The 550313-nt window shown below is 38.3% G+C and overlaps 74 protein-coding genes and 3 long non-coding RNA genes across 133 annotated transcripts; 39 read left to right on the top strand and 38 right to left on the bottom strand.

The window, feature by feature from the left end:
• The first annotated feature begins 3522 nt into the window (after positions 1–3522).
• On the top strand, positions 3523–5781 carry LOC124411700 (acidic fibroblast growth factor intracellular-binding protein). The gene is made up of 6 exons (XM_046890981.1): positions 3523–3862; positions 3971–4172; positions 4298–4525; positions 4833–5060; positions 5149–5403; positions 5576–5781. Exons 1-6 carry the CDS (start codon positions 3778–3780, stop codon positions 5652–5654), a joined length of 1077 nt encoding a protein of 358 aa, XP_046746937.1. The 5' UTR covers positions 3523–3777; the 3' UTR covers positions 5655–5781.
• A 1264-nt stretch (positions 5782–7045) lies between these two features.
• Positions 7046–10173, bottom strand: LOC124411701 (pyruvate dehydrogenase E1 component subunit beta, mitochondrial). Its single transcript, XM_046890982.1, has 5 exons — positions 9961–10173; positions 9815–9877; positions 8258–8464; positions 7545–8175; positions 7046–7462 (listed from the first exon to the last, which is right to left on the bottom strand). The coding sequence occupies exons 1-5, from the start codon at positions 9967–9969 to the stop codon at positions 7311–7313; spliced, it is 1062 nt and encodes a 353-aa protein (XP_046746938.1). The 5' UTR covers positions 9970–10173; the 3' UTR covers positions 7046–7310.
• A 3391-nt stretch (positions 10174–13564) lies between these two features.
• LOC124411698 (calcium-dependent secretion activator) lies at positions 13565–25357 on the bottom strand. 2 transcript variants are annotated; one of them, XM_046890978.1, is made up of 15 exons: positions 25117–25357; positions 22316–22888; positions 21560–21727; positions 20373–20864; positions 19870–20276; positions 19308–19772; positions 18873–19232; positions 18475–18714; positions 18086–18389; positions 17501–17657; positions 16834–17285; positions 16190–16348; positions 15928–16044; positions 15356–15594; positions 13565–14632 (listed from the first exon to the last, which is right to left on the bottom strand). In XM_046890978.1, exons 2-15 carry the CDS (start codon positions 22766–22768, stop codon positions 14425–14427), a joined length of 4221 nt encoding a protein of 1406 aa, XP_046746934.1. In that variant the 5' UTR covers positions 22769–22888; positions 25117–25357; the 3' UTR covers positions 13565–14424. The 2 variants fall into 2 exon arrangements, with proteins under 2 accessions (XP_046746934.1, XP_046746935.1); XM_046890979.1 differs by having other exon boundaries at positions 18089–18389.
• A 6796-nt stretch (positions 25358–32153) lies between these two features.
• On the top strand, positions 32154–35721 carry LOC124411440 (beta-1,3-galactosyltransferase 5-like). The gene is made up of 2 exons (XM_046890539.1): positions 32154–33019; positions 34252–35721. The coding sequence occupies exons 1-2, from the start codon at positions 32887–32889 to the stop codon at positions 35343–35345; spliced, it is 1227 nt and encodes a 408-aa protein (XP_046746495.1). The 5' UTR covers positions 32154–32886; the 3' UTR covers positions 35346–35721.
• A 728-nt stretch (positions 35722–36449) lies between these two features.
• Positions 36450–39340, bottom strand: LOC124411634. Its single transcript, XR_006929693.1, has 2 exons — positions 39171–39340; positions 36450–37260 (listed from the first exon to the last, which is right to left on the bottom strand). It is a non-coding gene; the product is annotated as an uncharacterized LOC124411634 (long non-coding RNA).
• On the top strand, positions 37472–52894 carry LOC124411631 (calcium/calmodulin-dependent protein kinase type 1-like). 2 transcript variants are annotated; one of them, XM_046890871.1, is made up of 11 exons: positions 37472–37483; positions 39931–40044; positions 42197–42320; positions 43431–43565; positions 46590–46661; positions 49908–49982; positions 50738–51000; positions 51155–51295; positions 51737–51863; positions 52071–52108; positions 52215–52894. In XM_046890871.1, the coding sequence occupies exons 2-11, from the start codon at positions 39990–39992 to the stop codon at positions 52712–52714; spliced, it is 1530 nt and encodes a 509-aa protein (XP_046746827.1). In that variant the 5' UTR covers positions 37472–37483; positions 39931–39989; the 3' UTR covers positions 52715–52894. The 2 variants fall into 2 exon arrangements, with proteins under 2 accessions (XP_046746827.1, XP_046746825.1); XM_046890869.1 differs by lacking the exon at positions 37472–37483 and having other exon boundaries at positions 39730–40044.
• LOC124411635 lies at positions 37492–54080 on the top strand. Its single transcript, XR_006929694.1, has 2 exons — positions 37492–37533; positions 53262–54080. It is a non-coding gene; the product is annotated as an uncharacterized LOC124411635 (long non-coding RNA).
• A 2163-nt stretch (positions 54081–56243) lies between these two features.
• LOC124411633 lies at positions 56244–56602 on the bottom strand. Its single transcript, XR_006929692.1, has 2 exons — positions 56528–56602; positions 56244–56420 (listed from the first exon to the last, which is right to left on the bottom strand). It is a non-coding gene; the product is annotated as an uncharacterized LOC124411633 (long non-coding RNA).
• A 2866-nt stretch (positions 56603–59468) lies between these two features.
• LOC124411630 (sorting nexin lst-4) lies at positions 59469–63056 on the bottom strand. Its single transcript, XM_046890868.1, has 5 exons — positions 62920–63056; positions 62287–62485; positions 61347–61816; positions 60348–61043; positions 59469–60261 (listed from the first exon to the last, which is right to left on the bottom strand). Exons 1-5 carry the CDS (start codon positions 62932–62934, stop codon positions 60010–60012), a joined length of 1632 nt encoding a protein of 543 aa, XP_046746824.1. The 5' UTR covers positions 62935–63056; the 3' UTR covers positions 59469–60009.
• Positions 63007–69877, top strand: LOC124411632 (mesoderm induction early response protein 1). 4 transcript variants are annotated; one of them, XM_046890876.1, is made up of 5 exons: positions 63007–63144; positions 66517–66652; positions 67848–68633; positions 68950–69077; positions 69367–69877. In XM_046890876.1, exons 2-5 carry the CDS (start codon positions 66536–66538, stop codon positions 69788–69790), a joined length of 1455 nt encoding a protein of 484 aa, XP_046746832.1. In that variant the 5' UTR covers positions 63007–63144; positions 66517–66535; the 3' UTR covers positions 69791–69877. The 4 variants fall into 4 exon arrangements, with proteins under 4 accessions (XP_046746832.1, XP_046746830.1, XP_046746828.1 ...); XM_046890874.1 differs by lacking the exon at positions 63007–63144 and adding an exon at positions 65845–66369 and having other exon boundaries at positions 67869–68633; XM_046890872.1 differs by lacking the exon at positions 63007–63144 and adding an exon at positions 65845–66369.
• Positions 69878–71101: 1224 nt separating this feature from the next.
• LOC124411629 (nucleoporin Nup188) lies at positions 71102–78717 on the bottom strand. The gene is made up of 8 exons (XM_046890867.1): positions 78535–78717; positions 77954–78164; positions 77346–77813; positions 77142–77266; positions 76527–77055; positions 73685–76435; positions 73245–73538; positions 71102–72592 (listed from the first exon to the last, which is right to left on the bottom strand). The coding sequence occupies exons 1-8, from the start codon at positions 78561–78563 to the stop codon at positions 71354–71356; spliced, it is 5646 nt and encodes a 1881-aa protein (XP_046746823.1). The 5' UTR covers positions 78564–78717; the 3' UTR covers positions 71102–71353.
• An 8124-nt stretch (positions 78718–86841) lies between these two features.
• Positions 86842–88489, top strand: LOC124411080 (RING finger protein 11). Its single transcript, XM_046889948.1, has 2 exons — positions 86842–87609; positions 87834–88489. The coding sequence occupies exons 1-2, from the start codon at positions 87481–87483 to the stop codon at positions 88215–88217; spliced, it is 513 nt and encodes a 170-aa protein (XP_046745904.1). The 5' UTR covers positions 86842–87480; the 3' UTR covers positions 88218–88489.
• Positions 88490–92362: 3873 nt separating this feature from the next.
• On the bottom strand, positions 92363–97773 carry LOC124411337 (tetratricopeptide repeat protein 39B-like). Of its 2 annotated transcripts, XM_046890431.1 has the most exons (12): positions 97652–97773; positions 97445–97546; positions 95882–95932; positions 95758–95786; positions 95411–95591; positions 95183–95315; positions 94694–94826; positions 94395–94494; positions 94246–94311; positions 93407–94128; positions 93040–93270; positions 92363–92917 (listed from the first exon to the last, which is right to left on the bottom strand). In XM_046890431.1, the coding sequence occupies exons 3-12, from the start codon at positions 95915–95917 to the stop codon at positions 92764–92766; spliced, it is 1785 nt and encodes a 594-aa protein (XP_046746387.1). In that variant the 5' UTR covers positions 95918–95932; positions 97445–97546; positions 97652–97773; the 3' UTR covers positions 92363–92763. The 2 variants fall into 2 exon arrangements, with proteins under 2 accessions (XP_046746387.1, XP_046746386.1); XM_046890430.1 differs by lacking the exon at positions 97652–97773 and having other exon boundaries at positions 97445–97604.
• Positions 97774–98647: 874 nt separating this feature from the next.
• Positions 98648–103716, top strand: LOC124411338 (TBC1 domain family member 22B-like). Its single transcript, XM_046890432.1, has 8 exons — positions 98648–98840; positions 100077–100250; positions 100417–100946; positions 101151–101281; positions 101614–101868; positions 101954–102203; positions 102306–102529; positions 102629–103716. The coding sequence occupies exons 2-8, from the start codon at positions 100168–100170 to the stop codon at positions 102767–102769; spliced, it is 1614 nt and encodes a 537-aa protein (XP_046746388.1). The 5' UTR covers positions 98648–98840; positions 100077–100167; the 3' UTR covers positions 102770–103716.
• Positions 103717–103933: 217 nt separating this feature from the next.
• Positions 103934–121092, bottom strand: LOC124411334. The gene is made up of 26 exons (XM_046890419.1): positions 121027–121092; positions 120210–120790; positions 120079–120123; positions 118669–119719; positions 118197–118560; positions 117753–118062; positions 116851–117658; positions 116271–116775; positions 116049–116190; positions 115794–115967; positions 115006–115566; positions 114042–114936; positions 112759–113848; positions 112366–112653; positions 112096–112299; positions 111851–112006; positions 110637–111776; positions 110014–110375; positions 108449–109833; positions 108177–108361; positions 107907–108061; positions 106649–107823; positions 106326–106537; positions 105229–106230; positions 104594–105037; positions 103934–104455 (listed from the first exon to the last, which is right to left on the bottom strand). The coding sequence occupies exons 2-26, from the start codon at positions 120271–120273 to the stop codon at positions 104357–104359; spliced, it is 12816 nt and encodes a 4271-aa protein (XP_046746375.1). The 5' UTR covers positions 120274–120790; positions 121027–121092; the 3' UTR covers positions 103934–104356.
• On the bottom strand, positions 120824–124594 carry LOC124411336 (serine protease snake-like). 3 transcript variants are annotated; one of them, XM_046890427.1, is made up of 6 exons: positions 124486–124594; positions 122780–123169; positions 122113–122392; positions 121741–121991; positions 121296–121641; positions 120824–121153 (listed from the first exon to the last, which is right to left on the bottom strand). In XM_046890427.1, the coding sequence occupies exons 1-5, from the start codon at positions 124547–124549 to the stop codon at positions 121298–121300; spliced, it is 1329 nt and encodes a 442-aa protein (XP_046746383.1). In that variant the 5' UTR covers positions 124550–124594; the 3' UTR covers positions 120824–121153; positions 121296–121297. The 3 variants fall into 3 exon arrangements, with proteins under 3 accessions (XP_046746383.1, XP_046746385.1, XP_046746382.1); XM_046890429.1 differs by lacking the exon at positions 124486–124594 and adding an exon at positions 123600–123645; XM_046890426.1 differs by lacking the exon at positions 124486–124594 and adding an exon at positions 123475–123592.
• Positions 124595–124647: 53 nt separating this feature from the next.
• LOC124411335 (microtubule-associated serine/threonine-protein kinase 3) lies at positions 124648–136212 on the top strand. Of its 6 annotated transcripts, none has more exons than XM_046890423.1 (22): positions 124648–124808; positions 125356–125578; positions 126019–126098; positions 126170–126272; positions 126590–126653; positions 126958–127060; positions 127322–127545; positions 127644–127719; positions 127814–128044; positions 128156–128387; positions 128477–128817; positions 128941–129113; positions 129222–129292; positions 129522–129749; positions 130407–130634; positions 130705–131275; positions 131750–131916; positions 132037–132254; positions 132677–133009; positions 133215–133280; positions 133853–134351; positions 135077–136212. In XM_046890423.1, the coding sequence occupies exons 2-22, from the start codon at positions 125401–125403 to the stop codon at positions 136009–136011; spliced, it is 5121 nt and encodes a 1706-aa protein (XP_046746379.1). In that variant the 5' UTR covers positions 124648–124808; positions 125356–125400; the 3' UTR covers positions 136012–136212. The 6 variants fall into 6 exon arrangements, with proteins under 6 accessions (XP_046746379.1, XP_046746378.1, XP_046746377.1 ...); XM_046890422.1 differs by having other exon boundaries at positions 125340–125578; XM_046890421.1 differs by having other exon boundaries at positions 124648–124876.
• Positions 136213–141251: 5039 nt separating this feature from the next.
• On the top strand, positions 141252–143923 carry LOC124411616 (prolyl 3-hydroxylase 1-like). Of its 2 annotated transcripts, XM_046890845.1 has the most exons (7): positions 141252–141381; positions 141583–142013; positions 142483–142738; positions 142892–143216; positions 143337–143462; positions 143554–143690; positions 143790–143923. In XM_046890845.1, exons 2-7 carry the CDS (start codon positions 141673–141675, stop codon positions 143874–143876), a joined length of 1272 nt encoding a protein of 423 aa, XP_046746801.1. In that variant the 5' UTR covers positions 141252–141381; positions 141583–141672; the 3' UTR covers positions 143877–143923. The 2 variants fall into 2 exon arrangements, with proteins under 2 accessions (XP_046746801.1, XP_046746802.1); XM_046890846.1 differs by lacking the exons at positions 141252–141381; positions 143337–143462 and having other exon boundaries at positions 141452–142013.
• Positions 143924–144663: 740 nt separating this feature from the next.
• On the top strand, positions 144664–147792 carry LOC124411614 (N6-adenosine-methyltransferase subunit METTL3). The gene is made up of 4 exons (XM_046890842.1): positions 144664–144922; positions 145000–145192; positions 145277–145807; positions 146241–147792. Exons 1-4 carry the CDS (start codon positions 144781–144783, stop codon positions 147031–147033), a joined length of 1659 nt encoding a protein of 552 aa, XP_046746798.1. The 5' UTR covers positions 144664–144780; the 3' UTR covers positions 147034–147792.
• On the bottom strand, positions 147641–151362 carry LOC124411615 (rho guanine nucleotide exchange factor 3-like). The gene is made up of 5 exons (XM_046890843.1): positions 151010–151362; positions 150664–150917; positions 150044–150407; positions 149413–149841; positions 147641–149332 (listed from the first exon to the last, which is right to left on the bottom strand). Exons 1-5 carry the CDS (start codon positions 151073–151075, stop codon positions 148826–148828), a joined length of 1620 nt encoding a protein of 539 aa, XP_046746799.1. The 5' UTR covers positions 151076–151362; the 3' UTR covers positions 147641–148825.
• A 403-nt stretch (positions 151363–151765) lies between these two features.
• Positions 151766–156911, top strand: LOC124411439. Its single transcript, XM_046890537.1, has 4 exons — positions 151766–153003; positions 153092–154197; positions 155255–155449; positions 156399–156911. The coding sequence occupies exons 1-4, from the start codon at positions 152199–152201 to the stop codon at positions 156909–156911; spliced, it is 2619 nt and encodes an 872-aa protein (XP_046746493.1). The 5' UTR covers positions 151766–152198.
• A 5474-nt stretch (positions 156912–162385) lies between these two features.
• Positions 162386–164161, top strand: LOC124411617 (circadian clock-controlled protein daywake-like). Its single transcript, XM_046890847.1, has 4 exons — positions 162386–162612; positions 163250–163415; positions 163535–163734; positions 163842–164161. Exons 1-4 carry the CDS (start codon positions 162540–162542, stop codon positions 164144–164146), a joined length of 744 nt encoding a protein of 247 aa, XP_046746803.1. The 5' UTR covers positions 162386–162539; the 3' UTR covers positions 164147–164161.
• A 3457-nt stretch (positions 164162–167618) lies between these two features.
• On the bottom strand, positions 167619–194478 carry LOC124411612 (inositol 1,4,5-trisphosphate receptor). Of its 3 annotated transcripts, none has more exons than XM_046890839.1 (47): positions 194071–194478; positions 191762–191952; positions 187454–187524; positions 187236–187351; positions 187041–187127; positions 186443–186706; positions 186119–186349; positions 185903–186041; positions 185195–185406; positions 184752–185078; positions 184499–184645; positions 184068–184369; positions 183865–183979; positions 183612–183793; positions 183346–183501; positions 183094–183244; positions 182865–183012; positions 182410–182442; positions 181159–181498; positions 180845–181010; positions 179927–180691; positions 179650–179765; positions 179418–179553; positions 179069–179326; positions 177867–177956; positions 177345–177465; positions 177113–177255; positions 176697–176887; positions 176381–176492; positions 175468–175584; positions 173345–173462; positions 173016–173248; positions 172800–172935; positions 172416–172705; positions 171793–172302; positions 171550–171699; positions 171245–171437; positions 171051–171173; positions 170664–170836; positions 170395–170559; positions 170113–170293; positions 169931–170023; positions 169624–169784; positions 169341–169506; positions 168471–168631; positions 168228–168389; positions 167619–168115 (listed from the first exon to the last, which is right to left on the bottom strand). In XM_046890839.1, exons 2-47 carry the CDS (start codon positions 191857–191859, stop codon positions 168038–168040), a joined length of 8427 nt encoding a protein of 2808 aa, XP_046746795.1. In that variant the 5' UTR covers positions 191860–191952; positions 194071–194478; the 3' UTR covers positions 167619–168037. The 3 variants fall into 3 exon arrangements, with proteins under 3 accessions (XP_046746795.1, XP_046746796.1, XP_046746797.1); XM_046890840.1 differs by having other exon boundaries at positions 176697–176884; XM_046890841.1 differs by lacking the exons at positions 175468–175584; positions 177867–177956 and having other exon boundaries at positions 176697–176884.
• A 3771-nt stretch (positions 194479–198249) lies between these two features.
• On the bottom strand, positions 198250–208904 carry LOC124410943 (ubiquitin-conjugating enzyme E2 H). 2 transcript variants are annotated; one of them, XM_046889691.1, is made up of 6 exons: positions 208345–208904; positions 207128–207718; positions 203715–203791; positions 201931–202098; positions 201317–201445; positions 198250–201215 (listed from the first exon to the last, which is right to left on the bottom strand). In XM_046889691.1, the coding sequence occupies exons 2-6, from the start codon at positions 207178–207180 to the stop codon at positions 201079–201081; spliced, it is 564 nt and encodes a 187-aa protein (XP_046745647.1). In that variant the 5' UTR covers positions 207181–207718; positions 208345–208904; the 3' UTR covers positions 198250–201078. The 2 variants fall into 2 exon arrangements, with proteins under 2 accessions (XP_046745647.1, XP_046745648.1); XM_046889692.1 differs by lacking the exon at positions 208345–208904 and adding an exon at positions 208184–208296.
• A 1169-nt stretch (positions 208905–210073) lies between these two features.
• LOC124411185 (kinesin-like protein KIF20A) lies at positions 210074–218123 on the bottom strand. Of its 4 annotated transcripts, none has more exons than XM_046890148.1 (16): positions 217949–218123; positions 217119–217632; positions 216290–216911; positions 215762–216198; positions 215427–215634; positions 214934–215354; positions 214479–214868; positions 213715–214260; positions 213292–213585; positions 213099–213182; positions 212742–212982; positions 212336–212634; positions 212105–212221; positions 211694–211860; positions 211483–211609; positions 210074–210978 (listed from the first exon to the last, which is right to left on the bottom strand). In XM_046890148.1, the coding sequence occupies exons 2-16, from the start codon at positions 217630–217632 to the stop codon at positions 210910–210912; spliced, it is 4536 nt and encodes a 1511-aa protein (XP_046746104.1). In that variant the 5' UTR covers positions 217949–218123; the 3' UTR covers positions 210074–210909. The 4 variants fall into 4 exon arrangements, with proteins under 4 accessions (XP_046746104.1, XP_046746106.1, XP_046746103.1 ...); XM_046890147.1 differs by having other exon boundaries at positions 210075–210978; positions 212105–212227; XM_046890149.1 differs by lacking the exon at positions 210074–210978 and adding an exon at positions 211052–211130 and having other exon boundaries at positions 212105–212227.
• Positions 218124–220163: 2040 nt separating this feature from the next.
• On the bottom strand, positions 220164–224715 carry LOC124411209 (protein wntless). The gene is made up of 12 exons (XM_046890195.1): positions 224222–224715; positions 223873–224060; positions 223600–223705; positions 223326–223450; positions 223078–223233; positions 222841–223018; positions 222603–222730; positions 222421–222426; positions 222185–222346; positions 221832–222059; positions 221587–221740; positions 220164–221472 (listed from the first exon to the last, which is right to left on the bottom strand). The coding sequence occupies exons 1-12, from the start codon at positions 224325–224327 to the stop codon at positions 221375–221377; spliced, it is 1635 nt and encodes a 544-aa protein (XP_046746151.1). The 5' UTR covers positions 224328–224715; the 3' UTR covers positions 220164–221374.
• Positions 224716–225115: 400 nt separating this feature from the next.
• Positions 225116–227883, bottom strand: LOC124411302 (U3 small nucleolar RNA-interacting protein 2). 2 transcript variants are annotated; one of them, XM_046890364.1, is made up of 8 exons: positions 227728–227883; positions 227266–227396; positions 226956–227065; positions 226619–226846; positions 226425–226534; positions 226124–226320; positions 225662–225999; positions 225116–225381 (listed from the first exon to the last, which is right to left on the bottom strand). In XM_046890364.1, the coding sequence occupies exons 1-8, from the start codon at positions 227776–227778 to the stop codon at positions 225137–225139; spliced, it is 1410 nt and encodes a 469-aa protein (XP_046746320.1). In that variant the 5' UTR covers positions 227779–227883; the 3' UTR covers positions 225116–225136. The 2 variants fall into 2 exon arrangements, with proteins under 2 accessions (XP_046746320.1, XP_046746321.1); XM_046890365.1 differs by having other exon boundaries at positions 225116–225369; positions 227728–227882.
• Positions 227884–228019: 136 nt separating this feature from the next.
• Positions 228020–229696, top strand: LOC124411918 (low molecular weight phosphotyrosine protein phosphatase 1-like). Of its 2 annotated transcripts, XM_046891458.1 has the most exons (5): positions 228020–228173; positions 228361–228551; positions 228701–228862; positions 228996–229079; positions 229558–229696. In XM_046891458.1, exons 1-4 carry the CDS (start codon positions 228137–228139, stop codon positions 229074–229076), a joined length of 471 nt encoding a protein of 156 aa, XP_046747414.1. In that variant the 5' UTR covers positions 228020–228136; the 3' UTR covers positions 229077–229079; positions 229558–229696. The 2 variants fall into 2 exon arrangements, with proteins under 2 accessions (XP_046747414.1, XP_046747413.1); XM_046891457.1 differs by lacking the exon at positions 229558–229696 and having other exon boundaries at positions 228996–229181.
• LOC124411897 (guanine deaminase) lies at positions 229564–233056 on the bottom strand. 2 transcript variants are annotated; one of them, XM_046891428.1, is made up of 9 exons: positions 232930–233056; positions 232460–232649; positions 231169–231411; positions 230867–231085; positions 230592–230699; positions 230369–230476; positions 230117–230282; positions 229843–229989; positions 229564–229763 (listed from the first exon to the last, which is right to left on the bottom strand). In XM_046891428.1, exons 2-9 carry the CDS (start codon positions 232556–232558, stop codon positions 229564–229566), a joined length of 1290 nt encoding a protein of 429 aa, XP_046747384.1. In that variant the 5' UTR covers positions 232559–232649; positions 232930–233056. The 2 variants fall into 2 exon arrangements, with proteins under 2 accessions (XP_046747384.1, XP_046747383.1); XM_046891427.1 differs by lacking the exon at positions 232930–233056 and having other exon boundaries at positions 232460–232683.
• Positions 229598–240285, top strand: LOC124411867 (dynein-1-beta heavy chain, flagellar inner arm I1 complex). 6 transcript variants are annotated; one of them, XM_046891371.1, is made up of 19 exons: positions 229598–229727; positions 233956–234113; positions 234352–234428; positions 234499–234841; positions 234933–235295; positions 235472–235754; positions 235829–235994; positions 236088–236230; positions 236301–236628; positions 236744–236937; positions 237020–237229; positions 237345–237615; positions 237684–237829; positions 237915–238008; positions 238113–238283; positions 238367–238562; positions 238651–238798; positions 238884–239130; positions 240174–240285. In XM_046891371.1, exons 2-18 carry the CDS (start codon positions 233978–233980, stop codon positions 239125–239127), a joined length of 3513 nt encoding a protein of 1170 aa, XP_046747327.1. In that variant the 5' UTR covers positions 229598–229727; positions 233956–233977; the 3' UTR covers positions 239128–239130; positions 240174–240285. The 6 variants fall into 6 exon arrangements, with proteins under 6 accessions (XP_046747327.1, XP_046747328.1, XP_046747325.1 ...); XM_046891372.1 differs by lacking the exon at positions 240174–240285 and having other exon boundaries at positions 238699–238798; positions 238884–239487; XM_046891369.1 differs by lacking the exon at positions 240174–240285 and having other exon boundaries at positions 238884–239487.
• Positions 240218–245055, bottom strand: LOC124411874 (post-GPI attachment to proteins factor 6-like). Its single transcript, XM_046891383.1, has 13 exons — positions 244808–245055; positions 244244–244415; positions 243936–244149; positions 243693–243820; positions 243128–243411; positions 242738–243045; positions 242469–242597; positions 242162–242367; positions 241889–242046; positions 241524–241756; positions 241237–241431; positions 240915–241055; positions 240218–240807 (listed from the first exon to the last, which is right to left on the bottom strand). The coding sequence occupies exons 1-13, from the start codon at positions 244890–244892 to the stop codon at positions 240595–240597; spliced, it is 2466 nt and encodes an 821-aa protein (XP_046747339.1). The 5' UTR covers positions 244893–245055; the 3' UTR covers positions 240218–240594.
• A 397-nt stretch (positions 245056–245452) lies between these two features.
• LOC124411885 (Bardet-Biedl syndrome 1 protein homolog) lies at positions 245453–248275 on the bottom strand. Of its 2 annotated transcripts, none has more exons than XM_046891400.1 (7): positions 248028–248275; positions 247595–247772; positions 247304–247513; positions 246926–247221; positions 246546–246825; positions 246303–246482; positions 245453–246192 (listed from the first exon to the last, which is right to left on the bottom strand). In XM_046891400.1, exons 1-7 carry the CDS (start codon positions 248039–248041, stop codon positions 245569–245571), a joined length of 1782 nt encoding a protein of 593 aa, XP_046747356.1. In that variant the 5' UTR covers positions 248042–248275; the 3' UTR covers positions 245453–245568. The 2 variants fall into 2 exon arrangements, with proteins under 2 accessions (XP_046747356.1, XP_046747357.1); XM_046891401.1 differs by having other exon boundaries at positions 246546–246774.
• A 1286-nt stretch (positions 248276–249561) lies between these two features.
• LOC124411878 (peroxisomal multifunctional enzyme type 2-like) lies at positions 249562–254810 on the top strand. Of its 3 annotated transcripts, XM_046891387.1 has the most exons (16): positions 249562–249735; positions 249962–250099; positions 250218–250370; positions 250445–250717; positions 250831–250947; positions 251129–251259; positions 251341–251406; positions 251575–251632; positions 251746–251909; positions 251995–252118; positions 252232–252407; positions 252535–252711; positions 252872–252989; positions 253924–254121; positions 254196–254293; positions 254363–254810. In XM_046891387.1, exons 1-16 carry the CDS (start codon positions 249678–249680, stop codon positions 254480–254482), a joined length of 2169 nt encoding a protein of 722 aa, XP_046747343.1. In that variant the 5' UTR covers positions 249562–249677; the 3' UTR covers positions 254483–254810. The 3 variants fall into 3 exon arrangements, with proteins under 3 accessions (XP_046747343.1, XP_046747346.1, XP_046747344.1); XM_046891390.1 differs by lacking the exons at positions 249562–249735; positions 249962–250099; positions 250218–250370; ... (8 more) ...; positions 252535–252711; positions 252872–252989 and adding an exon at positions 253252–253473; XM_046891388.1 differs by lacking the exons at positions 249562–249735; positions 249962–250099; positions 250218–250370; ... (8 more) ...; positions 252535–252711; positions 252872–252989 and adding an exon at positions 253253–253469.
• A 704-nt stretch (positions 254811–255514) lies between these two features.
• On the top strand, positions 255515–258172 carry LOC124411907 (PRA1 family protein 3). The gene is made up of 4 exons (XM_046891445.1): positions 255515–255941; positions 256194–256411; positions 256497–256610; positions 257867–258172. Exons 1-4 carry the CDS (start codon positions 255733–255735, stop codon positions 257992–257994), a joined length of 669 nt encoding a protein of 222 aa, XP_046747401.1. The 5' UTR covers positions 255515–255732; the 3' UTR covers positions 257995–258172.
• Positions 258173–259669: 1497 nt separating this feature from the next.
• LOC124411891 lies at positions 259670–270260 on the top strand. 8 transcript variants are annotated; one of them, XM_046891410.1, is made up of 7 exons: positions 259670–260123; positions 261548–262078; positions 264215–264658; positions 265037–265210; positions 265317–265554; positions 265977–266270; positions 266956–270260. In XM_046891410.1, the coding sequence occupies exons 2-7, from the start codon at positions 262031–262033 to the stop codon at positions 267168–267170; spliced, it is 1413 nt and encodes a 470-aa protein (XP_046747366.1). In that variant the 5' UTR covers positions 259670–260123; positions 261548–262030; the 3' UTR covers positions 267171–270260. The 8 variants fall into 8 exon arrangements, with proteins under 8 accessions (XP_046747366.1, XP_046747369.1, XP_046747368.1 ...); XM_046891412.1 differs by lacking the exon at positions 259670–260123 and adding an exon at positions 260698–260883; XM_046891411.1 differs by lacking the exon at positions 259670–260123 and adding an exon at positions 260893–261049.
• Positions 270261–270874: 614 nt separating this feature from the next.
• Positions 270875–272004, bottom strand: LOC124411920 (cytochrome c oxidase assembly factor 5). The gene is made up of 3 exons (XM_046891460.1): positions 271804–272004; positions 271449–271550; positions 270875–271102 (listed from the first exon to the last, which is right to left on the bottom strand). The coding sequence occupies exons 1-3, from the start codon at positions 271906–271908 to the stop codon at positions 271061–271063; spliced, it is 249 nt and encodes an 82-aa protein (XP_046747416.1). The 5' UTR covers positions 271909–272004; the 3' UTR covers positions 270875–271060.
• Positions 272005–272383: 379 nt separating this feature from the next.
• LOC124411915 (histone deacetylase complex subunit SAP18) lies at positions 272384–273771 on the top strand. Its single transcript, XM_046891454.1, has 4 exons — positions 272384–272529; positions 272659–272765; positions 272850–273044; positions 273252–273771. Exons 1-4 carry the CDS (start codon positions 272392–272394, stop codon positions 273343–273345), a joined length of 534 nt encoding a protein of 177 aa, XP_046747410.1. The 5' UTR covers positions 272384–272391; the 3' UTR covers positions 273346–273771.
• A 312-nt stretch (positions 273772–274083) lies between these two features.
• Positions 274084–277213, bottom strand: LOC124411894 (UBX domain-containing protein 7). 2 transcript variants are annotated; one of them, XM_046891422.1, is made up of 9 exons: positions 276849–277213; positions 276139–276396; positions 275604–275878; positions 275188–275463; positions 275026–275083; positions 274799–274947; positions 274627–274675; positions 274448–274533; positions 274084–274290 (listed from the first exon to the last, which is right to left on the bottom strand). In XM_046891422.1, exons 1-9 carry the CDS (start codon positions 276886–276888, stop codon positions 274132–274134), a joined length of 1350 nt encoding a protein of 449 aa, XP_046747378.1. In that variant the 5' UTR covers positions 276889–277213; the 3' UTR covers positions 274084–274131. The 2 variants fall into 2 exon arrangements, with proteins under 2 accessions (XP_046747378.1, XP_046747377.1); XM_046891421.1 differs by having other exon boundaries at positions 275182–275463; positions 276849–277212.
• Positions 277214–277565: 352 nt separating this feature from the next.
• Positions 277566–279050, bottom strand: LOC124411908 (mitochondrial import inner membrane translocase subunit Tim29). The gene is made up of 3 exons (XM_046891446.1): positions 278692–279050; positions 278405–278506; positions 277566–278092 (listed from the first exon to the last, which is right to left on the bottom strand). The coding sequence occupies exons 1-3, from the start codon at positions 278831–278833 to the stop codon at positions 277683–277685; spliced, it is 654 nt and encodes a 217-aa protein (XP_046747402.1). The 5' UTR covers positions 278834–279050; the 3' UTR covers positions 277566–277682.
• A 3275-nt stretch (positions 279051–282325) lies between these two features.
• Positions 282326–286309, bottom strand: LOC124411896 (senecionine N-oxygenase). Of its 2 annotated transcripts, XM_046891426.1 has the most exons (9): positions 285830–285916; positions 285119–285404; positions 284888–285026; positions 284510–284777; positions 284313–284416; positions 284136–284223; positions 283887–284050; positions 283485–283793; positions 282326–282450 (listed from the first exon to the last, which is right to left on the bottom strand). In XM_046891426.1, exons 2-8 carry the CDS (start codon positions 285370–285372, stop codon positions 283485–283487), a joined length of 1326 nt encoding a protein of 441 aa, XP_046747382.1. In that variant the 5' UTR covers positions 285373–285404; positions 285830–285916; the 3' UTR covers positions 282326–282450. The 2 variants fall into 2 exon arrangements, with proteins under 2 accessions (XP_046747382.1, XP_046747380.1); XM_046891424.1 differs by lacking the exons at positions 282326–282450; positions 285830–285916 and adding an exon at positions 286068–286309 and having other exon boundaries at positions 283120–283793.
• A 104-nt stretch (positions 286310–286413) lies between these two features.
• Positions 286414–288735, bottom strand: LOC124411901 (RNA exonuclease 4). The gene is made up of 2 exons (XM_046891438.1): positions 288238–288735; positions 286414–288033 (listed from the first exon to the last, which is right to left on the bottom strand). Exons 1-2 carry the CDS (start codon positions 288625–288627, stop codon positions 287464–287466), a joined length of 960 nt encoding a protein of 319 aa, XP_046747394.1. The 5' UTR covers positions 288628–288735; the 3' UTR covers positions 286414–287463.
• Positions 288736–288921: 186 nt separating this feature from the next.
• On the top strand, positions 288922–290869 carry LOC124411913 (probable phospholipid hydroperoxide glutathione peroxidase). 2 transcript variants are annotated; one of them, XM_046891451.1, is made up of 5 exons: positions 288922–289057; positions 289625–289715; positions 289815–289924; positions 290000–290091; positions 290247–290869. In XM_046891451.1, exons 2-5 carry the CDS (start codon positions 289627–289629, stop codon positions 290460–290462), a joined length of 507 nt encoding a protein of 168 aa, XP_046747407.1. In that variant the 5' UTR covers positions 288922–289057; positions 289625–289626; the 3' UTR covers positions 290463–290869. The 2 variants fall into 2 exon arrangements, with proteins under 2 accessions (XP_046747407.1, XP_046747406.1); XM_046891450.1 differs by lacking the exon at positions 288922–289057 and adding an exon at positions 289318–289446.
• Positions 290870–291151: 282 nt separating this feature from the next.
• On the bottom strand, positions 291152–293304 carry LOC124411902. The gene is made up of 7 exons (XM_046891439.1): positions 293097–293304; positions 292913–293018; positions 292684–292760; positions 292404–292589; positions 291734–291905; positions 291560–291639; positions 291152–291462 (listed from the first exon to the last, which is right to left on the bottom strand). The coding sequence occupies exons 1-7, from the start codon at positions 293185–293187 to the stop codon at positions 291284–291286; spliced, it is 891 nt and encodes a 296-aa protein (XP_046747395.1). The 5' UTR covers positions 293188–293304; the 3' UTR covers positions 291152–291283.
• A 540-nt stretch (positions 293305–293844) lies between these two features.
• LOC124411870 (zinc finger CCCH domain-containing protein 13-like) lies at positions 293845–303999 on the bottom strand. Of its 2 annotated transcripts, none has more exons than XM_046891377.1 (8): positions 303566–303999; positions 299462–299508; positions 299240–299355; positions 298852–299070; positions 297894–298696; positions 297109–297320; positions 296838–297030; positions 293845–296334 (listed from the first exon to the last, which is right to left on the bottom strand). In XM_046891377.1, exons 2-8 carry the CDS (start codon positions 299496–299498, stop codon positions 294753–294755), a joined length of 3162 nt encoding a protein of 1053 aa, XP_046747333.1. In that variant the 5' UTR covers positions 299499–299508; positions 303566–303999; the 3' UTR covers positions 293845–294752. The 2 variants fall into 2 exon arrangements, with proteins under 2 accessions (XP_046747333.1, XP_046747334.1); XM_046891378.1 differs by lacking the exon at positions 303566–303999 and adding an exon at positions 303271–303287.
• Positions 304000–305129: 1130 nt separating this feature from the next.
• On the bottom strand, positions 305130–309081 carry LOC124411900. 5 transcript variants are annotated; one of them, XM_046891435.1, is made up of 3 exons: positions 308659–309081; positions 308208–308336; positions 305130–306953 (listed from the first exon to the last, which is right to left on the bottom strand). In XM_046891435.1, exon 3 carries the CDS (start codon positions 306925–306927, stop codon positions 305932–305934), a length of 996 nt encoding a protein of 331 aa, XP_046747391.1. In that variant the 5' UTR covers positions 306928–306953; positions 308208–308336; positions 308659–309081; the 3' UTR covers positions 305130–305931. The 5 variants fall into 5 exon arrangements, with proteins under 5 accessions (XP_046747391.1, XP_046747388.1, XP_046747393.1 ...); XM_046891432.1 differs by lacking the exon at positions 308208–308336 and having other exon boundaries at positions 308659–309080; XM_046891437.1 differs by lacking the exons at positions 308208–308336; positions 308659–309081 and adding an exon at positions 308181–308184 and having other exon boundaries at positions 305130–306619.
• A 1660-nt stretch (positions 309082–310741) lies between these two features.
• Positions 310742–312909, top strand: LOC124411910. Its single transcript, XM_046891448.1, has 3 exons — positions 310742–311394; positions 312004–312141; positions 312238–312909. Exons 1-3 carry the CDS (start codon positions 311205–311207, stop codon positions 312504–312506), a joined length of 597 nt encoding a protein of 198 aa, XP_046747404.1. The 5' UTR covers positions 310742–311204; the 3' UTR covers positions 312507–312909.
• A 959-nt stretch (positions 312910–313868) lies between these two features.
• Positions 313869–319169, top strand: LOC124411899 (abhydrolase domain-containing protein 2). The gene is made up of 7 exons (XM_046891431.1): positions 313869–314370; positions 315252–315424; positions 317183–317350; positions 317446–317632; positions 317753–317951; positions 318078–318228; positions 318446–319169. The coding sequence occupies exons 1-7, from the start codon at positions 314216–314218 to the stop codon at positions 318613–318615; spliced, it is 1203 nt and encodes a 400-aa protein (XP_046747387.1). The 5' UTR covers positions 313869–314215; the 3' UTR covers positions 318616–319169.
• Positions 319170–328471: 9302 nt separating this feature from the next.
• LOC124411898 (growth/differentiation factor 8-like) lies at positions 328472–352709 on the top strand. Of its 3 annotated transcripts, XR_006929718.1 has the most exons (5): positions 328472–328660; positions 328842–330302; positions 339590–340202; positions 340785–341071; positions 352669–352709. XR_006929718.1 is itself a non-coding variant. In XM_046891429.1 (4 exons), the coding sequence occupies exons 2-4, from the start codon at positions 329921–329923 to the stop codon at positions 341002–341004; spliced, it is 1215 nt and encodes a 404-aa protein (XP_046747385.1). In that variant the 5' UTR covers positions 328472–328660; positions 328842–329920; the 3' UTR covers positions 341005–341873. The 3 variants fall into 3 exon arrangements, 2 of the variants coding, with proteins under 2 accessions (XP_046747385.1, XP_046747386.1); XM_046891429.1 differs by lacking the exon at positions 352669–352709 and having other exon boundaries at positions 340785–341873; XM_046891430.1 differs by lacking the exons at positions 328472–328660; positions 352669–352709 and having other exon boundaries at positions 328751–330302; positions 340785–341873.
• A 726-nt stretch (positions 352710–353435) lies between these two features.
• Positions 353436–359706, top strand: LOC124411882. Its single transcript, XM_046891398.1, has 5 exons — positions 353436–356243; positions 358071–358294; positions 358380–358611; positions 359088–359262; positions 359363–359706. Exons 1-5 carry the CDS (start codon positions 355214–355216, stop codon positions 359601–359603), a joined length of 1902 nt encoding a protein of 633 aa, XP_046747354.1. The 5' UTR covers positions 353436–355213; the 3' UTR covers positions 359604–359706.
• Positions 359707–368603: 8897 nt separating this feature from the next.
• Positions 368604–372036, top strand: LOC124411895 (actin-like protein 6B). The gene is made up of 6 exons (XM_046891423.1): positions 368604–368758; positions 369068–369421; positions 369752–370081; positions 370162–370413; positions 370504–370701; positions 371029–372036. Exons 2-6 carry the CDS (start codon positions 369092–369094, stop codon positions 371242–371244), a joined length of 1326 nt encoding a protein of 441 aa, XP_046747379.1. The 5' UTR covers positions 368604–368758; positions 369068–369091; the 3' UTR covers positions 371245–372036.
• A 279-nt stretch (positions 372037–372315) lies between these two features.
• On the bottom strand, positions 372316–375553 carry LOC124411438 (sulfide:quinone oxidoreductase, mitochondrial). The gene is made up of 11 exons (XM_046890536.1): positions 375517–375553; positions 375043–375146; positions 374370–374491; positions 374119–374230; positions 373839–374063; positions 373538–373738; positions 373236–373445; positions 372973–373159; positions 372635–372881; positions 372472–372570; positions 372316–372427 (listed from the first exon to the last, which is right to left on the bottom strand). Exons 1-10 carry the CDS (start codon positions 375551–375553, stop codon positions 372483–372485), a joined length of 1533 nt encoding a protein of 510 aa, XP_046746492.1. The 3' UTR covers positions 372316–372427; positions 372472–372482.
• LOC124411880 (eukaryotic translation initiation factor 2 subunit 3, Y-linked-like) lies at positions 375537–394531 on the bottom strand. Of its 3 annotated transcripts, XM_046891396.1 has the most exons (9): positions 383478–383673; positions 382550–382613; positions 382278–382388; positions 377121–377354; positions 376726–376884; positions 376431–376660; positions 376206–376350; positions 375963–376132; positions 375537–375876 (listed from the first exon to the last, which is right to left on the bottom strand). In XM_046891396.1, the coding sequence occupies exons 1-9, from the start codon at positions 383547–383549 to the stop codon at positions 375640–375642; spliced, it is 1422 nt and encodes a 473-aa protein (XP_046747352.1). In that variant the 5' UTR covers positions 383550–383673; the 3' UTR covers positions 375537–375639. The 3 variants fall into 3 exon arrangements, with proteins under 3 accessions (XP_046747352.1, XP_046747351.1, XP_046747349.1); XM_046891393.1 differs by lacking the exons at positions 375537–375876; positions 375963–376132; positions 376206–376350; ... (1 more) ...; positions 376726–376884; positions 377121–377354 and adding an exon at positions 377790–380534 and having other exon boundaries at positions 383478–383677; XM_046891395.1 differs by lacking the exons at positions 375537–375876; positions 375963–376132; positions 376206–376350; ... (4 more) ...; positions 382550–382613; positions 383478–383673 and adding exons at positions 377779–380204; positions 394526–394531.
• LOC124411917 (ubiquitin-40S ribosomal protein S27a) lies at positions 384355–387516 on the top strand. Its single transcript, XM_046891456.1, has 4 exons — positions 384355–384456; positions 386645–386768; positions 386982–387199; positions 387317–387516. The coding sequence occupies exons 2-4, from the start codon at positions 386666–386668 to the stop codon at positions 387464–387466; spliced, it is 471 nt and encodes a 156-aa protein (XP_046747412.1). The 5' UTR covers positions 384355–384456; positions 386645–386665; the 3' UTR covers positions 387467–387516.
• Positions 384423–386505, top strand: LOC124411905 (ribosome biogenesis protein NSA2 homolog). Its single transcript, XM_046891443.1, has 2 exons — positions 384423–384456; positions 385558–386505. The coding sequence occupies exon 2, from the start codon at positions 385580–385582 to the stop codon at positions 386357–386359; it is 780 nt and encodes a 259-aa protein (XP_046747399.1). The 5' UTR covers positions 384423–384456; positions 385558–385579; the 3' UTR covers positions 386360–386505.
• LOC124411875 (protein Aster-B-like) lies at positions 388083–393164 on the top strand. The gene is made up of 11 exons (XM_046891384.1): positions 388083–388753; positions 389317–389620; positions 389884–390082; positions 390408–391010; positions 391159–391317; positions 391424–391545; positions 391677–391869; positions 392117–392350; positions 392438–392591; positions 392680–392800; positions 392918–393164. Exons 1-11 carry the CDS (start codon positions 388644–388646, stop codon positions 393050–393052), a joined length of 2334 nt encoding a protein of 777 aa, XP_046747340.1. The 5' UTR covers positions 388083–388643; the 3' UTR covers positions 393053–393164.
• A 333-nt stretch (positions 394532–394864) lies between the features above and the next one.
• LOC124411911 (protein jagunal) lies at positions 394865–396918 on the top strand. Its single transcript, XM_046891449.1, has 4 exons — positions 394865–395181; positions 395785–395926; positions 396329–396544; positions 396713–396918. Exons 1-4 carry the CDS (start codon positions 395090–395092, stop codon positions 396839–396841), a joined length of 579 nt encoding a protein of 192 aa, XP_046747405.1. The 5' UTR covers positions 394865–395089; the 3' UTR covers positions 396842–396918.
• Positions 396919–397379: 461 nt separating this feature from the next.
• Positions 397380–399604, top strand: LOC124411906 (tubulin-folding cofactor B). Its single transcript, XM_046891444.1, has 6 exons — positions 397380–397653; positions 397810–397953; positions 398168–398255; positions 398418–398609; positions 398718–398790; positions 398874–399604. The coding sequence occupies exons 1-6, from the start codon at positions 397534–397536 to the stop codon at positions 398989–398991; spliced, it is 735 nt and encodes a 244-aa protein (XP_046747400.1). The 5' UTR covers positions 397380–397533; the 3' UTR covers positions 398992–399604.
• LOC124411888 (pleiotropic regulator 1) lies at positions 398935–401900 on the bottom strand. 2 transcript variants are annotated; one of them, XM_046891406.1, is made up of 10 exons: positions 401745–401898; positions 401503–401609; positions 401264–401385; positions 400875–401161; positions 400578–400727; positions 400188–400382; positions 399995–400113; positions 399722–399901; positions 399422–399575; positions 398935–399189 (listed from the first exon to the last, which is right to left on the bottom strand). In XM_046891406.1, exons 1-10 carry the CDS (start codon positions 401745–401747, stop codon positions 399130–399132), a joined length of 1377 nt encoding a protein of 458 aa, XP_046747362.1. In that variant the 5' UTR covers positions 401748–401898; the 3' UTR covers positions 398935–399129. The 2 variants fall into 2 exon arrangements, with proteins under 2 accessions (XP_046747362.1, XP_046747361.1); XM_046891405.1 differs by having other exon boundaries at positions 399019–399575; positions 401745–401900.
• A 16709-nt stretch (positions 401901–418609) lies between these two features.
• Positions 418610–419804, top strand: LOC124411916 (pre-rRNA-processing protein TSR2 homolog). The gene is made up of 3 exons (XM_046891455.1): positions 418610–418749; positions 419047–419128; positions 419377–419804. Exons 1-3 carry the CDS (start codon positions 418663–418665, stop codon positions 419724–419726), a joined length of 519 nt encoding a protein of 172 aa, XP_046747411.1. The 5' UTR covers positions 418610–418662; the 3' UTR covers positions 419727–419804.
• Positions 419607–433693, top strand: LOC124411890. 2 transcript variants are annotated; one of them, XM_046891408.1, is made up of 2 exons: positions 419607–419730; positions 431811–433693. In XM_046891408.1, the coding sequence occupies exons 1-2, from the start codon at positions 419723–419725 to the stop codon at positions 433279–433281; spliced, it is 1479 nt and encodes a 492-aa protein (XP_046747364.1). In that variant the 5' UTR covers positions 419607–419722; the 3' UTR covers positions 433282–433693. The 2 variants fall into 2 exon arrangements, with proteins under 2 accessions (XP_046747364.1, XP_046747365.1); XM_046891409.1 differs by lacking the exon at positions 419607–419730 and adding an exon at positions 429346–429584 and having other exon boundaries at positions 431811–433690.
• On the bottom strand, positions 419847–424922 carry LOC124411872 (patched domain-containing protein 3-like). Of its 2 annotated transcripts, none has more exons than XM_046891380.1 (11): positions 424632–424922; positions 423363–423609; positions 423078–423148; positions 422790–423002; positions 421485–422686; positions 421173–421297; positions 420879–421040; positions 420533–420803; positions 420296–420417; positions 420067–420214; positions 419847–419907 (listed from the first exon to the last, which is right to left on the bottom strand). In XM_046891380.1, exons 1-11 carry the CDS (start codon positions 424727–424729, stop codon positions 419861–419863), a joined length of 2706 nt encoding a protein of 901 aa, XP_046747336.1. In that variant the 5' UTR covers positions 424730–424922; the 3' UTR covers positions 419847–419860. The 2 variants fall into 2 exon arrangements, with proteins under 2 accessions (XP_046747336.1, XP_046747337.1); XM_046891381.1 differs by having other exon boundaries at positions 423363–423604; positions 424632–424919.
• A 1426-nt stretch (positions 433694–435119) lies between the features above and the next one.
• Positions 435120–438608, bottom strand: LOC124411873 (26S proteasome non-ATPase regulatory subunit 2). The gene is made up of 4 exons (XM_046891382.1): positions 438416–438608; positions 437348–438078; positions 435596–437166; positions 435120–435515 (listed from the first exon to the last, which is right to left on the bottom strand). The coding sequence occupies exons 1-4, from the start codon at positions 438491–438493 to the stop codon at positions 435214–435216; spliced, it is 2682 nt and encodes an 893-aa protein (XP_046747338.1). The 5' UTR covers positions 438494–438608; the 3' UTR covers positions 435120–435213.
• A 752-nt stretch (positions 438609–439360) lies between these two features.
• On the top strand, positions 439361–444876 carry LOC124411886 (protein DENND6A). The gene is made up of 8 exons (XM_046891403.1): positions 439361–439833; positions 440467–440739; positions 440912–441097; positions 441292–441539; positions 441954–442144; positions 442265–442533; positions 442672–442884; positions 443003–444876. The coding sequence occupies exons 1-8, from the start codon at positions 439669–439671 to the stop codon at positions 443201–443203; spliced, it is 1746 nt and encodes a 581-aa protein (XP_046747359.1). The 5' UTR covers positions 439361–439668; the 3' UTR covers positions 443204–444876.
• Positions 444877–445177: 301 nt separating this feature from the next.
• On the top strand, positions 445178–449057 carry LOC124411881 (carnitine O-palmitoyltransferase 2, mitochondrial). The gene is made up of 7 exons (XM_046891397.1): positions 445178–445456; positions 445539–445579; positions 445796–446375; positions 446585–447118; positions 447281–447767; positions 447858–448050; positions 448154–449057. Exons 1-7 carry the CDS (start codon positions 445412–445414, stop codon positions 448281–448283), a joined length of 2010 nt encoding a protein of 669 aa, XP_046747353.1. The 5' UTR covers positions 445178–445411; the 3' UTR covers positions 448284–449057.
• Positions 449058–449640: 583 nt separating this feature from the next.
• On the bottom strand, positions 449641–451911 carry LOC124411909 (V-type proton ATPase 21 kDa proteolipid subunit-like). The gene is made up of 5 exons (XM_046891447.1): positions 451649–451911; positions 450777–450825; positions 450606–450689; positions 450026–450419; positions 449641–449831 (listed from the first exon to the last, which is right to left on the bottom strand). Exons 1-5 carry the CDS (start codon positions 451707–451709, stop codon positions 449808–449810), a joined length of 612 nt encoding a protein of 203 aa, XP_046747403.1. The 5' UTR covers positions 451710–451911; the 3' UTR covers positions 449641–449807.
• Positions 451912–457523: 5612 nt separating this feature from the next.
• On the top strand, positions 457524–458873 carry LOC124411919. The gene is made up of 2 exons (XM_046891459.1): positions 457524–457555; positions 458033–458873. The coding sequence occupies exon 2, from the start codon at positions 458088–458090 to the stop codon at positions 458412–458414; it is 327 nt and encodes a 108-aa protein (XP_046747415.1). The 5' UTR covers positions 457524–457555; positions 458033–458087; the 3' UTR covers positions 458415–458873.
• A 1665-nt stretch (positions 458874–460538) lies between these two features.
• LOC124411879 (SET and MYND domain-containing protein 4-like) lies at positions 460539–464473 on the top strand. Of its 2 annotated transcripts, none has more exons than XM_046891392.1 (4): positions 460539–460656; positions 460860–461790; positions 462188–462806; positions 462906–464473. In XM_046891392.1, the coding sequence occupies exons 2-4, from the start codon at positions 460867–460869 to the stop codon at positions 463379–463381; spliced, it is 2019 nt and encodes a 672-aa protein (XP_046747348.1). In that variant the 5' UTR covers positions 460539–460656; positions 460860–460866; the 3' UTR covers positions 463382–464473. The 2 variants fall into 2 exon arrangements, with proteins under 2 accessions (XP_046747348.1, XP_046747347.1); XM_046891391.1 differs by having other exon boundaries at positions 460555–460785.
• LOC124411877 (dynamin-1-like protein) lies at positions 463811–469173 on the bottom strand. Of its 2 annotated transcripts, XM_046891386.1 has the most exons (9): positions 468918–469173; positions 467446–468010; positions 466994–467241; positions 466344–466874; positions 465986–466171; positions 465574–465723; positions 465402–465504; positions 465087–465298; positions 463811–464903 (listed from the first exon to the last, which is right to left on the bottom strand). In XM_046891386.1, the coding sequence occupies exons 1-9, from the start codon at positions 469017–469019 to the stop codon at positions 464847–464849; spliced, it is 2154 nt and encodes a 717-aa protein (XP_046747342.1). In that variant the 5' UTR covers positions 469020–469173; the 3' UTR covers positions 463811–464846. The 2 variants fall into 2 exon arrangements, with proteins under 2 accessions (XP_046747342.1, XP_046747341.1); XM_046891385.1 differs by having other exon boundaries at positions 465402–465723.
• A 425-nt stretch (positions 469174–469598) lies between these two features.
• Positions 469599–472378, top strand: LOC124411889 (WASH complex subunit 1-like). Its single transcript, XM_046891407.1, has 4 exons — positions 469599–469926; positions 470242–470371; positions 470558–471113; positions 471486–472378. The coding sequence occupies exons 1-4, from the start codon at positions 469905–469907 to the stop codon at positions 472284–472286; spliced, it is 1509 nt and encodes a 502-aa protein (XP_046747363.1). The 5' UTR covers positions 469599–469904; the 3' UTR covers positions 472287–472378.
• Positions 472379–472564: 186 nt separating this feature from the next.
• LOC124411903 (congested-like trachea protein) lies at positions 472565–478253 on the bottom strand. The gene is made up of 5 exons (XM_046891440.1): positions 478079–478253; positions 477792–477906; positions 477266–477580; positions 473641–473814; positions 472565–473501 (listed from the first exon to the last, which is right to left on the bottom strand). Exons 1-5 carry the CDS (start codon positions 478172–478174, stop codon positions 473314–473316), a joined length of 888 nt encoding a protein of 295 aa, XP_046747396.1. The 5' UTR covers positions 478175–478253; the 3' UTR covers positions 472565–473313.
• Positions 474065–477259, top strand: LOC124411884 (carboxypeptidase N subunit 2-like). Its single transcript, XM_046891399.1, has 6 exons — positions 474065–474207; positions 474529–474666; positions 474828–474965; positions 475039–475883; positions 475985–476534; positions 476630–477259. Exons 1-6 carry the CDS (start codon positions 474166–474168, stop codon positions 476801–476803), a joined length of 1887 nt encoding a protein of 628 aa, XP_046747355.1. The 5' UTR covers positions 474065–474165; the 3' UTR covers positions 476804–477259.
• A 1884-nt stretch (positions 478254–480137) lies between the features above and the next one.
• LOC124411887 (5'-AMP-activated protein kinase catalytic subunit alpha-2) lies at positions 480138–483521 on the top strand. The gene is made up of 10 exons (XM_046891404.1): positions 480138–480235; positions 480678–480791; positions 480899–481040; positions 481339–481577; positions 481705–481911; positions 482027–482132; positions 482367–482701; positions 482901–483079; positions 483161–483323; positions 483417–483521. The coding sequence occupies exons 1-10, from the start codon at positions 480229–480231 to the stop codon at positions 483506–483508; spliced, it is 1584 nt and encodes a 527-aa protein (XP_046747360.1). The 5' UTR covers positions 480138–480228; the 3' UTR covers positions 483509–483521.
• A 2227-nt stretch (positions 483522–485748) lies between these two features.
• Positions 485749–489551, bottom strand: LOC124411904 (adapter molecule Crk). Its single transcript, XM_046891441.1, has 4 exons — positions 488722–489551; positions 487608–487963; positions 486567–487102; positions 485749–486519 (listed from the first exon to the last, which is right to left on the bottom strand). The coding sequence occupies exons 1-3, from the start codon at positions 488754–488756 to the stop codon at positions 486618–486620; spliced, it is 876 nt and encodes a 291-aa protein (XP_046747397.1). The 5' UTR covers positions 488757–489551; the 3' UTR covers positions 485749–486519; positions 486567–486617.
• A 391-nt stretch (positions 489552–489942) lies between these two features.
• LOC124411869 (structural maintenance of chromosomes protein 6) lies at positions 489943–495714 on the top strand. The gene is made up of 19 exons (XM_046891375.1): positions 489943–490109; positions 490230–490424; positions 490501–490653; positions 490778–491022; positions 491094–491213; positions 491370–491500; positions 491628–491828; positions 492068–492264; positions 492384–492530; positions 492748–492932; positions 493018–493328; positions 493423–493642; positions 493780–493950; positions 494055–494242; positions 494489–494654; positions 494754–494867; positions 494944–495141; positions 495217–495350; positions 495442–495714. The coding sequence occupies exons 1-19, from the start codon at positions 489998–490000 to the stop codon at positions 495479–495481; spliced, it is 3228 nt and encodes a 1075-aa protein (XP_046747331.1). The 5' UTR covers positions 489943–489997; the 3' UTR covers positions 495482–495714.
• A 1782-nt stretch (positions 495715–497496) lies between these two features.
• LOC124411871 (serologically defined colon cancer antigen 8-like) lies at positions 497497–502709 on the bottom strand. Its single transcript, XM_046891379.1, has 9 exons — positions 501963–502709; positions 501638–501772; positions 501168–501522; positions 500264–501053; positions 499856–500094; positions 499638–499764; positions 498921–499074; positions 498672–498748; positions 497497–498571 (listed from the first exon to the last, which is right to left on the bottom strand). The coding sequence occupies exons 1-9, from the start codon at positions 502409–502411 to the stop codon at positions 497757–497759; spliced, it is 3141 nt and encodes a 1046-aa protein (XP_046747335.1). The 5' UTR covers positions 502412–502709; the 3' UTR covers positions 497497–497756.
• Positions 502710–502781: 72 nt separating this feature from the next.
• Positions 502782–504440, bottom strand: LOC124411914 (UPF0488 protein CG14286). Its single transcript, XM_046891452.1, has 2 exons — positions 504343–504440; positions 502782–503374 (listed from the first exon to the last, which is right to left on the bottom strand). The coding sequence occupies exons 1-2, from the start codon at positions 504361–504363 to the stop codon at positions 502853–502855; spliced, it is 543 nt and encodes a 180-aa protein (XP_046747408.1). The 5' UTR covers positions 504364–504440; the 3' UTR covers positions 502782–502852.
• A 2471-nt stretch (positions 504441–506911) lies between these two features.
• Positions 506912–521632, bottom strand: LOC124411893 (insulin gene enhancer protein ISL-1). 2 transcript variants are annotated; one of them, XM_046891419.1, is made up of 6 exons: positions 521286–521632; positions 513802–513988; positions 511790–512094; positions 508999–509303; positions 507998–508219; positions 506912–507286 (listed from the first exon to the last, which is right to left on the bottom strand). In XM_046891419.1, the coding sequence occupies exons 1-6, from the start codon at positions 521401–521403 to the stop codon at positions 507053–507055; spliced, it is 1371 nt and encodes a 456-aa protein (XP_046747375.1). In that variant the 5' UTR covers positions 521404–521632; the 3' UTR covers positions 506912–507052. The 2 variants fall into 2 exon arrangements, with proteins under 2 accessions (XP_046747375.1, XP_046747376.1); XM_046891420.1 differs by having other exon boundaries at positions 507998–508204.
• Between the last annotated feature and the right edge of the window lie 28681 nt (positions 521633–550313).

Here is a 550313-nt window from a genome sequence, read left to right as displayed (position 1 = left end):
ATAGACACGTGTGTCAAGCTACGCTATCAGGCGGTAGGAAAGTTGAACATCAACTGAAAAGTTTCAACCACCGTCTTACACACAGATTTTGCAACTCAGGCAGAATGTCAATAGCAGACAGTGACTCGACTGTTGAAGAAAAATCTAGGTGGCGCTGCGATCGGGGGATACATAAACATAACCTACATCGTGCGTGTGACTCGTGTACTCACGGTCTACACTCGCTGCATACTCGTGTAATACGCATGCGCGACTATCTTTATCTCTGTCGCACCGAGTATCCCTTGATCGCAGCGACGCTAGCGGCTCGGCACGTCAAGAGACCCGCGTCGAAAGCCACAGTCACGAGATTTGTGTGTAGGACCGTGATTTCGACTAACAGGTTAGCTGAAAATAAAAGGGGACGGAATACGTGGCGTATAAGTGTTAAACGTATAACTGAGGTTTCGCTGTGCATACAATGATCTATACACTATATACATATATGAAGTAAGGCATCGGGTATAATATGAGGTACGTCTTACGGATCGAAAAATCTTGTTGCTCCTGCAAGTTTCTCAAATTTGTAATTATTTTTTTTTTTTTTTAAACCCCTCTATCTCTCTTTCTTTTTTTCCACCTTTGTTCATATTGCTGTCGAAGGAATTTGACATATAAATCAATACTAGCCCCGTTGCATACATATTATGTATATATATATATATACATGTATATATACACAAAACGACTGAGTCAATTCAATGCAAATCTCATGGTAATAGAATACATAATATAATTTATATCGCACGTTTTTCACCGTTACGAAATCAATTTTAGACGATTATTTATGACGTTTAACCAGAGTGGCAATCCTACATGTTTTTTTTTTTTTTTTGCTAATAATCCTATTGTAATTAAAACTTACGCTGTACACACCGTTGGGTAGCCGATATAAGAATATATTTTATGTATCATCAGTTATTATACGTATAATTATATAATGGCATCACATTGTCCAAGTCAGTATTCGCGCATCACCTCATATAAATATTATAAATATATTATATAAAACTCGCGTCTTACGGAAGAAATGCGTAAGATCGAGAATGACGGCAAGAAAAAAAAGAAACGTAATCGTCTCTTCTTTTTTCTTCATCTTTTATTACGTATAGTTAGAGCGACGAGTTGTTGTTATTGTTGTTGTCGTTATTATTATTAATATTAATATTATTATTATTGTTATTGTTATTATTATACATGTACCAAAAATTTATGCCCAGTCCAAATACGTTCTAATATTATATACCTATAATAATTTTATTTATCGTTAGGACTTGAGACTTGACACATAACGAAGGCATAAATCTCAAGGCCTGACACTAGCAAATGACACGTAGGGCATTTGACATTTGACCTACGCAAACTTTACGATAGCATTTATTTATTCTAAGACATAGGGACTTTCATTATTTTTTAGTCATTGTATGCATTGAAGACATGCAATGTGTGCCATCCCCTTCGAATTTATGGTATGAGAAATGTGTAGGTTTTTTTTTCACGTCTTTTGAGATGTACATTGTATAATTTATAATGTATAATTGCTAATTTTTAATAATAATTCTCTTCACTTTCACCGTGTAGAAAGGTCGCATAAAAGATGCAATTTATTTTGAAACGTTTTCAAGCGAAGTAAATTTTGATAACAGTAAACATACATATAATGTACAAGACCGAACACTTTGTTTCCTTGTTTAACAAAGCGATGGTCTATTTAATTTCTTTTTTAATTTTTTGCAGGCTTCGATCGTTAATTAGGAAATTGATAAACAGGCTATAAAAAATGTTTATAAATAAAAAAAAATTAGAAAAACGATGGGAAAATTACAGCTAATTCAAAGCATATTTAATTAATCAATACACATTGTTTCGGTGAATCGTCGAAATGTCGCGAATTAAAGAAAAGTACTTATATACAGAATTAATCACTTGTATGCGAAACAGATTTTTGAATCCATGTAAATGCCAGAGCACTTATGAATATAGAGGAAAAAAAAACCATTATTGAAACGAGACCGAATTACACCTAGACGATGTAATTATTATTATTATTATTTATCATTAAGATTGAATTCGTTCCAAAAGGAGACGGAAGAAAATTTTTTATTTCGATGATTTGGATGTCGGAAAAAATTGATGCGACCTAGCGATAAAAAATATTTCAATACACATTTATAACAGCAAGCATGTTTTTCTTTATACGTACATATTTTATTATATATTAATGATGATCTGTACCAACCGACGAAGCCGCTCGAAGATTCTGCCGAGTTTTCCTATTTTTCGAAGGAATAGAAAAACCGCGTCCGAGGATAAGTGCAATTTATAATTTTACGTATAAGATAGTTACTGACTTGGAAATTAATTGTCAACGATAACACGATCAATAGTATATTAGGTATTTAAATTGTTTATAATTTTCATTCTAAAATCAGGTTTAGGATTAATTTATTTAAAAAATGTAAGAAATTATCAATCGTAATTGGCAGGATCAATGACAGGAACGGCTATTATAACAATATATTATCGGAGGTACAGATCCTTTGTAATTTTTTAACACCGAATATTGACTCGAAATTGATGAAGAAGAACAGTTAGAAAAAAAGAAACCAAGTGTTCGATGATAAATAAAAAAAAAAAAAAAAGAAAAGAAAAGACAAAAAACCGTATAGAAAAGAAAAACGATATAATAAATGAAAATGATACAATATGAAAATATAAAGGGAGAAATGGGTTCAATTTATTATTCTTATCTAAATCCCCCATAACTGTACACCGTACATACACGAATATCCTACGCAGTTTTATATAACCGGCGATAACTGGGTAAGAATGATGGGATTTGTTTTTACGATTTGAAAATGGAACTGCATGTTCATCACGTTCTATCCGGAAATACGAAGCGAGATTCAACGGGGAAAAATGGAAGTGGTCAAGCGAAGCGTCACGCAAACATCACATTATTCCTCATTTTTTGCATTATTGCAATTTCCAGCAGTTTGTTACAATAAATATTGCGAATGTAAGTATGTATGTACATACAATGAGAAAAAAAAAGAAAGTTTTTCAAACTATTCTGATACACATCTCGTTCCATTTTGTTTCTAGCAACGCGTTACCTCTTGACTAATCAGGAATAAAGCCTAGACTCTGTGGATAGTATGAAAAATGGAATAACTTTTGAAAAAAACTCAAATGACAAGCCTTGTTCCCGCATTTTTCGGGTCCTCGAAGTCCCTACCCCGTCTGTTAAAAATGATGTTTCTTAGAACTAATGTCGATAACCGATCTACGCTTACCGACATGAGTCGATAATGTAGAAAATATTTACCATCACGAATAGCTATGTAGTGATTGCGTGTGAACGAATATGTAACGACCACTGAATTACCGACATTCGTTTTACAATGAAAATTAGTTCGAAAAATCTTTATTGTTTTTGAGGGCGTTAGTTAGTTCTCTGAGGTCACGAAAAATCATGAACGTCGTCTAGCCTCAGTAGGTAGAGACGACGGTTGCAAAGACGAGTTTTTCCTTACAGAGCGAATAATTTAACCGTTTAATCGCTAGCTATGCAATAAAATTGATATTCGACTGACCACTGGAAAGGCCGAAAAATTCCTTGCCGATGTCCTTGAAAAAATCGCGACAAAGTAGGACGATATAAATAGTTTGAGGTTAGAACCTAACCTGACTCTAACCTGCGGATGAACTGTAAACCGATATAAAGAAACGTGAAATATGCTGTCAGAAGTTGACGTGTTCATCAGCAACTACACTCTGGTCGATCCTGAGATTTACCAACTTTGGGTGGACGGATATTCTTGTAAGTATCGTTATAAGCAATGCGAGAAGTCTGCAATCGTCTTACCAAATATCTACTAAAGTCAAAGTCGAGAATGAACATGATTATTTTCATGAACTCTTATTACAGCGAGCGAAGCCGTCAATACTCTAAACCAGAGAGGTATTTGCCAGCAAACAAATGCGCCGATCGAACTTGTCGCCTCAGATGTCCTGGATCATTATCGAACCTACAGCCTCCTCGAAAGGCTTCTGCAAATGCCTCCGCAACTGGCCAGCGAACAGTTGGCTTTCCAAATTGAACCACAAACAAGTCAAATGTTAATAGAAATGTTGGTACAAGGAATCAGTATTTTTAGGCATTTGTAATTCTTATTTGCTAGGCTAAAAGCTTTCAATCGTTCATTTTGTCAACATATATTTATCGATAAAATTGAAGTTACTCCTGTGTCAACAGGTATTACGAGTTCGATGATGCAGTCGTGCGTGATTTTGTGGGAAAAAAATTATCCGCCAAACATCGTAAGGAGCTTGACGAAGTTGCGGAGAAAACTGGTGTATCGTTGAAAAGTTGTCGACGCCAATTTGACAATGTTAAACGAGTGCTAAAGGTCATCGAAGACTTGCCAGGATCTTTAGTCACTAATATAAAACAGTGTTTTCTACTACCTGACGAATTAGCAAAGTAAAGTTTAATCGTCCAAAGTCTGATTAATGGTGCATGAGAGCAAATTTCTCCCAAAAAACACATTGCAATCTCAAAACAAGCTTCTAGGCAACCCATTTTTCTGCAAAAAAATGCACAAAAATATAAATCTCATCAAAATCCGATAATCTGTATGCTTAAACGCTAATAATTTGTTCGCTAATTTTATATTAGGTAATCATTTGCAACAAAATTTTGTCAAGATTTATATCAATGTTGACGCCATTAAAGCCTGGACAACAGGCTTGACGATTACACTTAAGTAATTATGTTTCCATTTAATCAGGCGCTATGCAGCGGTTGTCTTCATAGCTTGCATGCGATTTGAAATGAACAAAAAGAAGCTACAGTATCTGACGTTTCCTGACCTCTTTCATTGCGCGAATACAATGATGGCTCTTTGGACCTATCGTTACACAGGATCAGAATATTTCGACACAGATTTGGACAGAGAATTTTTACTTGATTTACCAGAGTGTCGCGTATTGTTGGAAAACGAGAAGCATCACAAGCAGTAAGCGTGTTATTTAAGAAACAGAAAAAACGTAATTGCAATGTCATGACACGAACTTATAATTGTTTTCTTTTCACGTATTTTACAGCCTGGTTTGCATCAAACTGAAACCAACTTTACTGGAGCGTTCATACCAGGAATTGGATATGAATTTTCGATTATATTCACGCGCGATAATTGGAATAGCATGCAATCTGCACAGGAGCAGAGAGCTGCGATCGTTTTTCTCAGACCTGGTCGAAAGGTGTTTAGAACCATGGCGACAGGTGAACTGGTCGCATACCGATTTACGCAATTTTCTTAGCACTTATACGCAATGTGCTCTCGACATGGACGTACTGAGGTACGTAACACGAATTGATTCCACCAACTGTATTCAGAATCCTGTTTGAAATTCTGTGTTCGAAAAAAAAAAAAAAAAACAATCAATTAAGTATTCAATCGCAAAGTGCTGTTTAATGAAAAGGCCATTCGATTAATTTAATTCAAGATTGATTCTAATTTCTTTTCAACAGGGAAGCAGATTTGAAAAACGCGTTCGATAGGTACATGAAAGTAGTGACAAGTTGCGTGCTAAGAATGTATCATCAATGAAAATTACACAACTGTGTGTGTTGAAAAATAATTCTGGAATTGACCGTGTAATGTAGGACTGTACTTAACAAGGCTCGATTATGACTTATATTATATTGAAAATAATAAATTAATAGAATAATGAAAATACGATGCCGAATCCTCTATATCACAATTCATTTATTCGTACTTATTCATTCATTTATTTATTCACTTTTTATTTCACATAATAAATAATAATCGATAATCAATTAACGGTCAAATAGGAGGTTGCTGTACCTTCAATTCCTGAACAAGTTCAACCATCTGCTGCACGGTTCAGTGACTCTCAGTAAGGGGCTATAGCTTCTAGATTCCTAGCCACGGGAATAAGAGAAGTAATAGCAACAGAATCTCTAAGCATATCGATCGTTCGTCCGTCAAATGATACTATAAATGAACATAAATACCATCGGTATTGATAAAATTTTACTAATCATCTCGTTCGTTCCCTAAACTAAACTATTATCTATCATCTACAGAAAAAGTAGTCATAATAATAACAACAACAACAGTAATAATGAAACCTGAGACGATTGGCGTAAGCTTTCAGTAGTACCCAAATACTCAATAGTTAGACATTTCTCACAAGTATGAAGTTGTGAGTTTACGATTTATATACATACGCTATTATTGTAATGAGTCATTTTTTCAGAATCTAATTTTTAACATTTTTGTTCTTTCCTTGAAGTTACTTTTTGTGTTTCTGTTTACTTGTTTTTATACTTTTTACCTCCTCTTGATCACAAAACTTGCAATTAAAGACTTTTGGAAGAGAATTTGAAAAATTCAAATCAATCCTTCCGCAATGATACACAGCTATCGACATACCTATGAGTGTATTAATACATACAGTCCAAAGTATACATATAATGTAACGAGCTACATTTGACGAAAGAAAATCAAGCGTATACTGCAAAAATTACGTATGTATCGGTATTCAATACGAGGAAAAGAACTGTTTTCTTTTCACCTTTTTTTTCATTTTAGTTTAGTTTCACTTTATAACTATATAGGTGTGTATATGTACATGTACAATATCTACTGTACTAATAGCGTTTGTTACAACATCAACTCGTTGTTAGTTGAAAAAATTGAAAATTTCGTTTCCATTCGTCAGCTACCGTTGACAATAAGAATTTTATTCATAACGGTATCAACAATAAAGACGATAATAGTAATCAGCGTTTTTTCTTTGTACGTATCTTTCTTTTCTCTATTAATTTCTTCATCCTCATTTCACTTGCATAAGGATTATATCCTCAGCCTTAAAGACCAGCTTATAAGGAAAATGGCAACGTCGAAAAATGTTCCGTACGTTTCATACGCCACCGCGAGTGTAACGAGTTTCTATAATTTAGTTTCTCTTTTTCTTACTATTTCTGACCACCTCAAGTTTTGCTTTGTACTTGATCTTGAGGCGGTTATTAATTACATCTGAGTACGCATATCGGTGTACATTCCTTTCAACTCTCAATATTCAACGCGCTCTTTCGCGAGATACGAAGGTGAGGGAGAGTGGGAAGGGAGGCGAGGAATGGGAGCAGAGGGATGCATAATAATTCGCGAGAAGGACGAGGTCTGCGAAAGGAGGGGTGATAAATAGGTAACTAGAGGGTCTAAACTGTCGCTACAATGTTACTGCGCCACGCCGAGTATTTTCTTCACTGTGTTAACTACGTCGGGTGTTTGTGGCAGCGAGGCAGCCTCCAGCGACTTGGTGTAAGGCAAGGGACAGTCGACCGCTGCTAGTCGAATGACAGGAGCGTCCAAGTGATAAAACGCCTCACCTGAAAATTGACCATTATCGGTAAGAGAATTGGGATCGTCAGAGAAAACTCCTTGCAACAAATGCCAGATGGATTTACTCACTCTCCATAATTCTGGCTGCAACTTCAGCCCCGATACCGCAATGAGGCCATCCTTGTTCAACGGTGATCAAATGATGAGTTTTTACCACCGATTGTATGATCGTGTTTATGTCCAACGGCCTGAGCGATCTCAGATTTATAACTTCGGCCTCTATTCCTTGACCGGCAAGCTCGTTCGCTCCTTCAAGAGCATTTTGAACGGCCATGGAATGCGCGACTATCGTAACATGGTTTCCGGTCCGTTCGATCTTAGCCTTACCGATCGGCAGTACAAAGTCTTTGGACAAAGCCTCGTCTGACATCGGATACTGGACTCCGTAGAGCAGCTCGTTTTCCAGGACGACGACTGGATCCGGATCCCGAATAGCTGCCTTCAACAATCCTTTCGCGTCTTCGCTGTTGTACGGAGATACGACTTTCAGACCTGGACAGTGACTGTACCAGGCTCCGTAGCACTGAGAATGTTGCGCGGCGACACCAGCGGCTGCACCATTCGGGCCTCTGAACACCATTGGGATGTTTATTTGTCCAGCAGACATGTAGAATGTTTTTGCCGCAGAATTAATCACGTGGTCTATGGCTTGCATGGAGAAATTGAAGGTCATAAATTCGCAGATCGGTCGAAGCCCAGCCTGCAAGACGACGAAGGATTAGTCTCGGCAGTTTTTTGAGATCAAACTGTACCGCTGGTGGTGGTTCGAAGTCAATTTTTACCATCGCAGCTCCAACGGCTACTCCGGCAAATCCGATTTCTGTAATCGGTGTGTCAATGACTCGTTTGTCGCCGTACTTCTTCCACAGCCCCCTAGACACCTTGTACGCTCCGTCGTACATCGCCACTTCTTCCCCGAGCAAAAATACTCTCTCATCTCTCTCCATCTCCTCGTCCAGCGCAGAGTTCAGCGCGTCTCTTACGGTCATCTACAAAACCCGAATTTCAGCATAAACTGAACGAACGGAAATCGGATCGGTGAACCGGACTAATAATTGGAAGAACCGGGAAGCTGTGTGAGAGAAAGGCGAGGAGGGAAAAGGAGGAAATCAATTTATATTTTCAGAGATGATTTATTGATTTTTTTTTTTTTTTTTTTTTTTTTTTTTTTTTTTTGACAAGTTTTAGAACAGATTTGTTGTTCGAGGCAGAAATATGAATCAAAGCAGGCTGAAATGTTGAAAAAATTTCGTCCATGTTGAAGATTTCAAAATGAGTGATCCATGATTTTTTCTAACTTAAAGAATTTGTTTCAAAAACACGATTGCACTTCGGTATACATAAGTATAAATAATTGACTTGAAAAGCCATTTATGGTGGGAATTCATTCTCCAAATTTTTATCACATACGACAAATTGTTACAAGATTTCCGTAGAAAAGGTGGCAAAATGTGGGTTATTTCGAAAAAGAGTTATTTGGTTATTTCGAGTTGAAAACTTAAAAATTTACAATAAATTATCAGTCAATTAATTTCTATTCGGTATTCACGACGTGTTCAAATTCAAATATCCGTGCATTTCTGTGTGAAAAGTCAAGCCCAAGCTTGATGCTTACAAGCATTCGAATTTAGTTTTCGAACGTTATGACGTCATTGAGTACGACGCATACGTAACTTCCGTAATTTTAAAACTATTTTCGAAATCTTAATTCGTGATCGTTAATACCCGTTAAAATGGAAATACGATCAGTTAAACGTAGAATGAAATTAAAAAAATACACTCTCGTGTGTTAATTAATTTAAAAAAAAAAAACCGGAAACACACACAAAATAAAACTGTTAAAATTTATTCTTTCTGGAATTACGTAAAAATAGGTAAATCACGAGATCGTGACTATTTTTAAATTCCTGTGAAAACCGATCGATTTTCTAGACTAACGCCTCGAGCCCCATCAGCCTTAAATCTCTAGAATCTCGGATCTGAGTAAAAGCCGACGCCAATTGCATAACAGAGAATAAAAAAAGAGCTGAAAACGAAATGAAAACTGCATAGTCGATGCATATCGATTGACCTCTATTGACCTTCAAATAACATCCATCTGTTAATACGCGTGGGACAGAAATAATGTAACAGTGTTTTTTTTTAATCTAGTCCTACTTCGATTCGTAAGAAGAACGAGAGAAAAAAAACTACGCAATTTCGAGCCACTAGCGTAATAAATTGCGTCCAATAATTCCCGTGAATGAATCGATTCAGGAAATAGATTCGTGTAGCAGAAGATGTAGCAGTAAGCCTAGCAGGTTATGTCAGAATTTTGAACGTGGCTTATTGAGGCTTACCTGCTGTGCCGCGGCCCATTTTGAGGTTGAAAATGAGCGCCTCGATATTCCCCGTACAACTGACTGTAAGGATTAAAAATATTGATACAATATTCGTCGCAAAGTTGATAGACAAATCGGAAATAATATTTGGCAGGTTTTATTACCGTGAGCATGGCGTTAGCGAGAGATAGACAAAGAAGGAGATGGAGAACGAGTTACTGTCGATTCCTAGCCAAGAGACGGACCCACTGCGATATTTATTCGTCGATTGTCCGCCGCGAAGACGTTCGACTAATCAAGTTGGATTTGAATATGAATTTTTAGTTATGTATCCTCGTAAGTTGTCGGGTCAGAAAGTGAGATGAAAGAGTCAAGGGCGTCGAAAAGCAGACAACCAATTTTTGTGTCGCGATGACGTTCGGCGCTTAGGGCGCGGAGTAGCTTCAATCGTCTCTCTGATTGGTCAGTTTTTCCGGCTGATTTCGCAACTACCAATCACCGTCCGATGCTCGACGCGCGCATTTCGAATTCACGCTGTCGAGGCATCCGCGAGATACGGTGATTCTCAACCAGTTGCAAACAGCTTTGATTTTTCTTCGTTCAAACGAGGTAAGCACTGGATATTATATTAGTCTGTAACTAATTTCCGTGGGCAAACTTTACCCTGAAAAATACTGTACTTTGGATTTCTGTCATATGTAACGCGTTAATTTATAGTTATATACGTATAATTTGCTCTCAGTGTAACAAACTGATCATCTTTGGACGACTACCGATCTCACGTTACAAGTTGATGAACTATAATAATTCAGCATTTGCCGTCAGAGATGGCACCAGCCTCGTAAATTTTATCAACATTCAATTTTAACGGGCAAAAAATCTGAGTAAATTGTGGGCTTGATTTAGTTTTTTTTTTTTCAATAATATAAGCAAAAAATGAGAGTGATCAAACAGTGCGATTGAATATATCAATGGGTACTAATCCGCGGTGAAAATACAAATACTAAAGTGTGCATTTTGCGTATTAGAAATTATTGACATTAAAATGCATTTTTATAATATTTATTTACATAAATTCAACACTCTCTGACATATGTATTATATTACGAACTTTCTCAAGTACTCCAAATTTTCTTCTAACAAAATATTACTCGACTATCATAGTAGATTAACTATATGCATAATCCATTATCAATTATACGCGTATTGTATCATTATTATCATTATCGGTATGATTTAAATATATATATATATAACGAGAGAATTAGCGCGATGCGTCAATAAATTGAATAAATTAATTGCGATGTGTATAATAATCAGCGATATATTATATACTTTATATATATATATATATATATAACTACCTATAATATGTATGTTTACATGCGTTGTGCACAACGTCGTAGTATATTATGTATATAATAAAGACAAGGAATTAAGTAAAAGCGGAGAAAAATTGAATTTCTTTAATCATTATCATCATTAATATATTTATTTATTTTTTTTTTTTTTCATTCGTTTATTTAATCACGTTTTATTATCATTTCTTTTCTTTCTTTTTTTTTTTTTTAATTTTTTTCCCCAGCGCTTCGACTGATTTTCATTAACGATAGAGGGAACAACAGTTGATAGACGAAGTTAAATAGAATTAGGATAGAACATTAGCTATGTAAATTGTAAAGTACCCCTAACTAGTCCTCTGCTGCAACATACTTTTTCTTTATTCGATCTAAGGTATTATAACCGCGCGGCATTTTCTTCTTTGATATAGATATAATAGCTGTATATAAGTTGCACGAACGCGATTATCATTATTATCATTATTGTTGTTGTTGTTGTTTTTTTTTTGTTGTTATGATTATGATTATTAATATTATTATTGTTGTTGTTGTTGTTATTATTATTATTATTATCACTGCATGCGCAATCAAAATATATTATTCAGAGTCAACTATACATGCCGAAAGGTTGAAAAACTTTCAATGGGTCAATTGAATTGCGAGTACAATATATCCTGACACATTATGACGGTACTAAGTATATACTTTCGGCCATTTTTAATCATATCTTTAGTTCAAGCCGCTATTTAAGAATTTTCAACGTAATTCTTCATCTACATAATATACTCTCGTGATAATTATCTAAAGATAGAATATAATTTTATAAGATTGATATAATATAACGAATTATTGTTGTCATTATTATTTTCTTTTCTTTCTCTTTCATTTTCTTTTTCTTTTTTCTTTTTTTTTTTCATCTCACTAATCGTTAACGGTCATCGTGTGATAATTATAATATAATATGATAACGTAAAGAGAAATTAAATACAATACAATATACGCTTTTACAATAAATAATAACTGTTATAGATTTTATATAACTTTTTAATCATCTTTTTGATAATAGATTAATTATTACTGAATATTATTTCTTTGTTGCTTATTTCTTTACTATTATTATTTATGTTCCGGTTTAGGTAAAGTCCAAAGAAACGCGAGCGTTCATCCATCGCCAGACACTGGCCATTGCCAAAAAAGTGAATCTCGGAATAATTTTTCATTTATTTTCACGTTATACTTTTCATTTTAATTCTGTCTCCATTTTCAGCCTCGATTCAAGCCTTCAATCGAAACGATTCAATAACAATAATAATAACAATGAGCAATACTCAAAATACACACAACTCGATTATACGTGCATATTTAAATAAAATATTCATATCAATTCCCATGTATTTATATCATAAATTAAATAATGAATCGTATGTAGCTTGATACTTCCGAAAGACCCGTAGAATAAATATAATGAAATTTCGAAGAATAAATAGAATTTTCCTTTATATTTTCTTTAACGTATATAGATTTCTTTACTATATACGCTTTCCATCTCTTGCGCGTCATTCTAGAATTAACCATCAGTGCACTTTTTCTTTTTTCCAGCACACTATTCTCATTCATTAGTTCAACATTATGTGTATAGAAATTTAATGTCGTAAGATTGTAGATTAATTACTACTAAGTAGCGAAGAAGATATTATCAACTATATATATATATATATATATATATATGTATGTATGTATATATATATATAGTATCTAATTATTTAGATCATATTTAGTCTATACAAATTATTTACGGCGAAGTTCGGACAATTCGCTAGGATTCCTCGTATCAGATTTAAACTCACCAATTCGTACCTATGTTTACATATGTATGTATATATGTGTGTGTATGTGTATCATTAAAGTGGTAAGCTATTATGCATATTAGACCATCTAATTGGAAATCAATCGAATTTAAATCTATAAGTTTCGCAAGGGAATGCAAGTGGTAAGATTTGATCGTTGAAAACGAATGCTAAAAAAATTTGATGGGTAAAAATATTCACCTATGTTACATGGAAATATGTGCGTGAACGTGTGTTTGTGTGTGTCTGTGTGTCTGCGTCTCTGCGTACGTAAAGTTATTGTAATACGATAATCAACAATATTATAATCTATATAAATTCGTGTACTATGCGGTTTATGTATATCGTATCGATAATAATTAATTCTTCGACTTGTGTGTTGTTTTGCTCTTGTTTTTCATTATTCGAACAGATATTTGTGTTCGTGTATACAATAATACCGATGTAAATCAATTAACTTTAAATAATTACACACGACTACGTATCACCGTAATCTATTTTATTACTTATTTAAATAAATATGTATATATATATATATATATATATATATATATATATATAATGTATATGTGTGTATATACATATATATATATCATATTTTACTTCGCTTCATCGTCATTTCATTCGATATAATATATTTCCGGAGAATTATTTCATTGCACCTCGTTGTAGCTAGGCCCTAATTTTTCTCTCCCAATTAGGTATGTAACATATTATTTTATAATTTATCGTTGACGATAGTTGTGAGTGTGTAACGTAAATGACTGGAGTAAATCGTCACTGAAATTTCACCTGCATTTCTGATTTCGTACGATATTTATAATTGAAATAATAACGAGAAAATTATTTACACATAATATTCACTGGCCTATAAATGTAGGTATTTTTAGTAATTATTTTTATCAGTATGTTTGAGAACTATTTCCGTTGTGACGAGTTGACGAAAGAAAGTAAAGAAACTGTCCACACGTTAAGCCTGAATTAAATTTCACATTATTCGATTAAATCAGAATTCAACGAAATTCACGTTAAATCATCCAATCTATATAATAAACGAGACCCAAAATTATATCGATAATCATAATATATAAGACGTTACAACGCTAAAAAGTTTGGATAACAATATCGTATATATATATATAAATAAATTAAAATCTACGAACCTATTATATAATATAATATAATAATTTATGCGTATAATAAGTATTTTAGTATCATTTTTCCTCGATTCTTCGTTCTACTTGACTCCATCGTTTATTAAACTATCAATAAAATTTTCGTCAACGAAACTCCGGTATTTGAAACCAACGTCATGAAACAATGCCTATCGAATGATTGATCGAGGCGTAGGTTCAACGTGTACGAGTAGGTACGTGTTATCAGAGTGCGTGCGTATGTCGTGTCGATCGGCGCTAATGCGTGTGCCTAAAGGCTTACGCAGCTAAAACCAGCTGCTCGCGCCGCCAAATTTCGTGGAGAGGCCTCCGATGCCCTTGCCAAACATGCTCCCAACTTTACCTACAACGTTCGACGTCACGTTGGTTATGTTCGACACGTAATTGGCGTCATCTCCGGCCACAGTCTCGACGACAGTCACCTTCGCTTTGGGCCTGTCGGTATCGTCGTCGTTTCCGTTTTCCGAAAATCCTCTGCAATAAGACGTTTGAAATTAGGGATGTTCGATTCTGAATCGATCTTCAGAAGAATCGATCTTTTTAGCGAGAAAAATCGATCTTTTTTATCGATTCTTCAATCTACGATTTTCGAGAGAATCGATTCTTATATGCTGGAATCGATTCTTTTTTTGTTTGGTTCTGAGGTAATAAGATAGAGAAAAATGTGAAAAAACCGAGACACGTGAAAATATTAGAGTGCGAGAACGCTTAGAACAAAGAATAACTAGAGCAAAGAGTAAACGGTAGAGATTGAGGTTAGGATTTTGATTATTCGCTTCACTTGAGATTTCGATCATTCGCTTGATTTGAAGTTTGGCTGTTTGGGACACGTAATATGAAAAGACCGAGTTCAACAAGATCGATTTTTTCCCATTCAATTTTTAGTAGAATCGATTCTCAAAAATCGGATTTTTTTTTTTTTGTTTTTAACCATTAGGTATTGGCCTTATAGGCCATGTGCCGTACAAACATCCGATTCCGAATCGACCCAGAGATCGATTAATTATAGAAGATCGAACATCCCTATTTGACATACGCTGTGTGAATGTTGTGAAAGAACTGCTTCTAATGCTAAACTTTAAACAATTCGGACCTCGTCTTCGCCTGTGATAATAAGACGACACCTGGCGGTCGTCCCGCGAAACATACGACGTTTCTTTCAATTGTTTCAATCTAGTTAACCTTAAAAACACTCACTCTTCGTTCTGAGCGGACATGGTTAAGGCACAAGTTGCTTCCTCGGTTTGCATTCGCTGAAATATAGTTTGATATGTCTTTGAGTTAAGTTTGTCCTCCATGACTCCCTGCAACTCAAAGTCGGAGTATATTTTTTTAACAATATGAGCTAGACACGTGCACTGGTACAAATGCAGACTATGATCAAGCCTTTCCGACAGCCAATTGCACAGCATCTGAATTTGCGCGGTGTACCATTGCTGAAATAAACATTATGCAAATCAAGAAAGATCTTTAAATTTTCACTGAAAAAAAATGTGCACATTTTTTTTTTTTTCTCCTCTTTCTGCGCCAGTCTTGCGATTGGGAATTATTTTCTTCAAACAATTTTCACGATAATGTTTAAAAAGTTCGAGCGATGACCAATAAAAAAATAAATAAAAATAATGTAAGAATATTTGGTTGGTAATTTACATTCAATGTGAACCCCATTAAATTGTGCTCGGTATGAAAGAAATTCTCGTACAATTTAATGGTTGTTAAGATGATTAATTTATTAGAGTATAAAAAGTTTTAGTGTTAAGTCGATTTACCTCAAAGAAGATAAGTATCCAAAGTTCGTCTATAACTTTGCTTCGGATTTGATCCATGCAATTTCTAGTGAAATTCACGTAAGCCTGACCATTTTCTTTCCCGCTACCGGATACCTTCTGGGAAATAAAATTTTACGCGTTATTGGTTACACAGAAGGAAGAGGAAGCCGTGTAAACAGATGAATAAGACATCTTTGAATGCGCGGCGGATGCCAGACGTGACTTTTGTTTTCTCATTATACTAATATAGGAAAATCATTACCGCCAGGCTCAGAATTGAACCAATCAACGATCCTTCATCGTATCGTGAGAGTTTGGATAACGTTGCTTCTAATACTGAAACTAGTTTATTAATCATTCCTTGATTCATACCGGCCGACGTCTTCTCGATAAGATCGTCTATTTTCGTGTGATATTGATGCTAGAAATAGAGAAACGATTATTCACAAGGTCAACCGTTATATCGGCGAGTACCTAAAACAAGGTAAGCATGCAGAAAAAGATCTTCGAGATATGTCCATGCAGCCGCGAGTCAAGAAAAAAAAAACCGGTTCCAAGAGAGCTTGGAATTTTCGTCCACGTCAACAGCTGCAGAAAAACTTGACTTAAAGAATTGCAGTGAAAAGAAAAGAAGACAAAAATGCGCAAACTTGCTTGCTTCGACTCATTCCCATTCACGACCATGAACAAAATATCTCGATTCACAGATCTTAGTATTAAAAAATCCTCTTTCTCGTGTACTCGGTTGAACTTCTTTCATAAAGGGAAAGATTTTTTCATCAATCTCGAGAAAAGTATAATAAAAGCATTATGCGTACTACGCCAAGGACATAATACTGTCGAGAACAAGTTCAGGCACATTATACCAGTGATCAATAATCACTGTTCATAAATCTCGCAACTCACCACGTCAACGCCATCGACAGCACACAGTTTAAAGCTCTGATTTTTGGCATCTAAAATAACATTAACCATGGCGCACATTTCGGATGGTATAATGTAATCGGTTGATATAAAAGTGACGCTCTTCTTAAGCCACTGTTGAAAAGCGTTGTCCGTTCTCTGTATACACGATTCGATCATATCGCAAGCCATGAGTTTCAAACGCTGTTCCAAATGCTGTCTAAACTCTGCTTCCGGCCAATGAAGCCCGCGAATAAACGACTGCAAGGCGTCGAGTTTCCAAAAGAGGTCCTCAGATGTTGCGCAACCGTTTCCCTTAACCTCCCAACGCTCCTTCTCAAAGCCTTTGTGTATCGATTGAGCAATCGACGTCTCCATCAAATCAACGTATCGTACAACCAGTGGAGCGAACGTGTCTCTCAGATGCTGATGAAACTTTCCATTCTTCAGATTGTCTGCGCGTTAATCGGTGTTTTCAAACAATATTATAACATCTCATCATCGTTTTCGTTTCGCTATGCGACAAAACTCCCGGTGTTCAGTAATTTTCATATCATCCTCTGAACACCGTGTTAAACGTTTACGTAGAAAAAAAAAAAAAAAAAAAAAAAAAGAAAACTGATGCGTACAATCGTTCATACCTGAACAATCGTGATATCGATTCACTCACCGTCGGTCCTGAGATAATCGTTGAGTACCTGGAAGAGCGGGAAGCTGTGCCAGGTGTCAGGAGGCTGTTCGCTGAGCACTTTTTCCATGTCGACGGCGAACAGGGACCAGAAGATCTCGGCGTGGTCGACCATGATTTCGCTAAACCAGGCAAACGCCTGCGGTGCGGTGTAGTGGGAGCAAAATGTGAAAATATTGGACAGCACACATTTACGGAGGGCAATTAATCTCATCGTCATTCGCTCGAATCCCAGAACGGTAGGGTCGCCGTCCTGAGATGCTACAGGACCCTCGAGTTCTCATTGTTTTTCTAACCAGAGCAGGTATAACAACGTCCCGTTAAAATTTTGCCACACATCATCGGTGTCGTAGCTGAGAATCGTGAAACCATAGAAACAACGGAATAAGGATGCATGGTTTTGGGACCCTTACCAAGTCCGTTCCAATCCTCGAGAGTCCTGAAGTATATACATGTATGTACACAATATTGAGGAAGAGAGAAAAAGAGAAAGAAAGAGAGAGGAAGAGAAGATAAAGAAAACGAAACAAACACCGATTGACATTGAGATTCTAAAAACCTAACTAATACCTCCGAATAATGTTCTTGATTTTGCTGCAACAAGTCGACGCAGAGATTGGCAAGGTGTATCAGATCCTCGAGTTTTTTCCCCGGAGATACGCAGACCTCACCACTAAGGTCATCCTCTATTTTAGCTTCCGCCGAAAGTCGTGTGTAATTTACCAAGGCTGCCGTGTTCAGGCATGACCTTATCATTTCACGAACTTCCTCGGGGGGTACGGGAGTCACGATGTCCTTCATAAGGACCCGTTCCAACAACGAAAGCGTTGCTTTCAGAGCCCCTTCCGGCCTCCCGAACGGAAAGCTAAACCTGTGTAACGAACGTGGGTAAATGAGAAGTGAGAAGAAAAAGAAGAGGAAGAGTAAAAGTTTATCGAAGAAAGAGAGCGACGTGCCTGAAATTAGTGATTTGTTTTTCCAGGAGGAGTCTAAGCCGTTCCTTTACTTCCTGAAATTTATTTTTCTCCTCTTGAGTAATGGATCCAACGCCGTCGGGTCGATTTCCGTAAACATGACTCGCGCAGAATGCGAAACTGTAGTGAATCAGCGTTGGATCTATCATTATACCTTGTTCAGCTCTGTCCAAGAGATCGCTCAGGTAACAGAGATGTCGAAAACATCCCCGAACTCCGTACCTGCGGTGCAGATAATGGGAGAGAAAAAGCAAAGACAAAGATAAAACCGAAGAAGGTATCGAAGCGAAAGAAAGATTTTCAAATGATCCTAGCGAAGCTCGATAATCACAACTCGGTAGCGTCACATCGATATTCCAATATAATATATATGTATATACCTAGCGCAATATTCGTCCAGCACGAAAACTTGCCCAGGTGAAAACCATCCTAACGAACTATAAGGATCGTTCAGTCTGTAATCGAGAGTCAGGTTCTGTAACATTTTGAAAAGTATAGCGTGCTCGAATTTGCACGGATCGGCGCTAATGAAATCCTCCATTCCGTGTTTCCGCGCTCTGTCGGCGTCTCCTTGGATTTTGCTTATCGTCGAGTTCTTATCAGCGACGGAAACCGGCGGTGTTGGTTTGTGCGACTGTCCCGTCGCTCGGTACATCGCCATTACCCACAAATGGCATTCGTTCTCATCGTCCGAAGCATAAACTATATTATCTCCCTCCCGAACGGCGTTGAAGAAGTATCTGTCAGAAATTTCAAATAGAGTAACAACGGAATAATCTCAGACGGTAAAGAAGAACGAAGCGCTCTCTAATTACCTTCCGCCTTCGAGATCCATTCCGACCATTAAGTTAGCAGAAGCGGCCTCGATATAGTCCACTGTATAGCCATCGAGTTGCATCATTTCCGAAGGCTCGCTTTTCTTTTCTTTGTACGAGCACATCGCAAATGTGTACTGCGAGACCTGGACCAACACGTAGTACCGCTTCTTCCATTTTTTCCAAACCGACTTTCCCAGCGCGTAAAGATATCCGCAGTGTTTCATATTCAACGGTTTATCCATCCGGCATGCGATCTTTATACGAAGATCCTGATCTGGATTATTCTTCGGCACAGTCATGCGATGCCACTCGGGCACCTTGCAGGACAACGGTGTTGGCCGTATTATAACCTTGCCCAATTCCTTATCCTCGAGAGCAAGCATGCCAGGATTTTCCGTGTACAATCTTACTTTGACAACTGGAAGTGGATGTGTCGTTGAAAAATCACCTTGAGTGTCCCACCTGCGTCGGTAATATGATCGTGATATGAGAAATGTCGAGAAAAACTATGAGAAGTGACGAGAAGATGTATAAGAATATAACCTCGAATCAGACTCACATGGGCTTCGAGGCTTCGGCTTGATCTGTTTGCAATTTCTCTCCACTCTCCACTTCCATCGTACAGTAAACAATTCTATTCGGCGCAAGGCTCTTGAGACCTTTGACTTCCATGACGATAACTTCCAATTGGAAAGTCAAGACAACATCCATCTTTGTCAGCTGGGGGTCGGAGTCTGCGGAGTCGCCCTCCAGCTTAGCGAGAGAACCCTGACTGCGGCAGCGGGAGCGCTCACCACGATGGTTGTAGCGCTTCAGCTTCTGCAGCCCATATTTGCTGTCTATCGAACCCTTAGAGACCGGTAAGGACTCCAAATTTGCCATTAGCAGGTTGATAGACGACTTGAGTTCCTCGATGTAGAGCGACTCCATCTCTTTCAGGAGAAACCGCGGCATTAATTTCCGGTCCTTCAACGACAAACGTCACCCAGTCAGAAAAACTTTTCAACGTAAACACGCATGGCTTTCTTTCTTTTCCTTACAACACGAAAAATCTCCCCTCACCTTCTCCATTTCGTTAACCTTCTGCACGCGACCGTCCAGCTCCCTCCTGATGGCGGCAGCCTGTTCATCGGCTGAGTCCAACAGGAGGGCGTTGAACAGAAGCTGATGCTCGAACTTTTTTATCCCAAGAATCTGTTGGAACATATCGTACAGTTGTTCCTTGGATAGTATCAACTCGGAGTTTAAAGATTGCTGTTGCATTCTGGATGGCCGTTTCGAGTCCTCGTCACCCGTTCCTTTGAATATACAATCGAACTTGACCATCCAAGAGGTAAGTACGGTTTCCTTGCTCAAACCATCGATTTCCGGAAGTGATCGAACACGCTTCTCAATGTTCTTCCTAAACACCTCGCGGAAGTCGTACTGAGAGCAAGCACCGCTCTGAACCATACGGACTACCCTCTCGGATCTCAGAAATACGTCGTAGTAACTCTTCACCGCGTTGTGAAACGCCTCGTCGGCCATTATCTGAGTTTCACCCTTCAGAAAACTCTGTTGTAAATTTAAACAAAAAAAAAATATATATACTTATCAACAATTGTATCCCAAGATTAAATCGAAATGTGCCGATGAAATACAAGAAAAAAAAAAAGTTTCCAATAATGAGTAAAACAAGAAAAAAGTTTTAATTTAAATAAAAACGTAAGTCCACGGTCTGACGATCATGAACGGATATTGCGTAAATCGGCCGAGAAAAAAAAAAAAAAACAATCCATACGCTCAGTCAGATTCAATTTGCACCGGATACCAACAGAGTGAAGGTTACATGTGTCAAACGTAAGATCGACCGTGAAAGGCTTCGGGAAATTACTTAACATACTTCAAAGGCTTCTTGTGACACTGATATTGAAAATACGGTGAATCTTAACAAAGGAAGAAACCTCAAGGTACTGTTAAATCCGTGTCTCCGCCTCCACGGCAAATCCATCAAACACCAAATATATCTACAGATTGTTCCAGGATATTGTTTGCTATTTCGATAAAACAAAGGAACTTCAAGTATCAAAAGAAATGAAAGATCCTTAGTTATTCACAACGGCAAATTGAACTTCTTCCCTCACGCCACAGACAAATCAATGACCAAGTGACCTACGAAACGTGAATACCTCCTGCTAGTCGATGAGATTTCATGTCGCACGTGAGGACAATGAACATGTAAGGATTAAAATAAAGCGTGATGAAATTACTTGAAAGCGAGCACCCAAGGTGTCTAATTGCTGTTTAGTAATCTTCATCTGCCTCCGCGTCATGTCAGTGGGTTGCTTGGCGTTGAAAGGATAAGCGATGCACCTTGAGATAAAGACGTACAATTGTATTCTCGTCTTGCGCTCTTCTTCTTCGCGCTCCAATTTTTCCTGTATGAAAAAAAAGTGGTGAACGACGATGCGTGTGAAATTGGACATCGTAAACAAGACGTAAGAGAGTTAACAGTCCATCAAACGTCGTACCATATTCCATTAAAGAAATGATTAAAAACAAAAAAAAAGGTCAATTCTACACCACGTGGCATATTACATGTTCAAAAAAAAATTATGAAGGATCATGCGACCGCGGTATAAATTATCCGTAGAAAGGATCTCGATATAAGTGAGGTTAAAAATTTATCATAATTCATTTCGAGCGACGGTCTTCTCATAACTATTCATGAACCAGTAGCAGCACCGGTGCTCTCGATAAACCCTCACAAATATACGAGCGTGTAAATTGAGTCTTACGATAATTCACTAGCAAGTCGTGCGTTACATGCCTGACAGGCCTGACAATATATCCTGTGTGACCCAAAAAGGGTTAATCATCCTAAAGGTAACCATATTGTCTTTCCAAAAACATGCAGCTCATCACCATGAAAACATGGCTGCTGCACTCCCAAACCGCCAATCAATGAATTTCGGAAGACACATTCTCGCAAGGTTTGTTCCAACCTTGAGTCCACCTCGACTTACTTGTAATTCAGCCTCGGTTTTCTCGCTGGCGATAGAAGGTGAAGGACTCGTTGGTCTGGGCGAGGATCGGGCGTAGTTAATGGCGTCCTGAGCAGCGCCCATCGAGGGTGAAAGAGAGTTCCGAGCACTTGACAAATTGGGTACATCAAGGCCAGCGGCGACGGCTTCCTGCTGAGCAGCCAACGCTGGTGCACCCATGGCACCTCTCCCATGGGGACCATGAACACTGCCACCATGAGTCCCCAAGGAACTCACGTGGCTCGCGACGTGGTTGGCACCTCCTACGGAACCAAGGCTACTTCCGGTCGGTCCGACGGACCCGCCACCCCCGCCACCACCAGGGTGAGAATGATGGTGGTGGGAGCCGTGGGAACCGTGCGAACTACCGTCTCCCCCGCGATGGTGGTTCTGATCCTCGTCTGTCTCCTCCTCGGAGGAGCTCGGATCTATCATGGTGCCGACGCCAAGGCCGTCGGGGTCTTCGGTTTCTGGTCTGCCGTTGCCGTTGCCGTATTCGAATATCCACTAGGTATCCAAACTTTACCCTCGGCTATACCCCTCGCTGTTCCTTTCCTGCGGATCGAACAATCACAATTTTAGCTTCAAGCTATCGCCGTGTTATTGACCTCAAGACTCTTGTTCGGGAATGGATTTTTCCTGAACCGTCTTGAAAACAAAGAGACGCGACGTATAGGGAAGACGAAGCACGTTAGAAGAGATATAATTTCACGTATCTTGACGCGTGACTCTACCGAGGTCCCTCATTTCCATACGTGATTATTGTTAACCTGCAGTATGATTAAATCCAACTACCAGCATGTTTTTTTACTTACTAGGTCATTGCCGTTCGCTATCACTTGTTTCAAGCACTCGAAATATTGTTAGGTTAACTGGATAGTTTCGTATTACGTAATCACACGTATCGTTGCGATGACAATTAGATGAACAATTTGTAAACCTGGTTTTCTGTCATATATTCGTAATTTTCGAATAAAAAAAAAATGGATATTAATACTCATAGCGATTTCAGAATTTTTAATCATTCACTACGAGGACCTTCTCTGCGTCGAATCTGTAGTTTGTACTCGAAGAAGAAAGCAAGAAAAGAGAGACGAGGAAAGCGGACAAGTGGAATAAAGTAACAATCGAAATGAGACATAGGATTATCCCGAGACGATTGATTTGTTTGAGTTGAAATAAAGTCACCGAACGTTTATTGGCGTACCGTGAATAAAGTCGGACTGTTTATAGTTACGGGTAAAGAAGCCTTACTGTATATAGAATGATCCTATTAATCGAATCTCCCTACCGAATCAATCGAGCAGAACCTTGAGCTATTCATTTCAATCACTATAATAAAGTACCGGAAAGTCTTTTTCATCTTTTATCTGAGAACATATAACCTCCGTGAGAAAGAAGAAGATGAAGAGTTGTTTTTCAAGGTGACCTTGAAGCGGAATCGAAATAGTTTCACGACACGAGTCGCACAGAAAAATTGAAACCCCCCTTTCCGGAGCAATTTGGCTTCTGTAGTTTTCTAAGAGTACAAAGAAGGGCAACTTTAGCTCATTTCGATACGCATCAGCTGTATCCGGAAGATTGGAAGCTCGAAGATCCTAATCAGGTATTTCGTCCTTGAATCATTCAACTTTTTTACTAGAAAAACATGAGGCTACAGTTCGGAATGAGAGCTACGAGCATGCTGATGAGTTGAAGAACCGAAAGGTAATGACGCTCTTCAAGGAACAAAAGAGAACGAAGAAGGAAAACGTAACGAAAACTTTTTTTCACCCAATATATAGAATTGTTGAGTACCCGGTACTCAATCAGAGCCAGCGAATTCAAACGGAATATCGACACCCTCGACGAAACTTGAAAGAAGAGAAAAAAAGAAGTAAATAACGAAGGATTGAACTGGTGTATAAGGTTTTTGGTGTCAGCGGGGTGGGATCGATTACTTTCAACGAATCGGTTACAACGTGCCCAACAACCCTCAACAATTGCAAGAAAGAAATCCTCATTTGACAATAATCTTGAGAGATGAGTTTGCCATTGTACTTGTTAATTTTACTTGAAAATTCGGCGATCTAAGGACAAGATTGGATTATGTTGTTTGAGCCTTGAGAAAGTCAAAGAGCTGAGTGAACACGTTCTTATTATAGACACTATTATAGATAATCGAATGTCGTGTCTACCGAGGATTAAACGATCCTTAAGCATGTATATATTCGCAGTTCGTATCCTAAACACATCAAAGATTGGTTAAACTTACGTAACAAAAAAAATTGATTCACATTTAACCGGTTGAATATATATTGATAGGAATGAAAAAAATTTCAAGGCAAAAGTTCAATTCCAAATTTCACATTCTGCGTCTCTCGTAGCTATCCAAAATCTATGTCAGTAATTATTTGAAAATACGATGTAATAATAAATTTATTAAATAATCGCTGAGTTAACGTGCATCGTTAAATTGTTCCCAGTATTCATGAAAAGTCACATTAATCATGTTTGAAATATCAGTCTCTCGTTCGAGTAGAATAGCAAATGCTCAACTCTGAGCTTAATGGCAAATCCATTTTTTCAAGGCACAGGTAATAGGAACACACAGAGGCTTTGAACAAGGGTAGAGAGATTCAAATCTACGAAGCCATCACGAGATGTGTGTAGAAAAATGAAGGTAATAAAAGATCACCTTTACGTTAAAATTAAATGACGGTAATTTATCAACAATTATTTGCCTAAGTACTGAAATTTCAAATAAATATGAACAGATTAAAATAGAGATATAATTTCAATACCAGGGATATCCGCGGGTCCAACGATTTCGAAATCGCAATCCGCTATCCGCCTCCTGCGCTTCGGTGAGCAATGACGATGATCAATTATAAATCACTCTTAACAACGATCGGGGCGTTCGAATGACAAAGAAAGAAAAAAAATAGTTTGACGTTATAAACGAAGAATCAACGAACTAACTGCGAGCCAACGAGCTCGCGTGGAGAACACAGTGCAAACATATTGATTGTTAGACTGTCGTAGTGCGCTTCGCTCCCTCTGTACATTGGGAATGGAGTTAAACTCGAGATCCACACGCTGACGCGCACAATCGCTAACCTAGAAATGAAAGTTTTACCCGACAGGGTGCGCGCCTGCGTTTTAGTTGATAGTTTGAAAGAAGACCGAAGCGCGAAAGGCGAGACAAAGATTAATTCCACGTTGGAGTCCAAAATGTCGTGGGATAAAATCGGCCATTAAAATGATAATCTTAGTTAATAAAACGATGTCAACCCAGCCCAAAACTCTCGAATAATTTTCCCCGAGTTCACCCGACCGTAGACCGACGAAACTGTGCAGAAAGGATGAAATCGTCCGAACCGCATGACCGTTCTATCGACATTTTCCATACTCTATGCTTTGTTCTAATGAAATATTGATTTTCTCAAATCTTCCACACTTTTAAGATTTTTTTTCTCTCAACCAACGAACTTCGCTAAGGAATCCTCAAAGCCTCCGGAAATTCCAAAGGTAGCAATTCGTTTTCAGGAACGGAGAACAAGAATGAAACATGAACGAAAAACTAACCAAGATGGTAATGCATCTGAACGTTGTCGAAACTCAAGTTTATCCATAACGAATTTGGCTTTTCGAAAATCCTACATTCCGCACAATTTTATTATGCGACTGCAAAATGGCGCAGAAAACTTTTTTTTTTTTTTTTAATGTATATATATTCTTATGGCCGCGCGATGATTTTTGAGGACTTTTCGAAAAAAATCCGTCTCCACCCGTTTTGCGCCAGTGTTCAGGCGGCGTGTTCGACTGATTTCTACAGGCCGCTATCCGGAAATCAAAGATTCCCAAAAGGGAGCATGCAGGCAAAGATGGTAGGTTAGGACACGAAACTCTTTGGCATTGATCGGTCGCGCGCACGCGACGAGTCTTAACCCCATCATAATGAACCCTATCCCTTAAAAGTTGTAGAGGCGCTGAAGTGATATATATGGGGTATTCCACGCCAACTCGACCGGTGTTAAACCCCGACCATCTCAAAATCATTTCATGTTTTTTTCGAAGATTCTACTCGGTAAAAAAAGCGACCTGAATTTTTTTCAAATATTTTTATTCAACCGTTAATTTTTTATAAATATTTGAAGTCAATTGCGAATATCCATTTTCAAAAATCTGAAACAATTCTAAAAAATCCAGTGAATGACACAAAACACCCCCCCCCCCCTCCTCCCCCCCGTTAAGGAAAACGCGGGCCGAATTTTTTTCCCTTTTTTTTTTATCATCTAATTCAAAATTTTCAATTCTTAAACCCAAAATAAACACAGGATCAAATCCTAAGCGTCAAATAAGGGTCAATTTACTTGTAAATGTTCGGTTTCACCAATTCGATGATGCGCCACTCTAGCTAGTAAAGATAATTTTGGGTTAAAAAATTAAAAAATTCCGAATTAGGTCATAAAAAATAGAAAAATAATTCGACCGACGTTTTCCTTAGCGGGGAGTGTTTTCTGCGATCCACTGGATTTTTGAGAATTTTTTCAGATTTTAGAAAATGGGCATCCGCAATCGACTTCAAATATTTATAAAAAATAAACGATTTAATAAAAAAAAATTTTTTAAATTCAGGTCACGGTTTTTACCGAGTAGAATATTGAGAAAAAACATGAAATGATTTTGATACGTTCGAGATTGAACACTGGTCGATTTGGCGTGGAATACCCCATATGTGTAGATGTGTTTGTTACCAACTCAAAAATCTTCCCCCATCTCTATTAATTTTCTTATTCTCCGTGTTGAATCCGTATAAATATTTAAAAACATTAAATGTAGAAAATATATATATATATATATTTTTTTTTATGGAATTCAAACTTAATTTGTTGAAAAATCATAACGTCGATATCATCGCTTTTACTATCAGTCTGTACAAGGATAACGTGTCACGGTTCGGTCGAAAAAAAAAATTCGTTCAGCTTGAAGTTGCTGTTCCTTTCATTTTTATTTTCTAATAAGCTCAACCTCGGTCAGAAGCAAATAAGGCGATAGTCACTAGAAAGTGGTTTCCACTGATAGTTGAGAACCCGTGTATATATATGTATATATATATACAGTTATATACACCGTATTACATAAATTTAGTGAAAGAGAAATCCGCCATTATATTAAAGTTTGTCTCGGCCAATTAACTGTTGCGCATTATATTCCTGCGGCTTCTCGATCGGCATTAATTTTACGCCTAGCATATCATATTTTATAGAGCAAACGGTGCAGAGAGCAAGCACAGTGTTGAATTCATTGACTAAATTACATGAATTTATTATTATTTTTTTTTTTTCCCTCTTGCTATTTAAATCAACACCATATATGAATATATGTATGTACAAGATGTGACAAAATCGTTTCTTTTATTACGTAAAATAAAAATACGTATATAATACAATACATGAATCATTCGTTTACAATATAATTTTGATGATCATCTTCTTGTACGATGATATGGCGCATATATAATCTCTGTCGCGTAGTATCTTCTTTTTTTTTTTTTTTTTTGTTTTCATTGTCAGAATTATCTCGCACAGTCGAGAAGAAAAAATTTACAATAAAATTATCACAATACTGCAGATTTGGCTGTAATAATTCATTATTGTTAATGTAAGCCTGCGTAAGCCGATTGTTCAACAGCTTGTTATATAATTAAAAAAAAAAAATAAAAAATAAAATTTTTTTTAATGATATGTAGATACAGGTACGTATCTGTGTAAAGAGGTACTGAATCATGTAGATACTTTTTATCGTAAATAATCGTAGACGATTAGTGCCCATAATAACTGCAGACGTATAAAAAAATTACGGTTGTTAGGAGCGATTTATGACAATTTCTTTTCTTGTTTTTCTTCTTTTCTTTTCTTTTTTTTTTTTTTCGTAACTCTAATCACTTGTATATCAGATATTTGTTTCGTTTTTTTTCCTTCTTCTTCTTCTTCTTCTTCTTCTTCTTCTTTCTTTTTACTACCAGATGAAAAAATACAGGAAAGTGGTGAAAAAAAAAAAAAAAAAAATGGGTCAAAACGTTCGAAAACGTGTAAACCGGTTAAATATGAAATTCTAAAGCGTGTACAAAGTATAACTTTATATATATATATATATAGGTATGTATTGTATAAAGGTATTATACGCGTAATACCTGTTCATCTGAATACATTACAGACAAGAATCGTTGGATTTACGTAATGTTTATAGAAGAGGGCCGACCATTGGAACATTACGTCACAACTCGGATAGTCCGGTTCTGTGTAAGAAGAACGGTAAACCAGTTTCTCGTTATCTTGATTATTGAATTTACTTCTCTCTCCTAGACAACTTTCACATCGATAGAAAAGTAGTCCTCGAAAAGCTCCGAAACACCTTCGCTGATATTATTACACGGTTTTTATAACGATGTAAAAACACGAGCTCGAAAAAAAAAAAAAGTCTCTCGCATTTTCTTCTCCTTGTGATTCGTGGTTGGGACTATAAAATAATAAAAATAAACTTAATAAATAAATTATAACTGGTTGGGTAATTGGGTCATTAACGCTACACTGTAAATATGTCAAACCACATTTAAAGTATCGTCGTATTTTTTAGAGCCAACGACCTCACCGATAATCATTAACATTAGAAACTTGGAGTAGAATTTAGAAAAAAAAAAATAAAAAATGTAAAAAAAAAAGGAGACATGACACAGGTTTTCAAATTTTCCCGCAGTCAAAACTGTAATGAACGGGGGGGGGGGGGGGGGGGGGCAAAAAAAAACACAATACCGTGCAAAAATAACGATTCGCGAAAAGAATCATCGTTCAACTCTGTGAATTTTTACGCAAAATTTATGGATTTACATAACTGGCAGTGCAAAAAAAAAAAAAAAAAAAAGGGATAATGCAACGAAAAAGAAAGATTAAAAAAAAAAAAGAAACAAATCGGGAATCAATATAATAACAACCGTTTAGTTGGAAAGTAGAGAAAATTAATACGAGTGGCTGCTGCAACGAGACGGGTCAGTGGCCCGAGTAAGTATGACGTGTGCATAACTTATAGCAGTAGACGTGATTGAACAGGCTGTGCAAATTGTCTCAAGTGTACGTGAATCAGTGGGAGAATTTTTGGTGGCCGCATCAGGGTCGAGTCAGCGGTTTGTGTATCCAATCGAAGAAAAGCAAACAAAAATAAAAAATGAAAAATGAAAAAACGGTAAAAGAACGGGTAGATATATAACAGCATTTGGAAGTGCAAATAGTCAATTAGGAATCTGTAACGGGGCAGCGAGTCTTTAGGTATATATATATATATACACTGTAAGAAATTTGAAACTAAACATGATAAAAAATCTCGGCAGATCCACTTTATATTTGTGTTATTTGTTAGATTTTTGTTGGTGAATATAAGACACATTTTTGTGATTTAAAAATTTAATTTGTCGTATTATCAAAATTTGATTTGTAATTTTCATTATTTTTTTTTTTTTTTTTTTTTTTTCACTCGTTACTACATTCAAAAATGCCTAAATAGAGCAAAAAATTTTAGTGAACTTGCTGGGATATTTTTTTTATCTAACCGTGTACGAGGTATAAAAGTTCGTCGAGAAAGGTCATTGATTGAAACTTGCAATAAATTATTTGATTGTAATTTTGCGAGGTGTCGTAATCAATGAAGTAACGCGACAAAAACGTCTTCCTCAAATCTATTCTTGGCGGGTGAAAAATTTTTATATTTATTTAGATACAGAGGCGCAGAAGAATACGAAGTTCCGAAATATTATGTCGGAAAAGCTCGAAAATGCAAATCATTTGGATTTGATACATCACGGATATTGCAATCGGTGATCGAATGATTGAGTGACTCATTGTCAGTTTCGCGATAATCAGGCGATAAACGTTGATCGCAGTGTACGTGCGTGACAGCCATTAATAATACCAAAAACTTGTTTCAACGTCTAGCCGTTTATCGCGAACACATGTTCGTTCGTACGTACGTACATTAGTTATATTGTACTTTTATCAATCCGTCGGTTCACGGAATTTGGATTAAGGCAGATTCCTCGCTCAATCATTTTATTACGTATTGCCACTCGATACGACGTTGGCAGAGATAAAGAAGGAACGCAAAAGAAAGAGAAAATAAAATCGTTTAATCCGTTTCGGTCTACTGATTAATTACACGTTATCAATCTTGATCCGAGTAGGAAGTACATACATCAGACGTTCGATGAAAAGTCGGATATCAAAAAGAAGCAACTCGCATATATGTAACACCGGTCAACGAGAATTTCAAATTTAAGTTCTTAAAAAGAAATTTTGATTTCTTCCGCGTGACTAATATAAATGAAAAAATATTTTTATTAGATAAAGTTTGCTTTTGTAGAAACGAGAACGATATTTTGGATTTTAAGAAAAAATTACCCAATTTTTCAAATATTTATTATTAATAACGATTAAACAAACTTTAATTTTGCATTTAAAACACTTTTATTCGAACGTAATAATTAATAATAAACTACGATTGTAAACGAATTGATAAACAAAGTTTAAAAATGAATATTTTTCGTACTTCTTCTATTTTCGAATAAACTTTCTCGTATCAAACCCCAAACGTAATATCTTCCATCATCCTCTCGTTATGCTGTCCCCGATAATGTTAATAATAACGATAAAGTCCATCACATCTGTGTGAAAACGTTTTCCATTTTCTTCCGAGAAGGCAACCACATTATCTATATGAATCAAAAACTTCAAGAATTATTTATCAACGTAAAAAATACAGAAAGAAACTTTATAAGTAATAAATAAAGTTTTTTGGTTATTATTCGATCTATAAAATCGAAATTCGTAATATATAAGATTCGTTTCCCTCGTTGAAATTTGTTTGGAAAGCATTCTGGAACAGGTTCAAGGGTAATAGCACAAGTAATCAACATATGTTACGGTCGTTAATTGTGAAGCTACATTTCAAGGATCAAGGGAAACCAGCTTGATAAATGGACAAAGAATGACCATGTTGTTAATACCGTGGTAACGAATACCAATCGAAGATAATCACCAGACGCATTTCGAAACTCGACTAGATAGTAAATCAATTTTTCAGGTTCAATTTTTACGATGCGTAAACCGTCGAGCATGGGGTATCAAAAAGGTGTATGTATAATAAACGCATGAAGTTCGTCAAAGCGCAAAACAATCGATCGAAACAAAAGGTGATAATGGATTTAAAAGTTGAGATATCAACTGTTTTCGAAGTTTTCAATAATAAAAAAAAATCGATCGGTTTTCCATTGACGCGCATATTTCAAGATCGTAATTAATTACGAGAAGAGGTTCGCGAAAAGCAGCGATTGTGCTAGGCGGAGTGAAGATAAAAAGTATCCGATATCAAGGACGATGATAAAGAAACGAAGAAAAAGAAAAGAAAATCAAATAGTCACCAACACGTATGTTCGTATGATTCAGCTATCCGGCGGCGGGACTCTAGACAAGTATAGCCTTAGGCTTTCGGAGAAGGGTAGGCGGTGCTTCCGCGCTGCAGGTAGAATCGGCCGATGAGAGTAAGAAGTTGTCCTCAGCTGGTTCGAAACCCCCGACGTCGCGCGTTCACTTTGAGACAAGATACGGCTAAGCGCGGAGGGTCTAGAGGTTCTATTCTCTGCGGTTAAAATTCGCGAGATTTCGATAACCGGTAGTGAATTGTTTGCGTTGTGAAGTAAGTCGCGCAGCTTCCCCTGAAATCTACGGTGCGCCTATTTTTTTTTTTTTTTTTTTTTTTTTTCAAATTTCCCGCCGCCGCCCTGATCTTCGATTCGATAGCCGGCAACGAGGAGAAAGAGTGAGACACAGAGAGACAGAGAGTGAGAGCGAGTGGTAACCTGGGAACTCGACAAACGAACGGCGATCGATTTGCACCGTGAGACACGCGACTTCAGGCGTGTGTGGTGGGGAGGGGGAAAGGAGAAAAGGGGTTTCGCATCGGCTGGATGCAGTCGTCGTGCGGTTTGGATTTTTTACCTGAGGCGAAGAGCAATAATGACGTGTTCGCCGGAGGTGTTGCAGTGCGAGCTTAGCCGTACGTCGGATGATCGTGACTGAGAGAAAGAAGGAGAAAAAAAATAACAATATAACCAGACATAAACAAAAACCAAAAGGAGATCCCTGCACCGTGTAAAAAGGATTCACGAGCGGCTTAAGGAGAGAAACAAACAAGCGAAGAGAAGAGAGAAAAAAAAAAAAAAAAAGAAAACCGATTTCAATTGTTTCAAAATAGATATGAAATTTATTGTAGAATGTCGGCAACAGAAGTCAGTTTGTTTTTATACTGCTTCGCGATTTCGAACAAACTGCAGTACTTCCACCGTTCCTATTATTGTTACAGTTTCAACGATCCACCGAAAGAATAACGAATCAATTCTCGAATTGAATGATTGTACTTGATTACGTTCTTTTTTTTTTTCAAATAACCACTTTTATTCAATACCGTTTCGTTTCTTTCACTGCACGTATATACGTATACATGTTATATACAATTTCATCGCCATGTACATGTTTGTAAATATACGAGGTCGCGCATTGCACTTCGCTATTCTCGGACTATTTTGCCTGTCGGTTTTTGCCTATTATTACACCGCTACCAACGAGATTCATCAGATGACCGTGCTGATTACCAGCAGTGAGTATATGACACACATTCAAACATCCATTCTAATTCATAGTAAAATTCAAGAAAAAAAATTACGTCCGTAACGGATAAGATTCATATTTATTTTTTTTTTTTTTTTTTTTTTCTTCAACCGTTTCTATGAAACAAACACATCGCGCCAGAGGATTCGAATCGAAAGAACGCCGAGTTCGAATTTTGTTGGATTTTTATTTTTCTGCCTAGCTCTTGACCAATAGGAATGCCAATAAAATAGGACAATCGCACGAGTGATCAGTGCACGTCAGGTGGCGCTATTTTACCTTATTGGCATTTCTATTGGTCAAGAATTAGGTATTCTGCTGCCCGTAAGAATCCAACCTTTGAAAAAAGGGTTCGAAATGACCGTTGACACATCGATGCATACGAATTTACTAAATTCTTTTTAAAATTAATCTCGTCACATCAGAATCCGAGAGCTGGCTTAATTGCTTCAAATTATTTTCACTTTTCACGGTTTACTTGCCAGGGTTGAAATCTATTTAAAAATACAAAAAATAAAGCGGAACGCAATACTTGAACGTTTTCCTGGAAAATTATTAACGATATTTGAAAATCAACGAGTCGTTAAATTTCTATCGTATGCATGTATCGAAAGTGCAAATGCAACGGAATTTAGTACCCAAATGATGTTTTCTAACGATAACAACAATTATTTGAAATATCAACTTTCACCGAGTTTCAAATTCACAACTGCGCGAATTATCCATAGAAAGCTGATTTTTTCCCCTACGTGTCATCATTTTTCTTCTCTACTGTATCAGCAAACTGTTGTAAAAATCATGACGAAGATAATCTTTCGACAATAATAATCGTTATCAGCCCGATAAACTTCTGAAAAATGTGATTTGTTGAAAAATTGGAATACAAATTACAAAAAAAAAAGACATTGTTTCTCAATTATATTATTATCAACACTCAAGTGATGAATTTAACCCTTTTTTTACATTACAATTACATGAAAACAATTATATGATGACACACTCAGTGTGTATGAAAAAAATAAAAAAAATAAAAATTCAAAATCTAGATTTTCCAAGTTATATTCATTCACGGCTGTACTGAGAGCGTCAGTTAGCATTTTTGTTAAATAAAGTTTACAATTGAAAAATTTAAATCCGAGCAATAAATAAAAATTCGAGCAAATTGAAAGATAAAAAAGGATCATTGATGACAACTTATATTTTGTTTATTTCCAATTCAAGGTCAGTCGTCAGGAATCATGGTTCGATCGATACTGAATGCAAGCGGAGAATCGCAAGGAGCATTATCGACAAAGAATGCAACAGTTGAGCCACCGTCTCTCAACGCCTCTTCGCACGATGCGAGCAACTATCAACAAATGACGACACCTTCGTCATTGGTCAGCTCACAATCCACCATGATATTAAATATATCGAAGAGCATCGAGCAGGCGCCCATCAAGAAGCCAGCAAAAATTCAAAATATCAGTGAAAGCGCTACGCCGGTAATCAGGAATGATTCAGCGGCTGCCATTTACCAGCCTGGCCACTCAGTATCGATACCAGAAAAGTGTCCGAACTTAGGTGCCAACATGGAAGTGGTGATCCTTGTAATGTCAGCGCCGACACACTTTGCAGCGAGAACAGCCATACGCCAAACCTGGGGTCACTTTGGCCAGAGAAAAGATGTCGGCATAATGTTCATGCTCGGCGATACGACTGACAAACAAATAAGAGCGGTATTGTCGAGGGAAGAAGACATGTACAGAGACGTGATTAGAGGTAACTTCATTGACTCGTACTCAAACCTGACGCTGAAAACTATATCGGCGTTGGAATGGGTCCAAGAATATTGCAGTAAGGTGAAATTTTTCCTAAAGACTGACGACGACATGTTCATAAACGTTCCACGGCTATTGTCGTTTGTGAACAAACACTCCAAGAGTAGAAACGTGATATTTGGTCGTTTGGCTCGGAGGTGGAAACCGATCAGGAACAAGAAGAGCAAGTACTACGTATCTCACTCCCGGTACAAGGCGGAAAGATTTCCAGACTTTACAACCGGTCCTGCGTACTTATTGTCGAGCGACGTAGTTCCCAAGCTTTACGTCGAATCCTTAAAGCAGACTTATCTGAAACTCGAGGACGTATTCACCACAGGTATCGTCGCCCACAAACTGGGCATAAAAAGATATCAAGCGAATGAATTTTTCAACAAAAGAATTCCCTTCAATCCTTGTAACATACAGCATAGCGTCAGCATTCACATGGTTAAATACAGCGAACAATTCGACCTTTGGAAAAAGTTACTCGACGGTAAAAGCAAGTGCAAATAGTAAACGAAATGAAATACATAATACGTATAAAATAGTTACCAGTTTCTAGGCTGGTAGAAACATCCGTAATTGACCAGGAATTTAATATAATAATTAAGTAGTCCAGTCAGCTTTAAATATATATATATTATATACTTATAATATATGCATAACTTTGCACACGAGCTAATTTGGGACAAGAATTAGTCATTTTAATACTCCCAGACACAAGCCACAAGTATTATATAGATATATAATAACTGAAGAATTGCCTGTTGCTGTTTTATTACTGCCGGTAACTTTTCTTTATAACAATTTCTATCATTATTACAATCAGTAACTTTTTTACTTCTCATATTCAACACATGGTGACTTTGTTCCTTGTAACGAAATACTCTATACATATGTATACACACACACGCACACACACACACACCTATAATTTCATAATTGTATGTCAAGTTCTTGACTATCATCATATACCTATACTACTATATCGTTATTTATAAACATTTTCCACTACAGGATATTGAAATATTGCTGAATAATAATTTCAAATTTCAAATTTCAGCCACGCGTGCAATATTTTCCTTTCTGTATTTGATTCTTTCACTCTTCCGTCACTTTTACCCTATTTATTTATTATATTTTTGAGAATTGGAAGACTTTGAAAAAAAGACATAAATAAATAAATTTAAAAAAAAAAAAAAAATAATAAAAAAAAAAAACCAACGACGACTTTTGTTAGTTTTTTTTTTTTTTTTTATGTCGACAGTGTATATTACACACGTGCTACGGCAATTTATTTTCACAGTATTAGAAAGTTTTTATTTATATTAGAAAAAAATAATTTTATCGCAAATAAAAAAGTTTATTTATGTATAATAAATAATATTTCACGACATTTGGTTATAGAGTTACGAAATTTTCATTCGAATTCGAAATTCTTTTATTATACACTAAATTTTATTCCGTACTTAAGATAAATTATCATACGCCGATACGCCTGATTCATCCATCGAATAATCTTCGAAGTACTTAAAAGTTTTATGTGATCGTTTGATTATCTTTGTTATTATTATTATTATTATTATTATCAATATTTTTTATTGTCATTATTGTTTGAATTATAAATATTCGTATATTATATATTCATCTATATAGACAATGACAATCGTAAATGCGTACTATTTACACGATATACATTATCGCGCCATAGTTTCTAATTGTAAAATTTTATACATAAGATAATAATAGAAACTCCTTGTAAGAGTTTGATTTTCAAAACATACAACAACATATTTCACATGAATAAAATACGGGTAAATTATTATACAGGGAAAATTCGTGAAAATATTTTAGCCGGATGGTAATTCACCTGAATTTACGCAATTCCTTAATTTTTCACGATTAGCCGAATTCCTCACTTTTTCCAATCACTTATGGTGGAAAAAAAAAAAAAAAATCTCCATCGGTAAAATGTATGCACTGAATTGCATTACAACAGGCAGAGTTTTCCCTGTTTTAAATCACCTATCGACCATTTTCACGAATTTTTCCAAAAAATTAGAGATACTAATAAAATTTTTAGCACAACCGTCATATTACGATTTTCAAATTCAAAATCATTATACACCCGAGTGGTAATACTCAAATATTTCAAAAGTTACTGCCGATAAAAATTGTCATTCACCGATAACATTAAAAACAATATGATTCAATAATGAATCTAATAATATGACAAGATTCTGTATACGTTACATTATTACGATAATAATTGAATAGAAATTATGTAAATTATTTATTAGATTGTTGTTTTTCCATTGAAAAGTAAGATTTAATCTTACTTTTTACACAAGTACTGATTTTCATTATATTTAATTGTATGATATAATTCTAATATCTTAAGTCTTGCTGTACGAGCGTTAATCAAATTCTGAAATGAAAAAAGAAGAAAAAAAAAAAATACTCAACGTTTGAAAAAAGCAAGAACAAATTAGTGATAAACAAAGTTTTTTTTTCTTTATTTTTTTTTTCCCCCCTTGCACGACAAATCTAATCATGTATTTCCACGTTATATAAATATTGACATATTCAATCGACATATATTTATACTCGTATTTATACATATACAATATACACAATATTATAATAGATATGTATATATATATATATATATATATATATATATATATATATATATATATACGTATTCAAACAAATCAACAATTGAACGCGTAATATTTAAGAATAAAGAGAAGTAAAAGATGTTGAAATTATTATTAAATTGTTATAGTGTAACGGAAAGTCAACGTATAGTATAAAGAGAAAAGAAAAAAGAAAAAGAAAAGTGTACAAAAGAGGATAAAAATGAAGAATCAAACGAATACGAAAACAAAAGTATAAGATTAAACAGAATTAAGGAAAATGATCCGATCGTTAATTATTTTGTTTACGTCTTCGCATTCTAATTGCCTTCCAATTATAACACGAGAAGATCACTTATAGGTATAACAGAGGTAATCGAGAATATGTATATTTATATAAGGTTTGCGAAAGTTTTTCAACACATTCGTAAATAGCATTCATTTCTCAAATATTTCACAATCTCCGCGCATTACACTCTGCAGTCAGTCAATTACAATTACGCAATAACCGTTTCACGCGCGAAGAAAAAGAAAAACGACGAAAAAAAAAAAAAGAAAAGATGAAAAAAAAACACACCGGGTATAGTAACGAACATCTTTCTATTATACGTACTATTTTTTATTCATTGTTTTTTTTTTTCTTCTCCTTTTTTTTCTCCTCCTCCTTATTTCCTGTACAACAATCACACACAGATGGAAAAATTTTCATTATGTGTTTATAGAAAACCGCGGTATATATTATGCGGTTGTAAGATCGTCGTTGGCTGCCTTTGATATCATGTTACTCAACCATATATGAAATCTTGCAGCAGAGCGTAACGACGTAAAACCTGAAGAATCATGAAAAAGAAAAGAAAAAAAAAAGGGGGGAAGAAATTATATGTATATACATATATATATATATATATTCTTGCATGTAGCTTGATACTTTCACTCGAGGTATCTCTACAAATTATACCAACGTTTATAACCTGGCTGCACAGGGGCGGCCAAAACGATGGCATTCCGTTCGGGCCACTGCAGATGCACGATGAGATGTTACTTTCTTTTTTCTCCGATACTTTATTTTTCCTTATTTTTTTATTTTTATTGTTTTTTTTTTTTTTTTTTTTTTTTGTGTGTGGCAAGAAAAAAGTTAAAGAAAAAATAAAATCACGACCAAACTAGACACGGCTGTGTATAATTGTATAATAAAAGCATAAGCGTTCCGTAATCGTCAACAGTTGGAGAAATTCTTCGTTTCTTATCCTTTTTCATCGGTATTCACGTGTCCCTGTATAATTATTGAATTTATTCCAAGTTTCTACAGTCTGCAATAGTACAGTTGGCTCCGAGGCATATACGTTCGATTTAAAATAAACGAATAATACGTTACAATACATCTACATTGGCAGATAATAGCTAATTATACGACCTTCTAATTTCACGTTACACCTGTCGTTATTATATAGAATTCAAACGGCTGCCAAACTATTGTAAATCTTGGCGCGCCACGCGCGCTTCTTTTATCCATTGCACGCGCAGCACGCGGAACAATTAATTATTATCGAAGAGAGAGGGGGGGGGGGGAGGGGGGGTTTAAAAAATTACGATTTGAAGTGAAGAATAATCGTTTTTACACCTTATCTAATTATAGAATTCGTATATATTACGTGAAAGACACGTAAAACTGTGATTGGATTTGAGCGATGCTACCTACTTTACCGACGTATCATGCCGGAGAATGTTCAATTCGCTTCCGTATTGCTTAGTGTATTACACACGTCGATTGCATAACCAGACAGATTACATAATTGCCCGTTTTCCGGTAATATGCGGAACCGTGGATCATTGCATCAAGATCGTAAGAATATAGGTATATAACGCGGTAGAAAACAGAATAAAAAAAAGTAAACCAGCGACCTTCCGATGATCCTGAGAGTCACTGGTTACAAATTTAAAGATAAAATCTTTAGACGAAGAATAATGAGACGCGAGTAACACTCGAGTCTTGCAAACGAATGTTAAAATCAAGATAACTGAAACGTGAACTTTCTCCGGCTTCTTGTGAATCACCCTGTATGCATCGGCGCAACGATTTCTATATCAAATTACTTCATACATTGACACAGAGCGGCGCCAGTGCGGCGATGCTCCGAATGAGCCAAGACGATGCGCATTTCAATGAAACATTGTAATCCGTGGTCAAAAAGTGTGGCTACAGCGTTATTTTGCCTTTGCCACTACCACCACCACCACCACCACCTAGCTGCTTCGTGGCTAATGGTCATTCAGTGGTTCAGTAGTGTTTTTCCCCGAGTTTTAAGCATCTCGTCGGGACTTTACGGAGAAATAAATCATCCACTGTAAACGTCCGCTGCACACTTCGTACCGAAAGCAGGGCAAGAAAAAAAAAAAAATTAAAAAAAATTGCAACATTGGATCTACGATCCGGTCTGTTACAGCAGAGGCTATAAGAGACATATCTTGCGTCCATAGAGTGTGCGGGGTGTTCATAGATGGTCAAACGGTTTAGTGTATGCAGCAGTGCGGCGTACGAGAGTTGAAAATTGAATGGAAAAACAGTTTAGGAAGTAAATAAACTGTAGTTGAGTTGTTCGATGATAAACAGAATTGATAAAATCATAGCAAAAAGTAAAAGAGAATATCGACGCGATAATATCTGCGTAGGCACAAGTAACATACCTGACTGCTGGTGATGCAGTTGTAGGTAGTTGATTCGAAAGGACGAATCGCGAACAAGGATATTAGGTATATATATATATAAAATTAAACGTTAGAAGCTGTTGAAATAAATCATCGAGGTTCATCACCCAGCATCGCAATTATCATCATATGCGGAGGAAGCGCGAAAACAGTGAAGTAACAATAATAACAATATTTTCTTTTCGCGTTATATGACCTGAAGTATATTATAATCGTCAGAGGGCAGGGGCAAATGTTTATCAAGACATATAACGAAAAACAAGAACCGAACAACCGGTCAGCGAAAACAAACGATACGGATACGAACATACGACGACTGTGTTGCATAGATTTATAGATTCTAGTGAAAACAAAAGATAGAGAAAAAAACAAATGAAATTGCCGGGAAATTCAAACTCGTAGAAAAATTTAAAAAAAAAAAAAAAAAAAAAAGGAAACACGCACCAACTAGGATATCTGACTGAGGAGGGCGTAAGGCCGTGACCCTGTGCCAGTTTTGCGAACGCGAGACACTCGTGTTTGCCAAAGTCAGTCATACATACACGTTGATCATTACCGTCATCCTTTGGTGGTGATTATCGCATGTCGAAGTGTGCATTCAACAGTGAGAATAAAGAGACACGTAGTATTATAAAGAAATAAATTAATACGATATCCTCGCGCCGCCTCGATACTCGCTATACGTAGTTGAATTTCTCGTCCAAGACCACGAACGAAAGGGAGAAACAAAAAGGGGAGGGAAAAAAAACAGCAAAAAAAAACGGATCGCCATTGAAAGAAAAATCAAAAACAACAAACAGAACGAAAATTCGTTTCAATCGGTGCATCCAATTCTCAATATTTTCCTTGTTTTATTTCTCATTCATTCATTCGTTCGTTCGTTTGTGTTTTTGTTTTAACTTTTTTTCAAAAGAACGAAAACAAAAAAACGTTTCCTCCCTTTCTAATTTTTTTTCCCCACCCTCATTATCATCGCGCGTTATCCCGCGATTCGATTTTCACATATGTTAATGGTAACCCCTCTACGATTAATTCCCGGCAGATCTTCTTCGATATAAAAATCTTGTCGTTGACCAAAAATCAACGAGATTCGTACATAAATTACATGAATACACAATATTCACATATTGAAGTAAAGACTGATAAGTTTTTCATCATCAATCTTTTAAACTTTAACCTCTTCCGTCTTTCGCTCTCTCTCTCTCTCTCTCTCTCTCTCTCTCTCTCTCTCTCTCTCTCTCTCTCTCTCTCTCTCTCTCTCTCTCTCTCTCTCTCTCTCTCTCTCTCTCTCTCTCTCCATCTTCTCACTCCGTACATACACACAAGTGAAGACATTCGTCCGAATTTACATGCGTAAATACATTTAGAGACGAAATAATTTCTAAAAGCATCGACATCTTGTAGTACATACATAATCAAACTCGTGTTACAATAATACATAAATCATACAACAACAACAACAACAACAACAACAACAACCAAGTCTCTGGTTTAAAAATATACATAATTGTCGCAGTCAATTGTCTTGTTCGCTTAAATAATCGTAACGTGTCCGTATCTTGTTCCTAATTTTTTCCTTTTATTTTCTTATTTTTTTTTTTTCCTTCCTTTTCCCCTTTCCATTACCCCTGCAACATTTCTCGAATTACATTTCCTATTAGTTTCTAATTTCTCGTTTTAATTTTTTCCCATCCCCCTCCACCTCAATACGATCCATTGAATAAAATAATCGTCATTACCTCAAGAGGGAGAGAGACAGAGTGAAATCATCGCCTGATACACATCACCCTTCCCCCCCCTCCCCCTCCCCCTCCCCCTCGCCGTCCCCCTCCCCCTCCCCCTCCCCACCACGCCGTTTTCCACGACCCATTCCCGTCCCGGCCAAACCTGCCCCTTGTCCCCTCCCCCCCGCCGCCGGTCCCACTTCTTCCCCCACCCCTTCGCTCGTCCACCACTCTTTGACACTGTGCGTTATCCTCCGTTAACTCCTGCTCAAATATATTGTAATCATCCAAAAAGTAGTCACGACGAAGATGCCGCTCTTCGGTAAAAAGGACTCTAGCAAGAAATTAAAGAAGGATGGAAAGGACGAGAGGTTACCATCGGTTGACGAGAAATACATCCTCAAGGAATTACTCGGAACGTAAGAAATATTGGAAAATATTAATTTTACATACTTAATGTGAAATTATAATATGTATATGTATATATGTATATTGTGTACTTATGTGCTGTCGTTATGATGTTAATGAAAATTCATCAAACTTATTAACTGATATATATCTTTATATTCATATTATACGCTCCAACGACGACACTATATAATCGTGTATAAGACGGTTCAACAGCTGGTTAATTTCCCACCTTTTCACAATGTTGTTCGATTATATACACGATAATTTAATAACGTGTTCAATTCTGGTTGTTGAAATTTTTATATACGTGTATACGCATATACAGAGAAATTTTTCTTTCTTATTGGTGTCTTAACGTTTGTTTTTTTTTTTTCTTTTCTTTCTTTCTTTTCTTTTCTTTTCTTTGTGCGTATTTTCATCTCAGTTTTCCTTTACTCTATGTACTTCTTTTTTCTACTCCTCCAATTCTTAAATAATTTCATCTCATTTCGTTTACTTGTTACCTTACAAATATCATTACGAGTCATTTACTTGAAACTTGTTTTTTTTTTTGTTTTTTGTTGTTTTTTTTTTTCGTATCTTCGCCCCCATATTGTTTATATTCTCAATTCCTGGAAGACTGTAAGTAATTCTCTCTAATCGATTTATCGTTGGCGCAACATCTTGGTCGGTTATAATTTCCTTTCGTATCGTCTTACTAATTCGCTACATCGACAAACTTAAAAATTTCCCAAATTTTTCAATAAGAATAGCAATTGAGGTTTATTTCCATTGATAATCTGACTATTCGTTTTACCGACAATAAACTTCTAAATATAATTAACACTTTGTCGAATACTGCGAATACTGTTCACATATTTTATCAATAACGCACACGAGTCGATCATTGCGAGGCTGAGTTTTCTAAACTTTGAGTACTCCGTAATCTTTCTACTAAGAACTTGTTTACTTTTATCTATTCATGATTTTCCATTATGCCTGCTCGTTACGTACAGAGTGTAAATTGTCGCTCGTCGTTGTCTAAATTATATCGTCGTTTCTACCTACGTTACACGTATATACTAACAACGTCTGTGTTTTTCTTTTTTTTTTTTTTTTTTTCTCTCTTTTTCATCCAGCGGAGCGTTTTCCGAGGTCAGATTGGCGGAGAGTAAAGAAAAACCTGGTCAGATGTTTGCCGTCAAAATAATTGACAAGAAGGCGTTGAAGGGTAAAGAAGACTCGTTGGAGAATGAAATAAAGGTGTTGCGAAGGTAGGCGTAAAACAGAAATTAATCTTCAAAATATGTTAAAAGCAAACGATCGATGTTCAGTAAACTTAGAACGATTAGGATTCTGTGGAAATTTCATCTTTGTATCTACGTTATATAAACTGGCTAACTGCAATTTTAATTTCAATACTTTAACACCGGATTTCTAAGTAAACACGAAGGGTTGATATATTTTATTTTATTTTTCATAACAGTCGAGCCAAAAATATTGAAATCTTCCTCAATATATCACACACACACACACACACACACACACACACACGTACATACATAGTATATATATACATACGCTTTGAATTTTGAAAGGAAAAAAAAAAAAAAATTTCTGCATGCTCTTTATGCGCGCTTATGACTATTAGTATTATTATTATTATTATTGATATTATTATATTTAAACTAATTTAAAGTCGTATTTGCTTCGCGTATGCCTTATATATATATATATACTATTACTATACTATACCACTACTGTAATTATTGTATATTTATATATATATATATATATATATATACTAATATAAATATTTTTTATACATACATATATATATATATATTAATATAAATATTTACTTATTTTCTTATCTTATTTGAATCAAGAGGAATAAATTTTTTTTTTTTTTTTTTTCCAGTTATTGTTCAAACGTTATCGTCATGATACTTTGACATTGTAGAAATGGACACGGTAATAGAAGCAAGAATGGAACATAAGATTGATGGAAATTTTGCGCTCAAATTTGTACAGAAGAGATTGTAAAAAATGAGCGCTATAGTTTTGAGCTTAAGATTAGAATATCGTCATGTTCCATTCAGCTTTAAAGTATTTTGAACTGTATGCTATTTGTTTTGATTTATACTTTTATTTTTCAGTTCTTACGTTGTAAACGAGTTTGTGCCTGTATTCACCGACGACAGGTCAACCGGAATGAAACTGAATTTCTTCTCTCTCTCTCTCTCTTTCTTTCTCTTGTACAGACTCAATGGACAAGTTCAAGTTCAAGTTCAAGTTTCAATTTAAAAATGATTAAAACTGAGCTTGTTCATTATTTTAAAGTCGATGCTTTACAGGCGCAACGCTGGTTTACCTTATATACTTTATTCGTACATTGTACGTAATATTTATATTTGGATCGTTCAACCAATTTTCACGCACTTTGGTGAATCGCTATCGGATGGGTTTTCTTTGTTCGATCCAAAATTTCATCTTTCGACTCTTCGATTTATACATAAATCCACCGAACGATTGAAAATTTTCACTCTTTCTATCAAGATATTCCTCTCCGTTTAAAAATGGATACTTTTGTAATTGAACGAACAAGCTGTTAAATACGGTAGTTTCTTCGACGTAAAAATAAAACAAACGAGCCAACAGTTTCCATCGAATGAAAGAAAATCCCCAATCCGATATCCGAGTTGAAAATATGATGTTGCTATTGGTTGAAAGTATGAAACGTATCTATATTATACTATTGGCAGTTGTATACTATTTCTATATTGAACATTTGAGTCTCTCTTATTATTTAATGTTGCTGCTCTGTGCATTCGGTAACGCAAATATCTCTGATGGCTGACGTCTGTCCTTTCGGCGCTAATTTTCTATTTATTTCTTCCGTAACGCTGGATACATATTTTGCATTTATATTTATATATATCACACACAGTCAAAACTCGCCGCAGTTTATAGATATATATATATATATATATATACGTAGATTTGAGTGAATTATCGAATTGTTCATACAGCCGTACATATCACATCGAACGATCGATCCATTACTATACAATCCATTGTACACTTTACATCGTCGTCGTGTATCCAACTTAACGTCGACGTTATAAATCCGTTGAAAAATAGTCATTAAAATACTAATACTAATAATAATAATAATAATAATAATAATATCATACTCTTGTTTCACAAATAAATAATTCCAAGTGATACTAATTTGAACCTTTGAACGATCAGGTAAAGTAACGTCGCGTAACAAAGTCTTGTAAATTGGAGTTTTCGGTCATTAGAAAGTATCAATTTTTAAAGATCGTAAAATTTTTATCAAAGGATTGAAAAAAAATATGACGGAAACAAACTTGATGAATCTGGAACGGAACGTTGTGAAAATATTTGAAGAGACACAAGAAAATTGCATAGTACGCAATTGTGTAATCGGAACCGCGAACGTCTATTACGTTAAGAACGACACGTTAATAGCAGGAATATTTTGAAAAACTTTTCTGTAATACTATTGGTAATCTATATCTTCGACTTCGACTATCCATCTGTCTCTCTCTCGACGTTCGAGTTGGTAATACGATACTTTGTTGACTGTAACGTGAAAATTAGATCGTTTGGGTATATCGTTCTGGGGAAAACGTGAGAGAATTTTTTTTTTAAACAAACGTTTCTTACTCAGAGGTGACCGGGCAATACAGATAACGACTTGGGCGATAATGGTTCTCAGAACAATTAGAACGTTTTGTGAAATTCTGAAACGCTTTTTTTTCTCGAGGGAGTAAAGTACACCTCGAACGTTCTGAAAACTGTTCTCTGACGCAAATTAAGAGAATAACTAAAAATAGAAACGGAAATCGAACGCTCGGGATTTAATTGGTAATAAAAACGAGATGGAGAGAAATTCGTGAAACAAGTGTCAAATCTCAGGGTGTAAAACGATACGTTTTAAAGGTCAAGATTATCAGTGACATCTGAAATTCGAGACGATTGTCGACTCGAAAAATTCGCGATATTCGTCAGGATTATTTTAAAACGTGTTTACAGTGAAACGTTTATACTCGTATTTTCGACTCCGACCCCATCCCACGACAATCGAATCCGAGTTTAGGTAAAAACACGTTAAAAACGGCCTCGCCGATGATGAAAAAAGTAATCCGACGCCGTGCAGAAAAAATAAAACAAAAATCTAGAGGCAGCGAGTTCTCTTCGCTGAATCAGTGCTCCGAACGTCAAATGTATAATTCGTGATTGTGTATGGTGTTATTGTTAATTCGTAGGTTCAGTGAAACAGTGAAACCACAGAGCGGTGGTGGACCGTTCAAGTCGGATAATAGTGGCGAAACGGGATGGTAAGTGCGCCTCTAAAACGGGGAAAAAATGCTGCAGAATATTGCAGCGCATACTCTTACTCTATTTATCTGTATCATTTTGAATTAATATATTACATCCATATACATAAATACACACACACACACACACATATGAATCATAAAATATGCGTGGGTGTGTGTTTATATATATATATATGTATATAAATATATGTATATGTATATAAATATATTACGTCAACACACGCTACATTCACGATATTATACATCATACATATTTCTTAGCTTCGTACATATCCACATCATTTGTAATATCTCAATGTGACTTTATCTTTCTTTCTTTCTCTCTCTTTCTCACTTTTTATACCATTTTTTTTTGTTTTTTTTGTGAACGGTTTCGACAAATGGAAATTTTAATATCATTTGTGAAAACGACGTCTCGCGTCAAACTCAATTATCGTGTGTATCTTCAGCACCTGCTTATCTCAAACTTCTTAGAGTCGTCTGCTATTTAGATGAAAAAGAAAAAAACCTAACCTAACTTTTCTGTAAATTTTTTATTTTATTTTTCTTCCGAGATATATTTTTGTCGTATCGAACGTTACGCCAATTGATTCTCCGATCGATTTCTTCTGTTCTCAATTCTAATTTGCCAAACTTATCGGCAGACGATTCGACGACGTGCGAGAGAAGAGAAATCATAACGAATAATATCGATTATACATTCGTCATTGAAAACTTGTATCGGATCTGCTTGAATAAAATATAAGATATATATATATACATATATAAAAAAAACTTTTCAATATCAACGCACGGCAAAACATTTTCTCACTGAAGATAATAGCATGCGGGAATAATTCATCTCCGTCGTACTGTCAAACGTCACACACTTACCATAAATATTCACTTGGGATAGTAATAATAATAAATTATTAACAATAACAACAATCTTGAATACAAACACAAATTTTTATATCCACCGCAAACGAATAGAGTGTAAAAGGGAAATTGAATAGGAAAAAAAATGAACGAAAGTTTCTCGCCCGGCGATCGTTTAGTTCTGAACTGAAACGATGTAGATAATTTGAAAGAAAATTTACTTCGTATCTTCTTAGCACATATCCTACTCTATGCGACTACATAAATTTTGTTACTTTCATCGCTGTAATTTGAATGAAAAACTTTTCAACTTTCTAAACACCGTAGTTGCATGACGCACATTCAAAGCGATCACATATTTTCAAAACAATATTTCCGCAACACTTTTGTAATCTCGTAAACGATGATCAAAGTTACGTAGGACAGAAATAAAGAAAGACATTCTCTTAAATTAGCAAGATTAAACCAGATTTTACCAATAAAACATACCGTTGTCCGTTTGCAAATATCGAATACCCGCGTCATCGACAACAGTTATTCGGTACTGATGACAAAAACTAATATCGAACGCGGAAGACCCGAGTCAGGGAAGAAATGTTATTTTGACGAAAGTCGGTTAAATCTTCCGCAAGAAAAATAAGTTAGATGACACATTCCGAGCTCTCGAAACCCCTTATTTTCCAAATTCATTAATAAATCGTACATACGCCGACGTACGATAAGTTATTTTCTGTGTTTTTTTTCCATACACCTAAATCGAATACTTGATACACAAAATCACTTACGATTAGTTAGCTGCTTCTGTTTTCTCGTCTCTGTCCGCGCAAGCACTCTACCGTAGCTGGGCATGCTATCTGTAACGAATGAAAATGCGTTAGTAGCGATTAGAAGTAATATTAATGGGAAAGTAAAAGTTGAACCATCTACAAAGCTTACGGGTTCAACGATCAAATGCAGTAAGAATATATCTTACGATGGAACCGATACAAATTGCAAAGAATTTAGCATTCGATCGACGCTTTGTTTACTCAGTAAAACGGGAAATAACGGGTAAATCTTGATTCACCAAACGGATGGTTTGAATCGATATTGTTGCGTAACCGCCAGATAGACCGATTGTGAAAGGGCGAAAAAAATGTCCATCGATTAAAGCCGTTTCATAAAATTTAATTTTTCAGACAACACGCGTTTGAATATGATAATTTCAAACTAAATGAAACTCGATTCAATGCTGTTTTTTAGTGACGTACATCCTTAAACAATTCAAAATAATATCTATTTCTCTGCCGTGTGCAAATGTAGAAGTTTGATAAGGGATATTTGACGATTCGTTACCAAACGGATTAAAAACTTAATTACAACTCAATTGGTAGAGCATTCGATGAACAAGATATCGGTTCCACGACTTGAATTAAACGTATTTTCTTTATTCTGAATTCTTCGCTCTCTTTTTCGAAAACCAAAAATCATTACAACATAATGAAATCTGCGCTCAGACTTTCAAGTTATCTTGAAAGAATATAACACGTTCTACTATTCAATTATATTTCGATTTTGCGCCGAATATAAAAGGTTGCAAGTTTTTAGGTAACTCGAATTAAGAAAATCAAAAGAAGTAAGAAAGGGAAAACAAAAAAAAAAAAAATGTACCAATCAGATCAAAGTATAAAAATACATCGTCTCATAATATTTCCTTCGATCGTTTAAATGTAAATTTTATATGCATTCAACGCATCGCTTAATTATTATCTGTGCGTCTGTGCCAGTACCGTTTCTATTTTACTATTATTATTATTATTATTACAATTACTTTAATCGTTATTATCACTATTCGATTATTTTTTTCCCACCGTGCAATAGCTTGCAGTTATAGTTTTCCTTCGTACTGTTAATTATTCTGGATTAAAACAATGTGTTCTATAGAACGAACTATCACTTGCCTGTTGGGTGTAACGATATTCGGATAATACTATGTGTTACAGGTTTTGGGAGATCTGGCAAGAATGTATTAACAAAATTGGCCATATATCGATCGATAAATACATTGTTTTACTGCATTTATGAATGTTTTAAATACTTATCGATTATTTGTGATAACCACGCAACGACTGTAAGAGTGTATTGCAAAAAGCATAATATCTGTTCCCGGAAAACGTTTCAAGATAATTAGCCGATCGAGCAATCTGGACGTACTCGAGAATCAAGTTCGACACATTCAATTCCGAACAGAATACATTGTTTTCCTTTACACTCTTGCATCGTTGCCAGAGGGTTGCATGTAGATGGAGGTATATGTGTACCAGTGATAGCATGAAACAAAAAGGGTTCTATAATTGAGCATAGACGCAAACGTATCGTCACTCAGAAATAACTCCATTGTTACAGGCTGACCCACCCAAACATCGTGCAGCTTTTGGAAACGTTCGAAGACAAGCACAAGGTCTACTTGGTAATGGAGTTGTAAGTTCCGTTGTAATAATGCTTTACTCATAAGCCCAGAGCCTTTTCGCGCCTTTTAATATCTAACGTCAAAACTATCGTTGAAAAAGAATGTAACGCAACGTTTACTAGATTACCTCCACCGTTGCTCGCAGTATTTTTTCTTTCTCAAAAATGAAGCACAAAGAACATGACCAATTGTGCTTCTTGACCTTTTGAATCAGACATTATTGTGCTGCGTCAATTTTTATAACAAGATTGTATTTTCAGGTCTTTGGGGTCGCTGATCGCAAATCTGAAATCACACTTCAAAAATTCCAGATTCGGCGGATCCAATATTTAAAATTTTCGTCCGCCATATTGGATCTGCGATTTTGAATTTTCAAAATCCCCTTTCAGATTTGTAATAAGTGACCTCAAAAACTCATAATTTATGTAAAACATGTATCTGTGTAAACATATTTTTCATTATGACTCAAAGGGACAACGAAAGCCACACGAATAACGTTAGTAAAAATTTGATAATTCTCTCAAAGTCATGGCCATGGACATAACGAACAAGCCGTGTTACAACAATTTCAATGTTCCCTGTACACGTTGCGCTTTGAATAACAATGCCACGTTTTCAAATGTAGATCAGAACATCCGTCAGAGGCTGCATTGTAGCTTGAAGTTAAATGTTAGTAAAAATAATATCGGGCTCTGGGCGTGACAGTCGAGTTGTCTGAAAATTGAAACACGACGGTGTGTGTCATGTATTTTATCGCATATCTTAGGGTCACCGGGGGAGAACTCTTCGACAGAATTGTAGAGAAAGGTTCCTACACGGAGAAAGATGCTTCCGGTCTTATAAGACAAGTGCTCGAAGCAGTCGACTACATGCACGAACAGGGCGTCGTTCATAGAGATTTGAAACCTGAGAATCTCCTCTACTACAGTCCGGACGAAGACAGTAAAATCATGATCAGTGACTTTGGCCTATCAAAAATGGAGGATTCTGGAATAATGGCGACGGCCTGCGGCACGCCTGGCTATGTCGGTACGTTTGAGAAATCTTGGACGATTCGAAACAATCTACAAGATTGTTAAATCCCTTTTGACTATGATAACGATTGACTAGAACCGTTGGAATGGGTCTGCGGTGAATAATCGACAAGTAAAACCGCATTTCATCAAATTTTTTTTGTTTTCAGCACCCGAGGTATTGGCGCAAAAGCCTTACGGCAAAGCCGTCGACGTATGGAGCATAGGTGTGATATCTTATATTCTATTGTGCGGATATCCACCGTTCTACGACGAAAATGATGCCAATCTGTTCGCTCAGATACTACGAGGTAATAGAAAGTGGTGTACGGATTGACGAAAGACTCACCTAATGAACGATAAGAAAATTCACTTTCAATTTCAGATGATTGCTCGATCAATAATCGTTCTCTGCACGCTAATCACTCACGCTTTTACCGATAACGATTAATCAAAAGTTTAATACTGTGAGCTGTTTGTTCCAATAATTTGTAAAAAAAAAAAGTGTATTCACGCGTGTTTTGACAGCAAAAGAAAAAAATTGGTTTTCTTTCGAGTTACTTGTCTATTTCTTTTCAATTGCTTCGTTCTTGTCTTTTCTTTTGCTTCTCTTGTTTTCCAAACGCTATCTTAAAACATTTCAAATTATTTATGCGTTTTTATTTTCTATTTCTCCCTCTATTTTCTGACTAAAATTTAACCAGATTAAGCAATTACAAGCTTATAGCAACGAGCTAACCAGACTGTTGTAGGTGAATTTGAGTTCGATTCGCCGTACTGGGACGACATTAGCGACTCTGCGAAGGATTTCATTAAGAAATTGATGTGCGTTAATGTTGACGAACGATACACCTGCAAACAGGCACTGGCGCACCCTTGGTAAGTCGAGAAGAAAATGTATAAAAATAAAATCGCAACCAAAGTAATTAATCTTAGTTATCAAAACTAAGAAATAAAATTAATAACTGTTTAAAAGTAACCTTAAATTTTCTCTACGCGACACACTCGTCGCTGTCCATCGGTGGCATCGTCGTATCTACCATACCGATTTAATGGTAAAATTAGTTAAAATAATAATAATTTCAGGATATCCGGAAACGCGGCGAGCAATAAAAATATCCATGGTACTGTATCGGAACAACTTAAAAAGAACTTTGCCAAGTCAAGGTGGAAGGTGAGTAATGTTGACAAGTTGATTAAAATGCTGATAAGTATATGTTTGCTCGCCAGGCCCGGTAGGAATGTCTCCCTGTTGTCTCATGGTTGCAGCAAGCATATCACGCGACTACGGTCATCCGTCAGATGCAACGGCTAGCGCTCAACAGTGGCCTTCAGCAGCAGCAGCAGCAGCAGCAGCAGCAGCAGCAGAAGGGTGTCCAAGGTTCGACCGGCCTTTCCTCCAGTGGAAGCAATTCAACGCAGCAGCGCCAAGACCAATCGTCCGTCAGTCCAAATATAAATCGCCATCAACAACAGCACAGAGCTCCGCTAGGACAGTCGACAAATTACAACTGAAGCCAATGCTAGAGGAGGTACAACAATCCAATGTCGTACCAGCTTTGTTGGTTCTGGCGACTCCCGTGACACCGTTATCTCTAAACGACTCTAAGATATATCACCGTAGTAAACGCTTCAAGTTGTTATGGTGCAGCACGCGAAGCGCTCTCTCAACATTGTTCCCAGCGAAAATATCGCATCTTAGAAAGCATAAGAAGTGTAAAAAGAGTTGAACGTCTTAAATTTGAACAATGCATGTTCGATTCTTTCTGTTTGCTCTACATTCTATATATATTTTTGTTATTCTTTCGATCTGGATCTGATTTTTTTCGAATAAGAAAATCGCGACGAATTTTCCACAAGCGATTGGGCCGAAATATCAAAATCTTCTATCGTTGATTTGGAAAAGAAGAGGGGGGAAGAGGGAAAAGAAAAAAAAATTAATTGGTTGCTTGTCATTGTTGCAAGTTTAAACGAGGGGGGGGGGGGGGGGGGGGGCATTGAAAATTAAAGCAACCAATGATATAAATACAAACCTATACGCTTTGTACGAGATCTGATTAAGGAAAATGAATAAGAAAAGCATACAAGTGATAATAATTGGAGGAAGAAAATTATATCATCTTTATCTTGACGTTTTTCTCGATGACTTAAGTTATCTCTGTTCTTTTCTTTGTTTATAAATAATATATAAATATAATTATAAATATATAAATGAATATGTGTGCATATTATATATATTATATATATATGCACACACACACACACACACACACACAGATTCAAATATAATATCTTCCACGTAATGCTTATGAGGAGAAATCGATTTCGATAAAACTGGATCAGGAAAAAAAAAAACAATATAATAATAATAATGAAAATTCAAATAAAACAATATCAAGGCTGGTTAAATAATTGTTAGTCTTTTTAAATACAAAATTACATCCATCGTAACTCTCATATTGGTCACGGTCTTAGCTAAAGGATGAATAAATTAAGAATACAATAATAAACCAGAATAAATGAAGAAATGAATAAATTTACAGAATATTGCGTCCCTGGCCGGACGAAAAATAAAATGTGTTTCATTATCTTTATCACGTGGAAAAACTGCGCTCAATTATTGCTAAGAATTACACCCCTTTATATACTTAAAAATACTTTCTTGCCCGATGGAAAAAAAAAAAAAAGAAAAAAAGAGAGAAAAAAAAAACCCAATTAATTACGCGAGAACAATTCGGTTGCAATTTTTAAATTCTAAAACACAAGAAAAAGATTTGTTCGTTCCTTTTTTTGCAAAAAACGATATCGTACTAACGTCGACGTATACATATATTGATACGAGTTTATTAAAAAGGAAAGTTAAATAACCGATGGGTAAAAAAGCGAATCAATAGGCCAGTTGGAAGAAGAAAGGCACGCAGCTTGATCGCATAAGATTTTTTTCTAATTTAAAACAGTATAAAGTACGTTTTTGAAAACTCAATTCGCAATGCGAAGCTGTACTCTTAACAAAGCAACAGCATGAGACTCGATGATTATCACAAAAATGCAATTCAGCTGCGTACATTCTCTTAAAAGTAGTTACTTTGAAACGATGAAAACGATGACAATTCGACAAGATCTTTATAGATTTTGCGGTAAACAATAATGGTTTCCTACTTATTATTACTATTATCATTATCATTATTATTACTATTACTTCTACTATCATAAATATAAGAATAACCACTGTTGTTATTATTATCATGATTATTATTATTAACATTATTTGATGATAGAAACTTACTTGTTACTTAAAAGAGTAGAAGAATGGAAGAAAGAAAAAAGAAAAGTGATCGTCATTGTTGATAAGTCGTTACTTATCAACGTCATTCGCAACGCGACACACATTAAGGCCTCCACACGTTTACTGTATAATAATAATAATTAGTAAATAATTCTTTAACCTGCGCACAAACTATTAAGCAAGAAAACACACACACAGGCACACACATCTAATATTAAATATATATACAAATACTCTGTGAAGTTGGGCAGAAAAGCACAGACTTTCATATTTTTACTTGGTAATCGTTCTTCTTTTGTTGAAAATTAAAATGCTATAAATTTCACTTTCGACATTGTTTTGCTCACGTTTTTATTCACGTTATTCTTACTGTATATATTGTCTGCGTATTCCTTCTTAAAACGATACTGCTACGCTTGCTAGATAATTTATGTATACCTGGCATTGCGTATTGTGCGATGCGAACGACATTTCTCAATTCAAATAATACGAAGAACTCCTCTTCTTGTTCATTGTTAAGGGAAGGAGGAAGGGGGGACTACAGTGAAATTTTGATAATGTCGAGTTTTAGTTTTTTTTGCCAAAAGTTCCTTGCGCATGAACTGTCGTCGCGGGAGATTGAATTTTTTTTTCAGAACGCATACTAACGTAATCCAGATTTTGTTGGAACGAATTTTTGAAATCGCATCTTTTTCAATGATTTGAAAAACAAAAAACAAAAATCGACATCATCGAAATTTCACCCACGTCCCCCACGCCCCTTTAAGTTTGGTCTCCGAGTAAAATTTAGTTCTCTGAAATTCTCTGAAACATTACTACGATTATTAATTATCAATTCCAAGATTATCCCGATATTAACCTGGTGTCATTTTTATTTTTTTGTTATTTTACAAAAATAACGAATGATTGTTGAAAATGCGGATGAAAAAAACAAAAAAAGAATTTGATATATTATAAATGAATAACTATATTTAATAAGTTGGATGACGTTATAGATTTTGAATATAATAGTTTATAGAGAGTACACTTATGTATGTATGTATGGGAAATTCCGTGGCAATTAAAATGGGGGATTGTCAATTTTGTTCCTTTTTTTTCTTTCATTTCCATTTTGTATAATAATAATAATAATAATAATAATAATACAGTGTGAGGGGGGGAGGGGGCTACGATTTTTCTATTTTTATTTTGCATTTCTATATTTATTTATTATTTTTTATCCATTGCACGACTGACGACGTACTCGGAGGTGAAGAAAAAGAAAAAGAAATAAAAAAAAAAGAAAAACAAAACAAATGAAAAGAACGGTAAGAAGCAGAAAAGGGGGGAAAAAAAGTATTGAACTAGAAAATTTGAAACAGCACGAAATGCGACGTAAAACCAGAATGAAATCGGTACGGAAGATCCTGTACATACGTACCGAAGTGTGTGTACAGAAAAATATTAAAAATTATTTTCGAATTTTTTTCAAAGTATGTTGTTAAACTGTTCGCGCAAATGAAGTGACTCTTGGGGGGGGGGGGGGGGGGGGGGGGGGGGGGGGGGTCTAAAATGAATATATAAATGAATAAATAAAGATAAATGACAAAGTAAAAATGTTTCTCATAACGGAATGATGGAGAAAAAAGAATATATATATATATGTATAAGAATATATAAGAATAAGTATAAGAATACGTTACATACTCGTTTTGACAACTTTTAAGTTCGCACTATTCTTGCTAGATATTAAAAATAATTTATATACATATAAATATGTATATAAAGATTAATTCATTATACGTATAACATTAATAGTAATAATAATCATAATTCTTATTATTATTATTGTTATCAAGTATAACATAAAAATATATATACATATATATATATTTAAAGAAAATGAAAAAAAAAAAACGAAAAAAAAAAACACAAGCAAATAGTGAGTGCGCAGTTGTACAGCTGATTGAAAGTCTGCAATTTTGATTTTTTGCTATTCAATACAAACTGTACATCGCACGCAGTTATAGTAAGAGCCTACCACTATACAGTGGATGCAGATATTTTTACGTAGATGTATAGAATATCAACTGTTCTTGTTATGTAACGATAAAGATTATATCGTAACACGCACACTATCTCTATATCTCTCTTTCTCTCTCTCTCTCTCTCTCTCGCTATTTCTCTCTCCATCTTGTTCTAACTCTCTATCTCAATTTTTCTCTCTCTGTCTCTCTCTCTCTTTCTCTCAATCTCTTTCTCCCTATCTATTTCACACTCTCTAGGTAACTGCAAATATTAAATCTTATGGTTGGGGATAAAAAAAAAATATAAAATGATGAAAAAACGGAAGGAGCATTTTTATTGAATTTTACTAAACGGCGAGAACTTAATTTATAGAATTTAAAAATGTGGCAAGCCAAAGTATATCGACAAGTGAAAAAATAAAAAGATCAGAATATAGAATGCCCAAAGTATAGAATTGTCAGAATTTGTCTGATTGTCAATGATATAAAACCGTTTACACAGACTCTACATTCTGCCGTTCTACGTTTCACCTTTCTGTACTTCGACTTTCTATATTATATTACAATTTTCTATACTTGAATTTTCTAAATTTCAACAACTCTATTCTCTATTTATAAATAAATTTTCACTTCTTTGAAAATTCAATATTTTGATCCTTTCATCAATACCGCCGTTCTAATTTTTCACCCCCCCCCCCCCCTCCCCCCAATCTTATTCGCTAAAAAATTTTATCCATCCAGAACTATTACCGCTAAATACTATTGCTAGCGTTGCTACTACAATTGCCGAACCGATGCGAAGAGAATCTTTTATCAAACGATTTTTATAATAATAATAATCTATCGAATCTTCAAGAATTGAGTTACCTATACATACGTACATACGTATACGTATAGATAAATCGATGTCTCTATATATATATATATATTTATATGCATTTATGTATATGTACATACATATAAATACCTGAATTTAATTATCCTAATATATATATATATATATAAAAAAAATTTGTAATTCAACGATGTATCCATAAACAATTTAATTGTACACGTTATACACACGCAAACACACACACACACTCACGTCGCATATGCATACCGATGTTGTTTACGGGACACTGTTTCATAAATAATAATAAAAATAATAATAGTAATAATAATAATAATGACGACGACGACGATGATTAAATAAGTAGATATCATTAAAGGAAATAAATAAATATCATTGATTTATAGGAAAAGTAATGATGTTGAAGTTAGCAATGCTGACCTAATGAAACACTGAAGTAAAAAAACAAACCACCACATTCTGAAGCCTTTTAGAATATATTTTAATGAGTTTAATTTGGTAAAACGTGAGTTTGGGGTAACGACGTATCACGATTTACCGAATCACCGATGTTTCCTAAGTAGCGATGAAAATAGTTCTTTCAAAAATGCATCGTTACAATAACATTACGAATCTAAACCTTGCGATAACAGCGAGAAAATAAGGGAGAACGATAAGAAAGAAAAGCAGAAGAAAAAAAGAGAAAACAACGTCTCGTTTGATCAGTCTCAACCGTTTGTCAAGCGAGTCACCTTGAAATAAATCAGCAGCCTGATTGCTAAGAGTCGTAATGGCGGCGGACCGTGAACTATTTTTGACAGAAAATTTTTCATCGTCCGACTACGAGCTGTCGCCAATATTTTTGCACAAACAGCCGAAGCGAATTGTGTAGGCGAGGAAAATAAGAATTCGGGGCGCGATGAAAAAAAAAAAAAAAAAATCCAGGCAAAAATCTTCAACGAGGATAAAAGTTTGAACGAATATACAAATTGTAATATATAATACACGTTTATTAAAGATCGCTTCGATCGCGTAACACAATCGAACAATCTTCATCTGAATGACATAGGACATCAAATTTATAAAATTAATTATACATAGTGTTTTTTCAAGTTTTCAGATGTTTATAAATATTATATACATATACAATATACTTCAGTGTTTCGATACATAATTTACACATTATCTGTTTGATATAATTTTTCAATTCATCTAATTATTTATTATCGCCACGAACATTAAGTTTAACCCAATAAATTTCGCCGTCGAAAATTTAGCCAATTTCAAATGAACTTCTTTTTTTCTTTTTTTTTTTCTCTTTCAAATAAAAGAAGATTAGAAAATCCTGCGTTTACGATAAATAAAAACTATAATATTTTCAACTAATGGTATGATCTTGAACTGCTCCGATTGCCGCATATCACAATTTCCATGTTTCGTTTTGGCGCCAATTTTTTTTATCATTTTTTCTTCAGAGCCACTCGATTCATCGACCGTGTGAATAATGCGGATAAAAAAAAATAAAATTATTCACTAAAGCCTGGAATACTTATTACGCGTAACGTATAAATCAATTTTCAATATACGCTTTTTGTCCCTACGATAGGAAAAACTCTTAGCAAATTTCTATCTCTCAAAATCATGAGAGAAAAAAAAAAAAAAAATAAAAAAATAAAATAAAATAAAATAAACAAACAAACCAAAAATCGTAATAATAATAATAATAATAATAATAATAATAATAATAATAATAATAATAAATACTAATAATATGCACAAGGTAATGTATATTCCAGATGAAATGTTCGTACCTACAAATATAAATATATAAATATAATATACGGATAAGTATATCTATTTGTAAGGATTAGAATTTTCCGTCTATGATTTGGTGTTTGAAGAGAAAAATATACAATAAGAATAATGATAATAATAATATTAATAATAATAGTTACTCGTGAGATACTGAAATAAATATCGTACCGACCTCGTGTTGTAAATTGTCGAAATTTCAACTGTAAAAGATATTTGTATATGTATATACGCAGGCACATGAGAACACTCGTGCTGTGATGTATAAAACACACGCGCGCTACATACACACATTCACGAAAGATCTCATATATTAAACGATTCATTAAATTTGAACGTCAAAGTCTAAGCACCTTTCGAATTCAATGAATAATTATATCAGAAATGTTAATTTAACAAAAGGTGAATAAGAATGCATTCGAAGTAACAGAGAAAGAAGAAGTATAAAAAATCACCGAAAAGCAAAATTTCGATATAAATGCCATTGACGTAAATGCAATTAATTCATCGTATCAAAATATTAGTCGTCAAAATGTTAAATACATATATATGACGTTAAGTTTGTCTATGAAATTTTGGCCCCTGTAGCAGTTAGACGAATCGGGGTAAAGAAGAGAAGTGAATATACTAAACTACGCGAGAACCGATGTTAGTATCGTACGATTTACAGTCGGGAAGTTTCTATTACAGGCATCGAGGATAGATTTAGCTAATTATTTACAGATCAACGATCGGTTATAACTCATGTAACGGCAAGTGATGTATATATAGATATACTGTGATAACAAGGTAAGTATTTTATTTCTTATTTCCTTTTTCTCTCTCGCATGCTTTTCCAGCATCGTAACTCGACTAACGAGCGTTGAATGTAACGAAGGAAAAAGTCTCGGAATTTTTTAAAGTTCATCAGCATCGGCTAATATTTTCTTTCGACGATTTTACAAGACGAAATTAAATTTTTTCCCCACTTTGACGAGTCCGACAAAAAGCGAATAAACAAAATTCCAACAAGTATGAGAGAAATGAGTTATGTTATTGCGTATGTGTACCAAATAAGCGTTAGTACCTCTTGCTTTTGAAACTTAATTTTCAACCGTCGTAAGCATTCAACGCTTCCTGCAATTTGTTGACAATTTTTTTATAGAAAGCTATCTGCTCGGTAAGATGATTTTTCATAGCCTGTTTAATATGCACTTCGCGTTCTCTTTGAAAATGCGTTTCCTCTGCCATTAGCGCCCTGGCTATTACGTCGGTTCGATGCGAAAGTTCTCGCAATTGTTGCGGCTCCATTTTATGCTCGCTGACTAGCCTCTCCGAATCCTTTCGCTTCTGCACGGCGCTCTGTGTAATAACGTTATCAAAAATGACCATAATTCGAATGCACAAAATGAGGAAGAAGAGGAAGAAAAATTTAACTCTTAACTCACCTTGTGTATGCTAATAACGTCAGGGAAACTGCTAATTATTCCTCTATAAATATGAAATTTATCGCCAAGCGGTTCCCAGTCAAATTTCGGCTGTTCCTCGTACAATTTTCCAATCTCGTTGTAAGCATCTCCCGTTACTTTTAAAGCGGAATTCAGTATCCCTCTACTATTATCGTCGGCGTCAAGAGCAAAACCTAAGGATATAAAAGACTGGCCAATTTTCTGAAATTCTCTCTTATACAAAACCTGGTGTTTCTTTGATTGGTCGACAGCCATTGCCATAAAGTTTTTAACGACCGGATCAAGTCCGTTGATAAATTTGGCAAACGCGTCATTCTCTATGTCGACTTTAACCGGATCCAAAGGTGTGTCGGGACACTGAAGTACGTTGAAGTAATTCACACCCAACAGTTCGTCTTTTTCTGCCTGCCGTTTTCCAGCTTTCCATCGTTTCTCGTCCGTGCAAGTCATAAAATGTTCCCATACTCGACTGCGACATAAAACCGGATGTCTACAAACGTAATCGACAAATTCTTGAAGTTGAGTTCTACGATGCTCTATAAACTGTTCCTCGTAACGACCTGATATTTGTTTATCCGGCAACGGCGGTATTGGAATAAAGCAGTATTTTTCTTCCAGTCTTTCGTGTAACCAGTCGAAGTGCTTGTATCTCCTCGACACTTGTATATTGTTAAACTGCAATCGAAACGAAAGTTTATTTTCCCTTCAGATTTGCCTAAAATTCATTTTCTCACACTATTATTGCAAGTAAATGTAACTTGAATTGAGCTTTGTAACGCGACACAATTCTTTATAAGAAAAATAAAAGTGACTCGAGTGACGTTGTGGTAAAAACAAATAGATAAACAGATTAAATTTGTGCAAAGTCCAACTCGCCGTTAATACTGAAATTTTTTCTACAACCAAGCAAAAGCAAATTCATAATATTGGAGAGAAAATATCACCATACATTCTTATCGAACAAATTAACTTTCGTACCGTCGGTGTCAACTGGTAAACAATGAAGCTTTTGAGACCCTTGAGCTTAGACTCTTTCTTAGGCGAAGTAACGACGCAATTGTATGTATCTATAGCCGGCACCCACACACATCGTCCCTCTTCATTTTCATCTATAAACACTCTCTCGTTATCAGGTACAACGACTATTTTTGTTCCCATTAAAAAACTGTCTTCCCCCGACTTTATGAGGGTTGAAAATTTTGTATTCTTTTTAGGAACGTTAGATATCGGTCTTTCGGATATGACGGAATGAACCGCATGCGTTGAGATTGAATCGGCATAATCCGGATATACCGGTTGCGACGAAGGTTGTACAGCCTGTTGCGGCTGATGCTGTTGTTGATTAACAGGGTTTGGAAAGGCTTGCGGATCGTGACCAGCTTCCGAATCATCGTCCCAATCGTCATCCCAATAATCTCCCGTACCTTGTTGCGACGAGGTGGTACTGCCTGAAATAATTTGTACCAAGTCTTCATACGCTACGATTTCCTATTGAACTTGTATTCTGTATATTTATTCCTAACGAACGACGCCTAGTTAATGCGAATGTCATAGTTATTTAGTTCAAGTTCTCAGTGCGGCTATTATAGATAAAGAGAGAATCACCAACTGGGCTGCTCCGCATGATACTTTCGTGATAACGACCGGTATTAAATTACAAACCACGATGACACAGCTGTCGAGAATTTATCAGGAATGATATTTTTATGCACGGAAGCATAGTCATTTTCCTCATTCACAATTCTTTGAATTCTACGTCTCATCGATATCTTACATCATAATTCATGTTCAATTACAGTAATTTACAACAGTCGGTCGCTATCTTTTCAAATTTCTTATAACATTCCATCCAATATCACACAGAATAGTTTGAAATCGATTCGAGTCAATTTCTTGCGAGTAGAGTACACTTTTGTACCTGTCATAGGAGGCGCGGGAGCATTGGTATCGACAAGTTGAACATAAGCAGCTGGAAAGAGTCCCGACTTTCCACTCTGATTAACGCCTTCGCACCATCCATCTCCGACGTTATCTCTGATGACGGTTAAAATTTGTCCAGCATTGATGGAGAGCTCGGCCGTCCCTGGCTCTCCGGTAAAGTCATACAGGGCTTGTACCTGAGCGCGATTATTTAACAAATAAAGGAAAGCGACATTTGAATATTTGTATTTTTAAAATGGTATGAAAATAAGAACTGAAACAACGACGGAAGCGATAGATATACGTAAAAAAAATAATCTAAAACAAGGGGATTGAAGGAAAGACTGACGAAGAGTAGAAAATTTTTACTGTCGTTGCTTTCTATTAAATGTTGTTCAAACCACAATTATCAAGCTTAACAATGTATTAGAAAAAGAAGGAAAAATAAAGAACAAAAGATGCTTTTCTTCATTCTTTAAGAAACAAAAAAGAACAGATGAGCATAATGAGTCATAGAGGAGAGGATTAATCTGGTTATTCATAGTACGAACAGAGTGCACTATGTGGCATGTGTGTTCATTTCACTTTCTTTGCTTCTTTAGTCTTTTTTTTTTCAACTCCAAATACTCACCTGATGACCCTCCATGTTGCTAGTGTCACCAGAACCTCTTAAACGTCAGTTGAAACGAGTTGATAAAATATTTTCGCGGCGTTTTTCATTCGCCAGACTGATTATATCAGTCGTACTTTGCCAACATGACTATCTAATCTAATGACAATTCGATCATCGTAACGTGTCGCGAAGTTGGTTGGCTCACGACTCACTTGTATGTAATCAACTTGTTTCACGCAGATGGTAAGTATACTTACCTATAACTACTCCCACTCATCTATATACACAAGTACGTTACATACATGCATACGTGATACGTGTATTATTACGCACGCTTGCCTACCCGAAACTATATAAACATATCAAGACGTGCCAATAATTCCCTCCACCGAGTGGCGCTGATGTGCCGGAGGTCGGTTGTCTAACTTGTGAAAATATACTTAGACAGTTATAATATTACTTGTTCGTCTTACGCCAAATTATTCAATCAATCGCATTGACAATTTCACTCTCACACGTAAAAGAAAAATCTTGTTTTAACTGGGGCGTAAATAATCACGCGAGTATTTCGAATATGCAAGCTTTTGTCCAGTCATAAACCACGTAAACTTTTGTCCAACCATGAACTATGTGAACTTTTCTTCATCCACGAACTATGAAAGCGTTTCGAGAAAGCGCACATCGCGGGGAAACCCAAAAGAAATTCGAGTTATTCTCAGAATTAAGCTATACCAAGTCCACGCGCAAAAAGCCCGATGAAACTTGACAAATAATTTTTGCTAGTTTGAAAAAAAGTGAAAAAAAAATTGCGGGAATCGTGTCGTCCGAGCTGTTTCCGGCTTCTGACGAGGTTGAAGTTAGTACCATTATCGTAACGAAACATTGGGGAAAAAATCATTATTTTCATAATTTTATTATGATTTTGGAGAAAGTAAGATTTCGAATTGTGAGTGTGTTTTGTTTTGGTATGGTTTACTGAATTTCAGACAATTCCAAAATCCTGAAATAACGGTTTTGCCTCAGCATGAATCGATAATACAACGTTACCAACTTCAATACGACGGCTTCTGTACTTTTAATTACAGAATTTCGGCGAAAAGATAGAACGCAACCTGAATAATCAGGCAAACTCCCTCAACTTGTTTTTAATATTATGTTTATACAATTTTCGGCCTATTGCTCTATAAGTCATAATATTAACATTCCATGAAATTCGCTAAAATATCAACCGTTAGGCTTCACTCTCTTGTTTTACTAAACTGCTCAAGCAACATTCGGCTGTTAATTGTCGACAGTTTTAGTTTTATAGTATCCATGAAATCAACGCGCATAGAGCACGATTACTTTAAGAAAATTTTAAAACTCTAAATTTCGGTTGCTTGAAAATGTAAAATATGAGATGGGTGGTTTAATGGAGGCTTTAGGATATTAGAACAAACATTAGAAGAATCACATGCGAGACTCACCCATCGCCAGATTGTCCGTGGAAACGTTAGCTGACCTCGTGGAAGTTGCGAAGTCCGATGGATTCTTCTAATTTTTCACCCACTTTCACGAATTCACTTTATCACATAACACTTACATAATTGTTTCAAAGTCGAATAAATAGGATTTAAGAATCTACTAAGCGACGGTTCACCGATCGTTGCTATAGGTTATTCGATCAACATGGTAACATGCACGCCGACGATGTGAAACAGAATTTAATCGCGAACCGGGCACACGTGAAAAGTAAAATACCGACTGCGGGAGTAAAAATATCAATGATGATTGGAATTTTGTCCCCCAGCATAGAAGAATCACTGCAAATAGGATTGCGATATTGTTTAACGAAGCCAACTTCACGTTTGACGGACTAAAATTTGATATGGAAAAAACACACCGGCTGAAAAAGTACCTATAAATTATTCGAACCCGAGGTAGAAAAAAAAAATGGCGATCGTCTTTTTTCAATGCTGGAGAATCATCTTGAAGCCATATGCATTCACTGATTTGATACACACCTTGAAGAGAAGAAATCCGACGATAATTACGTACACCCACGACAGCCAGTTGCCCGAACTGACGAATATTAAACGATAAAATCAGACATGCTGATTTTAGTTGCAAACACGTGCAGACCATGCGGTCATCGTTCCACGAATTTCTGTCTCTGCGTTCGGAAACTTTCATTTCTTTAAACTCGACGTTTACTCGATCTTTTCAATTAACGGCTGCAGAATAAACTGGCAATGACACGTTATCACTCGCAGTGAGAAAAATATTCGATCAGCAACGACTCGGAACCAAACGGCAGCGCTTATCGCCGATGGTTGTTACGTGTGACGTCACAGAACCCGCCAAACCGTTAACAGGTTAGCCAAGTGCCGTCGAGATGGAAAAAATCTGATCACCGAATTGATCGATGAGTGATCGATATTCCATACCGTTTTTTTACATTTCACGAATACGAAGATCATTCAGGTCTACATTCGATTTTAATGTTTATGAAAAAAATACGATACCGGTTATTATTCTCTTCCTCGGGCTCTTAACGATGGCTTGATGCCCTGTTCAACGGATAATTCCACATAATCCAGATAACCTTATAAACACTCACTAGAAGTCTCACCAGCGGCAAAAAATTGTTACACGTTTTAAATAAACTGATTTTACTCAATACATCACGACGTGAATATTAATTTTTACGAAAATTCAGGCAACCTGAAGTTCGCACTGAAGCGCACGTGTCTCATTTGATCCGTTAGCACTGGTTGTCCATACTGATTGCCATGTACCGATCGTCTCTTGCTTACCAACTGCCGTTTGTTCCATACACGCCACCTATTGAATCTAGAGATTGGTAGCAACAGAGATCAGTGTTAGCAACAACAAAAAAAAAAATATCAAAGCACAGGCATCGAGTCACGTATCTACTATTTGTTATCGGGTTTGTGATACAAGGCGTCGCGATCGTAGTAGAATTAAAATAATTTATTCGATCACTCCGTGGAGCGAAAAGACAATTGAAAGATTGTTTCCAAACTATAGCAAGAGTGAAATAAAACAATAAACTAGTGACTAAAATCAGTTTATATAGAAGGTTACCAGGTGGATTGATACCCCTTGTGATGCGCGACCGGTTTTTAATCCAAGTGAAAAGATTATAGCGTCCCAAGTGAACCGAGAACTAATATTGTCATAGTTTGAGGTTAAAACCGCGCGAAGCGCGTCTCTCGACGATTCGACCCGGTGGAAATTAGTGACAAAACAAAACTGTTGAGTTCCGCGTCTGAAATTGATCCGACTCCTTGTTATCTCCGTATAATTTAAACGATGAAAGAGGTTATGTAAAGATTCAAGCAACAACCGTCCTCATCCCCTGTAATGCGAGCCGCGAATTGTCGCAGGAGGTTCTGACCCTCGTTGTGCGGCATCTTCGTGGTATGGTTCTCTACTGTTTTTTGCTAAGGAGAAGCTAATTGTTATGTAAGTAGGAAAAAAGAGGAAATACCAATCGCAGATAAACAAATGAATACAGTCTCTCTTCGTCGCTCCGATCAATGTTTACCTCTGACTTGGGTCTATTTAAAACTGAACGATCCATTTTGTTACATATTGGAATACCTTTTACAGGGCAGACCAGGATTACGATATGGGCCCTGCCACGGAGATGATGGTTAATGATTTTGACGACGAAAGAACACTTGACGAAGAAGAGGCTCTAGAGGGCAGCGAAGACTCTCATAACGAATTATCTAACTTACAAAAGGTACGCTCTCATCTGTTGTACAGTATTTGAACCACGCGATTCTCATCCGCTTAGCCAGAGTTTGGATATAAACTCTGGAAGAAGATAAAGAAAGAAATAAACAAAACGCACAGAATCTCATATCTTACACTTTGACAACACTCAAACTTCAACTCATCTAGTGATGATATTCTCTTATTAATCTCAAAGAATTATCTCTGTCTACTTTGCTTTGGATATATCTTTCACTTTCTCAAAGAACAAATATCAGATAAATTTTTATTCATAGATCTCTTGAGTAAATCAGAGGATCCGTGTTTCCAATGCCAAATATTCATGGCTTCAGCTCTGAAAGACAAAAATTGGAAATAAAAGTTAGTCGTTTAAAATCTGTGGTTGGAAAAATTGGAAACATGATGTCAGAATTATTATCATTAAAAATATATCTCTGCTCTTGTGTCCCATTTTTCGATCATTTTTTTTTTTTTTTTTTTTTTCTTAAACAATCACGAAACTTTAATACCGTTTGAAAAATTATTGAACACTTTGAAAAATTTCAATTAGAATCAAGGATTTTTCTCTTCCGGCTGTAAAAAATTGCTAAATCAGTTTTGGAAAACCTGGGAAATGAATTTTAAAACATTTTTGCCTGCTTGTTTTTGCATTTTTCAATAGCTGCGTACGTGTCAAATTATTCCATGTGTTTATATTAATGTTAGATCGACCTTGAAAGTCAGAGATATTTTGTGTAATCGATAATGAAGCATCGATAATTCTTGGTAAAAACAGAAACTGTTACCAAAAATCGGGATAATCTCTGAGGAAAAATTTTCAAGTAATTTTTCAATTTACTCGACATTGATAATAAATTAAAACTTCTCTGAAGACTTGATTCACTGCGGTGTCCGTATTGCGACACCATTATACAATACATTATACAACCGTAACGAAGAATCATTGAAAGCTTAACCGAAGTTGATTTTGAAGCTTTAATCAAGATTCTGTCCACAAGCCAAATGCAAAGTTCGAATCTCGAAAAATCAGGAATGAAAGAATTCCTTTTTGAAAATCGAAGCTAGAAACTGCGCAAGTCGATGGTTCAGAGAAATTTCTAACAGAAAATGTAGCGTGGAAAAATACCAAAAAAAAAAAAAAAAAAAAAATACCCGACAGACCGGAAAACCTGCACACCCGAAAAAAAAAAAATAATTAACAGGAAGGAGACATGCCGTTGAAGGATTTACTCGCCATGTACGGATACGGAGATCCGTCAACGGAGAATTCCAACAGTTCGGATCGCATGATCTTACCGACAGCAGGCTGCGATGACGAGGTCGACGCACAGTCCTCGGACAAAGGAGACGTCGACGAAGATGCAGATGTGGACGCAGATGCGGACGATGACGAGGAAGACGCGGACCCAACTGGCAACGAACCGGACCTGAAGCAGTTTTATACGGAAATGGTGAAAGCCGAAGAGGCTGGCACCATAGACAGAGAAAGCATCGGGGGCAGTGGATCGTCGAGGCTTCTACGAAGTGTTTCGCGTCCTCAGAGCGAAGAAGAAGAGGATGACTGCGATTACAGTCCTGACGAGGACGAGTGGAAAAAAACAATAATGGTCGGGAGCGACTACCAGGCTGCGATACCCGAAGGCCTCTGTCGCTACGACGACGCTCTGCCCTACGAAAACGAAGATAAAATGTTATGGGACCCGAGCCATATACCGGAGGAAGAGACCGAGGAGTTTTTGGAACGCGCTCAACTGTCGGCTGTCAAGGGAAGTTCAATACCGGCTGGCTCGCACGTAAGAGACGACGAACAGGCTCTGTATCTACTTTTACAATGCGGATACAACTTGGAAGAGGCTCTGCGAAGGCGCAGAATGAACGTTGTTCCCTCTACGGATGCCGTCAGTTTGTGGTCGGAGGAAGAATGCCACAACTTTGAAACCGGACTCCGTACTCACGGAAAGGACTTTCACCGCATTCAAAAGTATAAGGTAGATATCAGCGATTGCTTTTCATGGATTTTACAGGACTGAATGTACGTGATTTGATGGGGGTGAGGGGGGGACGTAGAGAATTTTTCAATACAGTTGAACGAGGTTTTTATATTTGGGAAATAACGATATGCCGGAGAGATTTTTTACCGTGAAGTGAATTTTTTCTTTCTTCTATCTCAGCTGTTTCTTGCGACGGGTAGTAGCGATCGTTTGCGAGTCATCTGAGTTCCTAGTCCTGTAGAATCTTCCGTGATTATTTATACGCAGGTTGCCAGAGAGAGCGAGGAAGCTAACGAACAAGTGTTGGCTTCAGGTGAGAACGAGATCGGTGGGAGAACTGGTACAATTTTATTATCTATGGAAAAAGACAGAAAGGCATGACATTTTCACCTACAAGGCGCGCATAGACAAGAAGAAGTATTCTCTCCACCCCGGCATCACGTGAGTATTTACTCCTCCCGTCGATACAGAAAATCCTTTTGATGAATCAAACAAAAATTAAAAATATTACAAACAGCTAACGATTCCAATCGTCCTTATTCTACGAGCTTCATATATTCGCAAAATTTAGTCACGATTTACCAAAAGCTTGGCATTCTAATCAAAAGCGTACGAACCCTGAATGTATAAAAAATGAGTAAACTTTTAATCTTTAGAGGTACCGTATCGAATTTGTAAATACCAAAACAACTTAGGTGAACTCGTAGAGTGACGTAATATGTAATGTAAGCAGGGACTATATGGACCGGTTCCTGGAGGAGCAAGAGGGTGTTCGAGACCGTAGCAGTTCGCCGAACAATCACTGTTTGCACAGCGCAGACGGTGGTAAGCGACATCAGAGATCGAGTATAAGCTCGGCGATAAACGAAACTGACACGAAGCATATAGATTCGTGGTCGACCAGCAGAGGTGTGGATCCGCTGGCAGATACGAACACTACTTCGTCGCAGCCAGCGGCAGTAAATTCCCTGACGAATTCCTCCGGCACGCTCCGTCACATCGAGTACACTTCCCACGTTATTCACGAAGGACCTGCCGAAGGAAGCACCTCGCTATGGGCGTCGAGACAACATTCTAATAACCAGGATGGTACCGTAGTGGAAAGCAACGAGCCCTCCTCTCCTGAAATAATTTTACCCCATCTGCCGCCTTAGCGTACGTTTATTCGAGATCGGTTTTTATCGCCAATCATTATTATTATTATTGTTGTAGACATAAGGAGCGTGAGAGAAAGAGAGAAACAGAGCGATTCAATTCACAAAGGAAAGACAAAAAAAAATTATATATACGCCTCCGTCGAATATTATTGACGATAATGATAATAACCGTTACCATACATGGTCTGTCGTGACGCATAATGTATGTTGAAACAAATAAGCAAACAAACTATATATGCTAATAATAATGATAATAATAATAATATTATTATATTTTTCTACTGCATAATATAATTATTGTATTGTATAATTCAAAATTTCGAGAGGATTTTTAAAGATTTTCGGATTCCACTGAGAAAACCTCTTTTATGGACTTGTGACATTAAAAGTCTTGTACAGACCAGACGTAGAAAGAATTTGATGTCTTGGATTTTAGTTTAATTTTTTTTTTTTTTTTTTTTTTGGTAATATTTTGTACTCTACTTTAACTTAACTTTTACGATTATACATATAGTAATCAGTCATTTTTAGAACCAATAATCCAGTGTACGTAGTAAAAATTTTAATCCACTGATTATATTGAAAGGTGATGTCGTAGTTGAGAAACGTGAAATTTCAGCCGAATGTAAGAAAATTTTGTAAAGAAGCACGTTTTTTTTGCTTGACTGTTTAGTCAATTATTTATCGATTTTATATGCCTCATTATGATTGTCTTTGATTTTTAGTATTGCTAGGATATTGATAACCAAAAACAAAGGAAAAAAATCGGTATTATAATTGTAATATTTCTTTTTCACTGCTCAATCTTTTAAGTCTATTTTACCTCGTCTGGACATCGAACAAAGGATTTTAATAATACCAGATAACGTATACAAATCCCAAACAAGAAATTGAATGAACGCAGCTCGAATAACGGGCTGTGTGGGAAATGAATATGTAAATGAATTTTTCAATTATAAAATACCGTTTTTTTTTTTTTTTTCTTTTTTGTTCGGCCTTATAAAATACGTACCGTTATGTATTTTATTTTATATTTAATGCACGCATAAGAGACAAGTTTTGTATTTCATAATCAACGAGGGCACAATTCTGTGTGCGTCTGTGCTATACGTCTGTATGTATTATATGGAACAAAGACAGATAATAGGTTGTACGTGGATAAGGAATCTATTTGAAATTGTGAATAATACCTGTTAAAAATATATGATCTTTAAAAAGTGTACTTACAGATGTAAATACATGAATAGAATATAAACGACAGTTCAAAATTATTTAATACAAATACAATTTCAGTAACTTCTTACACTCATTACAGCGATTCGAATTGATGTTTGGAATTCACAGTTCGCAAGTAGCATGGATGAAATGAAGTTGAAGAATGATAGTCAATGAATCAGTGCAAATTGGTTTACTACTATTTCAAAATTTTTATGGAATAAATGTCTTTACAACTATTACTTACAGTTAGCCTAGTCTCAAATAATTACAAAGTGGTAATGGAGAACGGCTGATGTCCCTGTACGTAACATTATAATACAAAATAACGGCGGTCCGATGTCGTTATCCATACTGCGCAGAATCTTGTGACTCAACGATCGACTTTAAAAGTTTACCGAGAAGAGGTAAAAACTGGGAGATACTCGTATCCCGTTGGAAACAACCAGTCGTCACCACATCCTTATCCGACAGTGCGTCTTCCTCTTCTGACGTCGGGTCATCTCCTTCGCTGTCATCGCTGTGGATGGATGCAACCCTCTTCGGCACTTTGCATATCCTGCTTCCATCCACCAATCTTGCCGGTAATGGAAAATCTTCCTTGGGACAAGAGACCTGTATAGTTCTCTCCACGTCGACTAAAGACGCGCCCACTTTCCAACTGTCCGACGTGCCTCTGTGCCTTAGAAAGTCGAAGAACACCCCCATTTCGGTAGTCGTCTCTCTGGCTATAAGCTGCTGGTCCCTCGGTACGAGTCGAGGGCTTTTGATCCCCTCAAGAGCTTGGCATATCAAAAGAGTTAAATTGACTTCCAAAGCGAGCCTCGTGTTGTTCGCCTCCATGCAAGCGTACCACGGATTTACCGACCGTGTGTTATGAGAATTGACCGGACTTCCACCTCTTGCGATGTGTTTACTAGGTACAAGAGCCGTGGCTCGAGATAAAATCGTATTCTCGCATATCAGAGGATCGTAAGGCCTTCGTATCAGCCTGGGACTGCTCAGAAGCGGCACGGTTACATCAAGACCACTAATGTAGTTGCTGAACTCGGAGGTGTTGGAGCCCAAACTGGGGTTCAGGATTTTCTTCAAGTCCCGCATTTGGATTCTCCGCAGGTTTTCGGGGGTCGCTCGTTCCCACTCCCTTTTAGCCGAGTCTACACTGTCCTCGCGACTCAGCGATTTTCGCGGCGACGTCACCGATTGCCGGGAGTACAAGGCCTGAGTGAAGAGCTGCGTCGAACTTATTATTGTGCCATAAGTAAGCTGGGGTCCTGAGCTCATGCTCATTTGCGGCGGACCAAAGTTCGTCTCCGCCATTGGTGTATACCAAAAATCTTGCAAGTAAACCGTGTCGATTAGGGTGTTGATCTTCGGTGACAAACGAATGAAGCTTCCAGCGCACGTTGCGTTTATTATTATAAGCCTGTTGACCAGCAGCGTCAACTCCCCGCTAGGTAGCTTCTCGTCGCAGGACTGAAGTTCCTCCGCACTCTCCACGCTTATACCGTCTATGATAAACTTCAATATTCGCGGACGCAGAAGAAGATTCACAGTGCTGTCGTAAGCTAGATACATACATTTCTGAAACAGAAAGATTTTTTTATTTATTTATATATTTTATGGACGGAAAATTCCTCTTACATATGGAATTTGCAACAGCGGAGGTAGATTAACTAATAAATATCTAACAAAAAAGCACATTAAAGAAAAATACATAGATTAGCATTGGAAATAAAAAACATATAATAAGAGATGAGAACTGATTGATTGAGTTTTATGATACTTTTAGATTAATTTTACAGTTTTCTCGTTTAAAAGATTCAAAACTGTCCAAGGAGCGAGTGACTAGAAGTCACTTATTCCAATTTTGAATAAAACGATTAAGTATGTTATAATATAAATAGTTGCTTTCAGCCGTTGTATTTTATCGAAGTGTATAAGGATTTCTAATAGGATAGTTAATTTCCCTTACTGCAAACAATTCAGTAATGCAGTAACATATAAAATTACCATTTAACATTTTTAAACTAAAAAGATTGCCAAAAGTTAAATGCAGAGACTTGATGGTTCTTAATTAAAAGCGATGATGGAACGGGCTGAAATCATGGTCGAATCTATTCATGGGGTCACCCGAATTGAACGCAAGGGTTTGTAATCCAAGGGATTATGTAAACAGTTTTATCAGGTAGATGGTTGGACTGAAATGCGTAAAGGACCATTAAAATACACTTACGAATAGAGATTCGCGAATATTCGGTGGTATCGCGTTCCAGATGATCGGCTGTACGGCCATGCTCGACGTCAGGGCCACCAGAGATTGAACAACATCTGCGGCGAGCGGGTCTGCGGTGTGCCTCAGTAGCATAGAAACTTCGACAAGCTGATGCTCGTGGGATCCCAAAAACATGACGATCATGGGAGCGTATATCGTACAATTCTCACGCGTTACAAGACCGATCAACAGCTCCAGTCCAAGAGTGTAAAGCGGCCACCAATCCTGGCATCGCCAATGGCTGCCCGTACAGTCCTAAAAACCACGAGGTCTGGTCAAAAAATCGTTCGATAAGTAGACGTAGTTATTCCAGCTTGGAATATGTCGATAGCAGCATGATTTTGAGTTATCGATAAAACGACTGACACTGCAACTACAGTAATAAATCGTATTTAACTCACGTCGTACAGACAGTCTAAAATACTGTTCTTTAGGTCATTCGGCGGTAGTAAACTAAGCCAAAGATTAGCGATGAGGCTGTCGTCGACCAGGTAAATGCTGTACAGCGATCTAGCGACGACTCCAAGAGCAGCGAGCGCTGCTCTGCCAAATCTGAAATATGGCCGTCTCTGCAAGGTCAGTCCGACGCAAGCTGTCAGCTCCCGAATCATTCTCTGTAGCTGGATACAATTGACTCGCTGATTTTTAACATGCTCGACGTAGAGCTGAAGCAGCTGAGTCACCATGCAGACGGTCAAAGTTGCTGGAATGCATTCGCGCACCCCCTTCAACGCCTGAGCTCCGTCGTCCAAGTCCTTTTCTGCCATTTCCCCCCGGATTCTTGACTGGTCTTTCGCAGCCTCTGCGAGCTCTTCGATCTCCAAGGTGGCCAAGACGCTCGCGTTTCCCAAGAGATATTCCAGCGTCGACGTGTCTCCAGCCAGAGTGCTTTTTATCACTCTGATACAGCCGACTATCAATGAGAGTAGCGTGTGTCTCAATGTTTTATTGTAGGCTTGATACGACTGAACTGTATCTTGGATCAGCTCGATCAGTTTCAGCTTAAAGATTTGCGAATCCCCGACACACGTCTGTTTCCAAGCAGATAGGCACCTCAGACACAGAGACGAGAGTAGGATCAACATCTTCGAACTGTACGGCTCCTTCACATGGGCCGAGAGGCCATCCAATGCGAGTGTGGTTATTATCTGGGCCTGAGAAGTAGCGATGGGATAATTTTTGCTGATCTTTTCGTCGGTCAGTCTGACGACAAAGTGATACCATGACTCCAAGTTTGCCTCGTAGAGGGGAGGCTTGATTTTGATCATGTCGATGGAGCTGTCGATGCGTTCCTTGGGATCCTGCTCTGGTATACCGTTAAGAACGTACCTGGCGAGACTTTCTAAGAACTTTTGATCCTTGTCGAGGAGTTTTTTTAAATTCAGGGTAAAGTCGTTTTCCAGAAGCGGACTTTTGAACAGTTCCAAGGTGACTATGTCCACCAGCTCGGAATATCCTTTGGTATCGGGAATCAGTTCTCTGAACAATGGGGCAAAGAGATGGGTCCAGAAATTGGCACGTTTGCGGAAATAGTTTACTAAAATTTCGTTGCGATGGTACCACATGGCGTGCAGCAGAACCATGGTGCTGTAATACAATCTGTCATAAATAATGTCCTCCTCTTCGTGGATCCTTTTCAAATACAAATCCAAAAATTGGCTGCATCCTTGTGTTAAAAATTCGTCAGCCGGTCGAGGGAAGATTCTGTTCCTTTCGGCGCGGTGCATTATATTAAAGAGCGCCTCGGTCAATCCTGGCTGTCTCTCCAGGCAGATAGCGACCAGTTCCAGAATAGCCACCTTGACTTCGGCAGCGCACGTCGGAGACATGAGCCGTGATGCGAATGTTTCGCGAATCGTCGTACCGTCCATTCCCATGCAGACTAACAACGACATGGAGAAACCTTCGGCAAATTTTTTTAACAACCTGACAGCCATCGCTTGAAGAGAAGGACTGAACCACACGTAAAGGTAGTTGACGATCGTCGGAACAATTAAAAGCCCGTTTGGCAAACAGGGAGACGTGTACAAGGCAACTTCGAGTGGCGATCTTTCTTCCAGACCCAGGCCGAGGTTCTTTCTGAACATGAGGAGTCGATTTACAACCGATAGTGCAAGCTGCACACTCTTTATTATCTTGTACCCTCGTCCGCTTATCCAGTCCGTCTCAGTCGCCATCCTGCTTTGTAAAATCCGTTCTCCGGTTCTGACCAGCTTCAGGAGAGCGTGACGCGGCTCGAGGTACAACAGGCTGTAAGCAACGACGAGCTGAAGCTCGATACGGATGTCGGATTTAGGCAGATTGGAATCCAGCGCATAGTGCAAGCAAAACATACTTTTCAGCCATAGGTCGACCCTCTCTGAGTCGAGAGCGAAGTACCAGGAATCCAGTTTGGGGAGGACGCCCTGAAGCAGGAAAACCACTCCTGGAATTTCAACAGCGTACATCGCCTCCTTGTTGTGCTTAATGACTAGGTAATTGGACAGGATGTCGAGATAAGCCGCGAGTATCGGGTACTTGTGCTCAATTGTCTCGATTCCCGACAACCAGGAAGCGACAAGCCCTCCGTCAAACGAAATTGCCTGAGCAAATTCAGGTGCCTTTTGATACCAGTTATTGAATCTGGGGTAAACGCCGGTTCGCATACGCGATAGTATGTCTTCTGGATACTTCAGGACTAGCTTCGAGGATGCTTTTATACATTCTGCCACTATTTTGTATATGTTGATTGGCAGAGTCGCGTAGGAGAATCTGTTTATTACTTCGAAGCTTAGCTCCGTCGGTATCACCATACTTTGTACCAGCTCGACATTCGCAGTGAGCAGAGCTTCCAGCAGCTTGAAACCCTGTAACACGTGATCCGGCAGAATCGTCTTCCTGTCACTGACGTTTACTATCCCTCCTCCCGCTTCGGAGAACAGCTGCTCTATCTTGTAGTGAAAAGCGTCCCAGTAACTCGCTTTTGCAAACCAAATGACGACCTTCTTATCATTCTCCATTTCTATCGTGCTATTCCTAGATTGGCTTGGGATTCGGAACGAGTTATGGTGAATTATACACTCTCGTTCGTAGGGTCTAAACTCCACATTCGTGTCTTGAAATCGAGGAACTTCCAATGTTATCGAATCTATGTTATCCAGTTGCGACATCAGCTGGAACAAAGCAAGACAATTTTTGTGGAATAAGAATGTTACGCTCTTGTCGGCGTAAAAAATTAAGCTCTGCTATCTCGCTCAAAAGTACCTTTTCTGCGCTTTTAGTTCCAGCCTCAGCTAAGCCAGTCGCGATGGCCGTGAGAGGTTCAAATTTGTGTGGAAAACAATCAATAGCGAGTTTGTACAAGATCCACAGAGCGTCGTCCCTTTCGTTCCAGAACCTTGCAGCAGTTTCTGGATACCTTAGCACAGATGCTGTTGCGTTGAAGACCCCCGGTAACTGACTGATCCTGTCCTCCTCGATAAACGAGCAGAGAAGAGTGAGCAAATTGTAAACGCTACTCCTGACTATCACGGAGTACTGAGTATCTTCTCGAATCATTTCACTGTCCAATAAATCTTGAAGATAGTAAAATACGTTCAGCTGTATAGCCCTGATACCGAAAGGCCGAAAATTGTTCAACGTGTCAAGATTATCTGACTCGATAGCATAGTTTGCGAGCATCCAAGCCAAGAGTAGAGGCCCATCTTGCGGCGTACTATCGCGGACGCATTTGTGCTCAAAAGTGTCTTGCATGTTACTTCGCACACCTCGAATCCAGTCCTCCATTCCGCTACTGAAATTTCAACGAACATTTTTAATTGTATACTATTGTCGCATCTATTCCTGCATCAATTGAATTTTTTTCATAAAAAAACTTACTGTTTCATTACATCCAATCCAACGAGAAGCAACGCAGTTTGGCTGAATTGTATCTGTCCCAGTTTTTTTGATACTGCTGCTTTGTCTTCGTGGCTTTTTGAACTTATCAAGCGCCTTGGTTCTCCCTGTAACATATCGTTCTTTCTTTTACTATTATCGATGCGTAATATTCAAGTTAATTTTACAATTTGAAGAATATCTCACACTTATGCTTCCATAAATTTTGACGAATTCTGTATCTGCAACATGTACATCATTTAAAATGATTGTAAAAATGTGCAGGAGTTCTCGCATTTCGATTAGACAGTTATTATAGAGTTTGTGAAGATGTTCTTCGTTAAATAGCTGAGATCTGACAGGTGTGTTTATGAACTTCAAGGCTTCGATCTGCCTCTGAACTGATTTCAATAAATTCCCCAGCAAAACTTCATCAAAAAACTCCATAAACTCGTTCCTATGCGGATGTCTCTTGTTGTCCCTATATTCTACCATCAGCTTGAGACATTTGATCAGCGTCACTCGCTCCGAATAATAAAAATCCCAGATCTCCTCAATTAAAGCTTTCGTTGATGTTGCATCAGCCAGTTGCGATGCAAAAGTCTCTGCACAGTTTCGGTACTCGTATAACATGAAGTTACACACTAGGTCCCAGGCAATTGTTGCATCCAAATTCTGGTAGAAAAATAAGAATTTGGTAACATTTAGTCGTTGTTGTATTCTGTAACAATATCAGCTATTGATCTTTTTAAAATGTATAAAATCAAATAAATTTATTCACAAAAAAGTTATTTGTTAGTTTCCGAGGTACTAACCAGCATTGGCGACAATTTACAAATAATGTCCAACATTCTCGGTGGAGGATTTGTGTCTTGGACTTTTTTCAATGAAGCTTCAGAATAAGGTTTGAAAAATTCAAGACCACTTTTGAGTAGCTCAGTTGCGCTCTGTATTTCATCTTTGACTAGAGCCTTATCGCACCGGCAAGTAGTTCCTGATATTACAGACCACAAGCCTTTGCAGTATCTAGAAATTAAAAGTAATAAGATCTAAATACAAGAAGAAATTTAACATAATTACAAATTTAACATAATAAACAACAGCACAGAACGTTCTTTACTATAAAACAAAAGATGAATAGAGGTTAGGTTAGGATAGACTGTATTTGCCGATAGAATCGACGCAGTAGATGACAATTAAAATTTGTTAAGAATAAAGAATGAGTTAGATTTTCTATGAACGTAAGGTGAAGTTATTGACAGTGATTGAGAGACTTGGCGAGGAAATAAAACCGGCTGATGAATAGAATGTAACCTATAAAAATCGAGGGACAAGTTGTTTATTTATTCTGATGATTTAGATTAGAAGAATTGTAATGATTATGTATAAAACTTACGGCAGGTTTCCCATCGGCGCGATGCTCATTTCGATGAATTTTTCTTATCCAATTTCAATGAATTAAATATCGGTTGTTGTCCTTGTTTGCTTTCGAGGTTACCTCACGATATCATCGTTAGACTGCAGCATTCACAACACACAACACGTTTATAAACGCGAAAGGTGGTTAATTAATATTGTGCAGTTATAATAATACTTCAAATATTTATTTATAATCAGACTTCAAATATTTATTTATTTATAATATTCGGATTACAAGAACTTGCTACAGAGGACGAAAAATTCTTTCGCGCCGTTTTCTCTGCCAGCCCCTTAGACCGGATTTTCATGTACGAATTCGTCACGTTGGGTGTCCGCAGCGAACTGCTGGTGGCCGTGGACCGAAACTTTGAAAAAGGATGAAACTCTAATTTAGATTCGATCAAAACATGGAAAGCCTTGCTTTTTTGAGATTTTCAGAGCTCGGAAACTTTTCGCCTCAGAATCATTTTGCAGGACTCTTTTTGCACTAATCGGACCCTTCGAAATGCGAAAAAGACATCAGAAAGTGCGTGGGACCAACAGCAGAGGAGTTACGAAGGAAATGTTCCGTTTTTTTGGCTGTAACTTTTGATACGTTGCTCGTAGCGTATTCGGACTACAGCAATCGATGCCTCTCGCAAAATTACGTCGATATAGGGCATATCGGAGTTACTCCAAATATTTCTCATAATCGGCCAAATTTCAACTAATAAAATCCAAAAAGGTCAGACTTCGTTCTTTTTCGAGCGAAAAACTTTTCGTTTCGGAAATCGACCCAAACGACGCTTGAATTCTACGCTAATTGGAACCAACGGATTGTGAGGAAGGCATTCAGGGAATCATAGGACCAATAACTAAGAAGATACGCAGAAAATACAGAGAAATTCATTTATTATTCATTTTAATCCAGATTACATGAAATAGTAGCACCAATATATCATATAATATTAGAAAAATTATTGGTATAATATATCATCAGTATAATGTATTAGTAGAAGATATTATACCATACTATTTAGAAATTTTTTGGTAAAGTAGTATACACTGACACCTGTTCACTTGTACTATAACTAAGACATAATAAATAAACGGTAACGATGTAGTGATGAGTTTGAGATTTTTGTTCTCCATCTCGATGAAAACCCAGTGCAAATTTGATGTTTTTCAGCCGTAAGTTGTTTCATTGCTTGCAATGTGTCAAGACTGTGCGCAATGAAATCCTCTCGCAAAATTACACCAACATAGGGTATCAACGAATCAATTTCAGTAATTTCCGAAATCTGTTATGAATAGACGGAAAAAATCCAAAGGATTAAGCCTTGCTTTTTGGCCATTTTCAGAGCTCGAAAACTTTTCGTCTCAGAATCGTTCTGCAGGATTCTTTTTCGGCTATTCGGTCCCTTAGAAATCCGAAAAAAGACATTAAAAAGTGCCTAGGACCAACAGCAGAGAAATTACAAAGAAAATTTTCCGATTTTTGGCCGTTACTCTTGACACGTTGCTCGCAGCGTATTCGGACTGTGCGCAGTCGATTCCTCTCGCAAAATTACGTCGATATAGTGCATCACAAAGTCACTTTCAATACGTTTCAAAATCGGCCAAATTTTGACTGAAAAAATCCAAAGGGGTTAGCCTTGCTTTTTTGCGATTTTCAGAGCTCAAAAACTTTTCGTCTGGGAATCGTTTTGCAGGACCCTTTTCCGACTAATTTGACCCTCAGGAATCCGAAAAAGACATCAAAAAGTGCGTGGGACAAGCAGCAGAGAAATTAGGAAGAAAATTTTTCATTTTTTGGCCGTAACTCTTGACACGTTGCTCGCAGCGTATTCGGACTGTGCGCAGTCGATTCCTCTCGCAAAATTACGTCGATATAGTGCATCACAAAGTCACTTTTAATACGTTTCAAAATCGGCCAAATTTTGACTGAAAAAATCCAAAGGGGTTAGCCTTGCTTTTTTGCGATTTTCAGAGCTCAAAAACTTTTCGTCTGGGAATCGTTTTGCAGGACCCTTTTCCGACTAATTTGACCCCCAGGAATACGAAAATGACATCAAAAAGTGCGTGGGACCAACAGCAGAGGAATTACAAAGAAAATTTCTCATTTTTTGGCCGTAACTCTTGATACGTTGCTCGCAGCGTATTCGGACTGTGCGCAGTCGATTCCTCTCGCAAAATTACGTCGATATAGTGCGTTACAAAGTCACTTTCAATACGTTTCAAAATCGGCCAAATTTTGACTGAAAAAATCCAAAGGGGTTAGCCTTGCTTTTTTGCGATTTTCAGAGCTCAAAAACTTTTCGTCTGGGAATCGTTTCGCAGGACCCTTTTCCGACAAATTTGACCTTCAGGAATCCGAAAAAGACATCAAAAAGTGCGTGGGACAAGCAGCAGAGAAATTAGGAAGAAAATTTTTCATTTTTTGGCCGTAACTCTTGACACGTTGCTCGCAGCGTATTCGGACTGTGCGCAGTCGATTCCTCTCGCAAAATTACGTCGATATAGTGCATCACAAAGTCACTTTCAATACGTTTCAAAATCGGCCAAATTTTGACTGAAAAAATCCAAAGGGGTTAGCCTTGCTTTTTTGCGATTTTCAGAGCTCAAAAACTTTTCGTCTGGGAATCGTTTTGCAGGACCCTTTTCCGACTAATTTGACCCTCAGGAATCCGAAAAAGACATCAAAAAGTGCGTGGGACAAGCAGCAGAGAAATTAGGAAGAAAATTTTTCATTTTTTGGCCGTAACTCTTGACACGTTGCTCGCAGCGTATTCGGACTGTGCGCAGTCGATTCCTCTCGCAAAATTACGTCGATATAGTGCATCACAAAGTCACTTTTAATACGTTTCAAAATCGGCCAAATTTTGACTGAAAAAATCCAAAGGGGTTAGCCTTGCTTTTTTGCGATTTTCAGAGCTCAAAAACTTTTCGTCTGGGAATCGTTTTGCAGGACCCTTTTCCGACTAATTTGACCCCCAGGAATACGAAAATGACATCAAAAAGTGCGTGGGACCAACAGCAGAGGAATTACAAAGAAAATTTCTCATTTTTTGGCCGTAACTCTTGATACGTTGCTCGCAGCGTATTCGGACTGTGCGCAGTCGATTCCTCTCGCAAAATTACGTCGATATAGTGCATTACAAAGTCACTTTCAATACGTTTCAAAATCGGCCAAATTTTGACTAAAAAAATCCAAAGGGGTTAGCCTTGCTTTTTTGCGATTTTCAGAGCTCAAAAACTTTTCGTCTGGGAATCGTTTCGCAGGACCCTTTTCCGACAAATTTGACCTTCAGGAATCCGAAAAAGACATCAAAAAGTGCGTGGGACAAGCAGCAGAGAAATTAGGAAGAAAATTTTTCATTTTTTGGCCGTAACTCTTGACACGTTGCTCGCAGCGTATTCGGACTGTGCGCAGTCGATTCCTCTCGCAAAATTACGTCGATATAGTGCATCACAAAGTCACTTTCAATACGTTTCAAAATCGGCCAAATTTTGACTGAAAAAATCCAAAGGGGTTAGCCTTGCTTTTTTGCGATTTTCAGAGCTCAAAAACTTTTCGTCTGGGAATCGTTTTGCAGGACCCTTTTCCGACTAATTTGACCCTCAGGAATCCGAAAAAGACATCAAAAAGTGCGTGGGACAAGCAGCAGAGAAATTACGAAGAAAATTTTTCATTTTTTGGCCGTAACTCTTGACACGTTGCTCGCAGCGTATTCGGACTGTGCGCAGTCGATTCCTCTCGCAAAATTACGTCGATACAGTGCATCACAAAGTCACTTTTAATACGTTTCAAAATCGGCCAAATTTTGACTGAAAAAATCCAAAGGGGTTAGCCTTGCTTTTTTGCGATTTTCAGAGCTCAAAAACTTTTCGTCTGGGAATCGTTTTGCAGGACCCCTTTCCGACTAATTTGACCCTCAGGAATCCGAAAAAGACATCAAAAAGTGCGTGGGACAAGCAGCAGAGAAATTAGGAAGAAAATTTTTCATTTTTTGGCCGTAACTCTTGACACGTTGCTCGCAGCGTATTCGGACTGTGCGCAGTCGATTCCTCTCGCAAAATTACGTCGATATAGTGCATCACAAAGTCACTTTTAATACGTTTCAAAATCGGCCAAATTTTGACTGAAAAAATCCAAAGGGGTTAGCCTTGCTTTTTTGCGATTTTCAGAGCTCAAAAACTTTTCATCTGGGAATCGTTTTGCAGGACCCTTTTCCGACTAATTTGACCCCCAGGAATACGAAAATGACATCAAAAAGTGCGTGGGACCAACAGCAGAGGAATTACAAAGAAAATTTCTCATTTTTTGGCCGTAACTCTTGATACGTTGCTCGCAGCGTATTCGGACTGTGCGCAGTCGATTCCTCTCGCAAAATTACGTCGATATAGTGCATCACAAAGTCACTTTTAATACGTTTCAAAATCGGCCAAATTTTGACTGAAAAAATCCAAAGGGGTTAGCCTTGCTTTTTTGCGATTTTCAGAGCTCAAAAACTTTTCGTCTGGGAATCGTTTTGCAGGACCCCTTTCCGACTAATTTGACCCTCAGGAATCCGAAAAAGACATCAAAAAGTGCGTGGGACAAGCAGCAGAGAAATTAGGAAGAAAATTTTTCATTTTTTGGCCGTAACTCTTGACACGTTGCTCGCAGCGTATTCGGACTGTGCGCAGTCGATTCCTCTCGCAAAATTACGTCGATATAGTGCATCACAAAGTCACTTTTAATACGTTTCAAAATCGGCCAAATTTTGACTGAAAAAATCTAAAGGGGTTAGCCTTGCTTTTTTGCGATTTTCAGAGCTCAAAAACTTTTCGTCTGGAAATCGTTTTGCAGGACCCTTTTCCGACTAATTTGACCCTCAGGAATCCGAAAAAGACATCAAAAAGTGCGTGGGACAAGCAGCAGAGAAATTACGAAGAAAATTTTGCATTTTTTGGCCGTAACTCTTGTCACGTTGCTCGCAGCGTATTCGGACTGTGCGCAGTCGATTCCTCTCGCAAAATTACGTCGATATAGTGCATCGCAAAGTCACTTTCAATACGTTTCAAAATCGGCCAAATTTTGACTGAAAAAATCCAAAGGGGTTAGCCTTGCTTTTTTGCGATTTTCAGAGCTCAAAAACTTTTCGTCTGGGAATCGTTTTGCAGGACCCTTTTCCGACTAATTTGACCCCCAGGAATACGAAAATGACATCAAAAAGTGCGTGGGACCAACAGCAGAGGAATTACAAAGAAAATTTCTCATTTTTTGGCCGTAACTCTTGATACGTTGCTCGCAGCGTATTCGGACTGTGCGCAGTCGATTCCTCTCGCAAAATTACGTCGATATAGTGCATTACAAAGTCACTTTCAATACGTTTCAAAATCGGCCAAATTTTGACTGAAAAAATCCAAAGGGGTTAGCCTTGCTTTTTTGCGATTTTCAGAGCTCAAAAACTTTTCGTCTGGGAATCGTTTCGCAGGACCCTTTTCCGACAAATTTGACCTTCAGGAATCCGAAAAAGACATCAAAAAGTGCGTGGGACAAGCAGCAGAGAAATTAGGAAGAAAATTTTTCATTTTTTGGCCGTAACTCTTGACACGTTGCTCGCAGCGTATTCGGACTGAGCGCAGTCGATTCCTCTCGCAAAATTACGTCGATATAGTGCATCACAAAGTCACTTTCAATACGTTTCAAAATCGGCCAAATTTTGACTGAAAAAATCCAAAGGGGTTAGCCTTGCTTTTTTGCGATTTTCAGAGCTCAAAAACTTTTCGTCTGGGAATCGTTTCGCAGGACCCTTTTCCGACAAATTTGACCTTCAGGAATCCGAAAAAGACATCAAAAAGTGCGTGGGACAAGCAGCAGAGAAATTAGGAAGAAAATTTTTCATTTTTTGGCCGTAACTCTTGACACGTTGCTCGCAGCGTATTCGGACTGTGCGCAGTCGATTCCTCTCGCAAAATTACGTCGATATAGTGCATCACAAAGTCACTTTCAATACGTTTCAAAATCGGCCAAATTTTGACTGAAAAAATCCAAAGGGGTTAGCCTTGCTTTTTTGCGATTTTCAGAGCTCAAAAACTTTTCGTCTGGGAATCGTTTTGCAGGACCCTTTTCCGACAAATTTGACCTTCAGGAATCCGAAAAAGACATCAAAAAGTGCGTGGGACAAGCAGCAGAGAAATTAGGAAGAAAATTTTTCATTTTTTGGCCGTAACTCTTGACACGTTGCTCGCAGCGTATTCGGACTGTGCGCAGTCGATTCCTCTCGCAAAATTACGTCGATATAGTGCATTACAAAGTCACTTTCAATACGTTTCAAAATCGGCCAAATTTTGACTGAAAAAATCCAAAGGGGTTAGCCTTGCTTTTTTGCGATTTTCAGAGCTCAAAAACTTTTCGTCTGGGAATCGTTTTGCAGAACCCTTTTCCGACTAATTTGACCCTCAGGAATCCGAAAAAGACATCAAAAAGTGCGTGGGACAAGCAGCAGAGAAATTAGGAAGAAAATTTTTCATTTTTTGGCCGTAACTCTTGACACGTTGCTCGCAGCGTATTCGGACTGTGCGCAGTCGATTCCTCTCGCAAAATTACGTCGATATAGTGCATCACAAAGTCACTTTCAATACGTTTCAAAATCGGCCAAATTTTGACTGAAAAAATCCAAAGGGGTTAGCCTTGCTTTTTTGCGATTTTCAGAGCTCAAAAACTTTTCGTCTGGGAATCGTTTTGCAGGACCCTTTTCCGACTAATTTGACCCTCAGGAATCCGAAAAAGACATCAAAAAGTGCGTGGGACAAGCAGCAGAGAAATTACGAAGGAAATTTTGCATTTTTTGGCCGTAACTCTTGACACGTTGCTCGCAGCGTATTCGGACTGTGCGCAGTCGATTCCTCTCGCAAAATTACGTCGATATAGTGCATCGCAAAGTCACTTTTATTACGTTTCAAAATCGGCCAAATTTTGACTGAAAAAATCCAAAGGGGTTAGCCTTGCTTTTTTGCGATTTTCAGAGCTCAAAAACTTTTCGTCTGGGAATCGTTTTGCAGGACCCTTTTCCGACTAATTTGACCCCCAGGAATCCGAAAAAGACATCAAAAAGTGCGTGGGACAAGCAGCAGAGAAATTACGAAGAAAATTTTGCATTTTTTGGCCGTAACTCTTGACACGTTGCTCGCAGCGTATTCGGACTGTGCGCAGTCGATTCCTCTCGCAAAATTACGTCGATATAGTGCATCACAAAGTCACTTTTAATACGTTTCAAAATCGGCCAAATTTTGACTGAAAAAATCCAAAGGGATTAGCCTTGCTTTTTTGCGATTTTCAGAGCTCAAAAACTTTTCGTCTGGGAATCGTTTTGCAGGACCCTTTTCCGACTAATTTGACCCTCAGGAATCCGAAAAAGACATCAAAACGTGCGTCGGACCAACAGCATAGGAATTGTACAGAAAATTTCTCATTTTTTGGCCGTAACTCGTGATACGTTGCTCGCATTTTATTCAAACTGCACGCAATTGATTGCTCTCCCAAAATTACGTAGATATAGTGCATCAAAGAATATCTTCCAGCATTCTTCAAAATCCTCAAAATTTTCACCAAAAATCCAAAGGTGTTAGCCTTGTCTTTTTGCGATTTTCGGAGCTCGAAAATTTTTCGTCTCAGAATCGTTTTGCAGGATTCTGAGTCCACTCATTGAACCCTCAGGACTGCAAAAAAGACATAAAAAAAAAGTATAGGACCAGCAGTAGAAGAATTACAACGGAAAATTTTTATTTTCTCGCTCTCTTTCATGCATACACCACTGATGGAGGTAGTAACATTTTGGTTGTGATCTGTTTCAGTCGTTCTAGTATCACCTAAATTTCATCACTTTTTCGCCACTTATTCTGTAATTAACGCATTTCTGTCGAGTCTTTTGTATTTTATTGGTAGCTAAGATGTTACGGAATATAGAAAAAATATCCAACAAACACATGCAAATATTTATTGTTATTGTTTTGTAAACAATCAATTACAAATAAAAAGTGATTTTTTCGGAGAAATTAATTTTTGACGAGATTTTCCAGAATTCTTTCTTGAAAATCGGTACCACGTGGTTTTTGGGGGCGCTGATAACGAATCTGATCTCAGATTTTCAAAATTCCTCATCCAGGATGGTGGATTCAATACAGCAGCCTACAATTTTTCGCATTTTCAGAATCTAATGCCAAATTCGTTATCAGCAGCCGCAAAAACCCCTGAATTCAAAGTTCCCTGGAAATATCTCAAATATAATTGAGGGACCGACCACCATTCGCCCAGCTTCGTCAAACGTGACGTGAGCTTGTTCACCTTGGTAGTGACGTTGGCCAATGGTCGATTCGAAGCCCAGCTTGGACAGCTGTGGTTCGTAATCCGTAATTCGTATGTGACAGAAGATGTCGTAGTCACAACAATCGTCAGAGGCATAGAGAAGATAGGTGCATGTTGTTCACTGCAGGCAGAGTTTTGAGAGTGTCGAGAGTGCGTCAACAGTGAAATAATCCATCGTTATCGGGTGAACAGGGTAAAATCTTGGTCGAAACGCGTAGTAGCTGCTCGTCGGAAGCGTAGAAATAAAAGTAAAACGATGAACAATGTCCGCAAACTATCGATACATTGTAAAACTGAGGAATAATAATAATGGAGGCTCGAAAGCGTGATCTAGCTTTACCGTAACCGAGAACACACACTTTTTTGATTGCGATAACGTCACGGAGGAGTCACTGACTCATAAATGTTGTTTTTTCTCTTGACGTTAACAAAGCGAAGAAGCACGTCGCTCGCCGAGCGGAACAGTTAAGGTAGAAGAAACAAAAGCAGTGCCTAAATTTAACAGCCAAATAATAATAATAAAAATACAGAAAGGAACGGGTCGTTATTTTTTTATTCCATACTAAATACGCTAATAAATATTCTATCAATATGGGCAACTGCTTAAAATGCGGCGGAGGCGGTCAACAGGACAACACGACTCTGCTAAACAACAGCCCTGATCCTGCGTTGACCGGCGGTGCCTCCCAGGAGGCTCTTGGCCCTCCGCCACCTTACAATGTAATTTTAGTTTACTTCTCGATCATCCAGGTTCGATAATACAATTCTCCGCTTCATGGATCATATAGTCTGAAGGTCACCCTTGACTCGATTATAAACTTGATTTCATCAGTTCATATTTTTTTAATTCTATTCAGCTCTATCGTACAATTACTAGACTTCTTCATTGTTTCGTCAATTTCTTTGGGAATACTGATTTAGAAGAATGTCTTAACATCTTACAGGAGATAGCGAGCGCCTACTATCCACCAATTGGAACGAGAGACCGTCATCAGCAGTTGGCCGAGCTTGGAATGGGACGAGGAACAGTCGGCTTGAATCCGATCGGCAGTGTCGGTTTTAGCGAGGAAGAACAGCAAGTTAGAATCGCCAAACGTATCGGACTGATCCAGCATCTACCCACCGGAGAATATGACGGTTCAAAAAAAGGAGAATGCGTTATATGCATGATGGAGTTAATTACCGGCGAGGAGGTTCGTTATCTCCCTTGCATGCACACTTATCACGCAGTATGCATAGACGACTGGTTGTTACGATCCTTAACGTGTCCTTCTTGCATGGAACCGGTCGATGCAGCGCTTATCAATTCTTACTACGCCACAACTTAATACGAAATTACTGGCAAGGCAAAACTATTTTTTGTTCATTCTCTCTTTAATTGTAACATCCAGATGCCAGGGGGCAAGGCAAATAGACTATCAAAAGTGGGAAGGGACTGCAATATTAGCATTGAAGTAGATTCTCTTTAACAAACGTGGAAAAAAAAAAAAAGAAATAAACAATCATCGGCTTTATCTGCCAGCTTAACATCGGTGCATTTTTGTAATATCTACTTGCCTAAAGGTAATATTGATACACAGTTGTAACAACTATAACAATCCTTGGATTGTTCGAGTGAAAGAAGGTCATATGTTTACACATAGGGAGGGTTTTAAACCGTTGTTCGTAACTTCTGAAACAAAAATTCTATAAAAGTAAATATTTTCAATAATTTGTTATTAGTACGTGACGAGCGATTGTTAATTTCTATGTGAATAACGTTTTTTTTATAGATATTTGAACAAAGTTAATTAACTTAGTTTTATGATATAAAACTTAAGTATTGCAGTTTTAAATCCTATAGGTGTACTTTTTTCTCTTTCTTTTTCCAATAACTATTGCTAATGGTACGGAAAAGTTTGTAAGCAATATGATTTTCCATAACGATCACGACTTGAATCCGATTTCAAATGTGGTATGTAAAAAGCAATTGCGCGTCGCGGGTCAAATTTGCATTCAATTGTATGCACATACGTATATGTATGCATAGATATGTTAGAAATGGATAGTAAAAAGAAAAAGAAAAATGAAGAAACTTGGTATTTTGCCTCAAATTATATCGATACATCACGCTTGGATTTCCGATTCTTTTTTTACTCTACCTAAAGTATATAAATATCAGTTCACAAGTGGCAGTTATTAAGGTATATTGTTACGAAAAATGATAAATGTAACATAGGAAGTTCAATACTAGATAGTAAATAATATTAATTCGTTTTAAAAATCGATGTAAGACTCAGGAGATCGTCTTTATATCTTTAAACGGACAATGTAACGTGGCGAAGGCTTAGCATGTATGCATAATATTGATGAAATATGACATAATATTTCCTTGGTTACGATAGTAAAAATAAAAATAATATTAATAATAATAATAATAATAATAATGAAAAGCAAGTGTATGAAAATATGCATTAGGCTAAGATATCAAGATGGTGTATACATAGGTGATATTTTTAAACTAAATTCCAAGAGGCGAATCGACAGCCTTTTGTACGTCGTTTTATTAACGTAACTACTACCGCTAGCATGATTTAGGAAGGTGGAAAAAAAAGAAAAAAAAACAATGGTGATTAATTAGTAAGAAATTTATGTTAAAACACACGATTCTGTAATAAATTAAATTTTTTACAACAATGCGTATCCTAATCAAGTGTAATTGTAATTATAATAAGCTGCATTCTGTGACCCGAATGAATTTGTGATTAGTTATTGAATTGTGGTGCTATACGTATTATCGTCTTTATTTAGTATTAGTTTACCTTTTTTTTTTTTTTTTCCGGTTTCTAATTTAGAAACTCTAATTGATCAAACGTCTACCATTCGACTAGTCGCTAACAATTGACAAATTGGCTATATTATTTTCCATTGCCGTCAACGTTCATAACAATTATTTACCTGATATTAAAAATCAAGATAAAAAAAAGGAATGCGACATAATTACGAGAAACAATTTTTTTCATACGTAAGAAATTACGTACATATTACACGCGTAGGGTATAGATTAGATGCCGTCGAATTACATACTGTAAAAATAACAAAACGTAGCGTCGTATTTACCTAAATATAATAGGATAATAAAAATTACTATAAACTTTTGAAATAACTATATTATAGCTTGCTAATAAATTGAAGGCAAAAAAAAGAAAACAAAAAAAAAAAAACCATATAAATATATATACACATATATTTTTAAATAAATGGGATTAAATCTTATAATAATACTGATAATACCAACAAGAATAATATTAATAATAAATATCTTGGAGTATATAATTTCGTGATAAAAAATACCTGTAAAAGACGTTATAATAAATCATGTGTGTATATGTTAAATGCATAGGTGAATATTTGTAAATTACCACGGAAGGTAATAATAAATTCCAGGCTACACATACATACACACATACACACATGCATATGTATATCATCTTTGGTTGTAATTCATTTGTTCCTTAAATCTCAAGTTCCATTGAAATTCATCTATAAGTGTGATTCGCATTGTGATGAATATACTTTAATCATTTGACTTTATGTTACTCTTTCTATTCTGTGCTTAATTTATTTATTACTACCCTCAATTTATTGTTTGCAATTTCTTGTGGCCTTTTGGCATATTTAAAAAGTTTTCAAAGCTGTTTGGCTATTTGAAAGGAAGATGAAACGAAATTCGCAGAAGTAAAATAAAATTTGTAATATATCATACAATGGTTTCCTTACTCTCCGCAAAAAGCCTGATTATCATCCTTGCTCTTCTTCCATCGTCTTAATTAAATCTCTTTGATTCTTCAAGACCTCATATGGATTATTTTTACCTTCTGAAGATTTTTTAAAAGTAAGAAATCATTAACATAAAAATAAGGTTGCGTTAAATAAAAATTAAAGGAAGAAATTCTAATAATAACAATAATAACAATCGTTATAAAGATATTTTCCATATTATTTTTTTTTTTTTTTTTCTTTTATGATAACGAACGTACAGTGACCTAATAAAATTTTCATATATAATTTATATGAGATCACAACAAGTAATACGCATTCAATGCGTATCAGGGATCCACATGTATAGCAATAAATACATATCTAAGAATACCTATTAAATTATTCTACCTAAACATGCTCTAGAAAAATATTTGGTTTCATGTACAAAAATTTTTCTCATATTTATTATATATTTATATTAATTAATAAAGGATCGTTCGGAGAAGAGTCGCGATATTCAAGTTCGCTATTCTCAAGATCGCAATTTGAATACGCATCTAATTATTTAACAAATGTCAATTGAATACTCGTCCACCTTTCTCAGTTGGAGATGCATTAGTGATGTTGTTTGTTTCTTAAATTATTTAGGAAGGATTTACTTTTCGAAAAAGTGAAAGAAAAATATTTTACAAAAACGTCAGCTGAAAATGTATTAACGATGTTATTTCTGCCTTTAAATATCTAAGATTGATTTAACCTTCGAAGAATTAATCGTAAAACATCGTCGTTCGACATTCAAACTGTTTGGAGTAAATAATTCTATAAATAAACTAGAATAACGTCGCAAAGAAAAATAAAAATAAAAAAATTAATATTGCATAAACACTATGAATATCCAACACCTATACAGAATTGAAACGGCATAACAATAATAACTTGAATAAATAATTAATTTTTCTCTTCTGTACGTGTAAAATAAATAATCAACGATTCCGTTGAGCTCGGAGAGTAGATAACAAAATCTAGAAAACCACATTCTGTTTTTTCTCGTGTGTAGGAACAAACATGAACTATTCTATTGTTCACCTATATTTCTTTAAATTAATAACGAACTATTAAATTTCTTTCAAATTACAGCTATTTACCACTTTTTCCTATATATTTAGAATGAACTATATTCTAATTGAATATGTACATTAGGGTGTCCGTTATTTCCCAAGTTGGCTTTTTTTTTTTGCTGCCACTACCTAAAATTTTAGTTTCTGCCCTAAAAAGACATATCATAACAAAAAAAGCTCTTAATTTTCATTTGAAACCGTGCCACAATCATGTTAAATTTCCCATTTACATAAGATGGGATTTTTGTACTTTTGGAATTAACTTTTTATCTTCGGAATATTCATGATCGATGCATATTCCTGTAGGAAATTGAACGCTCTATAAAAAAAGGTCTCATAATTTTTCGATAAATCTACCTTTTTGCTGAGCAACCTTGGCTTGCTTATAATAATAAATAATAAATCTTGTTTTAATGTTAATTGCAAGGTATTGTTTACGATATTTAAACTGTCAAGGTTTTTTCAAATAGTTTCTAGAACATTACTTTATAAAAATGAAAACTGAAAGCTTTTTTTGGTGTCATATGTTTTTTGAGGGTAAAAACTAAAATTTTAGGGGGTGGCAGCAAAGAAAAAGCCAATTTGGGAAATAACGGACACCCTAATGTACAAACATACAACACTTCTGGCACACCTTGCACCATCGGTACTAAAACTTTTACAAATTTCTCACAAAATCTACACCTAAAAGCCTTCAACTATCTGCGAGAAATATCTATCTCCATGTATATCGCATCTACGCGGAGTTGGCTTCAACCCGCATTTCTTTCCTCAATATACTTTCTTCAATCGTTTTCACTAGTCCAAGAATATCACCAATTCTGTTATAAGAGAGAATTATGAGTATAGAGAGAGTAAGTCGGATAAACATGAACCAACAGAAAAAAAGTGGAAGATAATAATAAAATTAATCGATAGTACCAATAATCTTACACTAATAGTACAGCAGTTAACGAATCTGAGAAGTTTTAATCGTTAATTGCAGTTAGAATAATCGATGAATAAATATTTAATATTATGTAGATGTGCTCGCGTCAGTTTCCTCTGCGCCGTTACCATTTACAGAAACTCCTATAATTTCTTCAGGTTTTTTACCAGTAAGTTCGAGCAGAGTGGAATGGATTCTGAAATGAAGTCTCGACTCCAGAGAATAACCTGTGTAATTTTTTCTGTAAAAAGAGGAGATAATAATGTGAAAATCAAGGAACAATGACTAAATTTCATTTTTAACGGAGGAAAGAGACAAAAAACAAAATTGAATCAAACTCAGGGCATAATAAATTACACGTACTTCGTATCCTCCAGAAGAGCGATGGCTAACTGCGGCTTGTCTTGATCCCGAGCTAGTAAGGCGAGCTCAACGGCTGCGAACGGAAGCAGATAAGTATCGTCCTTGATTTGCTTATCGAGGCGCAAAACCTTCCGCAAACATTCTTCAGCCTGAAGGGGTTTGCGCATGTGCCGCAGACAAGTTCCCTTCAGTAACAGAACCAGACCTTCGTTGTCCGCTTGGTAATCGGATCTTGTGAGAAAAGATAACAGAATTGAGGGTATTTTGTATTAAAAAAAATTTTGAACGTATAGTGAAACTACGTGTGGTAATGAGTGAAGAAAAGGTGGAATTGAAAAAATTATTGAAATAGTTGATATATACTAACGGTTGAAGTTTCAACGAAGTCTCCTCTTCCTCGGCGAGTTTGAAAATATTCAAAAGTAGGTCAGGCCGAGTTCCCAACACCTTGAACATGTTCCAAACAAGAAGAAGCTCGAAAGTGGGTAAAACCAGGGATTCATTCTGAGCGAAAAATCGTCCCGCCTTTCTTATAACGAATTTTTCCATTGGCAAAGATTTGCCAGCGATACGTTGCTTGTGGGTCGGCATCTGAGTCATCAGTTTTCTTATCACATCTTTTGCCTCTTTATCTTCCCTGTCCTTCCTCATCATTAAAATTGCCGCCTTTTGATACATATATGTAGTTTTAGACCAGTTTGATTCAGCTTCCAAGTGATTGGCGTAAATTAAGGCGTCGTCCCACTGCCTCTGCAGACAGTGAGCCCACATCAATTCCCAGTAACAAAGATGGTGGAACTGGGGCCATATCGTCTGACTTTTCCTCGATTTTTGGTACCACTGTATAGAGTCTTCGACGTTGCCTTTTACCAGCTCCAATCTTCCTTTAAAAAACAAAAACCAAGCTCCGTTCGGATAGAGCATCAATTCCTCATCCAGCGTCGACTCGCACCACTTCAAATCGCTCCTCGAGTCGGAGAGAATGTACATCACTATTAAGTTAAAGGAAAGTAAAGTCAACGCGCAAAGCACCTGACGAAGGCCGTTCGGCTCTCGGTAGCCAGCCTCGAGTTGTTCCAGTCCAAACGCCTGTGGATGGTTAAATCATTTGTTAAGAAAACTAGCATTTGCCTCGATGAAATCACAAACTGAACTAGAATATCAGAAATCACCCGTGTCAGAAAATGAATGACGAATTATTGTTACCTTGTCGCCAGAAAATCCAATGAATTCCAATAACTTGATTACTCTTCCAGGAAGCAACGATATCATCTAAAATGAGAAAGAATTGGGGTCACATTCTGAAAGAACACTTTCAGGAGGAGTCGACAACTTCTATCCCGTTTAATGCTTACTAGATTGAATGTACCGATACCCATTCGAACGCCGCTTTCGAAATGTATTCTGTGATTATCGTTGGTCCATTTTCTAGTTCTCAAAATTGTTTGGCATTCCCTGAAATAGAATTATTTACAATTATTACTTTTGAAATCAGATTTCAAACTACACAAGCGAGAGATTTAATTATCCAAAAAAGGATTTGTTACACGTTTGTATTTCTATTGAAAATAGCCAAGCATATATTTCACATAATTGAAACTTTTACTTATGGAGAATAAATTGAGTAATCATGACAATATGAATTTATAATTACTTGAACGATAAGTAGCAGGTCCTTATCTTGAACCCTGCCTTGACGAACGACACCAATGTCTCGTCTTCCATGAATGTTAGTAGACTCTTGATAAGGAGAGCCTCGGCATAGCAAAGTTCGGCATGTAGCTCCTCTATAAAGAAACAATTTCGTCATATTGCCAAAATGAGACATAAATTTTTTTTTTAGCCATACGTAAAGGCAAATTATTCTGATAATCAAGGGGGATTATCAACAGCGTAATTAACGAGGTTACGGGTCGTGGACAGTTTACATCAGAGATATGTTACGACATATTCATATAATGTAGGAATCAGTCTCAGGATAAATAAAGTCATAACGTCCGAATACAAATTGAAGGTATCTGAATGAGAAAGTCACAATGTAAAATTGAGAGAAATCTTTTAGTAAATGTATCGATGTTAGTGACTGAACTTGGACTATAAAATATAATAAACATATTAATTTCACTAACAGAATCAAGTTTACCTGTAGTGTAACTGTCATAATTTGCCTTTTTTACTATTTTTCCAATATTCTGGGCGATGGTGTTCTTTCTGCGGTGTTTTTGACAGACAGACATGCATTGTTTCAGAGTTTCTGCAGCCGTCTCGACGTACTTCTGTAAACGAACGGATAAAATTTTTTTTCAAAATCAAAGCTACACAGAGTTTCAAGATTTAGACAAATTTAAATGCCATCCTGATTAAGTCTTACTTGTTCAAAGGTAAGAATAGCCTCGACAAAAGCGAAAGTGCTGTGACCCAGAGCATGATATATACTGGTTTCAGCCCATGGTGCCAGGATCTTTTTTGCTTGGTCGAAATCATTGTTAAAAAAGTAGTGAATCGCCTGCTTCGCCTCGACCATTGCGGTATCCAAATCCATGCTCGTTGGACTGTTGAAATTTACAGAAACACATTGTATACACATGGATATACTGATTTAGCGAAGAAAAATGTGATCTTATTTAAATTTGAAACGATCATATAAGAGATTTTTAAACAGTTTCGTTTTCTAGTTTGCATCGAAACAAAGATCAGTAAAGTTTTTATTGTACTCACGCAACAATGCTTTCCTGGGCGTCTTGGAACTAAAAATAAAAAGGATAAAATTAATTTGATAAAAATACAATTAAACGTTTGCAAAATATATTTACAAGATAAAAGAAAATTAAATTCAACTCACTTCATCCTCAGCTTCGATTTCCTCCATGGTTGACATTGTGTCAAATGTTAACTGTAAGAATTACGCAAATGTGTATAATAAAAAAACAGACCATAAGCAGAAAGAATAACGACTGAGTAAACATTAATCATCAAATGTGAAAGTTTGAATGATGCGAGCTTGAGTGAAGTGAAAAAAAAACTTCAAAGGTAAACTGAGATAGCAAGTGGGGAAGACATTGCACTTTCGAAATATGCATACAACATTTAATAAGTATACACTGAATTGCGAGTAAAAGTTTCAAGGTGCGTAAAAAGTCAGAAAGATTCAACAAGTAGTCGAAACTGACAGAACTAGTAGAAAGGTAATTTAAAATTACTTGATCGACCGGTTCATTATAATACTTTGACCCTTAAGAGAGAAGTATTAGAATAAGAATATCATGGATATACCAACTCAATGTTACTGAGTTTGCAATAACGAAATGGAATTGAAGATATGACGAAAGTGGGAAAAAGAAACTATAAGAAATACGAGGAAAACAGAAAAAAAAAAAAAAAAAAAAAAGGAAAAGAAAACCGTCTAACATTCGTAAAGCGTAGTTACGTCACAGAAATTATTGTGTGTCATATCGGTTCGCTTTGTAGATGTGTACACCTATCAAAGCATTACAGTTATGACAACCCTTTATCTGAGTTTATTACGTAATATGTGCAACAGAGACATAATTATAGGATGGAATTGTATAGGGAAAAGTGATAGAAAATTGCAAGAATTATCGTACATTTAACAATAATTTCAATTCTGTTTTTCCCTTTTATTTTTCCCCTGTTATTTCAGGGACATCGATTCGCAACGTGACTCGATTATCGACACAGTGCTCGCTCCCAATTAATGCAAATTACAGATAAGTAGGCTGATCAGCGAGATTCGTGACACGTGAGATATGCAATAATTGATAATAAGCTTGTGGAATTAGTTCAGCTTTAAGGTTTATTTCTATATTCGCAAATCAGACATTTTTGCAGGCAGTATATTTTTCATGTAAAAATACGTACTTTTTCCGCTATAATTGTTTCGCGATTAGTTCTACAAACGCGTACTTATAGCTGTCACGCAAATATGGTCATAATCGAGTTATTATGGTACGCAAATACATGCGATCGACATGTAGGCGGTTATAACAATACGGTGTGAAGGAAGTGAAATCTCTACAAATACATGTAATACCTGTAAAAACGTGTCTACGTAGTGATTAGAAATTAGAAACGACGCTTGTAATTGAGGTTTAATTTACGGAAAAATTCATATTCACGTATAGAGGGACGGACGATTTATGCATACGTGCGGACGTACCTTGAAAAAAACGTTGGTGGTTAGCGAGTTGGAAATGTCATTAGCAACAACCGCTCACTGCCGAAGAATATCATATAACTCGAGTTTATAAAATATTGTTTGAGTGAAGGGAAGAGAAAAATAGTCACAAGATGAGTATATACGGTAATGAAACCGAGTGAAAGGAAGGTGAAACGAGAGCCGAATCGAAGTCTGCGGTATATTAAGTAGGTTTCCTATTCGCCTCACCTTTGCCGAATATTCCTTGAGTCTGTGATTGAAATTGATTGTTTACACTTCGGCTTACAGTGTCCAGCGCCTCGATAGTTTTCCGATTCTCTTTACTGTAATCTGATAATGTTTGTGGTTCATACATGCGTTTTGTATGTACTACATACCTATGTAGGTAGGCATGTATGCCGCAGTTAAAGTTACGACGTATTGAATTAAACTTACGTCTGGTTGAAGCAGGGATTTACCGTGTCACGTTACATCGATCTATGCACGAATAATAGGAACTGCACAAAAAATTCATAAAAATGGTATCGAATAAACCTACGGCAGAAAAAAAAACTTTGTGCACACGGTCCCGCCGAATTAAAGCGCTCCGCGGAACTGGCAGGGCGCCATATTGGAAGCGACCTTTTATGACACAACTGTCAGAACGTAGGTTCTACGCCTCGTCGCTAGATGGCGGCCTTCAACTGTCATACATCAAGTAATGCCGGTAAAGAAGGGCACAGTACATCACAAGTCACAACCATAGACTTAAGAGATAAAGTATCGTTCACAATATTACAATTGACTTACAATTAGTGCAATGCGGAAGTTTAGAAATACGAGTCACATTCGAGCGTTCACGTTCAATTAGTGTAGGCGGTAGTAGGAATAGGAACGGTAGAATTAGTACAGAACCTTGGAATCTCCAAGCTTCTGCACTGCACCACGATCAAACTACTGCAATGACCAATCAAAATAGATGCCTGGAAAATTCGCGGAGAATTTTCACATAAAATTACATTAAATATACCTAATATAGCCGAATTAATCACCGAGAAATTACATGAAATTACATTACATATACCTAAATTAGCTGAATTAACCACAGGACCTCTTTCGTGCATGATGCTGAGAAAAAAGAAAATGATTGAAGTGAAATATTTTCAGTAATATTGAGGCAGTACACAAGACTTTTTTGATGAGAGGTTGATGTTCATCCATTCTCGATAAGATGCGGCAGATTATTTAATCTAACTTAAAACTCGGAATGTCACATCTTTCTGCACTGCAATGCCGACGATTTGTAAACTCTGTTCTGCACTACCACTTCAAGCCGCACTACCACTGCCCCTCCTGCTGCTCTAAGTCGATTGTGAATGGTACTTAAGTTTCTACGATAGAGTCTATGGTCACAACGTGATCCCCAATACTTTGTCGGCTGCATCTTGATCGCTCCGAATGAGAACGAGCCTTGCGTACTTTACGCATTGTATCGCACGCACACGTCAAACAATCGTACCGAGAAAAGGCAGTTTTGCGAAGAGGACTATTATTGTACAATATAATATAATGTTGATCTGAACAGTGTGTGAATACCGATTGTTAATTCAGGAAGGAAGTTAATATGACACTTCGACGGAATACGGTAACAATAAATAGCAATATTAGTCGCGGATGTTTTCACCTCTCGAACGACACGCAACTCGCGATGCATATTTATTTTGTATTTTTCAGCTAGATACGTGGCTTTCACGTATATGTATATATGTACCAGTTACGACTAACTTGGGCTAATAACAAATGTCATGAAACGCCTTAAACTACATGCCGAAAGGTTTCCGTAATCATCTTCGGCCTCGATTATTACCTTCTCACTATTATGTTCATATAACAGTTATCATCGTTTCGATTATCATTGTATTCCCAATAATTAGGCTCCAGCTATTTTGGCAGACAACGTTCTTGCAGGTTGCAACACGAAATTGTTTATTGAATGTAAAAAACAACACTGCACGTCTATGCTTTTGCGTATACGTATGCACACCATCGGCTGTATTATACGTCTCTGCGTACGGGATTTATTTATTTTCCTCATTTCTCGCCGTGACGGCACAACGTCTGACACATCTGCATCAATTGCTACTCCTGTTGCATAAATATTTTTATTACGCATATGACATAACCTCAATCATTATTCATCTGACATTCTCACCTAACTAGGTTAATATTTTCATTTTTACGTTCATCGTCTATTATTCATACCGGATTATCCTTTTTATTTCTTACCTCGATAATTAAAAATCCTTGAGATTCACGCCACGCTTGCATTCCATAATTTCCAAGCATTTCAATACTAATACAACTTTCCTTTATCTCACATTATCATTGAAAAATTTGTACTTAACGAAAAATTACAATTAACTGATGAAAGAATTTTTTTCTCAATATTTTAAGGTATTAGTACATTTTTAGTAGAGAAGTAATATACAGCAATTACTCTGTACGACTACACTTATCTAAAGGGTAATTAATTTTTCTCTTCAGTATGTAATAGAATTTTTTTTTTTGGTCCTTCTTTTTTCACTGACACAACTTAACTTTAAAATTGCGCAATGTTGCTTACACAACAGTTCTTGTTGTAAAATATTGTCGAGTTAGTGAAAATATCAATAAATATTTTCAAACCATGCCTGTAAAGAATCACCGTTAGGTCTTTCACAAGTGATTAAAGTCAAACTAAAATTTTGGTAGAGCCTTACTTCACGTGTGTTCTTCTTTTCCCTCGTTTCCATTTCTTCTATTTTTCGTCCACATATTTGATAATCCTTTTTACAATGGGATTTGAGAAAAATGTGGTAAAACTCTTTCACGTGTTGGGCAGTTGTACCAGTGGGAATGAAAGACGACAGCTTTCTCGGCACTGTCCGGCCCAGAAATTTGGGAACTGGAAGTTAGCGAGCTCCCAACTAGTTATGGAAAACCATAATCATCAGCGACAACCGCATCCCAGTCATCAGTCGTTCTGGAGAAAAAATGCTCGCGCTGTACCTGGTCGGTAAGTATTTTCCTATCGAAACCGTTCATCTAAATTTGGGAGACCAAAAAGGGCATTGATTGCTGATGGGATTAAGCCTTGAAAGAAATAGCAGTATTCCTGCCAAAATTGAGCAAAAAATGCATGATAGAATTCCAAATTTGGACAAAATTGATCATTTTTACAGACCGAGTTTGAAGCAGGATCTACGGCCAGGAAAAACGGCCCACGGAGGTACAGGAGGAGCGCCTGCGGGGCAGAATGTATTGGGCAACAGCGGTAGCGGCGTGACTTCTTTCCAAGACTTTCAGGAGAGTGTCGACGATGCTTGGGATTTGGGTGATGATGAATTCTGCACGGTTTCGGATGTAAAGATATCAAAGAGAGTCAGTCATTCCGCCGCTTTAAGTGTTATAAACAGCCATAGAACGGCGGGCGCTGCGCAAATGAATCGCAGAGACCAACGCCAGGACGTTATATCGGAAGAAAAAAAAACTGAGGCCCTCCAGAGACTCGCGGTACAGCCGCTCAGACTTCGAAACGCCAGCATCAACACCTTACAGCCCCCAGCGATAAATCATCAGGAAAATTTCGAGGACCTTGAAATCAAAAACAGCAGTTCTCCACAGCATAGATCGCACCAGTTTCCGGGTAGGCCTCAACCCCTCAGGCAGATGGGTGCTCCGCCAAAATTCTTTGTACCTTCGAAGGAACAAGGTAATTGGTCGGAATATTGTATTTCAATAATAAAAGGCTTTAATAAGGAAATGAAGAGATTTTCAGAAAATTAAGACATGTTATTCATAAAAGAGTCAGAAAGCCGTCAGTTCTTGAGATGGAAAGATGAGACAAGTAATTGGAGCATAAGAAAACATGAAAACAATATGATGTGAAAAAATGAAAAGAGACTATAAATTTCAGACGGGGAAAGTAAGGTAGACAAATTCCAGTCGTTGTTGGAAGCAGCTTTGTTGAATCTAGACGAGTTGCGGCAATTATCATGGTCTGGAGTACCTTCAAAGCTGCGTTCGGTTACATGGAGATTATTATCTGTAAGTTGGCTAACTTTATAACGCCTGCAGTGCGTATTAGAGTTCTGAAAACGAAATTGAACTAAAAAATGTGCAAAATTATTTCAGTATTTCAAAAATACTTTTTCTGATAGAGCATCGCTCAATGAGACGATCGATATTCCATCATGGGGAAATATAGATATCAATTCTCACGATTAACGCTTCAATTTAAAAATTTTTTGAAGACTTGATTATTCGTGGTAATTGTTTGTTTACCCTATGCCCAGTTTCATTGAAGGTTCTCAGATAAATAGAAACCGATGAAATGTTTTGCCAGACCTTTTAAAACTCAGATTGCGTGAATTCCTCAGGAATATCTGCCGGCAAACTTGGAGCGCAGGCCACAGGTCTTGGAGCGTAAACGACTAGATTATTGGAATTTGGTAAAGCAATATTACGACACGGAAAGGGACGAAGCATTTCAAGATACTTATCGCCAAATACATATCGATATACCAAGAATGTCGCCGCTGATAACGCTCTTTCAACAGCCCACTGTTCAACTCATCTTCGAAAGAATACTTTACATCTGGGCTATCAGACATCCAGCATCTGGTTACGTGCAGGTGAATTTTCAGTGGTTTATTTTACTCAGTTGAAGATATTGCCAGATTTTTATATTCTTTTTTTTTTCGTTCTATCGATTAACAGGGAATGAACGATCTTGTGACACCATTCTTCCTTGTATTTCTGCAAGAGGCTGCGCCAGCCTCGGCTTGGCAGGATCTGGAGAATTACGAGGTAGTTTCTCTGCCGGAGGAGCGAAGAAAAGTCATAGAGGCTGACAGTTTTTGGTGCTTGTCGAAATTCCTCGACGGAATACAGGATAATTACATTTTTGCCCAGTTAGGAATTCAGCATAAAGTTAATCAGTTGAAAGAGCTGATACAGCGGATTGACGGTAATAATAAAACATCTGTGATAAGTCAGTAATCAACCGTTGTATTATTTTCGTGTGTACATGAACAATTGTTCACTTTTGTTTTGGAATAAACTGTTACAGGTCCGCTACATCAGCACCTTCATCAACATGGCGTAGATTATTTACAGTTTTCGTTTAGATGGATGAATAATTTATTAACGAGAGAATTACCTCTTCACTGTACCATTCGTCTCTGGGACACTTATCTCGCCGAGTCGGACAGATTTGCTTCTTTCCAGCTTTATGTTTGCGCTGCATTCCTTCTGCGCTGGAGACGACACCTCCTCCAGCAGCCAGACTTTCAGGTAAGTGTGAAATCACAGCTGAATGAGATGACAGCTTCAGCTTTTCAAACAATTTACTTTTTCAGACCTTCACGTTGCAATATTTCACGACTTTTTCAGGGACTAATGTTGATGCTGCAAAACCTGCCAACTCAAAACTGGACGGATTCCGAAATTGGTGTTTTGGTAGCAGAGGCTTACAAATTGAAATTCACGTTCGCAGATGCCCCGAACCATTTGCAGGCGCATGACACTAGGTGACGACTTTTATACGCGATCTCTTAAGGCGAACAACAACTAACTGACCAAACAACGACGGCTCACATTCTTTCCGGATTTCGGATGCGAGAGTCTTGAATTATTTACAGTAGAAAGAATAAATTGAAAAAACAACAAAGATTTCTCAATTGTAAACGGAAAGAACCCGCTACACAGCTTATGAATTTCAATTTGTTAGAGCAATTATGATTGTTGAATTTTTAAACGATGCAGCCAACAGTTGGAGAATTGTTTCTTCGAAATTCGAAAGTTTGGCAATTGTTATCGTTTTACTTTATTACTTTCTTGATACTCCCGCTGCTTTGAAGAATGGAGTTTTTTTACGTGGAAAAACAACCCAAAGCATCGTTGAACTTATATTTGAAAAGGATATTTTTTTTGGGGGAATTAAGCACTATACATAGTAAATATATACGCATATATACGATACATGTATTCATAAGTTTTATTAAAAATTTACAATGTATTTAAAATGGTGTAAAGTAGTATAAATGAACTTCGATACGTTCTTGATCATGCCTTTTTGACGATAGTATTATTGTACTGTCGCAGATGTCGTCGCAGATATCATAAAGTTGATACGAAAGAGAAAAAGGAAACTGAAGGTATCAAAATGTTTATTCGTAACAATTCTCATAAGTAATAATAATAACTGGTGATGTCTCGGTTGCAGGATCATGATATTTAATAATAATTAATAAAAAAGCTGCAAACTGTCGTCTGTTCATTTGTTATCGTTAGAGTTGTTATATTTTTAACAGAAAATACTTAAGAATAAAATACATTCTGGTATGGAAAACAGTGAATTTTGTTTCGTTACTATTCGTACACCGCATGTTTCTTTTTTTTTTCTTATCAACACTACCATCTAAACTACGACTTGGCATTCATGTATCATTTAGCCATGATAAACAGCAAGTAAAAATGTGGAACATGGCACTGAGCTTTTTATTCATAAAAATTGCGGCAGTTTTTATGGCTTGTCAAGTTAAGTATCAAGTAAATCGTAATCATTCCTTTTAGACTTCTCAATTTCAAATGTGAGAATCTTGTATTTCAATCAAATATTAATCCGACTGAATTTAAGGTCGTTAAATAAGATAATTCGAGTTGAAATAGAGAAATTGCTTTTGCTAAAAATAAAAACTGAAGACACAAAACACTGAGGAAAGGAATTATTACATGTATAATAAATAAATAAAATTCCCTAAGAGTATTAAAATTTACTGAGATTATAATTAGCCTTATTCTATAATTAGTTGGTCGGATTGTTCAAAATGGTCTCTTCTGTTCGCTGGTCTTAGAATACGTGGCATTTCTTATATAATTGTTATGCAATGCTATTATTACATCCAGCGATACACAATGACTCTGCACGGGGTTACTCAATTTATTTTCATAACCAGTAAATTGACTTCAAGATGAGCAGCTCACTTGTATTAACGAATACTTTTCACCACCAGTTAACGATTCGTAATAAAGCTTGATTTGAGTTTTGTTTCGTGTCGTTTTGCTCATTCATTCTCTGAGTAAATAGTTCACATTCATTATACTATAATATCATCTTACCTATAGCTGAATTCGTGATTCCTCCTCCTGATCCATTAGATTGTAATCGAATCCAAGGGGCTGTAGCATTGTCAGTGATTCGTTCTCATCGAAATCCTTCTGCAAAATTAGTACGAACATCATTTATCAAAGCTCTAGGATCCGAAGTAGGAGAATTAAAAAAACCCAAGACTTCAGAAGAAAATAATGTCTCAAATACTCTGCCGTTAATGGACTCCAACATCTGTGCAAACTTACATAGTCGACAGCAATTGGTGTCCGATCGAAGCATGGCGAGCATTCCATAATGCTACGCCCATTGTTGTCCGCATTACATTCGCAGTGTTGACACGTGCCTGGCGTTGCACTGGCCGCGATTCTTTTGGAGAATACAGCTATGAACTTTTTAATAGCTGTTGGTTTCTCAAAGCGCAATTTTTTTCCGCTGAAAACAGTGCCATTGGTTTCAAGAGCAAGTGGCGTGCAGTAACCGAGAATACTTTTGGAAAGTTTGACTTGTCTGTGCAACTCTTTATCCCCAGTCAGTACTCTCGTATCCTTTTTCGTATACGATTTGCTCGCATCGAATCCGTACAGCACCTTTCCTACTCTTTCCTTTTCCAGCTGGAAATCCGCGTCCACCAGTATGTGAAGCGTCACTTCGTGCTCGAGCATCACTTGGTGCAAGACTGAATAGTCCAACTGAAATGACAAGTTAGAAATTTGAGTTTCAAATAATATTGAAATTAAAATTAGAGCTATTTGTATTAAATTGTGTTCTAAAAAGGGAATTTATTTTTTATCGTTTTCTTTTTCTCCCATTTGATTTCGGTTCTATATCAAGCAAAGTCTGCCTAAAATTGTTAACAGCTACATATATGAAATAGCCGTACCATCTGGTGTTGAGGATCACAGTGCGAACATGGCAGTAAAATAAATGTTTTCGATACACCAGCACGATATTCCAGCAGAGAGGCATATCTCAAAGCAGCGAATATGTCCTGAGTGCCATTTCCGATTGGGATATGGTCGAAGTAAGTAGTGAAATGTTTGTGATCGTTTGTAAATGTGTCTCCGTTGATAACCAGGCTTCTTGGTTGATCGTACACGCCGTCTGCTCCAAATGTAACCAGAGACCATCGAAGATCATCGAGTTGTAATTCATTGAATTCCATGTTCAGTTGAGAAATGAGCAGTTCCAGGCTGGCGTTTGTCTTTATATTCTTGTTACAGTTTTTTGCTTCGACGATGAAAACAATATCCGAAGATTTGGGGACTGCCTTGCCTTCCAATGTTCGGAAGCTCCCCTCTGGAACTACGGACCCGTTGACCAAGGTACACTTGGTGCATTTGTCCGGAATCCTGATGTATGTGTCGTGGAACAAGCAAACTTGGATGTAAGAAACGGCGACGTTGCAGACCTCCTTTTCACTTCTGCTATTAAGGCACATGGTTTGAAATGGATTCGGATTAACTATGTTGAAGCACGAGCTAAACTCCGAGTTTTTGTCGGCAAACAATTCATCGCAAATTTTGAGCTCGTCATTCTTTACTGGTTTGCTGAAGGCGCGATTTTTGACGGTCGTGCATTGCGTACGATTCAACGACCAACTCTGCGCAAAAGCCCCGATGTCTGTGCTGATTGTTCCATAAGAATTCAAAAAGTCGTCCGACTGTTCATTGCTCATTGTTCCAAAAAGACCGGCGGTCTTTCCATAATACCATCCAGAAAGTTCAAGTATACACAGATCGAATTTCATGTTGCATTCCAGCCTGAAAAGCTTTTTGATCGACTCCACGATGACTATGCCCTCTTCTTGATAGACGTATGCCTGTCCATTGCCAATTTCAGCCGGAAGTTGGTCTCCGAGTTCAGAATCTAACAGCCTCACAGACTGTGTTAAACAGAAGAATAAAACAGACCGAAATAATTATCAATTAATTCATTTTCGATCACTGCCATGCGTGTCAAGTCGACAACGATACTCACGTTCTTGAATGGGTCCAACTGAATTGCTTTATCTCCTACTAAAACGATTATTTGATGACTGGTTTGGAGCTCGTCTACGCTGTATTTGACCAAGACAGCAAATTGATTGTGAACAAAATCTTGCGCAAGTAGATAAGTACATTCTCCGCTAAATTCGTAATAGCGACCGTCAAAGGTCATGTAGTGTTGACCACCAGCGATCATTGCTTGGGCTGGAAAGAAATGAAGCTCTATTAATTTGTTCAGTAAAACCTGTGGAGTGCAAAACACGTGATGAACTGTTCTTCGTTTGCTATGCTAAGAAGGAATAGAAAAATACCTACCCTTGAATGGTGGTAGCCAGCTGGAAGGTTCGGTATAGGGTTTGTATTGGTAATAGAGAGTCCAGAAGGTCGTATTGGATGTGACGAAGTAGGATTTCAAATCGGAGATGGCGCGATACTCCGCGATCTCTTGGAATTCAGGTGTTTGGTTGAAGGCGTGCCAAGACATCGGAAGTTTCTGTTCAAGATGCAGTAGCCCCTTCTCCGGACTGAATATGAACTTCGTTTTGGCTTCTCTGTACCGGTTTTCTGCCTGTAAAGCCGTCTGACTAATGTCAGTCAGCTTTGAATGGATAAATTTGATGGTATGATTGATTTGATCGCCTACTTCGAAGTACTCGTACAAGTACTTGACTTTGGCATAAAGTTGTTGGACTTTTTCAATCGTGTAATGCAAAAACGGCAATTTCGTCAACTCCATTAATTCGTTTATTATTTCCTCTACGACGTTCTTGAGCTCGAGGCCAAATGGCACCATTGTGAAGTATCGTTCTCTGATGAATGTTATTATTATGCCAGAGTATTTTCTGACGTTTGTCACTATATCGTGAGCCTTAATGTCCTTGTATATTTTGTCCACATCCTGTGTGAAGTTTGTGAAACGGTCAAAGTAAGGGGAAGTTATAATCTCGTTTCTGCGATCGTACAAAAAGTCAAGGACCTCCTGGCTCGCCTTCCAAACAACTGTTTCGAGGTAGTGAACCACCTTTATAAACATCGGCTCGACATATCTCAGAAATTTTCTCCACTGGTCAGAAGCAGCCGTCGACATATTTGCCCAGAGGTTTTCCATCCACTTTATAAACGAGACATGAAGGTCCTTCACAAATTTGTCATACATTTCGACAAACTTTTCTATTATCGATGTTATTTGAGCTATGGAATCGCCTTTCAACATTGCCGTCACTATTTCTGATAGCTTGTTGTAACCGCTTTTGACAGCTTCGATAGCCCATAATAGGGAATTTCTTACAGCCTGACCAGATTCGCCCATAATTTCCCATATTTCGTTGAATATGTTGGGCAAAGATTGCACGTGGCTCCTCAAAGATAATTCGTCGATCACAAAGGAGCCAAATGCAACAATATCTTTGACGTAAAACTCATTCGCATTGTACGATTCATTCAGATATATTTCTAAGTCTTCCAGATCGGTTCGCAGTTCTTTTAGGTTGCTGAAAACATAGGTAATAATATTTTTCAGTTAATTGTCACCGTGAATGGCACTACTTGTAAACGCTGAATAAAATTATCATACTTCCAATCTTCCAGGAATTCGCTCACATCCTCATGCGCGTCTTCCCAAATATCGTGAATAGCACTGACGGACTCACTTCTTATATACTGCTTCCAATAATCGGCATCGTTTCCTATGCTCTCGTATGCTGCAAGGAATGATTCCTTTACCGTACTCTGGAAAAACGTTTGACAATTCATTTCAGTAAATAATATTCTTCTACAAAAAATTCAGTGGATCTAACATTGGTGTTTCCGGAGGTTTACATCGCAGCGTCATTGAAAAACTCACCATAACGTCCTCCTTCAGTTCTGGCCTCCACGTCATCTTCGACGTAACGAGTTTAGAGTGATTTAATCGTAAGTACATCGAGACATCTGTTATGGTGAGATCGTCACTATACGTTCTCCATACATCGAAAACGATATTTCGGGCATCAGGAATCTTTCCATACATTCTCAAACTCTCAACGGCATCTGAATAACGGTAATTATCTTACAATTAAAGGACATACTCTAGCCGTAATCAGTAGCACCGTGAATGCAGTTCAAGTTGAATCTTACCTGGTGTGTAATTCACCATCAGCCAAGTGAGCTTCTCGTCAACGTTGAAGTAAAATTGCCCCGTCGCGTCTATGTCTGGTGTATAAACCAACGATCCATTGAGAATGTATTCCGGATGGGTGGAGTAGTACCTAGTCTTCAGATGCTTGACTATCTCCTTATTTTGCCTGAGCAATTCAATCTCATAATTCGACAGATCTATGTACGCGTATAGCTGTCCCTTTTCCACCGGAAAGAAACTGCGCTTGTAGGAAGCGTGGTTCTCAACTTTGACGAACACAAACATGTGTTTGTGAATGGTTCCGTTCACTCGTAAGTCCAAGTTAGTTGCCGGATGTTGGCCAAAGATTTCATAGCTGTATTTGCGGTCCGTTGGCCAGCTGCTTTCATCACGCATCTTGCCACGCAGTATCAGGAGTTTTTCGGAATTCGTCGAGTAGTCGACGACCAAAGCGACGTTGGTGAGATCGCTGGGATCACTTCTGTCATATTTCGCTGTGAAAGTAACGTCTTTTTTGAAACTAGGATGTTTGAAGCTCAGCACTGCTTGACGCTGTCCCAACGAGCCTACGCTTTCCAGTTTTCTCCATTGAAAACCTGTTCCGACGCTTCGAGGTCTGTCCGTATCCCTGTCCCATCGAAGTATGGCTTCCGAGTTTATGTCCGAGCTGTCAATGCTGTAAGAGCCGTCAAGGGTGAAGTTTCTCCTCGGATAAGCAAAGTCTAGTACTACAAACTGGTTCTCGACTTCTTCCGATGTCTTGTTAAGTATATTAACATGATACGAAGCCCAGGCGTCACTGGCCAGACTCAAATGAGCATTGTGATCGAATTCCCCCGGCAGGATTTTGTAATCCGTGCGCAGATTTACTGTGCGATTCAAGTGAACCGCTTTAAGTTGAATGTCCTGACCTGTATGCGTTGTTTTTATGCGACTCTCGCCGGCTATGTGAAAGTCTGAGAGGTTTCCCAGCCTGTATATATCAACCTGTTTCAACTCTACTGTCGGATAATTTGTCCCAGCATTACCGCCGCTGTACTCGTACTGATTGATATATACGATTCCTAACGGTTTTAAACTGTTCTGAATGGTTATTTCAATGCGATCTTTTTCAAAACCAGCTCTCGACTCGGTCTTCGAGTTATATTCACCATGAACTATTCTCTGCGAGTTGTAAATCAGCTCCGAATGGCCTGTGCTGATCAGTGGACGTTTTTTGTAACCGTATTTCAGGAGCCCGCTATGGCGAGTACTCAGAGGAATTTCAGCCTGCAAACTGCCCTCCAAAGTCGAATCGAGCTTCTCATTGCTATACGTGTATTCTGATTTTAGAAGTGCCGTCTTGCCTGGCCAAAACGCTTCCACGTGTCGCTTGTTGTTTTTTCTATAAAATTAAATCATTTCCTATTATTATGCGTGACACTTACATTACATATTCTATATAAGAAGATCCCGAACTCGGCAGACTTTACAATATGCAATAAACAAGTTTCGAACCAAAATTTAGTCAGATTGAACGATTAAGAATGGCAAAAAATGATGGGAATGGGGACAAGAAAGTTACATTGTTGTGTAGACCACGAAATTGCAACCAATGTAGGGTAAGCCCTCAATTGGAGTGGACGCGTTGACCGATCCATTGACGTTGGCGAGACTAACATAGACGATGCGTGCTGTTCCGATACGTGTTGAAGAAGGATAGTAGACATCTGTATTGATGATACTGTAGGCTGGTGACGCTGTGTTATATTCTAGACGAAGTACACAAGTTTCTTCTTGTAAGAATTTAGGTGTTCGAAGTGAATAATCAAAGTTGACTTCGTTCTGTTGGAATGAGATGTTGATAAAGTTATTCACTGTCTGATTAGATTCCAAACCCCATGTGAATCTCAGATGTGCATTGATGTCGTGAGGGTTCTTTGTCACCTGTTTAGCAGAGAAAAAAAGAGTTTCAAAGACAAATGCATTTTGAAATTGTGAATTTTGGGAAAGTTAGAGATTATGTCCTGTTGAAGATATTACTTCTAAATATTTCACTGCCTGTCTTTAACTCTTCGGGCTTTTTCTGAATTTTTTTTTTCAACTGTTGGCTAAGATTTTTTGCGCAGATAATGACAAACGAGAAATATCTTTACCAAAATAAAATTCTTTTAATGAGTGAACAAATAGATTCAAATAGATACTCACCGAGCCATCTGAAGCATAATTGACTTTCGAGATCTGAGTGTTGTAGCCAACGGCGTACTTCATGTTGCTTGGCTCCTTCTGGAAATGATAGCTGACCAAAACAGTATGACAATCTTTCTCAGGTGGTGGTAGTGTCAAACTGAATATAGCATCTACGTTGTCTTTATCAATAAAGCCTACGGTGGCATTACTGCCGAATGTCCAAAGCTCGCGATCGATGTTAATATCAAATCCAGTGTTAATGTTCCTGTGCGTTTTTTCAGGATCTTTGAAAAATAACTGAGTTTTAAAGTGCTTCTTGGCCTTGTTTATATCGTAATCCAGGAGGACGTTTGCGTACATATCCTCCCAGAAGAATAAGCCCCATTTGAATTCGAGGTGACTTCTGTCTTGATTAAAGTGATGACTGGCTTGGAAGTTTCCTGTTACATTAGACAAGAGCATGTCGCCGCTGACCATGAAATTTTTTACACTCTTGAAGGGGGTTTTTCCACGTACATATGCACTAACGTTTCCGTTTACTTGTGTGTTAACAAAAGTGATAAATTCGAAATCGATTTGATGTCGATCAGCGCTATATATTTTTGCGTCTGTATTCCAATTCAGTATGTTTGTACAGCTAAAATCAACCGCCAAATCCCTCGGGCTGTTCATGGTTAAAAACTTGAATCCATAAGTTTCTTTGACGTAGCTCAGAGTGATATTATTTTTCAGCATGGCATTTTTCGCAGGAACAATCGTTGCGTCAACTGACACAACAGTTTCACCTTTCATAGCTATCTGGCCGTAGACTTTGTAAGGTTCTGCCACTTTAGCACTGGTCAAATCTCCTTCAAATTTGATCAGTCCGTCGCTCACTTTCACAACGTTCCCAAGAAATTCAATAGTCTCATAATTTTGAATTGGAGTTATCGCCCTGCCGCTCACTATCTTGTCTTTGTAATCACCGATAATTTTAAACTTGCTTTCCGATCGGTATACAAGATCTATGTTCAAATTGGCCGAATCGTTATTCGATATTGAATTTGCATGATAAATGCTGGCTCTGACGTGCTCAAACATCTCAATCGGCGATTTCAGCTCTAGCGACGCGTTTATGAACTTGGTTCCGTCAACTTGCCAAACTGCTTGAAGATTATACTGAAATGTAGGAGAAAAGCGATTTAGCACGTGATAATCATTATAAAAATCGTGATCGATCCCAATCAACTCACAACTTTTAAAACCGGTTCATAGACTTTGATTCCGAATTCTATTTGCTTTTCTCTTGATATCAAGTCTTTCTTTATGATGATCATGGTCTTTGGCACGACAAACTTAGGGCTATTAATTTTTGCCTCTATCGTGGTATCGAGATAACCATCGTCGGACTGCAAGAAAATTCAATCAGGAATAGAGTTTGATCATGCTAACAAACAAATAAACTCAGTCATAATGCAATTGGGTTTTTGGTAATTACTTCAAAAGATCCGAGAAGATCAATTCGGAAGTCTTCACCGCTTAGATCAACCCTTCCTTTGTACAAGCTTTCATCCACTTCAATATACATGTTGCCATCGACGTACAATAGGAACTTCAGAGGCGTTTTAATCCTGAACGTCACTTCGCGAGTTTGCGAATCGTCGGCTGCTCCACGGATCGTGTAGTTGACATTATACCCAGCCTGAAATTGAGGACAGAAAAATCAGTATCTTATATCAGAACAATAATTCCCAAAGACCATGCTTACTTCTATCCAACTAGAGTGTTTCTTCACTCTCAAATCCGTTGCAACAAAGTAGTCGTTGTTTAACAGGTCAAGACTAAGTATGTAGGTGGAAGTTATCTCGGACGCAGATTCGAACGGTGTGTCAATCTTTAGCTCATTTTTCATATTGGCGTCATCCTCATAAACATATAGATTATCGAACCGAATAGTTCCAGGAGGAATTTTTAACGAACCCAAAACTTTGTACCTTGGATCGTTCTGTTCTATGTCCAGATCACCGACAATTGTCTCGAATATAGCCACATCGATCTGAAATTTTTTATAAATATGAAGTAAAAATTGATGACTATGGGAGAAACAAAACGAAATTATTTTAATTAGTCGACCAACGTTTAAGTTTCTTAAGTTTTTTACCAGAATCTGTCCTTGCCAGTATAACGGCTCTTCATCCTCGATGTAGTCATATAATTCTTCCGCAGTAGTATTTTCGGCAGATGTAACTGGCTCGGGTACTTCAGGGATGCTGAATGGGGGAGGTTTCGGTCCTCCGTTGGCAACGACGCCGAATTTAGTGTCAGAAAAGCGTATTGAGAATTCACTGTCAATAAACATCTTTTTAATCTCTGAACCATTTTCAACAACAAGCTTAGTTACGATGCCGCACTCCTCGAACCCATCCATAGGAGTGTAGAGAATATAGGTGTAATGAAAATCTGTGAGATTCCAGTAGCGCCAAACACCAACGAACCCAGCCGTCATGTTTCTGTAACCGACTCTGAAATCAGCTTCCTTTTTGGTCAATTTAGCAACGACAAGTGAGTGCTCGAACAGTTGAATGGGCGTGGCAACTTCCAGTTTGACATGGAAGTCGGTTCCCTGAAGAAACAGTTGAACCAACGCCTCGAGTCCTACGCTTCCATGGGGCCCGTCGATTCTGGCCACGATGTGTCGGTTCTTCTCAGACAAACCAAAGTTCCCCCGTAAAGTAGAGAACCTTTCAATGGGTGTGGTCAAATTGAACTGCACCATCGATTCCTTGATCTTAGCCAAGTCACCGACCAAATTTCCCGTGTACTTCCTTTTGTCTAAATAAATGTAAACTGCCCCGCGAATTTTCCAGTCTGGAGTAAACTGTAGGCTGCAAGTTAAGTCTCCTCTTTCATAGGCTGCCAGAGGGGATATCATGTTCAGGAGTCCGGTCAAATTGAACGAGCCATCTTGTCCCTTTATTAAATCCCAAGAACTTTTCAAGTCCAACACTTTGTCTGGGTAGTAGGTGACATGCAGATGAGTGTCTGCTTTCCTCCCGTTCGATAATCTGTGCGTCAGATTACCGTTCATCCACTTCACGACGTGCATAGTGCTGATCAGTTTACAATTTCCTTGCCATTCTAGCACTTTATTGTCTTCTATCAGGGTTCCTGATAAGTCTATCGAAAAGTGTTCCAAATCTTGCCAATGAACGCTACCGCTTGCCGTTATGGTACTGTTGTTCTGCGTATACCTGCGGAGGAAACAGCGATATATTAATTGAAGAAGAAGCTCAATAGAGCACGGAATGGCATTTTATTTATCCTGATTTTTGGTGGATGGTGATTTTTTTTTTAAACTTTCTACCTATCGACACCAGTTTTCTGATATCTTTCACTGCCCTAAATTGATTTCCCATCCAAAAACTTATTATCATGATCATTCACCTTGCATCGAGCGACGTTCTTCTCCACAGTTCAAAAGGCGTGAGAAGCTGAGATTTTATTTTGAATATCTTGTTAGTTGGCGCCGTGTTATAGTCGGCGTCGACTGTGAAGTGAATGGCATCCAATGGTGACCATTCCAGTCTGATATCGCATACGTAATTATTATGTCCACGAATCGCCAAGACAGATCTTCCAGTGACGAGTCGCCCAGGGTATGTGACCATGACTATAGTGCTGAGATTTTTCTCCCTGGGATCGGAGAACTTGACAAATTGAAACGAGGTTGCAAACTTGAGGTCAGGGTCCCTATTGGCATCCCATTTCACCTCTAAACCAGCCTCTTTATTGTTGGGCTCATCTATCGCTCTCGCTATCAAGTGAACGTCCTTCCATGTGTCAAGGTGAACCTCGATTCTCGCTTCACGTTCCTTATCGACGTTTGCAGTGAGGCTATAAACCCTGGTTTTATACCGGCACTCAAGGTAGCTCATAAAGTTCGTCGACGTTGGACTGGTGTGTGTTACTATCAAACCGTATTTCTCTTGATCTGATTGCTCGAGTTGGAAATCAACCTTAAAATCTATCGCATCGTTGTGGATTTTCAAGATCACCACGACGTCTTCGACGAAGCTTGGCGAGTTCAGAAGAAGCTTCACCGCGTGATCAATTATGGCTGCTGTAGAATGATCTGTGTAAGTTCCTTGAGCCGTCATATTGTGGCCGCTAAACCAGGTGCCAGCCAGTTTGACATCATACTCGTTCCGGACTTTCTCCTTTATATCTATATCTATCAGCATTGGGGTAAATGTTGGTATCGTAAGGTTGACGTGGGCTTCAATGTCGAACATTGCTCCGCGAGGCATTTTCACGGTCGTCAAGAGTGCAATCTCCTTTCCTGAAAGTAAACAAAATATACATCAGAATTTTATTACCAATTAGTTGATAATATTCATCTCTTAATTACCTGGAGCGTATCGTATTAAACCACTGGTTATGGTCTTTACCCCATGAGAAAAGTGGCTAATTCCGACCTTGATGTCCAGGTTTTGTATTGGTTTTGTGATGGCAATAAAAGCAGTGATCTTAGCTCCTTCATTTGAAAGGTAAGTTCTGGAGTTAGTGATAACCAATTGAGCGGTGAATTTATGCTTATCGTCGTGGAGATGAGGGTTCGAATTTATTTCAGTATGAATTTCAAGGTGGCCCAAAGCTTGCCGGTACCACGCGCCCATGTTGATATTCAAGTGTGGATAAGCCGAGGATTGTAGCTTAAAAGTGGCTGCTTTGTGAATTAAGCCCTTCTGAGACTGATTGCTTAGCGACACTTCGACTTGGACATTTTCCTTCTTCTGAGGAGCAGAACCCTGTATTTCTTTTAGCTGATATTCAACATTTATATTCCCTGAAACGCTGGCGTTCTTCCGCATTATGTAACCCCTTATTTGACTCCAAAATTTTTTCGTCTCGAACAGTAAATTGATGTCACTTTGCGATACGTTGCCCTTCTCCGTGATTTGTACCGTACCTATTTTTTCGGAAATTCGATAGTGTTAATCTTACGGGATTTATCAAATGGTAGAATACTTGTTTGAATAAAAACTAGACAATGTTTCAAACATAAATATATTTGTTGCTGTGAAAGAGAATTTCGTTCCAAAAGTCCAGAAAAGAGTTGAATCATATTTTTGCGAGACAAAATTGGGTAGCCGAAAGATCGAGAAGATCAAGTAATTTTTATTAATGTTTACTTGCCCGAAACTTCAACCACCCGTTCGTTATTGATTGCCAAATACAATTTAGGACTGTAATTGTAGCCGTGGTGACTCGGCGTTCTAGTATATCCAATACTAGCGTCGAGATGTTTTGTACTGTTAACATCCAAGCCAAGATCTATTAGCAATTGATCGGCCGTTTTCTTGTAAGTTCCTGAAGCATAATAAGTATTGATTGAAATTGGGATCGGAAAAAGGTACAGAGAAGTTTAGTACACGAGTGATAAATCGGTACCTTTAGCAACTAGTAAACTACCAGCCGCGCATATGACAACAGAAACATTGCGATTATTGGCATCAAATGAAACTTGAGCACTCATTTCCCTCTTGGTGCTAGAGCCAGGAGTATCGAAGGTCAACTTGATGTTACTCTTATTCTGAAATACAAAAGATTCAAGCTGTAGCGAGTCTAATCGCAAAGTGAAGAAGGCAGTACGAAGTAGTTATAAACTATTACCTCAGGATTTTCCCACTTATACTGGAAAAGGTAGCTTTTGATAGTCTTGTCTGTTTTCATCAAAGACACCTTGAATAGAGTCGGTCCACTCAAAACGAAATAGGCAGCATTGGGATTCTTAGTCACGTTTGAAAATTGATAAGTAGTACACAACTTGAGGCCTATAAGTTTATCGAGATCTGACCAGCTGCAGGTTTTGTTACTGACGACCTCCATCAGGTTGCTTTTCTTCAGTTCCCCTGTACTTTGATCGGAGACGATTAATCCTGCAGGGGTTTCGTCAGTGTGGGGTCCGTTTGTGCTTAGATACGTGACGTCCGTGAGCATGGAAAAGACTTCAATTTTTTCGTTGGGTAGACCTAGGCTTAGGCTGACCAATTGCATTCCTTTCACAATTAAATGCCCTCGTACTGCTCCGGAACTGTACAAGTTGGACTTCAGCTTGATTCCAGCACTTTTGTAAAAAGCATCGACAACCATTGTCCCAGTTATGTCCACGCTGACACTGAAAAAGTAAGACACAGAAGTATAGTGCAGCCCCAAGTTTTCATTTCTTTTGACGTGCGATCAAGAGTCTTACCTCGGCATTATGTTTCCCATTACTTCTAGCTCCTTGTTGCTTGCTAATCGCTTGCTGTCCAGAGAACCGGACATTCTAAAGTTACAAGCAGCAGAGCCAGATGCACTGAGACGGAGAGGGAGACCAGCGGTTGTCGGAACGATGTACGAAGAGTCTAATAACATGCCAGCTTTTTCATATTTAACGTCATTGCCGGAAAGGATTTTCATCAGTTTTGCCCAAGGATCCAGAGAGGCTATAGTGGTTCTGATTTCTTGGTCTCCGGTCAGAGTTACATACTGCACGTCGTTGCCGAATATTTTCAAGGAAAAACTTAATTTTGGATTATCAAAATTATTTTCGATTACGTTGGGCAAGTTTTTTACTCCCTCAGCATAGTTCTCATCCGTCTCTTCACTTTTAACCGACCTTAAGCTCCTCAAAAAATTTCGAAAATGCAAGCTCACTTTCTCGTTACTGAGCGGGCCGTCAGGTCCGAAAAATTTCTCCGCATAATACTCGATTCCTTCGAAACGAATTGCCACTTCAAACATATTTATAGACTCGCCCAAGACGTCAACGGTCGCATTTACGGTAGCAGTTCTTGGTATGTAAGACATTGGAGAGAATATTACATTCGTTTCGTAAGTAGCGCCAATGTTGTACTCATCGGAGAAAAATGAACTCTCATAGTTTCTAGAAAATTTACGAACATCACTGTCGAATTTCGTTTCCAAATCTCGGTCCGTTAGCAAACTCTGAATTTCGATTCTACTCGGCGACGAAGACTTCAGAAGATTTTTCAAATGACTCCAGACAAACGATCCAACTGTGGAACAAATATTGAAAAATATTCACCTTTTTCACTAAGTATTACAAACATCTCAACTGTAGTTATTTTAATCACAATGCAGTAGACGTACCTTGATTCACTTCCTCTTCTTTGAGCGTTTGCTTTATTATTTTTATCACGTTATAGTTGGGGCATCGCATCACCTGAAGATACGAAGCGATTCTCAGTTCTATATCCTGGCTAGAATTTCTGTAAAGATTTAAAAAATAAGCGTCCCTTGTCTCTTGGCACGAGGGTAACCTTCGGTGAGCTTCGATGGCTGCCACCCTTGTCTCCATGGTCAAATATCCACCTGCACCTTCGATACATTCCTTTAATTTTTCTCTTAATCCCGCAATTTCTATTCCCATATTTCCAATAGATTTCAAAGCTTGCAGCGTCTGCGAATTGAAAAAGTTTATGTATAATTCATTTTTTTTTCTTTTCATTCTTAAATACTTTGCTTACATATGAGAGACGTAAAATGATGATTTACAAGTTAGAATATATGGCGAGCTGCGACACTGATAATTACCTGTTTCGTTTCCAAAGTCGAATGGCTTTTTCTGTCACAGCCATTTTTGATCTTCGCTTGCACATGGTGTAGAAATCTAGCGATAGGCTCTTCGTGAATGCAATTGTTGTCCACAGCTGTACAATAGGCATGAATGATGCTAGAGTAAGCTAGGTCAAACTGCGAATCACCTAGTTCGCTTGGATGCTCCAAGAGGGGTGCGAGTGCCCGAAGAGTCTCCCTGTTAGGACGCGGAATTAAACCGAATCCTGATACCCAATCCTTGACTTTGTCGAGTGGCACTTGTTTCCGTATTATTAAATCCTTCTGAATAATCAGGGCAGCAGTGCTTTCGATGTACGGTAGAGCGTTGATTATGTGCTTTCTGAAAGTGGTTTTAAAAAACTCTTCAGTATTTAAAATAAGACTTTCTTTTACTGAAAATTTATTGACGGTAAATTGGAATCACAGGATGAATTATTAATTATACTACCTTCCAGTTCTGCAAATGCTGTTGGCACGCAACAGCAGCATTGACAGAGATGGGTAATTGAGTAGACGAGAAGAATGAATGAACTTTGTAAACACTTTTGAGAATTCCTCTTGAAGTTCTTCACCCGATCCCATTTTGCACATGCTCTTGAGAGAGTCGCGAGACGTTTTTAGCTCTCCGTGCGTTGGTTTCAGTGTAACGGCATGGTCGTACAAAAGGTTGACTCTTTTCGACAGTGAATAGTCCTCTCCTTCGCCGTCGCCTAAATCCACAAAGTCCGAGATTTCCTCGATCAGGTTAAGAGATGAGCGAGTGATGCTTGTTGCCCCAGCTTTTTTCCCGTTGGACAAAGGTCTGAGCATCTGCACGTCTACGCATGTTACCGCCTCGTAGATGTTGTGGTCCAGTGTTATTTCACAGTCGCTCGAAGACTTCAACACCGGCTCGCGAAATCCTTGATTATTTGATGAAAACGGACTTCTGTAAGAGTTCGATTGAAGAACGGAGAGGTACTTGTTCCTGTTTGTACAAGATGCTATGTTCTTTGTTTTCTTTATTACGAGACTTGTCTGCTTTGCTTCGTAGAGTTTGTAATGCGTGTCGCAAATGCCATTGATGTCCAATTCTTGAGAAGAATGGCTTACATCAAATCTCTTCATTGTATTTTGAAACATGGAGAGGACTCCTTTTTTCATATTCAGTACCCAGGCCGGTTCCTCAGGGTGTGGGCAGACCTCGGGTATCTGACCATCTCGGAACGAGAACCTGAGTGGATATTGCTCGACGCTTTTCACAAACTCAGCCCCAGCTCTATCGGGGAATTCAGCATCGTAGGTTGAGCGATTCGACGAAATGCTCGATTCTGTCAGCTTCAAATGACCTTCGCAAGGGGATGTGAAACTCAGTGACACCACAGCGTCAACTTGCAGAGTCGATTCGTTGCGGCGATCGTTTAACATTACTCCCAGGTTTGTACTGACGTCGATTTGGTACGCATAACGATAAACTACACCTTGCAAATACTTGAATTTCACCAGGTGGTCGGCAGAAGCTGTAAAAACGAAATTTTGAGAATACTCACATATCATTTGAAACTTCGTTTTCTTTGTTCTCTTAGTGTGAATTTTAATAAATATGATTAGTCCGAAAGTGCTCGTTGCATTTGTTAGTCAAAACGCTTCTAACGGTTTAAATGTGAAGACAGTCATATTCCATTTCAGTAAAATTGGTGTTTTTCATTTTTTACAACAACTTACAAAGCCACATATTGTTTCAAAGTTACCCATTTGAACAGAAAATAATGAATTTCTGTTTCCAGTTACCTTTCTATTGTAAAAAAAACTAATTCTCGAAAGTGTCACTCTGCATAATATTTTTTGCAAATGTTATATTTAAGAAATGAAAACTCACCAGAACATTTTGTGCGACTGCAAAGGGCCGGGTCATTGACATACACTGTAACGGATGAAAATAATGCTGTGAACTGTGGTAAAAATGTTTTTCCCATTTTCAAAACACCAAATAAAAATATGAAAACTCACCGGCATGAGTATCAATGCACAAAATAGCCAGGCACAGATACACCAATATTAACAAACAATCCATATTGAATGATGTTTAAATAAAAATATGTCAGCTAAGTGTTTAACATTGCCAATAAATTTCGTCTTGTTGCTCGGCGGTGGTTGCGCAGCAACTGATCTTATTGATATTTATCTCTGTCGTTCTCTTCTCCGACTAAATCACGTTCTAGTTCACTGCAGAACAACAAGTTGTTGACAGAAAGCCAGGCAAAGGAAGACTGTGGTTGAAGCTGAATTAATTTAATTTAATTCAACGCTGGTTCGATATTGGATAAGTAAGTGCTTCCTGCCTTGTCCTGTGCTTTCTGGAGGGGAAACGGATATGGTTGACACAGCAACGTATGCAGTTGAGTGGCAGGAATTTCATAGTATTTCAACTGGTGGGTCAAAGGCTGAGGATTGATAAGATATTCGATATAAGGCTAAGAGACCTCAGCCAAAGGTCTCTTTGCAAGTATTGGGAGTCTAGGATACTCGCGGTCAAAGTTCAACACAGATAAGATGTCAAGAGGGAGACTAATCCAATGTTGGCTCAGCATCTACTTGAGATAAACATGATCAAATATTAGTTCAATTTTATAAAAATAATCTGCATATATTTTTTTCCGTTCAAGAAATTGTTTTCCATTGTTATTTTACATTACTCGACAGCAATGACGTTCGGCAATATATTAATTATCCATCTACCCACATTGTAAATTGATTCTAGAGAAACAATTTAACACAGAGTAATTAAAACATAGTTAAGCAGTAGTTTTTCCAAGCATTTCCTTACAGATGTTTGTATGGTAAACATCATGTTTTCTCGTCAAACAACACAACTGTTTTCTGTTTTTGTTTGATTGTTAAAGAACCGCTGCAGGTATTGAAACGAAAACAGCCAAATCATGTCGATGTATTTCCTGAAAAACAAAGATGCTTAATTTCCTCATGGAAAGAAACAAAAGCGTATTAAATAGATTTCCCAAAACTGTTTTCATCACTTTCAACGATTCATTGAACGGTATCGATACTCCACAAATTATTCGCCGACATTATAATTACCTCTAACGATTTTTGTCAGGCCAAACAACCCTCTCTATCCAGTCCAGGTAGTGAGATATCCTTGTATAAACGCCCGGTGAATCTTTGAGTGCACATAAACGGCCGAAACTCGTAACGCCAACTATTTGATAGAGACATTTATGCTTAGGATGCAATATTTGCAAAGGACCCCCGCTATCTCCTTGGCAGGTATCGCTCTGCCACCCTCCGTTGACATCTCCGGCGCACAACATACTCGGCACAATCCCCCTCGGAATAGCGATTGAACGATTCAATCGCAGAGCACAGTCCACATTGCCCACAATATCCAGACGAACTTTCAACAGATCGTCGCTAGGCTCTTCGCCTGAAACGAAAAATAGATGATGAGACAAAGCCCTTAAAAATCCCAACGGCTTCTCTAGATCCTTTCAGTGAAGTTTAGAGACAATTGCTCTGACTTTACCAATCCCCGTTACACCCCAGCCACTCGCCCAAGCTTGGATCGGGGTAGTATCAAACTCGGTGTACAAGCACGCAGGCTTTATATTCGGCCCAAATCTCACGGTTTCATTCAGTTTCAGAAGCGCCAAGTCAGCATAGACTGCAGGAGGTTTGTAAGATGGATGTCTAACAATTTCCCGCACCCCTATCACTTTCCCAGCTGTGTCGTCGCCCAAATGATGAGCCCCAATGCGTACGATCTTCGGGGGACCTCTGGAAGTGCAAATAGTCATAAGTCGAGTCGTTAGATTCGAACGTTAGATTGAAAACATCGATTGACCGTTAAGTCAATGTCCTTATTCGCTGGCATTGAAAGATTACAAAACAGGCTTACGAAGATCCGTGAGTACAGTGACCAGCTGTGATTACCCATTGATTGGATATCAGACTGCCTCCGCAAAGAAAGGTCGCTTCATTGTTCTCGGATAGCCAGCCGAGTGCGACCATGTGAGAAAGTTCACCTGGACGAGCAGTAAGTCCTCCAATAATCAGAGGATTGTGCAGTGCCCTACAGTTTTGGCGATTAGTTTTTCTCGTCGATACGGGCGAAGACCAGGTACCGGCAAGAATCCATACGTCCCGTTTTTCTATTGCTTTACTGTACTCTGCACATTCTGTGGATCATACAATTGTCGATAAGCTGGAAATTGACTTTTAGGTGATGAAGTACTTCGTTTAATGTTCATTAGTTACTATATATTCCTTTCTACCAATAATGCTATAGGATTCTATTGGTTTAGTAATGTAATAAGTCACAAAATTAGTTTTCTAAGCGCAATATACGGTTTGTTCCTGGTTCATGGCCAAATTTACGAGCATAACTACATTCTCATTTGCATTAAGGCATTGAAACTAAAGGTTCTCGTGATCAAAGGTAGCAAGCGATTCCTTTCTAATTTCTAGGAAAGTTATGATTGATGCTAAGCATTTGCTGCCTTAAATTTAGAGTCTGAGACATCTACCGACAATCTAGTGTGTAAGACATTCCCAAAGCAGCCTACTTAAATCCGACTTTCGTTCTGAAATTTCCTCTGGGAATATCCAGTCTTTGACATCAATCAATGGGCGTTTGTGAAGGTCCATATTCACAGGATTTTTATTAGTGATGAACTGTAATTTCTTAGAGTTGGCAAAGCTGCCGTTGCCGGTTGGTTCGGCCAAGATAGCCGTAGGCTTCTTAGGGCTTGGATTTAGTCTGTGCCAGACGGAAGAATTTCTGATGGGGCTTAACGTTGCTACAAGCATAGGGTTATCTTGATAAATAATATCAGCACCCTCTTGTCGTAGGCTAAGGCCTTTATCATCAGACGGCGGAGACGGTTTCTCGGTCCAAGACGGACGTGGGTCAATTTGATTATCTACTTCATTGGGCCAAAGCCAAGAGTCGTTGGCTGCATGAAAAGAAGAAACAGGAAAAAAGTAGTATTAAGAATAACACAGTGATGCAATAGTGAATGACGTTAATCTTAATTGCGATTAAAAATTAAATAAATTGTTCATAGACTGTTATTGCTATCTTGTGTATATATATATAATATAGCATATTGTTATTGAAAAAAAAAGAAAACAAAACATATTCAACACCCCATTCCACGTGCTTATTCCAAAACATAAATTACAATCGATTATTCAGTGTCTGCAGTAGGATGCTATTTTGGTAAAACGAATTATTAATAAGTAAGAATTTGATAATGACCTGTGATAAAATTAATGTTATTAAAAAGGGTTAAATATGAGAGTAAAATAATGATGAAAAACGATTTTAAAATAAACCTCGCCATGTCTGCTTCGTTTGGAAATCAACCTGTTGCACATCTTTACCGACAATACATGTGATCATTTGCCGCTATACAAGGAACCTGTGATTCAGCGTTACCGACATTGGTTGTTGATTTTTCTTTTGTCAGACCACGCATTACCCGCGAAATGTCGTGTACGCTTCAGTCAATGAATTAATGTGTGTATTGATCAGGGAGTGACTCCCTGTTCCCTGATATCATTTCTTCAGTCAACGCTGATACTGATATTGATCTTAATAGATCGCTCAGCTGATGGGTTACAGACATGTGTCAATCAATTTTTTACGTCCTTGGTGGACTTCTAGAGAGTTATTTGAATTGCATAATACATTATTATATTTCACAGATTTCGTTTTTAAATAACAATGCAGAGATACAATGATTTGATTTTCTTCAACGTTAATTCCTTATTACATAGAATCTGGAAAAACCGGGATATTAACCTCTTCCTTTACGATTACTGAGAACTTGCGTACACTTAGCAATATCGAGTAAAATCAAGTCAAGAAATGCGAAAGGAATGCACACAGGTATCGATTGTTGCGAATTGTTGTACGCGTCTGCGTATTTCCGATGATGTAAGAAGATAAATAGAAGATAAGTTGTGTTCCTGCGCAGCCATCGCCAAAAACTAATCACGTGTCCGTCCATATGAAGGCCATCTTGGATTTTCAACCAATCATTAACCAACATCATTAAGCGCGCATTTTAAAGTATAGAAATTTCCACTTTGGCTGTATTTTGTAGATGGGTTCCATACGGTTGGCGCAAAACCGAAAAAAAATGCGTCAAACGAAGGAACACACTTCATCTTCTCAAGATCACGGTATTCCCGTGGTCATAGTGAATAACGGTGAATACATTGTTGCGCTGCACAAAATATGTGCCCTGCATTATTCCCGCCATACCCTTACAGAAGAGCATCGAGTTGGTCATCTGGTTTAAAATATGATGGTTAGTGGTTTCCATCATGACTCACAATCAGAGGTGGTCGTGACCGACGGCGACAGCCAGTTGACTTCGTGTTTCGTAATTAAAGAAAAATAAAAAAGAAAAAAAAAATAATAATAATAAAAAAGAAGAAGAAAAACCATATACACATATCTCTCCTTGAGTAGGCAAGAGATATGTCAGTGTAAACGCCCGGATAAATACAAGACCGATTAAGATCAACGATGATGATTAGCGCAACAGCGTGGACCTCAGGTCCCTCGAATAACCCCCAACCGTTGTAAATATTTTTTTTTTTTTTATTCGATGCACGAGTAAGGTGCGCTGCTGCTGTTGCTGTACCTTGCTGTTTTCTCACCGTTGCCTACCTGTTTCATTTTCGTACCACCTAACCCGCACTTACATTTATTCTCGCAGTATAAATGATTTCGATAAATAGAATCGACATACAACACATCCAAAACCCACGTACGTATTAATAAACGTGCATATTATTAATATCTTATATGCTCTTTCTCACGTATATTCATTATTTATTTTTCAATTCTTGCGTTTTTACTACCTTCTATTTTTAGTCGACCCTGAATAATATTGTTGGTAAACTCGAGCCAGATTCTATAACAATCAGATTCTGTGTCTTTTCCTTTCTTCTCCTTCTTTTTGCATCAACGCCAGTTAATGAATCCTCAATTATAATTCACTGAAACAAGTCTTGATCAATTAAAAAAGAAACTAGAAACGAAATTGTATAAACAGCAAAGTCATTTTCTATTCATCTAATTATTCTGCTCTTTTGTATTCAAATTGCTAAGTCTACCCTGTTTTAGCATCTTCTTAATCCCGTCGACGAGTGCGACGCAGAAGATTGAGCGATGGATCAGGCTAAAAACAGGCCAAGTAGAGCTCGTTTTCGTTCAGCGAGTAATTCCGCTCGAATTTTAGTCTTTGATCAACCTGAAACATCGGAGTCTAAGGCTAAAAGCGAGATGGAAGGATCGGGGAATCTCAGTCTGGCCAAAATGGAATGCAAGGAGGCTCCTGTGCAACCAGGTACAAAATTACTCAGTTATATGTATGCGTTAGGGTCTTCCTTTTGTGTCCTTTCATTCTAAAAGCAAGCCAAAGTCTAGTCTTTTGTTCTTTTATCACACTCATAGAACAGTGTGTAGTTTCATCTATCATGTGTTGGAATTTACCCAACCACAGGATTCTAGGAAGGACTTAAGGTGGGATGATTCACGTTACACATTTTTCACAAAAAAACTTATTCATCATCTATGACTCGTCTTGCATTCAAATTTATACGACAAATTTTTGGTGTGTGAATTGCTTATCTCAGGTAATCAAATAATCATGATTAGAGGAAAAGCAAATGAGGCCTAACCGGACTAAACTTGATATTTCTTTTGTTGAATAGTAAAATAATAATGTTGCTCTGCTCACTTAGTCGACAATATTCTGTTTTAATTTTTTTCTTTACACATTTGCAGCTGCTGGTGAGATTTCCAATTTGGTACGGATGCGAAATTCTGCGATAGGGAAGTCAGCGCCGTCCCTTTCCATTCACATGGTTTGTAGACGTGATAATAAACAACTGCCATCTATTAGGACATTCTGGCTAATCCGTCATTCTTGTTACAGCGTGACTTCAACATCCCACGGCGAGCAGCAAAGGCGGCTCATCGAAAATCATTCATTGCCACTACTTCTCCAACCCTGCCGCGTTGTCAGTCCCCAATTTGCGGTAAGTTCGGTGCAATCTTTGTGCGAAATAAAATTCATTCAAGTACAATGAGAAATCTATATATTTAGCAAATCTTGTATATTTAACGAATTTTATTTGTCTATGAGAGAAGAAAAGAAAATTTCTATGACGTACAACGTATGCGCTACTTGTCAGCCTTCTGTTTTTATTCTATTTTTCTCATATTCAGAGAAAGTTGGCTACTGAGCAGGGGCGTCTTATTTTTAAAACCCCAAGAAATACTCTAGTTTAAAATATGGTATAGTAAACTGTTTTAACGCCTGTTCCTAACGATAGACCATTTGTCCAATTTGTAGGCAGTCCCCTAGAGAGTCCTAGGATGTCATCCAGTCCACATTTTCCTTTTGCACCAATTAAAAGGTACATAATTTATCATTTTTAATATCCTGTAACTTTGCACCTTTAGAAATTCTGTGTTGTCTGAAATTGGCGTGCCAGGCTGATCTTCGTAGCTAGCTTGTTCGTTTTTTGCTTATCTAATGGCGCATTTGAGTCAGCTGGGCGAGCGACACTTTTCTTCCGTTCCACTCATCTCTCCAACAAATGAGATGAAAAAATAGTAAAATATTCACAAACACACCTGTAAAACTGCCATGACAAAGTTTCAGAACTCCAAGCGTTTAAGACAGACTAATTACCATTCGTGAATTTATTCTTTACTTAGAATCAGCGCAAGCAGCACAGCAGTGGCCGATGGCAGGCGATGGTCTGTCGCCAGTCTACCTTCGAGCGGTTACGGGACGACTCCAGGCTCCAGTAATGTGTCTGTGAGTCTCTTTGACGCTAAAACGTAAACAGTTTTCTTTCAACTTTGGATTTTGAAATCTATTTCCACCAACCGGTTGGAGATTCCACCTCGAATTCTCACGGATATGTTTTAGGATGTACTGGTCTGTGCTTTCCATTGTCTTATCAGTCCTGATGAGATATCAATCTCCTTTGAAATACTCTTCAGAATCCAGGTTACCAGGAATTGCACCTCATTGTTCCACACTCGTAATTTATCGCAAACCATGTCCCATTTTCAGTCCCAGTGTTCGAGCCAAGAGCGCCTTCACCAGCTACCCAATATACCGACCAAAGACGAACTCCGCATGCTGTCTTGTCACTTTTCAAAACCAGGTACACCTTGCGGCTCGCACCCAGGCTTTCCTGGATCAAGCATATCCAGTATTCCGGGATCTATATCTCTTAGCATGGAAGAGGAGGGTCGGAGGTCGCCGATGTATCGTCCAAGGTCCAGAAGCTTGAGGTACGAAAATTTTTAGACTACGAAAATCGTGGACCAATTGACGACGATTCGATTTTAGTAACACTTGACCGTTATTGACTTTTTCTTCGATCTTACAGTAGCCCGAGTCGATCTCCCGTTTTGGATAGCGAAATAGTGATGATGAACACCTTATACAAGGAACGATTCCCCAAAGTAAGTCGAGTTTAAATGATTGTGACTATCGTAGAGAATTTTTATGGAATAAGATCTTTCAGGCTGTGTTAATCATGGAAAATTTTGCTTTCAGGCAACGCAACAAATGGAGGAAAGATTGACTAATTTTATTAACGAAAATCGTGAAATAGACGAGTACGAACTGGTTACGCAGATAGCACCGGATTCCTTGCCTATACTGAGATTCGTTCATCATCAAGTGATAGAAATGGCTCGTGACTGTTTACAAAAATCTCAAGAAAAATTAATCACCTCTAGATACTTTTATGAGATGAGCGAAAATTTAGAAATATTGTTGATGGAGGTAATCATTTCAAATATCAGTGGTTAACTTTTGGATCGATATTTAAACTTGAATCCTCCTTGTTTTATGATAATTGAATTTATATTTAATTCCGTGAATTTTAATTTACAGACGAAAGAAAAATCTTTGGAAGCAGCAGCTAGACTAACAGGACTGATTAAAAAATTGTTACTAGTAATCTCAAGACCGGCGCGACTCTTAGAATGTCTCGAGTTTGATCCGGAAGAATTTTATCACCTTTTGGAGCAAGCGGAAGGCCAAGCTAGGATAAATATTGGAATCAAAGCCGATATTCCTCAGTACATAATTAACAAATTGTCACTTAATCGTGACCCGATCTCAGGTAAAAAATTTTCTTAATTCTTTCGTATGTTTCCGAATATGGATTAACATTGGCAAACGATTAATTTTCGTGCATATTTTCTTTCACAGAGTTACAGGAAGATTTGAATAAACTCGAAGACTCGGCGTCGTCTAGCGAGAACAATTTACTATTAGCTTCGTCTAGCCCAGGTAAAGAAGACGAAACACGATCTCAGCGTGTGCCATGCGAAAGCGATTACGAAGTGTTGAAACTGATAAGCAACGGAGCTTACGGAGCTGTCTATTTGGTGAAGGAGAAAATAACGAGGCAACGCTTTGCGATGAAAAAAATAAACAAAAACAATTTAATGCTAAGGAATCAAGTGGAACAAGTATTTGCCGAACGTGACATCATGAGTTTCACTGACAATCCTTTTGTCGTTTCGATGTATTGTAGTTTTGAAACAAAGGTACGATAATCGAACGTTTGAGAAGAGAAAAAAAACCATTATATCAAGAATGATACTTTAATTTGGAACAGCTTCATCCCATTTTCATGCAATTCAATAACAATCCCTTTGTTATATTTACAGAAACACTTGTGCCTCGTAATGGAATACGTTGAGGGAGGTGACTGCGCGAATCTCTTGAAAAATATCGGACCCTTACCACCGGATATGGCTAGATTTTATTTTGCTGAAACTGTTTTAGCTGTCGAATATTTGCACAACTACGGTATCGTTCATCGGGATTTAAAACCTGACAAGTAAATGAAATACACAAAACATTGAAGCTTGAATAACCGAAAGAAATGAGTTTAATATCTGTATGAAACTTAACGATTATTCTTATAATCTTCCTCACTATGTTTCAGTTTACTCATCACCGCTCTGGGTCACATAAAACTGACAGACTTTGGCCTCAGCAAGATGGGTCTCATGTCTCGTGAGTATTGCCTACCTGAATATGGCGATAAGACTGTGTGTGTCTGTGTGGTTTTGTTGTTGATTTAATTTCGAAAGTCTCCTTTCATTTAGACCTAAGATATCCTGAAGGATCCAACAGTTGCTGGAGTTTTGACATTAATCCATCTAATTTTACCCTCACACGATTGAATTGCAGTTACGTGCTCTCATTCAATTGTTTACTTACATTCCATCCTTTCTCATTCCAGTGGCGACGAATCTGTACGAAGGCTACGTGGACAGAGATACTCGACAGTTCTCTGATAAACAGGTATTCGGAACCCCCGAATATATAGCTCCCGAAGTGATCCTTCGGCAAGGTTACGGAAAGCCCGTTGACTGGTGGTCAATGGGTATAATACTCTATGAGTTTTTGATCGGCTGTGTTCCATTTTTCGGAGATACACCTGAAGAATTATTCGCCCATACGGTCAATGGTAAAGTAGAAAGAATTTCGAGAGTCGTTAACTTAGATGTGATCCGTCCGTGCTCTTACCATTTTTTAATCTCTTCACCCTTTGAATCACACATTATTGTGTTGAATCAACTTTTATAACCAGATACACTATTATATAAGATAATCTATACTTTTTGGGATCGCCGATTACGCATCTGAACTCAGATTTCGAAAACTGAAGATGATGGATCCAATATCGTGGATAAAAATTTCAAATTTGATAGAGTCCGGCCAAAAAACTCTATACAAGGGTATTTGAGATCGCTGACTACAAACCTGAAATCATATTTTGAAAAGTTAACATAATTGATCTAATATGCTGGACCAAAATGTTAAATTTCATCGAATATGGTCAAAAAACTCTATGCAGGGGTCTTCGGGGTCGCTGATTGGATTCGCTACACTGAATTTACTAAATCTTTTTGCAGATTCGTAATCAGTGACCCCACAAACCCTCGGACAGAGTTTTTTCTCCGGATTCGATCAAATTTGAAATTTTCATCCGTCATGTTGGATCCGGAATTTTGAATTTTTAAAATCGGATTTCGGATTTGTAATCAATGACCCCAAAAACTGATAATTTATGTTAAACATGCATATGTGTAGAGGGATAACTTTCTCATCTCTGCCCTTTCAGACGATATCGAGTGGCCTGATAATGACGACTGGCCGGTACAACCGGAAGCAAAGGATATAATAACTGTACTCTTGCAACAAAGCCCTAGGGATCGCCTGGGAACGGCGGGGTCTCACGAAGTTAAGGAACATCCGTACTTCTGTGGCGTCGACTGGAACAGTCTTTTGAGACACAAGGCTGAGTTTGTTCCTCAGTTAACAAACGACGAGGACACAAGTTACTTTGACTGTAAGTTGACGTGGCTTGACACCGTCGATGTTCAGGATCTTTGAAATAACTTGTTGGCTGTTTTTTTCAGCTCGAATGGACCGCTACAATCACGATTTAGGTGATGATACGGACGATACTGACGACTCTCCTCTCTTTGGCTCGTTTTCATCATACTCGCCGCAATCGCGCAAAATATCTCAGACTAGGCCGCAGTTGTTTAACACGTCCGAGCCCGAATTGGACTTTTCTAGAAAGCAATTATTCCGCTGCGAGTCCGACACCTCGGACGCTCAACTATCTCCTGGCTTTGTGCAAAACGTCGCTTCTGTAGCGCAGAAGTCCCTGCAAAAGAATATGCTGCTTGATAAGAATCAGTCACAGACTAAGAACAACTCGTTTTACGAGTCTCCAGATAAAACTGCAGACAAGTCTGATTCGAATAGTACTGGTTCTACGATATCTGCCACGTTCAGTAGAGACACGCAATCAACAAGCGCTACTAAAAATAGCAGCCTTGATGCACTTTCAGTCAGTTTGAGTACTCCAGATTCATCTCAAACCGAATCTGATGACGTCAGTCCGCAGATTCAGAGGAAACGCCATTCACACACACGCGACAAGCTGCCCAGGTTCAGTATATCCATTGACGACGAACACATGTGAGTTATTTAGCCTAATTGGCATCGTGTCTTTGTTTTTAAATATTCATTTAATCGACGCGTAAACATCTTGTGAAGACGCAGTCTGAATCTGTTGTCAATTTTACCCTGTTTGCACCTCAATGTCTGGCTAAAAAACTTCGCATTTCAACATATTCACAAATTAAGAACAACGTCTGTGAAAGAATGGAAAAAAGTTATGATTTATTTGACATTTGAATTCTAATGCTGGCGAAGCAAGCAATCATCGATGTAATGACACTGTCTGAATCAATTCTATACAATATTTCTCGATCCCTGATTCACAAATCATGATAATTCAAATATTTGTTTCTGAAAAATTGTTTCTTTTGGTAGAGAAACTGTTTTTTGATTCAGACTATGTCATATTATTTCATCACGACTTTACGATAGCAAAATTAAGCCCGGAAAAAAGTTTACATTCAATCTAAGTCTCCTCCATTTTTATTACAGATTGGATCTAGCGGCTGCTAACAGAGACGCATCGGATGACAAGCACAATTCCAGCACAGATTCGTTCGAATCGTTCGCAATGCCTTTGCTACCCTTGACAAAACACAGATCCAGATCGGTTATAAAATCTGCATCAACCAGCGGTCTGTCTCTGGTCATACCGACGAGTAAGCATTGTTTTTACTTTGAAGTATATTCTGTCTCTCTGAAAATAGATGAGAAATATTATCGGGCAGCAGAGTAGTCGTTTCTCAATTAAAATTTATCAAATATCTTTGCCTTTTCAGACGACTTACCATTAACTCAGCCGATCGAATCTCCTGGCGGTTCGTCTACCGCCTCCTCTCGGGATACTTCGCCCTGTAGGGAACTCAGCCCTCTGGTAACCAGTCTCAAACCTCCAACCATTATCAGGCGGGGTCCTTGCGGTTTCGGTTTCACCGTTCACACCATACGCGTTTATTATGGTGACAGCGATTTTTACACCATGCATCATTTGGTCATGGTAAGTAAATTAGGGAATTCTCCAAATCATATGTGATTATTGACCTCAAGACTCAAGAATTGTGTGAAATCGCCATTTTCAAAGATTAATACAGAGTGTCTACTGCTCCTTAAATATCCGTAAAACCTGGAATTATCCCGAAAAACAAAAATTCCTTCTCAACTCCTGGAAAAGTCTGGGAATATGTTTATTTGAAAACTGTGACATTTCGTTTGAAACACACTGCCTTGAATGCGTTAAATTTTAACTGAAGACGAACCATGCAATCGATAGCAATTCACTCTGTCTATAAACTGCTACATAAATTTTTTGATTCAACACCTAACTAACTTCTCCTATCCTTGAAATTCATTAGAAATCATCAATTTCACCCTATCAGGAAATCGGTTTATCGTAAAGCAGTTATGTTATGTTTCTTACAGGCGGTCAATCAATCTAGTCCAGCATTTGAGGCGGGACTTAGACCCGGAGACTTGATAACTCACATAAACGGCGAAGCCATTCAGGGACTTTATCACACGCAAGTTTTGCAGCTAATGCTGAGCGGAGGGGACCACGTAACTTTGCGAAGTACACCGCTGGAAAATACGAGCATTAAAAGCGGAGGTAGAAAGCGTGAGTTGGCGCAGAGTAAAATGGCAAAAAAATCGCTTCACCGTCAGAGAAAACAGAAGCGCGATCATTCGGACAAAAAACGAAAGACGTCGCTGTTTAGAAGAATCAGTTCTAAACGAGCCAGTGTCGAGATGCAGCAGGTACGGCGAATGGTTTGCAATCTATACTAACGCGAACAAACGAAACAAAGTTCAATAAACAAACAGATCAAAACACAAAGGAATAATCGAACAAGACCAAACATTTTGACTACTGTTACGTGTTTATAAAAAAAATGATAATTTATCACCGCCACTAAGTTCTGTATTTTATTTGTTTATTTATATTTTTTTCTTATCGTTACAGCCGTTAAGTATCAGTTGTCCTTTGTCGGCACCAATCCTTCCCAGTGACAGCAAACCTCCACTTATGGTATGATTTTCATGAAAATTTATTTATTTATTAACTCGTAAATACAATAATCATACGTTATCCATCTGTCTTGATTTCACATTCTGTACTGTTGAATCATCACTCATACACGATATATTCGTCCATAATAAGTTTCATCGATCAAATATCAAAACGCCATACCATCGATTTTTGCAACACCTCAAACTTAAACTTTCCAGAATTTGATTGATAATTTTGTGAGACAACTATGCTCAACTTTTACAACAGTTCCTTTTTTTATGAATTCTGTGTTTAAATGCCAAATATTAACCGATATACAAATTTTAAAATCCAATCTGGAATGGTGACAGGTAGAGAATCCGATATCGTCTCGATATGGCGGCGCTGTGACGAATACATCATATTATAGAAAAGAATATTCAATTTTTCCAGTTACACATAATATCGATAAAATAAAATTTTTGTTCAAGGTTTGCCTCCATTTTCTGTTTGCAAACCTATAAACACACAGATTAATTTTCAAGCTTGTTCGTCTAAATAACGTAAAGTGGTAATAATAATATCGATTTAGTGAAATGAAAAACTTACAGATGGCTGCGGGAATCTGTTCTCCGTCGATGGTCACTCCGAGTCGTTCGTTCCAGTCGTTTACTCGCTCTCTACCGCCTCAGGAATCGGCACCGTTTTTCAACGCCTGTACCAAGTCGGTCTGCAGTCCCTCACCTCCGATAAATCGATCCAGTTCGGAATCTTACCACTCGACGACCACCTCGAGCCCATGCTCAAGCCCCAGCTCTTCGTCGCCCAGTACAAACCCCCCTATAGGGAACATTTCGAGTATCGCTAATCAGTCCCATTATCAGAGGCCGAGTACGCTGCATGGACTGAAGCACAAGCTTCACACTGCTGCGAAAAATATTCATTCTCCAAACAGAAGGAAATCCGTCGGTCACATACCCCTTTCACCTTTGGCCAGGACACCCAGTCCATCGCCGATCCCTGCCAGCCCAACGAGGAGCCCGAGTCCTCTGGCTTTTCCCACTGGGCATCAACCGGGAAGTTCCAATACGACGCAATCCTACAGTCCAGGTAAAATATATTTCCTTATTGTAGTTACGCATACTTATGGTAAAACTGATTGCCTTTACTTCCAGAAAATAATTAGGGGATGTATAATAAAAGGGTGATTGTGTAAGTAATCGGCCACTCAGTGATCGCGAAATGGGAAGTTTTATGGTTGCCGAAGTGTACACCTAGTTTTAACAGAAGGTAAAATCAAAGTAGATGAAACGAGTGGCCGACTACTAACGAGTTCACTCCAGTTTAGAAATGAAAAAAAGCTATGAAACAAAGATTTGAAGGTGTAAATTGAGTGTCGAATTCAATTCAATGGAAATAATGCTTCCTTAACGCAGCAAACATTTCAAAACTACGAGTTCTAATATCCCAGAATCAGTCATTAACCCTTAAGTCACACATTATTGTGCGCACAGTCAACATTTATAACAAAATAGTATTCTATAATTATCGGGGTCGGTGAATACAAATCTGAGATCAGATTTTGAAAATTCAAGCTAGTGGACCCAATATGGTGGACAAAAATTTCAAATTTGATCGAATACGGTCAAAAAACTCAATGCAGAGGCTTTCGGGGTCGCTGACTGGATGTGCCATACCTAATTTAAAAAATCTGATTTCATATTCGTAATCAGTGACATTATTAACCTTGTTGGAATACTTTCTACGGTAGTATATCATCAATTCAGTTTTGAACGCAATTGTATCCAATTAATCTAAGCGGTACATATACTTAGGAGTTTCTCTGTCGACACCAAGCGGACAGAAGAAAGGTTTTGGTCGGCCAAAATCGGCAGAACCGGGATCACCGCTGTTGAGACGGGCGCTGAGTCCGGATCGCTTGCATCCTCGTTCGGCAGAGAGTAAAACTTCCATATCGCCGTTGGCAAACACTGTGCTGAAAGTGATACCACGCGTAACAATTGCCCAGACGTCAATGACTGACACTGCGAATGAGGCAAGTATCGCCCATTTAAAAGAGAGCGTCGATTCAAAGGTGGAGAAAAAATTGATCGACCAAAAAACCACCACGGAATACCCCAAGCTGACTCATGGTATATCGATAAACATAGCGAACGTTGGAATACAGAACAGCACTCAGCTGCCCCGGATAGCCGAAGAAAAGGACTCGCCGACTGGAAGCAGGAGTGATGACTACTCGTCGAAGAGCATTGGGAAGCTCGAGCAAGCCAGCGATACATCAAAGCCAAGTGATTCCGTGGAATCCAAAAAGGACTTGAAGGATTCTTCCTTTGTTATGACGAGAAAAGGCGTTCTCAACGCCGTCGAAAGGCTGCAATCCGCCTCGGAAGAGGCTGCAGCCGAACGTCCTGAGGCAGCTTCGTTTCGTAATAGAAAGCCTGATGGCATAGTTTCCCAGAGGAAATACAGTGTCGCCGAATCGAAATTCTGCAGTAAAAACTGGTTGGGTTCAGTCGCCGAAAAAGATCCGCCCAAACCTGCAAAACCTCCAGAGCCGTTACCCCTCAAGCAAATGTCTACGCTTATGCAGAGGAAAGCGAGTGTCTTCGATCTCAAGATGTCGGATAAAAATTTGAACGACTCGAGCACGGAAGGCAAGAAGATTTTGAAGAGATACAAAGTCGATTCTGACACTGCCAGCTCGAGCCAGGAAAAAAACACTACCGGTGACAACAAGAAAAATAATTAGACCAGAGTTTCGACTGACTTTATCACCGATTTTGTCGATCTATATTTTTTCCATTTTCTTTTCCGTCGATAACGCATCAGTTTAGATAATAAAATTTACGGTCTGTTCATCGATTGGTATACGGACCTCTTGATTGTAATGTGAAATGTTTTTCAACGGATTATTATCCCCAAGTGAATTCTAACAAAAGTTTGCCTCTGAATTTTCTGTACCGTGTGCCCATGCGGAAAGTGCGCACCTTATGCGCATGCGGCAATCAGGCGGTAACTGTCGGCCAATAAGACTCGAACGACTTGACGCACGCGCATAAGTTGCGCACTTTTCGCACGGGCACACGGTGTATCGGTGCAATTCCCGAACTTTTTGAAGCTGTTAATTGCTTTTTTTCCCGTTATTTGTTGGCCCAACTGTACGTTAATAATTACACACATTTGGTAACGACAAGTGGCTGTCGTAATTATTATACGTACAGATTTGTGTGCGACGAAATTTCAGCTTCAAAAAACCGTCATCTTTGCATCCTAGAAATTTTTATGCGAATGCCGTTGCATTGTTGGTGTTTGAAAATGGTTAAAATCTGTTAAATTGATGTACTTTCCATTACTTTTAACTTTTACGAAGTTTGTTCGACGCTCGAATTCGAATAGTAATATTTACCCGCATAATTAATCAGTATAACAGTTTTCCCATTTAGCTTTAGGCTTGAAATTCATTTTACGCTCAGTTCTCCAATCTTGTTTTTTTTTTTTTTTTTTTTTTTTTTTTTCTCTTCTCTCCATATACGTATATTGAAGAAACGCGACTGAAACTCCAGTTCACAAAATTTGCTAGGTTTTAATATGCCAGGTTGAGATACAAAAAAGTAAAAATAAACAGTTGGTATGTGAAATTCAAATGCCTACATTTCGTTTGTTACACAATCCAATTGTTTCACGCCATCTCTTTTTTTGTTGATCTCTTCTTGTTCTGTTTGTATCTGAAAAATTGATTAACGAAGGAGTAAAAACACTTGAGGCTATTAGGAAGTTGGGATAATTCGTTGTAATAAAAAAAAAAGAAGAAGAAAAAAATAGAAAAGCATCCGAAATTTGACGAACAAAACACGGAAAAGCAAAGAATAAAAAATATGCAATCGTGTTCGAAATATTTTTGCTATAGTTAGCATGGTTATTGTTTTTCGTCTATTTCATCGAAGTGTGATTAACTACGATTTTACATAGTTTCGAAAGCCCAAAGCGTTTAAAATAATAATAATAATAATAATAATAATAATAATAATAACAATAATATATGAAACTAAAAATAATAAATGAAAATCGAACAGCAAGGGTGGAAGAAAAATGATCGCAACCCTTATTCACATCACTTTCTTAAAAATCGATTCAGATTAATTATTCGGATTCAAACCGAACCTAAGTGCTGATACATCCTTGTAGGGCTGCAATTTTGCTCTAGATTTTTCGTTGTTACCTTTCAACGCGCGCGGGTTCATGTATACGAAATAGATTTCTCGGTCAAGAGTTGCTAACAGCTTGTCCTCTTTTCTCCCAGAACATCACCAAGTAATAATCCCGACTCTCATTGTATTTTGATACATGTGATAGAAAAAACGACTTACAAAAATAATAATCATAATAATATGTATAATAACAATGAAACATAATCAAAAATACCTGCGAAGGTTTCTGTAATGGGAAAATTAAATATGTCGTTATAAACTAGAGAACTACTTTCACGATATACGCGTATTGTTCCGAATATAAGCCGAGGATTTTTGTCGTTGACAGCACCCATCAAAATCGTCCATCGTCCTACGGGTGATTGATAAAAACACTGAAATATTGTCTCACAATTGAGGGTTGTCTTATACTCCGAACAATACAATAAGTAATTATAGGTTTACATTACACGTGCTTAAATAAATAGAATAAAAAAATGCCTCAGTTTCCCAGTATAAAATTGTTTGCAAATCGTAGTTTTCGAGATATTGTAGAGGTGTTTACATTGTAGGTAGAGTATCGATTTTGAAATTATGAGATTTGTGTTCCGGCGATTTTAGATTTGTGTATTGTATTTCTTTCTTTCTTCGTTTTTCTCATTTCTCGCCTCTGATAAATAATTAATTAACGTACGCCGCACTAGTGCGGTATCGATTTTATAACGTATACAAATATACATAAATATATATACAACTATTATACAAACGCATGCACGTGTTATGTGTATAATAATAAATATAATAACAACTACACGACACGTGAAATCGGTCGAGGCTGCTTCAGCCGTAAATTTATAATCCGCGGTGTTCCTTAGCTCTACGTATTAAAATCATTAATATACAATTTTACGCTCTGTATATGTTGATAAATAACTGGTTAATATTTAACTTTGAACGCGTTTCATCAGATTATGTATACTAATAATAATAACAATAATAATCGCTCGTCGAGCACTTGAATAAAATCCCGATTAAAGAAAAAAAAAACAACAACAACAACAACAACAACGTAAAAAGCGAATTAATTAGTATTAGAATTAACTGTATTAAAAAAAAAACATGCAATCAAAAGCAACAAATCTTTACATAAACATAAACAATGTTCACATTTTCAAATAATTCCGGTTACGTTTACTTACTGTATTTAATAACATTTTTTAGGTTGTTCTGTCTTACGCAATATATGCAGAGGAAAAACTTTTCACTAACAAATTGATTATAATCTCTGTATATATGAAATCACATATCAATCGCCATATTTTCAACGATCAAGTACACGCTTGTATAAGTGGGCGTCAGAGTTTTAAAAAACGTATTGAAAAATGTAAAGTAAAAAATTTAAATAAAAAAGAAAAAAAATTAGTAATAATAATAGAAATAATGACACTTCAAGCACATTACAAAAATCAAAAACGAAGTTGTAATTTCGCGAGGTTTATGACTGTAATTGCTGAAGCTATAACACGTTCTAGAATAATTAATCCGGTTATCTGTTGTAACCCACCAATTCTGCGCTTTTTCTTCTCATTTGTTATAATCCACCTACGCGTTTCAGTATTATTCAAATGCCGATTGAGAAAATCGTCGGGTAGTCAATTTAGGCAGTGCAGATTTGCTTTTCCCGTCGTTTGCCGATTTATCGTGATGATTAGTAGAATTTTTTTTCTCTTGTCGCTCTTGACCCTTTTCCTTTTCAACGCGGAAGAGATTTTTTTATAGTTTTTTTTTTCTTTTTACAGATGTAACTACTATTCTTATTACTGTTGATTTTGTTAGGCACGGGGACGATCTGTATACCTATATAATAGCGTATTTATAATTAAATTCTACATGAAATGTATGGCTTAACACGTTCGCTAGTATTTAGATTGAAAATAGTCATATACATATACTGTATACATGTAGTTATTGTCACACACGCGATTAGTTTGTTTCGATACTTCGAATTATATTTAATAATTATATTTGGAGGCTAAAATATTAACTGACGTTATGCGTGTGCTTTGTTTCGTTTTTTCTTCTTTCTTCTCATTTATTATAATTATTGATTAAGGTATTCCGTCGTATAATACTAGTTGTAGATCGATATTTCTCGTTGTTATATTTATAGTAATCTAATAATAGTATACTCTAAGCATACCTAGTTTCAATTTCGGTGTGATTTCCATTATATTTTTAAGTAAGAAATGAAAAAATTGTAACACAAAATGGCCTTGATCAGAGCTCCTGCATCCTACAGACGTGCGATTATAGATGTATAATATACGTATATGTTGTATGCATTTGATGGATACCTGGGTGCTACGATCAATTGATCAAACGAAAAATGAATTACCGATTTTCGGTTAATCAGTATTTGGAACGAACGAAGAACTGCACTTTACGAAAAATTTCCAATTGATCAATCGGTTGATTGATTTTGAATGAAATTCGACTTAATTTGAACATTTGATTAAATCAATCGATCACATAAAATGGTCTTTATAAAAAGTATCGATTGAATTAATCGTGGAACTAAAACGATTTTTCGGTTCTTAATTAAAAGGATTTATTGGGACTTTTGATTGATGAATAAAGATATCAATCGATTCCTAAGTCCGATGTATATAATAATATGTGTAATGTATGTTCTTTGTTGCTTTCTGTTGGAAAAACGATATTTCACTTTAATTCTCTATAGGTACGTGTGTAGGCAGGACGAGTTCCTCGTCCGCTTTTGTGATGCAAAAAATTGTTTAAGAAAATCCGGTTGTGACGTGTAAACAATTGAATGGTGTGAAATTTTGAGAACGAAATAAAAGGGAGGGAAAAAATCATGGGGTGGAAATTCATATTGATTACACAATTTATTATTACTATCATTATAATTATTAGCATTATTGTTGATAAACGTGAAGCTAAGCTGCATAATAATTGTTCATTATTTTCTATCAAATTATATTCGATTGATCGTTGTGAACCGCGTCAAAGACCACAACGTAGTAGTGAGAATTGAATAAACGTTGGTACGTAAAATACTAACTTTCAAAGACGATATGCAAGATAATTCTTTTAAATAAAGTATTACTTAGAGCGTACATGTATATACCAAATTTTTTTCAATGCTCCCACACACCTCTAATACAGTTACACCCTGCACTAATATTTACAATCGTATTATGAATGCTTTAAGCATTTTCTGGCCATTTTGCAATTTACAAACTTAAATTCCGTAGTATATTGTCGTTTAACAAGTTTAGTTCCATTTTGTAAAGATTGCAGAATGTTTTTTTTTAACTATTGTGATTTCGATGTAATTCATGCTACAAAAATTAAATACAACTTCAAACAACAACAAAGGAATGTGACATTGTTGACAGTAGGCTCCTTAAAAATAGTCCCAAGCCGCGGCAATGAATATTTGAAAAGACAAGAAATTAAATCGAACCAACAATATGGAGACGGTTTGTTGTGGTTTTTCAAAAATATTATCGTGCCGTAAACTTGCACAGTCTTTTGATAATTTGGGATAATTCTTTTTGAAATAAAATAAAATTTAGTTCGAAAATAGGCTGAAAATTCTTTCTTTTTTTTTTGGCAGACGGTAATTACGTAATCTGACAATGCGTGGTGAACGCTACAGTGGATTCATCTCGTAGCGTTCGCGTATCTCTTACAGCTGATTTAGCTCACAAATATACTGAGTTGAGAACATTTCTCATCTCGTCCTCTGACGCGATATACCATAAAGTCGTTGCGTATATGCTGCCTGTGGGCTGCAACTACATTTCGCCCACACATGCCTGAAGAAACGGCGGCATTTGTATGTGTGGCGACCACGGAGCGTCAGAGATGATGGCATAGCGTCTACAGCTCCCAGTGATCATATTGAAGTTAGTAGCGTATCGTACGATTCATGCTGGGGAAAAAGCGTTGTTTCTCGATTTTGGAATTGTTTGGAATTGTTTGAAATCTTTGAAATTCAGTAAACCGTAACAAAACAAAAGAAAATCATATTTCGAAATCTTAGTTTCACTGATTTTTCCCTCAATATTTCTTTACGATAACGTTAATAACTTCAACCTCGTTTTCAGTGCGCGTTCTTTATCGCAATCAGGGTTCATAGATCAAACAGTGATCATTCTCAGTTTTTGGTCGACCTTGCCGAGCAACATATTCTCGTAATGCTGGTCTTTAATAAAGCCGTCGTTTTTGCCCTGATCACGATTTTCTCCACCGTTGCAACCGCCACGTCTGCAGCATCAGACGAGCTGAGCAATGACGTAGATGGTCAGGAAACCGTTTCCGCGGTTCAGGATGAGATTCTCCAGGATCTTCCGTCTGAAAAGATCGCCACAGAATCAGAGCATCTTGTCGGTAAGCAGGACACTGACAGACCGGTGAATCAGAGTAAAAGCGAGGAGGATCCAGATGAGCTTGATAAACTTTTCGAAGCGGGTGTCGAGTCGTATTTGAACGATGACTGGCAAGGGTGCATCGACGACTTCCACAAAGCCCTCACAAGGTTCAACACAGTATCATCTTCTCTATATATAATACAAAAATTAACGTCTCTTTGTCTGTCTGCATGTATAATCGCTTATAATTCGAGAACTACTGAATCAATTTTGATCATTTTTGTTTCCGTGGATGACTACAACGTTTGGCTGTTTTTAAGGATATATTTCGTTACAAACGGGACAATAGTTTTGGAGATATAAAAATGTTTGAAAGCCAGGTCGGAATAGGATCACACACTTATGGAGCGCTCACTAAACTCTGACAAATATAGAAGAAAGTCGTATTCAAGAGTTTTAAAGGTCTCAATGAGCTTTACTAAAAGTCCGCGAAAGCATGTACGGCAATGTCTGATAGTTTTGCCACAAGAAGCATTTGAAAATGCTCGCGGGTGGAGTCGTAACGGGCTTTTAGTTATTTATAAGTTACTATGTAATTATCGATGTTCATTAATCCCAATACATGATGCACCGCAGCTACAAGATGCACAAAAAGAGGGTTGTTGATTGCCGAAGAAAATGCCGAGCGGAAGTGAACGACGTTGAACCAATATTTCCGTTCGACATGGAAGACATGCACTTTTTCGAGAAAAAAGTCAGGGAAACATTGTGTTTGATGAAATGCAAAAAGATTGTGAGGAATAAGGACAATGATAGACAGTTGCCCGTTCACGTGGAGACCAAGTACACTAAACGTAGAGCTTACGAGTATCTGCACATTTGCTATTACAAGGTATATATAATTTAGTGCTGATCAAGTAAAAAACGGAGTTCCAATGAGAATTTTTAGAAAAAAACTTTGCCGCCAAAACGAGATTTCAGCCATGCCATTTTATTCTATCTCGTGTCGTACCAGAGATAACACTTTTTTTTACACGCGACATAGAAAAAGCGGTACCAAGATGCAGCAAATGCAGTTTTCACGTTTTTGACCATTCATCCGACGGACAATCAAACCTTGAGAAACATGCAGTTCTACATGGATCTTCCCGAGGTTGTTCAAGAGGATATAGTAGATTTGGAAACGGACCCGTTCCAAGTAATGTACAAAGCTGGAGTGATAGCGCATTATGAAGAAAATTATCCGGAGGTTATTGAGCAGCTTGAAAATTCTCTCAAGGCTTACATGAAAGCCGAGGAGGACTGCAGATTGTACTGCGAAGGTCCATTTGACCAGGGATGGCTTCCAGACTTTACCATGTCCATTGCGAGTGAGTTAATCCAATTTTTCATTCCTCATACAGATTGGCAATTTGCAAATTACATTTGAAACTTTGGAAATTCTTGTCGTGTGGAATTTGAACGTATGTAAAGGCAGTTTTATTTTCCAGATCACTTTGCATTTGGACTAAAATGCAAGCGCAGCTGTTCCTACATGTTAAATAACCTCAACGGGGAGCAACGCCACGACATGCTCATGTCTCACTATCATTATTTGCAGTTCGCATATTTCAAAAGTAAGATCAAGAAGCTAGTTTCCCTTGTAGATTTGTTTTTCTATTGTCGATTGCTGATGGTTTAATTTTGCGTATTCAAAAACCGTTTTAGTTGGAAAACTTGAAGAAGCTTGTGCCGCGATTGAAAGCTTTTTGCTTTTCATACCGACCGATGAGACCGTTTTGAACAACAAAAGATATTTTATGGAACTACCGGAAGTCAAAGAAGAATACTTCAAGCCACGCGAGGTAATTAATTACAATCATTGGAGTCAGAAACACACGGTCTTTGAGAATTACTAAGGACCAAATAAATTCTACTGTGAACTTTTTTTCTTGTTTTTGCAGGAAGCCGAGTCGTACGTTAAGAGGCAGGAGTACGAACTGCGTATTCTGCTCTTCATACAAGAACAATTTAAATCTGAAAAAAACTGAACAGAACAAAATATAGTTTACTTTTTCACACTTAATATTATGCATACAAACGTTTACAGTAACAAATATACCTAAATAATTAAGCTTTTTCAAGCCCAGAGTGTAAATCTCCTGTCCACTAATTGTAGGATCGAAACTGATTAGATAATTATTAGGAATTTCGAATTTAATAAAATATCGGAAACTACAAACCCGAAAATAACTATAAGTAATTAATTTTGCCTCGTAACGAACTGCTAGCTTTTGATTCGTAATTTTCTAAGTTTCGAATTAATCCGTTTCTCGCTTACAAGCAAATCGATCTATTTTATTTAAATTGTATAAAAACCGATCAGACTTTTCCGAATACATCAAACACTTGAAAATCCAGATAATTTCATAAAATTTTTGAATTTTTTAATCACAAACAAATTTTTGACTCTGCCTCGAAGTCTTCTATCCACGAATATGCATCGATCAGACATCTTGCATCCCAATGGAACTTGGCAACACCGAGTTCACCCGCTTGAGTATTTGTACTCCCAGGAAAAAATTCACAAGCAATTCTGATTTGTTTACACTAGTTTACGTCGCACCGGTTGATAATAAGATTCATTAGAGAAATTTCACAAAATACATTCTCGCCATTATCAAATTTTGGATACACTGCGAACGTTTGATTCCTACAATGTGTAATAGATAGCCAAAAGTCACAACTTAGCAAATAAACATAACCTATACCTAACCTAAAAATACCGCATTCGATTTTCTCATTATTACATTATCGTACATTTATGGGCTTGTAAAAGCTTCAGTAATAGTTTTTTTTTTTTTTTACTTTATTTTTTTAAGAAATCGAGGCTCAGTTGTTATTGTTCGAAATCTTAACCTTCGTATATGATAAGGAAAGAAAAAGAGATGAAAGATGTCTGATGCATTCGAAGAGATTCAGGCGATAAAGATAAAGCGAAACAGTCTGAGAGAAAAATTACAAAAACGTAAACGAGAGAGACACGAATTATTTACCCTTACTTCGACCCCACCAGCTACAGAATCATCTGCGATTGGTAGCTATTCAATTTGTTTCAATCAACTTTACTATCAATCTTGATTTTCTTTTTCAAGCCTCTAATCTCAATTTCAGACACGACTAACAACAAATCTGAACCAATTGAATACGAACAAGATGTCTTGCGAATTTTGCACCAGTGCATCTCCAGTCTGCCAATCACATCGACTGATCTCACAGATCAGCTCAGAAAAGCCCTCAGTATTGACATATCATTTTCAGATATCAACAAGCTCTTGGAAAAATTATCTGCGCAGGACGTTATCAGGTATTTACTCAATGGGAAAAGTTTTTTGTGTGAACAAACAAATCACGTAATCTCTTGCATAATTTCGAAACCTTTTGTTTGCAGGATCAAGGAGATTACGGAGAACGATGTTGTCGGATATACAATTCTGTCTATTGCGGAATCAAATTCCCAGGCAGAGTTGTTACATGCTGAATCTATTTTTGAAGATGAAATACGGGGGGCTTCACTGCCTGACTCAGTCGAGGAGGAAAGTCCACCCGAAAAACAGGCAAAGCTTGATAAGAAAAATACTGAGGACATCATGTCGCTGATATCTATGCCCACAATAAGAGAAAAGGAGAGTAAAAAAGTCGGGGAACAGATACTGGACCTTTTGTCAAAACAAACATCGAAGGAGAAATCATTGGCCGAACGTTTCAGGTCTCAGGGCGGTGCCCAAGTTATGGAATTTTGCCCACATGGTACTCGTACAGATTGCTCCAAGCTCAATGCTAACAGTCAGCCAGGGTCTGGGCAGGCGTTCAATGAGAAGTGCAAGAAATTGCATTTCAAGAAAATACTTCAAAGCCATACAGATGAAAGCTTGGGAGACTGCAGCTTCTTGAATACTTGCTTCCACATGGACACTTGCAAGTAATAATTGATTTTACTTCCCTCCCACCTTTTATAGATTCATCAATGATGAAAGATTCCTCTGAAATTTTTTGAAAATATTAGATCAGTTCATTTTTTTTTTGTTTTTATTTTTTTTTTCTTGTGCGTGTTTCAGGTTTACCGAACTTCAAAAAACAATGATTGAGTCAATAAATGTAATCATTTAAAAACCGAGTTGAAGTTGGATAAAATCAGTAGAGATTAGCTCGCTGGATTTTATTACCTATCACAAAGTACTTCTAAACTAAATTACTGTCTTCAAAGTTATTCACGAAAAATTTTAATATTTGACGTAACGTACCTTTGCAAAATATTTTTTAAGTACAAAATGATGAGCTTTCAAAATTTTGAATAATTCTAACAAGATTCCAGAATACAGAATCCAAAACTTTTTAAATCACCTGTTTTCAAGGTACGTTCACTACGAAGTTGACGGTCCCACTGCGCAACCTAAGGACCAGGGAGAAGTGGATGCAATGACTTGCGGAAATACGTCTAGAACAACTGCTCTAGATCCGAAACCAGTGAGCAACAATAACGGCTCAACGGGAGCATCAGACTTGACGCTGTATCCACCTCAGTGGATCCAGTGCGATTTGAGATATCTGGATATGACGGTGTTGGGAAAGTTTGCAGTAATAATGGCGGACCCTCCTTGGGATATCCATATGGAGCTCCCCTACGGCACAATGTCGGATGACGAAATGCGGCAGCTCGGAATCCCTGCACTGCAAGACGAGGGTCTCCTTTTTCTTTGGGTGACCGGACGTGCCATGGAATTAGGCAGAGAATGCCTCCAGTTATGGGGCTACGACAGAGTGGACGAGATTATTTGGGTCAAAACTAATCAACTTCAGCGTATTATAAGAACTGGGAGAACAGGTCACTGGCTCAATCATGGAAAAGAGCACTGCCTGGTTGGCATGAAGGGATTCCCTAGGGTAAACAGAGGTCTGGACAGCGACGTTATCGTGGCTGAAGTAAGGGCGACCAGTCATAAACCCGACGAAATTTATGGGATTATAGAAAGAATGAGTCCAGGGACCAGGAAGATCGAGTTATTCGGAAGACCGCACAACGTTCAACCGAACTGGATCACTCTGGGAAATCAGGTCGACGGTGTGCGATTGATTGACCCGCAACTGATAAAAGCTTTTAAGAAACGGTATCCCGACGGGAATTCGATGAAGCCGAGCAAATCTTAGTGATATTTAATATTCTGTATATTTAGATCCAAATTTTCAACGTCACAATCTTGAGAATCTTGACAGCGGGCGGATGAGATAGGTATTATAAATTGACCAAATATTTTATGATTTTTAAGTTTGAAAATAGTAATTTCAAAAATTCAGACGTCCTGGAGTGAAAGAGTAAAAAAATTTTTTAATAAAAAAAATACTAACAATTATTGGTTCGTTCTATTTTTTAATAAATGCCACTACAATAATACAGTAGGTACGATATTTGTACTTGCTTTTTTCTGTCACTTTTTCTTCAAATACATAAATCATTATTATAAAAGTTGTTCCCAAATTAGTAATATCAATATCTATTTACAACAAAGTTGATAAATTACTGATCTTCACCAGTATTTGAAAAGAGACAGAGTGTCTAAATACCAAGGATATGCCACAGCTGTAAATTATTTCTGAAATTTCAAACGGATAAAAAAGAATCAAGAAACATTTGCAGGTTTATTCTATAGCTGCAGATTTTAGAGGGCAGAATTATAGAATAAGCCACTTGGATCACCCTTTCCTATTGACGTGATTCTTCAAGCATTCATTCACTCAAATTTAATTTTCATTGAGCGAAGAGAACCTTTCGTTGTTTTTTATTCCTAGAGAAAATTCCGAAGTAATTCAGAGAATTCGGCTCATCGGTATTAAAACACCCTGCAAGCTTCGCTGGTGTTGAGTAAAACGTGCGTCTTATCGTCGCCTAAAAGATCTCTCGTCGAATTTGAAAATAATTATTAATGGAGGAGAAAGTATAAGAAAATAAATCCTACGCTACACGGGTTGTAACGTAATATCATAAAACACGGTGTCTGCCCGAAAATCTCTTTGTATAAATGCGTGAATATATGTATTTACATTAGTTGGATTATAAAAAAGAATGACTGATCTAATTATATAAAAAATGAATGCGAGATTTGTGAAAAAACAAATCAATTTGCATTGTCTCTCGATTACCTATTTGTACTGTCTATGCAAACATAAAATTGATGGTACACCGTGAATTCTGTTAGGAGTTTCTTGAAACGGGTCAGGATGTGATTGAAAATTACAAATTTGCTATGACCACGTGTCGTATGAGATAAAAAGTTTAAAAATGAGTGAATAAAAACTCAAAAAGTAAAAATATATGAACCTAATATTAAAATTATGAAACCCGGATAAAAATAATAAGTGGCCATAACGTTAAAAAATGTGAGAGAAAAATCAAAAAAATCGATGTATTATAAAATAGATACTTGTCAGAAAATGAAAAATTTTCAATTTTTTTTACAATTTCTCTCAAGCATGGATCACCCTTACAGTGCTGGTTTATCAATTCATGGCTTCGAAATAATTTCCAACCGCAATTTATCAGACCTAGCGATTCGCGTAGCTGCTACAACCCGAATACGTAATACATATTTAAAAAGAATGAATTTTGCAAAATATACAAACGCAATTCAGCGCTAATTATTATCCGTGGTTGTTAAATATTAAATGTTTGAACTCTATTCAAATAACCGGATTTTTTTTCCGTCTTAATCGATTGAAATTTCCTTACGTAATGATTTTTTTATAGGTATTAACACCGACAACGGTAGCACAATTAATGAATTTTTTTTTTTTTTAGCTGCCGGAAAATGAACCATCAGATTATACGTGACACGTTCATAACAAAAATGGCTGTGAAACTATGCGACTAAAAAGATATGTATAATTTCTTAGCGCAATGGATGTATATGAATATAGTAGTTATATGATTAGATCATAGTACTCTTCACACTAGACTGATGCTGTTTCTTTTATCCCTGAGGAGGCTTTTTCTAAGAGAAATCGGAAAATGACTGCTGCACAAATCTCCGACAGACTTCCGTTTCCTTGTGCTTTTCGTTATCAGCGACTGCTCGCTGATTTCACTCATTTTATCCACGTCCTCATTCTCATTCTCATTTTCATTTCGATTCTCTTTTTCTTTCCCTTTTTTCTTCTTTTCTTCAGTTAAAATAACATTTCCATCGCAATGTCTTTCTGCATTTGACGAAATAGTATTTAGCCTACGAAAAGACTCAATCCAATGCCGTTTTGCATGCTCGTCGTCAGCGTTAAGCGTGTGATCTCCAACCTTGAATGAGGTAGCATGAACTTTTTCACCCGCCTCGATTTCAGACTGTACCCTTAACTGACTTCGTAATATGACAGGGAAACATGGGTTACATTTTCTGCCTGGTCTCCTCGCTGGGCGAGCCAGTACAAAGCAGTTGTCAAACAAGAAGCAATGCAGTTTCTGCAAACAAAATTATTTTCGGTTAGAACATTAGCGAGCCAAGGGAATTGAAGCAAGAAAATTGACTCAATTGAACGCACTGTTCCTCTAGCATCTCTCAACTGCCCCTCCGTAATGACTTCCACAGCATTTTGTATGGCTTTACGAGGATCGCAAACTGGCGAGGGGTTGATTCTATTCTGAGCCAACTTGCACTCTGAATTTCCCATCGCTTCGTCGATGTCCATCAATAACTTGGACAGTATGCCACTTGCCTTTCTCAGCGCTGTCTGATCAGGATGATTGCACGGGGTGTGCCGGAGGATTTCATTAACAAGGATAGGATACTTGACGACCCTGGACCTCGGAACGTCCAAATATGTCCACAAGTCAACGGCCCGTGGAACACTTGTTCTTTTCTTTAGAAATTCTAGGAAACGTTTATTATTTGCACGTTTCGCCTCAAGTAAGTGTCTCGCCCACACCTGCGTCTTGCATCGATCTACGTAGCACTCGGTGAGACTTGGTAACTAAAGTGAAAAAGAGATCATAGTAAGGGTAAATAAATAGTTGCACCAATTTTGTGTGAAATCGAATTCGAAATCCGTGGATTCTGATTTTCTTGCATAAGACCCTGAAGATTATAATTTTTTAATCATTTCAACACTATTATTTCAATTTTCCCATTCTTAAATTAGGAGACAAATAATTTGGTGTGCAAGAAGAACGAACCCAGCTGATTAAAATGCTTCCAACAGCATCCGTGAAACCCGAGTCGTCTCGAAGACAGACTAGTTCGTCTCTAAGCTTTTTGTGGAGGTCTATGAGGCTGGATATGTCTCCGAATAGAGTGGCGAGTTCGCCCGAAGTCAGGATATCGCTTTGTAGCAAAGGCTCGTAATAGAATTCTGTGAGATTATCAAGGTCCCGCAGCAACACCTCCTCCCCGCAGTATAACTCATAGATTGCCTCTTGACGTTTCACTTCTCTTCTACTCAAGCCTAAGTCCAGGTGCCCGCCAAATTTCCCTTCGGCAATATCCACAATCCAGCTGCGGATGGTCAGCTGATCCAGTCGCTCTGAGGCTACTTTTGATCTGCGCATAAACCCGAAACGGTAATATATGTGAGAAAAGAAATTACAAAACTGACATCTCTTTTGTTTAAATCAACGATGAATTCTGTCAGATACCAAAAATCAAACTCTGAGGAATCAAACCTTTAAGGTAAACACGAAAGTTTCCTTAATCGTGTTTTAAAATGAAACTGGATTCATGTGAATTTAAATCCTTTGACATAATATTAAATGAGTTTAGTGACTTTTTTTAATTGCCGCCTTCTCAAGATTCTTACTTTTTTTTTGCCGTTCCTGAATCGACCTCCTCTCCAAGGAGAGAAAGATCGGCGTGTGATACTTGAGAGCTGAACGACCTTTGAAGAACGCTTCCAAATTTGCTGGGTGTCAGGGAGGAAGAGGAAGAGGAAAAGAAGCTCGATGCAACTTCGGTAATTCGGCGTCTCTTTTTCTTCTTGATACTGTCACACCCAATTGATATATCCATCGAACTGACACTGGCCGCATCGCTATTTCTACGCTTCCTAGATCGCTGAAATGGTACGATGACGTTAGAGTGGATACTTTGAGGTGTGATTTTTGAGGAGTGATCTATAACAGAAAAAACTAGAACGAATACGTTACCATCCAAAATCTCTTCTGGGGTTCTGGAAAGTGATCTTTAATCGAAGTATCGCGGTCCTCTTCCATCTCACTGCCGCTAACTCACTGAGGGAAATTAGAGTGGCAAGAATTCGGTCGGATAATGATTAGTTGAAATAACCTAACTTTTGGTTGGCGGTAAGCTGATATCCAACGGATGGCCGTTGTTTTTAACTAGAACTAATTGCGTTTCGGGTAGGTAACGTGTTTTTAATTATTTTTTATCATAGGTCGAGACAATTTAGGATAAGACACATCGTTCGGCGGTCATTGACACAAATCGTCAGACGCCATTTATGATTTAAATTCGAATATGTCAGCGTTGACTGATTTGAGTCGCTCAAAGTCTTAAAGCAGAGTTTTCATCGACGATTAAAATTGGACTCGAGTGCACTGTCTATGAAAATACATAACATAGATGGTATCACGAGATTTCGAGCTTCGACCATAGAAAATGAACGAGCGCAACGATTCCGAAAACAATGAAACATTTCACGGATATTCAGCTCCCGCGTACTGAAATATTTTGATTTCTCTATCTTCAGTTATTTCCCCCCCCCCCCCCCCCCCCCCCCCCCAATCAGTCCTGTTCACGAATTTGTTCTAGCAAAAATCTCATTATTATTCACGGTAGCATTAGATTTTCGCCAGTGGTGATGATCGGAAAGACGTGTTGAAAAGATTTTGTGACGGTAAGACCATGAAATCTATTACATTTTTATACGAATTTGTTTTCTTACATCATGGTTTTCATTAAATAATAGCAAAGCTCTGGCTCTCGGTTGTCAACACAAATATTTCCTTAGAGATAATACATAATTAAACAAAAACAACGAAAACAGAAGAAAAATAAAGAGAGTGAACATTTTTCTCCGTCAAAGCCACATAAGAGACATTTTAAAGTATGATTATTTGTTACTAATTCTAAGTAATTATCATGATAATTTGTACGCTAAAAAATTCCAGATTATCCTATTGAGCCGAAGAGGAAAACTGCAACATATTAATGGTTATGTAGATATTACAACCTAATCGGCGTCGTGCACACGATCTGTGAATATTAATAAGCCCCTAATCCTTAATACCCAGGCCTGTAAATGATCTAAAAAACACGAAAAATCCACATATGAATTTTTGAAAATATACCATAGACTGTGAATTTGTCAGAAGCATGACGGGACATCAGATTGTTGATAGTCGATCTATCGATAGCGAGGTATCGAGTCTGTCGCATCACGATTCATCGTTAAACGAAATCGATCGATGCACATCGAAGATCGATAGCTCGCTCAATTTGTACAATCTTTCGAAAGTTGAAAAATGCTTACTCTACTTGTACAACACGCTGGACATTGAAGATGATGATCGTTGTCGTAGATACAATAATGAGTATAATGACCAAGACTCGACAGTGAGCAACGCCTCAGTTTTTGCAAATTATGCAGAAAGTGAAAACGAAATGGACAATGAATACAGTGTAAAAAATTCCAGTGATACCGGAAAATTGTCATCGGAATATGACGTCAAACGGGAAGGCTTATATCAAGTAAAAACTGAGAAACCTAGTCATAGTTACATCGCTGAGAGAAGAAAATACAGCAGGACGATAAGAAAGAGGAATAAAAATAGTCTGAAACAAAAGTCTCGCGATAAGATTGCCAAAAAGTTAAATAGCTGGGCAATTGGTAGTAGTCGGGTGAAATTTCACCCTTTTTTAAGAATATTCGACAAGAATGGCGTTGCAGTTAGCAGATCAGTGAAAGATCACGACCTTCGAACCCAAAGATATTCGAACACGCCTAAGTTCAATTCGTTCCTTTTAAAGGCAGCATTAAAATACCAGGATCCGAAATTACTCGCGAACGCGGTAGTTTGTGTCAAAAAAAGTAATCCACAAACTGGACTCCGTGCGGATGCGAAAAGATCAGGGGCGAATGTAGTTAGCATGCCGGAAGAATACTGTGCGATTGCTTCAGGTATTCTCACATTTATGCGTTCGTATCTGATGATACAGAGTATGATAAACTTCGCAGCACAACTCATGTGATTTTTTTTTTGTTCCAGGTAATGAGTCAGACAGTTTACAAAACCTTGGAGAACTACGGTCGAAGGAACTGCAAAGTCATAAAAAGAACGCATTATCGATCGACCTGTCGACTAAAGCAGTCAATTCAAAAATACATCTTTTAGAGACAAACGGTCGAATTTTGAATCGACCAAAGATGAGTACCCCATTAATATTCCCAAGTGAAGGCCAAGAGACTCTCGGGATATTTAAAAACACAAAATCGGAAGTTGAGAATGTCACAGTTCAAAGAACCACTGCGTCTTTAGAGAAAGAAAACGAAGTAAAACAAGAAGTTGTTATTATTACTGAGACAAAGCCGAAAGCAGAGTGGAAAATTCTCGAGAAAAAAGCGGATCAGATCCCAGTAAAATCTATCGAAACAGATGAAATCACAAGTCAAGTCTGTTCAAGAAGGAGATGTTCCTTTAATTTTCAAATTGAGGAAAATCGACCGCAAGTATCCGATTTAAATAAAAGCATTGAAAAAAATTCTGAGAAACTACTTATTTCCGGAACTACCGGAAAAATCCAACGTGAGCGTGACACAGTGAAAATTGATGCTACTTGGCAAGAGGCAAGGGAAACTGTCGAAAACGAGGTAAAAATCTACAGAGAATCATTGGGAAGACCGAGCTGTACCGATGAAATGCCTTTTATCAGACTGGCAAGGGATTTAAATAAGAGGAAGCAGCGGAAAGATTACATGAACGATATTTCAAGTTTCGAGACTGAAGTAATTCACCGCTTTGACGAACCAAAAGTCGAATCAATCGAGTGTAGGAGTGAGGTGACTAAAATTAAAGTAGAAACTAATAAACTAGATGAGGCGTCGAAGCAATTATCTTCAGGCAATAAAAGTATTACAAAAAATGTACGGGCTGGTGCAATTATCATTGCACCAACGTTGAACTTGAACTTCGGTAAATCTGGTTCTTCGGGGAGAGTTGATCAGCCAAAAAACGTCACGAATTTCATGAAACCCCCAAGAAATATACAGCAATCTTTGAGAAATGGAGAAAATTTGAGTAGAAATTGCCCCTTAAATTATTTTTCTGTGGAAGGAGCCTCGTACTCTATTGTAGATCTACCTGAGCCCTATTTGGTAATTATATAAATTGCATTTATACTCTCGTAGATGAATTACCATTAGGTACATCATCAGTGGTATTATTAAGCCCGTGGTATGAGTATACACGGTGTGCCTAGAACTCTTACGACACGCACCTTTTTCGAGGTCAAAGCCTTTAAGTGAGATGTGTACCAACTGTCTAAAGAAATCCCTATATTGCTAGGGAATTATTTTTCTGGCGAACGCTACCCTGCTCGGTAATGCGACCATGTATGGATGTGGTGTGAGTTATTTAAAGTCCCGTTCATTTTTTCCTCACGCAGATTTAACGTCACAACAATCAGTCACCACCGATCTAGGGTATTTTGGCACCGTTGGTACATATCTTACTTAAGTCCAGTCCAGTGCGAGAAAGAAACTTTTTTGGATACAGAAGCTGCACTCTCAGGCACACCGTGTACACTCACACCACGATTAAGCCCAACAGTGAACCGATCCGATCCGATTCGATCCTATGTGACGCGATGCCATCCGATCCGCTCCGAATGAAACGGCTCCGACCGGCTACGCACGTTGAGTGTGACGCAGTAATAACTTCGTTAGGCACAAAATAATGTAGTTCATTCTGCTATAATTCTCACTTGTATGGGACTAAGGATTTCTTACGATTAATATTCGCAGCTGATACCAATAATCTAAGATGAATTGGTGATTCCCGTTTTTGAACATTTCAGATTGATCAGAAAACGTCAGAAATGAAATGATTTACCGATTCACCTGCGAATATTAACCGTAAGAAATCCTTGGTCTCATGCAAATGAGAGTTATAGCGGAATGGAATATATCGTTATGCGTCTAAAGGTCTTATTACTGCATACATTAGATTAAAAGTGCGTAGCTGGTCGGAACCATTCCATTCGGATCGGATCGGTTCCGCAACAGTGGGCGTTGGGCTTATTTATATAAATACATACAAACACATACGTAATAATACTAATAATTCTTCTTGTATGTACATCTTGTGATGGTTCTCAGTTATCTTCGAACACTTTTTGTCATGATCTTAATTGTCAACATATTTTCTTTACAGAAAACTCATCAGCAAAGATTAGTTTTGCCCAAACCGATGCCCCAGGAAAAACCGAATATCGATTTGTACCGGCGGTATTCGGACAGATCAGTAGCGGCAAATGCTGATTCTTTGAATAAGTCGCTGATTCTGAGGTCTAGGTGCTCGACTGAACTAGAACGTGCCAAGATTGAGGTTTACAAGAGAATTTTTGAGGTACTAGGGTTCAGTCGGCAAAGACATTGGTCAGAGTTTCCATGAGGTTTTTACTTTTCATCATCTTTGGTGATACAAGAAAAGTATTATTGACATGATTTACTGATCTTAGCCAATATATGGAAAACGATTTTTTGGTGTCGAAGATCCAAATGAACGAAACAGTCACATTCATGTTTCGGCCCTTTGAGGGAAGCCCTCTTCAGAAACTAAAATACATAAAGGAACAACTTAAGCTAATCAAAACCAATCTCGCAGTATTTATGAAAGGTCACAGTTATCGTAATAAAACTACATTGTGGAAAACTTGGCTTATACGAAATCGCTTATGTCATTCTACGAAAGGCCAAGGTTTTCATCGAAAGAGGCGAAACCTAAAAGATCTCTACTTGTTGGACCTCTTCGGTACCATTACCAACAACGCATTCACACTGGTAGAAGAAACGACACCGAAATATCGTTTGCCAACAAGAAAAGTATTGGTTTCGATCGAAACCACTTTTTATGGTTTCAACGAATCTTTAAGTTATCTTTCAACGAACCTCTAGAATCCGATAAACAGGTTTTTAGAGAAATGTCGATCTCTCCGACAAGCTCCCGTGGTAGTTAATCTCGGAAACAGTTTTTAGAAAATATCTAAAACTTACAGGATTTTACAATAAAATGATGGGCTTGAAAAATTGTCATGTCCCGTTTAATTTGAACTTCCGGATTTTTGCCGGATATGATCCGATTTTCAAGATTTTACCGAAAAAACTATACTTTTTCCTCTTTAGTACTTTCTTAAGCCAACGATCATGATTTTCCGAGTTTTGTTACTTCTTTGAAGAAAATTTTTAGTTATTTTTCAATCCTTTTTTTTTCGTTCTACTGATAAACCAATATTTTTTACTTTTACATTTAGCGAATTAGCCTCACAAAATTGAATATTTCTTTCGTATATTCACAGACGATGCTTATCGATCCAGATTTCGACTTTGTCCGAGCCGAGGACCAGCTCGAAAATATAAATGCTGGATTGATTATCAGACAAGAAAAACGTGACAATGGTGGTGACATTTTTAGGAGCGTCGAGAATAACTGCACCATTAATAACCCAGGAGTAAACCGCTACGACTCTTCTGTCAACAAACGATTTCACCAACTAAATGATGAACAAGTTGTCCAAAATATGAACAATCTAAAACGTGTTAAAATCAGCCCGAATTTAACGAGGAAAAAAACGGTGCTCGATGCGCCAGCGATTACATTGAGAGCTGATCAGCGAGATAGAAGAATCTTTTATCGATTTGAAAATTATCCGAAATCAGCAGATATGTTTCGAAATGACTATAGTCGTCAGGGATTGAAGGCTAAAACAACGAAGGAAATCTTGTTCGATTTGAAAGACTTTGTCAATTTTCCATCGAGTGTTACAGAAAAAAATCTCACAGACTCTGCAGTGGAATTAGCTTTAATTTAAAGGACGATGATAAATTACACATAGCCTTTTGATTGGATTATATGGTACAATTCGTGTCACTAGAATCCTAAATATCGAATGCAATATCTAGTGGAAAAATTAGATGAACTCTTTTATGGGACTGGAGTTGGCTATATTCAATTACGAAATTCGTTTATTATTAGTGTATTCTTCATTCTATAACTGAATGTAACAAACGAAGTCTTTCGTGTCCCGCGATTGTTATTAAACCAATGTGTCAACCGAAATTTGAATCCTTTACGTTCATCTGTTTATTTAATATACGAAGAAAAAAGGTGAGTTTGCTCGGTCGGTAAAGGTAGGACTGCTACAGGACCTTAAGGTTGGATAGTTCAACGAACTACTGAAATTATATCAGCGAAAACACGTTATTCACCATATATCTTTAATATTGATTCCTTCCTCTTGGAGCCCATGCCGTGTAAAAGTAGTAAACTGTATCGGAGTTTGAATTAATTAATTCTACTAGTAACTTACCATTTAACGTCGTATTACATGTATAAATTTTTCGAAGTTTCCGGCCCAATGGTTATGATTATGATAATGAATGTGTTATATCAGTATATTTCATCACGGCTGTTGTATGGTCTTTATGTTCAGTAAATTATACGTTGTACAAGTACATATGTATATGTATACCGGGACCATCTCTAGAAACTAAACAGGAACTGCGCATGCGCGAATTTAAATCCGCCGTCCGTGCAGTCTGGCCACCCCGAGACCCTGCTGTCAAACTCTGTTTCTGTCGGCGATGTAGTTCACATGCATTTTTGAGGTTAGAATCTCAAGTCATTGAGATAGTCACTCGGAAAGGCTTGGGAAGCATTTGTTATTGAAAATTGATTGTTCAAAGAACGGTCGGAATTTAATGCTGATGCTCTTTGAAAATTCGTCCTATTCGATTGAAACAAGAAATCTGTTCAAATGTTGGGTGCTTGGAAGAAACGAAGCAGGTAGGTGGGGACAATTTATTCAATCATTTTCATTACTTCATACATTATGAATAACAATGAAATTTTTTTCTTTCAACAGAAAATACAGCCAAAATAATAGCATCTCTGCTGTTAGCTGATGTCTTCTCTTCCCATTCAATTCGTGACACATGCAGAGATCATCGGCCACTTTTGTTGGTTGGAAAAGGAAGTTGTAGATCTTACGGTTTCTTTCAATTTCAAATCTAATCTAAAGAAATCTAATCCGAAGAGTAAAACTCAGAAACATTCTGTGACACAAGTTAAAAATCAACATTTTCAAAATGTGCCTCAGTAATTAACTTTAAGGATAATCATGTTTTAGAGTAATGTTCGGAACATTCATATGAAAATATTGACTTATCGGATTCAACATTGTACCCCTTGTTCCTTTGAAACAAATGAATATCTAATTTTCACTGAAGTTCATGAAAATATTTACTTAAACCTAAATCCAATACAATATCTTGTTCATAGTGCTCCGAACATCATCCAGTAACATGAATATCCGGAAGGAATCCCTCTGTCGCAGAAACCGTTATAAGGTTCTTTGTTTTTAACTTGTGCCACTAGATAACTTTTGCATTGCAGATTCCATTTCCAATCTTAGGATGAGATTTTTTGTTTCGAACAGTGTTAACATGGGATGCAGAATTAATTGTAATAAATGGAGATTCACAAACTCTCAGTTTCAATGAAGGACCATTGTAAGAGTATAAAATTGAATCTGGTTTCAAGCTTTCAATAAGTTACCGGATGACTCCCTGATAAAGATTCATCATAAAAAAGTTAGCCAGCAAGTAAGTCCTATTGTAGACAAAGTGATCATTTGTAACGTGTACTAGTAAGTGAATGCATTCCTTAGACCTTGCTGGGGTTGAACGAGGCTCAAGCACGGATGATAGCTGCAACTAGCTAGTCAGATGATACTGTCGATTAATATTGATTTTAAAGACATTTTCAACTGAAGTTATCCAACATTTTTAGATTGAGATTGGTTCAGTTTACACATCAAAATTCATCCTTGGAATATGATTTAACACTTGAAACACTATTCATCTGAATTGAATACCAAGAGAGTGAAAAATAAAATATCAAAACTGCCGAAAATAAAATTTGAAAAATAATGCGGGCCAATAATACTGCTTGGATTACAATGGTGCACGGAATGATTGCTCTGTAAAATTAGTTAGCAGCAATTGTTGAATAACAAACTTATTACTATTGGCTCGATAGATCTAAAATGATGGAATATTCAAACACCATGATCTGTAGTGTGTCGTGCTCTTCAATTTTGCCACGACTGATGTTCAGAAGGTGGCGATGACCAGAAGAAATTCCTTCGGATACCTGTTGTCTAATGGAACAACGGAACAACCAGGTTCGATGGTTGGAACGGTGGCACCAATCGAGAAACTAGGGTCCTAGCCACCAAAACGTTTCGACCATCAGGTAAGGTATGATTTTCATCCTATTATCCAAACTTGAAACTTCAAGTCTGTCAGAACAAACGAATTTTATCATTGAATACATGTGAAAATATTGTAATATGCAAATATCATAGTATCAGAAATTTACTTACACGCTTCAACGCCTGACAACTTTAGTCTCGCTTCGATGATGTTTGTTTCCCACATGAAAATATTAAAAGATATTATCATCAGACAAGAGCTTCTAATTGTTTTGAATACCACTAATTTTCAATAAATTGCGACAGAAAAACGAATTGCTACTTTTTGTACTCCTAAGCTTTGTGTTTCAAGATACACTATTTCTTTTATTCCTTGTTACTGATTTTATTTTAATATTTCATGTTCATTGGCACTGATTACTGGCTTCCGGAGCACTGCACTGTAACAAATTTACTCTGGAGCAACCCTCTACTGGGTTTCAACAATCCATTTATTTTTAATTTTATGTAAATAAAGAATCTGTTTGAAATAAACAATATTTTTACTTACCTGCCTCAGTTTGTCTAGACTCCCACTCGTTGATGACGTTCCACATTTAATTTCAGTTTTCTTCTTTCAATAAATAACTGATCCAATTTCTGTAGCTTTTGATATTTGTTTCTCCATTGACGCCTTTATTGTGTCGATTAAATATTTGCTAATATCAACTACGGTATTGCTGAATGACACTTTTCTTAGAAAATTCACGATAAGTAGGAATAAATAACAACCTAACCTCAATACGCTACTTTACGCGCGAGATATTCAGAGCCTTGTCACATTTCGTGTACGTTGGTCGCCTTGGTTAGCTGACGAAAATTACTCCGCGGGGCAATTTCGCTGGCCAATGAAATTGAATCATTTGGCGCATGCGCAGTTCCTGTTTAGTTTCTAGAGATGGTCCCGGTATGTAATTTCAATATTTTTCTCTTTCTAGTCGCATAAATCCAGAATTTTCATATTTTTCTTTGTGCAATACAACATTACTCTCTAACATATAATTATTACGTAAGTTGAACTAATCGAAAATCGAAGGAAGAACGGGGTTTCAGTAATTTTCTGGTATTCTTCATTCCTCGGTTTTTAATACTCAAAGAAATCAATACGTCTTTCTTTTATGAATTTGTAGAGTCGCGTCACTTTTTTATCTTTGAGTCCATAAGTAAATAAGTTTTTAATATTGTGGAAATAACTTGTTTTAATCAAGGATTTTGTTTCTGACAATAATAAGCATGGGAATAAATTATCAAGCAACCCAACACAGTAATTCAAGACGACTGCAGTTCATTTGTTAATTCAATATACGGAGAAAAGGAGTGGGTTTGCTCGGTCGGTAAGGGTAGGACTGCTAAACGACCGTGACAATTAATGCATATCCCACGTGCACATAGAAAAATGAACCATGAAGCTTTTTTCACGAAATAATCAATGTTATTGTCACCATGGTTACTATAATATACTACGTATACCATGTGTGTGTCAAGAAGCGATAGCAATTTTTCATAATAACAATATAAATAAAAAACTATAAAAAACAGATGAAGCATCTTGAGAGATAATTGTGATATCCCAAATATCTAGCATTTCATCGCGTGATTAATATTAGAAAACTGCAACAAACAATTTCCGGAAAAAATTCAATCTATGTTGTGGAAAATATAAAGTGGGAATGTTTTATACATTATAAACTTGTAACACTGACGATGAGATGACCGAATAAGATAATTATACGCTGTGTTTTTTCCTTCCTTTAAATTCGATTCGCTTGTATTCATGATATAACTTTTTTACAGCGTCTCTGTTTTTTTAATTCATTTATTACACTTTAAAAATCCGGTCAAACTTGTTTTGACTCCAGATTCACTCGTATTTGTGGACAAGCTGATTAATTAACTGACCTTCGTAGAATTGCTGTTCCGTTCCCGCGACAAAATACAATTATCTGTCGTATATTGGCGTGTCTATAAAAACTTATACTTCCACATAAGTGAAAAAGTGTTGAGAAAAATTAAAATGAACTAAAACGGAAAACAGTAGACTGAAATAAATGAGGCTGGAGTGTGCAAGTTGTAATTATTCTTAGATTGTGAAAATTTATTTTAGCATACCTCGTTGCGGGGAAATCTACGAATGTAAGCCAGTCAAGATATTAATATTCTTGAATTAAATTAATAGAGAATATTACATAATTGATTATTTGCTAAGTTAGACCAAGTTCTGACGGTCAAAATTGCGTGTTACTACTTATTAGTAGTATGATTAAATTAATAAAACGTTTTTCGTAATATGCACGGCAAAGCATAAAAAAAATTAATAAATACATAAACAGATTCAAAGACCGGTTGTATGGCATGTACATATATTATTTTAAACATTAAATAACGCAGTCAATTGACTGTATAAAAGTCAAATAAGACTAGCAAGTGAATCTACATTCAGTTGATCAGGATAAATCTGATTAAACATTCGTGTGGTAAAGTGGATTAAGTAAATTATCAAATACGTCGTGAGGCATCACCAGAATCTTATAATACAACGTAGGGCAGTATTGCAAGGTAATAAACCTGTTATAAGGATCAGATGCAGACACCGGATCGCGATGTGAATAATAAGAGGCGGTTAATGCAGGCAGTCGGGAAAATGATTTTTTTCTCCATAAGCGTGTCTGACAAAGAGGGGAAAACTTATTGTATTACGTGTCCTCTAAAATCTCTTCATGTCACGCTGGAAAATACCAGTAGGCAAAAAACGAAGAATCGCTTGTTAACGACTGACGAATAACGATCATATGCGTAACAGGTTTGAGTTAATCATTGAAAGCTTTGTTTGACTTGTTTCGAATCCGAATCTCGTGGGTGTTCATTCGAGTTTTAGCATACCGGCCGAGGAATTACGAGCGGTTTCAAAGTAGACACACACGAATGTAGACGGACGAAGCAAAAAAAAGTTCGTTACAGGTCGTGTTTTGCGTTCTCAAAGTTTCCTGCCAGCCTTACGTTTCCTACTACGATTCGGATAGGTAAAAAAGAATGAATTTGATCGACGCTCAAACGACCTTTCTGGTATAAAAGGATCCCGGTCTTCATGATTTTAACATTATTCCCCCAGTAGTGAACGGAAGACGACTGGTACACACATATTGTTGTACAAGGAACGGAAATCGCGAGATATCACGACTAGTGAATATGTCGAAGAATAGTTTGTTACCATTGATCATCGCAGTCGTTGCGTTAGTCGTATCAGTTGACGCGAAAATCCGTAAGTGCAGCTACTGATCAATCAGCGTAAATTTAAGACCAATTGTTGATAATTGTAGTTCCACGAATACCATTAAACTTTTGTTACTCAAATCAAAGGATTTTCAATCAATGTATACTATAATTTTCATTGAGAATCGGTGCGACTACTGTATTTTTCTTTCAAACTAGTAACCTGAATAGATATTGTATTTCAAACGACATGAGTTTTCACGAATATCTTTTTCTATGGATGTTCAGCTAATCTTAATTATTGTTTCTGAAACTTTTTCAAAATAATTCATATACGTGCGTGTTGCTGTTCGTGAATCTCTTGTAGATTTTCATTGAACCTTTGATATCTGTTCACGAAATCTTATAGAATTTTATAAGTAAATCAGATGATTTTACCAAAGCATTTGCAAAGGCAAAGAGAATAACGTTGAGAAATGCAGACAAAATCAAACTTCTTATATTTCTTTCTCCATTGTTTCGACTAATTTAGTCGACGTCTTAATTGACATTATATGTATTACAAAAATTTCTGTAAATGCATTGTTTGAATTGGCAGAAATAAAAATCTAATCAAGTCTCCCTTATAATCGTACACAGAGAAGCTGCTTTTTATCATATTGCAATTATTCATTATTCTTGAACAGCTAGCTACATACACTTGTGCAATCGAAATGATCCGGATATGTCGAGTTGTGTCGAAAATAGCGTTAATGAGCTGAAGCCAAAAATGATTCAGGGAATACCCGAGCTCGAAGTGCCACCAATTGAGCCGCTTGAATTGGGTCATATAAATCTGAACCTGGGTCCTGGGTAAGAGCGAATAACTGATTATGAGCCATAATTTAATCGATGGATATGATAATGATAATATGTAACCTAGCCAGTGATGTGCGTGACCCGATCATTAACTCTGTTATGAAATAATTCAGAATTAAGGTAGAGGGCAGAAACATACAGCTATCAGGCTTGAAAGATTTTCAAATACGTAAATTGTCCGTAAATATCAAGGACGATGTCTTCTACATGGAGATTGATGTCCCGAAATTATTGGCGAGAGGAACTTACGATATCGATACAAAGATTGGGTCGATAGCCTTGAAAGGCACAGGCCCTTTGAGTTTGGTTGGAGGTAAAATATTTTTGGTTTTCTCCCAATTCCGAGATATGCGAGAGGAAATTCGCCTTTTCTCGTTGGTGTAATCGAACGTTAACATTATTTCCCCTTTTTTCTCCAAGAAACCGTTACTGGCCACATAACCTTACACGGCAAGAAGATCCCCAAGAATAACAAGACGCTCTACTATTTTGCGAGCATGCAGCTAAAGCTGTCGATCGCAGACTACGATTTGAAGCTGGAGGGTATAGGTGGGGGTGATAAGACTCTCGGAGAAGTAACCAACAAAGTGCTAAAAGATGAAAAAGCCAGTATATTGGAGAGCGTGCTACCAGCCATCGAGGAAGCGTTGAGCCAGTATCTTTTGAAATCAGCGAATAACGTATGCAAGCATTTTACATGGGAAGAGCTGTTTCCTGTATCCTAGTTAAGGATAAGAGATGTAACCGTTTGCAACGTGTATCAGCGAAATATGTTATTAATTTTATTACGTATCGTTGGATGTGAAAGCTTTTTGCATAAACGTAAATAAAAAAGAGATGAAAAAAAAACGCCTTGAGCTGCCCGATTGCTTTTATGATGCTACTCTCGATTAATTCCTATACTGCCATTTCCATCAGTTTCAACCGGTCACCTTGCGCCGCAAAAACAAAGAAATAGCCATCCATACATATGCATATGTGATACCGCAAATCCTATTTAGCATGAGCTGGATTAGCCAGATCTCAGATATTCATCTTGATTCCAGACTTTTGAGTGGGATCAATCTTTGAGCAGCGTGATCTAATTCGTCAAGTCACTTTGAACGATCATGCGTTAGGGTTATTTCTCCGTAATATCTCTCTATTCCTAAGGATTCATTAAAATAACATAAATTTTGAATATTCGACAAACGCAAAAGATTCCATGGTAAAATGCTCGACAGCAATAAAAATAACCCGGTATAATACTCGATTTCAGAGAGTTAAATTCTTGAATTACTAATTGTTAATTAAGCCGTTGACTAAAGCTGGCTTTTGATGTGGAATCAACTTGATTATCAATTTCAAGGTTATTTAGCGCCTTGATTTTAAGGTAAAGAAAATCTTGAAAACTCGCAGCGAGTGCGAACTCTAAGTTCACTTTCAAATGCTTGTGACGTAAGTATATATATGTGTGATTTCTGCTTCACATACATTTTCCAAAATATTGTAAGATTCATTTTCTCACAATTACGATGTGGTAAACGCTGAACCTATCATTGTAACGACAAATATTCAAATTCTGTACTGCGAGTAGAATTAAATTCCTCAATTTAAATTTTATCGAGCAACGAACATTGAATTTGCATTCTAATGCTTTGAATCGTGTTAAAAAATGAATTATAAATAAGAGAAAACCGGACACGTGCGCCGGAGGGTTCCGTTCAATCTGAATTATTTTTTTTTACTGTGGTATAACGACAAATGAACTATTTTCGGAATTTTTCCTTTACTTGTGCCGCGAGATCTTGCTTCTCTCCAAATTTCACGATTCCACGGCAACGGGAAATCTTGAGTGCGTGAGTTTGCGAGTATACAAATTCGCGACATAAATGGCCGTATCTTTTGATTGCGTTGACTTCAAAATTCCAATTTTTTACACCTCCAAGGGACCGTAGACCTTGGTATTTGCTATTAATTTCAACTTGATACCTCCACCCGTTTTCGAGAACAATTAAGGTTCTTGACAGACGAACAGAGCCTAAAAAGGCGGCTACAAATTTCATCTCCCAGCATATCAATGTCGTTTTTAAGCTGTTCATACAAATTTCAATGCCACATAAATCTGGCCTCATTTCATTATTGCACTGTGAAAAATATACCAGTAATATGGTTCCCTTGGAATATTTTGAGAATCGATTAACGCAAAATAACTGCATGCACACCATACTTCTGAATATTACTTTATTGTATTACTTTCAATTTATTATTACTAAACGGTATCATCTAGATGCGCACTAATCTGCCAGACAACTATAGACAACTATTATACGTACATACTTTAAATCCTTATGATTGTACGTCTACGTAAATGATCGCGAAGATCATTTATCACGCATGTGATATTCATATTTTCTATAACTTTACAATAAGTTGTAAAAAAAAAAAAATTCTAGGACGACTTTGTAATCTTAAAAATAGAATATATGATTCAAATAAACTCAGGTAATATACGTGCACGTATATAATTTTATTTTTTAGTTTTTCGATGCTCTTAATTCAGAATTAATGATTCGGAAAAAATAGTACTTTATACGGAACGCACGTACCCATTTCCTTCGTTATGCCACTCAACTTTACATATTCTTCAAGAATCACAAGCCCACATGTTACAAAATTTCAATCTTTTCTTGTATGGTGTGCTTCAATTTTTATTCAGCAATTTACATGCCACTACAAAAGGTCATTTATTTATTTTTCAACAGTTGTACTGTATTCAACCCATTGTTACAATTTCTTAAATTCATTTTTGTTTATTTTGTTCCCTATAACTGTGACTTAAGCGCAGCTGAGATTACATTATTATTATTATTGTTATTATTCTTCTTCTTATTATTATTATATTCACGGCGTTAACGTCAATTGCTTTTCCTTATTTACGTAGTACTTTATTTTTCATCTTTTACTTCCCTACCATCTATTTATTTATTTACTTCAAAAGATTGATTGTCTACTTTCAGTATAAGTTCTGATCTGCGATGTAGACGCAAATATTGAAAAGTTTATTATATATATTATTTAATAATAATTATATTCATATATATATATATATATTTAACGACCAAATTAAACAAGTCGATGAAAGATCGCGGTTGATCTTTAACGAAAACGTATATTGTAAACTTGATGAGAACTTTTCTAACGTTGTTGAATCTAGATATTACGTGTTCGTTTATGTTTATTCATAAATTTATCGATTTTATTCCCCTTTTGTTCATTCTCAGTTATTATAGTATTACTAATATTAAGGGAAAACCCGTTTGACGGCTTTCCCTCTTGAATTTAAGTACCCTATATTTAATCTAAACATGTTTATAATTTTTAGACGGAAGTAAAATATCTCAAATGACTCAAATAAAACTACATATGTTAGCAGTTAAGTGGAATATCAATATATTGATTAGCTTTCTGAATTCGAAATTCGATGAATTGGTCAATGTTTATCTAAATACTACTATCTTTTTCCACAATACAAAGTGGAAAAACCAGAATTTCTGTCAGTCCGAATTAATGATTATGGAAATATTATAGCATACATTTTTTATGAGTACATCCCGGAAAAAAAGACCGAAATATTTGCTATCTAGACGGTCCAGATGCATGTTAGACTTTCAAAATTCTTACCACGTAAATACGTTCAATAATATAGAATTTACAGAATGCAAAGTTTGCTCGAAATCATCCAGTCTATTTGTGTGCATAAAATAATCAATCAAATTTCTTGTCAAATTCTTGCCGTCTCAAAGTCTTTTACACATAGACTGTAACGATTAATCAGGGCGCACACATACATACAGACATCATACAGACAAACGCTTTGTGTGTATTGTAAAAAAGGCTTTTTTTTTGCACAGCTCCCTTTCAGAGATAGTCTTCTACATTTTTGCAAAATCCTACTTAACGATCATACGATGAGCACATAATGTGACGAGTGGAGTACAAATTAGGATTTAGGTAGGTAGATACGTACACGTTCGTGTTTCGTATTTTAAAAATAATTCTATGTTAAAACAAAAGGAATATAATTATATCAAAAATACAACCTATTTGTGCGTATAATCAATATCACTCTGTTTTAAAAAATGATTGTAGAACAACACGTGCGTGATTGATGAATTATACTGAATTTCTTTTAATTTCCATTGACCTCAGCGATTCAATAAAAATATCGTAGTTTTCGAATATGTAAATCGTTTTTTACAGGCATATTTGAGTTTGGAAACTATCCGATCAAGAGGCAATTCTGCAAGAGTATCATGCATTCGTATACTACGAACTTATGTAATAAGAAATTATGATCCTTCTAGAGATTATGCCAACGCTAAAATTCTATAAATTTCAAATGCAACAGGTAATAAAAATAAGGTTCCAGCGACCCATCGGAAAGTAATAATAGTAAAGAAATGCTTCCACTGATTAGGAACAGAAACCGTTTTTAATTCCGTTTATACCAGCCGTTCGCGATTCGGTTGATATAATTTTCTTTCAACTTTTCTGTATTTTTTTTCTTCCAATTTCATCCTTCTGTTGATGTTATCGCGATTTCACAGTCTTTATTAAACATATTGCTCAGACGTTTACATGGGCATGCTGTGCAATATTGCAGATGAATTCAACAAGCCCTGGCGTTGCCTCTGCTTTCGTTGTTCGGTCATCTAAATTGAGAGAACGTACAATATTAGAAGTATTTCGAAGCAACAATGAAATAACAGAATTCTTATAAGTCTCTAGAATTGGGAATTTATCGATTAGATTTGAACACGTTACTTGATCACGAAGCTCAGTTAGTTGCTGAGATAAACATTTGACCAAATGTTGAGTCGACTCAAGTTGAGACTGTAAACTTCTGAGCTCTACTTGTTCACCTTCCCCTTCATCAGCGGCCAGAGACTTGGCTCTCAGTCGTGGAAACCATTCAAGATTACGATCCTGTGAAAGTGCATAGAGCTTACATACATCGAAATAACGGGCATATATAAATGTACTTTTGAAAGCTCTATGAACTATTACCTTGACCATCGCGTACACGTACGATTCAGGACCTGTAAACTCCGTCGGGTCTTTCACTTTCACCAATACTATGAAATAAAGGTAATGCCACATGTTGTGCTCGTGCTTTACGTGTTCCTCAAATGAAACGGTCTTGTTGTCAAAGGCCGATCTGTTCAATCCTACAAAATCGAGAATTTTTTCATTCCGTTGATCACAAAAACAATCAAAGCCATTGCAGAACGATATCGAACGGTGCAGCCACGCCATTTAATCAGTCAACGTCTGATAGTTTCTGGGTATTAATTGCTCTGGACAAAAAAATGCTCTATTTAGATGGAATAGAAATTTTTCTAGGAAACCTCTGATTTGAATTGAAAAATGTAGCCTAGTTGAACCGTTTGATACCTGTAATTGTAAACAATCCAAAAGAATATTTGGCAGTTATTCCTCTAGTGTTTGAAAGCAGAATTCTAAATTTATAATTAGAGTAATCAAAATAATTCGAAGCTTAATCGACTTTGAAAGCAATCTTCGATTACTCATGCTACTATATTTGTATTCTCCTGGTAAGTAAAACAACGTATGTATGCGAAAAACTCATGAAAAATTGAATCGTGCAAAAATCGTGGGAAAAAAAATGTTTTCGACGATAAAGAGAAAAGACGCGTTAACTGTAAAATTTTATTTAGAGATGTAATCAAAAATAACATGCTCCAATGCTAGAGCACTGTATGATTGTAATAAAAAATTAAGTTGGAAGCGTTGCAATAATTTTTTGAGCATCTAAGCATGAAGCCAATATTGTTTTGTTGTTTGATTATTTACCCATTACCGAAGTAATCGTGAGATCACTAATTGCTTTTCGACGCAATTTGCTAGGGTACGTACCACAAATGAAGCACGTGCTTTTGAGTATCAGTTCTTTTTGCTGTTTCTCCGATCTAAGATCGGCAAAAGTATCGATGATCACACCAAATATTAAATTCAGTACGATAATAATTACGATGAAGAAGAAGAGAAGATCGTACACAACTCTCGGAACGAATAAAGCTTCCTAAAAATATATAAAAGTAAATAAAACCATACAAAAGTTGTTTATTTCTTCAGTACCTGCATGCACAATTTATCCTCACGGTAAAACAAATCTGACTAACAGACATTTGACTCTCACCGCGCTTGACGGAGCTCTCAATATATCTCCTATACCCCCGCCATTCCTTAAACCTTGATTTAGAGTCGTCACGATGCACATCAACAGAGAATCACAGGCTCGTTCCTTTGCCTCTCCGCCTACATTAACAACTTCTACCTTCCTAGACACTTCGTTATTTCCTGTCGATCAGTACACAGCTTATAAGTAACATTAAACCAGATTTCAGAAAGAATCAGGATGCTGTTTAAAGTGTTATATGTACATAAGAAATGAAATTTGCACCAATGAATTAGTTTTTTTTTTTTTTAAATATCAACTGACGCACCTTCTTCTGTGTAACGAGAGACTGTTTCCGTCGCTACACAGTCTTTGGTGTCATTTGATTTGCACGTTCCAGAAATATCTTCGTTAGATGCAGCTGAAACCGGATAAAAATCAGTTGCAGATATTCACCAAGCCCGATGGTGAAGGTTTGGCGGGTTCAAAATCCAGTTGATAATAACTTACAAATAATCTCTTCGTCAATGCTGACCAAAAAGTCGTCCTTGAAAAACATGTAGCCAATGATTGAGAACATGTAAACAAGTATCAAAGCTAGAACTGCAGTTAGAATGATAGACCGTCCGTTTCGCGTAACCGACTTGATTACATTGAGCAATGTTTCTTCACGATACACAACATCAAATAGCTGTTTAGAAAAATTTGCATGATAAACAGTTGAATGTACAAAATAACCACGACCATATGGACGTGTAGATGAAAATTTTCCGACGCCAGATAATGTCTTACCAAAACTGAGAAGAAGAAGGGATGCATGGCGATACCAAGAACACAGAAAATCAGATACGACAAATGATAAAGTAGCTCGCCATTCGTTACTATCTGGTCTATGCTCTTGCTGAGAGTTCCTTGATTTCCTATTATGCTTATTAAATGTATTATTTTCAGAAGAACCTGGAAATGGGATAACGTAATGGCATCATGTTATTTGAATAGGTGATTTACAGAATACAATGCTATTTAATCCTCTAAATGTACAAGAGAGTCATTCTACTCACAGTTAAGAATCCTAACAACCATAATGTCGGCTCAGGTCCTACAGAATATATTAAACGAAATATCGTCGCGGCAACAAATGTCCAAATTACTGACTCTCTTGGCAGAGTAACGACGATAACCGCAAAGGATAACATCACCGTCCAAATGAGCCCCGACAAATGTGCACTCAGCTCTAAAACGTAAATAATATTTTGTGTCTCGGAAATGAAATTAAATCTGAGATAAAAAAAAAAATTCACAGGTAATCTGGAAGACAATCAAATACAGCAGTTGCTGTGGGTAAAAAAAAAGAAACTAAGCAGCTTACATACGTACAACGGAGTTTCTAATAAAGAACACGAGACATGCGTATAATTATTGTCTGATGTAAATTAATCCTCACTTACCAGGTACGGAGTCGACAAATGGATAAAAAAGTGCCACAATTACATTGATAAAGACAGCACAGTTGAACAGTATGTTACTCCACAACGACATATAACTGCTTACCCAAAAAAGCATTGGTTGTCCTGAAAATAACGAGGAATTGATTATGATAGAAAAAAGATGATAAAACGTGAGTCAAAAACTGCAGACAAACCTCTGAGTTTCTTTTGCCATTTCATTTCGTTGAACATATCTTCGGTTCTTTCGAAAAAATCCGATACTTTAGAACCTTGATCATCAAGTTCGGAGGTGCTCAATACTCTCAGTTTTGTGTCCATGGTTATGAGCTCGCAAATTTCTGGTATTGGGAAGACTATTTGTTCTAAAGTTCTGTCTTGTCTAACGATCTGTTGAAAAAGAAAACGTATTTTTTTTTAGCGATTCAGCGATGGAAAGAAATTCGGTCAAGCATGACATTTTTCTGAAAATATCTGATTGATTCTAGGAATTTTCACTCACCTCAATTTGAGCGGTGTGAGTAGCGTAATATTGCAGCGCCCTGTTGGTTTTTGGATCGGCATTAGTGTGCTCAGAGGGCTTCAACATAGTCGACAATTCTTTATTGTGCTGTGCCAATTGATGACAAAGTATGTAAATGTTGTGTCCAACCTGCGAAGCAAAAATTATACGATTAATAGTTAAAAGAACGTATAAAAATTCAGTCTGATTGAGATTAAATTTCTCAATAAATTTGTTTCATACTTCTTTGGGAGAAACAGCGTCTTCCCCGTCTGTAGACGAGTCGTCGGCATCGTCATCAACGTCCAAGGATTCCTGATGAAAAGCCCTACAAGCGACGTCAACAAGCTGCCTCGGATTCATGTTATACAATATTCTTTCGGCATTCTCGCTGTCTCCTCTGCTTTCCATAATAGCAAGCAGCAATTTACTAGCGTTATTTTTCAACTCCAGAACCAAATCCATCCGAGTCTTTCCCAAAGGATTAATGTCGTTCAAAATCAACGCGGTTATTATGTCCAAACCATTCGACTCATGCGTCGCTATGCAGTTCTGATTGTCGTGACACGGCCCTTGACAATATTCCGTCAAAGTTTCGAGGGTCTGATTTATCAGAGCGACATTTTGCTCGTTTATGTACAGACCAAGAAGTCCAAGACCACCCGTAGTTGAACCGCATATGCAGTCGAGAAACATCAGAGTCTCGGATACCAGGTTGTAATTGGTCTTGTTATTTTGATGGCGAAGGAGATTCTGAAACGCGATTAAACCTGATGCATTATGCCATTGTAAACACCACTAGATCATGATCGATTAAGTCACAGTCCAGTCCCGCTAAAAATAGAAGCAGAAAATGGATCGCACACCTGCAGTTCTCTGTTATGATTTTCACAGAGCAGTTGAAGAAACCTGAGTATAGGTTGCATCACCAATACTTTGGCGCTAAGTTGACCCTCGTCCCTCTCGTTGTTGCTGCTACCGCTTTTGTGCCTCTCAAGCATATCTTCCACGACAGAGCCAGGAATCAAATTTTGCACAGCATCGTCGGCCGACGATGCCAAGTTCCTAACACTCGCGTAAGCCTGATCTGTAGAGGCTGCTGCCTGATTCAATTCTTCGCGTTGTTCGTCCGTCAGTACGATACCATTTTGTTTCCCTGCAATAAGAATGTTTAACTTCCACAACATTTAAGTTTATTTGACGATTTTCGTATCTTCTATGCGATCGAGATCAAGTCCCTTCACCCGTACCACGTTTTCTTGATATCTTTTCCATCTCCTTGCTCTGTTCCTTATCCTCGTGGGCTTTCGCAGCGATGTCCGAAGTGTTCACAGTCACAGTAGACTTGATTTCCTGTTGGGATTCTTTCATTTTGTCGAAGAAAACCTGAGAGATATTATAATCACGTTTTAGCTGTTTAAGAAAGAATGCAGACATTGAATTCCTTGCCAAAACTTAAACGGTACCTTGAAAAAGGCCTGACTAAGATCTCCACCCATCAATTTTGTGAACATGCTTTTTTGAATAATTGGATTTCCACCTTCCAATAAAGCAATCCCCAATTCCACAGCCTCTGCAAAAATACTCTGTGAATGTACGCTTTTGATGACCAATTCCACTACCAAATCGGATGCCCCTTCTCTATCCAAATGGCTTTGTACTTCGTGAAGAGTTCTCCCAGCACGAAGTAATACTTTCGCTGCAACAATAGTTTCGGATAAATTTAAAGCCCTTTCCAAAGAAATATCGATTTTTTTCATTCTCTAAAGATAGATTAAGCAAAATAGTTTCATACCTCCAGGTCCGTGGGTGACTGCTGTTGTGCAAGGGACACCGATCTCAACGGTTTCTGGCTTTTGAACAAAAGTTTTGCCGAAATAACGTATCAGGAGATTATGCCTCAACATATCACCCTGTGAAAAATAAATTGATTGTAATTTGAAAGAGAAGGTGATGTGCGAGTAAACAAGGGATTTGTTAAAAGATGTACCAATACCAGATAATCAATAGTGTATGTACAATAGGAAAGTTTATCTAGTAGATAAGTTGCTAGGCGCAAGAGTTATTAATCTTTTAATAATTCTTTATAATGCAGGATTCTGAATTTACAAAGCATTGCGTTAATTAAACTTGTTATGTGGTCTGAAAAGAGTGAATAAAGGTATATTTACTATTTACAGTGATTGTGCGCAATGAAAGATATTCGAATGCAAAAGTAAACTTAGTCCAATAACTTATCCGTGTACTATATTGAAAGTAGTCGTGTAACTTATCTATCGATTAGATCTTTGCTTAAGAAATTTACGCACTGATCAAATTTAAAGAAAAAGGTAAGCAAATGCTCGATAAATTTTTTACTTTTATTATGGTGAACGTTATTCTTGAAAATATCAACTCCAACAGACAAGAATATTCTTTAGACAAATTTTATTTTCACAAATGCAAACAGAGGTTGAAACCCAATGATCTTAAAGATTATTCTTACTAGGACATTGGTCTCTATCACGTATAGATGAAGCAGATTCCTCAATGAATTATCTGGGGTAAAAATCAATTTTCTAACTTTTATCTAACAATGCGACATTTAACATGGAATTTGAATGGAATCGTTGGATTATTTACAAACAATGAACAATATGCTGACGTATTGGTACATCGAGTATAACATTTGCATTGATATGTATCTATAAAACAATTAGTAGGCAAACTTATTCACATTTTATACTTAGTCACGTAGCAATTATGCATTTGGATTTTTTTTCAACACATGGCTGGCATTTCTTATCGTAAATCATTCGAAGAGCTGTTCGAAAGGTTCTTGTCGATACGATCAAAGGAAGGCTTCAATATCGTGAGTTTTTTATCGAGCAAATATAATTTCACCTCTTTGAACATCAAACAGATTTATCGTAAGTCATGTTTGATCGAGGTGGAAAAATTAAATTTAAACATTTGGGTATCATAAATCTTTCTATCGGTTGTATATAACTGGTAAAATAATTTATCTCTAAAGTAGGATTCCATACGGCTCAGACAATTGACAGATGAATATAAATGAGACATGCGGTACCATGAAGTCATGCATTTTTATAGGTTGCGTTACATGCTGCGCTTATTTTCTCTCTTCTCCAAGCTTTCCTAATGTAAACAATATACACAGTTTTGAAATAAATCTCATCTTGCAGCCACTAAATTAATGGTCAGAGATACTCGTCAACAGACATCATCAATTGCAATAGATTATTTTAATTTACTTTTTTCTTAGGAAAACTTTTCGAAGTTCGTGATCGTGTTCTACGACCCATTAGATAGAATTCATACGTCAGTGAAGTACCGAGGGACTTCGCAATTTAATCTCAAAGGAGTAATTCAAAGGAACATCGAACACCGTAGCTAAAAGGTAGAACTCTCAAGTTAGTCTTTTCTGGCAATCGTAACTACCAAGAAAAACAATACAAAACCAAAAGAGGCAAAAATATGAATAATATTTTCTTAAGAATTCTTAACGGCAGAATGTTTTTAAAAATATGCTAAACGCTCGTGTAGTCCATTATTCAAAAACGACTTTTTTTCTCCTTAGAGGCGGCCTTTTCCGAACAAAAAATATCTTTCAAGAAGCTAACTCAAGTATCTTTCCATTCTTGAAATACTATAATAGTCATGAAAATACAGACGTTTTATCATTTCAGTTGTATAATATCTTACTGAGTGACAAAGTACGTCATATTATTGAAATACAAAAATAAAATCAAAACACTTGTAACTTTCCAAGGAGATTTTCTCACATTTGACGGTGAATTAATTTAATAACTTTTGGGATGCTCATGAATAATTGATTGAATAATAAATTGTCTCGCGTTTAGTTACGATTGCGCTTACAAAAAAGGCATAACTTTTGTCAAACTTTCTATGTTTTACCCGCTCTTGCTGGGTCATATGACGGTTGTTGGATTGATCATTGGATTGGTTTTCAACGTTGGACTCCGTTTCCGTATCGGCCACAAGGAGAAGACCTTCAGGAATTTCCACATCCTCCTTTGCAGCATGAAAACGTACACCTTACCTACAGATCTATTCTACTAGCCCATAGCAGCTTATACTCACCGAGGATAGAATCCAAAGATTTTTTTTTGAAGATGTGATATCGATTTGATGTCAGTTTTTTTTTTTTTTTCTCGTTTTTTTCTTTTCTTAGCAACTCAACATCATGAATCAACTCAAAACTTATCGCTATCAATATTAATGATAGTATTATTATTATTAACAATTTGTTTTGTTCAAGCAAGCAGCTTTAACCGTCTCTAATTGCCGACAGATTAAACTAGTGTGCAGCGACATTAGAATTGTTTGTCTCTTTAATTTTGATTAAAAAAAATAAAAATAAATATATCAAAAGCTAATCAAGCTAATTATGTAGATATTAGAGTGGTTCTTACATGGGATATTTTTTAATTATTTCTCCTTCCATCCAGGGGCTTAAACGCTTTCAAATTTTTAAAGAAAATTGTTCCCTAAAAATCGACGCTAAAATAGTCCACTTTTTTCAAAGAGCGAAAATAGTTTTTCCCATGTTATTTCCATAAGATTCTTTAATCGCAAAGCGGACTATCTTAGAATTGACGTTGAGAGCTCGAGCTTTCAGGGATTTTTTTTTTTAATTTGAAGGTAACCCTATCAAGGAACACCCCGACGTAAACAAATATATACAGACACAAATTTTTTCAATAAAAGAGACAAACACCTCCTCGTCGTATTATCGTGAACTGATATTCAGTATGAACAATGAATTCCTAAATCGAATATCATGCTACTGTGATCGCCTATAACTGACCTTCTCTCCGTACTCCGTGTCGATAGCCATCATTTCACGCAACGTCCGCAAGACTTTGACACAAAGTTTCTCTTCCTTCTCTTCGAGTAATTTTTCGGTGTGTTTTATTAATCTAAAATATATCAATGACAAGTTTAAAATAAAATATATCATTTCAGCAAAAAAACCATGTAACTTACAAATTGGATTGGCTAAACATGAAAACTCTCAAACATACAAATTATGTCACCTGTTCAATGATATGCGGTCCTGTACGGGGTGATTTTAAAGCTCCTGTATTTGGAAATTTATTCACAAAACTAATATGTGCACTTACCGTCGTATAAACCCGCCGTTTTCGCACCGTTTCCTGGCCTCTGTAGAAGCTGGAAACAGTAACTCGGGTCGATACAGTATATCGACCAGCAATGACAATTCCGATTGAACAAGAGGCTTCAACTGTTCTTCGAGAAGAGAGACTATGTCTTGGAGTCCCTCGATGATGGTACGGTCAAGCCTCATCCACTGCTTAAAAAATTTTAACAGTCGTTGGGTCAGTAGAATCACTTGAGAGAATAGTTGTAAAAAGAATGAAAGAAAGAATGTTTTTAGGAGGGCTTGAGGTTGAAAGAAAAAATAAATCGATCTTTTTTTATCGATCGGGTTTAGACAATTCAATCGCCAAATTTCACAAAGAGATATTTGCTGAGATCGTGAAACAAAGGTCGTTAGGATACTGTGAAGAATTATTACCTGGCTTTGACTTCGTTCGATCTTCGGTTGCTTCGCAGCCTGAAGCCACTTGCTAGTTTGTCTACTCAGCATCGCTGCCTTGTTGAATATTGACGCGACCTGACCTTCGAGGTCTGTCGGTATGGCGATCCCTCTGCCTTTGGCTGTCAGGATGAAAACAAGGGCTCAAATATGCTCAAAAAAGTTTTTTTATACGAGAGTTTTCTATTTCAATTAATTCAAACAGCCTTACCAACATCCGACAAGATTCTTATGCAATTTTCAACGTTGAATCGTTGACCAGAATTAAGCCAAGAGCACTGATATACTTTCAACGCGGCGTGTAACAACTGTATGAATATCGGCTGGCGTGTCTGTCGAGAAGAAAACATTCTGTGTTGTATAAAGTGGAAAAATTTATGAGACGAAGTATAATGATAAAAACAAAACTTTGACTTTTGAATGACGTTCAGTGTGATTAGTATTTTACAATTTTCAAAGATGGGTTACAAGTCATCCATCATCTGGCAAGGCATAACAAATGAATCGATACAAGTAGTCTAATGCATTTGCTGAAAATTTTTTTCAAACATTTATAAAACTTTCCAAGTTAGAGTAAGTACGTAAAATTTTTTTAAACGGATTTCATTTACATAGGATCTTGCTAATTTGGTGAAAAAATTTATGCTCTGGCAAAATGTTTAGAAATAAGTAATTCATACATGAGGATGAACAAGATGGAGTAAAGCCGGTACTTAAAAAATATCATGCTAACCATGTTACTCACGTAATCGTCAACGTTATTATCACTGTTCGTATCGCACTCCGTTAAACTCCAAAAAAGTCTGGCCTCCTTGAGGTGTTTCTATTACGATAACGAACCCGCCACCAAACAGAAACCAGGGACACGGCACCCAAACGACATCGGCAAACCCGCAGAATTTGATGAGCCGCAGATGGGCGGTTGACGCATGCCAAAAACACACAACATGCCGCTAGTGCAACCAGCGAACCAAACACACGTCCGACTACGCTATTACTGTACTACTTACACCGCAGTCGTCAAAGTTTTTTGTTTATGTCAGAATCGTGTGATCAGTTTTTTTGTCAAAAAGAAGTAAAGTTACTTTACAGTTAATCTGACGTGTGTTCGATTAATAATATCAGGTGCCTTTATAACTACCATGCAAATTGTTTTATCATTTTTCTTTCATACACCATTTTTCATTTCTTTCTTCAAATTTCAAGTCTTTTTATCCAAAATCTTTTTATCTAAAGACCCAGTTTATCGTATCGTATTAGGTGATTGTAAAGATTAAGATTCATCATTTAAACTAGCGTTTTACTTCGCATTACCTTTGTTCTAATCCGTTATCTAGAAGCTGTGTAATTCTACTTTCTCAGTATTTTTTCGTGTGAGGCTCAAATCAACGTTTGCATTATTCTAATGAATTACCTCAGGCTCGTGGAACTTCGATTGTAAAGCAAAACACATAACAGAAAATTGAAAATTTCAGGAATAAGCAGGTAAGCTGAAGAAAATCCCTTACCCCAAACTTGCTGTTTAAAACTCATGCTTTTTCGCTGTGCAAAGTATTAAACCAAATTTGCCATTTCTACATCGCATACGATGTCGTATCATGTCAACCCGTCTCATAAAATTCTCGATCCCGAACCCAACAGAGATTCACCCTTCAATGACCAAGCAAATCAAAAAATCCGGCTTACAGAACGTTTCGTAACGCGCAAAGTTTTACAAAGCAAAACTTCAACACAGCGAAAATATCGGTAAACGAGATTAACCAAGAGATATGGGATTCAAAATCAAACCAATCTATAACACCGATCTTTTTTTTTTTCAAATCGCCTGATCATCGAATAGTTAAAATCTCAAATATCTGCAGCGCATCTTCAGTTCAGAACCCAAAAAGTTGACGATCAGCATTTCTGACGATGTAAGAATTAGTTTCACAATACCTGCACAGTTGTGCTCTGATCGGAAAACGGGCTGTTGAAGAAGGTCGAAATTACGTTCATCAAACCAGTGGTAACATAATTCTCTAGCGCAATATCAGCATGACGTCGATCATGAGTTGCTGCGGCAATGACTCCCATGTCAACGATGAATGATTTTTCAAAAAGAGACCACATATGATTCGAGGTGTAGATTTCCTTCATTTCAACCTCAGTATCGATGTAACAGTGGTTCAAAAAGTTTATGTAAGCGTCCTTCACCTGCAAATACGATCGTAAATTTCGTTACTTCGTTGTTTAATTTGACCGTATTCTTGCAGTGTTATAAATTTTTTACGGTTGTATTATTTACCTCTGGTATGCAGTCCTGGTGCGATACCATAACAACTATATCGTCGAGGGGAAGTAAACTGTGGCACTTAATTTCTGTATTCACATTTTTCCCCATTGTACAGCAAGCCAAGAGTCTCACTAATTCAACATGATACCTATAATGTGGGCAAGCAGTAAAAAAGGATAGAGTTATTTCATGTCGTTGTGCCGATGGTAGCATTTTGAGCGATATTCGATTCTGATCCGTTTACCTAAGTGGACTACTCTCGTCCATGCGATGCCTTTCCGATCTCATCATTTCGACAAAATGATTGAACGACGCTTTGTCGTTGTAGAAAACTAAGACATCTTCGCCAGCTTGAACCAGCTGAAAATAATCATAGAAATCTTTTATTCTGACATGAAACTCCGTAAATTAGGTCCAATTCTTCAGCTTGCAGACTTGAATTCCAATTTCTGAAAAAGTACTGCCAATTGTTCGCACAGTTGGCTCGCTCCAAATGTTTCCGATTCCATTTTCAAACTCACCTCTTGCATAACGAGTTCCTGGCACTTTCTTATAAATTGATTTTCAGCCTTGACGATAGTCTGTAGAAACTTCAGATATTGTACGTGCCTTCCATGGGTTTCAATGCAATGAACAAAGTGCTGTATCACCTTGGGATTCACTTCATTGCACAGCGTTGAATTGTCTTGGAATATACTACAAACAGTTTGCGCTTCCCTGATACCGGGATTCAGGAACAAGTCAAGCTGTTTATGGAGCAATGCTTGATTCTGCTGATTGGCCAGGCAAAAGTTTTGAAGAAAATCGTGAGCGAGGCGCATAAGTTCGTTCATTCTGACGTCTTCTTTAGAGTCGAAAGGAACCTGAAGCAGGTCCAAAACGACAGTATGCACACCGACGTTACGTAAAAGTCTTTGCTCGTGCTTCCTAGCTTTAACCTGACCCCCGGGAAGCGCTTGAATGCACAATTTATTCATCCTGATCAATATTTGTTGAATTTTTTTGTACTCTTCGGCTTGCTCGGGATGTAAGGGCGGTCCAACATCTAGATCAATGGCGGAACCCTTTTTATCAGTTGTGGATAAATGTGGAGGAGCTTTCCTTGGTGCGGCGCTTTCCTCTTCTTCGTCTTTGTTGTTTTTTTTCTTTTTACTAGTATGTTCCTCGGTAGCTTTCGACTTATAAACCCAAAGCTCTGACTTTTCTACAGACTGTCGTAGAACGTCCAGATCGGATTTAATCTGTTTATAAGACTCGACGTCACTGTCGGATACCAAAAGTTGGACCTAGATGAGATAATTGACATACTTGAAAATATTTGTGGTAGAAAATTCATAGCACTGAAGTGCCTGCCTCGTCTAGCGACAAAATATTGAGAAAAGGCGATAACCGAACATATACCGCTACATTCAAGGAGATTGAAATTTCCAATATCGAACCTGCTTGAAAGCCTGCAGGACTTCTTGTCGCTGACTAAAGTGTCTGAAGAGCAGATGCAGAGCACCGGAAACTAGCGGCGGATAATCATGCATGGCTAAGTGAAGCAAAACTCGCAGAAACGTTCGTCCGCCTTGACCGTCCAGATCCAGTACTGCGCACTCCTCGCTAAAAGCGCGTCGGCGTTTGAACAAGACAGAATGAAAATAAAAACATTGCGGTAAATATTTCCAAGATAAAGTAAACGCGACACATCGATAGCTCTACTGCGCTATAAGCATGGGTATTAAGAGCGAAAGGACGGAGTTTAACTCACCTACTGCCAAATATTCCCTCTGCTTGGGAACCGATTGTTTCCAAGTTAATCTCTTTTTGACGAATGCTCAAATCTGCTGACGTTTTCTCAGTCTCGTCAAATTCACACTTGAATATACTGAGAAGACAGGATATCCTATAATCCAAACGGACGTCCAGAATGAACTGCAGGATCTCGATTATCTTCAGTTTCGTATCCATAACCAACGGATACTCTGTCTTCATGCTTGGTTTCGGACGGGGCGAGGATGCTCCCGTCAGTACCTGACCGGCAGGACCGAGAGTCAGGCTGGTCATCACCGCCCCCATGTCTCCGATGCATCGCAGAACTCCTCCTTCAGCTGAGGTGCAAATTTGAATTAATTTATTCACTTATTTGTGCAATCGACAAGTAATTATTATCAGCGTTCGCTTCGACACTGATTTGCAACAGAATCTTCAATAGGAATCAGACCACAAATTGAAAGCAGTCAAGTGTTCAAGTTCTTGTGTTTTTTTTTTATGAATCTTTTGGGTAATTCAGTTTCTGGTGCTGATGAGAATCGAAATCGAAGTCAAATATTCAGGTTCAATGAATTACTGTTAATTGCAGTTTTGAGAATCTGATAAATTATGAAAGAAAAACGCGATAAAAATCAATCTTAATATTTAAAGAGACAAATGAAAGCTGAAAATGTAACCATTAAAAAAAAAGCAATTATACCTACCAACGAAGCTTGTAGAAAAGACTGTTTTAAAACTAAAAGCATGAAAATTCGATTATATAATTATCCTAATTCTAAGCAATACAAATCTGTTCCCACTACCATAGCAAATAATAATGAAACGAGGCAGAAAAAAAAATAGTTAGGTTGATAAAAATAGTTTACAAAAAATTTCACAGCTCAATTCTTGATGTAGAAAGCCTAATATGGTCTATACAGTGATGTTTAGTATCTTCTCCATAACAATTTCGATATACAATTAAAAAATTCGCCATCGTAAAATTTTATTTACAGCAATGTTGAAAATAACGTAAAATACTTTGTAAATGTAAGCATTAATGTGTTAGAGTCGAATCACTCATGACCAACGACATGAAGGCAATTACTGGGTTTAAAAGATAGAAAGTTTGAATAAGCACAGTATAATGTAGGAAATCAAATGCAAACTCTAGGCCTCGATGCACTGATCTTGAGTATTTTACTCTCGTTAGGAGCCAGCAAATTCTACAAAAATCTATAAACTACAAATACGTTAGTCGTGGGTTTACCTTCTTCCGCCAACTCCGTATTCTCACAATCAGCTGTATGAAATGTTACAGGATAGCTGGTTAGTTGAAAATATTGTTAAACTATTCAGAATCTTGATGATACGTAAGACGCGTGGTAGAAACTAACATTTTTCAATTCATGCCTCTTCCTGAAATACGTGTACTTCAATCTTCTACACCCACATTATTGAAGGTTTTCAAATTTGATTAAAAAATAGAATTATGAAGAGAAAATGCAGACGGATAAATATTCCAATTGTGAAAAACCAGGCGAAGACAAACTTGGAGAATTAATTGAATAAAAACCGAATGCAAGAATTTGAAATCACTTCAAATATCCAATTTGAATGGCACGTTGAAAATCTTTCAATAGTCGCACAGAAATATTGTAGAATTTGTCTGAGAAAATAGTTTAACATTATTAAAGCAGGTGAAGCGGTATTAGCGAAACTTACAGTGAATTTCACCTGTAGGTATTTTTCCATCGTTGAAATCGTTCTCCGATACACAGTCCAAAATACTCAACAACGTTTTTGTCAATCTCAACAAATCGCTGAAACTGTAGAATCCAAAGTATATCAAATCTCGAGCCAATTTAACAACCTGAAAAAGCGTTCGCATCATATTTTTGTTATATTGAAATTTTCTCATTCGGTCGTTAGAATTTTTTTTCAAAAATAGCACCTCAAATGTCAGCCTATTTTGTTCCTGATCGGCAAAGGACCACATCTTTGCAACTACGTTGCAGAGATAATCTTCGACGAACATTATGGTCGAGCTGAATTTCGCACGAACAGCTTCCTTGTTCTGATCCGGTGTTTTGTTTGTATCGTAGCTGCAAATTGACGATGGTGTATAAATGTTTTCAGACTTCGAATCGCAACAATCAATGGAATTTTTAGCTTTGTATAAAACAATTTGTCAGAGACGACTTACTCGTTTATACTCATTCTCGGTGGTATTTCTGACCATAATCGAGCATATTTTACCGGTGTCACTGGCTCTTGAGGGTCCCTGTCGACATGGAGATGCAACATCAGCCGACAAAAGGAAGCTCGCAATCGATACGGGACAGCCTCGTCCGCCATGCATCTGAAAGTATGAGGTTTTCGCATGAGGAGAGGTAGTAAACTGCGTCAGGAACTGAAGGATAATTGTTTTTCCTCAACGTCAGTAATAAATGTGTAATAGGAGAAACGTACTTCAAAATCAAATCGATATCCAAATGAGGGGACAGATTATTCAGAGCCAAGTATTGTCTGTTTAGACACATGTTGCTGAACAAGTTCAGCTGATGCCTGTAGTAGTCTAATATAGCGGCAGCTTCGACATTTCCCATTTTTGCATCCCTTGACAATTCTACAAGGGATGTTTCCATGGATCTCTGTAAAAAGTAGTTTTTTCAAATAACGAGTGATTGTCTAGCGTAGATTTACGAAACGTGGGAAAACTTACCTCCCCGTTTTTCCAAGCTAGCAAAACTTCCAATTCTTCCATTATAGTTATTTGTGACTCTTCGTTGTCATCTCTGTCGTAAGGTACTTCTACTTCGACAGGCATGTTCCGTATTCTAGGTATACAAATTTAACGAATTAAATATTATACGAACGAAAACAAAATATTTTCACAACTTCTGAACAACAATCAAATAGATTTACCGAGTATCGATGAGTATATCTTGATTCTTGGTACTCAGAACGCTCTTGCATATCAATTCCTGAGTAACGGCAATAGCCTTCTTGTTAGATATACAGAGATCAGATAAGTAGTCGAGAAAACGCGATTCCCAGTTGTACATATTCTTTCTAACCAGTCCAACAAACGTTTCGATTTCTGCCGCCGTTATGTGCTTCTCGAGGAGTTTTCGATTGTTGTGCAGCAGCGCAGTTATCGTATCCTCTGCGAGTATGTCGTAACCAATTTGCTTTTGCATGAAAGCAAAATGCTTGGCGATGTATTCCTAGTGTTAAAAACAAGATCGTGTTTCAGTAACAGTTAATCACCAAATCGTGAGCAAAAAATACTCTTTCATCTTTATCGCATAGATTTGTTAATGAAGTGTCAAAGTTTTCCGTAATTTCATTTATACCTGATTTTTCCTGTAATCCTGCTGCGATAATCTTAGAATACGATAACATAATCGAAACATATATTTATACGGAGCGTGTCTGGGATCATTGAGCTCTTCTATTCTAAGAAATGGTCCTTCCCCAGCAGCAGATTCGAGAAAGGGAGCCTGAAATGAAAATAAAACAGGTATATTTTGATTTTGGTAAAAAAGTCGTAGATTCTCGCGAGCATCGATGTAACAAAATGACCGTTATAACATGCGATTAACTTACTTGAAGAATCTTGAACAGTTGTCCTAAAATGTACTGCTCTCTGAGGAGTTTTTGTCTGTCTCGTCCAGCGTTTGTGACGATCAGTTCCAAAGCCTCGGATTTGTTCTGTTCATTTTCTCGCTCAGCTATAAAATATACTATGTCTTGAAGTAGACTGGTCACAGCTCGTCGCTCGTTATGTGAGATAGTCCCTCTTTCCAGCTTAACGCTCATTGCAGCCAAAACCTTGCAAGCATCGTTAGCAAAGTCCAAGTCACGAACTTCTACGGGAGTAACAGATCTAAGTGCAAAGGCTTCCTTGTCTTCCTTGTTTATCGCGCATCCAACCTGATGAAAACCAGAATACAACCATTAACTCGATAATTTTCTTTCGCCGTTTCCAACGTGTTTTCAGAATATTTTTCTTTTCTTTTCTGAGCTCTCCTTAAACCGCTTAGTCTGACCTTCGACATCACAGGTTTCTCGTCATCCTTGTCAATCGGTATACTCGTAGAATGGACCCAAGTGTTCGTACATATGTGATGCAGCCTAACGTACGACGAGTGAGGCACCAAACTGTCGCCCCGGGTCAAAGTGGTTGGATCCAATTCGAACAACGAACTGATTTCGTTGCTGTGCGGAACAGATACTAGCCGATAAATCTGCCCTCCTGGTTCTAGTGAATGTGAAGAAACAGAACATAGAATTAAACTTGCGTACATCTACAAATTCTATCCTAATTGACGAAATTGGCAAGCTGTACACTGAGGGAAAATAGATGATGATAACTTCAATGCAGCATTTTGTGCAGACTTCATACAGACGAAAGTTCAATCAAACATTTCCAAACAAATTCACCACAAAATTGTAATTAAAAGTAATGATAAAACTTCATGCAACTTTCTAAACAATCAACATTACCAACAGTATTTTGCAAAAGATCAAGTTATATCTACTGTCATACGCTCTGTGTATTGAATGCGAGATGTTTCAAGCTTTCGGAAGAGGAGATAGCGGCGATATAGGTAATAAGGCATTGCTCTTAGCTAGAAAAGGCAATTTTCTCTTGCAAGCTCCGAACGTTCTACAATACTATCTCGTCCAAGGATTTTTCTGATGATAAAATTCGTGCTACCTGACGGAATACACCGTCTTCATTCCGCATGCCTTACCACGCTTGCCTGATGCCATTTCTCGTGGTTCATCCGTGTCCACTTCGGCAGCAAGATACTGTCCGGTAGCTAAATGCTTGAACCTGAATAACGAGTTCCAGTGTCCTGCGCCACCCCTGCAAGGATCGTGTTGAACGACCTGATGAGAAAGAAAAATCACCCTTCAATATTCACACATAAACAAGTATGAACGATTAAGGGTGCTGCGAAACTAGCCTCTATTTCCCACAAAGCTTTGCTGCTGGTGGCAGCGGTAGCGCTAGTCCTTCCCGTGGTTCTCAGAAAGACGTGTTGTTTCTTCTTGTACTCGTCCATAGTAAGAAATTTTTCTTGCTCGGCGTGAAAGAGCCTCACAACATCGCCGCCCTTCAATATCTCGTCCTGATTCTCACGGTGTTCCATAAAAAGTTGAATTTTCCACGAAGTTGACGAGTTGACAACATTCACCTGAACCAAACGCGTAAAATTAGTGAATTCCAAAAGAAAACCAAACCCTTATTCGCGTGTTACTATATTTATTTACACAAATAAGTGACGAACCTCCTTGCAGCCTGGATTATCACTGAGTTCGTAATTGGCGGCTACGTGTAATCCTTGCCTCCCAGCATTGACGGGCTCCATGATAACTTTGTCGCCGACTACAACACTGTCTCCGTCGCTCCTCAGCTTGTAAAACGGAGTTATGTAAAACCAGGAGCCCTCGTTTCCATTCGCGTCCAAGTAAACCCGCATCGCGTTCTTTTCCAGCAATGCTGGCAGCCTTTTATTCACAGTCAAGAATTTGTTCGACTTGAGATGCAGAAGCTGAAAGGATACATTTTTCTTCTTACTAGATCCCTACTGACCGCAGACACAGCTGCGACTCGTTGGTCAACAAATTCGTTTGTATTATCCAATCTCTTCAAGCCTCGTAGAATTAATAGCGGTTTGATAAACCTAGAGAACTGAATTTTTGCTCTGCGAATAATTTGATTGTTCGGAACATGCGTTACATCTGCGTATTGCTTTGCTATAATAATATGCAGAACATGCCTAGAGGTAAGAATACTTACCGCTATGACTTAAAGGGTTAATTGAGGAACATTACACCATAAATTTCGAAAAATAGTAAAGTTTTTGAAAAAATTTTTAGCATTACCTGAATAACGTTACCATAAGCGACCACCGAGCCCATAACTTTCTTATGTTCACTTTCATTTTGTTTTTTCTCGATCTCCGCTGCATGCTGTTGAAAAATAATTGTTTGATATCGTTGGAATTTTGTTTAACTTCTGTTTCTTCTTCTTAGTTTTATTTTATTTTATTTTTTGTAATATTTTGCTAAATTACTTACGTGAAGTCTCTTGATTAATACAGCGTCAGTGCTGGAACTACTGCTCTGCTTAGCTGCATTCCAGAACTGTTTTTGAGCAGAATAACGATTCGAGGGGCATATTTTAAAGAGGCAGTCTGTAATCAAGGAAGAACAATATTAATTACGAACGATCTACTTCTCTAGATATTTCACCGACAAATTTAATGGCTCCAAGACGTTATTATGTTTTGAATTACCTCTAAATTTTTTCGGAGGATTGGTGAGATCCCCAGCCTCCGGACACACGACGCATCTGTCGTCTACGAGGCTGTATGAAAAAAAAGACAAAAAAAAAATATTAATAAGGACATAAATAACAGAAATACGAAATTTCAGATTCGATGGTAAGTCTGAAAATTTTCTAAAAAGAAAAATGTCAACTCTGAAATTTAACCGCTTTGGTTTTGATAGCGTAAGCCTGAAGGAGAAAGTATACAACCGTTACACCACAGATAAAATAATTTTCCTTTCATTGCGCTGCTCGGTTATTCAACCGAATCAAAACTCCAAGGCCATTGGATGATTTGTTTAAACAATAAAAAGGAACAACTCAAAATGCAAATACATTGAAGATTTTAATACCCGGAATGTCCAGATTAAACGATTTGTAATACAAATCGGTGAATTTCTAATCAATAAGTAATAATTGGTGATATAATTTTCAAGGAAAAGGAAGAAATTAATAAAAAATTTAGCCAATAAGGCTTAATGTTCTTTCAACCTTTTACACTCTTTAATTAACAGATCATAGGAATAGTTCACAAGTTCACATTTATTTATGAACCACGTGTATTCATTCTTACAATATTAATATTAACAGTTTGATCAAGTTTCTCGGAGTTCCAAAGCGTCAGAAAAAGGAGGAAAAAAAATTGATTAAACAAAGAAGAAAGAAGGAACTAGAATACACCCGAGCAGGAAGTACCGAGCTTCCGTCTTAAACATCCTTTTGATCAGTTTGAATTTCTTTCGGCAGTTTAGTTTCCTTCAGTCAGTTTCCTTTGTGATCAACGCAGTTTCGTTTGAACGGATGTTAATTCTATAGATTTTTTCATACTCTAATAACTTCAATCGTGAAAATAATCCAGAATTGTGATCTGCAAGGATTGTGGAATAATCAAAGATATGTCAAGAAGAATATTGCGTAAGAAATTAACAGATCTGCAAAGACGAGGGAGATAAATGAAAATGAAAGAAGAAAAAAAATGATCAAAACTAAAGTGTCTCATTCAGGCGATATTCAGACTTTGAGTAAAAACTAATTGAGATAATAGTTTTGTAATTTGCGAGCAGCATTTATTTCTTGCTTTGTTTTTTTTTTTTTTTTTTTCTTATCTAAAATCATTTTCCAGCTCTTCGTAAACAAAGACGGTTTACATTCAAGCTGCAAATAGTGAAAATTAAATAACAAACACTTATCAAGTTTATTGATACAACCACCTTGTACTTACATACTTCCGACTAGTCTAGTCTAGTCGTCGCAGGTTTACTTTTTGATATACATGTCGTATCTTATACTGGTGTACGTGTGCAACGATATAATAAGCGGCATAAATTATAGCCAATGAACGTGGTGGTTATAAAATCGGAGATGTGTTGATTTGTAATTATTGCATAATTTATCGTTAACTTCAGTTTTTAGTTATAAATTTTTTCTCGCATGGTGTTCTTTTCTTTTTTTTTTTTTTTTTTCTTTTTTCTTTTTCTTACTTATTCTTCGTCGTTTATAACTAGCTTATTTGATATTTATAATTTTCGTACACATATAAAGAAAGCGTGATCCGCGTTAAAACGGATTGCGGTAATAATTATATATGAGTTTGCCTTATTTTTATCCCACTTTGATAAGAAAAACTTGGCAACAAAGTAAGAAACTTATCATTATTAATCACAATATACACGTTATAATGTATTTACATAAAGATTTCTACGTTTTCTAACCGGAAATCGTGGTTTTTCATACCTTCCAGAAATTATTGTATAAAACAACGTTTCACCGATTTTTTTTTATTTTCTATTTGTATATATATATATATATATATATATATTTTTTAATACACCTCACAAACACAACGTTTTTAAATCGAATTTAATTTAAAAAGAAAATAAAAAAAACTTTTTGAAACCAACCAATCATTTACTGCAGTTTTGTTACACATAATATACGAATTTTAATTCACAAAATTCCGACAATTCTTGCTGCCTCAGCATTCTTAATTCAAACTCTCATTCGAAAAGTTACTAAAAAAAATTCATGTGACGTAAAATATCCGCAAAAAAGATAAAATTTGAATAAAATAATGAAAAAAAAAAAAAAAAAAAACGAAGAAGAAGAAGAAAGAAAAAAAAGAATAAACTGCCGGCAGGCATACGTAAATTCATCCATTGAGTTTGTCAGTCGTATAAATACGGACGTGAAAATACGCTAAAAATAGTCTTAGTATGGGCTAAATTTATCCATTCATACACAGCAATAGGAAATATTCTTAGATCCTGATCAATATATTTTAGTGCAGGACATACATTTTCCTTTTTTTTTTTTAAATCTACGTATATATATGTATATCTAGATGTATAATACGTATATTTTTCATGAGGGTGAAGTTTGTAACTTCAACGTAACGAAACGTTGAGATATGGGGGGGGGGGGGAGGGGGGGGGTCGCTAGTTTTGCAATTTTCTAGTGACTTTGAAGTGGTTTTCAAAATATGAACATGTTTTGTGTTGGTTTTTTCTCACCAAAAGCTCCAAAAGTTGTGCACATCGAATATATATAAATTTTATTCTAAAAAACACGTAACGTTGCTTCTTTTCGCACAAATAATAAAAAAAAATTTTTATACTAGACCCAGGATTTTAAACAATTTTTGCAAATATTTAAATTATGTCCGTACCTCACATGTTAGTTTGCAAGATAACGTAAGTGAGAAAAATTCACTCGAAAACATTAGAAAAATTTTCTGCTGCTTTTCGAGAGTTAGAACAAGAATATAAAAATTTGTGAATCATATCCTAGAGGTCTTGGGTCAGATCATGATCGATTTGGCATGGAATGCCCCATATATATAAGCAAAATTAAAAGTTCATCATATGAATTGGAAAATCGAATAGCAAAATGAACTCAACGTGTTTATAACGGAGGAAAACTTTTTTGTTTCTGCCACATTATGTAAAAATTTTTCTTTTCCAAACTGGTGCAAATTTATATACCATTTGAAGACAATTGACTGCGCCGCGGATAATGAATGGGCCGATAAAAAAAAAATTCACGTATTCATTCCGTCCCCATATGAAATTTAGATCCATGAAATAAAATTTTCAATCGTAAATTATCTATCTATTTTCTTCTTCTTCTTGTTGTTTTTCTTTTATCCGTTAAGACTAATATTTACATACCGATAAGATGTAGATAGAACTGTGTGGTTAGCGATATAATATATATATAATATACCTAACGAGTACGTATTATAGACAAAATTTTTCATTCATTTATTCATTGCTCTTTAACTTTCTCCCGCAGTTTCTTTTTTTCTTCCCATCGTTAACTATAACATTTATACACGATATATTATGAAATTTCTGCGGAATCATAACAGAATGTAATCGTTTCTTGAAATTACACATACACCCTTCAATTTATACTGTAAATTGGAGATATTATTATTATTAAGAGTGTGCGTTACTGCAGAGTGCATTGCACAACAATCATTCGTGTCTTGTATAATAGCTCGTACCTCTAAAGGCTTCTCAACAATATCGAGATCATATTTCAAGCTCTTTTAACACATTCAAGAAAAAGAGAAAAGTAAACATAAATGATTGACTTGGACGGTTGTGTAGTTAAAAAGAGGACAATAATGCAGAGCTTACAAGTTCCTTGTGCAAATAATGTTTACGTAATTAAACTTGTACCAGTTTCTTTGTAAATAGAAACGTGGCGTACAATTAAATGTAATCGTACAAGAAATGCAACATTCCTTCTCTAGAAGAATAAATAATAGTTGGAAAAAAAATGTTCAATCGAACTCTAAACCACGAATATAAAAGTTTGTGCGTATTTTTTTTTATTTCGAATATAACCAGATTGTCTCTGCAACGAATGTATTGGGAACAAAATAATATATAAAAATTTGAAAATATTGAAAAGGTTGAGAACCATACAACGGAAGCCGCTGTAATAAAATTAGAAAAGAGTCGACACGACGTTACTACTGAAAAAATGGAACTGCAAGTCTGGAAGAATAGAGTAATGTGATACTCAATGTTGTTCAGTAGACTTAGTTTCAGTAGCAAAACAATGAGAAGGTATAAATATCACAAGTTTCAAGACTAAAACCTGCCCTAAAATTTGAGTAAATGTAACAATACAGCAATTCCTAAGTAAAAGTTTTGAAGATAGAAGATGAGAAGAGAGGGTCTCGATTTCAGTTATAAACAAATCTATCAATCTATTATTGGCGAGAGATGAAGAGCAGATTATTAGGATAAAAAGTATTTCATCTCACCCAAGAGTGGATAGAAAACCGCACACATTTCCTTCCGCGTAAAGGCTGACGATGTCTCCGTTGTGAAGGAAACTTGCCGAGCCAAGTATTTCCCCCATATCTGCTATTTTCAAGGTGTCTCGCACCTCCGGTCTTCCTTGATGAAATTCTAGGAGACTTTTGGCTCCTTAATATCGTAGTTTTCCCAACATCTGAAAGTTCGTTCAAAATGTATCGGTTATATGGAAAGATATTACGGTTCTGGACTTAATCATTTTTTTAGGATTACGATTATTTCTTTTTTTTTTTTATATATATTTTCGTTTTTGTTTTATGTCTTTTACTAAACGAACAAAAGTTGAATATTCGCTGGTAAGAAAGTGTGATTCGTTTTGAAATTTTGATTTGATGATATTTTTTTATCATGTGAATGAGAGAAAAAAAAATTTACAAACTTGCAGGTATTAATAGCTTGGACGTAATTGAACAGGATGTAAACACAAGAAGTCAAGCTCATCAATTGACCAGAATTTATACTCTTTATTCTTATAGACACTCTTGACTCTTGTCATAAAATTCGCTACAGGATTGAAAACGGATTTGGATCATCGTTTAAGTTTCAATTTTTTTCAACGTTATCAAAATCCTTAAAGCTTCCGTTCCTCAGTTAAAAAGTATTACTGAAAATATTTGCTTAGCTTCATTTTAAGAATGAATAAACGTGTAATTTATGACAATTTTTTTTTTTTTTTTGTTTTTCTTTTTCCATCGATATGCATGAAAAAGAATTCAGTCTTTGAGCAAAAGGTAATTATTCGTATAGGTGAGTTGTGAACAAATATCAGTGATAATTGAAACAGAAAAATTCTTTTGGCTAAAGATAGAGAAATTTGAAATCGTAACACAGTTCACCTTAATGTCATCGCCAAACAGAAAGATATAAAGAAGAAGTAAACATTATTTTGTGTATTTAAGACTATGCGACCTTTTCATTCTAAGCATATCATATTGGGATCAATATCATGATAAATATTGAGCAATACGTGACATCACATCTGCATAATAATCGGAGTAAAAACAATATATGAAAACAAGAGTAGGAGAACTAAAGACATAAATAAAAAAAAAAGAGAAAAAAAAAATAAAATAGAAACTATTCAAGGGTATAATAACGAAGGACAAGTGACAGTGGGGAAAAAAGGTGAAACCATCGACAAATAAAATATGAAAAGAAAACAACACGCCTGCGGTTATATACGTATAAGTGAGAAATCGTGGTCACATTGAAAACGTTACTCAAGCGAATCAATTAGCGATCGTTAACGAGGTTGAAGTTAGTAACGTTATCGTAACGAACCGTTGGGGAAAAAGTCACTATTTTCTTGATTTTAAAATGCTTTTAAAGGAACTATAAGGCTTGGAAGTATGAGTGTCTTTTGTTTGATTACGGTTTATTGAATTTCGAAAAAAAAAAAATTTCGAAATCGTGAAATAATGGTTTTTCCTCAGCATGAATCAGTACGATAATCGTTAAGCGTATCGTCGATGCGCGAGACACTCAACGAAAATTTCTACATTCTAGGATTTATAACCTTAAAGCATAAGTGATCGGGATACACAAATATTTCCGCGCAACGGATAAAATAAATAGCATGGCAGCAATCTACCGGAAAGTATAAAAAAAAAAAACCGGTTCGAAATCGTGTGAAATCATCTGCGCTCATTTTCGACCTTCTTTTCCTTTTCCCCGTCCGTTTCTCGATTTTCTAGTAACTTTTCAAAACGTTCTTTAGAACGTTCGCCGCTAATCGAGTCGCGATGCGTGCTGAACACATGCCAAAAACAACTGACTGAGCTAATCGATTGAATGCAAATTTAAATCTTCTAAGAAAGCTCGAATAACTATTTCGCGGTAAAAAAAAAAACGCGGGATGAAAAAGAAAAAAAGCAAGAAATAATAGCTACGAGTAAACATCAGCAGGTGTCGATCTAATGCGAGAAATAACGTGCACGCAACACGTAAAATAATTATAGCGTTCATAATTCAAAACGTGCCGCGACTAGTTACATTTTCCCTCGCGTCTTGCCGATCTTCTTTTATTTGGTTTCACAAAACAATTGAGACTCGCGACAGACTCTGAGGCTAAAGGCGAATAATGCATGTCTGTAAGATGCTGGGGAAGAATATGAAAGAAAAGAAAACTAGGTGTCCCATCTGTCTTCGTCGGGTCCTTAGATCGTAACACATAACGTTTGTATCTACATCTATTTTATGATATAGTATATTTAAATTTATACCCAGCTAGGCTGCTGGCGTTCGGTTTGCTTACTTTGGGATCGTGATGACGTAGCTGATCCTCACAGCTGAAAGTCTGTCGCGTTGACACTAGTCGCGGTTTAACGCAAGTTTTTAGTAAACACACACGCACACACTCGCGCACAAAAAAGTACACGAAAATATCACTTGGTTTTAAATCAGGACGAGCGGAGTTTATCTTGTATTTCCTAGTTTCTTCTCGCCGTACTGTCAATTCCAAAAGCATCAATAAAATAATAGTAACAATTATTTATTACGCGGTTGACGAAACCGGGACACCTTATAGCAAACGGTTGTAAAGAAACCGCCTTTAATTTCTCATGCATGCACAGTCTGTCAGCCGGAATGATTTTTATCAATTTCTATACTAGCCGGCTGAAATGAATGCATGTATGTATAACGTAGACAGTCACGCTATCGATTCACTGATCGGGCCGACGGACGGAGAGAATGTTTCTTATTTCCCCGTTTATTTCTTAATAACAACGCATCGCGAAGTAAGAAACAAAATTATCGGCGAGCTAATCGCACTGCGTTGTTACACGCGCATATACATACAAAAAAGCACGTACTCTACACCACGTCGTTGTCGTCGGCTACGCCTGTGCGACAATATTGCCTCGTTAATATTTTATTATTTGTTTTTCTTCTTTCTTTTCTAGGTATGCGGCACCTTAACGGCGACCTTCGATTCATCCAACGTGTTCAAACACCGACATTTATTTGCGTGAGCGGATATGGGTGTAGTATAGCTATGCGAATGCCGCACTGATCACTTGCTCGAATTCCATGAAAAAAAACACCAACCACGTTCACACGCATTCCCGCACACCCATTGCAGATGTTCTCTCGCCGGTGGCTGAGGAGCGACTGACTGACCGAACTCGTTTTCCATATCCATCCACATACGTATCCAGCACATACTTACACACTCCTACATGTCAATGTATGTATGCACTTGGCTCGCACTTACGCTGTTACTCATACATACATAAGTACATCCGACACATGGTATGTCAGGGGAACTTACGCAGGGACCAGATAGTAATATGGATACCGGATAATCGCTCGAATTTTAAAAAAGAAGCGACCACCCTAAATAGTATTTGCAGTATTCTGCAGTTTGTGCAAAGATGGAAACACAGTCGAAGGGTAAATTCGAATCAAAGCATCCACGATTTTCGTTCGATAATCAAATTGAATATACACATATGCGTAAATGTATATATATATGTATATACGAGTACGATCACCGAACCCCGTAGTTCTATTTTTGAAACATATCTGCAGCACTATCTCTTCTACATCCCCGCGTATTTACATTATATCTATATTAATATCCCTGTATAATCAATTTTTTCTCCCTCCCCAACGTCCGGGGTAAAGCATTCAACGGGATGTGCGGTGATAGCGGTTTTTCGAACGGTAGCTCAATCAAATTTTAAACGAAGAAAACTAGTCTTAATCAGAGGATGTTGTATATACTTGCAAAAGGTCGGTGTTAACGAGTAACGTCATGTCAATGATTTACGGACAAATGGAAAATTGCTCCGCGAATATTGGAATAGAAAGGGTTGCGCGCGCAATCTTTTGATCGAATATTCCATCGGTAAGGTAGAACGCTCAGGCTTAATTTATATGTCGTTTAGTTCATTCCAGAGAACTCCAATTAATCTGCAGTTACACGCTGTGCGTTAAAAAAAAAAAGTGGGAACAGAATTGAATTTAAATATCGCGCTCGTATCACAATTCGAATGAAAAAAAAATGTTAATAAGTGGTTTGAATAAAAAAAAAAAACGACAACATGCCAACCAATTAGGAAAATTAATTTTCGGCAACTGATAGAAAAAAGAGAAATCTGAGCACAATGTAAACACATGTACAGTATTGTAATATACAAGTCGCCAAAAATTCACGTTTTCAGTTTATTGTACCAAAAAATTGCATTTTGCTTCATAATTAGTAATTCAATAGTATAATATATTCATCATTTATATTTATTATATATATATATTATATATAAGTTTCTTTTTTTTTTCAATTTTATCAATATTTTTTATTTATAATAAATATTTGTAATATTAAATTTCATTGTAAACGTCGTGTAGCAACGAGAACCCAGAGTTAACGACTTTGTTTATCCACATTATTAATTCAATGATTAATTAACTTATGTACCTGTGACGAATATCGTTATTAGATCCAGTCAACGGATTTAGCAACTTTTCTCTTGAGGAACATTGAAAGAAGAACCTAGACAATATAATAACTTTCAATTCTCTGAACGGATTATCGCAACTCCAAAAAATGTGATGCATGTATTATAACTTCAAACGTTATAAGGCGTTGAAAAATTAATTAGGTGTGGGCTCTACGTGCCGTAAAACACGACGCAGTATTGCTATAAAGTGTACATACATACCCAATATCCGTAGTCCAATAACGAGATTACGAATACCATTTGTATCGTTCAATTAATTAATCTTAATATCAATTCTTTTTCGAGTTGGTCTTGCGCACTGACGGGTACAAAATTATTTACGTTCATGCCCCGCTGATTTCTTAAACATTAATTTAGCGGTGTTAATTTACATGTTTGATAAAATAATAAAAAATTTGCTCCCCCCCCCCATCCGATAAAATACATGGCGTTATATGTATCTACATATAAATTAGAACATACCGTCATCGTGATTACGTCAATACGATATTTTCCTTAAATGATATTATATGTATAGTATTGAACTACATTAACGTTAGTCATCGATTATTATTATTATTGATTATTTTACAAATTCGAAATTGATAATAAATGAAAAAAGGAAAGTTCAAAAAAAAATTTCCGTGCCTTTTTCATTTCTAATTTGTCTTTCGAAGGTTCTTCATATAATACGTATCACATAATATTATCAATCTCGCGAAAAAATACAATTAAGTCTATTATTATCATTAATGTTATTATTATTTGTAATTTTTTTTTTTCTTTTTTTTTTCCTTCTCCCCAGCTGTACGCATCACAAATATTATATTTATTGATCAAGCCTTAGAACTTTAGCTATTATCCGCAACTCGTTTCGTTTATATCTCATAAATCAATATTTATGCGTATGATAGTGCGGAATAGTTATTAAAGTCGCTGAATAATTGCAATTTAATCAATCGCAAATTCTTCTACCATTTTTGAATTGATTGTTACGATTATCTCATTTATATTTTATTTTGCAAAAAATTTTTTTTTTCTTCTTTCGAATCTTATTCCTGCCATTATTTTTTGTTGACTTTTTCATCTTCTTTTTCTTTCAACAACAGAAGAATCGTTGTTACATTAAAAAAATATACTTATATCGTATCTTCAACTTTTGGGTTCTCAAATTTGGTTTACCAATTAATTACTCTTTGCCATTGAAATACGACCACCAACATTCCATCGGTCCTAATTCCAATCAATTCGTGCATCTTCGATCATTTTGTTTTTTTCATTGAGAAGGAGGTCAACTACGGAGGTGAAACCGCACGTCCAACACAAACATGACGCTGTGACGTCAGATTTTTTTTCATTTTGCAAATAGTGACGCTGTGGCTATTCAAAAATAAAAATATACAAATATTTTCTTCAATCAAGTAGGGACTGAAAATACAATGGAAGCTCGAACTGTCGCTAAATCAAAATTTGGTCGACGAAATGAGAGGACTGAATTTAAAGAGATGGAATATCAATCCAGCTTCGAAGGCTGCCATACATATTCGTCACAATCAATTATTATTATTATTATTATTATTATTATTATTGTTATTGTTATTCATATTTCAATAGTTAAGATATGATTGAAGTAAAAATGAAGACGCATCTAACGCCACAACATGTACGAGTTGCGTAATTGAATCGAATATCGTTCTAAAAATAAATAAGCCAAAGAATTGTAATTAATTGGTACTATGAGAAAAGTTTTTCGTGAGAATAATTTATACTTATATGCAAGATGATGAATAAATGTACAGTTAGTTAATAGCTGCAAAACGGGGAGATAAATTTCAAAACCTAACTATCGTCCTTATTTCTATGTTAAAAATGATGATGACTCATTTTGGTTGTCCTTTGATTCCATTATACTTAAGTGTGCACCTAGACAGTGATTAATAACAGCGTAGCTAACGAAGAAAGCAAAAACCATTGTACCTCCTCCTTCTGTTTTAATCTGGTACCTTGTATGTGATATTTTCCAGTACATAATAAACGTGTATATACATTAATAAAACTACGCTGCAATTGAGATCTATTTGAGATCTACGAATATGATCTTACTTTGCCATATTTTAATACCGCTGGAATTAGTTACATATTTGAAGAATTAATAACATCAACAATAATGATAACAATAACATTAACAGCAATAAGAACAGCTAAATGTATTCTTAATTATGTCCACCAATGTCATTTCCAAATTATGAAATTTCTCCTCTTTCAACCATACGAACAACTTGACTTGAAATAACGTGAAATCCTGTATGGTATTGCAGCAAACCTTATTATGTGACTGATTAAAAAATTTCATTGCAAATCTGGTACTTAAGGTAAATGTACTCATTCTATGTGGCATTCTTCAAGCCACGCTTATCCTGCTCGTTTGCTTGTGCCACTGTGCCTTGAATAGAGGACAACTAACAGTTGTAGATAATTTCACACAAATACCATGGATGATGAGTGTCGCGTTTAGATAAGGAAACAATGCAGGAAGATGAAAGAAAAATTGAATACTTTGAAAAATAATTACTATCGTTAGTGTTATTGTTTTGATTATCAGTGAGAAAAAACATGATAAAGAAAATAGCTCGAACAGCTTTGACAAATTTTTCGAGTGTAAGGTATGATTAGGAAAGTTGAAATTAAAGTTGGATAAAAAAGTTAAGCAAACAGTTGCAGTTCATATTTTGAAAATGATGTCTATTCTTGTTCTGTAAAGCTTGTAAATGAACATTAAGGAGAAGATCAAGGAAGTATACAACCTGAGACTTGGAGAAACTGCGCTCTTAATGTACAAATTTGAAACGAATAAAGTAAGAAAGTTAATCCTTGGTACTTTAATGATTATAAAATTATCCAACGAATCTATAACAATATTCAAGAGTAAGAATTTTTTTTAGACAGCAAAGAATCGACGGTTCGAAGAATTTTTTTCATTAATAAAGAAAACGTTTGTTCGTTGTACGAAATTCAGCTCATTGGTATAAGCTGTACGTGTAGGTGATATATCACAAGGTATTTGAGCGAATTTCATAACTTACACATCTTCCAGAAAAGTAGGTATAATAATTTCATGCAGATTTTTCCAATTTGATGTTTAATAATAAAAATGTATTTACGTAAGATGGCTGACAACAAGTGCGAATCAGTGTACTTTGCTTTCTTTCAACTTTTTTTCAAAATTTATCAGCAATACGATTATCTCTAGCTTTAATAGTTGTTATGTACATAAACCTACAACAATTAAAAAGTAAAAGAAGCATAAGAATATATGATAATTATCAATTGTCTGAATTTTACTATCAATAATATAAAGAAAGTAGATACAGAGTGAATATTTTCGCAGTAATGAAAAACTAGATATACAAATTCGATTGACGATTACAGTGTCACATCAAAAAGGTGTCTCTGCTAAAACCTGAGAGGAAAAATCTACCATCGTCATATCTGAGCGGAGCAATATGAATGCAGTATCCAGATAAAATGATGCGTTAAATGGTTTGTCGATCATTTAATTTTTTCACATTTTTTATTCAACTGTCACGTCAGAGAAAAAATTCATTTGAAACGATGCCGACAAACCCTCAGGGTTGTTCTTTCAGATTCTTTTTCGTATTATTTAAACCACCTCAGGGGTTCGATATCTCTTTTTCAGGATTCTAACAGGACACAACCTTTTGTGCACAACAGTGACAAAACCTGCCCAGAGTTATTTTAAGATACAAAATGTCAGTTGATAACATCGACGCTGTTCTCATCAAAATTATCCAGGTCCACGTCCATATTGTTAGAATGAAGCGTGACGAAGGGTGCTTCGCTGCGGCTGTTTTCACCGGTTCTTTGAAGGCGGCACAGAGTAAAATTGTCTTTAATGGAAGATCTAGTTGCTTTCGGCGCCGCTGAATCAGTTGCGATCTCTTCATTCAGATGACGTTTGCAGCTAGATTTAAATCCCAGCTGTGTATCGTCGCTGCTTTGCATCCTGTGATTGAAATTTTTCAGGAATCTTGATGAGGATGAGGATGGATAACGTAGGATCTTAAAAATGACTTTGGGAGTTTAGCTGGGGATTTTTTCAGGATTAGTCCACAGGATTTCAAAAATATGTGGCATAAAAAGTAATTGAATTTCGTTTCGAAAATTTGATTAGTTTCTTTTTAAACATACATACATATGTAGTATATGTATATGTTTATTTTTCATTTTCTCTTCAGCAAAAATATCAATTATCATTTACTCTTATCAGTGATGTGAACAGTGATGAACGTGACTGACAATTAATAATCTATACAAATATGTGTTTCTTTTTCCATTTTCTTTTGTGGTATCTTAAAACTCGAGCGCGAATAAAAAACATGGGGAAAAAACGAATGTATAAAAAAAAAGAAGGGAAAACAATAAGATCAATAAATCCAACACTATCGTAGAATAATATAAAGCGCGATAGTGTGAGGTTGACGTTAATTAGTGAATAAACGCGACGATGGTCATCATCGATGATTTGAAAACGCAAGTTCAATAAATAACAAGTGATCCTCTACGATATACCATCATTCATGTCATTGCCATTGACGATATCATTATCATCATTGTCACGGTCACAATCGTTGATGAATCCCACATTGTGGAAGATTAATTAGATGACTAATAACGGATGTGTATAGATAAATATATGATCAAAAATTAAGCACTTTATGTTTTGTAAACAAAATATCATTGATGTTGTTTTTTCTGGACTTTAAGAGTAAGGATATGGGTACGGGTGATAAGATATTTGGTTACAACTCCATGTCCTGCGCTTCATCTTCGCTAAAGTCACTCATCGACGATTCGCTGTCCGACGAAACACCATTTCCTGTACCCCCATTCTCTTGATCTCGTAATGCTTCCTCTGTCGCGTATTTCCTAACGTAATCTGTGAGGCAAGAAAAACGCATTTTTTCATAAAAAAAATTAAACATGACCAAATATATGTATCTTTTTTTTTTTCTTATTGTAGATTGCTTTTTGTCTTACCGGCTACTTTTTTCTTGTATTCTTCAGGTTTATGAAGGTACATCGCGGCTGCGTCTCCATTCAATGGATCAATTGGATTGGGGTACGTTAAAAGTTGAGGTAAAAACGATTCGAAAATATTTGACAAATCTGTGAAAGAGAAAAATAGAAGCAATCGATAATTATTCAGATTATGCTTTTCTTACTGCTTTTTCATTCATCCTTTGGCGAACTTGAAGCTCTTTACAAAGTATGGATGAGGGAATTGAATCATTTCGTTCCACGAATATTTCCGAGATTTTTGAAAATTCTTCTTTAGAAAAGATGATGCATAAAACTGTCTAATAGTGACAGTAATACAGAAAACTATAGCGAAATATTAGGCAATAAATCTGTTGCGAAAACTTTTCAAATTTCGAAAGCATCGAGAAAAATTTCACATCATTTGGCGAAATATCATACGAAATATCTCGACCTATTTTATCGTCCAGAAACAGATTTTAAATTTACGGTCTAAATGTCGACCCTGAAAACATGTCTGGAATAAAATTAGCGACGATTTTTGTCTGACAGTAAAAGAATGTCGCAACTTTTATCCAATTTCTCGGAATAGTTGAGAATAGTTAATTTCTTACCGTACAAGGCAGTCCATGCCTGGTTAATAACGTCGAGACAAACGGTGCCCGAGACTTCATCGATGTTGGGATGATACACTTTGTTCATGAAGCCAATTGACGGGGATTTGAATGGATAATGGTCCGGCAGATGAACTCTGACCTTCCATATTCCGCCCTCGTACGGCGCTGGAATATGAAGAGAAAAAATGTTGAAATGAGAGTTTTTTTTTCCCTTTTTTTTTCTTTTCAATAACATCGGTATGAGTTCGATGAAACAAATCCGTAACGAAAATTGCAACGAATGCAAGCGCTAGGCTGTAAGAACATCGCGAGCAGTGTAATAAGTCAAGGCAAAGAAGTTTGTCAGTGTTTATTTTAAAACTCGTCAGCAGAGAACCATGGCCAAGGCCCAGATCGCAGAGAAGCGTTTAGACATGTATGTACGCGTACGTTTAATCATTGATTGCGACGAATCGGTGTTCGAAATTTGATTTTAAAGACCGCGCATGCGGGTCACGTTCGTTCGTTACAGTTCGTAAATTTCCACAAGGACCCTCTTCGATCTTCAGAGTTATACGATAAATCAATCGCGTGCTGCGTGAATGCAAATATGATATGTGGACAGTAACATGTATGTCTGTATAATATTTATGTATGTAGAACAAGTGCCTGTAACAGAATCCGTTTCATCGACTCATTTCCAAGCGTCAGAAAGAATCCTCGTACACGATCACTCGTTACATATATTTCTTTACTTCAAGTTTACGCCTTTTTCTGATTATATAGTCCAGTCGAAATATACATTTGAATTAGCAATTTTTCGAAACTACTATTTAATTTTTCTAATCGTTGAGAGGGTGGATTGGTAGTGTAAAAAAAAATGTCTACCAGATTCTGCGTTAGCTTCGTCCGCCATTTTGAATTTACCAGGGAATTTGTTTTTGTCAAATAAAATTCACCCATTTTCAACCGTTGACTAAATGGTCATAACTAAACTTGTATGAAACTGAATTCTCTACAATTTTGATCATAACAATTTTTTATCTATCTATTATAGATATTTTCTGACTGAAACCATAAATTCAAGATGGCGACCGATGCTCGATAGGGAACCTGGTCGAAATTCTGGATTCAGACTACCAACGATTAGAAAAAAGAAACAACGATATCGAAAAATGGCAATGTCAGGTTTTTTCTACATACAGCATCTGGACTGTACGCCTTTTTCTGAGGTCGCACGGCACAAACACGCCACGATCTGCGGCGTCCTCAGAGAGTATTTTTCGAAACTTATTTTAGGAACTGCGTGGTTGTAAACGTAACGCGTTACTTGTATACGGATATATACATATATAGATTAAACACGTTTTGGAGGAATTTTTTATTTCTATATGTTTCTCCTCATTTGTTTTAATATAAATTATATACTCTACATGAACATACATATAAGTCTTTTTTAATCGAATATTTCACATTCCTGCAGACCAAGCAACGCGTTACACAGACGGCGAATATCTTCCATTTCACGCTCGATGACAAATCCGCATATTTCATCGCCTTTCATCTTTCGATGTTTAGCTTTCGTATAATATATTCAACAAATTATATACATGCAAACCGACATCTTTTCCATTATTGTTATATAAAATACCACGTGTGAAAGCTAAACATTCCACGTTGCATCATTTTATTTACAAGACCTCAGTTTTATTTATTTATTCATTTATTTATTCATTCGCGTTTTCTCCATTTCCCTTGTGTATATAACATGTTACTGTAGTATAAACCTTCATCATACTTACTTCCTCTCGGTCCGTAGAATTTCACCGAAAATTCGTTGAGACCGCCCAATATCGTCACTTCGTGTTTACTTTCGATTCTGATTACGTATTGAATATTCGAAATAAGGAAAAGTACCAATTATCCAATCAACAGCATGGTAGGTGTGAGTAGGTATGATATTGCCGCAAAGGTATCGATTTATCTCTGCATCTTTTCATGACTTTTTTCTTTCCTCTGATAAAGAGAGACGCCACGAGTGGCTTTGCGAAGCGTATTGGTAATGATACAATGTTATAAATTATAACGAGCCTTGACCCGCGACAGCGCAAGGGTTACATCGAATTGATATACGTTTGTGAAAATGAAAACTGAAGCTTCTTCAACTCACAATGACAATATCTTTCCAATGCATATATATATATATATAGGATATAAATAATGATTGATGTTGTGTGTATGGAAAGGGCGGAGAGGATAAGCGGGTCGAATTATCATTGTATGTTTTCTTTGCTGACTTCGAAACCGTCGAATTTTATCCATTCGTATCTGACCATTTACCGACTTATGTTTCACCATTTAAGTCTGCGAGTCAAAGTCTATTTATGCATATAAAGCTTGATAAAAAAAAATGAAAAACAAAATAACAATTTTTTTTTCTCAGGTATGAACAACTGTCTTGATCAAGGAGCGCAAGAAAAGTTTTTTCACATCGTTGAACAATAATAATAACGAACAACAATAATCGGCTAGACCGGCGTCTTAGCGTAATATAAAAATCGCAAGTTTCCCGTCCTATCGTATTCGTTATCAACGTAGGATGTCGATAATGGTGTGTTGACGTATAGTTTAGAGTATATGGCACGTCGTGTAGTTATCACGCGTATGATATACATGAGTATAATACGTATACCGTAGAAGTTATTTAAATAGCAAAAACGAAAGATCGGTTTATTGATTTAAAATTACCAAATAACATTATGCGTTAAATGTTTGTACACATTGCGACTGTTTAGCTATTCATATAATAATTCTACTAAACATAACATCGTTCAACTGCATATACGCCAGGTGTTGATAATTGAAAGAAGAAAATAAACAATCAAATGAATAAATAAAACTGTTAAATCTGCCGCAGACATCACCGCATACATTATGCAAGAGAAGTGTTGTTATATTTCGTTGTTTGCTACCTCGCGAAACTAACATAAATCGCGCCCCACCAAAAATCGAGGTAACTGGCTTAAAGGATAGCCAGAGAAAACGATTCGACGTGTAAAACTGTAGAACCGTTATTGATCTTTGCGGAGCGAGAAACCTACACGTTAAAGTATACCGAATGTATAAGAGCGAAAACAGAAACAAGCATAAAACAAAAAAAAAAAAAAAAAACGGCAAAAAGAAGAGAAAATAAAATGGCACAAAATAATAACAATAATAATAACTATAACGATAACCGAACACATTATATAGCGATGAATGTGTAGAGGGTCGACGAACGAGGGTGAAGGTAGGAGAAGGAGAAGGAGAAGGAGAAGGAGGGAAAAGCGGGGGCAGAGACATCGTAAAAAGAAGACATGTGCGTGCGATATATAGATATATGTATACATATGATATGGCTTAGAGTGTAGAGAAAACTGTAAAAAGAAGCTAACGAAAATCTCCGTCGCGTTAGACAAAGCGCTGAAACAACGACGACGCGACGGCGAATTGACCCTTTGAGTCGAATAGTGGCAAGTATTCTTATCGCCTATTTTACATGACTTTTTGCATACTTGGAGAACTTGTCGACATACATATATTTCCTTGCGGTTTTTAACTATTTCTACTAGATGACTTATAGCTTTTCAATGCTCTTGAGTAATTATTGCGATACATTGTAAATTATTATTGTTAGATGCCAAATGATTGAAAAAAATCGTGAAAATTGAAGGAGTAATTCATTTCCGAAAAAGTTACTCCTCTACACGTATGGGGCTTGCATGCTTTGCATAAATTATAAGGTTGTGAAGTCGGTGATTACGAATCTGGTATCTGATTTTAAAAATTCAAGATGGCGGGTCTGATATAGCGAACGAAAATTTCAAAATCGATCGAATCCGGAGCGAAAACTCTGTCCAAGAGTTTTTGGGGCCGCTGATTACGAATCTGAAATCAGATTTTGAAAATTCAGAATGGCGAATCCAATAAGCGACCTCGCAAACACCTGCAGAGTTTTTTGATCAAATTCGATCAAATTTTGGATTTTCGGCCACCATATTGGATCCACCATCTTGAATTTTTGGGATCTAATGTCAAATTCCCAAAAACCATAGAATACTATCTTGTTGTAGAAGTTGACTCAGCACAATAATGTGTAACTCACAATCAAAGGGTTAATATGTCGTCTACCTTGCCGCGCGCGTTATATTTACTGTGTACATTGTAGGCACTCGATCAGCTGTTTAAAAACAGCTGTATGGCCGTATAATATCATCTAACTGTATATACATACGTACACTCTGAATTCGTGTTATTATATGGGAAAAGCGCAGCCGCCAGTTTCGCGAACCGTGGTTAAAGAGAGAAAAACCGCGAATCGATTTCAAAATGGCAGAGAGTAAAGTAAAAATTGAAAGAATAAATTAACGATAGAATGATGAAGCAAACGGAATAGAAACGATTGAGAAAATATGGCCTAGCGAAAAAAGTTGAAAAATAAAAAGAAAGTTGAATCGCTCACGTAGAATTGAAAATGAGAAAACTTTCGATAGGATAGAGGTCTGGGAGGGGGGTGAGGGAAAGAGAAAGTTTTTAGAATACGCAAAAACGATAAGGGTTTAAAAAGGATCTGCGAGTTAAAGGAAATTCGTATCCTGCAAGAAATTAGGTCAAATTTGTTTTTCTCATTCTCTCTACTCTCGATTTTCCAACCTCTAAAATAAAAAATCATGAAACCCGTACATGCAAGAGGCGCGTGTTATACATGTGCGTGAGTACAGCAATCAGCTGGTTGTTAAAAACAGCTGTGCGGTAGACGGAGAAAGAGAGAAAAGGAGGGATGGAGAACTAGCGACAGTCGTCGAGGAGGGGGTGCCGCCAGGGACGTACCAAATGGGGCCCCTGATATTGACGAGCATATAAACTGGTTATGAAGCACGAGTGAATGATGACATTGGAGAAAATTTTGAACGAAATTAAACGCGTGGAAGTACCAAAGTGTATACAAGATGTCGGAGCATGGTTGAAATGAATCATTTATTTTACACATACGTAAAAATGCGTGCGTGCGATGGATGGATGCGTTACTGACGAAACGTCGGATGAATGACTTATTGGATTCTCTAAGAACGTCTAGTGTATCGTAATTTAAAACACGTGTGTCAATAATAATTACTTTCTACAGTATGTTAGATATTATGCGTGTACACTAGCTACTTTTACGAGTCAAGGATACAATTTGATGACATCGGTGTCCATACGTCGTTTTCCAGCGCTTGGTGACGACATGTTTCTTGTTTAATAGTGACAACAACAACAACAACAACAACAACCAAAACACGAGGAAAAAAAATTAGTAAAATAAATAGAAATTAAAATATAAATAAATAAATATCCAAAACTATTATCGTATCGACCGATCAGCTTGCCGATCGAGTGGCTGGGCCTGCTGCCTATGTGACAGCGATGATGACGGTAAACACGATCGCGGGGATTATATTTCTCCTCCAGTCCGTTCGGCGTAACATTAACACTGTATACACGATTAGACGGATAGAAAGAAAGATGGAAAAGAAATATATTCTTTAGGTATTTTTCACCTCCACTACCGATAGCAATATTGATAATCAGGTTCGTCAGATTTGCCGAAAACCCGCAGCAGCACACTGAACTTTAGGTTAATTTCACTTATTTTTATTATGCACGTTGTTCCGCACTGTCTTTGTCGTTGTAAAGTTGCTAATCTTTACTGTCCGAGTACACTGAATCGCACTTTGGAGGACGATTAGTCACCCTCTCGTTGTTTAATTAACTAAGGTAGGACGACCTGGATTGATGAAATCATGAAATTGCAGCAGACCTTACGGTCATCACAACTTTATACACATGGGCGGTCGGTTCTACGAGTGGGCGAAAAAGGTGGGGGGGATGTGAAGTGAGGGGAAAAAAATAATGAGAGTATATAAAAACACGTCGCGACGAAGAAACCAAGTAGATACGAGAGAAGGATGATTAAAATTGAAAAATGGAATTAAAACAAAGAAAATTAAAGAAGACGAAGCGACTCGGGAAAACGATTCACAATGCAAGTAAATTCACGCAGGGTGATCCTCCGATTGTGAGCGAGAAAAGGATAGATGGACGGAGAAAGAGGGAGACAAAGAATCGAGCAGCTGCGTAGCCAGAAACAAAACACGTCCGAGTTTCGTGTGTGGGTAGAGTTAATGTATGTACACATCCAATGTATGCACGCGTATATATTTTATACCTATGCGCAACCAGAGGAAACAACAGCGATTGAGATTCGTTGACGTTCCTTTGTTGTCGCGGTATATTCCATATACTATCTGTACTATTTATCGTAAAGGCGAAATGTGTACGCGAGATTTTTCTTCTTCTCTTGTTTCTTCGTGAAAAGAAAACACTATCGAAGAAAGAAGAAATCTCCCTTACCGACAACAGGGTCCACGTAATTATCAAAGTGGCTAGCCAGCTAGCTGGCCTAGGATATCGAAAAATCCGTCAGTCCGCAAGTGGCGTAAAACCAACCGATTCCTCTTTGTCACGAAACTCCACTGCAGCCGTCGCAGGAAAACGACGAGTTTACGCTAATGCTAGATAATCATTTCGACGAGGATTGATTGGTGGGCTGATTTTCTTTAACCCGACGTACGTACGGTGTACGTTCGTATGTATGTTACACACGATGCACGACGCAACGACGATCTATGCATACACATACGTGCTGCGTTTTTCCTTTAGTTATTATGTATGCACGCGAGGTTCTTTAAAACTCGCTACAGGCTTTTCTTTACGCCTTCTCACCCCTGTTCGATATCAACACTATTTTACTGCACTTCGAGCCTGTTCTTTTTATTTTCTTTCTAGTTCGCCTGTCGCACGTATATCTTATTCCAGAAATCTACTACAGTTTTCTCATCGTTTTCGCTCTCACGCTCGCACTCCGCGACCTGTCAGCCCTCTGACTTGGCGCATCTGACTGACTGTTTCACCTAGAAATCCCACCGCCGCGCGCCTCCGTCCCTCTCCAAATCGACAAAAACATCTATCCGTGTACCTCTTTGTCGTGCGAACACGCTGCGCACTCCTACGTTAATATATGTATGCATACAGTATCGCGGGTTGCTACCACACACACACACACACACACACACACACAGACCCACACACCCGCAGCTGCATATCGCCGTCTTTTTTCTCTTTCCTCTCTTCTAAACTTGTTTTGAAAGGTGGCGCCAGCAGGTGGGAAGGGATTCTCCACTTTAGAGCATATACTACTATATCCTCTAGATTCTCTATTGACATATAACTACATGGATGGAGGATCGCACTGCCCAGCACGTCGTAATATGAACCAGTGGAATCGCCGCCATGTTATAAGGTCAACGACAACCGTGACGTCATTTTCGTATTTTTTGAAGGGTTGTCACCATGGCAACGCACCCAGCCGTCATTTAATTGCTTTAAGCAGTGAAATTGAACGAATTTATTATTCAAATTTTATCAAACTTTCCAAAACATTTTTTAAGTTTGAATCCCCCCCGCATAAAGCAGGTAGATGGCTGCCGTACGCTCGGTCAACTCGAGCCGAGCAGCATGAAGTAAGAGGTAGCATGCAAAACATAGGCGGCCCTCTATCCAGTGGAGTTAATTATCAGTGGAATTCCATCGATAGTGGAATTCTCAGACATGTTCCACGGTTACAGATTTGTTTCTCCGTCGAACTTCTGAATTCTTTATCGGCTCCTCTCACTTTCGCTAGGTCTTCATACTACCGATAGCAAATAGCGGAACCCACGCCAAGAAGCATTGTTTCGATTAGTTTCCACTTAGATCGTTGACAGCGCTCGGGCTCCAAGGCCGTTGAAGACCGTACACCAACCGTGCTTTGCTGTCTTTAAAACACAAATTTAAAAGTTTTTTAATTACTATTGTCCACATTTTTGTTTCCCAACTTCGAACAGCCAATGTGCGGAATCATTACAATGGTAGATGTTCTTTTAATTAGTCATTTCAGGTTAATTCGTTTACCCTGACTGTGGAGAATATAACCTAACCTAACCTAACCTGTCGTGTGATAGTAGAACGGTTGATGCTAATTTGCGTAAATTACATGACTACAAAATTTCATAATTCTGTTATTTGATAGCTTCTGTTTTTTTCTGTACCTCTATTTTACCGAGGATGAAAGAAAAAGTATATTACAAGACATAGTTACATATATGGTCATATTAACGAAATGAAATATTTTACAAGATTTAACTATGAAATATGAGTTATGTCAAGTTTTGTACAGATTTTAAATGCATGGTTTGGAATTTAATTTAATTATGACAATTGCTATTATCATTATTAAACAACCACGCAATGAGACTATGCTAAAAATTCTGTCATCGAATAACTGAAAACTTTTTTTGTTGCTCATCTTTTTCCATGGGGCTATACTCCAGTAAAAACTCTAAAAGTCTTCTTCAAAAGTATAGAAAGAAGTAATTAAGGATGCGTATACGGATATAATATATATATAATCACAGTGAAATTTTAAAAACACTTATTCTTGTTAAAACCATTGCTCATAATATGGCGTAATTTTTGTCATCCATGTATACAAAATTATACCTACATAGTATGTTGATAAGTCTCTTCACGTATTAAAGATTGTGTAAATATTTCTTCACAGTAAGATGAGTAATCAGAAAATTGATGAATAAAATGTCAAACATAAAATTTTTCTGAATCCTCCTCACCAATAATTCCACAATAACTCAGTTAAGAATGCAAGACCATAGTTGGAGGAGTTTCCTTATTCTGTAACGTTCCATAAATTTCTCATGGAATGTAGGATTAATATTGATTAGCTAGTTACCGGTCTGTGTAAGAAATAATTACAGATTAGAAAAAAAGGGAGGATGAAAAGGCACAACTTATCGTTGGAAAAATGATGAAAGACTGGGCCACTTAACGAAAACTATCCTAAAATAGCCACCCTCAGGTACACTACTTTCTTCTGTTTCTTAAACTTCGTGTCGCCGATAGCGGAGATCTTAGAATAGGTCTGGGTGTACTCTGTAATTGAGAAATTCGAATGTAATTAGAACCGTCCTTGAAAGACAAGGCAATCTCCTTACCGATAAAAGCTTTGGCGGTATCTAACAGAAGAGAAATATGGATTCTATTGCATATTAGGAGTTGATGATTCAAGCTTAGGTAGCAGTAAACTAGAAAATCATAAAGAAGATAAAATGATGTGAAGCACAAACTACATAGATCAAAATAATTTAAATAAAAAAAGCAAGGGATTTATTTATTTCTTTTTTAATCCCGTACAGACCGTGTATGAGGTATAAAATCATGCAAAATAACTAGCCATGCAAAGCGCCATAATTATTTAAAAGAAGACACAATTGATTAAACTAAATAAAATTCCATTGAGTACAAATATGAGGATATAAAAGGCGGAAATAGTCATTGAGAAAAAGGCAATAGATCAAAGATTGAAGAGAAAAAATAAACGAGTAGCTAAGAATAGTTCTACTTATTCGAAGACCTGCCATGACGTAAATTGTATACCTCGGTAGGTTCAATATCCACGCAGTTATCATCAGCTTGCGCGAACAATTTCTTCTTCCTCGTCTTTCTTTTTTCGACAGATTGTACAGGCGACGGTGGTTGTAACGCTGTTCGCCTCGTTACTCGCCTGGATAGAATAAGATTTTTAATCCGAAAATCAAGTCACCTTTTATACTATTCTTATATATAAACGTCAATAATTTTTACGCACTTTGATTCTGATCCGGAAAGATCAATGACAGAAATGTCATCGGCATTGGTAGGTGCGTTCTTTCTTCCCCTTCTGCGTGTCGAACGAACTTCGAAAGCTGTGGCCTCGTCTTCCGAAGTGTTGACAATGTTTTCTTTTTCATCGTTCTTACTATCCGTGTTTTTCAACTATTGAAAAGAAATAAAACTATGAAAGTCAGCCTGTTATGCTTTGTTTAATACTAACAAGTAATTGTTCCTTCACTAGACTTTTGGTTTGTAAATAACTATTTTTATTTGATTGCGCGAAGAATTAATTAATAAGACTCAGTGTTCCTCGAACTGCATATTTGCAGTAGGTTATTAGCTCGTTGTTATTCGGTTGGCAGTTATAATGGAGAACAGAGTGCATAATGATTCTATAACAACTTACGTTTGCCTGCATTTGCTCGAGGAGACTGGTCTTACTTCTAAGCTCATCTTTAAGCTTCCTAATCTCATCTTTATACGGAGTCGGTGTCGATTGTCTTGAAAACAATTCCTGGTACTTCTGTACCTGATTAATATTGTTTATTTTATATTTACTTGTTTTTCTACTCTTCTTTAAACATATATTTTCTTTCGTTTGTGATCGGCGTTTCAACTAGATACACCATTAACTTACCTCTCGTTTCTCTCTCTTTGCGTTTTCCTGAAGCTGTTTTACGAGAGCTTCATATCTCTGCATTGCATCGTTTCTGTTCTTCTTAAATGATTCCATTTCCCTTTCTTTTTCTTCAAACTTTTTCATAACTTCAGTCATCTTCTCTTGCGATGATTCTTCTAGCCTTTTGTAAGCTGCTTGTGACTCATCCAGTGCTGCTTCAGTGGCCGTCAATTTTCGTAACGCGTTCTTCACCTCATTTTCCATATCTGCGTCCCGCTTATTGATACTCGAATTCATTTGAATCATACTTTTCATTTCTGAAAGTAACAAAACATTAAAAAAACCAAGTTATGTAGAAATCAAACAATACAAAGTTGTGGTTCACGTGAAATGTAATACCAGTTTCAAAGTAATACTTGATCACCTTTTTGCAGGGATATAGTCTCATTCTCTTTATCTTGTTCACGGCTAATCGATGCCTGTAAGTCTTTTTCTAACAACAACATTTTTTGGCAATTTTCGCTTAGCTGCTTTTTCAATTCAGCTTTTTCCTCTTCACATGTCTTTAATTGACCTTTGATCTCGACTATATTTCTTTCAAGAATGGCTACTTGCTCCAAGTCTTTTTCTAATTTGGAAATCCTTTGGAAATGCGCATCGAGAAGCTGAAACATTATCAGGCTTAGTTTAATAGAATAGAAGCAAAATTTTTGAGTACAGATACCACTTAAAAGAAAATAAACTATTACCACGGTTTGGATGAAAAAAAATCAGAACAAACCTGCTCTTTGATCAAATCTCTCTCCTTGGCAGTGGCAATATCTTTTTCCTGTTTATTGAGGCGGTTGTTGTATTCCGCTAAGGTCTGAAAAATAAGATTTATAAAAATTAGGTTCAGATTCATCCTCATTTGCAATCCACAAGTATGAATACATCAATTTCACGAAAACTGGAAATACTACGGTATCTCTCACCTCGGATTTATCTCTATTCTGTCTTTCACTATCTGAAAGATCGTTCTGCAATTTTTCCACGGTTACTTTGCACTCGGAGAATTGAATCTCCAAGGATTCTTTTTCCCGTATTCTCTCCTCTAGTTCATTTTTAGCTTTAGTCAATTCTGTGTCCGTGAGCTGAAGCTTGTTTGCGACGGATTTTAATGAATTTTTGCACTCTTTCAATTCCTGCTCGTTAACCTCAACAGTAATTTTCAGCGAAGACAACTCCTGCCGTACCTCATCTAGCTCTTTGTTGAGTTCTTCTACTCTCTACAATAGAAGAAAGAAAAGAAATAACAACAATTAAAAAATTTTCTCAGTTTGATGCTTATCGTTCCCAGAAAGATAATTAATACATGCATATCGTAAAATAGAATGTTTATGAGAAGATAAACTTACCAAAGTTTCATACAAACATTGAGTTTTCAATTCATTATATTCTATCATCAGCTGTTCTAGTTTCTCACGGGCCGTGTCATTATTTTCTTCAGTATGACTTATTGAAGGAGTTTCCTTGCTGGATGGCAAGTCAGAGTCTTGCTCATTGTCCTCTTTGTCGTTAGTTTGTACATCTGGATGATCATCGAACTTTTCTTGTTTAATATGAACTGTAATTTCTTTCTCAGTTTTTTCACAGTCACTTACAAAGCTAGTTTGACTGTCAACGTTTGCAGTATCTACTTTAGCAGCTTCGGCAAGCTTCAAGCTGTTTATTTGTTCAGTGATATCGCTAAGCGTTGCTTTGGTGGAATTCAATTCCTCTCTCAACATCTTTGTGTGATTGCTACTTTGGCCTAATCTGTTTTTCAGTGATAAATTTTCACTCTCACTGTCCAGCAGTTTGGAGTTTAGCTCATCTAGTGTGTCGTTCTTAATTTTAATTTGGTCTTTTAGCTCTCGTACATCACGAGAGAGATCTTTGTTCAATCGTTCGAGTTCTAAAACCTGTTCAAACAACTTAAATAATTACAAACAATGGAAACCAATATGAAAGTTAAACGAATCCTGAAAAAACGAATGTGAATAATCTATTTGCAAAATTACCTATACTATCAGTAATTCTGATGACAGTGCTAATAATTATCGGATGACAAAAACCTGGCAGCAGATGAAAAGTACATTTAAAATCCAAAAATACTTCAACAAAAGAAATTCAAGCGTACCTGTTCTTCTCCAGTATTGTAAATGACATTCGTTTTACTGCGTGCAATTTCTTCGTCCAAGGATTTTTGCAACTCTTCCTTTTCTTTTAGGAGAACCAAGTAGTTGGCAGAGCATTTGTTCCATTTATCATCTGCGTTCTGAATTTCCTCTTCAGCGTCAGCTAGTTTCTTGGCATATCGCTCCAGCTTGTCCTCTAGAGTTTCTACAGTTTGAGTTCTCTCAGCAAGACACACGTTAGTGTGTTCAAGTTGCTCCATAAGATCATCAATCTTTTCCGAAGATTCCAACAGCTCCTTATCTTTATTTTTCAATGCTTCTTCCAGTTTTGATTCGACATCAGTAGATCTGAGCCATTCAACTTTTGCTTCGTTCAAATACTCTTTCAGGGACTGGATTAAAGAGAATGTTGTTAAAATGGCACTAGAAATATGTCGTAAATAACAGATTGATGTACCTTAATTTGGTCCTCACGAGCCGATAGCTGTTTCTTCAGTTCTTCGATGACACCTTTAGCTTTATCATCGCAGCCTATGTTATTTTGCGCGGCGTACAGTAAGTTTTTGCAATTTTCTAAATCCTTTTTGGCAAGGGAAAGTTCGAAAGCATTTTCGTTATTTTGAGCAAACAGTTTGTCTTTAGATTCGCGAAGATCTTTAATGGTTGTTTTCAGAGATTGAACCTTCGCCTTAAGCTGAACATTTTCGTCTTCTAATTCTTTTACATCTATTTCTTCGTCTGTATCGTCCTCACTCTCAACTCGGGTTCTTTTTCTACTAGATAACTTTTCCAATTTTTTCTTATAATAACTTTCAACTTGTTGAACAGACCATTCGAGCATATCTTCTTGTCGTTCTTCAACGTCTTGCAACTGATTTCTGTATTTCAAGAATTAGTAATCAAATCACACGATACAAGATTGAGAAGAATTAAGAATATTACGGACTTACTTGAAGTTTCTTTCGATGTCTTTTATCATATCCGAATAGATGTTGGACATCTCTTGGCGAATTGCAAAGTCTGCATCCAAAGCAGAATTTTTTAGCTTTACTATTTCTTGTTTTAATTTTTCATTTTCAATCACCATTTCTTCATAGTCCTCAGCATGAACGTATTCTGCTTTCTCTGAAATTGCTGAAGACTGGTCCTCATCTACAACTGATATTTTGCAAGAGCGTTATTGATTGGTGTTAGATGGAAGATTGAAGATGGAAGATACAGAATTGTTACGGAATTTGGGTCTTCATTGAAATTTCGACATTCGTATTAGTTGATTGCTACCCACCAATGCTTTCCAATTCCGTAACGTCCCAGTCCGTAACAGTTTTGATGCTCTGTGACACCATTTGAGAGAATCTGGACGTGGAGACCCTTCGTTTTACCCGAATAACAGGTTCGATGACTATTTGCTTAGCGATGGCAGAGAAGTTCAAAACGTTCTGAGTTTCAACGTACAAATTTGGCACTGGATTAACATTGACTATAAGTGCAATGTGCTCTTTACCGGACAATGCACTTTGAAACAACCGAGTCAGCTTAGACTCTCTGAAGGGTCCAATTATGTCCTGTTTGGACTTTGATGTCTGAACTTCAAATATGGATTTCAAACATCTGCCAAGAACAAGTAAACTAGTGTTTATATTTTGCGCTTCTTTCAAGCGTTCTCCCTCGTTTAGCGTCTTCTTCAAACGCTCCGAACCCGCGAGATCGCAGAAAGAAAAACTAAACAAATTAACAAGGATGAATATTTATGGATTCTTGAACACATGTTTTGAAAAGTAAATCACCAACAACAATAATGACTCATACTCACGAGCTGACCTCCACATCTGCTGGAGAATTTTCCTTATGATACTTGAGCACCTTAATAGTGAAAACACAATGAGACCTAGAACTTCTAGTATTCAGCGCAGTAGCAGCAACTTTCAAATTATATTGTCCAGCCATTAGTAGCTGATAGGCTTCTGAAGCTGAATTGACACACACGGTCTTGAGCCCCTTGATGAAAGCTTTTCCACTACTATCCGTTGCGAGTTTTAAAGGCGGTCGTTTTTTCTGACAGTCGTTTGACAATAAGTCAAAAATTGTTTCGTTATAAATTTCAGCAAACGAAACCCAGATCGCATAATTGGCATCGCTTGTTTCGTTCGGCTTCAAAGGAGACTCATCCTGTAATTGCTGTTGCATTGCTCTATAGGCCTGAATGTATTGATTTTTATCAATCGAACCAAAAGAAAGAAGCTTTGTTTTCAACTCCATTTCTTGTGCTCTCTCGTTCGCATCAAGACTCACTACGTCGGTATTGTACACTGGTTTATAATAAGGCGTACTTCTGGGGTTAATTTGATTAAACACAAACTCCAACGCTCGAGGTATTATACCAGGAGAAACTGTTGTTCCTTGAAGTGTAAAGGATTTACCCGCATTTGTTGTACCTGGAGTATAGTTAAGATGACAAATCAAAATGCTGTTTTCACCCATTACAATAAGTAATTGTTTCATTTCATTATTTTATGATATCTGCATATTCCAAAGAATAAAATTTTACTACCGATAACAAAATAAAATGTACTTCAAACAGTGTTGTTTCGCAAAACATTGGCTTCTACCAAAACTAAGAATTAGTTGTAGAAATGACTTACCGTAGCTCATGACTGTGGAGTTTCGCCCAGCCAAAAATTCATTCATCTGTTGTTTAATACCCATATCAAAAAGCTGGAGCTGAGTTATTTCCGGTCCAAAAGTTTGCGTGAACGTGAATTTTCTCAATACCGTTTCACTTTCCTTGGATCTTTTGAGTGAACTGGTGTTCGAATCCAATCTTGGTAGTCTTGTTAGCAACGTAGTGGAATTTATTATTTCATAAGCTTCCTGCTGTTGTTTAGTCGGTCGCATTTTAACAGGAAACGGCCTAAGTCTCAGGTAGACTTTGACCGTATCGCCCAAGACAGACAATGACGGGGCAGAGGATGAAAGTATCCGCGATTCAAGCTCTTCATCCTCGAAAAGAGACTCTAAATTCTTTTTAGTATCAGCTGCCGGAATCCTGACTTGCCCATAAGCCACGATGCTAGGATCGCGACCATCCAAAAAAGAAAGTCGAGCGTCCATCGAATCATCGTTCGGAGGTCTGATCGATGCCAGAGTATCCTCCATCTAAGAAACGATAAAAAGTTTCATGATCAGATTTTCGTTGTACAATCGTTTCTTCCATAATCGTTTTCGTTCGAAATTACTATACCCGTAACAGGGACGTAGTTTTGTTGTTACAGTAAACATCCTTGTATCGTACACGCAAATCAGTTTGATATGGTTGAGAGAAGGGTGATATTTGTACAAAATTAATATTTTTAGACCAAAATATAGCACCGAAAGATCGAAGTATAATTTTTCACTTTTGATTGTTTTCACCATTGATAATTATCGAGGCAAGTGGTTGTAACAGAGGCGATCAAGTGGCTGTAAATCTTACCTCTTCAAACTACGAATGTACAGCGATTGGTGTGAATTTGTTGCTGGTTATGCGCGATCATTGGTATGTACGTGAAGATGAGACCGAAAACTTGTGACAATCTATCACGTTTAGACCGGGATTTCATCAAAACAGGCAAAATCCACTCCGCGACGTTTAACCGTCAATTCGTTTACTAGAATGTCTCGCCATATGCAATACTTCAAATTCAAAAACCGTTGCTGGCCAATGCTGCCAACGACAAGACTTGTGTGATTCACATCATGATTGTCGTCGGTAACCAGCAGTGTCGCTAACTTATTGACTGTCGGTATTGAAAATCGAGCACAAGAGAAATAGAGCTTATCGGCGACGCGGGGACGAGAGAGAGACGCAGGAATGTTTAAGTATATGATGGATGTATATACCATTTTTTACGATCTCGTATGACATAACAATATATCTCTATAAGTCTATGATTTTGTTACGGACCGAAACGAATCCAGCCGGAAGCCCCAGGTGCCCCAGGCATTAATTAACGAAGATTCTGCTCGAGCATACCACTTTTTCATTTGACATCACGGACTTAGTTCGTGTTGAGTACTAGCTTTTATCGACATCTAGTACCAGGATTATCGGTTATATACTTTTTAACATTGCTGGAGAGACGCATCCCCGAGATTCCCAAAAATTCTGCACTCTCTGGGTGCATTCCGATTAGCTCCCACTGCTGTCAACAATCTTTTATCTCTTTTGCGCAGCCCAGTTCGTGAATAGCGCTGCCTCTATCCTAGGGAGTTTTTAGCGCTGCCAGTTAATTTCGGAACGCACTCTATGCCTACGGTCATAGAGAACACAATGAAATGTGGGTTTTCGATAGCATTTTAATCACAATGCAAAACCTCATGAGAAAAAATAGGTAACAAAGTAGTTGACCGACATCGTAGGATAGCGCTATGCGATGATTTTCACAAGTCTTTACAGTTTACAAATTCAGACGGTATAGGGACCCTAGGCGGCCATTTTGGCGTGGTGATGGTGTGCGAGTCCAACGATAAAAGGCATGCGTACGATTGTCACGTGAGTCGAGTGTATATATATATATATATATATCAGTGAGTGTGTGTATGTTTCCACCGGTTCTCGCGTCCCTCGCTTGATCGCATTGAAAACTCCAGATCCCAGAACCCGTCTCAACCGTCGACAAGTATGGTCACGTCTCCTTCGACACGCGGCTCGTTTGATTTGACGGTGTGCTTCTGGTCGTCGACCAGGTTAGTAAAATCAATTGCGTCCTTGTCTGTTGTTTTCATTACAGTGAGTAGATTTAAAGTTTCACAGCGGCCGTGTATTCTTTTACACAACAGACACTACAGTCAGTGACAATAATTAATAGGAGCATGAAAAATGAATAGTGGTTACGCGCATGGAGTTTCAACATCATGTTTGCTCGCCAAGTGTATTCTGTTAATCGTGCCTATAAACTTAACCACGTTGCGTGTGTAACAACATTGAACAAACTATAGTGATTGAACAAGTTCTGAACAGGATGGAGTCATATCACAGCTCAAATATTCGGCCGCGCATCGGGAGGTGAGTAAGATTTTGTTTTGTAAGTTCAAGCTTTGACAGTCAATAACAAATGTTTTCGCATCATGAAAGAGGACTTTTATGTATATTATGTATATACATACATTAAATCACGATTGAATTCTGGGTAATCGACGATATTTTACAAGTTTGACCTATTCGCGCGTAAGGATCCTCACTGTGTAAGCGGATTCCTTACACATGCAGTTGCTGTAGCAAGTGTATGCCTGAGCCAATCGGGTTCCAAAATGTAGTGAACGCCACCAATCGGCATCTCTGATCGCTAATGATGAGGAAATTGCCCACTCAATACGCGTGCGCGAAGTTTTTTGTCCGGAGCGGCAAATGAATTGAATAAATCAAAATTGCCCAGTTATTTCATAGAGATCTCTATGAGTTATTCTCATTGTCGGAAAATCGGTTTTAACGTATTAATCTGCCCCATCATGAATTTTGATTCTAATTTGGAATCCAATTAATTAACCCGTTGTTGACATATCAACTGAACACAACTTCAAGATGCATTCGAACTTGATGCAAATAAAATGACACCAACGTGAAATAGATCGGAAAACAATTGATTAAAATTATTTCATAATTAATTTTTAGGAAACAGCTTGGATGTTGATATGAAATATTGAATGGCTAATGGTTCATTAATACTTTTATTCTAAAGATATGAACATATAAAAGTTGTAGTTAAATTTATAAAAAATTTTTATACGTGTATGTTCTGAGCGATGATCATACTATTTCACGATAATCACTAACGCTAGTTATACATTATTCCAAACAGAAGGAATTATGATATCTGTGTTATTACATTTTGTCGTGCTAAAAGCTAACACATATTTAGATACCATTAGTAATAATTTTAGCATATTAAAGTAAAGGAACATCAAACGTGACCTTAATTGGTATATTGACAAATGAAAATGTTAATCGTTAAAAAATTATTTAAAATACAGCTGCTTGGCTCTAAATTGCCTAATTTTACGAAATAAGAATAGAAGAAAAAATAAATTTAGGAATCTCTAAGATACCTCAATTGCAGGGCCTAAGGTGTGATTAATAAAAAAGAGGAATCACAAAATAAACGAGAAATATAAGTAAAAACTTAGATAACATTAAGCAGATCAGCCGCGATACTTGACTTACAAACGAACTTTGAATACTGACATATATATTAAGTCTACATTTCTGGATAAATGCATTTTACTTAGTCGAGGTCGATAATTAAGTAATGATAATAAATGCCCAATAATACTGAGATGTATAAAAAGTAAAGACACAAATGGCTTTCTCAAAAATCTTAAGTATCAAGCCTAATGAACTTATCGGTCTATTTTACTTTTCCATGATTTAAAGTCTCAAGGTAAAAAAAAGGTAACAAACGGAAGAAAAATGAAAGAAAAAAAAACAACGAATTTCGCAGTTAGAGAAAAAATGAGATTCTGTAAAGTTTTTAACAATTGTCTTTTTATCATTCAGACCTCGTAAGTGTTTCTACTTGAATATATATTCCCTACTAATTAGACAATTATCACGACTATTTTTAATAAATACTATTGCTATATCGACAGTGGAGGAATATTATCGCTTATATCAATCTAACTAATCAGTGTATGCGTATAGTATCGAAACAGAAAACTGTATGAATCTTGGGCATAATTTTCAACGTCGAAAAAGTATGCTATTGAGAAATTGGTTTTCCGCAAAATTAGTAATACAGAGATTAGAGTCACAGTCAATGAAATAAACCTGGAAGAACTCAGGTAAATTAATTAAATCTTTTGTTCTCGGATAATTAATAAAGATATGAATTAAAATTGTTAAACTTAGCGCAACGCTGTTTCTCTACTCGACCGCTGTTTTACCGGCAAATGCCGTCAGAGACAACATCTCGTTAGGGTCCGTCGGTAGTCGAGAGAATTCTATCTCCTCGCTAATACTGTCTGAAAAATACAAAACCATAAAAATATTACGATTAATGATGGGTATTATGCAATTTTTAATTTTGGTAAAATTGAATTCGAAATGTTTTCCATACACATTCGCAATTTACTAACCGGATGTTTCGATTGGCCATTGCTTATGCGATGGTGCGTAGAGGACTAAAAGTGCCAGGATGTAATTATTCCACATTCCATAAACGCCGGTAAAGAAAGCCGAAGTCATTTCCAGCTCCAAATCCTCGTCCCATTTCCATTGGCCTTCAGCCATCTAAGATGAGAAATTAGAGCCGTGATTTATCGTCGTTACTTACTGTGAGGTACAGTTTAAAATATTTGAATGAAGTGCAGTCTTATTATACCTGTCCGAGAATAAATCCAACAACTGTTAAAGTTGCGCACAACAGAGTAGCTATCATGAGGAATTTGAAGCGGTAAATAACTCCTTCGTAATGTAAACGCCTGGCTGCGCTCATGCTGGGTAGAGTAGCACGCTTTATGCTAATATTCGTGAAGACTTTCCATATCATGTAAGTCAAAAACATCAAATAAACCCCAGCGGAAATCCCAGCGAGTATGATAAACGATAACTGAGGACCGTGCGATGATCTGGTTAAGGAAAAAGTGAACGAAATTGACGAAAATTCTTGTCGAGCAACGGGAATACCGCGTAAGTTTTATATCATTTAAATGTATAGTATTTTCGAAAGGATACAGCCAGCTTTGTTCCGATGTCTGTTACCCAAATCGAATAAAACGGATTCCTCAATTGTATTCCCCGTTCGCACATGTCGAACACAAATAAAGAGAGGCAACCTACACCCACTGCCGAAAGATGACGCCAATAACATTTAAGAGAGTTGCGCTGGTCGCCGTCCTGCAAGAATTTTCATATTTAATACGCTGGTCATTCCTGTGATACTTCAAGGTATAAAAGATCTGTCTCCTCACCTGGACCTAAAGGGACAGCCGGCGACGACATGAAAAGAAAAAATATACAGTCATTTAAAGCTCATAATGATAGCCATGTTGGCAAAAAATGTGTAAAAATGATGGGAATACTTTCCCTCAGAATTCTTGTCTCGGAATAAACGCATATTTAGAGTATATAGACGTGAAAGTAAACTTCTCACCATCAAGTGTTCGCCAGCAAAAATGAGCCAAAACGACAGAAGAGTGGCGTAAAATACTCCTTGTCTAATGTCTCCGAGTAGAAGCATGAACGGCATGTCGTAGGCAAGGGTCAAATACTCTAGTGGCACTAGAAGTTCGCAAGATAGTGGGCAAAAAATTAGAGCGTATATAAATCGTTTTTCGAATTAAAAACGAAGTTCAAAAACATTTGGATTATCAACGGCGTTTGATTCTTACTGTTCAAAAACGTCAGCGCAGAACCAAGCACCAACAACATGTATTCCAATAGAGCGGGAGATCTCGAAAGCATGTGAACTCTTCTCCAATACCATGCAAGAACGCACACTATTATTGGAAAGAAAATTGTCTTCAAGCTGACCCATACTTTTGTGAATCCTCCGTTCTGATTTATGACCTAGATAGAAGAGATAAAATCATAACAAGAAACGAGACGAATCTGAAGAATAATATTACCGTAAGCCATAAATCGGTCACATGGCCCAAGCCTTGGTTGATATTTCTGTCTGTGTCGGCAGGCAAGCGAACGTTGAGGAGATAATAGTCATGGAACAACGACCCCAGCTCAAACAGAGGCACAACGCTACAATTGTATATATAATCGTCCGTTTTCTAAAATCCAAAATACAACATAACAGGCGTTAGAGAAACGTAAAAGGGATAAGGCAGAATCTCTTTTCCTCCGTTCTTATCGAACAACTTACAAGATCGATTGTGCAATCCAATGAACGCTCCTCTATAGAGAATGCGTACGGCTTCCAAGCATAGTCAGGGTCGCCCTTGTTTCGATAAGCCAACTTTGCATCTAAGGTAATCTTTGTTCCCGGAACTAAGTAGAAAAGAAGGATCATTATTGCACGGGTTACGTGAACATAGAGTACGAGTAATAAGTGATAAAACATGGAGAGCAAGGAAGATAGACGGATATTGTTTTCGCGTCTGTCTGACTTTTTTACGTTCTAGAATATTGATCTGTACCAATTTCCATCTGGCTGTGATACATAATGTCGACTTGTAAGACGCCTATCAAGTTTTGTTGCCATCTCGAGTAATCTAGCTGCCTGTTATTCCGCGGTATCGGCATCTGTAATTAAAGTTTAATAAGATTAAGATTACTCTAGTCTTCCAAGTTTAAAAAAAGAAAATTGGAAATCGTATTCAACGTCTTTCGATCTTCATAATTTTTTACCTGCGAAAGTAAAACTATCCGTTTTGTAGATTAGAAATTATTTCGTTTCATTCCGAAGTTACCTGAAATGCGTAAACGACTTGATGAGCTAGATAATGATCATCCAAATCGAAGCCGCCTTTGTCCACTGAAATACAGGCTCCTTTTCCACGGGGATAAAACCATTTTCCTCCGCCTGGTTCTGAACCGTTTACTCTAATGTCTTCGCACGGCGTTCCGAGAATATTTTGACTGCTTGCCGGTGTCGGAGCTGTAAGACGATGATAAAAACACAAAGGATTTGAGTATTACACTGTTTTTCCCTCGTACATTCGGATGACAGATGTTGACAGGGATCGGAGCTTAATTTTCTTTTCTCAAAGTAAATCCGAATTTAAGTATCTGCAGAAAAATTATTCTTCGAATTCTTACCTATCAAACCGCCAATCAGGAAGCAAATAATCTGGCCGATTATCAGGAACGATACAAGAACGGACAGCTTCTTGCCGCTTAGATTTTCGATAATAGTGCCCTGCATTATTGCAGATTTCGTTCTCGAGGTTGGATCTTTTGTTTAAATTACGCGTTGATAGTTTATTATTCTATTTCACTTTAGGTATGCCAGCGAAGTTTCGATTCCATAAACATAACAAAGAAGCCGGCGTCCCGTGTGTGATCGATGGATTGTTTACTTTTGGTAAGTGTGACTGTGATTGTTAAAAATTCCGTTAATGCTTTTCGAATCCTTCAAATTTTTTTCCACAAACTTAAAAACTGGCGAATTTCTAAAGTCTACTCATGATTTATTCACGCGTTTCATCGAGGGACACGGTGCTTTGATATTGTAAAATTCGGACGATCAGATCTTCATCGCGAATATTCTTTCTTGACTAGGAACGAAGATGTTTCTTTTTCTCAAATAGGGGAAATCTGGGGAAATCTTTACTTTTTCTTCTGTCTACGCCATTGGGATGCTGAATTCAACTTGGTTCTGAAATTCTATTGGTGGAACGTTCCGCCATAGATTATGGCAAATACCAGATCATCTTTTTAGCGATAGTTGGCCACCTAGCGGAATATCTGGGAACTATCCGAAGAAGTTATATCACGTTATACGCCATCCGAAATGGGTTTTTCAAAATTGGGTCCATCAAGACTGTATTGAACACCAATAATTCGTTTTTAATCACAAACCGAATGAATACGAAAAATTAAATAAAACTCTACATCTCTGATTTGTAAAAGACGTGTTCATACGAAGAGGATTCTTTGTGGAAAGCGATGATTGAGGGATTTAAAATGCCTGAATTAACTGCTCTCACAATGGTTTACAAACATTTATTATCATCATTTTTCATCTTTTCTTATTAACGGTATAACAACTATGCTATTCTTTCCCTCTGGCACTCGCCACCATCTTCCCAGTTTGTGCTCCTGACCAATTCCAGCGACGAGAGATTTTCCGTCTGGTGTGAATGCCAGAGAATTGACGAAACCGACGACTTTTATATCCAATAGCATTGTTAAGCTTCTGAACGATTCTCCACACTGCCATAGCCTGATAACTCCGTCTCTGGAGCCTGAAATAGAAGCTATATCTGCGTTACAACATTCTAGTATAATTCAGGCCTGTGATGAAATTATTCATTATACAATAGAACGAAGGATTTAAATGAATCAAAAAGTAGGAACAGATTTTGTATGGGAAAATAGAATAATTCCCTAATTATCGCTTTTCGAATAATCTTCCTACTTTTCATCACCTATTTACTCTAGAATATTCCCATCGTTCTCACCATAGATTGTACTACATTAAACTTGCAATTTAAAAGTAAAAATTCCTTGTCCATCATTAATCTACTATTATCGTACCGGATGCAACGAGATCAGTATTGAGCAGAGTGGCTATGCTAGAGATCCACATGGGTCTTCCATTTTCTTCGTCTTTACCGTGGGCTTCAGCCACTGAACATAGAGGTTTCTTTTTCATCGATCCCCAGACACAGAGTTGACCATCGTCACCGCAGCTCAAGAAATTCTCCTCATTGATTAATTTTACCGCGTCTATACTACCGGAATGACCATTGAAAATCAGTTGCGATTCTTCCACTATTTTCCATATCCTAATCGTTCCATCGTAACCTCCGCTCGTTATAGCGCGTTCACGTGAAAGCGCGTCTATCGATGTTATTCCATTTTGATGTCCGAACCTGTTGATTTTGTAAGAATCAGTTTAAAAACTCATCAACCAGATTCGGCGGGTAGTCAAGTTGGAATTCTTAAATAAACAGACAAATAGCGGATTAAATTTGGTTATTCTCAGTTGTAACGCACATCGACTCAACGTAGGCCATATCGTCCAAATTCCAGACCTTCACACTGCGGTCGTCAGAAGCAGAATACAGAGTATGCGTATCCCTTCTGAATATCAGGCCGCTGACTCTGTCTCTATGCCCTTGAAGATTTTTAATGTGCGTCAATTCATCACCAGAGTAGACCTTGACTTCTTTAGAGCCATTATCACCGGCAACCTGTTGACAGAGTAATATCACACTTAGAAAGAATGGTCGTGTTCCCTCTGATTTTAGCATAGTTGAGCATCTTGAGTTCTGTTGATCCTTGTTTTCAAACTTACTAAAAATTTACCGTCGGTACTTATGGCTAAGCATCGAATGTATTTCATTCCTTCTGTTCCTTTTCTTTTTCCCTTGATTATTTTGAGCTTCTTTTTATCAGTTAATGACCCTGCAAATTAATGAATTGAGTAATTATTTGGTGTTCCAATAAATTTCTCGGGTATAAAATGATCCTTGTATCAGGCTGATTTACATTTTACGACTGTTCCGTCCTTGGAACCGGAATAAACGGATTTCCCATCACTGGAAAGGCAGAGACACGTTATCGAGCTTTTTTGGTCTTTACATCGTAACATAAAAGGTTCTTTGTGTCCAGTGTAATTGCTTGCAACAGTTTTTCGCAAACGACCTTTATCCTCTAAATATTCTTCCTGTAGTCGTTTGGCCACTGCACCTTCCTCAAAGTCTGCTCTATCTTTTTCTGTAACCATATTCAATTAAGCAATTGAAACTAGAATTGAAATTGAACAGGGTGTAAACGATCGTTTTACTGAATTTATAGCCAGTTATTGAAAATAAAGAATGCTGACCTTCTCTCTCAATCTCTTCCAAATATTTTCTGGCAAGCCGTAAACGTTTTTCTTGTGCCGTTTCATCTTCTTCTTCGTCAGACTCTTCTTCTATATGATTTTTCTTCTCTCTGAGAAAAAAATAATTATACAGAGAACTTGATTTGATACGCGAAGAAATGTATGTGCCATGATTTATAAATTATTTATTAAGTTTTTGGCAGTTCATTTTGTACGTGATAAAGACTTTCATCAATTAAAACAGAATTGATAATACCTGATGTTCTATGCAAAATGATGATAAGAGCTTGTAAAATTATTGAACGTATACCTTTCCTCTGCAAATTCTTCATCGCTGCTCGCTATGCTCTCATCGTCTTCTGGGGTCGACTTCCTTGCATCTTTTTTTTTTGTTTTAAAGGGAGGACCTTCAAATGTTTTTTTGCCAACTTTCCCATTGATCTATATACAAATTGAGGACTGTTTAAATATCTTTTCTTCTCTAAAAATCACGTAGTTCTGTCTACTGTTTTATGTTAATTGAGATTCCAAGGAATATTCGGAAAACGACGAATCTTCACCTGCATTTGAATTATTCTACTCACAGCCATTCGTGAGTAATGCGAATATTTCATCTGGCATCATTGATTTGATTGAAGTGAGAAAACAAAATTAAATTTAAACAACTTGTAACGCGATTTAAGAATACAAACATGTATGCAGGTATAACCTATTTTACGAAAAGTAAATTTCGGCTAAATGATTGGTTCATAGAATTTACTGATTTATTTACCTTTCTCTTGGGCGGACCGCCACCTCGACTATTTCTTATAAAAAATGACATTATCTATCTGATTTTATAGTAATTATGTTTTTCAAATTCTTGGTAAACTGTTGCGAAAAGCCACATGGCCTCCTCTTCACACTTTCGAACATTGGTTGTAGAATATTGTGTAGAACAGAAACTCCAGCGTTTTTTCCGTCTGTCTTGTAATAGTTTTGACAATCGTCGCTAGAGGCGCTGATGTTTGTTCCGTGAGATAAAAATGATGGTAAAAAAAAAAAAAAAAAAAAAAGAAGATAAAACATTTGAAGGTGTCGAATCGAACATTATCAACTGTCTTCAAATTAACGAACGTCTTTGTAAAAGTTTAATTATTGAATAAAAACAGATAAAAGCAAAAACACTCGACACGTTTATCATGTCAGTAAAAAAGAAAGTATTGATGATATGCCTGGGTAAGTCACGATGTTAAAACCGTAACATAACCTACAACTTCTTAATAAATGCACTTCGATTTTATACACTTCTACATTTTGATTGCAAGAAAGGAAGAATTTCGGCCAGAAATTTTGTCGATAATAATTTACGCAAAATAATTGGATAAAACACGTTGATCAATGTGTACAATTTATATTACACTAGGAAATATCTGTCGCTCGCCTTTGGCTGAAGCCGTATTCGCAGACTTTATAAGGAGGAAAAAACTCCACGATTTATGGGAAGTCGAAAGCGCTGCACTTATCGGCTATCACACAGGGAAAAATCCCGATCATCGAGCAATTGCTACGCTAAAGAAACACGGCATAACCGATTATGTTCATAAAGCAAGACCGGTAAGTCTATCAAAAAAATTCTGGATCATATTTATCCGATTATAACTCTTCGCCGGTGTCACGTAATGGTGGACTTGATACTAGAGAATTTTGGACGAACTTGAATCTATCATTGACGATTATTTGTAATATTTTCATATTGATTTCAGATCAATAAGTCAGATTATGATAAATTTGATTGGATATTTGGAATGGACGAAGATAATATAAGGGAGCTAGAACGACTTAGGCCAGCAAATAGTCGCGCAGTGATTGAACTTCTTGGTAAATACGATCCGGAGGAAGAACTGATCATCAGAGATCCTTACTATGTTAGTTTCCTCAAAATTTATTCATTTCAATGGCAGTATTCTTGAAAAAATGAAAAACTTGATTTCAATGTTTCGTTTGATATTTCCTGTGTTTATTCTATCTTAATTTTTTTTTTTTATTCCTTGATTACAGGACAGTGATTCGGAAGGATTTGAAAAAGCTTACATACAATGCGTCAGGTCAGTAGCCGCATTTTTAGAAAAACACAAATGAAAGGTAACCATTGCATGGATGTTTTGTTTGAAACATTATTTACAAACAATGGAAACAGAAGGTTTAAAAACCAAAAAGAAATAGCTAGGAAATAATCAAGTATTGCAAATTAAGAAAAACAAATAAATACAAATTGATTTTTGGAAAATGGAACATAGTAAGTTTATTTAATTCAGAGGAATTAAAATGTTACAGTGATGTATAATAAGAATAATTACTATCATCGCAATCATAATATTAATTATGCTAAAGAAATAAAGTACAAAAAGGATGGAATCATTGGTTCAAATTTTTTTAACTTGTACAAATCTCGTTTTCAAATTTTATTTCACGTTTAGAACTAGAGACATGCGTAGTAATTATTATTAACAAAGTAGGCTGCCAAATTTCACTGATTAAATGTGCTGGGATTGTGCATATTTTTAAACCGTGTATTATACCTTTAAGATGAAATCTTTTTCATTTCCTATTATTGTACCAGATCCACTTACTTCACCCGGTGACCAGTAACATAAACCTCGACGATATTGCGATCATCACCTGAGTGAATCAGCCTCTCAAGCCTGTTCTCTAAGCTGTATTCAATTAAATTGTCAAGTGGCCCGCTCGATCCGTTTAAGTCAATAACAAGAGCATCAAACTGTTTTCCAGGTACAAAACTCCCTATCTCATCCTGCATGGCCAAGGCTGTAAGATGAAACAGAGATTATGGTAAAATAGGCAAATCGTAAAATTTGTTAACTTCAGGTTTTTTTTTTAAACTTACCGGTAGCTCCTCCCAATGTCGCTAGATGGAAAACATCCGTGTAGTTCAGTGGGGTGTAACCAGGTGTAAGGATAGATAAATGATATGAAACTTGAAGTGCGGCTCGCATTGCATTCAGCATGCAAGAACTATCTCCGGCGGAAATATCTGCATCAAGAATGATAAACAGTTGAATAAGTACCTATTCGTCATTCCCATTTCCTACTGGATTTGGTCCTTTGGTCCTCACTCCATTGAAAATGGAAAGAAAGGGTCTGCATGGAATGTAACCTACCGGTTCCCAGTCCAATTTTAAGTCCCCGATCTTTCAAACGCTGCACATCGCATAGGCCGCTTCTCAAACAAGTATTTGAAGATGGACAATGAATGATGGCAGATCCTCGGCTTTTGAGGAGCGCAAGTTCGCTATCCCCAAGGTGGATTCCATGAGCCAATACAGTCTGTGGATCAATAAATGAAATGCCATTATTTTTCATGAGCGGCGTTATAATTCGTGGTAAGTTGAGTTTCCACGCTTTAGATTTACCTTGTTTGTTAAAAGGCCAGCGGCATCATAAACAGCAGCGTAAGAGGGATATTCCCTGTAAGTCGTCGTCACAGCTTCTATTTCATCCAGATTCTCAGAAATGTGGGTCTGAAAAAAGTTTCAGAGAAGGGTATGATATTACTAATTGTTGAACTCATCTTTCAAGCTTTTCAATTCTGGCGAGAAACTTAGGTGCATGATTGAAATTCAATTATCTAATTACCTGGACATGAACTTTCATTTCTTTCGCCAGTTTTCCCAACTCAGTCATGAGCTCCATATCACAGCTCAGGGCAAACCTTGGCGTGATTACTGGCTTTACCAATGAACTCTGCAATATAAATTTTTTTTTCTCTTAGTTTCCATTCTTCACTTTTCGCTTCAATACTCTCTTATTTCATAGAATTTTTTATTACTTTTTTCGCTGGAAATTTATAAAAGTATCTGCTCATAGAGTGAAATAATTGTTTCAATTTCTCTATTTGTCTATTTTCTCACATTTAATTCAGCAATTTCTTTGATCATCTTTGTGGTCCCGGCGATAGATTCCTCGGTACTTTCATAGTAACCATCTTTCCGCGATTGGTTCATGTTCACCTTTCCCACCAAGCATCGCTGCCCATACTTTATAGCCTGTTTGGCCAAAATTAGAGACGACTCTGTGTGCAAGGATGCGAAATAGCACGCTGTAGTAGTTCCCATTGTTAGAGTTCTTTTCTATGAATAAAGGTAAGAACTCCGATGAATTAATGAACTTATGAACATTCATGAAGTGCTTGCTTTAAATCCTGGCAACTTACGACTACCGCTTCGTACACATGTTCTGCAAATGCTGAATCAACGTATTTTTTCTCTAACGGGAAGGTGTAAGTCTCCAACCAATCTAGAAGACATTTATCGTAGCCAATTCCCAAATTTGGGAACTGCGCCGCATGAATATGACCATCAACAAATCCTGGGATTAGAAATTGGCCTGCGCTCAAGACTCTGACATAGTCAGCATTGACGTCTCCTGGTTTAGGATTCTCTGATACACTGGTAATCTGGTTGCCGGAAGCCAAGCGTGTAAGAAAATCATTACCGCATCAGGAATTTTCCTTTTATTAAATCGAATTTTCAATCTCAAAGCAGATTTTCTCATGAACCGGATCTTATTTCCGAATTCCAAGATTTAAAAATACCATTACAAAATTTCAGATACTATGAATTCACTTTTATTCAGTTTTTTTTTTTTTTTTGTTGTTTGAATTTGGTCAAATATAATGTTCGCAGGGTAAAACAGAGCTTCTGCATAGGTAAAACAGGGCGACCAATTCTTTGACGATTTCAAAATTAATAATGATTACCCATAACATTGCATGTTACACAATCAAGAGTTGTAATATCAACAAAGTATCTAGCTGCTTCGAGTTATTTATTTCTAATCTTATCACAACTCATACGAAATATTGAAAAAAAAGAACGATAACTGTCACATCCTTGGACTGAGATCGTCGTTTTTATGACATAAAAAACGAAATAACCATAAATACTGATAAGAAAAATCAACTACTGGTATAGCAACTAGTGTTCGGCCGATTCTCACATCCGAATCTCGTTATCGTTTGCGAAGTATAAATTATTTTTATTGTTTGGACTCGATGGCAAATGGCTCGCGATTTGCAGCGGTTCAGATTAGTCGTTAAATCCCGTACTTCATTTCATGCTGTGTCATAGCTGACCATAGATGTGCACATCGAAAATAATTTTGAATTACGCGCTGAAGTGTAACAGAAAAAACGGATATTTTGAACTGGTTACCACATAATTTACGAAACATCGTCTGTCATTGAACGAACATTTCTCCCATATTCTCTCAAAACCAAATTTTCCCATAATATGATGCTTGTAAATGGTTATTATTATCATTGTTACTCTTATTATTACTAAATTTTTATCCAATCGTCAAAACCGACTAGCAAAACAACGCACTCAAATTCAAAATTCGAACGCCATTCCGTAAATCGCGGGACGAGTCAGTAAAATTTGAATAACCGATTGCGGTGATGCAATCATGCGTAAATTGAGTAATCTTCAAGATTAATTAATTACCTTTCCATTTTCGACGAGAATCGCAGCTCGTTGTAGCACATCTAGACGTCCCTGAGGGTCGGAATGAATAATTGGCCCGACAAACAACTGTCGATTCATACTCAAACCGGATTTCCAGCTTCTAATTTCTTTATCATCCAGTTTTTCTATGGCATTGGTCGAATCCAGTGATGCGTAACTGTCGCATCAAGTATTTGACAACTAAAACCTTCAAGTTTCAAACTTACTACTGACAATATAGCTATAATATTCTCCGAAAATTATGTCCATCGGTCGATAAAGATTTTCCGCGACTAGATGTAAAAACATACCGGTTTTTTTTTTTCAGCAAAAATAATTTGTTAACCGGTATTAGTAGTCAATTTTTTGTATTTCTGTATTAGAGACGGTTCCTTATCCATCAATAAGACTTAACCTAGGTTTAGATGTTGCAAATAAATTTTACACAATAGTTACTTATTACAAATTAAATTCGAGAAGTTAGCGTGTTCTTTCGAACAAATAGACCGTAAATAAACTTTAATTCGGTCAAAACAATTTACACTATACAAACCCTCAGGGGAGTTTGCTGGAGTTTTTCGGTCGATGTTGCTATGGGTACTAAAAGAGGGAAAGATGATGAATAAGATCACAACTGATCAGAATTATCCGTCGGCAACCGCAACCAGAAGTAGCGCAAATAAACGGCGACCGGTTCTACCAGGCCAAACTGCCAACTGGTCGTATTTCATTCCCAAGCTAAGGTTTATAGTAGCACACGCATGCATTACAGCAATGCATGCAAACACCCGTATTTAGATACATGTTCGCTCCCAACTGTCCTTGTATTGCATAGTCAACTGTTATCGCACTTTGCAATCCCGTCATAGCCCGCGAAAATTTCTACTACTACGAATTTTTACAGAAATTGGGCAATTTAGTATCAATATATATATATATATATATTGACATCTATATATATTTGTTTTTTATCAAGAATTGTTAATTTTTTTTTTTAATTATAACAGCTTGTACATTTTTTACTGAAAAAATGCAAACTTTTATGAAAATCTATTATAAATTTTTACAACTCTGGATGAAAACAATTTTATTCTACAAAATTGTATAAAATGTTCCAATTGCTTTTAATGTTCATAGAAAATCTTTGAAATCACTTTCACCAGGGAGTGTTGTTGAAAACATTGCGCTCTGCATACTCATGTTCTCTTTTATTCAGCATCTTTATGAGGTCCATTAGTTATTAGCACTATTTTACTCGGTGCTCTTACCATGTTCAGATGCTATTAGTTTAGTTTAGTTTAGTTTAGTTTTACTGCCTACACCCGCCATACCCGATAGGGTACATGTCTCCAGAAGCCACTGGTTTGTGCTATTAGCATTTAGCATACTTTCAGGTCCGTCTGACTCGTATGTTATGTGCCACTATGCAGGTACCGGCACTCTTATGAAGACTTTTAGCCTTCTTATTAGGGCATCATGATTAAATTTGCAAATAGTTTTTAGTTCTGGTTGCTCCAAATGCTCGGGAAAAAAGATATCTCAAATGGAGCTGAGAAGGGAATTGACAGAACTAAGAAAATGGATAAACCTCCGGCTGATCCGCACAGAGAGTATCTGGATATGGATACTGATGAAGAAGAGTTTGGAAAACCAGGTTGACCAATTTATTATGAATTCTAAATCCACGATGATGGGATGATGACCAAAACTGGATCATTATTAGAACAGAAAATTTGTTTTTATAGAAAAAATTTTGGTCTGGTTTTGAATCAAGGCAATCCTTCTTAGACTTTCGAATTGTTGTTCATTATAAGTTGAAATTCTTGTAACTTTGTATTTCTTATTGGAGAAAATCAAAGATTGAATACGCTATGAAAAATGATGGATTATAGAAACACCGGAACCGGAGGAAGAGCCACCACCAGAACCTGAAAAGCCAATATTTACAGACCAAGAGCTACAACAGCTTGTGAGTAGTTGTATTGACAAAATAATAAGCGTCGAAGGCTCACGAATTTACATTTTTTCAAAAATTCTAGGAACAATATGCGAAAGACTTCACTATTCTACCTGCCTTAGATGCCTCAGATTGGAATGAAAACTGCTGTAAAGTGATTCGCGAATTTTTTCAAGATCCAACAAAAATTATACTGACTATTTTCTATGATGTTGATGCATTGAAAGCTCTCCTTGATTTTCCATCCGATGCGATCGAAGGTCTCACCTATTTTCTTAGATCACCGTGGCAGATTTATACACCTGAAAATTTTCACTCCACCATTAAATTTGGCAGTATTAGTGGAAGCATTGAAAATTGTGTACTGAAAATTATGGAAAATGCTTACGCACTTGGGATATTCAACAGCAAAGACTGGCCATCCGGTATCCTTGAGTAATTCATACTTTTCTTTAAAGGACTCAGGCGTTTGAAGCAATTAAAATTTTTTCCATACATTATCTCCATGTACTGCAGTCCAGAGGAACAATATTTTCACAAATACTCACAACCTGCTGACAAAATTAACCGATACAACATACAAATTAATGGGACTCACTATTTTGTATGTTCCAAAAGAAGAAACGGATTTTAACGCAATTCAGAAAGTTAAGGAACATAATCATTTTGTGCTCGTTGCTGCCGATGATGAATCGAACGAAGGAGCGTGGGAGGATAGTGAAAACGTAGACGGAGCCAAAGACGAGGGGGAATTACTAGGCAGATTAGAAACTGTAGCCAATTTTTGGATTCGACAAATCAGGGAAGCAATTGCTGATCAAAACCCTGCTAGCAAGTTGGCTAGAGTTACAGATGAATTAACTTTCTGGAATTACAGATGCAAGTTCATAATTTGTAAAAGTGAATTTATTGAGATTGTATATGACTTTTTATGGCCATTGAGGGAAAGTCGCATGTTAGATATCGAACATTATACATATATTTTGAATATAAAAGTTTGACCGTCAAGTTATATGGTGTCTTTTGTTTCATGGGTAAATATTTCTTGACTACAGATGATAATTTACGTGGGCTTCGTTCTCAGCTGCAAAATGACGGCGTTATTTGCATTGTTGAAAAATTAGAGAACGTTAAATTTACAAGTATCAGACAATTCTATGATCTGAGTAAAAGTCTACAGAGTGCGATCGACGAAGCCGTTTCTAACATCAATTATCTTGACTTATTATCTGATCCTTGTACGGCGTTAGAAATTCCTGAAATACGGGATGAACAAATTGCAGAGATCTTGCATTTGATCGGTTACATTTGGCTTGAATCGCCATTTTTCAATACAAAGTAGGTATCGTTAACGAAAAATTTCTATCCTCATTTTCTGATAGTTGTTATTTATACAGCTAATTTTACTGCAGGGATAAGATAGAAAGTCTTTGTCAAGCTTTGAGCACTCAAATTGTTGGAGCGTGTAGAGAATCGATTGATTTGAAGATGATATTTCAAGGCGAAACGATAGAAAGCAAAAAAACAGTTGAAGTATGCATCAGTTGTTGCGAAAAATATAAGAACATTTATGACGAGGTGAGAGTTATTATTCTGATTCAGAAATAAACGCAGCACAAAATATGTGTTAGCGTAAAAAATTAAAGGAAATGATTTATCCTACAATTGCAGCACGTCAAAATCATTTTTAATATCATCCGTGATGAAATCAGGTGGGAAGTCGACAGGGAAAATGTGTTCAATTGTGTCGACGCGTTCATCACACGGTGCCAGGACGTTATTGAAATTTGTGATACAATTGTTGTGTTCGGAAGGTAAAAAGCAACGCTCTTCACACAGTAAGCAAAAGATCGCTCATATCTATTCGAATTCAAACTCTTTCAGATCTTCTAAATCCGTCAGTTTTGGCGGATCGAACGGAGCTCGGTATGAAAGTGATTGTAACAAGATAGAAAATTTGTTCTACGAAAACTTGCAGGCTATCGAAAATGTCCAACAAGAGATACTCGATGTCGCCGAAGCGACTTGGATAGAACACATGACTTTATTTCGACATCAAGTAACCGAGCTTGAAGTTATGGTTAAGAATCTTATTAACAGTATCTTTGCTGACACAAACTGCATCAAAGAGAGTATCGAGGCACTTTATACCTTGCAACGGTACAATCAGCGTGAATGTATCAACGAACTTCTGCATCTGAAGTTGGTGGATGTGAGTTTATCTTATACACATCATCTCGGCTGAAAATTCATTTGTAGAATGTACGAATCTTAGGATTGTTCTGAAAGCTCATCGTCGGGTAATGAATATGCATCGGTATTCGCAGATTTGGATGAATTTTGATGAGGAAATACAGCAGTGTAAGCAAGATATTATAGACCATAGCCGAGAGTACCATTCTTCGACTCCGTATTATTCAGGACGAGCGTCTATGTTGCGAATACGACAAACTAGACTCACGTCGCATCAAACTACTTTGATCGATGCTTCTGATTGGCTTGGAGACTGTGACGCTCAAATGTAATCCATTGTTATTCAGTTATTTAGAGACTCGTAGACTGCTAGATTTCTAGGGTTTATTTACCGTGATCAATTATTGCAGACCTGTATTGAGAAATTATAAAAAGTTAGTGTCAGCCATTGCAAATGAGGAAAAACTGCTGTTCGACGAATGGGAAAAAATGATGGACGATGAAAAGAACTTGACTAGTATTTTTGGGGAGCCGCTTTTACGTCGAATCAAATCCAAATTTGGACCGATTGAAGTGAACATGGACTACCGCCTTTTGGACACATTGGAAGAAACTAAAGTGTAAATATTTGAAGGGGGAATAATGAACTCAAGGATTTTCCTCCCGCATACAAATCCAGAACAAACATCGTGTAGTTTAATATCACCTTTGTTATAGCTATTTAAAATTTTTCAGATGGATTTCGTTGAATTTTGAAGTTAGAGCATCGTTAAAAAAGTTATCAACTAAGTTGTTGACCATAAAATTGCGATACGAAGGAGCGGTGTTATTGTGCAGAAGTTACAACAGAACTTTTGAACGCATATCAAATGACGATGAACGTTTGTTGTTCAGTGAGCTTTTGAAAAATCTCGACAATTGTGTAATACCTGGATTTGATAAAATTACTTGGAATTCCCCAGACGTTGAGAAATTCTACGCGGATTCTACTGTCGAAATACTGAACGTAAGGATCGTATGAATAAATGCATATTGATAATTAATAAGAACTGACGAATTAATTATTAATTGCAGCTTCAAGAGTTTTTTGAACTGTACGAAAAGGCTAATTTACGAATCGACCATTACTTTGAAGAAATCGCAAACGTAAAATTTCTCCAAGCATCCGACGACGTAACTTATCAAGTGAACGATTTTTGCACTGCTTTGGAAATTAATAAGTGTGTACAATCGGATCTTAATTCATTTATTCCAAACCTTCTTAAGAATAATATAGATATTTTATGACATCGTGTGTTTAACCAGGGCAGAGGGAATGTGCAAAGTTACAAAATCTTGTGATAATATTCTGCGATTATTAAAAGGAATGAAAGAAGGCTTTGAAATAGACTTTGAGGAGGTAAATCCATTTCGACGTTTTCTCATTTATCGTTATCTACGTACAAACGATATTGAAAATCGTAAAAATCTGCTGATAAACTAAGATACACAATATTTGTTTAGGTAATACAGCACTGGAACAAGTTTATTGAAGCCAAAGATTTGAAATTGAAAGAATCGCTTTGTTTAGCTGTGATAAATTCGTTACGAACTACCTTGAGATTAATTAAAGGGGATGGAATCAATATCAGCAAGGCTTTGTTCCGAGTCAAAGTTGATTATATCGGTGATGAGGTAAATTCATTGTCCGTTTGTCATTACAATATTTGAAAAATGAGAAAGCAGCAATAGATCAGCTGACTTTTATCATTTCGCAGCTGATTATTCCTGAGGACATTGAGAAGATCGAAGAAATATTCAATAATACGTTTAATTCTTTAATAAACGTTATAAAACCATTAGAATTGCTCTCAAAAAAGTTAAACGTTGAGGTTCGCAATGATGCTACAGAATTCTGGGAATCGATCGAACAGCACGATTCTTGTAAAAATATACAGGATGAAATCAACTCAGGTGAATTCCGCAGAATTATTTTTAAGAAGACTAAACATCATTTTTCTCATGTTATTATTATTATGTTACAAGATTTCTTAATTTGCAGAAATTGAAGATTTAAAAAGATCGATAACTAAGTACGTAAATTCTACAGAATGTTTTAAGGAAGTATCAGTGATCGACATCACACAAATTGTTCAGTATTACGCGGCAAACGAGCCAAGCAGAGAAATACTTGAAAGTGATATACGGCGGTAAAACGACAATGCAGTTTATTGACCATTTCCGTTATTACTTACAACTGGAAATTACAGGAATAATGTAAAGTTACGTTTGCAGATGTACGAAATTGGCAGATTCTATCGAAAACCATGGAAACGAGGTGATCATTGATTTTTTAGAGTTGGATATGAAAGACGCGAAACTGAAAATGATTGAGAAGTGTGAATCTTGGAGAGAAATATTGTTTATAGAATTGAGCAAAGTCATTGTAGCTGAACAGAAGTTTTCTGCTGCTACACCAACTCCGCCGGAAGAATTGAGTTTGTGCAGTTACGAGGCGAGTAACGATAGCGATTCATAAAGTGTACGTAAAAAATTGAATCAATTCATGTATTGGAAACTTTCAAAGTAATATTGCAATAAATGAACTGGGGGTGCATGTGAAGTGAAACACCTTTTTAATATTAATTAAAGATTATAATTGTATTTTCATATATTAAAAAAGGATAGGTATTTCTTTTTCTACAATATTATGTAAACAAGTGGCACCATTCCAAGCTAGGAAGTTTTACATATTTAAAAATTAAGTATATTTAGAGGTAACGTACAATTTTTTTAACAGAATATATTGGTTGATCAGATCCTAATATAAGTTGACAAATTTTAAACCCTACTTAAGAGGTACGCAGTATAAGATTCTTACACACAGTTGTGACGTGGTCTTTTTTAATTAAAAATAACAAACATTCTTATCTTTGTTTGACTTGTGTATATATTTTTTATCATATTCGTACTGCAAGTAAAAGCATTATTTTGCTTAGCAGAATTGGCGTAGAAGAGAGCAATGTTCAGACTTAAAAACTCGTAATTAAAATTGACTTGGAGCAATTGATGTTACACAAGAGTATATATGAAGATAATAACCATGGCATCGGTTCAAGCGTTGCTTTGCATAATTCGATTCAAGTTTCGGATCAAAAATGTCTAGTAAAATATTGAAACTACTGGATTTTGAAAGTGACTGCTCTTTCCTTTTTTGAGTAGCGTGACAAATCGTAGCTTGAGTTTTGCCTAGGAAATATTTGAGAAAAGAATCTTTTATTATCCTAACTATACTTAGCGTCATGGTATATGTTCTTGCAGACTTAGTTAAATGCATTTATAATCAGTCTAGTGGAACTGTAATCGTAATCTTATTTACTTTTTATAGTAAATAATACCTATTACGACAAAGTTATTTGATTATTAAGGATACTTTTAAATGGATTTCTTGAAAATACACTTTTGTTTAAACGTACGATTACATACGTGATGCATACAATGCAATCTATTTCTCATTGTAGTCATATGATTTTTGTTCTACGATTCACCCTGTTTCGTTAATGATACAAACGAAATTCGTCGAAGGTAGATAATGTTTTTGCGCGTTCTAATGAAATAAAAAATTTTGGCAATACTGAATCAATCAACAAGCTACGGTATCGTTTATACTGTGAATCTTAAAACATATTCAACAGAGTATAGGCATGTATGTAATATAAATATCTGTTCCAGAAATAGTACCTTTGCACAAAGTAATAAGTTTAACATTGCACCATATTCCTTTTACATCTAGATATTAAATTGTTTCAATAAATTCTAGTATTACTAAGTAACTTTCTTTTTAACATTTATAGAAACTAATTGAGATTTTTTTTTTTTTTTTTTTGAATTAAAAATATAATCTCCGACATCGCAATATTTTTAAATTGTAATTCAGCTCGTAAAACGAACTCGAACATCTTTTTGGCACATAATCAATTACTCTCAGATTAGATCCCGTACATCCTTATGACGCGTCACTTTCGACAGTCAGTAACTTTTTACCATCTGCTTTTATCGTGAATACAGGACTTTGGGACAAGTCTTTACAATCCATTAACTCACTGTCCGAGCTGCTCGTATCGTTTATTGATATCTCAATTGGTTCTGGTTCTGCACGGTTTGGCAATAAAAATAACAGCGATAGGGCTATAAGGGCATGCCAAATGCTGTGCACATACTGTGAAAATGGGAAAATTGATTTAGTCTTTTGAAGACTACACAGAGTCGGTGACTTCTGTAAAATTCAATAATTATTCATTTTATAATTTTTCTTTCTCAACTTACTTGGTAATTGGCTTCCGTTTCAACCAGAGCAAACAAGAGTAATCCAATTGTAGCTAGTGACAAACCGATCAACAGTTTTGCAACCTCTTTAGGACGATGTCTCTGTTTATACTTGTAGCATCGACAGGCAAAGGCTGCAATCTGTACAAAAAAAGCACGAAAGCTTGTACATAAATATTTTTTAAGATAGATTTTAACAAGAAGAATTGGCCTAACAAGTTGAATACAAGATTATCGGTCAAACAAGCTCATATTGCACTGTATACAATTTTTTATCCGTAAATGAGAACATCATAGTTAGTTTTAATGCTGTTATACTCACTGGAATTGTCGCGCCCATTGCTAAGGGTACTAAAATGCTCGTTAATCCTGTTCTATCCATCTCGACACAAAATGCAATAATAAGTACACCGACCATGTGAAAAAACGACATATATTTTGTGGGTAACTTTGCCATCGAAACGAGTGTCACCCAGAATGCAAGAATGCTTGAGAAGAAGTCACTGTACTGCAAAACCTGTCGAAACGATAAAAAAGACATATTTTTTTTCTTTTTGAAGTTTTTTTTTCCAATATTGAGGAAATATTCACGCAGGAAAAAATTTTCACCTCATATTTAACTGCGCAGTAGGTCATGAATTGCTGATCGCACGCGTGATAAAGCGAAGAGAATATCATGGTAGCTAAGTAGACGAGTGCTTCTGTGTAGAGGCCTCGTTTGATGGCCAAATGAATGGCCGGGATAAAAAATCCGTTACTTAATGTAAGCAGGAGAGTTGTAAGCACTATGAATGCCTTTGGATCTGCGTGTGTCGAGTCTGTACAACCCCACCCTTTGTATCCTAGGACAAAAAAAAGAGACCAATAATTAGATTACGGAGACCCCAGAGTTGCTTGCACAAACTTGCGAGGTATACCGATGAAAAAGAATGTGACTGAATGATACGAATGCATCGTTAATGTGATTCAATTACCTCCGAAACACTTGCACGAAGTATAATACAGAAGCCCTCTTTTTGTCTCTTGGCAAATCCCGTGATTACCGCACGAACGATCTCCAGGGAAGACGCATGGCTGTGTTTTTATGTCTACGGATACAAGTATTTCCTCCATTGCACAAGGAGCTCTTGTTCTGAATTAGAGAAACCAATTTTGCACATATATTTCAACTACTTAATATCTACACAGTTGTATCGTTTCTTTAAAAATTATGATGACCATTGCGACGATGATGATAATATAATTACCCCTCGGTATAACACTTGGCTTGCATTGCTACGTGCCAAACATCCGATTGTGGATAAGGAATTAACAAGGAGGATGTGTTTTTTCCAAAAGATGATAAGTTCATGAACATATTTTGGTTCGGGCACGCTATTGCTCCATTGATACGATCGGGTATTCGACCCTTGCGAATGCAGACTTCGACAAGGACGAGCTGGTCGGATATTTGCTGTGAAAATGAATCGGAATGAGAAAATGCGATTTTCTTCTATTGATACATTTCGTTGAAATGAACAGTAATGATCAAAATATTTCGTTGGTAATTCTTGCCTTGTTCATCTCCAGACGAATCTTTATGCTTAGGGTACCTCCGATGTCAATAAATGGCATGATATCAAACTGCGTTACGACCGGGTAATAATCCGTGAGCATTACCCACGACGTTAGCCATTCTCTGCCCTGAAAAAAAACTTGGCCTATTTCACTTTCGTTCTGAATTGATTCGTATGGAATTAATTTTTCACAATTGCCATAAAAGTTCTAATTCACTGTACCACAGAGAAGAAAACATCTATAAATAAAATTTTGATAGTAAGTACCTGGAGCAAATAAACACTTGAGAATGGCTTAGAATGTTTTATCCTGGCTAGTTGAAACCTTGGTATGCAAGGATCGTCTTTAGCATTATCTTCGTCCGGTAAAACGAACTGGTCTTTGGATGGTCTCATGCTGTCGTAATTAAGCGTTGAATTGTTATAAAAAATCTGGTGAAGCAAAGGTTGTTTTTGCGACGATCTCAATCGTTCTTCTTTATTTTTTACTCGGAGCTGGGTCAACGCCTCGGAAAATGATGGCGCATCTAGATACTGCTTCATAAACGATTTTTCCAACATTCGTATAGGACATTCTGGTGACAGATTTACAGTTACGAAGGATTATTGAAAAAATTCAGCTTCTTAAATGACGACATCACTTGCTTTTCAACTTACCCGAAATGCTCACCCTGACATTGAAGTCTATAACACTGCTCGAAATGACTAATAAGTAATAGTAACTTTCTTGGTACGGCGAGAGAACAGTGAAAGTGTAAGAATCGCTCATTGTTAAATTGCCGATTGAGCTGGGGTGCGACTCATTGTAAATTGGTACCATCCGTCCCTTGAGTGCTAGTCCTTTTATGCAGGGCGTATTGGATTCGTGATAAGCTTGCAGAGTAAAATTGCAGCCCCATATATGGACGCGAAAATGCCACGTACTCGATGGGATGTAGATTCTGAATGACGATAACGTGTGAGAATTAGTCTAGGGAGGTAATAAATTTTCCTTTCTCAAGTTACACGAGAACTGTCAAGTGTGATTTCGGCAAAACTTCGCACCTACCAAATTATTTGAAGACGCATAGACAGGAAAACAAGCAAAGGAACTAATAAAAAAAACCATTGATAACATAGTGTCAGCTTAGTTTTGACTGTCGTAAAAGAAATTGACTTGTCTCGTTTCTTCTTTGATCGTTTTTTTTTTTTTTTTTTTTTTTTTTTTTTGCTTAATACTTGCTTGTAATAGGACATTGGTTCGCTGGTGTGCAGAAATTTTTGTGTCCCGATCGGTATGTCTTGGATACCACTGGTCTGTGTCCATATAGCAACGGAGCCCAAAGTATAACGGCATTTATACCCCAGACCCTGAAAAAACGTTACTCAATGTACTTTTAATGAATCCGATGACCTTGTAAAGCGTGACGACAAGACAAAGTTGAATAGATAATAGTAAATAGATGAATAATAAAACTGCAATTACTTGCTGCTGAACTTTCTTATCCCAATGGGAAAGGTATCCAGTCACAAACCAATCTCCAGGTTCCGGTCCGTACACTGGTATAGTGGCCGTTACTTTTGGCTCGAAAGTGGTCATCATTGATACCGATATAGTGTCATTATGGTACAAATGCATGTTGGCAGGAAACGATGCATTTTCCACTGACATTACGGGGTAACTGCCAGATTTCAGGTGCCTGAAAACCGTGGAAAACCATGATTTGTAAGTTATACTAAGCGAATGCTCTATTTTCCTTGAGAAAATTCAATATCTCTCTATGAGAAACTTACAGATGCACTTTTCGGGACGGACAATGCACATTGTCTGTAAAGGCTGCAAACTGCCATGTGGCTCTGAAAACGTCTTTCGGTACTGTGTAATGGAACGTCGTTACGTCCCCATAGCTTGTAAACGGATGTAAAATTCCTTCCTGACTGGCCTCAGGTAACATGCATCGAATACCTGACAAACGATACAATTAACACTAATAATAACAACAACAACAACAACAACAATAATCATAATAATAATAATAATAAACGTCATTAAAAAGTAATTTGTTAGTTCAGTGACAATTATTAGTACATTTACATATAAAATTATATATAGAATAAAAAAAAAACCTGATATGACATTGTTTCATTAGTAAATCTAATAAATGTAGAAAAAAGAACATGTATAGTGAAGTATTGTTTGAGATAATTTGATTGGGGAAGTGAATTGATTGTATTGTGAATATTGAAATAATAATATTGGATCACTGCAGGTAGTAATTATATTTATGGTATATTAAAATCGAATATGATCCGAAATTTATTTATCCTAATGTTATATACATATATATACACGCTTACCTCGGACGAAGAAATGTGCCAGAACGTAAATGATTTGTAGGTAAATAAATACATTTTGACTTGTTAAAATATATTTCGATCGCATAACTCCTGTTAGACATAGAAAATCTGTTTTGATTTTGATCTATTCGATTTTTATTGTGTCGGATCTCGCATTTTCCTACTTGTATTTGGCTGCACTGTATGTGCTTTTGCCCGTTTGCCCTTCCCACGAATGGATGGCTACAAATGTCAACATTCTTTGTAAGGTATGTTGGGAATAGATAAGCAAATGAACGACTGCGCAACTCGCCACCTGCGCGTGCGCGAGTACGACGCACGTGATAGGTATGCAAATATAGCAGCGCTACTAATCTAGTAGCGCGCAGGAAGATCGTTTTCGAATTTCAAATTTCGAACGCTTGAAATTAATTCTGCACTTTGCAAAATTGGCGTAGATTTTTTACCTACAAAACTTAACAAAGTTTGCAATAGGTCAAAAATGGAGAATAATAAACTCAAGTATTGTCAAATACAGAGCTATGACCGAATTTCGAATGTATGTAATCATTTTATTTAAATATATATAATTCAATAACTTATAATCGAAATAATGAATAATTTCTGTACATATAGACATACACACATGTTTTATAACATATTATTCTCAACCTTTTCAATTTCTCTCATCTTCCGAAAAACTGACGTGAACGGAATTCATTTAATATATTCATCATGAACATTGACATAAGTATAATTAAGGAGGCGGACAAATAATGAATTCAAGCTTGAATTTCTTCTTCAACTGCCGGCAGTACAATGCTGGTTAATGCTACAGGTTTTACTCTACCCTTTTTGCAGCAAAGTATCTTCACTTTTCCCGATATCATGCTTCGAGGGCTTGCTTTGACTATCAAGGGTATAGGAACCGTACTTGGAAGTAGGGGTAGATTAAGAACCCTTGGTTTCACATCGGCATTTTCACCCCGGCAAACAATGAACAACCCCGTATCGGACAGAGCATCAGAAACGTTAGTAACGCAAATTTTGATCATGTAGTCTGGACCCAATCCGAGAACACTGGCATCGATGATGACTGGACTAGGTCCACTATCTTGATTCGTAGTAAGTTCATCGACAGCTTTTTTAGCCGTGTGTAATCTGAGCCTTGCTAACCCTCGGTGAAACGTATCGTGAATCTTAACAGCCTCTGATCTCTCTCTGATCGTTTGTTCGACAAATAATCTCGTCTTTTTTGGTATCGTGAAACGGCTGCCAAAGTTCGGCAGCATTTCCGGTGCAACATATGTGCTGAAATCTGCGGTCCTTTTTAGTATGCGGACGTTCAAACCGCCTCCAACTGTCACCATAGTCATTGCACGTTCTTCTTGTCCCATTCTACCGTACTACGAAGTGATAAAGATACTGTTATCGTTAGTTACAGCTGAGATAACGATTTAGAAACTTTTGGTATCGTACATAAACCACCCGGTAACGGATGTATGTATAAAATCACCTTCATAGCGGATACGGCTTCCATTGTATTTATGGTATCGACGTGGTGTTTTCCATCATAAATCCGAACTCCGAATCTAGCCACGCTCACAGCAAGCAGCGAAAGTCCTCGTTGAGGCACTGGGAGCCCGACCAAGTCCAGAGGAATATTTGGCAGTTGAATTTTCCACAATCGGGCACCCTTGTGAGAAAAATACATACATTTTGTGATATGAAAATTGAAATTTTAGCCTTGTGCCTTTACCTTTTTTGAAAAACCCCAGAGGCTCCCATCCATCACAGCCACGGCGGCACCTTCTCCTGGCAAAATTGACAGAGAAACTGCCGGCGCTGGTAATTTGGACCACAGTTTTGAGGCAGAACCTCTCTTGACTGCTCCCAATTTTCCATCTCTTCCTACGGCAACGACTCGACTCTCCTTGGCCCAAAGCCCCGTGCCTATCAACGCAACTGGGGGCCATCCCAACTGGAGTCTGTCAATAACTGTAAATGCTCTGCGATATGTAATGCATGCAGGTGTTAAACTGTGTTTAATTTCCGAAAGTTGAATTTTTTTTTCATGCTAATTTCGAAAATTTCGATTTTTGTTTAATTTTCTTTTCAATTCGTGAGCAAACTCCTTACCTTGTGTCTAGAACTAAAATTTGACCAGATTCTGTACCGATCAGAAGATAACTGCTGGCTACGTTGTTCCAGGAGTCTTTACGGATCGTTGCAATAGTTGTAGCGACGCCAGGTCTTGTCAAAGGAACTCTACGATACTGCTGGACGAAACTTGATCTGAGATTAGATTCCATTCCAAGGAGTTTCAAAGTTCTTGGTGATAATAGAGACGCGCCATGCTCTTTCAATAACGTTTCCAAATCATCGGTTAGTGCCAGTATGTTCGGATCATCTTCTAATCCAGCCCTGTGCCAAATCTGTACGCGAAAAAGTCATTTCTAAGGTGATAAAGCCGAATGATCGAGTCATAATTACGTCCGCAAATGTTCATTCCCGTACTTCTCTTTCCCCTGCATGGGCATCCATCGGAGGTAAACAGTACTTGAAGTATGGCCTCATGTTTTTATAAACGTAAACGCTCGAGCCAGCGGCAACGGCCAATGCAGCAGATCCGTGTTCTCCATTCTCAGAATAAAATCCGACGAGACCAGACGGACAGTCTCCAAGATTGTGTTGACTTACCAGATCGCCACCTTTGTAAACTCGGATCTGCGCAGATCGTAGTGGAATATTAATAAGTCGAACTCAATTGATAGAAAATTGTATAGCGGATGAAATACATCTGCGTGCCTTGGCCGCATTAGTAGTTGCTGTTCCCAAATCCGCGCAAACTAATCTTGGGTCTCCTTCTCCGCAGACATCGAGTATTTCAAGACCTCCTGGTAAAACGTATAGACGAGCTTCAGGCTCCCATACAGCTTCCAGCCATCGACTTCCCCCCAGACCAGTTGCAGCTGAACGATCGTCACTGAAATTAGAGGTTTGAAGTTTCGAAAACAATATTTTTTCTTTCAATTTGTTTCGAAACGAGATGATTGATCGTTGAATTTGTCAAAAGTATATTTTATTGTTTTGACTCTATTATTAAATGCAGAATAGTATATTATTAGTGAGCGAATTTGGCACGATGAAAGTCTTGTGAAAGACACGGTGAAATAGTACTTTTCATGAGAATGTAATTACACAACGAACTACGTTAGTGGCTTCGTTCGAATACACGTACCTAAGGGCAGTCATGTTATATCGAGAGGATTTTTTTTATTTCAAATCGTTTTATATTCTTCTCTTCTGGTTCCTGAGAGACCATTTCGTTAACAAAACATTCTACTTTGAACACACCGGAATACATTACTCTGTATACGAATGTTTGGACTTCTGTCGCTATGGGGACTCTAATGACCGCGTATTTGGACTTGCGCGTGCACCGCTAGAGTCGTATACATAAAAATGTGAACTTTCTACACATATAATCGCAACTGAAAGCTCTATTTTCATCTCCAGCCAATGAGTTTGGTAACTTGTCGAATCTGAAGTTCTTTGAAATTTACCTTAATATTTCACAAAACTTCCTACTCTGAGACCTATGGAGTTCTCTAGTGCATACTAATTTTTTGATGCAGCATAAGGTTAGTGGCAAACCAACTGAAAGTGAATTGGTAGTTAATCCCACCTGAAAAACTTATACATACATAGCAAAAACGAAATCTTCGTGAAATGACATGTCTTTAAAGATCGAATTTTAATTCACGTATCGTTCATCACGTATTTTGTTAGAAAGTTTAATTAGTCACATAAACGATAACATATTTCGACTTGATTAGAATTGACCTTTATTAGAGCTTTTATATTTTTTGAAGTTTCCACATGTTTCTCAACCATTTTTTCCTAAAGGCAATTAGCGTTCCGAAAAATGTACAGGCTTAAATTTTTAATTCATGTTCAGAGTTTACGTTATAAAATAAAATAAGCAGTACTTTGCTGTCATTGATCCTGTATAAAATATGAAAGATTCAGTTTATCGTTTTTACATTTACAATTTCACCTAATGAATTTCAAATCAAACCCAATCATTTCGAATTTTTCTAAAATGTAATCAATCCAAACAATCGCGAAATAATGCAGCCTGTATCTGTCACCTTACTTTCGGTGTAAAAAGAATAGTGGATTTGCTGATATAAACATAAATTAAGACATCAATTCTCAGTGGCTTTATGTATTGTACTTAGTCGCTCCACTACTGCAGATAAAATTAATTTTCATGACAATCGTTGATTGGTTTATTATTATTCCATTCCCAACATTTGTTAGTCAACCATTAACGATTTATTGATTTATAATTAAAGGAAATTTTTTCGAAAATTTTCGCATCTCAGCCATAGCTCACAGAGTTTACTTTTGAAAGAATCCAATTTATCTTGAATGGATAATTGTCCTCATCATTGTGACGCGTTGTGGCCGTCGAATTATCAGATTTATCACCAACAAACTATATTTTCGATAGCATAATTCAAATTTACTGCGCTAATTTGTGATTAAACTTGACTAATTTCCCACCATCCAAGCATTGTGATTGGTTGACTAACCTAACCTAACCCTAGTCAACCAATCAGAATGCTTGGATGGTGGGAAATGCTGCTGCTGCTACGTTTTGATGGTCGTTATGACGTTCCTTGAGTTCGGACTTCATTGATGAGCTCCACGGACATGAGCTCGGTACCGCATCTATGTTGTAACAAAACCGTGATCCAAACGAACTTTGACCGTCCGTCAAATGCATTCGAGGTTCGCCAGGTTCGCCGAGTCATTTCAGAGGTACTAAGTGGGTACTAATCCACTGATCGTCGTACCGTCAAGTTGATTTTGACATCTCACGATGCCTGAAGAACTCCGTTTTGACGGTCGTGTAGTTATAGTCACCGGTGCCGGTGCAGGTAAATTGTATAATGTGCATTCTAGGTTAGAGTCGAAATATTTATTTACACAACAAAAAACGCCGTACGAAAGTTCTTCTATTCCAAATAAAATTCTCTTACGCGGTTGTTGTTCAATTTTTATTCATTTCACCTTTAATTCAACAGTCTCGTTTGTGACTTTGTTAGCTTTCTCCTTTTTTATTAAATATTTACAGCCTTCTTTAATTATGACAAATTTGTTCAGGTCTGGGAAGGGCTTATGCTCTTTTATTTGGATCAAGAGGTGCCAGTGTTGTTGTTAACGATCTAGGAGGTGGACGACACGGAGATGGAAGTAGCAGCAGCGTCGCAGATTCTGTTGTCAAAGAAATCCGACAAAATGGTTCAAATTTATGTTTATTTAGTGCTTGTATTGTTGTAAGCATTTGTTAATATCCAAGTGCTGGACTTGGGCAGATTACGTGAAAGTACAAACAATAAATCTGACTATGGATTTTCAGGTGGAAAAGCTGTCGCCAATTACGACTCTGTTGTTGAAGGCCATAAAATTGTGGATACGGCAATTAAAACTTTTGGGCGTATTGATATTATTGTCAACAATGCTGGTATTTTGCGTGACAAATCGTTTGCTAAAATAACGGACCAAGATTGGGGTGTGTATTAATATTAACAATTCAATGTGTGGAGAGGTAAAACTTGGCTGAAACTTCATGAAACAATCTTTCAGACCTAATCCACAATGTTCATGTCAAAGGAGCATTCAAAACAACTCAAGCTGCTTGGCCGTATTTCAAAAAACAAAAGTATGGCCGAGTTATCGTAACGTCCAGCAATAGTGGACTTTACGGAAATTTTGGTCAAGCTAATTACAGTGCTGCCAAAATGGGGCTGGTAGGATTAGCAAATACTTTGGCTATCGAAGGGAACACTTCTAACATCTACACCAATGTAATTGTGCCAACAGCCGCTTCTCGGCTCACGGAAGATATTCTTCCACCAGGTTTGAATTTTTTCAACTTATGTATTCGGGTGACAATCGCTGTAGTCTTTATTCATCTATCCAAATTTTACCAGTTATTCCAATTTTCGTTTCTCAATTGACCTTTATTCCAGATTTTTTTAAGGAATTAAAACCTGAGCTGATCGCACCTGTTGTTGCATGGCTCTGTCATGAGGATTGTTCTGAAAATGGATCTATTATTGAAGCAGCTGTTGGTTGGGCTGGAAAGTGTACGTTACAGTTTTTTTTGATGGATAAAAATCGGATTACATGACTTATATTTTATATTACATATAATGGACAGTTATAATATCAAAATCCGACAGGAAGTTCAGATATTTTATTCTGACTATCGTCATTCGTTCTCACATTTAATTCTGTTACTAAAATTGCGACAATCAACTTGTACAGGTCATTTAATTCGCTCTGCTGGTTGCACTTTGAGAAAAAAAATGACGGAAGCCGTTACTCCAGAAGATGCCAGAGACAATTGGGCAGCTGTTACTGACATGAGTAAAGCGAAACGTTGTGAATCCATACAAGTAATTAGAATCAGTAAATGAAAGTAATTGTATTTACTCTGATAATAATTATATTAATGTAATATTTCTTTAACAACGCAGGAAGCCTCAATGGAAGTATTTAACGTATTAAAAGAGCTACCAGAAAGTTCGTCCCAAGAGAAATCTGCAAGTATTTTCAATTTGAAAATTGAATAGAATCATGTATTTCTGTTTCAACTGAAAAATTTTATCTTTCGTATGTAAATCAAACTGTTGAGAAATATTTTTCTCAAAATAGCCAAAGATGTGAAATTTGTACCAACGCTAAGATTGATGAAAAATTTTTTCATACAGAATGTAGTCCTGAAACACACCTATGATTTTCGAAACATCATTCTTTATGCTATTGGAGGTACGAAGTAAATTATATATATATACCTATTCTTTTTATATGATCGATATAAAATCTCTACGATAAAGAATGCAATTAAAAAGACCCTTGTAACGATCTATTTTAACTTACAGTCGGTGCTACAACAGAATGCTCATCAGATATGCTTTATTTGTACGAGAATCACAGTAAATTCGCTATTCTACCGATTTACTTTGTTATCTTTGGACCCAATGCGATCATTTCTTCATCGATACTTGACGATGTACCATATGGAATACAAATAGATCCTTCCAGGGTATGTAGTTCAGTTCAAACGTTCCATTCGCGAGCGTATCAAAGAAATGTGGTGTAATCGTTAATTTATTTTTGTCTTATTTTAGGCACTGCATGGGGAACAGTATCTCGAAATTCTGAAACCTATACCGACAGAAGCGAGTGTTGAAACGCACTTTAAGATTATTGATGTTCTTGATAAAGGATCGGGAGCTGTTATAATAATGCAAGGTCGGTATTGATAGAGAAACGATCATGTTTTTGAGAAAATTCGTTGGACTATTTGTGAGTTTTCTACGTCGTCTTGCTAATAATAAATGTTTAAAACCAAAAAATTTTCACAGCCGATACCATAGACGTTTCGACTGGCGAAAAATTGGCCACTGCGCAACTCTCTGCCTTTGCTATCGGTGCCGGTGGTTTTGGAGGAAAGAGAAGTTGTCCCGGTATCATTCCAACCGAACCTGCCCCCAACAGGAAACCAGATATTTCAAAAATCCAAAAAACTACTGTTGATCAAGTAATTTAATTTTTCTTTTTCGCTAAGTTGCTATAGCTTTCAATGTTAGGTTTTAACCACTGTCCTGATGCCAGAATTAGAAGAATTAATGCTAGTTTTGTCAAGTAGTTATAATTTTTTTCAACAGGCGGCTGTGTATCGATTAAGCGGGGACTTCAACCCTCTCCATATAGATTCGTCGGTGTCATCTCTTGGTGGGTTTGAAAAACCGATTTTACACGGTTTGTGTTCTCTTGGATTCTCCACACGTCATGTTCTGGATACCTACGCTCACGAAAGTCCGGATTTATTCAAAGCAATTAAGGTATTACGAAACTTTCTTAAAAATTCGCTAACAATTAAAGCCTGTAAGCTTGTGTGCAGTGTAATTTGAAAGTATAATAGTATTGAGGATGAAAATAAATGCTTAAGGTCGTAGGTGCATATTATGTATTCATTTACTCATTATACATTTTTACTTTTAGGCTCGATTTTCTAACCCAGTCATTCCCGGGCAAACGTTGCGCACCGACATGTGGAGGAATGGTAATCGAATACATTTCGAAACAACGGTTTTGGAAAACAACAAGAAAGTTATTACAGGTAATGCGAATGTTGTTACGTAACAAAATGTAGTTTTAACGACTTTAGAATTCAATATAATTCTCCCAGTTTTATAGCCATACACAATTCCGCTTTAACGGTTGTGTTTTTTTCTCTATTAGTTTTTTTTTTTTTCACCGTCAGAGCAAAACGATAGAGATATTTATCCACGCAACTCCGGAATTATTTCGTGCGTTCTCCCTCCAATTATAGAAAAAAGTGTTTATGATATTCTACACCAAGGCCACAGCATGACAATCGGCTCGTCGGCCGCCATGTTTAGCTAGATTAGACACTAGTCGAAATCGCCTCGTTGTAGTTACAACTTCGCTATTTTCGAGCTAGAGTTTCTCAGGTGAATTAGGAAAGCGGGAAAAAAAACGACGCGAGACATCATCGGATTACGTTCGTTTGTTTCATTTTTCGTCAATCGATATACGATTTCAGTCATTGTTGCAGCAGAGGCGTGTTCGTGACTTGGTAGGTAAAGAAACGCACTTCTCTTTATTCGTTCAATTAATTTCTTGTCTTTTCTGCGCTTATTCCGCGCTGTTACGCCCTGTCAGCGTAAAATATCGCCTTATCGCGAAATTTGATACCGTGTGTTGCTTCTTCGTAATTCGATAACGAAAACATAACGATGGTAACTTCTTATTCCTTTAATTTATGTCAGTGCTTCAATGAACCTGTGTTATCTGGTAATACGTGCAAAGTTCTCTAGGTCTGTGGTCAATCTATGCTATTATGAAAAAAAAAACGTGCGAAATACTGTGACAACACTGATGATTACAATAGTAATAATACATCACAAGTGACTATAAATTATGTAAAATACTGAAAGAATTCGCTGATACTTCCAAAATAAACTAGATATGGAAATAGTGGAGCACTGTTAGTTCGATTCGTCATTAATAATTGGTTTTTTACTTTTTAGGAGCTTACATTGATCTTAAAGCTGTAAAAATGCAGCCAATTCAACCCGCTGTATGTTCAGCTGAAGAGAATTTAGAATCTGATGCAGTTTTTGCAGCTATTGCTGATCACGTCAAAGCGCATCCAGATGAAGTAAAAAAAATAAACGGTATATTCGTATACAATATCACAAGTTCTGGGAAAAATAAGGCGCAATGGAGTGAGTTAATTTCTTCTCCACGTTACGAATGAAAAATAGAACTAGGTTCAGTTTTAAATGAATCGTTTTTTCAGCTCTTGATTTAAAGAAAGCCGAAGTATATAAAGGAGAACCGAAATCTGGAAAGTCTGATACTACTTTAACCATTGAAGACAAAGATATGGTTCAAATTGTAAGTGTACTTGAAGAAATATTGCAAATCAATGATTATTAAAAGAGTTTTTTTTTTCACTTTTTACAGGCACTTGGTAAATTGAACCCTCAAGTGGCTTTCATGCGTGGTAAATTGAAGATTAAGGGAAACATCATGTTAACTCAAAAGTTGAAGACACTGCTCGACGCTAACAGAGCTAAGCTATAGTTTTCCATCCAATTTTAATATCACAATTGCATCGTTACATCATTTTAGACGATTTTTTTTCTACCAAGTACTTCAATTTAATCTTTCCCACTAGTTATTTAGTGTATAGTGTCTAGACCTTTTCAATATTTTAGCAAGCTCAGAATTGGTCTGAACATGTTGGAAGACCTTGGCATTTCACAATAGTGAAAACTATAGAAATCGTTGGTATCTTGAAACGATTTGCATTTATAATTCTACGGTTCATTATTTATGGGTTAAATATTGTTATTCCTTCTTACTAATTCCTGTTGTCAACTAATAGAATTTATCGAAATAGTACCGAATATTCAACTCTTTCTCATAGATTGATAGGTAAATGCGCACACATGTGTTGCGTTACTTTTTGTCAGCTAATTTTTTCCGTACAGAATGAATTTCGTAATATAAGGGAAAAAAATTATGTTAAATGCATTACAATCATATTAACACCGTTACAATAGGTGGTAGTTGGCAGGTGTATTATAAATATGTAAAAAATATGTGTTTTGTGGGCTGAATGGTGAATCAAGTTAAAATTTTGACTGATTGATTTGTATATTTTTCATACCTATACTTTATTACTATTGATGGGATGATGGGCGTTCAATAAATATTTACATTCTTATATTACCTTGACAATTTTTCTAATTTTGTACATACAAAAAAGCATCGACGTTTCGAATATTTTTTATTTATGGCAACTGTGATTCTGGATATCTGGGAGTTTATTTAAATAGCTGGAAAAGTATAAACGACCATTTTCTTCAACTCTATCCAGAATTGGGAAAAAGAATTGTAATACCAGGGTCTTGCAAACTTCTGAATAATATTGTAAAAAAATTATCCTGATATTTCTCGTATTATTTACGTATGTAAATCTTATTACAGATGAAGTATCAAATTTTCGCGCTGCTTTTGACAGATTAATAAAATATAGTGGCGACATCTCTTAGCTAAGGATGAAACAGCATTTTAAAAATCGTTCATCTTCCGTTGTTTCTTTTCTCAGGTATCTTCGTTGTTCGTGACTGTTTTATTTAGATTGCAGCAGTCGCTGAACTGCAAATACGTGACGGCTGTGACCTATCTTACGGTTTGCGGTCAATTGTGACGGATATTTGCTGCAACGTACGGCGAAAAAATAAAAGTTATAAAAAAAAATTGAAATTAGAAGGAAATATTGAAAGCAAGAATTAACAAAATCTAGGTCGTGCGATCCTCCGTCTAATATGGAGCGGTCAAAGGTTGTGGGTATAGGAAATTCTGAGCTCGTCATTCCTCCTTTACGGGGTCTCGACGATTTTCTACTAGAATCCGCCCGGTTCCAAATACCTAATTTCAAGGACCTGGACAAATGGGGAAACCGGGTTGTCAACAATCTGTTTTACTACCAAACAAACTACTTCTTCATGTCTGTCATCATATTTCTTATTGTCGGGTGAGATCACATTTTTATTATTATACTTTCCATCATCATTGATATGAATTTGTTATTCATGGATCTATTAATAGCTGTGTCTATACTTCGAAGAAAACAATGAAAATGTTGGTATTTGACGAGCTTCATTGTTTCTAGTCTTGGAACGCATCATTGACAATCTGTTTTTCATTATTTGGTTCCCATCCTTAACCATTTACTATTTATAAACGATTGAATTAAAAGTATATGTAAGATATCCTTTCTTTGCAGGCTGATTCATCCTGTGAAAATGTTGGTCGGTGCCGTATCGATGAGCGTTGCTCTTGGACTGTTTGCCTATGCATCGTGCGAGGGCCGAGCCATTCACCAGACAAAAAAAGATTATCCTGCTCTGGGTATCGTGCTGATTCTTATTGGAAGTAGCTTTCTTGCGTACACAGTTGGTTCACTCCTCGTGTTTCTAATCGGTATTCTTCTGCCTTTCTCTGGTGAGCAGAATATTTTTTAAACTTTTTGCCGTATGCAATATTGTCTCTAAATCAGAAGTATAATTCTCACACCTTTGTTTTTCAGTGACTTTTATTCACGCGTCCATGAGACTACGAAACATCAGGAACAAACTTGTGAACAAGATGGAGGAATTAGGACTAAAACGCACCCCGATGAGCGTATTTTTGGAACAGCTCGGTATAGAGCAAGAAATCTTTGCCTGATTGAATACTGACAATGATATTAACAATCGTCAGACTACGTTCACAATATTATTTCCTTAAATTAGAGTTACATGCAGGTCTGAATAGTCGTTGGGTTTTGAAATACCCCTATGATAACTTTGCAATGAATTTTCCTTCGTGATTTAAATGAATATGCAAATATACGGTCGTATTCAATACTTATAGTGCACGTGACTTCACACGCGCTTAGATCTTTGATAAAAAAAGAAAAAAAAAATGGCTGTTTTAGCTGTTAAAGAATGCAACAACGAGCTGTGAACTTATTTATTTCAATTTGGAGTTATCTACACGGCGTATTTTGTAACGTCGTTACTTCGCTTTGCCTAGTCTCTTCATGCGTACTAAAATGCTGTTGTTTATTTGGAAAATGAATGAGAAGCGAGGATTTTTTATCATGGAAACAACAATTTTTCGAATATAACAAGACGATAGTTGATTTTTATTGAATTTCTTTGTTCTCTTCTTGATGGAAAATATTGTTTATTTTTTTCGTCCTTTGGGTCATGAGTGATCGATAATATTTTTATATAATCATATAACATAGATATGTAGATATATACAAACAGTTATTGAGGCATGTCTTTAACATTATTGCCTTACAAAAAAGACAGAACTTATTTCGAGACTTTATTGGTGTCATTGTTTTTTTAATGTTTTTTTTTTATTATATATCTAGATATATACACATATTAGTATTTAGTAAACATAAAATATTGCTTCTTTAATAGTACTAAATCAGCAATATCCAAAACCGTTGAATTATTACGCAAATGAATTGGTCTGTCAGAAAATCTAACTACGAGCTGAGCTCACACTCCTTTGATTTTTCTGTAAGCTTACGACCGAGGCTACGATTTGTATATACGTATGTATATATGCAAAATATATATATATACATAATATCTTCGCCTGAAATAAATTTACTATAGTAAAAGATCAAGCTTATCGTATTGTTTTCGATCATTGTTCAGTCGATAAGGCGAAATCAGCGAAAATGCTGATTCACATTTCATTTTACTCCTCGATATTCTTCGCTATTGTTTTCGTTAGAATCATTCGAGTTTGCGGGTGACCGGAAGTGAAATGGGCAATTAGAGATTTCCACAAGACCCAGAGTTTCCGAATTTTTTCTCTGAATGTACCGTCTTCTTTGTTGACGTGTAGTATCGGGCTCAAAGAAAATCTTTAACTCGGGATTTCACGTTCCAGGATACCCTATGCAGGCCGTCGGAATACCGAAGTCGAGGATCAAGCAAGAGCTGCATGAGTTCGTTGCCGATAGTGCGAAGGGTTTCTCATTTAAACGCGGTGGCTACACTCGTCTCTCGGATAGCTGACGCGTCGTTCATAACGGAAAAAATTGTCCAACCCATCGTGAATCATTCCTATTAATTTTATCGGCGAAACTATGAACGTATACGCTTTAAATGCCAAATAAAAATTTTTGTTCAATAAGTAGGGGCGGGAGTAATTTTCGGCAATGCGCTTTTCCCTTTACTTCTGTAATCTCGCCGAGAAAAATCCTCCGCGAAATCACAATTTGTGAATATTCCCATCGCGAGACGGCAGCACCTGAAATTTTTCAATTAAATTGTCATTTCACTGAAATTGAAAGTAACAGTACTTGATCATTCGATTCGTTATTTACCTAAAACTATTGAAAAATAAGCTGTCTTTATGTTTATTATTAACAATTGCATTCCAAAAATTCCTCATTTTGTAATTTACATATTACAAATAAATATTATTATTTTTACCCAAATTTGTAGCAACTTACTGAAATATTTTCAAGCATTTTTCAGTACCAGATGAGTGCTCTGTATTCATTCTATCTGTTGGGGATTTGAAAAAAATGTCAAATTCTAAGTACCGAGCAAGAAATACTTCGTTGATGCTCTAGTGATGATGGAATAATTTTTATCGTTTATTCTATGCACAATGCTTAGCTACAGCTGCTGATTATGATATGTTTCAACACAATTTGATTAATCACGCATCAATCGAATATATAATTTAAATGTAGTTAACGTGAGAGTTGTTTCATACGGCTGTAAGAAACTCTCCACTCTTCAACGGGGAATGAATCGAGCTCGAATGCTTTTTGTTTAGGAGATATCTCGTCTAAAAATAAGTCGATAATGTTTTCTCCATCATGGAAACTTGGATTGTACAATTTTCTCTAAAACGTTCCCTACCAATTCGTGGCTGCAGATGAAATGCGCTCAAAAGTGCAATTAATTAATTAAAGCGTCGACAGTCTCAGAATAGATGCAGCAGCAAAGGCGTCGCCGAATTTTTACCGAGACGCGCATACGATGACGTAAAGTCGAGTGATTCGTAGTTGTCACGCACGTCACCTCTTCGTGACTTGCGGCGGGTGAATGCAGGGTCTAGACGGTGATATTCAAAGAATCTTTTTGGACCAGGGCCACTTGAAACGGGGCCAATTCTAGACGCGTTAACCGTTTCGCTTAACGTGGGCGGCGTGCCAATGCCGGATCGTCTCCCGCCGCACTCTCGTCTTTTTCACGGCTGTACGTCCGTTGCCCAGCATTGTTTCCGACCTTCGTTGCCGCTACGTCGCGCGTTTCTCACAATGCTCGTCGTATCAAACTCTTTCTCTCTCTCTCTCTCTCTCTCTCCATGTCTTTGGCGATGATCCCTCCTGCCACCCCTGAACAATTGGAGGCGTAACGCCGATATCATTTTGCGACTGAACGTGTCCACAAGAACGAAATGCTCATCCCTACTGAAAATGTTCATGTTTCAAATCACAAAATGTTTTGAAAGAATTCACCGTGTCATTTATCAGAGGATTAATTATCTTATAAATGCGTTGAAATATATAAGAAATCGCACAATAACAAGGTATAAGGTAAATGATCGTGTAATAAATTTCATGCAGAATTCTTTCGAAACATTTTATGATTCAACACATGAATATTTTCAGTAGGGGTTAGCGCTGCGTCGGGATACGCCGCAGTACGTCGCAGGGGGCTGCGGACGAGCACGAGGCAAGCGGTAGACAAGCTGCGGGCCGACGGCCAGCCAGCCAATAATATTGGCCCCAATTCATACTAGTAAGGTAGCGTCTCGCGGCCAGTTCAGACTCTCTCTCTACGTCGACGAGTTGTCAATCGGCTCTGTCAGCGAGTCGCGCGAAGAGACAAGATCGGCACCAGCGTCGTCATCGCGTGCGTTCCGGGTGCGGGGATTCCCTCAAACGCCGGTCCGTGTTCCACTATGATTAACAAGTGCACGAGGAGCATTGTCCAGCCAATCGTGGTTAAGACCGGACCGAACGAACCAATAACAAACGCCGAACGTGGTTCGGAATTGGTTTTGAACTAGTGTGCATCGGGTCTCTGCGGCCGGAACGCGTGGACCAGGAACTGGGAAGCCTGCGATCCGTTAATTCGGAGGAACCGAACTAGAGAGCCTCAAAATTGGTCCAATATTTTCCCACGTAATGAACACGATTTTCACGATTATATGTTGTGCCGATTTAAGAGCCGCGCAGCCGATCACCGTTCATTCGCACGCAGCGATACATCCGTGGCTGTTATGTCGCCGTCTCGAGGGTCGTCCTTGAATCAGCATTAGCTGTCGGTAGCCTATGCCTGACCCCGGTAGAATACTTCCCCTTGTTAATATTGCACCACGTCGGCCTCGGACCTTCCCTTTGACCCGCGGTGCTCCTCCACTCCCAGTCAGCAGCCGCGATATCGGCCAGAAACGCGTCTGACCTTGGCCCAGCCTCTACGCCGCACTTCCGCGGGGCCAACGTTGACGCTCTGCGCCAAAACTGCCCGCAGCATACAACCAGCACAACCAAATACCTACTCCGGATACGTACCTACGTATGTATGTATATACATACGTGCATACCTACCCGATGTACCACATGTAGGTGGTTGTCAGTGCGCACGCACCCGCTCCGCATCCGTGGAACAGGGTGCAGCGGGCACAGCGCACCCCTCTCCGTCTATCTCTGTCATTGATCTAACTTAACGCTACTCGCCAGCTCTCTCGCCGCCTTCCTCATCGACGCGCTTCCGTTTGCCCGTATCTGCAGCACTCGCGCCAAAGCGTTTGGCCCTCTCGGCCTTCGCGGCGGTTGAGTGCGGTAGTGCGGAACAGCAAGGCCGCCTTCCCGTCGATACCCGGTTATTATTACATCCATCATTGAACTAGTCGAGGCTTCGGGGAATGCCGCGGGGCCGACGGTGCGTCGCGTGTACATAACTCTAAAAACATCCTCCTCCTCGTCGTTCAAGCGCCCTCGAGACGTCTCCGCTGCCACGTGCTACCCCACGCGCTTATCATACTACTCCCTTTTACCACAATTAACGCTCCCCTGTGTACAGTATACTTAATTCACCCTTCAAGGGGGTAAGCCAGAGTCAAACACTATTTTTTTCGAATCTACTTTTTACGGGATAATACATTCCGTGATATACTGATTTTAAGTTTTATTTTTCACTTATTGATAATTTTTTACTACAAACGTTCACATGTCTTAATCTCAGCCAGCTTCAAGAGCGGTTTCAATGGGTAAAGCGAGCGGTACAATATTGTAGTACTCTTATTTGTTATGAATTCGGAAAGTAGATTTTCTTACAATTATTTGTTCAATACTCCACAAATTAAATCTCAGTTACGTATTATAATATTTCTTCCAGTTACATTCCGTGTCTTTTGATACAGATAATAATACGTTCCATGTTCAACGACAAACGAGACTATGAATCATAGAAAACGTTTCTCGGGCAAAAAATATCGTTATGCTTGCTAGTGCGCTGGGTAGCATAAAGTATTCGTAAATCACTCTGGCATTCCTCCTTGAATAGTATTGTCTATTTACATCCATCGCCTCTCTTTCCACTGCAGTGTACCGCCGAAGTATGCAAAAAACCTATTCGCCTCGCCTCGTTGCTACTGCTGCTTTTGCTACCGTTGCCGATGCCGATGCTGATGCTACCAGCTACTAACACCAATACTTGGACTGTTGCGAGACAAAACGACGACACGTGCAACCGCGTTGAATCATCGATCAATACAGGAATGTACAATAATTCATGGAGGACGAACGGTGCCCATTTACCCAGCTACGAACAACCGCCCAACACGAAACTGTTGTCGCTTCAACTTGTCTTCGATACAATTCACCTCACCCTTCAACGTTCCCAGTGCTCAACCTTATCTTAGATCTCATCGAGTGGTTAATCGTGGAGCAATTAGGAATAACCCACGGAATGTCGACGAAAAGATCAGCGAATTGAAATGCGAAGAGGTCCTGGTCATCCCCACGACAAATCGTGTATAATGCACCATTCGGGATTTGAGCGAAGTGGCTGAAGTAGTACGAAGGGGATGGCGTCGAAACGCGACACGGCACTTGTTGCCGGGCCAGCCTCGTCGGTAAGATCAACGACTTTGTAGTGAACCGCAACCCTCGACCCTCTTCGAACGATCCGGAGTAGTTGTACCTCTCATCTTTATTGTACACATACATAATATATGCCATTAAGAATCACTTGGACTCATATAGGCTAGACTTATCAACGAGTGGCATGATTCCCTGCAACAAGTAGATGGATAGAAATTAGATATTTTTTCATCTAAGCCTTCTAGATTCGACTATAATTATTTCAAATTTCGTATACCTATTCAAAGTACATCCGCCGGATTATATAAGGAAAGAACGAGAAAGAAAATCGGAATGCAGTTTATACGGAATCGCGACATAATATATGTGATACTCGCATATTTCTTAGCCCGACCTCGTCGGAGTTTATTGTATTGCGATTGCTGGGGGGGTGAATCGTGACTTTGTCTTATGTTCTGGAGCAGACTGCAGGTAATAAAATACGAGCTAGACCAAAGTTAAACTTTCAAACGATAACATTTTGAGTGGATTTGATCGACGTCTCCCATATTTCACTACTACTACCTACAGTCATATTATTATACCCGACTGGTAAAGTATTATTAGAACTTGGTCTACCGTCAGCTTGAAATACCCGCGTAGCTTGTGGGTCTATTTAGTTTTTCTTGCAACATTCACCCGCGAATGAGTTAACTGTCCTCAGCTTCGTTCCGCGGTTAAATTCGCGATTGCGAATTGAATTCTTCGAATTCACTGCACGGCAAATAGTGGCGTTAACACATTCGCAAAGAAACTGTATAAATACACATGTGTGTTTATGTGTGTGTTCATATCGTGGGTCCTGCATATATCCTGTCGCTGTTTACTGGAGAGTAAATAACGCGATCGAGGGACACGCAAGGGCAGGTAAGTGAGTGACATGTGTGATGTAAGAAACATTGATGGGTCAACACAGAAGGGCCTGCACTAGGTCTACAAACAACCTCATCGTCAACGTCGTCCTTGACGAAGCTTCACGGGCCTCGACACCCCCATCAGATACACGATGACAATATACAGCTACACATAGGTATATAATATACCTATCATACGTTGTACAAACGGATTCGCTTTGGCGTGAGCAAACTTGCGTGCCTGACATTTTAATCTAACCATTCTCATCGCTTTTATCAGATGACAGAAACTTGCGTGTGTAAATATATGTATGTATATATGTATGTATATATGTATCACACTGAACCCACTGTATTCAGAAAATTCCCTCTGTTTTTCCCGATCCACTGATCGTTCTATCCTGCTGGCACTGACGCACCAGGTGACGCGAGAGAAAACCACTTGTGGCAAGACGTTTCTCAGTATTTGGAATACTGTCGGTGTTTTTGAGACGCCTGTCGCCTGGTTCCGTAGAAATTTGAATAATTTTCTCTATACAATTTGAATATTTCCATGCAAACAATATGCTTCTCATAATATTATTATATTTCTGTTTACCTTATCTGAAGTTTTTACCAAAAGCAGAATCCCGAAGCTGGTTACAATGGCTTTGGGTAAGCAAACCGTACAAGAAAAATCACATCAAATACATATAGAATTCAAATTAATTCAACTCACTATTTGTACATTGAGAAGTAATACTTGCCGATATAATCTCAATTTCTTAGCCAGCTGACCGGTCGAGTGAGCTAAATGAGTTCGTCAATTCGCAATAAAAGATGGCTACTTTCTAGTAGCCCGGTCTTCTGCACCTTGGTAGGTCAGTGTCTGTCTCGACTGATCACCATCGCCCCTTCTGTTTCATTAACTGTTGTTTAGCGACCCGGATCCACCGATAACTTCTGACTTACTAATTCTGTGCATATAGGAGGGTTGTGGCCGTTGTGCACGTGCAGTGGCATCATAGAGCTAGTCAGTAACCAGCTAGCTACAGTACTACGTATATTACACTACATAATTGTCGCGTGTTGTGACTTGTGTCTGACCCACCTGGCCGTGATATATCACTTCTCTCCTGTGGCTGTTTGCCGACGAATGAGGTAGAAAAACACGGCCAACTGCATTCCTCCAGCATCACCTCAGAACTCTCTGCTACACAGTCCGTCCACAGTCCGTCTCCGCCGTACACGCTGCACTACTCTCTACACTCAATCATGAATCTTATGTTCCGGAAGAACTTTGCGGTGGACAAGGGAGCCGGTGCTGGTGAACGTGGGAACAGTGGTGTCGGCGGGGTGGTTGCCGGATGCGGAGGAACCACCGGTTATCGACCCCCAGGGATCCGAGGTCGGACCGGCGTTGGTCGCGATGCGGTGCGAAGAAGTCGAGAGTTTGGATATTATCCGATGGAAGAACACCCCGCGCACTCGTACAGGACCCATTTGTTTCTATCGCCCCCAGCCGTCGGCAGTGCTACAGAAGATTCTGGTATTCAAATAGGCTCGTCGAATCGTCGGAATTCCGGACCCATCATTAAATGGGGTGCCGGTGGAGTCGGAGGTGGAGGCGTTGGAGGTGTTGGTGGCGGTGGAGGAGGACCTGGGAATGCGAAACGAAAACAGAACGGGAACCAGCAGCAAGATCCTTCGGAGCCACCTACGCCCGCGGCCTCCAGGCAGGTTAGATGTGCAATCTTTTTTTTTTTGGCCGTTTTTTCCGTAGACGGAGACACCACCGTTCACCGCTGAAGCACAAGCCTCAACACGCCTGTGTATAATGAATACACATGACAATAGAGTGACCATTGAAAGATGTAATAAAATTTTATTCCCAATGAGCACCCAGTTCTTACTCCCCTGTAGATGATGACCGGCTCTGAAATCCAGCAGCCACCAACGACCGCAAGAAACGTAGGGAAATCGCTTGGGAAGCACGAGCTATTTTCAACTTTTGTATAATGCAAGCGCGGTCACTGATCGCGTCACAGCAATTATTTGTCGTTTTCGCACCTCGGATACTGCTGCTGAGCTACTATATTCTCCTTATCGTTCACTCAGGTGTCGTTTAGCGCTGGAAACACCGCAGGTGCTACCGGAACTTACACGCCGCTTGTGGTGTCCGCAAACAGTCAGCTAACGGCAGGGGAACCGAGGACCCTTGCGACCTTGGACAGGGACTGTTTTATCATCCCTCTAGCCTCTTTGGACCATTTTCTTCCTGCGGGCGTACCGGTGAGTCGCGATTACTGCTTACCAAGGCATGATGATCAGGCCTCGAAAGACCCGAATCCTGTTCCCGTATGACCCACGGCTGAATTATAAAAATCTGCCTTTCAAGCTAGCGCCGATTGTCGACCGGAAAAAGACCGGCAGCCCGTTGTCCGTCCTCGAAGTTGAAGATCCGAAACAGTGTATCCTCGCTCACCTCATGACGCCCCTTGAGCCCCTTGATCCTTTAATGGAATCGCCCCTTGCTTGCCCTCTCGTCCTGCAGCGGGACACTGCTGCAGAACTTCTAGCTGAACTCGCGCCAACGGCAGCTCAGAGTATACTTCTTGTTAATATGGAGAGAAACGGTACGTTGAGAAATGATTTAAAAAAAAAAAAAACGCTGACGGCGGTCTTTAGATACCGTATTTGCCGTTCATACGGCGTAGTGTTTCATTCATTGGGACTTCGTTTGCCCCTGAGTCAAACGGTGCCAAACGTAATTCTTTTATGATGTTGGCACATGTTAATTCTGCAAGATAAATCAAGTTTAGAAATCGTTGCAGAATTTCAACTATTGTACCTATATATACATATTTGACGCGAAGCTGTGCTGGGTCTTTCAATCCTAGTGCTCAGAAATAGACGTAACAGAGTCAGTCAGGTCCTTCGACTCCGTTTGTATAATTCTTCTTTTCTTGGTACCCTGACATCAAAATAGCACATTACATCTCCTGATGTTAAAAATGTTCACAAGGCTCTCGTTGAATCGTAATGTTTACAATTCTAGCCGAGTTTCCCTTCATCTCATACTACTTTATAAACAAACTGACGAGAAATCCGGGTGAATTTCACCACGAGGCTCAGTGCCGTGCTCTCCAGAAGTTCGACCCGCGGGAGATCAAATACGCAGCCAGTCACACCTTGGATGTGTTCAACGAAGTCGCCACGATAGCTCGGCCTCCGCTTGAGCCACCTGGAGGCCGACCGCCGCTCGCTACGACTGGCTACATCATTTCTGTCTTCAAAGTTTTCGAAGGTGACGATGGCCTCAAGTTCGAACGCAATTGGCTTTATTGGACGGGTAAGAGTAGTTGAAAATAACACGTAACACGATCTATTCTGCACACTTAACTGTCAAGGATACCGAATTGCTTATTCCTAATGAGATTTCGCCAGAGCTTTGCAGTCTCCCTGTGTGACTGTGTTAAAATGATTTTATGCAACGCATGCATGAGAAGTGCTACGGAAAGTATAACTTCCCGTTTATGCGAGGGGCCGAAAGTAGTACTTTCCGTGCAGGTGTGGTGAAAAAACAGTTACGTGACATTAGTGCGAGAAAAAGCAACCATATCTCTGCCGTGTGACGCTGGTTGCACTCGCCGTACTTATCGTTAGTGATATTCATAGTCTGCCCACTTCTAACTACCCATTTTCAGTCCGAAACAAAATGCGAGTTTCGATTCTATACGAATTACGTGAAAAAATGACGGGCGATGCAGTCGTTGTGAAAAAATGGGCTCCACCGGCTGCGTCATTTTTTCATATAATTCGCATAGAATAGAAACTCGCATTTTGTTTCGGACCGAAAATAGGTAGCCGGAAGTGGGCAGGCATACATGAATATCACTGTACCATGAGCCTTGTGCGGCCAACTTCACAGGATGCTTATAATAGTGGCTTTCTCACACTTGTATCACAATATACCATTATATCACCACTACGAAATAATCATAATAACGTTAACGTTCTTCCGAATTTTACCGCAGGAGCACGAATGATATACAGATATCTGCCAAAATCTGTCGGACTGCGGCGCATCACGCTCCACAAGTCGATGTCACCTGGCGACAAGATGTATCTTTTGATATGTGAATGCGCACAGCTGCAAGACAACCTTTCTGCTGCTGCAATTTTACTGCCTGCACTCCGCGCCCGTCTCTGTGGATACACGGGACTTTACAGGCCATCGGTGTGCTTCTGACTCTGTTTTGAGAAACTTTCTTTACGCCTATTTGAAGACAACGAGTCGCCGCACCTCGCATCTATACTCGTCGTTTTGGACCTGCAGGTTTTTATCGGTGGTAACTAATCAATCAACGCGGTATATAGAAGCACTAAGGCTGTGAGATCGATGTCCGTCAATTACCGATTTTATTGAGTTTCCTATAAGCGAGTTAACTAGTCAACGTGATTGATTTAATGCAAAACATGATTAATTGAGAGAACGGTTGAGCCTAACTGTTCGATCTATTTCAATTTTCGTGGTTTGGTAAGTTTGATTCATTGATTAGTGAAGGGTTATTCTATACAGCTGCACTTGTCAGGACGAGTAAATAAATCGTTTCATCAATCTCAAACGTTTAAAACTGTTAGACATCGGTGGCCACGAAAATTTATTGATATCTCTAGAAGTCTATAGTATTTAAATGAAATTCGTAACATATCTTAACGAGATTAAGCGGATTCACAAAAGATTTTGAAATCTTTCGAATTTTCAAGTTGAAGAGATGTGAAGAATTTTAGAGAACGGCCAATCCGGGAAATCAATAGCACACTTGGTAAAACCTTGCATATTATGACAATTTATAGCAAAATTATCGCCGTAAGAAATGAGCGATACACAGAAATATGATTATAGGAATACGTAGTATTAAATATCAGAGTTCAGCGTTGTTGTCGGACGAAAAAAATATTCTAATAGCCCGAAAATCTTATGAATGTGCCAGTTTCCGTAATTATGGCAACTGACATGAAAAAGCAATAAAACAGCCCCCACCTAGATCGGTAAGGGCACGTCAACACCGAATGTAGGAATTTAGTCATTATTGACGATCTTTATGACCAATTATTAACCATATCTAATAGGCTATAAAATATGCTTTTTCTATACGCGATGCGGTCTATCATATTAGGTATATTGTACGGGAAGAGAATTTTTTAAACATTTTTTCTTAGTACATAAACGACTACTTACAATTCGCACGCATGCATAGACTATGAGTATGTTACATATTATCAAACACATAAAGAAAAAATTTGAGCCAGCCACAGACAATATTGCTTAGAGATAATCGACGCAGGAAAGACTCGTCCTTGTAAGTCTAGAATTTACGCCCTAATCATTGATTAGACAAAGAATAGACGAATTTACGTAGAATCAAACGTTACAGTTAGTTTTCACTCCTTACGCCAGTCGGAATGCTCATATTTAAATTATTTAGCAGTTGCTATCCAACATCAGTAGACGATAGAGACAGAGACGATAAATTTAGACGATAATAATAATAATATTGAAAACGCAAGGCGTCCCGAAATCTATATTGTTAAATATTGATAAATACATACAATAATATACATATGCGCTACTATATGTAGAGTAAAGACATATCTTACGATTAATAAGGCTGTGATATTTAAAGAGCGTATTAAGTTTGTTTTTTCGTTATTGCGAATTTCATTCGTACGATAATAGCTTTATAAGTATTTTGGATGCCTTTGCAGTTTGAATAACCTCCCTAACGAAAAATTATTATATCTATGCATGACTCGCCTTCTAAAAACCGCAAGCCTCGATACGGGACAATAACTATTATCCCATTATAATAATAATAGTAATATACCTAGATAAAATTACGTTAAACTTTAGCCGAGACGGTCTCTCTTTCGAAATAATACTTCGTTACATAGTCGTCAGATATGTTACTACACACTGTACGTAACATTGTGCATACATATCGACGATAGTCTACATTGCAGACTTAGGCTTTAACGACAAAATCTTAACAATCACTCGTATTCTTATTACATATTATGTGAAGATAAAATTATACGATAGAAAATTAATAATGATCAGCAATTGTACTGATTAGTTTCGATACTCACAATTTCGTAGGGAAATTAGGAAAACTAGGGAAAACGTATGTTTCAGTTTCAATCACGATTTAAATCTGTAAAATACCAGATTCTGGTTGATCAGTAGCCTTGCGATATATTACCTTAAAACTCGATCAAACCTATTCGAATGTAGTAGGTATAAATTTTAAATGAAGGATTTTGCATCAAACTAGTAAGTCCGGACTTAATAATACGTAGCTAAGCAAATAACCGTTTAATCGAAGCGGTCAAGATATATCAGAGATGGCTAAATTGTTGGAGGTTGAAAAAATAACAGCAACAGAATATTAATACATATCTGATCAGCGTTCCTGGAAATTCGTTGTTTATTTAGGTTTCCCCTTTTCTGAATGCCTGGAAAGGCATGTTTTTCGTCATACGCAATCAATTTCTCGTACTACGCACAATGATAATGATGTCTGCTTTTGATACTCAAGTTTAATTTTATCACCCTGGAAAAAAACGGACGTTCACGATATACGTACCTTGTATAATGCCCAAAAGTGTATAAAGATAATATCGCGGTTAAGGAAGATATAATAAATACATCATAAACGAACCAACCGACCTTTTTCGACTCGTTTATAAAACGAATATATGCATTGTATGAATATATAATATCGTATGTGCAGTCTTTCATAAATTTTTACCGAAGTCTAATTTCAATCAAGTTGTAATAAAAAGCTTATGAGACAAATCGAAATGTTTTGTGATGCAACATGCACATAATACCTCTTCATCTAATCAACGCTCAATAAATCGAAATACAAATAAAATAAAGAATACCGTCGCTCAATTGGCAAAATTGGCGAATCGGCGAACAGTTTTAATCATGATAATATTAATTTTACACATACGGATTATGCTCGAATAATGACGACGATACTCTTACCCCAGGTCTAATGATTATATTTCTTCTGTTCTCACATTTCTCTCTACCTATCTTACTTATTACGTACGACAATATCGCGCCATGATCAACGCTCGTTTTTTTTTCACTCGTTTCCAAGCCATTGACCAGCTTATTTTCGAGGCTTCATAAATTCGACGATATTTTTCTGCATTCTATTTATATCCCATAACGAGGTGATCAGAGAACGTAAAGTAAATCGTGAGGATAAAGAAAATAATTGTAATAATAATACATTAGCACGTTTGTCTGACGTTCCACGATAAACGTAAGAAAAAAGTATTACCTACCTACTTAGGAGTATATATTGAATGAAAGATGCATAGTCGTAAATCGGATTTAAATTTGAAGTAGAAGATTATCAGAAAAATCGGAATCGCAAAATGAAAATTAAATCGTCAGTATTTCTCCGCTGAGCGGCAATACAAATGTCATAAATATTATATCGATATATTTTCAATTCATGCATATACTACGATAGTAATATTAACAATAGTAATACGTAATTGTATAATAATAGTATTAATAATAAAGTTTGGCTACATATTTTCCTCGACTTGATTTCAGTTTTGATTAATCAAACCTTTATTGCGTAGTGACATTGTTGTGTAGCTGATCTCAACTTGATCTGAACTTGATATACAAATTTTATTGAACAAAATCGATACCATAATCGATTATTATACATTTGGATAAATGTATAATAATAAATATTTATATATAATTAATTAGTTTGCATATAATTTGGTACATGACATTAGTAAACGTACATATATATATAGTCTATGTATACGTATTTACATGGTATAATACTTCTATCTATTGTTCGCGTAACAGCAATTCAAGGCTGATATAGGATACAATGAAACTTGTACTTTTTCATGTGTTGAAGAAATGAATGAATACACTAGTTCCATAGGAGTGATACATTGTACAAATTTCCAGAGTTGTCAAAAGCAGAGGAATAATATTTCGAAGTCGACAGAACACATGTTTGGAAAAATACAGGCTTTACTGTAACCATAAAAAATTGAAATAACCACAAGAATTGCTTGCTGTTGTAGATGCTAGTATCCTTTTGGTCCCCGGAATCGACGTCTACCGTCTAGCTGCATGCAAAGGTATTTAGCGTACGTTAATTTTTTAGATGGAAAAGAGAGAAGGTGTTTAGCAAAATAGTACGGCCATAGTGATACAGTAGGCACTTCGAAAAGAGATCCTACCACCCTGAATATATCACATGAATTTTTATTTCTTGCAATAATATGCCCAGTTAATGAAAATCATTATATTTGAATGAACTGAATGATAAAAAAAAATAAAAAAAATAAAACAAAAGTGGATTCCCAAGCTGTGGATCCCTGCTGATGACCTTTGTGAAAAAAGATGGAATAAGAATACATGGGGGCTTCCCTTTAGGTGATATTGTATCGTTAGGAATTAAAAACTACTCACAAGCGAGCGTTTACATTCGAAGAAAGTTATTCTTAGGGCCTGACATTTATCGGGGACAGTCGCATCATTTGTTCTTAGGCATTCCTTGGGAGTGCGTTTGTGCTGAACAAATGAAACTTGTGTAATTAATCAAACGACACGAAGGTAACATCTGAAATTCAAAGAGACCTCGGAAGTACAAAAGAATCATTTATTGAAAAATCATTGAATACATAACTAAATAAATAAATAATAGAAAGAAAATTGTAATAGTAAAAAAATTTAATCATATATCACTCCCGCATGTCTCGATTTCGAAGAAAATTGAGACGAACACATAACGATAACCTCAAAATCACGCCAAGAACTCACGTACAATTTTACAGCAGTCACTTTCTAGAAGGCACATTTTCAGGTCTGCTCGGGCTCCGGCGCATCTTGACTTGTCTGCCAACACCTCGTTCTCATTCTCGTATTGCATTGTTTCTGCAGTTATCGTTTAGGTCAATTTGAAAACTGAAAAATTATAATGCCTGCTGTAAACGCTTCACTGCCGAGTTAAAGTGCGCAAAGTGTAGACTAGAATTCCTATCTAGTGCTGAAAACTGCAGGGGTACTACTTGACCGACTACAGGCTAGCATTGAGTATCTTTGCCAACCCTAGGCTATGTATAAAGTTCAATATTTTCAATAAATTTCATCATATATCGATAGAGAGTCGTTTGTAGAGCAATATTGATTGTTGCAATTGTTTGATAGTTAACCCCCGGTTCTGATTTATTAAAATTATAAAATTGCAAAGTTGGGATTATGACGTCATCATTGGACAAAGATACTGTGTAGAACCCGTCTCTCGTACTCTGCATTTGATTGGCTGAGAGGAAACACATCGGCCAATCAGGTGTCGAGCGAGAGAAACAGATTATAGCCTACACTTGCTGTAAAGGCGAAGCTACCACGTAGTATGTGCTCTAAGCTCCCAATACATGGTCTACGGTCAAGTTCGTCAATTCGTTTGATTACCTTAAAAATGGCGTCTGCGGTGGAATCGATGATTGTTGACGAAAAACAAATTTCCGACAAGCCGGTCGACAGGGAAAAGGTATCGTAGTAATATTTTGCCTATCATTGAAGTTGATATATCCCGGATGAACAATCGGAATTTGTAACTGATTTGTAAAATCCTATGCCTCCTAACCTCACTTTCTCGTACTCTCATGCCGCTATTTAGACCTGCCCGCTACTTTTGAGAGTATTTTGCAACATCGGACGACATCACAACATCGTCGAATACAGCAGAGGAAACGTGCCGTCAAATGAACTGCAAATCTACACCTGGTATGTAGTTGAAAGCAAATTATCTCTCGGCATGTTGATTGAAGGTGTGAACAGTGGCTAGATGTTTTGACATCTTGCTTTCAGGATGGATGCCACATTGCGTGAGATAACTGCGCTCGTGAAAGAGGTGAATCCTGACGCACGTAAAAAAGGCACCTACTTCGATTTTTCTTTAGTTACTCCAGAGGTTCGTAATTCTAGTTATCGAATGCGAGAAATCGGAGTAACTTGTTCCGGTCAAAGAGGGGCAGATGATAATAAAACTCTCGCACAGGCTAGGTATTCAGTCCACATTATTTATATTCACAATATTAATCGTCACTATTACCATTGAAACATACTGAACTGTATTGTTTTCAGGCTCTGTCATTGGAGTCACAAAAAACAATCTGATATACTTAGTTTCTTACGTTGAGTTATTGAATATCACTATTCACTAGAAAAGTAATATTGTTTTTCACTTATTTGGGCGAATTTTTTCATCAGGTTCACGATCGGCGATTATTTGGACATATCTATTACCCCCCCAAATAGAATGTCACAGCCGATGATGCGACGAGGAGGCTTACGACAGTACTGATTTTGTTGTATTTTTCAATTTTGTACGATTTCAAATTAGTGTTCGAATCATTTACACTAGGGTTAATTAGATATAATATACATTCGTCATTTATATGCCGCGTCATGTTCTAATTGAGCCTATTACATAGTGTTTGTTTGTGAAACACTTCGGTTATTTTGTATAATTTTGCGATAAAATGAATTTCAAATACGAATTAATGCAAATTATACAGTTGCTTTTAATTTATAAGCTCATTACTGGCAAAGTACAAGAATTTTAGCCTTCCATTTTCTCATGTAATGTACATATAAATGCTCAGCTTTAGTGCTTATGAAAATTTACCAATTGAAATCGCATATGGATAAGGATTGCAATTAAAGTTTGGATTAATGCCAAATTAAATGTAGATTAGCCAATAAGATAAAATTCGATTGGTTCTTTTTATTTGAATTGGTTTCAGACATGATAATAACAATTAGTAGGTTTGCAATCGTTGAGAATCATAAACTTTTGTTCAGCCTTAATCATGAAACTATTTACAGGATGCGATTCTTCTTTTGGTATATTGAACATTGCTAAAAATTAGTCGAGAACAGTTAAAAGTGTCTAAAACTTTTCAGTCATATGCATAAACCGAACAACGACCGAAAAAAAATTTGAAAGCGCAAGTATCGCGGACACAAAATGAAAAAATTTTTTTCCTTTTTTCTTTTCAATAAATACAAACGATCGCCGGCAAGAGAGTATCACCTGCGATTTTTTTTCCCCTTAAATCTTGAATTACCACACCAATACGGGGTAAAATTATATTTTTGTGATAAAAACGGTGTTTGACGGAAACAAAATGGTTTCTGACAGCCGGGTTTGCTGAGAAAGAGCTCCGATATTCGTCCTAGGAAATGGAACCAGGTACGTGTGCTCCGAGGGCGGATAGCCCATAGTTTCCATTCTGCCCAGGAAGCTCTGTGCGTAACAAAAAGCAGAAGAAATGGCATAATACAAGGACTTACCAATAGATCGTATTTTGAATTTCTCCGCTGTATTCTAGCGATACCAAATCAAAACGAAGTTATACTCCTTTCTGTAAATCAACGTTCATTAATGATTTGTGAAGACTTACTTTTATCGTGTCGCTGGCTCCCATAGAGATGGTTTCTTTGCCTCCATTCGGCAGTCGCAGACATAAACGCAGGGACGGCTCGTCATCTGTTGAACGATCATAGTAAATATGTAGTTGAAAAACTCAATAATTTCTGGACCAAAATGTGAAAGGAGAAAAATCAAGATACTTATACTTACTTGAATTTACAATGGTAGAGTTGGGCTCTGAATTGCTTGGTTCACCGTTCTGCAATCAGGTATCATTTTAAATTTCAGAGGTAAGAAATCGAAGGGACAAAATAGCAAAGAGTAAAAAGAGGTTCAGAGAGAATGTGGAGGTAGGTAAATTTGCAACGAGAGTTAGGTGTACCTTTTTCTGTAATAAAGAATGTAGAATCTCGTGCTTTTTCGTCTTTGATAATTCCTCCGTTCGTGACCGTTTTCCTAAGATACTAACACCGCTACGAGGAAAGGATGTGTTACTCGCGCTGGGCCCAGCATCGACACATTCGTTGTTAGCTGGAAGATGGCAATATGGGTTGTTACGATGGGACAACAAAGTATTTCATTGATGCCTTGATTTAGTTAATTTGTTACCTGATTCCACAGCCGTGTCTCGACCTCCTCTGGCTTTTTTGCTTTCTGGATTTACCCCCTGAGAACAAAATTGAAAATGTACGAAAATTACTAATTTCTTTCTTGCGTTTCACAGCATAAAGAAACATAATAACCAAAGTATTTCATCATACTTACACTTGCCGAAGATTCGGAAGGCACATCGCATCGCCGGATCGCGGAACCTGCAGAGCACGCGAGCCAGTCGTCTGTGGCAGTAGAAGGAACCTGAGGTGCAGTTTCCGGGGATAGATGATTGCTCAACATGTCACTGAGCCCTGAAACTAGATGTTCTACCGTAAACCGGTCGTATGTCCGGACACACTCGCCTGTTCTTGGATCCAGAACAGCTAGATAAGGGTAATCAGTGACATTGTAGAAGTCGATGAACCGTTGACCATCAGATGTGTTGGATATGACCTGAGAATATGGAAAACGCTAGAAAAAATTGTTGCTGGATCTGCATATATATAATATAAATTATTTGTTTCTTTGTTTTATACAGAAGGTCAAGTGAGAGTGAAATTTGCTGATATGAAGCATTCGATCGATAGAATTACCTGCCACAGAACGAAATGGTCTCTGACCATATCCCTGATCTGCTCATTTGGCCACAGGTCTCTGTTAAGTATTTGGCATGAGAATTCAAGTGGATTTTGTACATTAACGAGAAGCCACCGGTTTATGAGCTTCGCATGTTCCCTAGCCTCGATGAATGATCCCAAAAACATGATGTCGTAAGGGGGTCTGAAGAGGTCTTCCAGGCGCTTGGACTTCCTTGGTGACATTTTTTTCACCCCTGTTACCCTCCGTGCCATTTCCTCCTCCTGGCGTTCTGGCATCAGTTAATTTATTCAATTTAAACATCGCATATTAGCTTGAAACGCACTTCAATCCATGTAACTCAAAAGGAAACTCTAAAAATTGATGTTTCACGCCGATTCTCAGCATCAAGACGATATCTGCATCGCGTATTACAAACATATCTTGCATAAACCTTTTGGTAATTAAATAGTACGTTGAAATAAGGTAAGCCGACGCCGATTTACAAGGATAAAAAGCCGTCCCGGTTATCGAGAGCCTCTTGTTCCTTACGTGTTTCTACCGCAAAGTCCCTAAATCTATCAAACACACTGTTCGATGCTCTGGGGAACGCACAGACGGGCTGTGCTGGTACCAACACTTCTTGAGTAGGAAGAATTGGAGCCCTGATCTCTGGTTCTGGAAGTTCCGCTTGACCATCTACCTCCGCTCCTGCCCCTGCTCCGCCACCTTCAAACATCAGACTAATAGCCGTCTCTACATTGCCGTCAGCTACCACGAGGTATTGCCTAGCAACAGCCTCGCTGGATCCTGGAATTTGGTAAAATTTTCCCATGAAAGAGAGGAAAAAAATTCATTTAAAACCAAATTAGGTTAGGTTAACACAAAAAGGACAAAATTTGATTAGGTTAGGTTAGGCGAATGAATCAAAGTAAGGAAAAACTGGGAAACTCAAAATTAGATCAGATGAAGTGAAGATCAGGTAGAGTGAATTGAAATAAAACCCATGGTAAATTTATTACGTTGGTAAGGCTATTAAATGGGTATAATATTACTGTAATACAGTTTTATGCACATAAACATTCCAATGTGAAGTAAACCAGAGAATCGGACTCCTGCATCCTTTGTTTACCGATTCAACTGGTTATAGAGTCACATTGAAGCATTGAATTTAAAATGGAATTAATAATTTAACAGTAAAATTTAGAAATGATCAGATTGAAATTAATATTTCAGTTACTACTCTTTGATTTTTGGCTGACCTGTGACTTCGATGAATTTTTCAATCAGTTCGCGATCCATTCTGTTACAACATCAAGCTATAATTTTCGATTCTATATCTGTTATTCGCCGATTGTTGTAAGAGAAAACAAAATCGTCCTTGTGTTTGTTTGAAATTTCGGTGGTACAAGAACGCTTCCCCCCTTGGATATTAAATCCGGTATCGTTTCGCGGTTGCGGATTGACGCGATTTAGAATCCAGTTTTTTAAGTCTTGAACTTTAACCGAATATTTTAAATGCCACGGATCACTGCGGCTGTCAACCGGCATCAACTATTTTGCCTTCAGCTTCAGCTTTCCTCTCCTCTCTCTATCTCCCGCTGCGCAACCGTTGCCACAATCGATCATGGACCATGAATATTCTCTTAAGAGGGCGTAACACTCTCAAGATTTCTAACGCTATTCACGAAATTAGACGAGAGCTGGACAATTTTCTGAAGTCATCTGAATTCTTGACTATAGATATATAGTCAAAGTCTGAAAAAACGTGGTTGGATCTAACGGAATAAGCCAATAGTAGTAAATTATTTATAACTTTATTGTAAAGTAACGAATTCAAAGCATTCGAAGCTTTTTGAATCACAGAATATCGCCACGTCTTTTTTCCATCGTCTCGATGCACAATTCTTCAATAAATTCCAGCTTTCATTCGCAAAGTTTTAATAGTGCATATAAAAGTTTTAAGAAATTTTCGATACTTGTGTGCGAAGGAACATTTATTCAATGAATAAACCTTCTGAATGTACATATGTATAAATACTATTATAATAATTGTTATTTATAATTTTATTTGTCTATGTTATTCGATATTCTCATTATGAACTGATTTTATCTGGCGAAGTGGAGAAGTCTTTAAATTCCTCTTCATTTACATCAAAATCAGTCATTTTATCCTCCAGTATCCACCACTTATCCATGAAACCAATGTCAACTATTCTGTGATGAAATCCTAAATACTGTGGCTTGAGATACGAACATATTGCTTTGTAGTGAGCACATTCTTTCTCGTAGTTATCCAACCATATAAAAGAAGCAATCCCTAAACTCAGCCTGCGTATAATCCCTTCATTGAAACACTGTTCTATCGATTTCAAATGCTTTACACTTTTGGGATTCCGAATTGGTTCTCCAACCATCATCATCTTGTTTGATTCTTCTATCAGCATATCTCTATACGAATCTGCACTAGGGTTGTGTCGTGAAAAGTAGTATACACTTCCTAGAACTGAAATATTAAACAATTTACATGAAAATTTCACATTGAATACCGAACATTCATTGGCTTCTCTGACTCTAAATAAATATATTGTTCTTTCTCTATTTTTTGATTTAATTCACTGCAGTAGTTAATGTTATCTGTACTTATGATGAGCAGCTGTATTGGGTTAAAACATGTATTTTTAAAAACTGCAAATCCCTTACAGGAAATTTTGGCGACACATCAAGGATTTGAAAGATGGATCAAAAAAATGATTTTGTCTCTCATTCCAGTCTTCATTTCACTGTGGGAAATTAAGAAATATGAATTTTCACGTACGAGAGAAATAGATTGAAGCACGAATAGGCTGATCCTTGCATCCTTGTGCAACATCCTTAGCCACATCTCTGTAGTCAATGTAAAGATTCTTCCAATACTTTGCTAGAATGGAAATAAACCGGGTGACAATTATTGAATGATTATCGAACAAGTTTGCATATTCTAAGCTAACACTGATTTCCCTAAATTTTGTGAATAGCTTCGTCAAATTTATATAAAAATACCATAACCTGTAAATACCTAACCTAACTTAACTTCGATAAAAACTTGACGTGACCTGTTCTTACCCCAGCGATCTAGTAGCCGTTCCTTAACTTGTTCAGTCACTTCAGGATCCTTAGCCTTGCTTATTTCAGTTGAATTTGTACTATAGGTTTTAAAAAATTGCTTAAATCTATTACGAAGTAAATTGGATATCCGAACCGCCATAGTTAGTTTGCTGATCAATGAAGCGTGCGGTTATTAAATTTCGTTCACTGAAAAGTTGCTCTCATTTAAATTCCATGATAATAAATACGTTCTTATTCAATAACGAAGTATGTGCCGTTAAAAAATTTCTGTTAATTATTAAATTGAACCGAGGCGCGAAAGTTGGGTAAAATCGCAAAAATTCGGCTGCTAGCTTTCTTATCGTGAACGAAATAAGTCGTCTGCTGCGGTTTGTTAAGCGCGGGGATTTCCCATAAAGCATTGCGGAACGCGGATTAATTTAAATATTTTGAACGAGGACGATAGTCGAATTACTTATGTGTTTCGTTTTTTTCATTTATTCTCGAGCCAACGTTCAATTTTAACTTCACTCTTGAATACATGGAGGTTTGAAACTTGGGGTTAAACAATAAATTGTCATCATATCATAACTCATTGCAAATTATTGCTCAACTTTAAATTTTTATATCAATTTTATTCTCGACTTAACATTACATGTCAATGACAAAACGTTATTTTCATCAATCATGTTTCTCTGACAATCTGCGATTCAGTCAACCTAATTTTCAAAATGGAGAAAATTAATGGAAAGGGTAATGTATAAGTTACGATTTTCTCACTGAAAGTACCTGCGACACATTATCCCAGCTTTCTATGTCATAGCGTTTGTCCCTATTTCATTTGTGAAATCTTCTGTAAGATTGATTTTTCCCTCAATTCCTCAACGACCAAAACCTAAGAATGTTTCGACCCTTCCGATATTTGCAGAAAATACAACATGAATAACATGTGAAAGTAATCGACTTTGAAACGTGCAGCTTGAACAATTTTATTCATATTTTAGTAGAGCAGACACTCACTCATGTTTTTTACTTTCAGATACGGTTCGCAGTAGATATGCAAAACTTCAGCCTATCACAAACAGAATCAACGGACTTCAAGATCCTTCTTACCATCGTCACGGACATCAAAATGAATTTTCTCGTACCAATCTCAGCGTCAACTCTTATGCTCTTCAGCTTCAACGTGATTTTGAGAAATTGCTGCAGGAAAAAAGCAGGGTAAAAAAAAAAGTAAATGTTTCGTACTTGAGTGAGAAACCACGTGAAAATATTGAATTTTTGAACTCGAAATTTCGTTGTACATCTCATTCTGGCTCTTTTTGATCCACGGGGTGTTAATTTTTTGTTCTTATAGGTATCCAGGATGACTGAAAAACCTATGAGAGAGGAATTTTTCCAGACAAAAGTGCCTGCAACTCTTTTGGAACAGCGGGTTCCTTCTCTGGAAATAAGTCCAACTGGTAATTACACATAAATACCCGATTAATACACCTCTCGTTATAAGGTTAATCCCTGATAAACATCAAGTATATATAATTCCAAGTGATAATCTTTTCTTGTTTCAGGATTGCTTAAAAAACAGAAAAACCACAAGCATCGAAATCAGGAAAAGCGGTTTTTCTCATTTCTTCTCAGTACGTAGATAAAACTATCATAACTTATTCATTTCTCAGGTTCTTTTGTGCAACAGTTAGTGAAAATATGAGAAAAAAGTTAGGGAAAGCCTTAAAAAATATGATGCTTTATAGCTTTTCACTTTTCACTTTTCGAAAAATTAGTTTGTCTTTTTCAGATCTCAAAGTAGAGCTACTGGACATCTTAAATTGCATTTTCTACATTCTTTGGTGTCCCATATACTACTTGGGAAAACTCATTCTGACTATCGTAAGATCATTTGCTTGCTTGCTGTGGAGTGTGTTGACGTTGTCGATATTCCGAGGTAGAAGCGTACGGTGCGAATCTAAGGAGTTGAAATTGTTAGTAAAGGACCCAGAGCTTTCAGTATCACCAGAAATTATGAGTGATTCAAAAGATCGGTCGACAGATGTGAGAAAATTATTGTCTAAACAAAGCAGTGATTTTCATTCCATCAGTCGCTCCCCCCTGCAGGAACTAAAAACCAATGACAAAATCAGTCCGACGGAGATAGCGGAACAAAAAAGTTGTAAGGATCTGTTATCTTCACAAAAGAAAAGAACGGGAGAGCAAATAAAAGGTGGTGGGTTACAATTGCAGAATGAAAATTGTTATTGGTATTCCCCACACCACGAAAATCTAAGCAGCGTTGGATTGAGCAGTGATTATTTGCCTGATAAATATTCAGGTAAATTTTGCGACATTGAGAAATGTAGAAAAATGGACATGAAACGATACAAAGAACCATTGGCTACTTTAAGCAATGCTACTTCCAAAGGACGCGAAGCTGTTGTCGACTATAAGCGACTAATACATTCCAAAAATTCGCAACTCAGAAGTGAGTTTAGATTGTTTAAGAATCCTCAAGTTAAGTTGTCTCATGTTAAGAAATTTCGAAAAGAAAAACCAGACGAATTTGAAACCAGTAATTCAAAGGGTCGACTTGCCGATAAGAATTCTTTGGATACAGTGAACACAGGTAAAAAGAGCTTAACAACATTGCTGACAAACTCGAGAAGCAAAAAAGGTAAAAAGTTGAGGCTTCATTCTATTCCTGTTCCATCTATTAGTTATGTCTTGCAACAAAGATCTGCAACAGAAGATCGAGAAGAAAGGGTGAAAAACGGTCTTTCTGAATCTAAAATTCCATATAGTAACGTGGAACAAGTCTCAGAGGTCAATGAACAAGAAACGAATGAATCAAAATCCTGCATGGATGATCAACAAGATCAGTCACAGAAAAACGCTGCAGCAGTTTCTCCGCCAGTGTGTCAGGATAAAAAATTAACTCCTGAGTCGGAGGATTCATGCTCTGCGACGTACAAAGATGCTTCGGACAGTCGTAAATATGCAACGACAGTTTCAGATCACACAACACAGATAAATGAGTTAGAGAAACAGAAAAGTGAGGTAAGATCTTCGACTCTGGAAAGGTCGGAAAAGAGAACGTTACAGTCTAAAGAAATTATTAAAGGCCTTGAGAAACTAACAGATTCGGCGGAATCATCAGGTCTCCTTCTTGAACCAAGAGACTCGTTAAGAATTGCAAAGTATACCCAGCCAGTTGATGCTAAATCTAAATGGTTAGAAATGAAGAAAAAATTTTATGGAATGGATTACACCACGACTGCGAAGCAGGAAGAGCCTAAGAAATTAGAAACCAAGAGTCTTGCACGAATAACGTCGGTATCAAAACTTCCAGCACACAAAATATTCCAGTACAATATGCAAGTCGGAAGAGCAAGACAAATGGGCGCAGAGCTGCCTTCAGCTGAGGGAATACTTCTGGAGAAAAATCTCACATCAATTGGTATTGAGAGGGCAGTAGTACCTGATCGGCTCAGAAGAAATGTATCACGGTCTCTGCAACCAGTAGTTCAAACGCCTCACCGATTATCTCACACTCAGTCATTATCCCAGTGGCCATTAGGCTCTGATAACTCTCCTTTATTGAGGGGATATGTTACAGAGCAAAAACCAAAACCGAAACCGAGAACTGAAGCAGGACTTATTCGTGGTCGAGTTAGTGGTACGAATCGCAAAATATCGACTGCGACATCTGCATGTATCAATTCTTCTGTTTCAACCTCCGATGTAACAGTATTAAGCCAGAAATACAAGGGGAACCATAGACATGGTCTGAAAAGGGAAACAAATCAAAAGAAGGATAATCTACAAAATTTGCTACATATAAAGCCAAGCTCTAGTGAAATGAGCCACCGTAACACTCCATTATTTATAGAGTAGGTACTTTTTGAATTTGCAACTAACATTTAAGTATCAACGATGACCTAAGTTGATAAATGGTTGACAGCATTCACTCTAGTAACTCCAAAAAGCAAAACGATTATTAATATTTGATATTGATTGATTTTTTTGTACAGTTTCACGCAGAGACATGAAACGTCAGAGGGAAGTTCAAGACTGGATCATCTTTCACAGGTACAAAGCACTGCAGGTATAGTTTCGATGAATAATACTTATTCTTCAAGTAACGTTGAAGATGATTCTTTATTACCGTTTTCTGGTCACACGTTTGTCGTGCCAAGAAAATCTAATTACAGGAATTCGAAGACATCTCATAACTCGGATCAGAAATTTTTTAAGCTCGTGGATTCTTTTAATGAAGCTGCCATTGGCGATTATAGTTAAACATGTATTTCTTAGGTTCTTAGAGAGAACCAATAGTAGTATTCATATCAATTTGATCACAGTTCTGAAATTCTCTTTGAATTTTAAATTTTACCCCAAAATTTTCCATGTATTCCTAGAGTATTTATATTTATTATAAGTCATTTTGTATTCCATTTACACGGATTTTTATACTAATTTTTTTTTAACTTTGCAATTTTTTTACATTTTATTTATAATACTTTACAATTTTTCTAAAATATAATTGATATAATAAATTGTTACAAATCTTACAAACACCTACGAATTCAATTATTCTATATTGTAGGTGGCCAGGATATTTGATTGTTCTCTCGTAAAGGAATCTCGATATTTCGTAATTTTTAACTGATTTTCCGATGGAAAATGTCAATAATGTAATAACAATCGCGATAAAAAAATTGAGCTACTTATATTTTCTACTTTCACTATTGATGCTATATGAAATTCCACGTAAATGCAGCAATAAAAACCCAATAATGGAAGCAAATATTACTGCTCACCTAAAGCTGTACATACGTATGATCGTCTATAATCTTGTAACGATCCTCTCGATAATTCAAAAGATCATCTATGAACTTTTGACTACTTTCGTTATGCAAACTAGTCAGAACTGGAGGAAGTGGAACTAGATCAGCGGTTTTTGCAAGGTCTTCGTAGTACATGTCTTGTTTTGGTCCCATCATGTGGAATTGTTGTAAATGCAAACCTTCGCTTAGCTTTTTTTTTAATTCCATACTCTCTTCAGCGAGCATATGTTCCTTAGGCGGAAACTTCTTGACACCTTGCCAAAAGCGTAGAACAAATCGAACCTAATGATGCACAAGAAACAGAAGATCACTTTACGTCTCTTAAATGCGATTGTAGTTGAAAAGAATTACAACAACTTGTGTGACGATACAAACCTGTAGATCAAACATGCTGAAAGCACAGACATAGTATGGTAATCCGACAAAGGCAAGACTCGGGCTTTCAATGGCAATCAAATGTTTCCACAGAGGTGTCACCATATTATGATCAACTTCGACGCCGCATCTTTTGTCCAGAAATGGAAAGCTGTACTTGTAGCCTGTTCGTTTACATCCGAGAGATTGAAATTGAATATTAATTTCTGGATCATTCGTGGTCAGTCATTATGTAGTGCGATACTTTACCAGTACAGTAGAAAATGGTGTCTACATTTTCCTCTGAACCATCTTTGAACACCGCTTGGTTTTCTCTGAGCTCTATAACGTCCGGTTTCTAGTTTTGATAGTAATTCGAATTACACACATAATTGAGGTTTAAATAATGACAAGTATAGTACGTCTCTAATATTCATAAGTGATTACTTGTATGACGTTGCTGGGAAACTTGGTGAGTATTGGAACCTTAAGATGGTGACTTAGTATCACCTGATGTGCGTGCTTTGATATTTCCAAAGCCAAGTCCATTCCTGATAAGACAAATGATAAATTCATCAAGTTTATTAACTATTAGTAACACTCGATGACTTCAACAAGCAGTGTGGAGTCATCTCCAGAAATACCTGATGGTCCAGCGCCAAGAACCACAACTTTTTTACCAGCAAAGATTTCCGGTACTCTGTAATCGTGGCTATGCAATGTACTTCCTTTGAATGAACTGTGACCCTTAAGTTCAGGTATATTTGGTTGAAAATAATGACCATTACAAATCATGATAGCGTCAAATACCTCAACTAACACTTTTTTCTTTTCAAGATCTTCAACTTCCACTGACCACTTGCCCATTTTATCATCACGCAACGGTTTGATCAGTACCACATGATGATGAAACTGTGAATCGGTGTAAAAGGAAAGATTAGCTCTCACGAATATTTGTCAGGATTCATTCAATCTTTTCAGCGATCTTCTATTGGGAGAGATAAACGGTATGTGCCTATCACCTGAATATATTTCCTCAGTTCAAAATGATCGCAATATGAATTTATAAACTCCAATAGTTCTGTGCGTGTTAAATAACTCTTATCATTATCCGGAATTGGAAAATCTGGGAACCCCATCACTTCTTTGGGAAGATTTGTCCTGCGAACATCAGATTATCTTACTTCCATAAAAACACCGGAAAACCATAATGTATCGTTACATGTCATAATCTTTCCAAATTCCTCACCTACCTCAAGTTTTTGTACATGCTGGAGTGTATCGATAGCCCATAAGCATCTCTTCCAACTTCTGGTGTGTAGACCCATGTACCACCGATGTCCCCAGTTTGTTCATAACAAATTACTTCAATGCTTTTCTTGTTACTTTGGCTTGTACAGTGTCTCAGGGCAGCAAGGCCCGCCGCTCCAGCACCTATCACTGCTATTCTCATTTTATTCAATTGATTTCCTCTTAAGTTATGAATTTGTTCAGTTGTATTTTCCATGCGACCCAACACTCGATGCAGTCACCGATATTCTGAAAGAAGTATTTGACTATAAAACTATTCGTTCAATCAGGCAATCAATTACATACTATATGTATGTTTATTCAAAAAAGAATATGAAAAAGTATAGAACAAGTTATTTTAGTTTACTGATTCCGTGAGTCAATTTACATATTTGTTCACTTATTTGTCCTCACAGAGCAATGTTTATTGCTGTATTGTTTGAATCAAAATCAAACTTTTCAACAGCTAAAAGATTGTTCAAATTTAATGTCAAATTATATTTATTCATTGCTGGTAGCAATATCACATGTTAGTATTTATCAGTTCATTAGTTCAAATATAGGATCAGACTTAAGAGGGGATGAATATTTTTTTGTAAATCCAGCAATTCTAGACAAAGGAAAATTTTATAACAATATCAAAAAGATCACTGCACGAATTCGTTCTGTTTTACCTTCAAGAGTAATTGATCGCTTTATGATTTATGAAAGTTGCTGTTGATCTGTAGTACTGCTGCAATCTTATTGACTTTCTATCAGACTGCAGCTGGGTAAAAGTGATACATGCAATACACAACTGTCAGTCGTGAGTTGTTATGGAATTAAACCCTGAAGAGTAAAATTCCCCACTTAAAAATGTGATAAGGTCAGATGTCGTAATGATAATGTATATATAAATGCAGAGTTCATTACCCAATGCAGCAATGATGAAATTTTCTGGTCTGTTATAATAATTGAGGCCTTATTTTTTCAATTCACTTCGATTTAAATTAAATTATTGTCTTCGAATATTATTATTATCATTTTTATGATGAAGGCAAACAATCTTCTCCCTACCGAGACACAATCTGTACTCAGATACACAAATGATGCTATAGTCCACGTTGCTGGTTGTAGACACAATGAAGACTGCAGTGTGCTTGATGGAAAGTAAAAAGAAATACATTCCAGAAAAGAGAGAAGGACTGTGATAACAAGGTCGTTCACTCACGGCAATCACTAATAAGGGAATGCATCAAATCAGCTAAGTGTCCTTTGCTTGAATATAAAGATTTTTCTTTATTCTTCTTATGTATACAACATTGAAAAATCCACGGCCACTCCTTTTGTGCATCTAATGTTTCCTTGAAAAATTCTTTTTACTCTACTAACTACCATCGATCGAACAGATGTTCGTTGCTACTCGTTCGTTCAAAATTTGTCTCCTTTATCATTTCATTTTCAAACAAATCAAGCCATCACATAGCAAAATAAATCTAACAATCATCTTATAAACAAAATACTTTATTTTTCATAACTACAGAAATAATTTATTCTCTAGTAACACACATATTTCGTACTCATATATCGAGGCAGTAATCATTTTACTACAGCTTTCTTTTGAAATTCTTCTTTTATCTCAACTCACCTAGTTCTAAACAAATTGACGGAAATAAATCTATATTAAACCTTGAATAGCTAGTGTTTAAACTAGTCAAGGTCCTATTTGTATTTAAAGAATTAGGCTGCGATGAATAAAACAGCACTCAATAAAGAGAAGTTCAGAAAAACTGTTAGTATTTTGTTACAGATATGAATATTTTATTAAGTATCTAAGGGATGTACGAATTCCTTTCAACTAATTAGATTAAGCCATCTCATCAAAAAACATTAGGTCAAAAAAAAGTTACACGATTCACCTTAGAGTTGACTTAAATAGATAAGAACACAACTGTAGGTAACCAAGTAAGTAAATTAATTAGCTCGTTTGTAAAATCTATTGCTATTATTCCAAAACGTTATTGAACTTGTTGAAAAGCTCGAATGTAACTCGCATGCCGTAGGTGGAGTTAATTGTCGAGAAGATTACCACTTAACTACGGTACAAAAATATGAGGGAAGCGATTGGCGACCAGCTCCTTAATATTGAAATTAATGTATATCTCAACAGTCTTTTCACTCAACATTGAAATTGAATTAACTCGTCAACATTTGATATATAATTACAACATTTGTATGTTCTTAAAAAAAATTTTGGCTGTACGTCGATTTAACAACATGAATAAACAGTAGCCTGCAATTAGCAAGCAAAAGGTAATATACAAAATTTTCACCGTTTAGTTCTGATATCAGTTTCCCACTGATTTTTATACAACATATATAACTGCATCGCAGTTCTAGCATCTTCTACAGAACTATGCTCGCCGCTTTGTATATCAATACCGAGCAATTCTGCAGCCAGTCTTTTCAGACTTGGTGTATTCCCCTTTGAAACTTTTCTAAACTGCTTATATCTCGATGTATCTCTTATCATTCTCTTGGGATGGGATAAGAATAGAACATCGGTATCGTGCTTGAGTGCATGGCCAATCAATAACCTTCCGTGTAATATTTCAGCCACTTCTTTTTGGACCGTCTCAAAGTTTTCCCCGTTGTGAAGATCATGAGGACGAATCCCGCTCACCGGTGTTCGGTAATCTTGAACCTTTTCTCGCGGCTTGACATACTTGTCGTAAATACATACTCCGTACCTATTAACTAGTGAAACCCGTGCCAACATGTTCTCGGTTCCGTCTCCAATTCCAACCATCTCACAGTCCATTGCCACCTGTTTTGTCAGTTGATTCATTGCCTCGTTCTTTGTGATATCCACCTTGGATTTAGTGATGGGGGAAAAGGTCTGAAACCAAAATTCATATATTCTATAAAGAATTTAGGTGGTAAAATGACACAGTGGAGACAAAACAGTGATGCAAGCATTTTTGAAAACTAAGAAGATATTTTCCTCACAAAGCGGGTATGTTTCCCGGTAATAAATCACGAGGACTCTGCATTTTAGAGTACGTGGATTTAGAAAAATAAACTGATTTTGAGATTTAGTTACCAAGGCAGGTGTGGATGTAGTAGATTCTACATTATTGTAATTCCTCCTTTGCCTCGGAAAAGTTTTTGCATGAGCGTTATTGTTCCTAATTTTTTTCTCATCGGATCCCGAGTCTTTGATGAGATCTTTAAATTTCTCCCAATTTGTTATTGAGGTACCATGTGCTGGTCCGTGGCTTGGTTTCAGGTTAGGTTTCATTCGTTTTTCGGTGTTTCTAGACTCGTTGCTGATCGCGAATGACTTTTTATTGTTGGCTACTGTTTCCTCGGTGTTCCTTTTAGTTCTGGTTATACTCTGCTGATCTTTCATCATCTTCGATAACATATCACGGCAACAAATTAATATCGCGATAACAATAATTATCGGTAGAAAAGTAACCTCCTCTACCATTTCTCCCTTTCCTGCCCTTTCCACAACTTTTCCACTCTTTGCAGACCGGTATTTATACACATATCAGTGCAAGCGCATGCGATTTCAAAATAACGAACATAACCGCTTCTGTTTTACCAGGAATTCGCTACTGATCGAGGCTTTTTCTTAGGTTTTTTTTTTTGCGTTGACTCGGTCGATAATTGATACCCTACATTACCCACTGACACAGACGCATCACTGAGTGTCGTCGCCTATCTCGTTAATATTATACTCCGCGGTTTAGGCTCATCCTGAATTCCTGAAAGGTGCAGGTTTGCTGCTGAGTGGTTGTCGTTTTGATCTGTTTTGAAACGCTTGTTTTTGCTTTATAAGATTGAAGCTATTGGTTATTGTCATCGAATTACAACGACGAATTAAGAAATCCACGAATATATTGAGAAAATCGCAGGTGAACAAAGACCATATGAAAAGTTTGAATCATTCGGTAGAACAGTAATTGCATTCCTAAATCAAATCAATCGTTTCGTGTACCGGCAACACAAAGAACGGTAGACATAATTCGATACTTCGTTTGTTTCCCGCCAGATGCCGAAGACAGCTTCTCATAATTATTGCATAATCTCTCACTTGACACGGTTAATCAGAATAAGACTTTTTACTTTTCTGTTATCAGTAGCCACAATTTTAAGTATCGTTACGATCGAGGACAGACCGAGGCTCTCTCGACGTCTTGACACGAATACAGTAGAGAATAAATTCTCGAAAACAAATCAAACATGTTCACTTGCATCAGTCGGGTTACAGCTCTACCAATACTGCGTATCTCACATGCTCAATGTTAGGCTTATTCTTTATTTATCTATTATAACAATGCTTTCTCTAATTTGTTCTGTGTTTTTGACCCTAAATCATTGAGCTTTAGCCTTTTTAAAAACACTTGCATTTTAAGTGGATTTATGAATCTCTTTGAAAAATATCCATCTACTCTACAACAATAATAGTAATATGTTTCCAGGTATGAGTGGAAATCAAGATTTCAAAAATGCAACATCCGTTTATGACTTCACCGTCAAATCCATCAAAGGAGAAGATGTGCCATTATCTAAGTACGTTTAACTAAGTTTCGAAGAGCTCTTCACAAAACTTGATTTAAAGCAACATATAATGAGACAAAAGTATTAATGGCACTTCAATGGTTATTTTAGGTACAAGGGTCATGTTCTTCTTATCGTAAACGTCGCCTCAAAATGCGGCTTGACGTCATCCAATTACAAGGAACTGAATGAGCTACATGACAAATACGCTGAAACAAAAGGTCAAGACTGTGACCCTATTGGGATATCTTACTTAATCTCCAATAAGTAATTCATATGATTTTGTTCCTTCATAGGTCTGCGCATCCTTGCGTTTCCGTGCAATCAGTTTGGAAAGCAAGAACCAGGCACTAGTGAAGAAATTTGCAGTTTTGCTGAACGCCGAAATGTAGGGAAATATTTTTTAACCTTATAACGATTTGATGATATATTTCATTTCATCTGACCAAATTATATTTAGGTTGAATGAGAAGAAACGCGGAAGACATTATGTGCTCTGAAAACTGTCGTGAATCATTGTTGTTTTCATTCTTATTTCTGTAGGTAAAGTTCGATTTGTTTGAAAAAATCGATGTCAACGGAGAAAACGCCCACCCGCTCTGGGAATACTTGAAGCAAGAGCAAGGTGGTATTATGGGTAGCTTTATCAAATGGAATTTCACCAAATTCATCGTGGACAAGGAAGGTAAAGTTGTCGAACGGCACGGCCCAAAGGATCCCCCCAGCAAGTTCGCGTCAAACCTTGAGAAATATTTCTAATTTACTTTATTTAATCCTCTCAACAGTGTTGTATAGATTTTAAGTCATCTGCTACGCGTGGTAACAGTTAATCTTATTTTTCGTTTAATCCTTGATTTGTTTCACGTGATCGGCATTTTTCAAATAATAATCATGCGCCGGTATTATTGTTGTCGGATATCACGTTTAATTGCCGAGAGAAATATCCTGCGATAAGTCAAAATGATTATATAAGCCTAATGCGCCTTGTATATGTTTTAGGCTCTTTCAAGTTACCGCCATTTTTTATTAATTTAGTGTAATACTACATGCCGTAAATGATCCATGCTTATTCTTATACGATTCTACTAATAATCTCATACTTTTGTAACTTGATTTTTTATGTATGACCGAGTATATTTTTGAGAATAAAACTTCGGTAAAATACTGGATCGTTATTTAAGTACATACGACGTAGCTTAAGCTGTCGGTTGAAATTGCCGTGTCAGCTTTTTCGGATCAAAACCACTCGTCGAGCGGTCAAACTCATTTGAACGGTAATGTGCCTTGTTTTATGCAACCAGGAGTTTAGTCGCGCCGTACTGGTTTCCGTAAAGTGGGCGGAACTCGCAACTTCAACAACTGTTATAACGGTAAATTCCTAATTTTGGTAATTCGAATGTCAGACGAATTAATTCCGACACATGAAATGCCACAGAAATAGGAATTTCATACTTGTAAAATTCGTAACTCAAGTTTTATTGACAAGTAAAAAATGTTCCCAATGTAAATTTTAATAATAAGATGTAACGATCATTCTAGTACATTGCGTATCTCTGCAGATCCATTAATTTGTTCATGGGTCAAGTACAGCTGAGATCTTCACCAAGCTCTCCAAGATACGTAGTTGCGAATCCATCGCTGTCGACGCAGAATGGATACCCGTTGCTGTATTGCTCCGACGTGTAACTGCCGTCGGTATCGCATGAAAGACTGAAAGTTAGCCCTGCTTCGTCATATATCACGTAATCCCTCGCACAGTCTGAAAAAATATATCCGTTAAATAATGTTAAAAAATTGACGTACTTTCAAATCTCAATTAATTACACAATTTCTTTTCTTTGAATTAAATTACTCACTGCAATCAACTGTTAGAATATTGCTGAGTTCGGTCTGATACGACTCGATCTGCGTGTTGTTTTTCCACGTGCAAAGAATTCTGGAATTGAAATATGCTTGTATTTTTTTCTTTCTGAAGAAGAGGAAGAAGACAAAAGTGATTCGACAAGAAACGGCACTTTTCAATTACTAACTGTGAGCTTGAAATTTTGTAATGGCCGTAGCTGCCGTCTCCTTCACAATTTACGCCGTCAATGTGTGTATAGTAACGACCGTGTGTCTCTAATTTCTCTAGAACCCTGGCACGTCCAACCATTGCACTCTCGCACTTGCGAAGATACTGAGACCCAACAAGGGTGGCATTGTCTACAAGTTGAAAAATTATTATTAACTAACATTTTGCATCTACAGGATGATCTTTGCAACACATAATAATGCAATACACTTCTAAAGTCTCAGAATGTAACCGGATGACTATTTCGTTATTAGAATTTTTCATTTGCAAAGCATCGTCTGATGGAAAAAAATCAAACTAATGCAACCAGGCTGACAGCTGACCGTCGGCCGTGTTTTTTCGCGTCTGGATGGTAGAACAGGTATATTATTGATTACGTTTCATTAATTTATGTGAAATGAGTAATTTGTATCCCCAAGAATTATGATTTTCCTGTACTAAAATTGTAAACTTAGGTTATGTGGTGATAAAATGGCGCCGACAACCATGCTCTGACGTCATGAGGACATTTTCCAATTGGCTGTCGAAGTAGTTCTTATTGGTACTGGAACTCAGGCCTCCGATAATAAATCGAAGAATTGCATTCCACGAACTTAGGGAAATATAAATAAAACATCGATCAAGCTTACAGCATGGAAGATAAGTCATCATCGATTCGGGATAAACCCTTTCTGTCGGTTCTCCAGTCATGGCTTCGACGCACCAGCACAACCCGTTATCACATTGCAGCTCCTCGTAGTTACCATCGCTCGAGCAGTGCAAGGAAACGTCTTCTCTGCCGGCATCTTCGAGGGCCTCCCTGCGTCGGCTACAGGCTATAAAGGATACAAAATCCAGAAAATTTTCAAATCAGGCAAGTAAAACCGAGCGGGATTTTGTTGAGGAAATAATTTCGTGTGGAACGTTTACCGCAAGTCATGTTTTCAGCAGATGCCCACCATGCCCAACCGAACAACCTCGTGCCCGTCGCGTTATAGCAAAAACATCTAAAAGGTAACATTTTTATTTTTATTTCAGGTATAGTCTCCGAAGACCGTGCATGTATTTTATTTTGTTCAAAAAAATTTTAATCCCTAATTTTGATGCGAAGGCCTCAGTTCTTCGCTTTGTCGTAAAAAGACGATTGAAAATGATTCACCTGCCGTTAAGTGTTTCCCCCTTGCATTGCACGGGTCGCCAATAATTGTCGTCGGTACAGTTTGGTGTCCATAAATTATCACCGGATTCATACTCAGAGCAAGTTCCTGCGGAAAGAAAATCACTTCGAATAATGACGCAGTAATTTCCTCATACTTGACAATTAGATTGATAAGAAAACGCACCGTTTTGTCCGGATACGAAGCTCGTGTGGTATCCAACGAATATCAAAGCGACGGTAAAGTACAGGAAACTGCACTTATAAAATCTCAACATCCTTGATGCTTTTCAAACACAGTATATGACGCGTTGGCGGTTTTTTACAATTAGAAACAGGCATAATAATCACGCTTAGACATTCGTATTTATCTGCACAGCAGGCGACCACTATAACTGACCATCGAAATAATTAATATAACGTGTGAATCTGAAACGATAAGCAAGTGCTCCTATCTTGACCAGATGACGAATTGATTATCCGTACACGATACCGTCTATCGAACCACTTATCTCTTCACCACAAGTTTTGCGACGCGGCCCTGGTTAACAACAACTTATTACTAACTAGTATTTGGAACTTGACCATTAATTGTGCAGAAAAAATTCGGTGTGATCGGATGTAATAAACTACAAAAATGATAGAAAATTCCCCAAAGCGGTTAAAATTCTTTCGGACGATTATTATTTCCCCAACTTTCGAGCATTTCAGAGTTGTCATGTAAGTGCGTACAAAAAAATTATAGACCTCATTTCACGGCTTCTCTTCTGAACGTCAAAATATGGCGAAGAAGAAGGAAAAACTGCAATGATCCTTTATTTTCAAGATATGTTTTATTATAATTTACATGCCGATTAATCAAGTACAGCTAGGAAGGTTCATATTATTGCATTATACTTTGAGTTAATTATTATAATAAATGTATTATAGGTATGTATGTATAGATATATATTCTATTGCACTTCGGTATTACTTATTATCAATTAATTTTCTTTTTCAATACAAATACCTCACAGTTTGCAGACTCTAATTGCTGGATCGAATTTCACAAACTGTATTATGTGCCTACATATATTTACAAAGTTTGCACCACATACGGATGGGTACAAAAATGCTATATAAAAAATCGTACTTATATCACACGGTTTCTTTCATTTTATTTTGTGCGTAAAAGTGTATATCAATTAAAGTTTATAATATGATATAATTATGCAATAACACCACGCCGGTCAACATCCAGAAGATACGACTTCAGTTTATTAAACACGACAACCTGGAATATTAAGTAATATTATCAAGTCTAAGAAATCGACTTAGAGTCCTCTGATAATTATTGTTACTGTTTCATTTTACGGAAAACCAGGATCAACTTCCGTTCAAATTGGCTTATGAAACGTAGAACTTTTTTCAGTGATATTATATACGCCTTATCGTCGTGTAGTAAAAATTCTGATCCTATATCTTCAGCACACTGACCGACCTAGTAATGAGTATCCGATATTGCGCAGAAGAACGACGTCAAGACCGCGTGGGTTGAGACAGTTTTCCACTATAATTGAACGGTAGTAGGCAACGTAGTGAAACAAATCCTCTCAGCCTATTTTAAAATTTATAGTTTCGAACGAGTCTTTACATCCACAAGTGAATCAGAATATAGGTGTTTAAGATTGGGACGATTTTTCTTTACCTTTGGCAAGAAACTCAGATTTGACTATCCACAACGGACTTTCTCAACTTGAACCTGATCATTGGAGCCATTCAATTAATGGAACTTCTCGTTACAGCAGTCATAAAGTATTTCTCGAACAAATGCTGCCTGGTTCAAGCCTAATATCTAGACTAATTAGTACTCGTCGTACCCCTGCCAAGGTGCTTGTGGATTTCCAGGTGCAAATACAGCACCTGGTGGTTGCCGAGGAAAAGTGGCACGGGCTCTAGCCATTGACGGTGGTACAGGATAGGAGCTGGAGCCTGGAGAAGATGAAGATTTCACTTGAGCTACGAGTTCGGCTGGTCTGGTGAGCAGGTAGTTCCTCTGGGAGGATTGCAGGTTCGTATCCCTCTCCAGCTGTCTGTGAAGCGGCAGGACGAAGCCGCTGGGAAGGTTCGATTCCTTGTTCAAAGTCGGTGGCAGCGCGTCGTTCAACGCGACGTCGTACTCGCTCTCCGGTATATCTTGGAGCTGGTTTTCTGCGTCGTCCGGATTACGCGACTGCAATGTTACTGGGCTCTCTTGCCTTGAAGGTGCGATGAATTCTCCATCGTTCCTCGACGTTGGAAATCTCTGGTCGAATTGTGGACGTGTGAACTCATCCTCGTCCTGGGTCTGTGCAAGCGAGTCGTTTTCGTCGGTTATCGAGTCCTCTTTTTGAAGTCTTCGACTCTGCGGCCTCGTTGCAACCCCGCCCTCGTTCTGCAGCTCCTCCCCTTGCCGCTGCCTGACGTCGCTCTGAATCGTTCTGTAGGCGTCGTAGGGCTGTCTTCTTGGGCTGTAATCCCTATCCCCTGTCGTACCGATAGTCGCCTCATCGTCCACATTTAATCTCGATGACCTGGCGCCATTGTTCGAAGAATGTTCTCGCGAAACGGGCTGATTCTGAGCGAAATCAGACTCGCTCGTTTGCCTCAAGCTTGACTTAACCTCGTCTGATCGCGGCTCCACCCTCAATCCGACCTGCTTCAAACCCCTGGGGTTTGGGTTGCCGCCTCTCGATGGCAGGAAGGGCCTTTTAACAACACGCACTGTTGTCCTTGGTGAGGATACCGGAACTTCCTCAGGATCATCGTAATATTCGGACGAAGTTTCCGAGGAGTAATCGATCGCTAATGGACTCTCAGAGCTCGGGTCTTCGTACTTATAATTTCCACGTGATCCGGATATCGGTGGACGTGACGAGAGTTCTTTGGGCGCCAACTTCGGCTCGGGGTCTGGGTCAAGATAGCTCTGATCGTTGCTCTTATCGCGATAATCTTTGCTCCTTGTCGGCTGCTCCAATTCTTCGTCCTCTTCGTCCTGAACGACGCTTTCGCCGTCGTCGCGTTCTTCATTTATGAAAGTCTGTTGTGATGTGTCGATCGTTTTTTCCATCCTTTGACTATAGAAGTTGGGCTTCTTCACGGGTTCATTCTGCAATATCGGTGGCTCTCGTTCGCGAGCTGAGAATTTTGGTCGAACGTAATCATCGTCCCTGCTTGACGGACGGTTGCTCAACGGTAGAATAGGTCTCTCTGATCTAATCGGGTACTGGCCAGCCGGTCTCTCCGTTGTTGATGGGCTAATTGACCCCCGATCACCCACGGCTCTGTCTCTCTCGTATCCATACGGTCTGTCTCCTCTTTCATAGTGCCTGTCTCTCTGCCGGTCCGGACGTTTCCTCATACTCACTTCATCCCCCACCTCCTCTTCCTCATCTTGGTATCGAGGTCTGACATAGAAGGTAAAAAAACATAGATTACATGCTGCAGAGCCTGCCATTAAGAAAATTGGAATCATAAAATCTGTGAGTCGAGTGAGTGAGTGAGTGAGAAGAAACTGTGAGGCGTGAATACCGATAGAAAGTGAGAGAGAAATTGAATTTCGAAGTTCCGAAGCTCTTGGAGGATGGGCAGAAGGTCGGAGGAATCATGAACGATTTCACAAGAATTGGACAGATTTCATGTACCTCCGGCTGAAATTTATTCAGGAATTCAACCTTCGAGATCTGATGAAGCTACATTAGAATTTTATCAGGTTTTTCGAGGTTGATAATTTCGTGAAATATCAAGCTGAATTTTAAGAGCTTTGGGTGCCGATGCATTTTGTTCGGATCGTATTTACGGGCCAACGGTCAAAAGATGGACGAAGTGTCGTAAAGGCATGCCAAACTACGATTACGGTCCTCTGTAGGGAATTGTGGTTGTTGCAATTGTTTTGTGTACATTACCTTACCTATAGGTACGCTCCCTATCACGATCTCGATCTCGGTCTCTTTCTCTCTCTCTGTCTCTAGTTTCTCTTGAGTCGTAAGTTTCCTTGTCTCTGTAAGCTGGCCTTCTTCGGCCCGGTCTTCGGGGTCTAGTTTCCTCCAAATCATCGACTACGTAATCATCATCGACTGGATCTGGCCGTCTCCGTGTTTCTTCTGAAAGTAATTGATCAAAGTAAGTACTGATATGGGGATCCCTAATCATGTGAAAACTCGCTTTTTCGATATAATCACCATTAGGCACGGGGGCGGCGGCGGCGGGTGCGGCAGAAACGTTGTATGCGTATTTATTTTTTTCGGATACCGGCACAGGCCTTCGTATCTTGGGCGGTGCTCGCGGTCTTGCGTAAACTGAACTACTGGGCGCAGCAGGTTTGACCAGACCATCGGTACTCCCCGTTGCAACGGGAGCTGGATCTGATTTATCGTCGTAGTCGTTTCTGTACCTAAATGTGATAACGATCGGTAGAGTTAAGTTGCGCTAACGTGACTTGCGTATGTATATTAAGTGTTAAAGTGAGAGTCAATTCTATGTTCTATCAAATGAACATCAAGGCGTTGTGACGTCAGAGGCGGGGAAACTTTATTCCAATTCCTGGTCGTTTTACTCTAAAAAAAAATCGAATACAAAGGTTTTCTATTCGTGCCGGGACTATAAAATCAGCCAACATATATATTTTTTCCGATTGAAAGATTGAGTTATAAAACGCGTGCGTTGAAGTTACGAGATGGGCTGTTTATTGTATCGCGGCGGCCATTTTTCTTCCCTCTCCCCCACACCTATTCTATTGGAATGTTCATGGGAGATTAAAATTATTCTGTAATTCGGATAGAAGAAAGTAGACTTCATCATAGGTCGATAATAGTCACTATTTCCCATTTATCAACTACTATTACTGTAATATATAATGAAATTCCACAAGATGGATCTTTTCTTCCACCACGGTATCTCATACAAGTTTGTCACCTAAAAACTTTTCATCGATTAATTTGCCAAATTATCCCGATTACCCTCTTACCTTTTATCAGAATTGTATGTTCGCCGATCATCCGAGTCTCTGGATGAATCCCTAGTCCTGGAATCAATTGTTTCTTTTCGTCGGTCTTCGGCCGCTCCACCTCTTCCTTCAGGATAATTCGTCGTCTCCGGATCGCGCACTCTATCCCTAGGCAAAGGCCGGGAATCTTCGTCGTATTGGTCTACGGGTCTAGCCCTGATTGGGGGTTCTCTGCGGTTGGGTCTAGGCGCGGGTATCTTTTCGCGATTCCTTTGATCCCGATCGTCGTAGACCGGTCGACGATCGCTGACATCTCGGGGTCCGTATCCAGCGGGATTGTCCCTGTCCCTCTCCCTTTCTCTGTGTCTGATGCTGCGGTCTCTTTCCGAGTCTCTATAGTCCCGATCCCGATCTTTATCCGACACGAAGTCGCGGTCGTCGTACTGATAGCCGTCTCTCCTGTCGTAGCCTCGTCCTCTGGTCCTCTCGTACCCGTCGTCGTAGTAATCATCGTCGTATTCGTATTCATAGCTGGGCCTCCTCCTCCAGGGCCGTCTGCGCCGTGTTGGATCCCTGAGGCTGGGTCTTCCCACGGGAACTTGTGGTGCTGCGGGAACCGGGGGAGCTACCGTTGTCGTCGTGGTCGTTGAGGTCGTTGTCGTCGTCGTCGCTTGATAGAGAGCGTCGTTGCGATGCCAGTATTTTTTAGAATTTGCACAATCCACCTCTGACGCGAAATGGCATATGAAGGTCTTCTGGTCGAAGGCGGTAAAGTTCGCGCATAGAAAATCGTACCGGGTACCGTAGAGACAGTGATGATATACCTGCATACAAGGGTTGGAGCGATGTTTTAAATATGATAATGTAATAGACGGATACGTTAAGTTGGAATTTAAAATTTTTTTTAAATTCTGATCAAAATTTTTCAGAACAGCAAATAAAATGCGTGGATTGGTATTTAAACCGCGTTTCGTCATACCTGACATTTGTGCTGTATGCTGGCGTAAAAGCCATCGTGCAGTCCGTCGCATTTAAAATCAATTTCCTCCGTGGGCACGGTGCTGTAGAACGGATATGAACTGAGATTGTAACCATTCAATTCCCGCGGTAGATTAGGATCCCAGATATAGTCTATTTGGGGAATACCCGTCAATGTGTGACCAGTTGTTGCGTTAACATCAGTCTGCACTGTAGTTACCTATAGAAATTGTAAGTGAACCGTGTTATACGCACCTATGTATGCCTATACATAACTAAAAGCATTTTACTGTTTCTTATCAAGGTATTTGGGCGCACTCTAATATCTCATCGAGAAATTCTTTATGCTCAACATGCAGCGAAAGAAGGTCTTATAATAACTGACTAACCTCAGGCTCTTCCGGTTCTGGTTCCTCCGTCGTAGTGGTCGTAGAAGATGTGGCAATCTTAAACTTCGGTCGAGTTGGTTTCAGAGCATTTGTACACACCGCCGTGAGCAGAAGCCCTAAGAGTGAATAGAAGAAAGACACGTTAAAGACCAACGTCATCTCGAAAGCACCGACGTAAAAACGGGACGGTGCATATGACAACTGATCTGGTGATTAACTTACCATAAATCAGAAGCAGGACGCGAATTTTTTCTCTCATGATGGCTCAACTGGAATAAAAAAAGAACAGAAAGTCTACATCAGAAATGTGTGGATGTAAATGCAATCAACTTAGGATACAGATCATATTGTTTCATCTTCTCATCGCGTGACTTGTGTAGAGTCAGTATAATACAACACTTCCACTGACAGCTGGTAGCAGCGATCATTGACACCGATCCAGTGTCCAAAGTTGAACCCTACCTGAACCGTTAGCCTTCGACTGTGACGATTCACAATAAGGAATGAATTGTACAGTTGCATGCCTGGCATAGCGGCTGAGTCTCAGTCAACTGGAAGACACTTCAACAGAGAGTTTTTGCTCGGTGACCCGCATGCATCGCTTAGCAACAAATCTCGCAAGGAGTGAAAATACATTGTCATTTACATAACCCGGCTTAAAACTTGGTTCACACTCGCACATGCATTCGCATGCTGACATATAAATGCGGATAGTAACTGGCGTTAACTGAATCCCTGATACAAAGGCAGCAAATATGGTACCCGATCAACATTTTTCAATTGAACATGCCTAACTGTACCTATAAATTCATTTTTATTCAAGGAAGAAAACCAGATTCAGTCATGTTTCAATTTTGAAGCTATCGAAAATCATTTCTTGATGGTGAATACGGGGTAATCAATAGATCAATAAATTACCACTGACCGGCAAATTGATTATTTTCCAAGCTATCATTTAGCTTCTGATTCTAATTGCTTTTAAGAAATTAATTACAACATCGCTGACGCTGACGCTGTGGTTTCTCGATAACCTTAAGTAAGCTAACTAATATCGTTCACGTGAATCTTCGATGTCCCCGATGGCATATGGATGTGCAAGTTAAACTTTACATATATCATTGGCAAGTCGTACAATCGGTTGACCTTTTCGGTAGAACTCTCTTGAGTAGAATTTCATCACCGATGTCTCAGAGTTTGTATTCCGAGCTGAAGATCGGTGCAAGATTCACCGCTTAAGCAGCTCGTTTCGATGTCAAGGGCTCAATTATCAGCGTATGGTTGTTACATTTCGCGGTTTTCTACACACCGCAAATAAAGCCAGGGTAATTCCCAACTGAAATTCAAGCGGTTTTGCCCGAGGAAAAATCGTCGAAAATATTATTAACGCACCTCTATTGAAGTCTATCGGTGAGTCTAAATGGATAAACTCTGCGGGGTGATTCAGTTATGTCCTCGGTTATATCATAAAAACCGCAATACCGATGCTTACATTAATTGGAATTGCTTTTGACGTACAGAATAATACGTGCAGATCGACAATATCGTGGGTAGAGGACATATAATCATGTGGCGTGGTCTCAGACAGAGACCTTCTTCAACTTCGACCAAAGTAGATAATAATATATACAGTATAGGTATACCTGTATACATTGAAGTATATTTAGTATCCATATAGTGAAAGTGTTTCCGCGCTAAGGCTGGTATAACAACTTGTCACGGTATTCGGCCCGAACAGCGACGCTTGTGGTCGGCGTTAAACTCGATCGCGAAAAAATTATCTACCCATACTAGCAATGCAGGTTAACGAAATTGTTCCCCGCCATCGAACTGCTCCCCTCAGTCGTTACACAATTCTTGCGATTAATTACGAACCGGCACACATTTTATTCTGTAAATGATCAAAAAGGAAAAGTTGTCCTTCAGAAGTGATTCTTTGAATACCGAAGTTTGGCGTGAAATACCAAAAGCTCATCAACAACTTGGTAATAAATGCCAAAGTCAAATATATTTGATGTACCATTACTACCAATCCGTCCAGCTGTGCTACTTAATTCAAAAGAATATCACTGCATAAGTAGTTTATTGTTAGTTGCAATTTCACCGGTCCAAAAACTGCGAAATTAGTGCCAAGAGGATTGATTCGTACTCCGTACGGCGTGTGCAATGTACATGAGTTGCTTATATCGTCCGCTATTAAGTTTCATTTGGGGGATTGACTTTCGCTCCAGTTGCATCATGTTGTAACACGTATATAATAACTATATTATGAGAAAAGTCTACCACAGGAAATGATCGATGATCGATAAAGTTCGGAAAAAAATCTGCAGATACAAGGATTATACACCATGTGCACGGTGATCATGCGAGCAAACGATGTATATTTCGTGCAGGTTTCGCTGTACTTATATTATATTTGTCAAGGTCGAACGTAAGTCGAAAGAAAGGTGGTTCTCGGGTAATACAGCTCAGCTGCGTATAAATGTCAGGTAAGCTGTATAATAATATAACAATATGCTGCAGGTACTTATAAGTTGCAGGTATATAGAAATATATCGCAATACCGATTTATGCATTCATGCACGGTTGAAAAGATCATTGTTCGATTTTCTTTCTGCGTTCAGTTTTTTACAATGAATCACGACTTTCGGGGAGTTGATCTTTGTTCAGAAAACTGGTATGTCACTGAGCATACAGTTTTACCTGCAGAAAGCAGCTCGGAAGATGGCACGACCGTTAAGGTGAACCAAAGGGGGAAAACAAAAGGACAAACTACACGGTTCGAACACTGCGTTAATTTAATCTTGTCAGTACAGGAATTCCATGGCCACACGTATCCGACCTTTGTCCACGCGAGAGATGTAAAGAAAGAAATAAATAACGAGCGAAAGGTAAAGGAGAAAAAGTTGAGCGAAAAACATTCGGATTAAATTTATGCGGTACAATGCACTCTAAAAAAAGCCGAAACCACAGGCATCCTGAAATGGATTCAAAATGGTGGACAAACTGCTGCAGCAGATACGTGAAACGAATTTTTATCCGTCGAATAATTCTTGCGCAGCAATACACATATTTTTATTATACCCTGCGTGGCATTCCTATATATGTCTTATACCGTGGTGAGGAAACTGGATTTTCTGGTATAGTGAACAAAGAGGTAATCATCGTGAATACATTAAGATCTCAATTCCTAATAAACACGAGCTGCGACTATAGCGTGTAAAGTATTGTTAGATAGACTGATATTATAACATTGCAATGGTGATAATTAATATTTATCGATCGCTATTCATGGCTGTAACTCACCATGGAAATTCGATCGACACGTACATATGGGTTATGTAGTTGTGAAAGTAAAATCAGTTTTAGATATTGCGTAAGGTGGGTGTCCCTGATTGGAGACATAAGTCTCGACTGCGCTTCGGGGTTTCAGCATATCGATAGTGGATGTAACGAAATATTAGCGATTCGATTTGACTGCTGCAGCTGCTATGCGGTTGGAAAAAATGTCATCGATCCGAAGACCATTATAAATGAGAAGACGGAAACGAATGCTACCGTTCCAAATCGGTATTACACGGTAAACAGTTTTACATAAACGGATGAATTTCACCAGTTCAAATCTGCCACCTGATTTGCGGGGACAATTGCATGCGTTCACAAAGTATATACGGTATATATATATGTGTGTGTGTAAGTATAGAGACATGTGCCGCAGGGTTAACATACGAGTATAATAAGTATGTTAGTATATTGCAAAAGTAGAGAGGGATTTTCTCTCGCAACCTCTTGTAACACCTCGGAACTCTCGACACTTAGAGCCGTTAAATAATTATACCTACATCTCTACGAAGACTCGAAAAATCCTGCAACAGCTGGGCGGCGATGAACGTTAATTAGACTCGTGTTTATTCTGCAAAATTTCACTGAATAATACGGCATTTGACGGATGACGGAGTTCGCGATAAGGGCCAGTCATCCGTCCGTTCATTACTCGATCTTCAAAGAGAAATTTTTCTCTTCGTTAAACGTACCTGCCACACGAAACTAATACAATTTTTGATCGTCATCACTAGAATCGGCAGCGTTTCACCTGAGCTACTATCGGCTACAGTCCGACTCTCAATCGAAAGTGAGCCGTGTTTCGACTGCGGAGCCGTTAAATTTATTCGGTATAATTTCTATGTGGCGCGACGATTTCAATTATATGCGAAACGCGGTAATCGCTAGATTTTCGGGTGATGTTCTATTATAATCTATATGGCAGGAATATATTACGGGGAGGAAAATATGACGGCGTTAAATTTTGATAATGAAATTTCACCGAACCTTGTCCTCGTCCAGCGTTGAAATCCACTATTCCGCCATTAGTTTCCTTCCCTCACATCCAGCGTATATGCACTTGAGACTTTTCCTGTAATACCGTAGTATAGGCGAGTGTGTGGTTGGTCTTTTTAATTCGGCACGAATGAGAAAGGCTGGTGTCTACGGTATTTAACGTATCGTATAATCGAGCAAGTAACACGGTGGGTACCTGCGGTGCGTGATTGAAACAACTGTTTACCGACAATAAAACGAAAAGGAAAGTAATCGCGGTGGGAATTTGAATAGATTATTGATTTCCTGAAAGGTATTTTTCGGAACCAACCTTGGCTCACACGTGAACCAGACGCGGCGATATATTTTTCAAGATTTTTCTACAGGTCTGATGTACGATTAGAACGTCGAGGTTCGGTACCAGCCAAAGACTACCAGGCTGAAGTGGAAATTCCTGGAGTCGCGACTACCATCGTACAGAAAGCTTTCTCGTTCAGTTGAGTGGGGAACCGAGCGGCATGGGCGCAGAAAGTACCTTCTTGGAATATCATACGTTCGGCATTAAACACGCGTTTCAAAACCACGAACAAAGGCGTCGAAAAACCTTGACGACAAGATATATGAACGTTGACACGCGATTGGCCGGTTAATTCCAGGGTTACTTCAAATCTTGCTGGATTAATTACTGTACCTCTCATATCCGTCGTCGACCCCGTCCGAAACGAGGAAACACGATGTCGCATCTGCATACTCCTTTGGAAGAGACGAGCAGAACAATTAAAAAAAATTTCAAGTATAAAAACAGAGAAAAATGAGGTGTACCGATTTTATCGCATGGTTTGGATGTATTTATTATACCAGTCTTGACTTGAACGATAAAAAATAAAATTCAAAGCTATCGCGGTCCTTGAGCTATTGATATAGGCTTCTTTTAAAAAAGACAAATTTTGGATATAACCTTGAGGTATATTTGCGATTGAAGTAATTAAGAGATGAGAAATAGATATTAAAATACTCATAGAGATGTGTGGTGAATGTATCAAAGATTCTGTAAACTGTTGAGTTTTGGGCATATCGAGTGACTTATAATGTATGTATAAACCTCCCATTTGACCACAATCACGTGAAGGACGTATGCTAGAATAAAATCCCATATAAAAAAAATTTGGAAACGAGGCGTGACTGTTTTAAATGCTAATTAATGCATCTATAACTTCTTAAAATTGAAAAATACGCGTCATTAATTTTTATTACACCGTAGACTTAAAATATAATACAGCAGTATTTATAAAACACGCAATTCCTAATGAGTGCTACACCGACATTTGAATTTGAATATGTTCAAAATATTGCCACTGTAAAAGTAAAGCGCTTCTTTCTATGATGATGAAACTTTGAAATACCTACCTTACCCAGCAGCTGAGTATTGAAGCGAGCCAATCGACGGTGAGGAATGAGAGACTTTCCGGTTATCATCAGAGGCTAGCCGATACCATTCAGAATTTATTTGAAAAAGTCGGTAACGTAGACCAGGTACCTCAACAACGCATTCAGGATACTTGTTTGATTCATTTCAGTAGGTATATAAATAAATTTATTCATTTTTATACATGTAATATAAGGTACATTACTTAACACTAGTCATCGTGGTTGAATAGGCATAAAGGTACAACAAATAATTTATATGGTACTATATGTATAATAGTATATCAACAGGTGGGTGATGGAATACTGAAAACATAAGGTACAGCTAGAAAGGTACATACATTGGACAGGCGTTCAAATTTGCCAAATATTATCCGCGCCTTCAGAGCCTCAGTTTCATAGTACAAGAACAACAGAGACCGCCATTTCCTAAGTCATTAGCCGAAGAACTCTCAATCTTTGATTGGGAAAATGACCAACAACCATTGCATTTTCAAAATTTGACAGACTTATTTGACTATGCAAACGGTGTCGTCCGAATTAGAAAAATCCAAACCACAAATACCCTGACCAGTGAATTTTGAGTTACATAGAATTATTTATTTCTGCAGGGTTGAGGAAATTCGCGTGGTTAAACTTTCCTGTCTGAGATGTGCTAGGAAAGGTTCTTACTCGGTTATCGAAACTGAAGATTACTACTATCGTATTTAACGTATGGTTTTTAGTCACTGGCATTGATCGCACTGTGTTTAATCACTAAAATAACCGAACCCAAGATTCCCTCTGATTTTGGATTCTAGGAAAGATCCACGGTGCATGTGAAATTAAAGCTGATGTCTTTATACGGACGTAGAGTTCAAATCTCATTACGCAAGTTAAGTTTCGCGTAATAGATACGTCGCAACGTCGAGTAAAGAACTAGGTACGTTAAAAGTTGGATAAAAAATTTTGATTCACGCTTCGGAGTCTGCCGTGAGTGCAGCTTCGATTTCTTCGGGACTTCTGAGGTCGATTGCGAATCTCTTCTTTATGTTACCAGCAGTCTCCTCAGCCTTCCCCTGCGCCTTAACATTTATGCTGTAAATTTGAAATGCAGTGGCAAGCGCGTAGGTGAGCTGCCTCGCGTGGTGCCGTGACTCGCAAACAAATCCGTGACATTCGAACGGTGAAATTCCCTGATTTTGCCCGACGTCCCTGACGATGATCATGGAAAACACCCTGGTGTAAACGAGGTCTTGAACTCCGTACGAAATCGTGTCGATTGAAAATTTCTTCGATATCCCAGCGTCGTGGCGTTTCTTACCGAGCGGTAAAAGCGCGACTCCGTCCTTGCTGACGATCAGTTTTATAAACGGCAGTATCGTGCCGGCCGGTAAGGCTCTCGCCGCTGTAACCATGTTGTCGACTGGTCTCCGGGTGTGCTTTATGCCCCAGAGGCCTCTCGCGTCGTGGGACCCAAGATATTTGACTTGAAATGTTTGGGGCAGTTCGCCGGACGCCTCGAGTCCTCGATTTTCCAGCGCCATCTTCGTCAGCTCCTGACTTAACTTGCTGTCAGTCTTGCTCGACGAGTTCGAGTCTCTCCTGTCGCCGTCCGTGTCCTGATCGCCTTGTTTTCCGGCAAAATGGACTCTATTCGGACTCGACGATGTTTTCACTTTCAGATGATACTCGACCACGTTCGGGATGCTCGGAGGTTCACGACCGACTGACAACTCGCCCATTACACCTTTGGCCCTGGGCTCACTTCCTGTTTCCGACGTTGCACCACCGCTTCCCTCCCTCGACCCCAACGCGCTATCGCCCACATTTACCTTCGCCGAATCGTCACGGTCATCTGCACCTGTGCCCCGGTCATTCGAGCCTGGTTCAGTCCCTGCAGACGCGACCATAACGTTTTGCAGAACCTTCAGGTCTCTTTTCATGAACCCAAAGTCTTCCTCCTCCATGACTGATCGGACAGATTTCGCCTCACCTGTTGGTGAAGTAAGCCGTTAAGAATATCACGAAGACAATGATACGCGGAGATTAATGTTGATATGATAATGCTATGAATAATCAGTGAAAATGCAATGTGTACAGAGCGATATTGGTAAGATTAGAGAGTCCGGCTGACGCTACTATTTAGTCGATGATCTTCGGTATATCGCGAGAAAGTGAGACTCGGTGTTAATTGATTGCATTAGTATAATACAAATATAGACACGTACCTTGGAGGAGGAATAAAACGAGGCTGTTACAAGGACCGTATCATAGAACAGAACTACACGCGATGAGAATTGAACAGTGTTTCGTGTCAGTGCGACAATATTACTAAGGCGAGATATCAGTTATCGCCAAATCGTTAACTGATAGATAACAATTGCCAGATTATCGGTTTGCTCAACAAGGCGGGGATATCTTGCCGCTTTGTAAACTTTGCCATTCTCCGTTGGGAAGGGGGACTTGGAAACATTTTTTCGTAATGCCGAAACACGCGGTTCATAGATTTCAGATCCAGAAAATACGGTGCTGACATTCCTGGTATTTCAGTGATCCAGGGAGCATGGAATGATGATTGATTTATAATTGTTAAATGCATGCGAATGCGTTTGTGACAACCTCACGTGAATTCTGAACAATTATCAAAGATGAGCATATCAGTAACGATACGATTAGTGCCATACTCCTTATACAAATATGTACAAACAACAAATACTGAACGGCAGTACCTACAATCAGTCGCTGTTTAGCTCCTCTCCGCGTGCTTGCAGCTCCGATTGTGTCCATATATTACTCGCAGAGATAAGAATTACAGCGAAAAACCGAAACGTTAAAGATAAATTAGCACAGCAAAGAGGTTCATCTTTCGTTGTTTGTTCAAGAAATTACCAGGAAAGAAAGTTTGCTGCAGGTTACATACGTAAACGACGTCAGAGAAGGGAATACGAGCTGCCCGTGGCGACGTGTATCAACCGTTATTATCTCTTTCATGAGCTGGAAGCTGCGAAGATCTGACATTGAACCATAAACATATCATTCCCCTTTTCTGGTTCCTCCAACTTTCCTTATTCTGTGGGATAAACCTGCACGACGTTCCCGGTTCCTTACAATCGACTAGAAGCCAAGAGACACGCAAAACCGACTCCGTCCCCACCGCGGTGACCTAACGGTCCTTTATTCTTTCTCGTTCCTACAACTAAACAGCTGTTGCGTCAACCACAGAGCACACGGATCATCTTCTATATACCTGTTCGTGACTCGGCACCTGTTACACTGCGAGTCCCAAGTCACCTGTGAACGCGAAGCCAGGTTGGTTATGTAGCTATATACCAAGTCGACTTGTGCGCGGTCGTGTGGAAGGATTACATGCCATTGCCTGTGTGTAAATACAAACAGTAGGTATATGCATGCTTAGTCACCGGAAGTTGGGTCTGGATATCACTTGTAAAGTATGCTATGACCAAGGCAGGCGAATTAAAAGAACAAAGAATGGACAACCAGAATCGGTCCACTTGCACGCATTGCATCTGTATGGATAGGTAAAGCATGGTTGTGTTGATCCGTGTGATCTGATTTTATCGTCAACTTATTTAGTGCCTCAAAGAATCGAAAGAAAAACGACGAACAAGACTATGAAAAGTTTGAAATGGTACTGATGATCGTTGCTGTATAAAAAGGTGCAATAACTGTTCACTTACCGGTATATTCAATTTCAGACAGAGAGTATTTGACTGGAGGAGTTCTTCACTGTACAGGAATGCACGCGATTGCAAGCAATCTTCATTCGAGCAGCTCGCTGAAGTATAATTTTTCAAAGCGAGCCACTACTGATCGCCACTCGTCGCTAGGCACCGGTCAATTGTTACCGGTTCTGCTAGACCGCGTTGTGTCGTCCGGTTTGTAACCTTCCTCTCCGACATATTGTGAAGGGTGTACCGTACATCGCCCGCTCATTCGCCACATGCAATGCGCGTTAACAATACAAAATAATACGTATGTATCATTCCGACTAACAATATAACATCGGCGGTAATTCCGGTAGACGGAAACGGAAGTTGACGCCAAAACATCCTCGCTGCTGAGCAGAGGAGCGTGATGCGTGGATATCCATCTTGCATACTCAATGTGCGTCTATGGATTCTCGGTCGCATTATTGCGATCGAATTATCGAACCTCGTACCGATATTCATCATTCTATCCATTCTTCAGGGTATTTGTAGAGGTTTTTGTTCGGTACGGCAATGGTTGCTGATTAGTCGCACCATTTTTTTGTTTTTGTTTTTTATCTGCACTACTGAAAGAATGCACATGCTGTTATATATTGCCGATAGCATACTGCAGGGTAAATAAAGCAGAGTTGTGAAGTGACGATAATCGATATGCGTTATAATCCCCGAATGACACTACAATCCACTAGAAAAAACGTGAATGCACTTGTTGTAGACTAATCCCTCTCCACCTAATCGCGAGCCTCAAGTCGTAAATCACTTTTGGTTTCCAGAGAGGTACCGTTTGCTTAACGATATAGCATCATATACACGTGCATGAACGGCAAGAAGCAGTGTATAATATCGTTATAGATGAATGTATGTAGGCACATCAGTACGGCGGTACTTCGTTCAATATTTACTCTTTTGAAAGTCACAAACATCATCATCGTCACCAGGGAATTTCCCGAAGTTTACATATCGGGATAGGTACATAGAGACACTTTTTCTCGAAACTGAAAAGCAGTACGCCTCCAATGTTTATTATACGAAATACTGGTACAAGAGAAATGCTATTTTTTTGTCAATTTGGGGAAACCCATTCACCCAAATGCTCAAAGGTCTACTACTTTGGGCAGAGTAACGCCGACCGGATGAATGTCGAAGAAACTGAAGGTTCCGCTGATTTAATTTCGTCGTACACGAACTTCTGTATTAATTTTTCAAGTTCCTGAATAGTGCATCAACGCCTTTTTGCGAATATGGGACGCAGTTCTAATTGTCTAGCCCTTGTATAACAACCGGGTTACAGAGCGTACGTGACACATTGGTGTTGAAAATATTACTGATACATTACACGCGTGCAGCGCGGCCTGCAATTTTAAACACTCCTATATACCCAGGCTGACCAAATAAGGTGATACAATTGTGGGGCCTAATTATTCGAGAACGATAATGAAGGTCAGTGGATGAAGTGAAAGAGAATAAATCAAACTCGAAAACACGGTTAAATTACAACCCATCCGTAAAGTGTTACGTGTGTCAAATTTGAAATGGAGTATGATTCTTTTGGTACCCGCAATCCGTTAGACAATCCGTGTGCATTCCGGACCATCTAGTCAAATGTGGTTCTTAAGTCAGAAAAATTTTTTAAACGAATTATTATCACATATTTATCTCTTGAAGTGGCTAAGCAGAGCGCAACATCGAGATGATATCTTTTTGAAATTTTTAATAAAGCTGAAGGTACGGTATCAAGGTTGGCTTGTAACGAATGCAACCTTTTGTACATCACCGTCTCATCAGTACAAGATCTCAGAGCGTGAGAAAATGAAATAATCTCTAGAGAAAAAATAATTATGTTAGAAAGTCTTTCACACGATTCAAATGCTCGAATTGTGCAATACGTTATGCATATAGATTTGATGAGAGATTTAAATGTTAAACGGTGAAGAACACATTTGCTGAAAGATGATTTATTCAAAAATTCATTCATTCGCCGATTGCACAAAGACTGAGTAATAACTTGTATGAATATTTATCATTTAGTTATGTCAGCCATCAATTGAGCCGACCTTGCTACCTTTTTTCGTAATTTATTAGAATCGGAATTCCTGCGGCAATTTCCGTATGCCTTGTTTAAGTGCAAAACTTACTGCACGACTTGCTTATTCAGGGCGCACCAAACGATCCCGGCACACAAACGATGACCTGCGCACCGCGGCTGCGCAGTGAGCCACATAGTGTCTGCTCAACTGAGTACAACTCTCAAAATTCGAACATTCGTTCGTCAGTTCCACCGGTCGTTTCGTCATGTCGTGCCGCGATGTGACGATATATAAAAACACAGTTTTTTTATCACTACTTTGCTAGCATCGTGATACATCAGACAGCACTGTCCGACCCGCGTCATTAACTTCTATTCAATATAATTGCTTTAGTTTGTTTATTCATAAAACGCTGCTCCAGTGCTGCGGAGCCAACGAAAAAACAATAATTCGAAAACAGAGTCAAACTAAAAAGAATAAACATTCAAAATGAGCCGGACGTTGAGTTTGATTATTTTATTTTTTGGCGTTTTTTACGCCAATGCCCACGATCTCGATGGCAACGGTACCGAATATGATGAAATCAACTTGAGAAACGGTCAGAACTTTATACCGAACCAGCTAACGGTAGAACCAGAGAAGGATACGAGAAAAACAATGACAGATGCACGCGGTCAAGGTGAGTAGAATGACCACTGGCAGATATAAGAACCAAACATTTTGCTGGGTCACAGTGACTAGAGAATCATCATCGAAAAACTGACAAATGATGAGAGGAATAATAATCAAAATTGGCACATAATTTTTGAAAAGGAAAAGGAAAACAGAATAAAATTTATTTAGGATCTACGTATAGGGTTTCTCAAACAATAAATATAATTAACGCTGTCTTTGGAAAATTAATTTGTATATAAAGTACCAATGCTTACTTCAAAGAAATTCTTGATCGTACGCGACCGGTAAAAAAGATCGCTGTGATCTAGGTGGACCAGTTTTCCCTTTCTAACGAAGTCAGCTCGAGGGCTTTCCGATTCCAATTCACTTTTAGTTTCATCTTACTTCGAACTAATAATAAATTCTGTATTATAATTTTCAAACTCGTATTTGAATTAATGACAATATGTGCGAGGTTTTGTATGCCAACTTTATCAGTTTTTTGGAGACAAAATGTATTTAGCTTATTGATATTAAATTATGCAATTCATTATACAATATGAGCAGCAGCGGGGGGGGGGGGGGGGGGGGGGGGGGGCAGTAATACATTTAAGACCACGGAAATTTTTCACAGGTGGAGAAGTAAGCCAGGGCAGGACTTTTGCTATCAAAAGATTGCAATTCATGTTGCTCCCTGTTATGTACAAGATGGGAGTGCTGACGACTCTTCTAACGGTGCTTCTAATCGTATCCTTGAAAAGTTTGCTAATCGGTGAGTATACGTAAAATAAAATTACTTTCGTTCAATTTTGAATCGATTCCCATCTCTACGTGGGGCGATTATGCTATGTGATTTGTTCTATGACAGGGGTTATCCTGCTGGTCCTTAAGGTGGGTAGTTTCTTGGCGAAATTCCATCAGCCGCATGCGGAACCGCATCATCAAATGCCTTGGTACATGCCTCCGCAACCGTGGGTGCAACCACAACCGATCCACGTACACCTATCGCCTAGTAGCGACGGCAGTCATCACAGTCATCAGGATCAGGTTTACTCTGGTTGGGATCGATCGCCGCCCACAGGTCCATATGGGTCCTCGATACCGGTAGATTACGGTCAATATTACTTCAAGGGTTAATCAGTCGTGATTCCCATGCGCAAAAACGTTTGCGACTCCGAGTCGTACACCTTCGATTGATGGGACAGTTTTTTTTCTCCCATAAGTTGAGTGAAAAATTCTACGGAATTTATTTGAAATACCGTTAAAGCATTTCTTCTTTATACTGGCTCAGCAACGAAGCATGGTATTTCCTACTTTACATTACTCTAGTTTTTTCGAATGGTCAAACGATGTGGAATTGTCATTCGATGTGTGGGTACGTATGTACCTCAAGATAATCCTGATTTTAATTCGATCACTCAAGTCATCCGGTGAGCATCCGAAGGGATATCGTGTACATACATGGATAAATATATCCGAAGAATGAAAAAACAAATTGCTATCAAACCAAAACAATAGTGACAATATCTAAAGCTTTTAAGTATATGAAAAGTAGTTTCAATAATTGCGCAGATGTTCTGCACTACTTTTTACGAGCAAAGGCTTTAATTTTCTTGTACATTATTGTGTATTATTTGTTAATTTATTTACTAATGTATATTTATGTTGTATAGAATAGCGCCAAGTTGAGATTAACTGACAATTAACGTAAGTTGTTTAAGTTGATACTTGAAGTAGCTTGCTTCCTTGTCCATACGTATTATTTTTAATCGCGACTAATTAATTAGTCAAATTTTGTTATAAAGTGTTTCACACGCCTTTCCGAGTAACAATATTGATTATAGTCACTATAGGCTACGGGCATCAAATACCTGCATTTAATTGTAAGTACCGGTAGCACCGAGAATTACCACCCTTAACTTAATACCTTATACAGTATTCTAAAATAGTTCTAACAACATTTTAAAACCCAATCGAAACAGCCGAAAGTGATATATGAATACGATCTGTAGAATAAAGAACAGCGAAAGTCAACAAACAATCCTAATTTTTTCGCATTTCAGGAATATTTTTCGTCAAAAAATTCAGAAAGTAACTCATTTGAGGCATCCAACTGTCACTGGGCCTGATTCGGATTCTCTTTCCACTCGTGAAAACAGTGATAAGCGCCATCCAGACCAATCAGAGGGCAGCTCTAAATGGAAAACCTCTTTTCACCGATGAAAAGCAAATCAGAATCAGGCCCCTGAAGGTAAAAATATTATCTCAAAATCATCCGATAAGCAATGCATGTTATATGCATATGATTCTATTAGTTTAGTGTCTAACTACTTGGACTGACTATCCAGTAGCAACTCCATGTTCATTGGCACATATTCTTGAGTCTATGCTCGAAGTTTTGCGACGCTCATGTTGGATTTTGGTTCAGACAATACGTGGCGCTAGTAGTTATGAAAGATGAGGCTGAATATGGCCGTCTGTAAAAATGCCATATTCAAGGCTCTACCGAGTGAGTCACACGGTGGATATAATCGCAGTTTGGTGTTCAAAGTTCGTATGCCATACGTAGTTCTTGGTACGGTTTATTTTCGATTGATGCGCAACGTTTGTCGCTTAGTGATAAAGGACTGAGAAATACAAGGTCCTTCGCTTGTTCGTTCGGTAATTGCATTCGAGAAGTTCAGAGGCGATACTCGATACCGAAGTAAAACATCTACGAAAAGAAAGGTAGCCGAAGTGTCTATACGGACGAGCGGGTCGCCGCAGGGCTACCCCGCCGCTGAATCCGGTGTGGAGTTTAACCTAAATAATACAAACAAGTGTCAAAAAACACACGGAAAGCGAAGATGTCTACTGCGCTGCTTGCAGTGTTTGCAGTTATTCTCTGCATTCTGTTCCGAATTTTAAACGTGAACAGTGCTCCTCAGAAGCCGGTTATCGTTTGCAAAGATGAGTCGTTTCTCGCCACCATCCTCAAGATTGCACCAGTATTAAGAGACCCGTAAGTTACATTGACACTCCTATAAATTCACCGTCAATTTCTGTTGCTATACCGTTATCCCTGTCTCTGATTTAGAACCGACGGCAATTTACCATCGAAGTCACTGCCGTTCTATTTTTCACCGATGTAAAAACATTTCCCAAAATCACTAAAAATGTCGAACGATTTTAATAATCTTATGGCTTAGGTTTTACGGATTTCTAGGAATACTGTTATTTATTTTCATTCTAATTTCGAAAGAAGACATTAAATATGAAGAGTGTATGAGAATTTCCGAATTTGGAGGGTTTTTTTCATCTGCAATGTACTAATTTGACTAACCTAAAGAAGTTTTGAGTAAGTATGGCGTAACTTTCGTTTTGGGTCACATATTTACGAACGCCAAATTTGGAATCAGTGACCCAGGGGAGCATCTGAGAAAGAATGTTGTGCCAATCTGGTTAAATCGTGATTCATGGCCGGTATCACGCGTTATTCGTATTCTGATTGGCTGCATGTATATGACGTCATTCGAAATCTTCCGCGAATTTTAACGGTGAGGTAATATAATCGTAATTAATAAAAATATGTGGGAAAAGTTTTTTTTTTTTTCAATAGGGTGGGTGATTTCATCCGTTCTTGAAGTCCATGAATCATTTGCGAAAAATTTATTTTCAGTAAAAAGTTTTGTCCTAATCCTAAATACAAGTATTATTTTCAAGGTTCCACACATTTCCACAAACGTTTTTCTAGGCTTTAGACATTACGATCTATTCTAATACATATGTAAAGACTCTGAGAATCTAGATGCTGAATCCTCAAATTACATTAAAAGAAAAGGATTGCATGAAATTCAAGACAAAAGTAATGTTTTGAACTAAGAAGAATGGTGTTCGTTTCAGGTATAAACCAACACGGCTATGGGGCTACAGCGGACATGTGCAAACTATAATCCACAGCATTATTGGAAGGGTTCGCTGTCCATGGCCGATCGGCGAAAGAGTTAACATCATTTTATCCGATAACACAACGTTAACCTATGATCTTTACCAGCCATTAACATCGGATCATCAAGGTACATTCAGCAATTGCTAATCTTTCATCGGTGTATTGTGGATATACGAAAGGGAACAGAAAAAATTGTAGGACCACTCTTACTTACCACTGTTGTAAATATTACATTGCTTCTGTCATATATTTTTTGGATTCGTTATGGTCATTTGTGGTTTGTACGAGTGTAGTTACAAGATATTATAAATGGGTTCAAATAGTTTTTCTGAATTGTTCTTGTTTCTATGTTTGCAATTGTTGTCAACTTTGGATAATTCCCCTTTGTAATTGAATACTGTTCTCACAGCGTGTGGCTGTGTTGAGTATTCAATGTGATCAACACTTTATTTGAATGTATTTTAAAGATGATTTAGAATATTTTAGTCCGTATTTTTTATTACGGATGAACGTAGAGGAACGGCTTTGAAGGTTGTTAGAGCATGTGATAAAAGCAAGTATGAGTTAGTACCGATCACGTTGGGAGGCAGAGTCGTTGACCGTGAAACCTGCTTCATTATCACTATTATTTCATTTGTATCGACTGTCTTGAAATATTTCGAAGTATGCATATGTCGTCCACATCAAGGAAAGAAATGAGCTAATCTTCCAACTAAAATGTAACCAAGAATGTCGTTTCCAGCAGAATGATACTTCTCCTCTTCGTGTTTTGGCATACTCTGTGACAATCATCATCCTTTGCAGTCCGGATATTGAGACCAGATTTCTAAGGACTCCTCTTTCTGGGGGTACGTCAATTGGATCACAAATACCACAGAAATTGTCGAAAATGTATTTAGGTACTTTATACCTCTGCAGCGTGCTTGCAGCTCGCTTTTCAACCTGCCAGTTTTGGGCAAAAATTATTAATCGCTGTTGTCTTATCTTAGCTCAAGACATAGCTTGGCTAGCACTGGAGAGAGCCTGCTTTCATGCGTGAAGTAAAGAATTAGTTTAAGTTCTTAGAAACTACAGAGACTTGACACAAACGGATTGATATCAATTCTGCCATCTGTTGCATAGTGTTTTCTGACGATCAATTAGTATGTATATACTTTTTGAGTAAACACCTGTGGTGTATGAATTTCAAATTTTCACGACCCACTGAAGATGGACATTTTTACTGGTATTCGAAGGTTCGATTAGAGTTAGTTATCTTTGTTCAACGTTGGTATTCCTGGAGGTATGTGGGCTGGTAAAAGGTTTTCTGTTTGATTAAGGTACTTTTGTTTAAGCATTGTTTATCAGTTGTATCCGGTGCGCGGTCTCTGCCATCCCTTTTAGCACGTTTCAGGAAGATGTTAAAGATATCTTCTCATTCCTTATATTGGCTGCGGTTGAAGTAGGTTTTCCCAACAGATTAATGTAATAAGCATGTCAGCACGTAAAGTGTTACTAACCGAACTTTTATCATTTCAAATTGTAACCAACATTTCGCATGAGTTTTTCAGTCTTCCACCAAAGTATTTCTCATTTGAATTGCTTGGAATTTTATCTTCTTCTTTACCCTCGACCATTAACATCCTTGCAGTATTTTCCAAACAAGGAGTTTTAAAATTAAGAAAAAATTCTGTTTCTTTCCTGAGTTAACTAAACAACTAACAAAAATTCAGCAGTGCTTGCAATTTCTGTGTACCTGTATGTATCTCTGTATTGGTAGCAGTGCTCATGTTTCAAGTTTTATACTCAACCAAATATTTTTAACCCACCAAGGGTCAACCACAGTTGTTTCACTAGTATCTCCCGCATTTAATTCGTTTGCTCGTTTTTATATGCAATTATTCAGATGACGTCACAATTGCAATATGCCCTGGAATTGGAAACAGCTCCGAGAGTGTCTACATTCGCACTTTTGTACACTTTAGCCAATGTCATGGCTATCGATGTGCTGTATTGAACCATGTTGGCGCATTGTCCAGCGTCAAAGTTACTGCTCCCAGGATATTCACTTATGGTAAGTTGATGCGACGGTGTAGGGATTGAGTAATGTAATGATTCGAAAGTAGGTTTTGTGGAATAAAATAATAACATTTATGGCTTTTTAACCAGGTCACACTGACGATTATCATGTGATGTTGCAAAGTCTGATTGAAAAGCATCCCAATACACAAATAGTATGTGTGGGCTTTAGTCTAGGTGGTAATTTGGTTACAAAATATGTTGGAGAACGAGGCACCAATAAATTGTCAAATATTATTGGGGCAATATCAATTTGCCAAGGTTACAACGCTATAGAGTGAGTACAGAGGTCTTTTTGTCAATTACCCATAGCTCTGCTGATAAAGAGTAATTCAGTGTCTTAAAACGTTGCTTATTAGCCCATCTCATTATTTTTTAATGGATTTTTCATTTTCAGAGGGACAAAGTTCTTGCTAAATTGGCAAAACTTTCGACGCTTTTATCTCTATGTCATGACTGAGTCTGTAAAGAATATTATTCTAAGGCATAAGCATGTTCTCCTCGCTGACTCAGTCAAGCAAAGACACGGTCTTAATGAACGAGACATCATCTCCGCCGCCACGCTACCCGAGCTTGACGAAGCATATACCAGAAAGGTAAAGCTACTCGGTAAAATTAACGAATCGATAAATAGAACTTAGGAAATCAAAAGTATGGCTAGAAATCCATATCTTTTAAAATGATGCAAGTTTCGTTTTAACACTGGGTTTTTAATTGAACAGATACACAACTTCAGATCTGTAAAAGAATTGTACAATTGGAGTAGCTGTATTAATTACGTAACTAAAATCGCTACTCCAATCGTATTCATCAACGCCCTGGACGACCCTATAGTTCCGGAGCAGTTATTGAGTCCTATAAAGGATTTCGCATGTAAGTTTTGAAGGACTTTCTAGCGGACTGTGGGATTGGAAATTTTTATTTCTGCCAAGATTGGTGTGTGAAATCTGGCATACCCCGGGATATTTGTTATATCCCACTGTCCGGATAACAAACAGTCGTCTTTGGTAGCTGAATTTCATAGTAAAAATACTCTGTCCCTGATTAAACGTTTTTCTCATTAGGTAACAATGAAATTTCTTTATTGCAGCTCAACATTCCAACACACTGTATATAGAACTAGCACATGGAGGTCACCTTGGCTTCTACGAAGGTGGTTTACTCTATCCAAATCCAATAACGTGGTTGGATCGCACACTGGTATCCTTGGTCGGATCATTGGCATTGGCTCACGCGGATAGAGCGTTGAAAATGTCTTAACCATGCAACACTCCCAGATCTGGCACGAAGACCAATCTTACAATCTAAACGACTCATCCAACCTTTCCTTTAACAAGAATTGATGGATGTCATTAACGGTAGTTGATCTAGGAACTGTTTGGGAATGAAAAAAAAGTAACGAGTTGTCGCCTTCATTATTACTGATTGTTGCATTTACCGTTGCATATATTTATTTACCTTTTATTTAAATGGGTATATCGTCAATTTTTGAAACAAGAGTGTGCTATATCTTGAAGCATTCTTCTATGGTACATATATGTATAATATGTAGTCAGACTCAATGTGATTCAGTTTTAGTTTAACGCAAGACGATGTTTGCGTATGCCTCGCAATACCGGCAGTTTCTCGCGATAATGGTTTGTTATTGATTTATTTTCAGGTCCATTTTCATTTAGAGCATACATTCACCGTCTTTCTAATGTCATACATTAGTACGTACATATTTTGGTGCAAAAGACTAGACAAATTTCTTTATTTTGCATTTATTTATTCCATCTTTTTCGATGAAAGGATGTAGAGATCTGTTCAAGGGGATTATTCGGCACTCATGTAAATAACTGTTTAAGAGGAAAAAAATCGTACCACGGTTCGTTTAAAGGAAAATTATATACGAATATCAAGACTTGTATTTTTGCATTGTTACTTAAATTACCCCGAACCGTTGTGAACTTCGGATTTGGTAGAAAAGTTTATGAACAAATTCCAGTCAAATTGAAGAAAAATAATGGAAAATTACGTTTTTGTAAAGGACATCCGTTCCTCCCTTCTCAAGTCTACGCAACAACGCGTTATCGACCGATTATTTCGCAAACCTAAAACATATTTTTATCGAGAAAATATTTCGAGGTATAAAACTTGTCGGATTACAGTGGAACACAATTCTTCTCTTGCGCTGTAGTTGATTGAACAATATGTTCGAAAGATTTGTATAAATCAGCTAAGTATCAATACCTTTAGGGAGCGAAAGGTTGTAGTAATTGAAATCCGACCAACGTTTAGCCTCCGATTCAAATTATTCTCTGCCATTGCTCATTTCACGATGTAAAGACCAGCTATGAAGTATCGCTGTTTTAATATTTTTAATCATCTACACCAGAACTTGACTAAACATAAATTTTTTGTCCGGAAAACAAAAAAAACAGACAATAAATTAACTTTTCTCAAAATATATGATATGCCTCATTAGTGCAGGAGCAGTTAGAATTTGCCGCTTTCGAGCATAGTTGTTATTTATTGCTCAATTAATCATCAATTCGTTAAAGTCAGATGATGACTATTTCCAAAAAGATCTGTTGACCAGTTTGGTACAACGAATTTGTGATATATGTATAGTACCTATGTACATACACATCTCTGATGAATTTGTATTCTAGGAAAACTAAATTCGTGCTCTCTTCACAATCGATCTTTTAAGACAAACTTATACTGTTCTCTGTCATGATGTTTATTTTAAAAAACTGTTTATTTATTATTCAATTTTTTCTTTGGGCATTTAAGTTGAGTTTTTTTTAACATAATGGGGTGTCAAACGGTTGTCGGTTCCTTTTGAAGTAAATGCCTTTAGGTAGGTACATAGATAGAGCTTAAAAAGGGAAAAACACAACGTTATGTACACTGTGTATGATACATCAATGATGTATATGTTAGCAATTTATGTTAAGCACAAATCTATATTGTTGTATACAGGTGAAAAAATTGACATAATTGTTGGAAAAAAAAACTTGATAATAATAAGAATAATATGATAACAGCAAGTACTACTAAACTCGTACTGCAGCCTTGAAAGTTTCTCAAATTACTGCTAGTACTACGTGTGTTACACACACATATTTACGTGTGCACGTCGGAACGCAGCTATGTAAGTTATACTATTTGCTACATTAAACTTTTAAAAGTGCACGTGTGCATAATGTAACATACAGCTGTTACCGACGACGTGGTTGCCGTCACATGATTACACACTAATAGAAAATGCAGACACACACGGACACACATTTTTAAATGTTAGATTTATCAACTGGTATTCGAAAAAAATATTGAAAAAAAAAGAATTGAATCGTGCAAAGTAGTACATTTATATATAATGAAATATATATATATATAGGGGGAAAATGTGCATATACATATATATATATATATATTATACACATATATATACATATATTAAAAACAGAAGGATTATCGAATTGAAAACGTGTTTATAAAAAACGGTCTCCTTCCTATCTTTTATTAAAATTTATTTATGTATTTATTTATTCTTCGTAGAAAGTAAGTACAGTTGATCTCTTTTCAAATATGTATAGGTATTCCACGGGTAGGTCGAGATAAGTGTAATGAATATAAAAATGAAATCGGTCTATTGAATTCAACGAAGAAAATAAATAAACTAATAAGAAGAATAAATCATGTTGCCCAGAAAACAGCGACAAACGGGAAATAAATTATTTATGACTTGCTTTTTTCGGATTTCTTGATAAATATCATCGGCGGGGATTAGTTGCATCGATTGGACAACGTATTATCTAGACTAGCATTTGATACCGCCACGTATTAGAATTTGATTGCGGTCGTCTGGGCGGAGCGATCTGTATAATTTTTTTCGCCCCCGGAAATACACGCTGCGTTAGCGGAAATCAAGTGCCAAAGCTCAACGCAACAATCTTAGCCGTTCTCTTTTACATATACATGTAATATGTATAAGCGAAGATCGTCGCTGTATCGGCGACGATAAATATTTAAGAAATTCTCGCCGTTGAATTATTACTGATAGTATGAATGCGTTTTTGTTTTATTCCCTTTTTGTACACGTTATGGATTTTTGTAACGAACATAATAACGATTCGAGTATCATATCGTTAAAATTACGCACGATCATCGCGTTCGTGAATGCGAATTCGAAATAACCCATATCTTGAATTTACGCAGAAGTGTATTTTCGTATTTGACATAAATCTCGTATTTGCGCATCTTGCTCCGTACGCCGATTGTCGATTAATAATTATTATACCTAAGTTTAATACGTGTTGATAGGAACGCGCTGCTTATTTTTACATCGTTATAAGTATTACGTTCGGAGTAATTGTGTGACGTGCAGGAATGCCTTCAATCAAATGGCAGTGTGTCGGCTGCACGGTATATCAGTACATTCGTATATCTAGGTTCAATCTCCATTAGTTTTAATGACCAGGAAGAGGGTTAAACTAGAAGTTTAGTACGCTTTTGCGAATCCCTGCAGTCTCGGGGTTCTTTTTATATATATATTACAGAGCCGTACTTGGGTATATATAGGATACACATGTAGGGGCAGGCAATGCAGTTTCGTAAAGAGCCAACCTATAATGCCAACGATAAGTCATAAAGATATACCTCTACCACTCGAAATATAACTCCAAGCGTCGATAAAACAAACCGAGATAACTTATTGCATACACGCATCTGAGAAAGAATTTTCTTCGAAATAGCGTAGCGCACCTTGTACACGACGGATCGAGGTGCTCACAAGTGGAAAAAAGTCTTGTTTAAAGAAGTTCTAACGTCAGTCGCAACTGTCGCATAGCTGCGACATTGTTTTATGTTTTCTCGCAATTAACCGGCTTGTGGTAATTTCAGTAGATAATTTATTACCATTTTTCTGTTATGCCAGCGTTTTAGAAACCTCCGTAAGTCGTTGCGACTTGAAGAGCCTCACGGGTGAAAATATTCAGCGGGTTAAAATCGCGAGATGATTGTTTGCAACCCGCCATTTTGATTTCACAAAAAAATGGAAATATAACTGCTTTTAGTATAATCTAATTCAGACGCGAAAGGGCATATTACAAATATATGACGGAAAATGAAGGGGTCTGTGGAGCAAGCGCGGGGATTAAGATAAATGAAACCTTGGAAAATTATTTTACTCAATACGTTGCAAGCCCAACTGTAATTGGCAATTTAAACGAAGATAAATAAAAGGTTAGGTTAAGTTAAAAAAATATTCGATATGTTCATTCTTCGAATTGACTCGTCGAACTTCACGGCCATATTGACACGCCTTGATCGGCTGGCACACGTCCTTGGATTGACGCGGTTACGGTGACCGTGGTTAAATTATTTTTTTCACTATCTTTTACTCTCTTAATTTCAATTCGAATGCAATATTTTTGTCCTGGGCGTGTTGCTCGAACAGCTGTACATTATACATTGCGCTATACGTTATCGAAAATTTTTTGACGAATAATTAAAAGAATGGATAAACTTTATATTTTATCTGTTGATAATTGCGCCAGAGCAATTAAAAAACAAACCGACAAATGAAAATAAAGCCGAGGTAAACAGATAGACGGAATAACGGATGTGTGTACCAAATGCAAGTACACAGATATGTCTACGTTCATAATTAATAATATTCGAATCGCCGCTCCACGGGCGCAAAGGTGTACGACATGCGCTTGTTATTCGATCCTAAAATGACGCATGGAGGTATACATATGTCTACATGCACCCGTGCATGCGGTATGCATGTACCACGAATAGAAGTATTTTGACGGCTAGTTGGACTGACCTTTGGTTTATATAGAGTCTGTAGGACAAACTGCTAGCGCAGAGAACATCCGCAAGGAATTACAATCGCGCTAGGTATAATGACCGGCGAGAAACGTTAAAGACCTTCGCAGTTCTCAGTACGGAGTGAAGAAAAATGACCGAAAAATTATTACAACTTCTACTGCTACTATAAAATTGCCGTTTAAGAATTTATTCTTTGTAACATATTCTGATTTTCGGTTGTACGCTTCGATCGGAAGTGAAGGAGCTAAGAACAGCTAAAACACGAAAGGAAACCTCTGGCATTTTTTCGAAATGACTAATCGTCGCCATTGTCTCGCGGGGCCGATGACTTACACCTGGTATTTAGGTATGGTTAATGTAATCGGTGAGTGATCTTGCGTCGTCTTAGCCCTCCTATCTTGCGCAGGACAAGGGAAACGCGATGCATCACGATGCCGGCAGAAAAACCGGCACTCAAAAGTTACGCGTATATTTTATCGTGGAGGAGCAACTGAAGTTTAACTTTTTGCTAACAGCTGCTGGCCTTTTGAACTGTCCGCATATGTGTATGTATGGCGCATAGTATACGACACCACTTTTAGAATGGTTATAATATTTAGGCATGTTGCACTATATGTGCGTATAACGTATATATCCTGTAGGTACGGGCGTGCAGTTACAGTCCCGTATGTATATATGTAGGTATATAACTACATGCATCACATCCTTCGAGAGCTCGACGCACATTATACGCTTTAACGCTACATATGCCTCTATGCCGAGTCGATTCCATCGTACACGCATACAAACGAGGAGATTCTGACGTCGGAGGTGAGAAAAAATTTCCTGAGCGATTCTCACCACGATCTTCGTACCGTCTCTCGAAAATCAAATTTTTTAACGAGACTTTTCGCTCGTGCACAGCCTCGAAAAACAACCCGTACAAGAATCCCCGCGAATATAACCAGCTGTCGATAGAACCCTTTGGCTAAAGTTGCGAGGTGGAACGTGAATCCGATTATGGCCGCCATTTTTGTTTTTTGCGCTATCTTTGATCGGGCACTTATTTCACGTTTGGACATAAATCGCGTTGACCGATGGTAAGTGGATAGTGTGTAAACATATCCTTAAAAAATGTTTCTGGGTTGTTGTAGGAGGCCGTGAGTGGGTGATGGTATTCATTTCGATTTGCCCACATGACCGGGAGAGCATAAACGGCCACCTGCCTCGCGACGACTGACGAGTTTGCCGTGTGGACGATGCGGGGGGTGCCGCAGCAGTTAACAAATCCCAAAAAAATTCTTTCACCATATAGAACTCGTTATAACAGCCCTTCGGTGTAGTTTTTTCTAAGAATTATTATCATCGTTTCGGAGGCACACGGAGCAGCTTATGCGGTCGTTTAGGAGCGTATATATAATTTGTGTCCCAAACAAGAAGACGAAAAGAGGAGAAGGCAAAATGAAAAAATGAAAAAAAAATAAAGAACCGATGGAGAGAAATGAATAAATGTAAAAAGTGAAAGAGAACTACGGGTAACGACATCGTTGGTTCGCGTCAACATTAAACATCCACGTTGCACGCGTATATATTATTTTATTGTGAAATTATTTTCCCCACGTTATACATGCGATTCGGTTTAACAAGCACATGAGCGGATAGGAAATTGTTACTTATTGTTCGTCTTAAGGAGGAAGAAGACTTCTACTTTTTTTTTAGTCACAAAAAAAATCAATATGTAATAAGTAATAACTTGACTCGAAGTTCTTATTGCGCGGTATAGAGGCGTCGATTCTCCGCGTAGTCCGGGTCATCGATACGTGATATATTCCCTCACTGTCAGATAAAAGTATCTGTATTTATCCGTGCCGGGGTGGCGACTTCGTTCAAAGTTCCATGAATATTTGTTATTATCACAATTGGAGGTTGAATATCAATCAACACGCTGAATTATTGCTAGTTGAGCGAGTAAAAAATACCCATGTTTAAATACTGCCGGTTAATTACCGCCGTACAAAGGCAGGTGGGTAGATTGTTTGTCTGGTTGGTTGTATAGAGTGCGTAATTAAATATGCGATGTAAATTTTGTATCAAGCCTAGACCGTTGTTGATTGAAGGCATAATATTATTATTATATTGTTTCAGAGATATTTTTCTTTTCAACGGGACAAGGATAATTTAAACACCCTGTATAATAGGTATGTACTGTAATTATTCGGTCTAATTAATACTCTCATCAACGAAACATCACCGCTTTCCATGAGCCTGAAGAAAACCATGGATATTGGGAACAAATAAAGCCTTTGAAACGATTTGCAGTTTGATGCTATACCTGTATAAGGCATAATACGTACAGAGTTATGCGTTATATGTAAATCTGACGAGTACCGCGTCCAACGGATACATCTATACAGTGTTATTATATCTCGTATACACGTTTTAATTGAATGATACCAAATTATTATTAACCGGTTGTCGAATATATATTAAATGTATATGTAAACGGCAAACTACACATATCTTATCTTATCACCTGGAATGATTTATACACATGATTTAACGACGTTCCTGATTTATACACGTGTTGTACCTACCGCGCATATTGTACATAGATGAAATCAAACACTGCCATCTATTGAGTACTAGTTCTAAATATTTTGTCTAACTCGTATTTAATATTAATATCTAATTCGTATTTCGAATCAACCGATTAAAAAATTTATGAAACTAATTATCTACGGGCTTAGTTGAACTTCAGATCGCCACGTATTTCGTAATCACTATTATTTTCATCGATTCGTTTTAAAATTCTTAAATGCTGCCGAATCGGCCAACCGATTCGTCGAGTTCATTTGTCAATACTGCAAGAGCGAGTCGCTATGACGTCACAGGGGATACTTATTACTCCGATTTACGAAAGGAAATATACTCCCACGGTATATTGAATAGACGTTTTCCGACTGTGCAGAATTACGAAGATCAGTGATATCTCGTTTTTTCGGTACCAAATGCTTTGACAAGTAGGGAGAAAACCTTAAAGTCACGAGGTGAGACGCGGCCTTTCTCGGCTGTCTCCATAACTTTCCCGCGCATTTTCTTTCCTCATTCAAACTCATCAATGACTACGCTGAAGTTAGCAATACTTGCCTCTGGTTCAGTTGGACTTACGTGTTTTTTTTCAACATTACGAAACTGAACAACATTTGCGAAATGAACAAATAAAAAATTACGCAAGATAATTTCGCATGCTTTGAAGGAGGTTAAGGATGTCTTTTTGGATCTACGAAAAGACATATCTTTGGCTAAGAGCAACAACATCCTATATCAGACTTTGGTTCGAAAAAACCTCATCTCCGATTTTGGTTTAACAAAACTACTTCAGAGTTTCGTTGGACAACATCGTATGTCCAAAGTTATCTTCGAGGAAATAGAATATTGTTACTCTCAGCCGACGATATGAATAAAGAAAAGCTAATAATGAAGGTTCGAGGACAAGTCTTGCAGGCTCCTATTTCAATTTTCATTTTAATAAATCGTACTCGCATATCTATCCCGAAGATTTGATTACGAACCGTTTTTGGGTCTGAAAATTTTTAAATATCATTCATAATGTTGTGAGATATCATGTGAAGTGAAAAACGAGTTTCCAGAGTTGTGTCAAAACACTTGAAACGACCGCAACCTGCTCTCTGTTTTTTTTTTTTCAACGAAACCGAAAACATGTCAGATAAAAAAATTACGGTCAGGGTTAACCTTACGTATTATTGCGTGCTATATAACGGCATGAAATTACACATAATATAAAATGACAAAGAAGACCAAAGCTCCCACAAAAAAAAAAAAAAAAAAAAAAACATCTCCAATTGATATTTTTTTTTGCGTACCGATCAAATATTATTCGCTACTACAATCAACCGCGATTGGTAAAACCAACGAAAAGTTGATAACTGCAACTTGTTTTCGGGAATAAAATGTGAAACGGAATTAAAGACAGTCTAGAAATTCTCTAATTCATTGGTACTTGAATCTCTCAAATCCGAGATAACAAATAATGTTGGCCTGTCGAATAGAAATTGTTCGTAAATGAATTAATCGAACGGTTTTATTGGGGTTGACCTCACCTCTCTCGATCACACAAGTAGCGATTGAACCCATCTGGTCCCCGACGTGTACCGCGTAGCCTATCGACTTTGTTTAAGCGAGTGGACGGGGTGGGCCGCGGGCTTTCTAATTTCTCTATAATCGCAAAGCTGAAGGGGAAAGCGGGGGACCCCGCCTCCCCAGCGGAAAGAACGGTGGTATGTATAATAAATACAACGATAAAGGTGTGGCGGTAATAAATAGATGACGAGAACGTGCGCACATGATGCAAAAGCATTCAGGATCGCGTTCCCGTCTCGTTCGTCGCTCGCCTCTCGACGCTCTCCGTCGTCGCCGTCGTCGCCGCCGTCGCCGCCGCCGTTGTGTCGTGGTCACAAATATATCGTCGTCACAAGCGGCAGCAGCACAGCAGCAGCAGCAGCAGCAGCACCATCACGACACCGCCACCACCAGCAGCAGTAGCCACGGCATCGGAGTAAAACAGGAGTAAAGAGTAACAACTCCTTCGGAGCCGGGTTACTCCGTCAGTCCGTGCAGAGTAGTTGGCAGTCGACACACGGCATATATGCAGAGAGGACCGGCGTCTCCTGACTCAGTGCTTGACAGGCCAGCAAGCTTCTAGCATCCCACTTGCCCACTTGCCGCCGTAAACTTTTGAACACCTAAAACGATCGTATTCGTCACTTGACAGATCAGCCCCTCTCTCTCTCTTTCCCTCTTCTTTTCTCTTTCTCTCTCTCTCTTTCTCTCTCTCTCTCTCTCGCTCTCTCTTTCCTCCTCACCCCCTCTTCCTCGTTCTCTCTCTCTCTCTCTCTCTCTCTCTCTCTGGACCCCTGTCATCCCCCTTTCCTCCCGCACACCGTCTCTCTCACTCCCCCTCCCTCCCTCCTTCTCACTCTCTCGCTCTCTCACACTCACTCTCTCTCTCTCGCTCTTTCTCTGTCACCGTCCCTCTCTCTGTCTCTTTTCTCTCTGTATCTGTCCAACCGTCCGTCTGTCCGTTTGTCTTGCGTTCGCCGGTTCGTCGTCGTCGTCGTCGTCCTCGTCGTTATGATATCGCGAATTAAGACGTAAGACGGTTTAAAGGAGTTTTAAAAAGTTACAAGCATCAAGTTCAAGTTTACCGCACTTCGAACGCTTCGGGAAGTTGGAGGTCTTTTTTATACGATAAATTTTTTTTTTTTTTTCATTTTTATATTTATTCTTATTTTTTTGTTTCCATATGCTTGGTTTCGTTTATGTTTTCTCTCTCTTCGACGCGCATGTGAATTAGAACCTTGTGTGCAACAATTTGTTACAACGATCATAGAACAGGACAGAAAAAGAAAACCAAACATTAACAATAGCCGTGCAATAATTCTCGCATTGACAACGACATCGTCGCAACAACCTCGTCGTCGTACGTATAATATACAAATATAATCAAATTGAGGTGCATCAAATGCGCGGATAATTATATATGTATATATATATATACATATGTACAAATATCTGCACAGTGTGTTTTTGTTTTTTATATACGTGTCTCTGTGTGGTGCTGCTGGATAAAATAATCATTTAATTGAACGATTTCTCAAAAGAAATGAAATATTAACCGGGCTCCAAATTGTATTATTCATACATACTGCGTTGGAAAGTTATCGTGTGCATTGAGCACGTCGTCGGCTTAAAAGTTACTGCAGCAGTTAGCTGGTACCATACCCGAATCGCGGATGTTCCTCGATTGACGTATCCCCTGGTAGGGATCAGTGTATGTATAAACTGCTGTTTACTTGGCATTGTTCGTCGACGTTTTGATCATCTGACGAAAGAATTACTACGGTTTATATACCGACAATTGTCAACCGTTACCCGTTAATCGTCTGGTGTACTGTTGAATAATTGGAAGAAAAGCTGCGAAAGAGAAGAAAAAAATTCTTATTCGTTATACGAAATAACCGAGGAATATTACAGCAAGAGGGAGGATAATCGAATTGTGTAAATCGAATAAACACGGTAACACCGTTTAAAATTAATCCTAAAAACGTGTACAAACACGAACTTCGTTTTTTATAATCAATCTCCTACGAAATATCGGCGATTATTAGAAATAAAAAACAAAAAACAACACAAAACAATTAAAATGTTCTGCAGTATCGTTCATCCTTGGATTGGAAAACGAGTTTCAGTGGGTTTAACGAATCGTACGTTATACGTTTCAGTTTGAGAAAAGAAATCCAAAAAGGAACTAAGACTAAACGGAACCACAAATTTAGCAAAAGAAGCGGAGCGGAGTTTGAAAGAAGGAAGATTGTGAGAATTAAAGACGCGCGATTAAGAAGAGAAACGAGCAGAAAAAAAGGAGCGTCAGGGGCATAAGAAGAGTCGAAAATTGCTGGACACTCGAAATCGGGCCAAAGTCCACACTCCATGCACCCGCGCGTACCGTCCCGTAGTGGTAAACGATGCAGTAACTCGTGTGATTATGCGATGGTCTAACGTGAACGCGTGTTGTACTCTGCACAGTCGTTTCGTAGGTGAAATTAAAGACTAAACAACGTAGGTGTAATAAAATAATATATCATCAAGATAACCAAGAACAGGAGTAAGGGCAAAAGCCTAACCGAGTAAAAATAAATTGTGCATCATATCGAGGAGAGCGAGGAACTGTGGATAAAAAATGACGAGGTTACTAGTCCTGTGTTTGGTGCTTCTTGGGGCATTGGACGGCATAAGTCTAAGCCGAAACGCCGTCAGGAAGACGACACTGGTTGCGCAGGCGGCAGGGGGTAGCTGCAACGCGTGTCGGATGCACGAGGACCTGCGTGCGCTGAGTCTGCAAGCGATAAAGGAGCAGATACTGTCGAAGCTGGGGTTGAAGCAGGCGCCGAACATGACCGGGCGCCCCTTGCCGAAGATACCGCCGATATCGAGGCTGATGGATCTCTACGGCATACAGTCGGACCAGCCGGTGGACCAGGTCGAACCCGGGCTGACGAGGCACGAGGAGGTCGACGAGTACGCGGCGAAGACCGAGAACGTCATCGCCCTGGCTCAACCCCGTAAGTAGCGAGTTTGAACTCTCGACTTGTATACCCATCCCGGCAGCTTCCCGGTCCCGAGGTATTTCCTTTTTCCTCGGTGCGAACGCGCCTCGCTTTTTCCCTTCCTTGGGAACCAACGGGTGATCGCTTAACGGCGATTCCTCATCGTCACGATTTTCTCTTCGTCGTCGCCGTCGTTTCTCCGAGAAAAATCCAACGCGGTACGCGGTTAAAGCAGCTCCTCGATACCGGGGAGCCCAGGACGAGTTTCACGACCTGAAATCCCCCTCTGCAGAGAGTCCGATTCCGCACCTCAGTCGTCCAGGCCCCTCGATCCCTCTCCCTCTCCCCCTACCCTCCTCACATCGCCGACTCTCTCACAAGCCACTGTTATATCTCATCGGTTATTCTCTCTTTCTCCCGGGTTTCTGGACCGTTCTCTCTGCAACCGACAACTCGGTTGATCATGCCGCCCCGCTTGGGTTCGCTCAAACAGCGGTGCGCTATCGATGCTGCTGCGCTCCGTTCGCAAAACGGACACGCGTTACACGCATGTACATACATGACGCACCTTTGCTTCGCACGCTCATTGTGAGACAGTGAGTATCGGTGGTAAATTTGAAATTCGGTTAATCGGCGGAGAAAAATAACGGAAGAAAAAGGGCCGAGGAGAAGCTGAGGATAATTATTTTCCTGGCAGGTGCGCATTTTTTTTTTTCTCTCTCAAAAAGTCCCTATATACGCGCACATGCGACAAATTCTATCTTCCGCGCTACCTTCCGTCAAAAACTGTAAAATAGTCGAGTTGTTGACGGAGATAACGCAGAAATTGTTTCGTCGGTATGTGCTTGAAGTTGGTAACGTTGGTGCAACGATGCATGTTAAGGAAAAATCTTTACTTCCCACCATTAGAATCGTCTGAACCTCAGTACCTGAACCATACCGAACCCCAAACATACCCACATTTTTCCAAATCCAACTGCTTGAAAGTCATTCGATAATTGTAAAGTAATGATATTCTCCTGACGTTCCGTGACGTTAACGTTACCTGCTTCAACCTCGTTTTTCGATATCGTTGCCCCTGCAGAGCGGAAAAACGCGGGACATCATCGACAACGTTGACCCATTATTTTCGAAGTCTGCCTTGCTGCAGCATCTGCAGTGTGGCAGTCATATTACATCAACGTACACGGATTTGTCGAAGATGCTGCAAAGAAGCTGGACCTGTCAAGGGGTTATCGCGATCTCTACACGTGGCAGTAACTCCAGTCGGCTTAATCTTTCCCTTCTCCTCCTTACTCTCATTCCTCCTCTTCTTATTCTTCTTCTTCTTCTTCTTCTTTTTCTTCTTGCCTACATTTTGCTACTATCTTGAAAGTATATTTCTATTTCTTTTATCGTTCAGGTATGTACTTTTTCCTTTTTTCCAACGAACCCCCCCCCCCCCCCCCCCCTCAGCCTGCAACCGGCGTTCGTTACATTATACATAGATTGTCTCTCTATACTCGCGTAAGTGGATCGAACGCTGTACACACGTAATTCAACCATACTCTGCATCCATGGTTGCGTACACGTACACCCGAGTTGAGATATGTCAAGATTTCTTCGCCGGTTAGATCCGAATTTTTTCAATACACAAGTTCGATGTTGCTTTACGTACGTACATGTGTACGGTATGTCTATACGTGACGCATTTAACGTTTTTTCGGTACAGCATAATGCAGAACGATACCTTAGACTGTCTGGTGGCTGCTTCGTGTGCCCGAAACCATAAATCACAGGAAACCGAATTGGCCTGATATTCGAGAAGATTCCAAATACTTCACGGCTCGTACAGTGACTAAACTCACACTATACTTCGAATCTTTCTAATCTCAAAATGCAGTCTTAATTTGTTCATACGATTTTAGTGGCTCGTGGTAATCACTCGAAGGCAATACATAAATTTATACAGATTACAGCAAACTCAGATAAGACCATAATCGTAAACCGTGAAAGAGCCGTTAGAAAAACTCTGATGAAAATTACAACAGTTCAGTATTCAAAGTCTCGTTACTTACGTTCTCCCATTCCGTTATTAATAGAGTAGGTAACCTGACAAGAAGATACAATGTAGAAACATGGATTTATCTAGCGATGGAAAGAAGAAGAGAAAAAACCGTGCGGATCCTCATGCACCTATCTAAATCTATCCACACACGTCGTATGTTCACATTGACGACTAGACGCGTGTGTGGGGGACTATTTGGTCAAGGTCACGGCCAGTGTGCAGCCTAGGTCAGGCCCATCACTTCATTATCGTATTAAGCCAACATCACAAGGTTCCCCGGGGGGCCGAGGGGCGGGGGTGGGGGTGGGGGGGTCAACCAGCGGGAGGGCAAGAGAGGTACGCTCTAGTCGCTAGCATCTAGCATCTGCACTGTGCAGTTCAGCCCGCTAAAAGTCTGACTCTGACTGATGGAATTAGGACACCAAGAATTTTCATTGCAATTTCAATGAATGACGAATGAATGAATGAATGAATGAATTACATTTATTCGGAACAACCCGCGATCATCAATGGGCTAATGAATATCGTAGACAAATATGAAATCATCGTGCTTCCACCTTTTTTTTTCTTTTTTTTTTCTCTTCTCTCCGTTATAATGTCCTGTTAATTTATAATGCTACACTTTTCTTTATATACCTACACGTATATTATACTTTATACTTAAACAGCTGCTGTGTCCATGTGTTGTTTTGAGGGGGCGATACTTTATAGGTCTATCATATTTCGGGGATATGGTGTTCTCCAGCTGTGTGTAGAGATGGCGGACGTGATTTATAAGGATTTCTCAGCTGAGAATTTTAGGCATTACTTTTTTCACCGTGACCAAATTTTTTTCACCCTCACAGATCGAAAGTCAGTCCTAGTCTTTTTCTTTTCTTTCCTCTCCTTTTTTTTTCTACTATCGTCTCAGACGCGAAGATCAGATGTGTTTTTGATCTTTCAACCATTCTGCGATTAAGCTTCGCGAATTCAAAGTACTTTACTGTGCTTCAAACGACATGAATTTGAATCGATCCAAAAAAAAAAGAAAAAAAAAAAAAGAAACTCCTCGCCAGACGAACTGACGATATCTTCAAAGATTTTCCAACCACTCGGTATTCAGTTCAACGAGTACTTTTCAACGTAGATATAGTATGATCGGAATGAGAAATGGCAAAGCTGTTAAAACTGGGAAGATAATCGCTAGATAAATGAATCGAGGTGCACGTCATGACCGCTGCATCGTTCGCAACTAAGTCTCGATGTTGCAGCCACGTACGTGACTGTGAAAAAAGCGTGTAACGAGCTTTCGAACGTTCGAGTAAACAGCATAACATAAATAGATATCTGTTGCTCGAGTTATGTAGACTCGTCCTCTTTTTCACAAATGTAACAGAAATCACGCGCGTCGCGCGATGCGAATCGGCGACCCAGTTGTCGACGGTTCGAAAAAAAAATATATATATATATATATATATATATTTCAAAATTCAAGCCAAATCGAGTGATCAATTCGGTCCAATTTTTCGACACGCAGTTTTTCCTCATCCAAAAGGAAACGACACCTTAGGAAGATGCACACAAGTTTATACTTTTCCCCTCCCTCGGCTTTGCGCCACGCGACGTTGCTACACGACATACGAACAACGAGTTTGATTTAACGCGATCTTAAGAGCGTACTGAAACAAGAAAGGTCAAGGTTTTCGATCCAGGTCATAACGTCTAGTCCCTCTCTCTTTCCTCTCTTCTCTCTTCTCTCCAGCGTACTTTAGTCTCACATTCGGTTAAATGGCCATGTGCGAATGCGCATCGTGCACTAATTGTAATATATTATACTCTCCGAAAATTTTCAACAAATTTAAATCTGCATGATGTCGAGTTTAAGAGAGCTGCCGAGACAGAAGAGTAGACGAGAAAAGTAATATCCTCAAAATACGTATCCAATATTGAGGTATAAGATTAACGCTCTTTTGGAATTAGAAATCTTTCAAGATCATAAAAGGAGCTACTTTAGTCCTTAACTGCAGGATTTTATTCCATTACAATTGTACAATTGTACTTTAATAATATACTTATAGGTACGTACTTGCAGGCCATGCGTGCACAATTATTAATACATCGAGATGGTGACGGAGGCGAATTAACCAGGTCAGATAATCGTCATAAATTTGGACAATCAGTGTTTTACCGAATTGCATAAACGATAGTCAATATCTGGTCCCTGCACGTACATAGTCATCATGCGAGAATACCTATAACGTATAATACACAAACACATGGTCGCGATTTAATTAATCTGTAACTATAAATTAAATCCGTTTGAAGTAGTTTTTCCAAGTCCCAAGGCGCTCTGATTCCAATGAATTAATACCGAACATAAAATAGAAGAAAAACTTTCAAATCTAGCCACCAATATCCACGGTGTAACGTACAATAATCGATATGTGGACATCAGATATACACGTGCTACGGTGGATCATACACGCATGTCACAAACACCTACGTGCTACATGCATATATAGATATAGGTATACTTTATACATGCTGGTATTGGCCGTGTGTAGCGAACAATGACGTGCAGGGTACCATGGTGTATTATACAGCTGTGGTCAAGTGCGTATTCGCAGACAGGCGCCGCGACGCGCCGGATCGTCAGTGGTTCGCATTTGCAATTTACTGCACATATCGCCTTGCACACAACCCACTTATCATGCAATTCAAGCAAACGGTATAATTTTACCTCATACCGATTACTGTCATCACGGATAAAACCTCTTACACGCACCTTTTCTCACACGCCAATATTCAGGATCGAATCTTCAGGCAAATTCTGCACTTCGGATTCACGAATATTCCATCCGACCCGTGTGACCGTTTTTGACCTCAAATTGAACTGAAAAACGCTTAATATTTCACGCAGTTCACATGTTCTGTTTGATGAACCGAAAGAAATTTTTAATCGCGTTTACTGTACAGTTCAGCTTGTACTATAATTTTCTTTTTTTGTTTACCATAAACCAAAAAATATTACAGTTCTGGGTACATAATGAAAATGAATATTTAATAACTGTGATCAGAATATATTTCATAGTTTTCAGAACTATAATAACATTGAATATTGTTACTTGTACCACATTTTCTTAGTACTTCGACAATATTTAAACTTTTCTTCTAACGATCCTGATTTTAAACTAGACTATTCTAGTAACCTTCTAGTAAGTATATAACAAGTGAAATTTTTTATCGTGATCACGGAGTAGTAATAGTGATCCATACTTCGAAGAATTGGTGGAGATATCTGAGATACAATTTTCAGATCGGTCATTCTGATGTTACTAGAATCTTCTAGTAACTATACAACAATTGAACTTTTTTCTAGCGATTCATATAACGAAGGGTTGCTGGAAAGATTCTGGAATAAAATTTTCAGACCAACCATTCTGATGTTACTAGAATTTTCTAGTAACTATTTAACAATTGAACTTTTTCCTAGCGATTCTTATAACGAAGGGTTACTAGAAAGATTTGGAAACAAAATTTTCAGATCAGTCGAATCAATCCATCCCAACTGGATGTTTTTACCTAAAATTGCAAACATTGATCCGGCGAAAGTTCGGGGCTGAAACTATACGAAAGCTCTATAATAACGCGATGTGCACGGAATTGAGAACTTTGCTCTCGACGGTGCAGGTTGACTACGTTAATTTTGGGGTTCAACGCACTAGGCGGGCTGTTTGAGGTCGGGTAGTTTCGCTAGTCTCACGCAACCGGCTTCTCTCTCTCCCTCTCTCGTTCCATCTCGTTTTCCCTCTCTGACCCTCTCTTTCTCCCTCCGTCTCTCTATCCGCCTGTCTGGCTCCCCCGGCTGCAGGCGGTTCGGCCGTACATCCGCGCCTCCGCACCTCAACCTCACGGCATCCAGAAATTCGCGCTCTCGACCCACCCCTTCGCTATTCCCCTGACCGCTGATCATTCCCCGAACTTCCAAGAAATCCGTCGATAGACCTCCCGTCCAACTGTGTTCGTTATTTTCACGTACTCGTCGACGTCTTTTTCGCCATATAAATATATATATATGGTATGTGCGCATGTGTGTGTATATATATATACACATAATATTTGGTTTCGTCACTTTTTGCTCCTCTTCTTTCGACCGCGTCGAGCTTTATTCTTCTTGCTCTCTTGTTCACCCGTCCGTCGTCCCTTTATCATCATTACCATAGGCTACGTGCAGGACATCCTAAAAAAACATTTTAACCGTATCCGAGGACGCGCTTCGTAAATTACATTTCATGTATTATTGATATATTGTTCAGGTTTTTTCTTTTACCCTTTACCCGACCTTATAATATCGGTTAACATTGACGCACGGACATACCTAATATAGGTATATCGAGAATGAGAAAAGCGGAGATTTTATCTCGCGGCAACAAAATACACCATCCATGCACCCCTTCTCTCTGTTGGCTGTTAGGCTTTCTTCTGCTCGCTGTAGCGAGTTGTCTTTGCATTATAATAGCGAATGTTTCGAGAAGGGTTGAGTGATGTTTTTTGAAAAGTTTAGGATAAAGTGGCGAAACAGGAGGGGGGAGGGGGGAGAGTTTGTGCAGGAGCAGCCAATCGAACCGACTGTATTATATATATATATAAAGAATACTCACCGAGGAGTCAGAATAAGAGATAGTTATAGCTGCGAAAGAGGGAGAGAGTGAGAGTGAAAATTGCACCGATGCACCGCGACGAGGTCAAGTCGTATCAATTATTCTTCGCTTATTTATAGACATAAGTAAAGATACGATACACCCGTATCACTATTGTTTTCCAAGGCAAATTAAATGGTTTAATTAAATGTTCTTCTGCCACCCTTACTGTAACACACCAAGGACCGAATCGTAATCGCGCAGCCCATTTACTCGCGCGTGTACGTGTGTGTGTACATTTATTACAAATCTTCAATCGAATATGTGTACATCTGAATACAGAACTTATAGAAAAACGATAGAGGGTGGAATGGAGAGCGATTACCGGGTATTTGAACTTCCTTGAAGGGGAAGAAACCTATCATATTGAAGTTAGTAACGTTATCGTAACGATTCATGCTAAGGAAAACTGTTACTTTGCGATTTTTGAATTGTTACGACATTCGGTAAACCGTTATGAAACAAAACACACTCTCAAAACACAAAAATAGGGAATTTTTCTTTTCAATGTTTCTTAACGTTAACGTTACTAACTTCAACCTCGTAGCGAACTCGGGATGAAGGTAAAGAAAAATTTTTAAATCAAAGAGATTTGACTTCAGACGAACTTGATCAGCTGTGAAAATTTCTTTTGGAACGAAACACCGTAGAAAATCGAATTACGAAATTCTGGTTACAGACATATATGAAGTGTACGTAAGATTGGAGGCAACGTCGAGCAAACAAGAGAAGAGACGAGTACGTCACATCCCATCACATCAAAGTTGCAGATAATGATTATCCTCACTGATTAATCAGTTCTGGATTTTAATTATATGGAGATAGCTTACATGTACAGCGTACATACGTGTGTGTGCATCTGTAAATACTAAAACGTGTCGGGCAATAAAAATTTGATGTGAATTTTTATCGTCGTCATGCGATTAGAATATCGCGACCTCAGGATAGGAAGTGAAAGATAACAATTCGTGACCTGAAAATTACAGGGCCGACACGTGGCCATTATATCGTCCAAAACGCACTATATGACCATCTAGAAAATACGAAAATTCGAGAAACCTAACCTCTCCCGCACGATAATACACGTGCACAAGATTGTTGGGCAAAATGTTAATAATCCATTGTACGATCAGGCTGCCAATGAAACTTGGCAAGTGTCTAGAAAATGGATGTGTGGCACATAATTCGGACCATAGATTCTCGAGACACGTGCAGTTAGAAGAGACTGTATAGGTATACCGTACGCTAGCTCATGGAGAAAAATTTCTTCGAATGATTCAAATTGTTATTGCCAACGCGTGAAGACATCTTGGGACATTTTGCATCCCCTTGTTGCGTCGTCACCTGCCATACAAATGTCTGCGTACAATGGACAGCATGAAAGCAAGCAAAATGCAATCGTTTCCTCTACTGCATCAGTTTAAATACCGAGGCGTCATACTCGAGCGACTGACCGACCCGTCGTTGTTCAGAGTAATGCTTTTATAGGTATACTATATTTAAACTGAACCGCTGTCTCGGCGTCTTCTGCCTACCGAGATTTCTCGCCAAACGCAACTAGCATCCCCTACATAATAATTCTAGCCGTGCGAATTCATTCTGAACCGTCATGTTTGGTTTCCGTCAACTCCTCGCACCCTGAAGTTTTTCCAATTCCGCTGTCCACCATCTGCATATACATACAAACATATCTACTTCGTCTTTCGCAATTTTTCACTGTTTCGATTTGGTCTCCGGCTAACAATATTTTTGCACGTATTACATTATACTTGGTATGATAATAAACCGCGTGTAAATGTGAAATAAGGAGATAATGTGAGAATTAATGACGTTATATTTAGCCGAAATTTCAACGCCTCTAAGTCTGATAAAGTTCAATCGAGTCATGGAATTCATAACGCGTGTGTGGTTTTATCTAATCGGAAAGTTTAGTACGTTTAGATAATTATTATATACAGTACGCGGTAGAGAAAAAATTCTTGCAAATCACTGCAGATCGTTGTTTGGAGGTAAAAAGAGATCAGAAAGAGGGCCAGAATGGAGAGGGAGGGGGGAGGGAAGAGAAAAAAGAAACAAGAATCTTGCCAACATTAATCAAATGACGTAGAATTCATTCTTGTTTTTTCATCTCATGCGTTGGCGAAGTTGAGAAATTTCGCGTGCTAAAATAGAACGGCAGCCTTTTAAAATCTCTCATTTCTGAAACTTACGTACGTAAATGTATAACAATTGGTAACCGAGGAAATCTACGTGTTACAATTTGTGTCGCGACTGACGTACGTAGGTATATTGTCGAGTAAAAACGCTGATAGTAAAGGTTCGCGAATATGAAACAACCGTCCGCAAAACGTGCCTCGCGATTTCCCGGTCGTCACGTATTACCGCTTTGAAAGTTTTAACGCGGCCGGCTGTACGGTTTTAACAAAAGGTATTTAAAAAAAAGGCAGAAAAAACAATGAGCTTGTAACGAGCGAAAAATGATGCAAATAAAACACGACCATCTGGTTTTCAACAGACAGGTAAAAGTATACGTGGAACTGTACGGGAATAAAAGATCTATGATATTTTTCTTCCAGATCCGCGGCTGCGACACGCCAAGGGAAACCTGGACGTCCTGTACTTCAAATTCTCGGACAAGATAGTCCAGCACCGGGTTCGGGAAGCCAAGCTCTCGCTTTGGGTCTGGGGGAGCGACCATGAAAGTCCCGATCGCGAGGTTCTCAGGTCCGGGTTCCAGCAGGAGAGCGCGAGGGGTCCGATCACCGTCACGCTCCAGAGGATCCTGAGGGGGAGCTCAGAGAACGGAGGGCCGCTTCTGGGCCCCCAGCTGACGACGAAGCATCCGCGACCCGAGAGGAACGGCGACTGGATAGTTATAGACGTGAAAAGGATGGTGGCCATGTGGTTCAAACACCCCCGCGACAACCTCGGGGTAGCGATAAAGCTCCAGGCCGGTTCGAACGGGCACAGAAGGAGCAACTTCAAGTTGATGGAGCTCGACCCGGACGCCGAACACACGCCTTACCTCGACGTAGAGATCGAGGACCTCGACTCGAGGCGGAGTGGCAGGGTCAAGAGGACCGTTGGACTCAACTGCGACGAGGCGAGTCAGGAGTCGCGTTGCTGCCGCTACAAGCTCACCGTCGATTTCGAGAAGTTTGGGTGGGACTGGATCATCGCGCCTAAAAGGTGAGTGTCCAGTCGTTCGTTAACAACGCGCCGTGAAGAATAGGGTCGAGGATTACCCGAACTCCGAGAGGAAAGGGTGAAACTCTGCAGGCCGAGTGCGCATGCGCGGAATGATCGAAATTCATTGGTCGGCGAGAACTTGCCACGGCAGTGGTGCCAACTTAACTCGAAACGAAACACCAGATCCAAAACTATCACGAGTCAAGTGACGAATTGAAATTATATCGTTAATGATGACTCGTGGCAGTGATCGGTGATCGGTAAGTTGACGATAAAAGTTTGCCACGACATCGATTGTTCGAGATAATCTTAACCTGAAAAAATTCTCGTCATGTCTAACCGAGTTTCACCTTTTCCTGTCGCTAGACGAAAATCGTTTCCCGCTACGGATTTCCGATCTCTTTATCCGACTGTAACCGTCTACTTTTATCGCTGTTATTCATCTCGCGAAATGTCCTAACATCCGTTTTACGGATACATGTCTACCTGCATGTACACATGACACCTGTATTGTCGAGGAGTGGGAGTTGCACAAATCGTTCGACGTTACAAAACAGGGCTGTTTTTATTTCGGTGTTACAGATACGATGCCAACTACTGTTCCGGCGATTGTCCGATGGCATTTTTGACGGAATACCCAAACACGCACATAGTGAGCTTGGCCGAGCCACCGCACAACTCCGGACCATGCTGCACAGCGCGTAGAATGTCGCAAATCTCGATGCTATACTTCGACAGCGAGTACCAAATAGTGTTCACTAAAATACCGGGGATGGTTGTCGAACGTTGTGGATGTTCCTAGTCAATTTCTACCGAATCGATGCATCCGAATTGTGCGAATAATAATATATGTAGGTAAAAAGAAGAAGTAAAACATGAAAAACAGCAGAAACGGAAAATTAATCATTGAGGGGACTGGCAGTCGAAGGAAAAGGACTTCGCTGGAGGGGTGAGCATCAAGTTTCACCGAATCCCATGGATTGGTATACCTGGTAGATGATCTTTCTCGAGGCCTGAACGTCGCGACTTTATGCAGTGCAACTCTACGTGAAAATGTGAACATGGCTGATGCCTTCACTATGGCTTAGAATCTGTAACAAAATCACGTTGAAATTATCGAATTACGGGAGTTCTCGCTGAATTGAACTGTGTGTGTCTAACAACGTAGTTACGTGTACGTTTTGCGAGTAAAATATGATTATTAAAAATCATTGGACATCATATTAATCTGCGAAGGTGAATTACGCGAATGAAACGCTTAATTTAAGACTCTATATGTATAATGCAATAGGTAGGTATAGCATTGTATAGATGTAATGTCGAGATATCAATTCAACTAAACTAAAATGAAACTAAACAAATATATACATACGTACATACATATGTACGTATGTATATAGGTTATACAAACAAATTTTTTGTACAAGCGGATTTATCGATAGTTTTAACATATTACTATACATACAATAATGGCATAATATGTATACAATAATGATATTATTACACATGTATGTACCTATATACACGATGCACTCGTACCTACTCGTCCATATAAATACGTATACTGTACTATATATACACCTATACATGTAGAAAGTATATAGAAAGTTCGGGCAACTAATGGTGAATATTGAGTTCCTATTATAGCGTCCCGATATTATTTAAAAAAAAAAAAAAGAAAACAAAACAAAAAAAAAATAAAAATAAAATAAACAATCACCAGAGTTTCGTTCAACTCTGAAGAGGAATATTTTTCTCTTTTCATCTCTTTTGTTTTCACCACACTGACACACGATTCACGCGCAAAAATGATGTACACTCGATTTTACAATCATCCTTCGAGAATTTTTATCGTCATCGTCATCGTCATTATTGTTATTGGTGAATTTTAATAAACTATTTTCATCAAATTTCATTTTCATTATACATAACTATATAGATTCGTTGTGTACGTGTTTAGGGGCAAATTACTATACAGACTCATTACGCATACAATACAAATTCATTAATTTTCTAATGAAAATTCTAAAGATTTCAGGAAAAATTGTCGAAATAAAAAGCAGAAATGAAAAGTAAATCGTAAAATTGAATATTTTTGTTCATGCAGGAAATTGATCTCATTGGGATTAATTTTTATTCCCCGAGATTTGTTGTTCCTATATTGGAAAGTAATAACGTAAGAAATTTATTACACACATTTAGATTTGGAGAGGGACTGAAAAGAGTAAGAAAAAAATGGAATCAAAAACGTTATTGATATTAGTAATAATAACGATAATTAACGATAACGTAGAGATTTTTGTTTCGTTTATAGCTCTTTCGTTTCCGAGTCTACCCTGCAATATACAACATGATGACATATGATATACCTATGTAGGCATATAGTAAATAGTTAGAAGAGTAAATAATTAAACAATTATACATATAAAGTACCGTGTGCCTGTGAAAATTTGAATGATCGATTCGCCGTATGGATCTATGCGTTTTACACGTATAACACGTGTCCTGTTTGAAAGATTTTTTATGTCCTTCTAGGTATGTGAAGTAGCGATGGGCTGTGTGCGGTATGGAATTTATTATCATTACTCCATCTATCATTGTTATTTTTTATTATTATTATTATTATTATTATCATTATGTAGCGTAAACAATGCAGTAATAGGAGAAAAAAAAATATAGGAGGAATAAGTTTGCAAAGAAAAAACAAAATATATAATATAAACGAATTTTCATTTCTCCGATGAATAAACAATTTTTGTACATATTATACAATGTAATATTGTAAATGCTTAAAACACGAGAATAAAAATCGGTAAACAATGTGAATTTGGTATGAAATATTAAATTTTAATAAACCGACAACGTGAATAACGAAAAATTGATTCTTGAAATCAGAATCGCGACGTGATTAAACGCGCATGCGTTAAATGAAAATATAACATTAGTTGCAATAATACGATAAATTTACACGAAGTAGATTCCTTTGTTACGATCATTATTATTATTATTATTATTATTATTAATATTATTTAAAGACGTAAAAATTCTGTAAGAATTATAGATATGGAATTATTAGCATGTACTATTATTATTATTATTATTATTATTATTATTATTATTATATTATATATAGAAATTAATTTATACACACAACTTTATTAAAAATATAAATAAAAGTGAACCGATCAATCAGGAATGATGTAATATTTATTTTATATGCATAAATATATGTATACATATAGATGTAAAAGTTTAGTGAACAAGAAGAATTTCGTAGAAAACAGTTGTGTGAATCCCTGCATGTAAATACAACGGTTAAATCGCTGCAACAGAGATTGAGAATTGATGAGAAGTTGAAAATTATTAATCCGTTATATACCCAGGGTATAAATTATAATATTTGATAATACACGAATATAGCATATATAATCAGAAATGATTCTTATATAAGATATTTATGTGTATATGTAATATGTGTATAACACATATACAAACGTAAAAGATTATTAATACACGTACGTATAACAATTATATATACATATTGTTTGTCGCAAAGATGTGTATCTTTTGCCGTTGTTTGACCAAGAACTATTGGCCCCGTTCGATAGAAGGTATAAGTACATGATTATACGTGCATACACACAAAAACTGATATACGTACAACAGTTGTATATACGTAGATGCATATATTAATACAATGTATGTATGGCGAGAAAAGAAATGCGGAATGGGATGTGTTGAATAAATGTACAACATCATGTGTAATATGTTGTCTCGTCGTTAATTAAGCCAGTGCTCTCAATTTCATGCCAATCGTGCAGACGATAACAATAAAGCCTGTAACGACGGCGGAATGAGGAGAGCAGGGGAGGGGGGATAAAAATATGCAGGGATAATTCGAAGTACAGTTTCACGGGACGCGGCTAACTGCAATTCCATCTTAACGATTCCACCTCGTTTTCTTTGATTGAGGAATTTTTTTAACTGCCAGTTTTTCATCGGGAGTTTTCTTCCTTCCCTCTCTCTCTCTCTCTCTCTGTCAATTCTCTGCGATCCGTTAGGGTATAAAAAATAATGTAAAGGTGAAAATACACGCGGTTTCTGTGTGAAATTACAAGTAATTCTGAAAACTAAAGGATGAAAATAATGGAATTTGGGGGGAGAAAATTCGCTGGTATAACGACTTGTACACACAAGTCGATTTCGAAGTTAAAGTAAATCGCGTTACTAATGCCAAAACAGCGTGTCTCAAAATCTGCAGAACAAAAAGGGCGTATAAAAAACAAATTTTTTCTGTAATCAATTTAAAAATTTCTATAATGTATAAATCTGTGGAAAAATTTTGTTTTCAATTTTTTCCATAGATTAATACATTATAGCTACACAGTTTTAACTTGATTGGAGAAAATTTTGTTTTGTGATACGTCCTTTTGGCATTAGTAACGCGATATGATATATCTCCGAATATCGAAGCCCACGAATTTCAAATATGAAAAACGGCTTAACAGCCCCATTCTATACGCAATTCTGAACAAAAACATCATTAGGGGGGTGGGCAAAGTGGAAACCTTAAAATTTTTTAAATAACGAGGGATAAAATTAACCGCTCGATCTTTTTATTAAACATAAATTAACATAATTACTTTAAACATTTTATCTGATTTTAGGCATATTTTCTTAAGGGGGCTCACTCAGCCCCCCCCCCCCCCCCCCCCTTGCTCCTATATTTTCACTCGGCGCAGAAATACAGAAATGAAATGAGTTTTATGAAACCATGATAGTAAATTCCTAGAATTAATGCCATTTCTTTATTAATGAATGAAAAATACAAATGTGTCGAGGTGCTTTTGTTCAGAATTGCATATAGAATGGGGCTGTTAAGCCATTTTTTGCATTTCAGATATGTGAACTTCCATATTTGGAGATATATATGTCAAGTTCAAAATTGTTACCAGGGTACCCCTAAATGGACGTGGGTTAAAAGAAAAAAGTAAACTTCCACGAATATGATTCGATTTTGAAAAAGGTGGAAGAAATTTTTTGCAAAAATTTTTTGCGAATATCATTAGAACGGGAGAAATTGCTCGAATTTTTCAACGATGAAATAGGATGGAAAGAGAAAGAAAGGGAAACTGCTGTAAGGACTACACTACATGCATAACCCTTCAACGTTGCAGTATAGTCACTGCGAAATCTGAGTCACCGTGTAATTTGATATCTCCTACGCGTGCGGGTCACGCATTTGCAGATTAAGGTTCGTTTCACGTAGGTGTGTGTAAGTATATATATATATATATATATATATATGTACATACATACATATATACATACATATCGAGAGAGAGAGAGAGAGAGAGAGAGAGAGAGCACTTGCACAGGTGTATTATCAATAACGAATCACGGAAAGCTTCTCCCCTCGCGAATAAATCCCCTCGCGAATATCCGCGTGGCCTGGGTTAAAGCTCACAGTTATTGCAGTGTGCTGAAACAACGTCTATGCGTGCCTGAGCGTAATTTGCATCGAAAAGTAAGACGACGCGGGCCGAACCCGCGGCGCATGAGATTCTCAGAAATTGACATAGAACTGCACGATTAGAATCATGTACCTGACGGGTATACCGAGTTGCTTCGCCCCTGATCGCGAGGGGTTGGAATTACCTCGGGGAATTCCCGCTTGTGCAGTTATCACTGTGTATACATAGAATTTATAATCAGATTTCAGATATTATTTTCTACGAATCGTTCCGGGTGTGGGCATTTTTTTTTATTATTTCAATTCCGAGCATTGAACGAAATTTGAAAAAATCAATTTCTTCGCGGAGTTATTTGCGAAAACGTTTTGATTTACGTTATACCGCTCATTCGGGTGTTGGAAGAAATATTGAGTGAAAATTGGAAAAAGAAATTGTCAAAATCATCCTTCGATGAGAATAAATTTTTTACAAATATTTTTGCTCTTTTTTCAAACAGTAACGAGTATATGTCTAAACTCTATGCAAATTCGGAGTTAATTGTTGTATGCGGCACATTATTATTGCAAAATTTGTCAACGAAAAGTATAATGCGATGCTTTTGTGATATGGATAAAATATATTATAATTAAGAGATCATCAAAGGGTCGGGCATTCCTCACGCAAATGTCCCACACAATCTGGTATTTTCTGCTGGCTTCACGTACGATAAATGTATTTGAAAACACGAAGGCAAAGACTTGAATCTTGCGCTCTTCTCCCTCTCGAAATATACGTACATACATATTGGTACGTATAACATGTATTAAGTGCATTATCTTGCGACGGAGCTCATGTTTATGATACGTAATACGCGTACGTGTACGATGTGTATAATATAAATACCCATTCAGATTTATTGTGCATTTATCGAAAAGTATTATTAATCTTAGTCCGCCACTGCCGTACTCCCTCTCTCAATACACGTGATAGATAAGCACACCAAGGCGATGCATAACTCCAATAAGCCAGTTAAATGTATTTCATTATCGTGTGTCTTGCAGCTCTGAGAACCTTTCGCTTGAAATTTCCGACACTTTTTTCATCATCTTTTCGATTCGGGTTTAACTAGAACCCAAGAAATCGTTTCAGGGATTAAAAAAGTGTCGAGACGAAGGTTCGCAAGAAGATGAAGGGTAACGAAAAGCCGAAACTTTCAGCTTCAATTTGGGCGGATTTATAGGGTGTGAACGCCTCGGCGGTCGGGGTTCGACTGACCCAACGCGCAGCCGCTCTGCGCATCGATTTCAACTAGCCAATGAGACGGAGACTCTACTACGGAGGGTGACAAACCGTCGTCCGTGGCAAAAATGTGGCAAAAGTGTGTAATCAACGTCTTCCCTTTCCATTTGCATATCGCGGCTGCACGCTTTATTCGATTTATGCCCACTGCGGTGAACAATTTGACAGAAAAATTATTGGCTTATAGATTACGTAAAACAACGTATAAAACCAAATTGGCCGAAGAATATAAGAACGAGAATGTACAACAGTAAGAAAGCGAAACGAAAAGCGTTCCGACCGCGAATGCGCGTCGCGCGGGGAATAAAGAAAGTCGAATAAGATTTCGCTGTAATGAGTTTCGCGCAGACACACGTTGCCTCGTCGTCGGGGAGTCCACACAGCTCACTTCGTGTGCGGAGTATCGCAAACACATACGTCGCTCTCGCATACGTATAATCGTGTACAAGATACGTAAAAGGAATAAACGATTGATTTAGCGTAAGCAAACGTGTATCAGGTCACGTTCAACGGTTATTTGCTCCAATTGAAGCATCTATCTCTTCTCCGGTCCTGCACGATTTTCTGCCAAGCGTATAAAGTATGTAGCAACGTTATACATGCGTTATACGTTACGATCTCTCAGCTAAGCAAAAGTCGCCGGACGCACCCCCACCCGTTGGTAAAAAATTTTCCTTACAGAAGCCCCGAGACTGGATGCAACGCCGAGTGTAAGGGTGAAGGAAAAGGCACGGTATTCGCGAAGGTAACGAAGAAGAAACGCCCTGCAGCAACCCCATGAAGTACGAAGAGTAAGGAATCGGAGGAGGGAGTTAGGGGAAAAAGGAAAAGATATTGAGAAAAAAGAGGGGGGAGGCGGGGAGGGAATTTGCTAGTCTAGCGTAAACGGAGACTCGTCGGGTTATTTGACGCCGTTCAACTCTTCTCTGCAGCCGTTACACTACACCTGTATCATGCGAGTAGGGTTGCACCTGACACGCATCGCGCAGCCCCCCCTTTGGGGGTGAATACGGAAACGGGATAAAAATAAAAAGGGGAGGAAACGAGTGCGATGCGCAGGTGAAGAGGGACAGAGGGAAAAACACAACAACAACAAACAATACGGGAGAGAGAGAGAGAGAGAGAGAGAGAGAACGAGTGGTTGAAGGGGCGTGGGGGGAGGAGAGTAAAACGAACTGCGTACGCACGATAAGGGGGTAAGACAGGCGGCAAAGGGCGCGGGACTCCGGAGGCCTTACAATACGTTAATAGCCGCTCTAATACCCTAACTTACGGTGTTTCTCAAAGTCAGAACACCCGGAGGGTCTTGCCTCCGTGTACATGCATACGTGCACGCAGCACACACGGACGCAATTCGATCCAATATGCACAACAAGGGTTTTCAAAATTCCGATTTCACTTCCGGCACTCCTTGCACTGCGGTAAGAGATTATTCAACTATTTTAACGTTGGTAATGTTCATTCCCGTTCGCACGTTTAATTCTTCTACACCGGCTTCTTTTTCTTATTTTTCAAATCCAAAGCTGCGCTAATTATCCGAGAAATGGAAGGAAAAGGATCTAGAATTGTGAAACACAGTTTCGATGGAGATTTTTTACATAATTGAACCGCTTTGAACGGTGAGAAAATCGACAGCCTCGTTTATATGTGATCGACGATGGATTGATCGAATTGGAAAACTGTATCTTAAATTCTCTGGAACAGATATTTTTTTCTCTCAATAGTTAATACGGTATTGATATTTGACGGTCAGAATGTCGGGGCAATTTTGAAAACTTAATAGTATGTTTAATGATACTAGAGTGATAATTGATGGTAAAAAATTATCCTTTGTAATTACCTGTCGCAGAGTGAGATCGAATAAACTTACCAGGTCTTTCAACGTTTTAAAGTGATTTGAGATGAAAAATCGTTCTGTGAACTCTTGTTTTTGATTTATGGTTTTTTTTTCTTTCAATATTCCTACATTTTTAGGATGATCACTGTATCTTGAAAAAAAGTGTTGCTGGTGAATTGACGAACTTCTTAACGTGATTGAAGTTGTATGAATAAATTTACAAAAATTGATTGAATTTACGACAAACTGACGAGATGAACGTAATGAGAAAAAACGTATAAGTATTAAATAGATGAAAGAAGTTGATAGAAAAAGAGAGAAGGATTAGGGTACGTAACTGCAATTTATTGTGGCAAACAACATGTGGGTATAAGTATGCACCATGGAGAGATATGAGAACGATTACAGTACCCATGCGGGGTCAGGTTATTCTTTACATAGGTAGACAATATTTACTTGTTGCCAATCGCCGGGCGAGACGGCGGCTAGACAAGGGAATGATCGATCTAATTCGAATAATCAGACGCAATCATACGTCGGCTTAGAAATATCGTTGTCGCACTATAACGTGCATCTTATTTGGACCCACGGCGTGTAGATGTGTGCACAAATCCTTGGCACGATAATAATTGCCTCAAAGACTAGACGAGCCTGGACGAAGATCAGTGGCCGCCTTCGGAGCGAGTTTCGGGCTGTCTGGAAGCTTCGATTTACTTCAAAAGAGAAAAAAATTAAGTTAGCTTTTTTGCCAGATCGAGTTTCTTATCCTCTTTTTTCCAAACTGCGGTAATTGGGAATTTTTTTTCGATTAAGCACGTCACTGCAGGGAACACGAAAATTGCAGATCATTTCAGATGTATTTCTATAAAATTTTCTGGCTTATTTTCTGAAGAAACGATTGAATCAGTGTCTGCATAAATTGAAAAAAATTATACTCATTGTCTCTGAAACGTTCAGACTTCTTTATCGATTCAATTTTTCAGTTTTTTTGATGATGATTGAATTTTACTGGAACATATTTATATTTTTGTTGAAACTTTTTTTTACGATTTGGAGTTCCACCATTTTTTTCTAGAATAGAATAGAATTTTCCAGGGTTTCTGAGGAAGTTTTTAACACGGTGTCTATTATTCGAATGATTTTCACCGGGTCTTGATAGTAAAATTTGAAATTCATAGTGCATTGTTGGAATCCCATGGATAAACGGAAGGCGTAAGCAGAGAAATACAGATTGTAGACGAACAGTGAGAACATGGCCAAACGGTTCCATTGCTTTTCGAAGTTAAAGAAAAATTTTCACGTGTTTCTTTCGAGCGAAAAAACCTGCTTCGAACTCAAAAAATGAGATTGATTAATTCTCTAGTAATGGTATTTAAGTAATCATTTGTTTTTTACAATCAATTCAAACGTTACCTGATGGAGAGTCGGACCAAAGTTTTGCAAAAGCACTCAATTCTGATTGGGTTTGAAGATTTCAGAACTGTAATCATTTTAGCATTGTTATCGGATACTTCAGATATACCTATAATATACATTCCCAAACATTAACTTATTGTTTATTAACTGTAATTCACCTCCACTATACGCTTCAACCTACGTTTCAACATGGCAGCGACACCTGGTGATCGACAGAGAATAGACAACATGTTCTTTTTACCGATATAGACAAATTGCATACCACCTCACAATCAACGCATCAAACTTATATGTACAAAAAGAATTTCCATGCAAATATGCTCACCGTAGCAATGGAAGGAAAAACGTTTTACAAAATACTGAGTCGATAAGTTTGTACCGTGCGTTGTTAACAACGTAACAATTACCTACGGAGCGCCGATAACAAAGTAATTTTTTAGTTATGGTAAATTGTGTGTACTTCAGCATACGACCGAAAAAACTAACGACGACCGATACTCCGTAGATAATACGCCTGGAATAAGAGATCGATAAGTCAATTATTTTACGCCTATGCTTAGTTTGATTACTGTGATAGAGTACGTAAAGGGGTGCAACGAAAAAAAGAAAAAACTACCGCTGAATAATAAAGTTGAACAGAAGCCCTGCAATATCGATGAACCAAAGAACATACATATAAAGAGATAAAAGAACAGGCGGCAATAACGTACGATATAAAAAAATGTTTGTAATTTATTGACTAACGCAGGAACGTTTAAAATCGTAAAAAATGTCTCTATAATAAAACAACCCTGTAATCTTCTCACTTAAATTTACTCGGGCAGATTCATGCATGCCTGCCTTTCTGCCTGCCTGCCTGACTCCCTCCTTTCCCTGTGTTCCATTTATTGGTGTTATTCGTGTTACAGTCCTTACACACGTCGCGAAATAGTGGTGGTGGTGGTGGTGACGGTGACGGTGGAGGCGGCGACGTCGTCGGCGACGGTAGTGGCGGCGGTGGCGGCGTCGGCGGCGGCTGGATAGAAGAAGGAGACGTCGGGATCATATTAAGGAAAGAACCTCGGAGCAGAATCTCTCGTACAGAATCCCCACGTGGCATGTAGCCAACAACCATTCGCTGATCAATATGCTTCGCCAGCTAGAGAGAAGCTCCCGGAGTCTCTCCTCCTTTCCACGCGCTTTCCAAACTTCATATACCTATCCACGTCCTTATACCTTATACTTCTATCCTGGCTCCTACTACTTTACGTCGGCACGTTTCTCTGCCTACTCCCTATTTTACTACTATCATATATACCCGCACGTATTATTATTCGGATTTAATCTGAAGAATATCGTTCGTATTCTTTACGTTCTATACTGCGTGTATGATTATTCTTCGATATCCATCGTTGTAGATTCAGAATCCAGAAAAAAACTCACTTCGTTTTTTTTTTTCCATAGAAACTTATCGCAAATATCCTCGAGGGTATAAAATGCAAGAATATAATCCAAGTTGAATGTCACGTATCGTTTACACGCGAGTCGAAGAGCATGCTAGCCAACCGCACGAACTACTTTTGTAACTCGTAACTTCAAAACCCTGATAGAGCGCTTAATCGTTCCCGGAATTAAGATTTCTCGCAAAAAAAAAGAAAACTTCAATACATCCAACATCATCGAGATATTTATTCTTGCCCTCTTGTAATGGCAATTACAGCAAATGACTTTTGAAAAATGGTGACGAGCTTTTGGAAAAAGATGTAAAGAAAGTAAAAATAAAAACGCCCACTCATAAAGTAACTGTAAAATACCAAGGAACTCGGTGAACTCGACGCGTCTGCGAGTTTATAATCCAGCCGTTAGAACATACTGCAAGCACACTGCAGAGGACGATTATATCACCTTCTTTTTCTTCAGGCGCCACATGATTCGAGTTTTGAATCCGATTTATTCAGTTATAGTTCCAAGAGGTTTGTCCATTTCATTATCAATAATGTTAAAAAAAAATACAAAACAATCTGAATGAAAGTAATTCTGCTGATTAATAGTTTCGATGAAAAGGTTTGTCCTGAAATTTTTTCGAATCGTAACATAAGTGTTGTGAAATTTCTATAACGTATAATCAAAAAGATTTCATCGGCAGTTTTCGCTAATCGTTTATCCATCGTCAACTTGCGTGAGCAAGATTGATACCATTGACTAAAAAATGTTTCTTGCAGTTTATCACGATTGGTCTGTACCGAAGTTTTCTTCGGTATACACCGAGAGTAAATTTATTCCATCAAGGCTAATCCATATCTTTCTCTCATTACTTCCTCTCCTTCTATACATTTCAACAAATCCACATCATTATCCTCCCGAAGGACCTAAAAGCAAAGAGAGCTATAGCAGCCGTTGGCAGTACGAACTGGACATTAGTCGGAGACTAAGAGGAAGAGAAAATAAAATAAGCACTAAGAGTATCCGGCAAAAAGTGATTAAGAAGAAGAAGAAGAAGGAGGAGAAGGAAAAGAAGAACGTACATATAAGATAAGCCGTGCCATGCACAGACACACGTTATACGCAGCGAGACACGAGTATCGAAATTGTCTGGAAAGAATGATAACGCCACGAGTTAAGATTTGCCTGCGCACAGAATGTGTGCGGCACGTGGATGCAAGGTAGTTAAGGGTGCCGATAGGCAGGGTACCGTGCATTTTCGGGGGGGTGGGGTGCAAGGTATACGGTTTGTCACAGCGACGAACGGCCTGCAGCGCATCCATCCCCTACAGGGTGGAAATTCCTCTAGGATTCTTTGGCGATATCTGGCGGGGGTGTCGGGGGCTAGGTGGATGGATGGACGGATGGTTGTACGGGGGGGGTAAAAAGCGCTTGCGCAAACTATTGTCAGACTATCCCACTACCCCCTCGCGTGGCGATACGCCGTCCGAGTGTCTCCACGACTCGACACACAGCTATCGTTTTACAGGCCTCGACACAGCGCGCACACGGACATCTAACATCGCACCAACTACCCCGTCCAACGGAGGAGAGACACGGACGTTGATATTCACCACCACAAGCCGGAGAATCCGCGCCAGTAGCGTCAGACAGGCGAACGAAATGCTTGGATGTGTGTCTGTGTGTGGGAGCGATTGAGTGTGCATCGGTATGTATGTGCCGAGATGTAGTTGTGGCGTAGTTTTAGTAGTGGAGTGGATGGTTGGTTGGTTGGTCGGTTGGTTGGTTGGTTGGTCGGTCGGTTCGTTGGTTGGTTCGGTGATACATGTACGTTAATTCAGTGCCCGGTGCGTCTCCGGCAAGCATGCTTCGTCGCAGTCATTCATGTTTCATACGCGGAAACGTTGATTAAAAGTGATATATCATTATATAGGTGCGATAGTTACGAATTGGTTTTGAAAAGAAATTTGTTGGTTGATTAATTCGAAGCAGAAGAAGAAGAGGAAGAAAAAAAAAAGAAAGAAACACGATACATGATACACGATATTATATGTATATAATGTATGTGTACGTATTACTGCGCGCGCGACAATTATAAATATTATATACACATTTTACTGCGTACGCGTGTATGACATACTTCACATGAATATGAATATTACTATGAATGTGATACTGTGCTGTAACGATTATTCGCTGATATAATAACAGTTTAAAATAGAAAGTAACGCAAACTTACACGGCCGGATAAAATAATTAATTCGTAAGTTAGTTAATTATACAAAAGAAGGACGTCCTCAGGCCTGAATGAGTTTCATGCGCAATTCATCATCTCGTGTGATTGCGGGTGAAAGTAAAGAAGTTTAAAAGAATTTCTATAAGTCAGGATCTCGAGACCGGTAAAAAGACGAAGAAGATTGCACCTTTTTTCCCTTACGAACACACACGTTGATAAGAAAAAAACCACGAATAAAGAAGAGGAAAATCAAGTGTTATCAGAAACAATTGAGGTACTGTTCGAATATTGCGAATTAGAGGAGTAGTAAATGAAAAGACAATCGTCCAAGTAAAAAAGAGGAAAAATCGTTGAGCCAAATTCATCGAACTTCAGCCACCCCTTCGATCATCCTTCTATATCTCGCCCCATTTCTGTCTACACATATATCCGATCGTGAGTCTGTCCCTTTCTCTTTATTTTCCCTCATCTCGGCGATTTCTCTGCCCCGTACTACACCTACTCTTATGATCTAAGAAAATCGTGTATATGTATGTGTAACGAGAAGCGGGGAGATTCCGCATCGAGCACCGCACCCCTAAGAAATTGAATCGTTGACACGAATCTGCACAGAGCAAGAGAGACTCTCGGTCTCGGAGGGAGGGAGCACTGACGGAAAAGAAGGGGGTAATGGTGGTTGGTGCCGGTGTCGGTGTTGTGCAAAAGTGAAGCACAAATTTCGACCAGCGTATATATATATATATATATATATATATATATATATATATACACACACATATACATGTGCATAAATATCTATGCGTATGTACTGCAGATATATCGTTAAGAAGAAGAAGACAGAAGAGCAAATTCGAATGGAAGGAGTGAGGGGAGATTTTTATACGAAAGTTGTAAAAAGTGGCACTCACAGAAGCAGCTGGTGGAAAGGCGCGGGTTGTTGGTGATGGGAGATTTCATTAAGGATGCATACCTGTCACCGTCATCGTTTACCATTGCTATCAACGGTGCAAACGTCAATCGCCCGTCAGCCGACACTCTGGCACGTTTACGCGAACGAGATAATAGTGATTCTGAACCGGGTAAGCCCGCAGCTAATTGTACAGCACCATCAACAGCAGCAGTCACAGCAGCAACGCAACGAGCTTCAAGAACCTGCGGATCAGTGTGGGGCGAGAGGTCAGAAGAAGTTGGGAAATTCGGTGTCAGGGGGGAATTTCTACGGACATTCGTTACTGTCTGGAAAAAAGTACATCAGTGCCTTTTCGGTAGAAGAGAATCCACTCGGCGATCGCAGAGAGGATATAGTAGTAAGTCGACCAAGGAAGGAAGGTGACTCTTCGTTGTCGCGATGCAGCGCGATATCACGACCTTAGACTTTTCCAAATTGCCAGTGACATCAACGGGTCAGAAATCGGTGCCGTCGCCGGCCGATCGTGGATTGATCGGCAGCCATGGAAGGACGCCGAGACAGGCTGCAGGTTTGAACGAGGGGAACAAGGTTGCGAAGACCGACGAAGAATCGTTTGGAGCCATATACAAGAGTGGTGCTGGGAGTCTAGTGTCGTGGATGTCGAGGGCGGTGTATCGAACCTCGACGAAGTCTCCGATGCCCTGTTGTCTCCGCATGGTCGTACTGTTCCTGTGGCTCCTGATACTACCCACGATATTCGCCCACCACCAGGACCATCAAGGCTGTCCGGGCTGCCCGAGGTACAGAGACCACCACGCTTTCCACCAGCACAATCACCACAGCCACAACCATCACCATCGGCAGCAGTCGAAGGCCTCCGAGGGTCTCAAAATCGGTGGAACCGAGCCCAAGCCGGCGAGGAACGATCCGAGTCCGGACGACCTAAGACTTGAGGCGATAAAGCATCAGATCCTGACTAAACTGGGCCTTCGTGGTCGCCCTGACGTCAACAAGACCCTGGCCAGTGTGTCCAGGAATTTGGCTCTGGAGACGCTGGTCAGAGCCGAAGCTCAGCCACAGCAGTTTCCGTCGTCGTTTTCGCAATCGGGCGGGGGCTCATGGAGGCAGCAGAAGCAGCCCCACTCGAACCCGGTGCACCGGCACCGAGCCGGCATTTACAACGAGGAACGTGCCTACAACGAATTCTTTGACGAAAACGAGGAGTTCTCGTACAAGAACATGGACCAGGCTACCGAGAGGACGACCATTGTTACCGAGGCCACCTCATCGACGACGACGACGATTCCGACTTTCCGGGGCGGCACTTCCGACGGGCAAAAGGAGACGGGTACGAACGGCGTCGGGAGTGGCTCGGAGGACAGACCTAGCGACGACGAGCAGCCCCACGAGGAGGAATTCGACGACTTTTACGCAAGGACATCCGAGATCATTACTTTTGCTGAACCGGGTAGGTATAACAGGTCGGCGGGATTAATTGGGACGGGTATGTTCTATCTAGATATAGGCGCCGGCGCCGCAGTGTGCATAATTGTCTACGTCCGGTTGCTGGTGCAGCAGCATCGCTTCGACGTCGAACCTTTTGTTCGAGTTGACGGTGCAGTGCAGCGGTGCAGTGGGGACGAAAGCTCGTAGTAAGAAAGGCTTACTCCTCTCTCGCTCTCTTTCCATTCTTCCTTTCTGCCCCGCCTCCAGTATCGACTATCTATCCCTCCGGGAATCGACGATCCGAGCGGGATCGAGCGCCTTCCGTAAATATTTACCGATCCCTTCCGCTCCCCGGGATCAGCAGTGTTTAAGAAAGGCCATTTTCGCAGGAGAGCGAATGAGTCGGTGAGTCGGTGGGGTGAGTGAGAGTGAAGGAGTGACGGGTAACGCGACAAATTACATTATACACAGCCCGGTGCAAGCCACACGTTGAATGCCACGTGGCTTGGACACTCGATGCAGAACTTACCGAGTGACTGACTTTCATACCCTCGGAGGGTGTCGTGATTTCCCTGAAACCTCGCCCTCCCCCTTATTGCCAACTGCTCGTTTCTCGACTTCGAGTACATATAAGTTCATTCGCCTTGATTGCATTTTATACCGGTTCCCGAGTCGCGACACCACGATTAGGCAGTGCCTGAAACATCAAGCTTGAGGGAGCCTAATCGCGTACTGTTTTGTCTTGAATTTAAAAGCGATCAATCTATTTGTACGTGATTCTCCCCTACCAGTCTAGACGCTAAGTCCGCGGATCGAACCGTTATTAAATACAACCGCTTGACGCATACCCCGTGGCCTTTTGAGTAATAATTCGAAACCGAGCACCGGCCTCGAGTTAGAAGTTTCACGCTGCAGCAAGGGCGGTTATCTAACTCCGCGTCGTCCTTTTCCCCCAATCGGTGAGTCTAGCATAACGTCGACTTGGCACACAGCTCTGCTTTAAGTAACGCAGAATCTATCGAGCTAATGTAATGTGAGACAGAATCTTATACGCAGTAGAATCTCGGTCTTTCTTCGTATGCGTTGTGTACATACACTATGGTTCTCAAAAGTGTAAACGGAATACGGTTCGTCTCCGATCATCCTGCATAGCGAAATCAATATCAAGTCGAAAATATCTCGTCCCTGTCTCTTTTTCTTCTTTTTCTTCTTCTTTTTTTTTCTCTTACTTCTCCTTCTTTTTTCAATATATTATACATGCTAATACATACCCGATTGCACGAAATGGCTTTTTCAAATACACACGCATTTCGCTTTGCGGGTAAGAACGCGTTTTCACCGTAGACATGGGGGCGGTAACGTGGACCGCGCATTGCACCCACACATCTGCGTAAATGTGACCGTAAGTCTGTGACTGGACGTAGTGTCTCGTCGGTTGTTCGGGTGGAGTTGGCATCGCGTGGAATGAAATTATGGGTCTGTCTTCATGTCTATGAGCAATTCTCTCATACATACGTATTTATGTGTGTACGTAGCAGCAGGGGTTGACTCACCCTGAGATTATCCCCTCCAATCCCACCCTGCCCGACTAGCTAAAGGGTGGTCCATCAGATCGGAGCAAGTACCTACTCCGCCACTCGATGAGCTCAAAACCTCCCCCATCAAAAAAATAAAAGTTTTACCTTCCTCTTTTTGCAGTAACTCGGCATTAGAGTTTAATTGTTGAACTGTAATTGGGTCAAAAACCGCAAGGACAGCTTCTTAAGCCTTGTTCCCGCCCTACGAGTCCCAAAGTAAGCTTCCACCGGTGTCGATCAGGCGTTTATTAATCTGTCATTGCCTCATTTAGGTCACACCCTCAATGGACAACCGTTGTTGGAGTTCCCAATGTCGACTGGAGAACCGGTACTCGGACCTCTGAGAATCAAGAAAGCAACTCTTTGGGCGCTGGTCGAGGTGAGACGGACGGTTCATCACTATCAACATCATCGCCAGGGTCAGAATCATCAGAGAAATATCACTCTGTGGGTGTTCAGGGTTCGTTGCGGTAATGCAACGCATCTTCGCGGTAAAGTACGTGCATCGTTATAGAGGAAGACTGAAATCGGTATCAGCGAACAAGCATGGTTGTCATTACTTGTGTTTCTGATCCTTTTAGGAACTTGGACAACACCTCGACATGGTTACCTCACTCGGGGTTAATATAGGCCAATTAGGGTGGCAGAAATTCGACGTCACCAGCGTCGTCATGGACTGGTACGCCCGCGGCGCAAACGCCCAGAAGGACAAATTGACTCTGCTGGTCGACTGCACCGGATGTGGTTTGCACGTGCATGTATCAACCTTTGGATACCCACCGAACGAGATAGAACCATCCCTCAATACGCAAGGTAAATAGAACGGAACCGATATCTAAGCCAAAAAAATACAGTAAACTTCACATAGTGGTCGTAAAAAATCTCCCGCAAGTTACACCGCGATTTTTTCTATATACGCCTATATCTTCTTCTTAATCAACTTGAGTGGACGGTATTCATTACCGTAAACGCTGTCAGAATGATGAAGGACGTGACGGAATTGTAAATACAATCCAGAAATAAATAGGCCGTTTAATGGCGGCGGCCAGGATTCGGCCCACCTCGCGACTTGAGAGTTTCTTTACAGCGTGGTTAAGATTCTCATCGGTAAAATACAAATTTTGTCAGATTCTGCGGGAATGAGGTAGAAAATTTTTATCTGTAACATGACGATACAGCTATTTTCAAGCTTCAGATATCCGGCGAGGGTGGGAAAACGTACTACGTTGCAAATAACGTACACGTAAATATTAAACTACCTACATTCAATCTAAAATTAATCTGCACAGGTAAAGACGACAACAGGCCATTTTTGGTGGTCCACACCGACCCCACCGGAGTGAAACGCATCCGAAGACGAGCCGTCGAATGTAATGGACCACTGATGGGCCAATGCTGTAAACAAAGGTTCTACGTTAATTTTTCCCAGTTGGGATGGGACGACTGGATAATCGCACCACAAGGGTGAGTTGAGAAGAGTTCATTTTTCCTAATTTTTCCTAATCGGAAATATTGAGTGGTGGTGGTTTAATTGTTTTCTTCGTATTTCTCGATTCTTCCACAGGTACTACGCGAATTATTGCCGAGGTGATTGCGGGGCGGGTCACAGAACACCGGATACTTTTTTAAATTATTATACACACGTGATAGAAGAGTATAGAAAAATGGACAGACTCGCGGGAATGCAGCCATGTTGTGCACCCCTAAAGTTCTCATCCGTATCTCTAATTTATTATGGCCCTGATTCGAATATAATCAAAAGGGATTTACCAAAAATGGTCGTTGACGAGTGCGGCTGTCCTTAGTGATAGTGTCGGGACAAAATTTTGACTAATTTTCAAATAAATAATAAATTAATAAATAAATTATATACAAAAAAAATTCAATTAATAAATAAATGAGTAATTAAATAAACATTATTATAATAATAGTAATCATACTCAACAACAATAATAACGTTTATGGTAATAATTTATCAAATTTAAGGTAACTACAACAACAAAAAAAATAAATTGATTAAATAACGAAATTTCTAATGAGGTAGATTAAAAAAAAATAAAAACGGAAAAAAAAAACTGATTGAATCACGGAAGCCTTATGTAGATATTTCTCTCCGTCATTTTTATAATTCTGCTGGATTGTGTAAGTATACCGATATACAGGGTGTCTCATTAATTTTAATCTAAGTAATGGCATTAGAGAAGGGTAAAAATATTTGAAAAATAATTATGTGCCAATTCTTTGAGACGCTGTCAATCATATGAGATATTGAAAAAAAAGAAGCAAAAAAATGGTATTTCACGACAAGATTGACATTTCACGCAACAACGTGAATGGAGGAAAAAAATTAAGTGGAGGCACAACGGATCCCCTGAAAATTGCTTGTCAAAAAAAAGAAAATTTGTAAGTTTTTTTAAAAATGATATTTTAGCCAGAGGCCTTTTGCTCCGGAACATAAATTTTTTTGGTCATACATATTGATAGATAATAAATGATTTATTCAATAAAGGTAGAATTAAAGCATGCAGAGTCATTGGAAAAAAAATAGAAATTTCTATTTATCACTTTCAGAGGAGGTCCGTCGTGCCCCAGAATTTTTATTTTATTTTTATTTTTTTTTCTCTACATCATGGCAATATAATGATAAATTTTTTCAATATAGATCAAAACAACTTGTACCCGATGCTCAAAAGTCACGAAAAATAATGAGTGACTTAGTGGGTACGTAATAATAAATCGGAAAAATGCATTGAATACAAATAATTATGAAAAAAAACAAAAAAACTATTGCGTTTGAGCAAAATTGATGAGCTTGAGACACTCTGTACAAATCTGTATAAAATAATACAATATTATTTTTATTATTATTATTATTATTATTATTATTATTACTATTACTATTGTTATTATACGTGCAAGTACTATACGTATGGTACTATATTTAATATGTAGGTACGAAAGCTCGCCATTTGCTTAAAACATATGCCAGCGAAAAAACATTATATGAATATATTGCGGGTAAAACTTAACAAGAGCTGAATGCTGACGACGGCTCCGAAGCTTGTACACGTATACATAAAAGTATACACACTTTATAGAACTTGTACTTACCGTCAAACGCAGGGTGATTTTCATCTTTTATTCTCGTGCCATTTCGTCGACATCGTCATCATCATCACCGTCATTATCAGTGCTTCTGTAACTGCCATTTTCTTTTTTCTGTTCTGTCGAAAAATGTAAAAAAAGTATATGTGTAAAATGAAATTTACAAGCAGTCAAGAAGATATATGGTAACGATCGCGAGGTATCGATCTTTTAACATTTTTCGTTCGCAATAAATTTATCCATAATTCTTTATGCTATTGGAAATCGTTGTAAATATTCGGTTAGAAAAAAAAAAAAAAAAATTTTAGTTTTTATTTCATGCTTTTTTCTTTTTACACAGACCTGCGTCTGACTACGTTATGTATAATATATGTCTCACTTCGGAGCTTGTGTTTTTATTCGGTTATATGAATAGCTAAAAAAGCCAATCAATCTCAAGCCTATATCAACCGCTGTGTGGAGAAAATCGGTTAAAGTGATTTTCTTTCTTCACAATATTCGGTATAGAATTGAAAGATTTAATTTTTTCGTCTCGCTAGTGCGATGAAATTGCGAATGTTTTCTTAAATTTTTTTTCTCCTGAGTTATTTCAATCAACCGATGAATCGTTAGTAAAATTTGAATAATTCGCTCACCGATCTTCTCTGCAAGCGTTTTTCACCTCTCGCGGTATAATAAATCTATAATATATTTATACGATTATATAGGTATACAATAATCGAGGGTATGGATGTAATACTGATTGTCGATGATAACGTAGCAGAAAAATATGAAACGATAGATAATGTTTGACGATTAATAATAATTAGCAGTGATGATCTCGTCCGACGGCGACACTTAGCTAGAATAATGAATTATCTTGAATTTAGGAAAGATTACAGATGACATAAATACCTATTATTATTATTATTATTATTATTATTATTATTATTATAAATTATAGATATTAAGCTTACCGTAAATTCATACACTCAATTAAATCATTATTTAATGAAACATAAATACTAATATTATATGAAATCAAGCGAGAAATTCGCTATATGCGAGCTACTATTGTTACATACTTTTACATCACAATTACGCGAATAATAAGGTGCATAATGTCTAACGCGACGCGAGCACGTAACAAGGTATTATTACACAGTATAATTATTACATATTATTGTACAATTGTTACGTGCCTTTGATATAAAAGAAAAAAAAAAGAAGTAATGACTCAAATTTTATTCTGGCCAAAAATTATAGGAACGATAAGTAAACTAATCACTTAATTGATAACTGTATAAATCTATAATGCAACTTATAATTCTGATTTTCTATGCTATTATTGTTATTATTATTATTATTATTATTATTATTGTTACCATTGTTTTCCATTCTTTTTATTACATATGTATATACATGCAAGAGATATGACTTGATTAATGATACTGTAAACGTAAATGAGAATTATTATTATTATTATTATTATTATTACAGTGAAATAATTTTTATCGTTTAAATTATTATTGATGATGAAAAAAAAATTAAAAGATAAGTAAATCAAAAGTAAAAATATTGTTAAATCGGAGTGACCGAGTATAGGTGAGGTTCGTGGAAAAAAAAACATAAACTATAATAATTTATAGGTAAAATATTGCAGGAAAGGGGAAAAAATAAATAATCTAAAAAAAAACAACGATAGTAAAATTGGACAAAGGATATTTAGGGAAAGTTGTAAATTTGCCTTTCGAAGAAAGAATGATGAGAAAAAGATGAACAAGAAAACAACAACCAAACAAAGGAAACCGGAACCATAAAGTAGCCAGAGAACAAAAAAAGAACAATAACTACAACGAAAGTTAAATCTTTTAAGCCACGTTGTAACAATTATTAAATATTAAAATAATAAATTATTAACAGTGTAACTAATACATTGACAATTGAATTTAAAACAATTAACAAGAAACGTATGAAAGTATTGTACGACATATGCACGTGTACACAAGTATATGCATATTATAAGTATAATAATATGTATACGTATGTAACATAATATTGTGTACACGTGTATATTTAGTAACATGAATAGATAGTGCATTATACACACACACATTATATATATACATATATATATATATATATATATATAGCAAAACTACTTAAAAAAAAAACGAAAAAAATACATATACATATATTATTGCCCAACATTTGCATACCTGTAATAATTAAAATTTATTATAACGACATATGCTTGACGAAAACAATTATTATGCATAAAAATATTGATAATAATAATGATAATATTGATGATGATGATGATGATGATGATGATGATAATAAATATAATAATAATATTCATAAATAAATAATAGTGCTAATAACACGCAAATGTGTAAAAATAAAACAATAATAGCAGTAAAAACTGGTTAATTATATTTTGATAATTTCATTACTTCAATGAAAATTATTATTATTGTATGATTGTTGTTTCCATCATCATCTTTGCGATTGTTCCGATTTATACGTCATTGTATCATTGAATTGATATAAAATAATGATGCCAGATGCCAGAGGATATAAGATTGAAAGTTGAAAACTACACGAGTGATTGAATAGTTTAAGGAGTTTTAAGAGGAAAAAAAACAGAAGAAACTTTTTTTCTTTTTTTATTGAAAATTAATGTTGAGAGCCTTACACAATAAGACAATATTATGTAATTTTACTTATAATAGTAGGTATATATAATATTGAAAGTCACTTCTTCGCCGTCGCAGAGTCTGTATTATATGATTTTCACATACAGAAATACAGAGCGAATTCCTATCGACTGCACGCTCCGTTATCTGCTAAAATTCAATGTGAACGCGCTACAATCCGAGCGAAGCTGTTTGCCAGGCCGACCAACGTCATAAAAATAGACGCCAGTCGCCGCGATACTATGTAACATAGAAAATTTTCACAGTATCGATGGCAGGTGTGCCCAATTCACAACTGCAAAAATTTTTCAGGTTAGAAACAGTTGGTCGCCCTGGCAAACAACCGCTTGAGAATTGTAGCCCGTGAACATTAAATTTTAGCAGACGACGGACCATGCAGTCGTGGAGAATTCACTCTGTATATGCAAACACGCGTATATGTATATATATTACTATTTGCGTGTTTTTTTGTTCATTCACCAGCATATTGATACGAGAATTTTGTCTTGATTGTTAAAAAAAAAAAGAAAAAGAAAAACAGAAAAACATGCAAATGGTTATTATACCTATTACAATATTACATTATGCATATATGACACGTGATTTGTGCACGTAGAGCGCCATCTCGCAAGTTTCATGCATTATAATAATAGAGATAATGAAATTTATAAATTAACAAATGATTAAATTTACAAAAGAGGGATTACACCAAAGTGCGGATGATATAAATGCGTTATAAAAATCCTAAATAATAATAATAAATTAATTCCAGTTGGACGGTTAATGGTATATTATATGAAGTATATGCAAAACTTCATAAAACTGCTGCAGGTGCCAACGTTATAGTATTATACTTCATTATACAATGCGACATTCAAGCTTATATAATATATATACATAATTGTTCGTAATGAGATAATACATAGCATATTATGTGCAATAATTGGATTTGCAAAATGAAATCTTGTGATAATTTTTTGTTCGTCTTTTTCTCGTGTTTTTCTTTTTTCTTTTTTGTTTTATATACTTAATCTTATTTCATACGAAATGTAATAATAATATTTCAAAACACGATCGAACAATTGCTCGCTTATACATCATCTGATTTAATTGAGCGGCAAGGAAACTTTCCTTTCACTGCAAAATTATATATGTATAAAAAAGAAATACGATAAATACTAATTTCGATTGAATTTTCTGCACCCTTCTGATTAAACAAATATTCCGCGATCGAAATGTATATAATTAAACATACATCGGTGCACAGTAAATTTATTATTTTACACATTTATTTATTAAATTACATTTCTTTCTTTTTCATATCGTGTAGTAACAAAAATCGAATTACTATACAGTAGACAGTGAAATGTCAGAAGTATGTATTCTTTTTTCAATTTGTACAGATATTTTGTTCATGATTATTTATCCCCCCCCCCCCCCCCTTCCTCCACAAGCAACGTTCGATCAAACCTTAATTGTGATTGAGGGAAAAAAAAATTTTGACCTATTTTTCATCAATTTATCATCCGTTCGCTGAAAAATGCTTGATTTATATGTACGTAACACTGTAACAGATAAATTATGAGAACGAGTGTTACGCAAATGATGCAAATTGTACAAATTCAAACTTTTCGAGCGTGACGAATGGGAGAGAGGAAAAAAAAACCAAGTGCTATTACAAATTTGACAATTATACCTACGCTTCACCTTTAAACGTTTAATACGAAGCATTTGCGATAGACATCTGGCGTATTATAAAATTCCACGTATTATCAGTGTTTTTCGGTTACTCATGATTTCAGTCAAGTTCGGTATAAATTTTTTTACATTTTTTTCGCCCACCGTGTAAATTAATTATCATTCAGAAATATCGCATTTTTCGTTACTGTTATTATTTTTTTCATACCAATTATTATTTATATTCCTCGTTTGTTGTTTTTTGATTTTGTTTTTTTCTTCATTTACCGATAGTATACCTACAATAATATCTTGGTTAAATACACTAGTATGCGTTTGTATGACGTTATACTACGAAGACTTTAAAAAGTATGATTTTTTTCTTCGTTCAATCTTCACGCTGTACAGATAATCATTCCATTATATACCTGCCTACATTACAATAATAATAATGATGATTATGATGATGATGATGACGATGACGATAATAATGATAATAATAATCATAATAATGATGATGATAATAATAATAACAATAATACTATTTGATGAAACAATTGAAAGGCTGATTTCCTGCCGCGCGATAGTTTAATTCTCTAACCTACAATCAATTATGATACGTATATGTATAATTTTAATTATTATAATATATTATACCTATATAAAAATGATAACTAATCGTGTACTTAAGTTACACAAATAATTGGATATAATATTATATACAACAGGCATAAAGTACTTTTTTCATCATCTGCTCGCTCATTTTTCTCTCTCTCTGTCTCTCTCTATCGTTCTATTCCCTCTCAAACAGCTATCTTTGTCTAATTTTTTCATTATATTTACTAATGTAAAACTGAAATACTACTATCTATATATAACACAATGTATACCTATACTGTCAATCAGGGAGCCGCGAGCAAAATATTTAATATTATATGCTTACGTCGGAAAAAAAGGTTTTCCGTGGGTTTCGAGCTGCACGTACAATAGTGAATATAAAATTATTATAAATGTCTATTATAATATACCAGAATACATTATATTATTATTATTACTATTATGATTGTTATGGTTATTATTATTAGCTACCCGCGTTGCCTTACTGGGCCTTATCGAAAAGAGCCGCCGCAATATTGCTGTATGAATAATACTTAATTACGACAACAGGAAAGAAGAAAAAAAAAAATTAAATTGAATAAACAATTGTAATTATACAATAACAATAATATACGCGTGAATATAATACAATAATATGTATAATTAATGTGACATTGTTATTATTATCATTGATTTTATCACGATTTTACCTTTGTGATTATTAATGATCATCGTCAATAATTAACCGTGCGGTTATCGTTCTGGTAAGACTTTGAAACACTTTGTTTAGTCTAATAAAAAAATCATAGATACGTGAGTAATTTTCTGATTTTTCACACGCTATCGCATTGTTGGCGAAATTGGAATATTTTTTTTTAGAAACAACCAGATATTGTTATTTCATTTCATTTTGGTTTTCTTCCATACGCGGAACTTCGTCCATGATATGACTTAAGCCGTAATTGCATGAAAAAAAGAGAACTTGAGTTTTGTTATTTGACAAATATGAAACAGTCACGAATTATTAAAGACCTTTAATTTGATAATTCACGTGAAAGATAGGTAGAAGAAAGTGATAAATGATGTTAAAAACTTAGAAAAAAGATGAAGAGTACGAGAAGAAAGTTATTGGGGTAACACCAGGCATATGTAAAACGAATTTACGACTATTAATTATTGTACATGGTTCTATTATAATTATTTATGCAATAATGCGTTGATGTAATATGCATACAATTATTAAATATATATTGATATATAACACGTAGAAGATGAAGAAGAAAGTAGCATGTTGATTGACGTTGAAAACCGAGTGCCGGTTGGTAATTTTAATAATTGTAATAACAATCGTTGATAATTATTGAGAAGGAATCGAATTGACGCCAATAAAGTTGTAAGAAAAATACAAGGGTACAGAATACGTGGATAGTATTATATAATGATGATAATAATAATAACTATTAATCTTTTTAAGCGATGAAGAGAATTTCTTTCGTTGTGTACCAGCTGTTGTATTATACTGTATTACATTGACAAAATTTATATTATATTCTATAGGTCGCAGCTTCTCTTCATATCTCTTCGTTTTCGTGGAATTGGCATTGAAAATTGTTATAGTTGTACTTATACAATTAGAAATGAAAATAAAATAATACGCACGCGCTATTTTAAAAGGATAGAAAAAAAATGGGCAACAATTCTTGTCTAAGAGATTGAAGATAATAAATAAACTATACTGTATAATGTAACTATGAATATATACTTGAGCGGGTGCCTCGCTGCCTATACAACTTTGTATAACGTATGTATTCACAATACGGCCATATACCTACGCATGTAAGATACATTTGTATTCAAAATATTTTCCTTCCTTCAAAATTGAATCTGAAACCGCAATAATGCTCATAGACACGCCTGCGATACTCTAGATTTATGTAACCGTTGAAAGTCATTGTGACAGTACAGTAATTATTATATACAACTCTGTAACGGAATTCGATTAAATAATTCGAATACAGCTAAACGCAAAGCCGTGCATAATGTTACAACTGTTACTGTAAACTGAAAGTACGAGTGTTAATTAATTAACTAATTGATTAATCGATTGATGAAATTTATATTTGAATACTTAACTATTAAAGAAAATACGGCGAAAAAAAAAAATAAATTAAATCAAAAGAAAATGGGTGAAAAAATAAATAAAAACAATAAATTTCGATATCTCTAGGAAAATATTGTAATTATACATACATAGTGTATATATACACACGTATAATAACATATACATATATCTATATACATACATACATACATATATGTATACACATATATCTATACAATACAATTCCAATGGATCAAGTTCCGAAATAAAATGTCTGTAATAAATTTGAATTTAAAATTTCTTTTAAAAAAAATTCGGTACAGTCTTTACCCTTGAAGCTCCCCTGCAAACGATACGCTTTCGAATGTAATTCAAAACGACCGGTGAAACCCGCCGCGCTTCAGATTTGGCTGCAATTTCATGAGCAGCACAAAGTAGCAGTAGAGCAGTACTTCCCAACATCCAAGCATTCTGATTGGTTACTTGAGTTAGGTTAGGTTAGTCAACCAATCAGAATGCTTGGGTGGTGGGGATGGGCTGCTGCTGCTACCCATGGAAATTTCCGCCTTATCCAATTCACTAACAGACGTCTAACTATACAGTTCTGGCCGAGAAAGCTGAGCGCGTCTGATTTCTGGGTAGAATATTAACTTCGCGGATGAATAGTGCGGTGAAAGCGTCGTCAATAGCGTCGATTTGTATAGGTTATGTTGTATTGTGCTGTTAGTCGGTTAGTTCGTGACTCGAGCCAGAAAACCAAGTTGACAACGTCAGTGTAGAAGTTATGAGTGTATGATAATCGGTAAGTTTCGTATACTGACCTGTTATAAAAAATTAATGCAAAGAATTACCCAACCAAAAACGATCTACTAAATCGTGATTTAATTGAAACAATTCGTAAGGTAGAAAAAAGACAACGGAATGAATATAATCACCGTGCAATTTTTCTAACCCATAACGAACTGCCTGAACGAAGATTAATTTGGAGAATCAATTGATTTACAGAATACGCAAGAAGGTTTTTCATCCTAAATTTAAAGCAAAAATATTCTCCTACGAAGAATAATTATGTCACAACTACTAAATCAATGTTATTTTTTCCTTTCTTCAGCCGAGACTTTTATAGGCTACTACAATGTCTGGCGGCATGCTTTATGGTGGCGACGAGATCGGAGCGCTCGTCTTCGACTTGGGTCATCACTCGTTGCGGGTCGGTTACGCGCAAGAAGATACTCCAAAGGCTGAGATTCCCGCAGTTGTCGGCGTAGGTGAAGATCCGGGTGCTACGACAGTGACAAAGAACGATGCCATGGATATAGATGACAAGAAACCTGATGGTAACATCACTCAGTCAGGTAACAAGTATTACGTCGACACGACGATACTTCACGTACCTAGAAAGGGAATGGAAGTCGCTAGCTACATGAAGGATGGAATGATTGAGGATTGGGACCACTTTGAAAAGGTAAAACTGTCGCATCCTTGTTTTTAAACAGTTCTTTGCAAGTTGAGAATAATATTAGCCGAATATTACAAAGCTCATGGAAAATGTTACTGAAGAAACGGGAAACAAGAAATGGAAGCACGAACAAGTGTCACGTTAAAAACTGTTTACACCTAATTTCTGTGTTTTTTGATTAAAATGTTCTAGATATATCCTTATTCAATCGACATAAATGCAAATTCTATCAATCTGTAGGTTTGAATAACAGCTTAATGTTGTTATTAATATTATTATTCATACCTTACAGCTGACTATGAACCATTGACTAATTACGTAACTCTTTTCCCACAGATTTTGGATTACACGTATGCCAAAGTGATACAATCTGACGCCGAATATCATCCTGTATTATTTTCTGAATCTCCGTGGAACGTTCGTAGCAAGCGAGAAAAGCTAACTGAATTGATGTTCGAGAAATATAATGTCCCGGCTTACTTTTTGGTAAAAAATGCTGTGCTGGCAGCGTTTGCTAACGGTCGAGCCACGGGTATTGTAGTGGACAGTGGAGCTACACACACTTCAGCTGTACCGGTTCAAGATGGTTTTGTTTTAACTCAAGCCATCGTCAAATCACCTCTCGGCGGAGATTACATAAGTATGCAATGCAGACAATTCCTACAGGCAAGTACAAACACAAAAATTCTCATTACAAAGAATATATCAGCCAATTATAAATTTCTTACATAATATTACAAAAATAGGAGCAGGAAATTGACTTATCGCCATCGTACTTGGTGGGCAGTAAAGAAGTCGTGAAGGACCAAGAGAAGCCTAAATGGGTGAAGAAGAAGGCATTGCCAGAGGTAACAAAGTCATGGCATAATTACATGGTCAAAAAACTTGTCCAGGATTTTCAAGCGACGGTTCTTCAAGTCTCAGAAACACCCTACGACGAAAAAATGGTCTCTTCCGTACCTGCTGTTCAATACGAGTTTCCAACTGGCTATCATCGGGTAGGCAGTCCCAAAAATAAACTCAGCAGAATCTTGCAACAGTATAAAACCGGAACATTTTTGGATATTTCTCTTGCTTTTCTTTCTTAGGATTTCAGCACAGAGCGTTTCCGTATTCCAGAAGCGTTATTCGATCCCAGCATGGTTCAGATGCGGGGTGGTGGAGTTGGAAATACGATGCTCGGAGTCGGACACATTGTGACAACCAGTGTCGGAATGTGTGATGTCGACGTAAGGCCGGCTCTTTACGGTAGCGTCGTTGTAACTGGTGGGAATTCGTTTATACAGGTAAATATAAGGTCTGAAATTTTTTTAAATGGTAATTCCGTATCTTATTTGTGACACAGAATTTCACTCTGGACTATTGCACGCCAACAAGAAATTCTCAATTGATTTCCTTTGTGTGACGGCTTTGCGTTCTAGTTTTTGCATCTATCTGTGTTCAACTACTGAACCTAGATTTCGACCATAAACCTTTATGCAGGGGCTAAAGGATGGTGACACGAGAAAAAGAGAATCCCCCGTTGCAGTTTGCTGAAATCCGTTTAACGCAGTTTTTTCCATTCACAGGATCGTTGAGTTTATAGCGATTTTTATTGCATGTTATTTTTTAAGGGATTTCCAGAAAGGTTGAACAGAGATCTGTCCATGAGGATTCCATCCAGTATGCGATTAAAAGTGATAAGTGCTAACGGCTGCGCAGAGAGGAGGTTCGGAGCATGGATTGGAGGTTCTATCTTGGCGTCGATTGGAACGTTTCAACAGATGTGGATTTCAAGTCAGGAGTATGAGGAGAGTGGAAAAAGTCAAGTTGAAAGGAAGTGTCCTTGATTTGTAAATCAAATATTAACGTTTTTCTAACTACCTCTACTTGCGAATAGGTGATTGAATTCCGTGAGTAAAGCAATCGAAGATACAGGCTCAGAGTTGTATGAGAGTTATATTATAAAACTAATGGTTTTGGTGTCGACAAATTTTAAAACTATCAGGTTATTCTGTGTTTAAAATGTTTCTCAATTTATTTAAATTCAAAGGTTTTACAGTTACTTCATTCTTCTTTAATTTCACGATAATCATTGTACAGACTCTCATTCCTGTAAGTCGTGCGATAGAAACTTTTCAAATAATATTTTTACCAGCAGAGTATAATGATAAACAGATTGTGTGGAGATATTTTCAACGTTCGTCGTGTACCGCTGACATTTTTATAATATAATAAAACAAAATCTCTTGAAGTGAGAATATTCCCACATGATTTTCGCTCCCTTTAACTTGTTTCACTGAAAGCTCAACGTTTCTTCTTGCTTTTTTTCTTTTGAAGCTCAGGCCAGGGAAATCCTCGATATTTGAGAACGTCCATGATGTTGTGACAAGTGTAATAAGCGTTATCCATCATTTCCTCATTGAATATATCCATCCCAAATCGAGATTTTCCCGCACTCTTTTTCGAACTGCGAGAACTCTTTTTTGGTCCTTTTCCATTTTTGCCTGCAGAACCTCCAGACTTCTCCTTGGCCTTACGGTCTCCCCCTTTTTTCTTCTTTGATTTTCCTTTTGGCTCCATGTTTAAACATTCATTGATTATATTTATATCGTTTATCGGGAAATAAACAATTTATGAACACAAAAAAAGATCCACAAGTATAATGTCAGTTGAATGCATATGCCAGAGGTTGTTTTATAATCTCGAAATTGTTAAATCAATAACCAATGCCAACGAAATAATTCGAGCTCGTTGCTACGCAATCGAATAACATGGTTGTGAAAAATATGGAATAATATAAGAACGATAAAAAATATAAAGTATGTTTTTTTCTCGTAAATTTTTGGATTAGTAACAAAGTTTTTATGCAGGCATAGGACTTTAATATATATATATATATATCTGTATAAAATTTGATTAGATACCGCGAGTATTTACATTGTTTACATATAACATGGGTACGATATTAAATAACAAATAATACATATGTACATTTTGGACAGTAACAGGTATCAATCACATCTGTGACCAAAATCTAAGAACACGCCTGCTAGAGGCCGATGAAAAGCTGTTAATTAAATTCAATTCACTGTGTCTTTGATGTCGGTGCAACTTCTTTTCTCGAAAAGAAGTTAAGATACTTCCGAAATATAGCAGGACCATTCCAGTGTCCCCTGAAATTAAGAAAATTATTTCAATTTCACTCACATTTGCTTCAGAGTAACTCAAATAACTCACTTTAGCATCCAATTCCAATAGAGATAAGGGAAGAAATCTTTCTTCAATAAATACATAGCAAAATATTCTTTGCCTTGATTGATAGGAAAAGTTTCGGTGGGCTGGAGTTTGTAATCGAATTCAGCTAAAATACACTTTCCATAGCCAGTAACAAGAGGGCAAGAAGCATAGCCGTTGTACGTTTCTTTCGACACGTTTCCACCCAAATCTGCCGACAGATTTTCGTAAACGACCTTTGATTGCGCCGCTGTAAAATTTACAGATTAAAAATCGGTTTTCTCATCAAATAGACTGCAAGTTCGTTCAAAATTCATACTAAATATCAATAAGTTGCTGACCAATTGCCGCCATAGTTTTTGAATTCGGAGTATTCGTACAATCGCCAAGACCATATATGTTCGAGTATTTATCATGCCTTAGGGTTTGAGGGTCAACACTCAAAAATCCAGCCTCGTTAGTCAGTGCAGGGTGATTCTTCAAGAGTTCAGGGGGTCCCATTGGTGGTGTAACATGCAGCATGGAATACTGAAATAAAAGATGGTTGAAAGTTGCGGGTGGCAGTAGGTGAGTAATAATTGTTCGAATAAGAACAATTTCTCACTTTCACAGTATTCAGTTCTTCCGGGTTTTGTAAATTCTGAAATACCGCCTCATTTTTGGAAGATCTTATTTCAATTAAATTAGTCTGTAGATTGACCGATATATTTTTGCTCTGGCAGACCTTCCATAGAGCGTCGGCGTACTTTTTAACACCAAAAATAACTGGCAACGCCGTGTTGTATGTGACCTGAATGTCTTGGAGCTTTCTTTTCTGCAAGAGATGAAAAAGAATCGTAAAATAGAATCAAAATGCGTTTCAATATGTCGATCAGTGTATGCAGTTTAAAAATAAATCTTCGTTACTTTGTGCCAATAATCTTCGGCGAGATAAGCTATTTTCTGCGGTGCTCCTGGACATTTCACTGGAGAATTTGGAAAAGTGAAATATGCTGAGCCACTTTTTGTATTTTCTATTGTTTTAAACACGTTTCCAACAGTTTCCGGTCCGTATATTGAACAAACTGGAACCTTGGGATCCTCCAAGGCTTCTGAGAGGCCTGGAATCTGTTGAAAAGTATTTGGCGATGAATCGCGTAGGTGAAAACATGATCGAATATTTTAAATTTTCAGGAAAATATCATCCTCAACAATGTAAACATCATACCTTGTTCCAATAGAGTTGAAGACCTAAAGCAACTATCAGGTATTCATATCGGATAGAATCTCCACTCGCAACAGTAACCGTGTTAGATTCTGGTTCAAACTTGGTTACCCGATCTTTTATCCACTGTGCATCTTTCGGTAAAACTTTTTCCATGCTCTTGTAAGACGATTCTAGAGACCTGACTCCTCCTCCAATCAAGGTAAACATAGGCTGATAATAATGTCTCTGGAAAAATTAGTGCAATTATTCATCAACTCCAAATTTGACTCAAGGCCAGTACCTCACTAGGTTCGACGATAACGACTCTATCTTTTGAGCCCTTGAATTTGTTGCTAAATTTTGCAGCCATTGTGCAGCCAGCAGTCCCTCCGCCAACCACCAATATTTTGCAACTGAAAGATGTGCGGAGCGTTAGTAAATTTGGTTGTGCAGAAAAAGGTTTGATTCGCGCGTAGAAAATATTAGGACAATGTATGTGGTTGACGAACACTTATTAAACCTATGAATTGAAAAGACTGTACTTATATTTACCTGTGATGTGCATCTCTGAAGATTACACTTTGGTTATTGAATTGTCTCAAAGATAGCAAGGTACAGTGTCTCGAAGTTTTAAACATATTGTGTAAGATGTTCTCGACTAGCTTGATACGTAGCTAGATAAATCAAATTAGTATAAAATCAGTCAAGTGATGTAGCTTAATTTTTTTATTAATGATTATTAACAGTGAATATGATCTACTGCAAATTATAATTGTAACTTGAGCTAACTGAAGCCTGTGAGGAAATATGACAGCGATAATGGGAACATAGGTTTGCATCTAGATTAAAATAAGTATCTATATCATGTATGTGAGTATATTTAATCAAATAATAACGATAACAGTGAGTGCAACGGTATTGATTAGTGACAGTAGAAAGATAATGAGTCTAATCAATCAGAGCGAAAACAAGATGTTGATAATAACTAATAATTGAAAATCGTCGGAAGGTAGTTATGAGAATAGGATTAAGTTTTTGAATTTTGGATCATCAAAAGTACAATCCACGTTCATATTTAATACATTAAATTTGGTATTATGTATTTTTTACGGTTTTATTACCGTATGATCGGTGTATAAAGTAATTTAAATAGTGATGATGATTACAAATAAGCAATTGTAGGTTACAGTCACAATACGGTTTTGTACTTATATCTATTAACAACCTGTTGCGTATTTGACTTGTTTGAAAAAACAAAAAAGAGTGAATATTCGCACACACGGTCATGTGGATTGATGAGCCGGTTTACCGAATTGCGACGGCGAATCACTTTTCCATAATTAGAAATTATCGTTATTATTGTTGGACTTTTTTTTACTAATGATTCGATTTCTCAGTTTCAAATTGAATTTCAACCTACCGTAATTAGTCGATGCGTAATTATATATATATTTATCTTAACACCAGATCTAGTAACTTTCTGCGCAACGCACCAAAATTTGTAGTTCTTTTTTTAATCCCTAAACGACACAGCGATGAATGAAAACCTGCCTTAACATTAGTGCCGCGAAATTTGAGCCACTCATAGAATGTATTATTATTCTGATACTTTTTAAGTCGAAACAACGCCGTTAAAAACCTGCACTCTCCTTCTTGATTCAGTTGAAAATCAATGTGATTGACATTCAGAATTTGTCACACATGCACTGAAATGAAGAGTTTCGATGAGACTTCATAGAGTTTATTAAAAAGATGAGGTAAAATACACGGCAATTCCCTGTTCCAATTATTTACTTATTTCTTTATTTATTTGTCCGTAAATTTATTTATGGTCAATAATTGGTTCGATGGTGTCCCCTCCGCGGATTTGACCCCATCCAATGAGACGCCAATGCTTCTCAACACGTCGAGAGAGTGCTATCTTCTCATCAACTTCCGTGCAAACAGGATTGGTCAAGCTTATTTTAGCGAGATCAGCGCGTGTAGCCAAAACTCGCCCTCCAGTCGATAGAGAGCCGATATTAACCAGGAGTACCTCGTTCTTTGATAATTTTTGTACCTAAAACAAAGAGTGAAGCAAAATTAAGAGAATGTTCCAATCGCTTGCATTAGTTTCCGTTTGAAACACGTTCCAGTTATTCTCACCTTGGCACCCTTCTTGTCACCCTCCGTTCTCACTCCCAATAGACGTTTCAACAAGTAGTACGATATTTCGAGTTCGATAAAGATCTTGGGTAGAGCTCCAACAGCTCCCAAAATTTGACCTACTAATCGATCAGCACGACAAAGAGTGGGCTCGATCTTTGTACCAACACCTGTTAAAAAATTAGAAATTTGGTAAAAACTCTATCGACGCAACGCGCGAGCATGGAATATTGTCTAACTTACCAATAAGTCCTCCCGGAACAGCAAACTGAAGTTCATTTTGCTCAGCATACAAAGAAACAATGCGAGAAAATATCGGCCGACAAGTTAGCTTGCCTTCGCCGTCTTTGGACACCAGTCCTGGGCGTACTTCAATCTCCATTCCAACCTGAAGAAAAGCAACGAATGCAGAGAGTGAATGACCGCTGATTGAAATACTTTACAGCGCAGAATGTAAGAAAAACATACCTTCAGTACACCTTTAAGAATACTTCCTCCGGCAACACCCCCCTTCAAATCGTCAACTTCACAACCAGGCTTGTTGACATCGAAAGATCGAATGACAATGAGACGAGGGTCTGAGGTAAAGTCACGCAATGGCACAGGAATCTTCTTTATGATGTATTCACATAATACTTCAATGTTGTACTTCAGTTGAGCTGATATAGGAACGATTGGTGCGCCTTCCGCAACAGTTCCTAAATGGAGTAGAAATTTAATGTTAGTAAATTAAATGTAGAGGAGAAGAAAGCCTCTCTCTTACCTTGAATGAATTTCAAAATCTGCTCATACTGCTCTTTAGCCTGACCCTCTTTGACAAGATCAATTTTATTCTGTAGTACAACGATATGCTTCAGGTTCATTACTTCTATGGCTGCTAAATGCTCGGAAGTTTGAGGCTGCGGGCAAGACTCGTTACCGGCTAAAAATCAAAATTTGTTACATCAAAGAGGATATATTAAGACTAAAATTAGTTGGCGGGTTCATCGATGCGAATAGAAAGTACCAACTCTCTTGAATTAGACAAATGTTTCTTCAAACTAGATTGGTGCTGGTGCTTGAAGGTAGTTGAAGAAAAAACATTTCCCAATACTGTGGATCTAAGAATAAAGCGATACCAGCGAGTGTATATAAAAGTGAGAATAAATATTGTCATACCAATCAGCAACAAGGCAGCATCCATAACAGCTGCTCCGTTCAGCATAGTAGCCATAAGAATGTCGTGGCCAGGGCAGTCTACAAATGAGACGTGTCGAACCAACTGGAAACGACCGCTGCAGGCTGGCCGGAAGCAAGGAAAAGAATCATCCTTGCTTGAGCCTGCGGAGATGTAACAGGCTGGCCGAGGGCATTTCTCATTGTCACATTTGTAAATCTTTGCGTTAGCATATCCTGGAATTTGATGAAAATGACGTTTCATCTGTTGCCCAGTTATTTAACTGACGATGAATTGTGAGAGATGGTAAAGGGAAATTTGTCCAAATTATACTTTTAGATAACTTTTTTTGTTTGTTTATTCCTAGTATCTTTTTACATGTACGAACAAGGAATAATATAAAATTGAAATATTTAATGTATTATATTTTCGGTATGACTTGAGACTTGCATTACGGGGAAAAATTAATTGATAAAAAATACTTTGACCAAGTCAAAGAATCGTCCAAATCTGCAAAATTCGTGCACAAATTAAGAAACAAGTCATTTTAATAACTATATTAGTTAAGAATTAGACTTAAATGAACACGTAGATATAGTAAGCAGTCGGGGAAAAAATATTTTTCTAATTTATCTATTTTTCGTTTAGTATTTTATTTACTCATCTTTTGATCTGATTAACACTTGTTTTCATTTTGCAATAAACTATTGTACCCCCAGCCATCGGAATGCTTTTGAGGAGTTCATGAGAGTAAAAATAAAAACAACTCTATGCAGTGATGAATAATCAGTCAATGATCGCACTATGTGCTGAGCTGTGATTTAACATTATTATGTATAACAAAATACTAATATTTATTTACAACTGATTCCCGTTAATTACTAAATTGAGATTTCAATGGATGAACAAACAAGTGATACGAGTAAAAGGCAACCGTCATTTTATACTAACAAGTTTAAAAATCTACGTCGCATAACACAGACTTATTGTATTAAATATAATTGTCGTATTTTTATTTCCAGGTAGGATTAAATTATTCTCTGAATATAACATAAAATTAAACATACTAGTAGCTAAAATACTATGCTTTAATATGAAAACAATATAAACGAGACTAGTGGCTAATTCTTATAGAGAAAAAACGAGAAGATGAAAACAGAATAATGATTAAACCTTTAGTTTATAAACTAAACAATGCAAAACGTTATTTCTCTTTCAATTTGGGTGAGTTGATCCCAACTACCAACTATAACAGTATTAAAAACTATCAGTGATCTGTTCATTAATAGTGTGTACTCTAGTGAAAGAATGAAAAATAAATGCAAATGATAGCAGCCAAACAAAACATTAATTGTTATCGGCTTTTTTGCCCTTGCGTTGGGAATAAGCCCGAGAAATAGTCTATACTTTTGTACAGAGGATTGTCGTGGCCGGATTTATTTGTACAAATTTGAATCCTATTAAACATCCAAGATAAATTTCGAACCTCAAGTCTTAGATATAAAAAGGATTTATATGATAACCAAAGCCAACTTATCCTTGGAACAACACAATAATGTTTATTCTATTAATAATATTAATAGTAATAATAATTATTATGATTATAATAACTTTACCCCCTGAGGCATAAATTTAAAATAAATATCGTCTGCACTTAACAGCTCCGCATTTACACCTGGCTCTGGATTCGACAGAATCGTTATTTACAATAACATTATCGCGTGGTAATTCGAGTCGTTGACGAGGAGATGAAGCAGGAGAAATATCCGCTTGAAGTTTTTCCTTCTTGGGTGTGACGACCGACGTGTTCCTGAGCGATTGGCACATGTAGTCGAAGGTAATTTCTTCGTATCTCAATATATTCCTTGTCGCGAATAAACCAAGTTTCGGTAAATTTGGATCCAAGCAATTTATCCACACACCGTAAACGGCCAAATTTGGATCGCAAGAGTGATTTATAAAGTGAGATATGTTTCCGTAGGTCGCTGCGTCAACCGTGTACGGACACTGCTCCATCTCGTTGTAGTCTAGGTCGAACAAGTAAGTTCTGCCAGCTGCGTCGTACTCTTTTCCCCGTCTCTCAGCCTCGTCGTTTGTTATCACCTCTCCAACGTACTCGGTAACGAAAGTACCCTTCTTTATGTATTGAAGAGATTTCACTCCCCATCCGCATCCAGTCTCTGTTCTAAATATACAAAGTTTTACGGATGTCCCGTGTTGAACAACACGGTTCAAGCAGCTCTGATCGCAAGCGCACCTTTTATTGCATTCGTAAATTGGAGTGCCTAGAGGAACTCTGATCCTCTTTGCTGTCGTGTAGGCGAAAGATCCGCCCGACTGCTTACCGCAACACATCGACTTTGGCTCGCAGACCGAACACTCGCAACCGATTGGCGGATCTTCCGGTATCGTTACCCCCTTGCCAGGAAGATAATCGTCGACGTATAAAAAATCCTGCGGAGGACCTTCAAAGTCCACATTATTTTCTACCTTAATTACTGGTCTGTCTTTCGTTATTGTTCTTATCTCGTTTTCCCATTCTTTCAAAAGCTTTAGCTGGGCAGATCTGTGATCATGAAATTCGTATACTAAAATATCAAATTTCACTTTAGTCAACAGTTTGGCGTTCATTCTATTGGGCCATTTTAACAGCTTGTTTATGTTTTCGTTCAGCTCCTCTTTATTCGGCAATTTATAATCCGTTATCTTTCCTGCCTGCTTGAAACTCTGCATAAGACTTTCTATCTCCATCGTCGAAGGATAGTAATTGATCTGGTTTTTAAACGTGTCAACCAGTCCGGCATTTGCATTCTCGAAAGCTGCCAGCAGTTCCGCACAGTTTGTCAAATTCGAAAGTGGTTCCCAAGTGTTGAAGCTGTTGTCCCATCCTTTCCACTTTACAGCGTATACTTCAACTCCTTTCGAATATCTTTTATCCAATATTTTCTCAACCTCGTGTAATTCCTCGCGATTATTAGACGATTTTATATTGGACTTAACTTCGCTTATCTTTGTCCCAATATCTTCAAGCTTTATCACTGCTTCTTTCAGACTGTACTTCATTTTTTCATTTACTTCAAACGCCGCTAAATCGTTAGCCTGGATTCGCCCCTCAATTCCCGTTGCCGCTTCTTCCTCAGGTATACTGGGCGAAGTCTCACCGTTTGTTGTCACGGTGTGAATAATATCATCCTCGTTGTCGTTGTCATCATCGGTGTCGTTATCGTTGTCATCCTCACCAAGCCGCGGAATCTTGACAGGACGCTCTGCGTCAGAGCTCCGAAAAATAGTACGTTTTTTTGTAAATTGGGACGTACTCGAGTCGGTGTTAGGAGGCGGGCTTTTATCCACAGGATCTGCCTCTTCGACACTGTTTTTTCCATTTTCTTTGTTGATCGCCCCGGCATGGTGTGGCTCTGTAATGCCAAAGATTTAAACGGCGTGATTCATCCGTTCTATTTCATGGAGGAGACAAGGATTATTTACTTTTATTAAACCGATATTTCATTCATCATTTCATTCTTTTGGCGAATGATCTGTTTCTACTTCCGACCCCTGTGCTTTACTTTAGGATTCAGCAGGGGTGTTTTTTTTATTTATTCATTTATTTTTTTTTATTTTTTTTTTTTTTTTTAACTTCACGACACGTCAAATTCTGCACCTTCCCATATTATAGGTACCGTTTTCCGTTCTTACATGCTATTTCTTCCTCTTCGATCTTCTTCGTTAATTCACTTTTGTACGCGGGGTTGCTTTCCGCGTTTTTTTTTGTTGCTTTTTTCAATATCTTACTTTTATCCTCATTAACAATTGTATCGCCTTTGTTCTTCTGAATGTATTTTATGTAAGAGAAATGAGAAGCCGTGTGACAAAATTTGAATGTCTACAATGAAACACGGTCCAATATCTTTCGGATGCAGGCGTACAATGAAGAAAATTGAGTACTGTGGTAAAGTTTGTTTAAGATTTTCAGGCGACATAGTAAGTCCCCTATTTCCCTAAAAGTAACCTGTTTTTTTTTCCCCCCCTATAAGCACTCTAAAACTGTAGGTGTCTCCCTAAATGTACCGTAAAGCATTGAATTTCCCCATAAAACCACTCTATTTTTGCCATTCAGTTTTACTTTTTATTCATAAACTAAAATTTGATAGTTGAGAACAATTTTCGTACTTCGAATTTAACGTATGAAAAGAAAGGAAAAAAATATATATATTGAATCTCTAAACTCTCTTACATTTGACAAAATCATAATATTCACAGTTTAATCGAGCATCGTTATCTCTGAAATACGTATGCTCCCACTAAATTATTTTGTGCCTACAGTCAGTTGGGAATATAAGCAACGTTCTCAAGCATCAAATTGATTTTTTCAGTTTAATTTAGTTTGTATTTAAAAAAAAAAGAAAAAAAAATTATTCAACATCGAAAATTTCAATGTATTTTACATTTCGAATATTCTTACATTTACAGGGTATTTTTTTTTTCTATAATACGAACATATTTTTTGGGGTGCAATCGAAAAAATTTCTAAATAACCAAAATAACGGACACCCTGATGTGTACCTAATTTTGCTCTATTTGGCAAGTACTATAAAAAAATATCGGAACCCTGATACCCTTTGATTTTCACAAAAAATTCTTTGATTTCCCCTGAAATTACCTGGCTTGAGCGCTCTGAAGCCTGGATTTTGTGTGAAACTTGATTGATTAAATATTCTGACCTTCCCGACTGGTGGATGCTCTTTTAAATAATGTATTTAACGCATTCAATGAGATCATTTGAAGCTATGAGCCGTTTCTGCAAAGTATCAACAAGTCAAGTTTTGGAGAAAAATGAGAATCCATTTTTCGTACACTATCTCCAGTTGATTGAAACCAGATATGTGTACATAACGACATTCGTAGGTAATGAAATATTTATTACAAAAAGTTGAATGATTTTTGAAACGATGCGCAACGAAAGCCTGGATCTTGGACAGTTCTTAGAAGTGGATAAAACTTGAAAGCATTTCACGTCGTACAAGGTTAAATAATTGAAAGTAATCATTCAGGAATTGTACGATAATGGACTTAGTTATTACTTTAATTATATAAGAAAATACCATCATCAGCTAAATTTTATATTATACATTTGAAATAATTTCTTAAGTGAAGCATACCAAGTTTGATGGTGATATTTCTTTCCAGTTCATTTTTAAACCGTACAGTTTGCACGCCTGAAATGGCTTTGACGATTGTCGACTTTCCATGCGCCACATGTCCGATCGTACCTATAGAAAAATAATAAAAAATGTTAATTAACTAGCTCTGAATACTAATGGAATTGAAACCAGTATAAGGTGATTTTAATGATTAGCGTTCATGTATACTTTGTCGTTTATAATATTTCAATAACGTCGCTTAGATACTTTTCACGAAAACTTGTTCTTACCAATATTTATTGTCGCCTGTCGACTGATGACTTCCCGGGACAGTGCAGTTAGCTTGCCAACATCCTGAAATAAAGGTTTATATGATTTCGCCATTAATTTCAGCATCAAATTATTCTTTCACTAAAAAAAAGGGAGCGTCAATTCTATGCTAATTAAAATTTGTTCAAATGTTTATTTCTAGTTAAATATATTGATTCCTGTACAGCAGGGTGAATATTTTTTGTTTGCAGTATGAACCCACGAGTTCTTAACGTATAACATATTGTATTAGAAAACTATTTCAAAATCCATTTGACATTTCAGGTAATGAGATGATTGATTCCTAACCAAACATCATTTTTTTTCATCCCATACTGAGGTGAGGGATTCAGTTAATTCAATGCATTTCAATGTTGGGTTCCAAAATTGGGAAGGATATTTTTTTTTCCATTTTTTATGTGAAATAGCACGTACACATAAAATCGCTCCATAACACGCTACGATTCGCTAATGGAATGTGGGGAGCTCGATTCCAGTTAGTGAGTTAATTCATTGTAAATATGGTACATCCATGGATTGTGGTTTTCAAAGCACAATTTATACCCTACGAAGCTCTTATCCAGCCCTAAGCCACGCCATTATATGGGCGCGTGTGTATGGATAGGGCATGAATAGATGATTGAGGTTACGTTAAAGTGCTGCTAAACGAGTTCTCGGAAAATTAATCAGTGCGAAGCATCGGCCGATGTTTTGAAACAATAATTGAACATCGTCAAACTAGAATCATCTCGATGAAATTAGGAGGGAACGATACTCGATCGGAATGTGATATTCAGGGGATAAAATATGTTTGGGAATTTGAGCAGCAGTGGCAGTTGCAGCCCGCCTCTACGAAATATGTCGGCTAAGATAATCGAATCGAGGCGGATAGCCAACGCCGAAACTTACGAGCTTCGATAAATCTTGCTTGTATAAATTAGGCTGCCCTGTTGTAACCCCGATGCCTTCGTCGCCTCCCATTTTTGCGATTAACTTTAATTAATAAAAAATCTCTAAACTATTTAGACTCTAGGCTCGCGGCTGGCGGCGCTAAAACTTGGAATTGTGACGACGGGCGACAGGGCAGAAGCAGAGATGCACATGCAAAGAATGCCGGAACTCTTTAAAATTCTGTCCCCATCTGGTAGCAGATTTTTGTACTGCATGAACGTTTTACGAATTCGTGATTAGGTGTCCGCAGCGCTCTACCGTTTCTACTGGTAGTCGCGAGCTGGAACTTTGACTCAAACTCGATTCAAACACGAAATGAAAAAATGACGTGCTATAATTATGAACGCATTTAATAAAAAAAGAATAAGGTATTATAGTTGACCTAATTGTAAAGTTGAGTTTACAAGTAATCGCATTTTACTATTTTCCACATGTGTTGGAGCACGTAAATTATTATTTATTTCACATTTCAGTAAAATTGGAATCAGAGTTTCAATACCTAACATGACGAATTGTCTTGGCACTCTCGTGAATATAGATTTCTGATCAAACAAGGTAAATTGATATTATCGTCTATATCGTTGACTGAAGATTATACATCTTCAGTCAACGATTACTTATAATGATTTAGATAATCATAACAAGCACATGTATGGTAGATCTAATGCGTAAGTTAAATCAATGTTGGTATTGAAATTTTTTTTGAGCAATAATGATTATGTATTCATACGTTTGTACGTATGTGTGTACAACTACATAAAATTACTAAAAACATTGGACATTTACGCATTACCGACCGAGCGCACAGAATCTGCATGCTTCATGGCATAAACCAAACATCGCAAGGAGGGGAGAAAGATTTTCGATCGAGTCGACTTTCTCTCCGATACAATTGATTCTCGGCGGTCTTTTCTGTTCCTGGCATGGTCGGCTGTAGGTGAGTGGGAATATGTTTCTCTAATTTTCGTTCTCATACCTTACAATTTGCGGTATTTGATGCCCCAAACGATATTTTTATTCATCGAACCTATTTGCGCTGATTCAAACGCGTGAAAACAATCTTATTGTTGGCGTAAGACCTCTTTCACCTAATCCTGACGTTTGCCACGTTTTTCCGCCCGCTTTGTCGGCCGAGCGCGTGCTAAACTCCATTACAAAACGCATTGGCGATACTGCCGATGACTATTGAAATCCAACAGTTTTTAACCGTAGTCCCTCATCTCGAAGGGAATCGTTACGCGAACTACGTCACTGGATGCTGATGAAATTTTAACTAAAGATTATATATATTTTTTTTGTAGTAATTCTCGGCATAATAACCTCTTTCACCAATCGCCCACATGCTATTCTCCCGGAGCAGTGTATGGCGAACCCTTGAAATCTAATCCAAAGTATTTCAAGGAATAGTCTACATCTCACTTACTATTTTTTTTTCTGGTATGTTTTGGTTCTTATGCTAAAGCTCGCTAGATGTGTTCACTTTCTGCTATTAATTAGTAGTTTTACTCCGTTGATTCGCGGTACGTCCTTAGTATATGAGTCACATTTGTACCAGCGTAGGTTTCTTGCCTTGCAATTTTATGAAAATTCATAGTCTTGCAACCCTCCATATTTGTACGATCACGCAATTATTTTATAAGACTCGTACGTTTTACTTCAAGATTTGGGCAGTCTGGTTGTAGCTGCTGAAATTGTGAAAGTAAATATTTCATTTACTCAATGAGTTGGAATGATTGTATATCGAAGCTAGATATCTTCAATTGGTGTTAAATTGAGTTTGTTCAGAAGTTATCAGAAATTGCTTCAATTTCAAGAATCAGAAATCATGGCTTTTTAATCCTTGACTTGAAGTGGGCAAATTGAAGAAAAAATCATTGTTGGACAGGAAATTTCTGTGTATTTGCGAAATCGACGATTAAAAAAAAAATTTAAGGTAAGTTCTCTTTTTGTACAAAATACATAACTAGCAATTGGCCAACTGTCCAAATCTGAACATTGAAATGTGCTAATTAAAAGACAGAGGAATTTTCTGTTTCAGTAAAAAGACATAAGAAAACAACATGCCACAAAATGAGTATATGGACCGTTTTCGAACGTTGTATGGACGGCGGCTTGACTATGAAGAACGCAAGCGTAAGCGAGAGGCCAGGGAACCTCACAAACGTGCGGAAAAAGCACGGAGCCTACGAGGATTGAAGGCAAAGATCTTCAACAAAGAACGTCGCAATGAAAAGATCCAGATGAAAAAGAAGATCAAGGCTCACGAGGAAAAGAATGTCCGAAAGAAAACTGAACCTACCCCAGAGGGAGCACTTCCAGTCTACTTGCTGGACAGGGATGTTTCTTCTCGCGCCAAAGTCTTATCGAACCTCATAAAACAAAAACGTAAAGAAAAGGCTGGTAAATGGGATGTCCCGATACCAAAAGTAAGAGCGCAGTCAGACTCTGAGGTGTTCAAGGTGATGCGAACTGGAAAATCCAAGCGGAAAGCATGGAAGCGAATGGTGACAAAAGTAACATTCGTCGGTGAAAGTTTTACCAGGAAACCTCCAAAGTTTGAGAGATTCATCAGGCCTATGGCCCTCAGATTTAAGAAGGCACACGTTACTCATCCAGAACTAAAGGCCACATTCTGCCTCCCAATTATTGGTGTTAAAAAAAATCCAAGCTCAGCCATGTACACAACTCTTGGCGTTATTACTAAGGGTACTGTTATTGAAGTAAATATTTCCGAATTGGGGCTTGTTACACAGTCCGGTAAAGTTGTATGGGGTAAATATGCCCAAGTTACCAATAATCCTGAAAACGATGGCTGCATCAATGCCGTTTTACTAGTTTGATTAATCGCTGAACTGAAGACTTGACACGTGTCCTTCGTTTTTGTAATTAAATTCAAAAATTGGATTATTCTACTTGTATTTAATCACTGTATAACATTAAGTTTAATTGAGAAAGTAAAAGCGAAATAAAGTAATTTTCTGAAATATGGCAAATTTTTTTCTCCCCTAGTTCTCCTAATTTCTAATTGTATAATCTTTGTATGGCTATTTTTCCCAGTCAATACATTTCCAGAGTGCAATTTCGATATAGACATATGTATATTTTTTTCCATTTTTCTTTTACAGCTGGTCTAGACCATAACCATCATGCAGATATTCGTCAAAACTTTAACTGGGAAGACAATCACGTTGGAGGTGGAAGCCTCCGACACGATTGAAAATGTGAAGGCAAAAATCCAAGATAAAGAAGGTAATTTAGTTTGGACTAAGCATAAAAGCTAAAGAGATGAAAATTTTTTAACATTTACTATTTAGCAATTAAACGCACTCGGATAGGATTAAGCGCAACAAATGTACTCGAAAAGAGGGAATCTTGAAAGTTCTAGCCAAAAATCAAATAGTTGATGAAAAAGAGAAAAAGATCGAAGGAAAACGTAACAATGATTGGTTTTGAATACTTCAGGGATTCCCCCTGATCAGCAGCGTTTGATTTTTGCTGGCAAGCAACTTGAGGATGGAAGAACTCTTTCCGATTACAATATCCAGAAGGAGTCTACGCTTCACTTGGTACTCCGCCTTCGTGGTGGTGCCAAGAAACGCAAGAAGAAGAATTACTCCACCCCCAAGAAGATCAAACACAAGAAGAAGAAGGTCAAGCTTGCCGTCCTCAAGTTTTACAAGGTACTTTAATTATTGCTATGTATTCATAGTCATATATTTCCTTTATTTCGTCCTGAATGCGAAAAATATACAAAACATTGTATAATTGAATAAACTCTTCAATTCCTCTGTTTCTAGGTCGACGAGAATGGCAAGATTCATCGTCTGAGACGAGAATGCCCTTCCGAACAATGCGGTGCCGGAGTTTTTATGGCAGCCATGGAAGACCGTCATTACTGCGGAAAGTGTGGCTACACTCTCGTCTTCAACAAGCCTGAAGATAAATAATATGTTTATCACGTACACATAACGACAAAATAAAAAAAATTTTAAAACATGCAACATTCTTTGTGTTCGGATAATCAGTTCATCTAACGGTAATAATCAGTAGTAATTGTCGCATCCTTTGACCCGCAGCTAATCCTTTCGCTATCATATTCATAAATTATACGATTGCAAATATTTACACTGAATGAGTCAGTTTAAAAAGTAAATCAAAATAATCCTGAACGGATTATCGAATAGCGTGAAAATTACTTGCTCTCACTATTTAATAATTACAGGTTTTTGCCGTTTATTTTTTCTGGGTCTAGGACAATATTTTTTGAGAATTCTACTCACAGTGTGATATTTTTAAATAATTTAATATAGGCCGCCTTTATGTTACCGTCATCACCATCTCTAAACTGAAACAACATCAGCGCCACCGCGGTGAAAAGTCGCATCACACTTGATACTGTCTACTACTGTAGTTAGACATTAGCCGGTGCCCTGCAGTTCACCATCTCTATTGGCTCGCATACTTCGTGATCGTAAAGAACATAATTATTATTTGTACGGCAGCAGCATAGAACTTATACAGGTATAGACTTTTGCAAACTAATTTTTTCCTGTCATTCGCAAATTCGCTCTCGGCGAAAGCGCATCTAGATCAATCAAGAGTGTGCGAAAAACTGGAGTGAAAGTAAAGTTGAAAAACAAAAGATCGTAGAAGCGTATACACAGGTAATTGGGATTCGGTGTTTATACACAGCGCGCAAGTGCTGTGTGTGCGATCGCATAGAAATTCTGCAATAACGAAAACGATTGTAATATAATCGTCGATAAATTCGATAAGACACAAAGTGTACGTTACCCTGGTGTACCTTATCGTCTGGGACATAAGTCAGTGCGTGCACACAGAGGTAAAAAAAAAAAAAAAAAAAAAAAAAAAAAGAAACATGTGAAAACGTCAAGTTAGGTGTTTTGTTTCGTGTGCAGTGGCAAATAATCGAAACAGAAGAGAGTGTAGAATCGGCGCTGAAACTATAGTAGTGGACAGACAGTTCGAAATAAACGAACGCCAGAGTAGTGATATCAGATAAAATTTAGACTATAACCCTAGATGCGGTCTATTGTTATCGACAATGAGAACAATTGTTGACAGCAGGGATTATCCGGTTTACGGCTGATACGTTTGCCGATAATGTGGCAGATGGCAGTTCACATTGCTGATTTCGGTCCTGCTGCATCAGAACTTCTATTATTATACGAGAACGATTCAGCCACCCCGGGAGGAGACCCCACCTCCATTATGTAAGTGTAGCTTAAGTAATTCCTGTATCCGCACGTTGTGTACAGGTATGCATGTCTTTACCCCCCGAGTACCGAAAAGGCGGGGAAACCCGAGCTGCGGAAATGACAACAGACGTCGTCGTTATCACTCGGAGACAAAAACAAATTATTGTACTCGTATTAAAAGACGCGCAGCATTGATCCGTCTATTTACGACAATTACCCTATATCCACCTGCCATCCATCACTGCCTTATCTCTCCATTATTACCTCGTATCGTCGTTTCTAGTAGCCTATCTAATGTCATTCGCGACTTTAACGACATTGAGATAAATTGATACGCGGCTTCACTCCTCGAAAACAATGGAATAAAAAAAGCAAACAATGCAACTGAGTAAAGGAAAAACACAAATTGAACCATTGACAATGTTTTTCGCAATTTCTCATCATTCTTTTATTCTTTGTTCTAACAATAAGTACAAACTGTCTTCGGTGTTGATGAAACTAATTATGGAAATTCTGAAATGGACAGGAACAAAAATTTACAATGACAATATAAAACAATGCATGAAATTTATTTTCAGGAATAAATCGGCGGAGAACGTTTCTACGTCCAGCCACGACTCGATAACTAGCAACAATCTGTCGCTGACTATTGCCAATCCAACCATAGGCGTCAGCGGCAATGATGGATCGACTTCTAATTTAATCGACATAAATTTGGGGGGAGGCTCAGGCTGCAATAGCCCGTCACCTAGCCCTACGCCATCACCTTGGCCTAGTCCTAGGCCCTACACCAAGAGGGATCACTCGAGACCTCATTCGGATGTTGCTAATTTTGTTAATAAAGATATATCCCCGAGCAAACTGGACGATCAACAAAACCAGGTATTATTTTAGGACTAGAAGAATTTTTTCTTTGTACGGAGTGAAAGATAGGAATGAATTGCAAAATATAATTTTTTGATGGTTGAAATAAAAAGTTGTGAATTAATATTGTAGTTTTTCAAACTAATAAAATCAATGCAATCTTACTTTGTGGTGGGTACTAAAAGTAAGACGTTTTTTTCCTTGGAATTAGCCTTCGAAGATTGTTCAATACATTCTTGTGTATTCTTTGCAAAATTTACAAAACCATTTTTGCTTCGTAGGAAGCAATTAATCGATCTTCAGATTCTGCCGAACCTGGACGGAATTCGGCGTATGAAGTTAGAAAGGAATCCAGAGCTGGAGATCGTACCAAGAAAAAGTCTTCATGGTATAACGTACTTTATCCAACTTATAAATCAAGATCTGAGGATTTTAAAAGGATTTTTAAAGACGTTCCAGATGACGAACGACTAGTTGTTGGTGAGAATATTTTTTCTTGTGGCCTACATACTCATATAATCGCACTTGTAAGTGGTTGAAATTGAACTGTGTTGAACAGAGAATCGTAGTATTCCGATTTCTCTCCTGAATTCACAAAATATTTTCTGTGGATTTTCATTTCTTGTACAATTTAGCTTTAATCTTGAGTTATTCTGTTTTAATACACAGAAACGTAGAAATTCTGTTTTTCGAAGTGATGTGAAATCGAAATCTAATTGAACTAAATACATGCAAGATTTAATACCACAATAAAGTTATTCAAACTTGTTCGAGTCAAGTAATGAAGATTACTTGCTTCTTTTAGATTACTCGTGCGCTCTGCAGCGGGATATACTTGTTCATGGAAGATTGTACGTATCCCAAAACTACATATGTTTTTATGCGAACATATTTTCATGGGAAACGTCAGTATCTCTGCGCTGGAAGGATGTCGCCTCAATAACGAAGGAGAAAACTGCGCTAGTCATCCCAAATGCTATACTAGTCTGTACAGAAACGGACAAATTTTTTCTCACATCCTTTGGGGCCAGGGACAAAGCTTATCTTATGCTCTTCCGAGTTTGGCAAAATGCACTGATAGGCCAACCAATGAGCATGACTGAAATGTGGCAACTTGTTCATGCCTGCTACGGTGATGAGCTTGGCCTTACTTCCGACGACGAAGATTATGTACCTTCGCTTTTACCCGCACCAGAGGACAAAAAAATCTCCACTCAACTCTCAGTCGAATCGTATTCCGAAGCCGAAGGGGGACCAGTGATTAATGCAGACAATCTACTAATGCCACCTCAGCCCAACAATTCGTGTAATCCTGAACTAGACAGACGTTCACCGACAAGACCGGAGTCGAATCTGGATCCTACCGATCTCAGTGATACCACGGAGAGCGAGGCCGAGAAGCATCCATGTAAGTTTATGATCGGTTGAAACAATCAATTAAAATTTATATATTTCAACTGACATTATTCGATATTATACGACTTATGTCTCAGTCTGATCAGTTGTTGAAGCATTTGACAATTTTGATGATTTTCTGATTCGTTTTGTTTTTTCAGTACGCATTGCCCTTCGCAGTAATGCAGTGTGCTCAGCTGTACACGATGGACGGCAACTTTGTAACGCAACATTACCTATTCATATAGATCAATTGTTCACATTGCTCTTTACCAACTCAAAGTTTTTCTTAGATTTTCATACGGCTCGAAAAACCACCGGTAAGTTTAATTATCGTTATACATGCGGGGAAAAAATCTTGACGCACGTTGCTGAACGGTGTTTCTTCAAATCCAAATATTCTGTATTTTTTTCCTCTTTCCTCAGATCTGGTACAATCGGCATGGACGCAAGACAGTCAAACGGGTCAAAAATCGAGAACAGTTTCACTAACTATATCACTGTCGCAATCTGTTGGCCCGAAGTCTTCCCAAGTAACAGAGACGCAGGTATGTTAATTCGTTTGATAAAGCTTTTGAGAGTGAAATTCACCAAGAATTCATCTTCAAAAGAACGTTTGTCATGATGAAGAAACTGATTTGTGAGTATTTTTCACATGTTTCTTGTTTCCATAATATAGATAATGCTACCATGCAGCAGACCTGGACATCTATACTGTATAGATATAGAGAGTAATAACGCAGGTATACCTTATGCAGATTCATTCAGTGTTCACACGCATTACTGTATGACAAGTTCTACGGAGGGTGAGACAAACCTTGCAGTATTTTCACAAATTAAATACAAGAAGAGTGTCTGGGGTCTTGTTAAAAGTGAGTAGAATATTAAAGGTAATTTAGCTGCCTAGTAATTGAGCAAAAAACCTCAAAAGCCTATGTTTGTTTTCATTATCGTACTCACAAAGCAATATTCTATTTTTCGAATAACATTACCTTCATTCAGCGATTCACCAGTCCTTTGAGTTGCTCGCTTCCTTAGTTCTATAACAAATGAATAACCAAAAGTTCTGTTGTGTAGAAAAAAAAAAACATTTCTCTTGTATTCTTTGTTACAATGTAGGTTTCATCGAGAAAAATTGTTGGGCTGGATTGGAAGAGTATTTTGGTAGCTTGGTAAAAGCGCTGAGCGTTGAAAGTGAGGAAGGTAACGTTGGAGTAGGGTTGAAACGCAAGGCGAGACGACGAAGGCGGTTGACCGGTGCTGGTGCATCTCTCCAAGCACATCCCACAGATCATCTACAGTCTTGCCACCAAGCCGTTACAGCAGACTTGCCAAGAGTATACAACAACAATGGTGAAAAAGCTGTTAAAAAATATGGAAACGATAAATCTGTCTCGCGTATATCAACTTTCATTCTATCAACCTTGGTTTTTCTCCAAGTTTCAGGTGTTCGCAACGACACCAGCAACATAGTAAGCTGGATACTTCTCCTAGCAGTTTTATGCCTCATGCTAATAAATGGTTTACTTTATTATAAATTATGGGGCTTAGAAGAGGCTGCTGCTTACACCATTATGGATCTACACGTTCTCAAGTAAGATTAATAAAGTTTAAAGTTTAAAGAAAAAGTGTCGTTGTCAGATTGATAATCTTTATCTTGTATCACATTCAATTTTTTTTAGAAATACGCCAAAAACAGAGGAAGATTGGATAAACTTGTTGCAACAGCAAGAGAGTCTTCATAATGTGGAAATGAGAAAGTGGCAGAGAGTTTTGCACACAGCGGCTCAGTTATTGAGACAGGTGATTTAATATTTTCTGTTATATATTATCAACAGAAACTATATTCCCGGAATTTCAGTTATGACCCGTTTTATACCTGTATACACAATTGAACTGATATTTATATGATATTGCCAGACTGAAGAATCGTTGACTGAACTGCAAATGAGTATTCATCCAACGGTAACAGAGAACGTGATTTCTGTGTTGAAAACATTGTCCTCTCCCAAGTCTTCTGAATCTAGATCGGATCATCAGAGCTACGAAATGTAAATATCGTCGAAGTTCAGAGGTCTCATGGTAGAGTATAACAATTTTTATTATTTTTCTTTTACTCTGGAAAAGAGAAGCACAAGAAGCAACTAGAAGATAACGAGGGATCATAAAACAAAAAAATCACAAGCAAAAGGTTACAATTTTACTTTTTATGGGAAGTTTTTATCACAGTATGATTTACGATTTTTTTCGACAACATAAAATAAGTAGAAAAAACCAAAAAACAGGGAAATAACCCTGAATGAATTAGGAAGATAGATATATATATTATTATACAATTGGTAATTTTGATTGCAGATTGTGTACATAAAATGACAGCTGCATACAATTATACATATTATTGGCAGTAAATTTTTGAGGTGGGGAGGGATTTATGTTCCAATGAAATGCAGAAAATAATATACATGAATTTTAACGCATTTAAAAGTATCGATAATTAGACAATAGCTATTATTATTATGTTTCATTGAAGTATTAAGTATCAATTACAAACGATCAATTTTTATCGATCAATGCGATGTTGTACACGTGTAGCACCGTGTAGTACTGTGAATTATTGTGAATTACACACAAGCTCTCAGTGAATTAACGGATCGAATGAATGGCGCACTGGTTGTGTAAGTTTGATCATTCGCTTACAGTTCCTGAACGCAAAATCAAAGAGCGTGTCTGAGAGAGTGATAGAAAAGAAGCCAAGTGAATCTAAATATGCTCGTCTATAGTTAATTTATTGAAAATGAATCGTGCATTTACGAAACTTGCGGACCAATTATTTTTGGTCGGGTTGGGAAGATGTTAAATCGAAAGACAAAAAATCGGATTAGCAAATATTACTTACTGTAGCACAATATAGAGTCGAAGTGAGATGAATAAATTATTGTATTGAAGAAGTAAGTGATTAGTCCAAGTAACAAGTATTATGATATTTATATATGTATGTTTGTATATATAAACATATATTTACAATACAATATACATACATAAATGAGTTAGTAGTACGTCTTCGAAATAACGTAGCGATAATAGCAGTAGTTCGTGCATTAAAATATAAGAAATGAAAGTAGTGGTAAATACACGGTATTAACTAATCACAACAATTTAATTGTTAAACTCTTCTCGTCACGTTTTACGTGTATCATCTGTATGAATTACATAATGTACGAGTCCGTATTGTTATTAATTATCTCCAATCGTTGATAACATGAATGTAGTTTTTTAGAATTCTTTTTTCGCCGCGATCTGTTCTAATTTACGTTAATTTGGATCTTTTCTGTTATAGAATTATATGAAAAGTTGACATTTCAAATTATGCCCATAACGTTACGTATGTTACTGTCAGTACCATGATGATAATAGGATAGGAATATATATATATATATTTTAATCACGTTGTAGCAACCTGAATCAGTTTTTGTACTCAGGGTATCTGTTAATAAAACTTTACGTTAATCAATTCCTTCGTGAGTGGACACAAATTCTCAGTTTGAACGTTTGAAGTAAGAAATGAAGGGCGTAACAGCGAATAAACCGCCTTCAACAGTAAACGAATTTGCATGTTTTATTCAATTTTTGAAATCATGGATTTGGTTAAAAAGTTGATATTTGATTTGAAAAGTTGATAAATATTCTCAATTTGTGTTGAAAAAAACACTATTGCACAAAAAACTAATCGGCATCGATCAGGCTATCTATCGTGTAACTTTTGACATTTCTCACCATCCGAGCGGTCTGATTGGTTGACTAAACTTTGCAAACCAATCAGAATGCTTGGATGGTGGGAAATGTAAAAAGTTACATTGATTGGGTATCGTCTAACTCTTTGGTCTAACTATTCGTTCATCCCAAGCGTGGATAACGTGGAAGCTGGCGTGTCTTGGGTGGATTACGCGGTTGAAGTACGAGGGTTACGAAGATGGCTGCGAGTGTTTAAAAATAGTCGTGTCCTACCTGAAAACTTTTTGGCAAAGACAGGCTGCACGAGTTTTTGAACTAAATTAGTAATCGGAGGTACACAACGTTCACTCACGGAATAATATGGCTTCGAAATTAACCGCATCTCAGGCCTTGGGCACAGATGGTACTGATTTTTTACACAGACAACGAATCGCCGCACAGTATCAATTCAGGTAAATAATAAAATAAAATAAATAACCATCCATATAAAGCTCTTTAATATCATTTCTAAAATTTACCTGTCGCCTTTACATTCCCACGCGCATAATTGTGTATTGAAATCAACCCTCCTATTCATATTTTACTCGATACAACTTCTATCAATCTGTTGAATTTCTTTCATTTATTTCTCGGTAGAATTAGAACGTATTTTCTGTCATCAAATCTCTATCCGTGTGTCTCGCACTTTCCTCATTGCCGTCGCATCGTTCACAGATGGTTTTAGCCATAGACTTATAGAGATAAGTATGGTTTTAACCTCATATTCATCAATGATTTATTCCGATTTTATAAAGTCGGCTGTTAACATATCTAAATCGTATTTTGTTCCTTCCGTTTTTTTTTTTTTTTTTTTTTTTTCTTTCTTTTGACTGATTCAAGATTCTGTGAAGTATTTGCAACTATAACTGTCTCTTCTATTTTATTAACAAAAAATAGACAATAACTTACATTAACGCTTAATCATTCAATTATGTCACAATCATTTGCAATGTTAAGAAGGCGGAAGAGGAAAACAAATATTAAAATGAATAAATATAATAATTTAACATTTTCAGCGCAATGAATAAGTCCAGATTAAAGTATTGTATATTTTTCCACTATTTACTATTTTTTGTAATGCTGGCTAAATTATCCGCTGACATACTTGATCACTTGGATATATTTGTGTTGGAAATTGAAGAGCTACAAATACCACAGGTAACAATAACAACAATATTATTAAGTACTCAATATCAGCTCATGAATTCGCTCATTCGCCTTTTTTGAATCAGCAACCAATGGTAAACCCTTCTTTAGTCTGGGTGTGCATTTCATTACCGATCTTAGTTCGAATCTTCAACTCGCATTAACTTGATCAGAGTTACAGGAAAATAGTTTCAGGTCATTTCATACCTTTGAATTTTTTTATGTTTTTAATAGTCTGACGTCATGCTAATACATTGATATTGTTATGAGAAGTATGGTCTTTCCTTTGGGCTTGTGGTAATTTAAACGAAGGGTTGACTGGAGGATGGGGAATCTATGTGTCGATAATGAATCAAATTCTATTCACCTATTGTATTCTATACCAAGTAACAACCTGCAATTGTTGATTTTCAGCCTCTTTGGTGGGAATACATATGGTGCGCAAGCTTATTACTTTCATTTTTAGCCTTATCTGCCATACGCTACAATAGGATTAAGACAATACAGAGGTATATGTTTGGAATCGTGGTACTTGGTTACGGACCACTCATCTATGGTGTAGTCTACTACTTCAAGGATGTCTGGACTTATTTGACTAAAAACGACAAAGAAAATATACAACTTTGGCAGGTAGGACGCACTTTCGTTTTTAAAATATGAGGTGTTCGAATCATTGATGAAGAAAGCAAATGCAAACTATAGGTTTGAGAGTTTGAACAAATTCAAAACTATTGATCAGTTATACCAAATATGATTTGTGAGCTTAATTTGTGTATTTATTAATTTAATTCGTTACAGGGAATGCCATATGGATTATTATGGTACGCGTTTCTGCTTCTTGCATCTCAAGTACATTTCTTTTCGTTATACTTTTCCTGGAATCTCCAGTCAGCTTGGAAAGCTCGTGGATCGAGAAAAACCGAGTAAAGATATGTTCAAGGAGTTCCAGTGAGTACGAAAAAAAGGGAAAGTGAAGGATTTGGCAGAAGAAAGTGCGATGAAGAAAACAATTATATCATAATTATACATATACATGTACATAATTACATAGTTTTCTTTTTTTTCACCTTACCGATTCAAACCGAATGTACATACATACATAAATAGATAAATTGGAAATATTCTTTTACAGAAATTAAATTATTTTATGTAAGGTCCTGCTGCGGAAATACAATATATTTAGTGCTTTCCCATTTCTACCTTGTCTTTTCATAAGTGACGTATTTACGACGATAAGAATAGCAGAGCAAATACAAAATTACGCGAAAACAAGCCTAATATGTTTCACAGATCAATTCAACTTTTGATCATCAAGTACAAATGATTGGGGTTTCGATACGCCTTATCGCAGGCTACCCAACATACGGCTGTAGTCAATGTTGCGGCAATGCAGGCACTTTCTTCAGTTATCCAGCCGACGCCTAACTGTCAAATGTAGAAGTTATCTTACATCGTCCCGATTGATATAGTTTAACAATATTCTTCTATTTGGATTCATCAATTGCATATATTAATTCTACTGTCTAGATTGATTGGTGTAAATCGTGAATTCGAGGATTTGTACAAACTGTACAGTTGAACAGATCTATATCTTATCAGGCAAATAGGTGTTGTTCAAAATGACAACATACAGCGTGGTAACCTCAGATTTCGTTAACCTAAACATCACGAATTCGGGGCAACAAACTTGCTGCGTCGAAAGGAGATTTCAAAAAGGCATTACTCTCGATGATTTTAAGGTTTGTCACCGGTAGCCTGATATTCAAGTTTACGTAAAATAGCTTAGCAAAGTTGGGGAAATAACAGTGAAGTAGTAAATATAATCCTGTCTCTTTTTTACTCATGTTTAACTTTCAGAATGTTATTGCCTAAATAACAACTGACTCTTGTTTCAGGGCAAACTCGAACTTCTTACCGGCGGTAATTCAGCTACCATGAAATTAGAGGTGTATGATAAAAATGACAAATTGATCTGCAAGCCTGACCAGGGTGATCGCTTGTTGGGATCTTATCCGATCGACGATGGAATGAGAGTTCACGTAAGAGATAAAAACTGCTCGTAGAATTATTTTTCTCTCAGGTAAATCAGTCTGCTCGTTTTCTTTTCAATAAATTGTCTGCAGAATATTTCATTGGCCTGATAAAAAACCAGGATAAAGTGGAAGAAAAAAAACTTGTCCATCCACTCCTGTTTATTGTTTTATTATTTTCTTATATCGAATCATTATCAAAATATTTTCACTTTCTGAACAGGTGATAGATAAATGCATTCGACCTGACGATGAAACTGCACAAGTGGATAAATTCGAACTGTCTGAATCTGAGTACGCCAAACGATCCGGTAATTAATACATTTATTGCATGTATAAAAACTCAGACTTCCAACAGTAAAAACTGAGCAAATGCTACTTTACTGCTGATCATTACTTGGACATCAAAGAATTATATTTCAATTTCATGCTTTAATAAATAATCATAATGACAGTAGAAAATTTCTTCTCAGATACAGTCAAGGCATTCCTCGAGAGAAATAAGTTGGGTAAATATAATGAGGAGGAAACTAAAAGAAGGGAAGAGGAGAAGCGTCGAGAAGAAGAGGCAGATGAAGCCGCTGCCAAAGCTTGCAAGGTCGGTGATCGCTGCGAAACTCAAGTACCAAATCAACCAAGACGTAGAGGAACGGTCATGTATGTTGGTAAGTAATTATGAACAACGGCTATCCAATTACCACAATATTTTGACTCTGTTGTATCCTTTATGTTCTTTTGCACTGATTCAACGATTTTTTAATAATTTTTTTCAGGTAAAACCGAATTTAAGTCTGGTTGGTGGATTGGTGTCAAATACGACGAACCACTGGGAAAAAATGACGGATCGTAAGTCATTTCGGTACTTGGTCATCTTAATGTTGTTTTCCAAACAGTTAATATTCATCTAAGGTTAATATTTGTATTTCTAGCGTCCAAGGAAAAAGGTATTTCGACTGCCTGCCGAATTACGGTGGTTTTTTGAAGCCTGCGCATATCAAGGTTGGAGACTATCCAGAGGAAGATTTCAACTTGGACGAGGAACTTTAAAACATTAAATCTAATCGTACTCAACAGTTGTGAAAATGCAAGCTTTATTTACAATCAATTCGTAAATCGTCTAACGATACAACTTATCTTTAAATTATTATTGTATAAACACACCGTTGCTTAATGTTGATGTATTCACTAATATTTTCTTCGCTTAATGATGTCAGGCCTCCAATTAATCGGATGACTTTCTTCGGACTGTAAAGAATCATTCATACGTTTAATTAGTCACGAAATGATTATTATCGATTACAATAATCAACGGTGAAACGAAACGGAAATTCCAGACGTAGATTATAGTCATACTATTTGGTCGTTGCATACAAATATATTTAAGTTTTGTTTTACAAAAAAATAAAAAAAATTGTGAATAGGAAACAATCATGATAAATAAATTCATGCAAAATTTCATATAAAACACTAAACGCACCGCTGTGTCGTCTTCCTTGTAGACTTTTATCGTTTTGTCGGCTTCAGTAGTTATCATGCGCGTCCCAGACATGTCGAATGTAATACTAAAAACGCCCGCTTCGCTATCCATTGAACCAGGTTGAACTGGGGCTTGAAGTCTTTGGAAGTTGTAGCTACAAAAATAAATCGTATGCTAGAATTATTTCCGTCCTTTGATTAACCATAAAAATTATATTAGTTATTAAAATGAACGGTTTCGACTACTCCAAAAAAAATTTTTTAATTTGAACATATGAATATCTGAGATTTGAAATCTCACCCAGTCCTCCAATCCCATAGTTGCATGGAACCATTGTCAGCACCAGACACAAGTACACCATCTGCATTAACCGCCAGGCAGTTGACAATCGCGTTATGACCAGATAAGTTTTGGATGAATTTTCCTTCGGGGCATTTCCATTGTTTGATATTATCTGGTGAAGCTGACGCAAACATGTACCTTAAAATACCGGAAAAAACCAAGTAAATGCGGGAAAACGGGCAACATAAATCAAGTCTGTGATAGAAGATTGGATAAATTTAAGATACGCACAACGTCGGATGAAACACAACGGATCTAACGCTCTTTTTGTGGTTCGTTAAAGTTGCTCTAGATTTTCCGGCAGCCAAGTCCCACAGTCTAATCGTACAGTCGTGACTACCAGTTATGACCTTAAAAATTTTAATACAATTAGCTGCAAGCTCTATTATTATAAAATCGGTTAGTGTGGACATCATTCGTTCACCTGAGGTTCTGCTGCCTGACATATCACACTGGCTACTGTATTTGTATGTCCTGCCAGCGTGTGAACGTTCGCTTTCGTTCGCATATCCCAAACGCGAGCCGTCGAATCTCTGCCTGCTGTGACTAGTACATCAATATTTGGATGCAAAGCCATGGAATAAACTGCTGACAAGTGACCGTGGTAATGCCTTATGACCTGGGAAATACAGTTCATTATTCTTATCTTATTAGTCACATAGTATGATTAAGAAACAGGATTGTTTTCAGCTTCGACGTCATTTTCATATTTGGAGTACTTACAGACTTAACTATCTGTTTTCTTCTACTTTTCTGTATTGATACTTTTACGAATTAAAGACAATTCCTTGTTCTTAGAGTGGTGTAAATTTACCTTGTTGTATTCTAGATCCCAGCATTTAACTTGACGATCTTCTCCACATGAGAACAAATACGGGTGTCTATGAGACACGGCAAGCCCACGAACGCTACTGATATGTCCAGTTAAAGATACTTTCAACTTTCCACTAGCAAGATCCCAAATCTGTAAAAATATTGTATTTAACATCAATAAAGTACGTAGTCAATGATGTCTTAATGACACCTGAAACTCTTATGAGAACTTTTCTTGAAAAATTATGCAAAAGCTTTAAACTCTTTGTTCATAATTAAGATACAAATGCCCTTTTACCTTGATAACTCTGTCAGCTGATCCTGTGGCGAACCAGTCGTTGCCAGGTTCGATAGCGCAGCACCGTACCCAGCCAAGATGGCCACTTATTACTCTATACAATTTCCAAGGAGCGTGCCAGCGAGGTTTTGCTATTGCTGGGGTTTTCTTTGGAGGGAGATTCATTACAGTTGACGAAGAGCTGTTGGTATTAGCAGGCATTGTTGAACTCAGACTGACTGAGCTGCCCATTCCACCTCCGTAAGGTACCATCGCAGATGAATTGTTACCTCCATTGAAAGTATCATCTGGGTATGATGAAAGCGAAATAATATGAATGATGAATTGGTGATAAAATTTTGATTATTTTACCCAGTTGAATTGAATAAAGACCGTGTTGTCCGACTTACCACCAGGTGGGGGAGGATCTGAATTGTGATCATGATTGGATTTCAGGTGATTGTTTCGTCTAACTCGATCTAAGACTGGCGAGTAGGAGTCTTTGGACTTGATGGCTTTTTTCAACAACTCCCTGTTTATGAAACGAGAAGTTAATTGTTATGACTATTTTTGCACATCGAAACAACTGCATTGTGATTAAAGTGTTTATTGAGTTCAAATATGGGGCTGCATTGAATATGGTACTTACGTTGAAGGATCAACAGGAGGAAGAGTTCCTTGATTTGACAAAAACATGTCATGTGTTCGCTTCAGAGAACGAAACACCAGGGTGTGTACCGAGTGTCGTTGGACGTCCTGCCAAACATGAGGAAAAAATGATGAATTATGACTGAAGTGATGGTAATAGCAACGACGTATATGCAATATAGAACGATGCGTTGGATTTTGTTCCCCGAGGTTGTTGTGAACTTATTGTAGATCAATAATTACCATAGCTATCGAAAAGTAGTCGGTTAAGATAATCGGTGAACTTAAGTGTCGGTTGTATTAATTCAAGAAGAACGATATTTTTTATTGCATTTGCTGACGATCATAGCAATAACATGGTGATATTGCAAAACAAAGGTAAAGAATAAAAACTATCGAAAGACCATGAAAGCCGACGGATAATATAACCAAAAAACGATCACTGCTTGTTTTCTGTACAACCATTGAAAGAGATTGTTCAGACTTCCTCATTAGTTACTCATCGTGAATTTTAGGCTTACTCGAGGGTGCTGCCACATGTGGTGAATATGGCATTCTTTTTCGATGGCACCGCTCAGTAGGTGGCATTGCCAACATTACTCGTTCTAAGTATCAAGTTACGAATCAAATCCCTTCGCATATTTTCACTGATATTTAGTTGATGTTATGAGTACTGTAAGAATTGATTGTTTGGCGCTCTATGGAGACATAATTCTGTCGGAGGAGTGAATTGCCTGTAGGCGAAATACGCTGTGAGCAACAGATCAAGAGTTACAGCCGAAAAACTAGAAATTTTCGTCGTCATTTCTCTGCTGTTGGTCCTACGGTGTTTTTCATGTGTTTTCTGAGTTCCTGGTGGTCGAATTACTCTAGAAAGGGTCATACTAATCGATTCCGGGACAAAAAATTTTCGGCTCCGAAAATGACCAAAAAAGCAAGGCTAACCCCTTTGGATTTTTAGCGAAAATTTCGACGACTTTGAAAAGTGCTGCAATCAATTCTGTATGGCACTATTCCGACGTAATTTTGCGAGAGAAATCGATTGAGCGCAGTCCCAATACGCTGCGAGCAACGGATCAAAAGTTACAGCCGAAAAACTGGAAATTTTCGTCGTCATTTCTCTGCTGTTGGTCCCACGGTGTTTTTCATGTGTTTTCTGAGTTCCTGGTGGTCGAATTACTCTAGAAAGGGTCATACTAATCGATTCCGGGACAAAAAATTTTCGTCTCCGAAAATGACCAAAAAAGCAAGGCTAACCCCTTTGGATTTTTAGCGAAAATTTCGACGACTTTGAAAAGTGCTAAAATCAATTCTGTATGGCACTATTCCGACGTAATTTTGCGAGAGAAATCGATTGAGTGCAGTCCCAATACGCTGCGAGCAACGGATCAAAAGTTACAGCCGAAAAACTGGAAATTTTCGTCGTCATTTCTCTGCTGTTGGTCCTACGGTGTTTTTCATGTGTTTTCTGAGTTCCTGGTGGTCGAATTACTCTAGAAAGGGTCATACTAATCGATTCCGAAACGGAAAATTTTTTGCTCTGAAAATGACCAAAAAAGCAAGGCTAACCCCTTTGGATTTTTAGCGAAAATTTCGACGACTTTGAAAAGTGCTGCAATCAATTCTGTATGGCACTATTCCGACGTAATTTTGCGAGAGAAATCAATTGAGCGCAGTCCCAATACGCTGCGAGCAACGGATCAAAAGTTACAGCCGAAAAACTGGAAATTTTCGTCGTCATTTCTCTGCTGTTGGTCCTACGGTGTTTTTCATGTGTTTTCTGAGTTCCTGGTGGTCGAATTACTCTAGAAAGGGTCATACTAATCGATTCCGAAACGGAAAATTTTTTGCTTTGAAAATGACCAAAAGAGCAAGGCTAACCCCTTTGGATTTTTAGCGAAAATTTCGACGACTTTGAAAAGTGCTGCAATCAATTCTGTATGGCACTATTCCGACGTAATTTTGCGAGAGAAATCGATTGAGCGCAGTCCCAATACGCTGCGAGCAACGGATCAAAAGTTACAGCCGAAAAACTGGAAATTTTCGTCGTCCTTTTCCTGCTGTTGGTCCTACGGTGTTTTTCATGTGTTTTCTGAGTTCCTGGTGGTCGAATTACTCTAGAAAGGGTCATACTAATCGATTCCGAAACGGAAAATTTTTTGCTCCGAAAATGACCAAAAAAGCAAGGCTAACCCCTTTGGATTTTTAGCGAAAATTTCGAAGACTTTGAAAAGTGCTGCAATCAATTCTGTATGGCACTATTCCGACGTAATTTTGCGAGAGAAATCGATTGAGTGCAGTCCCAATACGCTGCGAGCAACGGATCAAAAGTTACAGCCGAAAAACTGGAAATTTTCGTCGTTATTTCTCTGCTGTTGGTCCTACGGTGTTTTTCATGTGTTTTCTGAGTTCCTGGTGGTCGAATTACTCTAGAAAGGGTCATACTAATCGATTCCGAAACGGAAAATTTTTTGCTCTGAAAATGACCAAAAAAGCAAGGCTAACCCCTTTGGATTTTTAGCGAAAATTTCGACGACTTTGAAAAGTGCTGCAATCAATTCTGTATGGCACTATTCCGACGTAATTTTGCGAGAGAAATCGATTGAGCGCAGTCCCAATACGCTGCGAGCAACGGATCAAAAGTTACAGCCGAAAAACTGGAAATTTTCGTCGTCATTTCGCTGCTGTTGGTCCTACGGTGTTTTTCATGTGTTTTCTGAGTTCCTGGTGGTCGAATTACTCTAGAAAGGGTCATACTAATCGATTCCGGGACAAAAAATTTTCGGCTCCAAAAATGACCAAAAAAGCAAGGCTAACCCCTTTGGATTTTTGGCGAAAATTTCGACGACTTTGAAAAGTGCTGCAATCAATTCTGTATGGCACTATTCCGACGTAATTTTGCGAGAGAAATCAATTGAGCGCAGTCCCAATACGCTGCGAGCAACGGATCAAAAGTTACAGCCGAAAAACTGGAAATTTTCGTCGTCATTTCTCTGCTGTTGGTCCTACGGTGTTTTTCATGTGTTTTCTGAGTTCCTGGTGGTCGAATTACTCTAGAAAGGGTCATACTAATCGATTCCGAAACGGAAAATTTTTTGCTCTGAAAATGACCAAAAAAGCAAGGCTAACCCCTTTGGATTTTTAGCGAAAATTTCGACGACTTTGAAAAGTGCTGCAATCAATTCTGTATGGCACTATTCCGACGTAATTTTGCGAGAGAAATCAATTGAGCGCAGTCCCAATACGCTGCGAGCAACGGATCAAAAGTTACAGCCGAAAAACTGGAAATTTTCGTCGTCATTTCTCTGCTGTTGGTCCTACGGTGTTTTTCATGTGTTTTCTGAGTTCCTGGTGGTCGAATTACTCTAGAAAGGGTCATACTAATCGATTCCGAAACGGAAAATTTTTTGCTTTGAAAATGACCAAAAGAGCAAGGCTAACCCCTTTGGATTTTTAGCGAAAATTTCGACGACTTTGAAAAGTGCTGCAATCAATTCTGTATGGCACTATTCCGACGTAATTTTGCGAGAGAAATCGATTGAGCGCAGTCCCAATACGCTGCGAGCAACGGATCAAAAGTTACAGCCGAAAAACTGGAAATTTTCGTCGTCCTTTTCCTGCTGTTGGTCCTACGGTGTTTTTCATGTGTTTTCTGAGTTCCTGGTGGTCGAATTACTCTAGAAAGGGTCATACTAATCGATTCCGAAACGGAAAATTTTTTGCTCCGAAAATGACCAAAAAAGCAAGGCTAACCCCTTTGGATTTTTAGCGAAAATTTCGACGACTTTGAAAAGTGCTGCAATCAATTCTGTATGGCACTATTCCGACGTAATTTTGCGAGAGAAATCGATTGAGTGCAGTCCCAATACGCTGCGAGCAACGGATCAAAAGTTACAGCCGAAAAACTGGAAATTTTCGTCGTCATTTCTCTGCTGTTGGTCCCACGGTTTTTTTCATGTGTTTTCTGAGTTCCTGGTGGTCGAATTACTCTAGAAAGGGTCATACTAATCGATTCCGAAACGGAAAATTTTTTGGTCTGAAAATGACCAAAAAAGCAAGGCTAACCCCTTTGGATTTTTAGCGAAAATTTCGACGACTTTGAAAAGTGCTGCAATCAATTCTGTATGGCACTATTCCGACGTAATTTTGCGAGAGAAATCGATTGAGCGCAGTCCCAATACGCTGCGAGCAACGGATCAAAAGTTACAGCCGAAAAACTGGAAATTTTCGTCGTCATTTCTCTGCTGTTGGTCCCACGGTTTTTTTCATGTGTTTTCTGAGTTCCTGGTGGTCGAATTACTCTAGAAAGGGTCATACTAATCGATTCCGGGACAAAAAATTTTGGGCTCCGAAAATGACCAAAAAAGCAAGGCTAACCCCTTTGGATTTTTGGCGAAAATTTCGACGACTTTGAAAAGTGCTGCAATCAATTCTGTATGGCACTATTTCGACGTAATTTTGCGAGAGAAATCGATTGAGCGCAGTCCCAATACGCTGCGAGCAACGGATCAAAAGTTACAGCCGAAAAACTGGAAATTTTCGTCGTCATTTCGCTGCTGTTGGTCCTACGGTGTTTTTCATGTGTTTTCTGAGTTCCTGGTGGTCGAATTACTCTAGAAAGGGTCATACTAATCGATTCCGAAACGGAAAATTTTTTGGTCTGAAAATGACCAAAAAAGCAAGGCTAACCCCTTTGGATTTTTAGCGAAAATTTCGACGACTTTGAAAAGTGCTGCAATCAATTCTGTATGGCACTATTCCGACGTAATTTTGCGAGAGAAATCGATTGAGCGCAGTCCCAATACGCTGCGAGCAACGGATCAAAAGTTACAGCCGAAAAACTGGAAATTTTCGTCGTCATTTCTCTGCTGTTGGTCCCACGGTTTTTTTCATGTGTTTTCTGAGTTCCTGGTGGTCGAATTACTCTAGAAAGGGTCATACTAATCGATTCCGGGACAAAAAATTTTGGGCTCCGAAAATGACCAAAAAAGCAAGGCTAACCCCTTTGGATTTTTGGCGAAAATTTCGACGACTTTGAAAAGTGCTGCAATCAATTCTGTATGGCACTATTTCGACGTAATTTTGCGAGAGAAATCGATTGAGCGCAGTCCCAATACGCTGCGAGCAACGGATCAAAAGTTACAGCCGAAAAACTGGAAATTTTCGTCGTCATTTCGCTGCTGTTGGTCCTACGGTGTTTTTCATGTGTTTTCTGAGTTCCTGGTGGTCGAATTACTCTAGAAAGGGTCATACTAATCGATTCCGAAACGGAAAATTTTGGGCTCCGAAAATGACCAAAAAAGCAAGGCTAACCCCTTTGGATTTTTGGCGAAAATTTCGACGACTTTGAAAAGTGCTGCAATCAATTCTGTATGGCACTATTTCGACGTAATTTTGCGAGAGAAATCGATTGAGCGCAGTCCCAATACGCTGCGAGCAACGGATCAAAAGTTACAGCCGAAAAACTGGAAATTTTCGTCGTCATTTCTCTGCTGTTGGTCCTACGGTGTTTTTCATGTGTTTTCTGAGTTCCTGGTGGTCGAATTACTCTAGAAAGGGTCATACTAATCGATTCCGAAACGGAAAATTTTGTGCTCTGAAAATGACCAAAAAAGCAAGGCTAACCCCTTTGGATTTTTAGCGAAAATTTCGACGACTTTGAAAAGTGCTGCAATCAATTCTGTATGGCACTATTCCGACGTAATTTTGCGAGAGAAATCAATTGAGCGCAGTCCCAATACGCTGCGAGCAACGGATCAAAAGTTACAGCCGAAAAACTGGAAATTTTCGTCGTCATTTCTCTGCTGTTGGTCCTACGGTGTTTTTCATGTGTTTTCTGAGTTCCTGGTGGTCGAATTACTCTAGAAAGGGTCATACTAATCAATTCCGAAACGGAAAATTTTTTGCTCTGAAAATGACCAAAAAAGCAAGGCTAACCCCTTTGGATTTTTAGCGAAAATTTCGACGACTTTGAACAGTGCTGCAATCAATTCTGTATGGCACTATTCCGACGTAATTTTGCGAGAGAAATCGATTGAGCGCAGTCCCAATACGCTGCGAGCAACGGATCAAAAGTTACAGCCGAAAAACTGGAAATTTCCGTCGTCATTTCTCTGCTGTTGGTCCCACGGTGTTTTTCATGTGTTTTCTGAGTTCCTGGTGGTCGAATTACTCTAGAAAGGGTCATACTAATCGATTCCGGGACAAAAAATTTTCGTCTCCGAAAATGACCAAAAAAGCAAGGCTAACCCCTTCGAATTTTTAGCGAAAATTTCGACGACTTTGAAAAGTGCTGCAATCAATTCTGTATGGCACTATTCCGACGTAATTTTGCGAGAGAAATCGATTGAGCGCAGTCCCAATACGCTGCGAGCAACGGATCAAAAGTTACAGCCGAAAAACTGGAAATTTTCGTCGTCATTTCTCTGCTGTTGGTCCCACGGTGTTTTTCATGTGTTTTCTGAGTTCCTGGTGGTCGAATTACTCTAGAAAGGGTCATACTGATCGATTCCGAAACGGAAAATTTTTTGCTTCGAAAATGACCAAAAGAGCAAGGCTAACCCCTTTGGATTTTCAGCGAAAATTTCGACGACTTTGAAAAGTGCTGCAATCAATTCTGTATGGCACTATTCCGACGTAATTTTGCGAGAGAAATCGATTGAGCGCAGTCCCAATACGCTGCGAGCAACGGATCAAAAGTTACAGCCGAAAAACTGGAAATTTTCGTCGTCATTTCTCTGCTGTTGGTCCTACGGTGTTTTTCATGTGTTTTCTGAGTTCCTGGTGGTCGAATTACTCTAGAAAGGGTCATACTAATCGATTCCGAAACGGAAAATTTTTTGCTCCGAAAATGACCAAAAAAGCAAGGCTAACCCCTTTGGATTTTTAGCGAAAATTTCGACGACTTTGAAAAGTGCTGCAATCAATTCTGTATGGCACTATTCCGACGTAATTTTGCGAGAGAAATCGATTGAGTGCAGTCCCAATACGCTGCGAGCAACGGATCAAAAGTTACAGCCGAAAAACTGGAAATTTTCGTCGTTATTTCTCTGCTGTTGGTCCTACGGTGTTTTTCATGTGTTTTCTGAGTTCCTTGTGGTCGAATTACTCTAGAAAGGGTCATACTAATCGATTCCGAAACGGAAAATTTTTTGCTCTGAAAATGACCAAAAAAGCAAGGCTAACCCCTTTGGATTTTTAGCGAAAATTTCGACGACTTTGAAAAGTGCTGCAATCAATTCTGTATGGCACTATTCCGACGTAATTTTGCGAGAGAAATCGATTGAGCGCAGTCCCAATACGCTGCGAGCAACGGATCAAAAGTTACAGCCGAAAAACTGGAAATTTTCGTCGTCATTTCTCTGCTGTTGGTCCTACGGTGTTTTTCATGTGTTTTCTGAGTTCCTGGTGGTCGAATTACTCTAGAAAGGGTCATACTAATCGATTCCGAAACGGAAAATTTTTTGCTTTGAAAATGACCAAAAGAGCAAGGCTAACCCCTTTGGATTTTTAGCGAAAATTTCGACGACTTTGAAAAGTGCTGCAATCAATTCTGTATGGCACTATTCCGACGTAATTTTGCGAGAGAAATCGATTGAGCGCAGTCCCAATACGCTGCGAGCAACGGATCAAAAGTTACAGCCGAAAAACTGGAAATTTTCGTCGTCATTTCTCTGCTGTTGGTCCTACGGTGTTTTTCATGTGTTTTCTGAGTTCCTGGTGGTCGAATTACTCTAGAAAGGGTCATACTAATCGATTCCGAAACGGAAAATTTTTTGGTCTGAAAATGACCAAAAAAGCAAGGCTAACCCCTTTGGATTTTTAGCGAAAATTTCGACGACTTTGAAAAGTGCTGCAATCAATTCTGTATGGCACTATTCCGACGTAATTTTGCGAGAGAAATCGATTGAGCGCAGTCCCAATACGCTGCGAGCAACGGATCAAAAGTTACAGCCGAAAAACTGGAAATTTTCGTCGTCATTTCTCTGCTGTTGGTCCCACGGTTTTTTTCATGTGTTTTCTGAGTCCCTGGTGGTCGAATTACTCTAGAAAGGGTCATACTAATCGATTCCGGGACAAAAAAATTTGGGCTCCGAAAATGACCAAAAAAGCAAGGCTAACCCCTTTGGATTTTTGGCGAAAATTTCGACGACTTTGAAAAGTGCTGCAATCAATTCTGTATGGCACTATTTCGACGTAATTTTGCGAGAGAAATCGATTGAGCGCAGTCCCAATACGCTGCGAGCAACGGATCAAAAGTTACAGCCGAAAAACTGGAAATTTTCGTCGTCATTTCGCTGCTGTTGGTCCTACGGTGTTTTTCATGTGTTTTCTGAGTTCCTGGTGGTCGAATTACTCTAGAAAGGGTCATACTAATCGATTCCGAAACGAAAAATTTTTTGCTCCGAAAATGACCAAAAAAGCAAGGCTAACCCCTTTGGATTTTTAGCGAAAATTTCGACGACTTTGAAAAGTGCTGCAATCAATTCTGTATGGCACTATTCCGACGTAATTTTGCGAGAGAAATCGATTGAGTGCAGTCCCAATACGCTGCGAGCAACGGATCAAAAGTTACAGCCGAAAAACTGGAAATTTTCGTCGTTATTTCTCTGCTGTTGGTCCTACGGTGTTTTTCATGTGTTTTCTGAGTTCCTGGTGGTCGAATTACTCTAGAAAGGGTCATACTAATCGATTCCGAAACGGAAAATTTTTTGCTTTGAAAATGACCAAAAGAGCAAGGCTAACCCCTTTGGATTTTTAGCGAAAATTTCGACGACTTTGAAAAGTGCTGCAATCAATTCTGTATGGCACTATTCCGACGTAATTTTGCGAGAGAAATCGATTGAGCGCAGTCCCAATACGCTGCGAGCAACGGATCAAAAGTTACAGCCGAAAAACTGGAAATTTTCGTCGTCATTTCTCTGCTGTTGGTCCTACGGTGTTTTTCATGTGTTTTCTGAGTTCCTGGTGGTCGAATTACTCTAGAAAGGGTCATACTAATCGATTCCGAAACGGAAAATTTTTTGGTCTGAAAATGACCAAAAAAGCAAGGCTAACCCCTTTGGATTTTTAGCGAAAATTTCGACGACTTTGAAAAGTGCTGCAATCAATTCTGTATGGCACTATTCCGACGTAATTTTGCGAGAGAAATCGATTGAGCGCAGTCCCAATACGCTGCGAGCAACGGATCAAAAGTTACAGCCGAAAAACTGGAAATTTTCGTCGTCATTTCTCTGCTGTTGGTCCCACGGTTTTTTTCATGTGTTTTCTGAGTTCCTGGTGGTCGAATTACTCTAGAAAGGGTCATACTAATCGATTCCGGGACAAAAAATTTTGGGCTCCGAAAATGACCAAAAAAGCAAGGCTAACCCCTTTGGATTTTTGGCGAAAATTTCGACGACTTTGAAAAGTGCTGCAATCAATTCTGTATGGCACTATTTCGACGTAATTTTGCGAGAGAAATCGATTGAGCGCAGTCCCAATACGCTGCGAGCAACGGATCAAAAGTTACAGCCGAAAAACTGGAAATTTTCGTCGTCATTTCGCTGCTGTTGGTCCTACGGTGTTTTTCATGTGTTTTCTGAGTTCCTGGTGGTCGAATTACTCTAGAAAGGGTCATACTAATCGATTCCGAAACGGAAAATTTTTTGGTCTGAAAATGACCAAAAAAGCAAGGCTAACCCCTTTGGATTTTTAGCGAAAATTTCGACGACTTTGAAAAGTGCTGCAATCAATTCTGTATGGCACTATTCCGACGTAATTTTGCGAGAGAAATCAATTGAGCGCAGTCCCAATACGCTGCGAGCAACGGATCAAAAGTTACAGCCGAAAAACTGGAAATTTTCGTCGTCATTTCTCTGCTGTTGGTCCTACGGTGTTTTTCATGTGTTTTCTGAGTTCCTGGTGGTCGAATTACTCTAGAAAGGGTCATACTAATCAATTCCGAAACGGAAAATTTTTTGCTCTGAAAATGACCAAAAAAGCAAGGCTAACCCCTTTGGATTTTTAGCGAAAATTTCGACGACTTTGAACAGTGCTGCAATCAATTCTGTATGGCACTATTCCGACGTAATTTTGCGAGAGAAATCGATTGAGCGCAGTCCCAATACGCTGCGAGCAACGGATCAAAAGTTACAGCCGAAAAACTGGAAATTTCCGTCGTCATTTCTCTGCTGTTGGTCCCACGGTGTTTTTCATGTGTTTTCTGAGTTCCTGGTGGTCGAATTACTCTAGAAAGGGTCATACTAATCGATTCCGGGACAAAAAATTTTCGTCTCCGAAAATGACCAAAAAAGCAAGGCTAACCCCTTTGAATTTTTAGCGAAAATTTCGACGACTTTGAAAAGTGCTGCAATCAATTCTGTATGGCACTATTCCGACGTAATTTTGCGAGAGAAATCGATTGAGCGCAGTCCCAATACGCTGCGAGCAACGGATCAAAAGTTACAGCCGAAAAACTGGAAATTTTCGTCGTCATTTCTCTGCTGTTGGTCCCACGGTGTTTTTCATGTGTTTTCTGAGTTCCTGGTGGTCGAATTACTCTAGAAAGGGTCATACTGATCGATTCCGAAACGGAAAATTTTTTGCTTTGAAAATGACCAAAAGAGCAAGGCTAACCCCTTTGGATTTTCAGCGAAAATTTCGACGACTTTGAAAAGTGCTGCAATCAATTCTGTATGGCACTATTCCGACGTAATTTTGCGAGAGAAATCGATTGAGCGCAGTCCCAATACGCTGCGAGCAACGGATCAAAAGTTACAGCCGAAAAACTGGAAATTTTCGTCGTCATTTCTCTGCTGTTGGTCCTACGGTGTTTTTCATGTGTTTTCTGAGTTCCTGGTGGTCGAATTACTCTAGAAAGGGTCATACTAATCGATTCCGAAACGAAAAATTTTTTGCTCCGAAAATGACCAAAAAAGCAAGGCTAACCCCTTTGGATTTTTAGCGAAAATTTCGACGACTTTGAAAAGTGCTGCAATCAATTCTGTATGGCACTATTCCGACGTAATTTTGCGAGAGAAATCGATTGAGTGCAGTCCCAATACGCTGCGAGCAACGGATCAAAAGTTACAGCCGAAAAACTGGAAATTTTCGTCGTTATTTCTCTGCTGTTGGTCCTACGGTGTTTTTCATGTGTTTTCTGAGTTCCTTGTGGTCGAATTACTCTAGAAAGGGTCATACTAATCGATTCCGAAACGGAAAATTTTTTGCTCTGAAAATGACCAAAAAAGCAAGGCTAACCCCTTTGGATTTTTAGCGAAAATTTCGACGACTTTGAAAAGTGCTGCAATCAATTCTGTATGGCACTATTCCGACGTAATTTTGCGAGAGAAATCAATTGAGCGCAGTCCCAATACGCTGCGAGCAACGGATCAAAAGTTACAGCCGAAAAACTGGAAATTTTCGTCGTCATTTCTCTGCTGTTGGTCCTACGGTGTTTTTCATGTGTTTTCTGAGTTCCTGGTGGTCGAATTACTCTAGAAAGGGTCATACTAATCGATTCCGAAACGGAAAATTTTTTGCTTTGAAAATGACCAAAAGAGCAAGGCTAACCCCTTTGGATTTTTAGCGAAAATTTCGACGACTTTGAAAAGTGCTGCAATCAATTCCGTATGGCACTATTCCGACGTAATTTTGCGAGAGAAATCGATTGAGCGCAGTCCCAATACGCTGCGAGCAACGGATCAAAAGTTACAGCCGAAAAACTGGAAATTTTCGTCGTCATTTCTCTGCTGTTGGTCCTACGGTGTTTTTCATGTGTTTTCTGAGTTCCTGGTGGTCGAATTACTCTAGAAAGGGTCATACTAATCGATTCCGAAACGGAAAATTTTTTGCTCTGAAAATGACCAAAAAAGCAAGGCTAACCCCTTTGGATTTTTAGCGAAAATTTCGACGACTTTGAAAAGTGCTGCAATCAATTCTGTATGGCACTTTTCCGACGTAATTTTGCGAGAGAAATCGATTGAGCGCAGTCCCAATACGCTGCGAGCAACGGATCAAAAGTTACAGCCGAAAAACTGGAAATTTTCGTCGTCATTTCTCTGCTGTTGGTCCCACGGTGTTTTTCATGTGTTTTCTGAGTTCCTGGTGGTCGAATTACTCTAGAAAGGGTCATACTAATCGATTCCGGGACAAAAAATTTTCGTCTCCGTAAATGACCAAAAAAGCAAGGCTAACCCCTTTGAATTTTTAGCGAAAATTTCGACGACTTTGAAAAGTGCTGCAATCAATTCTGTATGGCACTATTCCGACGTAATTTTGCGAGAGAAATCGATTGAGCGCAGTCCCAATACGCTGCGAGCAACGGATCAAAAGTTACAGCCGAAAAACTGGAAATTTTCGTCGTCATTTCTCTGCTGTTGGTCCTACGGTGTTTTTCATGTGTTTTCTGAGTTCCTGGTGGTCGAATTACTCTAGAAAGGGTCATACTAATCGATTCCGAAACGAAAAATTTTTTGCTCCGAAAATGACCAAAAAAGCAAGGCTAACCCCTTTGGATTTTTAGCGAAAATTTCGACGACTTTGAAAAGTGCTGCAATCAATTCTGTATGGCACTATTCCGACGTAATTTTGCGAGAGAAATCGATTGAGCGCAGTCCCAATACGCTGCGAGCAACGGATCAAAAGTTACAGCCGAAAAACTGGAAATTTTCGTCGTCATTTCTCTGCTGTTGGTCCTACGGTGTTTTTCATGTGTTTTCTGAGTTCCTGGTGGTCGAATTACTCTAGAAAGGGTCATACTAATCGATTCCGAAACGGAAAATTTTTTGCTCTGAAAATGACCAAAAAAGCAAGGCTAACCCCTTTGGATTTTTAGCGAAAATTTCGACGACTTTGAAAAGTGCTGCAATCAATTCTGTATGGCACTTTTTCGACGTAATTTTGCGAGAGAAATCGATTGAGCGCAGTCCCAATACGCTGCGAGCAACGGATCAAAAGTTACAGCCGAAAAACTGGAAATTTCCGTCGTCATTTCTCTGCTGTTGGTCCCACGGTGTTTTTCATGTGTTTTCTGAGTTCCTGGTGGTCGAATTACTCTAGAAAGGGTCATACTAATCGATTCCGGGACAAAAAATTTTCGTCTCCGTAAATGACCAAAAAAGCAAGGCTAACCCCTTTGAATTTTTAGCGAAAATTTCGACGACTTTGAAAAGTGCTAAAATCAATTCTGTATGGCACTATTTCGACGTAATTTTGCGAGAGAAATCGATTGAGCGCAGTCCCAATACGCTGCGAGCAACGGATCAAAAGTTACAGCCGAAAAACTGGAAATTTTCGTCGTCAGATCTCTGCTGTTGGTCCCACGGTGTTTCTCATGTGTTTTCTGAGTTCCTGGTGGTCGAATTACTCTAGAAAGGGTCATACTAATCGATTCCGGGACAAAAAATTTTCGTCTCCGTAAATGACCAAAAAAGCAAGGCTAACCCCTTTGAATTTTTAGCGAAAATTTCGACGACTTTGAAAAGTGCTAAAATCAATTCTGTATGGCACTATTTCGACGTAATTTTGCGAGAGAAATCGATTGAGCGCAGTCCCAATACGCTGCGAGCAACGGATCAAAAGTTACAGCCGAAAAACTGGAAATTTTCGTCGTCATTTCTCTGCTGTTGGTCCTACGGTGTTTTTTATGTGTTTTCTGAGTTCCTGGTGGTCGAATTACTCTAGAAAGGGTCATACTAATCGATTCCGAAACGGAAAATTTTTTGCTTTGAAAATGACCAAAAGAGCAAGGCTAACCCCTTTGGATTTTTAGCGAAAATTTCGACGACTTTGAAAAGTGCTGCAATCAATTCTGTATGGCACTATTCCGACGTAATTTTGCGAGAGAAATCGATTGAGCGCAGTCCCAATACGCTGCGAGCAACGGATCAAAAGTTACAGCCGAAAAACTGGAAATTTTCGTCGTCATTTCTCTGCTGTTGGTCCCACGGTGTTTTTCATGTGTTTTCTGAGTTCCTGGTGGTCGAATTACTCTAGAAAGGGTCATACTAATCGATTCCGAAACGGAAAATTTTTTGCTTTGAAAATGACCAAAAGAGCAAGGCTAACCCCTTTGGATTTTTAGCGAAAATTTCGACGACTTTGAAAAGTGCTGCAATCAATTCTGTATGGCACTATTCCGACGTAATTTTGCGAGAGAAATCGATTGAGCGCAGTCCCAATACGCTGCGAGCAACGGATCAAAAGTTACAGCCGAAAAACTGGAAATTTTCGTCGTCATTTCTCTGCTGTTGGTCCTACGGTGTTTTTCATGTGTTTTCTGAGTTCCTGGTGGTCGAATTACTCTAGAAAGGGTCATACTAATCGATTCCGAAACGAAAATTTTTTGCTCCGAAAATGACCAAAAAAGCAAGGCTAACCCCTTTGGATTTTTAGCGAAAATTTCGACGACTTTGAAAAGTGCTGCAATCAATTCTGTATGGCACTATTCCGACGTAATTTTGCGAGAGAAATCGATTGAGCGCAGTCCCAATACGCTGCGAGCAACGGATCAAAAGTTACAGCCGAAAAACTGGAAATTTTCGTCGTCATTTCTCTGCTGTTGGTCCTACGGTGTTTTTCATGTGTTTTCTGAGTTCCTGGTGGTCGAATTACTCTAGAAAGGGTCATACTAATCGATTCCGAAACGGAAAATTTTTTGCTTTGAAAATGACCAAAAGAGCAAGGCTAACCCCTTTGGATTTTTAGCGAAAATTTCGACGACTTTGAAAAGTGCTGCAATCAATTCTGTATGGCACTATTCCGACGTAATTTTGCGAGAGAAATCGATTGAGCGCAGTCCCAATACGCTGCGAGCAACGGATCAAAAGTTACAGCCGAAAAACTGGAAATTTTCGTCGTCATTTCTCTGCTGTTGGTCCTACGGTGTTTTTCATGTGTTTTCTGAGTTCCTGGTGGTCGAATTACTCTAGAAAGGGTCATACTAATCGATTCCAAAACGGAAAATTTTTTGCTTTGAAAATGACCAAAAGAGCAAGGCTAACCCCTTTGGATTTTTAGCGAAAATTTCGACGACTTTGAAAAGTGCTGCAATCAATTCCGTATGGCACTATTCCGACGTAATTTTGCGAGAGAAATCGATTGAGCGCAGTCCCAATACGCTGCGAGCAACGGATCAAAAGTTACAGCCGAAAAACTGGAAATTTTCGTCGTCATTTCTCTGCTGTTGGTCCCACGGTGTTTTTCTTGTGTTTTCTGAGTTCCTGGTGGTCGAATTACTCTAGAAAGGGTCATACTAATCGATTCCGGGACAAAAAATTTTCGGCTCCGAAAATGACCAAAAAAGCAAGGCTAACCCCTTTTGATTTTTAGCGAAAATTTCGACGACTTTGAAAAGTGCTGCAATCAATTCCGTATGGCACTATTTCGACGTAATTTTGCTAGAGAAATCGATTGAGCGCAGTCCCAATACGCTGTGAGCAACGGATCAAAAGTTACAGCCGAAAAACTGGAAATTTTCGTCGTCATTTCTCTGCTGTTGGTCCTACGGTGTTTTTCATGTGTTTTCTGAGTTCCTGGTGGTCGAATTACTCTAGAAAGGGTCATACTAATCGATTCCGAAACGGAAAATTTTCTGCTCTGAAAATGACCAAAAAAGCAAGGCTCACCCCTTTGGATTTTTAGCGAAAATTTCGACGACTTTGAAAAGTGCTGCAATCAATTCTGTATGGCACTATTCCGACGTAATTTTGCGAGAGAAATCGCTTGAGCGCAGTCCCAATACGCTGCGAGCAACGGATCAAAAGTTACAGCCGAAAAACTGGAAATTTTCGTCGTCATTTCTCTGCTGTTGGTCCTACGGTGTCTTTCATGTGTTTTCTGAGTTCCTGGTGGTCGAATTACTCCAGAAAGGGTCATACTCATCGATCCCGAGACAAAAAATTGTCGGCTCCGAAAATGACCAAAAAAGCAAGGCTAACCCCTTTGGATTTTCAGCGGAAATTTCGACGACTTTGAAAAGTGCTGCAATCAATTCTGTATGGCACTAATCCGACGTAATTTTGCGAGAGAAATCGATTGAGCATAGTCCCAATACGCTGCGAGCAACGGATCAAAAGTTACAGCCGAAAAACGTCAAAATTGATCAAGATATATAAAGAGGAGGAAAAGAGAAATCATCAACTCATAGGGACAAAGTTTCATTTCCAGTTTATTAAGTGTGCCTAAGTCCTGGTACAATTGTGCAGGTATTAATGTGTACTATTCATATCTATTCTAATAAGTTTCGGATTTGTAGTACAGTCAGAATATGTTATACATATTATACTAATGACGACACATTTCACTTATAATCAATGTCATTTAACAATAGTGGATATAATTAGTATAATATTTCCAACAGTATTGGAGTTCAAAAAAAATGCAATATAATTAGGAACGAATATCACCTCAAAAGTCCTACATACTAATAAGAACAAGAAACTGCAGTATGCAGTGCATTGAGCAGAATGTGAACAATGTTGCATGAGTTTGTTTTTAATGTAGTTTTTAAGCGTTGTATGAGTTCCAGCCTGCATACAGGTGCATCGCATGCACCTCTGCAGGATACACGATGGATATTATTGTATTGTTACAGTGTAACCTGAAATAAAATAAATACCTCCAGCATAAAATTCTCCGTATTTTATTCGTATCTTCCGAGCTAGGTGTTGGTCCTACGATGCTCCAAATACTTTTTCGCAATTTTCAAGGTCGAATTAGCATAGAACGTGTCGTTTGGATCGATTCTGATAGAACGAGTTTTTTGCTCGAAAAAAGGAAGGTCAACCGCTTTGGATCCTTTCAGTCCATGTCTTTGACAGATTTTGAAAATTGCCGGAATCGATTTGTTGAAAAGGTCGACGTATAATTTCAAGAAGGAAAACGATTACCGAATGTGCATACCGTGCATACGTCCCCAGTCAGTACAATGAACTGATCGAAAATTACAGCCGAAACACGAATAAAAATTTTGTACTTTCTCGCTGGCTATCTTGCTGTGTTATAAATGACTTTTTTAATTGTTCTATTTATTATTTAACATGTAATTTTCCGAGATAAGCGCTCTAATTTAACTGTGGCCCTCGAATGCACTCAAGTTCTTCAGGACATTTGTTTTCTCCTCCGTCGATAAAAAGTCTCTTCATCGTTACAACTTGGTGCTACATAACCTCAATGCTGCATGCGTGAATCAAGAGACATGGCGAGTACGAAGGATTTTTTTCTTACTATTTCAGAACGCGTATTCAGTAACTGGACCGCTCTCAAAGTACGTAATTATTTTCACTAGCAACTCATTGCCATTGTATTGTTAATCGCAATAATTTTCTCCTTTTGACATTATAACCTCCATTTCCCCGGAACAAGTTATCTTCTACAAAGCATTTCCAGCGAGCATCATCAATCAGATCGGAATAGCTTCATACAAAGCAACAAAGCCAATTTCGTATTAGAATTTACACCAATTTTCCATTGTTGTTTTGTGGAGACAGTCGATACTGCTAAACCACATATATGCATAAACAACATTTTATCTGAATAACAATATTTCAAATTCTTTTTGTAGCTTGCTGTTGATCATGGAATGGGAAGCAAAGATAGGGCTGAAGACTTCCCGGCTTACATTACTGAAGTCTTATACATGAACGGTTGGTCACTATTGCTTATGTAAATGAAAATTGTACTTCTCACGTAATTGTTCTGGATATTCCGACTTTATGTTGCCCATATAACTGATTTCAATAATGGAAATAAAGTAAAAGATACTTTCAGCTATACAAAACGTTCAGATTATTTGCTTGTAAATGTTCGAATGTGAATTTTTGCCTTTATTTCACTTGTTTTAATTCCATTTGTGCGATAATCCGTATCTTATATGTCGAACCTTATTCTGCAGAGGGATTAGACACTGATGATCTAGCTGCGGAAATAGAAGAATATATGGACGAGGCTTTTCAGACAGAGTTGCAGGATGATAGCGCAGCAGACGTTGCCAAAGTGTTGCTGAGATTTCATAAATACTGTATGGACGGAGATGAAGCCACAGCGGTAACGGAGATGGCTAAATTGCCCCCACTTCAACCATGGATTATGCGCAGGAAACCCGCTAAGGACACTTTAACGCAACCTCAACCTCCGGGCGAAGTGAGAGATAATGTGAAAAGTCAGGAAGCAGTTGAGAAAATGGATGCCGAAGAGGAAGAAGACGACGGATGGACAGAGGTGAAGACTAGACGACAGAAATGAAACTGTGAGTTGAAGAATTATATATAATTATTCGTATCAAAATGCGCGGGGATATAATAAAAACATAGCAATGAACAATAGAACCGTTCTTTTATTTGACTAAAAACACGTTTTAGATTTAAAAAATTTACATTCTATGCAGTCTTAATTTGATCCTGTTGCTCTACGTCGATACTTTGGCCTGAAACAATAAATATTTTTGTCACCATCGAAGTTAAAATTTTAAGCGATATAGAAAAAAAAGTGAATGAATAATTGCTCTAATTTGTTGAGTCGTGAAATCTCAGTAGCTTTTACGAGTACTTGTTTATTTTGATGAAAATGCATAAGGACCACTTACTTTTATTGTTCATGGAAATTTGCTGTGGTGTCGTTACAATCTCCGCAACCTTTTCAATCTTCAACTCATTTGGTCCGAATAGACTAAGTATCACAGGTAAGAAGAGAAGACCATGAAAGAGTCCGAATACCACAACGCATGTAAAGAGCTGTAAAAATGGTGGAATAATATATTAGTATGTGACAGTATTTAGCTATTCTCCTTCTAAGACACGAAATTTTGATCATACCTTGAAAAACGTACTGAATAAATATGCTTCGCTAGCACCCAGAAGCACAAATGCTAAGAACGTACTAAGGCCACCGTTGAACACAGCAGGTCCCATTACGCTTAACGTTGCCACAGCTCGCTCTGACAGAAAACGAAATGAAAAACAAATAAACTATGCGTTTATCGAAATTGCAGATAACAACTGACATTTGCAAATTGATCTGATACTTTATGAAATTTTCCTAATACAACTAACCGTTTTTCGTTCCTCTCATTCTGGTAAATTCCATCCCAATGTGGGCTGCATAATCCACTGCTAATCCAGCACAAAGTAGGACCATTATGCTGGATGATATTTCAATCGTCAGGCCCAGGTAGTACATGGAACCCAATAAATCGACAAGAGTGAATAAAACGCAGCAAATTACCCAGAAAGAAGCTTCCAAGTCTTGAAGCAAAATTATCGTCACAAGCCCAACGGCTAGAATTTCCAGACCCAAATTTCTGATTAGCTCTTCGCCGATGATCTGAAACAGCATCATTTTTAAACGGGTTTTACTTTCTGGTGAAAAATAAATTAAAAGTGATTTTGATGTGATTACCTTGTTTGCTGTCCACGATACGTAATCTGGAGAGAATACTGCTACATGCTCATTACCCGTTGAAAAGTTTATTGATTCTACGGTCTCTCTGATTAATTCCATTGCGCGAATTTGATCCGACGTTGTATTTATTAACACGTGTTGTATTTGAATCTGTGATGTCTGAAAACGAGGATTTGTTGTCACATGATTTATAGAATATCGTAGATTCTCATGTGAAATCGTAATATTGACGTAATAATTGACTAGTTACGGAAATCTAAGTAGTATTGAAGAACCAAAACGTAAATTTACCGTAATGTTATATTCATTGATTGGTATTCTGTTAAATTTGATGTCTTTTATGTATGCTTGACCCTCTTTCGTAAGTAGCAAGTACTCCGTCAGGTAACTGTGATACTCGTCGTTGTCTTCGGGGTCTGAGAAACACAGAAATAAATTAAACAAAGGGCTCATAAAATTTCAACCTAACAGTCTACATGATAGTTTCAGTCTTGGCAGAAGCCTAACATCTGAATAGAAACGAAATTTTGAAAGTATAAAATAACGCTATTCATCAGGAGGGTAAAACTGTGAAAATTTTATTCTGCTAGGAAGAATATTGACCTAGACTTCGTGCTTGCAACCACTTATCGAAGGCGATGAACCAGCAATCGACGGTTTGGTTATTAACGTAGGGGTTTGCCTTCAAAGCTTCGGTGAAGTTGACCAAGGCCTGGTGGTCCTGATAGTAGTCAACATCGCCGAGATAAATACCGGCCCGTTTGCCATACTTGGGAAAATACTCCTTCAGCTTATTGTTGTACAGTATGGGATACGAGTCTTGATTTAAGTACCAAGTGGGGTCGAAGTTCTGCTCAAGTTGGCAGATGCCCCATATATTCGACCCGAGGATGAAAGCGGTAAGAACTAGAATTGCTATTTTGACGGGAGTCTTCGTAATGAATGGTCCTAGAAATTTCTCGAATATAGTTTGCTGGATGTTTTTCTGGCTGCAATCGTTCGGTTTCCATTCGGGAGTCGGACGACAACAGCATCCATCTCTTTGGAGTTGAAGCCGCCTTTCGTCGTAGACCAAACAGCTAACGAAAAAGGTGATCTCAAATATGTAGAGGAAGAGAATTCCCATCGTGGCGAACATGCAGAATGATTCCAAGAACGGCATCACCGTTGTTACTCCGATCGCGAATGCCACAATGTTCGTGACCGAGGTCACAGTTATCGACATTCCCGATTGCTGCAAGGCCCGGGCTATACGTTCCGTTAGATCCGACGGTTTTTCGACCTTGGAGAGGTTCTCAAGACTCTGCATGATTACGAACATGTCGTCGACTCCGATACCGAGTAGCAAAAACGGCAGGATCGGATGTATCGGACCGTAGAAGTATCCCATGTAGTAGCAAATTCCGTAGGCCGACAAGATCGCTTGTCCTATAACCGACACCCCGACTATGGAGAGGTAAATCCTCTGCTGAACAATGTTGCACCTTCCGATCATCAGGATTATGTAAATGACGATCAACGAGAGGCCGCAGAAAAGGACCGTCATGTTGCTGTTCAAGACCTGGTGAAGAAAGTCGGTGAAACTCCTTGTCGCTACTGCGTAGACCGCCATTCCATCGGGCAAGGTGCGATTCGAGTAGAGCACCTTTTCAATGAACTCCAATTCCCAATCCGGAGATCGGGGATGCGATTTTTTCAATAAGAAATTTAAGATCGTCGCTTTTGCCCCAACCACGTATCCCCTCGCGTCGTATTCCACTCCGGATAACAGAAGAGAAATATCTAACAGCATGTTATTGTTGTTTCTGAAAGAGACAAAAATATTAACTTCATCTCAATTTCAACAATACGTATATGGGTATCGGAGAAACCCATGGAATGGTTCGTTCCTTTCCAACAATAACTCACTGGTCGCTTAGGGCCGCCGTAACGTCGGCAAGTATTGAGTCTCTGTTAGCGTTTTGAAAGTTCTTCCTTTCTTCGGGCCTCCATACCTTTAATAACGATTGATATAAGCAATCGTGTTTTATCGAGTTATTCAAATTCGCCAGTATATCAGCAGTGAATTCCGTTTCATCAAGATCCGTTGTTCCTTCTTCGCCTTCAAACCACGTCAAGTATCTGTTCACACGAGTCGAATCACCAAATTACTTCGATTTAAAAATGAGACAAAATTCTACACCCAGAGCATCTTACCCCGCGCAGACGTCATTCCAAGTGTCATCGTTGACCACGATGCTTTTAACGGACTCCTCTATCTCGTACAGCTGTAAAATCGACATATAGGTAATACATGAGACACGAAGCATTTTCAATATCGAATATCTTTTGGCCTTCACGTCTTTCGTTTCTAATATATTGTGCAAAAAAGAAAGACTGAAAAAGAAACGAAGCTTCTCTCAACTCGAAACACATAGTTACCTATATTCTATCTCTATGTTTCATATCAAATATCTCCGCGGGATAATAGTAATCACTTACAGCTTGCAGAACTTCTGGATCTAGCACATTTGGAGCAGTAACTATAATACTTTCGTATCTGAGATCGTCTCTGAAGTGCTCCTTGACCCAGGCAGCGTCGGCCCTGACAATCGAATCCAGGGGCATGAAGAGCTCAACATCGTCCACTTCTTCCGCCCAAAAAAGTAATCCTGGACCACATACCACGCTTATGCAAAACGATATTATTAGCCAAAGCCACGGCCGCGTGCTTATGCTCACTCCTATACTGAAAAAATATTTTATTTGCTGCTACATGATTTTTGAAGGTGTAACGTTTCGGATGTTCCGTGACGGATAACTAAATTCATTTTAGTAACCTTATGTAATATATATATATATATATGCTGTACAGAAAGAGCGTCGGTGTCGGTTCAAATATTCCGTTATAAGTAGGTTGACTAATCATTTATGATTAGTCTAACCAGCAAAGAACCAGCTAACCTTCTTCGTATTTTAATTTTTCAACAAGTTTGGTAAAATATATATGATTGTGTGGTCTGGTTATATATTTGTCATCGACATTAACAGCAAGAAATTGGCGACCGTTTTATAGATGTAATCGTCTCAAGCCAACATTGAGATAATATCTTTAAACGGATCACGTACTTCTTTATAACTTGAGTACGTACGAATTGTACTTAATTAAATACGAAGATGTCATCAAGCACACGCAGTCATCCTTGCATTGTCTGCCCACGATGACAGACGCTCGGATATCGTAGCCTGAAATGCAATCTGACAAATCGATGACCTGTAGTAGTTCTATTCCAATCGCAACAAGTAATGATTATTACTTATTTAACGATGTGGCACACTACCCTTTTATGGCTATTGGAGATGAATGGAAGTAATTACATAGTAACTGCTTCAATTTTCGTCGTTAAGGATTGAGGCTGGTGGGAGAATGTCAGGATTTTGATTACATCTATTAAGTAAAGCGTGCTAGACTCTGTTGCGTGTAAAATTAAGCCTTGGCGCGAACGCTAACCGAGAACTTGGACACACATTATACATTTTATATAGTAGAATAGGTTCTGTGTCATATCTGATCACACTATCCGAGCCTTAGTGGTTTCGTTGTAACGGACAAACTATGCGCGGATTCATCATTCTTTGAAAATCCTTGTTTTGAACATCCCAGTACTCGCAATGACTATAAGGTAATTGATTACCTCGTTCACCCGTTGTCAATCGAAAGGGTTAAGATGAATCATACCTTCTTGCCGGATAAACCGAAATCGAACTTACCGATAGAATATTCTGTCGGTATTGAAATGAAGATTCGATAGGAAAGCCTTGCACCTTTCCCAGAAGCTTTTCGAACGACTCCTTTGTCCGGGTTCCATCTTAAGTTGGGCGTTTTTCACTTTATATTCAAACGATTACTATTACTGGGGTTTCACGGTGTTGTTACACTTCCAAGCATCGCTCGTTCTACTCGCTCGCTCGTTCTACATCAGTACGTGACGCGCCAGACGACAAATGTAATATGAAACAATTACGAGCCTTCCATGCCCGGCTCACTTGACAAGAGGCGCCTTGGGTCTAACTATCATCATCATCGACCAATGAAACTGGGGGCGATGATTCAAGCTCTTTTATTGGCCGCTGAACTGTCGCGAAGTTAAGAGAAAAGGTAACAGTAAATACCGAATAAGTGTACAAATAAATCATACAATACAAACTATTATTTATTTGTTTTTCAAGACACTAGAAGAGATCAAATATCATCTCCTCAATTACTAATTACTTCCTCAACATCTTTGTGTGCTCCTCATTTCCACCGCATCATCATTAGCGAGAGAGAGTATACCTCGACTATACCTTTCGCACGAGAGCTGACACGTAAAAATATAGCCCTTGAGGCATTATTGATACTTGTCCAATGGAAGGAGAAACGCATTGGCATGTCTTAGGAATACAACGGGTGGCCTGCGTCAGCCAAAAACTGCAAAGACAGTATAGATTTAGATACATATGCATGTAAATACATGTATTGCCAATTTTGCTGTGCATGGCCCACTTCTGGAGACTATGCCACTCTGGTTGCGTCTAATATCTATGCTAACTTCGCCATTAAATCCTCTTCTATACTTCTTTGGGTTGACGACTGATGTTTAAGATGGTTCCGGAACTGTGGTACGTGTGTTTCAAATCACGGACTACATATTTAGTTTTTCACAAATTTGACCCGCACCTCGTCCACTTTGAATACGTATCAGCCAAGACTTTCTCTTGAACCGCAAACACTGTATGCAAAATCTTGATCGTCATGCATTCCACGAAACTTGGCAATGATATGATTTCCATATATCTACCTATGCCCAGATAATCATGCATTCATCTTTGACGACAAAATCGCGGCTTCTTGTAGCCTCATTTGCTGCAAACTTGCCAGCAGAATTGATTTCGACGGTTGACAGTAGCATCTCATTGTCAGCATTACTATAAACTGTAGCAACCAGTCCTGCGTGATTAAGCGATTAATCGGCAGCTTCGAACCAGTTCTTTCGAATATCGCACGAGGCTCCAGGAATTCTGCTAAAGGTCTTCGGAAGCAGAGCGGGTCAAATTATTAATGAATCACTGGTGGCTGTCGGATACTTTCACTCGTAGACTTATACGATGTTTGTTTGCCAGTTTTAATCGTTTTACAGCTGTATAAAGAGGCCATGTGAGGCTCTTGATGAAAGAACTAAAAGAAAAGACGGAATAAGTTGGACAAACTTGGATTTTGAGCTTTTCAAATTGCATGCATAAAATTTCTCTGCAGAAAAAATAGGTACAGAAAAAAAAACAAAAAGTTTCGAATTTTTTTTACTTCAATTAGGTGAACTTGTGAGGTATGCACATTATGTTATGTACGTGGACATTCACCTTGAAATCCCTTCCCCCCCTCCAAGTTTTTCAGCATCGAGTAATGAGTAACACGTAACTGTGCTTTCGATGCAACTAATTGAACGAATATTTGGTCATTCCGATAATGCGGCATCTATTAAATATATACCTAATAAACCGGTCTAAACAAACATACTTACAATATACCTAATTCCCGGATATTTAGAGAACTTGTGCTAGATTTCTCTCTGGAATCTTTGAAAACTTCTCAGCGTTTGAATGTTGAGAAGAAAAAAAAATCGTTCTAAAACCTGCGCACAACGATCCGTTCCTTCTTCTTCTACTTCTTCTTTTTTACGACTTCACGTCATAATTTTATGGTCATGCTAATTTTTATAGACCGCTCTTACATTCGATTTGACCGATGATAATCGATGAAACATGGTTCAAAAAGCCATGCGTTATACCATAAGAAAAAGAAGAATATACGGAAAAAACGTTTTGTAATTTTAGTTGCTACAAGTTAGCCAATCCCTGGAGCGTTCCAATGTTTTTCTCGAATTGATAGTAAGCCAGGTTAATAACCTTTACCAAAACTCTCGATACACGTGTGAGTTGTGGCACAGTTTAAATGAGATGCCGCCTTTCAAAATTGTGTCAAAAAGTCAAAAAGTCAAAAACTTTTTTTTCTCCATTCTTACGGCCTGATATCTAACACTTGTTGATTGATTGACGATTGGTATATACATATAATCATTGAACCTTGCGAAAAAAATAGTTATACTATCTATCAATCGCTTGTACTACATCGTACTTTAAGTTTGTTTTTATTTTGACTCGCGTCAGAATGATAGGAAACAAACTCAAAGAAATTTCAAGTTTAACAGTCGACTAATTAGGCAAGGAACTTCTTAGAGAATCGCTTCCTACGATGTTCTTCCTCTCACGGATGTAGTGACATTAAAGTAATTTTACCCAGACGCAATGTATACATGACAATAAACTGTTCCTGCTGCACGCGACTTGCTTTAATGAAAGTCAATTCCAACGAAGAAGGTCTCATAATCAACCAAATTTGACTACTTTACCAGGGTTAGTTAACAACTTAACCTTTGCTCTATTCAGACTTAATTCCGGCCGTGTTCGTGCCGCACTCACACTTCACTCCTAATTCACACACGCCTGCGAATCACACTGTGCCGACATTTGTAACCGGAGTCTAGACAGTGTGGACGAAAAGAATGATAAGAGTTCTGCTCGCCTATTCTTGGTAGATACATAATCGTCAGAAGTTTTTGTCACGGCACTGAACAATGTTGAATGAAATTTGGTTGAATGCATAATTAATGACATTACAACGGTGACGATACCAGTAATCTGGGACAGTAATAACAATAATAAAGTAAATGAGATGAAGAATAAACAGAGGAACCAAAACCACCGTCACAAGTGGGACATAATTCTTATTCCTAGAACCATCACGCATAATTCCACTTTAGAATTCTTTAACAGACTCGACAATGTTTGTCAAAGAACAGTTTGCGGTAAGAACTATCTGCAGACACACGCGATAGCAACACAGTGGACATGCACAGACACAGTGCGTATTCATATCCTGGTCTAACGGCGGCTTTACTTTCTTCAATGAGCATACATACACCTTGGAATCTTAGTTCAAGGTGGGGCTAATCGTGCCACTATCGTACCGCAAACCTGAGTGCCACTGGCACTATAATGAATTCCTGTGAAATGTTTGATCAGGATAGATTCGATGGTTTCAGTAGTGGCCATATTAATCACGTGTAATCTGAGGTTATGGTCACGAATGGAACCGATGCGTTCGAATCTACGTAAACACTAACCTTCGTATCACAAAGTGTATCAAGTATTTAGAATTTCTGGGTGAAAACTTGCTCAAAGACGTATTTTAGTCATCAATCAAGTAAGGGCAGGTAGTTATTCTGGAACTGTAGTTCATAAGTTGGTCAATTTTACGGACGATGACCTTCTGATGGGCCCCAATCGTCATGCTTTATCGTTGTGTCTGCACGATGAACGCATCGGTGGTGGACTTACGAAGCCTTCCATTTGGTCTTATTTCTTCTTTTTTTTAATCCTGTTCCTACTCACACGTCCCCTTTCAATGTGTGGGGTGGCATTCCCTCCTTCCTTCCTCCTCTTAGCCCAGTCTTGGTGAGCTGAGTACAAAGAAAGTGTTCCTCCGTGCTTATTACTGCCGTCCATGAACGGATGGGTACCTACTATACACGCACGGATTGGAAAGAAGAGTAGCCATGCAGTCATACGAGTGTAGTTCTCGTCTCTCTGCTTTGAGGCTGATTTTCGGCGGGCTAATGTCCACGTCCATCAACCGTTGAAGCCCAACGAGAAACCTGTCAGTGACCACTGAGACCTGGTCCCAAGTTTGGATGTGGCACGTTAAGGTGGGATCCACTCTTTTGGACGTAGTCTAGCGATCGGTATTACTAGACTTTGCAGATGCGTTGACAAGTTTCGTCGTCGCTCTGTCATTCCTCTAATCATATGTGAGATCAATTAATTCTCAGCGTCTGTATAATTCGCTGATCCCACTGGAGACTCTTCCATCTTTTTTGGTATGATAGATTTCGGTGACGAACTAGCCCGTCACTGTGTCCATTGTGTTCTTTGACATTGCGTTTAGTGGGCGGACTGGTCGTTGAACGATTCCATGTCTTGGAGTTTGGTGATTACTGTATAATAATGTGGAAATTTTCTTTATAAATAAGACACAAACTGAAGTACACCTTTACGATGAACCGTCATTTCTTTTACTGGATTCCAACTAAATGCTAGTTCCAGTTGCGATAAAATTTCCTGGTTCGTAGGTACATCCCTGGACCACCAGACCGTTTGGAGTCTAGACTCCCCCTCTATTGCTGACCACTGAGTCGAAGGTGTACAACAACGCGTTTAAAATCATGGTAGTGTAAACATGTAAAATGGATAGATTAAAATGTATTTGTATATGTAGGTAAAATGTGGCTATATATATATATATATACATATATATATAGTCAAGGTGTAGGTTGACTGAGCATCTTCTGGAGGGAATCCACGAACTCCTTTCTCGCTGTGAGACGAGCTCAGTGTCTTCGAATCCTTTAAACCGACCGGACTCGACGGATGAGTAGTTCCACGTTGTGCGGATTGAATTCGTATATTCGCGGGCGATTTTTTAAATTTTATTTCATTCCATTTCCAATTCTGTTTTTATCGCTCGTTTTAGCGTCCGTTTCACTTCACTTTCTTCGTACGCCAAATCAGACCACCGCATGATTCGATGATTCACGTGCATGGTCAACTGCCAGGATCCAATTAGTTGTAAGTACGCGGTTCCTCGCGATAGAAATAATTTACATTTTTTCTGGGTATCAAGCATCTCATGTTCCAATTTTTACTAATAATTTACTAAATACGATATCAAAATTCGTCCAAATTCTACTGTTAGCGTAAAACATGCATAAGCCTTCATTGCAGTTGAACAATGGGATGTTTTTCGGGAGTGTACGAACCGTTTTCAATTCGAGAGCCATGTATGGAATACAAATGAGCGCTGAAGAAAATGAATAAATTTCGAATTAATGATCAATACTGGATTTTCCGGTTGTTCGAAAGGTAGTCATATTCATTGATATAACGGTAAAGACCATGAATAAATTTGCGATCGGCATATCATACTTTGTGCGCACGATGTATACCTTATCAACAAGCTTAGAGGTAGATAACGCGTTATTAGCATGCACGCGTTCACAGTTGATTACTCTATCGTGAAGATATTTAATACTCATGTATATTCAAAACTTGTCATTTGCTTCCATCATCGTGTCAACTACCTTGCAACTGATCAGCAGCAATTGGCTTACAAATGTATGACCACTCAGTAACAAATATTTATAATAAATTACTTACGTTGTATGACTTTATATGAAAATGTATATAAATGAAATCATTTGAATTCCGAAGATAATTTATTCGGCCGTCGACCGCAAAACTATATCCTCCCGGCTTACAATTAGATGCCACCGATGCAGGTTCTTTCAGAAAATGTAAATTTATTATTTTAGACAAGACGGTTCTATCCTCCTAAAAACTTGTAAATTACAATATATATTATATACATATGCTTAGCTGCAGGGTAATCGTTTTGTATAATGAAATTAACGGTTTTAGAAAGCCTTTTACTATGCGGACGTTATTGCCGGACATTCGATATCTCTTGCTGTGACACACCTCCAACTGCTTAAACAAACCATGAACGTGAATTGTCAGAGAATGTCTTGACGCTGTTTTTTTTCATTCCACCTGTATTTTTTTCCCTTCTTTCACTCCTTTTTCCCTTCCCGGTATGGGCACTACTTTCTCTCGACCGGCGATACGAGTCTGCTGGTTTCGGTAATATTTCGTTCATTTTTTGAGGTCGAACCACCCGCACCGATTTCTTCTTTCCAAATTTGCACCACACAGAAGAAGTTTGCATTGTACAGGATATAGGTGCGTAGATTGAGAAGGATATCGAGTTTGAAAGCAACAGTTGATTTTCGTTTTCATACTTTACATCTTTCTTGTATTTCATGTTCTTTAGACATTTTTTCTTCTTTTAATCGCGTTGCGATTCTATCGGAGATTTATGAGGTTCGCGTCATAAACGAGTTAGGCAAATTTAGAATTAAAAATAGAAGTAAAACAATAAATAAAACTCAAAGACTTGAATCTAAAACGAGTATGTATTACGTAATACACGCGATGCCATTGATTATTTCCTTATACATATATTATGCAAATATTGAATCTCAGCTCTATTACGTAATTATAAAACGTGTTTAGCGAGGTTTTGTTCCCATGAGAAGAACATAATGAACATCGTAAAATTTATTCTTAGACCTCTATAACCGTGAAACGAATGACAAAGTTTTAGCAAATTCAATAAATTGCTGTATATATATACAATATATGTAATATATATAATGTGCGTGACAAGAAACCGGCGATCGGAAACGTTCGATCGCATGACTTTATCTCGTGTATTTCGGTCGTTTGCCTTGATATTTGCATTATAGTGTCGTCATGATACCAGTTTTATTTTTTTCAACTAATCACATACGAAAGCAATTTATTACAGTGTACATGAATCAGTGTAATTACCCACAATTTGCATTGATCACTGCAGACGTACATACCACCAAAAGCCAACGACCACCACCTTTAACACGAATTAATCACTCGCTGTATAAGTACAAGTTTAACAAATAACTTACCGTTATCATATCCTTGACTTAGGAGTTATATTATTGATTTATTTCCAATCATTAGTACATGTATGTAATTTATACACTACTTTTATCACTGTGGTCCATACATCTTGAAGTCTACAGAGAAGTATCAGGCAAGCATTTGCAGGCTGTTATCATCTTTTTTTAAAGTAACGCAAAGTTATTAGTAATTCCAATTGTCGGTTAATCACCTATAACTTGTACTGGATACGGTGTGCATTTGGCAATAATTGTGGTATACGCTAACGGAATATTTTTGTTTTTCTTCTATTTTCAGAACCATGCGGGTTCCGGTGATTCCCCTCTTTTTAATAACGATCCAGGCAGTCTGGGGTCAGTTGAATTTCAATGGTAATCCCTTGACCGAGGACACGGTTTACACTGCAGAGGAATCGCAGTTGGCAGAGAAGGCGGCTAAGGGGCGTTCCTTGGAAATCTCGGATACGGAGACAGACTCGTATTTGCTTGCTGCAAAAAGCCTCCAAGCCGAACGGGCCCAGAACAAATACCAAGCTAACGGTGACAGGTCTCGAAGCCCGGGGCCCCGGCTGTCCTCGAGAAACGAAATCTCATCGGCAGTGAGCTCCTCCGTGAACTCCTACAAGACCATCACGGATGAAGACCTCCAGTCGCCAGTGGCAGCAGCCGCGTTATATCCTGCGGAGAAAACGCAGACCTGGAACCAAGCCTACCCGGAGAATGCGGAAACCGCGCATCAGCCGGAGTTGCCCGAACAGTCAAACGCGGCCCTGGCGATGTTCTTGAACTCGAAAACACCCGAGGAGTCCAAGGTGGCCCTCGAGGAGTACCTGGGTGAGTCCCAAAAGACGAGCGACTCGTCGGCCCCTCATCAGCCCCACATATCGGACATAGTACTGCCTAAGCGAGAAGACTTGAGCCACGGAAGCGAGCAGGTTAACCTAGTGGGCCAGCCGGAAGTCCAGTACCCTCAGTATACACAGCTGCCGCAATATGCGAATCCGCAAGTTCAACAAGCCCAAATGCCCTTTGCGGCGGATCAAGAGTTCGGCCGTAACGCGAACTGGGTTAATCGTCCCGTCGAAGTTCTGGTAGGAAAAAGTCCGCCGGTTCTTAGGGGCCCACCGGTCCCCTATAGAAGGCGGAATTTCGTCGTTAAGCCGCCGTATGTGGGCGGCATTTATCGCGCCCAGTCCAGGGTGGGGCCCCCAGGATTTCCGCCCGGAGGCTACGGCCACGGAGCTCCGGAAATAATTTACACCAAGCCACCCGGCTACCATAAGCGGTATTACCCCAAGGCTCCGAATCCGTACGAAGACGCAAGCGCTTGGTTTCCGGACGCCAATCATCCTCCGCCGGATCTTAACGTTTATCACTCCCAGTTATATGCGCAGTCCTACGATCCGTACTACTACAACTACATTGCCAAGTACGGAAAGATCAAGCCACATCTATACGGAAAGTTTCACGAACACCAGAAGGAAAGCTTCTTCTCCGAATTGTTCAGAAGCTTCAAAAAACATGGGATGAAACACGTTATGCATCCCATGTTTCTTCTCGGGCTTGGCATACCAATGGTCACTCTGATGCTTTCCGCACTCGTCGGCAAACGGTCGTTCGCTCGCTCGATTTCCGTCGACACCAACGGTGGCCGCATCACTGACGAAGACATCGACGAGTGGATTGACAAACTTCGTAAAGCTCTTGAATGCTACTCGGGATCAGCGTCCGAAACTGAGAAGAAGACTGCGTGCTCGGTCTTCGAATAGTGAGATTCCGATTGTTGTGTGTTCTTGGTCGTGTACAGACGGTACAGCAAGCATTGTATGTATGTACGTACATAGATGGATCAATCGACGCTCGAAATCGGCTGAAAAGTGACCCAACCTCGCATCAATTTATACGTATTCAATTGACTGAAGAGAAGCGTTGGTCTTGAACAAGGCAAACGCATAGGAACCGGAAAATACTTACTATAATCACGTGTAGGAGTATAGGAGTCTCTGTTCATGTATTGTTCCTTGGTTTCTTTCTGTTAATGATTTGTTAGAAACAGAAGATGGACAACCGAATGACGAAACCATTAATCTTGTCGCGTTTGAATTTTTCGATAGTTTACCTTCGATTGTTGTAGAACCGTTCAAACGACGGCAAATTTATTTCATCTTCTGTACGGGATCACAAATGATCTTTGTCTTGAACTGAGCTGTATGCACCGTTTTAACATTTCCTAGTCTACTCTCACAATCAGACATGCCTGGCTTCCTGAAGTAAGAAGCGAAGAAAATCTCATTTGCATTTCACGATCGTATCGTGCTTTCATCGCAAAACTAAAGTTTTGCACTAATAAATGTGTTAGAAACTCAGGTGAACGATAAAATGGAATTCAGTAACGGATGGAATGGAGTCGGAATGATTACTTCCCATCTATAAAATATGCAGTGTGGAATCCAATGGTCAGATTACCAAAAACATGAGCACTCACAGCTGTTCCAGTGACTACTTAGTGTTCTTCAAACACTCGCACGATCTTGAATTGCGAATGAAATTTTTTCATCTTTCACGTCATCGAGTCTACAAAGCATGCGCCATCTTAACGGGCACACATTGGGTCTTACCTACTTGGCAAAAAATGACTCGAGTTCTGCTGGCGTGAAAATCCTTGCAAACTGCAGTGATGGTTGATAATTATTTCCCAGAATCACAGACTAATTATATGTAGTGATTTAACGACATAGTAGCATCTTTAGTCACGCGGACTGGTTTAGACCGCTGTAACGTGATGTAGTCATTTTTTGCGGTCAGTAACTTTGGGCTTCCGAAGCCAATGATCACGTGTTGCTATTTCTTAGAAACAACACAATTTTTTTTTTTTTATCGTACACTCTTTTTCATTACCAGTTAGTGCATTAAATTAATTCGTTAGACATGGTATGCAGACAGTTACCTTGAAAACATATGAGATATCGTTATTCAATTAAAATTCATCGGAAAAATTGCAAGTGTGTCGCGTAATCGCTAACGTTATTAGTTTCAGAGATTCACGACGCACTTGCAATTTTTATTATTCACTTTTTATATACTAAAACCGGTAGAATACATTCTATGATATGGCAGCGCATTATTATGAGTACCTAATGATTAAAATACGACGTTGGTACTTAAATGCGATTAACTTCTAACTCAATTCTATTTATTCTATTTAATCTATATGAAGTATGACTGAATGTGTATATATTTCTAATACGTTTAAATATATATAAGTGTTATTTTAACCCCTAAATGTTACTACCGAATAACTTGGAAATTACGCATGAAGAATGAATAATTCCTCCAGGGTCAAATCGAGTAAAATAATGGGAAAGTATGAGCGTAAAACTAAATGCGATTTATATATTTAAATAAAAAATGTGCTAAATATATCCGCCAGTTTTTATGATTAAATTGCATCCCCTTCTCTTCTACATTAGTTGTGTGTCATACAGAAATTCGACTACGAAGTAGCTCGAAGCTAGCATTTTGTACACATTCAAATATCGTGAAAATTAATCATTCAAATGGTTGAAAGAAAATTATACATGCCAATCTTAGCGATCGATATTTCCAGTCTTCTTTAAATTTCCTTACTTTTTTATTATTCATCATTCACATACTTATTATTAAAAGTTAATACATTAATAGTAGAAAGTAAAAAATCGTTACTAAGGCGTGAAGTCGGGATTTTTTCTGAGAATTACAAAACCTTCCATTATTGGCGTCAGTGGTACGTATTCTTCAGTTGCCATTTCCGCTCTCTCTCCATGGGCCAACAGGACGGGTGTCGTGTGCGTTTGAAAGCCCGTTATCGTCTTTGGTTTTCCCGCCTGCCCGACAACGTCAACTGCAATACCAACTCGAACAGGTACAGCGAGGGGGTTCAGCTCTTCATCAAAAGTAACCAACATCCTAGGCTGCATCGCTGCCGCGAGCGTGTACAAAAGATAATGACTGCGACCAAGTATTACTGCAAAAGAAGATAAATAATTGTATATACCCGCATTATTTCTGAAAATGAATGCTAAATTCCAGTCAAAAAAAGCTCACTGTTCTTGACATCCAAAAATCCGACCAGCGTAGCCAACAGTCCTGCGACTGCTACAGGACTCAGGAGTTGTCTGTCGCTGTGATAAGGCGACAGGGTTAACGTTCCCTTTCCAAGATGGGTAAGGCCTTGTGCGATGCGAACCATAAAGAGGTTGTTTGGGTCCTTGGCGTGATACTGGGCAAGCTGTCTGAGCATTGCTGCAAGTCTGGCGTTGTTGGTTCCTGCACCAACAAGTCCCATGGCGAAAATAGCATTATGAGCAACCTCAGAGTCACTGTCGTGAGAAAACTTGGAGAGGGTATCGAGGATATTCAGTTTGGGGTTCGATACGGAGATGAGTCCCAAAGCAAGGGGCACAGACCGTCGTATGACAGGTTCGCAGTATCTGAGGAGATGCCCAAAAGTCCTGTATGCCATTTCAGCGCCTATTTCTTCGCCCATAGCGATAAGGGCAATCCCCAGTACGGCAATAGCCTGCCGGGAGCTGAGCTCCTTCTCTTTCTCTTCCTTCTTTTCCTCCTTTTTGTCTTTTTCCTTACGATCGCTCTTCTCCTCCTTCTCATTGCTCGGCTCATAATGCTCTGAGCAAATATGGAGCAGCTGTTGAATTTTCAACACATTTCCTGTCCCTGCATAGGCGCAAACCTCGACCAGAGTCGTTGACATCGACTTGAATGGTTCAGGCACAACTTCTAAAGCAGCAATTATCGCTTCTGCTGCCTCCTGCTTACCCAAGAAGCACAAGCCTAATCCAAGGGGCAAAAACCTGGCATATGTGTCCTTCAGATCGGCCTCAGACTTCTCCATCAACGTGTGCATTATCGCCGTCGTAACGTAGGCATTGCAAGAACCAACTGCCACCATGCCGAGGGCCAGACCAGCAACAGCGACAACTTCCCAGCTAGATTTGGGGTCGCTAAGCACAGGGGTAAGCAGGCTGAGGACAGCCTCACGATTTGAACCTGCGTAAGCTAGTCCCAGACCAACTATCGCGCCTACGCGCATGGTATTGCTGCTGTGAAGGACGTAGTCGGACAGTAAAGCAAGCGCCGGATCGCACTCGTTCCTTACTCCACAGTTTACGATTCCACAAGCCAATAGAGCCCCGGATTTTATGTAGTCTTCGGCGGAATAAAGGTACTTGTCGATCGGGGTCAAACCGCCATCGACGTCCCACAGTAAAACAAGTCCTAGGGAAGCTGTGGCGCTGAGCATTCCATGTTCCTTGTTCTTGTAGAGCCATTTATTACCGTCCTCTATGAGGAGCTTGTCATGGCCAAATGCGGCGTTGACAAAACCATTTACAAAACTTGCCGCGAGGTTTTGACGTGCCGAATCTACCTGACCACCTCCAAATGGTGGTCGCGAATTTTCTAGATGAGACTTGTAGACGTCTTCGGGTGTCTTTGGCTCCATTATATCCAACTCTCGAGCCAAGTTCAAGAAATGGTTGTTCAGATGCGCGTTCGACATTATTTCAACCAGGTCATCATACTCATTCGTGTTTTCATTCAATTCCAGAAATATCTGCTGACGACCGAGCATGAATGCCAGCTGCTTTTGGACGGATCTGAAATGCAGAGAAATTTTATAGTAAATTTACGTCTCTTTACATTTGTTACTTGGTTTTGCTCAATTGCTTTGTTCCGTTCGATCAGCTCTGATTTAAAAACTCTGATAAAAATTTCAGTGATATAATCGCTGGATTAAAAAATGTGTTTCTCAAAAAATCAGTACTAGTTATAACTTACAAATCCTTGCATGAAGTAAAAATATCCTCTATTAATGTCAAGTCATTGAGTTGCATGGCAAGCCTGAGAGCCTGCGGATACTGGCCGAACTTCCTGAAGAGCTTGAGGGCAGCGTGAAGAAGCGTGCTATTTTCTGGATCAGCCACGTAAGGTACACAGCTGGTAAGATATAGGCAAACCCTTGGATAAGCACTCTCGTCAACGTACTGATCAAGCAAATCGAGACGTTCGATTTCCATGAGTAAGTCGCATGCCTCGGCTTCGGCATTGTGAGCCATGTTGTAGGGGACGATTTCACGGGCCAAGTCGACCAGTTTTTTCCTGATCACTTCGGCGTCGTCGCCGGTTACTTGATCCCACTCTCCCGCAATCTCACCCGACAAATGCCTGACGTACTCGTGTCCCCATTCCCCGATTTCTAACGCTGAACCAGTTAAGCGGTACTTGAGACATTCCCTTCCCTCTCCCATGCTCATCGCCAAGACAGATATGACATCTGAGCAGAGCTCCTTGGTTTTTGGGTCGTTTATCTTTTCATATACCATTTTCATTGTATCGTAGTGAGGTCGCATAAATTTCAACGGCTTTGGCACGCTCGTCATAGATGTTGTTGACGCACGTATTTGAGAACGGAGGAGCTCTAATGCCGAGAAGTACAAAGATGTGTTCGAATCTTGCAGCCTTTCGACTAGGTTGCTCAGCTCCTCCTGAAGCAGCTTGTCTTCTTCAGACTGTGTGAAAATAAAGTAACCATTGATAATGAGTGTGGTTTTAACAAATTCGGATTTTTCAACTCTTCTTTTCTATTTTTGATGACAGTTTGAAAACAGAAAAAAAAAATTCTTTTTGTAGAACCAAGTTGGAGAATCCCAGGTTTCATTGTTATTGATTGCGAAAAATTAATGGGTACGAAGATGCGAGGATAAAACTGAATTACATATATTATCGAAAGCGATCGGGGCAGAACGAACAAAAAGGAAGATGCAAGTCACCGGTCGGAGTTTGTTTAATATTTTCAGGGCAATAGGCAAAATGGTTAGCCAGCAATTGGTTATAATATCTGCTTACCAAATCATTTTTCTCCTCCTCTTTACCATTCTTCACCTCCTTCGATGGTTTCACCTCGACTTTTGTTGCCTCCGGCATATTTTCTAGTTATTATGTCTTTTCCGTCAATTTGGTATTCGATATCGAAGATATTCGGCAATCCGTCAAAACTTTCTTGGTTAGGTTAGAGACTGCCGTGGTGATGAGAACGATTTGCGAGTCACTTTGCCGACCTCAGCGCCATCTGGCGGGAAAAAAAATTATAACCCGCGTAATTCAAAATATTCATGCGACCGAAACAATACCACGTTGTTTTATTCTACACAAAATTACTTATACCACATCCAATTGTACCACGAAAAATTTGGTTGCGTTGGTGTTTTTTTACAAACACATACTTCAAGACGTGTGATCAAAAACTGGTAAAAATACAAATGATAAAACTATTAATATCAACGATTAGTAATATTTATTGAGTGGTTGTATTGAAAAATGGAGATAGATTTTCTAAAAACAGGAAAAAAAAATGGTATCGGCTGCAGGAAACGAAGCTTGATCGAACTTCTGACAAAATCATATTTTTGTCGCATCGCTATAACTGACGAAATCGATGCAAAAATGAATATGAATTAAATAAATTGAGCTCTCACAAATAACTGTTATTGTAAACAGTTAATAATAAAGATAGTCGATGTTAACTACAAAAATTACTGATATACCAATCTTAAAGGTAAAAAAAAAAAAAAAAAAACAAGAAACAATTTATTTTTGTGTATCAAGACAATTTTTTCCTACATATGCTCTCCAGCTGAGTCCTGTACAAGCAAAAGCGGTGATTGCTAATTGGAGGATCTCGAATGTTGGACAAGGAGCCAATCGCAGAGGTGTATATTTGAGGTTATTTGTCCCGTTAGTTTAGACTTGTTTTGTTTTTTTTTTTTGTGCAAAACATTCCGCAGTACCTCGACAGTTAAGACGAAAAGCGTGTTGTGTATGTATACAAATTGAACGGAGATCAAACTATGGAAAGGAAATTTTATTAGACTGACGAGTGCTGTGCGAAATCGGCGGATAAACAAGCCGTTACGTAATGACTGCTAATTAAAATAACCAGGAAGATTTGAGGTGCGGGAAGGTGGTTCCGCCTGTGCTGTCAAATGAAAAGAACAGATGAAAGGCAAGATGTCGTCGTCGCGTGCATGTGGTTACGGTCTGCCTATCTCATTGCTGCTGATGAAGAGTAAATAGAAAATAACGAATACGAACACAGAATTATGTCGGACCTGGCATCCTGCTCGGCGACAAACGACACTACAGGCAATGACGAAACGCTCGTTGAGGATTTAAAAATTTCTAGGAAAAAATGGGAGAGATTCAGCAACTGGGTGCACTGCATATGTGTTGTTACATTCGATCTCGAACTTGGCCAAGCGTTAGAGGTAAACTGATCCAAGTCTATATATATTAATTGAATTATCATCTCGGAGAAATAATCTTGATCCATTACATCATTTTCTATCTGGTAGTTAATTCACTTTAATCTATTTGGTTCATTAAAATCTAAGCGATTCACCGAACCAAAAATTACCTGAATTTAAACCTGTGCTATTCGACTTATTTACTTTAAGTTTACCTAATGAATAGAGAACATCTGCACAAAAATTATATACACGTTGGAAAGGTTACTCTAAAGTATTGAGCAAAACTCGACTAATGTGAACAATCTTGTATGTAATTAGAAATAAACTTCTCTTTTTTCAACTTCAAAAAGTTTGAAGATGATATTATTTTTTCAATATATTCATGCATAGAGTGAATATAATTTATTAATTAGTTCATATTAAATTAGAAGAAATTTGTTCTCATTAGACACACGTGAAGAGTTTTGAGATAATTTTTTAAAACAATTTCTATCATACCCTCTTGTAATTTCCTAAAATACAAAAGTTCAAATTACGATATTGAATTCTTGAGCTTGATAGAGCAAGAACTGTTCGATTCACTCTTCGAGAAATAAATTCTCATTCTATTGAAAATGTTAACCTCATTGAAATCTTCTTATTCAATTTCAGCTTGTTTATCCAAGTCATATAAAACTGACGGAGCAAGAGAGATCGAACGTCTGTTACCTGGCGTTTCCAGATTCAAATTCCGGTTGCATGGGAGACACGCAGTACCATGTCAGAATTAGGCAAAATGGAAAAACGGCGCAGAATACTGAATCGTTAAAAGAGTACGATAGAAAGTGTCCAGTCTTTGTGCAGTCAGACAGAGATTACTACTGGGGATACGTGTACTTTAGGCAGGTCAAGGACAAGACTTTGCCTAGAGGATATTTTCAGAAGGTTGATTAATCATAATTTCAAACAACAGGATCAATCACTTGATAAATTGAATACAATTTGTTGTTGATTCAAATATATCAACAGTTACCCAAAATGAATCTTCAAAGCCATAGGAATATATGCTTAGCTTCTAGTGTAATTCCTCATCTGATTGATAAATATTCATTTTCAGAGTATAGTGATTATAACAAAACTACCACTAGTGAATCTGTTCAGTGAGATCTGTGCCCTTATAGCTCCAGAATTTTTTGAGTCTGGCATCTCAGTCATGGAAGCTGTTAGTCGAGAAATTGATCGGTGGCCACCGCCTGTTCCAGGCCAAATACTTCATCTCACACTGATGAATGTTCTCTTCCAGGTGATGCCGACAATAAATTTTCTATAAATTAATCAACATTATTATCGTTTGAAATTTTTGCTACAAATTGGAATACCGATTGATCTGTCGTCAAAAAATGCCAGCGCAACTCTATCAAACGTCATCCAGTTCTGAGAAAGTAGACAAACAGTTAGAAGTGTATAATTAAGTTTGTTTTCATCTGTTTTTTACAGACCTACATTCCAAATCAAAATTATAAAGCAACCGTGCCGACGGTAGCTGCACTAGACCACACAACAAAAAAACATTCCTTGCGTAAGATTGTTCTGACTTCTGCCTACGAGGGAGACATGTTCCGGAGCTTAGCCAGCGTTGTTAGCCATGTACATTTACTCTGGGAATTAGCACTTCTAGGTGAACCAATAGTCGTTATGGCCAGCTCACCGACTACTTGTGCAGAGATGGTTCAAGCTCTGACTGCGTAAGTGCCGATCGTTTGTTTAAAAAATCAAGTACCGTATTAGCCAGAGTATAAGTCAAGATTTTTTTTCGCTGATATTGCCATCAAAATTTATAATCGTCTTACACGTGGGATCGATTTACATTTGGGATATGTTTGTAAGTTTTCGTTATTGATTGAAAAAACTTCATTTCTAACTCAAGTATTCATAAATATGTGTAAAAAGGCAACAGTAACAATAAATATACCTACTTCTGTGATGCTAACTTATCATCAAATTCAACTTATAATCGGTTCCTAAAGAAATTCCTGGAAAGAAGTCGAAAAAATGGGGGTCGACTTACATTCAAGATCGACTTATAGTCGGACTCATACGGTAATTCTCGTTTCTAGCCTGTTATTGATATATCTATTTTAATTTTTACTTTTCTGCAGAACAATAGCGCCATTGAAATACTGTGCCGATCATCGTCCATATTTTACCATCCATGATTCAGAGTTTAAAGAATATACAACTGATGCTCCGTCACCGCCAGCTGTCATTTTGGGAGTAACGAATCCATTTTTTGCTAAAACCCTGCAACATTGGCCTCATATAATTAGAATAACGAATGGCTCAAATATAGGTAAGTGCAATAAATTACCAGCTATGTCTGCCAAATGGTGACAAGATTTTTATGACAGACCATGAAATGAAATTGTATTTAAATTTCATAATAAGCTTATGGTATGTTACTTCTTTTCAGAAAACCAAAAATACAGGATTAAAAAATCTGAAAATCTTAAAGTTTTGGACTCAAAACCGGGCGTTTACACCCAGTACAAACCATTTTTGCAAAAAGATAAAGCCATTTTGAAAAAACTGCTAAGAGGGATTCAGACCAAGAGGCCTGGAGAGGTACAGACAGCCCTTCTTAGAAGACATCTTCTGGAACTGACTGAAAGTTTTATGATCCCCTTGGAAAGATACATAGCCAGTCTCATGCCTTTGCAAAAAAACATATCTCCCTTCAAGGTGGGTGATATTCATTCACTTATTTGTTACATAAAATGTTCCGTTCCTTTCCTCGCGCCGATATTTGTTCGATATTCACATTATTTATTTGCATACTTGAAGAAAGATCCTTCAGAATTGACTCATTATCTTCTTCAGGCTACGCCGATACCTCAACTGTTCAATCCTGACGATTTTTTGGCAACATTGAGCAGTGCCGGACCTCAATTGACAACGGGGATAAAGGGTGATTGGGTTGGGTTGTACCGCCGGTTTTTTAGATCGCCCAATTTTTCGGGTTGGTTTCACACCAGGTACATGGAGCTGACGCAGAAGCTGCAAGCTATACAATTGGAAGCCTTATCTGAAGCGGTGAGATGTTGAGTCTTTTAAGTACCTAATATTGGTGGTGGAAACAAGTCTAAGATCGAGATTACAAAAGTTTCCGATGGCGAAATTTCTTATTGACAAGTTTCTCACGTGCTTCTAGGACTTGAAAACATGGGTACAGGGTAAACAGGAAGTCGAGGTGGTGGACATGATATTGAGGATTCGTCAAAAGCTTGATAAAAGCTACGAAGATGACGTACCAATAAGTCATTCAGTCCAGGAAAAGCTCAACGAGCGAATAAACGACATCATTTACACTCTACCCGACGATTTACGAATAATCTTAAGTGTTAAGTCTTGACAATTTGATCTGATCCTTAGCGCGATAATAATTTAGCCCTTTAATCAATTTTTCCATTACTGATTGGTTTTCTGATCGAGTCAGTCAGTTTTACCGTGAAAAGACGAAATAAGTATAGGGTGAGAAAAAATGAAAATGGTTCTGCTCAAAACGACCCGGAACATGTAAATAAACAAAATACGATTCGCCGTCACTCTATGACACGTTAAATACGTTGAAATTCGTGAGAACTACTGCCAAATATAGTACGTAGAAATCGTAAATTTTATCTTTCTTTGTCACTTTCTCCAACGACGAATTAGAGAAAACTCTGGTTCGTGATTAGCTGAAAATAATCGTATCAACTCACATACAATGTAATGAAATATTAGATTCAAGAACTCCCCCTTCTCAATATAAACATCAACGAACAACTCAATAGTGATTAATAATGAAATATTTAATTTTTCAACCGTGTCTGAAACAGGTTTTATTTACAATATTTGTACATATTTAAACTGCGAGATTAATTTTATGTGAAAAATAATTGAAAACTGAGATTTTTATTTATTTATTTCTCCTTCTGGTTATAATAAGATAGAAAGTGCATAACGGTTTATAGACCAATATTTCGAACAACCATTATTCGGAATATGTATGAATTTATAATTATTTATACTGCGGTTAGAAACACTAATACAGATTGTAATAGGATATTAATTTGATTACTGCGATTTTTATTTATATTCGTAATTCTTTTTTAGTCAATCAAGTTTTTCTAACTGCCGTAAATAGTTGGAATCAATAATATCTTGTATTGCGATTAATCCTGTCAGCTCACCTGGACTGACAATTGTTGAAACGTAAGCGACAAACCGATTTTAATTGGCGTTTAAATTTTTATTCTCCATTGCGCGGATTTCCCCGAATTAATCAATGCGAAATTTTCAATCGTTATGCAACTGCGTATTATTTGTTAATAATTGTACTAAAGACACGTAAATCTGTATTTCAACGTCGTTGTGCTAATACAACTTAATCCTAGTTTTGAGTCAAACAAAATAGTACATTATGTAACAAGGGAATAATCTGCTTTACTCCCGTGTTCTATATAGGATTTTATTCCCGACTTAATTTCGGCTAATTTATTGACTTGAAAAGTTGTCACCCCATTAGCGGAAAAAAAGTGCTACCTTTTTCCCGTAAATTAGCGAAAAATAGGAACTTTCTTCCCAAATTGCCGCAAATGCGGGAAAAAAGTAGAAGAGGGATTTATATGCTACTTTTGTCCCACATTTACGGTCAATAAAGTGGCCATTACAGTTGAGTTGGAATAAAAGTCGTTTCTGAAAATTGAGACATTCGTTTTACATATTCGTAATTATTAATCGTAACTTTTTGTCATTGAAATAATAATTGACTCTATTATATGCTTATACGTTTATACTCAAAGAAAGTTTTAATTTTTACTTAGCAATTATTTGTTATACTGTTGCCAATTTATATCTCACAAATGAATTATTTTTATATTTCGTCAATTGTGTCGTATCGATATAAGTAGCTAGGATACCAAGCATGGCAGAAAAAGAAGAGAAAAACAAAAACAAAAAATTTACGTGTATTCCAATCTAATCTGTTGCTGTACATAAAATGACATTATTGTAAATACAAACCATTAACGTTATTAAAATCTATTTTACTATAAAATTATCCGTGTTATTATTGCCAGGTGTTTTCCTACCGAAAGGTGAGAATTCATTAAATTGAAATTTTCAGAATAAAGTAAAAAACCACTCAGAAATTGCGTTTTTATATCCTCAGTCAATGTGCTACATGATGGAATTACCGAGCAGTGTAGTGTTCACCAGAAAAATAAATCCCTAACAAAACAGGGATTTCTTTAGACAGTTGGTACCTATCTCACTTAAATTAAAGGCTTTGAACTCGAAGAAAGAGGTGTGTCTTAGGAGTTAAAGATCCAGGTGCCGTGAATGGTAAAATTCAGGGACAGGCGTATGTCCAATGTCCATTGTGTGAAGAATGCGTGCTGAAATGGTGACGTCAGAAACGAAGTGCAGGTGGCAAAGAACGACTGGCAAAAACAAGTGAACTCCAATGAATTGAACGTACAATACATACAATTCGCGTGTCCGTCATTCGATCACTTTTACGAATGAAAACTCAAGATTGTTACTACCGAAAAAATTGTTTTTAGACCCACTAAACAAGATGTCATTGCTCGTCGCAAAGAGGCTAAATCCGATATGCGTCAAGGTTAAGATTTGTTTCTATTGTCTTTTTTTAACCGTATTGTCTTTGTTTTAGACGGAAAAAAAATTAAAACATTTTCTTACAGATCAATGGATGCACTATTTTACTACCCCTACAACGATCTAGGTATTTATCCATATGCCATTGTTGTGCTATCACAACGAACTGGATTGTTAGAAATCCGAAATTAGGTTAAGTAATTGTGAGTTTTTCTGTCCCTATTGAATTCAGATATAATTACCCAGATGGATCAAAAATCACTAAGGAAATGCGATTTTTATTTTTTACACTTACAATAATTCACCCACAAATCTTTGTTTCTATTATAACCTGTGTTCACAGAAGTACGCAAACTGCAAGTCAGATTCGTTCCAAAGATGACGACGATTATGAGTACATACAGAAAAGTATACTTAACACGATGCGGTTTCAAGCTAGTTTACCTCGCCTCCCGATACCGGACCTCAAAAAAACTTGCGAACGATATCTAAGTGCGCAAAAACCGATACTGATAGAGGAACAATTCAAACATACCGAGTCGTGTGTGCAGCGATTCTTGGTTGGGGAGGGACCTAGGCTCCAAACAGGGTTAAAGATGTCAAATTTCAGGAAAAGATACACCAGCTACATAACCGAATATTGGTTCGACATGTATTTAAGGGATCGCAAACCCCTGCCAATAAATTATAATCCAGTCATGGTATTTACACCAGAGAGAGACCCGCGGTATGAGAATCAGCTTGTCAAGTCGACGAATCTCCTTATCTCTTCTATTAGATTTATGAAATCACTAAGAGACAGAGTTCTGGAACCCCACGTTTATCATATGAATCCTGAGAAGACTGATAACGAAAAGTACAGGAAAGTCATGCGGTTAGTGCCTTCATCTTTGTCCTTCTATGGATCGATGCTGTTATTTAAGGTAAACAGTTTGCTTACGTTTTTCTGTTTGCACACATTAAAACGGGCTATTTGCTTCGGGGATGCTTTTAAATAGCGTTACACTTTCTCATTAAAGAACCAAGATTTGTCAAAAGAATAAAATTTTATCATCCGTTTTGCTGTGGACATATCAAAATTCATGATTCCAAAATTTTTTTATTTTATGTACAATTGAAATAACTGTTGCAGGCTTTTCCATTAGATATGTCACAATATGACAACCTTTTTCATTCGACGAGAATTCCTGAGTTAGAAAAAGACATGATACAAATCGACGATACTACAAGACATGTGGTCGTCATGAGAAAAGGACATTTTTATACTTTCAACGTACTGGATGAAAACGACCACATTTATCCACCGAAAGAAATAGCCTCCAGTTTGAAATTCATCTTGTCTGACGACGGAGATGCTGCACGAAATCCTATCGGCATATTAACAACAACTGAGCGCGATTCATGGGCCGTAACAAGGCACCATTTGTCAGAAATTGGAAACCAGGATTTACTCAAAACGATAGACTCTGCTATTATGTTGTTAGTCTTAGATGAAGAATCTGTAGCTACTGATTACAAGAAACTTTTAAGGACGTTCTTACATGGCAGCGGCCTCAACAGATGGTTTGATAAATCATTCTCACTAATCGTGGCAAAGGACGGAACGGCTGGTGTCAATTTTGAACACTCCTGGGGTGATGGTGTCGCTGTTTTGAGGTACTTTGAGGTAAGGATCTGGAACGGCCTACAGTGACTCACTTTAATCTGTGAAAAAAGAAAACTATTGTTACCAAAGTGAAACAAGTTAAGAATAAAAATTAACACTCTTTTATTGAATAGAAGTTAAGTTCTGAAGTTAATAAGATATCTATATCAATCGTTATTTCAGGATGTAAAAAAGGATATAGATGAGAAGCCGAGATTCCACCCTGAAGATGTAGATTCAATATCTTCAGATAGCACTGTTAGAAAATTGAGCGTTGTTTCTGATGACAAAATCGATGTGGCGATTGAAGAAGCCAAGAAACAATATAACGAGTGGATTCAGGAGCTTGGAGTAGATTACTACATTTACGACGGATTTGGGAAGAAAGAGTGTAAAACGTTTGGCGTTAGTCCTGACGCAATAATGCAGCTAGCTTTCCAGCTGGCTCACTATAAACAAGAACGAGAAATGGTAGCTACTTACGAATCTTGTAGCACAGCAGCATTCAAACATGGGCGAACAGAAACAATCAGATCCTGCACTCTCGAAACCAAAGCGCTGTGCGAGGCAGTTACTAATTCTACTTCAAAAATCTCCAATGCTGAACTGAAGAGGATGATTATTAATTGCAGCGTCACTCATAGTAGGTTGACCAGAGAGGCGGCACTAGGTACGTTTCCTAATGAGGTTTCAGTAACAAACAAATTAACTGCGTCTGTATTTGATGAAGACATTTTTGAAAAACTTACATTTTTTTTAGGACAAGGCTTTGACCGGCATTTATTTGCGCTAAACAAAGCGTGGCAGAAAGCCGGTATACAAAAGCCAGCAATTTTTGAGGACCCTTCCTACGAAACCTTGAATCACAACATTCTTTCCACATCAACTCTATCGAGTCCAGCTGTTGCTGCTGGAGCATTTGGTCCTGTGGTCAAAGATGGCTACGGCATTGGGTAAGCACTAAATTTTTGAATTCAAAGAAATATTTTTCATTCCAGGTAATCTGTACCTGATAATTAATCAGTAATTTTCTTGGTATTGTTTCATTAAATTTAGGTACATGATTCAAGACAACAGACTTGGTGCTGTAGCAACGAGTTATCAAGACCAACGTAACGCAAGCGATTATACACAGAATTTAAAGTCTGCCATTAAAGATATTCACAATATATTGTTGGCAGAATAACTCCAACGTAGAATATTCATGGCCAAAAGTGTTTCACCTGAGGAGTATCCAGTTTTTTGCGATAAAAATGGAGAAGAATTTAGTGTAATCGAAAATGAGAAAAAAAACGAAAACGAATCTCAACTCGTTTGGGATTTGCTTTTGGAAATATTTCTAGCTTTTCCACAATCTGTTTTGATTGATATTCATCAAGGGACTCGAATTAGGGCAACGGTTCTCCTACTTTATGCATAATTTTCAGACAAATTTTGTCAAGCTCAATTCTCAGGATAAAAAAAGCCTAGCATACGTATGATCGTCGAATTACTTGCCAGAGAGCATGTTGTGATTATGTATAGACTATTAAATACTACAATTTATTATATTTGCATTGTAATTTATATATTAAATATATGGATTTTGTAATTCACATTTTTGTTACACGAATTAGATCTGAATGAAGTGATTGTATCTTCAAATACCGTAAAATATCCTATTTGCTTGTTTTCTTGTTGTTACTTTGAATCTGGCGAGTATTTTCAATTTAAGGAATCAATTGAAAAGTATAACATAGAATTTGAGGCTCGTTTTTTAATTATTTTATTATTTAACTCCTAACGATACGATTTATTCATCACACCTTGCTAAGCTCATCTAACATTATTTACACTACGGTCCACTGCATTTTATTAGATAATAGACTCTAGATATGATACCAGATAATACTTTACGTAACATTCCTTACTTGATAATTGAATTTACACGTAACGGATGGGCTATGAAAAAGCAAAGAAACAGAGACGAGAAAAATAAATTTACATACACAAGAATAAGAAGTAATAAAGTCCGGCACCAACTAAAAAAAGATATTAAATTATAAATATTATTAGTAATAATTACTGGGGTATGATTGAACTTTTTCAAATCATTTACAATTACTTTAATGTCGCGGCATCTATCATCGCGATATTTAATTACGATACATCAGGAAAAGTATAGAATATTTACATTACGAAGATTGACTAAAACGCGACAAAACCATGCAACGTTATGTATATGTTTATTTTTTTAATAGTAATTATAATTAACGATGTGTACAGTGAAGAGATACGTTAGTCAGTTCCAAAATGGGAGCGTATTTTGAAACCGAGTAACGTTCAATACCTTCTTATTATACCAAATATAATACACCGAGGTAAGTAACAAAGTCCAAGAAAATGAAAATCAATACAGAACTACGGAAATTATTTTTCGACTGTATTGTGAACTTTGAAACCGTGTTTAATAAATAAAAACGAAGCCTATAGTAAAAACGAGGATAACTTTGCGTTTACTTTACGGTTGTTAGTTCAAAAATCAACCGTTCAAGATGACAGTATTCATTTGAAAGTTATATTGAGACGTATTTCATGGGTTTGTGTATGCATATAGGTAATATATACGTTTTTATACACATATTTGTATATACATAATTGCTGATATCGTTTATACGCCACATTTGGCCGTGATAAAGACCTTTGGCATATTTCACATCTGCATTTCGAATTACCCCATCGTTATCCTTGACGTCTGAAACAAACGAAATGAAAATATATCAAAATCTGGTAAGTTGTAGTTTCTTTCTTTCATTATTATTTTGCTCTTCGTGTCAGGAAGACATTTACAACCCTAAATCCAAGCATTCAAACGCCATCGTGTGCTGAATATCGAATAAAAATTCGATAACGATCTGAATTTAGTTGGATGCATAAAAATTAACGCACCATGTAAATACCGACGATCAAACCAAAGAGACCGATGGCAGAACCAAAAATCTCAATAATGAGGATCTTGACGAAGAGGGAGGCATTAGCGGCGTCTGAAATAGCTGCTCCTGAACCTACAATGCCGACAGCTATACCGCAGACCAAATTTACAAGCCCCACAGCAGTACCAGATCCAAACATTATATAGCCGGCCAGCCAATTGTTAGCTCTTTGAGAATCTGTCATGTTTACGACAGAGAATTCTTCAACGGAGTTAGACAGCACAATGGCAGTGATTAGACCGTAGATAGCCACAGCCTCACAGAATATAACGGAAATCAAGTTTTTCGTCTTTATACGTGGAGCTTTGACACCACCGCCAACTATTGATGTTCCGGTGGTATGAATACCCCTGAAAGAAATAAATACGAGTCACTAATGCTCTGTTGAAATTACAGCTGATATATGTTTATCCAAACTTTGAGAGATCAATAGGCCCAAGTTCAACACACCATAACCGAATTTGTTATTATGCATTTGAACCTTCTCACAAGATGTGGCAATTGAATGTGGTAATGAGTCTCAAGGTAATACTCACATCGCAGCTCCTACGACGGACAGAGCAACCGTCAGACCAATGCCAGTGGTTGCCCACATGTATGGCGAGGTTTCCTCGAGGAACCTGAGAAGAGAATGATTTTAGTCATCGAGGCAGTTGTGGAATACTGATTGAACTTGGTTGATGGAACATTGATGAAATGTTTCTTACCATGCTATACTGACTCGCTCTCCCTTGCCAGTCAATACGTGATACAAAACTGTGAAGAAAAAAAATGGTACTTATAAAAATTGAAAACTGTTCTAAGAGTAAATCTTGTAAAGTGGTGTATATGGATTGTGGTGGAAATTTATCATTTGATTTGCACCTGTCTGAATATTTATAGAGAAGACAAGTTTCCAGACAGCGAAAACTAGTGGTAATTTTCTTCTTTTTAGCTACGACTTGATGCTTGATTACTTTGTTAATGAAATCCATGAGTAAAAGAACTTGTATGTATCATACGGGAGATGAAATTGAATGAAAATGAGTAGTCGTTCATAGAGCATTGAAAAACGTTAAGAGTTTCGATTACTCGATTGAAAAATCCTTGCTAATTAATACTTATTGCGTGGCGATGGCTATAAGAAACATGAACAACGTTTATTAATTGAAAAGCAAACAACATGATCGTGACCTGGAGTAAACACGTGTAAAAATAGCAACGAATTTGAAAAGGGGGTGTGGCACTGGGCCTCCAAATATTTTGCTCATCAAATTTAAAGGAAAATTACAAAGATTTTTCAGAGTGAGATCAAACCCGAGGGGGCTGAGGAGATCAAGGTGGCGATGCGAAAGAGTAAGATCCTGATATAGAGGCAGGTAGGATTTTGGAATAATAAAAAGATAGCAGAGCAATGTCTCGAGTGTCGAGATTGCAGGTCTGAATCCGCGTGATTTGATGCAGTGGTAAGAAAGTCGTATGTACATTTTTTTTGTGTGTGTCTTTAGAACAGGTTTGTATTTCCCTTCTTTTGGTATCGTCAAACCCTTCGTCGTAGTTTCTGCGATAACGTTTAGGGAATATTTGTAAAATTGCAAACCTAAGACGGTGATGGTTGCCGTGGCGGTGCCAGCGAACGTGTATCCCAAATACGCCCTCATCTTTGGTCTCGTTACCTCGTTCTAACCGATAGAAAACACCCTCGTATTGGATCGAGATTGGCACTAATCTCGTCGATGGTCGATCGTCTTATTCGGTCGTCACTTTGGGATATACCGAACAAACCGATCCTCGCCGACGGTGGATATTTAACCAGACGGCGATACGAAAGAGTGAAGGCAGAAAACGACGACCCGTGTTGTCATGTGATGACCGTCGGCCATTGAGCATGTGACCATGAAGATCAGCCCGCGGACAATCCGTAAACCGACCGGTAACGAAGAGTGCAAACGATTTCCGCGCCCTCACGTGCACTTTTTATCAAACTATTCTAGATAGAACAAGTGTGACGTTTTAATCAGCGTTGACTTTTGATTTGTATTATGTGTGTTAAATTGTTAATTGTTAATTGAGTTGTGAAAAAACTAAGGCGTACGAAATGAGTAGCAAATATTCTTCAGCTGAAACACCTGTTTTAAAAAATCAACAAAATAACGATGAGGAATGATATAAAGTGTTGAAATTATGAAACTTGCCAAGGAATCCTTCCGTATGTCTATATTTAGTTTGTTAAAAAAAAATAATTGTTTCAGAATTAGAATGAACTGCTATGTAACCGTATAATTCAGTTTCACTATCTGGCAGTGAGGTTGAGCTTGCGGTAGCATCGATTGCTTACTGGGCATTCAAATGCGCGTTTGAAATTTGGACATCGGTTCATTATTAAATAATATATGAGATATGAGACTTTGTTCGAAAAATGACGTTTATACCGGTTTTATGAGCACTTCTTTTCGAATTTTTCACCAGCTAAACTTTAATGAAGTTATTTTTGCACATCACCATTTGTTTTCTTATTTAAAAAAAGAAAGGATTTAACTACTTACGAGTCTCATTATTGCTTTTACAACGATGTATGCTTAAAACTCTGAATAAAATATTCAAAAGTATCTTGAACAATTACCTTATTAAATCTTTTTTCTGCAATTCGAATGGTTGCAAGCGAAAGATGAATGAATATTTTCCCCTGATTTGAAAAATGTTTCGAATGAAACTATAAATCATCAAAAACTTTTCTGCTATTCAGACCACTTACTGAAATTTACGAAATTTTGGTTTCGCACGCATCGTTTAAAAAAATGCGAAATAATCGATTAATCGATTGATTTTTACTGATTCAATCGAGTCGTGCTCGATAATTTTTTGGGCTCGATTAATCGATGTATCGATTATTTTTAACTCAATGACGCTTCAATGATGTGGAATTCACTCTGCCTTGTACCGCATTCACATGATGTTCAACCTCATGCTATATCCACATGACGCGCTCAACAGATTCCCCTAGACTGATCGCAACAAGACCAGCATAGCTCACCACGCCTTCACTTGTTTTCTAATTATTCAATTATTATTCTCTTTAACGACGCTTGTTATTCTTCTTCTTCGCAATATAAGTCTATAGGCCTGAAGACGCGATAGATAACAGACGGAGCTCAATTTTGTGGATTTTGTTTTCGACACCAAAGAGAAACCTTCGACACGCACTACATATGTCACGAATATAGTTACTCAATGCTACAATAAAACATCAGCCACATGTTCCACGTAGGAAGATCACGTGCAATGCAATGATAATATGCTACTCTGTGACGAAATTTTGGCCATCAATGTATAGTTTCACTCTGATAATGATTACAGGGAACGCCGTTATTTGGTATATTTTTAGTAAAGTTGCGTTACTAGAAGTTTTATCTTCAGTATAAGCTGATCGTTACGTACAAGAATCCTCGTCAACCGCGGTGTAGTATAGGATCAATTATTTATCGATTCCATTTATTCGTGTTAACACCTTTCTGGTGTTAAATCACAAAAAGGTAAGAAGAGAAAAAGGACTCGATCTTTTCTCGTTACGTTTCTAGCACATCTCCACCAAACTTTATTTCAGGCAAATATTACATATCTTGTTCATGTGCAGGTAGAGCAGCCGTGTCGTAGTTTACCACTATAGAGTGTAGTGTTGTTTATCGTTGAGTGTGTTGAATGGTAGTATCCACGTGAGCAGCACTACAGTAATTTCACATATCTCTTGCAATCGGGGTTGGGAACGTGAGGAACGTTTATTATACGTACGTAAGTATTATACGTATTAATATGGGTCAAGTTCTTTTTGGCAACGCATTATACGCATTTAAAATGGCGCCTGCCCACCAAAATTCAAAATTTAAAAATATTTATATTCGTTTTAGTTGGCTTTTTTAACCAACAACTTTAAGTCGGAGTAACGGAGTAAAGAAAGTAATAAAGAGTAGATCGTGATACGCATTTTATTCTGTCTTGCTGAACTGGCAGTCAACTTTTCGTTCATAGAAATATCGATACATTTTGAATTTTGGCGGCAAAAAATTTAACGCGTATTATCATTGTTGACGGAAGTATAAATCTTTCGCCAATTTTAGCGGGTATACTTGAATATACATGTGTATTCCGTCAACGCTTGGAGCAATACGTACACGCTCAATTTGCGATAAATCTTTACCTATTATCCATTAGCTGTGTGGCAAAAAGAAAATTCCTCTTCCTGCATCAGTGCATGTGAAAAAATCCCAGGGTAATAATGTTTCTGGAAAACGCATGTCCGTAAATCATTTTTTCCAAATATGTATTTACCGATAAGTTGATATACCTGTTAAATACAGTACCTACTATACATGTAAAGTATAAAACCTCATTACACGTGTAGATTTCCAACCCTGCTTGCTCTGCTGCAGCTTTCCTAGTTTAATTTTTAGAGCTAATGGCTCATTTCAGAATATACTCTTTATCTGCTATGTGCTCTCCCTCATTCGCAGATGTAAATCAGTAAGGAGTGCATTGAAACGCTGGGGTGACCAGTTACCTCGGAATACCGGTGTAGGGTTAATTGAGCGATTATAACGAAACTTGACTGGTTTTTATCGAAACAGTACGAAAAATGGTTGTGAAATACGTAGTACTTGGTATACAAACATGTCACGTATTTACCCCTGGTCTTATCACTACGTGCATGCAATGGGATAGGCTAAATTGAGACATAACGTTTTTTTATTAGTGCATTTTGATAGTTTGTCTATTCAATTTAGACTCATCCGGTACGATTCTCCGTACTCCGGTACGGTCTGTGAATTGAAATTGCAGTGATTATTGTAATTTGCATACGATCTAAATGCGAGATTAGAATAAGCTATTTCGATTTGTAATAGATATCGTTTGTTTCCATACGTTTTGATCATAACATTCTCCCCAGATTAAAACTTGTACAATTGGTACGAAGTATGCATAGCTATACTAGGTCAGAATGAAACGTTATATTCGAGATGACGAGATGCAGGTATACCTTCGGAACACAAGGTCACTGATCTTTTATAGATCAGTGCGTAAGGTGGAGATGAACTGCACAGGTTAAAACATTTTAGACTATGTCGGATTGCGGAAGTGGCGGTGGAGACTGTGGAGGTGACTATGGTGGTGGAGACTCTGGGGGCGACTATGGTGGTGGAGACTGTGGAGGCGACTATGGGGGTGGAGACTCTGGAGGCGACTATGGTGGTGGAGACTATGGGGGTGGAGACTCTGGAGGCAATACTGACAATGGATCCTGTGGAGACAACCATTCTGGTGAACACTCTGTAGGCAATGCCGAGAATGGATGTTGTGGAGACAACCATTGTGGTGGACACTCTGGAGGCAATACCGAGAGTGGAGCCTGTGGAGACAACTGTCATGGTAAAGACAGTGGAGGTAATATTCTTGGTGACGAATTTTTTGGCGATTTCCTCCATCAAGGTCCAGATGTCTTCTTAGATGATCAAAATACCTACACGTACAGCCGTACTTACACCTCTTCACGCAGTCCTTATTACCATTCCCCGCGGAGAACTGTAGTAAGCGATTCTTCTGATTGCTCTTGCCCGAATAACAGCTCTGCAGTATGCACGATGATCGCGATGTCCCTGATTGTCGGCGTATTTGTCGTGTACGTTTTGTTACGTAGGTAGGCCTTAATGTTTTTGTATAGATATGTTGTGTCTGTGACGTCGAATGAAGATGTATGCACTTCAGTCAACGATGTGAACGGATTTCCGCTCGGTCAATTACAGTTCTCGTAACTATAAACCGCATCATGGTGAAGAAAGTCTACCGACTCCCTCAGGACCGGTTGTTACTGACCGCATTTAATATCACTTATTTTCGCCTTTATCAAAGTCTACCCATCATGAATGTAAAAATTCTGAGTATAAATATGTGAAAAAAATTCATATTTGTGAGACCTGATACAGCTCATTAGTCTAACTTCAAAACTGATTAAATGGTCCAGACGTGTTGAATTGAGATAAAAAAAAAAGGAAATCGTTCACAACGAAACGCAACAGAGACGTAAATATTTTTATATTAAGATGTATACTTATTGTTATCTGTAACGTTAAATACATAATTCTCACTTTGTGCCAGTAAACTTATATTAACGTACGAAAATTTCATATAGTAGTAATAACAGTCACACCCTTCGTCCTGTAGATTTTCACTGACAATTAACGCCGATCTATTTTCAATTAATACAAGGCGTTCAGCTAATAACGAAACAATGTTTGATAATATTTTAAAATATACAGGAAACAAGGTGTCAGATAACGAAGACTGGAAAACTCATTGTAGAATAGAATTATAGCACAGGTGCTGCGTTGCCACAAGTGATCTTCATTGCCGGCCTTATTGGGCACAATCACATTCCTGTAGGAATTCTTCCACGAATGCGAATTACTTTTAAACAACAATGGATCAAAATTTTTCTCAGGACACTTACATATTTTACCCCACAGTTTTGTATGCAAGTGAAACTATCGTATTTATATTAATTGGTGTGTTTATTTACACGATGTATATTACAGAAAATGTCTAAATAAATATTTTATTCAGTTTTAACAACTATATATCTTGATGCTTTGATCAATTTCTTTGACTATTTCTCCCATCGTTTATATCAAGAAAAAGATTACTTTTGTCGATCTGATGGACTTAGATTAACATTGCTGAATTTGGCTCAAATGAATTTGCATGTTCCCGTTCGTCATTCTATAGATTGGAATGACATTAGACTCTGCATTTTCTGGGTACATACGGTGAGCAATGGTAACATCAGTTCTTGTTGCCTCTACGTACCGACGGCCTGCCGACTTGATATCCGTGTGCAGGGATAGACGCAGAGGGCGCCGCTTGACGATGAATTTTTCTCGTTCATTTTCGGTTACAAAAAGTCCCGTAAGGCTATCAGTCTTTGCCAATTTTAGCGGATATACTTGAATATAAATGTGTCCTCCGCCGACGCTTGGAGCAATACGTATGTATGTACACGTTCAATTTGCGATACATTTTTACCTATTATTCTAGTAGCTGTGTGGCAAAAAGAGAATTCTTGTTCGTGCATCAGTTCATGTGAAAAAATCCCAGGGTAATAATGTTTCTGGAAAACGCATAACCGTAAATCATTTTCTCCAAATATGTATTTACCGATAAGTTGATATACCTGTCAAATACAGTAACTACTATACATGTAACGTTTAAAACCTCATTACACGTGTAGATTTCTAACCCTGCTTGCTCTGCTGCAGCTTTCCTAGTTTACTTTTTAGAGCTAATGGCTCATTTCAGAATATACTCTTTATCTGCTATGTTCTCTCCCTCATTCGCAGATGTAAATCAGTGAGGAGTGCAATAGAACGCTGGAAACGCTGGGGTGACCAGTTACCTTGGAATACCAGTGTAGGGTTAATTGAGCGATCATAACGAACCTTGACTGGTTTTTATTGAAAAGGTACGAAAAACCGGTTGTGAAATACGTAACAGTTGGAACACGAACATGTCGAGTATTTACCCTTTGGTCTTATTACTGTGTGCATGCAATGGCATAGGCTAGATTGAGACATAACGTTTTTTATTAGTGCATTCTTATAGTTTATCTATCGATTTAGACTCATCAGGCACGATACTAGTCTGTAAATTGAAATTGCAGTGATTATTGCAATTTGCATATGATTTAAATTTGAGATGGGAATAAGCTATTCCGATTTGTAATAGATATAGTTTGTTTCCATACGTTTTGATCATAACATTTTTCCTGGATTAAAACTCGTAGAATTGGTACGAAGTATGCATAACTCTATTAGGTCAGAATAAAACGTTATATTCAAGATGACGAGATGCAAGTATACCCTTGGTACACAAGGTCACTGATCTTTTTATAGATCAGTGCGTAAGGTAAAGATGAATTGCACAGGGTAAAACATTTTAGACTATGTCGGACTGCGGAGACGACTGCGGTGGTGGGGACTCTGGAGGTGGAGACTATGGTGGTGGAGACTCTGGAGGCCATACTGTCAGTGGATCCTGTGGAGACAACCATCATGGTGGACACTACGGAGGTAATACTGTCGGTGGATCCTGTGGAGACAACCATCATGGTGGACACTCTGGAGGTAATACCGAGAGTAGATCCTATGGACACGACTGTCATGGTAACGAAGGTGGAGGTGATATTCGTGGTGACGCAGCTTATGGCGATTACCTCCATCACCGCCCAGATGTCTTTTTCGATGATCAAAATACTTACACAACCAACCGTACTTACACCTCTTCACGCTTTCCTTATGACCGATCCACGCAGAGAGCTGTAGAAAACGGTCTTTCTTATTGCTGTAGCGTGATTAAATACACTGTGGTATTCACAATAATTGGGATGTGCGTAATTGGTCTCATACTTTTCTTGAACTTTACGTTACGCAGTTCTTAATGTTTTTCTCCAGGTATGTTATCTATGTTGACGTTGAATGAAGATGTATGCACTTCAGTCAACGATGTGAAAGGATTACCGCACGGTCGATTACAGTTCTCGTAACTATAAACCGTATCACGATGAACAAAGTCTACCGACTCCCTCAGATTCGGTCGTTACTGACTACGTTTAATATCACTTATTTTCGCCTTTATTAAAGTCTTCCCATCAGGAATGTGAAAATCCTGAGTATAAATATGTGAAAAAAATTCATATTTGTGAGACCTGATACAGCTCATTAGTCTAACTTCAAAACTGATTAAGGTGCTTATAAAGATGCGTTGTACACCTCGAAAACGCGGGCATGCAAAACTCCTATACCGGAGTATACTCCAGTGATCAGAGTGAAACTTGGGCAGTTGATGTCTTATTTTGGTAAAAAGTGGAGAAACTTTTTACTTTTTCAAAAGTTGATAAAAAATTTTACAGATTGGTTACCACCGACAGAAATTGGCCAAATTTTCACAGTTACACTGAATGGATTAAACTATCCGGTATGATGCCACTCGAGGGTGTGTCGCCAAAATGAGATTTGGGCCAGATGTGTTGAATTGAGATAAAAAAAGGAAATCGTTCACAACGAAACGCGACAGAGACGTAAATATTTTTATATTAAGATGTATACTTATTGTTATTTGTAACGTTAAATACATAATTCTCACTTTGTGCCAATGAACTTATTAACGTAAGAAAAATTGATATCGTAGTAATAACTAACACACTTTTCGTCGTGAAGATTTTTCACTGACAATTAACGCCGATCTATTTTCAATTAATACAAGGCATGCTCAGCTAATGACGAAATAATGTTTGATAATATGTTAAAATATACAGGTAACAAGAAGATTTCAGATAACGAAGACTGGAAAACTCATTGTAGAATAAAATTATAGCGCAGGCGCTACGTTGCGACAAGTGATCTTCATTGATGGCCTTATTGGGAACATTCACATTCCTGTAGGAATTGTTCCACGAATGCGAATTACTTTTAATCAAGAACTGATCAAAATTTTTCTCACGACGCTTACATATTTTACCGCATAGTTTTGTATGCAAGTGAAAATATCGTATTTATATTTATGTGTGTGTTTATTTACACGATGTATATTACAGAAAATGTCTAAATAAATATTTTATACAGTTTTAAATACTTTACGACTATGATTTCGTGTGATTGGCATGATCACCTCCCAAATTTTGCGTATGATAAGTCAGCAAAGCACACGAACGAAAGCTTTATAATCGCGTGCCAATCAAACGCGCGCCATTGCAGCTTATGCGACTATATTTCTGAAACAACGAACGTGCCAAGTTGGTAAAAATTATTTTCGCATATCTCTGGCTTTACAGGGCAACAGTATGATTAAAAAAACTGAATTTATGTCCATATGTATATTTGTACGTAATTTCGTAGCACAAAAAAGGCAAAAGAAAAAAAATCGTTCCTTGCAGTTGCGCTTCGTTGCGATACGACCCTGCGTAAGTGTTTCAATCGTGATCTTTGTATGCACGTAAATACATTGTACATACTATGTGGAATGACCCTGGTAACAGTGCCAAAAAAAACATTGTATGTATACGCCACATACTATTGTTCGGTTGAAGAACTAAAGCTTGCCAAGAAATATATATGTATGTACTTGCCCTCGTTTGTTTCGAGCGACTAAAATCACGTGATCAATGCGCAAGTCGTTCGAAATACGAATTACGATCGTACAAGTAAATTTTTCTTAACGGCTATTTGTTGGAAATGAGTTTCTAAAATACTAGATTGTTTATTCTGATGTCGAAAGCAAGCGTTTATCCGTAGTTTAGATATCGAGACGAAATGATCGAATTATTGCCGTTAGCTTGACTAGTTTCCCAAGTTCAAACTAAAATGCATTTTTCCTCGTCGTTAATAATCAGGATTCATAATAGGTGTGCGCTTGTGGTAAAGAAAACTAAAATTCATCCCGACGCAAATGAATCGTGAAGGAATATTTTGCGATGATTGCGATGAATTGACAAAAAGTCATCCGCGTGGAAAAAGATCGCACCTTTACCAGTTGAGGAAGATGAAAACGTGAAATCTAAAATTAGAGGTATATCTGTTTCGATAAAGTACATACGTACATATGTTCTGCAGTCAAAATAATATCAATTCAACGATCCCGCTAATAAATATAGTAATTCTAGCGGATAGAAATAGTTAAAATGTGTTCGAGAACTGGGTGAGTGATACCAAAAGAAAATTTAAATCTCTCGGTGTGCTTATATTGAGTTTGTTAAAAAAAATTTCTTTCAGAATTAGAATGAACAGCTATTTCGATACAGCTTATCGCTCCGCGACAGAGAGTGAATTTTTCGAAAAATTCGTCGACCAATCAAAGAGTGGAAACGCTAATAAAGTCATTGAAACAGTCCGAGAGATCCCCGAGCTTCGTAACTGGACAATAAAAGAATTCTATCGAGCAAAAAGTAATGAAGAGGCTGAGAAATTTCTAATTCAAGCTGCTGAAACGGATAAAATTGATGAAAAAATGTCCCGACTTACGAAGGCGGTATTTTCGGCCAATATTAATGACTCTAAAGTCTTTCTGGCTGCTCTGATGGACCGTATTCGTTGCTCGTTCGCGGCTGAATATTTTCAAAAATGTTTGGAGGATTGTCAACACATGTCTTCAGTATTGAGTGAAAAATTAATCCCAATTTTAAACGAGAGAGACCATCAAATCTACAAAATGGAATGTTTGTCTTATGAAACAAGGTGTCTAAAAATCTTAGGAGATACAGAAAAGGCAAAAATTTTAGCCAGAGAAGGTATAAGGGAAGCAAAACACTTCTTTCAAAGTATAAAACAACAAGGGGGGGAGGAAATTAACGATGAAAAAAAGTTGGAAAGACTTTCTCCGTTTCTCGGCGTTTTGAATGAAAAACAAAGCCACAGTAGAACATCCGATGGTCAAAAAGATGATCAAATATCTATCCCCAGAGTTTTGGGTAAACAAAATGAAAAGTTACAGAGCTGTTCAGACGCCGTAGCCCTCCGGTATGATGAGACAAAGGGCAGGCATTTGGTCGCTACAAGGAATATAAAAACTGGCAGTGTTTTGATAGTTGACGAGCCTTTTGCTTGGAGCACTGACGAAGCAATGCTCCAAAGTAACTGCCTTCATTGCCACAAGTCGTTAGAGTCTATGGAGACTGTTAAAATACCATGTCGCAATTGCCAAACAGTGAGTAATCGCTCAAATATGCCACAGAAATTAAAATTCCAAATGAGAATTCTATGTTGGACCTTTACAAGTTTTAGTCTTAATTTTTTCTGAGAACCGGATTGCTTTAAAAATTTTCCCAACAGAAATCAAGCCTGAATATATGACAAAAAAAATTACTGTTTTTTCTGAAATTCCATTGTAATAAATCATCGCCGAGATCCCAGAGTTTTTCACAACTTTGTTTAACACTTTAGAATATTTCATCAAATGTTAGCAAGACGATTTTTCGCTATAACAGTATCGACTTCTTTCCTAAAAAATAAAAAACATTACATTAACGAGGAGAAATAGTATGACAACAATTACGCAAGATAATATTGATAATGAAAATGTTGATAATAAGGATAATTTTCAGGTAAATTATTGTTCGGAGGAATGTAGAATAGAATCGTGGGAAAAGTATCATCGCTGGGAGTGTACAGTCTTTGATTATTTTTATAGTATGAAGCAAATACAAAGTTCACGACTTTTGTTAGCGTATAGAGCAACCGTTTTGCTTGCGACACGAAACGTGGATGTAGAGAAAGACGATAAACTGAGTGCTGACTTAAAAAAGTATCATTCTAACAATGAAACCAATAAAAAAAGACTAGAAATTGGATTAAATAAAGAATATGACCCGATGGATTATTGCACCGTTTATTCACTGGAAACGAATTCCAAAGATATCGACCCAAAGGTGAATCTTATGCATGCATTACACAGCATACTTCTAGCTAAATGTTTCAGATACGTGTCCACCAAAATATTACCAAAAATTGAAATTGGCGACGACGAAGAACATATTTTAGCTACGGCAACCCTTCGCCATTTGCAAGCAATAAATTCCAATGCATACGAGATAGTCGAAAATGTTTTGGATAAGGGCACCAAAGTCTGGGAACCAAAAACTGTTGGTGGAGCAATTTATGCAACGGTCAGCTTGACAAATCACAGCTGTCACCCGAATGTGGTTCGCCATAGTTATCCTAGAGGTAAATTTTGACAATTTATCTGAAATAATTGGAATTGAATCAATGATATAAGACTACAAATATAGCGTCGAAATTTCATTGTGCAATTTTACATTCAAGGAAACGTCGTTGTACGAGCTATACGCTTCATTCCAAAGGGCACAGAAATTTTGGATTGTTACGGGCCGCATTTTCTACGCGACATTAAATCAGAGAGGCGTAACTACCTCCTCGAAAAATACAATTTTAATTGCAACTGCGAAGCTTGCAGCAAGAATTTGTCACTACCACTTCCAGATTTCTTGTACAAATGTAAAAAATGTTTCCAGATTTGTGAAAAGTTACAAAATTCTTGCTCAAAGTGTGCTACCAGAATTGATAGAGCAAAAACGAGTAAGATTGTCAACGAATCTGTCCGACAAAGATTGATAGCGATTCAAAATATGTCGGATGGAAATCATAAGGCCGCTTTGCCGATATTGTTGCATCACGCTGAGCTAGTTGATAAAATGATTTCGGATTTTAGCATGGAGGCTGTTAGAACTCAGCAAGCATTAATACAATGTTTCAATAGTGTAGGTTGCACATCTAAGTGAAGTAGTTTGTTTCTTGGGTTTTGTTTTTGAATAAACAACAGATGATGTGTTAGTTAAACTATAGAAAATTAAGTTGAAAAAAAAAAACGGTCAAACGTTTTTAATATTACTGCTTATGATTTATTATTGGATTCACACTCATCATACTTGGAATTGTCTAAAAAAAAAAAAAAAAAAGAGGAAAAGAAAAAACAAAAATAAATTTGAAAAAAAAAAAATATATATATATATGTATAGAAGAGGAAAAAAAATCGCCTAACAATAATATCTAAGAAAAATCAATTATGGATAATAATTAAAAACAGTACAATTGTAGAATCAAAGAATTTTTTGTTCGAGTATATGAAGATAAACGAACGACAAGAATATAGTAGCGATCTTTGGATTTTTTGGGCAGTAATTCTGTCTTTCTTTTTTTTCCGTCGAGACTTTCACTGTGTTTTTCTTAAATATATTTACAAAGTTTAAGCGTGGCAGAAAGTCAAACTTCTGTCCAACTCTTTTTATGTACATACATGAACAAATTTAAGAGAGAATAAAAAAAAAAGAAGGAAAACCATCGATATTTGCCTTTCGAAATTTCGAATTTTGCTGTAATACCTTGGTCATAAAATGATAGTTATAGTTAGTTTTTTTTATATCGCGAAAAATGTTTGCAGATCTCTTCCAATTTGCAGGAAAAAGATTTGAACTGAAATTTTGAAAATTTATAAATCACAAAGAATTTCAGAATTTAACACAGACAGCGATAATAGCCTATATAGATGAATTCGACGTGCTTTTTATAACTTGGAACCGTTTAAAAATTAATGCATGATTACCGGGACGTGCGCGCGTTTCCTATTACCTAGTTTTTCGTAATAATTGTATACGTCATTTTTATACAATAGTACAATAAACATCATTAACAATTAGAATCAATTAAAAATATAATAATTAATACAGCGACTACCATTGTACATGTATACCTCGATGCCTATGTCAGATATACATTTGACACTCATGTTTCATCCCCAAGTAAGAATTCACACGAAATTGCAGTCAATAACTACGCCATAACTACGAATGATAACAATAAGTAAGACGGGGGGGGGAGGGAAAAAAATATATATATAAAAAAAAAGAAAAGCTCCCTGAAACAAAAATATACAGCTGATTCTATTTTCCATGCGAAGTTTTTCACTCTTTGTTTTTACAAATACCCTTGACATTTACTCGGATACCGTAATCTGATTTCTTAAATCGTGCATGCGAAGAACTTGAAACTTTGCAAATCTATGAATTGCATACTCGAGCAGTTTTCAGGATATTGAATATAACCGCTTGAAAAACAGAATCGTTTGATTCAACAGGCAAATGGCATTAATTTAATCAATTACCGGCGTATGTCCAGACGCAAGTGATATACCTATTTGTAACTAGCATTTCTGCACCTGTGCATTTCTCATGCGACTAGTGACGATGATCACCACATATGTGTCTCACGAATCTCACTTATGATGTGCCCAGCCTTTGTTAGTGCCTGTAAATGATATAAATATAATTATACACCATTCTTCAGTGACCGAATAATTGTATGAATTATGTATCCATTATCCTTAAAGCGGGTCTCTCGATCACGGTTCACGTTTCGAGACTCCCACGTGAAGGAACGATAATATTTGTGAAAAAAATAAATAAATAAATAAATAAAAAATTGACGCACTTTGAGCATATCAGCAGCTTCCCTACGCCTCACGGCGATGTGTTCGCTTTCATTAAGTAACGACTCAATGTGGTCAGTTTTGTACAGGTGAGTAACCAACTCGCTCTGTAGATTGTCCTTAACGTAGTTAACGAGGAAATGCATAACAGCCTTCGGTACGCTGTCCTGAATTGATTTTCTTACTATGTAAAAATACGACTTGATCAGACGCTCTGAAAAGTACAAAGTAATATTCGTTATTTACAGTTGAACAAGAAAAACGGTAGGAGAATTGAAAAACAAAGATCAAGGCAGTGATCGTTCCACATTTCTCACCGATCACATCGCAGTCACGTTGCTCACGATCACTAAGCTTGCGAGAAGTTTGCATCGGAACTTCTGGAAGTAGATTTACTGGTTTTTGCTGAGGCGATCCCCGCTGTAAATCCGAAACAGAATTTGGGCTAGGTGTAGGATTAGGAGTGGGACTTCCATCCCTATATCTTACTGGAGATCCATCGATGGAGTTGCCGCTTATCGATTCAGACTTTACTTGCGGCAGCAAGTTGCTCAGCAGCCAATGATTTGCCTGCGCCTCTTTACTTTGTTCGTTATTAAATACCGGTAGCTCCTCACGATTGTTGACTGCTTTTTGATTCTAACAAAATATCATTTTCAGAGCTTTTAACGGGACGAAAATATTTGATTGACTGTGGTTGATCAAAAAATTTTTCAACCAACAAGGGGAAAAAAAAAAAAAAAAAAAACCGTATGTTTTGAGAACGATGAAATTTTCTCACAATTCTGTTCAGGAAAATTTAATTGTTGATAAACAGTAGAAAAGATTATTAATAAATATAAGTACAAAAATAGAAAATTGTTCAAATTAAAGCAAGAATGGATCACCAATTTATGCTCACTTGTTCAGAAGGTAGAATTGTACTGCTTGTAGAAATATTTGAAGAAGTAGATATATGTCTTTTACTGGGTCTCACTTGATCCGCTTCTGCATTCTTTAATAATGAAGAGACTAGTGCCGCATCTTTGTGAAAATCTGGGTGTTTGGTATTGATGTAAGCAAGCTCGATAGCGACTAAGTTCTCCACCTTGTAAACAAATTCTCTTGGTTAATCATAACAAGTGACCAAATAAGAGAGGAACACAGTCATTACAAATAAGGTAAGTCGTTCAGGTGAGTCATAGTGAAATTGATGTCAATGCTGCAATTTCACATTACGCACACGAAAGTTGCATGTAAGGTATTTGAAATATCTTCACCATAGCATTAGTTGTGGGTAATCGTCGACGTAGAAGATGCGTAACAACGTCGACGATGCGTTCATGCAGTTTTGGAAAACGAAGCATTTCCTGTTGAACTTCGGTACCGCAATGTTGAATGATTCTCTGCATCTCTTCGTGAACTAGTTCGACGCAGCGTTGCGAAGGCTCCTCGAGTCTCCTGATCTGTCGCTTGACCAGAAGTTCAAACGAGACCTCGGGAACAAAGAGAGCCGGTCTGGGACCTGTGGCGTTTCGAATTGCAGTCAAAATATCCATCCTAGTTAGACCGGCCAGTGGATGAATGGAATCTAGTGTTCGTCCGAATGTCTCATGAAATATATAGCAGATACGAGCACCTCCGCAGAGTTCGGTTGTCTCTATATTTCTCGCCGTTCCCTCAATCGTTGAACAGTAACTGCTCGCAAACTTGGTTATTATCTGAAGCAGCGTCTGGCTTTTATCTCCCACATCCTCTCCGTACGAGTTCAAAAGTGTTTGGAACTGGGAGACCATCACATTCACACGTGTCTGTTGATTGAAAAAATAATTGTTACCTGACCGAAGTTCCTTTTGTTCCTTTGTTGAAGAACAAAGAAAGGGTATCAGATTTACACGCTTTCCTGACTAACAATGTAGCGAAGGCTTACTTTTAAATCAGGAAGGCAATCACGAATATGATGCATTAAAAGTCTGTTCAGGGTTTTTGCCAAGTAAGGAGTGCCGTTTCTGTTTGCCAAAGTTGGATATTTTCTTTGGAGGAAGGCAGCTTCGTCCTTAAGAGCGTCCTGGATACTCTTGTTATTCATTATGTCTTGCTGCGAACGATTTACAACTCCGATGATCCCCAGCTTCACAGGAATCACCCGTCCGCACAGGATATCAATCGCATCCGTTCCTCAAACCCAAAATAACAAGCGACTCTCAAGCAAGGTTGCATAAACGAATGATAAAATAATTCTAAGACAAGCACAATTGCTCCGGACAAATTTGTGGATCAAGGTTGGCTCGCCAAATTAATTCTTAAGCTTAGCCCCAGTTTAGCAGATGAAAAAAAAGAAAGAAATACGGTTCTAATTTACTATTCAGTTGATCAAATTACCAGCATCCATCAGATCCAGTTTAGTAACAACTGCGAGTGTCCTCCTACCATCGGGATCGACGTCTTTGCTCAGTTTGAGACTTTCGCTGGTCGCCATGTCAGTGTTTGCCGTTACAACGGCTAATATTATGGAATTTGGATTGCAAATGTGTTTCAGAACCAAGTTTTTGATTTGCGCCTCAATGTCCTCGGGCTGATCGCCAACGGGTACCTTAGTGATCCCTGGCAGGTCGACGAGTGTCAAATTTACAACCGAGGTTGAATAAACCTTCAGGTTAATCGGCTCCGGACAAATTCCCTTGTTCGATCCAGCCATCCGATTCGTTTCGGCCTCAATTTCCAACCTGATATCATCGAAGTTTGTAAATATTTTATTTTTAGTGTGCAAAAACACACCCCACTCGTCAAGGTTGAGCGTTCCATCTTCGGCTGTTCTATGCTCTCTGTCGTCCTTCGGGGCATAAACAAGCTGAAGAATCAACGGCCTACGAGTCACTATACCAGTCCCTCTTGGCAGAAACGATCGGCCGACCAAACTCTCTATGACGGACGATTTTCCGGAGCTCTGTGTACAATCGAAACCATATCGTCAAACATATATTCTTATTTCATTTGTCGGATATTCTCTTGATTTTCAAATGAGAGCATGTATGGATAACACAAGGGAATTGGAAAAGATGATTGATCATAGAAATAAACACTTTCCCAAACTATTTGTGACTGCGAGGTTTTCCGTAGCTCTGTTCATGATAGAAAATTTTTCATCAAATTAGATTTATAATAATTTATCTGCACTTTTAACGACTCTTAAACTCTAGAAAATTTTTTTATCATAGCGTGAAATAGGGATTAACATTTTTATCTTCAAAAATCATTGACCATCACTAAATGATTAATATCAGACATTGGTGGTAAAAGAAAAGTAATTTAGTACTAGGTCAACATTTTTTTTTCAAAGTATCACTTGTGTGTTAATTTGACAATTGTAGAAATAGAAAAATAGTTTTTGCTGGATTCTGATAAGAAAATAGAATTTTACAAAAAATTGCAGCAATTTTTTTTATAAAAGTAGTCGTTAAGGTGGACGAGTAACTTGGACATTGGGGGTAAGAAAAAAAATAAAAAATAAAAAATAAAAAAAACTATGTTTCCTTTCATCACAGGTCTCATCGCCAGAAAATAAATTCAGCTGTTAAAGAAATGATAAAACTGGTAAAAATCATCGACAAAAATAGAAACATTTTTAAATGATAGCAGTTTTAATGAGTGAGGTGAAATACATCGAGTGAAACATTCTTGGAATTCGAAATATAATTGATATCGACAATAAGCAGGATTACGATTTAAGATAAAGGGTGAAGGATCCGAGGGCGAGATCGTGTGTTTAAGAAAGGAACGCGAGACTGTCTGAATCAATGGTTTAAAAAGTACCGACACATTGTCAATAGAGTATAGGTGAAATTATAATTAACCTGTGTTCCGAGAACGACGATTTGAGGCAATTGTATGGCGTCAGCACCAACGGTGTTGAATACATCTTGGAGTTTATTTATCACTGGAATAAGGGCCTCCATGATCGTAGACGACGAGGTTAAGAGTAGTCGATGGATAACACGATCTCAGTGCAGATTAACGGAGCCTGAAATTCCAGCCACCCGACGAAATTACAAGCCAAAGATCGATCGGAGGAGCGAGGATACTGCGATTCCAACAGTTACGAGCATCTACACCACCGTCTGAAAAATCGATGGATTACAGTATAATTTTACAGAAACTAAAACCTGAGCGGTTTCTGCATCGAACGTTGACGAATTCGAAACCTCTCATAAGCCAAGCGCTGCCCTTTTTTTCAACTCACTAAGTACTACCGTTTAATCCGCCGGCTGAATTCACTCGGCGAGGAATCGTCAAGCCGCCATCTTTACTCTCCTCAAGGCGGTCGATTGCGAATTGGATCGCGAACGGGTTCGAAGTACGGCCGTTATTTTGAAATTTAATTGCAAGTCTTATGCGCTGGAAGAAGCCGCGATTAGAATTGCGGAAATGATTTTACGATTATATTTTCTTCTCTCATTCTCCTACGCATTCGATCGGCAGCCGCCTCGGTATTTAAATTCGATTCAAAAGTGGGCAAAGAATAGCGATTTTTGGTTACTTTTTGACGGACGGAACGGAACCTAACCTAACCTAACCTGATAAAGAATTAATGGGCGTAAAGCACCGTAAAGTGACAGAATGGCAGTTGTTCGTCTATGCAGACGATATGCAGTAGCACTTGTTTCGAATGGTTTAAACCAGATTTTTGATATGCGAGAGTTTACAGCGATGAATTAATAGTTCGCGATTGTCGTTGAACTTTAATACATTTTTCGGGAAAGCACCCGGCGCGGCGTCGGAGTGATATTTGGATAAATCGTCGTTTGTTTCTATGAAAATTTGATCTGGTGAAATCAGGAGAAATGCAGGGGCAGATAGAAATTGGTAATAATGATACATTAAGCGTACTTTTTATCGGTTTCGTGCTATTTATACTCAGAAATCATTTATTCACATTGTTTTAAACTGATTCGAAAGATAGATGCGATTTCTAAAAAAATTCATTTGAACGCAGATTATAATGTTATGAAAAATATTGCGTTTTTAAAAAGAACGTCTATGGATGGATAAAGTTACAGAATCGTATGATTTTTATTACTCCTTAAATACCAAATGACAATAACATTCAAAATTATAATTATTCAAACAAACAATTATTCTCGCTTTGGGAAAGTTTTAACTTTCAGCATCGTGTTTCAGGTGTGATTCCGCACGATTTGAGACAAGAGGAAACCATAGTCCAGATTGCAGAAGCGTTGGATTCGCTTAACTCTGCCGTAGAAAGTATATTTGGCTGTATAGACGAGCGGTTATCGGAAAATACTAAAAGGTATTTAAAACAAAGTTGTCTCTGTTCTTTCGGCATGAAATGCAATTGCATAGTTCAAATCTGGTCTCTACTCTCAGAGCTTGAAGAAAGAAACAAATTATCGATATCATTCTTGCAAGGTATAAAAAAAAGAAACTAACGGTAGAAAAATATACCAAAAAACTCATCTTCGATAAATTGTTACAGATTAGCAGGGATAAAAAGTCGCGCCGTAAAACTTCAGGGAAGATTGGACCACCTGCAAAACAATCTAAGCATGAAAGCAGTGAAGCTATACTCTGCAGCAAAATATCCTTCGAATCATGTTTACAGAGAGTATCCGCTGGCTCTAAAACTGCCAATTACAAAGGAAGATAAACCGCCGAGCGTCTATAAGAGCCCGGTTCCCATAGCGCAGCAGTTGAATTCGCAAAATATGGTCACCGAAAAGTCAAAGGGTGGACGATGGAATGTCGACATCAACATACAAGAGAAACTACAATTTTATCATGTCAAAAGTAAAACGAATAAAGGCAAGGGCTCTGGACATTCCAGAGCTGTTCCCGTTAGACCAACTTCTGTCAGTTCGCTACTGCTACACGACGCCAAAGACAATCAGTATGGAAAACTTCCCTCAAAAAGTCTGGCGTCGGCTAACGACAAGAGGGAAATCGAAGACGCTCCTACTTCGATATTGCAATCATGGCACACCAATGATTTAGAATCACCATCAAATTACTTCTATGCTCCAACGTTGGGCGAAGTACGTTTTTTAAGATTTATACTAACGACTGAATTTAGTTTAAAAGATATGAAATTTGTAACTGTTTTAGAATCTGCTACTAATTTTTATACAAAGATACTGACCACTAATTTCAGTGGATATTTAAAAAGATATTGTAATTTCACTTCGTTACTTTGGTTTGGGAATGAAAAAATTACGAGTACAAATAAGTTGGAATGCTTGAATCGAGTAGATTCACTTTCCACTTGCACACATCAACTAAGAACTTGAATTTGGTATAAGAATTTATTCGCTTGGTGATAAATACCACGCGATCGATGTTTAAAATTTCAAAATTACCGCAGCATTTATAAAGAATTAATTATACGATTAAACCGTTTGTGTTTTCAGGTTCCGCAGATAAACGTGCCTCTCACTCTCCCCGACCTGCCAGGAATAGTCGATGACGAACGTTTTGTCCTTGATCTATACAGTCAGAGTCCAATTGCTCCATCTTCGGTGGTAACAACACCTACTGTGAACCTGCCCTTACCACCAGCTACGTCTGGTTCTAGCCTCGATACAACTATGGAATCTCAAAACAGTAGAGAAAATGAACCTAGCCTTCCAAATTTGAGCCTACCAAGCATATCGTCGGAGCAAAATCCTCCACCGCCGCCACCTCCGGTTGAGATCAGTAACGTATCTCAACCGGGTCCACCACCCCCTCCTCCTCCCAATCCCCCAGCGCAGTCTATCTCGACACTTCAACCACCACGTTCTGCTCCTCCACCTCCTCCGCCTCCTCCTCCACTTATTGAACCTCCAAAATCATCGGTTACGAAAGAAACAAAAACAAAGTCTGTTAAATCTGTTCCAAATGTCGATCAGGTCGACAATCGGTCTAGTCTAATGGCTGCTATACGTGACGCGGGTGGAGTTGGTAGAGCAAAATTAAGGAACGCAGCGCGTAAGGATGAAAATACGGATAAATGGTCTTCCGCTTCTGTTGGTGGCGATTTAATGGCAGATTTACACAATAAATTGTCACTCAGACGGAAAGGTATTTCCGGCACAGCTACCGGCGCATTGGGCAGAATGTCCGCCATGATTCCTCCACCTCCGAAACCAAACGAGTCTGCTACTTCGGAGCGAAATTCTGCCGCCAGTGAGCAAGATTCGCAACCAGATACCGACGATTGGGAGGAATGATGGACTTAGATTGCTGCTTGAAGCTTCCTTCGTCATTGTATAAAAACGTACATAGAGAGTGATAAAATATATATTCTAACGATAATGATAAACATAAGGAAGAAGATGTTCTCTTTGCTGTCGTGTACATAATTCAGTCTGTTGTTATAGCCGTAATTTCTGAATTAATTTCCCACAATTTCAGCTGAAAGCTGGTCAGTTTTAACAATTACGGTACTTTATGTATTGGTAAATTGATACAAGAAAAGGTCAACAATAATAAAAAATATTGGTACAAAATTCATCGCATATCTATAATACGTTTCACATTCTATAAGTGCATTGATATTCATGAGATATGCAATAAAGTAAAACAAATTTGAATATTGATTACTCATAAAGAATTGCAGATCGTTAATTTGGTGGGCAGGTTACGATATTGGTATCATGATACTCGTAGTATCTGTCAGCAATTAGATTAGATAAAACGAGCCTTCTCTAGTTTCACGCAATCTACCGGAGTCTATGATTCTAGAAAAAGACTCTGTTCCATATCTTATTCAGTGAAGCAATATTGATAACTACGACAATGATCAATGAATAAGAATTCAGCAATGCAGTATTATAATTTTGATTATCCACTCAGCAACAGGACTTTTGGAAATTAAACAATTTTCAGCGTGCGTCAATTGCTTATAATTTTCATGACGTTGCTCGGACATTTTTTACATCCTCTCAACATTTTTTTCTTACAGAAGTTGAATAAAAATGTCCAATCGCTGAAACACCGAAAAATGTTTTCATTTTAAAAATGGGGGGCCCATTTTACGGCGTGTCAAAACCAGTATAAAATTGTAAAAATCATTCCGATTAATTTCCACAATACTTATCAATCAAGCAGTTCTTCACAATATTCATATTCTTATTCTTAACTGATAATATATGTAATACTATGTATATTGTATAAGATTCTTCTGTTAGTAAAGGCAGTTTTTTTTAAATTATAACAACCCTGACAAGGGTGTAAAAATAGGCGATCCAGTTATCGTTATAAATTCGGAGCTGCTAAATTAAGGAAATTCATCGCCACTTCAAAGCCGGCAAAACAAGCTGCGTTTGCAGGGAATGCTCTGAGCATTACAGGAGCACATCCTTTATAAAGTGCACGAGGTCCCTCTTCCTTCATCAGTTGAGCAAACACAGAACGAATTCCATTTTTGTACGTGCCTTCCGGTGCTTAATGAGGAGAAAAAAAATTAGAAACACGTTAAAAACCTTCGCCCACTAGTTCAACGACGAAGAAGAATAAACTATTAGTTGCGTGTATCTATACATCGCAGCTATTTAGCCATCATTTATTGGCTCGTTCACCTACCAGTTTGCAGTCTACTCTTTAGTACATCTGGGGGTATCGCTACGACCCAATTTGCAATTCCAGCCATACCACCGGCAAAAATAGTCGACACGACACCCAATTTTCCACCTTCAGGTGTCAACCATCTCTGAAGCAGTTCGTAAATCATGAAATACACTCCACTGGCCGGTACGTCTGTAAGAATAGAGGGAGAAAACAAAGAGTAGAATAAATGCGAGTGTCCGAAGTTTAGGGGTGGCGTATTGTACTCTCAACGGGTGTGGTTGTTGTGTTTGCTATTATTAATATAACGTGTTAACTTTCAAATTGGAAATCACACCGTAATTAATAATAGTGTAGAGCGTGCGTGGGCTGATAGATAACTGACATCCTGCCCGGATATGGGACAAACAATCTGACAGATAAATACAAACGAAATTCAGTTTCTCTCCAGCTAGCTTCTCTTTCGGAAATCTAATTATTCCTCCTTGTCATCTGACCACGGTTACACGCCAGATCTTTTGCTATTCTGTGCGTTTTACTATCATGAAGAACGTCGCGCTGTTTTTATGGGCAATTTTAATCCCGGTTCGTGATCATTACTTTGTGCAATAATTTCTACTCTAAGAGTTTTTTTTTTTTTTTTTTTGTTTTCCATCTTGCAGAATAAAGTTAGCAGAATAAACTGATTCATTTTTAAATGCGTTTCATTGTTAAACTATCAATTTTGGACAATTTTAGTTCGAATAGAGATATTGTTTTTTTGTTTGTGTTTAACTAACAGCAATTTTAACAACAACTCGCGATATATATATATATCAGAACTTCTGGTTTTCTGCATAATTATATCTCTATCTAATTTTCCTCGAGACTCAACGAATGGATTGAAAATATTCGTGTTTTATTCAGGCTTGGTGTTTTGGACAGATAATAGACATCGGTGGAATATGGGAGATACAATGTCCTCATGTATGCAATTGTCAGATAGCAAAGTTCTATGATTTGCCTTTGTATCAGTGGGCCAACACGAAGACGAATGACCAAGAGGTAAATGAGTTGCGTTATTTAGCTGTAACAACACATAAAACTTTATTCTCGTCAAATTACACCATATTTTCTCAATAAATCGATAAATCCTCAAAAGCTGAATTACAAGATGTACGTTCTATTTTGATTTGACAATGCTCCACGTTATATTAATTTCACAGAATTTAGAACCGGAGGTGAACTATTATCAGAGTTTGAACGACGAGGAACCAATGGGAAACGAATTGTTGAAAGTAGCCACGTGTGTGCTAACAAAGGATGCAAAGCAGTTGCTGGAATCTCTTCCGACAGATTTGCAGGTTTGAAAGATTACTCGAGTATCGCTCACTAGCTGTTCCAACTCTCCTTAATGCAAAATGGTCAAAATTTCAGGTATTGACTATTCTAGAATCTGGTGACGGAGACAAAGAAATCCGGTTGAGTTCCGCCGATACGAATCGTTTCACCGATTTGATATCCTTGGATATACAGGGAATGGGATACAACGACAGACTCCGAAATTCTGGCGGAAAGCTCAAATTAACTAATAAAAGATATGGAATAGTTATAGATGAGGACGCGTTGCTTCCACTTGGTCCGACGCTTCGCTACCTCAACTTAGAACGCGTGAGGCTCGCGAGTATGAGTACGTTGAATAAAGGTCAAGTGAACTTGGTCGTCAAGCCGGTAAGTCACGCGAGCAATGAGGACGAGGATCACGATTCGGGACCGGAAGATGAAGTAGTCAACCAGAACGGCTTGAGATTGATATTTTTGAGCCACGGGGGTGACGGAGAAAACGGCAAGGAAGAGGACCGAGAAATTTTGCCGTATAATCTGTACAAACAAGAAGTCGAGGGCTATAGAGAATCTGCGAGTCTCTTTACAGGTCTGGGAAGATTGACGCACTTGAGAGCCTACGATTGCGCGCTAAAAGATATTTCTTGGGAGATGTTCGACGGCTTGGACAGCCTGGTTTTATTGTCTCTGGAGAAAAACGACTTGAAAGTCATCCCTAAATTCTGCTTCTATGGGACACCTATTTTGAAATCACTTTCTTTAGCCGAGAATCAGCTGTTGACATTGACGAGCGTCGACCTGGCTGGACTATTGGCACTTGAACGATTGGATCTTCGGAGAAATAATTTAACGTTATTATCCGAACTCTCTTTTCCCCCATTTCCAGTCCTGGCCGAAGCTGACTTCACCGGAAATCCACTCGACTGTATATTTCCAAGGTATGCAAAGTTTCTGGGACAATTTACTTTTACAATTGTACTGATGTATCTATGACGCAAGTGACTTGTTTTTCTTCTTTCTTTCTTTTTTTTTTGTTCAGCACGTTTGAGATCATGAACGCGACGACTAAATTGTATCTCGGAGGCGACGGGGCGCTGCTCAAGTTGCAGCAAAATTCGTTTCTAGGATTACGCTTGCTGGAAGTATTACACTTGTTTAATGTAGAGATACAGGTGTTGGAGCGTTTTATATTACGAGGAATGCCGGCACTGAGGGAGTTGAAAATCAACGGAAACATAAGCAGAATAGATTTTGACGCGTTTCTCGAGCTAAGAAGTCTGGAAGATCTGGACCTGAGTAATTGTCAAATTCGAGAATTATCCATGGATGCTTTTTACGGATTGGAAAAAGTCAAGCGTATCGATTTGTCCAGAAATGAATTAGAAACTATTACCCCTGGGCTGTTTACTCTGCAGCAGCAAACCGAACTGAGGGAAATTCTACTAAATAAAAATAAGCTGACTACGCTTCCGTCAGATTTTTTTAAAAGCCTTAAAAATCCTGGCAAACAACATCAAATATTGAATCTGAGATTAGATGGAAATCCTTGGGACTGCAACTGTGATATGCGTTATTGGAACCCAAATTTGGTTTGTATTTACCCATTTGTAATTTTTCATGTTATTTTGGACACTTGAGATACAGAATCACTTCGACGAAACAATTATTATTATTTCATTCACAGGTGAACAGAATCAAGGAAACGGCACCTCGTTGTATGACACCAACAAAACTAAAGAATTGGGGAGTTTTTTACGCTTTGCGTAAAGGTGGACTCCGTTGCAAGCGCATAAAACGAAGACATTTTCGAGCAAATCATAAGCTCTCAATTTACGAAAACACCAATAACATCAGCTAGATTCCAGATAGCGGTCCGCACGATTTACCGTGTCACTATAAACTTATTATGCACATTTTAAGGTAGAGATAACTCGCGCGAAATAGCGCAATAAAAAATTGACAAAATTAATGTTAATTTCTAATCATACTGATTCAGCATCTGTATCTTAGCATCTCAGACAATGCTCATGGAAGCGTAATAAAATGAGATTTCCGAAGCATCCGTTTTCATGTACTTGACGAAATATTAGTAAAAAGCTGATAAAAGATAATTTTATTACACAACGTCATATCGAAGCTGGAGAGATGCGTCCTTAATGGTCTCGAACGTTCCGTATTCCTTTACTCACAAAAAAAAGTCTTCTAATTTTATGTTTGTAAAATTGCTGCGGGTTGAACTTTGGAATTACAAATTTAAATAAATCAGATCGTAGTGTTATAAATTCTGTATCATAAAATAAACAAAATATAAATTATTTACCTCTTAATAAAGTGGCGTAAGTTCCTTTAAAAATACTTCTAACTCCACCCTCTCTGTACAATTGTTTAATGCAATCGACGGGCCCGTTGTACTTTGGCACAGCATCGGCATGCTGTATTTGTAAAAGGCATTTTATACGCTCTCCAGGCGCCATGATACAAGTTGTACAAACGCCGCTGAAAGCACCGGCGTAAAACAATTGCGGCAGAGTTAATTTTTCGTCCGGACTCTTTTGCTGAATCTTTTTACCCACACCGTATCCGAGGAAACTGATGGCGAATATCGGAGCCACGCCTGTCAGCGGGGCTCCCATTCCTATGGATGTAAAATAATCATTATCCTTTCGATCTAGCGATCGATTCGTTCGCCTGTTACAAGTTCGAGTAGCTTACTAGATAGGCGGATATGCTTGTACGTCAAAGCTCATTCCCTTTTCGAGGTACAAATAGGTATACATGCCGCTTTTTATGCATGGTTTAGACTGACTAACGAGGTTCGATACTTAGTAATAGATCGTATATTGTACCCTTGTAGAGACCGCGAAATCCCTCTTTGGCTATTGTTTTCTTTGTGCAATCCCACGTCCCTGAATAAAGCGGCAATGCATTTGGTAAGGGCTTTGGCATAGTCTGAAGGCGGACCTGTTGAAAATTTTTTTTGCCTCGTCATAGTAAACAAACAAATAAGGACGATGATTTAAAATTAGTTTATGGCTGTCGGTGTATAATCATAAGTTTGGCCATCAAGGGCCGAAATTTCATTGCAACAAAAAACGATTATTCAATCGACATGTAAAGTAGTGTATAACCTTACTTTTATCGTGTCCAGGGGATGACCAGCTATAACGAGACATACTCCGCCGAATCCACCGGAGAGAAAATATTTAATTGGGCTAACGTTTTCGGACATTATTGAAGACTGTTAGCTCGATATTTGTGAATTTTTTACTTCGCAATGAACAGCAAGTAATAGATTTTGTATCTGATTGATAAAAGTGTAAAAACAACTACACCTTTCAATTATAATCAAGTAGGGAGGTTAAAGTCCACAAGAATGGGAACGTTAGATAATCACAAAAATTTTCCAACACTTCAAGCTTCGCAATGTATGTTTCTCTGGTTATCTAAGACGATACTTTCACAGTATATTCCATATTTGTGTAAAGTGCACGGAACAACTTTTTCGAATCTCTACTTTCCAATATTTATTCCAATTGTTGAGACTCGTTCCGTTTCATATTTCCATTCAAATATTGGCGGGTAAGACGGCGTCCACCATTTTTATTTACTGTCCAATCACCGGTAGTTCTGTTTTACCGACTGAATTTCAACCGTGAAGTGTGTAAGGATTCCAGAAAGATCTCTGCCGTCATGCATGAATGTACAAATGCATGTATGATACGTGCATCTATGAATGCATACAAACGAATGTCCCTAATACCGCGGGGTATCAAGTCCACGCACATGAGTCGCATTTCAATTTTTCCAATATTATCAATCCTCCGCGGTCACCTGGGATCGATACAACAGCAGAAACCAATGTATTTCTAATGGTAAAAAAAAACAACAATGACCGTGAAGGGTTAATAATTTTGAATATTTCCAGAAAAAAGTGCTTACACTAATGTTTTGGTGGCGTTTATTAAGTAGGTTATGGACCGTGAACGAAAATTATCAACGGAGTAATTTTGCTACTTCCTGATTGACATAATACCTGTTGCACCGTTATCAAACTCAGTGATACTATTCATTCAAAGAATTGAACTCAGGCATTGAAAAAAAATTCAGTAATTACTTTTGCGGATATGGTTGCCTGGTACAATCCAACGACGCTACAAATTATGGATCCGAAGTTACAAAGTTTCAATGCCTTCATGGGCTGGCAAGGTATGAAATAATGGATTTCATGCAAAGCTTACCCATCACCTGAGTTCTAGGAGATATTGACCTTCCGACCCTCGTTGACGGTGTAGTTAATCCAGTTAGTTTGATAACCGGTTTCCAAGCATTATTTTCTTCCACTATTTGCACACACTGTGTAACTGCACTCGAAAATTAAAAATCAGTTATCTGGCAGATTCGGAAGAGGGGATTTAGAAATTCATCATTACTTTCAAGATATTATTCACACTCAGTGAAAACGTCACAAGAGTCAGTATCACAATATTTGACGCATGGCAGAGGGTGCAATTACTGCGTTAATATTATATGATTAATTCATACCGGATAAAAAAATGAATGTATTACAGCGTCGGTTGGGAATATTTTCGAACTCGCGCAACTCTTTTGTTTTAACGTTCAACCGAAACACCATATTTAGCATACTTCACACCAAGCGATTATACAACAATCGTAAACAAGTCTGGAGTATCTGTGCAGTAGCCCGAATTGTGTATCACCCGTGTTACTCTCTCGTTATATTTTTTTTTTTCAACTATTTATTCATACCGAACACAAAAGATTCACAGTAAACTTATTACAACGTCGGTTGGGAATATTTTCGAACTCGCGCAACTCTTTTGTTTTAACGTTCAAACAAAACACCATATCCAGCATACTTCACACCGAACTATTACACCAAAATCGCAAACAAATTTGAACCTCTGTCGGTGACCCGGCTTTTTGATTCACTGTCCTAGTTTTCCGCTGTGATTTCCACACGAAATTATATCAAACTATTTGTAAATCCGAACACAATACGCGGTTTTAAATACGCCGAATTACGGGACGACGACCAAACTTGACGAAGTTCCGCGAACGTCTAACCAGCGATTGTCAAATGTTGGCTGTTGAAGTCAGCGAGCGCCGCCCTCGGCGACGTTCGGAAGTTCGAAATGCTCTCTGCAGAGTTTCAAAGAACTCCACCAGGTAGTTGAAGCTGGCTAAAGCCTGTGCTCGAGTGCTAATGCGGCCCTGCCTCCTGGGTCAAAAATATTATATTTTTACAACCATGGATAGTAAATAATGTCAGGTGATAATACACGTTCCCACATCGCTTATTTACCTTAGCTATATTTTATCTTGCTTAAAATTAACAATGTTTCCTTGATCCGCGAACGGAGGTCATCATATTCGTCACCGCATGCATAATTGACACCCTAAATAGGTAACAATCGATTATTCTTTATTTCAATTAAATTTTCGCTACAGAAAGTGTGAGACGACGATGTATTATCGCATACCTGATTATGTATCAATTATCATGTCATAAATGCAGAATTATCGAATGTCTTTTATTATTTACTTTTTAAATTTACATTCTCCTTCATTATTTGCATTTATCTACACATCTTTGCCTGTAATGGAAAATTTTAGTCTATTTTTCTGCTGTCAGAGCCGTTAGCTAATCGAGTCAATCGCTAGTTGATCTCCGAGTGCTGGACTAACTGTTACACCTTGACATCGTATTTTAGGGCATTCAAAGATGACTGATAAAATTCAGTCGGGTCAGCCTCAGCCCATCGTCAAGATAGGTCACTACACTCTCGGGCAAACTCTGGGCGTGGGAACATTTGGGAAAGTTAAAAGTTTGTATTCAAATTGTACTTATTTCTTCTTTTGAAACCCCTGTTGCGTCGACTACTTTGCTTTGCTTGCAAGACTAAGCTGAACCATTTTCTGATCTGTATTTTAGTTGGAGAACATGTCCTGACCAAGCTCAAGGTCGCTGTGAAGATTCTGAATCGTCAAAAAATCAAAAGTCTCGATGTCGTTGGGAAGATACGAAGGGAGATTCAAAATCTCAAACTGTTTCGACATCCTCACATTATTAAACTGCAAGTTTCCTGCTGCTTGATATTTTAATATAATCATACTAGATTCACTTATAGCACTAAAACTCTTTAACACAATGATGTAATTTTTACCGAGCTCCTTTTGGTGTTCACGCACAAAATTACAATGATTACCGTTCTAGAGAATATCAAAGTTGGCCTTTGATTATTGCATATCTTATTATGACGATTTATAATGACGGGTAGATTTTCAGGTGACAAAAACTTCCGGTTAATTCTCGATCTTTGCTATCCCTTCTTTTTCTTTAAATCTAAATCCTGTTTTAATTTTTCGATACAGATATCAAGTAATAAGCACACCAACGGATATCTTCATGATCATGGAATATGTATCTGGAGGAGAATTGTTCGATTACATAGTCAAGCATGGAAAACTCAAGGAGTATGAGGCCCGAAGGTTTTTTCAGCAAATTATATCTGGTGTGGATTACTGCCACCGACACATGATTGTTCACCGTGATTTGAAGCCGGAAAATTTACTTCTAGATCATAATCTCCATGTTAAGATTGCAGACTTTGGTAAGAAAAAACAACAGCGAACAATTTCCGTTGAGAAATTAACAATACAAGTGAAATTAACTGAAAAGAACTGTTATTTATAGAAGAAAACGAATAATTAAATTTTATTTTACCCTCTGAACTTTAGGCCTATCCAATATGATGACCGATGGAGAATTTTTAAGAACATCTTGTGGCTCTCCGAATTATGCAGCACCTGAAGTTATCTCAGGAAAATTATACGCAGGTCCGGAAGTCGATATTTGGTCCTGCGGAGTTATTCTTTATGCACTGCTTTGCGGCACTCTGCCTTTTGACGACGAGCATGTGCCAACTCTGTTTAGAAAAATTAAAAGTAAGTTGTATGATCTAAGATGAGGATCTTTCCTTATTTTGCGACCTAAGATTCAATTTACTTATCGAATTACACAACGATATACTTCTTGACGATGTATTGTTCCTATTTTCAGCCGGCATTTTTCCTATTCCGGAATATTTGAACAAATCTGTGGTCAGTTTGCTATGTCATATGCTGCAAGTAGACCCGATGAAAAGGGCGACTATAGAAGATATCAAGTACGTTCAAATTCAAAACAATTTTCCAATTACCTCCGCGCCACAGATCATCTTTAATTCTGATACCGATAGATTCTCAGTATAATCCATTATTCTATACGCCTCATTGGATCGCATTCTCCTAAAAAAAAAAAACATAATGTTTAATTAGTATTAATTTCATTTCCGTCATCATTACTTCTTTGAAATAATGACTAATCTGTTTCATTCTTTTTACCTCTCTCCACGAAACAGAAAGCACGAATGGTTCCAGAAAGAATTGCCCACTTATCTGTTTCCTTCACCAGTCGAGCAAGATTCTTCCGTGATCGATACGGGGGCTGTTAGTGAAGTTTGTGAAAAGTTCAACGTCAAGGATAGTGAAGTACACTCTGCGCTACTCAGTTGTGACCCTCACGATCAATTGGCAATTGCTTATCACCTAATAATTGATAACAAAAGGATCGCTGACGAGGCTGCGAAAGCGGAATACAAGGACTTTTACGTTGCCTCCAGTCCTCCACCAGTTGCCTTTAGTCCGAGCGACTCAAACAACAGTCCACTACGTCCACACCCAGAGAGAATCGCTCGTCAGTATAAACCACTCGCTTTTCAAATGACAAAGACAGTCGAGCTTCTGATTATGGAAAACAAATTACCTAGATTATTTATGTGCAACAAAATCAAGAGTATTTGAAATTAATTCTAAATGTCAAGAATTCAAATATATTCAGTACACTGAGGTTTCGTATTTTTGAATTCCTTTGATGGTAGATTGACTTTTTTCAGCATTGCGCGAAACCAAAAATCCTCAGGGTGGCGCTTCGGCGCAGATTCAAAGTGGAGCAACTGGTGCAAGCCGCGGAACACCTGTGAAACGATCCAAATGGCATCTTGGCATCAGGTCTCAGTCGAAGCCTAACGATATTATGAATGAAGTGTATCGTGCTATGGCAGCCCTAAATTTTGTGAGTAAAATATCGAACTGCAAAGAATTTAGCGTCAAATTGATAGTTTGAACTCTTTTAACATGAGTTTGTTTAATACAGGAATGGAAAATCATCAATGCGTACAGCGTCAGAGTTAGACACAAGAACAAAGTGACTAATAAATACAGCAAAATGTCTTTACAACTCTATCAAGTAGATTACAAAAATTACTTGCTTGATTTTAAATCGAGATCAAGCGAGGACACAGAGAGCGTCAATGAAGGTTTGTTTCGGGCAATTTCAATAACTTAATTGAAAAATATCAAGAGTTTGATCTGCAATTTATAGGCTACGTCTTTTGTTATTAATTTTTCAGATTCTATGAATACCCAGTCACAACTAACTGGTCACCACACAATGGAATTCTTTGAAATGTGCGCAGCGTTGATAACGCAATTAGCTCGTTAAACTTTAAAGAACGGGAAAATAAACTTATCCAAAGTACAAGATGAAAACCATTGATCCTTTTTCGCGGAAGAGGTCACACGAAACTGGAAAATATGAGGGGATTTTGAATGAACAAAGAAGAACATAATTAAATCTCAATGTGGGGTTGAAAATGGAAATGAAGTCAAATCTTTAACGATCGAAGTTCAATGATTGAATTGTACAAAACAAAAAATGAAGATCCGATTATTTATATTGTATCTATTACTCGAGATTAATTTGATACCTAAATGGGGAATTTGGCGGTATTTAGCGGTCAGTTCTATTAAAGAAAAAAATCTTTATTTTAATAACTAGGAATTTAGAGCTACTGTGTAGTCTGTATTTATGTATGTATATGTATATTATTTGTAAGCGGTAAAAATATATATAAAGTAAAAATTCAATCGTTCGAAATGGATTAAATTTATAAATTTTCCTCCCGAGTAGGTGTTTTTTTTTTGCAAAATAACTGATACTCTTTATTTTAAAACCATTTTTTTCATTTTATTATAAATTAGTAATACAATTGCTTAATTAGCTATCTATCGTGGTTGTTTTTTTTTCTTTTTTCTATTTTTTTTTACTCGTATATAATTCTCTATGTTATTTATCTAGCTTTCATCCTAAGCATTTTATTTTGTTTATTGAATAACCAGCTCAAAGAAGAGTGATCTGCCCCGTATATTATTATCGACCAAAATAACTAATTAAACCTGAATATACATAGGTAGGTATGTGCGCATGTTAGAAAAATATACAATTATTACTATTATTATAAACGTTGTCCAGTCATAATTATCACGTTCGGTTTTCCACACATTTAAATGCGTCGAAGGTATTTTTAATCGGACAAAGCGAACAGCAGAAGGTAAAAGTATGTGGCATACTTTTACTCTAATAACATACACATTATACGTGTCCTTTATACATACCTGAATCGCGATTTTTACTTTTATGCGTCTCTTCTTTTGATCAGGATTTTTGTAGAATTATAATTTTGTTCCATTCGTTAAGCATTATCGTACGATTTTAGGAAATGTATATTTTTTTCTTTCTTTATATTTCGCGGCGCGTAGACGTTTGGTTGAGGTATTCATAATTTTTGAAGATATAGCGCATCTATAAATCGTTCTAGTTTATTATTGCGTGACGGCATTTTAGATCGAATAATCTTATAACGTTTAAACATTTAATTAATATACATTACAATAATTTTTTTACCTATTATAAGTATGGTAAAACGTAATCTAGATATTATTTTATCAATTTGGTAAATACATGCCATATCATAATGTTTTATCATCTAAAATGGTGTTGCGACGATTCAAATTATAAATCTTAAGCACCAAACACGATGAATAGTATACACAATGGCACGGTCGTACTCTATTATTAATCTATACAAAATATGGCCAGATTTTTTCTGCGATTCTGCGATTGCTGGTAAACCGAAAATGGGAGAAGAATAGTTAAATTTTAAAAACCAGAAAAAATCCACCCACAGTGCTGCCTATTTTACAATCTAAGTTACTGACAATGTTCGTGTCATCAAAACACGCGTATGTTTCGATCGAAAGATGCTTCACATCTCGTCAGACAATTCTTACGTCGTAAGCTGATCACATTATTAATGATAAACGTGTATAAATGAGATAAAAAATAATACGTTTTTTTCTGCGTGTATGTGCATGATTATTTCGAATTAACGGACAATAGACGTCCTTTGGTAAATAGGTTTATTGCAAAGGTGATTGGATATTAGTGTTTTTTTTCTCAGGACTATACATATTTGTTTATGTATATTACATATATATATATATATATATTTTTTTTTTTTTTTTATATGTTTACGAAAAATATGTGGTCATAGAATTATTCAGCTATTAGATATTTCCTTTTCTGTTACTTCAACTTCAGTACTTTTAATCACTTCTTTCCTTATTTCCTTATTTCTGATTAATACTGCACGTACTAACTGGAAGATTTTTGGGTTATCGTCTCTACAAGTTGTCGAAGAGTGAAAATACCAGTTTCAAATATCACAAAGAGAAAATAAATTTCATCAACTTGTGCATTGTAACGAACGAATGTAGAAGATCAAAACATGTTCACTGTACACAGGAAAAACTTGACGACATGTAGGGAATAATTTAGATATCAAAAATAGCAAGTAAAATGATATTCTGCTTCCTCTTTCGCCCGTTTCGTTTTCTTTTTTAATGAATATGTTCTGCCCATTAGAATGCAGAACTTCGCGAGGAGAGGAAATTAAGGTTTGGTATTCAGACTCTTCAAGTGAACGTTTTACAACCCTGACTTGATGTATTAGTGGCACGATTTATGGCTAACAAAAGACTGTCTATACTAATGCATGGGATATTTTGCACATAACAATACAATCACTTTTTGATTAAAGCGGAATAAAAAAAATTAGTCGAACTCTAAATAAAATACCATTCATTTAAAAATTTCGGATTGCATCGAGCACTTGGTCTTTTTAACTTCAACTACCTACCTACAAATTTTACGTACGCTTATGTTTGTACAATATTTATCAGCAAAAGAGGTTTAAATTGCAAGTTTCGTTGATTATATGAAAATTCACAACAACAATTTTTGATACCGTTGGATTTGGTTGATTTCTATTTTTGTCGTTTTAAAAATGTACTTCACCTCGTATTCAAATTACTAGCATCAACTAATTTCATCGTCATTGTCGAGCGTCTAGCAGGACGGTTCACGTTCATAAAATCAAATACTAATTGGAATTATAAAGAACCGCCTGATTTTATAAAGTTCGCGAATATCGGTATGCAATTCGTATAAACTGAAACAGAATATATACCGAACTGCGAAATTGGAATGGAAGAATAGGAATAATTGAATAAATTTTCCTTTGCCTTTCTAAGTCTTATGTAACAAATGCCTCAAATATTTTTTCCTGCATTAATATAAACAGCAACGAACAATGATGGTGATGATAAAGGAAGAAGAAAAAAAAAAAAAAAAAAAAAAACAACAACAAACAAACAACAAATGCTTACGACGCGGCTTTCTAAGTTGATTACACATTTGCCGTACCTCAGTTTTACATCTCTTGATTACCATCGCCATTCTCACTGTCAACAAATTCGACATGCGTGAAAGGAAAGTGTCCAGTCTTGCCATGCAATTCACCCTCCCACTGACCGTTGATATTAGTTTTAGTAACCTTAATCATGTCGCCAACCTCAAGCTTGAGTGCCGTTTTATCATAAGCATTTGGTACTCTGGCTTGTTTGACCTTGGCAAAGGCAGGCAGAGTTCTCTGAATGTTAGATCGCCTTGGTATCCCGGTCTGTCCGGTCTCTTGAAGGAGTAACTGCGATTGTGTCTGTTGCTGCTGCTGAAGTAAATTTGAATTCGAACTACAACTACCCCCAGAATCAGGCCGTGAACTATTCTCCAACAACGTCATACTGTCCTCCTCGTATTTCTGGATGTACGGAACTGGAACAGATCCTGTTTGACCCACACTGTTCCTGGCTGTCCACCACTGCTCCTCGTCCTTCGATATTACCGTCAGAATTTCACCTTCAAAGTAAATCAATGAAAATTTTAGACATTGTTTAACTTAATTTTTTTCCTTTTTCTTTTTTTTTTTCCTATCCAACGAACAGAATTCCATTTTTGTACATTCGCTTATTTTAAACCATTGTTGACTATCTTGGATACTGTGATTCATAACCATTAGCCAGAAGGAGTGTACGAGTCATTACATTTTTTTGCAATCGTTGCATTCTTATAATTCAACTCTAGTCATAATTACACAGCATTACCGTTCTACAAAGTTCATGTTTTTATTCAACGAGTTGTGCGATTGACTGTTATTGATCGCTTCGATTTTACACCTATCACCGTTTAAATCGAGAAAAAGGTTTTGAGAGTTTGTAAAAATGTTTTTTCATTGGACTCCTAAATTATCATGCATTACAGGTTATTTGTTACAATGATTTTACTGTTAGTAAAAAGTAATTTAGTGATATTTCAATGATATACGATGAATCGAATGAAAATAGGAGATAGGAAACAAAATTACCTTTTCTAAATGGTAAGTCATCGGAATCACTGCCTTCGAAGTCGTACTTGGCAATAACTTTTTGAATCCTTCTAGGCGCAGGCCTGATAAGTGACGTTGTATCCAGATAATGTAGTTTATAAAAAGCCAGAAGATTTGGTATGTCAGGAAACATTTGATCGCCAATCCTATACCGTATCTGATCTCCTTGTTGTATTTTGTTTATAATATAATGACTAACTTTACTATCTTCCCTAACGCATAGGACAAAATCTCCATGAATAGTCGTGCTGTCTCGGACCAAAAATACACCCCCTTCTTTTTCACTCATCAATAGATCCGTCGCATCCTGCCTTGACATAGTACCAAAGTACCAGCTAAAACAAGGAAACATATTCGTTAGCGTTATAATTATTTATACTAGAAAAGAATACGTCAATTTAAAAAGGTCAAAAAATTAATGGAGTTCAAGTCTGCAACGTTAATGTAACAATGCATTTTTAGAAAAACTTGTTATTTCGCAATTACAGGAATATTTCCTGAAACTCATCGGCAGACTGAAATTCAAACACTAATAGAGCAAAGCATAATAATCGTATTTGACAAAATTAATTCCTTAACTTATTCTCAAGAAGAAAAATATTAATTTTTTACTGTCCACGTCGCATGACATCAAAATTATTGATTTTAATCTCGTGAAAAATAATGAACAGGAAAAAAAACAACAATAGAATAATCATTTCATGTCAGTGACAGACGTGATGATATTCGCGGATCTTTTTTTATCGCAATATGATTCATTACTTTATGTTTATATTTCATTTGTTTCGTTCTCGTTTCACTGTTAAAAAAATATTCAAGGAATTAATAAAAATTATGGAGATGAAAAAGAAGGATTCCGTCACTCTGTTAGGCACTGTTAACTAAAAAAAAAAAATTGTGTTCGTTAAATGGATGTATGTATGTACGTGTGTCCATGCCGAATGGATTTGGGCATTAAGTTTTTACGGAACGTGTGTTGAAGTCGAAACGCAACACGGAGGAATTACGATGTTCGATTACGAAGCAATGTCACGAGCGATTTGAGTCATGTATACACAATGTGAGATGCAAATGATCTTGGTATTATATGTACCTGGATTTGTCATACTGGTCGAAAGTAGCGGCCATCGTTGATTGCTCGAGTGAAAGGTTTTGTTTTAATTGAAGAGCCTTGAATCTTTTCCGCTGATTAGCCGATTAATTTGCAATAAACTCGCGGCGATAACAGATATGGTCAGCCTGAAGTCGCATATCGAATAAAATCATCTGTTACGCTCTTGTTAACGCTACGTGTTTCAACTGTTGCGATTCGCTGCGTTAGACAAGCATTGGTATCGTTCAATTGTTATTTTACTCTGACAGGAAAAAACAAGTGCAACTCGCGGTGCGGAGTCTGCACAAGTGACGATGATTGTACTTTCTTACGTCAATTTTATTGCGAAAGAATTTCAGGTCGCACGTCTTGGTCGATGCTTGTTCGGCGTCTTTTTTTCTCTCTCCGAATATTCAACACAAAGGTGATGCACGTACAATGCGCAACACGCAATTACGATGGATATGCTGCTATTTATTGACACTTGATCACAACAAAGTTAAGAATTAAATAACCACCCAAGTTAGTCACTCGCCGTAAGAATTAAGACTGGGGCAATGCCTGTTAACGTCCCGTACTTATTAACTTTGCACAAGCACAACACATTCTCGTCTCCCTCCCTGCCGAAGACATATTATTTTCAGGATGTCCTCGATAACGGAATAGTTATTTTATCGTAATCTATATACTACGTATAATCGTTTTTTATTCCTTCGCTACATACACCGAATAATACATCCTCTGTTCCTGATAATTAGATACATTTCTTGTCGCAGTAGAGATACGCGACGACTTGTGCAGCCACGGACTTTTGTACAATAAAATACATCACGGTGTAGATAGATAAACCTAGATCACTAACTCACCGAGTGAATCGGTACGGAAGATGCGTTCGTAAAGACAATTCTCGCTGCGCATCTGCCGATCATAATCAGCTTCTGGGGTCCATGAATGTGGATGAATTGAATCAGATTTTAGAACGCAGCGCGGGAACTGAGAAGTAAAATCATCTGAAGTAAAGAGGCTAAGTTACGGTGACGTCATTGCCGTTTAACTCCCCTCGCGTTTTGCTTGGTATTTTGAATTGACAAAAGTGCTCATTGCCGCTTTCTCGTGGATCCAACCAATACCATCGCGATGTTTATTGATGCTCTGTATCACGCGAGTTGATGGTTGATGCGAGTCAACCGGCATGATGACGAGTTAGGTGGTTTTGAATCGTGATAAGGCTTCCTGAGCGTGTGATGACCGTTTTTATCGAACAATCTCAAAGATTATGAGTAGTCAAAGGAGAAAACGGAAAAACTCGGATCGGCATGAGTATCCGAGTAAAATTGCCAAAAGTTCTCTTTCTCAAGCCAATTCGTCGACAGATGAAGATATCACGGTATGTGTGATTCGTTATTCTTCGAAAAATAACCTATTATTGTTTCATTTCTTTACTTCGTAATTTTCAAGTTTCTTTTACGTCCAGTTCAGCAATTACGTAACTTGTCAGAAATTGTTACAGACCGCTACTGGGAAAATAAAGCGAATATTTGTGAGAAATTTTATGTGCCACGATGCATTAGAAATACTCCTCAACAAGAACGTGAATTTTATCGTTGGGCGTAACGGCAGTGGTAAGAGTGCCCTTCTAACGGCCTTGGTCGTAGGACTTGGCGCAAAAGCTAATGCCACGAGCAGAGGATCTTCTGTCAAAGGTATTTTAGATGCACATCATTATTGCGATCGTAAGACGTCAAGAAACCTACATCAATTCTGTTATGGTACTTTTAGATTTTGTCAAGAAAGGGAGGAACAGTGCGGTCATCGAAATCACTCTTTGCAATGAAGGACCCATGGCTTATAAACCGGAGATATATGGTGACAGTATCGTCGTTAGACGTACAATTGGATCTGCTCCCGGATATAAGATAAAAAACTCAAACGGTATTTTATCGTGGTTTTTTTGTATATGTTATAGATAATTTTAGATGTGATCGAACTGTTTTTTTAAAGAATTCAAGTACACACCATTCATGTGAATTAATTTGTGCGACAATTAAAAAATCAGGTGAAGTAGTATCCTCAAAGAAGGACGAGCTGGAACGTATCATAGCAGAGATGAGTATTCAAGTCGATAACCCTATTTCGATCCTGAATCAAGATGTCTCGAGGACATTTCTTGTCACTGCTGGACCCAAAGAAAAATATCAGCTATTTATGAAGGCCACCAATTTGGAGAAAATTGGAAGTAATTATAAAAATGCCCAAGTAGCAAGTGAAGAGACTAAACAACGATTAAACGAGAGCAAAGAGGTATTTGTAAATTGGATTTATTATATTGCAAAAAGCCGTACTGATTTATGAACTTTTATAATTTATTCCAGCATCTAATTGCCACGAAAAAAGAAATCGATGAACTCGACAAAACTGTTCAACAGTTGGAGTCAATCGAAGGAGATCGTGCTCAACGTGAAGCCTTAAACAGTGAACTGCACTGGGCACTTGTTAGTACTCCATATTTCTTACGGCACAATTCATATAATTCTGATTTGATCCTGTTACAGACAATTATTTAACAAAACTCTACAAATGTACTTGCCAAGAATAATCGAATTTTTTATACCAAACAATTTCATGAAGGTTTCTTTTTGTAAAATTAGGCAATTGCAGAAGAACATAAGCTTAGCCAGATTCAAACGAGGTTGGAAGAGCAGCAGAACAATGTGGAGAATCATAAAGAAGAAATAAAGACAAAAGGGATCAAAGAGAAAAGGATAAAAGCAAAAATTGAGTGAGTTACTCAATACATTATTTGTTCTACTTGTTTCTTTCCATTTGGTTCTATTGTTTCGTGTTTGTCTGATTGTATTTGAAATGCAAAACTAGGGTTTTAATAAATTTATTTCGATTAACTTCAGTGAATTCAGAGAGAAAATCCAGGAAATTAAAAATGAGGCTGCAGGCAGCTCAGAAGCATATGCAACGGCAAAACGAAAACTTGTCTCGAAGAAAGAAGCTCATTCTGCGAAGCACAAGGAATTAGTATTGGCACAAAGTAAAATGAAACGGATGCAACAGGACATTAACGTTTTACGTGCAGAGATACAGCGGCAGGAGGCGTAAGAATATTATTTTACATATATTCAATGTTGTTTCCATACTCAAAAATCATTGAAAAGTTACCAGAAATGGATCTAAAGCAGAAACGAAAAACGCTTTAGTGATATAAATTTTGCCACCTGATATTTCTGCATATTCGTCGGGAGTCAGATCACTCGTTAAAGTCAGGAAAGAAAAGTCATGCTTAATTGTTTAAGTGTGCAAAAAAAGCTAATGCAACATAAATATTTTTCCACAGTGGCAGCAATCAAGTTGAGAATGAGAAACGCCGAGTTAGGGAAGAATTGGCCAAACTGGAAGAGCAATTGACCGAAGTTGACGCAATGTTGCTTACGAAACAGACGGATCAAATACATCTTAATAGCAATTACAATCACCTGACTCAGGAAGAGCGTGCTTTAAAAGAACAGCTTGACCAAAATGACACGATAATTAGTAAGTGGTAACACTTTATTCAATATCTTATCCATATACCTAAGTTTGTTCTTACTTTGTTGTTTCACTATTTTGGAAGCATTTGTGTAAAATAGTTTGTCTTCCAAATTTTCTTCCAGAACAAAAGAAACGACAGTTGAATGCTTTGAAGCAGGAATCTGATAATGCTGTGACAATTTTTGGTCACAATATGCCACGTCTTTTGCGTCGTATTAAAGAAGAATATGACAGAGGAAGGTTTAAAGAAATGCCGCGTGGTCCATTAGGTGATTACACACTGTCTTCAAAATGTGTTGTTCAATGTATTGATTCATACGCAATTGTTAATGGTCTAAGAATTGAATTTCTTTTGCCAATCAGTCAGAAAAAGCTGAAGATTTTTACCAGTTTCTCCACATCTTTGAGTACTTTGTACTAATTTTATTTTCTGTTTCAAATAATGATAGCATTCCACGCAAATGCTAACCACTTATGATATTGCAGGAGCTTATATAAAAGTTAATGATCAATCATGGGCAGCAGCGATCGAAAATTTTCTTGGCTTTGCAACGCTGCGTTCTTTCTGCGTGGATAACATGCAGGATGCGAAGATATTGGGTCAGATAATGAAAGAAACCTTCGGGAATGAGCATAATCCACAAATTTCTATCAGCAAATTTTTTCACAAGGTGTGTGTGCGCCTTTCTTGTAATTACTTTTTTCAGATAAAATTGGGCCATTTTGAGAGTGGACTTTTCAAAAATCTCTTTGCAGATCCATGATGTGAGTCAGCATTGCACACGCGCGCCTGGATTCAAAAATCTATTGGATATGATGGTGATATCCGATCCTGTTGTTGCTAACTGTTTAATAGACCAACGAGAGGTTGAATGTATTTTATTGATACCGACTAGCCAAAAGGCCAGTGAAATGTTGTCCGACAGACGTACAGTCCCTCGAAATTGTAAAAAGGCCATAACGCTGCAGGGTGATGAGTTCTATCCTGATCCAAACTACAGAAGCTATGGCGGACGACGTGGAATGAAGGCAAAATATTTACAAGTGTCGACAAAAGAAGCTATTCAGTAAGTATTCTTGATTTTAATATCTATACATTCGGTTACTAAACAGTTTCTAGATTGGAATATCACATTGTCAATGAGTTTTCCCTCTCTACAGAGCCTTTGAGGAGGAACTAATCCTTGCTCAAGAACAGAGAGCGACAATACTTGGCGAGCACAAGCAGATCCAGGGGAATTTACTCCAAGCTAGAACCGATCTGGATCAAGTTAACAAAAACATTTCCAGACTTCGCTCAAGTCAATCTAAAATAAAAACAAAGATCAACGAGCTTCACGACAAGTGTGAAATTGATGAATCTAATTCTATCGCTGTATTCGTGAGTATATATTGAGGATATTTGCACAATTCAATAGTACAAGTACAAATATTATGCGGTCAGTCTATTCTTGACAACATTGTTGTACTTTTCGTAGCACAAAGTGGCCACAAGTATTGATTTGATCGTTTTTGCAGACGACGGAAATGAACGAGTTGATACAACTAGTAGAAAACGATTCGCAAACAGTCGTGCAACTGAAGCAGGAAACGGCTGGATTACAAAAAGAAGTTGAATCATCTGAGACGGCAGTAAAGAGGTGTAGGGATCTCATGTATTGCCTTGATATGAAGCTTGAACCAATTCAGGTAATATTTTTGCTACAGATGCGGGTTGAGCATATGCAATAATTTAACGATCAGTTTTCAAATAAGTAATCAGCTACTCGTTGAACAGTAATTTGGTGTTACAGAAATTGATAAGGGAACAAGAGAACGAGCTAGGATTGTTGAGTATGAATTCGCAGTACGGAGAACGAAGATTGTTAGAAGCTCAGCAAGCTCTACAAAAACTTACCGCGGATCTTGAAATACAGCAGCGTGTCACTGGCAAAGCAGTAGCAGAAGCTGCCAAACTTTCTGCTAGAATTAACACACGAAGGTATCTAATTAAACCTTGATTTTTGAAAAATGAGACTATTATTGTTATTATCCAAAAATGGTTTACCATTCATTGTAGAAGAAGCACTTCCAGCAGCGTGCAATCCAAATTTCTAAACAATCTGACTTGTCATATGCAATACATTTGTTAAATATGTAGAGCCAGCTCATAGAAAATTTGAAAGTTGTTTCGATGCTGACTCTTCGGTAATTTTGCTTGAACTTTGACTCCTATTCGTGGTTGTAGATCGGCAAAGACAATCAACGAGAAGCTAGAAGAATTAAGGGTCACTATTGAAACGGCAGAGAGACAGTTTGGTGTTCTAGACCAGATTACTGCTGAATTAGAAGAAAAAAAGAAAAAGTATGAAGAGGTATCGGAATTTGCTTCTGCCTTGGAAATCAGTAACGATGTAAGTCATCTCTCACCTTTCACAACGTTTTCTGAAATTATTTGTCAACCTGTCAATATTCATGCAATAAACTATTAAAATCACGCGTACAATCAACAGGAACACTTGAAACGATTAGAGGGACGAAGACGCGTATATCAGGAAATGAAAAAACAGATTGGAATTAAAGTACGCCAGTCATTCCAAAGCATTCTAGCTGTACGACAATACAAGGTATACACTTTCCTCCATTGCACATCCCCACTTCTTAAGTCAACGTACTTGATAATAAGTAAGATTGTTTACACAGGGTAGTCTTACAATCGATCATCAAAACCGACTGTTGGCTCTTGAAGTCAACCCTGCAGGCAGCGCCAAGAGGACAACCAATGATGCTAGATCACTATCGGGAGGTGAACGGTCATACTCAACTGTAGCATTCATCTTGGCATTGTGGGAGTGCGTTAAACTGCCATTTTACTTTCTCGATGAGTTCGATGTGTTCATGGTAAGAAATTGATTAATTCTATTAGAAAAATTGCTAATTACAAACGTGATAAATTGTTGTATAAATAATTTACAGGACACGGTCAATCGACGGACTATTATGGACATTCTGCTAGATCATACGAGAAATCACCCAGCACAACAGTTTGCGTTTCTAACTCCGCTAGATACTTCGAGTATATTAGCCGAGGATTTTGTAACCATTCATCAGTGAGTAGAATTATAATCACGAGGAAGTTGCCGGTGATATTGACTGTGATCTTAATTGAATACAGATAACAAACCGTTATTTTTGTTTCAGGTTAGCAGCTCCGGAAAGGACTGTAAATGGTGAAAATTGAATTTAAAAAAATGGAGAAACAAAAAGATGTCATAAATTTCGCCATGGGTCAGAGCATTGAAAGGTTGGCTATACCATGTGTTAAATTTATAGAGTATTTATTACAGCAAGTGATAAAAAAGTTCGATTGAATTATGTTGACCAAGATTTTTTTCACCAAATCTTATCAAACTATCAGCCGAACAATTTCCTTTCATATAGTAACTATGTAATCGTGATAACATTTTTTTCTCGGTTTTTGGTGTAACGAGGAAAAGATGATATACCTAACATTCTCTGCAAATTCTTATAATATATTTACTATTAGGTAAGCCGTATAATGTCCGAATGGAAATTTATCTTTTTTACCACTACACGTATCGTAATGTCGCCACAAGAAACAATATTTTTAGATTTAAGCGAACAACCAAATGCAGGATGTATTTTATTCCAATTTCAATCGTTATCATATTTAATGAGACAATGCCAAAAAAAAAAAAAACTATAAAATACATCTTTAGAAATATAAGAAACAGAGTCCTTCTGTTATGCCACATTTCCCCGCGTACCAATGATCTTATTGGTAAAATAAATGATCTGTTCGTGAGGTTTTTTTTTTTTTTTTTTTTTAATCTAGGACGACGCTTCCAAAATTTTTCACCATTAGTTTCTTGGTATATCAGATTAGTGAAGAAGAAAAACCAAAAATTTCTTGTTCTTACCTGATAAGTGTTGTCCAATTTTACCTGTTGAGCGGAATGTGGTGGTCTTTCACGTTTGCTCTTGGCAATACCATTTGGAAATAAATATGTAGAATACTGGAGTTTCGTATATGCATGAAAACAGAAAAAAGCAGACAAGTTAAAAACCAAAAAATAATGCTATGACTACCTTATCACAGTATCTATGTTAATTTTACATACTTATATTATCACCTATGGTATTAACAAAATTGATTGCACGGACAAGACAAATATTTTTTTTCTATCCTCTGATTTTCATTAGGAGATACGCTCAATACCTTTATATTTTTGAAAGATGATAATCTGCATCCATCACATACTTAGTACATCATTTTTTATTTTTTTTTTATTTAATCGTGCTGATAAATTCGACTCTTTCATTTTTCGTATGTGTCCATGTCGAGTCGCTGTTGATTTATCATTTTTTATTTAGTATTAATTATAATAAATATTATAGTCGGTGACAGAGAAAAAGAGAGAGGGTGAAAGACGTGGAAGGTTGTAGTACTAATTGCGTATGATAATTCTATCTGTGGTATTAAAGAGAAAGAAGTATGCATGTGTATATATAATATACATATAATATATCTATTATATAGATATACATGTATAATTTATATATAATTACGTAGAGTGAAAGCCAATTATATTTTCCGTCGATTTTACTATTTTTGTATTTTTGCACAATAACGTGAAATAAATAAATTTCAGAGTTATATATGTATATTATATATTTGTATATAATGTACTATATAAACGTTCAACTAGATTTATCTATCGGAAGGGAATATATTGGTAGATAATTAAGTGTCGTACAGCATAAGAGCCACCTGCTACGTAAAATGTATTCGATTTTGTAACTGATGTACCTGTAATATGTAACCTCTCTCAGCCTCTGTGCTTTATGATTTTTTCTTTCATAATAATATTAAAATACGTACTTGTAAAATCCATTGTTGTGTTATTTGTACACCGAGGTGAGATGGTGTCTTGAAATATTTGCGTGAAAAAGAGAAGAGATTCGAAAATTTCTGGATACCATTGGTATCACTTCCATCGGTCTTCTCCAGCGAGTAATTTACGCCATCTAAGGCAGTCAGAGTTCTGGAGTCTTCATCGATCATCAGGTCAGGTGCATGAAATAAATGAAATTTACCAACCGGGTTCTATGCTTCTTTCTACAGATCATAGTACATATGTACCCCCAAAAGTAGTGCTATAAACAAGTCATAATTATAAAAACTAGCTGCAGAATTCTGATTGTTTGATCACGTTAAACGGCCAGTGTTGTTTCTGTTGCATTTATAATCCCTCATAGCATAATTTATTATCCAACAATAAACTGATACATCAATTACACCCCTTTCACTACACCTATTGCTACTTAATATCGCCCTACGAATGCACGATGTAAGTCATTGCCATAATATACTTCTTACGTGAGTCCACACGTGGAATGAATCGGATATATCCAAACCAAGTTTACAGTATTTAAGTGGAGAGTGAAAATTTTACAAATAAATTACACAGATCACCTCGTACTGTACGTTATACTTATTGTTCTGCGACGTTGGCCGTCGGCCCGGACTCGTCGAATGCAGGAGCAGCTTCGCCCTGCGGTTCTCCATAATTCTCGGGCTGCACAGAACTCTGCTCAATGCTCCCGTCATAGCCAGCAGCGTAATTCTGGTCGTACTCCTGCTCGTACTGCATATTTTGATACGCATCTCCACCTTCATATTGCCCCTCGGCTGCCGTCTCGCCCTCTTGGTAATCGTGCTCACCCGGTTGACCGTATTGGTCCTGACCGTACTCCTGCATGTTGTACTGGTCGTAGGATTGATCTGTGTATTGGGGGTCGTAGTTCATCTGATTGTCTGTGCCATAGTTTTCCATTTTATAGTCCAATTCCGCGTTTTCTGCCTCGTAATTGTTCTCTGCCTGTACCTCAGGCCGGCCATGCGATTGTTTGGAGTCATTCGCGACGTTGTATTGCAATCTTTCATTGCGCTGATCTTCGGATTCCGTTGGAGCTTTAACCGCGTAATCTTGATCCGTACGCTGAGGATCGTAATCTTTTCTTACATTCTCGTTATCCTGCGGATAAGCTACTTGATTTTCTTGGACATCCTGCTTCTGATCTTCCGTCGTCCTCATTGTGTACGAATCGTCGACGCTCGATTTGGTCAATGCGCCATTGGGGCCGCTCGTCGATTTCGCTCCTTCCGTCGTGTCGTAGGTTTCGTCTGGTTTTTGTGAATATTGTAGCCGCGGATCTTGGGCTGTTGCCATTCTGCTGTTCTGGCGTGGTTCATTGTAGGTTGAATGATCTTCCGCAGACCCGACGTTCGCGGGTTTAGCTGGATGTTCTGCATGAATATATTTCAATTAATCACCAAGATCGTGAATAAGTTTTTTGCTCTATAATTCTAAGAAGTGTATATCATGTATAGACGAATGACGTATTACCGGTTTGATGGACTAGTGAGTCTTGTATTTGGAATGTTAGATACTTTAGGTTGTCTTGTAGGCTGGCCATTTCTTCCCTGAATAAAACAGTGAGAATTTTCTGTATCAGAATTTATCCGTTTGTTCTTTTTCCTTCAGTTACGAATAGGAAACGAATTGTTAACGTTATTATTAATCGTATCTTACAATTAAATGACGATCCAAAGTATATAATCGTTTTGCATTCAAATCTTTGATACGTGCTATTACTGTGCTGATAGAGGCGTCTTGGAGGTATCTGAACGACCTGACTTCTTTTTAGGAACAACTTTAACTTTGAGATCGACCTTAACAGTGCGTTTCTTGGTTGGGGGAGGCGAAGCGGTCATGGCAATGGCTCCTTCATCGCTCTGAACGATTCCCTCTGTCAACACAGAATATAGCCCCGAGTTGGTACACCATGAAATGATTACGACTGTCGCACGGGTCGATATTCAAATACAAGTTATAACGCCCATTGACGAAGTGCAGAATCTACGATAACCCAGTGAAAAATGGCAATAAGAGAAACTAAAGAAGAAGAAAAAGAGATAAAATGGAGAAAAATAACGATAGTCGAATGTTGATTTATACTTGTGTTTCACGCTGTTGGCTTCTAGCCGCTGTGTGAGAGATTGGCACTCGAGTGATAGTTGAGAGACAACAGAAGCCTGATTAGCCAGGGCATCTTCTAGGCCAGCGACCGTTGTAGCTAAGAAATTCAATTCCATGATAAATGAATTCGAAATAAATTGGCTAACGCGTCGTCGTCCTGCCCATGCTAGGCATATTGCCAAATATGGTGCCGATTTCTCACACAGATGCCGACTGAACATGCGATTATGTATTATATAGGATATTGATACTATTTGTTCATCACACACGTACACGTAACGCTAGAGAGAAGACAGTATACCTAACACAGGCACGTACAAATCAAATTCTCACCATGCTTCGTTTCTATGTCCATTATCATCGATGCCAACTCCTTGTCGTTATCTACTCCTCTATCTCTCGGAGTAACACCCGCAGGAGTACGATGCTCCTCCTCTTTCACCATCTTGCTCAGGTTCACCTGAAACAAACGTGAACTTTGAATCACTGTCCACTTTGTGCTGTGAATTTTCTACCCATCATCTCGCCGACGTGCAAACGCAATTCTTTACCTCTTTCTCCAGCGATGCAATCTGCTCGGAAAGTCTTAAATTTTCACGCCGACAGTGGACCAGGTCAGCGTCTGCTCTCTCCAGTCTTTGCTTGTACGAATTTATCTCGGATTGGAGACGACTCTGCTCCTGTCGAGCCTGTCTGTCCGCCCTTTCGGCGGCTAACTTCGCAGCGGATATTTCCTGCTCAGCGGCGTCCTTTTCAGCCACTGCTTGGCTCAAGTCGCTTTGCATGGCGGCTGGAAATCGAGGAAACAACACGTCAGAGGACATGAGTTTAATCATTCCTCAAAATACTTTCGCCACTACTGGAGTGTCCAGCATGGACAGTGCTCAGCCGTGACTTGCTGGATTCCAATACTCCACTCTCTGCGGAAAATGGCGGAATAGCTGTTGTACTTAACTTACATATTTTGCTCTGAAGTTCCTTCTTCAGTTCGTCAACGAGGGACTGTTTCTGTGCCAGTTCCCTCCTGAGGTCTCCGATCTCCCTACGTTGTTTCTCAGCCTCTAATTGGGACTTGCTGGCGACGTCCCAGTGAGAGGCAGCGTCAGCGGAAAGCTGTTCAACCTGTTGGCTGTACCTGCGTTCGATCTGATGTCTCTCCTCGGCTACACGTCGGTTGGCCTCCTGTGTGGCTTCCCTGAGCCTGTCGTGCTGCCTGTCGAGCTCGTCCTTAAGCCTTCGCATCTCCGCTTCGGCTTGAGTTTTTTCAAACTGAGCTTGTTCGAGAAGGTCCAAAGTCCTTTTGGCCTTGTGCGCCGTGTCGGCTTCCCTGTCTCGCACCGACGAGAGGGTCCTCTGAAGCTCCTCCGCCTTCATCTCGACTTCCCGCTTGTCTCGAAGGACCCGTTCCAGCTGAGCTTTCACCTCCGGTCCACCCTCGGCCCCGCCGCTCTCCGAAAGCCTTCTCAAGTTCGCTTGGTTCTCTTCCTGTGCTTTACGCAGCTCCACCCGAGCTTGCGTAAGCTGAGCTTCGAGCTCGCTGATCCGTGACTCAAATACTATGCTCGGTCCCTCCAGGATCTTGTGGAGCTTGACACGCTTGCCTTTACCGATTTCAAGGGTGTTACCACGAGAGAATGACTCCTCGTTTGGTTCCCGGTTTTCTTCCTCTGAATTATTGTAGTCCTCAATAACAGACTTCAGAAACCCATTCTTATTTTTGTCCTGGAGTGTTTCGTTCTCCGCGACGACCTGAAAATGCAATCATTTTAGGACAGATAAAATTCACAACAGACTGCTTTTGGGAATATAAAAACTCTAATATCCGTAGTCTCGCATATTAAATTTCGTCTTTGTATATCCTACCTCTCGAACTTTGCCTAGTAAATTCGTCAACTCGTCTCTGCAGTACTGCGACTCTCTTTCCAGCTGCTCGATGTACTCCTCCTGACGTTCTATGAAAGACATTAATTCCGGTGGTGCGGATTGAGGATCTTTGGAGAGCAGAGCCAAGTTACTGCAGCCTCGTGATAGTTGGGAATTCTTCTGACGAGGTAAATACGGACTCGAACGAGGCGGGAGATTTCCCAACATCCCAGTAGACGCTTTTGTCTGTGATACTTCACTGGCCAGGCTCCGATCATCTGTGTCTTCTCCAGACTCGATATTTATCTTAGGATTACTGTCAGCATTGTATCTTCCGCCACCGTGCAACAGTTTCCTAACAACGTTAATTGTTTATAGCCATATAACAAATGGAGAAAAATTGCATGAATTATGTATATTCTGATTCCGATTCCTTGGATAGATCGCTAGGAATTACATCATAGTTGTACCTAGGAGTTACTCTCGGTGTGTAGGACTCTGCCAATAAATATTTCAGCTTGGAAACCGCTTCTCGGTACGCAAAATCGGTATAATCGGGCGCCTTCTTCTTCGTAGGTTCTACCTTCTGGTACCCGTTCAATTTTCTGTAATAAATTTTTCTCTTGATATTGACGCAGTGATAATTATACTAATGTAACCGCTGTTTCCTGCTTTCAATATATCACCTTACATCGCTTAAAAAGTTTTTTCAGATACTGAGAAAAGGCATTGAGAACACACGTATGATAAAAATAAAAAAGGGACCACAGTTGACGAGATGTTCCTTTCCATTACCTCGATTTCAGTCTTTTAGATCGTCCATAACCGGCTACGTCGCCGCTCAAAAGATTGCCGGTGGTTTTCGGCCTCGAGTAGGACCTCAGCGGTAGCCTTGGGCGGACTAGAAAGGTATTCGAGGCTCCTGTGGATGGCGTAGGAGCTGTGGCGAGGCCGTAGCGTCCTCGTCGAGGATAAGTGCTGGCTCCAAGCATTCTGTGGGAACTGTGACTCGGAGCTGTAATGCAGCCCCTAAATATAAGCTTGGGGAAAATCGATTTATCACGTACGGTACGCTCGCCACGCAAGGCGATTGCTCTGCTATCCGTAAGACAAGAAGGGTAAATCGAGGAACTTCGGAATCGCGAGTTGTAGCCGGAGCCTGGCAGTGAATCGCGTGCACAAGAACACTTTGTTTTCGTCAAGGCAGAATGGGAAGTCGGAGACCGCGACAGGCACCGTACCATTGACGCTCGACGTCTTATCGTTACTAACTTGAATTATTACTAAATGATCCTACCCCGTAATATCCGGAGACCTCATGAACGATTTTTCACTTCCATATTTATCCTCAGACAACGTTAGACGCACTTTAATTTCGATGATGGTACTCACAATTGACAATCTCTGCCATGTATCGGCTGGATCACGTAATGAATGGGTGGAAATGTTTGAATAAAATTTTGACTGGTTTCTGCCACAGTTTCCGATTCACGAACTTTACTTAGAAGCCGTAAAACCGAAATATTTAATAGAATTTTCTGGAAATATTTTGTGATGTTGAATTGTATGAAAATTTTAAGTTTTTGGTTAAACGAGTGAAAATCAGGCATAATGTACAGAATATAAATACGGTTTATTATACATGTTGAGAAAATGCTTACACCTAATTCAGTTTCGTAATAAATTTACACTTGAGGATTGCTGAAGTTGAATTTGAATGAATTATCTGATGATAATATTCGGAAGCCGGTAGTGTTCGCAGTTTCTAACGGTTTCGGATGAGCATCCGTGGCTGCGGCCTTTCTGAGAAAAATCGATTTCTTGTTATCGTTGGGCGAGGGTGTAAATTTAACTTGTGTGGCAGTTTTTCCAAGTTTTTTCTGTTCGTTAGCCATTTTAGTTCTATAATCGCCGAACGTAGTCCGCATGAATTGTCTTTTTTTGATCAAAGGTGCTGTATTGCTCTTTAACACGTTCAACGTCTTGCTGGTATCCAGTATCTGTTTTTCGGTCAGCTTCCCCGAATCCAGAGCTGACTGGAGCTGCTGAATGCACCAGCATAGTTCCACCTCAAATTTATCTTCAGCTTCGCGATCCAAGCTATTGGAAGTAGAAGGTGTCGATGCAGATTCGGCGCCCGGGATGCTGTTCAACGTTTGAGGCGGTAATGAGGTCGGTTTATTTTTCAGAGGAAAGGTCCTTCCACCCTGCATGATGTGTAGTTTTTTGTAAAACATATAAGGTACGTAATTTATTACATTGGGTTTGATTCCAGACATACACTCGACGGTTTACGTAAATCTATCATTTATGTACTGGGATTCAACTTTCTGGCTGTAGCTACCAACGTTGCTAGCAATAAGCAATATGGCAACAAAATGATCGGTTGAGCACTTGATTGCTCTAGGCACATTGTACGAAGATCAATGATAGAAAACTTTTTGCAAATTGTGAAGCATTCACGTTGTTAAATTAAGTTACTGTATCATTGGAAGTATGATTAAAAAAAAAACTACTTCAATAATCAAATACAACTCTCTTGGAGGAGTTCATTTTTTGCGACTAGATGACATTTATCCAAGGAAACATTCGTAACGAATCATATTGTATCAATATAAGTAGGATTACAATTGATTCGTGGTCGACCGATATGACGTTTATAAAGTTGAGTCTGATTGAACTAACATTTCGATTTGATTCGAAACCGGGATTAACTCGAATGAATCATGAGCATTAATTGTAAGTTAGTAATGATACTGTGACAATGCACGTTTAGGACAAATCGTTACTTCGCAACTTTGTTTGAAATGTAGTAAACTATAATAAACAAAACATAGTCATATTCTGTAAAGCCAGTTTCTTGAAAGTCATTTTGAAATTGCACAATAGTGAATTTCTCCCTCTTGTTTCGTTACGTTATCGTTACTAACTTCGCCCTCATAACGAATCGATACTGCATTGCCGGCGCTGTTTGCACTCTACTTTATCGTGTGAGTGCCAGCACGGTAGACACAGCAGTGGATTTTGTCAACTCGACCTAACCTCAAATTTCAAAACACGTTGACAATAAGTAAATACACGAAAATTAGTCATGCAAGAACATTGTGGAAGTTAAACCCGAGAGTTGAGCAGTTTAATTGATAAAGTAAAAATTGTATGGTGCGGTATTATTTACCGGTTTATACTTCGGCGGCATATTTTCCTGGCGTCCGTTCGAAATACTGTATCTGATTCGCACTTGCTACACTTTACGTTTCCTTTTCTGAACGGACGCATTGACGGTTTGAATACGAAGCTTTTCATTCGTACGGCTAAAGCCGCTTACCATACGCGTGGTGCTTTGTATTACTTGTAGCGTAGGGTGAGCGATCATTATCTGTTTTATCGATAGAAGGTAAAACTAGCAAAGATCAGCCTGATCTTTCAATGAACAATTACCGACCGCGGAAATTTGCGTCTGGTATAAAAAACTATTATGAAAATTAATCAATCGACCGAGCAACATAATTTCTAAAGCTGAAGATTTATTTGTTTGTAATTAACTAATGAATTTTCTCGCGTCATTGATAACGTTAAAATTCGTAAACAGATAATATTCTCCATTTTCATAACAATCAAGCTGGAAAAATTAATAAATCCACGAAAATTAACAAATTGACCGAATAGCATCATTTAGAACAATTGAGAATTTATTTGTTTACAATTAACTAATTAATTCTGCCATGTGAATGATGACGTTAAAATCCGTGAATAGTTAATATTTTATAAATTTTCTAAACAATCAAGCTGGGAGCTTTTAAAAAAAAATTTACAGGTATGATATTCGCGAGATATTTGATTAAGCGTTAAAACGGTAAGGTATATTGAAGTCGACAATTTATTGCGTATATTTATATATGTATATACATGTGTGTATACACATACACATATATTCATGTAATCATCACACTAATATGTATATGTATATAATACACATATTTATAATATGTGTTGTGTGTATGATATATACATATTGTGCCGGTATAGAAATATTATACAAATCCAATATTTGAATAAAATTTTGGAAACATATTACATTATTACTATTATAGATAATTACTATATAAGAACTGATCGTACAATACTATATACCTATTATATAATACATATACAAGAGAGCTTGTGGCGTACGTATATATATAACGAGTCTATACAAAGACTACTGCATAGGCGCAGCAGATGCAGTAGTATACGTATATAATTATTTCAATATACAGGATATAATATAAATATTATCAGATTTGTTCTTGATTATTATTAATATTAATATTGATATTATTATTATTATTATTGTTGTTGTTGTTGTTGTTGTTGTTATTGTTATTGTTATCATTATTATTTAATAATCAATCAATTATTACAGTTAGTTTGAATTAAAATATTCATCAATATTATTTACAATCTTATATTTATATGTATATGTATAGTTTAGTGCGTTTGAATTATGTATCGCGACCTGCACACTTTGGTATTAAATGAAAATGAAATGCTAAAGAAAATGGAGAAACGAGATGTAAAAAAAGAAAGGATACGTAACAAAAACAAACATTATATGTATAATATTTTACGTATACATATAACATTGGTTAAAATTCAATATTAATATAGGTATCTATAATTTATTTTGGGGTTATGACATGCGCGTATTCGTAATGGCAATAAAATAATATTAATAATAATAATCTGTATATAATATATATACACGTATATGTATACATGCACGTTATCCGATATTTATACTAAAGTATTTCTTGTGCCTGAGTATATTATAGCGACGATATCTTCTCAGTGTCTGACGTTTGTATAGCTGTACATACAATGATTTTGCCACGTACAAGGAACGTGTGATTTATTTTTTAGGACAAGCCACGCAAGCTTGAAGATACACGTGTTATGTGCATTTTCTAATGAATTGAGGATACATCTAATTTTGCGAAAATTGATGTATAAACTTCACCAATTACATATCCATGGGTATTAGAATTTCAGGACCATTTACATCTTCGCAAAAAATCACTCTCACATTGATTACACACGCGATATCTGTCACCCACATTTACCTGTGTGAAAACATTTTTATTTTAGCAATTGTGGGATGGAAGAACTCTTAATTAAAAATTGTCTGACGATCGATTGACTTCACACGGTTGAAACTCATCGGAAAAATGATCCAAGAACGAAATTTCGTGAAACGAATTAATATTATTCACGCTTTGGGAGTTAAAATTTCAACTTTCAAACTATCAAAGTCCGTACAGATCATAATTCGTTAAATTAAGTCTGGATTACTGTTTTCGAACAACAAAAAAAACTAAAAAGATAATTATAATTAACTAGTGCGACAAAGTTATACGCAACTCTGTCAAACTTGCTCGACCTTAGAAAAAATTGAAACAACAGCGTGTCGATTGAAAGTAAGGCAAAAGAAAAAAAAAAAGAAACAATCTACAGGGTTTCGTCAATATCGCATACTTATCACTTTATAACTTTTCGATCAGATTGGTTCTTTCCAGTTTTCGATATCGTACGTTACAACGTAACAGATGTAATATTAATAAAAAATAATTATAATAATAAGAACAACGAGCCCGCGCACACGATTCGCAGGATATTCCGTTCCGCACTAAGGATGGTAACATTTTAACAACAGCAGCAGCAGTAGCAGCAGCACACACACACCTCTGTTTCTTCATTATATCACCGACTGTAAGAGTTTTGGAACGCGTTTTAAACGTTCTTGGCTAGGGCACGCTGTAGGTGATGCACGGTACTATTTCGGACGAGGCTGCAGGTGCGACGGCGGCAGAGGATTGGTGGTAGGTGCAACACAGGTTGAGCGGATGGCACTATGGACTTCCTGTGTCGTGGTGAAGGGAGTCGCTGTCGCTTTCGAGATACGTCACGTAGCTGTCCGTGCTGTCCGGGTGTTGGCCCATGTCCGGACCACCTCCACCAGGGTGGTGACCACCCGGGGGTGGCAAAGGACCTCCACCGCCGCCTCCGTCGCTCATCGGACCGCCAAGCATTCCTGGCGGAGGCAGTGGGGGTGGTGGTCCTCCGTGAAGGTCGTAACCATGCATCTGGACAAGGAGAAGACGGGGATATAGTTCAGCTCGAAATGATTTTATACAGATTTTATACTTTCACTATTGCCTGCATAGCAGCTTATGCGGTGCATTACTGAAGTTAAAAGATGCAATAGCCAAGAAATATCGTATGCAAAACCTTTTTCGTCTCATTAGTTGAATGTATTCCTGCAATTAGTGGTAATTCAATTGCAGGAATTCTAGCTATAGTTCTACATTGCACGCCGAATAATGCTAGTTGCAACTTTGCAAGATAAATGATACATAGGTTATATAGATAATGGACAAAATAATTGATATCCAATGTAGCTAGTAAAGACTAACTATGGCTGAAGTGAGGAAATAGAAAAGTAGAAGAATAACGGTATTAAGAAATCCAATATGGCGTCGAAAGGGTGGTCAGCTGATCAGGTGAGGTTAATTGCACGAATACTAAAGCACAAAAAACTTCTTGGAAGTTTTCGATTTTTTATTTGGTTCCATCAAGTTAATTCATCGTTAAGGTACATGCGATAAGAAACTACTTTTGTGATTAAATACGTCTGCGGTGCAATGGACCGCATGTAAATGTATTTTTTACCGCAAAATGGTGTCTGCCGATATATTGGATCGCAATTAATTCTAATATTCCAGTACTTAGGCAGTAGTATAGTTTTTAATTACACCTCTTTTATGAAATTCTTGTAAAATTAGCCTGCGACTTACCTGCGAGACCAGGTGATGAAACGGTGGGGCGTTTGGATCGAGCCGATCGAGGTCCGTGTGGAGGGCGAAGTCTGAAAGAGCCTTCCAAGGCGGTTGATACGCCTGGACCTCGAGAGGCGTCATTCCGATTGGACTTTCGTGACGTACCGGACTGCTGGCGACCATTGGGATCCCGTGCATCCCGCCGAAGCCCAACTTTCGCCCGTCCTGCAACGGGAAATACTTCGAGCCATTAGCATATTTAAAAAAGAAGATCTGATTATATTGATAAAAATTTCCGAGCTTTGTCAGGGTTCGACATGGTGGATTTGAAGGAGCTTTGTTATATCGTAACTTCTTTGTGCTGCAGCGAATTTTATAGATCTTTGACAGAAGTGTGAATGTTTGGAAACTTTGAAGACTGGCAAATATGAACAATTACTAGGAAAAACTAAGTGAACATTTTTCAAGGACGATAATGTTACGGATCTTGAGAGGCGAGCATGTCATGTATGTATAAGGCGCATTGACATATACATAATATATGACGTATAACTTAAAATTAATTTTATCAGGTAAAATTAAGGTGTATGGCAAGCTTGGGCAGCGGTACGGAAATTTTCGTTAAGCTCTGAATGCCGGGCGTAAAATAGCGTAGTTGTATCAGCAACAAACTTCTAGACTGAAATCTCGGAAAAATTGTTTAAAATCTTTTGACAAGCGAAGCTGTCAACGCTGACACTAAGTCAACATAACCGCCGTGATTTCGCGCTTGTGATTCCATTTCTGTTACACGTGTTCGCTTCTAACGCTGATCAGTTGTCGATCGAGCGTCTTTAAACGTCTAGCAAAATGACAGCCTGAATAGTTTAGTTATATTTTCACTCGCCTTGGACGGAAGTCTGAAAACTCGGAATTTGTTCCAGGAAATTCACTACTCTTCGTCCCTAGGGTTTATTCTCAAAGATTATATATCGTTTCGTATTTCAGGTCGCAGAATTGCGTGAAAAAAAGTTTATTACCTTTTCCTGCTGCATCTGCTGCTTCATGGCGATGGTTTTCTTCTTGTCCTTGCACCGTTTGTTCTGAAACCAGACCCTGATAACCCTGGGACTGAGTCCGGTCATCTCGACGAGTTGTTCCTTCATCAGAGCGTCTGGTCTCGGATTCGCCGCGTAGCAGGTCCTCAAGGTGTGTAGCTGTTTTTCGTTAAGCACCGTCCGCACCCTGGTCGGTTTCCCGTCGGATCCACCGCCACCTTTGTGACCTCCAGACCCTCGAGGTCCACCGGTTCCAGCCTTGTGGGACCCGCTTTCTGACCCGGAGTCTGTAAACGAGCGGTAAACGAAACCCCGAAAATTATTTTCAGCCAGAAGTTATAAGTCAAGAGCGGCTGGCCATTCAGGCTGCATCGAGAAGGTAAGCCGCGCGGCGTTTTTGTTTAGTCTCTTTCGAGTCTTATACACACTCTTTTTCCTCTTTTACCATTTCTTTGGTCTACTCTGATTTGAGGCGAGCCGAGGCTGCAGCGTAGAGATGTTAGTAGAGTAAGAGGAGAAGGCAGGAAAATCCCACCGGTAAATTGTCAATGTCCTAAGCAAACTGGATGGACGAGGAACGAAGTGCCCTAAAGCGGTGAGAGGCTCTTCACCTCTTTCGACGTGAAGCTGCAGCAGTGAACAGTGGTCCGGTTGCAGGGGGCGATCCGGATGTCGCGCAACTGACTCTAGAGGCCGAGAAGAGCGGCGAGCACTGTCGACCACAAAGCTTTGAGACTGTCCCGCTCTGTGTGTCCAGTTTAAACACACGCTATCGTGACAACAACTGGTACAACTCCGAGAACCGAGTTTCTGATATAATGTGTATCGCAATCGACATCGCTGATTCTTTTACATTTCACGAGTACAAATTCAACATCATATAGCCAACGATAAGTCCGCAGTATCGATTCCTACCATCTCGTGCACGTATGGGGCACAGTTTACCTCACCTTGTTATACCAGCACAAGAACCGTGTAAATGGACTGTGTGTCACACACTAAAGTCCAACATATAACCGGGCTGATAAACGCGTGAAAATCTGATAAAGTATTAATTCTTTATAACATGCGCCAATTTCTTCCCCTCTTTCTACCACCGTCACATTAACGACTTGTCGAGTCGTATAATATAAGGCAGCACAACATGCAGTTGCTTTATGGTTTTGAATCTCGTCTCTGCAGGATCGAAACTTTGAGATTAACAATGGCACGTATACCAGTACTGCCGGATCTGCTTCTCAAGCTCCTGCTACTGCTGCTGCTGCTGCTACTGCTGCTGCTGCTACTCGCTGTGAATCTACAAATAAACGTGAAAGTCGTGCGTCGATGTGTGTCCCGGTAGTTGGCAGGGTGGTGCTACATTTGACACCTCTCTCCCATGCTCAGCGTTCCTGTATACGCGACTCCGTATCGCATTAATCGTTCGGACCAGTCGAAATCCACATCCTGGGCTCATCTCGGTGGCATGTGAGTGAATCCGGTATGAGAAGGACGTTCGGACAACGGGATCAACCACTCGTCGGGCAAAACGAAATTCAACGATTCCGTAGATATCGCGCGGCTTCTCGGCTGTATCGAATCGCACACCTGAAGCCGGTCATTCGTTTCAATCCTCCTCACGTTCCATACAGGAGGACGATTTTAGTTCAAACGAAAACCGTAGGGACCAGACACTTCTCAAACAATGCAAAGTCGGGTCGGTAGGTAATGATCGGCTTCCGAAGCTGGTTACCCATGAACCTGAGAAGTCTGTATGCACCTTACACACTGTTTTCCCCCGTAAAGTACCATAACGAGGTAGGTACATCCTGCCTGGTTGATCCAGACAATGTTTATCTCTGAACACTGTGTGCACACATTTGTAGGGTGTATATTTATGCGTACAGATTATAGGTACACAAATTAAGGGTACCTGCACACATGCGCGGCTGGAAGGGACGCGTGGGTGCAGAAGAAGCTGCTACGCGCGTCGGCGTAAGGTTTATAAGCTCTTTCGAGCCTCCAGCATCATCCCGATTAATCCCTACTTAATCCCTTGAGCCGTGGAAGGTCCGGTGGTCAAGCCTTTACGCCCGAAGTAACTCCAATTATCAACACCTAATTATTCCTCCTGATCCTATCGCAACAGCCACGGCACGAGCTCCGAACTTCGATGGCCGATGTGCAGGGCCACCCTGATGGTGCGAGAACGTGATCCTGCATTAGCCGAGGTGTCAGCTCCCTCGTTTGATCATAACCCGTACCAATTACTGCATACGAATTTCGCGCCTCAGTCAGCTGCGCGATTCGTAAATTAAATGAATTTTATATAACGCGAGAATGTTTTACGCGTTTTTCTGGCACGTTTTGCGTACACAAGGTAACTGTTTCTATGACGATCGAGTGAGTCTGCGAATGCGCATGTGTGGAGTACAGAAAAGACCTCTTTCAAATCCGAAGACTCAAAAGTGGTCTTTTCTGTATTGCGCGCATGCACCGTCGCGAACAAATCTGATATTACGCGACCCTAACCTCAATTTCATGCTTCGTGAAAAAACGCGTAACATACTCCTGTTATATTAAAGAACCGTGTGCAACAAGGACCGAACGACCTCACGTATTTGCAATATTCGCCTACGGTTCACCTAACACTCATATGGCAAACTTACACCGCATCCAAAAAAACCAAGTTTGCCTCCTTGTTACACGATATACTACATCGTGCGTGAATGTATGACGACCGTTTTTTAATTCATCTTTCAGTACATAATTGTTTATCTTATTTTTCACTTACCGGACATCGAACCGTCGTTCGGATGCAGGTGGTGGTTGTTGTTCGTTAGGGAGGCGTTGTTGTTGTTTTCGCTACCCGGGACTCCTCCGGGGCCAGAACAGAGCTTACCACCTTCGAGAACGTCGTGGTCGTGGCGACAGAAGAGCCCATCGTGTCTCAGGGCGAATTCGTCGCCGGGTACCAACTGCCGCATGCAGGCTGAACACCGAAAACACTCGATATGGTAGATCTTGCTTTTCGCCCTCATCACGAAATCGTTTTTACTAAAGGACTGGCTGCACTTGTCGCATTTCGTACCGAACAACCTGATGGGAAACCAATAATTAATAAATATCATTCATGATCGTGTGTCACGGACCAGAAATACGCGAGATTATTATTATAACTCTGGAAAGGGTTCTTTCAAGCAGAGAATAAGTGCACTACAAATTGCACTAAATTTAGAGCTCTGTGACTAGAATCTTATTAGAGACTTGAATAAAAGCTGTACTCTTATTATATCTCATCTTCTTACAGGTTTGGAAATAACAATACAGATCACTGTCCTTTTATTAAACTAATTCACCGATCGTCGGTGTTAGGTTTGTGTTGGGTTGATAAAAATTAAATGTACATATGAATTGAGCGCAAGGTTTCTTAAAACATGTCTATCGAATAATTTGAAATTAAAATCACATTTGTTCATTTGTTTGTATTATTATAAATGCTTACCATTCAATGTCTAAATTGTACTCGGGTAAAAACATTTCAAAACAATGAATCTGCACTTTATACATTTTCAAATATCTCAAAAACCGTCCACGTCACATAGAAAAGGTTGACTCAACTGACATTTGATTTGAATTTTGGCTTCATCGGATGTATTATATTAAGCATTCCAAGAAATCTCGCGTGCTGTTATAAATCTGAATTTTTGCGATGCTACACTGACTTCAATCCGACGGACAAAAAATCTATTTCGGGAAAGAAGGATACCTTCTCCTGTAGGTTAATAATCCATTATAAACGCGAGGTTAAAGTCTGTTTGGGATTTAATTTCTGAAAATAGTATCCTATTCTCTGCCGGATATATGTCGAAACTGCGAATGATATAAAACGTTTAGCTGCCTAAAGTGGTGGTTTACATAGTGCATATCTGTGTGCATTATATTACTTATCTTACAGCACGTGCACATGGTTTGTTTTCACTCGATCACATATATAGCTATTGAGAGAAAACAAGAGCCGTACAGGCTGCAGAAATAAATATGGCGGGGGTGGTTCGGGGAGTTTTGAACGGATCGTCGCGTATATGCATTATACGCATAACGCCGATAGCAAAAGAGACGTTTTGTTTATTTGAATACGTCGTTGGAAGGTCGGACGCATATCCGACAGCCCAAATCACCACGAGGTCCGCTGCCACGAAACTGGGTAACGGACACGCGTTTGTTGTTCCTGTCCTCCTGTCTCTCTGACTCGAAACTTCGGCACGGCGTGGGTGTTCCTTCTTCCTCGGCCACCCGCGCTATACATATATCGCCTTATCTCCTATTACACCCTCCTTCCTACTCGCCTGCGTCTCTCTTTCTTTATTCCTCGCTCATTCCCTTTCAACTAGCGTGCTCGGTTTTTCCAATCCAGGTCCGCATCTCCGAATTTGAATTAGCGAATTACAGGTAGTCGCTCATTAATCACTGTAGTCATGTGTACTCCATAAACAGTCAACTATATGATATCACGTCACTGCATCCATATATTATAGTGTCATAATGTCTGGCGTATGATCAAGTAAGATTGACGTACTAGTCCTGCAATTGTGTAGAAGAAAATAATGGACGAAAGAAGAATAAAATTTAATCACTGATACTTTTAATCGCACATCAATCAAAACTGTATGATCGTTCTTGTGGACCTATCATCGCGTAACTTTCGAGGCAGAGAGAAGAAGGCGTTGTGGAGTAGGTACAGGAATAACTCGGACTGAATATAAACGAGGAGTATGCCGCGGATCGTATGATTGTAGTACGTACTTGACATAGTCCCGTTTACAGTAGGTTTTTCCATCGCGTACGAAGCAGGTACAAGTTTCGTCTAAGAATTGCTGGCATTCGGCGCACCGCAGACACGCCGCGTGCCATTCGAGGTCAGGTGCAACCCGGAGTATCCATTGGTCGTGTATCCGTCCACCGCATCCGACGCAGTGGGAAGTTCTGCTTGCTGAAAACGTAGAATATTCGAATAATTACGGATAAATTTATACAAGTATTGGAAATTTCACTAGGCACACCTACGCGTCTGATCGTGAGTCTGCAGCTAGCATAAGGTGGCAAAGGGCAATCTATCGGGCTAATCATCGTCATCAATATCATCGTCGTGGTCGTCGTGATGAGATGCAGGATACGCGAATCACCTTGAATCATCGACGTTACGTTACAGAACCGCGTGTGCATGATACCTACGTGAGACCGATCGCAGGATCTGTGCGGTCTGTTAATGGTAGGAGAGAAGGAGCCGAGCGAAAAGAGTGAAATCTACGACTGGACACGTTAAACGGATTGAGATCGGACATCGCGCCTAACATATATAGTCGTGGTTTCACTACTCGAGTGAGACTAGACCTATGTGCATGCGAAAATGAAAAAGGTAAACGTCAACGAGAAGAAAAACCTGCTCGATGGGCGGAGTGCGTGAGGAGCGGAGAGTTCCTAAAGTGGTTATGGGCGGAGTTATGTGTCCAGTTCCCCGTGCCGCTGCACCGCTCATGGGCCTCAAACTCCACCCTCCGGAGGCTCTTCGGCAGAAAATCTGCGCCAGCGTAGAACGCGCCTTTGCTCACAGCCTTTGTGCTAGTGTGAGTCTATACGTGAATACCATCAGATTCGAAAGCCGCGCGGCGCGTGCGCGCACACATGCGCCCTTCGTCTTCTCACCACCGTAAGCTGTGGGTTGCGAAAATGCAAGCTTGCGAAGAGCTATACACCGGACTACCAGTACTAGGATCGTTCTTGATCACGACCGGCGTTAAAACAGTTTTAAAGGACGCTTTTATTTCAGGGTGAAATAACAGGCGGACGAGAACTAAAATGGGAATTACAAATTTCCGAATTCCTGTAACACCATTCGACGCGAATTTGCGAGTATTCGGAAATCTGCGACAGTACTTCATAGAAATAGTTTGAATGACAAAAGTATAATGAATGTACTTTTGAAAATATCGTAAAATCATTTGGACGAAAGTATTTCCTAGTACATATATATGTTGTATATATATAGATATAGATATATAAGGCTCAACATTGATCATTATTCCATTTGCCAGACTATGAAAGGGGACACTTTGAGAGGGGGGACCAGTGTTTCCCTAGAGAGATTTTTTGTTTCGGGGCACAGTTTACTTAGGGTTTTCAAGTATTATCAGGTGAGAGTCAGGATTTGTGAGACGCCGGCTCTCATAGCTTCGGGCAGTTAAAGTAAAAGCGATTGTTGTCAGGTACAAATTCCGCAGTTCGAGGAAGAATTCTGAAATTTGTTGAGAGACATTCTGCAACCGATCACTAACGAACAGATTAGGCAACAATGTACAGTTTCAAGTTGTCCTCGAATTTTGTAATCATAGAGCCGCTTTAACAAATTGCTAATGTTTTTGACGCACGACCAGGTCCGTGCTTAGATGCTTTGTGTCAGTATTTACTTAGACTATACATCTGTACCGATATTCGCGAGGAAAATGTCTCCAGGGCCGATCCGATAACATTACAAAAATTGAGTACAGCGATTTAATTATATACTAGTACGTTCCAAAAATATACCATCAAATTCACGCAGTATGTATTTACTACACATGCATTTTTCGTCAGAATGAGTTTGCAAGTATAATAGTATTGAAATGGATCGAGCAATATCAACGCACAAGTATTTATGAATGGTATTTCATTTGGTTAGACATTTGATATGATATAAAAAAAATCAAATTACAACAATAAATGAATCTATTAAATGAACATGTGTTCAAAAAAAATTATAATTATACAGCAAAATCGCCTCAAAGATTATTACATGTAATAAATAATAAGTGCGCGTGAAGTTCAGTCAGAAAAGTTGCTCTACATTTCTTTGAAATTTAGCTCTCAGGCATTTCCGATTCTCGAAAGTATATGTACAGTAATCGAGAAGATAGCTGAGAAAAACCTTCAAGAATCGCTTTCACAGTAAATCACTGATAAATCCTTTGAAAAATTCATCCACCTCGAGAGATAAAAGTACAGAAACAGAGAGAAGTAATAATCAAGATAAATCGAATGCTTGTTGAACGCTTTGGTGTAAAAAGGATTCCTGAGGTTCAAATATTTGTTATGAAACACTGTAGATCAGTTTCAAAGTTACACATTTATAGTGATGAAAAAACTTCAACACTGTTTAACAAATATTCGTAAAGTGAATTCTAACACTGGCACAAGACACTTGTGATTAAATTTGAAACTGAAAATTTTCGCTACAATTTACAATTCTGTAACCTGTGAGTTTTGTAAAGTGTGAGGCTTAGAATTTTTCAATAATACTCTGTAGCTTCATAAGCATAATATAAATGTAATCATTGGCTTGCGCTCTGAAATTTAGAAGCAGTCGTAAGTTTTGCATAGTAAATAGTAATGTAACTTCCCAGTTCCCAAACATTACTATGCATAAAAGTAATCATCATCCAGAGGGAGAGAAAACATCTATTCAAATACAAACCTGTCACAAAACTTTCTTACGCGAGAAGAATTGATGTATCAGGTTGAAATAAACTATGATTGAATCAAATAAAATCTTTTTGTTCCAAATAAATCGAATAGGATTTTTTCCGAATTCATTACAACTGCAGCGTCTTCTAAGTTATTTGAAAGAAGGTAGAAATGCCGGAAAAATTTTGTTTATAAATTTAACGTGTGTCTGAACATTCCACGAAACTTTACACCTGTAAAAATGTTCCATAAATCTTGAAAGATATTTAAGAGAAGGGAAAAAAAAAATTGGAATAGAAAGATCAACTGCAGAGTTTACTCAGAATATAACAACGCTAAAAATCCGGCTTCATATAAATAAAACATCTGTTCATCGCCTTCAGCGACTATGATATCAATTTCAAAAAGATACCAAAGAGTGTTGAACTGACACGTGAAAACGGTATTCATGTAATTATTGTAGCGATATCTTCAAAAAATTGAGCCCGAGTCTGTCTCTGGCTCCACGCGAAGCTGTGTACCTATTCATCTCAAAGTTAAAAGCGCATGTCATACTACCATGCAGAGAAACTAGAAAATGGAGAAAACGGATAAAAGAGAAGAGTCGACCGGAAGTAAATTATATTTTGCCAAAAACGTTAAGAATATCACGGAGAGAAGAAAAAGAATAGATTTTACACAAAACTGCATGAAAAGCGGGACACATCAAGTTATTTGATCAAAAATATCCGTGTCAACTGAATTTTTTACAATAAATTTAATATATTAGATTTTACTCCGCACACAGTGATTTTCAATGTTCCAAGAGTAAATTCAACATTCGACGAAGTATATTTTACCAAAAAACCCGATGTATCCCACAACTCCAGCAGTTTTGATTAAAACCTACTCTTTTATTTCCTCCGTGATTAACTGAACAAAAGATTTTCTAAGTTTTTTTTTTTAGAGAGCATAAAATTCGTTGAAAGAAGTGCAATCTCCTTAGACGTGACGTACGTCGAAAGGATCATGAAGAGCAGTTAATAGGAGATGTAATAACCTCTGGGATACAAGGCGACCGAAATTAAGGTAAATAGTCGTTGTTGCATAGCGACGTAGTGTTGCGTGCGAATAGTCGCGGGGGAGGAAGGTGATCGAAATGATCGTGCAGTGTAATATGAAGATGGCAAAAGGAAAGGATAATAATTAGCGGAGGTGTTAATGAAATACCGAGCGAACGCGGCCGGCGTCGGACACCCAAGTCGGCGTCTGTGAACTGCTAACCAGACATTCCTGACACGCGGCTCGGCGCCGATCCGGTCACCCGGCTGTCCCCGGCCCTCCCTCACGATCTATATCCCAAAAATCTTCGGCCCTTAGCCCCGGTGCCAGGGTGAAGATAGACAGCGAGACACAGAGTGAGAGAGAGAGAGAGAGGGGAGAGAAAAAAGACAAATTTTATACAGACCCCGCAAGTTCGTGAATTATAGACATTCTAATTCGAAAAAAGTCGGAACACCAGCAGCTTCGATTTATAAACAATGTTGTCTATTGTATATTATACTTGTATATACCTGTGTTACATACCAATAACGGTTAGGAAAGAAAGAAAAAAGCAAAAGCAAAAGCAAAAGCAAAAAAAAAAAAAAAAAAAAAACTAAGTAAAAAAGAGTGAGCGCGGTTGAAAGGGAGAAGATATACTCTGTTGGGTACTAAATTTAGGATGTACGCTTAAATGAACCAAAGGTTGTCTTTAGATATCCCCGTTAAATTTATGTAGGTGTTGGTCGAGGCTTTATCAGTGGCCAGCATTCCTACGCGTCCTGGCGGCGTCCTGCCGGCGCCCCAGCGTCGCCGAAGAGCAGGTTCTAATTCCTTTGACTCAGTTCTGCTTTAATCTTCTATACTTGTATAATGTCGGGCGCAAGTCCGAGCTGCCGGGTCACCAGCCATTCGGTGTGTTGGTGACGCTGCTGCACCGGGGGACGCCGAGAGATACACACGACCCGATCGAAACCGCTGCTGCACCTGATCAACCGCCGCAGGACTGCTCTCCGATCCCCGAAAATCGGTAAGTTTAGTTCAAACGACGGGGGACCGTCGAAGTCGGACCCTGATCCTCCGGATTCGCCGCGCCAATTAGCGCCTGCATCCGTTATCTCGACTTAAATCCGACGATTCGATCTACGATTTTTGTTTTCTTCTGTACCGTCGAGGCACAGGTTATACCTGTGTTACGATAATAGTAGTTATAATTACACGATTATAACGCGTACCTAATTATTCGCCTTTTCCCTGCAGTGCAGCTCTTTGAGACCCCTTACGAATGCCGCGATAATTGAAGGCCGGAGGTTCATTTTTTCCCGTCAAAATACCGCGATAGGATCGGCTAAATGTTCCAGGATCAGATAAAAGTTGAATAAAAGTCGGCGGAGGCGCTCTGTCGAGTCCTAAGAGCCGCGTAGTAGTCCGGAAGTAGTTCGGGCCTCGTTACCGTGCAGCGCATTAAAGCCCGCAATTAGCGCGGGGATTCCCGGGGTTGACAGTTACGCGGTTTAAGTGCAGCGCGATTCCTCTCGCACTATATTTGGAAACATAGGTCCGCATAACTATATATAATTCGAACGATCTCTAATTACCGTTGCCATTTATGTGTAAAATCGAAAATCGCACCATATTATCCTATGACTGCGATTTGGGTATTTTGGAAAGTGTCGACAGTGACAGAAAGCAGGCGCCTCAATGAATCCTCGGACATCCGGGTCCTCGGCTTGAGGTTTAAGGTTTAAGGTTACTGGCGCTTGACCTGCGCCGTAAACGGACACGAGGCCTTTTTTCCGGGGAAAATCTCGAGGCCGAGGTTTCTACGACACCCTCAAAACGGCGCTACCCTTCTTAGTCTTGAGCCTATACCTGGCGTGCAGTCAGCGTTGAAAAATCCGTGTACACTTTTACGGTGGCGCCAATAAGACCCACCGATTGCATCGGAACACGGAACGTCGCTATTTCGCCTTCCTTCCGTGAGGCGTTAACCTGCGATCCTCCACTGTTAATGTAAAATTTCCGCATTGCGAGGAGCATGGTGGTGATTCGGATGAAATTGGAAGGAAGTTTTTTTTTCTCTTTCATGCACAGAATAACCATCTATCTGGGGGCTTCGTATCGATATACATCGAGAGAGTGTTCAGGTATTTATAGAAATGATGGAGCGAAGATATTCGGCTTAGACGAGATACAGAGAGAGACGAAGAACAGTCCGGTACAAAGATGTACGATGTCGGATGTGCGGGGGCTAAAAAACGAAAAGGAAAACCGAGTGAGAGAGAGATGGAGAGAGGCTGCGGACTTCCTTCGGCCGGATAGCATAGGCCTAATTCAATTGCAGGCCGCCGCTCCGCAAACACTCATGATAATTCAATCAGGCTCACCCTGTCCCCCGCCTTATACCCTGCAGGGCGACCCTGGTTCCCGGTGGAACTTGTTCCCCTCGGCGATCCGGCTGGGTAAAAGTCCCGTGACTGTGCTGCAAGCTTCGACATCACCAAGCTTCTCCCCCCTCCGGCGGCGCACGACTCGCGAACCCTGCAGAAGTGCGACGCCGTGCACATCAGGCACGTCTACATGTTCCGGAGTGCAGTTTGAGTCTCGGTGTCCCGGTACCCCTTAGCTATAGGTATAGAGGAGGGCGAAACGGCTCTGCCGATAATCTTCGGATGAGAACATCTGCACTCTAATCGGCTGATCATACTCTGGTTGTTTCGTTGCATCTCGGTCACCCCTGCAGGACGCCGTGTGCGTACCGTGAACCGAAAAGTAAATCACCCCGGACTATCGCGGGGCAACCCTCGAGGTGTATAAGTATAGGTATACACGCAGTGTGCCTTATACTGCGGCAGGACTGTGACTACGTCTGCTATATATATATATATAGGTGCACCAGTGGGTAGCAGCTCAGTAGCACTTTGCCTGATTAAATCGGTTCGCATTTCGAGGAGGCATGGGGCACCCACGCCTGGACGACGTGCTTGCCTCTCATTCCGACGATCCGCCGGTCTATAATTGTGAACTACAACGCCTCGACGTTAATAATCGCTCGGGGACAACCGGCTTACGCAACTATATCGGGGATAATAACGCGGTGAACTGATCGCTTGGATACCTACTGCACTCATGTACCATGCGGTGGGTGCTGCAACCCTTTACATTCCGAGTCCAATGTCACTTATGAATTCTTTGTCGTAATTCTGTTAGTCGCTTATAGGGAGGTCAGTTTGTCTATGATACGTTGCTCGGACACGGTACCTAACCTGCTGATCGTCTCCAATTGCGTATATTGAAGACGACGACAACGATGTTGAGGATAACTTGATTTCTTAAGCGATCAACTGTAGCTGAGAACGATTCAACTTCCTCTTACATTGATCAGTATTATCGTATCGTGAGTAGATACAGAATGTCGCTGACGTAACGCTATAATGAATATTCTAATGAGAATTTCGTATAATCCAATGGAGCTTTTCCTCTCTGCAGGCAGACGGTTTACCTGGTCCACCTTGTGCCGATAGAGAGTCGTGGATGTTGAACCGATCAAGAGCATAAGATGTTATCGTACAAGGTCGCGAATTAAACGACTGCCGATCAGGTTTGCAAAACCGATCAGAGATCGATTGATATACACTATTCTAGTATAATGACTTGAAGGTATGCATGGCAGAGTTATCTGTAGCTGCTTGCAAGCCAAACGGAGCGTTACGGGAGTAATGTTGTAAATAGAGTGTTACATGTAGATAAGACAGAAGGTTCATACGTACTTTGGGACAAAGGATCTCCCGACTCATCTTGAATTTTGACAGGCGATATTTTTAGGGACCGCGGGGGCCCCTGCAGGCCCAGAGGCCCCGGACCGCCGCCAATGCTGGCCCTCTGCATAGCGCTGGGACCCCCTATTTCTGCGCTTCTCACTGAGCACTTTACCCGATGATTAAATCGTTGACTTGTAACTAACGGTGTTCGACGGTACTTGGTCACTGTTAAAACACCACTACTCCGATAATCCAGATCTGCAGCTTTGTCTGATCTGCACTTGTGATTCACGATGGGTGCAATAATGCCGACGATGTTGATAAGAAAGTGCTCAAATTTCGATTTCCAAATCACTGATCATCTATACATGATTAACTATATCTTGTACCGAGCATCTACTGTCTTATGTTGATAAATTTCCAACTTTTCAAACCGCATTCGAAGCAGTCGTACATAAAAATCTCCGCACTGAGTATAAATTCTTGTGACAAAATTATACGCTCAACATTTCACTGTTCACCGTCAGAACTGCAGCAGTATAATTTAAACATTCCTACATGTGTCCTTTATACAAGTGTGAAAAATTATAACACCCTACAAGTATATAACATGACGAACTGGAGCACAGACTTGTTTGTTGATCTTGAAAAATCTTGTTCACGTTATTTTTTTTCCCAATTATTTATCTTCCGTCATGTAGTTGCACCCCTTCACTGATTACAAGGCATCAATACCAGACTGTACCGTTTAGGGAATGATCAGATCGAAGTGTTAGTATATGTTCACGCGTTTCAATGTATAAACCGTCGTCAGCTGGGGCAAGGAAAGGGGGATGGTGATGGTGGTGGTGGTGAACTTTTCGCGCGTTCCACCTTGGATTTTAGTTTATAATCGGTAGTCGCGGACTCCGTCTTCCGCCGGCGTAACTCCACGCACGTCAGCCCCGACAAAGTTGACAGCGCGGGGCCCAGCGAGGCACTGAAACCGTTTGGCGCCTACCCGCCCACGGCCTGGGTTTCCCCCACGAGAAGCCTTGGCTCCGGGTCGGTGAGCAGTTCGATTTCAGGCGCGTTCAGCAACTAGCCGCACACAGCGCGGGTGGCTGTTTCCACGCCTCCTCGGATTCCCATTGGATAAGCTCTCCGATCCAGCAACAAAATGGCCGACTCCCTAATCGATTACGTATTCGGGCCGGGCTCCCCGCGCCCCTCGGCTCCCTGGGGAACGGGGAGCACCGCGCCCACGGGGACGACATGGGGTTGGGCTGGGTCGAGGTTTGGGCTGGGCTCCAGGCTCAGCCTCGGCTTTCCTGGGACTCTTGACGCACCTGAACGCCGAAGCACGATTCTTCGGCTTACGCCTTCCCGGATGAAAAAACGCGAGCTGGAGAACCGGGACTTGGTATGGTGGAAAAACCCTGCACGCTTGGGCTTCTCATACTACAGCCAATGCCTTTTTTCTAGCCTGCGAGTAATATATAAAGAGCCTGTGGTCGGCTGACGTATCGAAACATGGAATGCTGTTTCCGGTTTAAATGATACATGATAAATAAATTTCGTATTTTTACAACCTTAAAATATACATCTAGAACATTATGCTGTACCCACGCAGCTACATGTTGTACTAAGTATTCGGCACTTCGTGATAGCGTAGATTCTGTCCTACCCAATCGAACTCAAACTTATAGGTCTCTTCGGATTTTATAAATTATGCGGTGCAGGTATATGTCCATCGGCAATGAGGATGATGACGATTATACTGTGTACTCGAGTGTTTACCGTATTTACACACGCAGGCAGAGTCCAGTTAGATCAATCGACTCCCTATAAGACCATCAAAAAGACATTTTACTCCGACGTTATAGAAATGAATTTTCGCCTATCTATGATGACTATGTGCCTTTCGTGTACGAGGACAATTAGAATTTGAGAGGGGACATGTAATTAACATTCAATGCATGCACGTACCTTGGTCTCCATACCATGGTTCTCTTTTTCTCTCTCTCTCCGGTTTCTCTCTGCACGAGTCGTAGTCGAGCGAATGGTGTGTTTACCGTTATCAGCTTCGACTTTTTTGCGGAATACAGGTAGCCGTATTATGGCTTTGCGCGAGCTAAAGTACATTAAATTCTCTGTGGCCATGGCTAAGCCAGCAGTGTAAACGATTGAATTATGGAAGCTGATAATTATTGGAACGTGTTATTCAATTCAATGCCAATAAGATCTCGTTCGAAATGTCACGCTACAATCATCGTTATATTGATTATTCAGCCCGTATTAAACGCGTCGGATTTATTGATACTGGTTTTCGGTGGAACGTGCAAAAAACTCGTAAATTTTTTTCCTCTCCACAAATCTACGTCCAGACGGTGTCAAGTGTCTGCAAAAAGAGAAGACGCGGTAAGTACGGTAGCGCATACAGAAATAACAAGTGTCAGGATCGTGTCGGTTCTACAGAATCGGATTAAACGAACTAGGCATATACTGGATTGAAAAAAAAATAGGATGAAACAAAAATCGAAATAAACTCAGAGGAAGAAGGAGTCGGGTACTAAGGCTTCAATCAACATCGAAGGCGATATACAACATTAGTAACGAACATCACATATCTTCTGGTCCCAGGGGAGATTAAGCATCCGAAATCTATGTTCACCAAAGTCTCAATCAGATAAGCAGCAGAAACACATCGACCCGAAAAGCTTACTTAAGAATGTGAAGCAGAAAATATGGAGCGAAAGAATTTTGCCTCGAAATCTGAGATGATTAATGATTTCACATTTTTAATGACGAACGAATAGATAATTAATCGTTGAAATTGATGAGCATGAGCATCAGTTTCAAAAATGATTTTAACGAAGACCATTCAACCTCCAGTCCAGTTGATTTTTCACACTCGTCCCTGAGTCAGCCATCTTATGTAGTCTTTGAAACAAAGAACGCTGCATCGTGAGATCAAGGTACGCTTTACTTCTTCTCATAACGTGGCGACTAGATGATTTCCCTGCAGTTGGAACGTCCAGATGTTGATCTTAGGTTGAATATTTTTGTACGGCGTATCGACGACTCGCGAACGGATCGAACTCTGTTCCCGGAGGAATCGTTTGAAACTTTGAAACAAAAAGGTACCGTGACTTCTTCCTCGAGCATACCGAAGTAGCTGGATTATAGATGCGCTGAATGTATTCTGCAGGGTAGTACCTACATGATTTTTTGTCTCCAGAATCGCGCGCAGGTTCCCAGAGGGGTTGTGGGGGTTCGAGGGGGGTCTCACATGGCGAGGCACTCGAGGCAGCATCTGCCCGGCTGCCCGATGATAGCTTTGTCGGCTTTCCGCTCCTATATACTCGCTGAGCAGCTTAAGAGGCCCTCTTCTCTTCTGGCTCCTCCGGCTCCTCGCTGCAGAGCCTGCTGCTGCAGCCTCTTAGACTAGGCTTAAAAAAGAACGTGAAAAAAGCATGAAAAAAGAATGAAAATAAAAACGAACCGGGGGTGACGAGATCCGAGGAGAGGAGAAGAAGCGGCTTTAAAAGAGCAGTCCGATACTCGCTTGCGGTTCTCGATGTGAAAAACAGCGGCGAAGACGTCCAATCGTCGTATCGCAAAACTTTTCACGGATACTTGCACTGTCCAGCTGGGATCCATGCACCGGTTAACATGGCCCCAAGTTTTTGGCGCTTTTCATCCTGTTCATACCATCCTTGAGGTGATCATCGGGGCATGACCTCCGAGTGGCGATTTCATCCTTGCCAACACTAGCTGAAGTGGTTGTTCGACGGTCATTTGTTTACCGTGGTCGACTTCCGTCTCGCCGAGCAGAAGACCCTTAACGCTGGGATTTCCTTAGTAGTATGTCGTCCAGGAAAGCGGCTTACGCTGGTATAATGCGCGAGTGCGTATCCTGTCGGTGCACAGGCATGCTGGCAGGTAGGCATGGGCCCTACTCCTTGTACTGGGGAACACTGTCGCTAAATGCGCAACCGTTAAGTGACTAAGCAGGTAAATACTGAATACACTGATTTTGAAACTTCCCGCTTGAGTGCGTAACTGCGTAGCTGCGGACGCACGCATGTAATACCTACCTATATAAGTAAGTAACTACACCTTCAACCACCATACGATGAGTCCATGTGAAAGCGCAAATCTTTTGACGGCGTTGGTGGACTGACACGCGTCGATGCAATGGAATGCATCACAAAGGACTCGGCAGGCGACGCAAGAAGCCTTGTGCTTCATGTCCTCGGGAAAAAAGTATCGTTGCATGAAGGATTAATGAAACTGCTTTGTCGTTTGCTGCGTACAAAATTTTGGTGCGTGATATCATTCTAAATCATTCGGCGATATGTTGCTTGTATACTTATTATGCTTCGGAAGTTCATTCAAGCATCACGACGCTCGACTTCATCAACCATAATGTACACGTCTAATCAAGACTAGTAGTAACAATAATAATAACTCAGGAGTAAACGGCGGCTATTTTGGAAAAAATAGGCCTGTGATAAGCCAGCGCTAATGAGGGTTTCAGGATTGTATGTACATCCTGTCCCCTGGAGTGGCGGTTGTAAATTCCTGGGTTATACACTGCCGAGTGGCCCTGAAGTAGGAATTAGCACTATACCTGCAATGTTTTGATCGCGAGATTTCCACATCGCGTATATAATCATCGACGTCAACTAATGACCATACGACGATTCACGTAGGAATGGGCATAAGGTACCCGAAAAGACTCTGCACAGTGGATTAGCCGTGAAACTTTGCACAGAGTAGTGCTGCCGATCTCTGAAGGTGATCTCGAAGCGGCAGTTTTGGTCTCTCATTGATATTCAAGAATTGGAACACCCTAGGATCCCGCATTTCTACGTATGTATCCGTGACGAAGTTGCTGCGTCCAGCATCATTATAGACTCTCGCTGCATGGTTGGATTCGATATCGTTTCAAGTGTCTCTCGGTGTGGGCGGGTGTGGATGTGCGTCTGTGTCCACACTGTGTACAGATTTCTTGAGTTGTGCGTGGCGCCAGGCTTTACGACTCTCGACGCCCGCCCGCGCGCATCGCCACTATACCCATGCCTCCTCAGATGGTGTGGTTCGTAAAATCGGGCTGCAGTCAGGTAGCTGCTGACGGAAGTTTTACTGCTATAATCCCTAATACGGTATACCGACGACTATTAACGTGATGGCGCATGTACATACCACAGTAAACACGGCCGATTGTCGGATGGGCGTGAGCCCAAACGGCCTACGCAGGATGGAAAAATTTCATCTGATTTCTTCAGTCGATAATTCCCAGTCCCAGGTAAATAGACAACCGCATGATGACAACGAAACGAGGTACCAAGAGCGAACATGGGGACGAGAGCACGGCACCTTGCTTATATACGACTATCTTGACAAATTTGCATTGCACTTTACAGCGGTGACCATATTTTATATATATATATATATTTGCTCGGCTTCCTCAGCGCGACGATGACCACGACGACTTTTGTCCTCGTAGCTGGTCAGTGTCCACGTATTATTGTCTCAGGGAGCCAATGTTAGTTGTTATTCTTTTTTCGGTTTCTTGTCCAACATCTTCTCGCCGCTCCTCAACTGCAGGTTTGTTCTTTCCAGATTTCCGTCAGGGGGATGTGTAGGAAATGTCTGACTCTTTCCCTACGATTAATCGGTAACGTGTAACGTGGCACGGCCAAAGTGGTCATGAGTGCTTATGAAATTCATTTCGCCAAAAAACAAGTCGCAAAACATGACCACGACCAAGTTTACGTATCTTCCCAAGGTGATGTTTACAGAAAAACCGTCTATTTGTATAATATGACCTGTGGACTGGAGAGACGATTGACATTGCGGTGAAATTCTAGCTATCAATTCCTTCCACAGTGTTTCCATTGAATCAGTTCTCGAGAAAAGACGGCACCAAAAGAATACGAAGTCGAACACAAAATCGATTTACTTCCATTTTCGCCTCTCCGTTATTACACATCGAAGACTACCACAGGGCACAGGGTGTGGTGCTGCCTATACAGATCTGCATCTCACACTGTCTATATCCTTATCCCTCCGCACAAACGCGCTATGCGTGTGGATATGGTGCAGAACCATGTGACGTGGTGGTTGTACATCGAGTGTACGACTAGATGGGAGTTTTACATATAACTCCAGCTCCGGTGTACATATGGGCGAGTGAAATTCTCGCAAGTAGGTAGGCATGTAGGTAGGTAGGTAGGTGGGTAGGTTGGTAGGAAGGAAGGTATGTACGAGTAGGTATCATGGATAGGCGGAGAGGCACCCACACATGGCTCCAGCTCTGCTCGCAGCTCCGCAACTCTATGCTCTGCATTTCGGGCCGCCGCGCTGTTATCTCGCCACCATCTCGCCCGGCTAAAAGCTTCTCCCTCTGCCTTCTACGTTCCCTTCTTCTGCTTCTCCCCCCGCCGTTTTCCTCCTCTTTCCTCCTTCCTCCGGGCTCCCCTACCACCTTTACACGGCTCGCCCTCTTAGCCCCTCAAAGTATCCCGCCGCATCGTTCAATCTTCGAGCATCACCAACACCGAGGCACACAATTTTTTAGAATCTCTCCCCCCCTCCTCCCTCTCTTAGTCCCTCGCGACTCGCCGTCTATTTTTTTCTCCATCCCTACTCGATACCCTTGTTGAATACGTCGAACAGAACATCTGAACTGGTTAACATCTTGTAGCCCGTGTTCCGTGAGACTTGCGTCATGCGGACCGCGATATGCGTGCACCTTCACCATTATTCAAGGCTCGCATGGTCATTGAACGGCTGTCAAGTAGGTGGAGAGAGCATTTTTCACCTTCTACGAGGAGATCGAGATCACCTCTTCGTCATAAATCGCATCGAGCAACGATGCAGGTCGAATCTCTTCGGCGGTATGTGCAATTGAAGTCTTTCTCATTCTTCCACTCCGGAACCAATCTCGGAGTGAGTAGTATGCTGCAGTCTCATCCTTTGTCGTATCGGCAAATGGTGGGTAAACCAAGCCGGCGAATCGCGCGGGAAATGGCGACGTACCACGACCGATGCCTGAGCTTGCTGAGTCGGGTCGATATGTCGCGCGCACCTAACCAACGCGGCTTTTCTCTTGGCTTACGTTCCTGCCTTAGCCTTCCCTTCGACACGTCGCGTTGCATATCTACCTACCTACCCCGCTGGATGTCAACGGGTTCCCTTCGCCGCAACCAACGATACAATGTATTCCACCATTTTGTTTTTTCTTCGCTCGCCGTCATGTGCAGTAATGTTCGTTAAAATCTTGGGCTTCCGGCTAACTTGTTTTGGGTCTGAAACAAAATGCGAGTTCGATTCTATACGAGTTCTATGAAAATGACTCCCAATCTCTCACGTCGGCTGCGCCGTCAGTCATTATCACACAAATCGTATAGAATCGAATTCGCATTTTGTTTCGGAGCGAAAACAAGTTAGCCGGAAGTCTAAAGCATCAATGAATATTACTGTACATTACTGCGCGGTTAGAGCGGGAGATAATTCCCGCAACGGAATGTAGGAATCGATTCTCGTGCAATGTCTTGCAAAGAACTTCTTCAGTCTCTACTAATGTCGTTATTATGATTGTCCGATCAGTATAACATCCAATTCATCGTCACCGAACTTTCGGTGCTGAACGAATCCAACGGATCGTCTATCTTCTTTGGTTTTACTATCCAATTTACTATACCAGACATTTTGAATGTTTTCATTTGCTGTCTGCTAGGTAACGTACACAAGTTGTACTTGCCTATATGAACGGAGAACGAATGATATTGGAAAACTCGATAGGTGAATTGCATCGATCGGATGATGAATGTCCGTCTCAAGTCCTTCTACAAGAAAATCACTAAGCAGATCTAGGTCGGATGTTAACGCTCACGTGGCAAATTGGCAGTTGTTGCGAAAAAAAGAGAAAGGCACAAGCGTAGAAGTATAAGTACCTTCACGAAACCTTCATGGAGAATGGTGACTGTTGAAAATATCTTTCGAATTAAGAACTTGTGTTATAATATACGGTGTACCCCGAGTTGTGGGTATATGTGTGAACGCGAAGATACCGACGGATTAAAGAGTGCAAAAACGTACTCCCGTGCTTCTGGGCTTTCGAGTGCCTCGAAGAAAGGACTCGCGCGAAGTGCATAGAGGGGATGGATGGGGACCGACCGATGAGGTTTGCCGGCCTGTTATTACCACCATGCCAGGAAGAAGAGGCGAGAGAGGCCACTTAGTTCATCGAAGCGCGTCCATCCATCCCTTCGCAGCCCCGTACAGCGGAGAGTTGAAATAAAATCGAATGAAATAAAATTAAATGAAATAAGCTGAAATAAAACCGGGCACATCAAAATAAGCTACGTCAGCTCAGCAGCCCGCGATGCAATAGGCGTGTTACGCTTCTTAAGGGGATCCCTATTCTCTGCAGACCGACTGAAAACTTGAAGTGTTTTTCAGATGCTGCTGATTTTAATTGAAGAGGCTGAAAGTCAGGTGAATTTTTTTCATAAGAATGAAGATCTTTAAAGTCGGAATCAATCAGGATTCTATACATTATTGGTTTAACTAAACAGGAGAGTGCCCCTTCCACTTAAGTATTGACTGGCTTTTTTCATCGTCACAAAGATATTCCAGGAACTTTTTAGGAGACAAAACTTCGCGTGAAGAACTTTCAGCTGCATATTCTTAGAAGCTGTGTCCTTAAGGGGACATATACACCTTAAACTAATAAATTCGTGGTCATTTTCAAAGGAACACAGTTGATAGGAGACTAAATTTTATTTATTGTAGTTTTACCTTAGTTTAGGGTCATCTTTGGAGATTATTTTCCTGTTTAAACAAATATCCTAACTACATTACGAAGAGCGGTTCAGCCCTGGAGCGGTGCCGTCGCGTTTTTGTTTCTACATCACATTATGCACGACGGGGTTTTGCATGAATCAAGTAAACAATTATGCGGATGGATTCCACCAACAATATTCGGAATTTAACCATTAAAAAAAAAAAAAAATTCAGCCCATATTTAGCCGAGTACTTCTAATCACTATGTTTATTGATTGTCGAACAAAATTTCGGCATTGTTGGTGGAATCCATATGCATAATTGTTTACTTTATTCATGCCAAACCCCAATCATGTCAAATGAAAGATGGCATCGCAGTCATGCACAATGTGATGCAGAAACAAAAACGCGACGGCATCTCTCCAGGGCTGAACCGCTCGTCGTAATATATTTAGGATATTTGTTTAATCAGGGAAATAATCCCCAAAGATGACCATAAACTAGGGTGAAACTGCAATAAATGAAATTTATTCTCCTATCATCTGTGTTCCTGTGAAAATGACCTCGAATTTATTAGTTTAAGGTGTATATATACGTCCCCTTAATGCACGTAGAGTTAAATTTTTGTGTATCCATTTAACACTTTGTTATATGATATATCCGATGAGTTTAAAAATCATTTGGTTCACTTGATCACGCGAATTCTTCTCACTATCATTTTCTCTTCTTCTCTACCGTGCGGTGGTTGGAGAAGGGTGAAGGTCTTCATGCAGGGATGGCTGCAGGTAGTTACCTATATAGCTATATCAAAATGTGAAAGGATTGGCCGGGTTTCCCCGCGCTTAATCTGCCTCCAGGGTAAAAAGGGGCGCCCCATTACGCGCTTTGACATCCACCACGAGGGTTAATTTCAGAGCACTGCCCTGCAGTAATGGATCCCTAATGCGGGCCCTGGGCGACCTTACTTCAACCCTGTTTACCCGTTGCCCACGCCATTATCCATCCATACATTGATATGTCGGAGGAATACGAATGTCCGTGACATGTTTCTATACCACGCAATGTGTATGTGTGGGCGTAGAAAATGAAAGGACGCACTATTTGTCTTCGAATAGTGATGAATTATCGTCATAACACCCTTTCAATTTACCTTCTAACGACCTGCACGCATAGATTTGTTACTTTGTCATATTAACAATCAGGATTGCCATCTATATCACTTCTTTTCGGGCTCCAAATTCCCACTCTTCCCTATCTTATTGCTTCGTACTTAAAATCGATGGTTTGAAGTTCTACAATGTTTCAAGCAATTGATCAACTTCGCTGAACACATTTCGATAGTCCATTTCCGAATTGACGAGAACAGAAATTCTCATTTTGTGATTTTTTTTTCGATGAAATTTACCAAATTTTTTTCATTCATTTATTACTTTAGCAAAGAATAAGCGGTTTCGGTAAAAAAAAAAAAAAAAAATGTTTATATCTTTTTCGGCCCTGTTCGCGAGTGGACATCGGTGAGAATTGAGACGCAATTAGTTTTGGATTTACAAAATGCCAGGTGGGTTAAACCGTCTTTCAAACTCCAGGTATAAGTACCTATACCTCTGAGAAATTTTCGCTTTCAGGTATCCCAGGTGAATCACGCATCGGGAATGCTCAGTTCAACTTATTGTAAGTGGCCAACTCTATAAAGCAGAACAGTCCGTATCTTATCTACAAGGAGAACGTTACGACGGCCTCATATTTTCGTCAAACTAAGATCGGCGAGATTATATTCGATAACGCGAAAACTCTGCACGACTAATACCTAAGTCCCAGGCACTTCCAGTGGTCATTTGGGAAAACCCTTACATTCAGAGCCTCATTAGCCATGAACACTAAGAACGTACTTTTCGGGTACGACTGCAGGTTCGATTATGAACTACGAAAAATCATGATTGACAACTTCCGACAGCGTGAAAGCAGAGTTTACGATCGGTTTATCAAGACCACATACCTACGTCGTAATACGAAACGGTTTGCTCACGTTTCCAGCACATTATTATTGGAAAATGTCCTCGTGACGTCAGAGCCGGGTTGTCGTCGCCATTTTGTCATCACATAACCTAATTTTTTAATTTTTAATGAAGGCAAATCGTAATTCTTGTACAATAATGTACCTTTTCTACTATCCACAGGTAAAAAAACAATTGCATTAGTTTCATTTCATTACAACAGATGGCGCATCGCAAAGTGACAATCCCAATACATAAACGAGCACTAAAAATATCTCCTTTCGAAAACCGGCACGGAGCTCGTTTCTAATTTTCAGTGCGTGTGTTTCCCCATGTAATTACACTCGAACCTTGCCGTGAAAGAATGTCAAGACGGTAGGAATTAGAAGTAGCCACGGGAATCCAGTTACACGATCGTATGACCAGCTGTCCAAATGCAGATCTGGACCGTCTCAGATCCGAGCATGCAGCGGGTTGTCGAAAAGGCGGCTCCATACACCATACTCTTCCCTTCCCAGTCGGCACAATATTGACTCTTGACCGTAAATATTTATCCCTACAACCGGGCGCACTTTTTAGCCGCTCACCTTTTGTCGGGTTCTTGTATGCTCGCGGCGGAGGAGGAGGACACAGCTTCCCTTCATGCCCATGCCGTGCGGGATATCCTGGATCATGAACGAGGCTCTCGCGTCTTGGCTTACGATATGTCCGAACAAAAGTACCTCGAAAGATCTAAATCGCATTTCTGAACGTACGTCGTGTTTTTTACACGTGCACGTCTGCGCGCATATTTGCATATCGTATAGATTCGCATAAGAGGCATGTGTTAGATGTGGCGGGTTTAGTTTTTAAAGAAGTCCATTTTTCAAAGAACATTTATACCGTGTCGTTTGAGCGATACGACAAATCGTCCCCTGTCACCTTCTGCGAGTTAATTGCCAGTATATTGTGAATGAAAAATTGATTCTATCAAAATCGTCGACCATTAAAAATGAAAAATTTCGGGTGTTCCCAGGCGCTAGGATTTTTTTTTAATTAAAGTTTTTTTTTTTTCTTTTTTTTTTCTTTTTCACACAGTCGAAATTAGAGGCACGTTAAGCGACGGGGAAACGATTTCGTCATTGAAACGGTTTAAGTACTTGTACACACAGTTATACGCTGTGTTGAAGAAAGTTTAGGTTGAGCAAATTTCACGACGTTATAATTGCTGCTGAGAAGATTCTTATTTTCAATCCAAACTCAAATACGATACATTTAATTGTTCTCTATCTTATATCTACCTTTTTTTTTTTTTATTTTTTTTATCTTTGCGATATGTACTTTCATCTCGTAGGCATCTCTTGACCACTCTAGATAAAATTCATAACATCACTTTCAGCGATTAAAATTCTATGACAAACGAAACCTCTTGTGTAATTTTGCCTTTTATAAATATCAATTTTTTATTGTTTTCCGTTGAAGTTTCGATGACGGAATCTTATTCAAGTGGAAACGAATACATCATTATTTCAGAGCTGTGTAATGCGGTATGAACAGCAAATTTTAGACAATCTTATCTACTGTAAATTGCGGGAAAAGATGCCCAATAGATGGATAAAACCACTTATCAAAAGTCGCCATATTTTTAGTCCTTCAGAAGCTTCATCATATCCAACGATGAGGTCTGATACTCTGTTTTTTAGTTTGCAATCCGTGAAATCGTTTCGACGTCGACGTTGCTCAAACAATGGCGATACATTGGTGAAAATACGTGGCCAACCGCGGTTATAATAGCAACTCAGTCCGACGCGTCAAGTAATTTAAATAAATGTACGCAGTGTATGGAACGATTACCGGCGCGTGTTTAGAAGTCAATGCGCGGATCGCGTGCGTGACTGACTAACTGACCGGGCAAATGGGGGGGATGAAACGGGGGTTGGCTTTTGCAGCCAGGGACGAGCAGCCGTCACGCCATACGAGCTTCTAATCGGGCTTCGAATCGTAATCATATAAATATAACTCTATACTCAGTGTCTGTGTAACATCTGTATATACCTATAATGCATATGTATACAGTATAGTTAAAACGCGCGGAAGTTGAGCTGTATGAACGAACTCCGTGACGTGAAGTCAATAATTTCCAGCGTTTATCCAGAAATTTCTGAATAACTAGGTACGGGTTAATCATATGGCGAAGGCGTTGGCGCCGCGATCAAGCAACGCTTTTACCCAGTCAGATTTGTTTGCCCGAGATCAATGAGGATGAAGGGATAATCAGTGTCAACAAAGCCGTGTATACAACATACGGGAACCTCCGCTTTATCGGGATTTTTTATTCCCATTTTTGATAATGCTCTTTCTCCCGGTTAACTCCTGAGCATATATGTTGTATCGTGGATGGATGTGTGGGTGGATGTATATGTATATATCGCCAACCATCCCGTTGGCTTATCTTATACTACTATCTTCACACGCCGTACAACTGCTAACATTTTACACTCGCTTTGTCACGATTCGGGAAATCGGGCACTTTTATGTGTAATAAATTTATCAAGTGTCGAAAATACGAGGGAAGCATTAATTGGTCCTTGGACTATGGCGAGACAATGAAACTGGTGATTTGAATGCTAGGTTATACATGGTTAATACTAGAAACAGTGGAAAAAATAGATTTTTTCCATGACAATAAGAATAACTAATTAACAAAGCTATAGAGATTGATCGATAGTTGAAAACGTAGTCACAATTCATTTAATGATGGCGGATGGTAATTTATATATATATATATTTATGTAATAAATCTTAGCTTGAGTAAATAATTATTTCTCTATATTATTTTTTTACATAAATGTTTATAATTTAATATAACATTTAAATCTATATATAAATTCTTTCTATTTATACTAAGCTCTGAATCTTGGCCACACAATTTATAATATCTCTATGCACTGAGAACAGAATGATCGACAGAAATTTGTTAGTAGTTAACAAATCATATTTCGCTCAAATAAAATTTGATAATAATAACGAAACGAAATAATTTCACCATATCCAAATATAGACGTTTCTTAACAGTAAACGAACTCTTTTCTCAGCGTGTATGCACAGCGTTAATGCATGGAAGAAATATACTCGCGAGGCAATGTTTCTTTTACGAAATTTATAAGTATGTCTCTCGTGTATAGTACGAAGACTTCATTTCTTGAAACTATTTTTGTTGAGTAATAATTTCTAGCGCACTATTTTTTCGAATTTTGATTTCTCGTGGAAGAAACTGAGTCTTTGACACTCCGTCAGACCGCCGTTCATTTTACCTGACGAATTCAAGAATTCTCTGAATCTTTCTTGATTTTTTGTTTCCCCAAGACGAGTGGCCAACATGTTCTATTATGGTTTTCGCTGAACTCGTGATTGATCATAATTGAGGCGTGGATTAGCCATTGCGAGTACTTTCCTGCATGACTAAAAAATGTGAAAAAATGAGTTTCAAGAACTCAATCACATTCATTTATACAAAATTCGACAGTTGATTTTGGTTTGAAAATTAATGGAGATTTCCCTGTTTCCCTGGTTGAAATTACTCTTTTTTGTCGAACTCTTGGTTTGATCAATCCCAGTATGAAACACTTATTCTATAATTTTTACAACCGTTGGAATAGATTAGAACATCAACATTATCCCCTTTATAAATAACTATCGACAATAAAGTCAGGAATAAAAATAACGATCAGTTGATTCGAGTCCCACAGTAACAGTAAAAAAAATTCAGTAGGTATTATTGCACCGAACATAGCTGCATACCTATTTCACGAAATATCCAAAAACAACTGAACAAAGTGTTTGCCAAAATCCCCCAAGTTTTTCAGACAAGTCACTACCCTGCTAATCCTCAACAGATATTAGTTAAAATTTTTCAAGAAAGTCATAATTTCTGGCTGCTCCGACGGTGAAAGAGAAGGACTCCCGGAGACCGAGTTCCCGGCTTGACGCACATGCATAGTCCATGACCGCGTCCCTTTGCGCGTCAGTCCGCCGACGCAAAGTGGCGAGCTCCATGCAGAGTCGAAACATAACTGTCAAGGGATGCTCGAGCACGTGATCGGGCACGGCAGCTGCCCCCTGCGGCCATATGGCGCCTAGCTAGGCGGGCAGCTAGCTATCCCCCCCCCCCCCCCCCCCCGCAGCCCCGACGCCGCCCGCCCGGCTGTCCGAGAATCTGATAAGAGATTCTGACGCTGATACCGATGTCCCATCGCGAGCGGCCTGCAACCTCCCCCGCGGTAACAAATCTGCCTCTTATTTTAGGGCCACGTATGATAGGTACGGTGAATACTGACGACTGTTTAAGCAAACGGAAGGAGGTAAGGATTTTGAAACTTCGTGCAGATCTTGAACTTTTTTATCGGTAGAGAAAAGAAATCTATTGATTTTGTCGGCAAGAAATTTTTCATATTTTGATATTTCATTCTAGGGATGGGGATGATAATATGGCGAATGCTGGCACAACCGGGAGGAGGTAAAGATTTTTAAACTTCATGCAGATCTTCAACTTCATTATCGGCAGAGAAAAAAAATCTATTAATAAATGATCGAGAAATTATTCATATTTTAATATTTCGTTCTGGGGATGGGTATGATAATATGGCGAATGCTGGCACAACCGGGAGGAGGTAAAGATTTTCAAACTTCATACAGATCTTCAACTTCTTTATCGGCAGAGAAATGAAGCCCAACAATTTGATAAGCGATAAGTATAAAGTCAGAATGCCAAAAAAATAGAAATCCAAAACATAGAATGGTTGATTTGACCTCAGTGCTGACTGACCGTTTTGGCCTGATATTTTCGTGTTCACACTGACGATTCTATATTTTGACATTCTACACTTCGATCTTGCTTCGATTTTGAAATTCTATGATAGATTCCTTGAAAACTCAATACCTACTTCGAGCCTTCTATCGTGTTGCGATTCTACTCTCTGATCTCGACGCATTTCCAGAATTCCCGCAAGATTTACTCTCTCGAGCATAGAAGGTGAGGCCGTTATAAATCGAAACCGAAACGATTGACTCTCGAGAAACGCGTTACTAGTTTTTAAAAATCGGTGACTTTTAGGAACCGCAAACGGCGGAGAAAGGCGCGGCGGTCGGGGTGAATATGATCGGGACAATGTCGGTTGATTGGAAGTCACGTGTCGGTGCAGGCGATGAATTTAGACCGGTGCACACGGTTTTGGTCACGTGTCGGGTTCGGAACCGCGCTTCCGTGAGTGACGCCCCCCAGTAGTTGGTACGACGTCGTCCGACTCCTGGAGGCCTGGAAGTTTGGGGGGGTTCCTTGCGCTTTTGGTGACCCCCGATTTACGCGGGGTGATCCGAAGCCCCGGCGCTATGGGAAACGCATCGGCGCTGCAGCGGCATCGAGGTAATGAATTAATTGCGCCGCGGTCACGTGTCCGGATGTTACTCGATTCTATCGACTTCCGGCTCGATGCTCCTTCATTTCACCCGCGACTTACGCTGCGGCTTCCTAAACCAAAACCACCGATAGAGCCTGCTTGCGCCGTCGATCTATACAATAAGTACGACTCTATACTGCACTCGGAGACGGCCGAACGATTTTATCGCCCTGAGGGGAAAATCTCGCGTATATCTATACCCCGGGTACAACGCATGGCACCTACGTAATTTATGTCAAATCGATCCGATCACTTTACTTCGTCATATTGGTACGTATAATGTATGTGCCTAGCTTCCGCATAAACGATGGATTCGGAAGCACGACGGCAACCAACTTTACACGTCCAAAAACGTGGCGTTAATACCATATTTTTTTTCTCTCTCGATATGCGTCTACGAATCCAAGACAGACATCGATGTCAAAATATTCTGGTCTGGGTTTTATGGATCTGAAGTAGAGGCAGAGAAAGAGCGAGTCACCGTCTGAAACTGAAAAATTCCAAAATTTCATCTCTCCTCATGGCCAAGTCTAGAATTCACCGTAACGTGAGAAGCAATTTTCATCTGGATCGTCGTATAAAGAAAAAACGGAGGATGACGAGTGCATGTCTTGCGGTGGGCAGTCCATTAATCTGTTCACCGGTAATATCTGTCCCATAATAGCTGTGCGCAAGGGTGCAGGATAGGTATACCGGTGGCTACATCCATTCTTTGAGAACGAACGAACGTAGACACGTGACGATATCCATGTACGCGAACGATATTGCGGTGCAGAGCGAGCGGGGTAGTAATAGTTATATTTTGGTATCACTTATGTCATCCCGTGTCGGTGGGAAGTGGTGGGCGATGTGCGATGAAAAAACCGGGGATGATGGGGGGGGGGGGGGGGGGATTGAAGGGAAAAAACCGCACCGCAGGAAGTATCGAGACCCTAAGCTGGTCGGTGCATGCGTACATATATACATATGACCCGAGTAAAAATATTGATCGTCTACTTCCGCTCGCGGACAGGGCACAATAAGCTAATTATTCAGCCGCCCCTGAGCTGCCGGAAGTGCAGAGGAGCTAAGCGACGCGGTTCGCGGACTTTCGCTGCTGCTGCTACTGCTGCTGTTGCTGTTGCTGTTGCTGTTGCTTTCGGCACGAGAAACGCTGCGCTACGCGGATCTACCCCACTGCCCCCGTGGCTACACAGCTATGGAGAGAGATAGAGAAAGAGAGAGGGAGGACAGCGCCACGCGACGTCACGGAGCGTCAATTAGGCGTCGCGTGGCTGGACGACGCTCCGCGTCATTTGTCACCGTACCGAAACGCGACGCCCGCACAGCGCAAAGCTTTGCTCGATGTAGTCCTTCCTTCCACCGCACCGTGCGAGGCTACTGTTCTACTCACGCGTGTCCCGACCCCATTCGTATACCATCCCTGGGGACGAAACCAAGACGTTTTTCTCTCCTGCTTAGGTGTGTTCGCACGCCCAATGTCAGAGACACTGTATAATGGATACTTCTGACGTTCGAAATTCTTCCAATATAGGTAGTCGTATCTTCGACGAAAGAAAGCTCCAGGGGTGAAATCGAGGACGGATGGATTTGTGTCCAGCTCATTAGAAATCTACTTGACAAATTTTTATTAGCGATGTGCTAAGGTTCTCCACGTTTACACGTGGATATTATTTTTAAGAAAAAGAACAATTTTGTATTTTATAAACCAATAAAAATTTTACAAAAAAAAAAATAACGTCAACAACCTTTGCACCCTCATAAAAAAACGCCTCGCAAGATGTCATCATAGTCGGACACGTCTCTGAACTCTACCCCCAAAGTCCCAAGTTCTCACCATCTTTGAATAAGAATTTATCGCATGCCTGATGCTTTTTGCAAGCAAGATGCCGCAGAGCGTCCCTGAAATCGCGTGCCAAGAGGCCGTGTCATGCAGGGTAGTCATCAGGAGTGAGCGCCCGGATTTTTCCACCCCTTGTAGAGCAGGCTCGTAGTTGGCTTTTTGATTGAACCTCTCACGAGGAAAACGAGGGACAAACTGCGGTATATATATATCCAGGACTCGGTAAACCGGGACGAAATCTCGAACCCAATTCTCCCGGTACCGGTTAGCACAGGAACAATACGCCTGCTTTGCGAAGTCCTCTCTGCACGAATAGCGGACACACCCGCAACACTACAACGACAGTGGAGGACTCGAGTGACTCAACAGCTTCCGTCCGTCCGTCCGTCCGTCTGTCTGTCTCTGTTTCCGGTTCGCGGGGGCGAGTTTACGGTGGTGTGCAATGCACATAAGCCGCTGTGTTGCTACTGCGCCACACAATGGCCGATGCCGAGGGACCAGATGATGAGGGAATCCATCCTGTGAGACCCCCGTGACTACGGTTCGATGCGAGGCGCGTATGTTTGTTTAAAAATTCGGCACGCCGTGGCGGTTGAGCGTGGCAAAACGATGAGTGCGTGTCATCAGTCATACATTGGAAAGTATAGATGGACAAACGCTCCTCGGATGTTTCTACAGAGTATCCAAAGGTGCGCGCAGCTTCACGGTGAAAGATATTTTCATATTTTCCAACCTATGAACAGGCTCCAGGCAGTCCGTCGCGGTCGGTCCACCTCCTCGGCTTGTGAGTTAAGTCTTTACTTTGACGAATGGTCAAATTAGCAGTCGCTTCAGCCAACGATGCAAGATAGGAAGATGTAGATCCCAGATAGATTAGACGCTTAAGAGTCCACCTCGGGAGCGAGCTGTGCAGGTGAACGAGTGCCGCGGTCAACTGGCGTCCGTCGGCGTGACGTGGCAGATACGAGGTGTCGATACGGGATTATGCCGTCTCTGCTCGCCTTCCAGGAATTTTTCAATTCCGAGGATGTACCGCACCGAATGGCGTCAAAACAGAAAACCTCGACGTTCTTCGAGACAGGAAGACTTCGACCACGTATGATAAATTTCCATAGGAATCGTCAGTAGCCTCGTTTGCTGAGCAAAGTGCACCGTCAGCCATAATCAGCGTCGAAGGAACTCGATTAACCGATGCAAACACTTGCCAGCGGGGCTTCCCCCGATCCGATCGTGAGAGTTGCGCGAACGCGTTCTCCGGGTGTAACAGTACCAAGCCTCACAGTAGCATCATGCGGATCTCCATGCGGGCCGAGGTAGTGTAATGAATCTGATTTGGGCGTCTCGCTGGAAATGCGCAACGAGGCTTGACAGAATAAACCCTCCCCTTCGGCCCCGCCGCTATCATTATTATTCCGAAGTATACATACGTAATGTAATAATCGGCCTCCACGGTCGGCCATATGGTGCTGGCTCGACTGGCCAGACTCGGAGAGGTGCTCGGCACCGAGTCCAACACCCCATCATCCCTCTCTCTCTCTCTCTCTCTCTCTTTCTCTTTCTCTTTCTCGCTGTGTATACATGTGCCAACCCTGCAACGTCACCCAGTCACTCCCTCCTTTCCCTGTGTCCCGGGGAGCAGCGAGGGGATCCTGATTAAATCAGCATTACACTGGCTGACAACTCCCCCCCCCCCCCCCCTTCTCCTCCACCCCGTTAACGGTGTGCGTTCGTGTTTTATACTTGGTTGTACGGTACGCATGTGTGGGCAGCGGTGCCGACAATGACACCAAATGTCGGTGCCGATCCATTGTGGGCTCCGTAGCTTTAATCATGATGCTCGAGGCTCTGGAGCGCCGGGATCATTCCGGGGACACAAGTGGGGCACAGGTGCCTGCTGCCTCCGTGAATCGTCCGCTGCTTCGCCCCTTCGTCGAGGACCCTCGACCCCTTCGCCCGTGAGGCAATGATCGGCGAACATGTTGCACTTTGCGTTCAATTGGGCAATTCGGCAATTGCACGAGATCGTCCGATTGAACGCTTTTTATTCGCCGACTAACGTACCTACAGGAAGCACGTGATGACACGTCAGGACTGTCGCGTAGCGTAGCAGCTCGATTCTTCATCCCTGTAGACGTGCACCTTTGATGCGGTTTCCTTTATTGGTCCCAGCGGAAAGACGCCGAGGAAGGACCTGAACGAAATTGAGTTAATTCGGGTACTCAGCGTCAATTAGCCAATTTCCTTTGTCGCCAACGCCGTCTTCTCAACCCTTCCTTCCTTCCTTCCTTTCTTCCTTCCTTCTCTACTCGCCTACAACTGATGGGTTTTCCTTCGGGCGGAATATCGGATGATGGGGTTACTGAAATCGACACTCGGAGTTGATGCTTTTTACTGCCGGTACTTCGTACCAATCCGAATTTTGTTTATAAGTTCATTGGACGCGTGTGCGTTTCGCGGTATCACGTTCGCTTACCAACACAGCGGGAATTCGGCACTGAGGCGATATAGGCTTATACTCGTGAAGGAGAGTGTGTGAGGTACACACGGCGAATGGACCTGTGGCGGATACACGCGAGCCGTGGGGAACACGGACGCGAAACTCATGGTGAAAACGAGGCGCGCCACCCCCGCGCTAAAAGCATATCTATGTCGCGATGCGAGGACGAGGACGAGGACGAGGGCGACTAGTGGCGGAAGGGGACTGAGGGGTCCTCAGAGTCCCCCACCTCGCTCTCCTCTCCCTTCGTACCTCCTTCCTCTATATATAATATACGGATGTATGTTTCGTCGATGGCAGACCGCCGCAGCCTCACTACGTGTGTCATCTACTTAGGTACAAACGAAATAACGCGTTTCAGTCTTTCTGTTTTAAAACAGATCATTATACATATACTTGAAGTCAGCTGTACGTAATTAATAAGCGGTCGAGTCGTTTAAACTCACCATGGTTTGAAGACAGGCATAAATTCCATCACGGAATGGTCAAACCCTAGAAAAAAAACCCTAGAAATTGTGCTTCAATCGTGGGGTTTTACAGTGATACAGTTTTTTTAATTTTGTAACAACCTGTAGTTTTGCGTCAGAGTATATACATGATTTTTGCGTAATTGGTAGGTATGTTGTGTAGGTATATGCGGTTTATTAATGTACACAAAACTATTTGCACGGCCCGTAATACGTGCAGAGCAAGCTTACCTACCCCGCCCTGAAATGCAACCGTCTCTGGGGAGCAGATCGCTCGGTGGGTCTTTCTCTCTTGCTCACTGTTTGCCATCAATGATTGCGGTTAATTACAACACTGTCCGTCTGTTTGTGTGTCAATCCTATCGTCAATCCTAACGACCTCTCGAGGGAATATTCTTTCGGCTTATAAATGAAATCGCTAGCCTTGAGGTTTTCTCAACGTCCTCTTGATTTCGAACCGGAAGTTTTTTTTTACCACGTGAAGAACTTTCGATGCTGCAGGTTCTAAGATCAAACCGTTCCCCATTCAATAATTCCGATTTCAGACACCGACCTCTGATCATCTGATCGAAAATGAGGGCTTCAGCAGGTCCCGTTTCGAGATCGTTGGCAAAAAATAATAACAGTCGAAAGTCAGGGGGTCTATAGGGGTCGACGATGATGGTCCGGACAGATGTGCTGGCTGCTGTAGTGCCCGTAGACTATTTTATTTCATGGCTCGCGCCCCTTATGTCACATAAACTCTCTCTCTCTACTAGGCGCGTTCGAATGATGTTGCTTTTGTCGAGGCTTATATGGCGTCCGCACAGATAGACTAAAAGCGAACTAGAGAAACGAAGAGAGATAGAGATGGCAGGGGGGGGGGAGGCGGCAACAAGCATCGATGCAGATCGGGGTCCTGCAATGTGGACACAGTCAAGGTCCGCTGACCCTGTGACTGATTGTCTCTCTCTCCAGGGGCTCCTCTTTAGGGGTGTCATCATCGCGCACTTCGCATAGAGACCCCGGTGATCTCGTTTCACCGTCATGAATTAGAGCAGGGGCAACCGATCGCGACTTTGGGACAAGTCGAGGAAATGAAAAGGAATTGGAAGAAGAAAAGAAAAAAAAGAAGCGAGAATTTTCCCATCAAGTCTGAGCATTGTACTGTGGCGGCGCGCAGGAAGAGACGAAATTCAAAATCGTCCCCGACGTACCGGGATATTGATTGGGCTGGATGAATGGTGTGTTCTGAGGAGCGAACAGCTCACTTCCGATTTCCAGTCCGCGAACCAGGAGGGTTGCGGGTGTCGCGCCCGCGACTTTAGAGAGCGCCTGGCCGGATGCGAATTGGAAGGACCGGTTAATGCCAGGATATATTAGGGCTGGAAATAGAGGAGGAATGGGGCTGACTGACTGACTGACTGACTGTCATGAATTAACACGGGGTGACTCTGCCGAGGAATGGAGGAGGGTCTCCATTGTCCCCGATGATTGTGCATAAGAGTATAAACTCTAGATACGAAAAAAATTGCGAGGTGAAATATTCATTTCCGCTATACGGTTCATCGGCTCGGAAGAAATACTTCGGAGCCCCCTTAAGACCTTGGCTCGAATTCTTCTAATGGTCTAAAACAACGGAACGGATAACTCGATCCGTGGAAACGAAGCGACCGGTAAGCGATGACCCGTCACAGCCGTCGACGAACGACCGGAAGCTTTTATTGCCCTACCGCACCGGCGAGTTACAAGAAATTCCTGACCCTCGAGATCAACGGAGATAAAAGTCCGGTGAAAATTCGCGATAAATAACCGTGAGGAAAATAAGTTTGGTGAAAATTGGAGGCGAATCGAGTAGCCGTCAGTTTGCACTTCGCATTCAACTATACATACATACGTATTAGGTATATGAAACGCGGCATGACCTATCGAAGGTGGAAGTAATCTGGAGGAAGAATGGACCGGGGCGTTTCTGGTGCTGCAATGTTTTGTGTGCGGACGGTTGACCCATTGTCTCTGGGGTTTAATTTTTGGCCCCTGCACTGTACTCTGCGTCGGGTACCTCCCACGGCATTGGGACTCGCGTTATGGGCGCGCATTCGAGTCTCGGCGACAATGCTGGAACGGCATGCCTTGCCGTCCTCCTCTTCTTCTCCCCAGAAAGCGAAGGTTCGCACAATGCGACAGCAATCAGCGTAGTCGCGCCCCTCAACCAGCGGGACAAAAATTTTTTCTTCTCTACTTTTCCTTCTTCGTTCACTAACTCCCTCTCTCTCTCTCTCTCTCTCACTTCACTGTGCTATACATTATACTACACATGGATTTTTGCCCCGAGTATTCTCTCTTCCCTTTCGAACCACCAGAGTGAAGCAGGGTGTTCCGAAAACCTTCAATCCGCGACGAAGAACACTGCAGTATACCCTTGGAGACGATGGTATTCCCTTCGCTTTTCTACAACCATGAAACACTAAGAGATTGCTCTAAAGGATGATCATCGACTGAGTGAGTGAGCAGGGAGTGTACCGAGCCATTCAAGATCCGTAACCTCCTTCCATTAAGGGGTTCCGCTTCAAGAGAGGTCTAAATTTCAGCAGTGCTCCATACATCAGGAAAAGCATCTTGTGCAGACACGTTTCTAATGCGACGGGAGTAAGCAGCTGTACAACAGTCTTGACTAGTTGAGAGGCTGCTATGATCCTCCGAACACCTTACACCACCTGAATCTCGAATTGCAAAAGCCTTGAACGTACTTTCCTACGCCAACGATGTGACTTCGAAGTCGCAGCTCATGTCAACCACCAGTTTCACTAGCCATGGTTCTTGACCGTTTCGACCAGGATCCCAAGGGAACCGGGGCTAATTATTGCCGGCAGAAGCCTGCAGGGTCAAAAGCTCGCAGACCTGGTCAGCAGTCCAGGTGAGCCGGACGAGAGACCTTCTTCGAGTTTGTCTTTCCACGTTGAAGCCCTGATGTATGTACGTACACACGTCGCTGGATAGGGGCATGACCGAATCCCGTGGGAATATCAGGGACACCGACTTCGCGGTCCGGAGAGACTTGACGCGGGGTCAGAGCGCGTGCGCCCGCGCTCCAGGAGTTGGGTTACACGTCGCTTCGCCATCGGGAGGATAGGAAGAGCGTTGGGAGGAGCGGGAGCATCTGCAGCGGTGCCTGCGGAAGGAACATTCGGTGTAACGGCGTCCTTTTCCACCCTCCGTTCAAGGGTGTGCGCGTGCATCCACGACACCCACGTTACCAGACTCTGCATCTCCGTCTCTGCATCCATCCTACCCATCCGTCCATCCCTCTCTACTTTGCACTGTTTGTCTGCCAGCGGCTGCCCGGGACGGCTTGGTTACATGGAGGGACCCCACTGCAAACAAGAGATCGGGTTTCCCTGATGCTTTCCGAACGCAGCTCCCGTCTAGCTGCCGCCAGGAAAGGGTGCCGTTACGTCGCGATCGTCGCCGATTTTACGCGGCCGGATATACAGAGACCTTCTACCTTTCCGCGGAGGACTGGATATGGATATAGGAAACATTTACACAACACGACATACGATACTCTCCCGCTTTCACTCCGCACTTAGGTTTCTTCCTTGAAATTCCCCCGTACCATACGTACCTACACCCCTTCGATCTTCGATGTTATATAACGCGGCAAAAACATACTAAAGATTTTCCAAAAATCCCAGGACACAGTGGATTTCGACAATAGGTGGTCGAAGGACATGGATTCCTTTTTTCGTGGGTCGGCGATTTTCACAGCCAGCCAGCCAGTCGGTGACTGCAGCAAGTCGTCCGCGAACCATCGCATGGTTATCCTGGACGGTACAAGGGTGTCGATCGATGCTCATCCGCGTAAAAGGGTGGGCGGACGGGCGTGCGGACCTCGACGAATGGACGGACGGAGTTGTAATAAGCGTAATGGATATAGCACCCCTAACCTAACCACCCACACCATCCGGTGCCGGCTAGCGAGGACCGTCGCCTCGCTCTACCTTGTCATCGAAGCTTTACGTTCGCCGCAAAGGGGTTCGAGGTAGGCCGTGCGTACTGCGGAGAAATTCCTTGCGTCATTACCGAGCGTTGACGAGCCGAATTAAAGAAAATAGTATATTACGCACCTAGGTGGAAAAGTAGGTCAGGGTGGCAAGAACGCAGTTTGGGATTCCACCACCTCCTGCATCGGAAAGTACAACTTCCCGTTCATGCGAGGGTTCGAAAGTTGTACTTTCCGTGGAGGTGTGGTGAAAAAGAATTACAATTAAACACATGCAGCAAGGGTTGTAGGTATCATTCCTACACTGTGTTCCGCTATGTGCAGATTGGATTGGATTTTCGCATTTCAAATTTCGAACAATAACGTTGATTGTAGCGAACTGTACCGAATTTCAAACTGTTTTGGCAAAAAAAAAAAAAAAAAAAAAAAAAAGGAAAAAAATGCTGTGTCGAGTCGCCAGAAAATATTTTCCTCCATTTCACGTCATCGTGAAATTTTTTTGCATTAGTTATTATTTCGTACGACTAAGGTACGTTGGGATATGAAATAGTGCGAAAATAGGAAAACTTTTTATCCAAATTTTTATTCATGTTTGGAGAAAAAATTCCATGACATTTCCGGTTTTTCCGAGACCTAAAACATTTTCCCGGTTCTAGTAAGTAACTAAAACCTAAATCGTTGAGCTTACTAACTTTATATTCGGTTGAAATGTAATTCGAATTGAGGAAAAATATAACGTACAAAAAAAAGTCAGTTTTAGCCAATTTGTTTTCTCGACGGAAAAAAGTAGACTTATTACTTCAAAAAATCATTTCTAATACCCGTGATAGAAAAGTGACATTTTCAGTTTTTTCCATGACCAAGTTAAGAATCCCTTGATAAATCCAGGTTTTTCATGCCCCCTTTTAAATCCCCTGACATTTCCAGGTTTTCCATATTTACCAGGTACGTGACGACCCTGAATTAGAACTGTGAAAATACATCGTGTCTTATTCTACTTTGGCGAAAATTAATTTCGACCAATACAAACACACTGCACAAATGTCACACGTGTGTAAAAAAAAAAAAAATCAACTGAAAAGCGAGGATCGAAATAAAAAAAGGTCCGGAAGAAGTTTAAGTGAGAAACGAGACGACTGAAGACCGAATTTCAAGAAATCATAATTACCGTGCGACCGTTTTTGTTATTCTAAATTAGAATGTGAAAACCGAGTGGAACGTGACTAGTAAACTTATGGCGCAAAGACTATAAAGAAAGAAAGAAAGAAAGTAAGAAGAAAGCAAGAAACAAAGAAAGAAAGCAGGAAGAAAGCAAGTAGGAACGAGTGGATTTAGGGAGAAAAAATAGAGAGAGAAGCAAGAGAGCGCGCGGAGTAGGCAGCGAAGCATAATATATTATGCAGCGGCGTTAAGTGGTCTTTGAGAAGACTACGTCGAGCATCGGGTGAGGGGGGGCGAGTCGGGTTAGCCAAGGGTTCTCCCTGATCGTCGGCGTCGACGTATGCGACATACGACGAGAGTATAAGTATAAAGTGATGTGGAGGTGGGGGGAGGGAGAGGGAGAGACGCTGCAAAGTGGTGCAGAGGAAGAAGGCGACGCTGCGCTAAGTGCGCTCATAGATTACGCGAAGAAAAGTATATGCAACACATAGGCAGTTACGTATGTATGTATGCACACGCAGTTAATTCTGTAGGGCGTAGGTAGCGCTAAAACCGCTTTAGAAGAGAAAGAGAGCAAGAGAGAGGGAGAGAGAGAGAGACATACGTCACACGGTACACGGTGCTGGATTCACGTAGTTAAACTTCGTCCCCGTCGCAGTTGGTTTCACTCATACGTGTGTCCGTCAGACTTGATTGCGGATTAGAAAGAATGAGAAGAGAGAGAATAAAAAAAATAATAATGTGACACCTGGTAGATCGCCGATCAAACCATTTCACTTTGGTGAATTTATCCGGAGGTTTTACAATTTTGTTTATTTTATTTTATTATTATTTTTTTTTTTTTTTACAAACCATTCGACGATTCGATCAAATTTTAACGAAGCGATTAACTTGTATGTGAATTAATTAATCCGAGCGAAGGATGTATCAGCTGCTGGTCTTTTGAAGGATATGATTGAATGGAAATAATATTGCGAATATCCGAGTTTACTTAGTTCGATTTATTTAAGAATTTATTTAAATTACTGAACAATTATTGCACGGTTGTTTCACTTAGGTAACAGATGCGCGTATCTAGTATAGAGTATAGGTATGTATAGGTGTTACTGTATCGTTATACGCCTTGCACCAATGAATAAAACAAGAAAAAAAGTAAAAGAAAATAACATCGAGTAAATAAAATTATTAATAATAATAATAATAATAATAATAATAATGCCAATTAAATTAACGATCGCGATTAGGATTAATAATTTTTTTACTCCTCAGCATAATGCAGAGATGGTTGTGTAATTGAGTAAGAAGAGGAGAAGTTTGTAAAAAACGTAAATGCAAAGATGGTAAGAAAATTGAAGAAATTATAATGCCAATAATTATGCAGACAATGAGGGGAATTGAGGTGAACCGTAACTTCTGGTATCGATCACATCACCGATATAGCGCATATATAAATGGACATGCATACTCTACGTAGGTAGTATGTACATGTAATTTCGATAAAATGCCTTGCCTCGAAGTCATGAACGCTTTATACACACTTCCGTGGCTTCGAATTTTACGACGCTACTCCATTCCGTCAATTGCACGACAATTCGATTTTAACCGTGAGCTGCAGAAGGTTGAAAACTGTCTTGAGTGGGAAAAAAAAATATATATATATATATATATATATGTGGGTGTGTGTGTGTTTCAATACTCTGTAGATCGTAACAAAATATACCTCGCGTCGAAAGAAATAAAAGAAAATTTATTATTAAATAGAACAATGAGAATAATAATTTAGAAAAATAATTTCAAGAAAAAAAAAAACAAAACAAAAATACTCTGTGCAATATGTGAAAACAAGAATTATTCAGATAATAAATATTATATAGACAACGTGTCTGTCTTTCTTATTCTTCTGAACCGTATGCGAAAATGAAGAAATAATTAAATAAATATACATTTTTTCATATCAGTTATACATTGTACACATAGATACCTACGTATGATAATATGTGTGTGGGTGTGTATGTATATATATATATATATATGAATAATAACATATTATATGTATAGAAAAATAACAAGTTGGAAATATTTAGTTACAATAATAGCGTTATTATCTCGGTTAATTGTATAGAATGAATTTTTACCGACTTCATTATCCGTATTTTGCTAGAATTTAATACGCACGCGCTACAATTTGAGAGCAACTGTCTGTCAGGGTCACCAACTGTCTCTAACCTAATCAATTTTGACATTTATCCGTCGCGGTTATTCTTAATTCAAATGAGTGTAAATTTTTTAGGTTAGATATGGTTGGTTGCCCTGGCAAATAGCCGGTCTCGTATTGCGGCGCATGCGCATTAAAATTTAGAAGAGAATGGAACGCGCAGTCGTTAGAAATTCACACTTTACTCTATATCTATATATTATAACGATTATATCCGTTGACGATCGAATTGTATGTATTTTACGTAGGGTACGATTTCGTTGAACAACAATTATACAACTATTAGGTATAAATTATGTATTACTGTGTATTCTAAGCAATAATTATTATGTCCCGGGCGTTTTGATGCTGCTGATTGCTGCTACTTATACCTACTGCCGCAATTTTTTCGCACGTTGATGGAAAAATCTGACGATTCAATTAGCGTGTAATCGACAGTCTTGATTAAATAACACGAATAATAACCTACCGTTAAATAATTTATACAATATTTTAATATCACGATTGCCGTAACAATTGCATTTTAATTATAATTCATTCTTATATATATCATTTTAATACAACGGCCGAGTAAGATCGCTACGATTCTCACCCGCGGCCCTTTCTTAAACGAGTTTTTTTTTTTTTTACATTCTAGAAACAGATCAATAAAGAGGCTTAAAAAA

This window comes from Diprion similis, chromosome 10 (genome assembly GCF_021155765.1).
Source record: "Diprion similis isolate iyDipSimi1 chromosome 10, iyDipSimi1.1, whole genome shotgun sequence".
Lineage (NCBI taxonomy): Eukaryota > Metazoa > Arthropoda > Insecta > Hymenoptera > Diprionidae > Diprion > Diprion similis.
This window is presented reverse-complemented; position numbering and strand designations above follow the sequence as displayed.

What these genes read in the sequence shown, in the direction of transcription:
- LOC124411914 (XM_046891452.1), bottom strand. Translation starts at nt 504,363, where the DNA reads ATGCCGCCGAAGTATAAACCG. An exon ending in TGCCGCCGAAGTATAAACCG is followed by an intron (nt 503,375 to 504,342) that starts GTAAATAATACC and finishes CACATCATGCAG; the next exon opens with GGTGGAAGGACCTTTCCTCT.
- LOC124411889 (XM_046891407.1), top strand. Translation starts at nt 469,905, where the DNA reads ATGCAGGGGCAGATAGAAATTG. An exon ending in GCAGGGGCAGATAGAAATTG is followed by an intron (nt 469,927 to 470,241) that starts GTAATAATGATA and finishes ATCGTGTTTCAG; the next exon opens with GTGTGATTCCGCACGATTTG. An exon ending in TTATCGGAAAATACTAAAAG is followed by an intron (nt 470,372 to 470,557) that starts GTATTTAAAACA and finishes AAATTGTTACAG; the next exon opens with ATTAGCAGGGATAAAAAGTC.
- LOC124411900 (XM_046891435.1), bottom strand. Translation starts at nt 306,927, where the DNA reads ATGGAGGAGGAAGACTTTGGGTTCATGAAAAGAGACCTGAAGGTTCTG.
- LOC124411893 (XM_046891419.1), bottom strand. Translation starts at nt 521,403, where the DNA reads ATGCAGAGGGCCAGCATTGGCGGCGGTCCGGGGCCTCTGGGCCTGCAG. An exon ending in GGGAGATCCTTTGTCCCAAA is followed by an intron (nt 513,989 to 521,285) that starts GTACGTATGAAC and finishes CTACGTTTTCAG; the next exon opens with CAAGCAGAACTTCCCACTGC. An exon ending in TTCATCACCTGGTCTCGCAG is followed by an intron (nt 507,287 to 507,997) that starts GTAAGTCGCAGG and finishes CTCCTTGTCCAG; the next exon opens with ATGCATGGTTACGACCTTCA.
- LOC124411877 (XM_046891385.1), bottom strand. Translation starts at nt 469,019, where the DNA reads ATGGAGGCCCTTATTCCAGTGATAAATAAACTCCAAGATGTATTCAAC. An exon ending in TCGTCGTTCTCGGAACACAG is followed by an intron (nt 468,011 to 468,917) that starts GTTAATTATAAT and finishes GATTGTACACAG; the next exon opens with AGCTCCGGAAAATCGTCCGT. An exon ending in ACGTGACTGCGATGTGATCG is followed by an intron (nt 465,299 to 465,401) that starts GTGAGAAATGTG and finishes TGTACTTTTCAG; the next exon opens with AGCGTCTGATCAAGTCGTAT.
- LOC124411878 (XM_046891387.1), top strand. Translation starts at nt 249,678, where the DNA reads ATGCCTGAAGAACTCCGTTTTGACGGTCGTGTAGTTATAGTCACCGGT. An exon ending in AACGTTGTGAATCCATACAA is followed by an intron (nt 251,260 to 251,340) that starts GTAATTAGAATC and finishes TTAACAACGCAG; the next exon opens with GAAGCCTCAATGGAAGTATT. An exon ending in GTTCGTCCCAAGAGAAATCT is followed by an intron (nt 251,407 to 251,574) that starts GCAAGTATTTTC and finishes TTTTTCATACAG; the next exon opens with AATGTAGTCCTGAAACACAC.
- LOC124411918 (XM_046891458.1), top strand. Translation starts at nt 228,137, where the DNA reads ATGTCAGTAAAAAAGAAAGTATTGATGATATGCCTGG. An exon ending in AGTATTGATGATATGCCTGG is followed by an intron (nt 228,174 to 228,360) that starts GTAAGTCACGAT and finishes ATATTACACTAG; the next exon opens with GAAATATCTGTCGCTCGCCT. An exon ending in TCATCAGAGATCCTTACTAT is followed by an intron (nt 228,863 to 228,995) that starts GTTAGTTTCCTC and finishes CCTTGATTACAG; the next exon opens with GACAGTGATTCGGAAGGATT.
- LOC124411872 (XM_046891380.1), bottom strand. Translation starts at nt 424,729, where the DNA reads ATGGAACCCGGACAAAGGAGTCGTTCGAAAAGCTTCTGGGAAAGGTGC. An exon ending in ACGGCGGCCCTAAGCGACCA is followed by an intron (nt 422,687 to 422,789) that starts GTGAGTTATTGT and finishes TGTCTCTTTCAG; the next exon opens with AAACAACAATAACATGCTGT. An exon ending in AATTTCCATGAACAATAAAA is followed by an intron (nt 419,908 to 420,066) that starts GTAAGTGGTCCT and finishes TTATTGTTTCAG; the next exon opens with GCCAAAGTATCGACGTAGAG.
- LOC124411919 (XM_046891459.1), top strand. Translation starts at nt 458,088, where the DNA reads ATGGTGGTGGAGACTCTGGAGGCCATACTGTCAGTGGATCCTGTGGAG.
- LOC124411612 (XM_046890839.1), bottom strand. Translation starts at nt 191,859, where the DNA reads ATGGGGGAAATACTTGGCTCGGCAAGTTTCCTTCACAACGGAGACATC. An exon ending in TACGGAGTTGGCGGAAGAAG is followed by an intron (nt 181,499 to 182,409) that starts GTAAACCCACGA and finishes TTTGCACCTCAG; the next exon opens with CTGAAGGAGGAGTTCTGCGA. An exon ending in ATTTGTCGACTCCGTACCTG is followed by an intron (nt 170,837 to 171,050) that starts GTAAGTGAGGAT and finishes TTTACGTTTTAG; the next exon opens with AGCTGAGTGCACATTTGTCG.
- LOC124411886 (XM_046891403.1), top strand. Translation starts at nt 439,669, where the DNA reads ATGTCGGACCTGGCATCCTGCTCGGCGACAAACGACACTACAGGCAAT. An exon ending in TGATGAATGTTCTCTTCCAG is followed by an intron (nt 441,098 to 441,291) that starts GTGATGCCGACA and finishes TGTTTTTTACAG; the next exon opens with ACCTACATTCCAAATCAAAA. An exon ending in TGGAAGCCTTATCTGAAGCG is followed by an intron (nt 442,885 to 443,002) that starts GTGAGATGTTGA and finishes ACGTGCTTCTAG; the next exon opens with GACTTGAAAACATGGGTACA.
- LOC124411881 (XM_046891397.1), top strand. Translation starts at nt 445,412, where the DNA reads ATGTCATTGCTCGTCGCAAAGAGGCTAAATCCGATATGCGTCAAG. An exon ending in CTACCCCTACAACGATCTAG is followed by an intron (nt 445,580 to 445,795) that starts GTATTTATCCAT and finishes CTGTGTTCACAG; the next exon opens with AAGTACGCAAACTGCAAGTC. An exon ending in AAAGATGGCTACGGCATTGG is followed by an intron (nt 448,051 to 448,153) that starts GTAAGCACTAAA and finishes CATTAAATTTAG; the next exon opens with GTACATGATTCAAGACAACA.
- LOC124411895 (XM_046891423.1), top strand. Translation starts at nt 369,092, where the DNA reads ATGTCTGGCGGCATGCTTTATGGTGGCGACGAGATCGGAGCGCTCGTC. An exon ending in TTCCAACTGGCTATCATCGG is followed by an intron (nt 370,414 to 370,503) that starts GTAGGCAGTCCC and finishes TTTCTTTCTTAG; the next exon opens with GATTTCAGCACAGAGCGTTT. An exon ending in GTGGGAATTCGTTTATACAG is followed by an intron (nt 370,702 to 371,028) that starts GTAAATATAAGG and finishes TTATTTTTTAAG; the next exon opens with GGATTTCCAGAAAGGTTGAA.
- LOC124411439 (XM_046890537.1), top strand. Translation starts at nt 152,199, where the DNA reads ATGACGGGACATCAGATTGTTGATAGTCGATCTATCGATAGCGAGGTA. An exon ending in ATACTGTGCGATTGCTTCAG is followed by an intron (nt 153,004 to 153,091) that starts GTATTCTCACAT and finishes TTTTTGTTCCAG; the next exon opens with GTAATGAGTCAGACAGTTTA. An exon ending in TTTACAAGAGAATTTTTGAG is followed by an intron (nt 155,450 to 156,398) that starts GTACTAGGGTTC and finishes GTATATTCACAG; the next exon opens with ACGATGCTTATCGATCCAGA.
- LOC124411920 (XM_046891460.1), bottom strand. Translation starts at nt 271,908, where the DNA reads ATGCAATACGAGAATGAGAACGAGGTGTTGGCAGACAAGTCAAGATGC. An exon ending in AAAGTGACTGCTGTAAAATT is followed by an intron (nt 271,551 to 271,803) that starts GTACGTGAGTTC and finishes TCATTTGTTCAG; the next exon opens with CACAAACGCACTCCCAAGGA. An exon ending in TCGAATGTAAACGCTCGCTT is followed by an intron (nt 271,103 to 271,448) that starts GTGAGTAGTTTT and finishes CTTTGCATGCAG; the next exon opens with CTAGACGGTAGACGTCGATT.
- LOC124411080 (XM_046889948.1), top strand. Translation starts at nt 87,481, where the DNA reads ATGGGCAACTGCTTAAAATGCGGCGGAGGCGGTCAACAGGACAACACG. An exon ending in GCCCTCCGCCACCTTACAAT is followed by an intron (nt 87,610 to 87,833) that starts GTAATTTTAGTT and finishes AACATCTTACAG; the next exon opens with GAGATAGCGAGCGCCTACTA.
- LOC124411631 (XM_046890871.1), top strand. Translation starts at nt 39,990, where the DNA reads ATGCAGCAGTGCGGCGTACGAGAGTTGAAAATTGAATGGAAAAACAGT. An exon ending in ATGGAAAAACAGTTTAGGAA is followed by an intron (nt 40,045 to 42,196) that starts GTAAATAAACTG and finishes TCATCCAAAAAG; the next exon opens with TAGTCACGACGAAGATGCCG. An exon ending in GTCTACTTGGTAATGGAGTT is followed by an intron (nt 49,983 to 50,737) that starts GTAAGTTCCGTT and finishes CGCATATCTTAG; the next exon opens with GGTCACCGGGGGAGAACTCT.
- LOC124411869 (XM_046891375.1), top strand. Translation starts at nt 489,998, where the DNA reads ATGAGTAGTCAAAGGAGAAAACGGAAAAACTCGGATCGGCATGAGTAT. An exon ending in GACAGATGAAGATATCACGG is followed by an intron (nt 490,110 to 490,229) that starts TATGTGTGATTC and finishes AGAAATTGTTAC; the next exon opens with AGACCGCTACTGGGAAAATA. An exon ending in ATGAGTTCGATGTGTTCATG is followed by an intron (nt 495,142 to 495,216) that starts GTAAGAAATTGA and finishes AATAATTTACAG; the next exon opens with GACACGGTCAATCGACGGAC.
- LOC124411185 (XM_046890147.1), bottom strand. Translation starts at nt 217,632, where the DNA reads ATGGAGGATACTCTGGCATCGATCAGACCTCCGAACGATGATTCGATG. An exon ending in ACAATACTGGAGAAGAACAG is followed by an intron (nt 214,261 to 214,478) that starts GTACGCTTGAAT and finishes TTGTTTGAACAG; the next exon opens with GTTTTAGAACTCGAACGATT. An exon ending in GAGATTTGATCAAAGAGCAG is followed by an intron (nt 212,983 to 213,098) that starts GTTTGTTCTGAT and finishes ATAATGTTTCAG; the next exon opens with CTTCTCGATGCGCATTTCCA.
- LOC124411870 (XM_046891377.1), bottom strand. Translation starts at nt 299,498, where the DNA reads ATGAGAGAAAAAATTCGCGTCCTGCTTCTGATTTATG. An exon ending in CAGAACCGGAAGAGCCTGAG is followed by an intron (nt 299,071 to 299,239) that starts GTTAGTCAGTTA and finishes CAATTTCTATAG; the next exon opens with GTAACTACAGTGCAGACTGA. An exon ending in CGCCGCCCCCGTGCCTAATG is followed by an intron (nt 297,031 to 297,108) that starts GTGATTATATCG and finishes AATTACTTTCAG; the next exon opens with AAGAAACACGGAGACGGCCA.
- LOC124411871 (XM_046891379.1), bottom strand. Translation starts at nt 502,411, where the DNA reads ATGGTACGGTGCCTGTCGCGGTCTCCGACTTCCCATTCTGCCTTGACG. An exon ending in TCTAAAAGACTGAAATCGAG is followed by an intron (nt 501,773 to 501,962) that starts GTAATGGAAAGG and finishes AATTTATTACAG; the next exon opens with AAAATTGAACGGGTACCAGA. An exon ending in AAGACGCCTCTATCAGCACA is followed by an intron (nt 498,749 to 498,920) that starts GTAATAGCACGT and finishes TGTTTTATTCAG; the next exon opens with GGAAGAAATGGCCAGCCTAC.
- LOC124411885 (XM_046891400.1), bottom strand. An exon ending in CCCATGCAGGGGAAAGAGAA is followed by an intron (nt 247,222 to 247,303) that starts GTACGGGAATGA and finishes TTTCGCGTACAG; the next exon opens with ATTTGGCACAGGGCTGGATT. An exon ending in TCTGGGGTTTTTCAAAAAAG is followed by an intron (nt 246,483 to 246,545) that starts GTAAAGGCACAA and finishes TTTTCTCACAAG; the next exon opens with GGTGCCCGATTGTGGAAAAT.
- LOC124411880 (XM_046891393.1), bottom strand. Translation starts at nt 383,549, where the DNA reads ATGGGAGGCGACGAAGGCATCGGGGTTACAACAGGGCAGCCTAATTTA. An exon ending in ACAGGCGACAATAAATATTG is followed by an intron (nt 382,389 to 382,549) that starts GTAAGAACAAGT and finishes ATTTTTCTATAG; the next exon opens with GTACGATCGGACATGTGGCG. An exon ending in AAATATCACCATCAAACTTG is followed by an intron (nt 380,535 to 382,277) that starts GTATGCTTCACT and finishes TTGGCATTACAG; the next exon opens with AGCCACACCATGCCGGGGCG.
- LOC124411913 (XM_046891450.1), top strand. Translation starts at nt 289,386, where the DNA reads ATGTTCACTTGCATCAGTCGGGTTACAGCTCTACCAATACTGCGTATC. An exon ending in GCGTATCTCACATGCTCAAT is followed by an intron (nt 289,447 to 289,624) that starts GTTAGGCTTATT and finishes ATATGTTTCCAG; the next exon opens with GTATGAGTGGAAATCAAGAT. An exon ending in GAAGATGTGCCATTATCTAA is followed by an intron (nt 289,716 to 289,814) that starts GTACGTTTAACT and finishes TGGTTATTTTAG; the next exon opens with GTACAAGGGTCATGTTCTTC.
- LOC124411909 (XM_046891447.1), bottom strand. Translation starts at nt 451,709, where the DNA reads ATGAGGGCGTATTTGGGATACACGTTCGCTGGCACCGCCACGGCAACC. An exon ending in TCCGTCGTAGGAGCTGCGAT is followed by an intron (nt 450,420 to 450,605) that starts GTGAGTATTACC and finishes TATTTCTTTCAG; the next exon opens with GGGTATTCATACCACCGGAA. An exon ending in TGATCGTCGGTATTTACATG is followed by an intron (nt 449,832 to 450,025) that starts GTGCGTTAATTT and finishes CGTTTGTTTCAG; the next exon opens with ACGTCAAGGATAACGATGGG.
- LOC124411902 (XM_046891439.1), bottom strand. Translation starts at nt 293,187, where the DNA reads ATGTTGAGATTTTATAAGTGCAGTTTCCTGTACTTTACCGTCGCTTTG. An exon ending in CTTCGTATCCGGACAAAACG is followed by an intron (nt 293,019 to 293,096) that starts GTGCGTTTTCTT and finishes TTCTTTCCGCAG; the next exon opens with GAACTTGCTCTGAGTATGAA. An exon ending in TATTCTAACAGTTGATTGCA is followed by an intron (nt 291,463 to 291,559) that starts GTGAGTAATTTA and finishes ATATTTTTTCAG; the next exon opens with ACTGTGCGAGGGATTACGTG.
- LOC124411903 (XM_046891440.1), bottom strand. Translation starts at nt 478,174, where the DNA reads ATGTCCGAAAACGTTAGCCCAATTAAATATTTTCTCTCCGGTGGATTC. An exon ending in TTACGCCACTTTATTAAGAG is followed by an intron (nt 473,815 to 477,265) that starts GTAAATAATTTA and finishes CTATTCTTACAG; the next exon opens with ACGTACCGGCCAGTGGAGTG. An exon ending in AAAGAGTAGACTGCAAACTG is followed by an intron (nt 473,502 to 473,640) that starts GTAGGTGAACGA and finishes CTCCTCATTAAG; the next exon opens with CACCGGAAGGCACGTACAAA.
- LOC124411910 (XM_046891448.1), top strand. Translation starts at nt 311,205, where the DNA reads ATGAGCCGGACGTTGAGTTTGATTATTTTATTTTTTGGCGTTTTTTAC. An exon ending in GACAGATGCACGCGGTCAAG is followed by an intron (nt 311,395 to 312,003) that starts GTGAGTAGAATG and finishes AATTTTTCACAG; the next exon opens with GTGGAGAAGTAAGCCAGGGC. An exon ending in CTTGAAAAGTTTGCTAATCG is followed by an intron (nt 312,142 to 312,237) that starts GTGAGTATACGT and finishes GTTCTATGACAG; the next exon opens with GGGTTATCCTGCTGGTCCTT.
- LOC124411884 (XM_046891399.1), top strand. Translation starts at nt 474,166, where the DNA reads ATGAAGAACGTCGCGCTGTTTTTATGGGCAATTTTAATCCCG. An exon ending in CTCTTCCGACAGATTTGCAG is followed by an intron (nt 474,966 to 475,038) that starts GTTTGAAAGATT and finishes TCAAAATTTCAG; the next exon opens with GTATTGACTATTCTAGAATC. An exon ending in GTTATTGGAACCCAAATTTG is followed by an intron (nt 476,535 to 476,629) that starts GTTTGTATTTAC and finishes TTTCATTCACAG; the next exon opens with GTGAACAGAATCAAGGAAAC.
- LOC124411302 (XM_046890364.1), bottom strand. Translation starts at nt 227,778, where the DNA reads ATGTCATTTTTTATAAGAAATAGTCGAGGTGGCGGTCCGCCCAAGAGA. An exon ending in GGAAGAGATTGAGAGAGAAG is followed by an intron (nt 226,847 to 226,955) that starts GTCAGCATTCTT and finishes ATATGGTTACAG; the next exon opens with AAAAAGATAGAGCAGACTTT. An exon ending in ATGGCCTACGTTGAGTCGAT is followed by an intron (nt 226,000 to 226,123) that starts GTGCGTTACAAC and finishes CAAAATCAACAG; the next exon opens with GTTCGGACATCAAAATGGAA.
- LOC124411899 (XM_046891431.1), top strand. Translation starts at nt 314,216, where the DNA reads ATGTCTACTGCGCTGCTTGCAGTGTTTGCAGTTATTCTCTGCATTCTG. An exon ending in ACGAAGCATATACCAGAAAG is followed by an intron (nt 317,952 to 318,077) that starts GTAAAGCTACTC and finishes TTAATTGAACAG; the next exon opens with ATACACAACTTCAGATCTGT. An exon ending in TCCTATAAAGGATTTCGCAT is followed by an intron (nt 318,229 to 318,445) that starts GTAAGTTTTGAA and finishes TCTTTATTGCAG; the next exon opens with CTCAACATTCCAACACACTG.
- LOC124411616 (XM_046890845.1), top strand. Translation starts at nt 141,673, where the DNA reads ATGCTGGTCTTTAATAAAGCCGTCGTTTTTGCCCTGATCACGATTTTC. An exon ending in TTCCACAAAGCCCTCACAAG is followed by an intron (nt 142,014 to 142,482) that starts GTTCAACACAGT and finishes GATGCACCGCAG; the next exon opens with CTACAAGATGCACAAAAAGA. An exon ending in TGCACATTTGCTATTACAAG is followed by an intron (nt 142,739 to 142,891) that starts GTATATATAATT and finishes CACGCGACATAG; the next exon opens with AAAAAGCGGTACCAAGATGC.
- LOC124411882 (XM_046891398.1), top strand. Translation starts at nt 355,214, where the DNA reads ATGCAGCGCGATATCACGACCTTAGACTTTTCCAAATTGCCAGTGACA. An exon ending in CAACGCATCTTCGCGGTAAA is followed by an intron (nt 358,295 to 358,379) that starts GTACGTGCATCG and finishes TGATCCTTTTAG; the next exon opens with GAACTTGGACAACACCTCGA. An exon ending in ACCATCCCTCAATACGCAAG is followed by an intron (nt 358,612 to 359,087) that starts GTAAATAGAACG and finishes TAATCTGCACAG; the next exon opens with GTAAAGACGACAACAGGCCA.
- LOC124411911 (XM_046891449.1), top strand. Translation starts at nt 395,090, where the DNA reads ATGGCTTCGAAATTAACCGCATCTCAGGCCTTGGGCACAGATGGTACT. An exon ending in GCCGCACAGTATCAATTCAG is followed by an intron (nt 395,182 to 395,784) that starts GTAAATAATAAA and finishes TAACATTTTCAG; the next exon opens with CGCAATGAATAAGTCCAGAT. An exon ending in AAAATATACAACTTTGGCAG is followed by an intron (nt 396,545 to 396,712) that starts GTAGGACGCACT and finishes AATTCGTTACAG; the next exon opens with GGAATGCCATATGGATTATT.
- LOC124411336 (XM_046890426.1), bottom strand. Translation starts at nt 123,559, where the DNA reads ATGGCGAGGTTTATTTTAAAATCGTTTTTCATCATTATTTTACTCTCA. An exon ending in AGAACGAAAGTCGGATTTAA is followed by an intron (nt 122,393 to 122,779) that starts GTAGGCTGCTTT and finishes TATGATCCACAG; the next exon opens with AATGTGCAGAGTACAGTAAA. An exon ending in CTGGGGTGTAACGGGGATTG is followed by an intron (nt 121,642 to 121,740) that starts GTAAAGTCAGAG and finishes TTTTCGTTTCAG; the next exon opens with GCGAAGAGCCTAGCGACGAT.
- LOC124411698 (XM_046890978.1), bottom strand. Translation starts at nt 22,768, where the DNA reads ATGATAGATCCGAGCTCCTCCGAGGAGGAGACAGACGAGGATCAGAAC. An exon ending in AGGTTAACGAAATGGAGAAG is followed by an intron (nt 20,277 to 20,372) that starts GTGAGGGGAGAT and finishes TTGTCGTTGAAG; the next exon opens with GACCGGAAATTAATGCCGCG. An exon ending in GTTCAATTCTGAGCCTGGCG is followed by an intron (nt 16,045 to 16,189) that starts GTAATGATTTTC and finishes TTTATTTCCCAG; the next exon opens with AAGGTATCCGGTAGCGGGAA.
- LOC124411874 (XM_046891383.1), bottom strand. Translation starts at nt 244,892, where the DNA reads ATGCGATCGAAATATATTTTAACAAGTCAAAATGTATTTATTTACCTA. An exon ending in TGTCAGGGTGAGCATTTCGG is followed by an intron (nt 243,046 to 243,127) that starts GTAAGTTGAAAA and finishes ATCTGTCACCAG; the next exon opens with AATGTCCTATACGAATGTTG. An exon ending in TTCGTCTGGAGATGAACAAG is followed by an intron (nt 242,368 to 242,468) that starts GCAAGAATTACC and finishes TCATTTTCACAG; the next exon opens with CAAATATCCGACCAGCTCGT.
- LOC124411615 (XM_046890843.1), bottom strand. Translation starts at nt 151,075, where the DNA reads ATGGAAGAGGACCGCGATACTTCGATTAAAGATCACTTTCCAGAACCC. An exon ending in CCCAGAAGAGATTTTGGATG is followed by an intron (nt 150,918 to 151,009) that starts GTAACGTATTCG and finishes GTACCATTTCAG; the next exon opens with CGATCTAGGAAGCGTAGAAA. An exon ending in GAAGCATTTTAATCAGCTGG is followed by an intron (nt 149,842 to 150,043) that starts GTTCGTTCTTCT and finishes TTTTCACTTTAG; the next exon opens with TTACCAAGTCTCACCGAGTG.
- LOC124411614 (XM_046890842.1), top strand. Translation starts at nt 144,781, where the DNA reads ATGTCTGATGCATTCGAAGAGATTCAGGCGATAAAGATAAAGCGAAAC. An exon ending in TACAGAATCATCTGCGATTG is followed by an intron (nt 144,923 to 144,999) that starts GTAGCTATTCAA and finishes TCTCAATTTCAG; the next exon opens with ACACGACTAACAACAAATCT. An exon ending in TCTGCGCAGGACGTTATCAG is followed by an intron (nt 145,193 to 145,276) that starts GTATTTACTCAA and finishes TTTTGTTTGCAG; the next exon opens with GATCAAGGAGATTACGGAGA.
- LOC124411917 (XM_046891456.1), top strand. Translation starts at nt 386,666, where the DNA reads ATGCAGATATTCGTCAAAACTTTAACTGGGAAGACAATCACGTTGGAG. An exon ending in AAAAATCCAAGATAAAGAAG is followed by an intron (nt 386,769 to 386,981) that starts GTAATTTAGTTT and finishes TGAATACTTCAG; the next exon opens with GGATTCCCCCTGATCAGCAG. An exon ending in CCGTCCTCAAGTTTTACAAG is followed by an intron (nt 387,200 to 387,316) that starts GTACTTTAATTA and finishes CTCTGTTTCTAG; the next exon opens with GTCGACGAGAATGGCAAGAT.
- LOC124411334 (XM_046890419.1), bottom strand. Translation starts at nt 120,273, where the DNA reads ATGGATTGTTTGTTAATATTGGTGTATCTGTGCCTGGCTATTTTGTGC. An exon ending in ATAAGTGGGAAAATCCTGAG is followed by an intron (nt 116,191 to 116,270) that starts GTAATAGTTTAT and finishes TTTGTATTTCAG; the next exon opens with AATAAGAGTAACATCAAGTT. An exon ending in TTCGTGGTCTACACAACAAT is followed by an intron (nt 109,834 to 110,013) that starts GTAACTTTCTTG and finishes TTAATTTTATAG; the next exon opens with AAAAAACAACAAGCGACACG.
- LOC124411879 (XM_046891391.1), top strand. An exon ending in CATGTCGCAATTGCCAAACA is followed by an intron (nt 461,791 to 462,187) that starts GTGAGTAATCGC and finishes GATAATTTTCAG; the next exon opens with GTAAATTATTGTTCGGAGGA. An exon ending in TCGCCATAGTTATCCTAGAG is followed by an intron (nt 462,807 to 462,905) that starts GTAAATTTTGAC and finishes TTTACATTCAAG; the next exon opens with GAAACGTCGTTGTACGAGCT.
- LOC124411335 (XM_046890423.1), top strand. Translation starts at nt 125,401, where the DNA reads ATGGATCAGGCTAAAAACAGGCCAAGTAGAGCTCGTTTTCGTTCAGCG. An exon ending in CCAAGGTCCAGAAGCTTGAG is followed by an intron (nt 127,546 to 127,643) that starts GTACGAAAATTT and finishes TCGATCTTACAG; the next exon opens with TAGCCCGAGTCGATCTCCCG. An exon ending in GACGCAATCCTACAGTCCAG is followed by an intron (nt 134,352 to 135,076) that starts GTAAAATATATT and finishes ACATATACTTAG; the next exon opens with GAGTTTCTCTGTCGACACCA.
- LOC124411338 (XM_046890432.1), top strand. Translation starts at nt 100,168, where the DNA reads ATGGAAAACCATAATCATCAGCGACAACCGCATCCCAGTCATCAGTCG. An exon ending in GCTCGCGCTGTACCTGGTCG is followed by an intron (nt 100,251 to 100,416) that starts GTAAGTATTTTC and finishes TCATTTTTACAG; the next exon opens with ACCGAGTTTGAAGCAGGATC. An exon ending in TGTACCTTCGAAGGAACAAG is followed by an intron (nt 100,947 to 101,150) that starts GTAATTGGTCGG and finishes TATAAATTTCAG; the next exon opens with ACGGGGAAAGTAAGGTAGAC.
- LOC124411907 (XM_046891445.1), top strand. Translation starts at nt 255,733, where the DNA reads ATGGAGCGGTCAAAGGTTGTGGGTATAGGAAATTCTGAGCTCGTCATT. An exon ending in TATTCTTCTGCCTTTCTCTG is followed by an intron (nt 256,412 to 256,496) that starts GTGAGCAGAATA and finishes TTTGTTTTTCAG; the next exon opens with TGACTTTTATTCACGCGTCC. An exon ending in CGTATTTTTGGAACAGCTCG is followed by an intron (nt 256,611 to 257,866) that starts GTATAGAGCAAG and finishes TTCACGTTCCAG; the next exon opens with GATACCCTATGCAGGCCGTC.
- LOC124411209 (XM_046890195.1), bottom strand. Translation starts at nt 224,327, where the DNA reads ATGCAGGGCACTATTATCGAAAATCTAAGCGGCAAGAAGCTGTCCGTT. An exon ending in CCTGATTGGCGGTTTGATAG is followed by an intron (nt 224,061 to 224,221) that starts GTAAGAATTCGA and finishes ATCGTCTTACAG; the next exon opens with CTCCGACACCGGCAAGCAGT. An exon ending in TGGATTGCACAATCGATCTT is followed by an intron (nt 223,234 to 223,325) that starts GTAAGTTGTTCG and finishes TTTGGATTTTAG; the next exon opens with AAAACGGACGATTATATATA.
- LOC124411632 (XM_046890872.1), top strand. An exon ending in AATTATCTAACTTACAAAAG is followed by an intron (nt 66,653 to 67,847) that starts GTACGCTCTCAT and finishes AATAATTAACAG; the next exon opens with GAAGGAGACATGCCGTTGAA. An exon ending in ACCGCATTCAAAAGTATAAG is followed by an intron (nt 68,634 to 68,949) that starts GTAGATATCAGC and finishes TGTTGGCTTCAG; the next exon opens with GTGAGAACGAGATCGGTGGG.
- LOC124411700 (XM_046890981.1), top strand. Translation starts at nt 3,778, where the DNA reads ATGCTGTCAGAAGTTGACGTGTTCATCAGCAACTACACTCTGGTCGAT. An exon ending in TTGGGTGGACGGATATTCTT is followed by an intron (nt 3,863 to 3,970) that starts GTAAGTATCGTT and finishes CTCTTATTACAG; the next exon opens with CGAGCGAAGCCGTCAATACT. An exon ending in AACGAGAAGCATCACAAGCA is followed by an intron (nt 5,061 to 5,148) that starts GTAAGCGTGTTA and finishes CGTATTTTACAG; the next exon opens with CCTGGTTTGCATCAAACTGA.
- LOC124411915 (XM_046891454.1), top strand. Translation starts at nt 272,392, where the DNA reads ATGTGCTCTAAGCTCCCAATACATGGTCTACGGTCAAGTTCGTCAATT. An exon ending in AGCCGGTCGACAGGGAAAAG is followed by an intron (nt 272,530 to 272,658) that starts GTATCGTAGTAA and finishes GCCGCTATTTAG; the next exon opens with ACCTGCCCGCTACTTTTGAG. An exon ending in AAAACTCTCGCACAGGCTAG is followed by an intron (nt 273,045 to 273,251) that starts GTATTCAGTCCA and finishes TTTTTTCATCAG; the next exon opens with GTTCACGATCGGCGATTATT.
- LOC124411887 (XM_046891404.1), top strand. An exon ending in CATCCTCACATTATTAAACT is followed by an intron (nt 481,041 to 481,338) that starts GCAAGTTTCCTG and finishes TTTTCGATACAG; the next exon opens with ATATCAAGTAATAAGCACAC. An exon ending in CTATGGCAGCCCTAAATTTT is followed by an intron (nt 483,080 to 483,160) that starts GTGAGTAAAATA and finishes TGTTTAATACAG; the next exon opens with GAATGGAAAATCATCAATGC.
- LOC124411908 (XM_046891446.1), bottom strand. Translation starts at nt 278,833, where the DNA reads ATGGCGGTTCGGATATCCAATTTACTTCGTAATAGATTTAAGCAATTT. An exon ending in ACGGCTACTAGATCGCTGGG is followed by an intron (nt 278,507 to 278,691) that starts GTAAGAACAGGT and finishes TTTCCATTCTAG; the next exon opens with CAAAGTATTGGAAGAATCTT. An exon ending in TGCTTCAATCTATTTCTCTC is followed by an intron (nt 278,093 to 278,404) that starts GTACGTGAAAAT and finishes TTAATATTTCAG; the next exon opens with TTCTAGGAAGTGTATACTAC.
- LOC124411898 (XM_046891429.1), top strand. Translation starts at nt 329,921, where the DNA reads ATGACGAGGTTACTAGTCCTGTGTTTGGTGCTTCTTGGGGCATTGGAC. An exon ending in CATCGCCCTGGCTCAACCCC is followed by an intron (nt 330,303 to 339,589) that starts GTAAGTAGCGAG and finishes TTTTTCTTCCAG; the next exon opens with ATCCGCGGCTGCGACACGCC. An exon ending in TGGATCATCGCGCCTAAAAG is followed by an intron (nt 340,203 to 340,784) that starts GTGAGTGTCCAG and finishes TCGGTGTTACAG; the next exon opens with ATACGATGCCAACTACTGTT.
- LOC124411891 (XM_046891410.1), top strand. Translation starts at nt 262,031, where the DNA reads ATGGCGTCGAAACGCGACACGGCACTTGTTGCCGGGCCAGCCTCGTCG. An exon ending in TTGCCGGGCCAGCCTCGTCG is followed by an intron (nt 262,079 to 264,214) that starts GTAAGATCAACG and finishes ATGTTCCGGAAG; the next exon opens with AACTTTGCGGTGGACAAGGG. An exon ending in TTCTTCCTGCGGGCGTACCG is followed by an intron (nt 265,211 to 265,316) that starts GTGAGTCGCGAT and finishes CTGCCTTTCAAG; the next exon opens with CTAGCGCCGATTGTCGACCG.
- LOC124411897 (XM_046891428.1), bottom strand. Translation starts at nt 232,558, where the DNA reads ATGAATCGACAGTTGTTTGTCGGGCCAATTATTCATTCCGACCCTCAG. An exon ending in AAGAAATTGCTGAATTAAAT is followed by an intron (nt 230,700 to 230,866) that starts GTGAGAAAATAG and finishes TTTATATTGCAG; the next exon opens with AGTTCATTGGTAAAGCCAGT. An exon ending in TAAAATTGGACTGGGAACCG is followed by an intron (nt 229,990 to 230,116) that starts GTAGGTTACATT and finishes TTCTTGATGCAG; the next exon opens with ATATTTCCGCCGGAGATAGT.
- LOC124411630 (XM_046890868.1), bottom strand. An exon ending in TCCCGCGCCTCCTATGACAG is followed by an intron (nt 61,817 to 62,286) that starts GTACAAAAGTGT and finishes AAATTATTTCAG; the next exon opens with GCAGTACCACCTCGTCGCAA. An exon ending in TTTACCAGTTGACACCGACG is followed by an intron (nt 61,044 to 61,346) that starts GTACGAAAGTTA and finishes TTTCGATTGCAG; the next exon opens with TTTAACAATATACAAGTGTC.
- LOC124411916 (XM_046891455.1), top strand. Translation starts at nt 418,663, where the DNA reads ATGCGTGAATCAAGAGACATGGCGAGTACGAAGGATTTTTTTCTTACT. An exon ending in GTAACTGGACCGCTCTCAAA is followed by an intron (nt 418,750 to 419,046) that starts GTACGTAATTAT and finishes TTCTTTTTGTAG; the next exon opens with CTTGCTGTTGATCATGGAAT. An exon ending in TGAAGTCTTATACATGAACG is followed by an intron (nt 419,129 to 419,376) that starts GTTGGTCACTAT and finishes CTTATTCTGCAG; the next exon opens with AGGGATTAGACACTGATGAT.
- LOC124411901 (XM_046891438.1), bottom strand. Translation starts at nt 288,627, where the DNA reads ATGGTAGAGGAGGTTACTTTTCTACCGATAATTATTGTTATCGCGATA. An exon ending in CTACATCCACACCTGCCTTG is followed by an intron (nt 288,034 to 288,237) that starts GTAACTAAATCT and finishes TTTTGGTTTCAG; the next exon opens with ACCTTTTCCCCCATCACTAA.
- LOC124410943 (XM_046889691.1), bottom strand. Translation starts at nt 207,180, where the DNA reads ATGTCGTCACCAAGCGCTGGAAAACGACGTATGGACACCGATGTCATC. An exon ending in ATTCTACGGACCGAGAGGAA is followed by an intron (nt 202,099 to 203,714) that starts GTAAGTATGATG and finishes TTCATATTCCAG; the next exon opens with CGCCGTACGAGGGCGGAATA. An exon ending in ATACAAGAAAAAAGTAGCCG is followed by an intron (nt 201,216 to 201,316) that starts GTAAGACAAAAA and finishes CTTGCCTCACAG; the next exon opens with ATTACGTTAGGAAATACGCG.
- LOC124411867 (XM_046891371.1), top strand. Translation starts at nt 233,978, where the DNA reads ATGCTCGGGAAAAAAGATATCTCAAATGGAGCTGAGAAGGGAATTGAC. An exon ending in CTACTGTCGAAATACTGAAC is followed by an intron (nt 237,616 to 237,683) that starts GTAAGGATCGTA and finishes TATTAATTGCAG; the next exon opens with CTTCAAGAGTTTTTTGAACT. An exon ending in TTGAAATAGACTTTGAGGAG is followed by an intron (nt 238,009 to 238,112) that starts GTAAATCCATTT and finishes ATATTTGTTTAG; the next exon opens with GTAATACAGCACTGGAACAA.
- LOC124411337 (XM_046890431.1), bottom strand. Translation starts at nt 95,917, where the DNA reads ATGTCAACCATGGAGGAAATCGAAGCTGAGGATGAA. An exon ending in TTATGACAGTTACACTACAG is followed by an intron (nt 94,827 to 95,182) that starts GTAAACTTGATT and finishes GTTTCTTTATAG; the next exon opens with AGGAGCTACATGCCGAACTT. An exon ending in GTATCGGTACATTCAATCTA is followed by an intron (nt 94,312 to 94,394) that starts GTAAGCATTAAA and finishes TTCTCATTTTAG; the next exon opens with ATGATATCGTTGCTTCCTGG.
- LOC124411875 (XM_046891384.1), top strand. Translation starts at nt 388,644, where the DNA reads ATGTGGCAGATGGCAGTTCACATTGCTGATTTCGGTCCTGCTGCATCA. An exon ending in TGACGAACGACTAGTTGTTG is followed by an intron (nt 390,083 to 390,407) that starts GTGAGAATATTT and finishes TGCTTCTTTTAG; the next exon opens with ATTACTCGTGCGCTCTGCAG. An exon ending in TGTCTGGGGTCTTGTTAAAA is followed by an intron (nt 391,870 to 392,116) that starts GTGAGTAGAATA and finishes GTTACAATGTAG; the next exon opens with GTTTCATCGAGAAAAATTGT.
- LOC124411906 (XM_046891444.1), top strand. Translation starts at nt 397,534, where the DNA reads ATGACAACATACAGCGTGGTAACCTCAGATTTCGTTAACCTAAACATC. An exon ending in TTACTCTCGATGATTTTAAG is followed by an intron (nt 397,654 to 397,809) that starts GTTTGTCACCGG and finishes CTCTTGTTTCAG; the next exon opens with GGCAAACTCGAACTTCTTAC. An exon ending in ACGATGGAATGAGAGTTCAC is followed by an intron (nt 397,954 to 398,167) that starts GTAAGAGATAAA and finishes CTTTCTGAACAG; the next exon opens with GTGATAGATAAATGCATTCG.
- LOC124411894 (XM_046891421.1), bottom strand. Translation starts at nt 276,888, where the DNA reads ATGGATCGCGAACTGATTGAAAAATTCATCGAAGTCACAG. An exon ending in CTTCCGAATCTTCGGCAAGT is followed by an intron (nt 275,084 to 275,181) that starts GTAAGTATGATG and finishes TTTTGTTCTCAG; the next exon opens with GGGGTAAATCCAGAAAGCAA. An exon ending in AGACACGGCTGTGGAATCAG is followed by an intron (nt 274,948 to 275,025) that starts GTAACAAATTAA and finishes GCCATCTTCCAG; the next exon opens with CTAACAACGAATGTGTCGAT.
- LOC124411904 (XM_046891441.1), bottom strand. Translation starts at nt 488,756, where the DNA reads ATGGCCGCTACTTTCGACCAGTATGACAAATCCAG. An exon ending in GACCAGTATGACAAATCCAG is followed by an intron (nt 487,964 to 488,721) that starts GTACATATAATA and finishes TCCTTGTTTTAG; the next exon opens with CTGGTACTTTGGTACTATGT. An exon ending in TGACTTACCATTTAGAAAAG is followed by an intron (nt 487,103 to 487,607) that starts GTAATTTTGTTT and finishes TTTACTTTGAAG; the next exon opens with GTGAAATTCTGACGGTAATA.
- LOC124411629 (XM_046890867.1), bottom strand. Translation starts at nt 78,563, where the DNA reads ATGAGCATCGCGCCGATGGGAAACCTGCC. An exon ending in GGATTGGATGTAATGAAACA is followed by an intron (nt 77,056 to 77,141) that starts GTAAGTTTTTTT and finishes TTGAAATTTCAG; the next exon opens with TAGCGGAATGGAGGACTGGA. An exon ending in ATATTCGCGAATCTCTATTC is followed by an intron (nt 72,593 to 73,244) that starts GTAAGTGTATTT and finishes TTTCTGTTTCAG; the next exon opens with AAATGTATGTATCTAGCTTA.
- LOC124411617 (XM_046890847.1), top strand. Translation starts at nt 162,540, where the DNA reads ATGTCGAAGAATAGTTTGTTACCATTGATCATCGCAGTCGTTGCGTTA. An exon ending in ATCAGTTGACGCGAAAATCC is followed by an intron (nt 162,613 to 163,249) that starts GTAAGTGCAGCT and finishes ATTCTTGAACAG; the next exon opens with CTAGCTACATACACTTGTGC. An exon ending in AATCTGAACCTGGGTCCTGG is followed by an intron (nt 163,416 to 163,534) that starts GTAAGAGCGAAT and finishes GAAATAATTCAG; the next exon opens with AATTAAGGTAGAGGGCAGAA.
- LOC124411438 (XM_046890536.1), bottom strand. Translation starts at nt 375,553, where the DNA reads ATGAAGTCTCATCGAAACTCTTCATTTCAGTGCATGT. An exon ending in AAGAACTGAATACTGTGAAA is followed by an intron (nt 373,160 to 373,235) that starts GTGAGAAATTGT and finishes CTTTTATTTCAG; the next exon opens with TATTCCATGCTGCATGTTAC. An exon ending in TATTGGAATTGGATGCTAAA is followed by an intron (nt 372,571 to 372,634) that starts GTGAGTTATTTG and finishes TCTTAATTTCAG; the next exon opens with GGGACACTGGAATGGTCCTG.
- LOC124411905 (XM_046891443.1), top strand. Translation starts at nt 385,580, where the DNA reads ATGCCACAAAATGAGTATATGGACCGTTTTCGAACGTTGTATGGACGG.
- LOC124411888 (XM_046891405.1), bottom strand. An exon ending in GTTGTGTTTCATCCGACGTT is followed by an intron (nt 399,902 to 399,994) that starts GTGCGTATCTTA and finishes CGGTATTTTAAG; the next exon opens with GTACATGTTTGCGTCAGCTT. An exon ending in CTATGGGATTGGAGGACTGG is followed by an intron (nt 399,576 to 399,721) that starts GTGAGATTTCAA and finishes TTATTTTTGTAG; the next exon opens with CTACAACTTCCAAAGACTTC.
- LOC124411873 (XM_046891382.1), bottom strand. Translation starts at nt 438,493, where the DNA reads ATGCCGGAGGCAACAAAAGTCGAGGTGAAACCATCGAAGGAGGTGAAG. An exon ending in TTTACTTCATGCAAGGATTT is followed by an intron (nt 437,167 to 437,347) that starts GTAAGTTATAAC and finishes TCTGCATTTCAG; the next exon opens with ATCCGTCCAAAAGCAGCTGG. An exon ending in ATTTTTGGATGTCAAGAACA is followed by an intron (nt 435,516 to 435,595) that starts GTGAGCTTTTTT and finishes CTTCTTTTGCAG; the next exon opens with TAATACTTGGTCGCAGTCAT.
- LOC124411896 (XM_046891424.1), bottom strand. Translation starts at nt 285,372, where the DNA reads ATGGAAAATACAACTGAACAAATTCATAACTTAAGAGGAAATCAATTG. An exon ending in TCTTGGCGCTGGACCATCAG is followed by an intron (nt 284,417 to 284,509) that starts GTATTTCTGGAG and finishes TTGTCTTATCAG; the next exon opens with GAATGGACTTGGCTTTGGAA. An exon ending in CACCATTTTCTACTGTACTG is followed by an intron (nt 284,051 to 284,135) that starts GTAAAGTATCGC and finishes GTAAACGAACAG; the next exon opens with GCTACAAGTACAGCTTTCCA.
- LOC124411701 (XM_046890982.1), bottom strand. An exon ending in AATGGGCCGCGGCACAGCAG is followed by an intron (nt 8,465 to 9,814) that starts GTAAGCCTCAAT and finishes CGGGTTTTGTAG; the next exon opens with ATGACCGTAAGAGACGCGCT. An exon ending in TAGCCGTTGGAGCTGCGATG is followed by an intron (nt 8,176 to 8,257) that starts GTAAAAATTGAC and finishes GTCGTCTTGCAG; the next exon opens with GCTGGGCTTCGACCGATCTG.
- LOC124411440 (XM_046890539.1), top strand. Translation starts at nt 32,887, where the DNA reads ATGTACATGTTTGTAAATATACGAGGTCGCGCATTGCACTTCGCTATT. An exon ending in GACCGTGCTGATTACCAGCA is followed by an intron (nt 33,020 to 34,251) that starts GTGAGTATATGA and finishes TTCCAATTCAAG; the next exon opens with GTCAGTCGTCAGGAATCATG.